The sequence below is a fragment of the Numenius arquata genome, chromosome 18 (assembly GCF_964106895.1).
Source record: "Numenius arquata chromosome 18, bNumArq3.hap1.1, whole genome shotgun sequence".
Taxonomy (NCBI): Eukaryota; Metazoa; Chordata; class Aves; order Charadriiformes; family Scolopacidae; genus Numenius; species Numenius arquata.
In genome coordinates this window covers 7,568,797-8,054,513 of record NC_133593.1, presented here as the reverse complement: position 1 = coordinate 8,054,513, position 485,717 = coordinate 7,568,797, and the positions used below count along the sequence as shown (strand labels likewise).

The following is a 485,717-nucleotide window of genomic DNA, read 5'->3' as shown; positions in this document are numbered from 1 at the left end:
TTGTACGCCCTACGAAAATAACTAAACGCTGACACTGGGTGCCACTGATGGGAGCAGATGAAAGCAATTTAACGGTAAGTGTTGACCAAGAGAAATGGGATGAAATAGTGTTTCGGAACTTGTTAAAAGAACCTACTCTAAGTAGAGACCAAGATGGAGAAAAACCTCCAAAGGTCATGATGTCTCTAAAACTTTAAAAAAAACCCAAACAAACCAGCTCAATGTAGTTACGTAAAGAGCAGAGAGACCCAAAGCAGGGAGAATTTATTTCTTGTAAGAGGGTAGAGAAAATGAGTTTGGAAAATCCATTCCAGCCCCCAGCAGTGGTGAGCTGGAAATCTGTATAAAAGAGAAAGCAGAGATTCCTCGTACCATCTGTCCTCCCCCTCCCATGAAAGGAAAAGCCCCCTCCCCGGAGCCCGGGTCGCTGATGGGCACCTGCGCGTTAAACCATCGAACTTCCCTCTTGGTAGAGGGTTAGGGAGGGAGGAACAGTGGGATCTGTCCTTGCAAACCCTTCGGAATAGGACAAGGCCGGGAATGGTTAGAACATGCAAGGACACTGACCGGTGGGGTGTTTTCCTGCCTGCAGCGTGGCAGAGATTAACGTGGCCCAAACTGTTTATTTTGGAAAGGAGGGGAATTCGGCACGGCTGAATTCAGAGAGAAGCCCAGTTACATACTGCTCTTTTCACTGAAAGAACAACGCATCTCCAACACAACTGAAGGCGACAAACTTAACTTGACAAAACATTTTTCATCTATCGCCCACAAGAATTAATGGGAAAGCAAAAATTACTTTAATAGACGTCTCCTTGACGTTTGCCATTGCAATACCTGAGCCGTCCTTGAGATGGTGCGAACGACCCGCTGCTGGCCGAGCCCTGCGTTCATTAAGGGACCAGAAGACAGAAAAAGGAAAGTGCTAATTATAACCCCGTGCTTTTCAGTTTTCAGAGTTTGTTTTCATTTCGGTTGTTTGGAACAAGTCTCTGAAAACTGGCAACCGCTTACAGCAAAAGTGCCCGTGCTCTAACAATTAGCTATTCTTATTTGTCCCCATTCTGGTTTTCCACTTCCCACCCCCCCCCAACCCACCACCTAAACTATGGCATTATTTTGTTGACCTGTGATTTATGACTTTTTATAAACAAATAGTAAAGTCTAGGAATGAAGACGTTGTGGATGAAAAAAGCTGAAGAAAAAGCGTGTGTCAGAGGTCGAGTGAGATATTTTGAGGAGTAATAGGGAGAAAGGAAATTACTTGTTGAGCTTACTGAAGCAGCAAAACGTTTTTTAAAGAATTTGTGCTTAACGCTTTAAAACAAAGCTAAATCTTATTTCTTTATTAAAATAATGTAAAAGTTCAGCAACAGAAATTACTCTCTCCAAGCCCTTTTATTGTGATAACATTCCAGTCCTTGCTATCTCTCTGTGATCTACAGACCCACCTGCAAAATTGTAATTTACTGACTCCCTCAAAACTTCCGTCCCGTTTGTCTCCTTCATCACCACCATCCTGTTATTTCTAGCTGAAATAACAGCCGGCAAAACCGTCCCTTTCCAGAAAAGCTTCCCTCCTTCTCCCTCTGCCTTCATTGGATCCAGCTCTTTTGAACTGATCAGACAAATGTAGCCACCCACCTCTAGGAGGAAAACTGAGCTGCAGCCCTGGTGAAACATAAAGTTTATTTGACTAAAGTGACGCAAAAATTCTTAAAGAGCTCTTTGGCAGCAGATTATCTGGAAATCAGACCATGTGAGGGGGACTGGTGTACAAAAACCTCACCAAGATGCTGAGTTGCCCACAGGCTGAGCTCCCGAGACTCTGAAGTAAATGTGGGTGAAGGTTACTCCAGCTTGGATAACTCCAAGGAAGGCGCTTCAAACCCATCCCAAAGACAGGTACTTTATAATTTTTGTTTTTAACAGGCTTCTATAAGTACTTTACACTTTATGAAATTTAGGCAGCCTCCTAGACGGCTGTCTTGAGAGCAAGCAGATACTAAGGCTTCGTTAACTTTCATTCCTCATTGCCTCTCTCAACTTTTGTTATAAAATCTGAAACACTAATGACAGTTTAGAATATGTAGAATATATTTTGTTTCATTTTAAATTAACTTTTAAGCTCTTGGAGTAATTTCTAAAGCACTGGGAAAATGTACATCTAAGAAAGCTTTGGGGGGAAAAACCATGACTTTTGGTGAAAGTTTGCTTTGATTTTCTTAGAACTTTTTCTGCTTTTTCTTGCTTTTCTGATGTTACACGCTTTCCTCTGTCTTGCTCAGGCACTTGTCCAGCAATTATGAATGTTGGGAGTCAAATGCCTGTAGCAGAACACGTTATGACAATCTGAAATTAGAGTTTTGGCAGTCCACATAATTGCATTATGACCATAACGTTTATTTAAAATTGACAAAAATGTGTTGAACTGTAAAGAAAAATAAAGAAGCAGAATCTGAAGAAAAAAAAAATCAATGCAGCTGTTATTTATTTTAAAAGGGTAAAGTAAGCTTTATTAACCATATTAAGTTATATTTTAAAAGGTAAACTGTTCCAGCATAGTAAATTATCTAACTCAATGGGACAGATTTATTATAAGTAATAAATCTGAAGAGTATGTTGTATATGTATTTATAGTCAATCACGTTTACTGCTGAAACCAACTGGCTCACTGGGGTAGTTTGCTAAGTGATATGGAAGTTTAAGTGAAGAATGCAATATAACTGAATATATAAATAGTGGTGGAAAACACGTTTTGATGTGTTAAGGAAAGCCTGGGGGGAAAAGGATCGTGCACTTAATGGATTTGGATTCTTGGAAATGTTGTGGAATTTTTTCAATGTGTGTTGTTGGCTGTCAGGCATTTTACAAGGGAAGGTCTCATACGCTTCGGCTTCATCTTCTGGGGCTTCTGATGAGTGAATTGACCATAATTTTCTTGGAGAGTACTTTGTAAACTTGGCATAAAGCAAATGACTGTTGTGGGTCCATTTTCTAATTGGACAGGGCGTGATGAATTTCAAACGGTTACACAAGTTAAGAAGAACTGCCTTAAAACCTGGAATTTAATAAAACCCCTAAATTATTCCCCCACATGGAAACGTGTGGTGCATTTAAGCTCTTTCCTCTTTTCCTCCACAGAAATAACCCCCCGAGTTTTTGTTAGGAACAGCATTAAGAGTCTAAAGAAACATTCATTCTGTATCCTGGTGTTCTGATGCTGATGTTTTAACTCTTTTCCACAACTGTGTATTTGCGGCTCTGTGGATCGGGCAATCTATATCTTATAGAACTTACATAACATAACGAAGCCCATCAATGGGATAAGTGTTTCATAAAGAACTTAAGTAGAACCTGGAGCCTGAATAAAGGGGCTGCAATTCGGAGATAGCCATTAACAAGTCTCCTTCAAAGAAGCATCATCTGTTAACAGTGGTGACTGTTTCTTTACTTTCTGCAGATAAAAGCATTGCAGACGTATGTGCCTGCTGCCATATGTGTGCAGCCAGTCTTGGACTTCAGTCTGGTCTTGGACTTCAGCAAACAGGTCTTTTACTTGAAACACTGTGCCCATTAATTCGCCTCTGCAGAGTCATATTAAGGAGCAGCGCTCTATTTATTTGGTGATATATGCCGTGTTACGACTATTCCTTCAAGTTTATATAAATAATTCGAGGAAGAATACAAAAATAATTCCCTCTAAGCTTATCTGTTTCCTTGCACTACATGTGGACACTCTCAAGCCATAAAATGCATTTTCTTCCCCCCTCCCCGTTCTTTAAATGACTGCCATCAACTTGGCAGCATTCCCACAAGACAGTGGCTGTCTTCTCAGCAAATTTTTAAAGGTAAAAAAACTCTCTTTCCTGATGACTGAAATTTCAGACTGAAACACGGACAAGATTATGACACAAAACTCACAGAACAGGCTTATATGCCCCCAATACTATTGCTTTCAGAGGTCTGTTTTCACATCTTACCTCTATTTAGCCTTATCTGGGAACACAGGAGTTAACTGGAGACAGCTCCCTCCTTATGCCATTCTCACTTCGGTAAGTAGCCTTTTATTCTCCCAGAAGGGTCACTGTCTCAGTGGAACTACTTGTTGAGTACAGTTCTACTCTGTTTTAGTAAGAATGTGAGCAAGCCCTTGGAAAAATGCAAATATTCATATCCAGGACCCATTTTGTCATCTACATACTGCAAGTTTCTTACAAAATACTCACATATCGCAGTGATGTGCAGAAGTAGCCAAGGCAGTTACGTTTAAAATCGCCGGCACTGGGATCAGACCTGCTGGGTATGGAAATAATTCCCTGGACTCATTCATTTCAGTGGGGTTTGATTCTCTTAAACTAGACTAGAGAAGCATAGCTAAAAAGAAACCCCGAAGAAATCAATTTTCAGTTGTTGAGAGGTGGTCTAATTGCACCTAATTAGAGGGGTATTGCACCTAATGCCCCTGATTCCGTGGTTACCAGCAGCCCTACCAAAGCTGGGACTCTACCGCCTCACTGTGTGTTTATGAATATCACTTTTTGAAATCTGAAATACGACCTGTCACACCTGCTATGGGCTCGCCTAATGGAAACAAGCTAAGAGAAAAGGATATTCTAGGTACTCATTTTTTAATGAAATCAGTATATGTGAACACATTCAAACCTGAAAAGCGTTAATGTTTTGAGTTATGAACTCTTAATTTAATGATTTAAAAATCAGTGGTTTCCAGTGATAGGATGAGGGGCAACGGGCACAAGCTGGAACATAGGAATTTCCATTTAAATATGAGGAAAAACTTCTTTCTGGTGAGGGTGCCAGAGCCCTGGAACAGGCTGCCCAGGGAGGTGGTGGAGTCCCCTTCTCTGGAGATTTTCAAGACCCGCCTGGATGCAGTCCTGAGGGATGTGCTCTGGGCAATCCTGCTTCGGCAGGGGAGTTGGACTGGATGATCTCTAGAGGTCCCTTCCAACTCTGACAATTCTGTGATTCCATGAATTTGACTCATCTATGACAAACAGCAGGTAAAATTAATCATAACCTAGTTTCGAGACCAAACTGGCTGAAATTTTTATTTTCTAACTCCTCGCAGTATGGGAGCATCTGAGCTATCCTGTAATAATTTTGATTAAAGGGTTGCCCGTGCAAAATCAGAGGAAAAATATGAAGCCTCTACACTCCTTCACACCACCTATGCAGCTACAGAGGAACTACTAGCCCTCAAAAGCATGTCAAAAGGAATAAACTTAATGAGGTTCTCACTGTCATCCTCCCCTCCTGTGCAAAACGACAGCCTGGGACTGTGTGAGGAGCAGAAATGTTCGCTGCTGTATTTACCAGAGTCCAGAGCCTGGAAAAACCCAGGCTGTTGGAGGGTCACGGTTGATATTGCAGCACAGAGGTGAGAACAGCACCCACAGATAAACTACACAGCCTTTTCCGCTGTCGGATACGTGAATTGTACCTTGTCATACAAACTTCTTGCTCGATTTTCTAGATAAAAGTAATTTCCTTGGACTCTTTCCATTTACATGTAACTGCCTGTGAGACCTGCATCTTCACTGCAGGGTGCGGTACGCAATCGAGCAGCTACGTAATCCTAACTATCTTAAATACTTTGTGATAAAAGTGAGATTTAGGTCAAGTTAGCAGAAATCATCTGAATGTTTGAGTCTGTTTGCCAACAGTGTAGGTTGACGTTTTGTCTTAAGAGTTCAAAGTACTTTTAATTCTTTGCGAGTTGTAGCAGGTAAGTGGAGAGAAGGCGGCAGGAGGAGCGGTGTGAGGGACAGGGGTAAATGTGAGTTTTGCTGCAGGAACGCAGCTGTAACCCAGCGAGCGGCTGGTGCTCCAGCAAGAGCCGGTTTATAAAATCAGCACATGGAAAAAAGAACGTAATTTGTCAGAAGTGAAATATATGCAAATATACAGATTTTGCAACTGTGCAAGTTAAAATGTATCGGATCATGCCGAGATGAGTAATGACTTCTGTAGTCACATACAGTGAGGCTGAGCAAGCCCCTTGTGCTGAGGAATTCAGGAAATCAGTGCTGCCCCACCTCAAATAACGTATTCTCCAGGTGACCTGAGGCATTAAGATCTACCTCACTTGAAGCATCTTGTATTTGCTCCACCTCAACCTAATTGTTTTAATCTCCTAAACGTATTACAAGTCAGTTTTCTCCTCTTAAAAAATACGGAGAACAGGAAAATAATTTTGTTTTCAAGTGCTGGAAAGCTTTGGTTTACGACATGGCAGAGTATTAAAGGCAAGGGACTCCCTCACTGCCACGAGAGGTCACTGCCTGCCTCAAGAAATAAACTGGGAGATGACACACGGATGGTGCAGCTCCCTGCTCGGGAAGGAACTGGAGCCCAGGACTGGGATGCTCTTTGAGGATTGCTTCGATAAAGGCAAAGGGGGTGATTTTGTGCATTAAGGGACAGACAGGGCTTTTATAGTGCTGGTTCAAGTTTAGCTCTGTGTGGGTGTAACTAAAAATTATAATTTAATTACTATTTGGCTTATGGGAACTGTGTTGGTGGCTTCAGCCAAGCTCCAGAAACATGTCTTCAATCATCCATCCCAGTGTTTTCAGCAAACAAGCAAAGCAGGGAACAGTTGTGGGGGGCACGCTGCTCATTGCAGGGGGGCAGAGCCATGGGTCACCCCTCTTCAGTGACTCTTTGCAAAAGGAGTGCAATATAAGGGCTGGCATCGTGGCACCTTCCACGTGCTCCTGGACCAGGCAGCACTGTGGAGATGAAAACTGCCCTTTAGAATAACCTCTGCTCAGAGCTACCAGCGAGAGAAAAGGCGCAGTCGCTTAAAGCCTCTCAAAGGAGCAAAGTCACCTCTACAAAACACAGATCACAACGAAATGAAGGCACAGCCATCTCTCTTTTTTTTTTTTTTTCTTTTGCATCTGGTGGTGATAAGAAGCCAGTGTGTATTTATGTAAGAGCAACCTTTGCAACAGTTCAAATCGAAAATAGGTAATAAACTGCCGTTTCTTCTATCATTCCCTATTATCATTCTAGCACCTGTAACTACTGGGAGATCGGTGCACAGAGATGAGGTGGAGGCTGAGGTGGGCAAAATCCTTCACTAATAGCGTCATTCTCCCCTGGATATCCTCCCTAGTGATCCTGGCATCCTTCCCAACCCCAGGAGCTCTAGTTCTGCAGCTTTTTACCCTGTAGTGATTACAGTTCAGGTAATTTTTTTTTTCTTGAATTGTAACAAGATGGAGGGGGGGGGAGTACATTCTCCCAGAGTTTTTTACAGCGTAATGAGATCTGATTCTGTAGCTGTTCTGTTTTCATGTGCCAACTCTGCCGCTGCGAACACCACTGCGTAGCTGTAGAGTCCCTTGCTCCAGAGATTTCCCAGGGTAGCTGACAAGCTTTAACTCTCTTTCAGAAAAGAATAGTTCAAATTCCAGCCGAAGCTGCTGAAAGTTCACGAGTCATTTTGCATATTTGAGGCTCAAACTACTGAAAATGCTAAAAAATTATTTCAAATAATGCGATATTTCTTTCCCGTGGTCTGCAGAAGATCAGAAGGAGCTTAGATCTGCATAAGACAACTATCTTGATTGTCACAGATCCGGGATGTCAACAGTACATTCAATGTCCTCTCCTCAGGAAAGGGAGTGCCAAGAAATAAATCTATGTGCAGAAATAAAAGCGTTTTACAAATACAGTTCAGTGTTTAAGTCTTAGGTATGGAAAATTGAGTCTCACGAGATAATGCAGTTAAATCAACATCCTTTACTGCTTTCCCATTTCTGAGTAAGAGGTGTAAAGTCCAAAAGGGCTCAGGTTACTTTTCCATATTGTTACCTTATACTTAACGTGCTCTGTACAAGGGGATGATTGGCTGTGGCCTTTCCTGGGATTTTTACGTTGCCACCAGCGGTGGTAGGACTGTTTTCATCTACATAAGCTCTTTTGGGACATTTGGAAGGTTTCGGACTCCAAAGACATTCAGTTTTTATAGTCTCGCAGGTAAAACAGAAACTCCTGTTCTTTGCTGTAGTATTTTTCTCTGAAAGTCTGAAGATGTTTCAGTCTTTGTGGTTGATTAACTAATGGTAGCAAAGTACTGCTCTTGTAAGGATTCGGCATTGATGATGCACTGCTTGCTGTGTGATGAAAAGAACATTATCTGGGTAAAGGCAGGATGTAAGCCCGAAGAACTAGAGATTTCCAAAAGTTATAAACAACACCTTCAAGAGACTTTTATCTCAAGAACGTCCTCCTGATTGCTCTGCAGCTCGATAACTTTCCTTCTCTTTCTGCTTGCACTGATAAACGCTTAGGAAGAGGTTTAACAAACTGTCTTTGCACAAGGCTAGAAGATGGGAAAAACTTGAGTTTTAAAATTCTGGCAATAAGCAAAACTGCTTTAGTTTTTCCAACAGTTAACAGTGAAATAATGCTTATTCTTCTGCTAGGATGTGACAATGGTATTTACTGTGGTAAAATGCTTTGAAAAAGAGAAATTCCATGTAGCTATAATAATGTAACCTGTGGTGCCGTGATGGAGATTGTGTGACACTTTACTAGCTATAAAGCAAGGTTAACGCCCCAGGGACCCAGGGGCTTTACAGCACAGAAGATCAGCTCTTTTTCTTTATTTCGGGATGGTTTCTTTCCTCTGGATTACACTTGTAGCACATATGAAGAGGGCAGATAAAACCAGGGATTCTCCCAGTACCTGTTTTTTTTTTTTGCTGGCAGTGGGCAGTAGCAGAGGAGATTTGCCCACTACCCTTCCTGGGGCTGGAACCACAGTGTCAGCAGATCCAAACAGAATGAAAGATGCTTTTATTTCTCCCAGGAGTTAAATAAAACTGTGGACAAGATTCATCCATTAGACCCACGTGTTAGTTCCTTCTCAAAACAATCACATTGAAGTTTCCTTATCTTTTCTTCCTTGGTATTAGTGTTAACCGAGCCTCAAAAGTTAGTTGATGCAAAACCACTGAGATCCAAATGCTTTCCTAAACTTTTGTTTAAGCTTTCTAGGTCTACTGCTAAACACAGCAGACACTAGGATTTCTGAAGAAAGGCGGTCATGAAATGTAATTTCTATCTCCATTGTTATCTCATGTTTGTTTAATTAATTCTTTTCCCTTCATACTGGGGGAACCTAGAAATTGCCAGTAAGAGTCACAGGATGAACTTATAAAAATAAAAGCCACACTAAACTCTGCCCTCATTTTTGCAACCCGGGAGTTCCACAGGCTCCCTGGGTGTGAAACCAGTGTTCAGAGGGAGACCATGGTACCAGAAGACAGCAGGACTGTGACTGCCTGTGAGTTGTCCAACAATGCACAAAGTCCAGCAAATCTGCCCCAGAGGTTCTAAGCCAGGTACACCAACTGCTGCTGCGGAAGAGGATTATTGCTTCATTCCTTTCTCTCTGCAAAATCCTGAATGGATTGTCTGCAAAATGATTCACACTGCATGCTGTGATGGTTAATTACTTCCAAAAGTATTTTAAACACGGAATCTGTCAGTTGTAACTTGAAAGTTTCCAGCATCCGTAAGCCCTGTAATGGATTTTAAACTATTTTTTATTTCTTAGATGGTGTTTGTGCCTTCAATCTGATGGATTTAAATATGGAAAAGGAATTCTAAAAGTGCTGGGAATACTCCGGGAATAAAAGTGGGGGAAGACAAGCCACAGGGGACTCTGTGCTGCTGTCTGTCTGCAAGTGATCAGAACGAATCTCGGAAAAAATGGAAAAAAAGGCAACAAGCAATGAGACTCAGCCACTGACTTCCAAGAAAGATGTGTCAGACTGTAACGAAGGAGAAGACTGTAAAGAGAATGGACTTCTGGTCAGGAACCCTAAATCTGCCCTACGGCTAGTGGAGGATGGCAATAAAGTCCATCCCAGCCCAGGAGACAAAGGGGAGGCAGCTCAGATCTCAAATGGTTATTCAGGGGTCCAGAGCTCTGTTCCCTGCAATGGAATGGGAGAGGTGGAAGATGCCCAGGGCACTGTCCCAGCAGCCACAACCACCACTACAACCACCACGTCCACCACCTGCGGAGCAGAAGGTCAGCAGCAGCTGATGGAGCTGGAAGACAGAGAGACCTGGAGTAAAAAAATTGACTTTCTACTCTCTGTCATTGGATACGCAGTGGATCTGGGAAACGTGTGGAGATTTCCTTATATATGCTATCAAAATGGAGGAGGTCAGTGATTAGTTCTGTATGCTGTTCCTTAACGCTGGACTTCCTTGCTTATAAATAGATGATTTAGTGGCTTATTTTAATATCATATATAATAAATGACCAAGGGGTAATTAATTACTTTTCAAACAGACTGAAAAACCTAAATACTGGGACAGGATAATTAGACACATTAAGATGGAAGAAAAAATACTTAGCAAGATCTAAAAACGAGTAGAATTAGAAGTTGAGAGCCAGTTCAGTGCAGAACCACCACAAAAGATTAAACCCCTGTCCCAAGGAGTATTTTAAAATCAGATAAACCAACATATCAAAACCAAATCATCAGGAATGCAAAGCCTTAGACTCACTGACATATCAGCCAAAATATAAATCTAATCAAGGAGATCTTGGAAAGGACTTTTCTCTCCCTGATGAAACAAAGGCATTTTACTGAAGGAATTGTTTCATCTGTAGCCCATCTCACAACTGCATCCATTGTAGCCAGTACAGTCTTGGTGAATCCTGTGTATAGTTGTTACAGAAATGCGAGAAGGTTGGCCTGAGCGTTGCTTCTTATTCACACTGCTGAGTAGTTACTCTTAGAAGAAATCCCATGGTAATCCGGTGTGGCACATTGGCTAGGGAGGGGATGTGCATTTTCGCTGTAGGATAAAAGGAACTGTTGTTTATGCAGTGCTGGTACTGTTGGAAGAGAAGTCCTATGAAGAGTTATAACCATCTGCTTGCTTTCTTGCAGGAGCGTTCCTCATCCCTTACACAATTATGGCCATCTTTGGAGGGATTCCTCTCTTCTATATGGAACTAGCACTAGGACAGTACCACAGAAATGGATGTATTTCAATTTGGAGAAAAATATGTCCTATATTCAAAGGTAAAGAAGGGAAATGCAAAATTACTAGGAATTTTCTGAATAACTGGAAGATTTTCCTAAAAGGTGAAATTTCTGAAAAAAAAAAATATGAAAATATCATAAAACAAAGTAAGGCTTGATCTATACAAGGTTTTGGCTTTACAAAGAAAGCTTTCATAAAACTTTATGTACACCTGCAAATGTGTGTGTGTACTCTTGCATACACGTATGATGTGCAACTCCCAAATCAATTAGATAGAGGCCAGTTCACTTTCCGTGACCCAAGCCTGAAAATATAAAAAAATTAAACAAAAGATGTAAATAATAAAGTAAGTGCAACATTACTGAATCCAAGGCAAAATTAAAGCCAGGAACGAGTAAAGTTCTACTATTTCTACTACAATGATAAATTCAAAGACATGATTCCCCATCTTTGGCTTGGTCTGTCTGTTGCCATCCCATCACAGAGTCTTTCAGAGTAGAAGGACCTGGTCTATACGCTTGTCCCAGTGCTATCGCTTTGGTCTTGTGTTTTTTATTCACTGAGAGTGCAAGATGCCTATTTATACATTCCAGGAATTTAGGAACAGTTTTACCAAAAAAAAAAAAAAAAAAAAAGCCTGTTCTGTCTTGGTTAAGGATGCTTTTTTGGAATCTTAGCCTGAGTGTTTCTGAAGCCACAAGAAATTCCAGTGTTGTAAACACTTGAGAGGGTATGTGTGCCTCCTGCAGAGCTGCCTTAGACAGTTCCTAATTGTAGTTGATGTGATAACCAATTCCTTCCTGTTTTTTTGGCCTAAAACTTACACTCACTTCATGTAATTATTTCCTGCCTTACTAGGAATTGGCTTTGCCATCTGTATAATAGATCTTTATGTAGCCTCCTACTACAACACCATTATGGCTTGGGCCTTTTACTACCTCGTATCTTCCTTCACGGCGGAGCTGCCATGGACCAGCTGCACAAATGCTTGGAACACGGGCAACTGCACTAATTACTTCAGCAAGGACAACGTCAGCTGGTCCCTGCACTCCATCTCTCCCGCAGAAGAATTTTATACGTAAGTGCATGTAAGTGAGGACAGTAATATTAGACAGAATGGTGGAACACGTAGCAAGGTTTTCTTTGGAGGGGGAGCAGGGCTGTTTATTAATGGTACCCTTCTGAACTATGCAAATAACTGAATATTTGTAGGTGTATGTAAGCTTAGGGTGTATGGGAGGGTACTCTGTATTTTAGATCAGAGGTTCCCAATCGCTGTCAGCTGTCATCACTTATCTTTTATCATCACTGTGGTGCCATTACTATCAAGCTTTTAATTTAAAATAAAATAATCCAAAGTAATATGACTCTGAAGGCTACTTATCAAAGATTTGGGACTACTGTAGCGCTCAGACCACAGTATGGGGCTGTTCAAAGCAAACTTAACATAAGTATTTATTTTTAAAATATCTATACTGTGTTTTTCTTTCCTCTTTCAGCCGCCAAGTTCTACAGGTGCACAGGTCCAATGGGCTGGATGACCTGGGGGGCATTAGCTGGCAATTGACCCTCTGTTTATTGTTAATCTTCACCATTGTGTACTTCAGCATCTGGAAAGGGGTCAAAACATCTGGCAAGGTGAATGCAAAAGCAAGACAAATCAACTTGGTACAGTATAGTCCAGCAGCAGCTCTAAAGGAGCCAATTAACTTGACAGAGAATTATCTCAGGCTTTGTTTGTGACAGGGATTATAGGTTCATGTATTTGGGAAGCACTTACTGCAGAGCAACTGCTACTGTTACCCAAGTAATATACAACAACAGTAAGTTATACCACTGTCCTCTAGACAAGAATAACCATGCCAAGAGCAAGAGTGCACGCTGCCTGTTTACAGACCTTCTGAGTTCACAGGAAGATGTTATAAATGCTAAGAGTGATCATTCATTTAACTCATTATCACCTGTTAACTTTCAACCCATGGCAAATACTATCTTGCTGTTTTCCCCCCCAGGTGGTGTGGGTGACTGCCACATTCCCTTACATCATACTCTTCATCCTGCTAGTGAGAGGTGCAACTTTGCCTGGCGCCTGGAGAGGTGTCCTCTACTACTTGAAACCTGACTGGCAGAAACTCCTGGCCACTGAGGTAAAAAACATTATAAAAGGGTGGACATTCGCTTTTAGCCTATCAGCATGTATATATTTCAGTATCTGTTTTCAGCACAAAGCATGATTGAACAGATGTTTTAGCATGGACTTAAAAGCCTGACTTCATGCTCTTGTTTAAACAGTCGTGCTATTTTTTTCCATAACTATTAAGATTTTTTTAAAGATTAAAGTCCACCATCAATTAAGGTTTGAACTAACAGATGGATTCCCATACAGTGGTTGAATAGGTGATACGATTAGAAAGAAAATGAGTGACCGTGTTAGAAGCTACGATTGCTGCTACACTGCAACAAAATCCTTTACCTATGACAGTGACACCGAGCAAACTAAATTTACTAAGCTCTAACAACTGGTTTAGCCGCAGGTTTCTTGGCTCCGAGGGGATCATTACACACTGGGGCAGGCTTTTCCACAGCCCAACGGTGTCCACAGTTGCCCGTATTTAAATAGCGCAGGTTACTAGAGCTGAAACTTCAGATCACCATCCTGTGACAGGCTTTTGCAGATAAGTCCAAGTCTCTGTAGCCACCAACTAAGGAATGGCTCAGGAATGCATGAAAGTGCACGTGGAGAAGGAATAAATCAGTTAGGCCTGCATACACCAGCAAGATTTGAAAAGAAAGGAGGAATGAGGAGAAGACTGAGCTAACCAACAAACCCCAACAGCTCAGCTCTGAACTCAGCGGATGACAAACAGTCCATCAGGCTCAAGGCTGCACTTACTTCACTGCCTATGAAAGTGTCTAGTGAGGAGGGTGATGGAAAAACCCCAAAGCAATAAATACTACAAATACAAAGATTAAAAATCCTAATGTTTGCAAGTCTGCTGCAGCTCAGCTGATACGGAGAGTTTTGAATTAAGAGGAAATGAAAAGACACCGGTCTCTGATAAAGCAGCATCTCCAATAAGGGACCACATCTTCTGAAAAAGCAATAAAGGGCATTGATATTGTATTGGATGTATCTGAAGTGAGGACAGCAGATTGCAATCTGCGCGCTGGACGATGACAGAGCTCTGTCTGTGGATGATACGGGATGGCCTCACACGATGGAAGAGAATATTAGAATGAGTTGCAACGAACTCCGTGTTTCAATCAAAAGAGGATAAATGAATGAGGACTTTCACCTTCAGAAAGAGAACTGATATTGTACTTTAGGAACACTACTCATTAAGGCTGTGGCCACTTTTCAAGTACAACAGGCTTTTCATAACAAGATGATCACACTTGCATCTGTCACGGCTACAACAAGGCTGAATTGAGTCCTAAGGACCAGAACTGCATCCGCACTGTCATGTATTTCCATTAAGTCTAGGAAAAATCTGGGCAGCGATCATCTACTACTTAGCCAGGAGGACACACAGCCAAACACAGGAGTATTCCATAAAGCACGTAGTTTGGAGGAAGATGGGCCAGGCCCACTGCAAAATCATGGACAGAACGCTCTCTGTACGTAACAAAGGTTGTGTTAAACCGATTACAGGCAAATCACTGTGAGTTAGTCTAAAATGCTCCCTGAAACTGCCAGGGAGTACTCGCAATAGTGTAAAGAGATACAACAAGGACAGCATAAGCACTAAAATTATAGTGGATATTTACAACTCTCACAGATCTAAAACAAATATTCCTATTTCAACATGCTCTCTTAACAAAATGTTTGTTAGACTGGGACTAGAATATAGGCAGACTAGTGAAACAGGGTTTTGTATGACTACATGATATTCTGAATATGCCAAACTGATTGAATCTTCATGTAATTTTTTCATGTTCTTCAATATTTTTCAGGTTTGGGTGGATGCAGCAGCTCAGATTTTTTTCTCCCTTGGTCCAGGTTTTGGGGTCCTACTGGCTTATGCCAGCTACAACAAATTCCACAACAACTGCTACCAGTGAGTTCTACCTTATTCTATACATCAAATTGAGTTTAAAAAAGTAACTGTGTGTATTTACGAAAAAGAAACACAGCGCTGGTGAAAGGGCACTGAATTGTCGACCTGTGTATGTACAAATCAAACAGAAAAGCAACAGAACAAAAGTCCTTATCCAAAGAACCTGTATCTAAAACATTTCTTCTCTGTCTACCCTAAAGGGAGATATTCTCTACCAATTACAGCACAGAGTCTAAGATGTAGAAACCTGCCACAACAGAATGGACTAAACCCCTGCCAAACAATCACATTATAATTATTTAATCTCAGCAGTCAGTTAGGAAATTACTTTAAAGTCTTGTGCTGAAAGGCGATTTATAGTTATAACTAGAATTTTTTAAGATAACAAGGAAATATCTTGTAAATTTCTAAATTCTTTACTATTCCTACAATAATTCCTATTTCCTATACCAGTATACATCCAGTATTTAGCCCAGTTCCAGATTAATGTTACAGCATCCGTTTGAAGTTGAAGAAAAAGTGGTCGTGGGGTTGTTTCTTTTCTTTCTTTCAAATCTGCTGCTTGTTCTTTTCATTGCGTTACCATAGTTTTTGTAGGAATCTATCCAGATCGGTAACTCACTCCATCTGGTAGTAAACTATCCTTTCTAGCAGATGCCGATTCCCTGATATGAGTTAGGTCTTGTGTTGCAGAGATGCTCTGGTTACCAGCACCGTCAACTGTCTGACTAGTTTTGTGTCTGGATTCGTCATTTTCACCGTGCTGGGATACATGGCTGAGATGCGGAACGAAGACGTATCAGAGGTTGCCAAAGATACTGGTAGGCTAACTTTTTGTGCACATCCCTCAAACTGCTTCTAAGATTGAATATATTTGTATATTATCTTCTAGATTGAGAAAAGCCCAAATTAGGCAAAATGTTCAGTATACAATTCAGGATACTGACTTTATGATAAGGTGGAAACTGCACACTGCAAAATAGCTTGGGGGGGAGTTGTTTCCCCCTGGAAGACAACATGGTAGAGTGAAACAGCTTTTCCTCTTCCTGGTAGTAGATGCGCTAACAATTATCCCTAATTCTCCATTCTAATATCAGGACCCAGCCTTCTCTTCATCACGTATGCTGAGGCCATTGCAAACATGCCTGCTTCCACTTTCTTTGCCATCATCTTCTTCCTGATGTTACTGACGCTGGGATTAGACAGCACGGTGAGTAGCCGGCGCGCGGGACAGCAGCCCTCCCGGGTGTTTGGTGTATGGCCTTACCCCCACAACCGTCAGAAGAGACAGAATAACAAATATTGCAGGATGGGCATCTCCATGTGCCTTCTCTAAGACAGCAATTATTATTCAAATTTTGACCTAAATAGGCCTAAATAAAATTAAATGATTTGTCAGTGTCACACTGTGACAATTAGTAACAAACCTGGAAACACAACTGAAGCACTTGATTCATTAACTCCTGGTTGAATGCAGCCTTCCAGGCTCCTTCTTTCTTGTACTTGTAAACTTACAAAGCTATTATTAAATTCTAGAGATTAATTTTTTTTACATTAATTGGATTTAAAGGGTGAGAACTGAAGGCAGCCTTCTCAACAGCGCTGCGGAAAGGAGACGCCATGTGATCCTGTTTTTACAGATTGAGAATCAGCTCCTTCCAGGAAGGCTAAACTCAGCTGATTTCACAATCTTGGTTCTACTGACCCACCTACCACATATTGGCATCCTGCTGCTTGTAATATAGAACTTCCCCGGGATGAGAGGCACTTCCTACAGATACGTCCCCACCTTACAAAGTTTAAAAGTTCTGAAGAAAGACTGTAAACAACAGTCACACCAATTCTACAGGCAGAATAAAGCACCAACGTTCAATGTTTTAAAGCTCCTTTAAACACTGAAACATACCTCAAAGCAGGTAAAACTGCCCTCTTATTTTCCAGTGATTTTTCCATGCTTTTCAGTTTGCAGGACTGGAGGGAGTGATTACTGGAGTGCTGGATGAATTCCCCCATGTCTGGAGCAAACGCAGGGAACTGTTTGTCCTTGGTCTGATCATCGTTTGCTTTCTGGGGTCATTAGCAACCCTGACATTTGTAAGTATTTTACCCATTCCTCAGCTTTCCTTACTGGCAGTTTCCTGCAAATGACATCTTGGAGAGGGTAGTATTTTTTGAAAAGAATTCCAAGAAATCAGATTAAAGCTCCAGCTTGTTTTCTTTATGCATCAGAAATCTGTGTTTGGAATGAGTGTGAACAATATCTCTCACTAAGGAATGTGCTGCAAAATGATCCTATTCCAATTCAGCAGAACTCTAATGTACCACACACCATAAATGATGCAGCAATTGCTCCAGCTGTTCGATCAGTAATCAACCTTCCACATTTTATACGTGGTTTATTTGCTCTCAAAAGTGCCAAGTTTAAAAACAATATGAATTGTATTTTAATTTTCCCAATGTTTGAAATGCATTTTGAATTAAAACAATGATCAAAAATTATCTGCTAGAAAATGGTGTAATTGACTGTTGCTGTTCTCCAAAAATTTCTAGCAATGAATTTCCTGGATCTTCCTCATCAAATTAGGCCAGAAATCATAATTAGTCACAGCAAATAGTCCCTGTGGGGCTTGTGGGATTTCATTTTCATAACAAGCAACATTCTGAATAATGACTGTAACGATCATAAGGGACAAGTAAAAAACACTCAGCTTTCCTGTCACATTTCACTCCACTTGCTGATTTATTTGCAACTTCCTTCTTATTTAAAATATTTGCTGTAAAAGGAGACACAGTTCCTCTTCGAGACACAATGCTCTTTTCCAACATCTGACTCTAGAACCCAAATGGGACGAAAGAAGAGTAACACCCTATTTCTTTCCTTCTCAGTAACTATGACTCAGGTTGGAGAAGGAAGATGCCACCACAGAAGGCACGCAAAAAGACATCCCACCAACCCCCTCCAAACCTCGTTTGTTCATTCAAATGCAACCAGAGTTATCAGCAGATTCAGTTTTAGCTTTTCTGCATGGCAGCCCCACTGGTGAAATATCAAACAAGCAGATTAGTAGCGTCCTGGAGGATTTCATTGGCAGGAACAGCCACAAAGTGACAGAACAGACTGAATGACCAGTCTGTGAATGGTCCAGATGAAGGCAATAATAAAGAACATAATTACAGGATTTCCATCACTGGATCTTTGGTTCACTGATAATTTGATCTCCTTTCCAGGGAGGTGCGTATGTGGTAAAGCTGTTTGAAGAATATGCCACCGGTCCAGCTGTCCTAACCGTCGTCTTTCTGGAAGCAGTTGCTGTGGCCTGGTTCTATGGTACGTCTACTGCCACGTTGACAAACAACGCTAACCCAAATTCCTGAGCTTCCACAGCGTGGCATTTCCTCTCTTTCTGCAGACGAGATCACTGATGTCTCCAGAAAAAGTTTATAAAACCTTTTTACAAACTCATTGATTACCAAATCCATGAGAATTATTATGACTTTGTTCTCTGAAAGAACGGTGACATCTGAAAGTAACAAGAGCTACAATTCAGAATAATTAAAGATTCAATATAATTAAGAGTTATAGGAACAAAATAGTCTTTCATGACAATTCTGAATTTATCTGCTGTGCAAACAAAATGCTGTGCATCTACTTACGAAAAACTCGTATCTGCTGTCACCGCTCTCCTCCTACTTGTCTCCACAGGCATCACCCAGTTTTGCAACGATGTGAAAGAAATGCTGGGCTTTACCCCAGGCTGGTACTGGCGAGTTTGCTGGGTAGCAATTAGTCCCATCTTCCTTCTGGTGAGTTTTCTTTACAGCTTTCTCTTTCCAGCACAAGAAAATTACCACTGAACAATGCAGTTCCCTAGACTTCTAAAAGGTTAATTACAGAATTTTCTTGTGAAGATCTTTAGAAACAATTCTTGTTAATCCAAGAAGGCTCAATTAATGAAAAATCCAATACAATGCTGCAAGGTTTTGTTACTAAATCACCACTTTAAGGATTTTTGTAGATGAGCTAGATAAATAAGACTGGGTTCTGAATAACTGCCCTCCTTCCCTCTGCTGAACAAAGTTAACTTTGTTTTGCTGCTTTATATTTAACTCAGAAAAATAAAGCAATAAAAGATGATGAAACACACTCTTGGGGAGGAAAACCAAGATAAGTAAATATACTGTCTCAGCAACCACTGACTGACAACTTTAGAATATTCCTCTTAAAATTTACAGCAGTTAATTGCAACCTTTATAAATCTATAATTCAGAATTGGAAATAATGTCCCAATGTTTGACTTGGTGGTATTATTGATAACATTTTAACATAAAGTGTTCATTTCCTGATACAAAATTACTTCACGCTATCTATTATTGTTGGTAGCCTCAGTGGGAGCAGAGCGGGTCAAGATGGAGTTCATGAAGCACAGAATGTAGATTTAAGACCTACAGAGTGAATTCAAAACACTTGTAATGATCAATGCACGATTAACAGATTTTCATTTTATTACCCCAATAAAAAGAAGGGAAGAAAAGGCTATAAATAAAAGTGTGACATCGCAAGTATTTTTTATACTACTGTCCTCTCTGTGATCCTAAAACAGTAAAATAAACAGAGAGGAACAAGCTCCAGCGATGTGGTTACTGGCAGAGCTAATTGTATTCTCTGGGGAAACTAAACTAAGGTAATACATTATCTCTGTATGAACATTTTGCTGGTAATCCTGATCGTCTGATGATACTCTGGAAAAATGGAGTCAGCAATCCTTCCAAGAAGTCATAAATATTATTCCTGTAATACTGAACTAAAAGAAATTTTTCAGTCATGAAGGATATGCACGGGAAAATGATCTAACAGCATTAATCAAGCTGATGCCAGAATACTTCATCCAAACTAGTAATAACATTTGTAAAAGCTACTGAAGAACTGAAACCTCTGGAAAAGTATCACAGAAAAGATGTGTAGAAAAAAAGCAACAGTGAAAAGAATAGAATCTCTATAGCTTATCACAGAGAAAACTGGAAGCTGATGTGATTACCACAGGTAAGTTCTTTAACAGTATTTGAAAGTGTATTAAAAGGGTCTACAACCCAATAAAGACCAGCATAAACCACCACCACAGTGGCTGCGAGTTAAATCCAGACAACGTAAAATTGACGCTGATCATGATTAAATATGGGACAAGCAGCTAAGGGAAACCATACCCTCCCCATTTCTGGTGGCTTGGTGGCTTAAAATGAAGCTGATGCCTTTTTGGAAGGGATGCTTTAGCTGCAATCGAGTTATAGGGCTCAATACAAGGGTAACTGGATAAAATTCTGCACGCTGGTATCAATCAATCTGATTTTGTCCATCTGCCATCTTTTTTTCCTTTAAATGTACAAGTGTTGTCCTGAATTTTCTCTGTAATCCTTCTTAGGCAAGAAACACCACCATGTGTATTTATGGAATAAGCAACCCATATGAGAATTTTTACTCATTGCCTTTCAGTTACTGGTTGGGCTATAACCTAAAGCATCAGAGCTCTTTTAAAATTCCTGACGGAAAGTCTGGATATCCAAAAGTGGGTTTGGGAGTTCCTTGGGTTTGGTTTTTTTTGTTTCATTGTTTTTTTTAAATCCATACTAAAGTTATTTAGGATGTTCTCGGTGTCGACATGTTTAATCTTTTTGAATCCTGCTAATTTTTAGTTCAATGCTACATTGGGACACAGAGTTCCCCACAGTGTGTGCCATCAAAATCCACGTATTCATACTTTTCTTTTTCAGTTCGTCACTTGCAGCTTTCTGTCCAACCCTCCTGAGCTACGGCTTTTTGAATATAATTATCCCTACTGGACCACAGTGGTGGGTTATTGCATAGGAACCTCTTCTGTCATCTGTATTCCAATCTACATGGTTTATCGGTTGATTATCACTCCAGGAACCCTTAAGGAGGTATCCACGATGCTCTATTGCTTCTATTTGACTGTTGGGAAGGAGGTGATTCCTAGAAACATTACATGTAATTATTTTTCTAGGGTCTGATGACCCAAGACTTGAGGATTATTGCTGCTCTCTTCCTAGCCAGCTGACAGCTAATTGTCTTCCGCCCGGTCTCAGTAATTCAAAAATCTCCCCACGTCTTACTAAGGCCACTGACGTATTCATATAAAATATTAAATCAAGTAATTTTTTTTAAGCTCTGGTGAACCTTGAGGCTTTTCCTAGAAATCAGGCAAGAGACGGTATCACATGAATGAGGCAGTGAAGGATTGGTTCCCTTGGGTACATCTGTAAGAACAAGTTTCTTTTTCTTTCCCACACTTGAGATTTCTCTGCCATAAATCTGTGGCAGCCTGTGGTGACATTTTTGGGATTTCTTGATAGTTCATGCAAATACCAGTTCAGAAAGAGTATGTTCAGTTGGCTCAGGGTATCCAAGTAAACTGCAAAGTCCTAAAGCATTAATATGACATATGTCAAACTTTGATTCAAATTCTCTGTTACAAACAATTAAAAGATAACGCTGTGCCCTTCTGTAGCACCTTACATCTTCACAGGGCTGAGCTAACAGAAGCCTGAAACACCCTTGTGTCGTAGTTAAAGAGGGGTAACTCAAACTGAAGTCATATTTTTATCATAAATCTCTTTCCAAATGGCTCTCATGTTATGTATTACCTCTAAAATCAATCAGTTTCTAATAATGACTTCTTTCCAACAGCGTATTCTGAAAAGCATTACTCCAGAAACAGCTACAGAAATTCCTTTTGGAGACATCCGCATGAATGCAGTATAAGCTACACCTGCTTTCTGCGAGGAGAGAGGCGGAGCATAAAATATAACTTTCCCCATACTCTCCCCCCAACAAAGAACTACGTTTCCAGCCGAGACCCCAAACAGAGGAGTTTTCTGTGGAGGTCGCATCACTGACAACGGGCATTTGGGAACACGATGCCTCCAGCGCATTTATCCAAGCAATTAAATAAAATGTACTGTGCACTTCTAGCCAGACGGAACTGACTGAGAACTAACTCATTCTGGAAAGAGGAGGATGTCCATGTGCATGAGGCCACCACTCACTGCTCCCCGCGTGGGCGCTGGCGCTGGCTGAAGGCCTGAGTAAGGCACCCTAGGATGAGTACGGGTGGGTAGGATTAGGTGTAGAACCCCGAGTCTGTGGCAGTGCTCCTGTATCTTCCTCAATGTGATCGTTCGTACTGGGCAATGTCGTATTCGCTTCTAAGGTTCTAATTGCTTAAACTACATTGAAAAACACAAAAATACTTCTGATAGCCATACATTACTCAAGTAACACAGGGTTTTATAAGCTAGAAAAAAAGACAGTGAATTCTTCAGTCCCTATGTTTGTAGTGGAGTAGACAAAGGATGAGGAAACAGTCCTGAGCAGCACTATATACAGCTCTGCATTCGTTAGCACACACATTTGGTAGCATTATCCTTCATTTCCTGCATTTTGTCAATGGTAACAGTTTCTATTAATTGTTTCTTGCATAACAAATGTTACAAAACCATTTTTTGTAATGTAGGCTTCACTTTCCTTTAGACGCATTCAAGCCACAAAACCTCATCATGGGTTATCTGACAAGCACCCAAGTCACTAGCACTTACTATACGGTTCTCATAACTAAGCTAGATATTCACAAAATCATTATCCTGACAGATCTATCACACCCAAAGAAAATATAGACCAAAAAAGAATTTTTTTTGAGTTCTGATGCCATAAAGTGGAATCTTAAAGATCTGCTTCTCTGCTTTACTTTTTTTTTTTTTTTTTTGAGCATTCTTGCTGGAGCCTGTGGCTTTTTCAGTTCTTTCCTAGTACAGAAGTTTAGAATAATCCTTTTGGCTGGCTGACAAGAGTACGATTAACAAACTATACAAACCTACTTTGAAGATTTATTAGCTCATATTCTAATGTGAACACATTAGAAGAAAAGGAGGAGAATTATTATTTTTTTTTAACAAGAAGTTGAGCAGAGTTCAGCAGGATTGATTCTCAGCAGAACTATTTATATTAAATTTCAAGGCACTGGTATACAAATTAACTCCCATGCACATACTAACCTCTTTATATTATATGCATACACATGCTCTCCGAATGTACCTGCCCTTCAGACTGACTACCGTTGCCAAGTCAGTTGGAGGACAAGTTTTGCTGCAGTTACATGGAAGTTTAGATAAACCTAAGTAGTCATCATTTATGTAAAAAATTACATTTGTATTTTTACTCTACCCCATAGATTATAACGAAAGTAAAATAAAATAGAGGATGAAAGTCTCTTTTGTATCTCATGGTCTACTTAGGCAACGTGCTGCTCAAATTAACAAGGTTATATCTGCATTCATAGCAGCAGGTGTTAAGAAACCTATTGAAGAGTTTACATTGGTACAAAGAACTCGCCATATTAGAGGAAAGCAGTGATGGTGTGTTTGCCTTTTGAAAACATTTTCATCACTTCTGCCAGGGTTTCATCACACCTGAGGGGTGCAGACACCCCCTGGAGAAAGGCCTCCTCCACTTCAGCTCGCTTAACTTTAGATCTCAAGCGCAACTTCCAATAAGGAAATAAAGGGACAAGGACTGTTCTTTCAGGACTACAAACAAAAGACTCCGAAGCCATTTTTAAAAAGGGAATATGTTCTTTCATCACCACCAGAAAAAACATAATAAATCTGTCTTACTGGACAGTTACTCTTAAAAAATAGTTTTGTAGCTTAGCCCTTCAGTATACTTGAAAACTACTTCCAAAATTGGCTTCATTGTGAGGAAAAGAGGAAGAGTCTGGGATTTCTTTTAATATTGGAAAGCCATTTAGTTATTAAGTTACCAATCAGAAAATTACTGATTTTTTTAAAAATAGAATTTTCTGTTATGAACTCATTAATTGCAAAAATACATACGAAATATCATTGTAAGATGAACGAGGTACTCACATGTATCCAGTATCAACTGTGGGAAATAAAGAAGAAAACCCTACCCAGCTTCTCCATTCTTCAGACTGGTGGTCAACTAATGCTGGGTATTTTTCCTCCTAAATGGATAAGCATTTAAATAGATAAACTTTACATATGAAATTTTTTTCCAGACTTGATACTGTTTCATGCTAGGCTCATTAAAAAAACAAAACCAAACCCAAAAGCCAACTCTCCCCCAAAACAACCCAAAACTTAAAGTTCCAATTTTTGGTCATTTATGTATACCCACTTGCACAAGCCTCTTTATCTGCTGCCTTTTATTAGGAAGGGTGAAGGTGGGGACAGAAATGGTTGAGTTAAATATGAGCACTATCTGTATCAAAGCCAAAGTTTCTCTTTCAGCCCCGGCAAACAAACTGAAACTGGGAACGTTACTTCTAATAGAATAATTTGCAGAGTAATAATTGCAGGAATCACTGCTATTTAATGTGCAATACTACTGATGAGCAACTTCCCAAGAAACGCCACTGTTTTCTAGTGGTTTAAAAGCCAGCCAAGAAGCCCTGATATTAATACAAGCCCTGCAACAGTCACAGCATAAAACAGGGCAAGGTCTCTCAGCTTGAACTTCTCAATTGAAAAATGAGAATAATGCACTCTGAGTACTGACGGACTGAGAGAGGTGAAAGTTTTTAAAACCACTTGAAGCTACAAAAAACAATGTGGACATGCAAAGTCACAGGAAAAATATTTTTAGAAATGGGCAGATCAGAAGATCATTAGTGACGTTAGATCTTTGCTCTCTTTTCACCAGTATAATCCAGTCTGAGGTCTTTATGGGAAGAGGGGGCAAGGAAGCCCTCCAGAAGTGGATTAAAAAGGCTTTTATTTTCCTGAATAACACAAAGATAAAATACATCCACGTTTTTACTCTAGAAAAGCTGAACTTGCGAGGCAGTTTTGTTCCCATTTTATTTATTTAACTTTTTTGTTATATGGCATACTGGTTTGAAGTTTTCTAAATGTTCTAATAAGTTCATTTTTTAGTATCTCTATTTAGCTGAGTGCTTGAAATATTAAGAAATTGATTTCATTTATTTTGATCATTGATTCTTTTTTCTTCCTTTTACATATCCATCTGAAAACATTTAAAGGAACCCTATTTATTAGGTAGCACAACAAGTAGCCACACATCAAACACTGTGTTTGTACAAAACCTAGTTATATTGATACCAAATGGGCTGCACTGCAATTAAAAGTGTTATGAGGCAAACAAACAAATTCCTTCTCAGCTCACCCTCCGCTTCTCTCTCACACGAGAATATCCCACCCTCTATTCTGACTGGTGAAAAGGAATTTATGAAACTGGTACATTAGGACCACGTTTGCCTTTTAAGCAAAGAGGAACAAGTGGAGTTTTAGCTGTACAGAACCAAGTATTCCCTCCAACTTGTACATGATGCACCTGTATTAATTTACGCAGCTGTTTAGTTACAAGTGTTGCAAGCTGATTGTAAGTCATCAGTATGTGCCTTGTACTGTAAACTGTTATTGTAATAAATTTAATATTCATAAACCACCTATAGACGTCTCTTAAGCCTCTCTCTTATGGGAAAAGCAAAGATAAAACCCAGTCCCAAGAAAAAGCAGAGTATCTGGTCCCATTTACTATACCAGCAAGACCACTGAAAAAAAGCAGAGGATTTCCCTTGTGTTTGAAGCCTGGCGCACTGCTAAATACTCTTTCATTCTATTCCAACTGAAGAACCAACACACGTTACATTTGTTTAGACAGAACAGCAAAAACAAACTGATCCGCAATTGGAGTTAAGTGCTTAGTTACACTATTAGCTTACATATAAAACTCATTTAATTTCAAGTCTTTGTAAACTGGCAGGCTTGGCATTTAATTTTACTCACATTTTGTCTCATTACGAAGTCTGCTGAACAAAATATTGGAGAAACATCAACCTCAAAATTTTTTTTTTTAAAGATTAATTCACCTTATTGTAGCATAAAAATGATAAATTTACTACAAAACGAAGTGAAAGAAACCATTGTGAAATAAGTGTTGAAAATGTATTCTAAAAACTATGACCACCATCAGATATTCTGCTTCCCAAGTTATAGTTGGAGACAACTTTATTCTTGATTATGAACCTTTGAACAAAGAGACTGACAAATCTAAAATATTACGTCCAGTAGAAAAAGCAGATATGACTGTAATATAAGAAAAAAGACTCAAAACTTATTTCACACAAGAAGATGCAGTAAAATAACGCAAGCATTAAAAAAGACCCATGCATTATATCCAGTATCTTACATTTTATTTGTTTCTGTACATCAGGTCCCCAAATCCAAAGCCCACACATAAATACAAAATTCATATATCAATATCCATTTAGCTTACAAAATACCACACTACGTACAGAGATCTCCTAGGCTGTTTTTCTTGCTTTTTTCCTACTTTTAGAGGTCTGCTTCTCATTTTTGAGAGCATCAGTGCGCAACAACGCTGCTAAGGGCTGAGAATGCCTTTGTTTCAGGAGAGCCGTTTCAGCTGGTGAAAGGAGCAGGGCCTGCCAGGGGAACGTATTCTCACATTCTGTTATTTAACACTCCCAGGTCTGTCCCAGAATCTTCAGGTACCAAGGATGGGGTACTGAAGGACAGGGTGGACCGAGTCAGCCAAATTTAATATTTCAACTCTATAAACAGACTAAGGGTGTGTATCAACCAATCCATTAATCCATTTCAAAAGTTGCTCTTCTATTATGGCACACACAATTTCTTGTGAAAGCAAGGAATAAATAACTAGGATACGCTTTTACTTCTGTACAAGAGTCCGTGCAGCAATGGCTTTTCCTCTTGGTTGAGAGCCCAAGTGTTTTTGTCCACCACAGGGACATTAATCTTCTTCCTTTTCAATGTAAGATTTAGTACCGACACGTGCCATTTGCCTTGCCAAATAGCGGTCCCTTGCTGACATCACCGTCTCCTCATTGCTCCGCTTGGCAAATTTGCTCATGCTCTCAGATGGTTTCTGTGCTTGTTCTTTCTCCTCTTTCTCCCCTTCCTCTCCAGCTTTACGTTTCTGCTCAGGTAAAATTCCAGAGCTGGATCCTCCCTTCTCATCCACCTCTTTCTCTTTTCCCTTTCTCTCTTTTTCCAGATCATTCTCTCGCTCTTTTTCTAAAGATGTAGGAGAACTTTCCCTCCTCTCTCTGTATCTCTTTTCGTCACTACCATATTTCTCTCTCCTCTCCTTCACATGATCTTCCTTTTCTCTGCGTTTCTCTCCTCTCTCCTTCTCTCTGTCATTATATCTATCTTTACCATTTCTTATTCTTTCTTTTTCTCGTTCCTTTTCTGAGCCCTTCTCTTCTCTCTCCTTTGCCTTCCTCCATTCTCTGCCATGTCCCTCCCTCTCTTTTCTTTCCTTCCCCCTTTGTTTATCATCTTGCTCTTCCCTCCTTCTGTAGTTATCTTTAGAACTGTGATCCCCGTATCTGTGTCGCTCTTCCTTTTCCCTTTGGTGATCCTTTTCATGGGTCCTACTTCTCTCATAATCTCTTTCCCTGTATTGTTCATCATTTCCCCTTCTGCTTGGTCTGCTCTCTCCCCTCTTTGTAAGATGATTTGTTTGGGCTTTTGTGCACAGCTCTTCCTCCACACTGGACGAGCTTGGTGACCTGGAATGCCTCTGGCTCTTGGGGGGTTTAGCCTCCTCTTCACTGCTCACAGAGCTCGCTCTCCTTTTCTTTTTCAAATTTACTTTACTACTTTTGTGTCTCTTATCATCATCACTACTATCAGTTCCTAAGTCGGTATCAGCGTCTGGATTATCCTCTTTCTTAACAGAGGGCTTCAGTTTTTGTCCTTCATATGGGCACTTGTTCCTTTGGTTGGATTCATCGTAACTGTCAGGTTTTTCTTCCTTTATCCTACAGGTTTTATGTTAAAAAAGAAAAAACAACATTACACAGCCTGAAACCTCAGACTTTTCCACAAACCGACTTCTGGTCAGGACTTAAGCAAAAGATGCTGCTGAGAAGTCTAAGAAAACAAATCTAACTGTAGCTCAGCTTCCAGGAATCCAGCGCAACAGATTTCTATTAAGTATCTGTATCTGGTTCATCGGTGAATGCGAGCTGATGAATTTATTGAAAAGAATGACTACAGTTAAGTATCTGTAGCCTCCATCTAAGGAAAAAGACATAGATTTGTACTCTTGCGTAAGCTTTTCAGCAAGCTACACAATTTCTCCTTTGCTTTTATTCCTCTATTCATGTCAAATAATTTTCCAGAGAAGCAAGTTGTATGTTTTGTTGTCAGAGGTAGGAACATTGCTTCCATTAGCAGTAGTAGTAGATTTTTTTAATCCAGTATTTCTGAAGATCTTACTCTTGTCACTAGATAGAAAGTAATATCTTTCAACAACTCACAGATTCTTAAATACAAAAAGCCGATCCATGGAGGACCAATTTGGGCAGCAGACAGAAAATTTATGCTTTATCCTTCTTCTCTGACTGATAAAGAAATACATGTTTACTCACACAAGCCACGTGTCTCTTCTTTTTAATCATAAAACTACAGTAACAGTCTGTGGTAAATTCCTATGAATCAGCACACATTCTAGTTAGACCGAATGTCTGATGCATGCTTGAAAGTATGGTTAGTCAATGAACAATGATTAAAAGTTATGCTGAAAAGTTTGATCATTTATCTAGTAATTCAATTAATTAAAATGACAAGTCAAAGGTGGATCAATTTAGAGACAAGTGATGCAAATTCTGAGATCTAAAAATTGAGCTATTTTCTCTGTATATCCTATTGTACCACCATAAGAATAAAATTAAAATACACACCTGAGCTTATCCAAAAGCCTTAGAGGGAGCACCATCTACAGTACAACTTGTTTTCCCCTTAATTAATTTTATATACAACTCACAAAAGAAACATTTCCTTAATTTGCAAGATTAAGAAAGCATCATTTCAAATGATCTATACACAGTATAAAACTACACATTCCCAAAGATGCTCTGAAAGAAGAACTATTAAAGGAAATGGCCAACCAAGGGGACTGACCATTACTGCTTCTGTTTTTATAAGGAGTTGCAAGTGAATAACTTTGATTTCATCAATAAAAAGAAGATACCACAAAAATGGTAAATTCATTTGCATTCATTTGCAAAAATGCAAAATTCATTTAACCACCTCAGCAGCAATCTTTGTGCACCACTGGACCCAAACAGGTATTTCTCTTTGGTGAAAGCCTAAGATTCCTACACACAGGAATAATGGTAATAGTTTAAGTCCCAAATAACAAAAGCGTGCCCTCAAATTTCCCATTTTCTGCTTAAATTCAGGAAGCTGTTCTGCTTTTCTTGTAGTCAGTAATTCTTACTTCCCATTTCCTCTATGCTACTTTTCCCGATTTATTTCCAATAAGGTGGTATATACTTTACTAAAGATAAAATTGAGAAATCCCTTATTTCAGATAGCTGAATAATTCACTGTGATCACATTCTTCATTTAAGACAAGAATTTATTTTCTAATAATCCAATCTCAGATCTAGAAGATGTCTTGATGAAAGCTGCAGTTTCTTTGTGATGGCAAGCATTTAACTAATGACATCCAGGTTTAAGGCCTATCTCAAGTGAGGTTTAACCGGAATAAATTGTTTCAAAAGATCAGTTGCTGCATATACTTATCCACAGGGCAAAATTTCACCATTGCAACTACATAAATAATTCAGCCTCATCTCATTACTTTACTTTGGAATGTGCATATCTTAAGATTTTAAAATATTCCTACTGGATTTCCTATATATTTGATTAATTTCCTTTTACCACAGCATCAACACTCAATTAATTTATTTTTTATGAACCTGTAAATGTGGAATAAGTACAAAGTTCAAGACTCACATTCTTCTCAGGAAATTCTTATCACAGCATCATTTCCTATGACTTACCTCCATGCTCATTATTTTACCTTTTGTCTCCCTCATGATTCAAAATATGGAACTTAATGCAGATTGCAGAATGTTATGTAAACCAAAGTAAATATAGGATAGAATAATACCAAGCAGTATTACAAGTATGGCTGTCCTCTTGATACTTTTTAGACAGGATCCCTCTCCTGCTTGTTTCTGTCTTATAGTCTATACTACCGATGATTATTAGACATTTTCCAAATAATTCCATTAATCAGCTGTATAAAGTAATCAGCTTACCCTACCAGTGTTTTAGTACTCTCTGTCTAATTCTTACAGTTCCAGTGAGTCTGGAATCACAAAAAGCCAGAAGCTGGTTTATATCTGAAAGCCTTCTGGAATTGTGTCCTACCTGGCTTCACGAAAGCTGCATTTAGGCGTCTCCTCTTCCCCTACCCTCTGGTTTAAAAGATGTCTGTAAAATCCACTGAGATCCTTCTGTTTGGTCACATCCAGGTACGCTAAGAGAAAGAAAGGAAGGTTGGATTTACTGTGCCACAATCACTTATCAGACACAACTCACAATTGGTAGACACCACCAAGACTACAATCTCCATCCTGGAGGTTTTCAAGCCCAGAGTGGAAAAAGCTCAGAGCACCCTGATTTGACCTCACAGCAGACCATGCTTTGAGCAGGAGGCTGGACCAGACCTTCAGAGGCCGATTCCAACCTGATTTCTCTTATGATTCTATATCCTATTCTTTACGCCTGTTCCTGGGACACTATATATATATAATGTCTGAAGTAAGGAGTGTAAGCTGTACCCCGTGCTTATGAGTCTTCCTTCAACAACTGACCCTTCCTCAAAAATTAGAAGTAGCAACCCAAATAGTAATGACACACAGAGGAGCTTCCTTTGTTCCTTTAGTGACGTGTACAAAGGAAAATAACAGACACACGGGATCTGATTCAGTATCTGTTATCTGGTCCTTTTGATTTTAATTATCTCAAGCCTCACAGAGGGACCAGATGACAATGTTTAAACCATGTACAAGACCATACTTAATTTTTTAAGGGGAATTATTTCAGTGTGAATCTCACCTTCAAGAGCTGCCTCTCTTCTTTCTCTTTCCTCCTCCTCAGCCCTTTCTTGCAGCTTCTTCTTATAGGCTGAAGTCACGAAGGCCTCTTTGTGAGCAAACTCTCCTCCTTCCATTTCACGCTCTTTCTGAATTTTTCTTTCCATTCTTTTCTCTTGTTCCTTCTTTCTAATCTCAGCTGCTTTGAGGATATTTTGGATGTATCTGGGCTAAAACAGGAGGGAAAAAAGGTGTAATGTTGAGAGATAACGAAGGTGATTGAGAAAACACAAATTGGGATTGCTGGAGACGTTGAAGAAAGTTGATAACGGAAGAAAACTGATAGAAGCTAGTCTAACATATTCTCCCTGTATCTAACTGTTTGATACCTATTGGAAATAAACTGTCATTCTTCCCAGTAACATGCCTCCCAGTAACAAAAGAGTTTGCATATTCAATCAAAACATTCAGCCCATCTTTGACTAGGATGATTTTTGCTCTGAGTGAAATTAAGTATTTTTTCATTTCCCACCCCTCTGTCTCCTGTCGTATAACAGCCCTGCCTTCCTATGGCTGTAAAGGAGCGGGAAGCTTCCTTTTATACCCACGTAACCTGACAAGAGCTTTCAAATAAAACAGAGAAAGTGACAACGAAAATATCACTTGTCAGGATAATTCAGCTACGGTTTGAAACAAGGCATTGAGCTGTGGAAATTGGCTCACATTTCACCAAAAAAAGTTAGTTACTTCAGTCTTCTCAGAGTCCTCCAGTAAGCACACTAGTGAGTGAGGAGAGACGATTTATGTTCATTGGCTTAGTAATGAAAGAGTCTTTATTATGAGAAGTAGCATTGTTGTAGGGCCCACTGCCTTTAATCCAGTTATCCCATTGCAACATTCTCTTCAGAAACATCATAAATTGGGTAGGAAAGTCGTAGTCTGCAGCCCTCCAGAATTCCACTGGATCAGGACTCTGAAGTACCTGAGGAACTAACAGTTTTGCCAAAATTCTTGCAAACTACTACCTTACGTAACAGGATTTAAGCACAACGCTTGTATGCCCCATGAGAAAATGCATTTGGCAAAGATTAAAAGTTAAGCAGAGTTATTCCAAGCGTACAGAGGTAAGACAGACAGCATACATTTTCAGGTATCGACCTTTTTGTCATCTTTTCCGGATAACACTCTGGCATTACTTTCTTTCTTCTTCTGCTGCATTTCGTCATAAATACTGTCATATTCATACACTGTAGCATCTTCTTCCAAAGCTTTCTGAATCTCCAATTTAGTCTAAAATAAAAAAGGGAGAAGATACCAAAAAATGAAGCATGAAATTTTTTTACTATTTTCAAACATTTTATTCCTATATTGTAATTTAAACAGATCTATAGTATAAACCTATCCATTAGAAGATTGAGCGTAAAGTGTGTTCTACGAAGTTCTTGAACTTTTCCCCAGGACTGAGAAGATGAACAACCAAATCGCGACCAGTAATTGCAGTTGTAAGAAATACAGGAAGCAAAGCGCAACAGTCAAAACAATACTGGAAACTTCTTAATGAGCAAACCATTCCATCAAACAATGTAATTCATTTTTTTAATAAGCAGTAAACAACATTTTGATAAATTTTACTGTCTGTTGTCATCTATAGTTTATCCCGCTTCCCCAAAGCCTCAAATAATAAATATGTACCAATATAATTCAAGTATTTCACAGTTCTGTCTCCTGTTTGTACAGTCAAATAAGAAGTAAGAGCTGTTGAACTGTTCAGTTTTTAAAAGCCCTATCAGAAAAAAACAACTACTAGGGGAGCCCTTAGATCAGATCTCCCACAACAGAAGAGGAATGCTGAACAGCAACCATACCAGTTTCTCTCAAGCACATATTACCACCATAGAAAAAACAGCAATGTGTTAAATGCACGATGCGTAAACATCTTTTCCTTCCAGCTACGTCTTTTATTGGTCTGGAACTTTTTTAAACATAAAATTTGTGTTTCCTCTGTACAATTTATTCCTCGATTACCGTAAAAGGCTCACTGTTGGTATATATTTAAATATTTTAAAACCCAATACTTAGTAATATTACATTCTACAAATGAAACAAACTGTTTTGAGAAATTCTAAAAACATCGATGCATTGTATGCCACAAAAAACACTTCAACATCTTGTGTATTTAAGTGCTTGCACTGAGTAAACAGAAATTTTATTGTGTTTAAAATTATGGCCAGCTCTGTGTTAAACCTCACTCATGCAGCTTTCATTGGGCAGTTTTTCAGCTACTCTTGATCATAGCCAGAAGAATTTCAAAAGAGAACAATCTTGCCTAGAAAAGTGAAACAAAATCTTTGCTAGAGGAAAGGCTCTGAGAATTTCAAGCCAAGTTTTAAATAAAGTCTTGTGCTGCAAAGAGCAATGCACCAAATCATAAAATTATGTGGAATTTTTTAAGGCGTAACACTAACTCTGAAGTTGTATAATTATGTTTCTGCAATTATTTAATAAAAGGGAATGGATGCAATTCCTAATTTGCCATAGGCATGAAGAGTCCTCACCGCATCTTACCTGTTTCATTGCTTGTTTTTTTAATGCTTCTTTCTGAAGACTTTCACCAACAGATGGCTATAAGAAGGAAACATTGGAGATACAAAATTAATTACACTGACACAGCTCATGTTATTTTTCTACCGTTCTAATGAATAACCATATCACAGTCTCATTACATAAGTCAGTCTCTCGCTTCAATAGTATTTTTCTGTAAGCAAGAAAAACTGTAAGTTCGTTCACATGAATGTGAACATTCATACAATGCATACAATGAATCAGCCTTTTTATTGAGCAAAGTATTGCAGCACCTCACCAAATATATGTTGGGGTTTTTTTATGAAAATGGTGATGAGTTTAAGAACACTATTTCAATGACGAGTGTACCTCAAAAGCTGCATAAAATTTCAAGCCATTTCATAAAACAAGTGATCTCTGTCCAAGAAATGCTCAGAGACATAGGAGGTGTGTGAAAATTGTTCAGTTGCAATGCCTTCCTCCAGCCACTGCCAAAAAGCTGGTAGAAAAGACAGACCAATGGCAACGGTCAGTCTGTTAGCGCAAGAAGCGAGCACATCACAGGCAAAACACCTCGCAATGGACAGCTAAAGCCAGTACTGAAACACATTCCTAAGAGAAGGATGCTTGTAATATACCTACCGACTCCCTAACACTGCAACTATTTCAGGTTTTGCCATAGGAAAACACAGAACCCCCCCCAAAACATCACAAAATGGAATTATACCCCCCTACCAATTTATGTATCAAAACCTTTTTAATGTTCTTGACAATTATATGGTTGTGAATAAAGAAGGATAAATGTTCTCAATGACTTTTTCAATTATATTTCTAATAGTCTGTGAAATAGATAGGTGCTATTCAGAAGACACATACTCTTCTTCCAGCATGCAAATGTCATCAGAGATGTAGCAGTTGTGAGCAGACATTCTTATTGACAATCACATGAAAAAACTGTATTCATAGTAAAAATCAAGTATCCAGAAGGATTGGCAAGTTTGATCTGTATCATTAGTTCCATATTTTTAGAAATAAGAATAAGGCCGTCTTGAATAGCATGTGTTTCAAACATTAATATGACAGAAAACAGCAATACTAATCTTCCCTAAGAAAAGACATATCCACTACTGAAAACATGTTTTCTAATCATGCTGTCTTTTAAAAAAACCTTTGCATTTTATTTAGTTTAGTCTTTTAATTAGCGTTGAACTAAACTGAATTATCTTTTCTCAACCAATAGATAATACTGTTTATTAAACAAATTCACTATAAATGACATGACTCGTATCCTTGTTTATGTAATTAAATATCTCTTAATCTTAAAAAGCAGAAATAGGAAGGAAAAATCCTTTTACACTTTGGCAGCTTCCCAAGTTTTGCAACTTTGAATAATACGTGCTCTATATCACATTTAAAAAAAAAAAAAAAAAAAAAGAGGTTGTGTAATCAGCTCTTAATAAAACGTAGAAACCAACTAGCAGGGAGCTTGGCAGCAGGGACTAGGATTTTCCAAAATCAAACAGAATTAGCGCCATGTAAATTCAAACAGATCCCCTGAACAAGAAGGCTTTTGATTTCAATTGATGTTTAAAATAAAATAGTAACATGTCAGGACCCCTCTTTCTTACCCTATTAAAATTTTAACAGATGTGTCAACAAGGAAAAAAAACAAGTGCTTTTCCACAATTTTCTACATGACAGACTGTAAACAGTCCAAGTATTTTTTCACTGGTTAATTTCAGAAACGAGGAACAAGTTGTGCCACGAGCAGCAGAATAAATGGGTTTCATTATGTGTGACTTTGTGCCCTCTGCCTCTTTATTTCCCCTATCACCTCCTCAGACACCCTGCCCGCTTGAAGTGGCAGCTGGGCAACACTGTGTGACCAAAAGCTCGCCCTGTGCTGAGCAGTCAGTCAACGGCTCCTCCTCAACACAGAGAAAAATTAAACTCACAAATTTTCATCTATGTCTGTCCCTTTACCCAGCTGCCAATTTCCATGAAGACCACAGAACGCAGGATTTTTGGGACCTTTGGCACCCAGCAAGGATGGTTAAGATTATTAGAGAGTTCTCAAGTCGTATGGGACTAACAGGTACACACAGTGATCACCTGTAAGGGATTTTTTTCTGCTATGCAACCCATAAATAATAAAAAGATCGCACACTTCTGTGTAGCTTTAAAAAAAAACAACAAACCTTAAAGATAGTATCTCAGAGGAGTAGCAAGTAATTCTAAACTCAGCAAGAGAAGGTGCTAAGGAAACACTGTCAATATTTGGAGATGTACATGTGGTATCACATAACAACATCCACTGAATTGCACTTAGTCAGACCTTTGCTTGCATCCCATAAACATGCCAGGACTTACTTTTCTACATGTATTACAATCAGAAAAAAATGAGACATAGAATATTGAAAATACTGCATCCTAGTCTACTCCAAATGAGGGACTTAGAGACAAGTAAAAACAGAAACTTGAAAGAACACATATTCCAACTTTTTCTGGTGCTTTAATCACTACACGCAGACGTAGATAAAATCCATCTCTGCTTTCAAAATGTTAAAACCTTGTGGTTAAACTATAGTAATAGAGGGAAAGGGTGATGTGCACTTTCATGGAAGAAAACCCCTGCACAACTCAGTTATGCTCCCCTTCAGTTATACTGCAGATACCCAGGTAAGGAAGCAGACCACACTTCAGGCTTTAGGAAGCTGAGCCTGGCCAATGTTAGCAATGCTCACAAAGAGCCCACTGTGGTATCAGGGACTACTCCCTGTATACTGCAGCTCGCTGATTATTTGGACTAGAATTGGATATAGTCTCTTATTTATTTATGTAGCTGGTTGGCTGGTGGACTGGGGGAAGTGGATAGCGGATTATTTAGTTTAAAACAATCTGCAAGAATCCTGGCTTCATTCATCTAGTATTTACCTCTGGCTTTCAAGAGTGAAGAGCTGATGTTGAGGAATATTTAAAATACTGAACTTAATTTTTATGCTATATGCTTTCTTCTAAAAATGCTACAAAATAGTTAGTATAAACTTCTTAATACAAACAACTATTCTAAATTGGGAGTGGAACATACACCAGCATCACACAGAAGACCTAGACTTCCTCCTGGCTTCTGGGGAAGAAGATGTTTTTCTGCTTGACATACTAAGGGTCATCACTGAAGGTTTCCTGTATCAGACACTCTCGCACTGGTTTTACAGGAAGGTACCTAACCAGTAAGGAATCTCCCCTGCATTATGCCAGAAAGCAAGGGCTCAGTAAAAGACAAAACAGATGCTGCAGTTATATTTACAGAATAAGCTTTGCTCCACCCAGATATCTGAAACACTGTTTAGAATGTTTTCCTTGTCTGCTTACATGAAATAAACGCGTTGATCTACAAAGATTACATAAACACAAAAGTAATATATAATCTTCATTATTGTACATATAATTGTAAAGAAGCCCACCTGTGATTTGTTTGTCTAGAGTGGCAGTAAGTTTACAAAAAACAAACACCTTCCCTAATGGTTTATGGTTGACAATTTCCTGTTGTGCTATGAGCTCTGATAGATGAGAACTTCCCGGCCTTTTGTATTGTTTTTACTTATCAACTGCCCGTTTATTAAAGGCCCTATAAGCTCAGCAATCTGTCTCGTGCTTTCTCTGTGCCTGCACTCAAGCTATTCTTCTGAAGCACAAAGCTTATAGTTTAATATTTTCTGCAAGGAGAAAATGTTTTAACCCTATCCTGTGAAACTACATAGAATCCATGCAAATCAAGAAATTTGTAGAAATGAGACTCCATGGTCTACCAGCCCTACAAGACCACGGAAGATAGCTTGTACACAATGGAAAAGGTTTTAAAAAAGAAAAAAGAAAAAAGGGAGTAATAAAATAAATCACCCCAATCTACTAACATTTCTCACTGTCCTCTCCCATCTCTTATCTCCTTCAGGTATCTATAAACTTCTTTCAGGTTCTTAAGCGCTTGAGCTACCTCCTTATTTTTATCCTGCAGGTGAGCACCTCTTCTAAGTTACTTCTTAAAATGTCATCTTTACACTGCTCCTACACAACCAAAGAAGAGACATTCAAACTACTGACCAATGTTCTTGGTTTTGTCTCAGCTATGTTCAAATAGTGACAGAGCACGGAAACAATTTACAGCTTTATACAAAAAGCTCAATTCAAAGTTCAAAAGCAAATACCTAAAAAGGCAATTCCACAAATGAGACAACTAAAACAAGTCTTAGTCTGTGACTAGTATCACTTTCAATGTTGAAGCTGGTTTCCTAGGAAGTTACGCCTTAAATCTGAAGCTGAGAATGTTTTGTAAAAAATGTCACAACTATTTTAATAGATACTCTCAAAGTATACGTGAGATGCCCAACTCGTTTTTCCCCGCGAACAAGAAGACGACCAACAAATTCTGACAGAATAGCTATTATTAATGGAGTATCTCGTATTAGCGGCATAGCCTTCCCCTGCCTCCTAAGGAAAAGCATTTGTGGTTGCTACCAAAACCCTAGACGTGGCACTTGCTGATAGGCAATGTAAGACATCCCTCCAATCCTTTTTTAAAACCAAAAGATGATTCTGCTCTAATATAACCTGTTATGAAAGACTTATGAGGGGGCTTTGACATTTTACACTGCCCTTTTGAATTCTCTCCATGCTGCTTTGCAGCAGACACATAAAATAAATTACCTTTGTTTCAAGTGAAATACATTTTAAAGGGAAATGAAAAGCTTCAATGACGTCAAGCAGATTATATGTAGTTTGATTTTAAGCTCTCACTACAATGATCTAATTTTAACCAGACGCGCAGAAAAATATTTGACCAAACAGCAACTGCAGGATAATTTGGAACTCTAGTTTGTGGCCCATGTGGGTAAGTCTCAGAAAGGCTGAGATGTGACTCTGCTCACTTCGTTCTCCTCACATCAGATAAGGAATCTCAGATTGTGAGATCTTTGGATTCGTTACATTTTGGTATGAAAACATCTTAAAATACACCACTTACACTCCCATGCATATGCATTTAGCAGTGATTCTTTAAGGCTTCCCCTCATAGAGACCTGCATCACCCAAGTCCTGCTTGCACATGGATGATCACTAAATGTACGTGAGACTCAAGCCTTCACGGGGGAAAAGTAAAAAAATCAAGTCAGGCAACAGATTAATCTCAATTCATACACTATACCAGTGATGGCTACTAGCAGGAGATTAAGAACATGAAAAACAAGTCACATACAGAATTAGCTTTCCCTGGCATTCCCTTCTGGCTTCCAGAAACCAAGAGTTTAGGGACTTCCTGAACTGAAGGATGCACCTGGACCATTGTTTGACACCAAGAGCATCCCTTAATTTGACTAATCCATTTCTGAATCCATTTATATTTTTGGCCATGCCACAATATCCTGTGGCAATGAGTTCCACAACTTAATTATACATTGCGTGCAGAAAAATCCCCAACCTCCTTTTGTTTAGATTAAACCAGTTACTTGGTAATTCCATAATACACCCTACTGCTCATATTATGAGAAGTGGCAAAATGCCTTTACTTTCTCTGAATCATTCTTGATTTTACACACATCCTCTTGAGTTACTCCCCTCCACTTCCTTCTCCTCAGTAATCTGTTTTCTAAGAGCCCATTTAGTCTACTTAGTCTTACTATGCATGAAAACTGTTGCAGAAACTCTGGTCATCATCAATACTCATCAGTCCACCAATCTTTTTTTTTTTTTTCAGTCATACTATATCCTTTGCAAAGTTGCAAAGTGAATAGAAGGATCCGTAACTGAAAGCAAAATCTGAGACTACAACAGGATATAGTTGTTTGTTTTTAGTTTCTTCCTTTGTGCCTGCTTAAACACTTGATTTATCTTTCAGACGGTCACTGAAAAAAACAGCAAATCAAGCTGATACGTTCACAGAACTATCCACACTGACTCCATGATCTCTCTCCTGAATTTAGCACCTACTATGGTCTATGTGCAGTTATTTTTTCAGCTACATTTTATATCCTGTAGCAACAAATCAGTTTTGAAAGGCTGGTATGGTACAGGAATGTATGCTGGGTAATTCTGATACAATCAAGAAACAGAAATTCTATCCGCTGTACCACAGAGGTATTTTCAACTAAATTCCAAAGATAAAACAGAACATGTAACTGTGCACTGGGAATGCTGACAAGCCACCTCTTAAAATGCAATGCATGAAAAGGAATAATGTTTTTGGAGAAATTGGATATATCACAAATAACAGTAAGCCAGAATGCAAACATATTTCTAACATATCATCGTTTGTTGCTGTAACATCTACTCTCTACAACAGGCTTTCCTAGGTGTAACAACCTTCCCCCCAGCTTTTAAAGACAGCAACAACTCCTCATTATGAAGGCAAATAATTCAGACTCATACTGGCTAGAAGCAACTGTAATCGGCTGGTTTACTTCCCAGTCAACACTGTATTTTAAGAAAATTTCCATCCCAGATGTTCGGTTTCTTATGAACTAAACAAAAGACCATCTTCATCAGCAACTAATATCCATAATGTACTTAGCCACAGCAAAAAAAACCTTTCAAATTCCTTCAGCAGGCTACAGGCAAAATCTTAATGAAATATGCATAGTAACACTTAAAAAAAAAGGGAGCAAAAGTTTGGTATCTAATATATAATCACAGACCAAGTCAGGTGTGCAGATTTCGCAGCACAAACTTTATTAGAGTTCAGTTAAAAATACATAATCTCCAGACATTTGAGATGTAGTTCTGACTGATAAGGTAGCAGACAGGAAATGAAACCCCTCCCAAATGCTGCTCCTTATCTTGAAAAGCTCTGAAATTATTATTGAACTAATAAAGTAATTTTGCTTTTTTTAAAAATGATCTTCTTCGATAAAAGCAGTTATGAGATTATTACTTTTTGCTGGGCATGTACCATACTGATGAGCATGACAACTTTTGAGAGTCTTTATAGCAGACTCTGGTAGCGAATCTGTCAGCCTTTCTGAAAGGGAGGATACTTGATCTGTTAAACTGAAAGTTAGCAGACACCATCATGCACTATTATTCTTAGAATTACTAGCATTTGTTATTTTGCTTTCATGTTTTGAAACTAAAAGAAAATAAGAAATGAAAAAACACAGGATAGCTCGATACGCAAGAAGGTTCCCAGTCCCACATGCAGTGTTTAATGACAACAGATTAATTCAAGCTCGTTCTTGGGATCTGGAAAATGTGGGGTCAGTCCCTTAATGTAGAGAAAGGCACCAAATCCCAAATCAACAGGGAAAGAGCTCCTGCCACTGAGGACAGCGGATCCACCATCGTGTCTGCTAGCTGTTTTTAAGAGACACAGTGACGGCTCTGAGCTCAAGTCGAGGGACGCACCTCCTGAGAGCACTGGGGACAGCAGGTGAGTGAGGAAAGAGATGGGATTTAAGACATGTTCCTCTCCTCTGTGTTTCCTATAAGTCCTACGTGCTGCGCTGAGGCAGTTTCATGCTGAGGGTTAAGCGGTTATCACTAGGAAGGCCCTCAGCCTGTTCGTGCCCTGTATAAAGGGAGCTCAGACACCTTCAACAGCCACATTCTGGATTCTGCAATGGAGCCAGGCAGGGAATTGCTAGATTCAGGCTTTCTGGGACATAAAAATAACAACTGCTAGTTCATTTAAAAAAAAAAAAAAAGTTTTGATAATAGGAGTCAGAAACTGATAAAGATTATCTGACACTTTATTAGCACTGGTTTTTTCAACCACAAAAGAGCAAGCACTGAGTGAAGCTCTAGAGCAGTAACAACATTTTTGTAACACAGGTTCTATTTCTAAATTTCAACTGGTTCTAAATTTCAACTTCTTAAAAATGTTGAAATTCTAGACTACGGGTATATGTAAATTTTATTTTCCGAGTTTTGTGGGGAAAAGTTAAATATACACATAATGACATTATGATGAAATTATCACAAGTAATTCCAGATCGATAAAACCCAGTAAATCGTAACAGAAAGCTCCATCCATGTGGAGAATTCATCTCCACAATTCTGAGGTTTTATTCTTTACCTATAAACTATGAAGCTATCAGCTTTAATTCATTCAAAAATTCTGGTTTAGAAGTTAAGTTTCTGTAAGGTATCCAAGCCAGCCTATACACCACCCCAGTTCTTGGATGCTCCCCATACTCATAGCAGAACATCCAGAAGTGTAACTGTTATAGTCTGCAGCACCCTCTACTGGGGCAGGTAGAAAGCTAATATTTCGAAGGTAATACTGAAAAAAAAAATAAAATTAAAGGAAACTACAGAAAAGATCACTATCAATATAATGCAATATAGTCATACATCACAGAGTATCAATAAACTCTGTGATCATAGAAAAACTGTGTGTTGTTCAATACGACAAGTATTGTGAGTACTTTTAGAATTACATTGTCGGCATTACTTGCCTTTTTTTTTTGTTTAGAACTTTTGGTTTGTAAACCCTTGCTTTTGTTTACAGTGAGTCTGAATATCATACATCAGTTATAGCAAATTTGGGTTGAATGAGCTAAAGGATAAAATACACTAACAACTACACTTTAAAGTCAATATCTAAGAAACGACTGTTAATTACTACTGTCTTTCTATTTGCAAATATATTTACCAGTGGTAGCCAACAAATTTCTCTATGAGCTAGAATCTGTTAATGCTTGCAAACAGGTGTGATGAACTGCTTGCAAACATGTGATGAACTTTTGGAAGAGTTGACAGGAAGTAAATAACAATCATCACTTCCCTGTGACTTGCACTAAAGAAAACACAGATCATATTTCACACCCAAATCGAAAATGATGGTACGTATCTTAGTGACACCGCCATAAGCTGATGCAGGCATTGAGGGTTGTAAACAAGTAATTTGCAGAAGATGGGGCAAATTTCAGAAGAAAAATGTTGAACTGACCTCTTCATCAGAGTCATCTGCAAACACTGAGAGTTTCTTTGAAACGAGATTTTTCTGTGGCAATTTTTTGGGCATAATGAGCCCATATCTAGAGAAAAAAAAAAAGTTACCTTTAACATTACTTACAAGAAAACACACAGCATGTTCCACAACAAAAACCATTCGCAATTTTAGAAACAGAAGATCAGCATCAACATAATGTATCAAGTACAGCTCTGCGCACTCAGCCTTGCCAGCTCCTCCTACAACTACTGCTGTCTTTTTCCACACAAACTTTCTGGATACAATGATCTTCCTAAATTAGTCCCTAAATTCCTCTCATCTAGACTTCTCTAAGTGATTTTTTTTTTTCTCCCTTAGAGAAGTAAGAAATTACTACTGTTTAACCTGCAGAGATTTAGTCTTACTCTACACTAGACACTATCCTTCACTATGTTTGCTATGGCAATGTAAACCACCAACCCACAAATACAGCTACGGCAAAAGACAAGATTTAGAGTCAGCTTATGCCACGCAGAACTCTTCTGCTGGCACCGCCAACCTCTGTGCTCAGAAACACTGCCTATGTTTTCGGTCACGATCACTAAATCCGGAATTTCTCCCCCACCTGCCCTTCCCTGACTCCATCACCGAGTAAGTAGTTCGTCACAGCCCGTAACGTTGGGCTGGCGAACTCCACGATGCCGTAGACACCACGTCATCATTGTGACGAACTATTTGCTTCCGTCTGCTCCGAACCCGCTGCCCAACACCCCCGGCTGCGGGGAGCCGAAAGGCCACGGCCGCACCCCGGCCCTGCCTGGGCCGCCTTCGGAGGGGTGATGGCGGCAGCCGCACAGTGGGTTGTGTGGGAATCCTGAGGAGATTCTACTTCCTAAGAGTCAAAACTACCCCCCGGCAACACCGTAGCAGCCTCCGATGCCTTCCCACTGCTACGGGTTTTGTTTGCTTTTCATAAACTCCGGGTACACGGCTGACACGCCGGCCGGGACGAGCGAGCCCCCTCCTGCGGCCCGGCCCGGGCGGGGGATTCTGTCAGAGCTCGCCCCGGCCCGAGGCAGGGCCCCGCCTGCGCCCGCCCTCAGCGGCGGCCCCAAACCCCCCCAGCCACCCCGAGCGGGGCTCGGTCGGACCCTCCGCCCCGAGAAGCCCGGCGGCGGCGCGGTGGAGCCCCGCATCCCCAGCTCCACCGTCACTCACTGCTTGCTCAACGCCGCCATCTTGTCCCGGCCGCTGCCGTCGCCGCCGCCAGGTAGAGCCGCCAGCCGTTCCGCGCCCGCAGATTCCTCGCGGCCCAGACGACCCCCTCAACCCTTTCCCCGCCCGCCCCGGCGGCTCCCGCCGCACCGCGCCGCGGTCCCGCTCCGTAAGGGAAGAGGAGAGCGGGGAGAGAGGGAGAGAGGTGGGAGACGAGGTTTTTTTTAGCAGCCCATTGGCGAGTGGCGAAAGTGCCGATAGGGAAAAGGCTATTGCGGGCGGCTCGCGGCGCCCGCAGGGGAGCCGAGACCCGCCGAGCCGAGCCGAGCGAAACCGAAAGGAGCCGAGCCGAATCGAAAGGAGCCGAGCCGAGGCCCCGCCTGGGCCCGGCGGCGGGCAAGGCGCGGTGCCCGCGGCCGCCGGTTGCCAGGGGAAGGGGGTGAGAAGCCACCCTGCCCCCGCCAGCCGTCACCTACCTGGAGACGTCGCTTGTTGGTGACTAAAGAAAGAAAGAGGAGTTTAATTTCCCAAAATGTTATTAAAAATGTGATTCCGCCAACAGAAACGTTATTGGAAAGATGAAATCTTACTGCCGACGGTGCAGTTGGCTGTAATCTCAAGCTGTATCCCAATAAGAGAGCTTTATTTGTTATATTAAAAGCGTGGAGCTTTTCCGCAACATGTTAAGAAAAACTTGACAAAATGCTGATGAACAACCTTAAGTTAAAATTATTCCTAAAAAGTAATTTAAGGAGACTTGAGTCTTGAAAATTCTTGCTGCATCATTGGCGAGCGTTGTAGGTTGGTGGTCATAAACTCATCCCTGCCTCTCTTTCTCTCATCGGGATTAATTGAAAAAAAATACACCTTTACTCAGGCTTTTAAAGTCTGGTAGATAAACCAGTGAAATTGTTTCCTTTAATGTTTTTATTGTTTTTTTCTAAATAATCCCTAACAGACATCTTACCATTTTAACAATAAATACTTAGTAGCTATGCATAAAGAAGAAAAAAGCAACAGTTAATTTAATAAAAGCTGTCAGATACCAGAATCACAAAGGTTAGATGAACAATTAAGAGATTTAACTGGAGGCAAACTAGAACTGGACTCCAAAAGGGGCTAAATGGGAGCTTTTTTACCGTGTGAGCTGCTCGTGCCCTGGGCTAGCGCCAGGCAGGAGTGCACCCAGTGGCCCAGGAGCCGGGTTGGCCCCCAGCCCTGACGTCTCGTCTCCGCTCCGTGCTCCCCTGAAACAGAGAAGAAAGGGAACTCCCAAAGCCAAGTCCAACCTGTGACCCGTGTTGCCGCCAGACTGAGCAGAGAAGATCATCCCAGCAGTGGAGTCCTCCCCAAGTCCAGTAATTCCACCCTGGAAAATGGTGATGCTTTGAAAAGCAGACAGTATTATCGTGACAGTGAACGGTCGAGCACAGGAGTTATAGTTTCCTTTGTATTGTGGCAGGTCCCCTGTTGTACAAAGTGCTCTGCTATACTGTAACGCTAAACATTTGATAATTAAAAATGTAAAGAGAAAAGTGCTTTTTTTCCCAAGCTCAGATTTGATTTAAGAGTAATTATCCTTCAAAGCTCTTTTACTAAATGCTATTAAAGGTCACCACAGAATCATACCATTAAAGGCTCCTCTGTCAATAATGTAGGTTGTTTTGTGCTCTGTTCTATATTACAGCACACTTACATGGAACATGTGGGCATTATGTGATGTTCATTTTAAAGGAATTCCTATAATTGTGAATTATACCTCTGTTCACACCACTGCTCTGACACTACTCCCTGAGAGTAAGTTCCACGCTGTGAAACCAACCTTTTGTAGCGCACCAACAATTTACCAAAGCTATATTCTTTCTAGTTACATCTGTATCCCTAACTGGAGGAAGATTGGATGCTCTAAGCCTGCTTCGTTCTTTCTACTGAATTAGTTTCATATATATGAGAACACATGAAAAGGAACTGTGACGTTAAGTGTTCAGTGTTGATCAGCAGGCAGGGTATGTTGATAAATATCCCCAGCTAAATTAACAAGTCTTGTCCACATTTGATTTTTAACAGACCTCTCAGACTGGCATTAGATCATCAAGGGAGAGATCTCATCAAGAACGAGTAATTTATTTTTCAGAGATATTGCAAATAATAATAACCTCTTGACTGCTCTGGCACCAAAAAAGCCCACATTCATTAAAGGAGGGAAAGACAGACTGAAACCCACTCCCGTATGTGGCCAGTGAGTGTATTAAGTACCTGGCAGATGGTGTTTACAAAGAGGAGGGCTCACACTGTCCGCCCACAGCCGTGTTGCTGTTTGGAGCTGGGTCAGTCCCTCGGGCAGGGCAGGGAGGTCTGAGGAAGATTTACTTGCCAAAAGAACCATCATTCTTAATATGTCTTTACATATTACTTGCCAAAAGAACCATCATTCTTAATATGTCTTTACATATTACTTGCCAAAAGAACCAGCATTCTTAATAAGTTCATCTGGGGGTTTACAATGAGCTCACTTGTTCTGGTAGGTTTCAAAGCTGATCTGCTCCCTTTTCCTTAAGGCAGTGAAATTTGATTCTAAATTTAACAGGATGACTTTTATTGACGAGAAAAGACTGCAGATATTTAGGAACCCTTATCTGTTGTTTAATGTGTTGTGATTCAAAGTTAATTTCTGAAGTAAGGACCTTAAAAGCACTCAGCTGAAGGTTGCCTCTGACACTGTTTCATTACTGAGCCGTGTCTGGTAATCTCACAATTAGTTGACGATATTTACCTGTGATGCAGCCCAGCAGCAGCTCTGCTTGAACTTGCACAGATGCAGCAGTTGGATCGAAGCAATAAATCTCCTGAATCAAATTGTCATCAAGTTTCTGCAATGGAGAGAACAAAAAGAGTCAGGTGGGGGTGAAGAACTTAGGAGTGGGGTTACAGAATTAAAGATGACAAAGTCAAGCATATAGGAAATGTGTAAGTAAGGAATTATTCCACTGCCAATTCCCTTGGCAAATTCCACCATACCTTCTTGGGAGAAGAAGAAGAGAGAACAAAGTCTCAACATTTTGAAGCCTCACCAGTTTACACTGACTCCAGTTCTCAGTCTCCTCTGAGCCCTTCCAGTTTGGATGGAGAAGCAACAGCACAACCTTAACTAGGTTATGTACCAGAGCTGGAGGTTCTACATAGCTCTTTATTTCAGAAAAGCTCTCAGCATCAAGTTTCTGGACACACTCGCGCAGGTCCTGCAGCATGAACCGATGGAACAGAATCCCTGCATGTCTTGTATTTGCCACATGTTCTGCCTCTGAAATCAAAAGCAAACTTTTCAAGAAGTTTCTCAGAAACATCTGCTACTCAAGACTTATTGACTGAAAGGCTTTGCCCTCCTTATGATTAACTCTTTGTCTCCTTGACTGATTGGTTTGTATACAGCCCAAGTATCCTATGAAACTTCTAAAAATGGGTATGTGCTTGAGGAGGAGACAAAACTTGCCTCAGGGGCAAGCAGAGGTCCATGAAGAATTCAGGCATGCAGGTAATTCTGGAACTGTGACATTCAAATTCTTTTGATCTTAGTTGGGGCAGGTCTGAGGAGGACATGCTAGATCTCTGAAGGCAACAAAGTACCTTGCTTCACACCTTTGATTTCAGTGGGACTTGGGCACAAAAAATCCTGCGAACTAGAGCCAAAATCTAAACATTCTGTTTAACTTAGGTTTGCTCAGGAGTAGTCTACATGTACCAAAGGTTTGTATCTGTCTTTCCATACTTGTAGGAATTATATTTTAGATGTGGTTTTACTGAGATTCACCCCTAAAAAATCTATTTTGGCTCTGTATGCACAATACCCAGTACATCAGTTGGTTCTGTTTCCTCTGAAGACATCTTCAGTATCTCAGAGCAGGCAGCTTGGGCCATCTTCAGCATTTTCTGCAGGTCTTTGTGTTCATGAGGTGGTAATTTCTGGTGGTGTCCGATGCTGATATCAAATATCCCAAAAACTCGTCCTGAGAGGTCACGGAGAGGTACCGTAATGTGGTATTCCCTGCAGACAGAAGTGTGAATGACCGCTGAACTGTCTGCACATTTGAACAGGTAATCTCTGAAATGAGAGTAAAGAGAGGAAAATGTAACAAGCTTTAGCATTCTCGTTTCTTTTGGTAATTTTTTAGCATATTTTAGTAAGATGCTGTTGATCTCTTGTTAAAACAAAGGTATTACCTTACTAAATCATTGTTTATTTCCTTGAACTGAAATATGCACAGCTTTAAGTATGATTCAAGCCATATACAAAAAGGAGAAAGTGGCATTGTGGAACACAATATTGCTTAGCCAAGGCGATTGCTGAAAATCATAAGAATTTAACAAACCTCGCTTTAAAGACAGTTTCCTGTTTATAACTGTGGTGACATTTGTTCTATAGAGTTTTATAAAAAGTAAAAACATCTGCTGGAACACCAAATGGCTGTTCAACCAACTTTGACAAGGGTGATGTGCTTAAAGGACAAGTCTGTGAGGATCTTGGCAGTGGAAGGAAACAGATAGTTGAAGGAAATGAGACTAATGGCCAGGAAAAAAGACATTATTCTAAAGAGCAAAATAGTTCATTGTAGGCTCTAATCCTGCAAACCTTTCACAACGGACATAGAACTTGCTTGGCAGCTCAGCTGGTAAGCATTAAGTTGGAAGTTAAGTTTTTGCAGGTCTAAACTCAAAGAGAAAATACTCCTCACCCCTTCATAACTCAGTATCACATATGCACAAGAAGCCTTGATAGCAAGACAGCTACAGACAGACCCTCTTGCAGGGTTACATTACCGTGGGCTTTGTGTAACATGGATCAAGCCTGATGCCAACTAGAGTCTAGGACCAGAGGTGACTCATTCGGTTGCAGGTGCTGGAGCCTACCTTAAGAGGTTTTCTTTTCTGAGGAGAAGCTCAGGAGAGTTATGAATTTCTTTTTGTCCTGTATTATCTGTAGTAATCATCTTGCGAAGAGCATAGTCGCATGTCTGCAAGAGAGAAGAGGGAGGTTTAGCTGCACCCAAGAAAGGAACAGCCATTTTCAAGCTTAGAAAGGGACGAAACTATTTCTTAAAGGAAACTCCTGTGTACATTCAAGTGCAATGGGATGGTTTAAAGTCACTTCCCAACAATACTTGGTTTTATTCCCAGGGTGTATTGCTCAAGATGCACGAAGAATGTGCCCTGGACCTCCCTCAACCAGACTATTTAACCCACCCCCAGGCTCCACACTGAAGAACATCCACAGGCCAAGAAGAGGTTCCTCTTCTTTTTCCCAGTCCTCTTTCTCGTGCCATGTTTGTGTCAGTGTGCCTTGACATGTGAAAAGCACAGAGGGGAGCAAATGACCTGGCTATCAGGCAGCTAACAAGGGAGCAGTGCAGAGCCTGGAATGACAACAGAAAGCTGCCAACATAAACCACGCTTATCAGAGGAAGCAGCTGAATTATGGCTACAGCAGATGTCATGCAGACTTTGTGATGACACAGGATCAGTCCTAAATATTGCATACCCTTTTCATCTCCTTAACTCACTTGTACGTGAATTGACAAGCTTCCCAGGGCCCCAGTGCCTGCTGAACAACTGGAATATGATCTCCAGGGAGGGGGGGCTGCCTTTACAGGCTGGCTAATTGGTAGCAGCCACTTCCTGAGCTCTATTTATGTCTTGGCTGCTGATATTTGTTCAGAATAAAGAGCTAATACATTAGCTAGAACATTCTTCTTTTTTTTTTTTTTTTCTTCCCTATAAAATAGCATAGTTTTGACATGTGCAGAATCTCCATACATTCTGTAATTCTCCAGTAATCTGCATACCTTGTCTTTTCCAGGCTCCACCAGGTACGTAGTAACAGTGTGGATGCTGGGTACCCTGGGATACAACCAGTCCAGAGCAGTAACAGTCATTTGCAGAACACTTTTCAGTGTGTGGATATGGTGGTAGGCTTTGCTGAAGGCATGAGAAACTCCCTGAGAAAGCAGAATCCTCCAAATGAGCTAGACAATTCTATATAATTTGGGGAAAAAAAGCTGGGGAAATGTTCATGCAGCAAAATGGTTGTAACAAGTTACGTTAATCAGAACTTGTAAAGCTGAAAAGTGACTGTGAAATGTCCCTTATCAAATAATGCTCTAAAACTCCAGCGTACCCAGGTCACAGCGAAGTCCTAAACTAGAGGAATTTGTTGTTCAATGGAGAGAGCCGAATTGACTGGTAATGCTGGCGTACTGCGCTCCCTGCTGCCCAGACGGTGCAGCCACAATGAGGCCGACTGAAGAGCATCCCAAAGAAATCCGAACTGCTGTTGCTTATAATTAGTCCACCATGTAAAAAGTAAGGTTTCATGTCACTTTATGGAACATACACAAATACGAGGTGCAGAGCTTCAGGAAATAAAAACTACTATCTTTGGGCTTTGCACAAAAGTGCAATTAATTTACCAGTCAGGAGAAGCTTAAATAAATTATTAAGTGATACCTGGTAATCAATTACAGATAACATGCTAATCAGTACGATATTGATAAGGTGTTCTGTTCACACCACTTTCACCATATACTGTAAAAAGGGGCCCACAGTTCTTGTCTTAGTTGTACATCTTATGTTTACTTAGAACAAAAATGTAAAATTCAGGCGGCCCCTACACAGGTTTTTGAAGAGTGGTGTAACAAACTGCTTCCTGATGGTGCCCACCTGATAGAAACTGATCTCATGGGTCAGAAAGATGGTTTTCTCACACTGGTCCCGAAGAGTGTCAACTCCTAGAATGCCAAAGACTCTCCAGCGCGCATCGTGCAATGGCAGTACCAGGAGTGAACCTTTTCTCTCCTCCACTGGGCGGTCATAGTTCCAGAAGTGGATATTTCCATGGAGCTGAACTCTTGGAACATGGATTGGCTTTCCTTCTTCAACAGCTGTGAAGCTGAACAATGAACTTATGCAGAAGTTTGTTCAGAATAGCAGAAAACCTTTAGCAAAGCAATAAATACTACAGCTTTGATCTCTCCCAGCTTTTGGGCATCAGAGAAGGAAGGTGTTAGCTCTGTACTCTGACCACACCCAGAAATACCACATTTACCACTTGCATCCCAAAACAGTGGTAGTAAATAAGGCACTTTTCATCCTCAGGACAATTTAAAAACATCAACAAATGAATGTAATGCAAGGGAATGCAGAAGCGAGCAGCAGCTACGTTTAATAGGTTAGAAGAAGCAATATTTAAAGAAAGAGACAAATATGTCTAGCTTCTGGGAACAAGAAGTAAAGAGGCATGAAAGCTGTTTATAGTGTAAACACTAGGGAAGGAAAGGCATTGTTCTCAAAAATATCCTGTGGATGTAAACTGGTGTAAGGGAATTAATTTTTAAAGAAGAAAATGTAGGCCCGATATAATAGATTTTTGCTGAAGGATGAGATTTATTAGACTGTGAGCTAATCTCCCCAAGGAAAGGAGTGAAATCCCGAACAGAGCAGTTCTAAGCAGACCATGCAAAGTATCAGGGCATGTATACGATAATCAATCATTCCACAACAGTCCCTAAGGAGATTTCCTCTCTGGAGTACTCTATCAACCTCTGTTTCCAGTGCGCCCCAAACACTGCCTGGTACCCCTACATTCCAAATATTTTTGAGAAAAAGGAACAGTTATTTACATCTTTTCTTACCTTACTCCTTTCATGTCTCTGTAAAGTATCTTGTTTAGAACATATGGAGCATCATCTGCAGTACATGCCACATAGCGTAGGAGAATCTGTCCCCGCTCTGGTGAGAGCTGGTTCTCTTCCAAAAGGGCAATATATGCACTGATCTTCTTGTTATCCCCATGGGCTTCTGCATCCTAGCAACCAAATGTTTCCCATTACATTATGTACATTAGCCACTGGCCATTACACTTATTTCATGTACTTAGCACTTGTCTCATTTTTGCTGAGATGCTGTTCCGGGTCACTGGTTTTGTATGTCATGCACCAACTGCATGACATGCGTCTGTGCTGTGATCACGTCTGACCGGTACGCTCTGCTACAAGCCAAAACACTTGGTATTTTGATTGGCAAGGAAAACGGGTTTCTTTTTTCCTGCTGCTAATGGGGAGCAGTTCATATAAAAATAATCCCTAAAATTATAACCTGTGCCTAAGCAAAACTCCTTCTCTGATAGGAGACTCCTTTGGAACAATCAGACAAACAAGTGCCAGAGTTGCTATTACAAATCTAGACAATGTTGTAAGAACACTTCAGCTACCACGAGAGAAGTTTTGCTTTGAGGGGGCTTTAAGGGTGAGGACAGACATCTAAAGTTGCAGCTGCAAGTTAAAAATGAAACTATTTCCAATAGAAATCAATCATCTTTGTCCCAAAATGAGTCTGGCATGTTTCATTTCAGAACTAGAAAACTAGAACGATGGATTTCCAGATTTGATCTGAGTAAGTCCTTCAAAAGTGAGACGTAAGTATCCATGAGATGCATTCTGGAATGGCAGAGCACGGTCAAGAATTCTTGTATTGCAGATCTGACCTGTGACTCTGTGCGTAACCATGGGCTCTCCCGAGCACCACCTAAGTGCAGAAAGGCACAAGACCGGCCTCAGACCAGCTTCCCATGCCATCTGTGAGTTCCACTCAAATGCATCGAGGTTTGAAGTCAGTGTCAGAATCCCAACACAAATGATTTTTGTGCTCCCTGGGCTCCGTACCTGGGAGAGGGCCTTAAACACTGCTTTGTAAACCGCCTCCACGCTCACTCCACTGGTCTCCGCTGCTTGCTGGATGTTGTGCAGCCATTTCCTCCTCGTTAAGCTTCGCAAACACTCCGTGCCACTTCGTTCTACGCTTGTGGTCAGAAATTCCACCAAGTTATCAATAGCTTCATCCTCGTTGCCAGTGAACTCAGAAGCAACTAACTCAAGGAAAGTCTGGAATGCCTTTGGGGACAGCTTCCTCACTCTGCTGAGCTGTGGGTAACGGGAGCAAAGGTGTTGCTTTGCTAGTAGAAGAAACAGAAAATAAGATAGGGACAGTCTATTTAAATAAAATCTTTTACTTTTCTTGTGCAAAATATGAATCAAGCCCTAAACTGAACACTCCAGTCCATCATTCTGGGTTTCTTCCAGCTGCCTCCTAAATGTAAATTGTCATCCTGACAGGTAATCTCCAGCTTCAAGACTGGACGCATCTTTTCCTCTAGATGCCTACTTTCTCACCTACTCAGAAAGCAACCCACACGGCATTGCTCCTGTGCCCCTTTCATACCTCTGCAACATACCTAAAAAATAAAGGTCAATGGAAAATAGGAAAGCTTCTTATTGAAAATCATAAATATCTTTACATCAGAACCAAATATTCTGGACACTTGAGGGGCTGGTGGGACTGGGCAGCAGAAAGGCATTCTGCAGTAATAGTAGTTGAGATCTTACAGAAAAACTATTCATCAATCCCATTAAAAATGTGAAGGCCAGAGTCTACAGATGATTTCACAGATCACTCATATTCCTGGATTTTCCATTATATACCATACTTGCAGACATTACGTTTTTCTTTTGAGGCCTTCCAAAGTAACTATCATTCTTAATTACCCTTCTTTAAGTGCCTTTGATGAATTATTGAAATAACATTTGTATTGCGCTAAATCTCATAAACAAAGAGCAAAGAAAATGAAAGCTCTTGAAGTCATACAGAGGTCGGGACAGCAGTGCTCTGGAATCACCCATACTGCACCAAGGGAAGTAGATGTGGAACAAAAGGAGCAAGAGAGCTTTTATAAGAAATACAGGGTTTAGAAGAATAAATTAGTATGAAAAACATCTAAAACAATTAAGTGCCGCCTGTTAGCTTCCAGGGGAGTGAAGGAACAAAGATCACTGCACGGAGGCTGCTCCTTCCCATCTTGTACAAGGCTGGGGAGAGGAGCCATGCCTTGGTCCCCTTTTCCATGGCCCAGAGATTGCAGCTGGGCTGGCCCAAATATGGGCAAATAAGCTGCAGCAGAAAGGTCTGGCAGTTTCCATTTGCTTAGAGGATGGGAGAACGAGGAATGCCACAAGGGTCAGATTATGATTCCCAAGAATCACTTTCCTGTATCCACTCATTCTAGTTCACAAACTTCCAATTTGCTCAGAGGTCCTGAAGACAAATGGGATTCATTTTGGACTTGAAATCCTAACAGACTGAGCATGAAAATGTCAATTTACCCCATCGGTGTCTATCCAGATGTTACTGAAAGCAGTAGTCAGTGTGACAGAGCAGCTCGCCCACCCTCCGTGCCAGCTCTCACGGCGGCGCTGGGCTCACGGGGGTGCTCTTGCACAGCCTTTGGAACCGCCGGCACTGTCTGGCCCTGGAAAGCTGGGGCTCCCTGGGTGCTCTGCCCGAGCTGTGCTCGCCCCATCCTGCTCCTGGCTGTGCCTCCCCTGAGCACTCCCATGACTAACGCTTCCATCATTTATTTTTTTTACCTGCATCCTGATTTCAAATCCTGTTGGACTCCAAGAAGTAAAGAAAAAGAAAGAGAGCTGTATGTCAAGCTGCTTCCAACTAGCAAAGATACATAGGTAGAAGTGTGACTTTACTGTTAAGCAGGGAGTGTTTTGTGACCGATACATACATTGGTCTATAAGGAACAGTGTAATAGAAAATGCTTTGATTCATGACACAGGAACAGACAGGGATCTGCCCTGGTTGCTTCCCAGTACACCCAAGACACGGATGTTTATGGGAGCTGAGAGCCTTCTCCTTCCCCCCTCAAGTGTCAGGGGGCATTTTATCATTGATTTTAGCTATGGAAGTAGCAAGTACTAACTGGCCCCAGTCACGGTGGAGCTGACTGTTAATGCTGTCTTACCCTGCCCATCATCTAAAAAACATTTGGTGTTTTTAAATTTAATTTCTGATTTTCTGACAGAACTAGGATGCAGAATTTATCATATAAAAATCCTTGGATTTTCACCTCTGCTTTCTCCTCTCTTTGAAGCAAGAGATAAAGAAAGAAATACACATGAAGTTGAACATGGCATGATCAATGCCTTCATTACTGAGCCACAGCATAATGAATTATTTTCCCCATTGTATCTGTAACATTACGCTTTTCACTTACAAGGAAAATCAAATAATTCTACCCACTTTCCACTCTGTGTTTTCATCCAGGAGGAGTGCAATGTTCACGAACCCTTCCCCCAAACCTGCAATGTCTTTGAGAGATTAGGTTGAAGCTGCTAGAAATAGTTTTATGTTGCTGTAGGTGGTATTGATTTTGCTATGCTATCTTTCTATTTATTTGTCCTTTAGTTTATGAGCCCTTCATGGAAGGGACTATGTCCTTCCATATTTCTGTAGTGTATTCTGGCATGCTTTGAATACAAGAGAGCTGTAAACTGCTCATTTCTTCCGTGGCTGTCTCCAGGCTGGAGACAATTAACCGTAGTGTGCCGGTTTGCTCCCCACCCCACCAGCTGCCTCAAGTGAGCTACAGAATAAAGAGATTTTGGTTGTTGCCAAAATGAGCCATGCTCAGTAATATGTGGCAGAACAAACAACATGAAGATACATGTGGAGATGAATAAACCAGTCCTCTCCACCCAAGCACACATGCAGACATGTTCTTAATTGCTAATACAATATTTCAAAGCACCTAATGCCCACATGTTAACATGTATGAGGCTGCCAGACAGGTCCAGGTGAACATGCAGCACTTCTGTCTGACCCAAGTCTACTCTGTCAAGGACCAAATTTGCTAGGTTTATTTGGAGAAATGAGCCAACAGAGAAGTGAGACTTGAAGTTGCTATCTAATTCATGAGAGCTGTACAACAGTGGATTACTAAAGGCTATTTGAAATCCATAAGGAAAGCTCCTATGAGATATGTTCCTGCAGATAGCACAGTAAAATATATCCGTTAGAAATTGCTGGATAACACAGACAGGCTAGACTCAAAGCTCAAAACATGTCCTCGGGCTTTATGTGTGTTTTTCACTGCCGTATAACACCTATATATTGCATGTTACAGCTGAAATAATTTTCAACACATCACAATATCATGAAAGCATTGGGCTACCTCTGACTGGGAATCTGTCGCAGAGGAGTCTCGCACAGGAGGAGAGGATGGAGCTATGCGGTAACGAGTATAACTCGAGTATAACTGTTCCTTTTCATTTTATACATCATACCTTGTATGACTGCTTGCAAAAACAAAAAATTACTGGTGCTTGCCAACAACTTCATTATCACTGTCGTTGAATGGTTCAAGGCCTGCTGTGTTGACATTGTTCTCTCAGAGCAGAGCTGTTTCCTTACCTTTCCTCAAGGCCTCTTTTTCCATCCCTTCCTTGAATGTGCTTAGAACAGCATCCACCTCTTCCAGGTCCAGAAACCCGGATGCATTGTTGTCCCACTTTTCGAAAAGTGCCTCCAGAAGCAGTTTCCGTTGGGCCAAGCGAGAGATACGGTGAATCTACGACAGAGAAACAGCCAGCCTTTGATAATTCCTGAACACTGACGCTCAGTGACTACACAAATATGGAAAATACTGTAAATACACAGCTTAGACCTGGAGATAAATCATTAAACCTGGGAGATATTTGGAAACACTAAACACAGCCAACAATTCAGTTTTACCAGGCAGAATCAGCCCTGCAGAGGGTTATTTCCCAGTGAAGACATGAAGTCTGTGCTAGATCTAAGGTGGGATCAACTCAAGTAAGTGCAAGTTTCCCAGAATACAAATGTCTTACCAGCAAGAACTAACCACAGCCTTGTTAGTAACACCCAAAGATGTTACAGTTTGTATTTCCGTACATTGTTATTTTGCTGGTGCTGCCCTGAAGTGTGTGGCTCCAAGCAAACGCATGCACAAATTGTCCTTTAAACCCAGTCTTTGCACAGCATACAGTGATAAATGGCTGGAGTGGAATTCTCTCAAAGGCCAAAATACTGGCAGTGTGTGGTGTGTTCAGCGTGAGGACAGTAGAGCCGTCAGATCCAATATCTCATCCAAATTAGGTCAGCAGCACAGAGGGAAACTAGAAAAAGGGCTAAGGAAAATGCAGCTAGAGAGGCTACTATGGATAGACCCACCACAAAATATATCTGTACTCTGAAGTGATATGGGCAGCCTGATGCTGTGCATGAGAATATTGCTGAAGTGGAATATATTTTTTCAACTCATGACAAGAGCACCTTGTAACTTAAACACAAAGAAGGATATGCCCATTCACATACAGCCACGCACATAGCAAAACCAAACACACTTGTTTTAAAATCCTCCCCAAAACATCCACAACCTCATATGTGCATGCCAGTGCAGTAGGTCAGAGATCAGGTTCTTGGCTATTATAAAGGTGAATAAGCAGAATGGAATGTTTTGAGCTCTTTCACAATTAACTATCAACCTGCTGTCTCACTGAGTCCAGCTCTAGAACTGACAGACAACAGGATGAGTCTGTCATCACTTCTAGAGCTAAGGGCTAGGGAGGGAGGAGCCATATGAAAACAAAGGTCTAAAAGATCTTTTGAAGAAATAGAGAATGCCAGGCTGCAAGTGAATAGCTCTGCCAGCATGAGATTAAAAGTTGACTTTTTCAGTGTCTGTAGGCACTTGCTTGTTTTTTGTTTGGACATGGGATCAGCAAAACTTATCAATATTTACTTTTTTTAGCTGTTTCATTTTTTCCTCTTCTGTCTGTTTGTATTCTTTTTTGATAAATGCAATAAGCCTCTTCACAGTAGGCAGAGAAATGTCTTCACCAACAAATATCTCCATGAGCTGTACAAACTGTGGCAGGTTGAGGCAGCTTTTATCAAAGGCACTCCTAGTACAAGAAGCCCCACGGTTCTGAATCTCTGCCATGATGGGACGTAAGTCTGAAAGGCAGAAAGCACAGTGTGTTGCAGGAAGCCAAATGCCGCCCTAAAGCCAGCCATGTGGCAGATATCAACGCAGTCCTGAATCCTGCACTTCCTATTCGGTGAAAAAATGGCTGAGTACAGACTGACTCCGTGCTAGCTAAAGGCCTTAATCTGCTTATACTTTTCTAACAGTATCTCTTCAGATTTATGCTCCAGTCTAGCATGGATGCTGTCATACAACCAGGTCAAATCACTGAATACAGGTGAGCTGAAATTACTGTTACACAGCAAGTGGCCTTCTGAGACAAAGAGTGCTCTTATCTCAAAGTCAGCTTCAAGAATTAATGGTTGTATTCTTGCCCAAACTTTCAGCTCTTAGCAGTACTGGCATGTCTGCAGACACTGCCAGAAGCTATGTGCCCAAGTGAACACACAACTTTGTGACTAAATACCTGGAAATTTAGTGTTATCGCACTTCCAGTCCTCTGAAATTTTCTCTCCATAGCTGCTATACCTGAAACTTAGGTCAGAAGTCAGAAGGTCACCTGATGAAAGATAAAATATAACTTGTAATGACACAAGCTTTTAAAAAAGACACAAGATACAGCTTTTCTAAAAGCCTTTAAATACATATATCCAAGCTATAGTTTCTGAAGCAGATGAAAAGAGCTGACATGAGCAGTCACCTGACCATGGCACTTCACACTCCTGGCTAGCTTCAGCTGGAGAATCCTGTCTGTCTGAGTGTGCTGGACCTGCAATTTTAAAAATAAATCTTCCATGAACCAGACCTTACTAGTCTGAGCACCCTGCTGATTAACGTGTAAAATCTACCTCTGTGTCTCTGGAGTTACCCTTGTTATCAGTAGCTATTTATTTTTACTGTCTGGAAATACTGCTTCCTAAAATTCATCTGGTGAATGTTTCATTTCTTAAGCCCAGCTAGAAATATCCATTTTAGCAAGAGTAATAAGATAAATTATTTTCTGAGATAGGTTCAAAATAATATTTAGGCTTCTTGTTTCCATCCACCTTTCTCTCAAAGAGCATTGTACCATCACACCATCATTTCTGCAAGAACAGGGTGGGAATCTGCTCTGGAGATGGAAGTACTGCATGCTCCAAACAATGCAGGACGGCACAGCCGGGGACTGGCTGAATGACAGGGGAGTGCTGTGTTCTGGAAGTTAGCCACAAAAAGCTGTAGGTACTAGTGGGCTGTACTATCAGCTTTACAGCTTTTTTTTGTACTTAGTTTGTCACTAGGCTGCTCTGGCAATGTAGACCCAGCTCTTGCAGTGTTTTAAACTGTGAGACACGAGAGTGTATTCACAGAGCGCTAGCAAGGAGCTTGGTCCTTCAGTACCTCTTAGGAAACACACGGTTGCCCGACCACAGCCTTCCTAGAACAAGGGCCTTTGTACACAATTAAGAAGTATGGCAGTCCTTTGGAAACACAGTGAGAGATTAAAATAAAAGGTTCCTGCTATATGATCTCATAATATATCTCCCTACAGGCCATCACAGTTTAAAAAATATTAAAAGTCATTTCTATATTTAACGTGCTCAGTCTCCTGTCTTGCTATACTAATATTACAGAGTGAAACAGAACATAAAGTTTCTCCTTATTATAAAAATGCTGCTGCTTCAGAAAGTCCCCAGTTGAATTAAAGTGTCTGCTCAGTGTCTTGAATACAGATCACCAGCAAAGTGACTCACCTGCCGTCCTGTGAGAGGAGCACACTCTGAAACCTTGGCAGAAAACACCACGCTGAGAAGATACCAAGGCTTATGGTCTTGGTGTACTCAGAAACCACTCATGTTTCCAATAGTTTTGAAACGGATTAAAAATACACCTATAGTTAAACCAGTCCAAATGTATACATTGAAGAAAATTAAGGTCTGCCAGAATAAAGGAAAATGCCTTACCTTTATCCTGGTCTTGCACAAGGTCCTCATCCTGCCATCTTGTCTCTGAGCTTGTCTGTTGGTCAAACTGGCTGCCATGCTGTGTAGAAAAACTCTCCTTTCTTGCAGGAGTTTCTCTCACAACCTCTGCAACCAGGGCATCCTTTTCTGAAGCAATGATGTCCATGTCTGCCAGAGCTCTGTTTTCTGAGGTCACGGTTACAGCTTCAGATGCTGGTCCTGAAATTGTATTGATTGCCTCTGCAATCAAATTGTCCCCCTCCTGACTAACTTGCCCTTCTGATCCAGGTTCTCTGTCCAACATACGATAATCTTCTTCCCTATTTGTTTCTGTATCAGGCTCTCTACCCAGCCTAAATTCCTCTTCCTCTACCTGTTTTTCAGATCCAGGTTCTCCATCTCTACCGAGACTGTACCCAGGAGAGGCTGATCCTGGGAAATCTTCCTTCTGTCCGTCTGCACTTGCAGATCCAGTTTGCCTCTCAGTATTGATGTCTTCCTGGTCATCAAGGCCTCCCCATAAGTCTGCAAGCTCAATCTCTTGCAGCTCAATTATTGGCCCTAAAATAGAACAAATATTGATACATTGATAGTTTTCATTTGGTTTATGTTCTCTATTACTGCATAAAAATTTTTTTTTAAAAAAAGAAAAAAGTTATTCCCTAGCAAATACAAACTATCAGAAAGTACCTTCTGCAAACACGCTTCGCAGAAACACAAAACTTCAGAATAATGTCTTTGCCTGCAGAGAACTGCCTTGTTATTGTGGATTACACCATATTTCTTTTGAAATGAATATCATGTTTCATAATTCCCTATACCAAGAAAGAAAGCTGTAATTTGCCTTGCATTTGATCTTAGCAAGTAATTAATGTCCAATATCTTAAAACTATTTTACTTTCATGTAGATGATTCTATGTGTTTTTTCTTTAGCCTTCCATGTTCCTGGAGAAATTTTAGTGTAAACACAAAATTAACTTCTAATATTGTCCAGTAAGAAAGAACGATTGTTTCAGGACAAGTGGTCTTTGTTTAATCCTACTTCCAAAAAGTATTTCAGAATTTTGTAGGGAAGAAAAGTTTTGGATGCTGAAGTATTTCTGAACATTGCATCACAGTTTGCAAAACAAGTTTGCAAATTATGGTGTATAGGTCACAGCATTCATTCATCCAATAGGCTCTGTTCATTTCTGGTAACGCTTATGAAATATATATTAACTCTACAACCTCGTGTGACCTCCTAATGTTTTAGCCACAACTGAAACACCCCATATACTTACACTGTCTTGGGTTACAGAATCCCCTCTTAGCAGCCACCAGGCTTTTGTCATAGAAGTCTACCAGTAGGGCAAGTATTTTTTGTCTATCTAAGAGGCCAACCTAGATAAAAAGATTACAATTATTGGGTTTTTTTCCCATGGTTCTTGAGACTTACATCAACATTTGCAGCACTACAAAGGCACCATTAGCTAAGAATTACCTGTGACTGAAAATTATCCATTACCAGAACAGCAGTATGAATTTCTAAGAAATGAATTTATTTCATAGAGGCAAAAATTTCTTCTCTGGGCTTAGCTGGAACCCCTCATACATATTACTTTGCAGGCACATCCTCCTGCATGTTCTTGACAAATTACAGTTGGATGATTGTAACCACTTCTGCCAAAGGAGTTCTTCATGTAAAGATCAAAGCTTCAACATTTCACACTTTCAAGACAGACATTGATTGCCTGACAGTACTACGGAAGAATTTTCACATATTATGGGCTGTGCTGTATTATGTTAGTGACTGCAGATCGTAGTTTGGTTTTGTGCCCCATCATTTCCTTTGAAGCATTATGTACTGGCAACTGCCTAGGAAAATAATTAGTCTGAAAATCTAAGCTATTATGACAACCTCCCTAATTTCCTTTAAAAATTCAAACACATTTGACCACAGAGGTGAGAGAGAGGTATCAGCAGTTGCAGAGCAGAGGAACATGCAGAGTTATTAAGTCCGTGTTACTCGGGGTGAGTGCATGCAGACAATAAAACCAGGAAAAGACAATGAAATGGGTCATTTCCAATCAGGAAATTGTGAGTTTAAAAAGTAAATGAAATCTAAACGATTTCAAGTTTTCCATTTTATGATAAATTCCTATTGTCATCATTTCAGTCCTGCCACCTTTATAATCTCCCTCTCATTAGTGAAATACAGTAGTTAATTATAGAACAGATTTACTTAAGTTCGTTATTTGTAGCGAGTAGCTTTCCAACTGAATTATTGATTTCCTTTTCACATTTTGTTCTTAGATTAAAAACTGCAAAACATAAAATTCATCAAGCTTTTAATTTCTTGTGAACTTTTCCTGCCCTTAGGCTGAAGAAATAAAGGAAGAAGTTTGCTGCTCTTTTCTGGAAATGAACTCAAGATGACTGTGTTATTTACAACCTAAAACCATAATTAATGCCATCAATGTGAGGAATAGAGGATTTGAAAACAACTGAGAGATACCCTTCTGGGAGCTCTGCTGGTGAAGTGCCTCAGAAGGAAGCTAATATTGAAAACCAAGTGAATACATCACATTTTCTATTACTTCAACACTTTTCCTTTAAAGGAAATTGAAAGCTTTTTGCAAATTCTTAGGAAAGGATCAGAACTGAAATGTAAGCAGCCATCCAGTCCAGTTTTAGTGTTTCAGACTCGTGTAAAGTAATTCCTGCTGGTAAAAAAATGCTGAAAATTACAGTTGAATTTCAGCCATGTGTGAGTTTGGAACAGCAAATGTCATCACAGTTCTGTCTTTAAACTTGCAAGATGTAGGCCCTGATTCCCAGTGTCTTCATCTTCTTGACATTAATATATAAATATCTTGCACGCTCCTGTGCAAACATTTCTTTATGCTGTTTGGTTTTCAGCTGAATAGATCAGATTGGATTCTGCATCCATTTGGTAGATACACAAACACAGAACAAATTTCTGAAGATGTTACCAGATCACTGCGTAATATTTGGATTCTCCATTCAGTCCATTACACACACTTAAGTTTCCCTTTAAATTTCCTCAGCTGTTACTTGTCACAATCATTTGCCAGCTGCCTTGAAGTTGGCAGCACTAATGCAAAGCTTTATTTTATTAAAAAGGTAAATCAATGAATGAAGTATTATTAAAAAGGAAATAACAATGCTGGTTTGGGATTCAGATACTCTTTGTCATTCTAAAAAAATATACTTGGAGGATTTAGATAACTTATATTCAAGAAGATTTTTGTGATTTAGATTAAATAATTTTATTTTTATATCAGAAAATAGCAAATTCCTTATAAGAAATTACTGAATATGGATTAGGGGTATATTTTCCACCTTGTTTTAACATTTACAATTTGTCCAGATTTGCCATTCTACCAGAGGTCCCTGTTATTTCAGGACACATTGCCTTACAATTTGTCCCTTGGGAAGGACGTGTCACACTAAAGCTATCTATAGAAGAAAGGGGCACTACAACAGGAAAACCAGTTCCAAGGTCCTATACCCAGTTACGCTATCTTTCGGAGTTCCTAAATTTACTAGAAAAGGTCATGTTTCTTTGTACTTCATGTGTGACTGTGGAGGCTGGTGAAAGATTCCTGCCCATCAGCGCTTTCATACCGAGTCTTGTCGGCAGGACAGGTACAGCATCCACTATAAATAACAGCAGGCCATCTGTGTTTGTACAACCGCCCAAAACCCATCTCCACTTTTAACGAGTGCCAACTTCAGTGGCTGGAGAGTTGAAACATGTTGACCCAATTTTCTTGTCACCTCGATATTGGCAGGTGATGATTCTCAGTCGTTTGCAGCAATGCTCTGTGATCTATGAGTAATTCCTTTAGCAACACAGACTAAAACAGACTTACCATTTCATCAGTGATAGGTCAGTGTTTAAGCGCTTGATTGTTTTTCTAGAAATGTGATGCGTGTATCTCGAACACCGCAATGTGCTCATTAGCGAGCAAGATGGGAAGAACAGAGATGTAGAAATAGTCATGAGAAAGCAGACTCTGTTGTTACTGTACTGCAAGAAAGGTAATCAGACTGTCTCAAAGTTCGTTAGTTTGAAAACTAATCTCTGCCTAAATTCAGTTACATTTAAAGATTCCAGTCTTAAAATGTCCCTGAAAATTAATACAGATTCTGTTATAATGTATAAAAGAAACTATACTTGATACATGTGAGGACAGAGAGAGAATAAGCTTAAAATGTACTGAGCTATTGCCTTTTTGGGCATTAGAGCAGTGATTCAACTGTGTTTTGGTAGAAACAGAAAGTTTCTGCTTCACTGTATAGTCTGGGCTATTCTTGCTGAGCTGCCATCCTTCTGGATGCATGCATTTGAAATCACAATAATGATCATGTGGATACCTTCTAATTTGACTGTAATTTAAACACTGCTTTCTCAGCTCCCTGGCCTCAATTGCAACTCACTGAGGCAGCCAGCCACACTCACCATGCAGACTGGAATAACTGCCTGCTACCAAAGAAATGTAAATTAGGAACTGAAACAACTGCTTTGCCATGCTTTGCAGAATGAGTACTAAAGGTAATGGATCACCTTCAAGCTGTACAAGTCCTTGGGTTAGTTTGCATCTTTTATCTTCCCTGTGGGTACAGTATGGCAGGACTTATTAGAGCTACACAAAAGAAACCAGGTCAGGTTTAAAAGAACTGCATGGTCCACAGTACAGTTTAGTGAACTCAGTTTGCAGAGCAAGGCTACCTCGGAGGCTAGAAACAGCAACCATGTTTGTGCTCTGATCATTTTTTTCTGGGCAGCGATGGCGTCTGTGCTGATAGCTGCTCGCTCTTGTTATTTTGTGCTAGTATTTTTGGCTCTTTGCCTCTGAGATTCCACTGGGATTAGTAGCATGGAGATGGTGATTACTGCCGCAGAAATAATAGGAAGAAAGTCATATTAAAACATGAAAGGGAAAGAAGGGATCCTTTCAAAATGCATGGCAAAGATAGGACTCAGCTTTATATATTGCTTTATCCAGGAGGATCCATCATAGCTCTTCTTGACAGAGCAATAGGAAAATGAAATGTCTTCTAACTGAGATGTAGACACATTTCTCTCCTCATCCCTGAAACAGCAACTTGCCTGCTGTTCTCTAAAACACACCATTGGTGTTAAAACGTGCTGTGCAATTCCATTCTCTTAGAGGTAATGACATTATTAGCATGACATTGTAGAGCACAGTTCATTCTGGGTAGGCAGACTGTAAGCATCACTAGGGGAGCGCTGGATGGAATATATAATTTATGTACAGGAGAAAACCGTATTATGGCAACCATTTGGTGTGTAGTAGCCCACAACTGGCTAACTTAGGCTACTCATAACAAGGACCATACTTTTTGGATGAAGCCCAAGTTTTTAGCAATAGCTTATGCCGTTGATTCTTCAGCTCCTACTATTTACTGGTTTTCTAATAAATCTTGCTTTTTTTGGCCTTTTTTTTTTTTTTTAAAATGGGGATGCAGGTGTATTCAGAGGACGATAGATAGAGTTTAGAGCTGCTGAAAACCAAATTATGGCTTTTCAGTTCCAGTTCCAGCTCTGTAACTGACTCGTATTTTAATTTCCTGCCCATAAACTGTGGCTGAAGCTCACAGTACTTTTCTCAGAGAGGTTGTAAAGATAGATTATTTTGCATTTTAAATTTAAACTATTATGAGATTTATTGATAGAAGCCCTAAAGGTGTATACAACATAATTAACACAATATATGTTACTATTGTAGTAACGTGCATGTTTATTAAGGTCAATCTTATTTCAGGTTATCTTTTCCGTAGTACAGCTGAATAGACAAATTAGCACCCAAACATTCCGAATGTCCTCTGGGAGCAGGTAATGACCACAAGTAGTGAAGTTTGCGGTTAATTTCTTCTTCAGAATCATCAAACTTCAGCCCCAAGTCATCAGGTGAGGTCGTTCAGTTTCTAATTAGCCATCAGCTTATAGGCTATTGGCTATTTCTGTGTCTAAGAACTATGAAGTTTAAGACAATGCAGCAGGTATTGTCCTCTAAAATAATGCTGAGTAAGCACAAAGAGAGTATCTGGAGTCATGAAGAATAAAAAGAAGGCAGTGACCCAGAGAAATACCAAACTGGTAGCATCACCATATTGAAATTAAGTTGAGAGCTGCTTTGCCTACCTTTCCATAATCACGATCCAGGAAGAGGTCGGCAAACATTCGCCTCCATGTATCACGTCTTATTGCTTCTCGGAAGTCATCAGCACACTGACGGAAATGCTTGAGAATTTCTTGGAAATTGTCATTTGAAAAACGTTCCGTGTAGAAATGGACATACTATGGAGAGAAAGCAGCAGTGTAAATGGTTAGCTTTCTTCAAGTATTTTCAGCTTTATTTGAATTCGTAAATATCTATTGCATGCAATGTAATACATGGGAATTTGTCACAATGTGCTAACGTAATGCAGGGTTGGTGCATGGATGCTACACTGCTTGCTTTATTCTTTCTTTCAGAAGCAGCAATATTCTCAAAAAAAAAAAAAAAGCCTGGACTGCTGTGTTAGGCACTGCCCAAATGCATATTGAACAGTTCCTCTCCTGGCCCAAAAGTCACTTATCATGTTCAGTGGTTGAGTGATGCTGGATCAGAATCTCTCCTGTGAAATGCCATTGCTTAAGCTAGGTTATCTCAGCGAGGATATAAGTTCTCCATGGTTTTCTGCAGCATTTAGTATTCCTGACTTTACTCCTGAGGAAACATTTTTAGCCATTAGTTTTTGCAGAACTGACAGTCACTCAACTCTCTAATGCTACAAAATTACCATTGCCCACAGTTTCAGTGTTTAGAGAACAAGTTTGGATACAATAAAAAAAGGAAAGAACCTTTTGAAAATGAGCCTGCTGTCACCTAAGTCCTCTGACACTGGGAACACTACTGACTCAAGATTTATTTTAATTTCTAGCCTTGGAGACACTTTAACACTTTGGATTTATAGCCATGTGGTTTTTATGAGCAAAGGCAATATGGTTCTAAAAATGTGGTGTGCATGACATAAATAATAATGGCCATCAGAACAAACCACAATCCCAAAGCCTGTGCTGAATTATTGTAGCAGGTTTCTGGAGCCAGCCACAGTAACAGGGAGCCTATACAGTTAAAAAGAGGAATTTGCAAACACAGAATGTTTCCCATTATCCCATTTTTACAGTATGGATACCTAAGTGCTAGAACATCCTGGACTTGCTGAAATGCCGCACAGGCATTAACAAACTGAAATATTAATATAAGTTATTATTATTCATGTCTATATTACATAATTTCCAAGTATATGGGACAAGTGGAGAAGAAAGAAAGAGCAGAAAAGCAGCAAGCAAAGGCCTGAGGGGTGGCTGGTGGGAAAGAAGAACTCCTAACGCAATGTGTGGTTTTTCTGCATTTCAGCATAAAAAGAGAGGATGTAGGTGGGTTGGAGAGAAGGTGGCAGATCTGGGGTTATGTGTATCTACTAGATTTTCAGAGCGATTACAACCTGGAGCCCAGCGACAGATGAACCTTAGAGATGACAGCAGCTAGGAGGAGGCAGGTTGGACAAGCAGCTTGTTATTTTGTATGTCATCTTGATGACACATCCAAAGGCTTGTGTATTAATACTGCTTGTCTAACAGCTCCCCAGAAAATATTTTAGAAGCGTATGTTCAGCTATGTGGGCAGGAGGAACTATCGTAGAGTCAGAAGCTTTTCTTAGCTGATGTGTGTAAAGCATTCTACTGTGTAAAGTACTATACACAGAAAAACCATAACTTTATTTATTATTAACCAAGAGATTTTGACACCACTCAGAAGAAAGCTGACACACCTCCTTCTTGCTATGCAGTGTGAGACCTAATGTGTTCGTGAACACATCATCATCAATAACAATGGACCTTTGCTTTTCGTTCCTGCTGATCTCAGTAGAAATCGGGGAAGCCACATGCAATGATGAAAAATAATCTCACCTTTAAAAACTGATTCTGACCCTGCAAAGGCAATGTGAGTATTTCCCTTGGTGTAATAGCTTTGTGTCAGACTGCTGGGGCTTCTGCATGTTCATGCAGGTACAAAGCCTGTGAAATAAACTATTAAGGACTGGTCTCTGGGATTTAAACACTTTTATATTAAAGTGAGCTTGTCACGAAGGATGTAAAAATACAAACAGCCACTATTTTGCATGTCCGAAAAAAAACCCAACCCAAACCCAATAACAACGTGTGAGGTCTCTCTACTGAGTGTCTGACAGCCTTTAAGTAACCCAAAGCTGCAATGAATTCAAGGAAGAAAAAAAAAAGGTGCCATTTAATTTTAAGGTCTATTAAAAAGCAATGCTTTCCACATGTGAAAGGGCCTAGACCAGTGTGGAGAAAGATCATCTCTCTCTGATTTTGGTGGATGATGCAAACTGATGAACAAAGGTAAATTGTAGCCGAGGATTAGAAGCAGCCCTGTCCTGAGAGCGAGGCCTGTGATTATGGAGCAGTTCCCAAGGGAAGTGATGAAAGCCTCATCAGTTGGTTCAATTAAAGCCGGTCTGGAAAAAGCATCAGAGAATTCTGAGAACAGCGTTGCACTGACTGGTGAATCAGACAGCTTGACAGTCCACATCTTTTGTACTTCTGATCTCTGTTGTCATATCTTTAATTGAATTAAAGAGTACACAAAATATATTTTAAAACATTTTTCTAATGCTAATGGAGCATGAATTCATTCGTTGCTTATACATGTACCATAGGGGTTATGGATTGATGCTTCATTTCACTGACAAAAGCAATCCTCTGGGCTCCCATTATCCACAATAGTTTTCTTAATTAAATGCAGTTATTCTGAGGTTAAAATTAAAAATACCCCATTTCAAGCTTAAAAAAGCTGTCAACAAGTTATCATAAAAATGCATCTCTGTGCAAAATACTGAACATGTGAATCTCCTGAGAGCAAAGAAGGCACAAAAATCACACATGGTTGCATGAAATTAGTCTCTGCACAGCTGCTTTATACTCTGTTTTTAATTATTGTAACAGCACCCACTAGCACTGCTGCAATTGAGGGTCTGTCGTTATTTCTATTCTAAACATCCTTTTTTACAGGTTTAATTACCAAGCCGTAAAATTTAGCTCTGTCGTAGGTAGAAATGGCTGGCAAAGTCTTGGCTTGGAGAGTTTTTCAAGTAAATTTAGTTTGAACTGATCTGGTTGTTTTCAAATTGATAAAGAGCAGAGTAATGGGGTGAAACTTCTAACTACATTTCTTGATTTTAGTGAGTTAAAACCACACTTCTGATGTTTCTCAATGACGCCTTTTGATTTTAAAACTACGTATTTGTCAACCTGGGTATTATGACATTTGTTGCAGTTTGGCCATTAATAGTTCAGGGCAGAAAATGGTAGAGCTTCTCATCCCAGTTAATTACCTGTTAGGTTTTTCTACGGTTAATAGAATTTCATCAGAAATAACAATTCTTTGGGGACAGTATTAATTACCTCAGGCTAATGGTTACATTGGGACACCAAACCTCCCTTGAACAGCCAAAATCTGAATTCCCAAGTGATTCCAGGTTTGTCTCCTTGCAACGTATCAGTGACAGAGGGCTTTGGCGTTCTAGAAAGGGACTGAGAGGGATGTCCTAAAAACCTCTGCTTCCAGAGTAACTTCTCAGAGAGCAGCACAGGCTGCAGCTCTAAGGAAGGCAAAACACTTCCCCCTTGCTGGCCAGAAGGGAAGTATTGTGATGACAGAGGACAGATACGGAGATAGAACACAAAATGTCCCAATACAACCAGTTACCTGGGATGCTGGAGAAGTGAAGCCCTTCACTTACTTAGCTGTCCACAAGGAAATGCTACTGCTTTGTGGTAAACATAATATTTGGAACCCGATGCTCTTATTTCATTTCTTACCTCTGTGAATTCGTCTACGTTTACTTTTTTTTCCAATGTGTTGACGGTTTCCAGCTTCTTGTCATAGACTGCTAGTAAAAAATGAAGGGTTATTGGTTTAGAAAGCAAACAGTTGTGGCTTTGCATATTGTACACATTTTTCTGCGTACTGTATGTTACATTAACTTTTTCCTCATGTTGGAATACATTTATTTGAGGCTATCCTACATAGTAGCTGAAGCATCTGACTGTATAGAGGCTATCTAAATGGGATTCTTACATATTTCTCTTGCTGCAAATCTGCACTTACCAGAACTGTACAGTCATATCTATTCTTGACATATGTTGGTGCAAATTGCAATCATTTTAACGGTACTTACAACAACAAATGTGAAGCAAGAAATTATTTTTGATTTAACAAACAGATGAAACCGCCTTAAAATTCTGAGGACATGGATTCTGCTTTGCAAGACTGGAACCTGAAAATCCTAGTAATTTTCCCAAGAAGCTCTGTGGGAATATTTTTACTGATGCTGACACTGAAAACTATTTTTTGGTCAGTTTCTGGGCTGCTGTAATGGAACTGAGAAGGTATGTCAAATATCTACACAGATTTCTGAATGAGATCCTTGAGCACAGGCACGCTATTTCTGTTGGGAATATTTTTCTGTTCTTTCTTCTACAATATATCAAAAATGATGAGAAAATACACCATAGAATGCATTTATCTCTTGATAGTTAAGACATTAACTTTATTAAACTATAAACCAAAGCTTAATATTTTGTTAATGTATATTGAATGCTATTAAATGAAATACATTAAGAAATGGAGTCACACTATTAGTGAAATATGACATAAAGCATTTCAAGCATCTGTAGAACAAGCATCTGGACAGAAACTTCCTTCTCAATCTCCCGTCCCAGTATCTGCTCACACTGAGAACCACAGCCACCACAGCAGGAGCGCAAGGGCTGTGTCTGGCATTTGCACAACATACTACCAATATGGGATGATTACTCGGAGGAACAATTCTGTAATATAGAAAGGGCTGAGCAAGGGCAAGCTGTTGACAGAGGTGACTCCAGGAGCCAGCAGAAACACAGTCTGGAGCTTCCCTGCTTATCATCCCATCTTCCAGCAAAGGCAGATTTGTTATTATTTATGATCATTACAGGCTATCAACGTAAAGGGCTGGCAGCAGGCTGTACGTTGCCACTCCTATGTTCCTGGCTCTATCTATTCAATTATCATTATTCAGGGAGGTCAAGTGTAAGCTATGTAAAGTGGAGAGGAATTATGGAAGTCTTTCTGTGCTGAGTGCTCTGATACAGAGGCCCCTGTGCTGTGTGTCACTGCCATGCCCAGGCCTGGCAAAGGGAACAGATAGACAAGATGTGCGATTTGGTGGAGCATTAGGTAAGCTTCAGCATTTTCTCTGAAACCATAAAAGGTAACAACACTGTCAGACTTTAATTTTTTGGATCTTACCTTTCCTCCATACCTCCCAGTATGCCAAGCCGTCCATGGGATTCCCAAGATCACCATGTGATAGGGCAGGTAAAGGAGGAGGTTGTTACAGTGATTCTTAAAAATAGTGATGAGCACATAGCAATGTCTGGCTAATGTAGGATGTAAGTGGAAAGGGCCTGCATCTGTTCTATCTCTCAGAAAGATTTTTTAAACTTCTCTCTGTACTTTTCAAGATCCTATTAATGAACCACATGGTGGTTCAGTCTCTTTCCGATCTGTCTGAAGATTTGTGGTTAATATCCTAGCTGGTGTAACTATCCTTCCAGATTCTTTCTCTGTTATCAAATCTGTTTGTTATTTGCTCACAGTTTGCATCAGAATTCAGACCACAGAAATAAAACTAAAGGAGACACATCAAAAACTTACCTTTTCTCACATCTCTGGGAATAGAAGCAATGACATCCAGAAAAGACCTCAGGGCACTCTGAACCTACAAATCAAGGCAATAGTCAAAGGCCTGTGTCATGCAGACAACAGTAGGCAATTACTAAAATAAATCACCTGCAATAATTAGTTGTATGGGCCAGTCATTCTTCTTACCACACATAGGTGGGCCCTGTTAAATGTAGACCTTGTCTCTGTTGTGTTGTGTGTAACCAGAGGACAATTTCCTAGGGGCCTTCTGTCACTTGTAAGAAAGATGCTTGTACCAGGAGATGTATTACAATTACTGCAAATCTCATCTTTTATGAGCTGCAGTATCAGTTTGTATGAGACTTAATGGAGGCCACAGGAGACCAAGAATGGCTGCCCTGGACCTTTTTAAGGGGATTCTGAGGGATAACCAGCTGCAGAGAAGGAGATCCAGTGATGAGGTATATATCAAACAACCTCAGGAGTGTCTGAGTACTTCACAGGGCATTTAGCTTCCCAAGACGCCTGTGGAAAACACATTGCAACCCTTCCATGTGCTCTGAGGAATCAGGGCTTGGTGAGGCTAAGTGGTAGACAGCAACCTGCACCCTGACCCTAAGGGATGTCAGAGCCATTACCCATCCTTGTGCTCCACGCTGCCATGCCAGGACAGACTGCACTATCACAACCTTCCTTTTCCTCCTGTCTGGAACAATCATAGCAGTGTGTTAATAAGGATCATCCCTAGTTACCAGTGCAACCGGTATTCTGCCACTGACATCCATTGTCCACTCTCTGAACTGAATTGCCAGCGCCTCTTTTCTCATCTTTTTCACCTGAGACTTCATAATTTCCACCTGCTCCCTTTCCTTACGTTTGTTCTTTGCCTCAGACTTCAATTTGGCCAGCCTGTAGGACATGGGAATATGGTTTAGAAAGATACCATCATAAACTTATTTAAACTAGATTAAGCCTACCCTGAAGAACAAAAGTTAAGGAAATAACTTCTTACTGAAATTCTTGTCCTTTTAGTACTAGTAGATTTTTCTCAAAAAAAATACTTGATGTTTGGGGCACAAAATTACTAGTGTGACTATTGGGCTAGATATTAGTAATCTGTGTTTTCAGAGGGCAGCTCCAAGGACGTGAGAGTATTTATATTCTAACGTGTATCATCTCCTGAAATCTAGTATAACTATGAATCTGAAGAAATAACCTCTGAGTGTCAGATTCGTGCATGCAGAGAGCCTCTTGTAGAGTATACAGAAGATACTTAAGGGAAAATCATGTACAGCTCTCTTAGTTTGTGGAGTTTCAACAGTGATAAATTTTACCTTCACGTTTATAATGGCATTAATCACTTATTATGTAGACATCCTTCAATTTCCTTTCAATTTCAGCAGGAACAGAGGTGCCCAATTTTGCTACACTTGATTTACCAACAACATTGCATCAGTATGCATTTGTCTCAAAGCCTGAGTACCATTTCACAGGAGCACTTCACTGGCAAAGAACAATGTTCAGTGGAATTTCTGAAACAGTCTCACACAATAAAGTCCTGACTGCCTTAAGACAGGGATAATACACCAGCCTCTCTGTCATTTTAAACACATAGAGTTTGCAAGCTTGGACTAAAAGTACCTCCCTTTCCTCTTCCATTTTCTTTGCTTCTCTAATCACCCAGACATGTTTTTCTCAATCCGCCATTTCACACATCAAAAGAACTGAATAAAATTGATCCCATAGAACTCATCTGCTTTGGTTTTTACTTTGTTCATTTATGAAATGGAAAAAAAAAAAAAGCCTTTAGGAAGTTCAAAATGCTTAAAGCCAAGGGATCAGTTCATATGGGGAGCACAGTTCCTGCTCACGGATGCTGCTGGACTCTCTGCATTGAGACATTTGCCCTCCGATAACACCCTTAGAGCCGGTCAGAGTAAGGGGAACTGCTCCTCTTTTGTACCCGAGAACACCCTAGTCTAGAAGCTATATTTTAACTAAAGATTTCTGCTCCCTTCCTCCACCTGTGCTTCACATATTGTGAAGATGGGCTGATTCTGTCCCTGCTCTCTTCTCTTGCTACGGGCTATCCTAGAAATTATAAAGCAATAATATTTTCATTAATGAATAGAAAGATCTGTTTAACGTGTTACAGCAATACACTTTGATCGCAGTCAGTTTTATCACTAGGTACTTGCTCTTCATGGCCACTTATCACAAAGGTTTCTTAATGAATAATTTGGTTTCTTAATCAATTGTGCGCATTGCACAAGTGCCTGCTGAGGCAGTTCAGCCTCCGGCACTTTGATAGCAGGGGAAGGGTAAAATAATTCCCTGTCTTCTGCCTCCTTCAGACACAGCAAAGAGGAGATATGGAGCAGGTACCGAGCTAAATGGACTAACAGATTTTTCTCCAATGTATGCTACAGACAGAAAGAGAAAAACAGACCATTTCTAGCTGCAGCTCCTCCTCCGGAGTGGTCTGCAAACTGAAAGCAGAGCTAAGGCCATGCTAGGGGCTGCCAAAGTGCTGTGGTGATTAATTTGGGCAGTGCCCAGCACAAGCTCCATCGCGTGCTGCACCTGCACTGTGCTGCAGTTTCCATTCATTTCTAGGGTCCTAAACCACCGGGCAGCTGCATCCTCTGCCTGGTGTCCCCCAGACAAAGTGTTTCCCCCCTAGACAATAAAGGCAAAACAGGCTCTAACAGTGCTGGGCACCCATTTCAAACCGAGCTCATTTCAGTATTAGACATTTCCAGAGAAGATGAGATGGCAGCGAGGGTGACTTCTCCCTGCAGAATGAAACATGTTTCCTCAGGAAGACAGCCGCCTAACTCCCACACAAGGATGGGTGACTCAGACTGAAGGACTACCATCCCCGGACCAATAACGTCTCTGTTTCAGGTACCAATCCATTTGGATAAGGAATTTCTCCCATCTGTTCTCCTGCATGCCTTGACTCCCAGTCAGATACCAGTTAAGGAGAGACTGGAGGAAGCCTGAGAGAGCTGACTGAGGACTGTTAAGAACCTGTGGTGAAATCCTGCCTTTCCGGAAGGTAATGTCAAGGCTCCCAGGAGCTTCATTGGGGCCAGAATTTCACTCCTCATCTTTCCGGCACTTATGTGAGAGATTTTGAGCACAAACTGGCATTTCTCTTGTAATGTTTTTTTTTTTTCCTGTTTAGAAAGCCAGTGACTTACATTAGGAGTCTCAGCGCTACATGGTGTTGGTAAAATCCTCTGCGCTGCTGTGATTTAAGAATCCTATGCAAATCCCACAATACAGCCATCACAAATATGTAAATCCTGAGCTGCTGAGAATGCAAATCCCATGATACTACTACCAGCGGATACGCAAAACCTGCTACAGCTACAGCTATGGCTACATAAACCCCTGTGGCAATGCTGTCTATGGAGAGATTGATTTCTACAAGTCTTGATAGTCACTTCCTTTGCATCAGCTCTGATAGCTACAAATTGAGAATCTGTCTCCAAATGTAAACATGGACTTAACAGCCAAGGCCAAGATAACACGTCACTGGTACCCAACGCTGCATTCTACAGGAAAATCCAACCTCTCCAGAAATAAGCTCTGATTCACAATGAAAGCTAAGAGTATTTTAGCAGGGAAAAACCAAAACCAAACAAAAAACCAACCCCAAAACCCCAGAAAATTTTATGTATTTCAATTTGATTTCTTTTGCAAAACGAAAATAAGATATGGTTCTTAACTTCCTGCATCCAGGTGTCCCTCTGTGAAGCAATATGAATGGTGAAACAGTCCCCAAAACAAAGGTGTGGCAAGGCTGTCATCCTAAACATCACCCTACAGCAGCCTGTATTTCCCTAGACCATTTGTTTCCGGTTGTACTACTGTGTGTCTGCTTATGAAGAAAAGCCAAAAAGCTGAGCTCTTACACACTGACCATGATCAGTCAGTCAGAATTATTTTTATCTGAGGGGAAAAAGGAGGTAAGTAACTGTATGAAATTCACTTATCACACTGCTTTAGTTGTATTCACACAAGGCATGTTACTATGAACCGTAACAGTATGTGGACTAGAAATGTAGAGAAGAAATTCAGAGCAGTAGAGAGAGATTCAACATATTCTTTTATTCATTATAATACTGGGAACTTCAATTATCTTCATTTAGAGTTTATGCATAAGACACCTCAGCATTTTACTTCCTTCATTCCTGACACTGAAACCCTGAAACCAATTTTCAAGCTGTATGTACCATTTATGCAAATAGAAGAGACAGCCATTCAAATAGAAGTCATTATTCCACAAACACAGATATGGAGTAAAGCGATCTAGTAGTGAATGAGTAATTTTGACATGATTCACAATCACCTCTGGGTCATCTATAAAAACAAATGTTCACTTCTATATTTTTCTGAATAAAGCAATTAAAATGAAAGCATTATTGTTCACCTAATGCACTCACATTCTAACCTTAGCACATTGTAAGATGCCATGGAACCCCCTTCCAATATTCATTAAATATTATACTAAAGCAAGCAGCCTAGAATATACCCCAGAAACAAGGAACATAAAATACGAAACAGTTTCTACTTTAAAGGGAAAAAGGAATCTGAAAGGAAAGGCTAAAGTAAAAAGCCCAGGAGACAGAGTTTCTATGATGTGCCAGGACAATATCGTTGTTGGTTTGGTCTAGAGAAGTCATGTGAAGGAGGTAAAGAAGGTTATCTTTTTCTAAAGTTTGGGAGACTACAGAAGAAACGATCTGAAGAGTCCATAGCCCTTTGATACCAACACCTGTCCTAAAGAACTGCTGTCACTAACCTAGACTGGTTTGAAAGCAGTTTGCATTCCATATATTTAATTAAGATAGAGTCTGGAGAGGAGCTATATACTTGTGAAGGACAGAATATTGCCTTAAACAGGAATAACTAGTGTTTCATTTTGTGTGACGTGTTCTGGCATTCATCCTGCTTCTCAAGTTTTTATGAGACAACTACCATCTCTGGCACTGTACTCCACAAGGTTCATTTTGCTCGACATTTTGCCAGCCAGGCTGCAGTCACATCATTCCTTTTGTAAAATACAGACCAAGACACCAGCTCTGGTCTTGTGAGCAGTCACACTTTCAATTCTCTCACCTCTCTGATGCTGTGCCTGGCACCTCAGCTTTTAGCTGCTCCAGGACCATCTTCATTCCTCTCAGGTACGGGCCTGGTTTTATAGAAATTCCATACTGAGGGTGATGTCTCATCAGATATTCTCCAAGAAAATTAATGGGGTTAAACTTGGTTGGTTCTTTGTCTGGTGCAAGCACATTCTTTCTTTCCACTTCCATTAACAGGTTCTCCACTCCTGGGATTAATGTAGGTAAGAGTTTGTCAAGCAAATAGATACGAGTATCTAGTGACTCTCTGTCTTCACTGAACCACTCTTTGGACAGCCAGTCACAGGGTTCCCTCTTTTTTACGTTTTCTTCTTTCACCTTTTGTGCATGAATCATTTTCACCTTTGTCTCTTGCAGACTCAGACACCTCTGCTGTACCTTTTCATAAAAACAGTCTTTCCATGGAGCATAATTACTATCACATGGCAGCTTATCCTTCCTCTGCTTTCTCTTCATTTCTGTGGCAGTCATACTCTTACCTCCAAGTTTGGGATGGTTTAGACCTGCAGTCTGGGCTGCTTCTTCTGGCCGAGCAGCCATACTTCAATCACTGTGACACAGAACAAAAGCAGCATGTTATATAGTGCCAAAAGATGCCCCGTTGTCCTAGCAGATGACACAGGAAGAAAATCTATTGTTAGGAATTAACTAATATTCTTTTTCTATCTTCCTTTTTTTATTGTTGCTGCTGCTTTGTACTCTTAAAATAAATACAGCCTCTTCACTTCAAAGATCAGTAAATGATTTATAAAGATTAATTATGTATCACAACAGCCCTTGGAGACAGAGCAACTAAATAAGTGTGTTCCTTTCTTACAGCAGAAGAAACTGAGACACCGAAAAGAAGTGATTAATTCCAGGTCACTTAGAGACTCAGAAACCAAGCGGGGAACAGTGCTCAGAAGTCTTTTCCCCCAGTTCTAACCAGTGGATTCCTCTTACCCCTAGCATCATTTTTTCTGTTTAGGTCCCATTCCATGCATCCAGGAAATCTGGTGGATATGAAACAAAATAAGCAAGTAATGGAAAATACCAGATGCCTAGCAGCAAGATTTCTTTATCCACATGCCGCCTTCTGCTTCATCTTTTCTGTAGCTGTGAAAAACAGTGAGGAAGCTTCTCCCATAGACTACAACTTTGGCAACTATTTTTTCCCCTGGACATTTTGTTCAGGTAACGAGGATGCAGGTGTAGGGGTCAGCAGAGCTCCTACAGAAAGGGAAACTCTATACCATATACTCTGTAATTAAGCTGTTCACAAGCACTTAATCTTGTAGATTATTCTGTAAAAGACAGACCTACAGAGAGTTGCAGATATCTCCCTTTACAATTTCCCATACTCCACTGTTTCCTTCTCAAAATGTTCATTCTGTGAAGTATCAGGAAGAAACTGAGTCACTCACAAGGCGCAATTTGAAAACTATTGCTATATGTCTCCATGCGTAATTGTCTGCATCTGTAATGGGACTTAGACATACAGAATGGAGCAGAATGTTGCCTAACTACTTGATTCAAAGCACGAAAAATCACCAGCGCACTGAAAAAACCCCAGCTCAGTGTTAAACCGCAGCAAGGGAAGGGTGATACTAACAGAGAGAGCCTAACACCTTTCCAAACTAAAGATGAAACTCCACTCTCAACTTGCTGCCACGCTATCCTTTTCAAACTCTTATTTAAAAGTGCTTTTCATTAAGGCCTTTCAGTATCCATAGCAATACCATTGCTTTTGATATGTTTTGCTCTTCATATTTAAGCATTTGTAGCGGTTCTGAAGAGAGTTCAGCCTTCCAGGAAATGCTTAAATGTGATCTACAGCCCTCCTGGCACACAAATGTAATTACTAATATGTTGACCTTCTGGTTCAAAACCATTGTCCGAGTCCAAATATTGCTTGGATAGGCAGGATACCTCACAGCACTAAATTTCTATGTCTGTTTTCTCGATGGGCTTGTTGGCATCTTCTGGTAATTTGTTTTCAAAGGTGATTACCTGCTGGGGAGTGAGATGGATTTATGGATCAAGCCGCCTGCCTGACCCACACAGAGGATTTTAAGAAGGTAGCTGTTTTTGCCACGGAAGGACATGAGCTGTAAAGGAGACCAGATTTATAATGGTAGAAAGGGAAACCCATCAACCCTGTCAAATTGTTCCTTGCTTAGGTGAGTTTCTTTCAATAAGCTGTTAAACCAGACTGTTTCTGGTTCAAAGCAGGGTGTTAACCAAATGTTCTGGTCACAGTCCAAATCAGCTGGTTTTGTTGTGCCAAAATAAACTGTTCTTGCAGTTTCAAATGCTTATGTTATTTTTTAACATCTTTTATGAAACCACTCTGCAGTTTCTGTGCAATGTTAAAGTGACAACTGCACTCTGCTTTATGAGGTGGCCGATTCTGAATGATGATGAATGTATTTTTTGCACTGCTCTCAACCATTTGTTAGGATGATTTTGAGGACTGGTAAACGTTTATAAAGTATCTCTATGTCTCTGAAAAAAACAAAACAAAACAAAACACAACCAAGTGCAACTGTTCTGTTTCAATCCCATGGCATTTGCATAGCTCCAAGAATGGAAGCTCCAGGAAATAAAGCAGAACCACTGCTTTAATGCAGGACAGATAAAGGAGACTGAGGGTACAGAAGAACATACAAATAGCAAATAACTGTTAAAATAAACAACAAAGGAGGCCCTGAAACTTGGAATTTGTGGAGGATTATAGGGACACACCTCCAGTTTGTATAAGACACCATTGGCTCATGAACTTCAGTGCTGATTTACATTAGTTGAGAATTTTTCCCATAATATATAGAGCTCTCAAGGCCTATGACATTACCAAGTGGAGGCTTGATTGTCCAAATAAAAGTAAGCATAGTGCACGGAGATAAGCTTTAGAAACACCCAGGAAATTTGAAATGTGATATAAAGTTTCCTGTAAGCCTTTGCTCAAGCTGAAGGCAAGATAAGCTTTTCATTATTTAGTAGGATGCCACTTTCCTGGCTCCTTTTCTGTGAGAGAAATGTTCTTGCTGGAATCCCTACAGGTACAGAAAGATTATCTCTCCATTTTCTGTACAAAACCCAAATCTGCTCATAAATAAGACTTCTATGATTTCATTGTTATTCTGTTGGAGAATTCTGAAGGGTGGGACAGGGCCAGGAAAGACTAAAGTTTGTCTAGGTAAACATTTTGGCGATGTTTGAGTTACAAAAGTCTTTTCAAAAACAAACTCCAATCTCTTTGACACTCTATCACTCAGAAATAGTTTTGCCTTTCCCTAACATGCTCAGAGAAGATGTTTATCTCAACAATAACAAAGAGCCAATGCCCTTTTCATATATGATCTTCTTTTCAATACAATTAAAATTTAAAAAGACTTGCTCTTTTGCTTTCTGAAGCTTTGAAAAACTGTTTTTCTTACCTTTGGAGCAGGTTTCAAAATAGATCATATTCCTCCTGCTTTCAAAGTGGCTTTGCAAATGAACAGGAATTTAATATATGCCCATCTGTTCTCAACCATTAAAAATCTTAAAGTGAATTAGGGATTTCTCAGACCTGCTGTGGAGCTGGGCTGTGAGTTTTACTCCTCTGTGTGTTTGCAGTTGCTAAGCAATAATCCCAAAGGTTGCTATGTCTCTTCCACGACTCAGAATTGCTGTAGGTCGTCTTTTAGCTTTGGCAGCCCAACAGACTCTTCTGTACTGAACTTAGATTATTGCATCACATGACTGAAAATAAACTAAAATAAAAAAGACTATGAATAGTAACAGACAACATTAAGGACACAAACAGTCAGAGAGAGAATCCACAGGTGCCCAGTGACAGGAGGTTTACCTTCCAATTCAATGTTCACGAAGTCCAGAACTGTTGTGAGTCTATTACAAGCTGAACTGAGGGATGTATTAACCAGATGTGAGAACCTGAGAGATAAAAAGAAATTAATTACAAACTCAATTTAAACGTTTTCAGGCTCTCTTTTTTGTAAAGAACTGTGTCACTTTGAAGCAGCCTTGCAGGAAAGGCACGTACAGCACCAATAAGGGGGGAGTTCATAGTGCCATTTTGTTAGACTGCCTTTAAACCTGAATCTAAAGGAATTTGATTAATCACCTTAAATAATTCCTCCTATACTCTTGAAGAATATGCAACACAGAGAAAGGAAAGGGAAAAGACAAAAATATCTATGACAGCCATTCTGCACTAATTTATACTAATGTAAATCAGGAGTCTGTTCAGTGATTTCCTTAGTGTTATGCAGGACTTCTAACTGAGAAATTTATGGCAATTTCTGCCAGGAAATGAGGTTTATCTAATGCTTTTTCTTTCTTTGTATTTCACACGGGAAGAGGCACGATCATTGGATTGTCTACCTGCAGGAAAACTAAACTGTGACTTTATCTATGGTATTTGTCATTGGAACAGCTGCACGATACCCTACCCTCTAGCAGAGTATTAGTCTCCATTTTATGGGCCAGCTGAGCTCGTGGCAACATTTGAAATAGAGGTTTAATATAAATAACAGAATTTTTCCAAAATCTGAAACAGTTACTGACACTCACATTTATTCTCTAGTTTAGGAACTCTGGAGTTTTAACTGCAGGCTCAGAAATGTCATTCTTTGTCATCTTCATCAAGTCATTTGTTATTTATTATAGCACCAACAACACCAAGGTAAATAACAATTAATTTGTAAAACTCTGGAATTGGAAATAGCTCTAAGTGACATGCACCCAGAGTCCCATCATCAACCCAGTACAACATTTATGCTGCCTGTAAAAAAAAGGTTCAGTTTTGTTCCTAAGAGCTGCCATAGAAGTTAGAAAGTATGTATGCTCTGTACAGGTTTTTTTACAAAGAGGAAATTTGCTCAGAAATTACAATAACAATTATACTTTAGTTGGACAGTCAAAAGCCTCAATTTCTATTTTATTTTTACTGTATTTTCTGGAAAGGAGGACACTACAAGAATTTCTGGTGTCTGTACCCGGTAACATTTATTTTGCTCTATATACTCCTGTAGGTATTTCAGAAAAAAATATATGGTTATAATTTCCATAGATACCTTTGGCCATCTGTGCTAAGTGTCTCTCTGAAAAAATGTTTCTATTGGACACTTTCAAATACCCCTGAAATGCCAAGGTTACCAGTGTAGTAACATGCCATAGACACTACAATACTGACTTGATTTTAGAATTCAGTATTTGCTTGCAGAGAGGAAGCATAGCACAAAAAAACCCACAAAACCAGTTACTTTTCATGAAAGTCAACTTTCATGTGAAAAATACACTGTCATAAATTATCACTTCTTTGCTCTTTGTTTGAAAAAACATGTATCAGAAGGAAATATGGTCATTGCAGTGTATTTCCAAGATGTGTTAAAGTATAGCATCAATTATGTCAATAAAATGAAGCAGAAAATTAGTGCACAGGAATAATTTAAAATGAGGCTTTAAACTGGATTGTGCTCTTTTTTCCTTAAAGCAGTTTGCACACGATTAATTCCTGTTATCTCTTCTCCCAGGTGGGCTTGATTTTTCCCCTTTGCAATTCAGATTTTTGTTGCTATTAACATACACAACTTTTTTTCAGTATGAAACATAAATTACAAAAAATACTCTCCCTTTTCTTAAAGTGATTTTTTAACCCCCAAACAAGAGCATACAAATAGATATTGGAAAGAGGGATAAAAATGGCTCTATCCTTTTCTTTCTGGATGTGGAATCCCGTGGGTTAAGCAAACCTTTAATCGCACCCTATTTAACTTGGCTGTTATCCCTTAATGTTTTTGCTAAGCAAAGTGTATCCTTTTATTATGCCATCAAATACTTGCACTGTTGACAAAATAATGGGCTGAATATGTCATCACAGATGTTTTGCTGGAATTGCCTCTTCTATCTTTTTTTTGGTTTTCTGTGTAAGATACATTTTGGGAGCACTCAGTTGCCTTTTGCAGCTGATGCCAAGATTATGCAATAAAAGCCCTGACATGTAGTAATAATAAGTTGTGTTAGCCAGAGAAATGTTTGCAGTGTATTAAAGAAAGAAAACAGTCAGTTTTGGAAATGCATACAAAACCAGCTCATGTGTAGCTTCACATCCTTTAAATGATATATTGGGCTAAAGCTGCAGGTGCTGACCACAGTGCTTTCAGCACGGGGAAGAACAAGGCCACAGGCTTCCAGTCTCTTTTTTGTACCAACCATGATGCTGTGACCACAAGCTGCCCTCTAATTGCTCTTTTCAATCAGAATACATCTGCCTTATGGCTTCCTCCTTCACATTTAAATTCTGCTGCTAAAAAACATTGCACGTGTAAATTATACCTTTCTAATGGCTCAGAGAACCATTGCAATCTGTGATTATTGTAGCTAATAACTGATATGCTGGACCTTTAGCTAACTGTAGATAGCAACTCCATTATTTACTTGTGGTAAATGTTTTTTAAAAAATGTTTGCTGTTCAAATACCTGGAAGAGCTATCAGATATATGAAAATTACACAAAAGTCTATTTTGGAAGGTGGTTTAAATAATCATTTCTTGATAGTAATCCCTGCATGACTTGCTCAAAATCCAGAATGAAACACCAGTCCCAGGTGAGGGAATTGCTAGAATACCCTGGGCACTTGTGTGCCACCTATCCACTCTATCAATGCAGACATATCAGAAAAGAAGCCACATGCCTTGAAGCAGCCCTATATTTACAGGAATCCATTTGAGTGAAACACAACAATTATCCAGATATTATGCTTTAGAGAAAAGCAAAAAGCATTAAGATTCCTGTCATATGCCAGAGAAGAACAAACTTCCCAATCCTCAGATGTGACTCCTGCCTCCGCTGAAAATTATGGCAAAAAACTTAGCGCAGCAAGGCCTCCTATCTGGCTACTACCTCCACACGGTGGCTGGTAATCACAAAGAACCTCTCTGCTAAGCTTCACCATGTTTTGTATAACCAACACATTGCACACGCCAAGGACTTGAGCCCATGCTTCTTATGTTCCCAAAACCTTCCCCAAGGGACTAGTAAGTGAGGCAGGATCATTTTTACCCGAAAGAAAGAAATGCTTTGCCAGGAGACAAAGCACTTTTTCAGTTTCACAGAAAATAAGACAGAAAAATGTAGTTAGGAGAACAAACGCCATGTTTGAGTAAAATATAACAAACAAAAAATATAACAAAATATAATATTGTACCATCTACAATAAATATAGCAGCAAACCTACGTAATCTTTAGAATTTTTGAAAACAAAAAGGTTCCCATGGGCTCCATTATTTTGTTGATCCATGACATTTTTAGTTAACGTTTTACTTCTGTTCTTTCCTGAACTGGGTATGAACTAAATAAAAAGTTGAATAATATGGTCTGAAAAACATACGTTATGCAGTTTAGTTACACAGCTGGAATAAGTAGCAAATATTGATAGGAAAGAAGTTCTGTTGAAACTACATTTAGAGCAGATAGAGCTTTTTTCAGTAGCTACCCCTAACAGCCTTTCTGGTCTAGCTGTGTCATTTGAAAATGTGAAAAAATCACACACACATTCATCAGGTACGTGGCAACTCACAAGCATAGAGCAGTCCTTCTCCCAAAACTCGCAGCTTGCTATATCTATAATGGCAAAAGGATGTCTGTATTTGGAACAGTCTTTGCCAATCTGTATCTGCCCTACAGATACGCCAAACCCACATCTGTATGGCAGATTTGCCCACAGAGAAGGCAAGGCATTTAATAAATAAATGGGAGGGAGTGACTGGACAAGAGGCTGCTCAGTAAAAGATACTGTTTTATTGGGAAATTGTGGAATATTCAGAAGTTGGGGGATACTAATTTAAAAGGGGTCTGGAAGGCATTTTCTTGACCTCTGTGCCATAAATCAGAGGGAGCTGCTAGCACACTTTCCATAAATATTGTGTTTCAAAATAACAACGTGATGGCTGTAAAGGGCAGGACAATGACTCTTTGTTTACCTGTGGGTTTTGCTTATTCTCCCCATGTGCTTGGATCCCACTGGGGGCTCTTTCAGACTCAGGCTGCCCAGGGAGGTGGCTGAGTCACCATCCCTGAATGTGTTTAAGAGTCATTTAGATGTGGTGTTGGGGGATATGGTGTAGGGGAGAACTTTGTAGAGTGGAGCTGATGGTTGGACTCGATGATCCCAAGGGTCTTTTCCAACCTGAATGATTCTATGATTCAAGATCCTGGTTTGCTGTAAGCTCAGCTTTAGTCCAGTTTAGGGAGCCTGTTCTTCATCCTCTCCTGTCCACTAGGAGGCAAAATGCCTCGTTAGCGAGCCTGGCTTCCTCACTGGAGTGAAGCCCAGCTAGCAGAACCGCCCTCATAATTATTTTGACTGCAGGGCAGTGGGGAATGGCCTAAAGAGCTCCCATGTGGCTTCTCTGGTGCTTAGATTTGCAGGGGCAGAAGAGACTCGTATGGTCCTGTCAGTCTGCGGAGCAGATGAAAGCAGATGAAATATGGACCAAGTGCTTAAAAGGAATCAATGGGTTAATATACGCTTTTGACAAAGAAGAGTTGGCTCTGTCTAATAGTTAGACTGGCTTCTGTTTATCATATGTAGTGTTGTCATTAGATGTCCAAGACCATTCTCGATCCCAATTACCTCCCTGCCAATATTCCCATGAATTTGGTAACACCAGGCTGAAACGGCAAAACAAATGAAGCTTAATAGTATTGGGCCCCTTGTCTCAGAACCCAAACTGTCAAGCAGTATTGTATTCTGGAAATGTGGCCTTTCACTACTTAAAGGGGGTGCTGTGGTTTCAGCTGGGATAGAGTTAACTTATTTATTATCAGCTGGTGTAGTGCCATGGTTTGGATTTGGGATGAGAAATATTTTTGATAGCACACTGGTGGTTTTAGTTTAGTGTTGCTAAGCTCTCAAGGCCTTTTCTGCTCCTCACACCACCCTGCCAGTGAGCAGGCTGAGAGGGCACAAAAAGCTGGGAGAGGACACAGCTGGGACAGCTGACCCCAACGGACCAAAGGTATGGTCCATACCATGGGATGTCATGCTCAGCATATAAAGCTGAGGAAAGAAGAAAGGGGACATCCAGAGCGATGTCTTTCCAAGTACCTGTTAGATGTGATGGAGCCCTGCTTTCCTTGAGATGGCTGAACACCTGCCTGCTGATGAGAAACAGGGAATTAATTCCTTGTTTCGCTTTGCTTGCATGCGTGGCTTTTGCTCTACCTATTAAACTGTCTTTATCTCAACCCATGAGTTTTTCCTCACTTTTACTCTTCCGATTCTCTTCCCTGTCTCAACCGGGCAAGTGACTGAGCGGCCACATGGTCCTAGTTGCCAGGTGGGGTTAAACCATGACAGGGGGCTTGTAAGAAAAATAGGGACCAACTTTTTAGCAAGGCCTATTGCTAATGCTTTTAAACTAAAAGAGGGTAAGAAGAAATTTTTTACACTGAGGGTGGTGAAACACTGGCCCAGGTTGCCCTCGTAGAGAGATGGGAGATGCCCCATCCCTGGAAACATTCTAGGTCAGGTTGGATGGGACTCTGAGCAACCTCATCTAGTGTAACATGTCCCTGGTTATTGCGGGGGGGTTGGACTAGATGGCCTTTAAAGGTCCCTTCCAACCCAAACTAGTCTATGGTTCCATACTTATTAGACTAGTTTTTTGGTGCTTGGGCTTGTGCATTGAGGTATAAACAGGTGTTATATACCGTTTTCATGACAGAAAGTGTTACTTTTGCTCCCTAATCCAAGGAAAAGCCACAGAAGGCGATCACTAAGGCCAGCTTTCACCGAGTACAGTGCCATACACATTGTCACAGCTCCCAGCAGCACGGGCTTCCAAAAAAAACCCCCACCCCATATTCTGAGTGGCTACAGAATTACTAATCACCCATTACTAAATTGTGAGGGCAGAATGGGAAGGATGAGACCCTCCTTACACACACACGGGCACACACAGTCTCCACACATACTCCAGGCAGCACACACAATCTCCACACCCACACACACTCCACACACAGTCTTCACACACATAGACACTCTCCACACTCTCCACACATAAACACACTCTCCGCACACGCTCTCCCCACACACAGGCGCTCCTCACACACACAGACGCACTCTCCACGCTCTTTAAACACACACACTCTCCAGGCCGCACACACAATCTCCACACACACTCTCCACACACACTTTCCCCACACACAGACACTCTTCGCACCCACAGGCACACTCTCCACAGTCTTTACACACACATTCTCCACACACACTCTCCAGGCCGCACACACGATCTCCACACACGCTCTCCACACACATACACACTCTCCCCACACACAGATGCTCTCCCCACACACACACACACACTCCCCACACTCTTTACACACACACACACTCTCCAGGCTGCACACACAGTTTCCACACACACTTTCCCCACACACAGACGCTCTTCACACCCACAGGCATACTCTCCATGCTCTTTACACACACACACACTCTCCAGGCCACACAATCTCCACCACACTCTCCCCACACACAGACGCTCTTCGCACCCGCAGGCACACTCTCCACACTCTTTACACACACATTCTCCACACACGCTCTCCAGGCCGCACACACTCTCCACACACACTCTCCCCACACAATTTCCCCCCACACAGACACTCTTCACACACACACACCCTCCCCACACACAGACGCTCTTCACACACACAGGCACACTCTCCACACTCTTTACACACACACTCTCCACACACACTTTCCCCACACACAGACACTCTTCGCACCCACAGGTACACTCTCCACACTCTTTACACACACATTCTCCACACACACTCTCCAGGCCGCACACACGCTCTCCACACACGCTCTCCACACACATACACACTCTCCACACACACTCTCCCCACACACAGACGATCTCCACATACACATACACACTCTCCACACTCTTTACACACACACACTCTTCACATACCCTCTCCAGGCCGTAGACCGGCGCGGCAGGGGTTAATCCGGCGGTTTGAGGGGGGGAAGGCGGTGCCGCGCTGACAGCTGGCGCATGCGCCCTGGCGCCTTATTGTGCCCGGCCGGCCCAGCCCCAGCGCGCCTCAGTCGGCGAGAGGCCGTTGGCGCGCGTGGAGCTGCTGCCCCCTGCGGCCGGCGCCGCGCCACCTCCGCTTCCCCCCGCCCTCCCGCCGCCGGTACCCGCCATGGAGTAAAGGCCCCCTCACCGGCCCGCCACGGGGGTGGGGGGGGGAACACCCCACCGCCGCCTCCGTCGCCGCCGCCTCCTCCTCCTCCTCCTCCTCCTCCTCCTCGATGGCTTTGGTCACGGTACAACGTTCGCCTACCCCCAGCGCCACCTCCAGCCCTTGCGCCTCGGTGAGTCCGCCCGCCAACCGTCGGCCCGGCGCTGAGGGGAGAGCGGCGGTTGGTGGCCGTTAGGGTCCGGCGCGCGGCGGCGCGCATGCGTACCCCCCCCCCCTTCCCTTCCCACCGGGCCCTGACAGCTCCGTGTGGGCAGCGGCGGGTGGGCCGGGGGCGCTGAGGCGGGCGGCCGCCCGCCTCAGCGCCCCCGGCCCACCCGCCGCTGCCCCCGGTCCCTTGAAAAGGGGGTCAGACACCTCTACGGGGGCCCTCGCGTCGCTGTGGCCTGGTGACAAGCGAAGGGAGAGGCGAGGATCCCGGGTGCCCCCTCAGAAGGCCCGGGGCTGGAGTGGAGGGGGGGAACCCATGGGGGTTCTGAACCCTCGGGCACCGCAAGGCCGGGTGGTTCCCTCAGGGTCTGAGCCTTCCCCGAGCCTCAGCTCCCTGTGTAAAGGTGCCGTTGCCCCATTCCGCAGCGCGGAACTAAATAAAGCAGCTTGGTTTAATTTTTGTTTTTATTGTATGCGGTGGGAGAGAGGCGGGAAGTGTGTGTGGAAGCAAACTGACATTGTTCGAGCTACATTTCAAGATGATTTAATCTGACAGTACCCTCTGGGTATCTCCAGTACGCGGCCCTTCCTTTGCAAAGACCTAAGATGATTTTTTTTTTTTTTTCCTGTTTTTCAAATGTTACGTATAATCTTCAAAAGACTGTCAAGCCTGAGACAGATACAGAAAGGCCGGATTTCAGATCTCTGGGAGAGATGTGCAGAATGAGCAGATGTTCTCATCCCTGCCCTGAATCAGGAAGTCAGGCAGGCGGCTAGAAAGACTTTTTGCTTTCCATGCTCTTTAAACTTGGGATGGGCTGTTGTTTTAGCATTTCTGTGTTGTAAAATCTTGCACATTAACCCGTTAAACTGCTACCTACCCATTATGTGGCTTTCTTCTAGTATAACTTAAGGACGAGAATAAAAACAGCTTCTTTTCACTTTCTCTGTGCTTAGTTCTTAGCTTTCTTTCCTTATAAAACCTCATGTATTATCACACTGGTGTTATGTCTGGTTTGCAAGTGTTTGAGGGGAGAAAAAAGTTGAAGTCGCAGTTACTTCTGTCATGGAGGGGGGATGAAAAAGCCAACTACTCTGAAGACATTTCTTGTTGCGTTAGGTAACCTCTTCTGAAACTAGATCAGCTACTTGACAGGTCCTGCCTGCCCCGACAGCATTTTAGCTGTCAGAACACTTTTTTTTTTTTTTTTTTTTTTCCCCTCTTCCATTCCTGTGTCTCTCCCAAGTTATGTTTATTTATCAACACAGATTAATTTCGCTTATCTTTTTCTGCTATAAATATTCATGTGCTGCATTACTTCAGAAGTTGCTTCCCCCTTTTGACTTCTTTGCCCTTTCTACTATTCCTTTTGCCATACATTTCTTGCATTTAAGACATCTTGTGAAAATAGGTAGGTCTCTCGTGGCATCTTCCTTCTTTCTCCCACTTGGATGCATAACCCTTTCCTTTGTTAAATATTTGATATATATGAACAATTAGTTGTATTCTGTCAGGCTTTCCCATCCGCAACGGCCAGTCTGTTTCCCAGCCAATTAAATGAAATTGAAACTGTACTGATTTTTGAGCACTAATTAGATTTTAAATATATAAACAAGTCCCTTCAGAGCCTGATAAATCCAGAGAATGCAGCTTTTGGTGTATTTATCTATATTCTGTTTTTTCAGTCTCATAGTACTGAGGTGTAATCTGTACCAGTGGTCTTTGTTAATCCTTGGTGCCCTATGCAAAAATAAGTATGACTTTTTTTCCTGGCCTGGTTTTGCTTCTCATAATTACTTCTACTTTCTCAGACCTTTTCTTGCAGTCTTAAGTGGAAATTATATTCATCACATTCTGCCCTTAACTGCTATTGTTTGAGTACTTCTGCATTTCCTGTTATAACTTCCTAACCACACTTTCGGGTTTTGACTGCCCTTTTAGCCTCTTGTTAGATAGCTGGGGTTGGTTGTTTCTCCATACTTCTGTCAGAATTTTGTTGAGCCTGTGTGTGTTCCTCCTCTGTCACAAAGTTGTTGTTTCTTAATCAGAATTTTTGGTATTGTTTCAGATGACGATCCTTTCTAGGCTGCTAAGGGCTTGTGAACTGGGCAGTCACCTTTTTAGTCCTTAGGAGGAAGGCTTTGGTCCTGTGAGCTTGCCACGCTTGCTGTTGTTATGGATCCTTGTTGACTTCAGCAGGAGGACTTGATTCTTTCAAGTGAAATTGTTTCAACCAATCTGTTGTAAACTGATGGTAGCTTCCTTCTATGTGGACTCGTAACTCTATCTCCAAGTTACCTCTTTTAAAGAAGGCTCATCTTGCTAAATAATTTTTATGAGTAGTATAAGGATCTGACTTTCTGCGTGAAACCCTGCTGTTTCAGAACAAAGATTATCTGGTAACTGCTGGAACTTTGCTGTTCCAGCTTGTGGGCAAGGAAGAGGCATGTTGGTGTGCGAGCATATGGCTATGTCTAATTCTGTTTCCAGGTCACTAAGAATTTTGAGGACGGAAATGGGTTCTCTTTTAAATTGCTTGATGTCTCTTTGCTTTGGAGATAAACCTGGGCAAGGAGAAAGGGTGAAACTGATGTCCTCAAACTGAATTTTTGTATTAAGTATGCCCTATAAACAGTTATAATTGGCTCTTAGGGGTTCAGGGGAATAGCTGATCTGAATCACTCTGAAATTGGATGGCTTTTATTTATAGGTTTTTATCTCATTCTCATTGCCATAGAGCATCTCATGAGCATTCATTTCAGGGTAGTTCATGCAAAGTGTTGATTATACGTTTACAGCCTTCTGGTCGCTTGATGACTTGTAAAATTCCCTTAATTGTCTGTCCAGACTTCTGCTGTTTGTTTTGGCCTTTGGTTGTGCAGCCACTTTTGAGAAATAAGATGGCAATCTTCACTTCTGTACAGCAGAGCAGTTGTCTTCTGACGTGCCACGTTAGCAGAAAATGGTAGAAGGCAGGACTGTACAGTAAAATATAAAGATACCACGAGCTGGAGAGGGGCTACTTTTTGCTGATCGAGGCCTTTGTTTATCTTGTAACACAGAATAAGATTTCCTTTTTTTTTTTTTTTTTTTTTTTTCCCTCCTATGTGTGTTTAGGGGGCTTTGAGGTGGGTGGGTGTTCTCCCTCCCTCCCATCCCTCCAAGAAGGTTATTTTGGGAGGAGGAGGACTTGAGGCAAAGTGAGGGAAGGGCCCTGGTAGTGTGTGTGCATCTGCATTACAGCGGGTGGGCACAGTAGTGCCATCATGAACAAAAGCAGTGAAATAAAACCACCGTGTTCACAAGTGCTACTCGAACATGCAGTCAGAGCTCTGCTAGGGCAATTTGAAAAATCTAGCCTGTTGCTTTTTCTCTCCTTATCCCAGATTCTTTGACCCTACTTTCCAATATCTGCCATATTTCCTGTCTTGCAGGACGGTATCTTGTCAAGTGGTAGGGCCTTCCCATCCTTCCCTTCTAGCATCTTCATTTCAGTGGAAAAATAAATAAAATCATATTTTCTTTAGGTTCTTTCTTGACAACTTTAAGATAGTGAACAGAAAGAAATCTGAATTAATTTAACTTTTTTCTTTTGGGGTTTAAATTAAAAGAAAAAAAAATTGTTCACCATTGTTAACCAAAAAATAACATTTTAAAACGAGTAAGTTATTTTGCTTGGGCTGTTAGTGCATGCACTGTTGTTCAAGGCGGTGTTAATACTGTCCTTGTTTACATGTCAGTTTTATGTCACTTTCGCTGCTTGTATCTTTAAGCAATGGACCATCCCTCAATCTCCTGTTAAGCTGCAGATGTCTCGCGCTGTCTGACAAACGTGGAATATCTCTGTTGCTCGCTCCGTAGCAAAGTGTGGGTACAGCAGCCACGTTGTCAGGTCTAGGGACAAGCGGCAAGAAAGAATTCTAGCTAAGGCAGAGAAGAGCTAGTAAAAGGTGTCTGCTTCAACATCCTCTGTGAGCCTTGTTATCTAAGGCGCTGGAAGCTGTTGGTTAACTTCAGTCACCAGACGAACATTGAATCTGTGTCATCAAGGTGATGGGAGCAGTGGAAAACTGCTCTAATACTCTTTGTAGCTTTTCAAAAGACTTCTGATAATTATCTGTATTGGGAAATAATCTATTGAAACTTGCCCTTTTAAATTATTTTTATGCACAGTTCTAAAAAAAAAAAAAAAAATCTGTAATTTAAGTGCTGTTTTTCCTTTGACTATTACATCTCTTTCCTGAAAGTGAAGAAGCTGGGCAGGCAATCTGTCCCTGACTGCCCTCGCAGTTCACTTGTCTTCCCTACCCTCAGGGAGACAATATGCTTTTATTGGAAGTGAGCGACTGACCCAGAAAGAGAGGATATGCTGCATATATTGTTATAAAATGCACAGTTTAAAAAAAAAAAAGAAAAAAAAAGTTTTTAAAGCAAATGAAAACCTAAGCCATTTGACTTCCCCTCCTTAATCCCAGGGGAATAGCTTGAGCAGGAAGCAGAGTCCTGCAAGTGTGTTGGGGAGTCTCTGTCATGTTTTGCTTGAGAGCTCCTCACTGGTGGAGCATACAGGAAATATTTTCCCACTTATTTATGGGGAAGCTAAATATAACGTTTTTCTACCCCGGTCCTGCAATTGCTATTAAACAATGTGGTAATTGTGAATTTACTTAATCACTTGTAAGTCCGGTCTATCTCACATAGAACTTTTATTTTTTAATTAAGATCTTGATAGCTATAATCTCTTATGTGTTGGTTTTCCTCAGCTGATGTTTTTCAGGTATAACCGTAGCTCATTCTGAAGACTGAAGTATTCAGAGACAGTGGCCCAGAAGAATGTCTTGATTCCTGCTTTAGGCAAACTTCTCACAGCGCCTTACAGATACCTCAATTTCCTGTGTTGCCAACTGTCACTGTTTGAGAGAGAAAACTATATTAGTGAGGTAACTTCCTCCCTATCTTTCAAACTTCTGTTGAAAGCTCTACAAGGAAATGGGAGGTGCCTACCTCTCCTTGGGTGCGATGCTGCATTGTTAAAGGGTGAAGGTTTCTCTCCAGCTGCACAGGACCAGGCTCTGGGTTTGCAGAGAGTTTCTCTATGTGTAAATACGTTCATTTGTGGTGACACTCTCCTCTTCCTAAAGCAGCTTGATGGTTAAGCTGAAGCTGCTTGCCGACAAAAGACCAGTCCTTCTCTTGAGGATTTCTTGTCTGTTGTCTGCACACAGACCAGGCAATTCTAGAGATCTGACTGAAATGCAAGGTCCTTTTTGAGGCTGAGAGCAGTATTTGGAGCTGAGGAGGAAGATGATGGCAGTTTAATTGGAATCTCACTGAGGATCATATAGAAACGTTCTTAAAACTTGCAGAGTACAAAAAAAAGAGTATTTCATCTTTTTTTTTTTTTTTCTGTAAGGGATCTAACTTCCCTTTTGTAGGATATCTCAATGATAGTTTGTTTTTTACCTTTTTTTTTTAAGTTCCTGAAACAGCCAACCTTTTACTCCCATTCCCCAGCTATGTTTCTAGTTTTTCTGAGCATTCATACCTTACAGCCATACTGATGATGATGAGGTTTGCTTTGTGTAGTGGAGTGGTTTAGTTTTTCCTGGCTTTTTTTTTTGATCTAGTATGTGAGAAAAGTGTAAATTTGGATCTAAGACTGTCTTTGACTATCAGGTCTAATATGCTGCGCTATTTGTTATTGTGCTTATTGAGCTAAAGGATGTACTGGATGTAGTTTTGGAGTATTTTTGTCTTAACCAGTGAAGTCCAGCCGAAAGAAGCTGCGGTAGCTGGCCTAGAAACTGAAGCCCACTTTTCTTTTTTTAAGCTTCTTGTAGCACTTTGAGTGTTGACCTACAATGGCTATTTTTAGGTTAAGAAGGAAATCTTGGTTTTGTACTTAGTTCACCTTTTTTATTATTATTTATTCCACTGAGTGTGATGCCATTTGTGGCATTTTGGATAAAACAACTATACTGCTCAGTTGCATCTCTTAAAATATGAAGTTACAGTGAAAGAAACTGAGTGAAACGTACACTGAAATTGTCACCTCTGGAGTTCCAGTGGTACATAAATTCTTGTGTTTTGAAAAAGAGCTTGTAACTTGAAAATGCAAATAGCCTGTGATGCTGTAATGAGTCATTATGTGACCAATATTGATTTTTGCTGTTTAAGCAAGGAAAGAAGGTTGAAAAGGGCAGAGTACTGTAATATCTACAGTTATTCTGAGAGTCAGTGGCACGTTTACTTACGTGGAGAATGCTATTTTGATTGGAGACTGCCATTCAAAAAGCAGTCTTCTGGAAGTATTTTAGTGTAAGGGGGCTGCCTGCATGCAGGGGTAATGCCTGAGGGTTTCCAGTTACTGGAAAAAGTCCTGAAAGAGCTATAGCTGCAACTATTCTGTCTTGGGAAATGGAGAAGAAAAAAAAAAAAAGAAAGAAAATAGCCTTTGGGCAGCTTAGCTCAGTGCTGCTGCTCCCTGATCACAGCCTGCAGCTCAAGGTTTCATTCTTCAGTCACAACAAACCACATCCTCCCAGTACCACGGTGCAGCTTCACTCTGCTGAAGCGAGAAGGCTGTTTTGCAAACTGGCTCTCGGGAACATCTGTACACTGGAAACTCTTGCTGTCCTTGCAAGAATGTACTGGATGGGAAGACTTCAAAAATGCTCTTGTACTTTTAGAGTTCAAGGGTTTTTTTTTTTTTTGAAGTATGTACTAAGCTGCTGGTCTTCTGTGACTGATACTCGCTTTCTATAAACTGGCCCTGCAACATGAGAGCACCAGGCTTGTCAGCTGCCTGCTCCTGGTCTTCCCAGTTGTTTAGTTCAGCCTGTGAATTTAACAAGAGTCTCCTCTCTGTTCCATTGATTGCCTGAGCATCCTTCTGATTTGTTTATTAGATAGTGATAGTGAAGCTCATACCTTTATATAAAGGTTGGGGGAATCTTGGAAGCAAGAGAAGAAACAGGTGATACCTATTGGAAGTAGTCAGTGATTTAAACAAGGCGGACAGGGTTTCTTGCCTTTTGGCTGGAAGCTGTTCCTCCAGAGTGCTCTGTTTAAAGGGATAAAAAATTATGAAGGCTAAAAATTGTTTTTGCGTTTCTGAGCTGGGCTGTAAAATTGATTAGATCACTGTCAACTACCTGCAAAATATCTTGTTGCAGTAGTATAATATTGCAGTGTGCATTATGTGTTTTAGCATTTGGGCAGGCTTCTGTAGCTGCAGCTTTGAATGTGTCAATAGCTTTTTGCCCAAATAGAATTGCTCTGAATATGCATCTTATCAGTGTTGCTCATTGCAGGCTGCTCTCCTCTCAGAAGGCATAAAACGTTGCTCTAAGATGAGTCACTCAGTTAAACAGCTTGTTGCTTCCATGGTGAGACGCACCCTCACTGTGTATGCCAGCAATCATGAAACTCCTGGCAAATACCCTGTGACGTGAACTTCTTATGGCCTTGGTAAATGAAACGCCCGTGGCACTCACTGAAATGTGTTTTGCTTGTGGCTGCTGGCTCCTTTTGGGTTTACTAGTTCTCCTCCTCCCAAGGAACTCCTCGACTGGGGCCTCATGGAAATTACGAAGTTACTGCATCAGTGTGGGCTGCTGTTTCAGAGTGAAATTGGTGGGGAACTTAAGGCCACAGTGTAAACTTCTTGTATTGAAGTAATCAAAGACATCAGAATATTTAATCTGACCTATTTTGAAATTACTGTTTTATCACAGATCATACTGTCCCTGTGCTAAGCTCATACCAGAGCTCAGTAGGCGGCTTGGATGCTTGAGATTTCCCCTGCTCTGCAAGTAGAACAGTGCAGGAGATCTCTGGGAAGTGAATTCCAGAGATATCGTCTGAGGAGTTGTGCGGGTCTGGGTGAGGTGAGCCACAAACAAGTCTAAGGTGAGATAAGGCAGGATCTGAAAGGCGATAACCTGGCTCCTGTGTACTGCGAGTCCATTGAGTCATATATTTTCTCCATTTAGTAGGCTTTATCACATTTGCTGTAGCAGTTGGTATGTGATATCCTCTCCTTAGGAGACAACCTGCAGGCTTCTGCTCTTAGTTTGCCTGTAACTGGCTTTGCTGCTGGATGAGTGGGGATGCCCCAAAGGGAATTCAGAGCAAATGAGAAACCATAGGAAGTAGCTGGGGAAGAATGGCAGTGTCAGGGTTTTGTTGAGGGATACTGCATTTATTTGTTGGGTCTTGAAGCTGCTGCGCTAGGCACATTTCTCTTCAACTTTTAACTGGATTAAATATCTGAGAAATGGATTTTAATGTGGAAAGCTGTTCCTGTCACAGGGGACTGTGGTTGTCCTACTATTCTCACTGGCTGCTACCACGTCCCTGCTGTTTTGATGTACAGAATTATCACATTTAAAATTGCAGCAAGAACTTTTAAGACTTGTTCAACTGGCTTGATTTAGGTTCAGTGGCTAACATCTGAGAAATATGTATATTGGGATTCCTAAGAAAAAACAAAACACTTTAAGCTTTCATCTCTATACATTTTAGTGTGATGATGAGAGGGAGGGCTGGGACATACGCCTTGCATGTGTAAAGTGCTTTGCTTTCCAAAGGAGAGCTTTGTTGGCACTTAGTCTGAGTCTTCTGCATGATGCAGTACCAACCCTTTGGCTTAATCCATCTGAAACAGGAGTTTCCCATGAATCCCTGAAGCTGCTGAGTGCTGCTAAGAGTCCCGAGTGCCGTGTTCCAGGTGTTTAGAAACAAAAGCCCCAAACCTCCACGTGCATATGGAAAACTTGCTGTCCCTCTGTCTGAAAAAAATTCGCAAGGTCTTGCTCGGCCAGGAAAAGGCCAATCCTTAGCAAACATTTCTGTGTAGGAATGTTGATGTGTAGGAGCAGAGGGTCAGCAGTTGTCTGTGAGACGGCCCGATTCTTGCACGGTTGCAGGTATCCTTCTGAGTCTGCTGTTTCTTTGCAATACTCCTGAGTTCTGGAGCATCTTCTGTAGGAAACAGGGTGTCACACTGAAAATTTAGCTCATGAGTAGCTGTGGGGCAAGCAGGAAAGTGACTCAGCTCTGCCCTACAGACAGGAGCTAAACCTAGTTGTAAGAGGAAATGCTAGGTGACACGATAAAGGTTTTCTGGAATAAGGATTGATTCTTTTTTTTCTTGTTCTTTGTTTTTGTTTCCACAGTCCTCCTCAGTAGTTTAAAATAGTTTAAGGACAAACAGCTCTGGGCATGTTCTTCAGATGATGCTGTAACCACTGTATTTGAATACAGTGCTTCAAAACATGGTATTAAACAGTTAACTAGCTGCCATATTATATTGTCTTCCTGGATGAAGCGTAAACCTTGAAAAGACAGCTGCCTTTGCCTTTTAAAATTGCAGAATGGTTGACAAAGACTTAATTCACTTTCTGAACAAGTGTTTTTCTTATGTAACGTATAGTGAGTTTTGCTACTGGGAGTTTCCTCTGTTTGCAGCTGAGTTGTGTTTATGTGGGGTAGCGAGCTTGTGACTTCAAAAAGTGAAGTGAAACAGGGCAATGTGGGGTGTTTTGTTCTTACTGGCATTTCTTCCTTCTTGGTGGTATTTTGGTTGTGCAGCATTTAATAGAACGCAGAAGCCTGAATGTCAACACTTAAATGAATCTCCAGACAGCTGCTATCCCGGCTGTGTGGGTCAAGTCTAATATTGCATGAACTTGTGAGTATGGTTGCACATGGAATTCAAATATTAATGTTATCTCTTGCTTTTTGTGCCAACCTGGCACTGCGTCCCTCAGCTTTGCTGTGTGGTGGCTGGGGGTCACTGCCTCAGTGGTGTGCTGGGAGTGAATCGTCCGTCTGTGCAGCTTCTGCTCTGCTCCCAAATCTTAAATAAAAGAGACTATCTGGACAAAACAATAGAGACAGCATATTTGCAGATGCCTTCCCAAAAGTTGGGCGTAGTTCTATAAACTCTAAGGCAAGGGGAACATCATCAGTTAACATTTATAGTATGACTGGAATAGAGTTTGCACAGTCTCAGTGGGTGAAATGAATATTTTTCACATATACTTTACAGATCTTCAAACTCAACTTGTGCTTGATGCTGCAAAGATAACAACTGTGCCACAGGCTTCTGTAGCCCACACTTCTGGTCTTTGAAGTGAAATTTTTCTCTTTTACATGTGTACCAGAAACTGCTCTTGTCTGGAGGAAGCTCTGTTTAACTTAGATCTGTTCATGTTGACTGTAGATGGCTGAGACAGTTATTTTGGGGCAGTTTCTGTCTGGTTCTCTTATGAGTGAGGAATTTCAAACTTGACTTTCCCTTGAGGAGAAGGGTGAAGTTTTACATCTTTTTAGTATTTGGGGAGAAGGTGGCCTGAGCCAAAATAAATTTTTAAGCTTGAGTAATTACTTGCATCTTGATTTTAAACTTGGTGTGCTTCATTTAAAAAATAATAAAAAACCTCCACCCCAAACCAAAAATAACAAACCCCAAACCAAACACGCACCCCCTCCTAGAAACACACACACCCCCAAAAAAACCCCCAAAGCCAACCCCAAACCCAAACCAAAACTCCTTGGCTTGTTTAAAGTTTAAACTTGTAAGTTTAGTTTTAGGGCAGATGAGCACGGAATGCCTTGAGCCAAAACGGGTACGTGCAAAGATGGCTTGAGGGGAGAAGCGATCTGTATTTGTCAGAATTTCATGTGCTTGCTATGAAGCAGGGCATCCTGGACATACTTCACTCTTTTTAAACTTCACTTTGGTGGTGAACGTTTCTTTGCACATGCTGTGGGAAAGGCTGAAGAACCCTGAAGTGGTTGAGAGATAGCAACAGGGTATTTTCTGTGGGGACAGGATGGGAAGTGACTTGCCAGCTGACTTCTGATAGCAGTGGGTTTTGCTGACGCGTGGCGTCACTCTCCACGGCTTGGCTCGGTTTCAGTGCCTCTGCGTGGGGTGGAAGCACGGCGTGTCAAACGTGAGAACTTCCCGCTGTGGTAAGGAACCAACAGCTCTTCCAGCAGGTGCAGCCTTCAGCTGCAGTCTCGGAGATGTTACAGAAGTGTTTGCTACCCTGGGCCTTCAATATTGTCAATCTCGGGGTGAGTAGCTCACGGAGGAGCCGCGGAACAGGCCGGAGCCAGTTGAGAAGGCAGAGCTTTGTGTTCTGTGTTGCATTGCCACGATAAGAGAATTGGGGGGGGAAGCTGTGTTCAAGAATCTCTAATCCATGATGGTGGCTCTGACTGAAATGGAATAATCTTATTTTAAAGGGTGCTCTGAACCACTAAAGCTTTATAAATATTAATTTTGTTCTTTTGTTTCCTAATAAAAGGCTTTTATTCATGAAATCACTATTTATTTATTAACCTGACAAACTAATAGCAAGCTCTCTTCTTTCAGTGTATGCATGTGCCATATCACAATTCTGCCTGTCACCGTACATAAGAACTTCATTCATCTTCTTTAAAATGTCATTGATAACAACCTGGCAGTGGCCCAGCTTGGAGCAAGTTAACTACAAAAGGCTGCATTGTGAACCTTTCTGAGAGTACATGCTACATTAAGTCTAAAATTAAAAAAAAAAAAAAAAAAGAGACAGGAAAAATGTGCAGGCTGGTCCAGCCTGATACAACTGCCAAATAGCTTCAAACCTCTGAAAAAACGGAGCTCTGTATAGAGGAGTTCTGGCTGAAAATGGGATAGTTTGGAATGAAGGGTGCGTTCTGCTCACTTTAACAACTTTGAGGTATGCTAAATTTATAAGCCTCATCTTAAAATGAGAGGGAATGTCTTGCTGAACCACAAGCAGCTGAATTAAGAACGTTTACGTGTAAGGATCTTGTTGTTTCCATGTCTCTCCTTTCTTCAACTGAATGCCCAGGCTAAAAACTACAGTCTGAAAATAAGTCATAAGCCTCTGGGAGTTGACTACTAGTAATAGTGTGAGGTGGTTTGTCTTGGTTGTAATAACCTTCCCTGACCCCAGCTGCAGTCCGTCCACCAAGGGTATTTATCCACCTCTAGGGTCACATAGTGCAAGTGAGGTGTCTGTCACACACACTGAAGTTCAAGTGCCTGGTCTTTCTGGAGGGACCCGAGCTGCGCATTGCTCTGGCAGCCCTGTGTACGGGGCTCCACATTCTTGCTTTTGACTCTCCTGTTCTTAAGACTATGACAAGCTAAACTTGTAGCCTGGATGAGGTTGAACTGAATTGCCCTTGAAACAGATGCAGAGCTTGTGAAATTCTTTGCGAGAAGCTCCCAGGGATCTTTGAAATGGGCCCTGCCCTGTGCTACACGTGAGGGCTGTGTTTCCATACAGCCTCTGACTGACCCAGCAAGTCTCACTGAACAATTTAACAGTTGCGCAGAACGTGAAGCTTCAAGGCATCTTCATCCAAGGTCTTCTGGGAGCAGTGTAAGCGTGCGGTAAATTACCGTTGCTCTCAGCCTACGCTCTAGAGATGTGAAGGGCTCAGGCAGTGTGGTGAAGGGCTTGCTCAGAGCTGATGGGTGTATACTCTGATGTCTGTACTGTAATAGGGACTGCAAGAGTCTTCAGGGGAAAAAAAAAAAAAGCGCTACAATTTCCTGCTACTTCACTTCTATGGTGTTTTTTTTTTTTTTTTGTTTTGTCTCTTTCTTAAGTATAGCCTATGGAGAGCGCCATGGGTTAGGGAACACTTCAGCTTCACCTTCAGAGACTTTTCGTATGTAGCCTTCTACTGAAGTCAATGGGCGTGGAGGTAAGCAGTGCTGAGTGCTTTCTGACAACACCACTGCCACCCACTCTGTAGCCTGATGCACACAACACTCCTTGTATTTGAGCATTGTTTTTCTCCAAAAAAAGTCGCATGCAGTTGCACAATGAAGACACTGCTTACTTGTGTCATGCAAGAATCTATTCCTACTTGTTGGTACACAGTGCAAGCATCAAAGTGTGGGGGACTTCACAGATACTGCATGAACACTTGCCACTGAGCTTCGGTGACATCTCTGTATTATGTCAGAATAAAATGTGACTTCACAGTTGGTCTGTGAGTGAACGGGATTTGAACGTAGGGTTGAATGTTACTGCCTGAAGCCTTTGTGCTACTAATGCTCGACACCTTCTGCCCTGCTTTTGTTTGTTTGCTTATTTTTCCAACTGATGAGTTTAGTCTCCCAATGGTTAATCATTTTATCGTGAGCCGGTCAGGTCAGTGAGAGTTTCCTGTTTCCTTGTCTTTCTGTTGATTTCCTTTTCTGTTGACACACGACTTTCTCCGTTGAAACAACTTAGTTGCTGCACTCTTCAGTTTCCATCTAGTGGCTTAAAGCGGAGGGAAGGGGAACTGTCTGAAATAGCCTGATATTCTCACAGAGATATTGACAGCTGGGTCTGGTGACTAAATTGTTATGGTAAAACACAAATTCATTAGTTGATGCTGTTGAAATCCGCTGACTTTTCTGCACTTCTCATAGAAGGCTTTCAAATACCCAGCTGCAGACTGATCCTCTCCAAGCATGTGACACTGACATCAGTCCTAGAAGTGAGGCATTGAATCGCCTCCAAAAATGAGCTCATTGGCTGATATTCAATGCACTGATTTAGCAAAATATTAGCTAATTCAGTAACATGGTCACCTGGACATACCGTTTGAAAGATGGAAATCCATTCCCATTTTAGCTGCTGTCAAATACCTGTTACAATCCTAAGATCCTTTTGATGGAACACTGTGCTCCTGTGTTGGGAGCTGGGCTTGGCAGAGCCCATCTCTAATTGCCACTAATTTGCTCCAAGACTTGCCAGTTTCTTTGCTTTTCTTCTCCCTGTACCCCTCCCAATAAGCTATAGGGAATGAGAGTTTGGCATTCTGGTATTAAGCCATCCGTTTAAAGCCACTCATAAAACTTGTTTAATTTTCTTATGACTCTCTTGACTTGTTTAAATGGCTGCATAAAAGCACAGCTCTGCCCTTTCCCAGGAGTCTGGGTAGTGGTTTATCTCCAGCCTGACCTGCCACACAAAGCAGAGTGACAAGTCATGACCGAAATAAAATCAAATCCTGGCAGAGCCATCCTGGAGGTCAGCAGCTGGGTGCATCCAGCTTCCTCCTCCCCTGAAGTTGGAGGTCAACAGTAACCACATACTTCCTCTTAAAACCCGCTCAAAGAGCCTGCATTCAGGCAGCACGTCAGAGTGATGGTGACCCCGAATAAACATAATTGCCCATTATTTTGTAGACTGGAAGAAATTCTGTATTAACCTGTAATGGCAGTGGGAGTATGTTCTAGAAGCGAGTGTCTGAGCATCTCAGCGTACGCCTGATTATTTATTTATTTGAAACATGGGCATAAGAGAAGCAGTATGTTAGAAGAAGGGTTCATGTGAATTTGTGCAGAAACATTGTTTTCTCCCTCCCCCCACCCGGTATTTTCTGCCTGTTATTGCACATTACAGGATTGTTTGGTTTGGATGCTGTTTCCTGCTGAATAGAAGTCTTTATTGAGCTGGCCGTAATGTTGCTCTTTTCTTTCAAGAAATACTGCTGCTAACTTAAGACAGAGGAAGATGCTGTATCTTACAGGGCTGTAACAGTATTGCCTGAATTGTGGTCTGTAATGTGACTAAAGAATTATACTGTGAAAAAAAGAATGGAAAAACTGCTGATGATGTGTACAGAAAGTTGAGATGATGAGAAGCTTTTAAAAGCCCTACATCTAGGGCAAGAAAAGAAGCTAGGTTTGAAGAGCAGGAAAAAAAGCTAGGTTTGAAGAGCAAGCAGTAGAAAGTTAGATGGGAAGAACTCTGTTCCTGCAAGAGTAAATGATCCCTTAGAGCAGCCAAGGAGACTGGTTGATGTGAACTCTGTGCAAAGTTCAGTGGAGAGTGTGCTCTGATGTCCTGCGTGAGACTGTCTCTTCCTACTTCTTGTATACAAGAAGCTGGCGTGTTTTCACAATAAGCTTCTGAAACATGCTTGGTGGGGAGGAGGATTGGGATAACAAAATACTTATTTGCATCTGGAGAGTGAGCTACAGCAGTAAGTGGTCAAGTTGGCCTAACGGCTGCTGCCTGGTTTTGGTTAACTTCAGGAATTGTGAGAAGTGAGGTCTCGGGGCAGGACTGTTTGTAGTGACAGGACAAGGGGTAATGGTTCTAAATTGGAAGAGGGGAGATTTAGATTAGATATTAGGAGGAAATTCTTTACTGTGAGGGTGGTGAAGCACTGGAACAGGTTGCCCAGGGAAGTCGTGGATGCCCCATCCCTGGAAGTGTTTAAGGCCAGGCTGGATGGGGCTTTGAGCAACCTGCTCTAATGGAGGTGTCCCTGCCTGTGGCAGGGGGGTTGGAACTCGATAGTCTTTAAGGTCCCTTCCAACTCTAACCATTCTATGATTCTATGACTGTGCAGTCCCTCTTGTGCCTCAGCACATGCGTTTCTGCAGCAGTGCTTCAGTCTCATACTTCGGATGCTGCCTCTGCAAAATGATGAAATAAACTTCCGCTTTTCCCAGTAAAATGCCTGTGGTAACACGCCTCATTTAGTTGTTTTAATTCATCTTTGTTTAACAATAGCAAGAGCCATGCAGAATACGTGTAGGGCATGGAAACGGAGAACTGAGCCCCATCACACCCTCTGCTGTTTGGGGGTACCCTCTGCTGTTTGGGGGTAGGAGGAGGTGGGGAGAGAGGGAAAGGAGGAAAACAGCTTCCCCCACGCCTGGTTTGATACTGAAGAGCTCTTTCCACTGATTTGAGAAGGGGGTGGGGAGAGAACCAGATGCTCTTAGGAAGTTCATACCATTGTTAATAATGTAATTCACAGATGGTGGTGAAGGCCTTGAAGAGGCTTTCATGCAGTACTTATGCTCTGTAATAGACAGATCATCACATAAGGGCTCACAAATAGAGATGACTTAATCCTGAGGATGAGTCTACAGTGATCTATTTGATAGTGGTCCTGCAGATCATTGTAACCTTTTTAAACAGTGAAGAGCCTTTGGGATCCCTGAATGTTGCGCATTACTCCAGGATTGGACCAATCCCTAATTAAATTGTCAGGATAAAATGTTAGTACAGCTTTGAGACTTTTCCAATGAAGTGGCTCTTGTGAAATAAAAAAAAAAAAACCAAGTTCCTTTGTCCTGGTACAGAAATCAGTACAGATAGTAGAAGTGTGAAAACCAGTTTGTGCAGTGCCATCTTGTTAAGAGGCAGTTCAGCTTTTGTTTCCATTTATCTGGTTGGACTCAGAAGCAGACCTTGCATGTATTTTCTTCTGAATAGCTGTCAGTACTTCTTGGCAGCTGAGGAGAAGGATTGTGGGTTGCATGTCCTCTTGCTTTTTAAAAAAGAAGTCACCCTTACTTATAAGCTTTATAGCAAATGAACAGGCTGCTGCTTTTCAAACATGCAGAATCAGAAAAGTTTTAGCTCAAGTCTAAGCAACTGAATTCAAATATTTGTATGTTTGTGAGGGGCTTATTGATAAGGTCTTCACTGACTGCTGGACAACTTTTTTGTTGTCTGTAAGCTACGTAACTAAAACCATATATTAGGGACTTTAAGCGATACTAGCTGAGATGGTAGCACTAGCAATCAGAAGTTTCAGGTAACGTGAGAACTATCTTTGCTTTGTTGTTTGCTGCTGTCTTTTCAAGTGTAGCTCCTCCTTCCCTAAGAAATGTTTCCATAATGGTTTTTATTATTATTATTATTCAAGTTTAAAATGTGTTTAGTAAATTGGCTTCTTGTGATGTTTGTCATGTGATGGTTCATGAGCCCTGAAGAATGTGCTCCTGTGAATTCAGCCATGTATTTGCCTGTACCAGTGCAGTCTGTATCGTGTTCTTGTTGGTCTAGCATTTTGAGCTAAGTAGTGAAGGGGGTGGTGGGTGGAAAAAAAAGACTATTTCAGGACTAAGCTACCAGAAATTCTCAGACTACTTAATTTGTGACCTTGTTCACTAGTTAAATGCAATCCAGGGTATTCTACCTCTTAAATATTTTCACAGAAATGTTTTCAGCATTAGAAGCTGTTTTTTTTTCTTACTATCCTCTGCAAAAAGCAGGGGGTGAAAACATGCTTTGGCAAAAGAAATCTTGGAAACTTGGGGGAAGAGATTTTTTTTAATTTTTTTTTTTTAACACCTTGGTGAGGGGTGTGTGCTTTAATCAAGAAAGTTAGAAAGTATCTAACTTTTTTGCATGTATCAACTGTGGCATCTGTAAAGCAGTATCCTTATTACTGCAGTAAAATGAACAAAGTTGAAATGACCGTATCTGTGCCATGAGTTTACTGTCTCTCCACAAAGGCCAAAGTTTTTGAGCACTAAAAGTGCTGTTAGTGAGCCTGTGTGCAGCTCCTAGTCCCACTGCCAACGTGTCCATTCCATCTCTGCGTGGTGGAGGCTGGGCCCTCCGAGGGCTTAAGACTGACAAGGTCAAACTTCATATTAGGTTTGTTGTAAGCGGTGCTTTCAAGCATTTGGCCATCTTTCTATTTAGCTTTAATTTCCTTCCTTGACACCATGTAATACTGTTTTGCATATATATGTGCTGCCACCGCTGGCCAGTTCTCTGTGTTCCCCCACCAATGTTGATAGAACAGCTGCTGTTGGGTATAATAAATCAGTGTTCTTAACTCTTTGAGATCAAGGCTTTCCAGGAGAGATGACTGTCAGCTGAAGTTGTTCAGTGCCCTGAAGCCTCTGCATGTGGATGCCCTGACAGTAAAGCTGTCCGTCTTCAGTAGCTTTTATTTTTCAGCAAATGGGCTGTGCTCTGGAGTTCACATACTATTAGATTTTTTTGTACTTTTTATGTCTGTGTGGGCTAACGCATTTCTTCAGATTTAAATCCAACATCAAAGTAACGTTGGTTTAATGCAATGTTTTTTGTTTCACCTTTTTTCCTCCAAGTTGGATTTTATTTTCAGCTCTGACTCTAATATTTGTTGCTTCATAATTTTGGGCTTTTTGCTTGCTCTTCACATTGTTTAAAAAAAACCAAAACAAAACCCAACCCACACACAAAACTCTCTTTTGCTTAGCTCATACAGTATTTCCACTTGGCTCAGAAGATGTGGGTTTACGAGCAGAGGGAATCCTCATTTGGCTGGTCACCCGAGCTTTCTGCAAGAGCATTAGAAGGATCTACAGCTTAAGTTCATCAGAAAGCTGACCTGCTCTAGTTTTAATGAGATTTATTATACGTGTACCTTTTGGATTCTACGGCTTTGGTCTTCAAAACAGTCTGTATAAACCTGTTAGTAAAAGCAAAACTGTTGGCAGAAAACTGACTCTTTATACTCAATCTGGCCCATGTTGAGATTGTTGATTTTTTGAAATTAAAATAATATCCCTTGTGCCACTGGCGTGCAACTTATCTGTGTTGTTTGGCTAAGTGCTTGTATTCCTGCTTCCCTTCCTAGCTCCTTCAATCCTCCCTCCCAGGAAACCACATTGATCAAACTCTGATACCGCAGCTCAGGCTTGGAAGAAACAAAAGAAGAAACAAATCTGGATGTTACGGTTGATGGATGATTGTGTGTGAATTTTGTGGATACAGCTGCAATCCTAATAGGAGAGATTGGAGGGTGCAGGGGTGGGTCTTGGCCAAACCCAAGTGTGTATTTTCCCCTAAAATTGCCTTTGGCATTCATGAAAGTTTTACACATTTAATAATTTGAGCTTTGTTACTTAAGAAATGTAGGAGTTCTTGACTTGCTCCAAAACAAGTTCCTGTGAACTTTCAGCTTGTGAAAGAACTGTGGTACCTCCAACTGTGGGAGGTACCAGAGGGATGTAGATGTGCAGGGGTTATCACTGCGTGAAGTCAGGGCTGGAGAGCATGGACAACATGAGCAGGGAAACTGGTGTCTGGAATGAGAGTATCTGGGTCAGTCTCCTCCAGAGCTGCAGGAAACGGGAGATGCTGCAGTAGTCATCGGGCTTAACTTCTTTCAGTTTGGTGACTTCTGTGGCTGTGTTAAATCCCTGTGAAGATGCAGGTTGACAGGCCTATAGCGGAGGTGGCCAGTGAGCACAGTGATTTGACTTGTTCCGTTGAGATTTGGGAAACCTAATGACTAGGTGATCTCCAGAGGTGTGAAGAAGAATGTGGCTTGTCAGTTCATTAGCTGTCCTCTGCTTGTGCTGGGTGTTTGTACATGCAGCACTCGGGTCCGCTGAGGCAAATGCATCGCTGGGTGTAACGCCTTTCCTTTTTTTTTTTTTTTATAAGCGTACCTATTAATGGAAGCAGAGTGCATAATGTAATCTTAAAATAGCTACTCCATGAATGCAGAAACATTCCACTTCTGACTAATCGGCCATTCAGAATGAGCGTTTAAATACGCACCAGAGACTGAGCGGCGGCTTTCCATATCTGCGTGAATGGAGCTAGAAGCGTATTGCAGCTCAGAGCCGTGCAGGCATCTTGCTCCTTGTCTTCTCTTCTTGCACTGGGATAAGCAGATATGGGGTAACTGCCTCTAGGCTGGGAAGCAGAATGCATATTCTGCTCGTTCTCCCCTTGGTTAGGCAAGCAAGCTGGTGGGGTTGTTCATTCTCACTGCCCCCGAGAGTGAGGACCTTGGAAGGACTAGGCTGATAAACAGTCCTCAAAACCAGATTTCTCTTTCTCTTGGTTGTGAATGACCAGGAACACAAAGAGCTTATGGTCCGAGTCCTGGCTCTAGTGCAGAGCTTGAAGAGCTTGGCAAGCGCCAGGGAGCCCATGTGCAGCATTTTTTCTCTGACAGGCTGCTCCGCAGCAGCGTGCGCTGCTCCAGAGCCTCTGGTCCAGCTCCACGATGGGAATGAGACATGCAGATACGAATGGGGGCTGTAGGGGCAGGATCCATATCATCTGTCAGGTCTCTGACCTACAGCCTGTCCCAGCTTAAGGATTTCTTTTGCAACTGCTCACTGCTTGCCAAGGGAAATCATAGTATGGTTAGAGTTGGAAGGGACCCTGAAGATAATGTAATTCCAACCATCTTGCCTGGGCAGGGACATCTTCCACAATTTCTCTGGGCAGCCTGTGCCAGTGTCTCACCACCCTCACAGTAAATAATTTTTTCTTAATATCTAATCTAAATCTCCCCTCTTTCAGTTTAGAATCGTCACATCTCATCCTATCGCTACCCTCCCTGATAAAGAGTCCCTCCCCAGCTTTTCTGTAGGCCCCCTTTAGGTACCGGAAAGGGGCTATAAGGTGTCTCCAGAGCTTTTCTTCTCCAGGCTGAACAATCCCAACTCTATCAGCCTGTTCTCACAGCAGAGGTGCTCCAACCCTCTGATCATCTTCATGGCCCTCCTCTGGACCCGGTCCAACAGGTCCATGTCCTTCTGGTGTTGGGGGCCCCAGAACTGGACACGGTGCTCCAGGTAGGGTCTCCCCAGAGCGGAGCAGAGGGGCAGAATTCCCTGGCTCACTCTGCTGGCCACGCTGCTGGGGATGGAGCCCAGGATGCGGTTGGCTTTCTGGGCTGTGAGGACACATTGCTGGCTCATGTTGAGCTTCTCATCCACCAACACCCCCAAGTCTTTCTCTTCAGGGCTGTCCTCAGTCTGTTCTCCACCCAACCTGTATTTGTGCCTGTGATGGTGCCAGGTTACACAGTGGTCCCTTCCAGGGGACAAGTGCCATCGGAAGTGGGTATGGTCTGACCTGTCAGAGACACGCTTTCATACAGCCACTTTTCCTTACTTTCTCTGTGCTATAGCAGGGAACGGGCAAGACCCTTCTTGGGATTCCTTTGCGTCTTCACTGAGTGTGTTTTGGGTGGGTTTTTTCCGTGTCGAATATACATCGTGCTGCATTGGACTGTTGATGCTTCGTGTGTAAGGAGACAGTCCTCGTGGTCTGTATGTGCCAGGCTGTATATCCCACTGGCCTCTCCTGGCAGGCTGATTGCTGAGGGTTCAGCGCCAAAGGAGCTGCCTGGATCAGGTCAGCCAGGAAAAGCTTGAAGAAGTGATTTTCTTTCACTGACCGGTGTTGCTTTTCCAAATACTGCGTGGCCTCTATGACTATAATTGTACAGCCATCTTATTTAGAGCTGACCTCAAAGGCAAGTTCTCCTCTCCTCCCAAAAAGAGGGATTTTCGTACAAGGGCTTACACTGGTTTAAGGCTGCTTTATCTTAGTATAGCATAAACCTGTTTCTAGTTATCTTAAGGCAGAAAGCGACTGGGGGATTTGGATCGGACTGGATGATTGATTCCTGCTGATTTAAACAATCCATAAGGAGTGGCTTTTGCCCTTACCTAGGTAATCTTGATTTCCTTTTCTGGCAGAGGCAGTAAGTGCTTACTCTGCTCTGCCTCTTGCAGCAGGACAAAGTTCTGGGAAGTGCCGTACTCTGAGCACCGGCTTCTGCAGCTCTGCTCTTCAGGTGGTTATTTATGCAAGGCACCAGCCAAAGGGAAGGGAGAGTTTTAACTGGATTAACCCCAAGAAGAGAGTGTGGGGATTTAGGGATTAAGGAACCAAAGGCAGCCAGCAATCACTGACTTAAAAACAGCTGTAAGAGAGCCAGTCTCTATAGACTGGAAATACAGCCCTTCCTTACTTGCTCAGTTGAGATTGGCAGCATTTTAACCTTTCAGGTGTTAGAGAAGATGGTCTTAGGGACGCAGGGAATGTGTAGGATGTTTTCTCTTAAGACTTGTGTGTTGATGGGAAACTGTTCATAACTGGCACCTCTTTAAGAAAAAAAACTATTGAAGCACTGAGTGCTCAGATGAGGTCTTAAAACCTGGCACTCAGAAGGTGTGTTGGTGGCTTGCTCCGATACAGTGAGAACATCTGGTTTCAATAGACTTGTAGCTCTTCGAACTTCACGCGCTCCCCTTTTACACCTTTTAGCCTTGCCCTAAAGTGTTTCTATCATCCCATATATATTTTTCCACCGATGCTGTTACGCATCCCCTGCAGGGAAAATCCCGGTAGATTACAGGATTGATAGAAAGATTGGGAGGCGCGGGAGAGATCAACAAAAACCTGTTACTAAGGAGACACGAGTTTTAGCTTTGTGTCTCTAATGGCCAGTCTGCCGAAGGGGAAACAGATGGTACAAAGGAGGCTGGGATTATATAGACAAGTACTGCGGGGCCGCAAATCTGATACATCTATTGAACCAGGGGTCAGGCAAATCCAGTCTTGTGCCAAGACTAATGTGGTTCCTTTGCCTTTGGCACAGTGTTTCTGTCCTTCTGCCACTAAAGGCTGTTTTGGACAGTGGGCTTCTGCGTGAGGCATCCCTGCTCCTGGGAATAGCCAGGTTTGGCATGGAGAGAGTGAGGGCAAGTGGCTGTATGGAAACATCTTCTGACAGGAGATGCTGTACCCACCGTCAGTGGCACTCGCATCCTGAGAGGGGAAAATAACCAAACGTTAACGCTGCATTCTGCTTTAGTCCAGTTTTTCTCCTGTTACAGATGTACACATGTAGGAACGTGACTTCTTTTCTATTCTGAGAGAATGGGAGGACGGGTGGTGGCCACAGTCGCTGCCGGCTTTTGACACAGCCTGGCCTTTATTGCAATATAATGTTTCGCAGGGGCTTAAATTTCAGGAGTGATGCTCCCAGCTGCGTGCTGCTCGCCGGGCGCCTGCTTCCCCTGCTGCTGCCTGCTCTCAGGAGAGAGACGTGAAACCACGCTGCCGTTCTGGACTGAGCACTGGGTAAATAAGCAAAGGCAGAATTCATCCCGGCCGAGCAGAAACGGCGCTGGAGCTGCTTTTAGCAAGAGACTAATTAAAATCTCTTTTTCTTGTATTTAACTTTCAGGCTCTATAGAGTGTTGCAGTAAACAGGACACTGTTTCATTAAGAGATGGAGAGTGCTAGATGACTACAGTACTAGAATTAATAGCTTGACAGCATTTCCTTTTTTCCTCTTCTCTCCTCCTACAGCAATTTGGACTGATACCCAAATAAACAATAACAAATAGATTTTTGGAGGAGCCGGTTGGGAGAAATAACAAAAGTCAAGGGGCACTCGTTATGCAACTCTGTTCTGCTCGTATTTGACTCATCCTGAAAACCCTATTCCACTCCTCAGCTTCATTTTCCTTTCTCTTTTTTTTTTTTTTTATTTTTTCTTCAACCCCTGTTGGAGGAGGTATCATTATATTTGCTGCCTTGTTTTTTGGTCCCTCAGAAACAGCTTGGACCCTTCTGTCTCCAGTTGGCTGTAGACATTCAGCGCTGAAAGAGTGTAGGCAGAACTGTACTGTGGAGAAACAGTCTACAAGAGCATATAAACCAGCTCATATTGGGCAATAAAATGGCTCAGCATGTTGGCTTAAGTTCCAATAGCATGAGACTAATACTTGGGTGTATTTTTTAAGAAGTGAGTGATTCTGGGTAGTTTATAACTGTTATGTTCCAGTTGTTGTAGCGGTGGTCCCCTGCCAGAAGTGGGGCAGCTGGGAGGCTGTTCTGCGCCCTGGGGATGCAGGATGTGAACAAGGAGTACACTTTGTACCTTGTGATTCTCTCTGCAGTGTCTTGCCAGGGAATATCTTCAGGCGTTCCTTTCCCTCTGCTCTCCAAAGACTCCACTTTGTGTCCTGCATGTACAGAAAGCTGTCCCAGCAATTCCTTTTGAAGTTTTGCCTGAAACGCTTGGGTTTTTCTCCCTACCCAAACACAGCCTAGAGGTGAAGAGACTTTCCTGCCAATTCCTCTTCTGATATAGTCTAAATTCCTGCTGTTAAACCTCCACCAGTCACTTCTGCTCTAGATGTGTCACTGCGATGGAGCAGAGGCGCCCCGGCTGTGCTCTCCCTTGGATCCAGAATTACGCAATAGCAGCCTGTGAGTGCCAGCGCCAACGCTGCCGCATCCAGACACGCTGCACAGTGTAGTTGCTTGGATACCTACTTTCCTTGTTTTTCTCACAAATGCTAGGTAACAATTTGCAACCTATAATTGTACCATTGAGCACAGATTCGGGTTAAGCATTGTTAAGAATTTGAAATATTAATGACTTCCTCTCCATATTGCTTTTTAGAGGTTGAGTATCCTGGGATTTGAAATGATTGAGTGTTGCTCTGCTCCCTTTTCAGAGCCTTTATTTCACCTTCTTAAGGTGTTAAATAACTTCCCACTTTGAGAATTTTTTTTCATCCAGAAAATTATCCTTTAATTATGGATGCAATAGACCAAGGGCCCTCAGCGGCCTGGCTCCTGGTTTTTATAGTTCGGGTAGGTCGTGAAGATTTCTGTGCTGCTCCTAATTCAGCCTCTGTGTCGTACGTTCATTATGTCAAGGGGAGATTTGACGGGAGCTTGCAGGGACTGGATCTCGGAGGAGCTGAGTGGGTGAGAGTCTCTTCTATGTTCTGGCAGAGAGAAAGATGCTGGTGTGTTACAGCCAGCCTTTTGGCTTTAAGAACGTAGTGCCGAGCTGGTATAGGGTGAAGATGCAACTTAAATGTCTCTCATATATGGCTGCATGTGCTTTCCTCTGTGTAGTTTAAGACAAGCTGTCAAAATGAAAAGCCTGCGCCTGGTTATGCTGCTGCTGACCAGGAATTAGACTTTTCACAAGAGTGATGTGCTGGCACAGCTTCATTCTGTGGACACAGCTGTGACATAAATAGGAATGGGATCCAGATAGCTCTATTCTTGTTCCATTATGGGAATAATATATTTCACATATGATGCAGGTGAATCTGCATTGCTTCAGTGACCCTACTACACGTTCTGGGAAAAGTCAAAGCTCTGGACCTGTAACTTGAACCGTGCCTGCACAGAGCCCTACAACAACTCCCTGGTTTTTAATGGAATTAACTGTAGCGGGGATACAAATGAGGCTGCTGTGAGCGTGCACCAAGGTAAACTAGATGCTAACAGGAAGATGGCTGATTGCAAGACAAAGACCCTTCCCTTCGCAGTGTACCTCCCTTCCTTCCACCCTCCTCCTCCTAAAATAGCCCTTCAGCATGAGGAGTGGAAACCAAATATTTCCCTTTTTAAAAAACACATGTAATACTCGTTCATTTCAATGGGAAACTGATTTACTGACTTAAACCAGAAGCTGGTGCTGTGCCTCTGCTACGTCTGCTCTATGTCCTTATTCCTTGTAATGTGTAATAGTATTGCTCACGAATTATAAAAGATTATGAGCTGCAGTTCCGGGTCTCCAACTTCTCTGCGTATGGCTCTTTAGTAGCCAGTTTGCTTTTCAGGAGCTTTCAACCTTGTTTAGTTCTAACTGTTACTTTTTAATTTATTGTTTTTTTAATGCAGCAGTTCAGGGGACTCTCTCTCCCAGTTGGAAACAGGCCCAGCTTCCAAGGTGAAGATGTTAGCCCTCTGGGTGAGGAGGTGCACATGGCCAGGCTGATCTGAGAGCTCTTGGAGGCATTGTAAGGTTGAGCAAGGGCTGCGTTTGTATGGACAGGTAGTGACTGGAGAGGGTCTGAGGTGTGAATGTCCATCCTTCGTAATTGCACAGGGACAATTTCATGCATGTAAATGTGTCACCCCGCGTGAATGGATAATGAACGGCTGCTCATTGTGGTAACCTGTGGAGCTGGGATTTCATTTTAATCACAGACTGTTGGTTGTGTAGAAGCCCTGCCCTGAGATTTGCCAGCGTACACATACATAGCTTTGACTTGGTGTTAGTCAAACTATACCCTTGACATCAGCAACAGTTCCCAGTATGAAAACTGGAGTTATTGTGCCTGTGCTTACACAGCAAATGAGTTTTCTCACACTTGTCCCATCACCATAAGCATTTGTTATTGTTGTGGGGAAACAAACTTTTCTAGGCTTTAAGATTTCCAGTGGACAACAACTTCATTGGATGGAGCACCTCCCCTATGAAGACAGGCTGAGAGAGCTGGGGTTGTTCAGCCTGGAGAAGAGAAGGCTCCGGGGAGACCTCATAGCAGCCTTCCAATATCTGAAGGGAGCCTACAGGAGAGCCAGAGAGGGACTCTTTGTCAGGAAATGTAGTGACAGGACAAGGGGTAATGGTTCTAAATTGGAAGAAGGGAGATTTAGATTAGATGTTAGGAGGAAATTCTTTACTGTGAGGGTGGTGAAGCACTGGAACAGGTTGCCCAGGGAAGTTGTGGATGCCCGATCCCTGGAAGTGTTTAAGGTCAGGCTGGATGGGGTTTTGAGCAACCTGCTCTAGTGGAGGTGTCCCTGCCCATGGCAGGGGGGTTGGAACTCGATGATCTTTAAGGTCCCTTCCAACTCTAACCACTCTATGATTCTATGATTAATTTTGCCTAAAAGAAGCCTAAGCAGGTATCTTCAAGGTTCTGGGAGGCATTAAATCTAGCAAAACATCATAATTACGTTAAATATCTGCCTCTTCTGTCATACTTGCACAGCATTGAAAGGCTTTCTAAAAGTTAGAGGGAGGGTCTGCTGAGGGAGATAATAAATTTTGATTCCTAGTGTCTGTAAAAGTCTAGAGATGGTGACAACTGATATGCTACGACACAATTTTAGAGAGAAGTTATGTATAATACTCCTTCAGTGCAGGGATATTTAATGTGAATATGTATCTACAATATTTGTGTTCTTTTTTTTCCCCTTGGGTGTGTCTCTGTGATTAAGGCACAAGCTGTTGTACTCCCCATCAGGCAAGCTTATTTCACTGCCGAAATTCAATTGACAGTAATCTCCTCTTTAATCTGTTGTGGTGTAGTGTAGCAGGCTGTGTCACGCTGTATTTCTCATCCTGACTCTTGTTGTACCAGTTGGAGGCTTCTAATTTTTGTCTTCGAGTGTTTGAGTTTTATTTCTGCAGTTTTTGGGGAGGCCTAATCTAAACAAGGTTTGCATAAATCTCTTAGCTCCAGCGGGAAGATGAAAGCTTTGATAAGGAACTTGTTTTTTTCTCTCTCTAGAGCAGGAGCGCAATGTCTTTGACCTAAATATACCAATTACTGACACAGCAAAGTGATACAGAAAACAATCCGGAGGGAATGCCAACCTCTGAATGAAAACTTGGCTGCAGAAAGCTATTGCTTGTGTGGAACCTCAAACACAGAAGAAATGTGAGGAGGAAAACAGTGTTCATTCAAAACATTTCATGCAAATAGTGATGGGTGAGGGAGAAAGGGCTGGAGAAAGCTGCTTGGTTTACCCCTTATCCCTACAGCTTTGGAGAGGTAAAAGCACTATGCAAAACACAGCGCCGTTCTCCCCCTTCCCCTTTCTGGCCTAGTTTGCTCAGCTTAGCTTTTTTGAAGAACTTTTATGTCAAACTTAAAAGCTTCCTGGTAGCAGCTTCTATTTTTAAAACAAGTTTGATGGCAAATGTAAGTATTTCAAAAGGTGGCTATGAGCTAGAACATGGTAGGTGACTTTATTAATTAGTTTCATAATTTTTAATAATGGTTAAGGTTAACCATCTCCAGAGACCGAGGGATTCTGAAGTGAACTGGTTTTCAGTTCAGCTTTGAGACCTGTCCTCTGTACGCGAGCACATCGCTACCTAGGAGATGGTTTCCATAATATACCAAATAAATCGTTTCACACAAACTGCTGCAGATTTTTGGTTGTCTTTGTTCTTCACGTTGCAGCTGTGGAACTTGCACTCTGGCTGCCCATTTTTCCTCTGGTCAAATCACTCTTTTTAGTACCAAGATACTGCTAGAAACAGTCAGGCTGGAAATGGTACCTGTTAGAATTCAGCATTCCCCTTCCAGCCCCGGAAGCTCTCGCCGGTGAATTTGTGTGTAGTCTTGGGCTTCCTGCAAGAAAAAAGAGAACCTTTTGTCCACCCAGGTTTTTGAGTCAGCCCTTGTTTCTTTTTAGCAGCCAGAGTGTTGTTGCTGGCACTTGGGCTTTACTGCAAATGCAGGATGTGTGGGCTTTTTGCTAACACAGTTTATTTAAGAGATTGATATAACTCAGATTACTATATGAAAGTCTCTCTGTTACAGAAATGTGTAATAGATATTTGGCAATCTGACTCATGCATTTATCTTACTTTGTTCCAGCAGATGATTTGAGATTGTTGGTAGGACCGGCCTGCTGTTGAATAGGCATCTGTCAAATACTTCATCTGGTATCTACTACTGGTACTTTATCTGGTATCTACTACTTCATCTACCATCTGCTACTGGCACTGGTGAGGCCCCACCTCGAGTACTGTGTCCAGTTTTGGGCCCCCTACCACAAGAAAGACATCGAGGTGCTGGAGCGGATCCAGAGAAGAGCAACAAGGCTGGTGAGGGGTCTGGAGCACAAGTCTTATGAGGAGTGGCTGAGGGAACTAGGGTTATTCAGCCTGGAGAAAAGGAGGCTGAGGGGAGATCTTATTGCTCTCTACAACTACCTGAAAGGAGGGTGTAGAGAGGCGGGGGTCAGTCTGTTCTCCCAAGTCACGGGCGACAGGACTAGAGGAAATGGCCTCAAGTTGCGACAGGGGAGGTTCAGGCTGGATATTAGGAAAAATTTTTTCACTGAAATGGTTATCAGACATTGGAATGGGCTGCCCAGGGAGGTGGTTGAGGCACCATCCCTGGAGGTGTCCAAAAGACAGGTTGACGTGTTGCTGGGAGACATGGTTTAGTGATGGTGTTGCATTTTGTTGTTTTGTGGGTGTTTATTTTTGTCAGTTAGGTTGATGATTGGACAAGGTGATCTTGAAGGTCCCTTCCAACCTAGAAGATTCTGTGATCTTGGAAGGTGCTGAACTTCAATTCTAGGTGATGTTCATGCACGGATCCCGGTGCCTTGGACTTCAAGGGTCTCTATTCAGTTGCTTCTTTGGGCACCTAATGCCAGTCCCGCGCAGATATCAGATACCCCAGGGCATCTCTAATGCCACCGTGTGTCTGTGTCAAGAGTTGAGTTGAGCCCTAAGGAACATGAACGTGCAGTGGATGCTCTTATCTCCAGGTGACTTGTGTTGCGTTAGAGCAAAGGCTGTGGGTGCAGTAATGGCACCCTCTCTGCGATACTCAACCAGGATGGGTTATCCCTGCGTTGGGCAATAGCTGAGGGAGGGTGGTTTTCGTACTGACTTGCTTAATATTTGCTGACACACAAGGAGAGCTCCTGTGTGGAGGAACCTGCCACACACAGTACAGCTGTAGCCAAACAAAGATACACTGGGAAATTGGTGGATGCTATGAAGGGAGTATTTGCATGGTTTAACAACTGGATCAATGCCTGGATGAACAGCCTCTGATTTGACTAAAGCAGCTGCCTTCTTCCCAGCAAAGGTCACGTTTGGCTCAGAGGCTCTTAGTGTGTGTTTGAACAACTGGATGGGATGTAGCCAAGGGAGGGTGGGCTGAGAACTAGAAGACTGCTCCTTTAATTACAAGCCTTTTCTTTGTGGTACCTCCTTTGAGACTGGGTCTAGAGTTGTTCACAGGATGGTGGCTTGACAATGTTAAGTGAAAGCCTCTCTGATGGCAGGGCTACATCTGAATCTTGCTGTGGGTTTTGAGGGGGATCTATATTAACTGAGTGTCCGTTGTATAGGTAAGAAGCTGCCAAGTTGCAGTTCACTAGGAGAGGTGAAAAGGCTTCAAGTTCTTTGTCTCATATAGCTTCTGCATTCTGACTCTTGCATAAGACCTCTCTGCCCCTGTTAATAAGGATCTTTTTTAAAAAAAGAACAATATCGACTTTGAAAATTAACAGCTTCAGGAAATGAGAGTGGTTTCACATCCACCTCCTGGTTCTGCCTTCCTATGGGGAATTTGGGATCACTCACTGCTGGTTCCTGTGCAGAGGATTCCTGTAAAAGGGGAAAGCGACCAGATAATGAAATTGCCCATCCAAAGAACAACACCTTGCCAAGATTTAGAAAATGGAGAACGGAGAGAGAAGTTCAGTAATGTCTGAAGTGTGCACAACACAGCTCTGAGTAAATTGTTGAGACTGATGAGGTGAAATCTGGAATCCTTGTCCTGTCTAAATTGTCAGCGCTCTCTTGATATTGGTGACTGTGGCCGCTCACGCTCGTGATAAAAACACTCCCCAGGCTTTGCCTCTGCAGTCAGGTACTTTGGCATAAAATTGTATGTAGCAAGCAGTTATTAAATCGGAATATCTTTTAAGGTTTGAAAGATGTATTTTTAGGGTGTAGTCTGTGTGAAATGTTCCTTGGTTAATAGAAATATAGTGAATGTTAGACGCATGACTTATGCTAATAATCATATCTCTTACAGTAAAAGAACTTGCTGTGATGTTCCTGATGTTAAATACAGGCAGACAGCTCCAGTCCCTGTACGTAAGAATGCAGATTGAATCTTGTTTATCATTACATCAGTCTGCAAAAAGGAGATTTATAAGAGCAGAATTGTTTGTGTGACATGGAGTGACTCCCATTGTATAGAACAGAATAGCACTCAAAAATGTCTCTCCTCTCCCTTGCCCTTTTGATGACAGATAGTTGGCAGCAGATCAAAGCACAAACAGGATTAATGTTTTGCATATTCTGTCCTACGTGGCCTGAAAGGAGCAGAGATGGAATTTTTCATCTTTCACTTTAAACTGCATTTAATATCGTGGCCTAGTTTAGAGCTATGCGACTCATTCCTTCCATTTCCCCCGAGGCCTCTGTTTCTGGTCAAGGAAAGCAGGGCATGACTCCCTCTGGAGCTCATCAGCGCTGCTCAGCTTCCTCCTCCTCGCAGGCTGGTGGAAGAGGCTTGGAGCAATCCAGCAGCAGGAATCTCCAAGTAGTGATTCTGGAAGCTGCTGTCACCTATTGCTGTGGGTACAGCAGAGGAGCTGCAGGCCACGGGGAACCCGGGGCAGGGGCAAGATCCAAGGTTCTCCTACCGCCTCTGTGAAGGCGGCTTTAAAAACTGAAGTGGGTCACTGCCACGGGTCTCATCTCCAGATGGCTGGTTTCAGTGTCCCAGGATGCTCTCCAAGCATGTTCATTCTCAAAGTGTAAACTGCCTTCTCAAGGGTGTCCTCAGAAAGGAATGTTTAAGATTTTGATCCGCATTTTGGCGGATGAATTGTTTCACTGGCAGAGGTACTTTCTCCTCTTTGGGAAAAAAAAAAAAAAACAACCTGAAAATGGCAAGAAAATTTGAAGGTGCTTGTTTAAGTAGTCGTGTCATGCTGGAGTCATTTCTTTCACTGAAGCTTGCACTTGACCATGCCTTGGGCACGTCTTCTCTGTCCTGCCCTCCCCTCTAGTGGGGTGACTTGTCACTGCAGCTTAGTTTGAGCTGAAAAGTTACTCGGGAGGTTTTTGGGGATGTTTTGCAGTTGCAAAGTTACGTAGCGACCAGAACACGGCGCAGAGAACTGTAGGACGGGTACGGGATACATGGGATGGTAGTATGGACTTTGTGGAAGAGGATAAATAGTAGTGGTGGGAGATGTGAAATACAGGAGCATTGGCTATAGCTCCTTTGATACTGAGTGTCCTCTGTCCATGAGAAGGTATGGATGCGTTTGCAAAGGAGATAGTTGATGGGGTGAAGGTGACTCAGATACCTGAATCTGACCACTCTGCAAATACCAGGCCAAAACACGAGATCCAGGGCAGGAGTAGGTGCAGGCTGGTCAGAGTTGCTCATGGGAAGAGGAGGAGGTTAGCAAAGGTTGGTTTTGTTCCAGAGAGCTTTCCAGGTACTGGCGATGGATCTCTTGTCTACAGTTCTGTTCCTGTAGATGGTCAGCTATATTCTGGATAGATGGTGCTTCTCACACAAATCTGCTACATTTATGTCTAATATTAAAGAGATCTTGTATGAGCTTCAGCAGAGACAGATGGTAATTGATCGGGCCATGTCTCGCCTCCTCCACACTGAGCTCTCGAGGGCTGAATTTTGAGTGGAGCTACAATAATGATCTGCGTATTTCAGGATCTTCTCCTGTCATTTGTGGGACTTTCAGCATACCAGGCTTGCCAGTTGCTGTGATGAGGATTTTTTTGGCATGTGGAAACAGCCATTCATTATAATACTAAAAATGTTTGCATAGCTTGGGTTCCTGAACAGCGCGGTAGAGATTTCAAGTGCTCTTTCAGTTGTTTTACCTTAATGTGGGTTTGAGGAACTTGTTCTCTGGCCAAGTGTATGCTTTTGAGCCGGTTTGGCTTATTCAAAACCCCCATCATGTCTTTAGCTACCCTGCTTGTAATGAAACCTCTTCCCCTCCCCTCTGACCTCTTCCTCTTCCCCCCCAAGTCGACTTTTTTGTCAACCCACAGAGCTAATGCTCTGGTGAGATCTGAGAAGTTCCAGCAATAACAAACACAACCACAACAGCTAATGGTGTTTTCAACAGTACTTGAAATAAAGAATAAATTTGTTCTGAGGAATCTAACTGCACAGCTGATGTTGGCTTCCAGGTCCTTGTCTTACTGATCTTGCCTAGGACGTTTAGTAGACCAAGTCCTTAAGGTGAAGCAGCATCTTGGAGGAAAGGGTGGGGTTCCTGTATCTTATGCTTGAGTTTGTCATCCCCATCCTCATGCTGTGAGGCCATTACATCAGGTCGTGCAACGCAAAGTAGTAGGATGGGGTTAGGGATTGGGCAAAGCCAGTGATGGTACCTGTAGTGCCAGTGTCTTTCTCAGTTTAATGGTGCTCTGTTGCTGATGGTACTTGAGCGACTGACCCTTCAGGGATCTGAACCTCATCCTGCAAATCTTGTGTATGTGTTATATTTGTGTTTCCTTTTTAACTTCTGCTGCAAGAACTTCTAATATGTGGTTCCGTTGAGTAGAACCTATTGAGCTGTGTAGATTCTTACAAGATTTGTCCTTTTCACTTTGCAACTGGTAGTGTAAAGGACATGCCACATCCCTCTGTTCTGAGATCGGGCAGATCTCTAGAAGCTAATGCAGAGTCTGCTCAGGATAACCCAGAGGGACCTGTGCTCTCCAACGCAGGGACAATAGGCAGTTGTCTGCACTGGCAGAGCCTGAGGTGAGTTTATCTCTGCACATTACACTATACCTGTTTGCCATAACTGGTGTGTGGCACTGAGGAGGTGGCCCATGTGGCTTCTGTGGTGACACTGGCTGCCTGGCTAAGAGAAGTACTGTGTGATCTCAGGGATCAGAGCTGCCTTTTCCACCACAGTATTTTCCACTCCAACCTACTGGGAATTGCCTGCACTTTTCAGTACTGGGGTGAGAAATGAATATACACCCTCCTGGGAAGTGCTAGTAATTAGGATTACAAATTTAGGGGAAAATGAGCAAGGCAAGGAGGTCTCAGTATTTAGGACTGAAGTAGACTTTCTTGGCTTGCTCTAGAAATGAGATACTTAATTGCTTTCATGTATGCAAGGTAGTTAAGCACTAACCAGCTGCTTGGAAGTACTTGATGCCTTACTTTTGCAGATTTAAAATGCTGGTGTTACTACCTGTCAGGCCAAAATGCAGTGTGAGCAGCATGGTCCGTTGGGTAGCTGCTGCCCCTGAGGTGTTAAGCAAGAGAGCTGAAATGTGCAGAGACTTTGGCTGTGCGGGGAGCGTGGGTGGCCAGGACAGCTGTCCTGTCTCTGGAGCTGTGGACAGCAAACAGTCTGGCTCAGATAGGTCCCGAGCCAGTGGGGTTATTGGAAAAGCTCGAATAATGGGAAGTGACTCTATACGATTGGATTCTTCTTTAGCAAGGCCAGTCTTGGGTCTGTATCCCAGAGAGTATCCCGGAGTGTCCTGCCAACCAGGGAACGCAGCTGACGCTTCATCTCGGGAACAAGGACTTGGCTCCCTGGCCTGGAAGAGCTCTGTGGCCTGTCATGTGATGGCTGCTCTTCATCTGTGTGTTTGCACCCTTCTGAATGATGCTACGACTTGTTTTCTGTTGACTCTGGAATTCATTGGTGTTTTCATTTTGAAGGGGTCAGGAATGCCAGCTTCCATATCGGATTGCTGAGCTAACGCTAAGGTATGATGAATAGAAGATGTTCCTGCCAGCTCTTGCTTGTTGTAGATGGTCTGCAGGTTTTAGCTTGAATTTGTGGTTGCAGGTGGCTCCAAGTGAACTACTTCATGGTGGTGGTCTAGTTCTGTTCTTAGAAATAGAAGACCAGTAGCAAGCATGCATTTTCTCGTTATCCTTATGTCTCACAGATTCAGATTGTTTAAAACAGAGAGAGAGAAGTAGAATATCCAGCAGGAGTATCTGCATCTAACTCTGCATTAAAAAGTAAACTGAATATAAGCACAAAGAATGTAGTTCAAAAAATTCTCAGGAAAAAACATCTGTTTATATGGTTATCTTACAGAAACAACTTTTCCACTCCTCCCCTTGTCCGAGCTTGATGCTTATATGTATTATTTTTTGTAGTTTTTGTAAATGTGTCTATTCCAGAACCTCTCCCTCTCCTGTAGCTTCTCTTCCTCTCCTGCCCTGGGCGGCAGGTAGGTGTATGCCCTCTTTGGTGGGGCTGAACCAGAGGCCTGGGGACACGCAGTTCCTCTTTCCCTTTTTTCCACTGACTCCCTTTGGAATTGACATTTATCTCATTCCCCAGCCTTCCCCTAGCCCAGGAAATCTCTTACACACCTTTTCTCAGTTTCCATCTGTGTGCTGTGGTATGTGAAACAGAAAGCAGCGTATGCATGATAGAACATCTTACAAATTGTTCTCCTGAAGCAAGCTGAAGAGGAAGAAAAGGATAGTTTCCCTTCTCAGAAGAGCTGTACACTCTCCCCAGGGCTGGTTCATGGGAGAACGTTATGGGAGCTTGTTGGAGAGGTGGTTTTGGGCAGAAGAGCACGGTGACTGTGTTGGTATAAATCACCTCTACTTCATCCTTGTGTGAAACGCCATCACACTCTGCTAGTTTGGCTTCAGAGGTTCAGATCTTCTGCAGGCGTTTGCGACTGCACTTTCTTTATCCCTGCTTTCCTGTTTCAGAAGAGCAAAGTGCATCATTTTGTGTTTATAAAGTGACCCTCGAGTTCAGGAGTAACAGGCTACAGAACAAGACAGTTCACTCCACTATTGCCACGATACAACTTGCACCAAAGACTTTGCTCATGGGAGGATGTGTTCATCTTAAGGGATGATGGGTTGAGTGACAGAAGAAGGAGAAAAATGGAATAACTGTGCTGGAGCTTGGTTAAAGTTCCATAGAAAAGATCTCTGTAAGCAGTTACAAAAACCTGAACACTTCTGAGAATTAAGTGCCCATCACATGGCTTCGTTAGTAAAATGTTAGCACCCCTGTTGTCACAGTGGCAGAAGTCTTTTGCAGCCACCTACTTGCTGGTTTGTGTTTTCAAAAATTACTAAGATACATGGCACTATACTGAGGTCTTGATCTTTACTGAGGTCAGTTCTGTGCAGCTCCTGTTGGACCATACACTGCCAGAGAGTGGTGGGCACTCACTGGAGAGATCTTCTGCAGGAGGCAAAGCAAGCGAGACACAAAACTACCTTTTTGCTTCCTTTCTCACCTTGTGCTGAGCTCTGCTTTTCTTGGGATGCCCCTGCCCTGGCCAAATGCTTGGTATGTTTTAGAGAGTGTTTGTTCCTGCAGACCTGCATGACCGTAATAAGCTTTCACTGATGGAACAGATCTTACACCCCATCTCCAGCCAGTGCCTGGCAATGCATATGTAAATGTACTATGAAGCAGAATTAATTGCTGAAATCTCTCTATGGAGGTATTGCTTTGGGCCTTAGTAGGTAGACCTAGTAAAATTCCACAGCACATTGGAGATTGTGCATATTAATTTTGCATCTAAAGCAGCACAGGATGTCAAATTTTCACTTTCGAGTCCATCTGCCCTCACCCAGCCCTATTTGGCAGGTTTATTACTTGCTGGTTTTGTGTCTTGTTACACTTGGTTGCTGACACTGAACTATGAGTTAATATGATCTACATAAAGGTAATAAAAAAACCCTTCATTTTTTACCCAGAAGTGAACTGTGTGTTTGGCTCCTGCCTTGTTTGGCAGGGGTCACTGGAAGTCCATGCAAAGGCACGCTAAATCCTGCTGTAGCAAAAATTCTTGTAATGTTGAGGTTTTAAGAGGGTTTTGAGAGGACATGAAGTGACAGCTGAGCAGAAAGCGAGTTCCTCTGTAGTGACAGCTACATGCAGCAGTAGTGAGAATTTCCTTTGCCTTCTACAATCAAACCAGTGAAATGCAAGTCTTTGGATTCTGCATATATTAAAGCATATTAACTTTTTTTCTCCTTTCCTATGTATGCAGGAGGCAGACAGTGGGGAAGAAGAATGCCGGTCCCAGCCCAGAAGGTAAGATTGTCACTTGAGGCTTGCAAGAGTCCTCGAGGTTATCTTTCTGTGTGAAGCGTTCCACAGGGGGGTTTGGTGTTGTTCTGGCATGTTCTGCAAACATGCATCATTTTCTGCCTGTTGCACAACTGTCTTAATGTGTACCTTACTGAAAAATACATTTACCTATGGCCTAATTGATGCTCCCGCTAAAGGGGTTGCTGCAGCAAGAAACAGGAAAAGTCAGATCACACTGAAAAATATTTATGGGGAACAGTTCACAAAGGTGTCAGGGAATATGTTCTCCAAACTGCTGTTTGCATCCAGGAAGCGGTGTCTTGCCTGCAGACATGTTCTGAATAAATGGTGATGCACCACTTCTCTGTGCACATGGAGACCTTGCTTATATCTTAGGAACAAACCCTGGTTGTGTTGTTCCTTAGCTCCCTCCAGTTTCATATGCTGTTTCTCAGGATTTGGTCCATCATCAGAATATTCCGAGAGGAATAACCATCCTCATCAGCTCTTGTTCTCTGGTTAAAAAGTGTCTATTGCCGTCAAGAGCTGAATTGGATTATTCTAGTTAGCAGGAGTATCAGAGGAGAGACTCCAGCAGTGATAGTCACCCTCTTAACTGTGTTCCTTCACCTCCTGGTTATGCCCTTGTGTACGTTTTTGGGATTTGTGAAAAGTTCTATTTCTAGAACCTGAAGTACAGGGTGATCCTGTGCCATAAGGGCACCTGCTGCTTAAAATAACATGTTCAGTGGATGGGTAGATATTTGCTACTGGTGCAGGTAGTCAAATATCTACTCCAAAGCTGAGAGAACAATGCGAATTTACAGGATTTTTTATTTTTTTTTTAATTGGGATTGTTTTGCATGGAGATGTTCACTTTTGTAAATGCCAGTTTCTGTTGGTTCAAGAAGAACCTTTTTTGATAAATGGTAATCTCTAAAAACCAAACAAACATTGAAACTTGGCTGATTAAACGGTGGCAAGTATTAATAGCTTTTTCATAATGTAGTCATAATCTTAAGGGTAGATTTCTTGAAGTCTTGTAATATTTATCTCCTGTCCTCTATGGCATCAAAAGAATTATTTCACCTAAACTTAATAAAAGCAAAAGCTGTATATACTTGGTAACTTCTCCAGTAGCAGGAGCACTTTCTTGGCTTAAACTGCTGCAGTTAAATTCCATGAAAGGTGAAAGATTCCCTCCAGAGGGAGTAAAGGGGCAGTGAAGGTGAAATAGTTCTTGCTTTATGAGCTCTTTGGCTGTTACAGTTCTTTGCTTAATGTTGTTTGTATGAGTAGGTAACAACGGAAGCTGTAACTTCTAGCATTTAAAAGGCTTGAACGAGATTTGGGTTTTGGGTTTGGGGCCAACTGGGATGAATCTGCAGAAGAAAAAGCTGTCGTGGTTGTGCATTCCCATGATTTCAGTGTAATCCTGTGATTGTGTGGCCTGGAGAAGGTGACTGGTCTGTTCCCTTCAGTCTTCCACCCTTAAGTGATGATTTAAGAATTGCTGTTTCTTCATTTTACGGCTTTCATGGCTGCGAGGAAAGCTGGAAAGCACAATTCCCAAAGGCTCAAACTGAACTCAGCTAAACTCTGATTTTTAATTTCACTCAGCCTTCCAGCAGTCACAAGATCAACTTATGACTTGATCTCAGTATACATAATGTATTGGAGGGGGTGGGAGGCATTTAATTGTTGTGGGCACTTAGCAACAATTGTAGGTTAGGTTTCAAACAAGGGTTTTTTAATATATTTTAAATAACTTCCTGGGGTAGGAAATGACAACCTGCTGTTGATGTGGTGATCTGAACTCCCTGATTCCTGTTGCTGGGGTCAGAGAGCTAACTGAAACCAAGATTCTTCTTAGGGAAAACAAGGGGGTGGGTATTAAATGTGTTTGATTACAGTAGGATAAAAATAATAGTCAAATGTGGATAAGTTGTCAGCCTGGAGTCCTGCTGTGGAGGAGCAACAGATGTCTATAAACAGCTTTTGAGTATATCTAATCCCCAGTTTTCAAGGGAACATACCAAGTAGTAGCTGTTAAAAATGCAGACAGTAAAAGGGCAATGGATGGAGTTTGGCTTTAAAAGCAAAGGTACGTTATCAGCTGCGGTGTCACCAAAGTAGGGCTCTGCAGCAGCCTGACATTCCTAACTGCCTGCCTGGGCAAGGCCAGGCTGGTGAAGTTCTCCTGAGGCATAATTCAGGTGACCTGGCTGTAGATACAGTCAGTGTTTGGGGTGGGATTTTTGCTATTGGTAAAATTCTTCTGACGAGGAGTCCTTTTGTCTCCTGCACTCATGTAAAATCTGTTTAAACACACTACCTCAGGGTAGCGTGGTTGGCATCAAGCATGCCCAAACTCATCAACTGGACATTGAATGCAAGAGCATTACTGTGGCTAAAAGCGTGTTTGGGTTAATAAAATAACTTTTCAATATTTATAAAATAGGATGTTAACGCATAGAGATGTTATAGTGCTTGCGAGGGAATTAGCTTAAGACCTAAGCATAAGCACATAGACATGTCTGGTGTCAGAAAAGTGAGCAGTCTTGAACATCATTAACTAGAGCCTTGATTTTCATTGTCCTGAGTGCCCATGTCTCTGCACAGTTGATGGATTGAGATCTCAAATGAGACAAATGTTCCGCTTAGATCCCGCTCAACAGCATTGCTAGTCCTGTGGCTAGTAATTTCTAGATAGATTCTTGGTTTAGGTTTCTGCTGTTTACCCTTCCTCACTGATTAGATACGGGTTATATATTGAGGTGAAGGGGAACACGCAGAAAAGACTGGCAATGTGACAGGAGTGACTGCTGCCGGTTGAGCTGGGGGTGTGAAGAGCAACCAGTCTAAAATGTCCTCCAAAGAGGCAGAGAAATTAGTTTCAAACAGGAGCTTAAACTTGTCGGTAGGTACATCAAGATCATCATACCTAAACCCAGTAATCTACCTGGGTGATGACCTGTTTTGTGCTTTTTAAGATCGAACACCACAAAGGACTGTGACTGCATGGACTCAAGTCTCGCAGACAAGGGAGAGGAAGTGTGTGAAACTGTTGTTTAAACTTAAACCTGCTCTACGGAGCAGTCAGATGGGAAGACAAGTCTGCACTTGCCTCTTCGTTGGGGTTTGCCTGCTCGAAGAGGGAGCACCAGCACAAGCTCAGTCAATCCTCTCCCCTGCCATTGCCCGTCCTTGGCTTCTGCTCTCCCAGAAGGGCTGGTCCTTCCTATAACACTTCATGCTCCTATACTAGTGCTCTTAAGACCGTTTCAGCCAGCACCATCACAGAACGGGGAGTTTTCTGCTTTGTGAATTAGAGGAATTCACTTAAAAGCTTTTCTCCAAAAGATGGAAAGAGCAATTGGATGTGCAGAAAGAGAGTTCATGGTTGCTCTGCAATTACCCTTGGAAGGAGCTTGAAACAGTATTTTCTGGCAAACTCTTTTGTGCTGATGCAAAGAGGAATGGTTTGTTTTCCTACTTGAGGAAAGTGCTTGGGTATGGTGAACACGGACCTAATTTTTATAAAGACTTCTATCCATTACTAAAAACCACAGCAAATTAATACTGCAAATACCTGAAGCTGAGCAAATAGGTGAAAACCAGCTTGGCTTCAGGAATATTTTGTTCTCCCACCCAAGGCCTGCTCTGGGGGAAGCCCAGGAGGGTCTCTGTGTCCTGCTGCAGCTCTGACCGTTCTTGCAGTGAGACCCCCAAACTCCTGACACAGGTCCACGTTCTTGCTCTGGAGTCCCTGATCAAGCAGGTCCTGGTCACCCGTCTAACTCTTGGCTAATGGGACTAAGACAGAGCACTGCACAAGCAGATGTCCTGAACAATCTATCTATTGCATTTATTACTTTCATAGCTACTTTCTAGACGTTTTTATTAGGCTATCTGGAGGCTGTACAGCTCGCTGGCTTGCACGTCTCTCCTCCTGTCCCCAGACGTGCTGCTGCCACGCTGAATACGCTCTGAGTGGGCATCTACGTTAACAACCTCTTTGCATCCTCCTGATGTTGTTAAAACTTACCTAAAATGCATGTGTGTTGAGCTTTGAGTTGTGTTTACACCAACTGATCTATTGACGTTGAGGTTTTGTGTGCTCTGTGCCAAGGTTGCAAGGATTCAGCATCTTTGTTTTGCTGACAAAGGACATCTCCAGGGCCGGGGGCAGCAGCGATGCTGCAGTCTGTGCTGGATTTGCTGTCAGGATCTGCTGGTTGCTTTTTTGGGGTTTATGTTTGAAACGGTGCCCCCGTTTCCACACTATCTGTGAATTTACCGGTTCAATCTGCCTTGAAAGAGCTCTGGTTGCTGAAACGCAGCATTCGAGGCTGTATGGTAACTGCTGCATATAAAATTGAGTAAGCTGTACTGCTCAGTGAGGCTGCTGGGGACTTCAGAGCAATTCTTTGATCTTTTATGGCCTGGCGCTTGGTCAGACTAAAGTCCGTTTGCTTAGGTAGAGCTGAGGAGCCTGCCATTCCCTGCAAGTGCTACAGAAAGTGATTAAGTCCTGCTCGAAATCTGGGGTTTGTTACCTGAAAATATATCTCCTCTTCAGGTAGGGGTGGGAGGGTGATGTTAGAAAAGAAAAAAAAAATCAAAGAACCAAAACATCAACTTTTGCAGCCTAAGTATGGTTACCTTCTGGTTTGGTTTGTTTTTTTTTTTAGTCAAAATAGTTCCTTCCAGGAGTGAACTGGGAAGGAAAGCAAATCAGATTATTGCCATGATAACAGTTGGATGTGCCAAGATGCCTCAAGGTTTCAAGCTGTGAGTAAATACCTTTGTTTTAGGAGCGGAAGGCCACAGTCTGAGGCAGGAGCTTATGGTTTGTAGCAGTATAAAAGTTGTTTCTCAAACAGTAAGTGGAATTGGTACATGCGTTTCCTTGTAGTGGGCAACAGTTCAATAAATTGTAAGCCAACTTGTTTGATTTTTAAACTGAGACCCATTGTAAGCTTCTCTCTACCTGAGGGTTACGGCAGATGCATGTGCTGTTCCCCGGGAGAGAGGGGGGAGTGATTCTCTGATACCGAATTGACTGCATCATCTACAGTCTGCATCAAGATGTGCAAATCTTCAGCATCCTGTGTCTGTTGCGACTTTTGGAGATGTGTTATCATCACCATTTGGGGCTGCTGGGGCTCCTGACGCTTCTGGGTATCCTTACAGCGTATCTTGTGTTAGAAGAGAGACTTGAAAAAACCCATGTGCTGTGAGTTCTAGCAGCTAACCCTTCCTTGCGCTTCCTTTGGTTGCTGCTGCAGCTGCCAAACATTTATCTTGCTGGTACTTAAACAGTAGCTGGATCTTCTAATGGGCGTGCAAGACAATGTAACTCCAGATCTTGAGTAAGAGGGCACTCTGTGTGTGTGGTGTACAGGAAAGCTTGTGTTTATCCACGCCGGAGATTACTAAGCTCCTGTAGTATGAACCTTATCTTTAGAATGTGTTTCCTGAATCCGTCTTTCTGTCTTTCCTTTCAGTGACAGCTTAGCCCTCTCTGTGGCGTTTCCTACAGCTGCTTGTGGAGAATGTCATACCGAGATAAAGAACGAACGGTTCTGTTAATCTGCCAGCTCTGCTGACCACCAGAGAAAGTTCTGTGGGCCACACATCACGATTCATTAAAGTGGGTCTGTGGTCTTCATTTCTGAATACCAGGTGTTTTAGCACCAAACTGTGAGCACTTGTAGTAAAACTTGGGTTTATTAGGTTAGTAACAGGTACTTGCAGGGCTAGTTCACTGCTCGTTCACTGTGTCTGTGGTTGCAACGTGTTCAGTCCAGTCCAATTACATACCTGTGGATCACAATTATGTCTAAGATGACTTCAGGTGTGATCTTCAGGCTGAAGGAACAAGCACACTAATATCATCGTATTACCAAATTATCAGGTAAACAGACGATGCCGTAGCAGGGAGCTCGCTCACAATATGAATGCTTATGAAAAGTTTGTTAACGTGTCATTCTAAGTGTGTGAACAGAGAAGGAGGAACAAGGCCAAGACAAACTGGGAAGTAAAAGGAATGAAGGTGGGTCAGATCCTTCAGCTACTGAAAGGCTCTGCTGGGCACAGAGCAAGCCCAGAAGAGCTGCTCCCGAGCACTCGGGCTCCTTCTGCAGAGGTTGGCAAAGGAGGGGCTGACCAGGAGGTGCCATAAGGATTCCACACGTACTTGTGTCTCCTGCTGAGCATGAACCAGGTGCTCTACGCTAGAGGAATTGAAGCCAAGGAAAGATTCCTGTTGTAAATAGAAAGGGAAACTCCAAAATAGCCATTCGGGTCCCTTTGCTGGTAGGGCACCTTGGCAAAACTTCAAAGTTAGACATGAATCCTCAGAGTTTTCAGCTCTCTGTGGATTTCAGGCACTGAAATGTATTTTGAGAATCTGGGCCAGGGTTTCTGGACTTGTTGCCATTCAGCTCTTTGCTATCTTTGCATCAAAAACATTCCTGTATGAAATTAGGGGTGTGTTTTTGATAGTTCAGAGGATTTAGATATTTTTTTTTCCATAGGTCACTGAAATAACACGTTACCTCTTCTGTGACCTCAGACGTGTCATTCAGGCCTGTTTCTTCCTTGCTGGACTTAGAGCTGTGCTGTAACAGTTTGCAAAGGTCTGGATTACCAATGTAGTATCAGTGTAGATGTTCACACGGGGAGCAGTTCACTGTGCAAATAGGATGCATTGGAGTTTTTGCATCCAAGGAACTAGTTTCTTCAAAGCTCCTCTTGAACACACGTGGAAGACAGCTCTCTGGAAAGCAGGAGAAGGTGGCTTTGGGAGATGTTTCTGCAAAAGTTGTGTCTCAGCGTGTTACCCGGTCCAACATTAGTGTTGCTCGTTGAGAGCGGTGACAGATGTTGCTGCTTGTGTCCCTTTTCCCACCTCCGCTGCCCGGTGGCACTGCTTGGGTCCCTTCAGTCCTCTTTGCTTCTGCCTCTGTAAAACAGGTGTAATTGAGCATTGACCTCTTTGTGTCAGACCCTCTAAGATTTAATGATAAGTAAACTATACAATGATTGGGCGTGGGGTTTGTGAGGGAAGGGTTTAATGAAGTGATAATATTGCAAAATAGGTGTTGAATTCTCAACTGAGAAGCCTAATCATTGATCATGATGGGCAACTGACCAAACGGGCTTTAAAAGCAGGGTTTTGTTCTTTCTGTGATGCTTATCACCCTACCCCTGCGCCTGTCTGATTTCTTTGCTCAAGAACTGGAAACAGAAATACTCTTTGACAGCTTAAATAACCAAATTTAGAATGTGGCTTCCTGTTCTGACTGGTTCTTCAGGATTCAAGTACAGTTTTGCGTGCTTTCCCTGTTCCTGCCTCCCCCCTCTTTTTTCTTTTTTTTCTTTTTTTTTTTTTTTTTTTAAACTAGATATGGGCTCCTTTATAATTACTTTGTTAAATTTCCCTTACTGCGTGTAATAAAGCTGGTGTATGTAAGCGCTGCCGTGGTGGGTGGTATGCCTCTTACTCACTGGGAAAGCTTTGTTTCTTTACTCTATCTCGTTCTGCCCTGCATGCATTGGCTTGTTTGTGATCACTGCTACTGAAAAGGCTTCGTGCTTTCCCGATAAATTGGACTTTATAAAGCAGTTGGCTTTGTCTCCCGTGCTAAAAATGGCCAGAAGGCTTTAGACAGATCAACTTCTCCCTCCGAAGTGGGGAGGCAGCAGTAAGACGTGACTGCAGGAGGTGCTGCTCTCCGGGGATCAATCTCTACCTGTTTACAGGTTTGCTGCACTGATTAACAGATAAGTCATCTGTTTGGACTCTTAGTCCGCGCAGGCTCATCTGTAGACTCTGTTCATTGATGAAAGCCACATGTCCTCACGGCGGTAGCATGAATTAACTGAACCTCCCACCAGAAAAGCGGGGGCATCGGATCCTTTGACGCTCAAACAGCTGGAGTGTGGCACCATATTCTTCAAAGCTACCTCTTCGGGCTCTTTTTCCCCATCAGACCTGGTGCTGAGGCAGCTGCCTTTGTGGGAAAAGATTGAGTAGAGCTGCCGGTGAGAAAAACAAAGCTTTCGGCCCCACCTCGGCACACGGAAATGAACTCGCTACCTCTGCTCTCTGCGGCGGTGCCTGTGCGAGACTCCAGAGCTCGGCTGTGGGGCAGCGACGTGTTGTTTTCAAAATTCTGTAACTTTTCATAAACGACTCCGGAAACAGCTGCCCAGCGGTAAAGAGCAAACTTTCCATGTGCGCAGTGGAGGTGGCTGAGCCATCACTGCCGCGGCTCCTCGCTGTGTGGGGAGAGGATGTGATGGTGGTGAGGGGGAGGTTTGTTTGCCTAACGCAGCAGCTTCACAAGATTTTTCAAAATCCCCTGAAAAACATGGGTCCAGGCATTGCCTTATCTGTTACACTGATGCTAATAGATTGAGGCCAAAATTCCTTCGCCTGACAACATCCTTCTCTTCCTTTTGTCTGGAAGATGACTAACATTAGTTACCTTCAGCAGGTTTACCTTGTTGTGTTGGAGGAAGAGAAGAACATTCCTTGCTTGTGCAGAGAGCACCTGGACTTCAATCCAAATGGACTTAAAATGATGCCCAACCCTTCATACCCACTGGAATAAGTTTCTAGAGAGACTATGGCAATATATTGTCTTCATTAGGGCTCTTCAGAAGGAGATAACTGAGAGGACTGGAGAAAGTCTTGCTGGCAGACATATTCTGAAATGAGAAAAAGGTCACCAGGCAGCAGTGTAGGCTAAGAATTGTACAAGCCTAATAAGACAATCCGTGCTCCGGATTTAATCATCCTGGCATGTGAGCAGACACCCAGCAAACCCCTGTGGGGTAGGAGTGGGTGGAATACGGTGACACCCACACCTTTGTGTGGTCTGACAAGAAGCAGCAATTCAGCCTTAAGCTGTTGATCTTGGATGGGAGCATTAACTTGATTAATGCCCTCTTTGCGTGTGGACTATGTGCACTGACAGGACTCCGTGTCCAGCTGGAAGCGTGCTTTCTGCAAGTGTCAAACCCGTGCATGCTAATGCAAACCCCGACTGGAGTGTTACTGGGGACCTGTGTTCCAAGGCCTCAGCTGTACGAGGAGAATCCCATTTGCAAGGTGCTGGCCCCGTGCAGGACACAGAATTACTCCATTACATCATTGCAAGATCAAAATGTGTTAAAAAACACAAGGAAAGTAAGGCGGCTGAAGGTACTGGTGGAAGATACTGTGACTGTGTAGCTTTGAGATATAGACACTGGGGGAGATGATGATTGTATGAATAAATTATGTATTTTCAGCCTTGTCTGCCAGACAGAACGCTGTAAGTCAATACAAAAGATTGGTACATGGATGTTATTCCTTCACCCCCTTAAGCTCCTCTCCAGGGGCAGCTCTGGTGGGCATTCCCTCTCTTCCCTCCTCCTGGCCACACGTCCTTAGCACTCCTCATAGAATCATAGAAACATAGAATCATCTAGGTTGGAAGGGACCTTCAAGATCATCTAGTCCAACCATCAACCTAACTCTGACAAAAAAAAAAAAAAAAAAAAACAAACAAAAATAAAACCATCACTAAACCATATCTCCCAGCAACACGTCAACCTGTCTTTTGAACACCTCCAGGGATGGTGCCTCAACCACTTCCCTGGGCAGCCCATTCCAACGCTTGATAACCCTTTCAGTGTAAAAATTCTTCCTAATATCCAACCTGAACCTCCCCTGGTGCAACTTGAGGCCGTTTCCTCTAGTCCTGTCGCCCGTGACTTGGGAGAAGAGACTGACCCCCGCCTCTCTACACCCTCCTTTCAGGTAGTTGTAGAGAGCGATAAGGTCCCCCTTCAGCCTCCTTTTCTCCAGGCTGAACCTAGATGAGGCTAAACCTCATCATAGGGTTTTTTCACGATGCTTCCAGAGCTGGTTCTAGCTGCTGGAATCGCTGGCTTAGTCACCTTTGCAAAGGTTTTGTGATGGATTTTTTTTATGGTGTGTGTCTTGCAGGATGTATGTAGCTGTAGTTTATTAGTCTTTGCTGTGTCCAAAGGTTAAATGAAATCCTGCCGCCCGACAAGGGCCGTGCTGTAGTGGGTGCAGAGGCGGGGGTGTTTACTGCACCCGGTGGCATGGCCCTGCTAATCCTGTGACCTGGGGAGTGCGAAATGCCGACCGAAAAACTCAGACGGGCATTGCCCTTTTCCCCCCACGGCAAAGGGTAATTCCGTGCACTGGGCTGGGAAGCACTGGAGACCCCAGACAGACTTATTTACGTCTTGTCGTACTGTGATTAATGGCCGTGCTCACATGCTCTCTTGCAGCATGGTAGTGATTTAGACTGTTACCTGTCATCACTGCAATTTCGTGCACTTTAAGTTCTTTTTCTATTTGTCCCAGCAGAGTGCACCTGCTTCCAGCAAGGAGCAGTTTCTTGGCTGTCTTGTCACCTGCTGCTTTCAACTCCCATCTCGTTGTGTGTCCCCTCAAAGCCCCTTCTCTCTGCCTGCTCCTCGCTCCTGCGTGCTCAGAGATCAGGTTATTGGGTGAATTCTTCTTCTCACGTCCAAGTGTAGGATGCGGCTTTGACAAAGAAATAGGGTTGTTTCTTAAGTCTGATTTTAAAAAGCAGAATATGAAAATAACACGTGCTATTATTCCCAACGGACAGTGGGAACTGAGACACTAATCTCACTAACATGTAGCCTGAAGGCAGTGTCAGCCTCGGGCTGGTATTTCAGTCTTTGTGGCAACAAAACCAGGTTCAAATACCTTTCATTAATGCAGATTTCAATATACAAACTTACTTGAGGATTTCCTACTCTTGTTTTCTAAAGGTTCAAAAAGAAAAAAGCTGGGATATTTCTATCATCGTTTGCTCTCCTAGCATATGGAGATGCAGTACACGATTGTATTAATCCAGGACTAATTAATTTACAAATCTATTATCAATATGTTATGAGTAGCTGCTTTAAGAGTATTGCTTGTAGTTAATCACTGCACTTGTTTTTAACAGTTTTTAAGGGCCTGCCTTTGTAATGTTAGTTGCATGTAAGAAATCTGACATCTGTCTGGACGGTATCTAAATGCGTTTTGTCTTCTAGAATGTTTGTATAAAGCCCTTAAGTTATTAATTAGAACAGAAGTTCTGGGTTTGTTTTTCAGTCTATGAATGTGTGGTATGTGTTACTACTGAATATGAAGTTCTTGCCAGTCTCTTGACCTCTGAAAGGATTGAGTTACCCTCCATGTCTCTAATGTCCTGATTTTTCCATTGCTTCTTGCAACTGACTTCATTTCTGCCTAACAAAAATGATTTTTTTTGGCGCTGCAGCAAGCTGGCACTGCATTTTCTTCACAGCTGTGAGGAGCCATTCCCAGGGATGTGCTCTTGGCTGGATAAGATGACATTGCTTAAATTAATGCAACCAAACCGTATTCTAGCAAACTTGCAGAATCACAAATTCTGCTGCTTTGTCCTTTTCTCCGTCAGTCCCCGAAGTGGGGGTGGGTGAGACCTTTCAGACAAGTGTCTGTCTTCCTCCTGTGAAATCTCAGACCTGAAGGAGTTGCCATCACGCTGAGTTATTTTTTAAACCTCTCTCTGCTTCTCCGAAAGTTTTAGCTAATAGTCACAGGGGCGGTTCTGCACTAACACCCCAGCAGTATTTTTTTGCTATTAAGTAGGTAGCATTAAGAAGTCTATATGTTCGAACTTCCATCTTCCAATGTCAGCTCACTTCTGCCTTGTTACTGGGTCTGAGCACGTGCCACCCGCACCAGATGACTTAAGAATAGTATCTTATTTGTGTCCCTCTGTGCTGGGATGTCCTGCGTTCCTATGGGAAACAGAAAACAGAGCTCGCTTCCCGGGTTTCTCGGTTGTTTTCCCATACTCCCAGTTAAGCTCTTGGTGGAAGGGCTGGAGAACCCAGACCTGGGCTGGGGGGGTTGTGCTGTGGGGCTGCCGTGGGTGCAGGGCTGGATTGAGCAACCCGCCCCCCGACTCTCCCCACTGGAAAACCAGATTAATTTTCCCTTGTGCTGTAACATCTGAATTCCCAGCAGCCAGAGGACAAGATTTTTGTTCTAATGAACTTCCTTTCTTCCTTTTCTCTTGAGGGGCGATGGAGCTCAAGATTAAATAGCATTGAAAGGCAGCTGCTTCTCTCCTCCTTTGGCAGAAAACGAGTTGTCGAGACTCTGCGTATGAAAGTTATTGCCAAGATCTATTCCCCCCCCCCCTCCATCTCCTGCAGGAGAGAAATTAAGGTCGTTTCCTAAGCACCCGCGTTGTCGCTGCCTGCCTTTTGCAAAAAGAAAAAAAAAAATCTTTTGATGTGCTGCTTCAAGCCTAGTTTCAAAGTTTGCAGCCTTCCCTGGCTTTTTTTTTTTTTTGGCCTAGATTTAGGGGGGAAAAAAGGAAGGGGGGGGGAGAAATAGGCGGTTTCCCCCCCGCTTTGCTTTCTCTCTCGCCCTGCTGGGGGAACCAGCGGCCAGATCCGGGCCCCCGGGCGAGGGGAGCGGGTGTTTATATACATATATATATATATATATAGGGTGTGTGTGTATATATATATATATTTAATATATCCGCCTAGCCCCGCTCCTGCCGCCCCGCAGCCCCACGCCGCCACGTGCGGGGAGGGGGCGGAGCCTCCTCTGGCCCCGCCCCGCCGCCGGCCCCGCCCCGCCCCGCCGCCGGGGCCGCTCCTGCGCACTGGGCGGGCGGGGGGCGGCGGGTCCCCATGCCGCGGGGCAGGGCGGCCGCCTCCGCGGGCAGCCGCGATGATCCCTTACTTCTCCGACAACGCCGTGATCTCCCAGGGCACCATCGCCCAGCTGTGAGTACCGGGAAAAACCGGCAACCGACCGCCGCAAACCTCCGCGAGTGCCGCTCCGCCCGCGCTGCCTCCCCACGGGTTCTCCCTTCCCACGGGTGCCGGGCGGTCGCCCGGGCTGCGCTTTCCCCGCTCTCGGTAGTCGGTTGCCGCCGTAGGTTGCCTTCGGGCAAACTTTCCCCTGGCCGCGGAGCCGGTACCGCGCCGGTAGGAGCGGGGCTGCGGAGGGAGCACCGCATCCCGGGGCTGATTCGCCTTTATTTTTCCCTGTAAAAACTCCGGGTCCCGGCCAGAGCGTTTCCACCAGCGTTAAGAGCGTAACGGCCACGGGGGGAAAGTCGGGGCTGCGCGTCCGCTCCTCGGAACCGCCGCTTCTCCCCGTGCGGTGCCCGGAGCGGTGCGGGTCTGGGCTGCGGGGCAGCGGACACACGGCCAGGCTGTGCCCCGATAGCGAGGAGCTACGGGCTTCCTGTAACCGTGTACCTTGGCCCTCTCTCGGGTTTAAAGCAGAGATTAACACACCACCACCACCACCACCCCCCCTCCCATTTGATCTCTTGTTCGGGTTTATCGCGAGGTGGCGGGTGGGGGCTGCGGGTTTGGGCTGGGGTTTTTCTCGGGTCGGTGCAATAGGAGCAGGACCGAGACCTTACACCGGGGACCCGCAGGTCGTGAGGGAGAGACGGGAGCCGATGCCAGTTTTTAAATACTGTCGGTCTCGGGCAGCTGTAAAGTGCAGACTGAGTGTCTCTCTGCCCTTTCCTAAACCGCTTGAAAAAAATCAGTCTCTCCAGCTGCACGCCTCCCCCCCCCCCCCCCCCCCCCCCCTTTGAAATGCAGATACAAATAATCATTTAATTTGTAGATAATTAACAGTGACTGCCTGGGTAGTGGGGTTTGGCTGGAAGGATTAAGGAGGGAAATGGCTGCTATGGGGCGGTAGATAAGGCTTTTAGAGAATACTCGCTGTGGTCTAGTTATGCTTGATATTTCTTTAAAGACGCCAACGGGTGTTTTATCTCTCGGAAACATCATGAAAGGCTTAAAGATAGTAGGATAAAATGTTGGGTCCCACCTGGAACTGTGTTCTTGTCGCAAGGAGCTCCCGCTAGAAATTGAGCTGCCTTGCACTTTACAGGGTCTTGAGTAGACATTTCTGCTTATGCTTGGTATGGAAATAAGTCCCTGGACTCTGGCCCCTCTTTTTGAGCATTAGCAATCACTGCTGTAGTTGGCTATCAGTTTAGTTAAGCCTCTCTGAGCCTTTCATACTCTACCCAAAATGCTTGTAATTAGGCATATTTTCCCGCTTGCAGTGTTGCCTGTAAACACCACGGCTTTCCCTGTGGTTGCTGATAACGTTGGTTTAGCAGTGATCTACCTGACCCGTTCTGTGGAAGCAGGGATGCGAATTGGATGTGCCCTGGGCTTTGGGAAGTAGCAATAATTCTGGAATTGTGAAAAAAAAACAAAACAAACAAACAACCAAACAAAAAAAAACCCAACAAAACCAACAAACCCCAACCTACTCTAGGCTGAAACATTTCCTTACAGCTCAAGGTGATTTACCAAGCTATATTAGGTAGCTAGGTAACAGTTTAAGTGCTTTTAAGATGTTTGTATTCTATGCTGCCCGAACACTTAACCCACGGTTTGAGACTATGGAAAGGGATCAAAAGAAAGAGGAAACACTGCTCGTCTCCGCTCCCTCGGTTGCTGGTAGCCCTGCAGTCTTGTATCTAGTAGTAGTTTAAATTGCCACTTGGTTGGAAGAACCACCCTTTCCTTTTCTGGAGAGAGAGATAACTGAGTTATCAGAGGAGCTTACGCCGTCCTGTGCCTCCTGGAAGGAAAGATTAATAAGCATGAGAATGACAGAGCTTTTGGCCCACGCGTGGATGTTCGCACGAGGCTGAACGCTGGGTTAATACTTTGATAGCAGTCTCAATCAGGACAGCGCTGTGGCTTTCAGGCTGGCCCAATAAAGACCTGTTTTAAAGTTTATAGTCCTTTTAGTTTATAAAGGCTGATTAATATTGGATGTCCTTATTTCATCGTGGGCAAGATCTAAAAATCCACTTTTTTTTTTTTTTTCTGTTTTCCTGTGCCAAAAATGTGTTCTCTGTGGAATGGGAAGGGCAGTAGTGACCCAAGCATTATCAGAAACTTCTGTTTCAGTGTATTCTTTAGTAGATGTATTTGGCTAATCAGCTCTGACTTTCAGGGATCAGCAGAAATTACTCTTGTGTTGACGCTTTTAGCCAGTAATGTAGTCAGCTGGTCTGGGTTTAATTCATTTCAGGTTAACAAGGATTCAAATCAATGTCCGAGAGACTTGTGTTTATCAAAATGCTCAGAATTTAGAGCTGTAACTCATTCCAGAAAGTCTTGCTACTCTCATTGAACCTAGTGGGAATTCTGCTGATTTACTAGTTTATTTGTGCGTCGGATTCAAAATTTACTTTGGTCTACTAAAACTCTAAGGCAGCTGATGAAAAGATAGAAAGAAAAAAGCAAAACTTCAGACAATTTGCAAACACTAAAAGAGTTTTTTTAACAGAAGAAACCTGGATAAATTGCCATGGATCCGTTCTTCCTGCCTGCGGTCGCTTCCTCTGCCTCCGGCCAAGTTTTAGGTATCTCATTCATTGTCGGTGCCCCTGAAGTGTTTTTTCCGTGTCCCTGTGATAATGCCAGATTCCTTTGTCGCTCAGTTTTCCGCTTTATCTCGGTAGCAAAGCAGGATTATCCAGTGATAGGGGCGCGCGCTTGGGATTTGGGAAGACCCGGCTCTTGCTCCCTGCTGTGCCACATCCTTCCTGTGCGACCGTGGCCAAGTCCCACCAGGCCGGTGTTCGGCAGGGGAGTGGGACCTGAAGATACAGATGGACGCTTGGCCTTTCTCTTGGACCTGAGAATTGACCACCTGGCTTCGATGCCTGCACCCCCCTGGCATTTTGTCCTTTTTTCTTTTTTTGAGTTTTTAAATACGTGAGTTTTGGCCTCAGCTTCCTTTCCGCAAAGCAGCAGCGAGAGCCCTCCCTGGGCTCACGTTGAGCACGTGTTGAAGCGCTCCGGTACTGTTTACTACTTCACCCTCCGACACTTTGGGTGCCAGATTGATCTGAAAACGTGAATATGCTTTGCTACTTTCCATGGTTCTCCTACTTGCTTCATACCAGGCTGTTTTCTATTATAGGATGTTAACCGATAGTTTTTATAAGCATTTTAAACTTTGTGGGGATTAAAAAAAAAAGAAAGAGCTGGAATAGCTTGTTTCTTTGCAGTGTTGTGGGTATAGCTTGGAGCTCTTAAAAAAAAAAAAAAAAGGGAAAAGAGAAGAAAAAGACAGACGTAAAACCCACAAGTTAAAAAGAATTCTTTTCAGTGAAAGGTAAAAAGTAGCCACAAAATGTTCTTCCAGACTTGGCTTAGCAGACTATTGCTCTCTCGCATTATCAGTTTTCTCGTAAGTGACAACCCTTCTCCGGCGTAGTGTGAAGAAACAACACTTCACAATGTAAGAGGAAGTTACGGGCTGTGTAGGTAATTACAAACTGTATGTTAAATTACACCACCAGGTAATTCGGGCTTATTGTATTGCCTCCTCCTTGCTGCAACCTGTCTTTGTGCCCAGCCTGCCTTGGCCCTTGTCCTCCCCCACCCTTTTCATTTACCTTTGTCATGCGGCCACAGCCTTTATGCGAGGAAATTTCATGACCATCTAATTTAAAATCATGCCAAGTGCTAAGTCAGGAAGGTAGGTAAGTGTGCGGCTACTGTTGCCATTGTTTGGAGAGTGGCTTATTTATTTATTTATTGTATGGGAAACCTTACAACCTTTTTTTTATCTGCTCACCACGTTACTGCTGCCAAAAACCTTGACCATCTAGCAATTAAACCTCAATCCTTCAAGGAGCGTCTTACTGGAAAATCTTTAATTGCCTCCGTGCCATTGTGAGTGCTGTACCTTTGTGAATATTGTACCATTGTGCTGAGAGTCGATGGTATTTAAGAGCTGAGGAGGAGAAGCTTGGAAACAGCTGCTCAAAGGACTGGAAGACCAGCAGAGTGATTTCCAGTTGCCTCATGAGCTGCGGGTCGCTCTGGTTGGAGGTCCTTGAAATACGGGAACAAGCTGATGAGCTCTTCATCTCTTGTAGGGGCTGGTACGGATGCCGCATTCCAGTTAAGTGTGTATTGTGTGCTCAGGGTTTGTATGACTGCAGAAGACAGCTGCCTCCTCCTCCTCCTCCTCCTTCATCACGGAGGCAGGAGAACCTGACCCCATACCCTTCCTGCCCACCCCTCCGTGTGGCTCAGCGCCCCCCCCAGCACGGTGGATGGGCTTCCTGTTGACTGAGAGGAGTCATCAGGGATTTCTCATCTTTTTGTATTTCTTTGCTGATTGCAAAAACGCAAATGCAGTGTGTAAAAGGTCTCTTACCTACCCACCGATTATTAAAAACCCTATGCAAATAAGTTGTGTTAATTGGGTAAAAGTAGTATGCTCTGTGCTCCAAAGTTGATCATTAACTAAGCCAGGGCTGTATTGTTCATAACTACTTTTCCTGTTTGGCTTTTCCTTTTATTCCCCTGGAAGCCATGGGTATTCATCTCACCGATCCTTCCTGGTGGAGGGTTGGAAAAGAGACAGAGATGGTTATCGGACGTAAAAATCAAAGCTTGAGCAGCAAACCAGTGTTTCAAGGACAAACCCCCCCACACCGCCACCCGTTTTTAAGCAATATGTTTTAGTTTGGAAGCCCACGCTGCCAAGTTTGTGTTTTAAAAGGCTGCGAGTGGTAGAAATTCTGTGTTTCCTTGAAACTCCTGCAGATGTTCATGTCTCTGGAAATGCTTGGGATTTTTCTAAAGTCTACAAAGCAGAAGGACCTGAGTGAGATTATCAGCAGAAAAGGACCTTTTGGGGCCAGTGAACAGGCTGGCTGGGATTTTTTTTTTTGTACTTCCTTGTACCTTTGTCACAGAGCCCCTGGCTAAAATATTACTTCATTGTTTTTTAAACAACTTCAGGCTAACTTTCTTGAAATGTTGCTTCTAACTAGTGTTTGTGGGGTCAGAGAAAGTTTAAAATTCTGCATCCCGCTCTGCGATAGGCTCTGAAGAGTTGCTGTCTCCTCTGCATCGGTCTGACAAACAGCATTTAAATTATCAGCCCGTATGGGCTTAAAACTAGTTCAGCAAATACTTTTTCTCCACTGTAATGGGTGTAATGTGTACAGAGCAAATCTGCAACTTGAGTTTCCAGCCGTGGTGTTCCATAGCAGCTGGCTGAAGACTCCCTTTCCACAAACGCATGGAGTAAAATTGACTTTTCTCGTTAATTCTGGATGCTTGTGCTTTTCCCGAAGTGTTCAGAAGACACCCCTTTGCTTTGCGTGTGCGCCTGGGCCGGAGCTTTAATTCAGCACCTTGGGAAGTAGCTGGAGGCTGGCGATGGTTGTTCTGCAGCCACCTATCGCTGTGTTGTATGGGATTAACCAAGTGTTTTGTGACAGAGAGAAGCCTCTGGTTCAAGGACATCAGCCCGCGGATGAGGGAGGCTGAGGAAAAGAAAAACCTGTAGGGGTGAATGATAAAATTAAGCCATGCCTCAGCGTTGGCGAAGGCTGGGGGTGACCCAGGAATCCAGCCCTTGAGATCTCCTCCTAGGGTCGGCACTTCTTGGCATTGGCAGTTTTTCAGATTTGGGCATTTCTAGGTATATTAAGGCCACAAGCTCCTCGTTCAGTGCATTTTCCTGTTTATCCAGTACTTATCTGGCCCTCATCAACATCGCATTCAGCCCTTTGGGGTCTCTGGGTTTATTTGTAATAAGCCATTTAAGAAGTTTGCTTATTCTCAAAACACCTTTGTTGCAAGTAGGCTAAATCCACAGACTGCTGAACCATAAATGATTTAGTCCTTTCTTTTAAACAAATGATCTTTGTCACTTAGTAGTCAAGTCCTTAGTTTGTTCACACGCTTCTCACAATGGCTTAATGAGGTCCATATTGTCCCACCAGCCTGGGCTTTCTCCTGCGTGTGATTACCTCGGGAACTCCGCACTTTGTTAAACTTCCAGCTTTTCCGATGAAAAGTGCAGATTTGTTACATCTGAATGTTGTGGCATGGCTTTTGTGGAGGCACAGAGATGACTTGGAGTAAGTTCATCCCTTGGTCCAGCACTGTCTTGACGAGCCTTGGGGTGGGTTGGAACCCCTGCAGAGGACTCTTGAGATGAGTTGAGCTTAGATTTAATTGCCCGTACATCAGTGTTATCGTGTATAATGAACAGTGCTGTATTTCCTCTCCCTGTGCTTTGTTCGCCAGCATGAAGAGAACAAATTTGCCCCTCTGAGCCTCTTGCTTGTCTCCATTCTTACAGCGTCCCCACGGGGTGCTCTGGAGCGGGCTGGTCCCTGTGGGCTCAGCCACCTCTGGCCCCTGGAGGCAGTGGCCGACGGATGGGCAACCATATTCTGGGTGTATTGCCAATGTTTCGTGAGAGAGACTCCAAACAGCAGGTGGGACTGGAGGGGGGGCATTTTGATTAGCAAATGACAAATTTACCTTTGTCAGGTCATAATTTAAAGAGAAACCTCATTTGCACGGAAGTGCAGATGGGAAAAGTTATCATTACTCTTACCTTTGTCCTCTAAAACTTGGTCTGTTAGTTAGTCTTTTGCTTGCTTTCTGGAACTCAATGCTGGATTAAGATTTTATTATTGTTTTTTAAGGTTCATTGTGTAAAGAGTTTGTCATTGGCTTTTTTGTTGTTGTTATTGTTAGGGTTGGGTTTTCTTTTCCTTTATTTGCTTTGAAAAAGAGATGGAGAAATCAAAAAACAAATGCAAAGTGGAACAGCTGCATTCCTCTGTGTGTTGCAAAGATTGAAAGCCAGTTAGTCTAAATAAAAACAAATAATTTGTCAGCACCGTTTCTAGCCCTCCCGTTGGTTTGCCAGGATGAGAAAGTTGCAAGGAAGCAAACGGAGGAATATTCATGTGCCTCATTAAGAGGCAAGGGTGAGGAGCGAGGAACAAACGTCCGTCTGAGAGTTATGTGATAATTCCTTCGGCGTGATGCAAAGCTGTCCCTCCAAATGCAAGCGGGGAGCTCCCTGTTTGGGAGCATCCTCTGCCCAGCAGGACATCAAGGAGACAGGGCAGGACATCCCCGAGTTCCCAGCACAGTCACCAGAGCAAAACCTTGACGCTGTTTTACTGCTACTGACTTTTTTGTCCTTAGTTCCTTGAAGTACATCGTGAAATGTTTTATGAGAGGCTCTCTAACTTGAAATTAAGCAAATATCTGTTCTAGAGCCTTTTTAAAAGCTGTTTAAGAGCCTTTTCCCTAAAGTACACTCTGTTCTTGTTGGAGACTTCTCTGGGTCTGTGATACTCAGCAGTGTTTAATATTCTGTTGATCTTTCTACTTTAATGTGTGGTTTTTAAAGGGGTTTGCATGCTTTTAGGAAATACGAAGACCTGAGTTAACCACTGAAAACTGGCTGCCAAACTGCCTAAAGTGCTAATTCTGATGAAATTTAGCACCTGACTTTTGCAGGGATAAACACATCTGGAATCTCAACTCTTTGGAGTTCAAGCTCCTGTAAATTAAAACTTTATTTAATGTGTTTCCAGTCTGACTCTTAGTCAGCAAAACTTCGCAAGGTTTTTCTGTTGAGTTAAAAACTCCTTAAAATGCAGTTTGAAGTTAAGCACTGATATTTCCTTTAGCTGAAAGTCACATTAAGGTGCTGAGAGAGAATGTGAATTTGCAGCTCAACCGAGGAATCACAAATGCAGAACTGCAGCCTGATGCTTCAAAGTGATGCACGTTGCTGTGTTCCCTTTATTTACTTTTTTTGTGAGCAGATGTCATGAAGAGTGGGTCGTTCAAACGGTACTGCTTCCCCGCTTTTATTTATAAAATACATAAAAGCATTGTAACTGCGTATAACTGTATAAAAGCATTGCAATACTTGGGGACAGTTTGGAGAAGTTCACTTGTTTGCTACTTAGAAGTCTCCCCGTTCCTTTCACCTCTTGGGCTGCCCTTCGTTTGAGCCCTTATTTAAGTTGGGAGATGCTGCGGTGGCGTTAGACATCCCTCAGTCCATCAGCTTCTGTATAAAGTGGTGTATGGTGAGTGATCAATGGAAATTATTTCAGGAATAAAGGACTCCTGGTAAGCTGATCCCTATTCAGAGAGCCAAAAGAAAAAGCAGAGTCACAAGGGATGTTGTCTCCAGGAAAAACGTGCTACATCCGCCAAGGGAAGAGTTGGATTGGAAAGCGATGCTGAGTCTGCATTTTGAAATGCGTCATAATTATATCTCACGGTCCGATTTGAAGAGCTTTTCCTGGTGGCTCTGGAAACTGATTGTCACTTACACCAGCAAGACGTTGGAAGTGCTTTTCTTGGCTTCTGCTGGGGTGGGTGTGCTGTACGGGGAGGGCTGTGTGCCCTGAGAACCGGTGGAGGAGGCAGCGTGTCACCTCTCTGCTGGAGACCAGACTGTCCTTAAAGGCCGAGTTACCCTTTTCCTCGCAGCACTGGGTCAGTTAACCCAAAGCCGTATGCTGTATTTCTTCTTTGGTTTGCAGCTTAATTTGGTTTTCAATTTAAATTGAATCTGAAGTTTGTATTAACCTTGCTTATGCCGAGGACTGTCCTTCTAAGTGTTGCCTTGGATTGAAGAAAAGACACAGAATCTATGAAACTTGCAGCTATTAAATGTTTCTGATCCTTTGTCTTCGATCTTTTCTCACTACTGATTAAAATTTCAAGTAATTATTTAAAGCCACGTTAGAGTTTGTATTGCCTTAATTGTGGCTTTGCTGTTCCATAAAATGAAGTCACTGGCGTATTTGCGAGGATGAGCAGATCAATAGCCTGGTTACGGGCCGTATCGCCACAACAGGTAAAGCTCCCTCTGACTTCCAATTTCAAATCAAAACCTATTGAAAGAAATCTGGCACGTGGCCGTTCCCTCTGAAACAGCTCACAAACCATCTCCCGTTGCTGGTTACCACTGACTGTCCTTCCTAATCCAAAGGGACAGCGAGTCCCAAACTGGTTTTACTTTTCCTGCGGGAAACTGTCATTTAGGGATCAAATAGCCCTCGGGCTTGGGGAGGATGCAATAAGAACGAGAGAAAATTGAAAGTGCTGAGTACTACAGAAGTTAAAATACTGAACAAATAACTTCCTTCAATTTTTTTTACGAGTCATATCCAACAGCCTCTTGATGATTTTTTTGATGCTTTTTGGTAAACAAGCATCTGCTTCTTTTTAGCACAGAGGAAAAGGCTTATTATTCAGCGTTGATTTCTTTGTGCGGAGACAGAGTGGTCCTTGTTTTGGTGCTCTATTTGCAGGGGTCCGTTAATGTATTTACTGAGGGCAGGCAAGGAGGCTGCGATCCGAGCCAGGCTGCTTCCCCAGCGTAATTCCCTCATCCCGTGCCCTGCTCCGGCCGTCGGGGCGGTTGCGGAGCCGAGTCCTGGCACGGTGCTGCTTCACGTGGTGGCGGGACCTCTGCTCCCCGGCTGACCGTAGCCACGCTCGGCGCTGGCCACCTCCACCAGAACCGGTGACGGGAGCGATGGAGCGATGTCCGCCTGCACCCAGGCGGTGGTTTCCCCGCTCTTTGCCAGTCTGCGAGGCCGGGCTTGGGGGCTGTCGGGGGGTGTGGGGCTGTGCACAGGGTGCCCCGCTTTGAGGCAGTGCCAAGGCGCTTGCCAGCTCCTGCTCAGACTGTCCCCATCCCGGGGAGACGGCCAGCACTGGCAATGATTCAGGCAAGTCAGTGGTCTCCTTCCATCTTTAAAAGTGTTGGGCGTTCTTTGGCTAAATATAGGCGCCCCTGGAAGTTGGCTGCTGCGGGGAGGGACAGTCGGTTGACCTTAGGGTGTCTCATTTGACTGGTGTTACAGTCATATTTAGAGCAGAGGGGTCCTTCTTGCGGGGCGCTGCCAGCCAGGCCAAACATGGGCAAGTCTGTGAGAGCGATGAATCATTCACCTGCACATGCAGGGAGACCGGAGTAAAAATTAGTCATAAAATACCCTGTCTTAAACATACTTAAAGGTAGCGGGGAGAGGCCTTTCAGGCTTTCTGGTTGTTACCCAACTGCTTGAAGATGTGTCAGCTACTGTTTAAGGTTTAAAAAAGAAACGCGCTGTGAATGAAAGCAACGCTTTCAAACTCTGGTGGCAGAGGAGATTATTGTGTGGGTTAAAGATGATCAACTTGGACTGTGTTAATTCTGAGAGAAAAAAAAGGTAAGTACGTGTCAATCAGAGGGGTGTGCTCTTTCTCAAGATAGCTAATCAAAAAGCTTTGTGGGTTTTTTTTTTTTTGTCTAATCCTTGATGTGATAAATTCTCCTTATGAAGTTTTCTCATGTTGATTTAAAGTGTCTTTAAGACTATATTTAAGGCAGCATTTTGTTCATACCACAGCAGCTGGCTCGTTTTGGACAGTAGGAGCGCGGCACGTGGTGGTAAAACATTGCGGAGCGCTCCCTTGGGTGTAACTGTCCTGCTCCATGAACCCGATGGTATGCATTGAAGTCCATGGATATTTAAACAGTATATAACGCAAGAAGAATGTTGTGTAGGGCTTTAATCTGGGAATGTCTTGACTTGGAGACCTGGAAGCCTTCGGGGACTATCATGTAAAACAAATTCCTTTCACGGTCTCGCTTCCGGTCTGGGTCTCTTGCCTAAAAAAGTGCGTAGAATCAAGTTTCTTCTGTAAACAGCAAGTGCCCCAATTTCTTAATAAGCATCCTAATTGTGTTAGCCGCCTCCTTTTAGTACATGGACTGCCCTGCTTGGACTGTAGAAAAAATGATTTTGTGCCTCTCTTCAGCCCCGAATTCCAGGGCACGTCAGAGCTTTGCTTGCACAACATGTTTTGCTGTTGATTTTTGGAATATTTTTCTTTAGTGGTGGATTCTCTGAAGCCGGCTGGGAGGCTGGCTACGGGCCACCCAGCATGTGGCTCGCTGGGAGTCCCTTACAGTTGTGTAGCAAGGTAGACGCTGAAGTTTTCTGCTACTTGTGCTGCGTGGGAATGAGTAGGTTTCGGTGTGCGATAGCTTGCGATCCATCCTCGCCTATCTCCGTTCTTTATTGCCGCGGTGAATCACACAATCTGTGCCCGAGTTCCTATTCCTTGAAATAAAATCATTACCTGGTGGTGTGTGCTGCTGCCGCGGGATTTCCCGGCCCGTGCTGCGTTTCGGTGGCCTCAGCGGGGACGTGGTTCAGCGCGTCTCGCTCGCCCGTGCGCTGCCCGACCTCGGCAGCGGGACGTTTGCTTGGTTTCTCAGACCCCGTGCAGTGGCTGTGGGGTGGCCCGGGGAGGGCTGTGTCCGCGTTGCTGTAGGAGAACGTGTCTGGCACCATCCCCGTGACACGCCATCCGGAGCTGTCGGCAGCAGGGATGGGGTGGGAAGGCAGCGCTGAGCTCCCGGCGTGTTCTCCACCGGTTGGGCCGGTGAGGAGGCAGGTGATGCCTGTGCGAGGGGTCTGCCCGCCTTGCCTTTCGATGATCTCAAAGGTCCCTTCCAACCATGAAGATTCCGTGATTTCGTTGAGCTCATTCATTCATAGGCCAGGGGTACGTGAGGGGAACAGGAAACCCACGTGGACTTTGACTTTTATCAGAAATGATAAAATCTTCTGGAGTAAAACGAAGCCCAGTCTGCTTTCCCACCCCTGTAACAAATAAATCCCAGCCCTGCCTATGGATGGAGGGAATCCATTCAGTCGGAGTCCAGAGGTCGGCTCGCCCCTGCGGAGCGGGGCTGGGGGCATTGGGAGGCAGAGGAATGCTGCGGGTGGCTGTGGTTGTCTCCGGCAGAGCGCAGACCTGTCGCGGCTGCGTGGGCTGAAAACTTGGGCTGCAAAGAGCAGCTGTCACTGCTCCCCTTGCTGGCAGCTCTGGCCGGGATGAGTTTCTCAGCCCAGAGCTGTTGTCCTCTGTGCCGTCCCCAAAGGATGCCACCGCTGTCACTAGCATACCCCGGCTGCCCGAGCTGCATTGACTCTGAAGTTTGCAAAATGTTTTCTGGAGCTGAAGTCGAACAATCCTGGTGGCAAAGGAGCACTGGCGGCACGTGTGCCTGGTGGCTTTTTCCAGTAGTGGGCTTGACTTGTAGGCTGTTAACTCAGTGGGATATTGAATGGCCGTCAACTCTCCCTACAGCCTTGTTGGGTGACCTGAGGCTGGTTAGATCCCACCTCTGAAACGGTGTCTGAGTGTGGCTGTTTCGTGCATCTGAAGTGGTTGCTCTTCACTTGCAGACATAACCACGCTCATCAGTGCTCCCTTTTGCAAGTTGTCCCCTCTCTGTACTCACCATAAACTCTTTCCTCACTTGGAGCTAATAAAGGGAATGCCTTTAGAGTTGCAATTCAGATTCACACCCATCATCCTCACCTTTGGGTAGCTTCTAGCCAACTATAAGTTGCTCTTGTTGTCTTAGCTGAGCTTCAGCAGATGTCCATATTGGAGACCAAAGCAAGGGACAAGACTACTTGGCCATGGTGAGACGGGATCAGTAGATCAGTCAGTGCAAACGAGTTCCCGTTGGCATTGCAGGTCTCTGTGCGATTGTGTCATTGCAGCTGAATTATCTCTCCAGGGAGCCCCACCTTGGAGCAGAGGAAGTGCCTGTAGACAGTTCCTTTATTAAAAAAAAAAAAAAAAAAAAAAGCACAAATGCAGATGTTGCTAAAAAGGCAGTTTGCGTCAAACATCTGAGATGGAGCGGGTTCCCACGCTTTGTTTGTTTTTCTCCTCGTGCTGTTTCTTAAGTTGCAGAAGTGCTGAGTGGCAAGAGACGGCTTTCGCCGGAGAACCACTTCCCCTTTCTCTCCCTGCCCTCAATGTTGTCACCTCTGTTGACAGTGTCACAGAGCCCTTTTCGGTAAGTCACGGCCCTTGTTTTGCTCTGCACTGGGGTTTGTTTCTATTTCGGATATCGGAGAGGCCTGGACTTCTTGTCTGTGTGTGCTTCCAGCTGACCCTGTTCATACGGATGTCAGTGTAGAGCAATCCTAAGTTATCCTTGCCTTTTCCATTTCCCTGCTGTTGTGGTGGGGTTCTGTTTACTGGGTTTTTTATTAGTGACTGGTGCTTCTTTGCTTTACACAGCCCTGAGATCTGCCCTCTGTGGGAAGAGAACCGGGTGCTTTCATCCCTTGCCTAGGAGCAAAGGTTTAAATTGGAAGCCAGACATTGCTCTCCTCTATATAACTCATTAATACTGCTGGCAGTTATTAAACCAGGTGCTTTTAAAAGCAAGCAAGGGAAATGGGGATGTTGTTTATTGAAAAACAAACTGGAGTGAAGGTGAAAGAGTTGGGTGCTTCTCCAGGGGAGGGATGCTGGAGGTGTGCGATGCTCTCATCTGGTGGTTTGATGGAGAAATGCCCTTGGCTGCCAAGCTGCACATACTTCAGCTGTGTGCCCAGCCGCCCTCCCGCCGTGGGGGAGCGATGCTTTATTAACCAGGACTTCTCTCGTGGCTGGGTAAAGCGCGTGGGAGGCTGGTGGTGAGAGCCGGTCCCGGAGCAGGGGTGATGCCGTGCCCCGGACCTGCCTGGAGGAAGGGAAACAGCCAGTTTGGGAAGGGGAGTGGGAGGGAAATAGCTTGAGGTGCTGAGAAAAACATCAGGCTGCTGGGCTTGCCCTCCTGTAACTTTTTCCACACCAGGCACTGGTGGAATTGCTGCCACTGGAACTGCTGCTCTTGCAGGGTGAGTCCTGGCACGCTGTAGGAGCTTGCTCTCGTGTCTCTGGTTGCCCTCCCTTCACGCCTGGCTCCACGGCCTCGGGAATGAGCTCAGCACTGACGCCTGCTACACCGCTCCTTCCAGCCTCTGAATTTCGGTCTTTTTCTCGGTTTTGCGACCTGTGGATTAAAGGCGGGTGGTGGAGCTGAGCTGGCAGCAGACGAGATGTGCGGCGCAGAGATGTGCGCTCCCCCCGCAGCATGCTCCGGCTGCTCATGGTAGAGCAAAATGTCGGGGGGCTCTTGAGGGAGCAGCCTGGCTTAAAACCCAGGGAAAATAGCTGGGCGTGCAAGATTTTTTTTTTTTTTTCAGTTCCTAGTAGGTAGACACCCTTCTGCAGGGGGTCTGTTCCCCGTCCTACGCCTGTTTAGCTGCTGGCTCTTCAGATGGGGGCTGCCTTTCGCTGCACACACGAGCAGCGTTTGGCTCCCGGCTGAAATCCCCAGCCCTTTGGTGCAGATGTCTGCATTGACACTTCCCATTTTCAGGGCTGGGGCTGCTGAGTGCTTCCAGTTAGTCAACACCAGGGTTAACTCGTGTTATTCCTTACTGTCAGACTCTCCTGCCTGCTTCCAGGCAGCGTTTCTGCTTTTCTTTGGTTTGCCTTTACTCTGAGGAGGGGAAGGGAACGTCCTGCAGATGGGTTGGAAACTCAAAGCCCTTCCTGGGGGAGCACGGTCCTGCCGGGTAGCTTGATGTGTTATCCAGTGGCTTCCAGAGCTTGTGCCGGATGGTGGTTGAGTCCCAAGAGATGCCCTTTAGGAAAATCTTTTTCTCAGTAGATGGAAGCCTCCGTGGTTCCTGCACAATGCTCTTGTCATGGGGAGCTACAGCTGGAGCCGGGCTTGGCTTAGAAATCCCAGCGCCCTCCCGGTGCTGAGCTGTAGTTCATTAAGTCTGTTAGGATGCTGCTTCAGAGCACTTTTCTGCTGGGCTCTGATTAATTAATATCCGAGAGAAACTATGTTTGTAGTTCTGTAAAGAATACAGGTAGTGGACTTTTATCCAAACATCGAGTATCCTGAAATCTTCGTTTCCCCTATCCCATCGCTTTTTAATCCCTTTATTCTAAGGGTGAGGGGGGACAGGACAGGAGGATGTGACCTCCCTGCGGTGCCCGTGTTGCTGCCTGTGCGTGTCACCTGGTGAGGAGGTGACAGCTCGAGGAGGTTCACTCCTTGCCGCGCTGGCCCCTTCCTCTGTGCTGTGCAGGGGGACGCGGTGGGAGGACTTCTCCTGCTGAACCTTCCAGGGGATGGTGCCAGCTCTGTTGGTTGTGCTACTTGGCAAGTGCCCAATTAAGGGCTGGGCTGGGCAGGACAGAGCCTGCTGGAAAGGAGCTGCTCGGATGAGTAAGTAGAGATGACTGGAAAGTCATCCTCAGGCTCGCAATAACTTAATTAAGTGTTTATTAGGATAAAACATTGCCAGAAGCTGTTCAGGTGCCTTTTTGCTTTCCTTGCTGTACTTCTAAAAAGGTTTTCTCTCCTTTCTTTATGAAATACTTTCTAAGGAAGACTACAGGGTTCCTTTCGGAGTGTTTTACGTTGAGGACTGAGAATTTTTCGTTGAAAACTGGTGGGTGGCGCAGATTCACCCAGGTCCTGGCCGGTGGTGCACCTCCCCGGCCGAGCAGCCCCTTCGGTGGAGGGCATTGTGTCAAATGCTTCGTGTTATCGCATTACGGAATCATGGAATTGTTGGTGTTGGAAGGGACCTCTAGAGATCATCTAGTCCAACTCCCCTGCTGAAGCAGGATTGCCCAGAGCACATCACTCAGGACTGCATCAAGGTGGGTCGTGAAAATCTCCAGAAAAGGGGACTCCACGACCTCCCTGGGCAGCCTGTTCCATTGCTCTGTCACCCTCACCAGAAAGAAGTTTCTCCGCATATTTAAATGGAACTTCCTATGTTCCAGCTTGTACCCATTGCCCCTCGTCCTATTGCTGGAAACCACTGAGAAGAGTCTGGCTCCATCCTCCTTTAACCCACCCTTTAGGTACTTGTAAACATAGATAAGGTCTCCCTCAGCCTTCTCTTCTCCAGGCTAAAGAGCCCTAGCTCTTTGAGCCGTTCCTCATAAGGGAGATGCTCCGATCCCTTAATCATCTTAGTTGCCCTACGTTGGACTCTCTCCAGTAGTTCCCTGTCTCTCTTGAACTGGGGAGCCCAGGACTGGACGCAGTATTCCAGTTGTGGCCTCACCAGTGCAGAGTAGAGGGGGAGAGTGACCTCCCTCCACCTACTGGCCACACTCTTCCCTACGCAGCCCAGGATCCCATTGGCCCTCTTGGCCACAAGGGCACCTTGCTGGCTCATGGATAGTTTGCTATCCACCAGGACTCCCAGATCCTTCTCCTCAGAAGTGCTTTCCAGAAGATCCATCTCTAACCTATATTGGTGCCTGGGGTTCTTCCTCCCCAGGTGCAGGAGCCTACAGTTGCCCTTGTTGAACCTCATGAGGTTCTTCTCTGCCCAGCTCTCCAGCCTGTTCAGGTCATGCTGGATGGTGGCACAGCCCTCTGGAGTGTCGGCCAGCCCTCCCAGTTTGGTATCATCAGCAAACTCGCTGAGGATACACTCTGTCCCCTCGTCCAGGTCATTGATGAATATGTTGAACAGGACTGGGCCGAGTATTGACCCCTGGGGGACACCGCTGGTTACAGGCCTCCTATGCTTTGGCATAGTCCGTAAACCAGTAAGGTTTTCTCTTTCGTGTCTTTAAAACAGTTTATTTGGAGTTTGCGCTTGTAACTAATGAGCAGAGCTGTGCAGGGTAACAGCTGGGGGGGCATTCACTATTTGTTTGCCTTCTGTGAGTTTTATGTGGTTCCCGATTTTGTAGCATAATGAGAATTTGGTATGAACCGTGCAGTGTTTTCCAGGAGGAGCTCGGCCGCTGGGCAGCGAGTCGGGGAGCACGGGAACCGCTGCTGCTTCGTGCTCTTACCGCTCTTCAGAAACCGGGTCTTCTGAGGGGAACGTCTGTGCTTTTTGTGCAAAAGGCTTTAAATAGTTTTGATGATGTGCCTTTTACAAATTTCTACAAAATCTTTTCTGCCTGGGAGAAAAATTGGTACAAGCAGCTATTTCTGTAGGAGTTGCTTAAGTCTTCCGCTTGTGTTGGTTCTCTTCCCAGTGAGCAATGAATTACGAGTAGCACATCGCTGGTGGCCTCAAGGTTGCTACTTCACTTCAGAGGTGAAGGGGCTAAATGTGGAACAGAAGCTTTCTTTCCCCACAGCTGCAGTGCTCAGGAGTCGCTTACAGCTTTAATAACTCTGCCACAGATGTGTCCCAAGTAAGTCTTCTCCAGAAGAAAGCCACCTTGTAGTACAGAGGACTGATGAGGAGCCTGGTGTGCGGATAAAATACAACTCGGCTTTGTTACCTCTGCCAAGTTGGCTCCCTGTTTTCTGCTCTCCTGGGCTCAACTTCTCCCCTAACCACATTTAGTGTCTTTTAATACCCGATCCGTTTCCAGGAGATCGTTTCAAAGAGCATGGAAGCTCCAGTAGGCTCTGGCAAACCAGATTTTATGAAGTATTTCAAAGCCCAGGTTATGCTTGGGAGCCATGGAGCTGTCGACGGGGTAAAATCAGTAGTGGATGGTAGCATGGCTCTGCTGTTATGGTGACCACAGATATTTTGAGCCTCTGATTGCTCTTCTCATACACATCTTTTCTACCTTCTGTGTTTCCGAAGGATCGCAGAGTGGAGCCTTCTGTTAGCGTCCTACAGGAGGAATCCTCTCTCCTTCTTACATCTCAGGGCCAGTATCCAAATGTGATCCTGCCCTGGAATATGATGCTTTTGGGAAGGATCATGGATGGGGCCATGACCATGATGGACCCAAATGAAGCAGCCACCTGTGGGTGGTACAGGGGCTGTCAGGCCAGTGATTTTTTTGGTCCCTTTAGCGCATCACAGGCCCCAAAATCAGCATTTCCCAAAAGAGCGGTGTTAAGCTTCCCTGGTGGTTATTATTACAGCTGCTTGGGCTTTCCTATAAACTTCTTGCCTTTCTTCCCAAGCTGTTCTTTACTGCTTGAATCTCAGAGCAAGGGCTTGGCTGAGTGTTTGTGTATTATAGGGTTTTTTTGCCAGGGAACCGTGCTGGATACTGATGTGTTGTGTGCCTGCTGTTAGGAGCCCATGGCTGGTGATGCTGAGAGTGCTGATAGCATGCCGTGTCCTCGTCCGCACAGCAAGTGTCCCCAGAGCTCTAACTGGCAAAATGACGAGCTGCTCTTTTCCCAAGGGTGATGATGGCCACCTCCTGCCCTGGCTCCTGCCCTGCCTGACCTCCCTGCTCTACAAGAATGATTTGCTTTGCCACATTCTTCAGCTGTTCCGACCCTTCATATGGGAAAATTACATTCCCTTACCTTGACCTTACCAAGTAAAACTTGTCACTTGTGGTTAATGGCCCAAAACAAGGCTCTTGGTGGCTTTAGGAGAGAAGGTAGCCTCCTGGAAGGATGTATCTGATGGGAATCAATGTTCAGTTCTGCCCGTGTTTCCTTTCCAAGCAGCTGGCTGACAGTAAAGCACTAGTGATAAGGGAAAGTGGTGGAAGTAAGGAGATTTTTAACCTCCCAGCCCTCTAGCTACGTGCTGCTTTATCCACTAAAAATAGTTGCTAATTCCACCTTCTGGGGAAACCTCAGGCACAGGCTAAAGGATTGCTAATATTAGTCATTGGCGTTGCTGATAAAATTAACTATGTGAAAACTGGCTGTGACTGCTGAATTCTTTCTCCTCCTGTGCAGCCTGAAATTCATTTGCCTCTGGTGAGATTGTAAAGGAAGGAGCAGGAGACAATGTCTTCTCACTCTTCATTGTCTCCTGGAGAGTCTCAGCAAAGCAGGGCATGATCTCTTGCCCCACTCCTGTTATGGGTGCCAGTCTGAAAGCAGAAGTGTCCTTCTTCGGGACATCAGGGCACTGATGAATTGAAACACGTTTGAGCTAAGTGAGGGAGAAAGATTTATTTCATTTTTTAAATTTTTTTTTAAAATTATTATATATTTTTTAAAAGTTAGTGGCTTCAGTGTAACTCGGTGTTTCTCTAGTTTAGGCTTTAAGAAACCGTGAGGGCTTTCAGAGGATCTATTTGTCACCAAAAGCTAGAAAGGCTCAGTCAGATATTTTTATATGAGAAGGGTCTGATGAAACACCTGTGCTCGGTGCGCCCAATGAATTTAAATTTTATTTTTTGTTTTGTTTTAAACTTTAGCGTATTGAAAATGATCCATTTTCATTTGGGACAAGTGATTTGTATTTTTTTCTTCCTTTTTTAAAATTCTGGTTTTAGTGAAACCTCCAGTGCACATTTGACATCTGGTTTCATTTTAGAAAATAGTCCTGGGAGAAGCTTTGTCAGCGAGGAGGAGTGCTGAGGTTATGACAGACGGGGCATAACAGCGGGATGTGCTACAGGCTTAAAAAAGAAGGTCTTCCTGAGTGTGTGCATCTGCTTTGCTGGAGCTCAGGAAAATTTGATTTGATATCCCCACCAGGAAAATAGGGAGGTGCCCAGAAGCGTGCTTGAGGTTAGGGGGAAATCCAGCTTTAACGCAAGCTTTTATAATTCCTGTAACTATAAAAACGTAGTCAGCAAAGCCTATTGTTAAAGTGGTCAACCTCAAATCATGAAACTGGAAGATCACAGGCTCGTGCCATGCTGTGTCCTGGTTCTTGGTGATGTTTGATGTCTTAGTGATGCTGTTGTCTTCAGTTGTGTTCAGGTGGATGCCTGCTGTTGAGCAGCCCCTGACACACGTCCCTGGAGTCCCCAGGCAGCACTTAGCCTGGGCTCGTTCTGCAGAGCAGGGGTGGCCGGGAAGGGGATGACTTGGCATGTTGTAGCATTCACCTGTATTTTGTAACATGGCATTTCTTCAAATATATGGCGGGGTTTTTTACTCTATTATCATTTCCTGGTCCTCATCTCTTAAAGGAAGGGAGTAAATAATTAGGTTTGGTATTTGTTTAAGCAGAGAAAGGAACTGAGAAGTTCCTAGTCTCTTCTTCAGTTGAAGAGAACAAGCCAACGTCATTTTCAAGGCATGGAGCTGCTGGGGTGCATGATGCCAGGGACTCTCCCATCCTGTCTTATCATATTAATCAACTATCCTGTTGACTGTGGAATTGTTTCTGGCTTTCTTCAAAGCATGTATGACTATCTTATCAATTCTGAGAAAAGCAGGAACCCTTAACTATGCAACAGGATGGCTTAATTGCAAAATCTGCAGTGAGTCTTGCTTTTTCCGTGAGCCACAACATCTCTAAGAAAACTACTGGAAGATGTGCTTAAAATACCAGCTGTTCCACAGAACTTGAGAACTCTGTATTGCCCCTTTCCGCAAACCTCTCCCCTCATGTGACTACGGAAAGGGCAAAATCAAGGCAGTGAGTGATGTCCAAATCCGATAGCTTTACAGTTTCGCCTTTAGTTAATTCGCTTTGAGAGTTAATTATCATACAACTCCTAGACAGTAGTTTCATGATTTCTTAATCTGTTATGTACACTAATTTTCTTTTGGCTGACTGCTGAAGGGAGACATTTGTTTCTGCAGGGCATCAGCTGTGTCTGAACCACAAAGCACAGGGTTAACAGAATCCATAATTAGAGAGATGCGTGGGCTTGCTGTATTAATCACAGTTTAGAAATGTGGATCTCATCTTGAGTTTCAAATCAAAAATATAGCCATAGGTTAATCCCCTCTGCCTGCTCAGGTTCTACCTCTGGAGGCAGAACAGCACCAGGTATATATTCTGCTTTTCAGTATTTCTCTGTTCATGTTGTTCTCAAGTTATGCTTTGCATGTTTGCAGTACTTAACGTGGGTTGGAAGTTGTTTACCAACAAAACAATTCTGTCTAAATCACTTCCCTGCAAAAGAACTGAGCGTGCATTCAGAGCCTTGAACCTCCTTGTTCCGTTGCTCTTCTCCTTTTAAAGACAATACGGAGTTTTCCTTACTCACTGTTCGTCTCTTCCCTTGCAGCATCAGCGAAAGCTTCCTCACGGTGAAAGGTGCAGCTCTCTTCCTGCCGCGGGGAAATGGGTCCTCTACTCCCAGGATCAGTCACAGGCGCAACAAGCACGCAGGTAACGCCTCGTGTCCCACCGCCGGGGCCCGTCTGCTCGCTCTTGTTTCCCAGTCAGCCTTTCTTGAGTTCGTTCTCACCCGATGACACACATTTCTCTTTACACTGGGTGTGCGTTAAAGCAAGACCTGCCAGTTTCAAGATTGCCATATTAATACTGATAGAAAAAAAAATAAATCTCAGTACTCTCTTGTTTAACTGACAAAATCAAACAGATGAGTGACATCAGGGCAGCAATCAAGACATCACAGAGAATTGACAACAATTCTCTGGAAGGGCTGGAGAATTGCCATCAAAACCTTCATGTATTGCGCTGGGAAACTTGAGGTTATGAAACTTGAGGTTATGATACGGGATGAGTAATTGAACTTCCTGATCTGAAAGTAACCGGTTATGATGGAAGAAAGGGAGGAGACTTACCTCTGCGTGGTGGTGAAGAAACCTCTGAGCAAAGCCAGTGTGACTTTTCAGACGTGTGAGCAGAGTGAATAACACGAGTCACTGGTAATTCCGCCCCCTTTATCTGCTGAAAGTTTGATTTGTGTTTTTGCTTTGACTCTTTGTTTGAAAAGTCAGTCTGAATAATGAAACTCAAACACTTCAGGGTAAGTTGTTTTTCATTGTGTGCATGGTGCTTATTCACTGGTGGTGTTTTACAGGGATCACATAGTGTGGGGTTTTTCCCTTCCGTTAAAAAATCAGCAGGAAAAAAACATCGAGACCTTTAGATTTTTGCATATGGGACAGACAGAAGAGAGGCTGGAGTCAACTTTCTTTGCCAAAAAGTGTCCCCCAAAAGGTGATTTGGTTTGGTTCCAGGTGTAGATTTCTTTTATACCGTCAGACTGTCATCCAGCTCTGCATCTGGCAGAGTTACCTACCTGATGACTGGTCCACCTCAAAATCTGTTTACGAACATCTTGATAGAAAGAGTTGAAGTCAAAAGGCAATTAATTATATGCTTCCACTCAGACATAGTACAAGCAATACCCATATTGCTTTGAATGACATGCATTAATTACCACTTACCAAAAGAAAATAAATTGTTCTGAAAGGTAATTTAAAGCTGGCGTTTCTGATTGAGACTGAAGTGAAATGGTCTTCAGCATGAAAGCAGAGTCAGCAGTCTTTTAAAAGTTTATCTTGACCTATCTTGGTTTTTATTCTCCCCGAAGTCCTTTGCACAATTGAAGCCCAGGGCAGTCGCTGTCTTGGCTTTGCCTTCCAGAGGGGACCCACTGGATGGGGACAGCTCTGAGTCTCTCTTGCTGCCTCCTCTACTTGCCTACAGACGACTTACGCCAGGTCTGGAGACCTTGGTGGAAAACAGTCGATTGTCTAATCAGGCCAGAGCTTTTAGAAGCCAGGTTGCCAAGAAAGCAAATCTGCTGTGTTGTAATTGCTTACAGCAAGACATTTTGTATTTAAGAGGCTGGCTTGCCTAAGGGGTGGGATTTTTGTTCCTGGAAGACTTTTTATTCCTGTCTCTTTGGTTTATAGGGTGAGATTTAATGAGGCAGCAGTACTTGTCCTTTCCTCAGTTTCCCTGCTTGTCAAGTGATGTGAATGGTACAGTATTTTTTTATGGTGCTTGGAGATTTCACTCAAAAGAGACCTTTGTATGAGTGTGCACCATCTTTTCTTTTCTGTGAACTTCTCTAAAGTACAATATATGCCGGCAGACCGGACACCGAGGGATCGATGTGTCACCTTCCTGGGCAAAACATCTGTGCCACCAAAATTAAAACAGTGATGTAGAGAGTGCGGCTCTGAGGGGTGAATCGGTCATTGGCAGAGCGCGTGGCAAAGAAAACGGTCTCCTTTCTCGGAGTCCGATAATCCGTGCTCAACTTTCATTCCCATGTGTGTGTCGTGACTTATCTCTGGCACACAAAATTAGAAGGGGGGTGGAGAGCGGACATAACTTTCCAGTATGGAATTGCTGCCTATGGATGCAATAGTGTTTCAAGTGGCTACAAGGGCATTTTCTAGGAAGGTTGACTAACCTTTCTGACCTGCCCTTCTAATTCATCAGAAGTGCTAGGATGCAGCAGAAAGAGTAAATGCGTAAGAGGAAATAATTAGTGCCCGCACCCATTCCTTTTAATCGTTTCATCTTCGGCAATGGAAATCAACTAGTTGGCAGATTGACTAGATATGGTACCAGCTGTCCATGCTCTCTCGCTGGGCGGTCCTATGCCACCTGGCAAATGGGCTGTGTTCTGTGGGCTGGTGGGCTTGCTTTCGTGCTCCCAATGACACTGGAAGCCAGAAAAGGATGCAGCTTTCCTGGGGCTTTTGCCATCTCTGGAATACTGTAAATCACTTTTAAGATCCCGCTCCAGCTGATGCTTTGCACCTACCCTGCCAGCTCCAAGGAGACAAAAGCATCTGCTGGTGGCTGGACAATGTGATAGGAAGCAGCAGCCGTGCCGTGAATGCCAGCCGGGCCAACAGCTCTTCATAGGACAGGATGTGATATCTTTGTGCTGATTCTGGCATGCTAAAACCTTTCCTTTGCTTTTTCTTAATCCAGGAAGTTTAGAAAATGCCTTGTGTGTTTGGGGCTGGAAATGCTGCAAGTCAATTAAAGCTGGCCAAGGAAGGAATACTTTACTTTCCGGCTCTGGAGCTCCCAAGGCTGGCAGGGCGGGCTGGGGAACAGGGAGGAGTGCAATAAACTTTCTGAGGATGAGGGACAGCGGAACTCCTTGCCTAAGCCTTGCAGAGAAAGGGTTGTCTTAGAAACTTCCTCCCTTTTTCAAGTATTGAGATAACCCAGTAGTCCTGGTAGCGTTTGGTGGTTGTTTTGTTTTCTTTCTAAACTCTGGGAACTTCACTTCTTAAAGTGGTTCCTAATGTTGAATTGCTGGCATCAATAGATGGGAACTGTTACAGTTTGGGGAGGGTAAAACTGAGGTGAAGCATCTTCCATTTCAAGCTGCCTGAGATGTGTGAATGCCTCGTGAGTCAAATACTTGCCGGGTTCTTCCAGGCTACAGGCAGGAGGTGCCACCTAAGTAGAGGGACCTTTGCCTGTTGAGTCCAGTTCTCCGTGATTCCCGCCGCACCAGCAGCCGAAACTTGCTGGAACTGAGCAGCATTGCCAGGAGTTTGCACTGGTGTTGACGTGGGGAAATCCTGTCTCCCACAGCACCCCTGGGAGGACAAGCATCCGATGGATGAGCTGACCTTTCCTGTGTTGCCTATCTCCCTAAATAATTGCTGTTTAGGGAGGCACGTGCTGGCCACTCCAGCGCTGGGAACAATGTTCTTCAGCAGGAAGCAGCCTCAGGTGCTTGTCACCGCTGGTACTTTGTATGTGACTTCCCTAGCACTGTGTAGTGCCTCAATTTTTCCCACCCCCAGTTAAAATGTAGTCCTGGGGCATTGACTCATTCTCCATATGCTGAAATGTGTTTTGGGGAGGAAGGAAGAGGAGAGCAGGGAAATGCATAGCCCACTGCACACTAGCTTGACCCTGTCCCATCAGGAGAGAGCCTGCAGCGGCCCTTCAGCCCTGCTTTTCACCAGCTATAAAAATAATTTGGAAACTGGGTACCAAGCTCTCGCTGGGCAGTGTTTCCTTTCTTTCCCTTCCCTTACGTGACACTTGTGGATGCTGCTCCATACCCAAGGTTTCCTTCTTTCTGAAAGTCCATGAAATAGCACAGATCGTAGCACCTCCGATGACGTAGAAAGGGAGATCAGGAAGGTTAGTCCACCTTCCTAGAAAATGCTCTCATGGCCACTTGTGCTGAATACTCGCTCCAGCATTTGTGCTCTTCTCCACAATGTTGCCTAAACTGAGCTTCTCCTCTGTGGGGGAGTGGGAGAGGGTGGAAGAGCAAAGGCTCCTCTTCTTCTCCTTCTGTGCCACCCACCTGGCAGCCTTGCACTCTTCCTTCTGGGAATGCAGATTAATTTTCCAGGTAGTGATTGGAAAAAACAGCCTGTGGGGGTGTTAGTGCTTGCTGACACTGAGAAGGTAACGTGCTTGCTTAGCAGAGAAGCTCTTGGCTCTCCACGGGCTGGGGAGTAGCACTGAGAAGTCCATGCTGCAGCACCAACAGAAAGGTATCTCACTTGTCTTTCAAATGCTTGATGCTTTAGGAACCTGGAACACTCATCTCTTTTTTTTTTTTTTTTTTTTTTTTTTTTTTATACTTTAAAGTTACTGCATGACTGATTTTTTTTTTTTTTAATCTTTCTGTCTTTCTCAGCCTCACAGTAAAAGCGTAGCAAACGTTTTCTAGGAAAAATTGTAGGTGCTTGATTTTCCAGGTGGCAATTCTTAGCCGCTTTTGGGTGGGGTTGGTACATAGGTGTACGTGGGCACGTGGTGCTCTACCATGAGAATAAATCTCACTTCAAAGGGGGGGATACTTTTATCTAAGTAGTCGTTATGCACTAAGTAATGAGTTGGTGTGGAAAAAAAAAAAAAAAGGCAGATTCCTGATATGAAGCGTGTGGTAGAATGAGGTGTTGAGCCATGGGGTGGGGTCTGTTTCTCCCTAGTTTGCCTTGTCTTTTAAAGGAGCAAAGAGTAGTGAGACGCTTTTTATTCCAGTTGAAAAGATAACAGGATTTAGCTGGAGAGAGTATGGTAGGACGGGAACAGGTGAGCACATGGAACAAGATCAGCTGACTCCAAAGAGATGGAGTTTTGTCATCTCTGAGTGGGCGGAAGTGACAACGCTCACGGTGACGTGTCTGGTTTCTGGTGGACGTTCGCTCTGGCCGGACAGCCTGGAACTTGCATGTGATTTAAAGCTATTTTTGTGCATTCACCTTTCCCTCTTGCCTACAGGGGATCTCCAGCAACACCTGCAGGCCATGTTCATACTGCTCCGCCCAGAAGACAACATCAGACTGGTAGGCTGGCTTTTTGCTTATCTGCTGTTAATGACTATAAAGGTTAAGTTCCACTTGACAAATACACCTGTGTAACTCATGAAAGCAGTGGTGCGTGTTATGTTGGAGTGGTTTCATCAGCGGGTTTGGGGAGTCGCCTTTGCAACCACGAAGGTAGAAAAGCAGCTAATTATGCAAGGCCTGATTATCTCGTTTTTCAGTGAGACACATTGTATGGCTAGAAGACTGCCTTTGAACCAAGTACGGAGTACTTAAGCTCTCAAAAAGTACTGTAACAATTACCGGAGAGGCTGGGTAATTTCGTTTGGTGTCCTGTTTAAATCAAGAGTAGGTGACTTGTATCTGACCAGTGTGAACACTTGCCCTTCCATGTTAGTTTATTTGTGGTCCTCACTCTGCTCTCCTAACTCCTTGCATCCCAAAAGGCCATGGCTCATCAGGAAGGAGCATGTAGGATCCCCATGTAGGTATGCACCTGGACTGAACCTTGTCTGTCTGCCTTTCTGGATTATTACCTCCTATATTGATACAATGAAAGTTAGACATTGCTGTTTATAGCACTGATACATTGTCCTAAAGACCTCCAGAAGCCAAAGAAGAGCAGTGAGGAATTTGTCTAGGACATATTGAAGTCCTCTAGAAGGTCAGGCATGACTGAGTGTATCTGCATCTCTCCTCACTCAGTAGCCTGAAGTTTCTTTCCTGTGTTGTCTTGGTGCTTCTTAGCAACGTATGCCCAGCATCAGAAGTGGTATTCTGGCACCTCTGGCTTGCTGAATCCTCCTGAGCCGCACTGGAGCCAGACTGATCTTATGAGTATAGCTAGGAAACAGCCAAGATTACTATGGAATCCTCTGACATTAAAAGTGACCACCGAAAATAATTTGTCATAAGCAAACTAATGGACCTATTCCTAAACTTCGTCAGGCACACCTTGCTGTCACTGAAATTTCAGTGAAAGTGATGGGAATGGGGGTTCTCAATGCTTTTCAGAATCTGAGCCAGGGTTAGAACATTGGAAGCTATTGAACAAGTCATTGTTCAGCAATATCACTGGCTACATTGTGTGATTTGGGACAAATTAGCCTTAACAGCTGAATAAGGACTTTGTGGGCTGAGACATAAACCCTTTTGTTCAGAGCTACATTTGGAATGCTGAAATCTTGCATGAGGTTAAGTTCGATAGTCTACTTGAATTTAATTGATTCTTGACGAACGAAGGGTGTGCAGAGCTGCAATGGACTCTCATAAAATAGCAAATACAAATGAGATTTGAAATATAAACAGTACTGAGAGAAATGCATTCTCTTCTTGTGTTGGCTGCTGTCATTTGGAGGGCAGGCTTCACAGCTCAGAGGGCAGCAGAGGAATCTAATCCTCTATAAACCTACACTTAAAATTTGGAACAGCTCTTGCTTCTGTTGGAGCTATTGGCAGGGTTTTTTAGCTTTCCATGAGAGCAGGATTAGAGTAATGGTACCAGTGTAAGATCAGTAGAAAGAAAAGGAAAATGAGTTTAAAGTGAACAAACTGATTGACAATATTCCTGTAGCTTAACAGAGCAGGGCACTTGTTCATTACGTGTTCAGTAGTAAAAGACTTCAGAAAGTTGGGCACCATTTTTGTCTTCAAATCAAATATCCCACTGAGAAGTGTGTTTTTGTATGAGACACCTACTCTCGTGTAGCGTGAAAAAGATGAAAGGTCAGTATGAACTTACCTCTTGGAATGTGTGGTTCATAAGGGCTGGTAAGATACCACATCACACTTCTGACGAAATGGGAATGCAGCAGGAGATAAACACCTGGCTTGTGTTTAGGTGAGTCTAAAACTAGGAAAAGTGTTGCTGGCCCTGAAAGGACTACAGAGATCATCTTTGTTCATGAAGAGACTGTAAATAACCTCCCTAAATTGAGGAGAAAGGTAGCTCTGTATAGGTGAGCTATTGAGAAAGAACCTTCTAGCTCATCACAGTCCCTGAATTTAGGCCATCCTCCCTCAAATGAGTGGGATTTCAAATATCTTCATTTAAAAGGCATCAGACCACTTACTTGGTGTGCTTCTACTGTTGGGTGAGCATATGAACTGGAGCTTACTGGAAAGGTTAGAGCCCAATTTGTCATTTGATGGGCATGTTGGAGTACTAGTAGTAACTTTTGAGGTTGGTTGGTTTAGAAGAACATCAAATTTGCTGTTTTATTCTAGTAAATTTAGCAAAACACATTATCTGCTCCACTCCTGGTCCTTTGCTTTGTGGTAAGAGTGTAAGTGTTGGATCCAGAGAGCCACGATAAGCCATGCCCTATTTCTCTTAATTGGTCCTCTGAAAATCCCATTCCAGAGACTTGGAAGCTGTGACCTTTGGCCACTGTTTGTCTCCCCATGTTCTAAAGGGTCTTGCATTAAGACCATGCTTCCCATTATTGCTGGCCAAATTGGTTTAGCAAAGTAAGTTAGATTACATTAATCCTCTTGCTGCTGGACTGTCCTCAAGAGAAGCAGGATGGAGCTCGTGTGTGGATGCCCTGGACACAGGGCAGCTGTTGTCCACCTGCTCCCATTTTAGGCAAGTCCTTGTTTCTGTTTGAGGTTTGGTTCCTAATGTAGGTGATGACTTTAACCACCGAGACCTTGGTGATTGCTTGCTCTTCTAGGTTGAAGAGCACCCTTTCTGTTTTGCTACAAGTGGTTAGTTGTAGAAACAGCCGTCTTTGGCAGAATTCACACCTTGAAGTCCTGACCACTTTGATCCTCCGTGTTTCCCAAAGGAATCCCAGTGACTCAAGGAGCAAGAAGGAAAATAAGGCTGGTTTTAGCATGACTTATCCTAAAGAGATGGGGTGGGGCACAGTCTCTTGCTGTGCGGAGCACGTCTGTCAGCTGGCATCAGCATTTGGGGTAGTTTCTGTTAGTCTTCGGTCCCATTGGACAAGTCTAGAAGATGCGGTCAACACCGTCTCCTGCCTGCTCTTGCTATTCCGCCCCCATCACTAGAGCTGCTGCTCCTGCAACGCCACTGGGAAGCTTTTCCTGCTGCTCTCGGCATAGTCTCCTGCGACAGAGCAGGAGACTTCACTCCGGTAAAGTAGCGAGCTGTGTTTTAGCTGCCGTGTGCTGTTTTAACCTTCGTTGTAGACTCTGCCACATCTTGTGGCCAAGACTTACTGGCTAGTGTGAGGAGGCCAGAGGGGGCTTCCTTGGGCCTCAAGACCACTTTAGAAAGAATCAAAGGAGCATATTGGGAAAAGCAGCCTGCTCCTGAGAGATCCCACACAATAGTTATTCTGTGACCTTTTATTTTAAGGATGAAATGACTGTTTAAACTGGGTTCTCTGAGCCATGAACTCCTGTGGGCCACCAAGAAGTGTCTACACAAGCAGTAGCTCAGGAGGGCTGCTGGTGTTTGAGGAATTCAGGTTCAGTTTGTGAAGGATGTCAAACACCGTTTTGAGCTTCAACCGCTGGGTCGCAAGGAATTTGGCAACTGGGTCCTGTTGCAGCAGGCAGGTGCCTGTCCACAGCAGAGGACAAGGCTGGGCTGTGACGGCTCCTTCTTGCCCGTGTTTGCCCTCTGTAGGCCCTGCTCAAAGTTCAAGTTAAACAATAAGGTAAACATTGAAGCCAGACGACATCTTGGGGTTGGATTAGGCTGTCCAAAGTTAAGATTTAGTACACATAATTTAAGACGCTTCCTTTCTAGGGATGTCCTAGTTTCTCCTGTGACTAAAATAACCGCAAATGGCTTGGAACAGAGTCCAGAAAGCGTTGCAAGTAAAGGCTGCAGATGTTTATCAGCAAAACCTAAAATGCTGGGCTCCCCTCCCTGGGCTCCTCACTAAGCAGCAGTCTCTCTGTGAGAAGATTTGCTGGAGTCACTTCAGTTCTCGCTTCCTCATGGTTTCTGGAGGAGCATTACACTTCAGTGTAGCCTTTCAGGAGCTTCAGTGTTGGTTTGACGTTCACAGCTTAGCTGCACAGCTGCTTTCTGAATGCTGTCGGTAGTATTTGATTTGGGGGAGCTTGGGGTGAAGTTCAGGCCTCCTCCAGTCCTGCCAGATCACTCTTTTGGTACTGGGGTACATGTACTTTTGGTACTGGGTTCTGGCAGGAGCAATGAGGCACGATGACTTTTGCCTTTTCTGGGCAATGTGAATCCAACCACGGGTACAGCGTAGCCATAGGGAAATCTTCCCTGCCCGGTGTAAGGCAATAAGGTTGCTTCGCTACCAAGCAATCTGCTAGAAGAATTTAAAGGACCAGCAGGAAACCACGTATGAATTAGGTCCTAGTTGTCTGTCCAGCTGCCTGGGAAGGTGGTGGAGTGAGTCTCATTGGAGCTGTTGTTGCACACAGTAGTTTCAAGGAAAGACCCAGCTCTTTGGGCAAAGCCCTCTGAGAGGTGAAGAGCACGTTTAGTGCCCGTCTGTCTTGCTGAACGTGTAATTCTCCATGAAGCTTACCAGACTGGGACCAGTCAGAGGACTGTGGCAGCCAGCCTTGTAGACTGCTGGTTAAACAGAATGGTGGTAGGACAGAGCAGGCCTGCAGCAAGGTGTGCAGAAGGCACCAGGAACGTGCCAGCTGTCGAGGAAAGCATTGTGTGAGAGAATTAAGTCACTTATCCCTCTTCTGCTGGTTGCCCAGATGAGAAGTGTGGAGCGTCCATACTAGTGCAAACTGCATCACCGCTTCTGCGCCTGTCACTTGGCATGAAAAGGTGGCTTGTAAAGGTAATAGTGTGTGTTTTGCTGGCCGCAATGCTGATCTCTCCTCTTCCTTTCCTCAGGCTGTAAGACTGGAAAGTACCTACCAGAACCGCACTAGATACATGGTGGTAGTGTCTACCAACGGCAGACAAGACACCGAAGAGAGCATTGTCCTAGGAATGGATTTCTCTTCCAATGACAGGTACTCACAATGTCCAGGTGGGAAAAGTCTTTGCGTTCAGCCATGTGTTAAGTGTTAGAAACCATTCTCTGGTGTTTGTGCTCTCTGGGGATAGACTGCTTTGGATTTTCCAGCCTAACACTTTCCTTGAGACCCAGAATTCCCCTTTTATTTCTTGAGAGGAGGTGGAAAATGGAAGACGACAGCACAGGTCCAAGCCTCAGGCTTGCATGAGGACACTAAGTGCCCTTAAGTGTCTCTGAATGGTGAGGTCCCTAGGGCCTGCATCTGCACACCAGGGACAACTCGCATGCAAAGAAAGAAAAAGCTGCAATTAGAGAAGCTGGACATCAAGGTTCAGGAGAGCAGCTAATAAGAAAGTGACTGTCAGGCAGCCCCTTACCAAGGTCATGGCACAAAGGACCTGATGGGAATGTCAGGGTTGCTGATGGCAGATCTCACGCAACGTGTATTCTCCCCAGACATCAGTATGTCATCGGGGTTTAGTGCTTTTGCTTCATTCATTTAAATTGCTGCTGACCTCTCCAAAAGGCTGCAGAATGTGGCTAGGAAGCAGCTTTTGCTGCCGGAGTGACTGTGAGCCAGGAGGCAGCACCCCCAGTAGCTTCACAGGCAGAAGCTTCAAGTTTAGAAAAGGACACTGGGAACTTAGGACAGGGCATGGAGGCACGTGGCTCTTGTAAAGGGCTGTAAGTAAGTCTTGGCTACGCACGGAAAGAAAAACCTGGATATTCACAGAATTTTTGGAAGGTTTCATGTACATGCTTAGTTCTAGCACAACAGGAATGAGTCTTGCTACTGAACCTAGTTGGTAGAAATTACTTTCAGGTAGTTAATGGGGTCACTAGGAAATATTTTTTAACTGTTTGGATAAGAAATGGCCTTCTAATCAGCCTGCTGATCTCAACAGCCACTATGCTTAATTTCAAGTGGCTTGATTTGGATGCTCAAGTGATGCCTGCTGAAAAGCAGGACCAGCTTAATGCTGCCACTGGCTCCTGGCTCCCTTCCTGTGCGTGTGTGCACAGCTGTAGCTCAGAGATGCTCTTGCGGTAGGGTAAGAATAACTTGTCCTTGCACAGGTTGCTGTGAGCTTGGAGCTTGCTGTTGGCTGTGGTACACCAGCACAGCCACCTTTGATAGCTGAGAGCTCGTTGGTATTCAGTCTCTAATAACATAGCAGGGTCATTTTAGCTTTCTGCTAGAGTTACTTTGGTTCTGGATGGTCAGTCTGATACACCCTCCCCTAGCCCACTTGGTATTTATAACTCAATGTAGACTTGTTGCTATGGTCTCTGATAAGCGCTTGCTGAACAGTATCACTAAAAATACCCCGGCCACCTTGGGAAGCCTTTTAAAAACACATCTTTCCATGAGCTCATCTCGTGTTGTCAACAGAAATAGCTGTGTGCCGCAGTGTCTCCTTGTGCTGGGCACCAGTCGCTCCAGGCGTGTGCGTTTACAGGGCTTCGTGTCTGCTGACCCTCTGAAGCCTCGAATCTTGCCCTCTTTCCCCACTTTTCATGAGCTGCAGAGACTGACGGGGGTGTTAGGGCTTGTGGAAATTTGAGAGCAATTAGTGCAAAGCGTAAGAGCAGGAGGCAATTGAATCCAGTTCAAGATGCTGCTTTGATTATGGACCAATTTTACAGCTTTATGAGAGTTAGCTTTTTCGTTTGACAACCTGGTGCAGTTCATGTTGGGGTTCCTCCGCCCCTGCCTTTTTTCCAGAAGCTTGACTTCTGCTTTTAACTTGGCTTTTTGCTCAGCCTTACAGAAAGCAGGTGACAGTGAGGGCAAAGAGGTCGAAGCAGCTGAGAGAGGAGTGGGGTTGCCAAGAGGTGTCTGTCTCTGCTGGCTGTTGTGCTCATCCTCGAGGTGTGGGAGGGCGAAGAAGGGGCAGGAGTCAACAAGGGGGTGATGGGCTGTGATTGCAGACCTACCGTGCTGCCAGTCAATTAGATTAGACTGATCGCGGTTCCCAGCAGCTGGGGCTGAGGGACAAACAAGAAAACAAAGCTGTGGATTGCAAATCAGAGCTAGAACCAAACCACTTGAGCCTTAGAGGGACTAATCTGTAAAGAAAGCCTTGAGCTGCCTGGAGACTGTGAGCCCCTTCTGACCTTCTGCAGAAAGCTTGCTGCTTCTGAATCCTGTTTGCTCTTCTCCTGGGTGTGTGTTAACCCTTTAAGCTTACTTGAAAGTGTGCCCTGTATCTGGTTAATGATCCTTGCCAGACACCTGTAGAACAACACTCACTTTGTTTGTCCCTGAAGCAGCAGTGGGATCTTTTAATTTTGTTTCTAACGAGTGCAAACATCTGCAGCTATTGCTGTGAAATTAAATAATAGCGTGGTGCCGTAGTAGATGAACTGACCTTCTCTTTCTTACTGCAGTAGCACTTGTACAATGGGCTTGGTGCTGCCGCTGTGGAGTGACACCTTGATCCACCTGGACGGGGATGGGTGAGTGTCTTCTGTATGTTCTAGGTCAATAGCAGAGGGTCTCCACGTGTTAGCTCGCAGCACGGTGTACGGAGAAGGATCTGAATGATTGCAGAGCCCTTACAGGTCCAGCAGACCTCCTGCTGTTGACCTGTATCGGGTTAGTAGACTCAAACATCCTAAATCACAGTGGTTGTGGCAGGGAACACCAATAATTGACTTATCTGTGAATAAACATGCACTGAGACAGTGGCTCGTGTGTGTGTTTAAGCTGGAGTAAAGGAGCTTTTACTGGTGAGTGGGTGTGTAGTGAAAGCTCCTTACAGGGATCCTATTATGTGTTCCTCCATCACGCTTGCAGCAGGCAGCGTTGGGCTGAACATAGAATAAGAATGATGTTTCTCTGCCAAATAGACACCTGACTTGCAGACTCCTGTTTGTGCCGGTTACAAGGGCTCTCCAGTACAGTGCGTGGAATGACTTTTCTTTCCTTGGTAGCTGCCCCAGGATCACTTTAGCTGCACTCTGTTGCTCCCAGCTGTGGCACTGAATGTGTGTTGCCAAGGTAAACAGCACAGCCCAGCACTGTCCCACTGTCTTAGTTTCATTCCCAAAGAGCAGCTGCTTTAAAAAGTTATCTTAGAGCTTTTAGTGTGCTATTTTGATCTGTTTGCTAGCTGAACTCGGCCGTGTATGCATAGGGCTACTCCTTTGCTGTTCTAACGTGCTACAAACTATCAGTTATTAACAGAAAATTTGCTTTTGGGACACATTTTTACTGTGCTTTTTTTTTTTCCTCTCTCCAGAGGGTTCAGCGTATCGACAGATAACAGGGTTCATATATTCAAGCCAGTGTCTGTACAGGCAATGTGGTAAGTACTTACTATAATCTGTCCCAGTGATCCTTTTTCCAAGGTGTTTTGGCTGCTTGAGCTTTTAAAAAGCAGGTGCTGCTTTGCATTATTGGTATCTTGAGACCTACTTGAGCAGCCAAAAGTCTCCTTCAGAGACTGGGAAGGAAGTTTGATACCCAAGAAAAAATATAATATGCCAGTTCTGGTGTACAGCAGTGAGTTTATAATACTGCTGCAGCCGCACCCCCCTCTCAGCTGGGGGCAGGAAGGAATAGGGTAATTTTTCTTGCAAAGGGCTGCTGCTTTGAATCTCTCCAAAGCAGAATTGCTTTGAGCGTGTGTTTGAAATACATTTATTTTTTTATTTGTCATAAATAAGGAAATCCACGCTGTGCATATTTTAAGCGTCTGTGTCTCCAGTGAGACATGTTCATTGTGATAGCGAGAAGGAAAGAGAAGCTGCTTGCATTTTTCTTGCCTTTTAGGGTGGCACATGTAAGAATGTAGTGGCCATGAAAGTATTTCTGGCGCAAGCCTCTTTGCATTGCAGAAATACATCGCCTGTCAGGGTGTCATGCTACTGTGTCACCCCAGTGATTTTGACCTGGATCCTTCTGATCCCGGTCAAAGATTTAAAACAAGCTAAAAATAGGAGAGGGGGATTTGTTTCCCAGCAGCAGCTGAAGAAACTTCTGACATCCCTCGTGCAGTGAGAGAGGCCAGACACCTAAACACCTCACTGAAGTCAAGTCCTAAGCCCTTGGTTGTGCTGCTCTTCATGACTCATTCCTGGGTGTCCCTGCCCTGCGCCCAGGCGAGCTGATGGTGCAGTAGGAGCTGTCAGAGCACCCTGTCTTGGACACAAACTCTGTGCATCTTATTTATGGCTTAGGTAGTTGTAGCAGGTTTTGGAGCCAGAGACAGAGGTCCCTCTGCCCTCTGAATTGTGGGCACCTTCACAGCTCTCCAGGCTTTTCTTGGCGTACTTCAGTGAAGACATGTAAGCTCTTGCAGCGTGTGGTTATCCACACCCTTGCAGGACAGCCTCCTGCTTAGTGCTGGGGACTGCGGCATACAGAACTGGGATTTGTACCAACTGATGGGATGTGAGCAGCTTCCTGGATTTGGCTGCTGCTTCGTGCTCGATACCAGCCTGAGGGAGAAGTTATAATCCTGCAAGTATTCTTTTCTTTCTAGGTCTGCTCTGCAGAGTTTACATAAGGCTTGTGAGGTGGCACGGAGCAACAATTACTACCCAGGGAGCCTTTTTCTCACGTGGGTCAGTTACTATGAGAGCCATATCAACTCTGACCAGTCGTCAGTCAATGAGTGGAATGCCATGCAAGATGTCCAGTCCCACCGGCCCGACTCACCCGCCCTCTTCACAGATGTGTAAGTTGGTCTGGCTCCGCTGAGCCAAAGTGTTTGACTGTCAAGCACTGCATTTTCCGAATGAGGAGACAGTTTCCACAAGAGATGACTCTTAATTAGGTATTAATGAGGAAAGGTTTCCTTTTCCACGTAATAAGCGGACCCCTGATTAGGTAAATACCAGCACTAGAAGTTTAGCCCCCCTGGGGGCTCCCTTGCGTCTCCTCCAGCCTCTGTTTTCAGTCTAGTTCTTTACCTTGGGCTTTAGGCTTGCAGATCTTTGCTTCTGCAACGTAAGTCCTATGTTACTAGTGAGAGAGAGGTGTGGTGTCTTCTACCTAGGCCTTCCTCTTTGCTAGTTTTGTCTTCTGATTTCCAGGCCTAGTGTCCCCTGCAAGGAGCAGGTTTCTCTGGACTTTGCTCTTACACTGGTGCGTGTCTGAGCACGTGTTTAGAGTAACACAGTTCTTTTTTCCTTACTCAGTTCATTTTGCTGTAAAGTGAGATGTTTATTTATGGACTTCTGAGTCTGTGAGCTCACAAGCATCCCCGTAGGCATTTCTCTGATAACACCGAAGAGTGGGGACAAAGAGCAGTGCGGTTTTTCATCGTACTGAGGAGCTCTGTAAGTGTGTAACAGGACAGTATGTAGGTCCCAAGCTGTCTCCAGCCAAATGCTTGGATGTCTGGTGATACATGGTCCAAAACAGTGGCTGAGGTAGGTAGGTAGACAGTTTGGAAAGACGAAATTTATAGGCTGCATCAACATTCGAAGTTTACAAGCCCTGTAATTAGTAATTGCTGATGGTACTGATGCCATATAACCTCAAAGGTAGTCTGCGTCCAGATGTGATGCCAAGCGTGAGGGCTTAGTTGCCTGGTTTGCAGTAGGAGAAATGACTTCACAAGCCCCAGCTGCTTTCCCAGTATAATAGTGCCATCGGTTGATTTATGCTCTCAGATATTTCCTGTTGTTGGAGTTCAGTGAGTGAATAATAATGCTAAGCAGTTGCTCAGCTGTGAACAAGTCTTCACACTTGATGGTTTTTTAATGTACAAGGAGAGTGGCTGAAAAGTTTTGGCAGGCTGTCAGATTAATATTCTCTTGTAGCTTTTCATATATAAATTTTACGTGACCAACCCTTTGCCTGGTGGCAGGAATTGAATGATTTCCTGGAGACACCTAGACAACATTCTCTTAATTGAGTCCTGAAATAATGCATGAGGTTAAAAGGACCAGGAACTTTCATTATTTTTATTTGTGACCCACCAGTTGGACCCTTGTAAAGCAGAGAAGTATCTGTGCAGGCACCATCCTGGCAGCCTTCCAGAGAGAGGGAAAGGTGGTGTGAGATGTTACTGCCGAGTCCCTTCTAAAGACGATGGGTGAGACGGCTCTGTGCTGCTGCTCTGTTGCAACTTCCCTTGGTGTTAGTCAGGCTATTTTTGCAGCTGGTGATAAGGCCCCTGGCAGCAGAGGCTGGAGGAATGCACAGAGGCTTAGCTGCCCTCGTCTCTCCATGTAAGGAGCTTTGGAGCTGTTACCTTTCCAAGAAAGGTAGGGGGAGGCTGCGATATTGCTCCAGAGAATATAATGCAGCCTTCCCAATTTAAATTTTACCAAATACCAGAGGTTCTCTGGATGACTGCAATGGATTAGGAGCATTCAGTTGGTCGCTTTCATACACAACTGGGAATCTAAACTGGGCTTTACAGTCACCTGAATTCCCTCCAGCTTGGGGGAAGCAGTGTGAGTATCTGAGACTCTGCAGAGCATCCAGTCTATACAATACCTGTTTAAAAAGTGCCATGAGTCCAGTTTGTTTCCCCTCCTAGTGACTCTGTTGCTTTCTTCTGACAGCCCAACTGAGCGAGAACGCACGGAACGGCTAATTAAGACCAAGTTAAGGGAGATCATGATGCAGAAAGATTTGGAGAACATCACATCAAAAGAGGTGTGTGGTGAGGGAGCAGCAGTGCTCTTGTGCAGACTAGAGAGCTCTGTACTTTATGCTGTGAAGGACGGCCAGAACAAAACCTTCTCATGGCTTCCCTGTCTTCCTCCTCCCCACCCAGATACGCACGGAGCTGGAGATGCAGATGGTGTGTAACCTGCGGGAGTTCAAAGAGTTCATTGACAATGAAATGATAGTGATCCTTGGGCAGATGGACAGCCCCACGCAGATATTTGATCATGTCTTTTTGGTAAGTCTGAATTCAAGAGTAAACACACCTAACACTTCTCACTATGTCTTGGTTGACACACAGGCCTCTGGAGGAACTTAGAGGAACTCTGAAGGAGAGATTGGCTGCTCCTGGGGTCACATACTCTTAAGCAAGACACTAGTGCTGTTGAACAAGAGCAGCCTGGCTTCTTGGCTGTACTAAATTTTGCCACACAACACCACCCAAGCTGTAGACCCTGTCACTAGATGATGGAAGGGAGAAAGTCTGAATTTTAACTGCCTTTCAGGGCTGATTACATTGATGTAAGACCAGTTTTGTAGCTTTAACTGTCCAGGGTACCCACACACCAAGTTCTTGGAGCATGTGTGTTTGGGAAGGGCATCACTGCAGCAAAGAGGGAAGGAGCTGCTGAGAAAAGCTGTGCAATGTTCAGATGGAATGACACTCTTGTAACGTGGAAACCTCTTGAGTTCATTTGATCCAAGAGGAACAGAGGAGCTTAACAAAAGAATCTTGGAGATAAGTCACTTAAGGAAACATAAACATTTCACCTTTTAATGTTTTGCTTGCTGAGTTGCCTTTCATTGCTGCTGGGGCCTGTCTTAATTACTGCACCTCCTTCTGGTGAGTCAGCACCCCACTGGATTTCCCAGCCCTGAAGCGATGGACGCGGGTTTGGTTGGGCTGTTCTAGCCTATGAGGTTGGCTCAACTTTAAACGAAGCCATTCCTCTTGGACCAGCTGGTCTTTCCAAACGGAGACGGCCTCTCCCAGTCTCCTGAAGCTTAGTGTGGTGGCTGAAAAGGGATGGTGTATGTTAATGTGAGCACTCCCAAGAAATTGCGATGGGGTAGAGCCAGGAAACTTAAAGTACCTACGACGTAATGGATTTTTTTTTTTTTTTCAGACTGTTCTCTGGAAAGAGAGACTTGTTACAGGCTTACAGTGCTAGTCTAAAGCAGTACAGGCAGTTCAGTCTGCTGCAAGGCTTGGAGTCTTGGCTCTGAGTGCATTTAATGGGAGCAAGACCTTTAAAACAAGGCTTGCAGGCATCACCGAGGAGAAAAGCTGTGGCTAATGCGTGGAAGAGAAGTATTCGCGAAGTAGCTCTCTGCGGTGAGGAGAAGTGCTGCTGGGGCTGAGCACCAGCTTAATTCAGGAGTGTGTATACTGCAAGGCAAAGTCATAGTGACATCTCTGGAAGGCATGGAGCTATTTCCTTCCAGGTGGAGGCAGGAGTCCTGTGGGATCCCACATAGGGAATGCTAAAATAACTAAGCAGGAAATAAGAGACCTGCTGATGTTGGTGATTGTGGATCAAAGGACAGGAGAAAGGGTTTTCACCACAGCAGCATTGTTCTCCATACCTGTGGAAACTGGTGGTTCCCAGGTGTGAATTAAATTCTTCTTCCTTGGCCAGAAGAAACAATATGAAGCTAACTAAGTCTGGCTGGCTAGGGTAGATACGGCAGGGAGCAAAATATGTCATTTGGCAGATATTGAACAGCAAGACCCCCCATAGTCCTCCTTCAGATCATGCACAGCTCTGGACTTCAGTGGGATTGACCTGATCTGTGCCTGAAGGCAGTGGATTCTGTTGAAATCTGGGCTACCGTGGCATGTAACACTTGCCCCTTTATTCTGCTCAAAATTCAGAGCCCCATCTGTGCTGAACCCTTGAATGGTGTCCTCATTACGATGATTTATCTTAGGAAGTAGATCAGTTTGGAAAGAACCAGCTGCGTTTTGTTCGTTGTATTCCTGAAGTGTCAAGACAAGACAACAGACTTGTCCCCATTAGCTACCAGAACAGTAACGTGACCCTTCCCTGTGTGTGCACATCCAGACACAGGCTGGGAGCGCTCGGGACTTCTCTGCAAGTGCGTGTCTGTGAGTCAGAGCTCTTGGAGCTCCCCCATCTCAGACACGGGGTGCCGATGCACGCTTGCTGGGGCAAGCAGCAGCCCATCCTCTGGGTGGACACTGCTGCTTCTGCAAGACTGGGAGGTTCTTGCTCTCAGGCTGGTGGGGCTTACAGGTGGGTTATGCTCCCATGGGCTGCTTGCCCTGGCTAGGCAACTCCCGGCCCTGGGGCGATGTGGGAGCAGCTATGAGCAGTGCAGTTCTGCTGGTGATGGTAGCGCTGCCTAGGTGCCTCTTACTTACTCCTTCACTTGAACTATCTTTCTGTTTAGGAGCTGTTTTAGGGCAGGGAAGCAGATAGCTTGTGCACCTTAGATTTAGGAGGAAGCCTTTGTCTGAATGGTTTTGTCCTCAATCAGGGTTTTATGTGTTTGAGCGGGAAGCAAGTAGCTTGGAGGCCCTGTGTGTGCTGCAGAGAAGAGGGTTAAATGTGTTTATTTCTCTGCTCACGCAGGCTTTGAACGTGGGGAGAAGAGGTGCAACCCAACTGAGCTTATGGTGTTGCTGTCTTTGATGTGTGAGATGGGTGTTTCATGTATAAACAGCACCTGGATGGTTTTTAAATACAGGCAGTCTCTCTTCTGTGGGGTAGAGATGGCAGCAGCCTCCAGGGAAAGGGTGGAGTGGTCTTGTCTTGGCTGAGGTTGATTTGTCAGCGGTTTGCAGGAAGTGCCAGCATATGGTGCTGGGCTCCTGCTTTGCAGAGCTGCATGTTGCTTCAGAATAGATCTGGTTAATGGGGCGAGATAAGGTGCTGAACATCAGCCCTGTTTCCGCTCTTGTGTGCCCCCTTACTCAAAAGACTACCGGTTCTCCAACACTTGGCTGGCCAGCTTCCTCCTCCGGTTCGCTGGCCACAATCCCTCCCTTCATCAGTTGTCTCGCCATGCCTTCCTTCTGGCTGATGTGTCCCTTTGCATGTTTTCCCTGCAGGGCTCCGAATGGAATGCCTCCAATTTGGAAGACTTGCAGAACAGAGGGTAAGTACCTTCAGGCCATCAGCTTGAAAGCAGGAGCCTGGCCTCAACGCTTGTCTATGCAACAAACTCTATTCCATACCTGCTGTGTAACCTGAGTCTTACTAAAGGGTTTGCAGATCCTAACAAGCTCTTGCTTCCTCCAAACCCTACGTCCCACAAACAGGCACACTAAAGTAAAAGAATCTTTTTCCCTGACCTTGACTGACATCCCCTTGACCAACCAAGGAAGCCAGTAACCTCATAGCTATAAGGAGCGAAAAGCTACGATTACTTAACTGGCTGCTGTGTCGTTGGCTCTCTGCCCTCTGCTCCTGCCCGTTGTTCTGGACCTCCGGACTGCGGCAGGAAGGAAAATATGGAAAAGAGCATTTGTTGCTTTGAGTGGGACCCAGTAGGAAGTAAAGTCCTGTAGCTCTCGGGCTTAGCACTGATGGGTTCCTCTGTCTCCTGCTCTTTCTACCTTTCAGGCTTCAGCTTCAGCTTACAGTGTCCTTTCTCTAAGCCAGGTGGATCTAAGCACCAAGATTTTTCAATTAAATCATTATTTACAGGTTTGGCTTATTTGTGCCAATCCAGTGGAAAAAAAGGTAATCACTGTGCTGAACTGAATTGATAGCATACTTCTGTACCCTGGAGAATCAGCCTGGCAAAATTGACTCTCCTCATTCAGCTCAGTCTCTGCTGCAGCTTCCTGGTTCAGGCAGGTCCTACTTGACTGCCAGCGATCATGTACTCGCTGGGGAAAAGGGACATCGCTCCCTTGCGGTGCTCTTGTCCTGTCTGATATCCCAGCGTGAGTGCAGTTCATAAGCATCTTACGAGTAACCCTCAGGGCTAAAAACACTGGATGTGGCGCACATAAATACTGTATGCTTTATCAAGCATTTTCATTTCCAGAAAATTTAGGGATAAGAAAGAAATCCTCCCCAGTGGCTCATTGTCTGTTACATCTCTCTGTAGTTATTTTACGCCTTTGTTTAACTGTGGTGTTCTCACAAGCTTATGCCTTCAATCCTCCTGTGGTGTTGGTGCAGCAGGAGGAGGGATTCACAAAGGGGCTTTGAGAATGTGTTCGAACACAAATTGAACAGTCTGGGCAGGAGGTCCTTTGACACAAGTGTTGCAAACACTTAGAAAAGGGATGGTGGACAAGGAGTGTAAGCTGGGATACTGTAGAGGAAGTTTCTATCCAGTATGGATGGAAGCCCTTTTATCAGAGGCTGGGCTCGAAACTGCTCAGCACGTCCGTTTGTCTGTGTTAGCTGCTGCTTCCTTGCATTAAGTCCTGGTTTCCAAGGAGGTGTGTTATGTTCAGGACTGCAACTTCAAATGCTTTGAGTTTTGCCACTCGCAAACCAAGGCAAGGCTGTTGTGTAGCAGCTGTCATATCTCTGAACTCCCTGTGCTCTGCACGCTCTGCATTTTTATCTGCTGTCTGTTTCCATGCAGGGTGCGGTATATCTTGAATGTGACTCGAGAAATAGATAACTTCTTCCCTGGGCTCTTTGAATACCATAATATTCGGGTATACGATGAAGAAGCAACAGATCTTCTGGCTTATTGGAATGACACCTACAAATTCATCTCCAAGGCAAAGTAAGTCTTTTCGGAACAGAACAAACACATTTAGAAGATGTATACTAAGCATTTTGTATTTTCCTACTGATTTTCTTAACTGCTTTTCCTCCTTGCCTACCTAGGACGAAAGCATTTTCATTTTGTAGCTTCTAAGTGTTAGAGTTGCCTTCCACAAATGTTCACTCTTGTGGGTGCTTGTACAAGGAGCAGGTAGGACTAGCGAGGGGTTCCTGCCCAGCTGCAGTCCAGGTGAACAGTGGAAGAGATCATTCCTCTCCTGGAGAGCTGGGAGTGCCTGCTGCTTAAGAAATGCAACGGACCTGCAGAGGTGCTGGTGGAAGGAAAGGGCAGTAACAAATTGAGCAGGGTTTAACAAAAGTAAGAAGCAAAACCTTATAAGCCCAACACAAACACAAGCTGTTCCCTGCGTTGTGAGGTTGAACGATGAAGCCCACAGTCTGGAAGTGATTTCTTGTAATGCTCCAGAGCAAACTCTTCCCTTTAATGGGAGTAGATGCCTGTGCAGGTCTCTGAGCTGTCAGTTACAGTGAGTAATCGGATAGCGGATGCTGAAAGTAGGGCCTTTTTACTGCAGAGAATTGCATCCCAGTTATATGAGCTGTCTCCAGTTAATTCAGCAGCCTTCTTAAGGGAAAACTGTCAGAAAGCAGATTGGCATATGTTGCCTTTAAAGTATTTTTTCCATTATTGAAGTCTGTCATCTCTTCTCATAGCCTTTAAAAGCTGACTTGTTTGAGTATGGCTCAAGACTCATTTTCTTTAAAAGACGTAATTTTATTCCCTTAAGTATTGAGTTTTGAAGTGTTGTCGTCCTCAGAAGTATTCTCCTGCCCAGACTATTTTCCATTGGGTTTTAAATGATTGAGCCTCAGTACTGTGTACAAGGTGATGAAAGTTAATAATCTTCCAAACTGGGGCAAGTCCTGTACCCCCTTCTTTGCCCTGTCTTCTTGTTGTGTTTGGGGGTCTTTTTAATTGCCAAAAGCATTGCCGTGTTTTGACTAATTTGATTTGCAAAGTTGAGAAAGCCTTAGAGCAGTCTAAAAGCCGCTGTAGCCCAGTGTACCCCAAGCAGTGCAGACATCTCAGAGTGAGGAGTGTGGATGCAGGTACAGGCTCAGATGTCTGCGAGCAGCTGAGGTCTGATGACTGTGTGCGCTCTGTGGCCTCCTGGTTTGTCCTGTGAGGACTTCACGTGGCTGGCAATCCAGAAAACCTGGCGCTTCAAGGAGAAAACGAAAGGTGCCAAACCCAAATTCTCTCAGCCTGTTCCGTGCCAATACTGCCCAGTGCTCGGGGTTCACGGAGAGGGGCCATAGCCTTCCTCCTCCTATTTCATAGCAGACAAATGTTTTTTCATTCCTTGGAGCAAAGTGCTGGCTGCCCTTTCAGCCTCACCAAGCAGAGTAGCTGCTCATGGCACTCAAAGGCACTATTTGCTTTGCCTTCAATAAGAAGAAAAATGGATTAAAGCTGAAGGAGCTTCCATCTGATTGCAGAAGGGCGCTGCGCTGCACAAAGAGACATTTGAGATCTCCAGCCATGGGGACTTCCATCTTTTCCAATCGCTTGCATGTGGACAGGTAGCAAGGTGAAGGACACTTTTTCTACCTATAGACAGTCCTAAGAAATGGTGGTATAGAGAAAAATCTGCCAGGTTGTTCCCTGGGGCTCTTGGCTGGATTTGCACCCGCTGTTGTCTCCAGGATGTAGGTGGGAGCTGGGTGGGGTTTCAAACACCCGACTAAAGCAGCGTTGGTCTTGTTCAGCCAACTGCCAAACCTGATAATATGCCGTCAAAAGTTTGCAATAGAAGAACACGTCTATGCTAGAGGCTGCCCTGCACTGCTCAGTATCTTCCAGGGATGTGTTTCTAAACTGTGACGCCACATTTTTGTGATAGATGCCCTTTTTATTTGGAACACTCCTTGATACCAGTGGGCCGTTTGGGCTGAGTTCGAGGGTGCCATATTACTCTTTAGCAGTCTTCATAAGTCTCTGCAAACGACTGATTTTTGTCCGCTTTGCAATAAAAGCTTCGGAAGATCTGTTTTAACAAAATCTGTTAAGAATATTATGACCTTGTTCTTCGCTTTCTTTGTGTGTCTTGCTCCAGTTTGTAAATTGGATTATCAGATCACATCCCAGACTTCAGCTGTGGCCACAGTGTTGAAAATGTGTTTGATAATACTCTGGTAAAGAAGTTGCTGTTTTCTTAAGCTTCTCAGAGGCCGTGTTTTCTATGTAATGATGATCTTTTATCTCTCTCCCGCTTCAGGAAAAATGGTTCTAAGTGCCTGGTGCACTGCAAGATGGGAGTGAGCCGCTCGGCGTCCACGGTGATCGCCTACGCCATGAAGGAGTACGGCTGGAACCTGGACAGGGCTTACGATTACGTGAAGGAACGACGCACCGTCACCAAGCCCAACCCCAGCTTTATGCGGCAGCTGGAGGAATACCAAGGGATCCTGCTGGCCAGGTGAGTGGAAGGAATGGCCTGAATTACCTGTGTTAAGGCATAATACTTAAATTATTGACTTAGTTATTTTAATTAGAACTTCCATCACTGCACTATGTAAGCTTGTGATCGTCTTGGGAGAGATAGCGCTCTGTTTTCATGGGTTATCTCAGCTGAGCTTGGTAAAATGGGTGTAATAAAGAGCTTTTAGGAGGCTGTTTGGCTTCTAGGATGGCTGTTTTTTTGAAGAGTAGCATCCTGTGAGCTGCCATCTGAGTGCAACATTCAGAGCTGTGCAGACTCCAGCAGAGATAAATGATGTTCCTATTGCTCGTAACATCACTTGGCAGGGAACTCGCTTTGTCTCCATCTCAGCCTTACAGTTCCCTGTTGAACATGCCCCTCCTCAGCAGCTGGTCTGGTTTTATTTAGATCCCTTCGGTAAGTGTTGGTGTTTGGGGAGGGGACAGGATGTTCTGTGCATTGCAACAGCGGTGTGTTTATTCCTGCATGGAGTCCTGAGCCTGGTCTGGAGCAGGACCTGGGTATGGGCAAGTGTGTTGTAATCCCAAGCCTATCTCCTGATTAGCAAAAAAGGCATAAATATTGCATGTTTCTGAGAAATGCACTTGTAAGCTCTGTTAAGCAATGTCTTCACGTGATCAGCTGGAAGGAGGTAGTGATAGTCTGTGTTTCGCCAGATTACGGTATTTTGTTTAGGATCCTGGTGTGCTTTGCCAGGGAGCAGGTCTGAAGCAAGCAGAATTACCCAACCCGAGCCTTCTGTCACAGGAGGTGGCCTTTAGAATGTTTTGACAAAAGTAACTATTTCATAGCTTCTCGGTGCTGTTGAAAGGCGCCTGCCTTATGCTGTTCTTGTGCAGCTCAGGCAATTGTGTGCTCTCTTCAGGGCACATTACTCACCTCTGGCCTCTGCTTGGTTTTGTTGCTTTGGGTCTGTCCTGTCCACTTCCAAAGACCTCCTTTCCCTTTTTCTGTACTGATGACTGACCTTTCCTTCTTTGCTCTCCCCCTGCTCCCAGCACTCTGGCTGTCTCTGCTGCTGGGCCAGGTCTGGATTCCCAATTTTTACACCAACCCCTCTGTGTCAGCTCCTCCTGTCACTGCAGTGTGCTTCCCCTTTTTCTCCCTGCACAGATTAGCAACCTGAGGGCTCCTCCCAGTTTATTCCCTGATCAGCTGCACCCTCAGGATCTATCTCCTCCACCTCTTCCCGTGTCTGCCTTCCTCCCGCCCTGCTCCCCAAACACTGATTGGTACAACGACCCTCTTTTTCTCTCAAAAAGCAGCCAAGTAGTATCAAGTCTTGGGATAGATGACAGTGGAATAGATATTTTAAGAAATTGTGCTCTTCTGAACTGAAACCCTTTGAGAGAGACACCACACCTGCCTTTGGTGTCTCGTGTGACACCAAACACGCTGCTGGCACCAGTTAATAAAGGTCAGCGCTTAACTCCGAGCGAGAGGTGGCCTGACCGATGTGGTGTGCTGTGTAGCACTGAGCAGACTGGGAAAGTAGATCTCACTGGGATAGAACTGGATGGAGGAAAATGAGCTTTTCAGATGGGGGGAAAAACACACCAACATCCTTTGCAACAGGTTGGTGAACACCTGCGAGGAGCCCTGGGCTGGTAGCAGCTGGTGTATCACATCTCCAAGCCCTCAGCTCTGCAGTTAGTTTAGGTAATCTGTCAGTCTGGTAGTTGGTGGCACACCTGCAAAGCCACCCTCTACAAACGTTTTGGTTAAGAATGTTTGTTTGTTTGTTTGTTTGTTTTCCTGTCTTCAGTAATGTATTTTTTTAGGAGGTAAATCTTTCTTGCTGCCATCGGTTTTATGGTGTGTGGTTCCCCTACCGCTTAAGCTCACCACTGCTCCTGACCTACTCTGCAAGTCCCCGTACAATGGCACGAACAGGATTACTCGTGAGGCTTTAAAAAATGCAAGAGCAGTGCATTACATCTCTGTGTGTAGGACTAAAAAGCCTGCAGTAAATGAAGCTTCACTGAAGCAAGGAATGGCCTCTCTGTGCTGCAGAAATGGTCCCTCTTTATGTGGTTCCTTTCTCAGCTCCAAACTGTTTTTTTTTCTCTCTTTCTTCTCTGGGTTATTTAGCTTTGCCCTCTGGCCTCTGGCTGCCTTGTTTATTGCTGCGGTATTCCAGGACAGGTAAAAAAACCAAAAACAAAAACAAAAAACCAACAGATTCATGCTCATGTGACTGCTCCGATTTCAGAGGGAAGGTATGTGAGGGCAGCCATGTGCTCGCACTATCTAGTTACAGTTTTGTGTTGGGGTTATAGCAACTTGGGATATGTTTTCCAGCTGTAAAATGGAAAACCCCTGCCTGCTTTTAGTCACAACAACAAGCATGTTTTGCTCTTTGGGACTGTCACACTTCCTGGGGTTAGTTAAACTGTCCCCTCCCTCTGGTGACAGACACGGAAAGGCTGAGCCAGCCCTGTTTCTTTCATTAGTTATGGATAGATTACAGGAAAACTGTTTGGGATCCCTTATGCCTTGTACAACTTGTGAATCCACAGTAATATTTGTATATGGGAGCCTGGGGAGCTGCTGCAGCGTGATGGGAGGTGTGGAGGGCTCCTGCTCCAAGGCTGGTGTGGACACAAGCTGGTCAGCCCTGCTGTGGGCTATTCTCCCGGCACTGGGAACGCTGCCCAGGAGGGTCAAGAGGTGGCCATGGGTTCCTGTTCTCTGACCCTGCTTTTAGCACCTCTTGCCGGTTGTAAGACTGGAGGAAGCGTGAGATTAAAAGTTAACAAAAGTTAATACACCTCTCCCAGCGGTTGTTGACATCTGGTTTGATTCTCAGATCAAGGCTATGGTTTGATTCTCAGATCAAGGCAAGTTTGGTTTGTTCACGTGCGAGGGTAGTTTTGACTTTCAACATCAGAGGCAGAGCAGAGTGCTGGATTCGAGCACCGAAGTGCCAGGGTAGGAAGTGCCTTCAGAAAACATCATCAACTTCTCAACTGTGAGCAGAGACATGGGAAATCTTTGCCTTTCCATCCAGAGCCTCAGCAACCACCTGCCTCATGGACAAGCCTGGGTCTGCTGCCAGTGTCAGATTTTGCTCCAAAACCCATTAGAGGCAGGGCACGTGCACCCCAGAGCAACACCATCGGCCTCTAGTCTCAACCATCCTCTGCTCTGAAATTCTCCTCTGATTCTGCCCTGTTTCTTTCGTGAAGTTTGTAGCTGATTATGGGGTTAGAAAGCTAAATCTGTGACGGATTATTTTCCTTAGCTGTTGGACACCCACGATTAAACTGGTACATTGTAATTAGTTCAGTAGCATCTGTTAACGAACTTACTGCAACCCATGCTTGTGTCTGGGAGCTCCTGCTTGTGCAAGCAAGGCTCTGGAGGGGTTTTGCAAGGTCTCCTGTAGATCCAAGGACCTTTCTGTGGTATCTGCTCTCCTCCTAGGGGCAAAGAGCGGAAGCACAGCCCTGTGGCCGTGGTCACTCAGCAAAGCCCTTGCAGACATGGCTACCTGGTGTGGTTTCACTGCAAGAAGTTGCCTCCTTTGCTCTCTATAAGCCCGGGGGCATGGGCTGGGTGGTTTTTTTAAGTGGAGATAAGGAAGGAGTTGCAATGCTGGCAATTGCTTGGCCTTCTGACTGCTCAGACCTTCCTAAAGGGGCTTTCCAAGAGCTGGAGAACTCTTGAGCTTCCTTCCTGTGAAAGGCAGGTGGTGTTTTGGGCTGTTTGTTGACTGTTGAGGATGTTGTCTATGTTTTACATGCACCCACACCCGCATCCACTCACTCCACCCTACGCCCTTCGTTCCCAGAGCCCTGTTACTGATTACTGAAGCTATTCAAAGAAGGAGCCACAAGGAAAGTGGGATTTTATTTGGTGTCCACCATCCACTCACATCCAGGACTAGGGACCCTGACTCTTCTGCCCATTGCTCACTTGCTAGCAAATGGAAAGGTACTTGCTGGCCAAGAAAGGACCAAGTTCTGTAGTCAATTAAACATTGCACTTGTTGAGTAGACCGATAAAATACTGCTGGGGAATATGTGTGTGTGGAGCAGAACAGTGGAGAAGGATTTAGCTACTGGGAAGTGGCTTGTTATTGAATTAAGTCCACCAGCAGCAGGTTTGGCCCCGAGCCGTTCAGGTGAAGCTGCTGTTGTGGTCAATGACTCCAGTATTTGGCACGGTTTTTTGTGTAGGTTGCATCCTCTTACAACAAGGTGGGTCTGGCTCTGGTCTGTGAAAGCACTACTCAATGTTTCCATTTGCTTTTTCTCCCCGCAGCAAACAGCGGCATAATAAACTGTGGCGCTCACACTCGGACAGTGACCTCTCGGACCATCACGAGCCTATCTGCAAGTCTGGGCTGGAGCTGAACAAGAAGGAGATCACCACCTCAGCTGACCAGATCTCAGAGGCGAAGACCAATGACAACCAGCAACCGATGTCTCCCATCTACTCCGCTGAACTAGAGAGGGAGCAGCAGCTCCCAGAGGATGCAAACATGATCGAGGAGATGTGTGTGAAGGAGAGAAGGATCCACCTAGAGTTTACGTGTCGAGACTTCCACGCTGAGCAGATGGAGGACAAGCTGAACCTGAACAATCTCAATGGCTGTACGGCAGGATGTTGTGTAGACTCTGTCCCCCCTGATAACTGCCATGCTTCTGAGGCCTTAATGCAACTCCAGCACCCCCTGGAAATAACTGAGTTTCCTGATTTGACAGTGGACGATCTAGAAAAAGATGCCCTTAAGCCTGATATGAACGTGCACTTGGTTCCCATGGAAGAATTCACTTCGTGCTTAAAAGACTTTCCCCAATCCCCAAACCAAAATTCCCCGAGTCTCCAACAGAATCCCCAGCCCGAAGTGACAGACCCTAGTACAGACAGGATTGATTTCTTCAGCGCTTTGGAGAAATTTGTGGAGCTTTCCCAGGAGAGCCGGTCACGCACCTGCTCCCATTCCAGGATGGAGGATCAAGGGAGTGGAAGGAATGGGGTCTCCAGAGTGCCCGTGCTGGAAGTGCCACCTGCTGCGGATGGGGGTGCAGATGCTCGAAGGAACAGTTCTGGAAACTCTCCTCCAGCATCAGATGACTCTTCCACAGATGAAGAGCAACAAAAGGTTAAAATAATTTGCTTGGTTTTTTTAGGAACTGCTGCTTGAACCTCTTTGTGGGTAGCGAGATTGCTGTGGACAGGGGATTTTCTAGTCCTGGCTTTCACTGAGCAGGGTAACTGTTTGGGGAGGGATTGTTAGATGCCTCCCCTCTTCTTCACTTTTACATGCTTGGCCTTTTCTGCACTTTTTCCTTAAACATCTGTTTGCTGGCAGTGGCAGGGCACTGGCTGAGTCGACCTTGACCTGACCTGCTGTGCTGTTCTCATGAGAAACTTATTTTTGAGTTTCTCATCAGGAGAGCAGGTAGGTGGGACTTGACCCACTAATGCAGCTGAACCCTGAGCAGCCGAGACCAGCCGGCATCCCGAACCTGCGCGGGTATTTATCTGACTTGAGAAATCCACCAAAGAAAGGGACAAAACTGGCACCTTTCCCTGGTTGGGAAGCACCAGCACTGGGATAGTAAATCAAGGCAGATATATAGAGCTTCCACTGCTGGAGGAAGAGAATGAGCCTGTCCAGGTCTGGGGTGATGGGATCGGGCACATCATAGCTGACTTCTCTCCTGGGTAGAGAGATGTTCCTGACAAAATTTAGTAACCTCTGGATTGAGATACCTTTCTCTTGTAATTGCTTTCCACCCTCCAGGGCTCTTACAGGGATTGATGATGTCCGGGGCCATCGTTTTCTGGGAGCCTCTCTTATTTAAATTCCACGCTGCATTGCTTGAATCTTTTCCGTCTCCATGTGAGGCAATAAGGCTCTTCCGAATATAATAGGCCAACGCTCTCTCCAGTGATTTGGCAGAAGGAGCGTCTGTGCGGATGGGGGAGCCTCTCTGGCCATTTCTCTTCGGGAAACCAGAGCATTTCAGCGCTCGGTCATTCTTTATGCTGTACTTCTCTTTGCTCCCAGACGTGAGCAGAATCTTTCACGTTTTCAGTTCAAAAAGCAGCATAAGGATTTCTTTCTTTAACTGGACTTTTCATTATTTAAAAAAAAAAAAAAAAGGCTAAATTTCCCTTGGAATTTGTGGCAATTAAATAAAAGTTCTTAAATCTCAGTCTAGGTGAAAATCCAGCCTGGAATATGTTAAACACAGTCTCAGAGACAATAATGGTTCTATGTTAGTGATCACAGCCCTTGTAATCCGTCCCCAGACACTGGCACGAGCAGTTTTTGTTCCTCTGGGGGTGTGCACCCCCATTTCCTTTAACCCACTGCCATTTGCTCTATGTCAGCGCAGCTGATCCACTTTGTAATTCTCCTCTTTCCGTGTTGCAGGAGGTCCCCGAGCTGCCTAGCACAGGCCATCTCACGAGATCCCACTCGGAAAATGCCATTTCTGTGAAGGAAATTATCACAGAGATAGAGTCAATCAACCAGGCAGCAGGACCTGCCCAGCAGAAAGAGGGTTCAGCCAACCTCACCCAGACGCCAAAGAGGAACACGGTGCACGACCTGCCAGTGGAGGCGATTTGGGCATCAGAAAAGGTGGAACAGAGCGAAGGAGCCTGTGCTGGACACCAGGAAAAGGAGAAGGACCCTGTGCAAGCTGAGCAAGAAGCTGCCCCCTCCCTGCAGCCATCTTCTGGTAAATCAGACCTGGAGGAAAGCAGCCCTGGGGTGGAGCAGCAAGAGCCTCGTGGTTCCATCAACCCTGAACCCAAGTGGTGTCCTGGCTCTGTCCGACGAGCCACCCTGGAGTTCGAGGAGCGCTTGAGACAGGAGCAGGAGCACCAACACGCATCCCCCGTCTGCGTCTTACCGACCCGCAAGAACTCCAGGAATGACTCTCCCGCTGCCGAGCTCCTGCTGCGGGGGAAGAGTGAGGAGCCGCCCCTGGAGCTGGCTCTGGAGGGTGACAAGGTGCAGGGTCCGGGCGCTGAGGAACTGCTGCTGCCTCCTGGGGCAGAGCTGCCTGCGGGCAGACACCTGCCTGCACCCCTGCCCACCTCGGCACTGGAGTCCCTGCCTGCAGAGCCCAGCCCGGGGCAGGAGGGAACGGCACAGGAACGCAGGACAGTGGTCTCTTTTGATGGGACGGAGGAGCCATCCCTGCCCTCTCTCCTCCCAAAGAGAATTGAAATAATCGAATACACTCCCACGGTCAAGTCTGCGGAGCGCCCTGACGCAAGCTGTGAGCAGGGCGGGCTGGCCACGGCCGTCCCGTCTTTAGATGAAAACTTGAACCCTTCCTTGTGCTCAGAGAAGGCACCAGCCTGTCCCAGAGCCCTGATGCTGGTAAATCTCTCGCTGCCAGAGCACGTGGTACACAAGCAGGACACCTTCACTTTGGGCAGCCCCAGCGAGGAAGGTGGTGGGTTATCTGTTCACCTTGGTGCTGCTTCCCCCTCTCCACAGGTGACCTCTACACCTTTGGCCAGCCTCGATCGCTCTTCTCACCCCTACGTAATTCACCTGGAAGGCGTCACCGAGCAGAGCACGGGTACAGACGATGAGCCAGTCACGCCGTGTGGCATTGAGGGAGATGCCACTCTCCCATTCAGGGACAGACCCCAGCCTCTCTGCACCTCGAGGCAGCTGAGCGGCGAGGACTTCACCAGCGAACACGTCGAAAACATGGACCTTCTGGACATCTCTTTCCTGTGTTACAGCCTTCCCCACAGCTCCAGCAGCCACAGCGTGGAGGAGCGCAGCAACAGCCCCGGGCTGGTCAAGCAGCGAGCCAAGGAAATAGAGGCTCGGATCCGGCATGCGGGGCTCACCACACCTTCCCACATGAAACGCTCGGCCTCCTTGGCCAAACTGGACTGCCTGGACCTCTCCAAGGATGACTTATCCGAGAGGGAGTCGGCCTCTTCCGATGCCAACCCGGTGCTTCTCACCTGCGTTGCCCTCGGTCAAGGCTTTCGTGGAGGGAGGTTGGAGGGGGGCTCGGAAAGCGCGTGTGGAAAACATCGCCTTTCCTCCCCGGAGCCCACTAGGCATTTTGTGGAACAGCTCAGAACAGCCGAGTGCATTGCCCAGAGCAAGCCGGTGGAGAGGCCGCTCGCTCAGTACGCCAAAGAGTGCGGCTCCAGCCAGCAGAGTTTGTTTTCCAGCGCGGATCCAACGTGGACTAGCTCCGAGGAGGGTCCTCCGCTGCTCCAGTTGCAGGTCCTGGACTCCTTGTCGCCGGCTCAAGGTCTGGCTGTCGCACCCCGGCAGCAGCACGGGAGAACTCACCCTCTGAGGAGGCTCAAAAAGACCAATGATAAAAAGCGGACAACCAATCCCCTCTACAATACTATGTGATCCTGAGCCCTCGGCTGTGATTTCTTACTGAGAACCCGTGGTGTTGCGTCCACGCAAGGGGCAGGTGTAATATAAGGAACATGCACTTTATTGGTTAATTTTATATATATTGTCATTTTACTGTTCCTGGCGCATGTAGGTGTGGGTTGGTTCTTCTGTGTGTGACTCTGACTGCAGGACTGTTTGGGTTTTTTTACGTTTTTTAACTCAGATAACCTCAAATGTTCTTTTTTTTGTTTTGTTTTGTTAGTTTGTTTTAAAAGAACACCTTTATCATGCAAACATTGATGTTGGCTTGCTTTGGCAAGGTGGAGTTTTGCTTAGAACCAGATCTTAGTTCCTAACTTGAATTTTCCCCATGACGCAAAATGGTGCTGAGCAGTTGTTGGGGTGAGAGCCCCCATAAATGTGAAGGCTGTGCCAAGGTCCCTTTCTTTGGCCTTTCTTTTACGTCTGCAAACTGGAACTCCACGATGCTGGCAGATCACTCACAAAGCTGCTTCAGGACAGACCCCCTGGGCTCCGTCTGGCTGGTGCATCCCCAAAAGGAGCACGCAGGGGTGAATCCTCCCGACGGACGGGCTCAGAAAACCCTCGGCTTGGCACCGAGATGAGTGCTCACCTCCCGGTGTGGGTCACGCAGAGCCCCCCCCTCTTTGGGGGCCAGAGCTCCTCCACTGGGCCAAGCTCACCTCTCCTCGGCTGCCCTGAACCAGCGGGTGAGAGGAGGAGATACCCCCCTCCCCAAAACCAGAGTGTTCTTTTAAAACAAACGCCTCGTTTAGGGTTTTAACCCTCCCATTACTTGAATACTGCTGTGGGCCTTCCAAGTTCATGGCCATATCATCTGTCCTCTGCCCTCCTGCTGCCTCCCCCCACCCCCACCCCGGCCCAAAAGTTGTTGGTGTCTCGTGCTGCCTGGGTTTCCCTCTCCCCTCCGCCACGCTCAAAGGCACTTCTGGTCTCTCCCAAACCTGGAGGCTGTGATCATTGTTACACGACGTGTTGCCCCTACTGAATGCAAAGCTTTGTCCTCTCTGCTGTCACTCCTAACACTCGACCTGGAGGGAAGATCTTTTCTGGAAGTTTTTTCTTTTTTTTTTTTTGCCTAAATTGTATATATGGTATTTATATAGATATTTTTTTTTTTTTGGTCATTTCTATGTTGGGTTTTTTTTGGTTTGGTTGTTGTTTGTTTTTTGTTTTTTTTTTTTAAAAAAAAAAAAAGGGCAAGACTGCATTCTGTAAACTGGAAAACAAAACCACCTTACTCAAACTCGATGCTGTTCATTGTAATCTGCACAGAAATGAGAGTGGATTTGACGTTGTCAGCTGTCTTCCCTTCCCAAAAGTGAGCCTCGATGCCAGCCTTTGCCAAATGTGTCCCTTCTCCCCTGGTCCTGCGTGAACCCCCGTAACCCCACTTGCGGGGAAGACGACTGTTTATCTACCCGTCTCCCTCCCGCTTGAAGCTGGGTTTCAGAAGTGCCAGTGGGACGTGGAAGGCCGTCGGCCGCTCCGAGCCATTCTGCAGGTTCTTGCTTCCCCGGAGAACCTGCCTTTGAAGGGTCTGCTCCAAATTTCAGCGAATTATTTTACGGTTCTTGAACGGTTTGGCTAAATCAAAGCTCCTTATTTCCAGCCCTGCATATCAGCAAGTTGTACGTGTGCTGTAGGAGCAGAGAGAGAGGCTCTCGGCCGTGGCAGGAGAGCTCTGGGTTCTGTCTGCAAGCCCCTTGGCAGGTTTGTGGCAGAAGAGCGTGTCTGAGCTGGTGTTTGGCTCTGGCCCAGACCTGCCCTCCGGGGAGGAGCGAAGCAGAGAGAAGATGCAGAATGGCTCCAGCTGCTGAAAGCCCAGCATGGAGAGGAAGCGGTGTGGGAGGAGCAGCAGACAAGGCCGTGCCTAGAAAGCAGCCCTGATGCTGCAGAGCTTTGCGGGTTCCGACGGGACGAGCTCATCTTGAGCCGGAGAGGAGCGCACGGCACTGGAGCGCTATGGAGTATTGGGAAGCAGCGTGTGGCTGCCCTGGGGTTGGGGTGTCCATAGGCCCCCGGCTTGCCCACAACCATCAGTAGATGATGGTTTAGCAGTTTGCAAGGTAATCCCACCACGCTGCCCTCCTGTAGCTCCCAAGGATCCTCCTGTGCTGCCTCACAGACCCTGCAGCCCAGGCACGGGGCCGTGAGCGTGTCTGTCCTTCTCCAGCAGGAATGTGCACTTCATCCCTCCCCAGGAGCCTCAGCTCTTCTGGGGGGGTTGTCACCTGTGCTAGCCGCAGGCTGGAGCGCAGCCCGAAGTAGCCCAACAGAGTCCTGTCTTGGGACAAATGGCACGTCATCCCAGGCCATTTCAGTTGCTAGAAGTCACCCAAGTGCCTGGCCCAGGAGGCCAGATACTTCTTTGGGACACTGAGAGAGACATGTGGCTTCTCCTAGCCAGCTCCAGCTGGCTTGGGAGCTGGGCAGAGAGTCTGGAAAGGCCAAGTGGCTCATGTCATCTTGTGAAGGACAATTTCAGTCCTTGCCTCCCCTGCAAACCCCACCAGAGCCTGCTGCCCACCATTTCTGACCCAAGGACATATCTGCCTGGGGATGGGGTGCCACCAAGCCTGCCCTGTGTTGGAGGGAGCGTGCTTGGCTGGTAACATTTCCTGGTGACAAGGATCTGCTTGGGAGGGGAAAGCCCTGTGTATAATTTGTTCCCTTGAGAAGGGAGGAGGAAGAGGATTGGGTTTCTTTGCCCAGCTTGATCTCAGGAGAAATGCTCTATAGGAAGGTTCTTCCATGCAGACTAGAAACGCTGCTGCCTTCCAATACTCTGCTGCTGGCCGGGTGCTCCAGCTGGGGAGAGCAGGGAAGGGACAAAGGCCCTCGCAGGGAGATGCTTTGCTGTGTCCTTGTCCTTGGCTCTGGCCCAGCACAACTCTGGTTTTTCTCTGGGAAGCCTGTGGACAGGCAGAGGGAGTCAGGGAAGGTGATTCTCTTGCAGAGTTATGAAGGCCTTGGAGGTCTGGAGGCTCTGACCGGGATGGCAGGAAGGGGAACGGGCTGGAGGGACATGTGGCATGCAGCTCTCGGGTAGCCCTGGCTCCTCCTTGGCCAGTGTCTGGGCAATGAAGGCACCAAGCTCCTGGCATCAGAGCCTGGGGATGGTTATGCCTTCTCCATGCTGGTGGCTCACGGGTGGGTGGTGGCTCACTCCTGGTTCTGGTGGGTGCCCCACGAGAGCTTCGTGTGACCTGCTGAGCACTACAGGGGAGCAGCACCCCCAGGGTGCTCAGCAGCCGACAAGCCTCGCTGATAGAGGGGTTTCAGGAGAAACGTGTTGTTTTAAGGGCATTTTTGTACAAAGCAACTGTTCTTTTGGTCTCTTGCAAAGCCCTCTTGGAGGACGCTTTATTGTTTACATTGACTCCTGTACAATATCTCAGCCATCGCCTCCCCCCTTGCCCGCCCCCTCTCTGGCTGTACTGTAACGTGTGAGCCTTGCACAAACGGATAGCGTGTGCGTGAAACTGGTTTTTACACTGCGTTCTGTTGCACTCGATGGTGTGTGTGTGTGTGTGTGTGTGTGTGCGCGCGTGTGTCCGGTCTGCTTGAGAAGTTGTGACATGTACAAATCTCTCCCCTGTCGGCCCTTTCCCCGGGGGGCCACGGTCCCAGGGGGTGGCAGGAGGGTCAGGAGGTGACGCCGCTTCAGGCTCGCTTGGATGTTAAACGGGGCAGGGATTAGCTCCGTGTCCCTCTGCCAGCAAAGGCCTGGTGGAAGGTGTCCCACCCCAGCTCTGGCTGCTGCTGGGGGCCTCCTGGGATGAGCGAGCCACCGGGAACGGGCATGGGCACTGGAGCACTGCATCTGCCCGTGGGCTCCGAGACCCCCTGCAGCTCTCCCAGCCCAGCAGCAGGAGGAATCCATACCTGCCGCAGGTCCCTGCTCTCCTCGTGGTGTGTCCTGCCTTAATCTGGTCGTAGCTCCACGCAAACCCCCACGCTTCTCCCAGGGGACCTCCCCCTGAGCCCTTGGTGGCGTGGGGCAGAGGCAGGCGCTGGAGGGATCCGGGCTGGGCAGAGGGCTCTCGGTTGCCCTCTGGCAGTGCTGCCAGCCCGCCCGCACTGCAGACATCTCTGTCGGCACAGAAGAAGGTGCCAGTGCCTTTTCTTTTTCCTTTATGGAGATGTGACGTCCGTGCGCTGGTTTGTAGGGACCGTCACCCCGGGGCTGGGTGGTTCCAAGCAGGAGCCCTCCGGGACGGCTGGTGGTGGAGTCGCAAACCGGGTAAGGGAGCGCTTCTGTCTGCCCCTCCTGCATCTTCCTTCGTGGCTGGGATCGTCCCCTTTCCCCCCTAAAGACTTTATGACCGATGTGCTCAGCTGTTTTTAAATGTGAACTTGTGCACTGATGTGCAGATTCAATGTTCTTGTTACCGAATGAATAAAGTTTTATTTTGAAGATGACACAGACGTGCTGCCTCCTGTTTGGGGTCGGGGCTGGGGGCCCTGAGTGATCCGGGCAGCAGGGGGGGCCTGGGGAGCCAGAGCGGGGTTGTTCACTCCTGTCACCTGCCAGAAGCGTACATGGACCCATCCTGTCCCAAATGACCTCCTGCGCAGGGCTCGAGGAGCTCTGCACCCAAGCGGATGCTCCCCCAGCTCCTGCTGCGGTTGCGGGGAAGATGCTGGGGGTTGTGTGTGTCAAACTCGGGATGCTGCGGGTGCCCTCGCTGCACGGCCGGCTGCAGGCGGAGGAGCTGTGGGAAAGGTCCTGGGGCTTAAGCTCCAAGGAGGATGCGAGGTTTTAGCCAGACCCACCATGGCCCACCCGGGAGCTGAGCCCAATCCGAGCACCGAACAACCGCAGCGCAAGTGGATCTCCGTGTTGGGAAACGGCCCATCTCGGGTGAGTTGGTTTTACTCTGTCGTGTCCCCTATGGTGGCAAGCAAGTGTGGCACAAAGGTCTCCCCGGGCTCCCTCTGGCCTGTCTGACCCTGGGGAGCAGCAGGTCTGCGAGCAGGGGGGCACAGAGAGTGCCAGATCCCCTGGAACTCAGCCTCACCGTCCCTGCATGAAGCTTCCTGCTTGGCCAGGGCTGAGCGGGCACCAGGGTGTGGGGCCAGAGGTGCAGGGCCATCCCTGGCAGGGGGTGGCAGTGTCCCTGGGGTGCCCTGTCCCTCCAATTCCCTCCGGCACTGGCTGGGGAAAGGTTTCCCAGGGCCTTTTCTCCCCGTGCTGGGGATGTGGCTTGGAATTTGGGACAAGGGACACAGGGTTTGCTCCATCCACAAGCTCCAAGGGCAGAGCAAGCCATGACTGTGGTGGGACAGGGCAGGCAGGGGGGGGCCTCTGCAGCCCCCTTCCTCCCTGCCACCCCTTTGGCTGGGTGAGCAAGGATGTCACCTTTTCCCTGCCTTTTTGCCAGCTGCCCCCTCCTGCCCGGCTCAGCCAATGCTCGTCCGGCTCTGCTCCGTGGCCTTGTAGGGTCCAGGACTTTGCTGCCTTTCCAGGAACCGTGGCTCCCCTCCCACGGGTCCCCGAGCCCTACAATCCCTTAATCCCCTTGGGCCAGGGCATCCCTGCGGGGCTGGGCTCTGCTAAATCCCAAATCTGGCTTTTGAATGTGCCTGTAACCACCCCGCTATGCAGGGCCGGGGCTGATGTGGGCTCAACCCCACGGGGTTGCAGCCCCCTTGCCCCTGGGGGGAGATGGTGAGCCCACAGGGTGCCGTGGGTATTGGGAGCCCCCGGGCCAGGCCACGGCGAGGGTCTCTGTGGGGCTGGGCTGGCCCCATGGTGCGGGGGGACCCATCACAGCCCTGCGGGATGCCCAGCAGCCCTGTGTCCCACTTGAGCCCTGGGCAGAGGTGACCCCGGGGGTGACAGCAGCCTGGGGGTGTCGAGGGCTGACCCTCCCCTTGCTTTCCCTCAATGCTTTAGGAAGATGCTACCTGGCAGGAATGGGGTAGAGGGGCTTCTCCTGTCCCCCCCCGCAGCGCTGAGCCATGGGGCTCCCACGCACCGTGCCGGGGGGGCTGCGGGCACCCTTGAGCCCCCCCCCCCCCTTTTTGGGAGGGAGCGAGTGCTGGCTGTGCCAGGGCTGCCCCCATCCCTGCGGGCACAGCGGGGGGGGCAGGCAGGGGGCCGGGGGCCGGGCAGGGTGCGGGGGCAGGCGGGGCCGGGCCGGGCCCCCCCCCCTCTCCCGGTGCCCGCCGCGGGGGGGCTGTACCGGCCCCGGCGCCCGGCTCGGCTCAGCTGTTCTCTGCGGCAGCGGCACTGCGCGGTGCCGAGCCCAGCCGCGCCGGGCGGAGCGGAGCGGGGCCGGGCCGGGCCGGGCCGAGGTGGGGGGAAGCGGAGCGGGACCGAGGGACCGGGGCGGGGGGGGGGGGGCCGGAGCCGGGCGGAGCCGAGCGGGACGCAGCGCCGGGCGCGGAGGAGCCGCGGAGCGCAGGTGGGAGCCGGGGCGCGGGCGGGCCGGGAACCGGCGGCGGGTACCGGGAGAGAGGGAGGGAGGGATGGAAGGAGGGAAGGAAGGGGCGGTGGGGCGCCGGGCTGCGGCCCCCCGGGCCCCCCGGCCCCTCGCCCGCCCGCCGCCCGGCAGGAGATGGCTATATTTGGAAAGTGACCTCTGGTCGTTCCCGAGCAGCCGCTGCGGATTCAATTGTGGCAACGTAATGGCACGGCCGGGGAGCGGGGAGCGGGGCTGTCCTGCCTGCATCGTGCCTTGCACCTTGCCTGCACCCCGCCTGTGTCACGCCCGTACCCCGCCTGCTCCCTACCTGCACCCCATCTGACCCCACTTGCACCTTGCCTGCACCCTGCCTGCTCCCTGCCTGCACCCCATCCGACCCCGCCTGCACCCTGCCAGTATCTTGCCTGCACCCCGCCTGCTCCCTGCTAACACCCTGCCTGCACCCCATCCGTCTGTCGTGCCTGCACCCTGCCTGCACCCTGTCTGGACCCTGCCTGCAGCCTGCCTGAACTCTGCCTGCACCCCATTCAGCCCTGCCTGCACCCTGCCTGCGGACTGCTAGCACTCTGCTTGCACCATGTCTGTACTCTGCCTGCGCCCCATTCGGCCCTGCCTGCACCCTGCCTAACTCTGCTCGCACCCCACCTGCACCCTACACCCTGCCTGCACCCTGCTCAACTCTGCCTGCACCGCACCTGCACCTTTTCTGCACCCCACACCCTGCCTGTCCCCTGCCTGTCCCCTGCCTGCACCCTGCCCAGCCGGCCAGGCCATCACCCTGTCCCCTGCGTGCCCACACCCCGAGCTCTGCGCCTGCTGGCAATGGATGAGGTGCTGCAAAACACCCGGAGGGTGTCCCCGCGGAGCCCACTCACTCCTCCCCAGGGCCGGGGACCGTGCCTGGGGCCGTGGGGGTGACACCAGCGGTGCCAGCGTCCAGCCCCCCCTTGGTAGCAGGGCTCCGGACCCCCTCAGCACCCGGCTCTGACCCGCACCCTCTCTGCCAGGCCAGGGGTGATGCTGAAGGGCCGTGGGGACCGCTGGGGGCACACAGGGACCAGGCAGATGTGCCTTGGTTTGGCACCACACATGCCCTGGCCAAAAGCCACCGTCTGGGACGTGGAGGAGCGGATCTGTTCCTACCTCTGCCCACACCAGCCCTGCAGGCTGGGGGCAGCGGTGCCCGGCCCTCCGGACTGTGGTTTGGTGGCTGGATGTGGCCCCTGGCAATGGCTGAGCCCCCAAAAGAGCACAGGGGAGTTCCCGGGGAGGTCAGTGGCTCGTGGGTGCTGCAGAGCCCCAGCTCCGGGAGCTTCGGGGTCCTGAGGGGCTCAGTGCCCCCAGGCAGGTCCCAGGAGTGGCACAGGCTTGGGAGGGAGATGGGTGGCTGCGGGCAGCATGCCTGGCTGTGGCCGAGGGCTGGAGACCCCACCGGGGCCGTGCTGAGCACGGGGGGGGCTCCTCTGACCCCCAGCACGTTCATGGGGCCGTGTGGCTGTGCCAGGTCCAGCCCTCACCCGGGGTCAGTGCCAGGTGGGCCGGTTGGGGGTGCAGAGTGGGTAGCACACATGGAGCCCTGGGACAGGAGACCTGTGGGGGGAGGGATGGGGTGGGCAACGCTGGAGGCACAGCCTCCCTCCTGGATGCTGGGTTGAGCCAGGTGCCCTCGTGCCACTAACGCAGGATAGTACAGAAGGGGACAAGCTGTGACCTGGTGCATGGCACCTCCGTGTCCACCCCAAAAATCCCCTCAGCCCTGCTTCTTCACCGTAGCTGCTCATGTGCCAACCCCAGTGCCAGCCGTGGGACACAGCACAGCCACAGGGCATGGCACAGCTGCACATCATGGCACACGTGGCTCCGGCTGCGGGATGCCCGGCCCCAGCACTTGCAGCACCCACACCCCCCTGCTGCCCTCGGTTCCTGCTGCGGGGTCGGGCACCATCCTGCACCCTCACCCACGCCATCTCCGTGTCCCCAGGCTTCCCCCTGTGCCCAGAGTAGGGGGAGGTCTCTCGGAGCATGAGGTCTCAGGGGGCTGAAACCCCTCCATGCTGTGTCGGGTGGGGGGTCATGGCCTGACCCTCTGCCCCCCAGCCATGAGCCGCCGCGTGGTGCGCCAGAGCAAGTTCCGGCACGTCTTTGGGCAGCCGGTGAAGGCCGACCAGATGTACGAGGACATCCGCGTCTCCAAGGTGACGTGGGACAGCTCCTTCTGTGCCGTCAACCCCAAGTTTGTGGCCATCATCGTGGAGTCTGGCGGCGGGGGGGCCTTCATCGTCCTGCCCCTCGCCAAGGTGAGCGGGGAGGCTGCCGGCATCTGGCCCCCCATGGAATGTATTGGGGGGGACATGCTGATGGGCTCTGCTTTTGGGGGGGGTGCTGTGGCCCCAGAGCCCCCCAGATTTGTCCCAAAATCCCTGTCCTCACATGGGGTCTTGGGGCAGAGGCAGCCTGGGGTGGTCATTGGCACCTGCAAAGGGTGACATCCCGGGGGCAACTGAGGTGATGCAGGAAACCCCCGGCTGATGTCTCCTCAGCCCAAATTCCCCAAGGACAGGGGATGCCCAGGGAGCATCCCAGTGGGGTGGGGGTCTGCCCTGCTCACCCTGGCAGAGGAGCTGGGAGGGAGTCCCCAGCCCCTCCTTGTCATCAGAGGGGACACAAAACAACCTCTCCCGAGGCACATCATTCCCTTCCATGTCCCTATGGGGCCTCGTGCTAAGTGAGCCCCATTCCCCCTCTGTGCCTCAGTTTCCCCCTTCAAGGCGGGTGCAAAGCTCTGGTCACTGCCGGGACAATCTGCATGTCCCCGCTTGTGCCATGGCCCCACATGGTGGCCGGGCTGGGGCTTGGAGGCCACCTGGCAGAGTCCCCCCTGGCTGCTGGGGACTCATCCCAACACCTCGATGTTGCAGACGGGACGGGTGGACAAGAACCACCCGCTGGTGACGGGACACACGGCGCCCGTGCTGGACATCGACTGGTGTCCCCACAACGACAACGTCATCGCCAGCGCCTCAGAGGACACCACTGTCATGGTAAGGGGATGGATCCCGGGCGGGAGGGGTGGGGTGGCCAGCGCTGGGGGAGCAGCACGGAGCATTCCCCCCCCCCCCCCCGCCTCCTTCGCCGCCTGCGAAGTGTCACTGGCCTATTTTTAGCCCCGGTGCCATGCGTTCGCGCTGGCGGCGGCTGCTCTCTCCATGATGCAGCAGTTTGTGCTAAATATACCCGCCCCGGCGACTCAGCACCCAGGAATAGCTGGGGGGGGGACACGACACACTGGGGGCTGCACCCCAGCCATGCCCCCCTCCCTGTGCCCACCAGCACCCCGACTGCTGGGGATGCACCCTAGGATGCAGGCGCTGCTGCCGTCCCCTTGCCACCCTCCCTGCAGCCTGAGCTGGGATTAACTATGAGGTTAATTGGCTTCGAGGGCCTCAGCCGCTTAGCGCTCACCCGCGGGGTGATCCCCGCTGCCTCACTCTCTGTGTCCGTCCCGTCCCCCCCCCAGGTGTGGCAGATCCCCGATTACGTCCCCGTGCGCAACATCACGGAGCCGGTGGTGACGCTGGAGGGACATTCCAAGCGGGTGGGCATCATCTCGTGGCACCCCACCGCCCGCAACGTCCTGCTCAGCGCAGGTAAGGGGGTCCCGGGTCACCCTCCCTGGGGTCGAGGGGGATCCGTGGGGTGACAGCGTCCACCCCATCGTCCCTCTGCAGGCTGTGACAACCTGGTGATCCTCTGGAACGTGGGCACGGGGGAGATGCTGCTGGTGCTGGAGGACATGCACACCGACCTCATCTACAACGTGGGCTGGAACCGCAACGGCAGCCTCCTCGTCACCACCTGCAAGGACAAGAAGGTCCGTGTCATCGACCCCCGCAAGCAGGAGATCGTGGCGGTGAGTGTCCCCACCGTGTCCCCCCACCATCCCACCGCGGGGTCCCCCCCCCCTCTATGCCTGCCTGACCCTACTAACCCCCCGCACCCGCGCGTCTCTGTCTTTGGTTTTTAACCCGCTAACGGCCGGCGCAGGAGAAAGACAAACCGCACGACGGCGCCCGCCCCATCCGCGCCATCTTCATGGCCGATGGCAAGATCTTCACCACCGGCTTCAGCAAGATGAGTGAGCGGCAGCTGGGCCTCTGGGACCTGGTATGAGATGGCGGCTCCTGCCCGGCCAGCGCCGCCCCGGGGACACACCGGGTACCGGGGATGCTCTCCGGCAGCACGTGCACCCCCAGAGCCTCATGCACTCCCCAGGAGCAGGACTCAGCGGCTGTTTTGGAGGACAGATCTGGGTTCCCCGTCACTTCCCCCCCTTCCCCTGCCCCCTGCTGACTCTCTCCCCCTCCCCCCAGGAGAGGTTTGCCCCCCACGAAGGGCTGAGGCCCGTGCGGGCCATCTTCACGCGGGAAGGACACATCTTTACCACGGGCTTTACCAGAATGAGCCAGCGGGAGCTGGGCTTGTGGGACCCGGTAACGAGGCCGCATGGAGTGCTGCCCCGGGAACTTGGCCCCCCCCCCCCCCCCCCCCCCCGCCTCTGACCCCCTGCCCACCCCCCACCCTGGGATGGGGTGCCTGCTGCATCCCCAACCCCCTCCCCCAAAAAAGATGCCAAGTTCCCAAGTGTGCTGTGCTGTGCCGGGTGTGGGGGTGTGGGGGACACAGGGAGGGCTGGGGGTGGGGGGCAAACCAGGCTGGGGTGCACCCAGTCATGCAGGTAAGCAGGAGTGGAGGGGGGGGGTGCTGGGGGGGGGGCATGCCAAGCTGCCTGCCCAGAAGGTTGTGTACCCCGGGGGGGGACACACAAGCCCTGTCCCCGCAGTGTGCTGTGGCTAATGAGTGTGACTAACAGAGACGGGGGTTTCAGGGCTGCCATTCACACACACCCCCCCATCTGCTCCGGCCCCACAGAAAAACTTTGAGGAGCCCATCGCCCTGCAGGAGATGGACACGAGCAACGGGGTCCTGTTGCCCTTCTACGACCCAGACTCCAGCGTCGTCTACCTCTGCGGGAAGGTAAATCCCCCCCGGGGCACACCCACCCCGTGCCACCCTGTCCCTGGGGGTCTGGGGGTGTCGGGGCCAGCTGACACCCGTCCCCACACCTGCAGGGTGACAGCAGCATCCGGTACTTCGAGATCACGGACGAGGCACCCTACGTGCACTACCTGAACACCTACAGCAGCAAGGAGCCACAGCGGGGCATGGGCTTCATGCCCAAGCGCGGGCTGGACGTCAGCAAGTGCGAGATTGCCCGGTGAGAGCCGGGAGGGGGGGCCTGGGGGGAGGCGGAGGGGTCGGGGTGTGGGGGTGGCCAGACCCTGACCACCTCTGCCCCAACGCAGGTTCTTCAAGCTGCATGAACGCAAGTGTGAGCCCATCGTCATGACGGTGCCACGAAAGGTGAGCCCACGGGGGTCCCAGGGGACATGGGGGCATCTGGAGGGGGTACACCACATCTCACCGCCGTCTCCCTCACCCCCGCAGTCAGACCTCTTCCAGGACGACCTGTACCCCGACACGCCGGGCCCCGAGCCAGCCCTGGAGGCGGACGAGTGGCTGTCGGGGAAGGACGCGGAGCCCATCCTCATCTCGCTGCGGGACGGCTACGTCCCTGTCAAGAACCGGGAGCTGAAGGTGGTCAAGAAGAACATCCTGGACAACAAGCCCCCCCCAGGCCCCCGGCGCAGCCACTCCACCTGCGAACCTGACGTGAGTATCCTGGGGACGGGGACTTCATGGTGGGGCTGTCCCCCTGCCTGGGGTGGGGTTGGGGGGGGGCAGAGGGGGCTCCCCAGTGACCCCACATGTATCCTCCCTACAGCGGCCAGCCTTGGAGGAGGTGCTGGAGGAGATCCGTGCCCTGAAGGAGACAGTCCAAGCGCAGGAGAAGCGCATCTCCGACCTGGAGAACAAACTCTGCCAGTTCACCAATGGCACGGACTAGCGTGGTGGCGATGGCCACAGCCACGGCCACGGGCAGGGCGAGGACTGCCTCGGCCCCCCCGGGGATTAAAGCCGAGTCCCCGCAGAGGGCAGGAGCCCAGAGCCGTGTTCTTTCCCAGGAGCGAAGGCTGCAGGGAGGGGATCGGACCCTGACACCACCCCCCACAACAGGCAACAGTCGCATCCTGCTCCTGGGGTGCACATCAACACCCCGCTGCAGTGCCTGGGGGGGTCCCACTTTGGTGCCCACGGGCTGGGGCTGCTGAGCACCCCTCCTCAGGGACCTACAAGCCGGGCACCAGCATCCTCACAGGATGGGGGCTGCAGGGCCCCCCCAGCTAGGATGCACTTGGGTATACGGTGCTAAACCCCCCCTCCCATAGCCCCCCCCGCCCCTTTGCCCCCCTCTACGGGTGCTCCCAACCGGCTCTTTGCTCCTGGGTCCCCCTTTAATAAAGGCCTTGGCCACCTGTGGCCGTGTGGCCAGTACCGGGGATGTGGGACCACTGTGCTGGGGGGGCCCTGCCTGCACCCCCCTGCCTGCACAGCCCCGGCGCAGGCAGAGAGAGGCCGAGAGAGACAAACATTAAAGAGCATTTATTGGTGTTGGCCGCGGTCGGAGCTGCTCGGGCTCCCCCGGCCCTGGCCCAGACGTTGCTTGTGGGGTGCGTGGGGGGGAGGGGGCACTGGCTATGAAAAGTCCCAGGGGAGTGAGCCTGGGCCCCCCCGCCCCCCCCCACTCTCCCCCACCCCATGGCCCCCAGCCCCCTGTGTGCAAAGAGGAGCAGCCCGGGGCGGGGGGGGGGGCCGGGGGTTAGCACCATTTGACATAAGGTTTCTCTCGGGGTCAGTGCCCGGGATAAGGGGGTGCAGCGCTGCCAAGGCGGGGGGCATCCGAGCAGGGGGTGGTGTGCGAGCAGGGGACAAGGGGGGGGGTGACACTGGGTGGCCTTTCACAGGCGCCCCCTTGGCTGCCCCAGCGGACCCCTATGTTGGGGTGGGGTGGGGGGGGTGGCTGTGCAGCCCCACACTGGCTGTGGGGTACAACGGGGCTGAACCCCACCCCCATTGGCAGGCAGAGCAGCTCCCGGGTAAGTGCACTTGGTAGCGCCTGGGCAGGGGGGCCGAGGGGGCTGGGCAGAGGCCCCCAGCTCTGGGGGCATCCCGGGACCCCACACAGTTGGCAGCTCCCCCATCTGGGGCAGGTTGTGCCCCCACCGCCTTCCTGGGGTGAGGGGCCGAGCAGCACCCCATAGGATGATTGGGGGAGGGGAACGGGGCTGTCCTGGGGGTGGGGTGCAGTCTGTGGAGTTGCCCCCCCCCCCCCAGTCCCTACCACCCCAGCTGCAGGGCTGTCACACACACACACACACCCCCCCCCCGTCCTGCTGTGGGGTGTTCCCCCCCCCCCCCCAGGCCCCTGTACCACCCCGGCTATGGGGACCATCTCCCCCATGCCAGGGCCAAATCCTGCACCCCCCCCTCCCCATTCTCCCCTCCACAGTGCTTGGGCTGGCTCCCCCCATCCCGCTCCCCCTTCATGTCCCCATACATGGCTCTGGCTGAGTCCCCATCCCTGTTGGGGTGGCTGGGGGTGGTGGTGGGGGGCTCAGCGGGGGCGTGGGGTCACTTCTCCGTCAGCGAGAGCTGCAGGATCCGCTGCAGCTCCTCTTCCTCCTGGCGTGTCCGGCGCTCGGCTTCCTCCTGCTCCCGCGCCGACAGCGCCATGGCCAGACGCAGCTGCTCCGCGTAGCTGGGGAACAGGGTGCTGGGCCCCCCGCTGCCCCCCCCTGGGGCTGGGGTGATGGGGGGACGGGGAGCCGCCGTGTGCTGGGGAGTCCTGGGGTGGGGTGGGGGTGTTTCTCAGCGAGGGTCCCCACAGGGCCAGGACCCACTCCCGCTTCCCCCAGGGAGGCTGGCCAGACCTTACCAACCTGTCTCCTCGGCGGCCCTCGTGTGACATGGGGTGGGTGCCCGGCTTGCTGTTGGTCAGTGCTTCCCAAATGGTCACCTGTGTCCGGTGGCAAAAGGGTGCTCAAAGGGTGGTACCATCCCGCCGGGACCCCAAAACCCAGCCCCCCAGCATGAGCTCTGCCCCTCCACCGTGGGATGCAGGGATGGAGCAAGGTGGGGTGAGCATCCCAGGGCAGCATCAGGACAGGGTGGGCAGCGTGTTCCTCCAGCCTGGGGGGGCAAAGGAGGAGACAGGGTGGGGGTGGCAGTGCCCACCTGGTCATACTCGCTGCCCGCTTCCAGCAGGCTCTGCTGGATGGCGAACTGCAGCAGGTCATCCTCATCCTCCCGCAGGGCGTCCTGGTGCGTGCCCACCACGCTGTACCCCCGCGGCACCTCAAACAGCGCCGGGTCCATCTCGCACGCCCGGCACGAGGCTGGGGGGACACAGCTGCTGGCATGGCTGGGCACCCCCTTATGTCTGTGTGCCTCCCCCCGGCAGCTGTGTCCCCCCCCAACCCCGCCATACTCAGGGAGCTGGAGCTGCTGACGCTGGAGGAGTCGCTGCTGGGCGATGGCGCCTCGCTGCTGGGGCTGTTCCGCAGGGAGCTGACGGGCTCGTCGCACCCGTTGAGGTTCCCGAAGGTGATGCGGGCGTTGAGGATGTGGAAGATGGGGATTTCTGCGGGAAAGAAAGGAGAAAAAAAAGCAGGGAGGGAAGCTGGCTGCACCACCCACGCCGGTGACAAAGCCCCCCCGCCCCGTACCGATCTTGACGGGGAAGCCGGGCGGGAGGCGCAGGGTGATGAAGTCCCGCAGTTTGGCAAAGAGTGCGTTGCTTATTGCCATGAGGTCGATGATGGGGGCAACCTGCTCACAGAGGGACAGCGGGTGGTCCTCGCACAGCCACAGCTTCGCCTTGAACCTGCCGGGGACAGGCACCGGGCTGCAGACCTCTGCCTGCCCCCCTAGGGGCTCTGCAGCCATCAAGGGGGGGATCATGGCGGGGGGCCACCAATCTGCTCCTTCCGCCCTCACTTCTGTGTCTTGGTGGTGAGCTCCATGGGCCGCCCCATGTCCCGGTTGCCCAGCTCGAAGTTGGGGTTGAAGTACTCCTCGGGCGTGATGGCGGTGGGGTTGGTGTGGCTCAGCGTCTGCGTGATCAGCGTCTGTGGGACAGCCCAGCAGGGTAAGGGAGGAGTCTGGCTGGGGGGCCACCCACTTGCGAGGACCCCCCCGGACAGACTCACCCCATTGTTGGGCCCCACATGCTGCTCGGCGATGCCCAGGAAGGACTGCAGGGGGGTCTTACTGCCTGTGGGAGAGGGGGTGAGGGCCGGAGCCGGCGCAGAGCCCTGCCCACCCAGCCCACACCGGCTCCACCTTTGCTTTTGCCCTTGTGCTGGTCTGAGAGGTGCTCCGTCCGTGTCCGCGTGATCAGCTCCACGTTGGACGCGCCGTAGACCTGGTCGAGGAGGGGGTAAACACGGGATGGATAACCCCCAAATCATCCGTACCCCTCCAGGAGGCTCAGATTCCCCTGCCCCTCACCTTGGCCTCATACCCATTCACCATTTCCGTCTTCTCACTCCTCCAGCCCAGGATCCCGGACTTGTTCCTGGGGAGTGACACAAGGCAGCGTGAGCGATGGATGCTCTCGCTTGGACAGCCCAGAGTGCAAGCACCCCGGGGGGCCGCAATTCCCTGGGGGGGAGATTGGTGCTACCCTCGGCCCACCTCTCAAAGGCGATGTTCTTGGTGTCGAGCTGGGTGGTGACAACGGGGGCCGTCAGCCTCCCCATCACCTGCTCCTCAGTGGGCTGCACAGCAGCCAGCAGCACCTCCTGGTCATGGCTGGCCAGGGCCAGCGTCTCCGAGTAGACCACCCGCCGGTCATGGTCGATCTCCATCACCACCGCACTAGTGTCTAGGGTGAGGAGGGGGTCAGGGTACTTGGGGACAGCCACGGTCCCCACCACATTACCCAGCCGTGTTGCTGCACAAAGGGGCTCTGCTGGTGCTCCCCAGTGAGGGGGGACACCCCAGTGCCGGCTCACCTTGTCCCCGAAAGACAAAGCTGCGGTTGCCCCGCTGCCAGGTCATATGGTCGAAGCCCAGCAGTGTGGTGTCCACCCGCAGGTTCTGGCCACTCTTCCACACCTTGTAGGTGTCGCTGGGGCAGATCTTGGACACCAGCGGCACTGGGGAGAGATGGCGATAGCCCAGCCAGGGGTGGGGCCACCCTGCACCCCCAGGTAGGCTGCCAGCGCTGAGCTGGGTGGGAGATGTGCCCAGGAACTCAACATCTCAGTGGGATTGGGGTCTGCAAGCTTGGGGTGTAGGGGGCAAGAGGACAGGTGTCCCTCACCCTGGGGATGAGGATGGATGCTGGGGCCGGGGGCCATAGGTGGGGGAGGCTCTGCTGGGAAAGTCCTTCTGCCCCCCACCACGCTCTGCCCCGAGCTTACCCCAGCTGGTGAACTCCCACTTCATCTCCACGTAGAAATCCTGGGCCTGTGGAGAGCACAGCGGGGTCAGGAGAAGCCCGTGGCCGGCATCCCCCGCCCCGGTGGCCCCGCTGGAGGGAGGTACCTTGCGCAGCTTCTCCAGCAGGATGGGGATCCCAGCAAGGCGCTTGATGGCTCTCTGGTAGTCGCGGTAGCGCAGGACCAGCTGCACCAGCTCCAGGTCACGGGTGCTCACAGCCTCCTGCAGGACTGCAGGGCAGAGAGGGGGGCAGTGCCCAGGGCGGGTGGCACAACATGGCACGGCACGGCACAGCAGAGCCGGCCACCGCACAGGAGCCACACACATGTATTTCCGCGTGAGCTGTCCCTTGGGGAGCTGCATCACCAGGCTGAGCATGCCCATGCCCGTGTTCATGCCCGTGTCCATGCCCCTGCCCGTGTCCATACCCATACCCATGCCCGTGCCCATGCCGGGGCAGCTTGCCAGGGGACTGAGGCAGCGAGCCCCCCGCTCACCTGTCCAGCCACTGCGGTTCTCCTTGCCCACGTCGGCGCCATGCTTCAGCAGCACCCTGGCGCACTCGAGGTGGCCCAGCGTGGTGGCCAGGTGCAGAGGGGTGCGTCCTCGGGGGTCCAGCTGCTCAATGTCAGCCTGCTGGGAGGTTGCTGGGCTCAGGGGGCATCAGGGCGGCCAGACCTCGCCCCCCCCCCCAGTGCCTCCTGCAGATGTGAGGGAGCAGCCAGGGAAAGCAGCCGACATTTGCCGGTATCTTGGAGAGCATCCCCATCCCTGAGCTCCCCCAAGAGATGCACATGCACTGTGCACCCCAAAAGGCTTTCCCTGCTCCCCACAGCCACTGCCAGCCCCATGGGGAGGGTGGGGAGAGTGCGGTGGTGGCTGCCGGCACCAAGCACGGATCAACATGGTCAAGGCTGGGCTGCACGGATGCCCCCGGCGCGGTGCATGGAGCTCTGCACAGCTTGATGCAGCTGCAAGCCTGGGAAAAGCCTCCACCTCTGGGATTTGGAAGCTGGGGGGGGATGCTGTTGCCCAGTTGCCAGGCAGCAGCTGCCGGCAGCCCCCTCCGCCGGGGCTGGGAGCACGGCGGGCGACGTGGGCTGCGGCGGGCGCACGTGTTCCCCTGCCTGAGCCGGGGGCGGATGGCTGCGTGAGCGGAGCGGCTGCTCGGAGGATCCCCGGGGCCCTTGGGGAGCTGCGCGTTGGGGCTGCGATTGTTTGTGCCAAGCCCGGAGCCTGGCGCCCAGCCAGCCCCGTGGAATCCCTCGCCCGCCAGCAGTGGCAGTGGGCGCCCTGAGCACCCACGGGCCCCCCCTTCCCTGCGCAAGGTGCAGCATCGCACCCATGCCCAGGGCTGGGAGCACGGTGGGGGGCCTGATGGAGCAGAATGAGGGGGCTCAGCCTCTGCCCCCCAGCACCCAGCTGGGGCAGAAGCCTTGTGCCCAGAGAGGGGCAGTCAGATGCTGCCAGGGCAGGAGGCAGTGGGGAGGAACCCTGAATCAGGGCATGGGTTTTGGGGAGGACAAACCTGGGGTGCAGCACCCAAAGGTGCTGGCTGGGACTGGGCACCCTGGAGGCATTTGGAGCTGGGCAGGGGTGGGCTCTCTGGTGCTGCAACTCTCACCCCGCATCAAGTCCCTGTCTTGCTCTTGGGCCTGTCCTGCTGTCCCTCTGCCCTGGGGATGTCCCCATCCCCGCCTTGGAGTGTGGGCATCCCCATGCCCCTCATCCCCAGGGGCTCACTGGGCAGGGGGACACCCCAGACTGCCCAAACTGCCAGAGCGAAACAGCCACCCCAGTTGCCCGGGAGCCAGCGTGCTGCTCCAATGCTCTCCAGGCGACTGCTGCTTCTTAATTGCGCTAATGAAATGACTCTAATTAAAGCAATCGCCCCCCAGCTGGGGGACGGGTGCTGCAGGTTCAGCAGGGCTCCCCAGCCGCAGCCCTGACCCAGCGCCGGGTGGGATCAGGGTCCCTGTTTTGGGGACGCAGTGCTGGAGCCAACCCCGGGGGACACAGCGTGACCCAGTTTTTGCCGACAAGGGCTTGGTCCCGGGTCCTGGCGCTGGGACGGATTCGTCTCAGGGGCTGTGGCACAGACCCCTTCAAGTGCTGCCCATCCTGGGGCTGTGACACCTGCCGGGAATGGGGACAGGGACAGAGATGGGGACAGGGACAGGAATGGCTCCAGGGTGGCAGCGGTGCAGCGCAGGACCGCAGCTCGGCTGCTCCTCCTCCTGTGCCAGTCAGGCGCATGGCACAGCGCAGCCCCTCTGCCGGGGTTGTCCCTGGGGTGGGGGACCTCAGTGTGGACACAGAACCCGGTGCCTGCTCCCGGGTGGCACAAGGGGACGGGGGCCAGTGCAGGAAGATGGTGCCAGGCACTGCCATCCCTGTGCAGCCCCAGGTCCCTGCCATGTGTGATGGGGCAGGCTGTGATGTGGGGTGTCCTGGCACAATGGGCTCCGTGTCACTGCCTGCCACATCCTCATGCTGTCCCTGCCACGGGGACGCACTGGCCCTTGCTCCCCAGGTGGAGGCAAGTGTGGATGGGAGCTCATGGTGGCAATTCAAGGGCCCTTATGGGGACACGGAGAGGAGCAAAGCTGCCAGCTGCCCCAGCGCCTCCCAATCCCAAACACCTGCATATGTTGGGGGGGCCCTGTGTGGTGTCACTGCCCTGTGCGGGTGCCCAGGGTGGCAGGAGGGCAGTGCCCGCGGGTAGGGGGACAGTCAGCCCCCAGCATCACACACGTTCACCTGGGGGATGCTCTGGAAGGGAGAAGGGCTGAGCTGTGTCCCCGGATGCCCTGGATAAAGGTGAGGGGCTCAGCCTGGGCTGGCCCCCACCTCCTTCCCCTAAGCCCCCACTTGCCCTCGGGTCTAGCCTGCAGCACCCACAGCCCCCCACCCTGTGCACCCCTGGGGTCCACACAGGGCCAGCTTTGCTCTTGCCCTGCAAATGGCAGTGGGGGCCCAGCAGGGGCCATGGCAGAGCCCCTCCACCTGGGGGGCTGGGTTAGAAATCCTCTCTGCAGGCGAGTGGGGCCGGAGCCGCCCTCGCAGCCTCTGCACCTCCCCGCGCCCACCGAGCCGCCGCCGCCTGCACCCAGCTTTGATCTCCGCCGCACCGGGCTCCTGGGAAAAATGACCCCAAATTACCACGGAAATAAAACCGCTGGCGATGGAGTGGGGGGGCCAGGGCGATGCTGGTGCAGCCCCCCAGCTGGCCCCACAATGGAAGCGGGTGTGGCGGGAGCTGTCGCCTGCATCCCAGTGGGAGCATCAAGGCACAGCGGCCCCCCCGCTTCGTTCATTGCTGGGGTCCATGCGGCGCGGCCCTCAGCACCCCGGGGTGCCGGGAGCTGGGCTGGGGGAGCAGGGATGCCCGGCACAGCCTCACCGCCGGCCTCCCTCCAGCGCCTGCGGTTTCCTGCGTCGTCGGGGCTGGGTTTTAATTACCTGAATTGCAATGCCACGGGGGAGAGGGAGGCTGGGAACCCGCCTGGGGACGCGCCCGCGGCCCTGCTGTCACCGGCCGGCTGGGGGGCTCCCGGGCTGGGGGTCCCCTCACCCTGAGAAGAACGTGCCTGGCCTCCGAGGGCTGGGGGGCTGCTCCCTGGCAGCATCAGGGCCTTGTGTCCCTCCCCCAGGAGGGGCTCAGCCTGAAGGTGGGGAGCTGGGGGCTGCACCCTCAGTGGGGCTGGCAGCACCCTGAGAAGTGGGGTGCGTGTCGGGGTGCTGGGGGCCCGCAGAGGCCTAGCAGAGAGCCGGGGACACGTGGGAAGGGATGCTTGGGGCTGTGTGCACCGGGGGATGCAGGGGACCTGCGGGTGGTACCCACCGCTCCGTGTCAGCCCTGGCGGCAGCTGGCACAGTCCCGACGTGCAGGGGGACACATGACACCTCAGGGGGTGCAGGGGGACAGCCCTCCCAACCCCGGGAGGCACCCCATCCTCATCCTCATCTCCATCCTCATCCCAGCCCCGAGCAGGAGCACCGGCTGCAGCCCGGCAGCATTGCATCAGCCCGAGCCGAACCGGGCCGTACCGGGGGTACATCCCCCCCCCCCCCGCCGCCGCCACCCCACCTGCTTGGCGCTGAGCTCCCGGTCCAGATCGCGGGCTCGGTTGTGCCAGACGAGGTAGTGCAGCGGGTACCTGCCCTCCGGCCCCTTCCTGCCTGAGCAAGACGCGAGCATCCTCCGTGCATGCTGGAGCGGCGGCGGCGGGCGCGGCGCGGGGCGGAGCGGGGCGCGGGGGGGCGCGGGGCGGGGCGGGCACGGCGGCACCTCCCGCACGGTGCTTCCCCCGCGGTCGTCCCGTCCCCCCCTCCCGTCCCCCCCCCCCTCGCCGCCCCGCATCGCCCTGCCTCATGGGACTTGTAGTCGCCCTGCCCGGCATCGCCCCCTTCCTTCTCCTCGCCCCCCCCGCTGCCTCCCCCAGCACTGCTCAGCCCATCACCGAGGCCCTCGACCCCGCGAGGGTGGCTGCGAAGGGTCACACCGCTGGTACTCAGACCCCCCCCCTCAAGTTCCCCACCCACCCCCCCGGGATGATTTCCCCCCTCCCGGCTGACCCCCGTTCCCCCCATGGGTCAGCGAGCCCGGGCACATGGCGGGGCAGGGGCGAAGGCGATGGGCAGGGGCTGTGCGAGGGGGGGTCCAAGCCCCCCCACCCCGGGCAGCAGCAGGCGCGGGCCCCCGGCCCCGTTTCCTTTTCCGCCTGCGTTTCTCCGGGGCGGGCGTCGTGTTTTCCGGCTGCTGCCCGAGAACAATGCGAGGCTGGGCCTCCGCCGGCCGCCTCGACCTCCCGCCGGCGCCACGCTCCCGGCCCCCCACCCCGCTACCCCCCACCCTACCACGGGGCCGCCGCTGAGGGGGTGAACCCCCCTCATTACTATTCTCCGCTCAGCCATGACGAAGGTGGCGGTGGTCACATCCCCTTGCCCCCCGTCCCCACACAGCATCCCCCATCTCCCCGCCAGCCCTGCTACTCCATGACGTCATGAGCCATCTCCCCGGCAACCAGCGGTGAGGTCACCCACGGCGCAGGGCATACGACCTGGGCCAGAGGGGGATGAGGAGGGGGGGGACAGGATCAGGCCCTGCTCCAGTGGCTCCTGCCTGGGGGGGGGCCATGCCACGGGGGTCCAGCACACACAGCTGCCCGTAGAGCCCCCATGGTGATACTGGGGTGTCCCTCCCTGCTCCAAGATCCTGTAAAGGATCCCAAAGGGGGGAGCAGACCCCAAATGGGCCCCAGTCCTGCCCCCCCACCACCCAAAATGCCCTGCTGAACACCCCAGGGAGGCTGTAGCCCACCCCACAAATTCCTAATGCATTGTCCTGCCTGTGCTGCTGGGGAAGGCAGGGAGAACCCCAGGGGTCATGGGACCCCCAGAAGCTGCCCACGCTGCACCCCTTGGTGCACCTGGGATGGGGCCAGGGTGGGGAGTGGGGGTGCACAGGAGTGGGGTGCACAGTGTCAGAGCTGACACTGGGAATAGGACTGGGGGGTGCCCAGGGGTGGGATTGAACCCAGGACGAGTGCCCAGAGCAGGACTGGGACAGGTGGGAGATGACCAGGGCTGGAACTGGGGTGTGCTGGGATCAAGACCAGCATCAGAACCAGGACGTGGAGGGAAGGATGAACAGGACCAGGGCTGGGATCAGGACCAGGGCACTGCCCTGGACTGAGAACGGGACCAGGAGGGCTCTGAGGACTGGGGTCAGGGCTAGGGGGTGCCCAGGAGCCGGACCAAGAGGAGGACCAGGGCGAGGGGATACTCAGGACCACGACACGACCATGCCCAGGACCAAGGTATGCCCAGGAGCAAGCTGGGTTGCACAGGACCAGGCCGGGGGGATGCTCAGGGCTGGAACCCGAACCGGGGCGGGGGGGGTGGTGCCCAGGACCGGGACCGGGGACTGTCCTGGGCTGGGACCGGGACCGGGACCAGGAGCGGGACCGGGCTGTGCTGGGGGCGGGTGCGGATGCAGGTGTTGGTGCGGGAGCGGGGTGTGTGTGTGTGTGTGTGTGTGTGTGTGTGTGTGTGTTCAGGCGCTGGGCGGGTGCGGTGCGGTTGCGGGTGCGGGGCGGTGCCGGTGCCGGTGCGGGGCGGTCGCGGCGGCGCTGCCGGTGGCGGGGCGGGGGCGGCGCGGCCCCTCCTCCGCCGGGGCCGGGCCTGCGCCGCTTCCTGCGGAGCCGCCGGGCGCTGGGAGCAGCCGGCAGCCCCCGGCGCGCCGCGGCCCCGGGCCCCCACCGCCCCCGCCCCGCCCCGCCGTCCGGCCCCCCCCCGGCGGGCCCGGGGGCGCCGCCGCCGCCCCCCCACGCTGGCGCAGAGGCCCGGGCCCGGGCCCGCCTCGCCGCTGAGGATGTCCCGGAAGGCGCCGCGGGCGGAGGTGTGCGCCGACTGCAGCGCCCCAGGTAAGGGCCGCCCCCCCGGTACCGGCACCGGACCCCTCGCTACGGCCCCGGTACGCCCCATCCCCCCGCCAGCCTCCCGCCTCCCCCCCCCCCCCCCCCCCCCCCCTCGGCGGGGCCCTTCGCACCTCGTGCTGCCCCCTCGGAGCCCCCCCCCCCCGGAGCCTGGCCAGGAGCCTGCCCTGCGCTCCCCGGTACGGCCACAAGAGCCCCCCGTGAGCCCCTTCTGCGCCCCTCGGTGTGCTCCCCCTTGCACTCACAGCACCCCCGTGAGCCCCCTCTGCACCCCGGGGTGCTCCCCAGTACATCCCCAGCACCCCCGTGAGCCCCCTCTGCACCCCGTGATGCCTCCTTGTACATTCCTAGCACCCCTGTGAGCCCACTTTGCACCCCGTGATGCACCCCCCCGGTATCCTCCCAGGGAGCTCTTTTGTGTCTCCTTCTGTACCCCACACCAAGGCCCATTTGCACCTCCTGGGTCCCCCAAGGAGTCCCCCCCAGTAAGTCCCCACTGTGCCCTGTGGTGCACACCCTAGGGACCCCAGCTGAGTCCTCCGCTCTGCCCCCCGGGAACTCTCTGATGTGCCCCCCGTGTAACGCACTGGTGAGGCCCCTGGGCCCCCTTGGTGCACTGCCTTTCCCACCCCCAGGAATCTCCCGGTACACCCCGTAACCCCCCTGTGCCCTCCTCAGCACTGCCCCAGTGCACCCCAGTGCATCCACCGCCCTCGTGCATCGCCCACAGCCTTTGCACCCCTTGGCAAGGGGGCTGCTGGCGCAGGCTGGGGACACAGCGGTCGGTGCCAGCAGCACCAAGGACTCTGCAAATGGTGGGATGGGAGGGGGACACCATCCTGCACTCCCCAGCACCAATGCTGGCCAGATCTGGGCTTGGCGGTGCAGGCAGGCTGAGCTGGGCCAGTGGCGGCCGCGCTGCAAGCTGGAGCCTGAGCCTGGGCAAGATGATTCGTGTCCCCGGCGGTGCTGGTGCCCGCAGCCCCCCTGTGCTGGGCATGAGCCTGTGGGTGTCGCGATGGGGTTGGACACCCAAATCCTGCCCACGGCCAGCATGGGTGGCCCCATGGCGATGAATGAACGGGGCCGGGCATCGAGGCTCGCTGCGAGCCAGCCCCGGAAAGCTGCCCGTGGGCCAAGGCTGTGCCGAAATTATTCCGGCCACGTGCCAATGGCCGGATCCTGCCAGGAGAGCCGGCGGCACGCGTGGGCGTGGGGCTGCCCTGCCTCCGGGCGCGTCCCCCATGCCAGCGGGCAAACAGGGGTGCAGGGGTACCCGGGGCGGTGCTGAGGCTCCCTGCCGGGGCGGGGGGAAATGGAAACCAGTTTTCTTCCAATCTCTTATCGCCCGGCAGCCATGTGAGGAAATGAGTTATAAAGTCCAGAGGCCGCTTCCTACCGCGCCGGGAGCACCCGTCACCCCTGCCGGGGATGCGCTGCCCGGCCCTGCACGGTGGGATGGCCACAGGCTGCCCTGGTCCCTCTGTCCGGGCTCCCTTGGTCAAATCCTGCTCCTCTGGCCCTGTGCGGGGATCCTGGCTGGCCCCAGCCCTCCCCTCGCCAGTGTGGGGCTGAGCGCTGGGGGTCCCGGTATCACCCCATGTCCCAGTGCAGGGATGAAGGGGCTGGGAGCTCCTTTGAGCTCCAGGATCCTCCCAGGGTTCCGAGTGTCCTCCCCAAGCCACCGCGATGCCCATCCACATCCTACCGCATCCCAGCTGCCCGCTGCAGCGGGAAGGGGGTGCCGCCCCGGGGGTACCCTGAATTCTCCCGGTTGTGGGGCCGCAGGCAGCCTCGCCGGCCGGCTCCCCCCGCGCAGAGCGTCCTGTTCCCGGCAGCGCCCCGTGGGCAGCGGGCGCGAAGGCACAGATGCCGCCGCGCTGGCTGCCAAGGCGCTGCCATCTGTGTGCACGGGGCTGCCAGGCTGGGGGGGGGGGCCACCGCTCCCCTCCGGCCATCCCACCTCAGCCCTGGGGCACTGCAGCACTGCAGGGCTGGGTGACCCCCCAAAACGGCATCCCCAGGGCTCTGTGGGGGGGTGTGGGGAGGGGGCTGGGACCACGCAGGGAGGAAGGAAGCGGGGGAGGCCTGGCTGCCTGCCTGCCTTCCTCTGTGGGGTCACGGGGCCATCGTCACCCCCTCGGGGCCATCGTGGCTGGCCAGTGCTGTCACCGCCCCCCCCCAGGCCCTGTACCCCCAGGCTTGGGGATCCCCCCTCCTATGGGGTGGTGCGGTGTTTGTGTAGGCCCTACAGAAACAAGGTGGGGCAGTGGTGGGCAGAAGCTGGCAGGGCTTCCCCGCGGCACCTGGCAGAGGAGCTGCCTGGGGACAGTTCAGCGATGTCACCCCGTGTCACGGGGAGGGGGGGTGTGGCTGCGACCCAGCAGGGGGGTCCCAAAATCCTGGCCTCGCTGTTGCTGAGGGGGGCAGCTGCAGCCCCAGAGCCACCCTGCGGGGCCGGACGCTACCCTGGGCCGGCCCCAGGACCCAATTTTGGGGTGCAGGCATGGAGAGCTGCTACCCGGCTGGGAGTGGGGCCCCCGCGGGTGCCGGGGCCGGTGCCAGCGCGGCCGCTCAAACGGTCCTTTGTTCCCAGCAGGGACACAAAGGGCTCCAGTCCGGCCAGGCTGGGGCTAGGGGGGAGGATGGCAGTGGGGGGGGGGCGCTGTGGCACCTGCCCTGAGAGCTGGGGTGCCCTGCGGGGCTGGCTGGGGATGGGGTGCGGAGGCTGCAAAGCCAGTGACCACTGTACGAGGGAGGCTGTGGGCTGCGGGTGCCCACCCATCAGGGGGCATGCTCACCCCCCCAGCAAGACCCCCCCAAACGCCCAGCTGGGGGCTCATGGGCTGCACGGACTCGATGGGTGCTGAGGCCAGTCAGGGTGACCCTGCTCAGGGTGCACTGCCACAGAGCTGGCATCGTCTCTGCCACCAGCCACCCTCCTGATGGGGGAGGCCAAATCCTGTCCCCCCCACCCCCTTGGCTGTTGCCTGGTTGCTATGGGAAACCTGTGGGTTTCCCCTGGTGATGGGCTGAGCCCCTCGCTGTCGCCAGGGAAACAGTTGCCGTGGCAACGCATCACACACACACCCCCTCCTCCCAGCAGCAGCGGGATGATTGGGGAGGGGACCGCGTGGGGAGGGGATCATGGCGGCGAGGACACCCGGTGACACCCCCTGTGCTACCCCGCAGACCCCGGCTGGGCCTCCATCAACCGCGGGGTGCTCATCTGCGACGAGTGCTGCAGCGTGCACCGCAGCCTGGGCCGCCACATCTCCATCGTCAAGCACCTGCGCCACAGCCCCTGGCCCGCCACCCTGCTCCAGGTGGGTGACAGCCCCATGGGGGACATGGGGGGACACACAGGGACGCCCCCCATGCCCACCCGCCTCTGCCTCTCCCCCGCAGATGGTGCACACCTTGGCGAGCAACGGGGCCAACTCCATCTGGGAGCACTCGCTGCTGGATCCAGCCCAGGTGCAGAGTGGGCGCCGGAAGGCAAACCCCCAGGACAAAGTGCAGTAAGTGCCCCCTGCGCCCTGGGGAGGGGGTCTGCGCTAGCCACGCACCCCCCCCTCACCCCGCAACCTGCCACACACCCCCCAGCCCTACCAAGTCAGAGTTCATCCGCGCCAAGTACCAGATGTTGGCCTTCGTCCACAAGCTGCCCTGCCGGGACGACGACGGTGTCACTGCCAAGGACCTCAGCAAGGTAGGGCGCGGGGTGGGGGTGCAGAGAAACCCCCCCCCCTTGGTGGTAGGGAGAGATCCCCCTCTTACCCGGTCTCTCCTCTGCAGCAATTGCACTCGAGCGTGCGGACGGGCAACCTGGAGACCTGCCTGCGCTTGCTCTCGCTGGGCGCCCAGGCCAACTTCTTCCACCCGGTGAGCGCCGGTGGGGATCGGGGTCCCTGGGGACAGTGCTCTGCTTGAGGGGGAGGGGTCCTGGAGCCCCGTCCCTTGGGCAGGCTGTGGGGCTGAGGCTACCCATGCCTGCAGGAGAAGGGCACGACGCCGTTGCACGTGGCCGCCAAGGCCGGGCAGATCCTGCAGGCAGAGCTGCTGGTGGTCTACGGCGCCGACCCTGGGGCACCCGACGTGAACGGCCGGACCCCCATCGACTACGCCAGGTGAGGGAGGGGAAGCGAGGGGGCCACCCCTGCCTGCAGACCCCCCCTTAGAGTGGGCATCACTCCTGCCCGTCCTCTCACAGGCAGGCAGCCCAGCACGAGCTGGCGGAGCGGCTGGTGGAGTGCCAGTACGAGCTGACCGACCGGCTGGCCTTTTACCTCTGCGGCAGGAAGCCAGGTGAGAACGGGGGTCCCTGGGAGGGAATTCAGCCCTGGGGGGACCGTGGGGTCCTGCTCACCACCCCTCTCTTTACACAGACCACAAGAATGGGCACTACATCATCCCGCAGATGGCTGACAGGTGAGTGCCCAGTGCCCCGCGGCCCTGCTGCCCTGTCCCATGTCCCCCCCAGTGTCCCCGCTGGGCTGAGGGGGGGACCCCGGTCACCTCCTTGTGACTGGCGCTGGAGCATCCCCAGGGAGGGCGGGGGGGTCCGCGTGCCCGCGCGTTTAACGTCCGCCTTTATCCTGTTCTTCCCTCCGCTGCCTTCTCCGGAGCGCAGGGTGCGCCCAAAGTGCATGGCACAGAGGTATTGTCCGCTCGGCTCTCGGCTCCGGGGGCTCCCCTGTGCCGCCGGCACGGGTCCCCCCTGCAGCCCCAGCTGCTCAGTCCAGCCTGGCACCCGGGGGGCACCCGGGGAGGGGGGTCCCATTCGCCCCCCACCACCTCATCCCCCTGTGCCTGCCTGCCAGCCCCGCTCGGCAAAGACCCCCATGCCCGGGGGGGGAGTCCCTGTCATGGTGGGGTACAGCTGGGGACCGTTTCGGTGGGGACAGGCCAGGAATAACCCTCACTTTGTGTCTCCCCCTATCCCCGCACCCCCCCAGCCTGGACCTCTCCGAGCTGGCCAAGGCAGCCAAGAAGAAGCTGCAGGCGGTGAGTGGAGACCGGGGCACAGCTGGAGGCGGGGGGGTCCCATCCGTTCCCCCCATCCCTCCTGACACCGTCCCCTGTCCCGCTGCAGCTCAGCAACCGCCTCTTCGAGGAGCTGGCCATGGACGTCTACGATGAGGTGGATCGCCGGGAGAACGATGCGGGTGAGTGGGGGGGCGTGGGGTGCAGAGCTGGGGGCGTGGGGTGCAGCCCCCCCCCCCAGGGGCTGGGGCTTGGGCTGGGGCGGGCGTCCCGGCGCGGGGAGGAGCAGCCGGCCGAGCCCCGCGCTCCCCCCGATCTGGATGCGTCCGCCGGGACCACAGGCCCCTCCTTCCTCATTCCTCCGGCCGGGGAGGTTTGCTTCGAGTGAGGGGCCGCCGCTGGGTGCCGGGGCTGGGGTGCTGCTTGGAGGTGGGTGCCGGGAGCCCCCAGGGATGGGAGCTCAACGTGGAGGGGTGCCCTTGGGCTGGGGGGGTGGCATGGAATCTGGGTGCCATGGCAGGGTGGGCACCGACAGGCACGCCAAACCCTCTCCCCACTGTCTGGGGGGGGGTGCAGAGCTGGTACCACAACGGATGAGGAGTGGGGAGGTCCTTGCTGGAGGGGCGCAGGGGGGACCCCAGCTCTGTGGGGCGGCCGGGGAAGGCGATTCCCGTCAGCCCGGCCGGGCTCCGCTCCCAGCCCCGGCAGGCTGGCCCCGTGCCCGCGCCTGCGTCCTGCTGGCTCCACCGCCAGGCCCAGGCCTTGCAGCCTGCTTGCTCTGGGGGGGGTCTGGCCCCCACAGCTCCCCCCCTCTGTGGGTCTGACACCGGGTGCCTGCCCACAGTCTGGCTGACGACCCAGAACCACAGCACGCTGGTGACAGAGCGCAGCGCCGTCCCCTTCCTCCCTGTCAACCCCGAGTACTCGGCCACCCGCAACCAGGTGAGCCCTCCCCCGGGCCTTGCGCCCCCTCCCTTTTCATCCAGACCCCCTCTCTCATCCCCTTTCCTGCCCCCCGTCTCTCCCCCCCGCCCAGGGCCGGCAGAAGCTGGCCAGGTTCAACGCCAGGGAGTTTGCCACCTTGCTCATCGACATCCTCGGGGAAGCCAAGCGCCGGCAGCAAGGGAAGAGTCTGCTGAGCCCCACAGGTGAGGGATGGGGGACAGCGAGGTGGGGCTGAGCATCCCCACCACCTCCCGTGCTCAGTACCCCCCTGCCCTCCCCCAGACGCCCTCGACTACTCACTGAGGAGCCAGAGTGACCTGGACGACCAGCACGACTACGACAGCGTCGCCTCTGACGAGGACACGGACCAGGAGCTGCTGCGCAACGCTTCCCGCAACAACCGTGCCAGGGTGAGCCCCACACCCCCGCCCCGGACACCCCCCATCTCCAGGATCCCGGTGCTGAGCCCCTCTCCCCGCAGAGCATGGACTCCTCCGACCTCTCGGATGGCCCCATCACGCTGCAGGAGTACCTGGAGGTGAAGAAGGCTCTGGCCGCCTCCGAGGCCAAGGTGCAGCAGCTGATGAAGGTGAACAACAGCCTGAGCGACGAGCTGCGCCGGCTGCAGCGCGAGGTGGGTGCGGGGCCGGTGGGACCCCCCCCTCAGCAAACCCCCCCCTCCTTGCTGATGCCTTCCCCATCCCTGTTGCTGCAGATCCACAAGCTGCAGGCAGAGAACACGCAGATCCGGCAGCAGACGGGCCCCGCACACCCAACCCCGGCCCCCAGCGAGCGGCCAGAGCATGGGCACCCCCCGGGCACGGCCCCCCCGCACCGCCGGGACCGCCAGGCCTTCTCTATGTACGAGCCGGGCTCGGCGCTGAAACCCTTCGGGCAGCCGGTGGAGGAGCTGGTGACCCGACTGCAACCCTTCGGCGCCGGTGTGAGTGTGCTGGGGCAGGCGGGTGGGTTTTGGGGTGCAGTGGTCCCCCAGTTCCCCCCCCCCCCCCCCGCCCAGGGTGCTGGGTCCCGTCCCCGCGGGGCTGTAACCTTTCGTGTGTCGCCAGGAGGTGGAGGACGAGGCTCTGTACTCCATGCACATCCCGGCCAGCGTGTACCGGGTAAGGGGGCCGCGGCGGGGGCGGCTCCTGCATGGGACATGGTGGCTGTCACCCTCCTGGGATGTGGCCTTCGTGCCGTCCTGGGACGTCCCATCCCCCCGCCATCCTGCACCCCCTGGGTCAGGCCGGGGACCTCCCTGGGGGACAGTGACCATGGGACGTTCCTGCATGCAGGGCAGCGGTGTCCCCTGTGCTCGTCCTCCCCTGCATGTCACCGAAATCAGCTCCAGACCCTTCCACACCCCATTCAGCACTGGCTTCCCCTCTTTTCCCCCTCCAGATGCGGAAAGGTCCGTCTGCCTCCTCAGTGCCCTTTCCCCCGTCCTCCCCGCTGCTCTCCTGCCCACCCGATGGTGCCCGGCACATGGTGACGTACCGGGGAAGAGAGGGGGCAGCTCCTGGGTGGGGAGACCCCCAGCCCTGCATGGGGATGCATCTGGGGCAGGGCTTGATGATGCTCCTCTCCCCTCCAGAGCAAGCTGGACCGGCACGGCAGCGGCACCGACAGCGACTACGACAACACGCAGACGGGTGAGGTCCTGATCAGGTGAGTTCTGGGGCTGGGGGCATGGGGACACGGGGACATGGGGCTGGCACTGACCCCAGGGGGTTGGTCGGTACCCACAGCATGGAGGGGAAACGATTTGTGGAGCTGAGCAAGGATGAGGACTTCCCCCATGAGCTGGACCCACTGGATGGGGAGCTGGACCCCGGGCTGCCCAGCACGGAGGACGTCATCCTCAAAACCGAGCAGGTCACCAAGAACATCCAAGAGCTGCTGCGGGCAGCGCAGGAGTCCAAGCACGACAGGTAGGGCTGGGACACGGCCACAGGGTCCCTCCGGACCCCATGGTCCCAGGGGCTGTGTTCACATGGGGCCATCCCTGCCACCCCCCGTGGTCGGAGCCATCATCCCCCCCCAGCGCTCACCCCCTCTGCTCGCCCCCAGCTTTGTGCCCTGCTCGGAGAAGATCCACTCAGCTGTGACGGAGATGGCATCGCTCTTCCCCAAGGTAGGAAGCGGGGAGTGAGTCCCTGGAGTGGTGAGGACCACCCCAGGCCCTGTGTCCCCCCCACCCTGACACGTGTCCCGATTCTGCCCCCCTGCAGAAGCCGGCGCTGGAGACGGTGCGGAGCTCCCTGCGGCTGCTCAACGCCAGCGCCTACCGGCTGCAGAGCGAGTGCCGCAAGACCGTGCCCCCCGAGCCGGGCGCCGCCGTGGACTACCAGCTCCTGACTCAACAGGTCATCCAGTGTGCCTACGACATCGCCAAGGCCGCCAAGCAGCTGGTCACCATCACCACCCGTGAGAAGAAGCAGTGAGCGCCGGCCCGCACCCCTCCCAGCCCCCCCCCCGTGCCCTCCGTCTCTCCCTCCCCTCCGGCAGCGGCCAGCACCTGGGGCGAGCGTGGCTGCAAGTAGCCTTTAGCCCATGGGGAGCCGGAGTTTAGGGGAAGCCCCCCCTCGCCCCCTGCGCTGCCGAGGAGCTGGTGCTCATCCTGCAGGGTAGGTGCCTGCGTCCCCCCCCTGTACAGACCCCTGCCCCCCCCCCACGCAGCCCACCCCGCGCCTAACTTATCCTGTACATAGCCTGTGTAGCTGTCCGTGGCGGCGGTGGCCATGTACCTCCCACCCCCCCACAAAGCCCCTCGCTGGGCGGCCGGTACCCCCCGGGGCTGCCTGCAGAGTTACACTGGACCGGGGCGCCCGTGGGCCCCCCCCTCCCCGGGCGTCCTGCCCCCCCCCCACCCCCACCGGGGCCCCGCTCCCCACTGTAAGATGTGTCCTTGTACATTTGTATCAATAAAGGTGTGAGCATTGCACGGGCCCCCGGCTCCTGCGGCATTGGGGGGGTCCTGTCCCTGCCCCGGGGTGCCGCTGCAGGGGATTCACACGCACCCCACCCCCCTACCCCGGCGTCAGGCAGGGCTCGGCCACGTGTCCCTCCCGTTTCACCCAGTCCCCTCGGCCCCGGCTGGCGGCCGGTCACGCCATCCCCGGCACAGCCCCACGGCCTCACCGCTCGCCCAGCCCCGGGGCAGGGCTTTCCCGGCACGGCCCCGCCATCGCTCTGAGAACCCGCCGAGCACACCGGGGCTGCCGGTCGGGGCTCCCGCTGCCCCCATGGTGTCCCCCGAGGCTCTGGTGGCCGTGGCTGCAGCGCTCACTGGCCTGGGTCTCCTGGGCTGGCGCCTTTGGGCAGGGAGGCTGGAGAAGCCTGGAGACTGGGGTGAGGAGGAGGAAGAGGAGGGGATCCCCTTCATCGCCGAGGATGGCTCTGGGTGTTGCCGCCTGCTGTGTAAGCCCTCGGGGCTGGCCCAGCACCTGGTGCGGAGCTTGGGGCGGTCGGGGGTGCTTTGGGGGGGGCATTGGCTGTGGCCACGCTGGCCCCGGCTCCAGATGTTGCGGCAGCTCCTAAAGCTGCCCGAGCCAGAGCCGGCAGTGGCCCGGGAACTCCTGCAGATGCCCGACAGTGGGCTGGTAGCCTTGGACTGGTTGGTGGGGCCGTGGGGGGCTGCGGGTAGCAATGTGGGGGGTCCCAGCCCTGTGCTGCTGCTCATCCCTAATGCTGCCGGGAAGGTGACGGGGGGGCTGCTGCAGCTGGGGCTGCGGGCGCTGATGCGGGGCTTCGTCCCCGTCATCTTCAACCGCCGGGGCCACAACGGCTGCCCCCTCACCACCCCCCGGCTCCAGCCCTTTGGGGACCCTGGGGACCTACGGGAAGCGGTGACCTACCTGCGCTGCCGGCATCCCGCCACCCCGCTGCTGGCCGTCAGTGAGGGCTCGGGCTCGGGGCTACTGCTGGCCTACCTGGGAGAGAGTGGCTCCTCCAGCCACCTGGCCGCCGCCGCCTGCATCTCCCCCATCTTCCGTGGCCGGGACTGGTTAGAAGCCGGGATGCCCTGGCTCTACGAGTGGCCGCTGCTCCTGCACCTCAAGAGGGGACTCAGCAGGTCAGTGGGGTCCCTCGGGGCTGGAGGGGGGGGTGGAGTGCCCCAGGAGCCCCCCAGCCAGCCCTGGGTGGTGTGTGTGTGTGTGTGTGTGTGTGTGTGTGTGGTGTATGTGTCACAGTGCTGCTGCGGCAGCGGGAGCCCCAGTGTGGGGGCAGAGGTGCTGAGAGCAGCAAAACACGCTGGTTAATGAACACCAGCCTGGAGCCAGCTGCTGCGGGGCCAGCTTGGCCACCACACGCTCCCTTGGGCTGTGGCAGCATCTCGGGGGGGGGGGGGGTCCCTGTCTGAGAGAGTTGTCACCTGTCACAGCAGCACTGGGTGGGTTGGCAAAGCCCCCCACCCCATCCCCCTGTCCCGCACTGGACCCTGGGGGCTGAGCAGGGCCGGCTACCACCCCTGCACTGTTGCTTGCCCACAGAACCTCACCCCAGGTGTCTGCCCTGTGGGGTTGGGGGGGGGAAACGACACCCCATGACCACCAACCCACAGCTGAGGGTTGGCAGCTGCCACCCCTCTGTCCCAATGCCTCTGTGTCCCCATTGCCCAACACGGCTGCGCTGGGGAGGGCCAAGCGCTGGCGTGGGATGGGATGGGATGGGAGACACACTGCCCTGTGCCAAGGCCTTGGGCAAGCAGCATCTCCCTGGTCAGTGCTGAGACCTTTGCAGGGGACACACACACACACACAAAGGGCTAAATGAGGGCCAAAAACCAAAAAAAACCCACCCAAAAAAACCCCAAACAACAGGTTAGATGTCAAAACTTTGGGGCAAACAGGTGCCAAGTTGAGGCTCCGCAGAGCCAGGGTGGGCACAGCCAGGCACGGTGGTTACTGCAGGGATGGCGTTGGTGGGTGGGTTTCTGTTGGCCAGGGGGTGGGGGTGGGCAGCAGGGTGTCCCCCTGTCCCCCCTCCCCCCCCCATTTCCCGATACCCCTTGCGAATGCTGCTGTCACGGCAACAGAGCAGAGCGCTGGCTGCCTCCCGTTGCCATGGCACCCAGGCTGCCGCCAGCTGTACTGTGAGGACCACCCCCCCCACTCCAGCATCCCCAGCAAGGGGCTGGGACAGGACTCCCCTCCAAACCAGCTCCGGGGTGGGGGCTGGAGGTTACCCCTAGTCCCTATGTATGAGGCTATAGCTGGAGCGCAGCCCCCAGCCCATGGGGCACGGATCGCCATGCCCCCCAGCCCACGGTGGCCACCCCCTCCCCGCAGGTACGCGGGGTCCCTGGCCGAGGTGGTGGATGTGGCCGGGCTGCTGGGCAGCCGCTCGCTGCGGGAGCTGGAGGAAGCCCTCTTCTGCCGGACCAAGAGCCGCCCCACCAGCTGGGAGGCCTACTGGGAAAGCAACGAGCCCCTGCGGGACGCCGACGAGGTGGCCGTGCCGGTTCTGTGCCTCTGCAGCGCCGACGACCCCGTCCGCGGCCCCCCGTCCCGCAGCCTGCCCCTGGAGCTCTTCCGCAGCAGCCCCTACTTCTTCCTGCTGCTGACCCCCCGGGGGGGACACTGCAGCTTCCCCCGGCGGGGACCGGGGCGCTGCTGGGCCCACGAGGCCGTGCTGGAATACTTCAGGGCCATGGCCGAGTTCCTGCGGGCTGAGGAGGGGAGGAAGGGGCTGCCGCGGCCCCACGGGTGGGGGGGTCCCACCGTCGAGCCCCCCGTTTTCACCTGGCAGAGGTCCTACACCCGGTAGCCCCGGGGCAGGGTCCCGGGGGCTCAGAAAGGCAGGCAGACACTCCGTGTACTAAAATTACTTTATTACAGTTGATTTTTTTTTTTTTTTTAACATTTCCTTTGCTATGATACAAAGGATACTTACAAACAAAATATTACATATGACCTTATTTTTTTCTCTTCTCTTATTTTCTGACAACTTGGTAACAGCTTTAAATGCACAATCTATACAATTAATACAGGTTATATATGAGCTATAATGTATGTTGAACCAGAAGAATACCAGAATACTGACAATATACTGTACATTAAGCCTTACCAGTTAGTGCTTGTGGCATTTTCTACAAGAAGGAAAACGCACACCTGTAGATTCACTCATACCAGCTGGTGCTACCAGACACGGAAGCAGGAAGGAGTTTAATTCCCCTAGTTAAATCCTTCGTGGCCCATCACCGTGGTGCTGGGCCTGGAAACCTCAGACCAGTGTTCATAGTAAAACAGCAGATATGTGTGTGGGGTTTTTTTTTGTTTTTTTTTTCTAACTAATGCTCCGTGGCACAAAACCCCGCGTCCGGGCACCTTCCCCCGGCGCCGCGGTGGCTTTGCTATATATACCTGGATGATGCCCCGGAGCAGATGGGCCACGGCGCTGGGGCCGGGCGCTGGGCGAGCTCTTGTTGGTGAGCTGGACCTCCTTCGGGAGGGGGAGAGGAAGAAGAGGAGGAGGAGGAGGAGGAGGAGGAGGAGAAGGAGGAGAGGAAAAGCAGCAACAGCTTTGCTGTCATCAAGTAGGCAGCTCTTGGGGTTTGTGCACGTGAAAAGCGAGCCCACGGCACGTGGCTCCCCGGCACGGCTCGGCCGAACCGCGGGGCTCGTGCCCAGCAAAATGCCGGCAGGATCCGGCAGCCGGCGGGGCTGGAGCTGCCTCGCCGTTACCTGCTGGCTAGGAAAGGTTGGCTTTTGTTTCGCAGCCAAAGCTAGAGTTGTGCAGCTACAGGTGTGCACTTCCCCTCCTCCCGCCATGGTCTAAGTCGGACTGATAAGGTTACATTTTTTTTTTGTTTTTCTTTCTTTTTTCTTTTTTTTTTTTTTTAAAGCAACCAGCAAGTGAAGCGTTTTTAGTTGACTGGCAAAAAGACTTGGCATTTGCACAGAAGCTGCAAATGGAAAATAGCCATCCCCTCCTCCCACCCGCTGCATCCCAGCCCAGAAAATCCCAAACTGTTGGCGGAAGAAAGGAAAAAAAAAACAACAAAAGAGGGGTGGTGGAGAGGAAGGGGAAGGGGGAACAGGTTGGAAAATACCAGGTTTGAGTTAACATTTCCTTGATTTCACACAATGCTTGTGCAAAAAAAGAAACAAAACAACCAACCCCCCCCCCCCCAAACAAACAAAAACCAAACCCAGAAACATGCTGGAAATAATGAAAACAAATGGAAAGTAATATATAAAATTAAAAATATAAATAGGATGTCTGGCTGACTGGTAGAAGAATAGGTCATTTAGGTTACAAAAAGGAATATACATTCAAGAGGCTCTGAACCCAGTGGGGTAACTGATGTTAAACTTGTGTTAATAGTTAGGCTAGAATTCTCAAGTTTGTCTTTAAAATCTTCACAATACAAGCAAGCTATTTTTAAAAAATATACACTATACACACCTCACACAGCTTCTCCTATCCGTATTACACACGTTACGCTACCCTCCCATCCACTAAACCAGGGGGGTTCCCACGGCTAAGGTACGCGGGGTGAGCACGCAGGGTGTCCCCCCCCTTCCCGACCTGCTGGCCCCCAGGTGTCGGTGGGGCAGCCATGGCTGCAGAGCCCCAGGCAGGTCGCTTGGCCCTCCACGTCTCACCACGAACCTCCTCAAGCATTTACAAGTCACCAAAGGGCTGTAGCCTTTTATGTTATACACACTTCACTTTGTTAACGTTAATTATTTACATCAGGGCTGCCCCCTGCCCCCCCCCCCCCCCCCCAATCTTTTAGCTGTTTCTAGGCAGGTAAAAAAAATGTTCCTGTTCCAAGCAAGCAGGGGGAAGAGCTGCGGGGGGGTCAGGAGGGAAGAAAAGCTGAAGGAAGGAAGGGGGTGGTTTGCTTGCCAGAAGCCAAACCCATATGCGCGTGAATGTCTCTCCTTCTCTGCTGCCACCTGAATCCTTACAAGCTCCCGTCCCCTACGACCTCCAGGACAAACCAGACCTGGAAATCACGGCTTCACCAGCGCTCAAACTCCTCTATCACCGCTGCCTGGGACGCTCAGCAAAGCCATTCTCCACTCGCAGACTCGCCTCTGCCACCAGACAAGGAGCACGGGTCCTGACTTCCTTCCCAGGACACGTGGGGGGAGCCCACCCCTCGCTTGGCAGCGGGTCTTGCAGCGCAAGCCACAGCCGGGGCAGGGACACCCGGACACACGACAGCGACAGCATCACACCCACGAATTCACCCTTCGCGGCTGCGGTCGGGCTCTGCCGGAGCCCTGGAAAAGCAGCGGCGACGTACTTCAGCTCGTTAACAACCCTGCGCTGATTTCTAAACTCTGCTGAGCTCAGAGTTGCCATAGAAATGCGTGATCCTGGCACTAAAAGCAGGCAACGATCTTAAATGCAAGTCTCCTTTTTTTTTCTTTTTCTTTTTTTTTTTTTCTTTTTTTTTTTTCTTTTTTTTACCTCCAGTAGGTTTAGATGATCTCGGGGTTTAAGACAAAAGCAGTCAGAAGGGGAAAACAAGATCATTTCTAGAGAGGTTGAGAAATACAGTAATAAGCCGGTATTAAACTGCAGCAAAGAACCCGAACTCGGTTCCCGTCGAGTTCAGCTCCAGAGAAAAGCTGGAAGCCACCGCTCCATCCCTCGCACTGCCCACGGTACGGCACACGGCGCCCAAGGGAAGGAGGTTACACACAGCCAACACGGAAAACCCGGCCGAAGGCTGGAAGCCGAAAGCCCCGGGCGAGCGGCCGCTGCCCCCCTTCCCTCACCCCCCCCCCCAAGCCCTCCTGCGCCTCCCCAGCCCGCGATAATTAAGCACAAATTCCTTACAGCATCACTTCGACAAGTCTCGGGGATTAGGTGCATGCTGAACTACGACTGGCAATTACAGTAGCTTTTTGCTAGCTGGCACATACTGTATCTATAAATTTTAGTACAAAAACTTAAAAAATACAGAAACTAGGTCAATTTGTTAACTACATATTTACAGATAATTACAATTCTTTTCACTCACAATAATTAAACTAATTGTCAGTGAAAATTCAAACTGTGCATGTTCTGAGGTACCCGTACTCAGGGGTGGGGAGCGGGGCAGGGGACCGGAGGAGCGAGGTGGGGCGGGGGGGAAGACACCCCCCCCCCCGGGTTTGTTCACATCCATGGGGGCAACGCTCGCCCCTCCTGGTTCCTGGACTCAGTGTGTGCACTCAGAGAAAGCGAGGAGAGAGGGAACCGATATTGGAGTTGGTTTTTTTTTTTTCCCTAGGACATGGCTTGAGGATGTTTTGAGGACACCAGACGGGTGCAAAGCCAACGGTCAGGTACCAAACTGCCTTCCTGCTCCCCTCCAGAGGAGTCTTCAGGTGAAGTGCAAGTATCGAGACCCACAGCTCGGTGGTTAAGGTGCTTGTTTGTCGGCAAATCCGATTTACTAAGTCCCTCTCTAGCTGACAAAGGCCTTTCCCTCCCCAGCCAGGCCCGGGCTGAGGGGCAGGGCAGGGATGAGCAGGCAGCGTCACGGCCCCAGCTGGCTGAACCTCATTGTGCAACGGGAACCAGGGTTATGTCCTGCCACCGTTCCCTGGTGGGGTGATGTTTACTATGACCACTAGATCTATCAGCTTTGTTTTTTTGGCTGTAAACAGCTACCCACAACCCTCCGAAGCGCCTCACGCGTATTTCTCAACAGACTCCGGCTCAATCGACTCGTAAAAGTGCAAACTGAAACAAACACAGCAGAGGGACACCGACCGGCGTCCCCGTCTGGGCTTCCACCACTCCTCCATCCTTGGCACGAGGCTCCGGGCTCGCTGCCGGCCAGCGAAGTCCCACAGGCAGGAGCACAGCCTAAAGACAACACTACTCGTTGTGAAAGGGCAAAGGATGTCCCAACCAAAACCAAACCTCACCTAAAAAAGCTCGCAAGGAGACCTTCCAAAGGGGACAGGGGGAAAAACCGCCTCCAAATTCTCCAGTAGCACAAAGAAGAGAGCCCATGTTTGGCATGCTGCTGAGCTGGCTGGGCTTCCCTGGGGGGGGTAAATATCGCAGCTGGATGAACAGTTGTGACTTGACACACACGAGAACCATTTATCGCCCAAACTGCAAGATATCTCCCTAAGATGGGGTCTGTAGAGGACAAAGGAGAAGGTTAGAAGGGTCTTCACAGCTCATGGTGTCCAGCATGGAACTCACCCCTCTGCTATGAGAAAGACCAGGGCAAGATTTACTAGAAATGCAGAGCAAGCCCCAAGGAGAAGAACAAGGCTGTCCTCTGCTTACTGGACTCGAGCAACAGAACAACACATGCCTAAGCGGAACAAAGAATGGCCCCGAACTTTGTGTGTGTATATACGTATGTATGTATGAGCTGTACACACATATACACACACACTATCTTTTAAATCTTCCAATTTATCTTCTCTTTTGATCCTCCACAAGACCTGCTCTAGTTATTAGACGCACACAAAGGCAGACAGTGTTCCGAGTTAGTGGCGGCCCGAACTCAGGAATGCCGAACGTTAGCTCGTGCCGGTGCAGCGTGCCAAGACCGTGCCGGGCTCCTGATCTTTGGTGGCAAGACGCAGCTGGGGACTCTGAGCTCAGCCCGCTGAGCCCTTCACCGGCCCACTCACCGCCTCCCCGGCACATCACACATCGCCTCAACTGCCCTCCTAGCCCTGAACCATCTTCTCTGCTGTCTTCTGACTTTCTGGTACCCTCTGGGAGCTCTCTCCTTTACAGCACACCCGTAGCAGCTTATCCTACCCCTCCCGCGCCCCAGAAAAAGAAAGCTACAATTAGCAGGGCAGTGTTTAAGCGAGGGCTGTTGCCTGCCTTTGCTGGCGCAGACGTACGTGCCCTCGCCCCGCAGAGCCCCGCCGCAGGGGTTGCTTTTGCTCACGAACAGGAGTTTTAAAGAACAGCAGAACTGAAGTGCCCTGACAGAAATGCACAGCATGAGGGGGTGTGTGCGCACCTATACCCACACACACCTACATACAGAGTATATAAATATATACAAATGAGATACCATATATATATCCAGAGAGATGTGCGTATCCAACAGAGTAATGGTAGACAGTGGTACAATACGATTTATTGCCTCTCAAGAAATGGCACATAAAGCAGGGGCGAGGGGGCAGGGCAGCCTTTTCCCTGGGCTTTGGGGGGCGGGGGGGTGTTAATAAAGAGCATCACCCCGGGATGGAGCAGGGTGCACCCCGGGCAGGTTACAGCTCTGTGCGATGCACCTTCTTCTGGAGTGGAAGGGTTGGGTGGGAGAGAGAGCGATGTCAGCCTGGCCCCGAGCCAGGCGAGGAATGGCTGCAGGGAATTTTCTGTGGAAAGCTTGGTATCGTACCACATTTATTTCTTCAACCCCTTTGAAGCTCACGGGCTCGGGAGCGAATGCAGGTGAAACAGAGCCGTGGCCTCCATTTCAGTGCTGCATCTGAGGAAGAAAGCACGTAACGTTCAACATGGAAGGGAGCGGTGGCTGCTGACTCCCCGGGACCATGGAGAACAAGGAAAACGTGGTCCCTTTCACTGATTTTAATTAAATAAAATCAAAAGATATTCAAATCAGACAGAGGTGAAAATGCTGGCTCTTCTGCTTGTTGTTTTGTTGTTTTTGTTTTTTTTTAAATCTCTGAGCTAAACCTACACCAGAACTTTAGGTCTTTGCAAAGGGGAGAGAAAAACAACCACAGAATAAGAGATTTCAGGGGTCAAGCTGGTGATTTGAAAATACTGCAATAAAGTTTGCAAAGTAGTCCACACAGAAGAGTTTCCCCAGTGTTAAATACAAACATAAAAGACGTAAGGGAACATCTTTGCTGAGGTACTGGAGTAGTTTCCACGATTTACAGATTACAGTATTTTTAAAACCAAAGTTAGGGCATGACTGCAACGGGTACAATAGGGAATAACTGGTCTTAGTTTTAAAAATAGAGTTTGCAAACTGATTCAGAGAGTGTTTGCGTCTCTCTAGTGTATAGTTGTTCATGTATCTCAGAAATATACCCGAGATACATTAAAATTCTCAACACCAGGGGCCTCCTCATACACCTCCAAGGCACAGCCTGACCCCGAGTCCCTCTGGCTACAGCTGCGTAACAGGGCGCTTTCTCTGGAGATCAGGCTCGTTTGGGACAACTTTCCTTCCCCCACATACACACAGGGACACACACATTTAGACCAGTTGATCTGAATCAGTTTTTGCAAACTATTTTAATTAAAATATTAACTTGTTGGAATAGTCCAGGTCTGCACATGATATACATGTAAAAATGGTTACTACACAACTCTTTTTGAATACAAAAAAGCCAATATGGGATTAGCCATCATTTGGATTCAGCATTCAGTCATGCTTGACATTACACAAAGAGATGGGTTGAGAGAATTCTGTTGAAGTAGCTCAATTTAAGCCAGAGACTTTGACCAAATTCAAAACCGTAACAGAAGCAAAAGAATGAACCCACTGAACTTGCAGGTATAGCCTGTCCCTGTGGTTGCTGCTGCTGTTTGTGATAGAGGAGCTGAACTTCAAAACGCTGTGTTAGCACCATGCTCTGGGCACACCCTCCACACTCACAGGGTAAATCCCAATGCAATTTTGGCCTTTCATTTTTGTCTTTCTTTCTAACCCCAGGAAAATACAGGTACCTTTCCTAAATCAGTTGCGCTGCGTTTCAACAACACTGCAATGCAAAAGAATGACCCCAAAACATCCAATTCCACATAAAAACATAGCAGAGGAAAGGACAGGACAATTCACGGTCACCACTTGACCCAGGGGGCAACCAGAGTCACCTCCATGGGACCACAGCCTCATCCCAGGCTTCTGTCAACTGTTAGTACTACGGAGCTCCTTACTAAGGGGCTGCTCAAACATATTTTGGTAGAGTTTCCATCTTCGATTAGAGTGATATGCTACGTCAAGATCCTAGAAATCCCAGTTGGATTCACCGGACACTGGCAGAGAGTTAAGGATTGGGAGTGGATGTTAATTTAGCTAACAAAAGAACGTCGCCCTGTTGAGAGTACTGAACAGCAGCGAGACACTAGAGTATTTACTATATAAATATGTCACGTGGACAAACACATTCGGAAAACCTTGCTTTTGAGCCCTATAAACATATTAAAGGCAAATCCTAGAGTTAGCAGCTAGTGTTTTCTTCAAGATGATTAGTGTGCAAGGAAAAACATTTACAAAGAACCCTGGCTGGTCAGTCCCTAAGATGGAAATCTTTGCCTCAAGCCAAACTTCATCTACCTGCTCTTCCCCTACCCCCAAGCCAAGCACAGGCTGACCCAGACCCAGCACAAGAGCATGGGGGGCATCTCCGGTTCCCAGCACTAAGGGATGACACGATGCCACAAAGTCATTCGGTTTAACGAGACTCCCTGACCCCTTTATCACCGTATGGATTTCACAACCTCCTTTGCTTCCTTTCAGTAGTACAGCAGCTCCAATGAGCCTCTGGAAGTAGTGCCTTCTCGCATGGTGTGATATGCTGCCAAAATATCACAGCATCTCAAGGGACTGTAAAAAGTTGTGAAGTATTGCAGCAACGAAAAAATAATAAAAAGGAGCCTCACATGCAGCAAGATCTACAGTGGTGATGTGGGTTAGTCATCAGCTGGGAAAGAGTCATTGGCTCAGCTCCTCCTGGTACACTGTGGCAACTAAACATTTAAACAGTTGGCTACACTCTACATGTAAACAGGAAATTGCAACAAGCCAAAAAGGTAATATAAATTGGTGGATGTAGTGTAATAATGAAAAACCCAATCAATGGCATTTTGTGACTATGGCATCCTTCAAAATACCTCTGGCATTTGAGACTGATAGGCTGAAAGTCTAAACGTTTCTGAATGGAGCAAAAAGGACTACGCTGGGCTCCAGGAATTATTCTGATGCTTAGCTAAAATGAGATGTCACAGTATTAGCTGTACAAGTGCATTACTTACGCTCCTCTGCCCAACCTTGTCTGAGCTACCAGCAGCACAGTCAGGGAGTGTCAAAGCAGGAATACAATTTCAAACATTTCTAGCCTGTTCCCTCCCGACAGCTTTACCTATATGCTTCTCGGGAAGCTGACCAGTGCCTTCTGAGAGAACGTCACTTCTCACATGACACAGAGCGGGCACTTGGGTAGAAGGGCCCGGCTGAGCCCTGGTGTCTCTTGGCTTCTCTTCTCACCCTTCTTCCTCACCTACGAGTCTTTGAAAATGCCTCTTGGCAGAGGCAATACCCTAGAAATGTATCCAATTTAATGACAAATAAAAATGGAACAGAAGATCCAGCTGTTCCTCCCCTGGATGTTGGGTTTAAAGGCAGCTCGCCTGGTTTTTGCAGGGTGGCAGTTCGAAATTTATGGACATGGGAGGAGGTCTCCATTCTCCCTCAGACTTCCTACGGATCGCGTGATGAGGGCAGTCTGAGGCCCTTCTGTCCTGTCAGTGTGATGACCACCAGCCAACTCTTCTGACTAATTGCATATATTTCTCAGACGCCCTCCCAAGACCCCTCCAAAAAGTAAAAAAACAACAACAAAGAAACCAAAAAACCACCCCCCCCAACCCTGCAGCCAAATACTATGACATCCCAGTTAGTAAACACAAAACGTAATGCTTTACAAAATGAATACAATATTCCATGTGCACCCAGCTTCCACACGTCAGCACCGCACTGAGGAGGCTGCTGGGCTGGTGTCTGTAGGCAGTTTCTGTTGGCAGACAGCTCCAGTGGAATTGCCACCCTCAGTTATTGTTTAAGTTATGTATAAGACATGTGTGAACCATTGGATATTTGTGAAGTAACACTTGTGCTCCTGCTCATGCCCTGTTCCGTCCGTCCCCCAGAAGCTGTCCGCCTCAGAGCCTGGGGGCTGTTGCGGACCCCTATAGCACTACTTCGAGGTACCCCCTGCATGGGCCCCGAGGGGTGACCCCATGGCTGGGGTCCACCTTGCATTGGATGGCCCCAAGCTTGTGGTGGGCCACCCATGGGATGACCCCAGTGAGGTCCTGCGCCCCCAGTAGGATTGTGGGACCAGCCAGAAGCTCCCGGGTAGCTGTGGCTGAACGCCTCGGGGGAGAGATTAGAAAGAACCATATTACTAAAACCTAGCCTCATGCTTTCTGAGTCAAAGGCTTCGATCTCGCGAGCTTGACGCTCCAGCAGGCTTCGTATCCGTTCAGTACGCTCGTTCTGCAGCGCCAGCATCTCCTCCTCAATCTAGGAAGGAAAAAAGAAAACAGTTGTAGCAGCAGGACTCCTTTACAGGCATGGCCTCAACTCTCTGAAGGACCTGTTAACAGCAAGCTAATGAGGAACCTTCTCCCCACATTTCTACATGAGACTGGATCTAGATCAGATGTCCGCTGACACACAATCTGTTCTGAATGCAAAAGGGTAACTCCCAGACCTGCACATGCCAGAGCACGGTGAACACCAGTTGGAGGCTCTCGGTCCCTGCTCCCTGGTGAATACAGAAGTTTTAGGGGTGCGAAGCCAAAGTCTGCAGTGATGTTAACAGCTTGACAAAGGTTAATCTTTTAAGATGCAGCAAAGTCTACAGCTTCCATAAAAGCTTCCTGGGAAAGCACCTTCAGATACAGCCAAGCACAGTGCCTATACAGTCAAATACCTGCCAACACAGCTTAATGTGACCTTCACTGTTGGTAGCTGAATCTGACGATGACGACTGCTATTTTCTCCAGGATTCAATGTACGAGCCCACGTTCAGTTTCCTCTCCAGCATTCACTGGCCAGGTTTTCTTAGCTCGTGTTTATCACCTCCTATCTACCCCTTTCCTAAATTGGTTTCTCATGTTTCTTTACCCTGATACTTTCTCCAGGGTGTGTGGCTAAAGAAAGCAGGCAGCGATGTTTGAATTGTGTGGCAGATTACTAGCTAGACGATATGCAAGCTGGCAACTCCAATTTCTTGTCCCTAACACTGTTCCAAATCGGTTTCCAACGGTACTTTGGTAGGGGCACCGGGATCAGCTCTCTAAGTACAGAAAACATGGGGTTACAGCCTCCTGACACCCATCAGACAGGGATGAAAGCCTTTCTTATTGAAATCTTTGCAGTCAGGTGGAGAACCAAAGAATCACTCCATTATCTTCTTGCCAGCACTGAAAAAGCTACTTTTGGCCTCAGTGAAAAGGACCAAATGGATAAAAAGCAGCAGCCAAGACTTTTAGCACAGCTCACTGGCATCTCCCCTGCTGTCAGCAGCAACGCAGCCAAGAGGTGTTATCTTGGTCTGTGCTGAAGGTACTGGGCAGAGCTTGTACTTGTAAGCACTCTCTTGCCTTAGTCAGGGAATACGCAAAGTGATTTCATCTGGAATTTAGGAAACAATCTGCTCCAGCGTGAGTCATCTCCTGAGCCATTTGGGGCTTTCAGAAACTGCCTTATCCACTCGCCCGTTTCTCAGCACTAGGTGAGACACTGACTCTCTCCACAGAACAGCCTTGCTCACTCCTGAAAGCCACGGAGCGGTCAGCTGCCTTGGAAAAGAGGGAAGAGGAAGAAAGTGCCTTCTCTAATATTAGCTCTTTAAAATGCTCCGCTCGTTTCTTCCAGTCCTGCTATCTAAGCAGAATCCTCCTCTTCCTTTTTCAAAATGACAGTGTCTTCAGCACCTCAATTTTCAGGCTGCGTGACAGCATCACAGACAGGACTTGGTACAACTGAACTTCACGTGCCTAACGCAGCGCATTAGACTGACATCACTTAGAAATGACCTCAGGATGCAGGACTCTGAAGATGAGGTGTCTGAGGCATGTGGGAAGGAAATGAATATATCTGAAGTCTTTTAAAGACACTCTTGGGACATGCTCATTACTGGTGCAACACAACCAACATCGCCTCGGGTATAGCTTGTACAGCACCTCAGCCGCTGGCACTGAAAGGCTGCGCGTCGATGGGGCTGGCTACTCCCTCCATAGCCTAAGTCAGACATATACACTCCGGTGAGTTACTATGGTGACGGGCACCATCAAAAATAAAGAGCACTGTGCTGAGAAGGAAGCAGAGTCCTAGGTACACCCTAACTTCTGGAAGCTGGTTTATTATTGAACATCAGGGACTGACTTTGCCACGGGCTATGTATATATTTGTGCATATAAATTCAGACATTCATCTCGCACACATACCTGCCCTTTCTCTGGCTGCCAGTTTCAGTTAGCACAGGCAGGCAAATACCAGGTGACATCGCTGAGCGACCACACCAGAATACTCACAACTCAATTCTCACAAAAACAGAGCAACACTCTCCTTCCCCCAGAGAACACCCTTGCAAAAGGAGGATGCATCTACCTTCTCACCCACATGTTTTCCATTGAGCTGCCGCTAAGCAGCTGTAACTCCAGCAAGAACGAGTCTCATTGTGGGTCCACGACTTGGATGTGCAATGTGCTAGCACTGCATGGATTGCTAAATAAAGGCTCCCACCTATGGAAGCTGAAGGACCGTCCAGTTTTCTGCTGTTCTAACACAGTATTCACACAGGAACACACAGGGCAAACAAACACACAGAGAAAAATTATGCTAGGTCTTAATTTTATCATCTTTTTTCTATGACTTAGCATTGCTAAGCTTCCTGTTACCACTATTGATGCCAAATGCTTTGTGGGGGCTTTCTTCGTACAGAGACTTCAATCCTGGTCCACACTGAATGACTTATACAACATTATTATTGGTTGATGCGTGTTTCCTTAAGTCACTGGCCTCACTTCCAACTTTTAATATAACCCTACATGCAAGGCAATACATGCTGCTCCCACAGACAAGGAGCAGTGCCCAGCAGCAGGCTCCTGTGCCATACTCCTTCCCAGAGCTCTCCTCTGATCGTGCCGCCAGAGGGCAATGCACACCCAGCATAAATATAGACTCACAGGCAGGGTTGTGACGGGAGCATTCCTGGACAGGAATAAAGTAATTAGTGATGGGGTCTAAAGACGGCTATTACATACGTGAATGCCTCACGGGAACTCTGTTTGCACAAATTCAATTACTTCCAGAGATTCACGTCTCCTTGCAGGAGACCAAAGCACAACAGGACTGTGCCGTCTTCTCGGAGATGCTTCCTGGGCTGACCGTGAGGTGGAGCAGTTTAATTCTAATGAGGGCCTTCTGTCAGCCCAGCATCCATCCCTTCGCCTCTGGGAAAAGTTAAGCGTGAAGAACCTCTAGGCCACAGAGTAATCGCCCTAATTTAATAATCGCCGATTGGCAAAGTTGGGAAGTGTTGTGTGAATTGCAATGGCTGGCACCCACAAGGCAAATCAAAAGGGAAAAAATTTGCAGGAGGAAGGCTGACTGTGTATTTCCTTTCACTGGCTGGTGCATTTCCCTTCCCCTGGTTTGCGTAGGCCACTCACACACATTTCTGGACACACCATGTGTCTGGCACTGCACACCTCAATAGCTAATAACAAGGTGAAATCTAGGGAGCAGAGGGTCACCCATGCCTGTGGGTCTGGCTACTTCAGTTTGCTTCGGGAAATGCTGGAGACAGCAGCAGTTCTATAACAAATGTAATTTCATAGGGAAACTGCAGCTTGGCCTCCGCGGGCTGACAAATGGAGCAGAGCAGCAGTAAAATATTACCATAAAACACAGGGTCTCAAATACATTTTATGTCCCCCCACCCCCAAAGAAACCTACTGCTGATACCATGCAAACTTCAAAAAATCCCCCAGCTTTAGGTTGTTATTGTCTGTCCTCTAATGAGCTGGGGAAGCTAATCTGCAGCTCAGAGGCAGAAAGAACAGTTCACTTTCCCTTCTGCCCAGAGAGGCACGGCTCCCTCTGGCACGCTCCAAGCAGCTCTATCCCAGCCAGAAGCTGCTCACACAGGACAGCTGAGCTAGCAGAAAGTTTAGCCTCTGTGCCACTGAGCTATCATCCCAGCGCGGCAACTACCCAAATGATCTGTGTTGCTATATACAGCAAGGTAAAAAGCAATTTCTCTCTCTATTGATACAGTGCAATTGAAGATCTAAAATATGGAGCGCGCTAATGACGCTCGCCTGCCCATTTTACCTTCTGCTCAAGGAGGGCCCGACGGAGGGATACCCTCTGTTCAAGATCACGCAGCTCCCGATCATGCTGGGCTTCTGCCTGCATCTTGATTTTACTCTGATATGCATTCAGCAGCTCCAATTCTTGCTGCAGCTGCATCTTCAAAACCTGGCACTCTGCTTCCTGTGCTTCATCCAAACGCAGCTGGGAAAGACAGACAATAGAGACGTTTCACTATGGGGTAACCACTCATGACACTCCAGGGGAGGACTGCGAGGAGGGGGAGAGAATGGGATAGGATTCTGTTTTCTTAGCAATACAATTGGTCTCTATTGTACTTCGTTTCACTGAACAGAGGACCTATAGTGACAAAGACCGGTGACAGCGAGCCCACAGCGCTGATGGCGAGTGACGCTGATGAGCGGTGGCGCCTCAGGAACCACGATCCATACTGCAGAGACCAGACTGCTGGAGGTGCTAACATCCACAGCTCTCCTTTTGCTAGAGGCAAAGAGAACATCTCTTGCTCTCTTCAGCTGCATTGACCAATTACCTGCACGCAGGAGACTTAAGTCTGTATCTCTGCCAATGTAGGACTTCGGGCAAAAGAATATAATGACATAAACCTAAAAGCAATATGATACTCAACTTTTAACCTTCCCATACATAAATTAAGCCAGATACCCTGCCTCACAGCATCAAATTTGTACAGAGTGATGTGAGCGGGACACAATAGGCAAGAAGTGCAAAGAAAATTGCACGTTCAGTTGTAGCAAGGACTCAAAGCATTGCTCATAGGGTCATTACTTAGAGAAGGAATCTCTTAAAGAAGGAATCACAGAACTTTCACACTTTTAACATTATTTCAGATTTACAGCGAAAACTCCAGACTCCTCCATGACTCAATGAGCATTTTCCACCAGTGGGACATGCTTTGGTTGGTATCATTGACAAATCAAAACCTAAATGACTTAAGACAGCAAGCTACACGTTACTTAACGATGCTCTGACAGGGACGTTTATGCTGTCAGACTTCATGCAAAAGCAGCCCTCTGGCCACACAGATGCATCATTTTGCATCTCTGCAACAGCATCTTCCACTTCAACCTGCCTGAAGGGAGTAATACACCTCCTTCCTCTATGTTTGAATGCTGCTTTTTAAATACAGAGGGATGACTGTGCTGGGTACGGCGCATGTAGCAAGGAAGCAGATAGCCTGCTGTCAGGATACAGATTGGTTAAAATGCAAACATCCCTATTTGGCTGAGGAACCCTGGGTCCCTCGGAGGCGACTCACAGCTTGTGTGGAGAGCATTTCATTAATGCTGTGATCATACTGCTCAGCCAGGATAGCCAGCTTCCGGGTCTGCTCCTCCTTGAGCCGTTTGAGGACAGCTTTATGTTCACTCTTTGGCGTGGTCTCCAGCAGATGGTTTCTCAGTGCTTTGTACTGTCTGGTTTGGATCTTGCATGTATCCTGAAACTGCTTCTTTATCTGTAGTTCTTTTGACTGGAAAGATGGAGGGGACACAAACAAAGAAAAAAAACGCATGTTTCAAATGGGAGAAATATCCATTTGAATGGATATTTAGGATTACATTAAGGATATGAGTTTAAGAATCCACAAATGTATATAAACATCTACAGTGCAAGGAGGGAAGCAAAATACACAAGAGGCAATGCCTAGTGCTGCAGCTGCCTTGACACTGCTACTGTGCGAAACAATTACAATACAGACTTTTATAACAAAGCTCCAGCCTAAATACAGCTGTCTGCACAAAGAGCCTCACATTTGTCACTGGACTGGATCCAGTCCTGGGTGTCGCTTTTCAAGAAAAGTTCTTGAGGGACAGGACTAATATTTATTAGCACCAAAAGCCATACTTACACATGACTGTGCTCGTATGGCACATATATATGAACAGCACTTAATGTTATGAAAAGCAGCAGATTGGTGCATGGGAACGGACAGGGAAAAAGAGCAACACTTTTTCCATTGAAGGTTTGATGAAGGTAAGATGTATTCTAACCCTCGATATTAAGAGCCTGGTTTTCATAAAGATACTCAAAAGCGGCTGGAAAGATCAGATGCTTGAAGACATACACCACAAGCACCATTAGCATTGTGCTAGTCTAGCAAACAAACCCACTCCCCGGTCCCAGTGGAGGCTTACTGGAGATTAAGTTTTCCCTTTGCACTTTGCTAGCATCTCTGTATTGTGTAGAGACACAACTTTGTGATTGCACACAGGGCTGGGAAACATAATCCTGGAAAAGGTATCTGGATCTAATTTTGCTGTATGACCTTGAGGAAATTAATTATTTTTTTCTTTCACCTGCCTTACCTGCCTCTGGAGCAGCTTGCGAGGGTCAACTTCTACTAAGTGTTTTAAGACCCTGAAAAGGAAGGTGTTCTGGAGTTCCCTGTGCCTGTCTACAGGAGGGCTGGCAGGGATGCTTTAAATTAAGCAAAACCCAGAAGTGATGAGTGACAGTGGTTAACTGACAGATAAGAAAAACTGCCTGCCATGGTAAGAAAAAACAAACAAACAAAAAAACCCCACTAAACCCACACATGAGAGTGGTCAGTACACAATCTGGGTCATTGCCACTGTCAGCCACCACGGTCAAATCCTGAAGCACTGGCAGCAGGAACAGAGCATGGAATAGGTTCCTGTCCCTTGAATAAGCTGGAAGAGCTGTGGGATCAGAACCAGCAAGGCAGATATATGTGCGTATCTCCCATCAGCTCCTCCACTGACCGCTCCTGGCACTAGCTCAGGGCTCAGCAGGGCAGGTGATCAGTGCAGCACTTGTAGCTACCTAGAAAGATGCAGGGGGACCAGACAATATATCCAGCCCAATCTGGGCACCAGCACGCTCTGCTGCATAAACCAACAATTCCACTTTGCTAATCTGATGCAAAAAGCAGGACAAAGATGGGTTTTCATTCAAACCAAAACACATAGCATGGAAAGGAATACATCGCTTTTACCCTTTCTAAATTCATAGGAAGCTATTTCCCTCCAGGAAACCGTTAAGGTTGTTTCTCTCTGCCCTTCAGGGAAGTGTCAGCAGGTTACACATTCCCATCAGGGACCTGGCCACAGCAAAACACTAGCAATCTATTTTGTCCTCCCTTTCTGTGAAGTTTCGCTTGGACACCAGACTCTGTTTACAGGCTTCCAATCCAAAGGCTTGAACAACAGGAAACAGAAGGGAGGGGTAAGATTTCCAGTCAGACTTCTGACAAGATCATTTTGACCTACTATTGTGAAATACCAGCAAGAGGGTATTTGCATCACAATTAACACACTGGAAATAATAATGGCGCAGTTTTCACTGAAGGGTGAATTCTAGTTATGGGTCCTTCTGGTGCTGTAATAGCAGCAACAGACACTGACCGTTAAAAGTCTGCTTTCGGGACAAAGGGCCTCACTAAATAACAAAGGGAAAGCCTGAAACATGTGCCCTCGAGGGAAATCGTTGCTGGAGAGAGAAACTGAACAAATAGTCAAATTATCTATTCAATTAAGAATCCTTGCCTGCATTACTCAGGAACAAGAGAAGGAGTTAATGCTAGGGAACAGCCTCGATAAATAGGGGATTGTACTGCAAGCGGAAGGGTTGTCCAGCAGGCTGCTTTATTAGCACTGTGCGTACGTAAAGGTGCTGGATTGACAGCTCAAGCCTGAAATCCTTCACTAATCGCAGAACAGCCACGCAAAGCAAAGCGTAAGCTTTCTGTGCTCCCGCAAAATGCTCCAGCCCCCTCCTCACTGGGAAAGGGAAGGGGGGTTGAAGAGCCTGCAAAGGTGCAAGGGCAGCCAAGCCCCTGCAGCCCAGAGAGTGCCGGTCCTGCTGTCCCGACTGCCGGCCGGGGAAGGAGAATGGACACGCTGCCCACTCGCGTTTGCACCGCGTCACCTTGGGGAGGCAGAACTCATTCATGCTAATCTCAGAAGGATCAACCTAATACAGCTGCTTCAGTTTTATTCAGCTCAGAGTGCAACGCAGCTTCCCTGTGAAGTCATCAGCTATTTATACACTATATCCTTGGAGATTCTCAACAGCCATCAGATGGTCCCTTGTTCTCACAAACCAGGTTTTCACTATTTAATATTATTCTAATATTGACAAATCAGGTATTTCTTTTTTTTCTTGCTGAAGTTCTATTTTCAAGTTGGTTATTTTCTCTGTAAGAAGATAACTTGCAGGTGGCAAAAACTAAGTCAGATGGGAAATATCACGAAGAGGAAAGACCTAGAACAACAAAGAAACCCCATGCTCAGTATGCCATACACTCATTCTGTTACTGGCACAGCTGAACACTGGGTGGAAAGAAGAAGTCTGGCCCCTCAAAGGAAATGTACCAGGCAGCTTTGTGAAAGGCCTTATACTCCCTTCTCAGACACTTCAGAATAAACCACTGGACTTCTTTGGATGAAGCGAAGGCTTACAATGAAAACACTAAGAGCCTCAATTACAGAGGCCCCATAGTTCTGGTCAGCCACCGCAGCTACAAGGGCAGCGCGAGAAACCCATGAGAGCACAACACAGCAAAGGTCAGCGCTAGGAGCTTCCTGAGGACTCTGCAGTTGGCTGGTACCTCTCTCTCTTCCCCCCACGCTTGCTAGCATACTAGCCTTAATATAAAAACAACAACAAGGTGAGCTAGCCAAGAGCAATGGTGCAGTTCATTTTGATGCACACAGCAACACAAAGGTCTTTTTTTTTTTTTTCAAACGATACTGCTTCATTACAGAAAAATAGATTTTATTCTTGTATATGGACGGATAAGAGGATCAGAAAACGGTGTAGGAGGAAGGGGCGGGGGGAAAGGGCACTGCCAAGATTAAATGCATTTTAAACTACCACAAAAAAGGAGGTACATTGCTGAGAACAATAGCTTTTCAAATGAAATGAGGGAGCAGTGCTGCTATGGCCTGCCTACAACATACTGTCAACCCTGGTCACCACTGCTGTGGTTCAGGTGTATCATAGAATCATAGAATGGTTAGAGTTGGAAGGGACCTTAAAGATCATCTAGTTCCAGCCCCCCTGCCATGGGCAGGGACACCTCCTACTAGAGCAGGTTGCTTAAAGCCCCATCCAGCCTGGTCTGGTATGGTGCTTGTAGAGCTGTGGTTGCACCCTGGCAGTTACACAACTTGACAAATACGACACTTTTTTAAAAAGGTACTCATTACAGAATGAGACATGTCTTCAAATCAACGAGTTTCAAAATACCTTGGACCCACATACACTGAAAACAAGAACTGAGCTGTAATGCACCACTTTTCCACCACCACCACCAGCTTGCCCCCAGTGCCACTACATCACTTTGTACCTTCAGGCTCTTGGGCTGCTGCCGGACCTCCATGACGTGCTTACGCCTCAGCTCCCGCTCCCGGCGCTTGTTGTATTCCAGCTGGTTGGTGAGCTCGGTCTGGTGCTGGAGTCGGATCAGCTCACAGCGCATCTTCTGGATGGTACTGAGATGGCGGAACTCCAGCTCCTGCATGGACTCGTGCTGACGCAGCAGCATGGCGTGCTCCAGGTCCTTCTGTGTCTGCCTTTTGTTTAATTCCTAACAGGAGGACAGAGGGAATTATTAGATTCTTTGTGCTTACTTGGATTTCCGTTCACAAGGTGACATTTCACTTTGTTCACAAGGGCACTTCTGCCTTTCCAAGGCATTTGAGGACAGAGCACCATTTCTACATCTTATCAAAAGCAGACAGCACTGCCACCAGTAATTTTTCCTTCCTCATTTCACTTTTCTTCTTCCTGTTCTAGATGCTCAACAGGATTCTCAGTAAGCATTTTCTGGAAAGGACTGTAATGGTTGTGTCTGTTGACTTTTTGTATCTAACAATTCTCCCACAATAGGACACTAATCTGAACATTTGATCCCGTGAGATCCCCTCAATGACACAGGGATTACCGGACAGTGTTGCAAAACATATCGAACCATTATTTTACCAAAAGACTTCAGATGTGGCAATTAACACTTCAGTGAGATTGGAGTTGGATGCCAGGTACTCCTGTGAGATACACCTCACACGGGAGGTTCCAGGTCTCACCTCTGCCTGTTCTCTTACCTCCCGAACCAGGTCCTGCTCCAGATTGTGACGGCCAAGGAGCATCCGTCTCTTGAAGCGGCGACACTCCAGCTCCAAGTACTGTCTCTGACGCCTCAGTAAGTTGGCTTCTTCCTCTGCCTGGAAATGCTGGATGTTCTCCTTCTGCTTGGAGAGCCACTCTTGCTTCTCCTTCTTTGGAGTGCTCTGGTTTTCATTCAGCTCCTGTTAACAGCAAGGCAGTTAATTGTGGAATAGTTACACTAAGCTCCTTGGCCCTGAACAACTGGACAGACCTGCCTAATAAACTACGTTTCAAAGCTCTTCCACCTTGTCTTCTCATGGCCAGTACCATCCCAGCCTCTGCAAAATCCATCATATCACATATCTAAGGGAACACCAGGAGACAATTGACAGTGGAGCAAATTTAACTACAACTGGTTTTTTTTGCACTGGCCATTTTAGCTAGCAAAAATACTGGTTCATGTCCACAGTTTCCAGACATATAGATTAGCTCAAAACGTAAAAATGATGGTTTGCCACTGAAAACAAAGACACTTGGAAGTCCTGCCATACTGCCTGACAAATGTTTTTCCAGGCTCCCAAAGGACAGAGAGAAGGAAAGCATTGTCATCCTGTTGTTCAAATAAAACTCCAGCCACATGAAGCACATTAGAAATATTTTTGTCTTGCCTGATCAGAACACACACACATTTTGTAAGTCACTCATCAAGGCAGAGCCACTCACTGAGATGCCGTAACTTAGAAAAACAATATAAAGAAGTTCACAGGTGAAACTTAAGGCCACAATTTCTGCATTTGTACTAAATTCAATATACAGCTTAAAGTATTTTTGGCAAAAGACTCTGCTTGCCTGAACTGCGTACTAGAGATGCCCATACAGTAACTGGATTTGTTGTGATACATCTCAACTTAAGTATAAGATAGAACTCCTCTATTTCATCAGAGTTCTTTGGTGCTCTGTGATCTACTGCCCATTTTGAAATAGATTCTATGTTATTATAAAGAGCCCACGCTACTATAGCTTTTGTTAGATCTTTCTTGGCTCTGCAGCTCTTTAGCCTTTTTTTTCTCCTGGGAAATGTCTATGTTTGGGAATATTCCCCTTTGGAGCAAGTTCCAAAGTTGCGTCACACAAGTTGATGGTTGAGAACTAAATGGTTCTTTCAAAAAAATTATTTATAGTTCTTACGGTTTCAGCCACTCCACCAAAAAAAAAAAATAAAAAAAAATCAGGAAGTTTGATTCTACAGTTTCTCTGCATTTCACAGAGGTCATGATTTTCACTACAATACAGTGATTATTGAACTATTACACAGCTTTCTCCATTAAAACTGAATAGTGTTTTATACAGGTGTTTTCCTTTAAAAAAAGGTCATCCCTACTGATCTCTTTTCTTGCTGCTGCTTCTACAGAAATACCATTTAAATGGTAAGAAACTTCATTAACTGCTGCAGTGCAGCGTCAATACCTGCAGCAACAAGGTATGAGAAAAATGCTCATGACCTTTCTTAACTACTTTTTTTTCATTCCTTAGGATTGCCAAATTTGCATTTTTCTGGCTAAGTAGTATTAAACAAGGGAGAAGTTTGTACTTTCACAAGGTAAACATATAGGTGCCAATATATCTAAATAAAACCTTTTACTTTAAGGTCAAAAATACGAAAGAAATACAGTGTGTACAGGACTGCTCATGAAATGCAGAACTGACTGCAATCCAGGGAAAGTTCTCTTGTGCACAGTGGCACTTTTATTTCTGAACCTTCACGGCTCTCGCACTGTATCGTACACTGTACAATATTCACATTTCCCATTACAGGTGAGTTACCTCTTTCAGCTGCTCTTTACGGAGTTTATATTCTCTCTTCTGGGACTCCAGGAAACTGTTCAATTCTTTTTTCTGTTGGGCCTGAATATGCTGTTGAAACTTCTTTTCTTCGTTGGCCATCACTTTAGCCTACAGCAAATCCAGCAGCAAATCAGTTTGAGTCCCGATGGATTACAGCTCGTGTTCCATTTCAGCCTCATGACCCAGAACTCATGGTACCAACGATACTCACCATGACTCTGGACAAGCACGAGTCTCGGGAGCTTGCCCTCACCCTCTTCCCATTCCACCCCATCCCATTCCATCAACGCACCCAGCAGGAGTCCTTTATCAGCGCCTCACTTCCTCAGCCCTATTGTTAAGTCTTTCCTAAACAAAGTCAACACTTTATGATAAACTATATCCTTAGTCCTCCACCGAGAGATCCAAGATGAACAAAGAATCAATAATAATCACTGTAGGCGGCACCATTTCATTATCAATTATTTAAAAGCATAAAAACACCCATATCCATAAGGAACTAGATGGTGAACATCTAAGTGTAGCTGGCTGTTTCTCTGCAAGCTCATCTGCCTCCATAACACTCGATGGCAGTCGGTTATTGACAGCATATACACGGCACGAGAGAGGAAAACCCTTACAGTATTTTTTCTGGGGTCAGAATACTAACATTTAGTATAACGCACTGTGATGAAGGACATACCTTTCCTCTAGTTACATAAACCCCTTAGTGTAAGGAGGTGATGTATTAGCCTTTTTCTAATTAGCAATTTGCTTGGCTCCTGAAAACAGACATGTAAGAGACTACAATGTCATCTCTTCATCAGTGAGGGGAAGTGGACAATTCAACGTAATTAAGAGATAGAGAGTGGTCTGCTAAATCGTAATCTCCTACCTCTTTTTCCATGGCTGCTTGGTGCTTTTTAATTAGCTTTTCCATTTCTGCAGCAAAATTGTTACGCTGTGTTTCGAGATCTTTGTCCAACCTGAGGCGATGCTCATCCATCTCTGCCTTCAGTTTATTCTCCAACGCCATCAGTTGCTTCTGGTGTTGCCGTCTCATACGCTTATAGCCAGACATCTGCTCTCGGAGTTCAGAGTCTTGTTCATGTTCCTGCATTTGCCTTGTCACCTAGGAAGGTAACCACATCGGGCCAAAGTAAGTTAATGCTTCTTAATCTGCTTCTTGGCAGTCTTCACAAAAGAAAACTATTCAGTAAAGAAATATGATTTTGTTGTAAAGAAAAGCACACATCCTAATGGCAGCAGAGCAGATTAAAAACTGAATTCTGCTGTAGAAGATAAGCTTACACGCGCTCCAGCAGAAAAATTGTACAATTGTTATAAAGCTGGTACTAAATTATGTCTTTTTAGCCCACTGCAATGAGCATGCATATATACACACATAACACACAGAAATATACATAATATGCATATGAAAATAAAAGTCAGCTTATTATTATAAACAGTTTCCTGCATTCTGCTAGGCATATTGGTTTCGAAAATATCTAATATACACAAATTACATTTGCCCAGGTGCCACATTTAAGCTTTTATTAACTCACATTACACATTACTTCAGTGATAGTATCTCAGCCAACGAGGATAGCTTGCGTTCCGATGAAATCCTAACAGCTCTAAGCAGTTTCATAGCTCTGTTCAAAGGCATCCCCGCCCTATACAACTTCATCAAAATAAAAACCTTTAACGTACCAGCGATGCTGTGCGTATAGTAGCGAAGTGCTCTCGGTTGCGATAATGAGACTTGTGGCGAGATACTTGGGGAGGAGACTGGGGTTCTGATGCCCTCGTTCGAGGATCTGATTCCTCTCTGTAGTTTTCTTCCTCCTTATCAGCAAACATTAACAGGAGAGAATAAAGAGAAACTGTGTTACTAAAGGGTTTTATTTTGGTCTGGTTCAAAAGTTATTTAAAAGGAAGAAAACCCATTTTACATTCAGCAGCCCTGAAAGATCCTCCCGCCAGTAAGCTGGATGTAGGAATATACTGCAACAAGAGCTCTGATCTAGGATCCTTGCTTTTGGAAATTTCATTGCGCATTTTTATTACTAGGAGGAAAATTACTAATTAAAGCTGAAAATGAGAAAAATAAATGGAAAACTGAAAACTGAGTTAAACAGTTCACTTCAACAAAACATAAAAGCTATAAAGTAGATTATATCAAGTAAAAAAGAAAAAAAACACAACATCTTTGTAACCCTGAAAGACAGAGGAAGATTTTCATTACACCCACTACAGAAACACCTCAAAGCAAATTTTAAAATTTGTCATGGTGTATTCCACATTCTTATTTTGAGTTTGTCATTCATCACAGAGCGATTAGTAGTTAGATATGATATACTAATTAACTCCCTGAGGAAATACCTGTGTCTTTGTTGCCTATCTGGGCAAAGAACAAAACATTCTAACCACATCTATCATTAGCTCGGGAAATGCTACTGGTTTGAGACAAGGTGCGACAACCCCTCCATAGCAGGAGCAGCGCGGGTCAGAGGGACGCTCCCGCTTTACGCTTCCTCTTGCAGAGGTAAAGCTGGGGAAGTGGATTCACAGCCCGCCACGGCCAGAGCACTGCGTTTCTTTTTCTGTGCATCTTTTGTTCATTAACCAAATATTTGAATCAAGTGCTGGGACACTGGGTGCTTCAGGAACAGATTTCCATCACTACTGAGGGTCTCATATTTAAGAACTCACTAACTAGGAGGTAAATAAGGGGAACTCTCACATCCTTTTGTCTCATGAAGCAGTGCTCTGCAACGTAAGGACATGTGCTAAACAAACCTATTCACAAACTGCCATTCCAGCTCCTCACAGTAAACTGGGTTTGAAACAATGCAATCGGTAAAATAATTTTTAGTGAATCACCAGAAATAAATGATCCTTACAGTAACCTTCCAAAGTTTCCAGAATACATTAATATACTGAGACACAATATTAGAACTTGGAGATAATGATTTAGGATAGGAAGCACTCGACTTTTTATCATTGTACCAACCAAATCCACTCCCATTTTACACCTTCAAAGTTACCCAGTGCAAATGCAATGCTTACCGGCTTTAAATGAATGACAGAGCTATTTGACATCACGGTGTGGTCCCCCTCCATCATATCCAGCTCGCTCTTATCATCCGAGGCATCTGGAAGACTGTTAACACTACTGCTTTGGCTACTGGCACTGATAGACATACTAGGAATGGACTGATTACTTCCGACACTATTCACGGTTCCTGTCCTGCCGACACCATGATCTTGCTCCTAGGAGAAAGGAATTATTAAGAAAATGCAAATCCATCACAGTTGTATCTGTGGACATTACCAAATGAAACGTTCATTCCATTCCTTTCTAAAGGCATCTACCTGCCACATCATGGCAGTTTCCACCCTCCAGGCATTGCCATGAAACATTTCTCTTGTGGGATGCTGGGGAGAGAAAGAATCAACCTTGTCAAGATTAACTGGCTGATGTCAGATTCTTTTCAACAGCAAGCCTGTTAACAAGCTGAACTCTATCATGTATCAGCAACAGCATGTCACCAGAAACTGTTCTGACACCAGCATCATCTAAGCGCTCAGCTGGGACCTTGCACCTCACACGGGTCCTTTCTGTACATGAGAGAACTGTAATTCAGAATCTCAATTTCTGCATGGTGATTGCAGCATGCAACCTAAAAGAGACAAATTAATTTCCCTGATGATACCTTTTTAAAAAAAAAAAATAATCAAGTACAAATTTCAGTATCTTAGACTCAGCACAACATTCTCCAGACAAAACTAGAAGACTGTCAAGTGCCTTGTACGTATGGTCAGAATAGAGGTTAACTGCAGTTGCTGAAAGAGTCCTCATGAAGCCTTATAAACAGGCAAAGAAAGGTAGGATTTACAGAACTGGAAGGTTAACTGTTCAAGCATGAACACACGGCACAGCTTCTTGCCTGCGCTAGGCATCTACCCTGCCCGTCCTTGTCTGTGCCTTGAGGTAGCGTTATTAAAGCACAGAGAGGAAGACTGAGTTTACGACCAGGTGTGTAAGCAGCCTCCATTCGTTTTAGCAATATCTGAGCTGTGGTTATTTAAATGACAGCATCATCCTCTGGCTCAGTGATGAAATCCAAAGTTTCTCTCACCTCCTCCTCCTCCTGTGTTTCGACTGCAGGGCCATTGTGCGCCTCCTGGAAGAGGAGCTTCTTCATTTTACGATACTGCAGGTTGTCCAGTTCTCTCACTGCATCCTTTGTTCTCTGAATCAAGTCTATTAACACTGTTTCGGGCCGCTCCCGAAGAACAAACATGTGCTGTAGAACACACAAATAGGTGAGTGATGTCTTATGCCTCCAGCGCACACGCTCTGAGCGTAAAATTATGCGCCCTAGTTGGGTTTATCAGCCCTCTTCCCTGCACAGGAGGAGAATACCTTCCCAGCTTACATTGGCACTATTTTTAGACTTCACGATCCAGATAGATTTCAGAATGATTGCTTTCTGATGGGAGACATCCACCAAAAAGTAAAGATGTAAAAAGAATCCCAGAAATGGAATTTCACGTACCTTGAAAATGGGCTCAGTTTAAACCTAGACTTTGGATGTTGGGGTATGTAGAGACGTTATCTACTTGTGGTTTAGAGGGGGAAGAGCAACAAATAGCATATAAATGCTAAAGGTGTTAGACTGGTTAAGTACCTCTAACCAAATGTTAATTAACTCATGAGCTAACTCTCACTATAAAACCCTTTTCCTTGTTTAGAAAAGCTTGAGAATCAAATATTCAGCATAAGCTCTGAGTCATAAAACAGGCTGTGAGCCTTCTAGCCCAGCCCTAGAACAGTTAGCCATGTTATGCTCTTTTTTTGGAGACATTCACTGCATTTCACTGCAAAAGTGAAATCTTGCCTATGGATGTCAGAAGCAGCTTTTGCAGTCTCCAGATGCAATGTGCTGTGCAAGCGTGAGTCATTATTAACACCACCGCGAGTTTCATTTTGTTCCTTAGGAGAACTGCATTGCCGTTTCCAACATGTCACATTCTCTACCTGTCCCTGTAAAGTGGCATGCAGCTGTTTCAGGCTATAGATATAGAAGGAATACATTCACAAACGTTTAATTTCCATCAATGTTCTCTTTAATTGCAGCGCATTGCTCAAAATAAAGCCAATCTGCAGAATTCTGAAATGGCAGGACTACACACCCACAACAAAACCTTTACTGGATAATTGCATTTACTTTCTGAATACACAGTTTTAGAAGAGGCAAAAGACCTCAGAACCATTTAAGTAAAAACGTGCAAAAAGGTAATGATAAAATCTTCATAAATAGCATTCATTTCCCAGTAATGCAAAAATTTGGAAAAATCGCTGTTTAGCACAAACATGGCCGGGATAAAAATCCCCCAAAATAAGGTCACGAGAGAATGACAAGTTAGCAAAATTCTGAATGCCACCTGATGCCACAAAGGAAATCCATCACAGTCACACTTAAAATAAAGCAGCTCTAATACCTAACTTATAGGCGGGTTGGGTTCACTTAGGAATGTCAGATTTTTGCAACAATCTACCACATTGGCGTTATTTCCACACTAGAGCAAGGAAAATCAAGTATTTGAGACATACGGGAGCGCAAATGAAGAAAAAAAAAATGGCTAAGAAATAAGGGAGGAGAAAACCCGCAGGCGGCTGAGGCTTATTCATGTCAAGGAAAAGCATGGGGAAGAAAAACTGTTTTCCTCTGCCCCCTTTTCCCCAGGGATACTATTAGAACAGCGATTTTCAGTTCTACGTGTAAAGCACATAGGTGATGGGAGAGGATAAAATGCCTTTAGGGGTATATATAGCACAGAATAAAAAGGGAAGTAACGAAAGGTATTTGTTAACTAATGCACGGCAGTTCTGTCAGGATTAATTATAATCATTGGAAGGATAGACTGAGCTTAAGAAACTGAAACTCTCAACAAGTTGATAGTCATTCAGTGTCACTTGCAGAGGTGTCCTTTTATGATAAGAACACGGAGAGACACCTGGGGAGCTGCCAGTGAAGACAGGACCACCAGCACTCCACAGCACCCTCAGCTCAAAGGTTAGGGATAATGGGCAAAGAACATCGTTAACTGTAACCTAGTACAGTAGGTGAGACAGAGGAACATCACAGAGCACGGCCCCTTGTTAATACCATGTGGAAAACAAAAAGGACAAGCCAACCTTCAGAAGCTCCTCTGATGTAGGCCTGTCTTGAGGAATTTTCTGGAGGCAAGAATCTACGAAGTTTCGAAAATAATCAGACCTGCAGCAAGGAAAGTGAGAAAAACCCCAAACGTCTGAGTTAACTACCCAGTTTTATTTTCAAAGTTCAATAAAGAATTACGACATTCACATTTGGGCACTGCTAGTAGAGCGGGGAGGAACCACGCAGACCCAGGACTTCATATTACACCCCTAGTAAAGCCCAAGCCCACTGCTACTAGTAGGTAGATCCCTTTAACCTCAGCTTCCAGACAAAATGTTTCATCTTAAGAATGCAAAAATATGAGCCAATTCAAGAGAAACAAAAGTTTGATATCAAGGCAGACACGTATCTCAGTGTGAGCATCAACCCTGTCAAACTCTATATTGCACAAACTCTCCAAGGTGTAACCAGAGCCCCTGCCCCGTTCCACATCTGTGCGCAGATGTTTCATCCGCAAATGCATGATTCCTGAAATGCCTTTGGCCCCTCAGACACAACTTCCACTCTGTTGTGCAATTTGTCACAAGGAAGACTTAAGGTCATGTTTTGTTCAGTAACTTCTCTCCTTCTGTAAGCTAAAATTCTCTATTTTGCCCATTCTTTCTCTGAACACAATTTTCAGAAGGGCAGAATTATACCCTGAAAACAGCAGCACATCAGTTGTACAGGTTTTATTTCTTCCCCCCTCCCCCCCCCCGCTTTCCCCTCCCCATCATATAATGGGGGGATTGCTACAGCAAATTTTCAGTAAATTAAATTATTGCATTCTTTTTGTGAGAAAAAAAGCATAAAATGAGTTGAATGTGTTGTCAAGCACCAGTGTATTGAAATAGCCTAACCAGAAAATCTCAGAAGTAGAAAAAAATGTCTAAAAAGAAGGTGCAATGTACTATGTTAGAGGCCTAGGACTATGGCTCAGAAAAACATAATTAGGAAGTTTTCAACTTTTGAAATTAGTTTACTGTGTTTGGCTTCAAAAGCCAGTTGTTGGGCTGGGAGGCACAAAGTGTTACTGCTGTGCTTTATTCTTCTGAAGTTCATGCCACCAAACACTTGCCACACACAAGTGGTGTCTTCATCTTGCAAAGCAATACTTCAACATAACAAGATTTCGGAATTGGTTTGTGATTAAAAAACACTAAACCCTACATTTTTGGCTAGCCTGGGAGCTTCAGAAGTTTACTGACCCATGAACTCAATTTTTTACAGGATCTTACATTCTTCCAGCAGCATGTCCTGTTTCTACTACATTCTAGAGTCTAAAATGCATATTTAGTAATCGGTCAATTTTGTATATGTCCGGGTTTGACAGTATATAAAATATATAGTGAACCTAATAAGAACCTTCCAAGCTGACATCCTCCCGACAGGAATCCAGCCATTTCAAGAGCTCAGCATGACAAAGCACTCCATTTACAGCAATTCCCTGCAACATTCCTCCCTCCGTAATACTCACCATTCATTAGACTGTAGTGTAGGGGATTCATTCTGCGCTATGTGATATAAGGCACTCATTGCGTTCATATTAAACAAAGGAGGCTTCCTTTCCGCTGCACACAAAAGAAAATGATTTTAATATAGGGAGATAGTCTCATGTTTTTGCTCTTTTTTAGTTTACATCCCTTTAAAAAGAAAACCACATCAGCAGAATCACTGTTGCCCGAACACGGAACCCCAAACCAGCCCTACCCTGCAATCAGACAGATATGTTGGCATGTGTCCTGTACCATTGCAGAAGATGAAAGCACTTTGAAGATCAAATGTCTTGTCCTCTCCAGCTTTTAAATTACGTGGTTTATTATAGTTGAGTTCTCTGACTCACTTTAATGTACTAAAATAGGAGTAAGTTAACAATAAGCTCTATACTCCGTGTTTAGCCACTAAGCATTCCTGGTTTCATAGACCACCACACCCCCCCTGGTTTTTTTTTAAATGACACTTGCTAAAAAGCTAACAAATATTTAATTCTAACGGGACGGCAGTGAAGAAGAAAAAGCTGGTTACAAGAACCATCAAATCACACTTAACTGACTAAGCACATGGGCAGGAAGTCAGTAACAGGCCAAGTCTTTATACTATTTTAAGAGTTGCATTCTCTTTGGCTCTTCTCTCTCTTTCAAGCTTGTGTTACTCTTATGGACTGACACAGCATGAAAGCTTAATGAGGAAGGAGATGATCTCACTGTAACAACAAAATCGAAGCTTCATCAGAATGTTTATGGGGTAAACCTATAAAGCTCAGCCTCGCCATAGACATTCCAGAGAAGCTGGTCAGGCCACAAGGACGTTCCTACACTGGTGAAAATGCAACGGAAAACTTTCCTTCCGGAAAAAAAACAAACAAGGAAAAAATAACGCTAGCTGTCTTACTCTGCTTTTCAATTTTGAGTTGAATAGTAGCAGTAAGCGATGGATCAGAGATTACGGTTCACTCATCGCTATCACAGGATGGACTGAGCCCTACAAATTCCTCAGAACGGGTAAATTGCGGAGTTAAGCCTTTCCTCAGAAGTAACACTTTACCTTCTCTGGTCTGTCAGATAACCAGGTGCTGCTATCGAGGACCACACTGATTATCCATTAAACTATTTTAACTGACCCCTTAAACTATTTTAACTGACAGTTCTCCCTAGCTTTTTTCCTTGTAACTCACCTGAATAAAACAGAAATCTTCAGGAAGGAACTGAAACTTCAGGAAGAAACACTGAAACTGAGCCCTCAATGAGGCCATTTCTAAGACTAAGTGACAATTTGAGGAGAACGACTAGACATCTCATTTTTCTGCTTTCTTCCCAGGTTTATTCAAACCAAGGCAAATGAGATAACCACACCGACCCAGCCTACCAACGCTCTACTGTCCTGACCTAGTCTCACCTCCCACCACGCCAGAAGCCGTAGACGAAGCCTAACACTTTGTATTGCAAAAAACGCAGCGTGCGGGAAGGCAGCGGGGGGTGTGGTGGCCATGAGCTCACTGCATTCCTGCAGCGCTGCAGCCGGCCAAGTCTCCCTACTCCACTCGGAGCAGGATTCTGTCATGACAGTCACACCCCTTCAACTTGCTTTATACTGGCAACCAAAAAAAAAAAAAAAAAAAAAATCTCTGCTCTGAAGAAAGAATCTATTTCGCATCCTGGAAGAAAATGAATTTGACAGTTTGGAATGCCAGACAGCATTTTTTAGTTAAAGTGTGCAGTTCACATGGATTAGCGTGTTCCTGAGAGTTCTCGCTGCCCAGCTGGGCTGCTCCTCCACCGAGGCCGGTTTGGAATAGGAGTGATGACATGTGACAAGGATGGCAGGACAGCCTCAGGTGCAGCGAGCAGCGCTGAACCTCTCCATCCTGAGAAAAACTTACAGCTAAGTGCTTCCAGGGAGCTGGATCCTGACTAAAATCTGAGTAGTGCTGTGCGTGCTGTTGTGCTTCAGCAAGTGTATTTTTGTTCCAAGAAAATACTACACGTTAAATTTAAATAGAATGCCATACAAACACAGTCCTTTTAAACTGACGTTCTGCTTGTAGTCTGTTGTAAAGGCAGTGCTTTCATTTCTTTTGGGTTTGATTTATAGGTTACCACTTCAAAACTGGATTATTCCCTATCTTATTTTATTTTACTTTAAAGAGACTTTCTAGCCAAGTCTATTCACAAGTAACAACATATGCTGAATATAACTTCGAAGCTCTCTACCTATCCCATACATCATTACTGTAGGACTCACTGATACACCTTAAGTTTTCATGCAAGCAATATGAACTTATACCACTAAATGTATTTTCACACTGGCACTTTTAGTGGTTCATTTCTGAAGTTGTTCAGCAAATAGACTGTTTTTCAGTTTAAAAGTTAACTGCCTCTCCCACAGAACGCGAACACCTTTAGCGACACAGCTTGGCTATTTTCTTTGGGTAATGGAAACACCAGTTCAATAAACATCAAATGGGAAACTTGGTCTTGAATTCTAGACAGCACATTTAGCTCTTTTCTCTAAAATTCAAGTCCCAGAGAAACCAGGACAAGGAAGGAAGCCTAGATCTTCCACACTGTAATTCAGCTGACTAAGTTCTACATATTAAGTAACTCCATTTTATATTTTTTCAAAGAAAATAACTTACCTAACTCAATACAGGTAATTCCAAGAGACCAAACATCTACTTTGCCATCATACTGCCCTTCATCCATGGCTAAAATCACTTCTGGGGCCATCCTAAAATAGGAAATCAGTGCTCAAAATTGTGGGCAATGGAACACATCGTCGCCGTCGTCATCATCATCAGTATTTCAATGAAATGGGCTGTTTCACTGATTTCAGCTACTGTAAATTAATCATGCCCCAAGGTATCAGGCATGAACACGGGATACTAGGAACAAAGACCAGGCACCGACACTAGTACGAGCCCATAGAGAGGCTGTGCCACATTCTCCTGTGCTTTGTCCAGCTCTCCCTTTCTGGGTATCACCACCTTCTCGCCCTCCCACATTTCCAATAGTTTGGCCAACTCTGGTGAATTAATTATAGCATGCAGTCGTGTAAACACCACAGATTAGGTGTAAGAGATCAAAAGCATACAAGGGATCTGCAAAGGGTTTTGTTCAATGTACCTGGCTTTTCCTATGAAAGAAAAAACACTTCAGTTATTTCAACAACCAGATGCGGTGAGAACATACGAATTGTTAAAACCACTGGGGGGAGTGATTAAAATATATTACAGATGATTCAATCCCACCTCTACCACTTACAAGTCAGGGTAAGTAGAACAACAAAATATTTTTTACTTTGTGTAAACTACAAATTCAAGGATTCACAGTTTCTTGAAGTTAGAGCCTAATTACTATTTAATCTTTTTTTTTCCAAAGTACATTTTATCACTACCACAACCGGAAGATCACACAATAAAGCCCAAGTATATTAAATATCCAATAAATGATCCTTTTACTTCACAAAGCCAGAAATACGTAAAACTCTTGGCTTACCAATATGGCGTCCCCACAAATGAGTTGGCAGGAGATGCTATGGAAGCAGACCCAAAGTCAGCAAGTTTCACCTGTCCTGGCTCTGTCAGCAGGATGTTTCCTGCCTTGATATCTCTGGTTATAGAACACAAATGTCAGTATTATTCCTCTCCAAAAAAGAAAACCTTCTATAGGACTGACTACAAAACACGCCAGTATTCACATGTTCAAGCTGCAGAATACCCTAATTTCCTCCAAATACAAAATCTTTAAATTTTAGGTTAAGTAATTAACATGGTCTTGATCTTAGAATCTAGTTTGTCGTAAAAAATCAATTTTAAACGACACACCTGGATAAGCTTCACATTCAGTTCAGCAAAATCTTCTGAACCAACTACGTCCTTTATAAATGTTTTTCAGAAAGTCCTAATCATGTAACTATTGAAATCCTTTATTCTACTAAAATGCAGCAGGTACTTCAAACACACATTCGCATCCCATACTTACCGTGTGCTTCTCAACATGTGTGCTCGTGTAAAACTAATTTTTCAACTATTAGTGCTTCCCCCCACCCCAGCAATCTCTGCCTTCCTACAAGCTATTGAGGTGAACTCAGACTGCCTTGCTAGTCACTATCAGCATCGTATCAATACTGAAAAGCTTAGCAAATTTAAAGCAATTCTGCAGAAATGAACACCAGCTGTAGGAGACAGTGCACAAGGAGATACGTCGCTTGCTAGTATCTGTCTGCTATAAATCACTACTTTGAGAGCATATGGACACTGCAAAAAAACCCTCTCTGCTTACAAATATTAAATTTGGGCTGAAGGGATACAATCAACAAAGTGAATTACCTGTAAGCGTGTGAGACAGCAAAAGCATAACCACTTACCTATGGATCATATTGTGAGAATGCAAGTATGCTAATCCCTGGAGAGCACCATGGGTAATTGCTGCTATTTCCACTTCTTGCAATGGCTTTTTATGAACTTAAGGAAAGAATTTATTTGAAATTCAATATTAAAAAAAACAACGCGGTTTGCAGCATGCAAGTGAGTACTGTAAACAATCTAAACAGAGAGAAAAATACCAAAACTTCCATTTTACTAGGTTCAGTACGAGAAGCACATGTAAAAATAGTTCACAGCGCAGAGCACATTCTATAATCAGATGTAATCTTCTAACAGTAAAACGGCAGCTATTTACTATCAAAAAGAGACTACTTTGCAACCATAAGCTACATTTCTCTCAGTTCTGTGACCATTCTCCCAAACACCTATTTAAGACTCAATATTCAATTTTCCATTAATGATGCTGAATCCCAAACCCTATAACTTTATGACAATTCACACATGGATAAATAAACTGCAGCAATACAGGTGACTCTCCAGCAGCTCAGCCTTTTGTCCTGCTTATGGCAAGGAAAGGAGATGAACAACTTACTGGCCACACATAGAAAAGTTCACACATAGAAAGTTCACTTCAAGAAGCCTGATAGAAAAACGACCATTTAAAAAAAAACATTTCTATTCATCAAGCAAAACCCTAATACTGCTGCAGTGCTATTTTAGTCAAGAGGCCTACAGTTGTTAGTAAGCATTAGGATCAACAGGGGTTTTCAGAAATAAATCTTGAACTGTCATGACAGGAGAACCTAAAACTCGGATGAAAATAAATAGCTGACTGACAACTTTAAAATAATATGAACTAAGGAGAAACTAGGCACCTAGGAAAGCCGATATTCTACAGAAACACCATTGCAGCCATGCAAGAATTGGAAGAACTGCCACTGTTCACACACATTCTGCCCCCAAATAAAACTATATACTCAAGGACAATTCTGTGGTGCTGTAACTTCCTACTTCAGTACTATACTTCTGACTTTCAATCAAATAAACGTGCGCGACATACCTTCTAGTAAGTCTGATGCTGATCCTAAACAATATTCCATAACAAGCTGTAGGGGAAGAAATCCAAATAGCTGTTAGAAAATCTCTAATAGTAAATTCATGTTTTCTAGATATCTATGGAGAAATCTAGAATTCTACATTTCTATGGAGAAATCTATAAATAATCCCTGGTGCATACAATGCACACTGCCATAACAGAACCAGTATTGCTTGGAACATAAGCCCCATCCTAGCACTGTCACACTGCCCCCCCCACAGGACAGCTCCAACTGGAATTAGCATAGCCTTCCTCTGTAAGATCCCAAGCAAGAAAACTTGCAAGAAAAGCAAAAGCATATTCACAACCAGTTATGTATTGTATTACATATCTTATATGTACATACTTAACAGGAATGTTAAATTGCACTTAACAAGCTTATCAGAGTATTAAAGGGCTATTTAGGGATTTACTTAAGATTTTGTCCCAGTCAGATTTCAAAAAAAGAAACTACAACTTTGTCCTACAGATTTACTGACACTAACACATGAATAGTACTTACAATTTAAGCTATCAGTTCAGCAATATGATTTCTTTAGTGTATCGTACTACACAAACTTTGTAAATGAGAGGTGCTACACCACAGTTTTCATTTGACAAAATGTTTCCTCTGCATAGCCAATCACATCTAGGCACTCCAAGTCAAATAAACCAAATATAGTTTGGCAGGTTTGGGGTTTTTTTGTTTGTTTAAATGAAATGTATGAAATTAATTAGTAAATGACAGCCAGAGATAAAATCAGCTAATTGGTTTTGTCACCTGAACACACACACAAAAATGACAAAGAAGTAAACAATAAACAACAGAAGAATTTAGTGAAATAATAGAAATACTAATGACTTGAAGTATACTTTAAGTACAATTATGAGTAGCATTTCTAACCTATTCCATTAAAGTACAACTGCACTGAACTTCTGTAACATATTCAGTCACCCTGTAAAGTACTGCACCATTAATACTCGGTGGCACAGCAAATGCATTAAGTGACCTGCAAGTACCTAATAAAGCTGCCATACTCGTCTCCCAGGCAGTACAAGTGAAATTCTCATCTTTCCTTACAGCAAGAAAGAAAAGTGACGGATAAATTCGTTGGGCCCCCCACCTCCTCCATTATTATTTCTTTCAAACGGTGCATCAAGCTAAATGCACTACAACAGCACAATCCCCTTACTCTGCAAGTATTTCTCCTAAATTTCCCCTAAATCTTGTTTCCAAAACCTACATTCAGTTTTCCTCAGCATCTGTGAAGTCCTTGGCTATTTTCATCCGAGTTTGTGCAATGCGAGTGTTCAGGTGCCTCTCGAAAGCCAGCTGGAGATATTTTAAAGTGCCCTTAACGAAGGCAAGAAACGCACAGAGTGAGCAGATGCTTACCCATGCTGTATGCTCCCGCAAATAGCAGCCTTTGTATTCTATACTGTTAGGGTGTTTTATTCTTTGGAGGAACTTGACTTCCTTAATAATATCCTGCCATTTCTGTAGAAAATAAAAAGAAAAGAAAGACTTTATAAAACTGATAACAACAACCAAAAAAAAAAAGGTAAGTTAGTATGTCATTTAATTATTTTAAGAGGCAAAACCATCTTAAGGTTCCAAATCAAAATAAAGTTTCATCAACACCATGATGTTCACTGCTTAACTCCTCAACAGATCTACTAATTAAGAATCTGATCAATTAGGCTGTATGGGAAGGGTCTAAGGATCTCTCATCAATGTAATATTACATATTCATATGTATGCATAGGATATACTGGTAAACACTTAATATCTGAGCAAATCCTCAAAAAAGAAGCAATCCTTTTTTAAGGGATATCATTTCTGTTGTCAAATCAAACACACATCCCAACCTGAAAGAGATGTGGATGATACGTGTCCTTCAGCAGGATCAGCTGTCTCCCACTTAACTCTTGCAGATATAAAGACCTGTCCCTACTAATAACTGTATTACACTGGATAAGACTCCATTTATCAGCCGCAAAATATCTGACTACATTTTCCATAATGTTTCTCTGCGACTAGTTTAGTTTTTACAAGGGCCGATTAAAAAAGATACGGGAATGGTTCTGCAGGAGTAAAAGAATAAACATATAAAACAAAATCCAAGTTTGTAATAAGGGGAGCTCTGTCGGTGCAACTTTAAAGCACAGAAGAGGCCAAAATGTCGTGTTCCACTGTGTGCCTAGACGTTGCCGTTACTCCCCTTGGAGCAAATCACGAAGTCCTTCCATTTGCCTTGCATCCACACCTCCTCGGGCAAGGGAGGCAAAAGCTTGTAAGTGCAACAGCAAAACTACAACTACCGGAAAAGATTTTCAAAAACAAATGAAGTAGCTGAAACCATTTAAGTATGCAGACATCAACATGACAGTGTTGACACTGAAAATGTTTTTGAGAAAGCGTATCAGTGCTCAAGTTAATCAGAGGTAGAGAAACCAAAAGGTTCAAAAGTTGTTTTTCAGGTCCCGTTAGCCTCTCAGCACACATTTCTTCAGGTGTATGTATGTGGCCAGGTGGACAGAGGTCCATAGATGGCCCTGTAAGCCCCAATGCTTTGGAAAACATGTACAACACCCAAATTCTCCTCAATAAAAAATTTAAGGGTTAGAGAAACAAATGAAACCAGGGAATGTGGTAACCACAACCAGGGCAGGTTATTGACTAAGCATTTCTCAACACCAGAAACTTCATGAGAATGACATTAGTGCTGCTTTAAGAACATAAACTGTCACCAACGCCCTCGTTCCAGTACAAGAATGACTTCAATGCCTTTTACCTTTAGCCTCAGAGACTTTGAGGTACTAAGAGATAAAAACCAAACCAAGAAAGCGTCACACTAAACTTCTATATTGGAAAGAGAGGGGTGATATATTAGTCAAGGCACACTCATGATTTCCTGCAGAAAAAAAAAAGCTTCAAGATCACATTAGGAGCACAGTACTACATATTTCAAAGGTTTTAATGTATTTTTAGAATAGAGTATGTCCTTATTTTAGAGAATAATTGTTCCCACCAATGATAAAATCTCATTATGAACCAAAGTAAATACAAATGATAAAAGAATGCTCTTAATCAATTTTCTTTACATAGGCTAGATCATAACTCTAGCAAACTTCTGAACAAAACAAATAAATATAGACGTAAAATAGAAAGTGTTTTAATCCTGGTCTTATTACTTTCTTCAAAATAAAGAAACATATGCATTGAAGACAAACAACAGCTATTTCTGAAGCATGCACAGTTTGTTTCATTCATATGAATAGAGTATTTATAGCTCACAGTAATTAAAACAGTAGGACAAGTAGTAAGTACAAATTATTCTTTCATCAGTACACAGTTAAACAAGTCACTGCAGTGACAAAATAGAAACACACATAGCAAATTTAACTGTGAAGCTAGAATTTAGGACTGCTGGAGAGACACTGCCACCTCTACCTCCTACACAGATACATACACAGACTCAGAAAGGAAGGAATAGTTCAGCTCCTTGGAGCGCAGATGATCAATACACAAAAGGCAGGCACAGAAAGCAAGGAGTTGTTAGTCAAACTCATCGGAGCAAGACTGCTTTTAAGAGTGGAATATAGAGAATGGAGGGAGAGAACCATAAATGCCTGGAACAACGTGGTTCCAATAAACACTTCTGTTGAAAAATCACACCATGATTTGATAGATGTCATTTACTAGAAATAATACCAAATCAGCCGCTCATGTCATGTTGGGTTTTTCAAGAATCTGTATTAGCACTTAAACATTTCAAGTATAAAATCAATTATCTCTGTTAAGCATCCTAGGGAAAAAACACACATCTAGGGTGGCCATGAAAACACTTAACGTTTAAATCTCAGAGGCCTACTTTTACAGCCTCCTCTGCAAAGACTGCCTTAGTCCCCAGCTCTGGCAGTTCCCTAATTATGCTGCTGCTCAGATTTTCACACTCATTCATTCACTGCTGTTTTGCTTTTGTTTTAGCTCCTCATCAGCACAGTCATTCCATGGAAGGATGCATTCTGCCTTACTACAAAGTAAGTAAGGAAAGATTCCTTCTGAATCTTTCACTACTGCATCCATTGCTATTAATCCTTTGTCCAAAAGCAATATGGTTATTTTAAAAGGTATTTAAGAAGGAACATTTAGGGGCAACAAGACATACTAACATACAAAACTACTGGTTTTAATTTTCTTTTTTTAATTTCTACACTTTTATGTGGTTCCATCAAAGAGCCCTTTCTGTCTGGAGGCAGAGTTTTATCCATCTTTTCCAGGAGCAGATTAGGCAGAAACACACTGCGAACAGTTAACTAATTTGTTTGGTTTACACAGTACCCTCATTCACCCTTACAGTTGTAGGAAAGATCTCTCCTGTTGTAACCCAAGCTAATTAAAATCATCCCATATAATAAGTGTTTGCAGTCATCAATATTTAATAAGCGACATGTTCTACATACCTCATTGGACTGCTTCCCACTATATGACATTTTCTTGATGGCCACCACTTCATTGGTGCGCACATCACGTGCCTGTAACATGAAAACATGATGCATCAGTTTCCTCAGATTATGATTTCCCTTAAGATGTAAACCAAACATACTCATAAAACAAATAATCTTTATCCATTAGTTAGCTTTTGCAGAGAGTTAAACTAAAATATCTTCCAAGGGGCGTGACTGCTGCATCTATTAGACATTTCCTTCTGAAGTTAAAGCTCATCCTCCTGTTTATGAGACAAGGTATGACATTTTTCCATGCTCAGCATCCAGTGAGTCTCTGCAGGAGTTAAGCACTGTGACTTCTAAACTAAAAATCATAGCATATAAAAGTAGCTCTGATTCAAGTAGAACGGATTTTCCCTATATCACCTTCTCTCCCTGTCCGATCCTGACAAAACAGAAGCCAGGCTCAGCCCCCTCATTCCATTCCAAACACAAGCAAAGATGTCACAGGATGTGTAGGAGATAGCCCCCGGTGTCTGGAGTGGGTTTCTCCCCAGTGCTCCCACAAATCAGCTATTGTGTCTTAAAGGAAGGCAGAGGACATAGAGAGACACAGCAGCAATCCAAGAGACCCATCTCCAGACTGCCATTCCAACTTTCACTTTCTCAGCCCAATAATATTATTATTTCCACCGCACAATAAACGTACATGGCTTTTCACACTTCAGAGGCAGACTTCCTGCCTTCAGACAGCAACAATCCAAGATAAGACCAGAAGTTTTGTTTAATTTAGCACCAAAGCAATGGCTCATTCCCCCTGGCAGGAGAAGAGGCAGCGTTTGCTCCACCTTTGCAAGCAGGATGGCTCCAGACAAGACCCAGCCTCTCCTCTGCTCAGGATTTCAGCGGCAGGAGAGGGTGGTGGAGGAAAAGACCTCCCAGTCTCTCTGATAAGAATAATCAACCTGCATACGAAGCCAAATGATATAAATCAAAATAATGTGCAGCACAGCATTCACTGATGAAAATGCTGATTTTTAATATATTTGTAGCACCAAGCACAGCCTCTCAGAACATGGATTAATGAAGTACTGGGACTCTGCCTTTTGTAAAAAGGTTTTTCAGTCATGTTTTAATTCTGCCGTTCATTAAAGACATTCCCAGAATTCCCTGTCAATCTTTATTTCAACTAGTTACGATAAGCTTGAACCAATACTATTTTTAGTTTTCTTTCTGTTTGAGAGGATCTTTCCCACTGCTCACTAATATTACATTACCTCTAAGGCTGGGGAGGGACATGAATATTTTTGGGTTTTGAGGCAAAAAAAGGAAGAATAAAATTCTGTCTCCTCGGTCTTGACTAAATAGAGACAATCTCTGAAACATTCAAATCAGTGAAGAACTGCAATAAAACAGGCAAGCAAAATACTAGAGTAGAGCAGAAGAAACACGGCTGTAACAAAAGAGTGGGTTATTCTTCTGCTCCATCTGCAGTGTTCCAGTGTAGTAGGCTTCCTGTGTCAGGCGAAAGCTATTATTACATTGCAGAGCAGGGAGTAGGGTAAGGATAATACCAAAATGATTCAGAGGTGCCAGACTTGCAGTTTCTAAGAAACTAAAACCATGAGGTGAACCAGCAAAATTCATGTCAATTATGAAAGGAAAAACAAAACAAAACCAAAAAAAGACGTTTTCTACCACTGCAGGATGTAACAGAAACAAAGAAAGAGACGGGAGTGAACACACTTAGCCAGCTATCACGCGAGATAAATATATCATCCCTTCTTGGGATCACTGCTAAAAGGAAAGTAAGGTACGTACACCTAACAATGAAAGATTAAAATCCATTTTAAAGACAAGCAGGGGGAAACTTCAGGATTAGATGTTTTTTTCTACTTGTTAATTACTCTCACATCTATTTATCATCAACATTTTTCATCCAGGCTGTATGCAATGAGAGCAGACTGGTGGGGGGGGCTATGTATTGGAAAACCCAAGGAAGCACCACCTGACAGTGTTTGTCCAAAACCTACGGTCCTTCATGGCTACAGCGGGGCTGAGAGACAGAACCATCACAGCCAACACCACCTGAATGTTACAGTCATGGAGTTTCATTAGCCTTTTCAGTTTCCTTGTGATCTCGAATAACTGAAAAATGAGGGCTCCTAGACAAGAGCCATGAAGATGTTACAAGGCCGGGTAACCTAAACAATCCAAATGAAGGAGGCTTGTTTTATGGCAGACATTTATGCACATATGTCCTGCTTTCCTCCAAAAATTCCATACAAGGGATCAACATCTGGTGACCAGAGTAACTTCAGCAGTGATACAAGCAAAGAAAAGGTGGAGTATGTCATCGGCTTTGGTAATACGATTTTAAGCAGTTATTAACTACAATCCAATATTCCATTGATTGGAGAAAGTTTAATTGTTTGCATTAGCAGAATCAAAATCTTGTTAAAAGAAACTTGAGTGAAATTTTTTCCCTAGCTTCACAGAAGAATAAAGGACCCAAGACATACACTCCTCTACCTTAGTTCTTTATGCTTATTTAATTTGCACTAAATTTCTCCCTCCGTGTTGTCTTCCTCATCTCCTGGATTTCTGTGTGAGGTATGGAGTATGTCACATGAAACAGTTTCAGATTCAAGATCTCGGACACCTGCTACTAGTAAAAAGACACTATAATGTAACACAAAACTTAGAGGTTAAAACTTGGGAACACAGAAAAAGCAACAGTGTATTATCTGTGTTGGAAACTCTCTCTTAGTTGCCAAAATAAAGCCCCCAAATGGGCTGCAGAGCAGTGCACTCCTTATCCTCCTACTTGGCTTTTTGCAAGTGCCAAATTAGAGGTTCTTTCTGTCAAAGCAGCACAAACCAAACACCATCAAGTAATTGCACTCTTCAGTGAATAAATACCAACCTATGATGAATTGGTAGTCTAAAATGGGGGGGGGGGGGGGGAGAGAAAGAAGGGTCTAGAAATTAATGACCTTGTACTTTCTATCTCCTTGCAGAAGGAGCCGGCAATGGGCCATCAGCCCTTACCACAACTCCAAGGTTCAGTCTATAACCGCTTCTGGCTGATGCCTGGGGATGCTGTTAGCACACAGCTCGCAGGGTACCTTAGCCGTGTGCTGGTTTCCCACACCCCTACGCTGGTTTTCCATTCCACGCCTCTGGAAGATACAGCATTCCTGAAAAACTTCCAATACTATTTTCACACAGCAGGAAGACAGATTTGTCAGTTCCCTCCTTTTACATCCGCTCTTTAAGCAAAGGGAGTAAATGAGATGAAGTAAAGGCCGCAGGTGAGTGCGGTTTCGTTAGAAAACACTTCCTCCCCCAGATCTGTTCCCAGACAGCGGCGGCTCATAGTTTTAAGCAGGGAACAAAATTAAGAAGCTTTTCCTAATTAGTTCATCTGTGCTGCATTAAATTTGTGCTGGAAGGTTCCCAACATGGTCTGCTGCAATTATTAACAATGAATAGGCATCTCATAAAATACTGACACAAATGGCTTTCTGAAGGAAAATTGGCAGGTTTGGCCACACCTCCTATAATTATAAATGTGAAAAGGTTGTCTGAGGAAAATGTTTTTTTAATGAAGGTCTCTGAGTACACACTTTGCTTAACATTCAGCAACCTGCAAATGAGGTTACCAGGAGACATCCCACCTCCAGTTGAGCTACACAAGCAGTCTGGGAAAAATACTGCTGTCCAGACGTTCACGTCAAATAAGTTTTATGCAGATGAATAGTGGGATTCTTGCCTGCAGTAGGGAAGGATGTGACAGGACAAATGACAACAAAAGCACCAACATTCAGGTGTCAAACACAAAGAATGGCTTTAAGGGAGCCTGAGGGTACGCAGGAAGGGAGAGACTCAATTTCTCTCAAGGGACAAGAGATGACAAGGAGACGATCAGACCAAGAGAACTGCATTGCCCATCAGAGTCAATGGAGCAGAAGTCCATGTTTTAATTTGCAGATAAACCCCTGCTTGCAGCACAACGATGCACCTAAAAGCACCAGGCAAGGGCCACATTTCCAGTTTTGCTTTTCAGTTTGTATGCAAACTCCCTACAGATACCGTGAGTCTGTGAATGGACTGAGACCGTACAGACACAAGAAAACATCTCTGCCCCAAACAGCATATAAAAAGATTCACAGTAGTTTCTTTTCCTCAACACATGCAAAAAAAGTCTAGGTTCACAGTTTAAAGGTAAAAAGAGACACAGCTAAAATTCACAAGTCACAGAGCTACTTACAAAATAAACTGCTCCGAAGCTTCCATGGCCAATCTCTCGGAGATCTGTGAAGAGCTTTTCTGGATCTTCTTTGAAGAAGAGCTCTGCGATTTCTGGGTCCTTCAGGCTGCCCGCTCGGCTGGTTGATGGCATCCTGCTGGGCAGTTAGCCGACCGACTATCTGGGTTTAAAGTGCTGCCTCAACCCTTGGTTCATCTGTATGAATGGAGCCTCTTCAGCATGGATTACTGCAAGAAAAAGATTGCGATTCTTTCACTGATTATTGTCTTTTCAAAGAGCCAGAAACAAAGCTACAGCACAGCAGTGTCCACCTCTTCCAGAGCAAACATCCCTGTCTGCTCAGTCACCTGCAGAGCTGCCAACAGAACCTCTCTGACCCACAGCGATGACCAGGCTGTCACCAATGAGCCCATATCACCTTAACACCCTCCCTCTGAAGAGTTTCACACACTACGTCTTAAAATATTGTTTGAACTTCGCACAGTGGATGACACAATTGCATATATATATATATAATGGTCTTTGCAAGATAAGATATATGGTACAAGTATGACGTGTACAAATTGCCACTGCCATTTAATAATCTGTATTTATGTTTTTTTAAATTCAGAGCAGTATTTTTTTCTTCTGCAATTGTCCTCCAGTTAAGGAGCTGGTGATCAATTTTTACTCATTTTAGCGTGCACACAGGGACCTCTCTAAAGCCTCTCCTTCCACAACTCAGTCAGTCATGGCTTTTCTGTTTCTTTTCTCTTACCTAAATTCATGATCTTTAAGTGCCTGCTCTTCAAAGTCTTATTAGCAACCCCCTTCTTTAGAGGAAGGGCATCCAGAACAGGAGACACCCACTTCCACACACCACGCGCATCTTTCTACTCTGCTTAAGCAGATGCAAACATACATTTTATTGCAGTAGCACACGATAGAGCCCCCTAAAATAGCCCACTGGCAAACTCTATCTTCAGAGGAACTTGCAACTTCAGATGCCACTGGGAACGTATGAAACCTTTTCTGCTTCCACGTGCATTTGCTTTCATTTACTCAGAGTGTCTTGGAATCTATCCAGAATAAGAGTACACTTTCAAATTGTGCTAAAATATTTCTGTATCTTTACAACAGGTGAAGCCAAACAACTATTACAAGTACAAAGCCTTTTTTTTTTTTTCCCCTGGATTTCCTCTCAACTCCCTGTAAATGGTCACCAATAAAAGCAATTCTGTGTCACTGGCAAACAGCTAGTCACACAGCCCACTACTTTCCAAAAACCCCTGTCTGCTCAAGACTCGTGCTTTTTAAATTCATATTTCATATCTCAAATCTGTTTTTAAAAGAAGTTTTACATCTTCATAATGGAAAAAAAAAAGACAATAAACCTGAGTTTAACCAATGTATCAGAAGGCCCTATCTCTGTCCATTTTTTCTCCTTTTCTGGACACTGTAACTCCACCGTTATCCAAACCTCTAGATCATCAATGAATCACTTGTTTTCCCCTCCCTGCAGAGTAATTCCTACAAGGATGGAAAAAGACATACTCCTGCACGTTTATGCTCAGTGGTACTCTTCTCTAGACAGTGGCACCACGTGAAAGTGCCAAAGACTGACAGCTCCTCATTAGTTCAACGAACTGCCAGCATCACCACAAGGAGAGCAGGATTGGGTGAGAGACAGCCAGGACATACCTAGCTGTAAAGTCTGCAAGAGCCTCCAGTTTTTGTGATAAAAGACACGTGTGGGAGAGAGATCACAGGGAAGGGAAGTGAAATCCAGCATTTTCATAGCTTTCCTCCAAGCAGTCCACGTTCAGAAAGATTTATTATGCAACCCAAAACATGTTTCCATGATAGCCTGCTCTCAGGGGCTAAGGAAAAACCGATATTCAATTCCCAGTGGTGGACCAAGTATAAAGACATATATATACACACACACAGAAAACATGCAGCTGTTTGCAACTCTGCACTACTGCACTTGTGAGCGCACACACACACACGTTTCCTATCGATGCAGGATCATCACAGGAGCCCTCGAAGCAGACAGCATCAGCACAGGAGATACCCAGCTGCCAGCAAAGCCAAGCGAGATGCACAGGAACGGGACTGCAATATCTCCACCTTCCGTTGCATAACGCAGTAACTAACACCATGTGGGAAGGGAAATAATTAGCTTCAATTCAGCTCATACCTGAAGCATGCTACATTTATGAAGACTGGAAAAAAAGTTGGGGGGTGGTGGTGTTACTTTTCTTTCAAATAAGCCAACAATATTTCACTTGATTCCAGCTCTAACAAGCACATTAACACTGAAAGACAACTGTTTCACATTTACAGCCCCCGACGAAACAATAGACAAAAAGCATCAGTCAGAAAAGGGAGAGAAAGGAGCTGGGGGAAGGGAGCTGATAACCAGAGCACACTCAGTATTATTGAAGGAATGCTTCTTGGATCGACAGTAATGATGTCATGTTCCATCTTTTAAGAAGCATCAGATTCTTACAAAAAGGACATTGTTGTTGAAAAGCAACTGCTGCAATCCCAGAATGCCCTTTTCCCTACATCTGTTAGTCAGAGGGGCTAGGCTTGGATAAACCTGCTAATATGGCCAAAAGTCACATGTCCCCGGGAGCCAGCATGCGTGTGAGAGCCGGAGCCAGGAGAAAAGCCCTGCGAGCACACAGCTGAGATGGATTACGGCCTTCTCCCCCTCCCCACCTACCCCCCCAATGCCAAACCAGCCACCAGACTCCCTCTTGGCATCATTTCTGAGCGTGCCTCTGAAATGTCATCAACAGGCAACACTTTTTAAGGCTGCCAAAACTCATACCAGCTCACTGGCAATCCAGCCAGAAGAGGTACGGGCTGGCTACTGGGCTGCTGAACTTCCAATGGCCCATCAGGGCCAAACTCCTCAGCTATTGGGATACACCTTAAAAGACAGCTTTTTTTCCCCTTCAATACTGAGAGCATGGAGACAAATTTAATTATCTTTATTCTTGGAAATAATTGCTACTTTGAAATGCATGAGAATAAAAACATGAAGTATTAAAACCTATTTAACAGAACAGTCACAAAAGTGTATGTGACACTACGCTTATCATTTGATCTGCTTAGATGGAACAATAAAATGCATTAATGTAAATTCCATCCATAAGAAAGCTTTACACACTCTCACTTAATAAAGTGCTCCCATTTTTTATGGATGCTACAATATTAAATTCCCTTAGTCTTCTTTTTACCCAGACAACACGTGCCGCTGCCAAAGCCCGACAGTGCCAGCAGCCGAGATGCTCTGCCTCCTGCCTCGCAATAACGACACCTGAGCACTTTGGGGAAACGGCAGTGAAGTTAGGAGAAGTGGCATGCAACGTGGTTATTGCATTATTTTAAATGTATTAAAAATACAGATGAGTCTTAAGATTAAAAAAAAAACAACCCTGCAACTAATCTGCACTGAAAATTAAATCATATACCAGCAGGCAGCTGGTTTTCTAAATTACAGTCAAGTTGCGCTTACATATTTTACATTCTTCCACCAATGCAGTCTCTTTACTACATGTTTTTTGGATCGGTGCAGCCATACTGTTAAACACAATTGCTCCCAGTGGATGGGACCGATCACCTCACCTTAGACAGCTCAGATCAGGTGGCCAGATCCCGGCTGTGGCCAAGAGACAGGCGCTGCAAACAGGATATGGCACCCCCTGGCTGTGGGGGGGTGAGAGAGACACACTACCTAGAAGCCACCTTGCAGGCTGCTAAAATTAGATAAAATAAATTCCATGGCTTTTTCCTAGTTGTCACTCATACAAAGAGAGAATATTGCATTGCATGAACACAAGTACTGGCACTCAGATCAATTCCACTCATAACCGACAAGGTGATGTAGGAATATGAGAAAGATCCAAAATAAACCAGGAAATGACCAAAGCACAAGACTGAACCAATTCTATTTCCACCCAGTAAGTTGAACTAACTACGCTTCGTTAGTGACTACCATTACCAGGGTAAATGACAGCAACTACAGTCCAAAACGTTTTATCAAATTACTTTCATCTGAACAACTACCAGATAGTACAAACTGCACGCAGACATCCACAAAAGTCTATGAATCAGTAAGATGTTACATCCCTTGTAATTATGGCTGTATTAAATGTACACACACACACCTTGAACCACTGACATAAGGAAGCTGAAGATGAGGACGGGGTAAGACCTGTTCTCTTCTGAGTTTTCTGCCTCCCTGCCATGTCATCTCAAGCTGAAGTAAGACCCACCCCTGTGACTAACATCCCCTGGGATCCTGCAGAGCAGAACAAGCAAAGCTCTAAATGGTCAGTTGCCATATTTAAAGTGCATATTTAAGCCTCATGCTACAGAGATCTCAGAGAAATTAAAATCTTTCTGCAGTAAAATATCTGACGGCTGTCAGTGTCATAGATAACTGTTTTCATGTAATAAAGCAGCGTACTAACAGAGAACGTACTTGCCTTCCCTGGAAAGGAGAAAGGAACCTACTCACCGAGATCTCCATCTATCCATCATGTTATTTCTCAAGCTCACATCCAACCAACTCGGAGAGTGACAGTGACCAGAAGGCATTAGGTTACACTAAACGCGAGCATCAAAGCACCTCTAGCTCCTTAAGACGGTTCAAAAGTTTGTAGGAATGAAAATGTGACAATTAGCATATATAGGCTTGCTTGTAGATCATTAGCATTAAAAAGCACCCCACTTTGTCCATACAAATGAAGTTTCAAGGAATAAACATATTCAACATCCTTCAGCTTCTATACACAAGAATATTATAACCAGAGTTAAACAAATACCACGTGAGCACAAAATGGAAACAGCAAACAGATTTAGGCATCTGTGTCTCTCCATTTCACCGGGTACCAAGACACACGCTACATGGACTCCTGCGATGGCTAATGAGGCCAACAGGAATGCTGTCCTCCATTATTGAGTTATAAACAAAAAATTATTTGCAATTTGCGTTATAAATCTTGTTTTATATAATAGTCATCTGCCATACAATACACTTAGCACAGTAAAACCTATAAAAATGTATCTTTAGTATCAAACGTAGCTACACTATCTATTTTTCCCCGAGAGAATATACAAGACACTTGAAAAATAAACAAACCAGGAGATGAGTTACAGCACCTCTGATCTTTAGAGCTGCACGCTGTAAGAGCAAAGATGATAAAATGAATATCCAATACAGAAAACTACTGGTTCTTCAAAGTTCTTCTTACTCAAAGTCATAGGGGGGAAAAAACCCAACCCAAAACCTCTTGTCCCCAAAAAACACCACCAAGAAACAACACTCCACCATAACATAACTTCATTTGGAAACTGATATGTAGATTATTTTTTTTAAAGCAGTTGAATTGTATGTAGTGCAAACAGTTGCTAAATTTTAGTGTCATTTCCTCTGGCAGGATCTAATGCAAGCGCATCAAATAGATGGGCAATGAGTGTCATCATGCAACTATCAAAAAAGGGAAAAGGGATTTTCTCTTACTTGCATGTGGGTCAGATCCGGGGAGTGTATGAAGCTGAGATTAAATTACCATCTCAACACACTATTAAAAGTTTCCTGAATGACTTCCAGCTGACACTGAAAATTTCCACCACTATCATAAATATGGTAAGTGGATCTATTGAAAGAACTGACTTTATTTTTTTGAATATTTTACTTATAATTATGCCTAAAGTGAGAGTTGGATGGTAAGAATGCTTAAAGAATGATTAGATGATAAGAACGCTTAAAAGACTGATTTTTAAAAATTTCTGTATAGCATTGAATGTTTGACCTGAAAGCACAATTTTTTTGGCAGTAGCAGGCAAATCACTCCTCATTTTTGATAGACTCTGAATAAAAGTCTATAAGATAAAAAAAGGAAGCTAATTTATAGAATGCAAGTTGCTGCTTGTACGCGAAATGTGAAGTAGTCACTATTTCATGCATTTTCAGAAAAAAATCTTAAATAAGAGTTTTCTAGCACACAAACCAAAAATATCACATCTATGAGCTGTCTGGTTATAAACCATGCAGAGGAATCCGCAGCTGGACTTTCAGTATCATATAATATTGTCTGTCGGGTAGAGGAAGTTTCTTGTCTGGCATATTTGAGGTGCCAAAGAGACTGTCCCAGCACAAGGTACAACCGCGTACCCGGGCGCATCCTCACTCTACCAGGACTGCACTGCCGAGCACAGGAGCCTGAGCTCTGCTGTTACACCTGATCTACACCACTGCAAAACAAGGTCAAGATGTACAGAAAGAGAAGACAATGTGATGAACGGCACAAGCATCATCTAGGTAGAAAGAAAAAAAAAAAAATTACTCATTTTACTCTGAAAGGTACTCCCTTCAGGCAAAACATATTTTGCAACACCAGCGTATTCTCTTCAGGCAACAGAATGTTGCAATACCCACCCCTCAAAGCCGCGGGGATGCAAGTGCGATGATTTGACGCTAACCTGGTACCAGAAGCGGAAGGGCTGTACGCTGCATGGGGAGATATCAGAAAAGAGGATGAAGGTCCAGCATCAGAAGAAGTGAGCACTCATCACACCAGGCCGTGCCGATATACGTGACTTCAGGAACAGTGCAGCTACCCTTGACTTATTTCATGATCTGATATAAATCAGCCTTTACAATTTTAACCAGATGAGTTCTATGCACCTTATCCAGACAGATAAAGGGCAGACAGAGATTACCTCCTATACATCCCATCACTTTATTTGCTGTTCAACAAAAGCCAGCTGTTATCAGCCTCCTGTGGTGGGTCCTTTCTCTACGGGCACTGACAGAAGTTCTGTTGGCTTATCTGAAATTCAGGGGACCTGCAGCCAGTGCAATACTGCCAGATTCAGGATCGTCTTCTATCCATCCTTCTGCATCTCTCAGCAAATGCAGGGACACACGTTCATCAGGTTCCTCATGATCACTGGGAAAGTACGTTCTTGAACACTGTGCCAAATCTCTCCTTCCAGCAAGCTTGTCAAAACTATATACCACGAGTTTTATTGCTTTCCAATTAAAAATAAAACCCCACTGGTCCACCCAATTGACTCTTTTTTCCTGTTCTGACAAAAGCAGAGCAACTCTCAAGTGCCTTAACGTACCTTGTACACACAGAAGACGAGTGACTCTGCTCACAGCAGAAGATGGCTGTTTCCCCGAACAGCTAAAACTCAGCTTCCCGTCCATGCTCAATTGCACCACGGCAGATGGTATCAAGACAGTTGTATTCTGGTGACTATCACAATGAAAGTCTATCAGCATCTCTAAGCCTCTCGAAACGGACGGCAATTTTAGTCACTCGATTCATGTGAAACCACAGACTACTTGTGTACTTGGGTAAGCCTCTCCCACCCAAGCTAACAACATGTTACTTCTCCTCCTCCTAGTTCTGCAATTTGGAAATCTTCCTAGAGTGGTAACTAAGGGGAAAGGGAGAAAAAAAAAAAAAAAAAAAAAAAAAAAAGATATCCCAGAAATGAAATAAGAAAAACCAGGAGATGCAGCAAGTGGCATTTAGCTTCTCCCATTGCAAAAGGGGCAAGAGGCACTCGAGAACCTCTCCCTCGGGACCCTGCTAACTTACCACTTAGTAGAAAGCTGCAGCTCAGATGAAAAAATGCTGACAAAGTCTTGAATTTGCCTTTTTCTTAATTATCTTAAAATCATTCTTTTTGGTACACTTGTTCTCCAAGCTGCATCCACTAGGACTACCTGTCACTAAGGAAAAGGGAGGTGCAGATGAATGGCGTTCTACAAGAGACTGTTAGAAAAATGTTTAATATTCAGAAAAAAATCCAAAATGCTGTCACAAAACTGATTTAAAAAAGGAACCATCCTGAAACAGTGTCAACTACAAGCAGAATAAAGACACCTAGAATGGGTTCAGAAAACTGGATTGTGGAAGGTAACTGTGGACCATGGAAAGCCTCAACGAGACATTGAAAAGAAAGCAATCTAGAAAAGATCAGTCTCAAGCTTGTGTTTGCAAGATGCTCCTCTGCTTTCTGCCAGAGGAGCCCCATGAATGGGGATCTCTGCCCCATCTCCAAGTCAGGAGCCCCTTCTGCTGTCAAAGTCTGGAGCAGGCGAGATCTTAGAGCTGTTATGACAGCGAGGAGCACTTTCATGTGGTCTACAACCCCACTAATGCCTGTGTAACAGCACCAAGATCCCCTCTGGAGCAGGAGAATGGTCATCAAGTGCTGTCATCTTTGTATCTTTCACATTCCCTCATCTATGTATTTCTAGAAGGAATAGATTATAAGGGTAAGATGAATCTGCACGGGGATATTGTGGTGAATGCTGGGAGCTTTTTGTCTGTGTGAGCACCTATGTTCAAACAGGCTTTTCTTCCCCAACACGGTAAATTTTTCTTCATCTGACAAAGAGCAAGCCGATCATTCAAGAAAGGTTCCTTTTTCAATTTCTTTTAAAAAGATTTTTGAGAAATGGTTCTATCCTGGAAGAACCTCTTTGCAGATATTTTTTTTTCTTTCTTTCTCTGCTTCTCTACCTGTATCTTTTCTTGTATTATACTTCTTCACAGAACAGCCTGAGGAAGACACTTTTATGTTAGAGTACTGCTTGCATTTCTCTTATACATGCACTTGTAGACTCTGTGGCTTACTTTGATTTCCTCTCAAGATTCTGACACTAAAATGTCCATCATAACTCCCTGAATTACTTACCCCAGCACACTTTCTGATCCTGCTGAGCTGTTCTGCTTGGATGTTTACTTTCCAGGAATGTCACTAGCAAAAGGGTTGGAGAACTAAGTTTCCCAAACCTCCGTTGACAAACTCAGCAGCAGAGCAAGAAGTGCAACAATTATCCTGTGCTTTCCATTTAAACCAAAATGGAAACAGTTTTCTGTATTTCTGATTATTTCTACCATCTTTCATTCTAAGTCATGAAAAACTCTAACTGGCTCAGTCTGTTCCTGTGTTAAAGATGGATATTCTTAACAAACTACATCTATTTCGACAAGTTACACATGCCAGTTATAAATAAACACAAATACATGTAACACTACCAGTACTCCTGAAAACACTAGTTTTGTTAACTGGCAATTTTTGCAACGCCACTCACCTGAGAAATACCAAATCTACCCCTGACCCTAGCACTTAACACAAATAAAAGACATTACTGATTCAGTTGAAAGAAAAATTAATAGCAAAAAGCACCCTGTATTTTTTCTCCTATTTAAAACAAAACTTCCCACGGGATCAAAAGTTAGACCTACAGAATTGCTGAAGAACAGCCAGCATTCACTTCTCAAAGACCAATGTCATCAAAGTTCAGTAAGTGCTAACCATACCCTGACATATTCAACACGAACATCTCCTGAATGTCTTTGCTTGTGATAGTTCTGGTACATTTATTAAGAAGGTCAGCTCTAAATTTAGTAATTCCTTAGGCTAGCAAAGCTATGAGGAAGGCAAGTGGAAAAAATGAAATCTTCTGTCCCCCTTCTTTTGCAATTCATTAAGTTCACAGTTGTTGCCAACTATTTTCCTTTACTATGTAAAGCATTGCATTAACAGACATTCTGTGACTGCATCACCTACAGACAACTCTCTATGGCCACGTCTTGGGCTAAAGAGTGTGTGTTAATAACAGTTCCAGTACAGGAGATGCTGCGCTGGCAGCACACTGGCCAGGAAGAGGTTAGCAAGTAGCCAGCTGATGAGAGTCAATTAAGTCTAGCGGCAAAAATACTGGGAAACTCCAGCTGCCCAAAAAAAAAAAAAAAAAAAAAAAAATTAGTCAGATATCCTAATGGGAGTTGAGTTTAAAGAAACCTTTTCTTGACCACTAAGCAATTTTGCCCCAGAACAATAAATAAGGTAAACATAAGCAAATTAGCTATTTTTCAGCATAAATAACTCAGAAATAAGCTAATAAAGCTCACAATATAGATAATTACCCGTGAGAAAAGAAGTAATTAAAAAAGTAGCAGTATCACAGTTTTAGAAAGGAGGCCTGAATGGAAACAATTTAAAATCTTTCTGACCAGTAAGTAAAAAAATGAAAATGTTAAAATTGAGCTTGCAATTGAATTTGCCTGAGTGCAGAAGAATGCCAGGACACACATCCACCCAGCCAGAGGCTGCCTCCAACCCCCCCAGTCCACAGGTCAGACTCTTATTTGAGCAAGCATGAACCTAGCAAAAAACTGAAGCCAGTAGGAAGGACCTCAGGTAGAAAATAAAGTCAAATACAAACAGGAAAATCCAAGAGAAAACTGGAAGATTCTGTGGGAATGATCTTAAAACCCAAGCTGTGACAGCAAGAGCCTCAGGCGGTCACGCAGCCTGCTCTGCTCCCAGGCTGGAGAAAAGCCACACAGGAGAGCTAGGGAACAGGCAAGAAGGTAAATTATCTGCACAAAGAAGATGACTAGGTCTAAGGTATGGTGCTGTCACAGACCATACATCAAGAAAGCTGGTCCTTCAATAAGCTCGTAAATTAAACATTACTGACCTATGGGGATGAGTAAGTAGCTGCCCTAAAAGACTGATGTAACTCCAGAGTGACATACACTTCTGTCACAACTGCTGTCCCCTTCCAACAGCTGCTGCTCCTGAGAAGCTCCCCACAACGGCTGCAGCCAAACTGAAGAATGAATTAATTGAACTAGTAATTAGTGGAAGTAACACGTTAATCACTTGGTGACTGCGATACACTAAGAACTAACAAGCCAAACATGTATGCACTAGAATATATGTCATTAAAATAACAGAACAACTCAAAAGGATATTCAAAAAGAAGTGGGCGGTCTTGTATACAAAATTATTATGAGTATTAATTAGTCATAGGTGGAAAACAGAAACATCATCTCTAAACTGAGAGCTGAAATACTGATACAAGTCTCAGAAAAAAAGCAAGAGGTCAGATATATAATTACATGTTTTGAGCAAGGAAAAAGGCCCTTGCAAACCGGAGTGACCACAGATACTGTGCAGATCCTGCATAACATTTGCATTTAAGATCTGGAATGGGAGGGAAAGCAACATGACGGTTTTATTTAGGGCAGTTGACAGGACCAGAGAGTACAGAGGAACTGCAAAAACAACATGAATGAGCAACAAGACAGGAGTGAAAGCTCAACAAGTAAAGAACAGTCAAGCACGTATCTACTCTAAAACTAAACTCGGGAACTGAGCTTTGTGCAGACAGCTCAATGAAAATAATTGCACAAATATGCAAAGACAACATCAGACTTTTCTTTTAATGAACAACATGAAGAATCACTTAGAAAAATAATATAGAATTTGTGACAATACATTAAGGAAGTCTCTGCATTGGTCTGCTCCTGGCTATTCTTCTCCATTCGCATCTAGCAATAAAATGAAAGTACAGTAAAAAAGGCCTCAGAAATAGGAAGTCATAAATGTCCAAGACAACAAACTAAGCTTGAAGAAAAAAGGTGTAGGACTTAAAAATCATACATAAGAAGGCCATGTCAAACGCTCAGACTTTAAGAACAAGTCCATAAAATGTAAGAGTAGCATATTTATCACAAAGCAAAGAAATTTAACCAATCAAGCCATAAAGAGCAAAATGAACCTGTAGAAATTGCTGCAAGGTACCGAGCGCAAGAGATACAAACATTGCTTTTTAAACCAGACATTTACACGGATAAGAACATCCACAGACAGGTCAGGTAGGGTATTCCTGAGTGCTCCTGGCACCTCTTCTGAAGCATCCAGTCGTTACCACTGCCAGAAACAGAAGATAGGACCAGACAGGCTGGCATTCTGGGTGACAATTTTTCTATTGCTATTCTTCTAGGGTCAAACAAACATTATCAAAACATACTTTGTCAATTTTGTTTAACACAGGAGTTTATAAAATATACTATTACCATAAACAAACAAACAAAAAGGTTTATTAAAAGGTTGCAAAGAAATAATGACAAAGTACTTTCCTAGGTTCTAGTAAGATGCATGTATGTGATGGACCTTCATCACGGTACGAGTGCAGAAAAGCCGTTTCAGAACAAGTTATCAGCAAAAGACTATTCTGTCCTTCAGAAGGAGTGACCAACCTAATGGAGCTCACAGAAAGAGGCATTAGAAGTTCGGCAAGGGTATACAGCCACTTCCAGAAGTTTGTAACTTAAAGCAGGGCCAAAAAGGTGTTCAAACGTATTTCAGCATCAAAAGAGTTTAAAACCTTCTATAACTGTTAAATCTGTTCTACCAGATTATCTGTACCCATAAATGCCTTTACTGAGCAATTATTTCATACATTTCTAGCGCCCATGAGTACCTCTGTTTCTGCTGGAATTCCCCAAAATCATGGCAATTCGTCCAGTTTTACTCCAGCTCAGGCTGACTATTTATTTTTCCTGTCTCCACATGACTGAGCAGAACAATTTTTTAAATGACACACAGCAAGGGGATGAGTCAAACAACCAAAAGCAAACAACAAATCAAGAAACACCCTCGTCAATATTTTACCTACTTGAGGAAACGCTTCTCCAGTAAGTTCTGCAAAGCCTAGATTACTCGCCTTTATGCCTTCCACTTAAAACGAAAAATAGCATATCCTTTTAATTTGATGAGTTTTATCTGCTTTCATAGGGAAAATGCTCATTTCAACTAATATACAAAACAATTTAGGTAGCAGTGGCTCAGATACAGAATATGTCTCAATTGGACAGTTAAGATCATAGGACTGAATGTCCTATTAAGTCCCGTTCCTGCTATTTTGAGCAACTATATAATAGAATCCAATCATCAAATAATAACCAACTCCTGAGAACTTCTCAAAGCCTCTACTCTGATTACAAGGCTGCTCCAGAAACCCACTCCTATTTTGATCAGGAACCAATTTAAGATTAAGAACTGATTATGACTGATTTACGGTTTGTATTTACCATTTGTCAGTTTACAGTGACTTACTCTTTTTCCCATACTGTCCTTAAAGTTTACACAGCTTTCTTCCCTTTTCAATATTGAGCGATAAGCACAAGTGCAGAGATACATATCTATATATCTATATATATAATGTGTCCCCTTAGCCTGTAAGTGAAAAAAGCAAGCCAGATTTGCCTCCCTTTACAACACAGAAGAGAGAACTGACTTCCCAGACCATCCTTACAGCCCCTCCTCACATCTGTCCCAAACTAAGGCTTTTTTAAAAAACATAAAAATAAAAAATCCCTGATCAGAATTCTCCACATCCGCTTATTTCCTGGACACACAATGTTGAAGTTTTAAAGTCACCATGGCATCAGTGGATATACTTACATCTTTCACATCTTTTAATTTCTAACTGATAAACCACATTTTTATAGTTCATATATTTATACATATTACATACATATATTATTATATATTTTAATATATGTTATGATATATTTGTTGTTATTGCATGACCATGCACTCTGTACTATCCCATTTATGTCTCTATTATTGCAAATCACCCACCTCATTCAGCCCTGCTGAGTGAGGTTCTAGTCCTCAGGACCGACGATGCCTCCAACTTTGCCCCAGCCGGTTTTACTAATGCAGTCCTTCATGTGTACATCAAGACCAAAACAACATTTAAAATTTGTCTGAAGATTAATCTTTGAAAACTATCAGCAGCTTCCCTCTAGCCTCCACTTCCTCCTTCAACTGGACTTCAACTTCAGCCTTCCAATATCTGAAGGGAGCCTACAGGGGAGCCAGAGAGGGACTCTTTGTCAGGAAATGTAGTGACAGGACAAGGGGTAATGGTTTTAAATTGGAAGAGGGGAGATTTAGATTAGATATTAGGAGGGAATTCTTTACTGTGAGGGTGGTGAAGCACTGGAACAGGTTGCCCAGGGAAGTCGTGGATGCCCCATCCCTGGAAGTGTTTAAGGCCAGGCTGGATGGGGCTTTGAGCAACCTGCTCTAGTGGAGGTGTCCCTGCCCATGGCAGGGGGGTTGGAACTCGATGATCTTTAAGGTCCCTTCCAACTCTAACCATTCTATGATTCTATGATTCTATGACTAACTCACCTTCCCGTAGCCAGCCCTAAACCATCACACCATTCTCTGCTTTAAGAAATCCCCAACATGGTGGTGTGTCCTATGCTGTACTGACAATCACTGGACTTGCAGTGCTCTGCCATCCCAGCCACTGTCCTGCTCCACCAGCTCTCCAGCAACCCTCTCCTGGTGCCAGTCACTCCCTCACAATCCTTCCATCTCCACGCATGGGAAACGTGGCACGGGAAGTTTTTTCATCACAAGGTGTGGGTGGGCACAGAAAATGTGTCCTTGCTGCAGATGGGGAAGGGGAGGGATGGGACACCAGTGTGTGAGAACCATTGTCCTTTCCACTCCTGTACCAACAGCTGCCCCATATGTCCGCCTGACACTCCCCGAGGTGCTCTTGCTCCCCATCACCTTCCCCAAGCAAGACCATGCTGTGACCAAGCTGCCGGAATGAAAGCAACGGCTTCTGGCAAAGACTTAAAACTCGGTATCAACTGCACTCCCCAAAACCCATCTAAGACAGGGCACCAGCAGCGAGGATGGTGAAACTGGTCACACAGGTGTGAGAACAAGCCATCCACCCACAGCTCAGCCAGCAGCAGCAGCAGCTCCCATCCCACACGCTCGTGGTCTGGCTGGTCAGCACTGGTCCTGCACTTCCAGAGGCCAGGTGGGAACACAGAGACCTTCCCTGTCCTGGCACAGAAGGGAGGTACGTGGTCTATTTACCCAGGAATTTTGGGTACATGTACTGAAATTCCATAACCCAAAAGATTTATTGCAGAAGCTCCGACGTCACTTTCAGACAGGAACAGACATTCCGGCAGTGAGAGAGGAGACTGAAGCAGGAGAAGTTCGTAACGACCCGCTTCCCAAATTCAGGCAGTCACAGGTTTGTGTGCTGCATTACAGCTGTTCCGTCTGCTGACATCTTCTCTCCTATGTACTTATATACCCATTACCATAGTAACCAAATTCCTCAGAACATATAATGTAATTTTTGTATCTAGCATATTAGAACAAAATTATTAAGGTTACAAAGGCAAGCACTCCAAAATTAGAAAGTGTCAGAATTCAGACTGCCATCTCCCTTGCCAACAATCCATCTTCTTGCTGCCTCCCTCCCCATCTCCCAGGCTTCCAAGTCACCTCTCCTGCAAACCTCCAGCTCCATTTCTCCACCAGCTGTAGCTCCTTCCTCTCCAATCCCTCTGCAGTCCCTCTGTCCTGACGTCTTCTTATCTCTCCTCTCTCATCTGACTTTTATACCTCCTGCATTCACACCAGGCGTTTTCCTCCTCCACACTGCCTGGGTGCTCTCCAGGAATGATTCACTGAACACAGGACAGAGATTCCCGACAGTCTAGGAACTGGAAACAAGAGGAGTCTCTCTTGCAGGAAAAAGTCCTTTCTGATCTCCCATAGCCCAGGGCTGGAGCATCTTCAGCTGCTCTCTGAGGATAACTGCCTGCTCAGCAGCAGGAGCTCCAAAATGCCTAAGCAATGCACGGTGCTGGTTTATCCACTTATTACCATTGCACATTACACTGTCAGAGCACCCCATGGGTCCCACTAAGGGATAAGCCCCTGTTCCAGGAGATGTTTTGCAAATACAAAGAGAGTCTCCATCCCGGTGAACTTCCATAAAACATATTAACCTTTATGCTTTATTATATACCTATCGCTAGGAGGAAGACACATCCATGGAGTGCTCCAGACTATGGTTTCTCTCAACACCAGCACCTGCAAGCACCATAGAAGTGAAGAGTGGCATCTCTTGCAGTAGAATATCCCCAGTAAATTCAGGAGATCTCTCGTTGCAGAAGATTTACTAAGAAGTCCATCAAATCACCATCAAATCACAGACTTGGGCATCCTGTTACTCGACTGCCTCTCCACTAGAAAGACAGGTTAAGTCGATACAACATTGTGCACACACAGAAGGTAAATGACTACATCTTTTCTCCAAAAAACTGCTTTAAAAAAATTATCTGGCTCTCTTCTGGTTTTGGCAGTATTATTAATTGTCCTGAATATGAGGGATGAAAGAGGTAGGTCAGCATCTGCACCTGAAGCAAATACTTGGAACAACAATTCAGAAACAAGGCCCACAAAGCAGGTTTTAATGCTCAAGCTCCATCCTACCTAAGTTAACTCTTACTGGGAGTATTTAGTTTTTTGGTTTTTTTCTCCAGTACACCAAATCTCCAACTCCCAAGCAAGAAATCCAGTACTTTCTCCTGGCCTGAAGAGAGGAGGAAAGCACTTAAGTTGCTTGAATGTACCAAGAAAGCGTTAAAGTATTTTAAGGCTGAAAAGGCAATTTCAGCTCAAGTAGGAACACATCCATCCTAAATTTGACAGAAAGCTGTAATCAGAAATTGGTCTGTTCCAATAGCACAGATCCAAACACCTTTATATTTCATGGGTTCTTTGTGTGCTCACACACAAAGCCGTTTAATCCAGCTGTTCTCAGCAATCATTCACAAAAGCAAATGAATGAAAAAGAAATAATCAGCAACCGTCTCCACTCCTACCCTTTAGTTGAGGTGAACAATAATTTGATTGCTTCAGTCGATGGGCAAAACTATTTCCTCTGCCTTTAAATAAAAGGTTAATTGAGATACGGTAGAACCTGCTCTCACTTGGGCTTTCTGAAAAACAAGGTTGTCCTGCCTGGTTCAAGGACTCTGGCCTCAGCTTTTGCATGAGGTGAGTCAGGGACCTGCCAACAGGTGACTTTTCCAAGACTGACCTGATCTTTGAGAGAGGCGGTGAAGGAATAACATAGCAAAGAAAAAGCCAATTAAAATAATCTTACACTTCTCCTCAGGCACTCGCTGCTGGCAGGGGCTGAGCTCAAAGGCCTTTGTCTCAGCCACACAGCAGCCTGCCCTCGCTGGACGGCAGCGGTGGCTGTTGAGAGAAGTCTCTGAAGGCAACCAGCAATTTGGTCAGAGCTAAACCACACTCAGAGGCCCACAGTTGTGCCATCTAACAAAGGATGTTAACTGGAGACGACAAAAGCTGCTACCCAGAGCTGTAACCACATGGCACAGCTGGAGCGGGATTAAGCTGTATGGTTTGAAGGGCTTCCTTAAGATGGTCTGCAAAATGCGACACGGGGGTCTGGCTCTATCAAGATACAGAAGTAAAGCTGCGAGGGACAAGGACAGCCACAAGAACAGTCCCGAGACAGCAGTGGGACAGACCTTCCCGGGGGAGGATGTTAGAGATTTTCAAAAATACATCACTAAGACCACACAATTTCACAGCAAGAACAGAAAGGTCTGATGTCCTGTTTCTTATGTCAACCATTAAATACATAGGGTCTGTGTTTCTTCTTCAAATTTCACCCAGTGCCCAGCCTATTAAAATAAGGAGCAGTATTATTTAGCTGATTTTATAACCTATCTCAATATGATTTACATTTATCACAACACAGAGTGTTAAAAGCTTTGCAGAAGATCAGCTAAGTCAGTGAACAACAAAATTGTGACCGCTATCATCTTTCGACTCGAAAGCACCGGTCTGCACACAACCAGAGAACACGGGGGCTGACGGCTACCTCTGCTGCAGTGGCTTTTAGAGGTAGATATTATCAAATTCCTTTCACATCTGTTTAGATTTCAGGAGACAAGCGCCAACATCACACAAAAAAAACCACCCTCACATCCTTTTGGCAGCCAGTGGTTTGAAGGGGGCACAGAGCTTTCTCTCTAAAGAGCTCCTCGCCCCTAGAGGCTGCCTGGGAAGGGCACTCCTAGGGTGTAACAGCAGAATAATACAGCAAATTTTTGCACTATTGCAGTCTGCACTGCACCTACCGTAGGGATAAATAAAATTCCAATCTCCACAATCTCCAAGGCTGTCAATCTGACACCTTTTGTGAATACTAAATTCACACATACAAAGAACTTTCTCCTTTGTAGGTTTTGAAACATCTCACACGCCATTTCCTACCGGTAACTGAACAAGCAGCATAATTTCATACCTGGCAATTTGAAGCCTCTTTTTCAGCAGTTTGAAATAATGGATTATCCCTTTTGTTTGTCAGTAGGAAAAGACAAATAAGAGAAAAAAAAAAAAAAACAACCAGTAAAGTTTCAAGCAACATTTCCTTTATTAAAAGAAGATCTATTTGCTGATTGCTCCTGTTGGCTAATAAACAAAGGGAAAGTTAGATGCCCATTTTACAAATTCTAAGGATCTTGGATTTTTGAGCTGGGAAAAGCAGGACAACCTCCTGATACCTTGGGCAGATACACCCTTAACAACCGACCAGCAGAAAGCGAGAACTGCTCCCTCATCATGCATGCAGATCACCCATGCAGCCCAGCTGGACAGGGAGCTACAGAGAACTCGACACACCATGCCAGAAAACAGTATTTACTTTTTGGACACAAGCTATAAAGAGCAACCAAGAAGTAATTAAGGTTCCTGAACACAATGAGGGGAAGAATATCAGCTCCAGTGCTGGTCACTGCCCAGAAGTTCTTACTACATCTGGACAGCTTCTCAGAGACCACCAGCCTATCCTCTCACCACCAATACTCAGAGTTTATAGCCTCCAAACACCTAAAAATGCCCCTCTGGAGATTATTTTGCAAAGTCATTTTGAGTGAGGGAGTATCTAAAGCTCTAGCCTGAAAAAGAATAAACCTGTCTGTATTTGCATGGAGTGTATTGCTCAGTACAGCTAACGAGCTGCGTGATAAGCCAGTCTCTGCTAAGCCACAAAAAGGGAGGGCTCCCAGAAAGGAGGAGGAACTCAGATACACTTTTATATTAAATTTCACAACCTTGAATAAAAATCAGCCTGGTTCTATCAGTCCTGCAGTTGGTTTTGGCTGCTCCCCTGACCCTGGCCAGGGCCCAACAGTAATCTTGGTGGAAGGCTGCTGGTAGTACTACCGTGATATTTATACAAACATCTGAAGCAATATGGGACAGTTCTCCAGTAGAACCCAACACAAACGTGACAAGAAGTCACTGTGCGCTGCTGATTTAAATATCTCCAAACCAGTGAAAAACAAAGAAAGGATACATTCAGAGAAAAAAGATCCAGAGGAAAAGAGGACTTGGGTATTTATAAAATGCCCGTATATTTGCATCTGACAGATAATATACATCACATCCTCCAGCAATACAGGAAGAAGTTATTTTTGAGAACTTGATAGTAGGAACTGAAAAGAAATAACTGTGCTTCTCTCGCTCTCTTTTTTCTATTAAGCTAATTCCTGTTGTATAAAGTCAGCTTGAAAGCTCCTTTCAACGAAAAAGGGGGAGGGGGGAGAGGAAGAATCAGATCTGCTTGTTTTTTTACATTTGACATTCAGGTCTCGTCCCCCTGTTTTGTTTTCCTGGAGGACGCGGCGGCGCAGACCTCGCAGAATGATGACATCACACCCACCAACAAAAAAAAAAAAAAAAAAAAAAAAAGGCAAAACCCAAAGACGAAGAAGCTTTCCCTCAAAGCAGAGCTCGGAACAACAGCTCTGCTTCTGGCTCTCACCTTTTGGCCATTTCAAAACTTAACGTGTCCAGGGGTAAAATAATTTTCCCTTCAGACCCTGGCCCATGGGAGCATCCCATCAAAATGGGGGAAGGCCACAGCTCCGATGCTCTCCAGGCCAGGCAGGATCAAGTTTAAAGACGTTTAGTTACTGTTTGTCTATAAAGATACCTTGAGCAGTACGTTGTTTGTTTATACCTGTGTTATTATTGTTTTCAGCCTGAGTTTTACAGTCAAGTGGCTTTCACCGTGATGAAACAAAGCAAAGCACAGAGTGTTTAAGCTGCTGTAAATTGGAAACTGCTCTTACTTAAAGGCTTTATAAAATTATTTCTTCCACATGAGGAAAGCATTCTAAGAAGCGCCTTTCCTGTACAGTACAGATGCTCTACCAGAGAGACATGAACTGCTGGATGTGAATGCATGCAGAAGGGAGCACCTGCAAAGGGGAAAAGATAGAAAAAAACCACGCCTCTTGCAGTGAAGAGCCATTCATACCTTGTCTGTAGTTATTAAAACTCGGGAGAGGCCCACGCTAGAACACGTGCACTGACTGCTCCATGTCACAAGGAGATTTATCCTTCATGTAATACCTGAACTCAACAGATCGACATGACTGGCAAGCTCAGAAATTAGAGATTTTAAGTGAGAAATATCTGTAGAATCTTGGAAGCAAATCTTCAAGATGTTTCTTGGAGATTCAAGACACCAAACTAGATGGTACACCATCATTTTCCTTGCTCCTAACAATTTATGACTTAATTTTAAACACCGACAGCAAAAAAAAACAGCAAATGGGAAAAAAAAAAAAAAAAAAAAGGAGAATTATAGAAAGGGAAGATATTAAATACCCAGTGGTCACGTGGTTCCACTGATAGCTACTGAACAGCACAATGGTGACAAATCATTTGATAGCTCTTTGCTGTAATTTTTTGATAATTATATATGAAATTAAGGAAATTGCCATCTCCACCTCATGCACAAACTAATCACTATTAACAGCCTGCTCAGTTCAGACAGAATACTAATAATTTCTCAAAACAGCAAAACAAACATAGCCTTGCTATTAACTTAGGGACAATGCTCCAACAATAACACCAACTAACCAGGTATCCTTCTCAGACTTTGTCCAGAAAAACGTTTTAAAAGATGTCATTGTACAGGATCTCTCACACCTCCCCAGAATTTACAAGTCCTGTTATTGCTATTCATCATTTACCTTGAGAAATTCTAGCATAACAAACAGTTGATTTCAAATAAAATGCAATTACAGGTTTCTGTGAATCAGCCGAAGTTTTCCGTAGAGTTTGACTTCAAGACTTTAAGCAGTCAAATGGGAAGACACTGGAATACGCTATCTAAATATCTCAATCTCCTGCCTCAGTGATTAAAAAGAAAGAAAATGAGACAAGCAACTGCCATTAAGAAGCATCAAAAGGAGGTGGTAACTCCACTTGGAGAAGGAATTTTACTCCTAAGTTTGAGGTCCAAGATCTGTTACATTGGATGGGCCCAATGAAGCGTGCTGAGTCCTGTCGGGTTCCCTCTGAAGACCAGTCAGGACAGACGGACAATGACCACCTCTGTAATTTTCTGTTTACATATTTACAGAACGTATTTTCGTGGTGAGACCATATGTGTCACGTTCTCAGAAATGCAAATCACAGGCATGAAATCACATATAGAAAACCCCTAAATCAGCAGGTGCTCAATGCCTCCAAACCAGAAAATAAGCAGACAAGTAGAATCACAACTCACACCATGCTCTCCTTCCACTCATGCTGCTCCGTACCACTCATGCTAGCCCGTATCATCCTTGTTTCCCCAACACCTATGTAAATAGGTAGGTAGATTTTGCAATGTGCATGATAAACAGGTACGAACTACTTCAAACCGGCATTAGTTCCAAAGCTGAAAGCAGATCTTGGAGAAAACTTGCTAGATTTCATACTCTATGGCTGTGGCAACATTGAACAAAAATCCCTCAGAAAACCAAGGTCCCGAGACACTGAAGACTTCCACACAGGTACGCAAATTTCAAGGCTTTTATGCTTTTTGGGTTATTCTAGTTTAAAAACAACATGACTGATGCAACAAAATCCTTAGTTTTATTATGTCCAAATAAGCCCCAGCAATTTTACTGCATAGATACGCTTTAAATTAATATCAACACTGTAAACCTCTCCGCAGAGACAGTTAAAGTAGAATCTAGAACAGATGAAAGTTACTTGTGCTGATGAGCTGAGCAATGGCTCGCTCGGCGACGCTTACAGATTCCTGACAGGCACAAGGGCTCGAAGCTCTTCTCCCTTCCCGGTGCACCAAGTGGGAATGCTTTCATTCCGCCTTTTACAGAAAACAGCAGTATGCATTTACATTACACAATATCTAGACCCTTAAGAAGATGATACATCTTCTGGAAGTGTTCAAGGCCAGGCTGGATGGGGCTTTGAGCAACCTGCTCTAGTGGGACGTGTCCCTGCCCATAGCAGGGGGTTTGGAACTTGATGATCTTTAAGGTTCCTTCCAAGTCTAACCATTCTATGATTCTGTGTGAGATTCAGCTGTAAAAGGATAAGAGGATACACTCTGCCTCCACAGATCCCCATAAAGATGTCCAGACAATCCCCAAGTCTTAAAATTATATATGCACAATAATACTATTTTTCTTACTTAAGTGAGTTGTCCCCAGTTATCCCTGTGTGTGACTGACTCCCAAAATGAAAAGACCTAGTTTGTTGCTTATCAAGTTCAGGGACTGATCTACAATGCATTAAAGGCCCTTTCAGATTTATTTTAAAAATAATAATTACTTTTTTTGGTGTGTTTGCAAAGGCAACATATCATATTAAAAATATCAAGACTTAGCCAGTTCATTGATGAACGGCATTAAATTGCCATTATGGTAAGAAAAATCTACACAGTGCTCCTACAATGAAACAAAACCCCAATCCCCTGCATTATTAGTAGGCCAGAGAGACCCTCAGGAAGAGATCTGGGACAATGGTGCTGCTGAACTTTGAGGTCTGTGCTCTTCCACCACAGCCCACAGACAATGCAGTATCTTTCACGCATCTGCTTCTACCTTAAAACCTGGGAGGCACCGGAGTCCTGCTGGCCAGGTGTTAATTGGCAGAACAAGGAGGCAAATTCTCCTACCTCTGTCACCAGCTACGCTGGGCAAATGACTCACTCCTCTACCTGTACTTCAGCATTCCCACCTTGTAAATGTGAAAAATAAATATGCGTTCATCATTTGTTTAAAATACCTTGAGATTTACGGATGAAATTAAGAACTGGGAATTACTATTATTATCCTGCCAACTCAGAGAAAAGTATAAAAACATCACATACGTAAGCTAATCTTTGTGTTATAGCTTACTTAAAATTCTATTTGTGTATTAATATTGCATTTCTCACCATATTAATATTAATGATAGCTATTTCTATTTAAACATAAAATTATTTGTAATACCTACAAAAAGCATAGTGATTACACCAATTTATAGTCACTACAGTAATTAATTTTCAGTACCAGAGAGTGCAATGGGAAGACTACTCAAGTGAGGATGATACACCCTGGTGCTGGACCAGCCACTGTGGGAAGACTCCAGAGTCCCATGTGATGGCCCACGTGCACAGTCACCCACAATTATCAACTCCTGCAACAGGAGAAAATACAAGATGCTTAAAATAATGTGTGAATTAATATTTTCAAGAGATAGGGGCTATTTAAGAAAAACCACCTACCATTAAAATATTTTGGAAAATGTAGGGAGGTTTCCAAAATATTTTAAAAAACAGCTTGCATCAAAAAAATGCACGTCAAATCCTTTTGAAGAAAGTAGCAAAGAATTCTTTAAATGCTCTTTATGTTTTCCCAACTAATTATGAGCTAGTGAATGTAACTTGTGTTCTTTGTAAGTAAACTATTTCCATGTTAGTCTAGTATCCAAAGTGCTCTGCTTGTTAATGTCAAATCAGGAACAAATCTTTTGCCCAGTCTTTTTTTTGCAAATAAATTCATTGCATCAGTATTGCAATGAAATCAACAGTAATGGTAAGGATGAGAACTTGCTTCTTCCATAACATTTTATTTTGCATAAAAAGCATTCATCGTGACTTTTTCTTAGGTACAGGTTACTTTAGTGTTTGGGACGCTGCGCTCTTGTCACCAAGAGTGAAATTTTGAAGACTCTGGCCAGTTGAGGACTGCTGCGTAGGTTGATCTGGTAAGAATGTGGTCAACTTCTGAGGTAGCAGCTCACAGCAACATCTTCTGATAGTGGGAGAAGGAAGTATCTCCAGTGATTGTCATGCAAACAACTGAGCTCAGCCTGGGCATCCTCCCCCACCTCCATGGGCACACACTCCTGCTTGTAGGGCTCTGGGCACTTGGCATGGCTTTTGGAATGGAGATGCTCTAGGATTCCTTTGCCCATGTGTTGTGTCAAATGAAGGAAAAATAATCTTCCATCCTCCACGAAGGACAGATGATCAGCATTCAGATGGGTTCGCCCGCATTCTTGCTGCAAAACGGGCAGGTCCCAGCAAGAATTAACAGGAGGTTCTACCACACACCTCCAGCCAGAGACTAACCTAGTTTTAAATACTTCAAAGCATGGGTTAGAGGGGGGTTTTGTGTGGAAAGGGAAGAAGAAAAATGAAGCCAAAAACCCAGGTAAGAGTTCAGGGTTTGCCTACATGGCAATTAACCTATAATAAAACTGGAGCTTGGCATTCTTAGCAAGGCACTGCCTCCGAAACGTATCATTATTTCCTTCCAAACTTTGATATCCACTTCTAGAAGCCAGCATGAAATTTTGTCAAGGCCTAGGTTACCCTCTTTTTTAATTAAATTTGCAAACCTTCATGAAAACCTCAATCTAGGAGCCTGCCTGCACACTAGGATGTACTGAGCAAGTATAAAGTGGGGTTTGCACCAGTTCAGCTGATGCCAGGGAAAAATCATATCACTGCAACACAGTTAGTCTTTATGGGTGGTGAAACCACATTCCTACAGTTAATCTGGTACATAAATTCTCAAGACAAGACTTCGATATGCAAAGAGTAATAAGAAAGCCCAAGGAGATGTGGGAGGGTGGCGGACTTAAAGGCAGAAGATCATGTGCTGTGTATAGATCCATTTGACCCTTGAAGAGGTAGACAGCTTACCTAGGGGCACAGGGCTAAATCATACAGAAATAGATTTCAAAACTAGGGTTTAACTAGTTTGCTATCTAGGCCAAGAAACAGTTCTGGAACATATTTAACACAGTTTAATCGCATCAAATCATGGCTGGCCCAGAACTGATTTTAACAACTGTCAACTGCTTTTTGGAACAGGCAAAGCCCAAAAAGCAAAGATCACTGCTTACAGTTTACAAAGAACAACCCAAACATTCAGAGCAGCAACAGAAAAGCAAAGCACATTCAAATCCCATGATCTTTATTCAGATTGGGTTACAAGGAAGTGGGAACTGGGAGGAGCCAGTGCTAGTGACAACTGCAAGCCAGAACTAAAGAAGAAACATGTTGCACTGCCACCGGGACGCAGCTTGAGAAATCCTAATAACTGACGGTTTCCCATGGAGAAAGTTACTGCACTACTTACTGTGTACCCGTGGCCTATTTGAGAAACAGCATTAGCAAAAATAACCTCTCTTCTCATCTCCGCAGCTGGGGGAGGGAGTGACAGTCACCAATTAAAAGGGGACTGAGGCGGGAAATAAGAATTGTACATTATGAAGGGGGAAGAAGACAAAAATAACAAACATGCAGCACCACATGCAATTATTTCCAAGAAATCCCAATACAACAGTTCTCTGGAAACGGGCTCGTGGGTCTGTTATTGCCTTTGAGCAGCGGTATGTCAGGGAAGAGGAAGGACTGCTGGCTGCTTGGAAAACAGACTGAACACATGGATGTGGAACAAGCCAAAAACTGTTACAAGAAATGCTCCCTACCCTTTCAACATACTTGCATTTGCATATTCCACTTTCCCATGCTCCTGGATCCCAAGACTTTCCTCAGGTTAGAAATCAGCCAGACCAGAATGAACCAAAGCTGATCCAGCGATGCAAAGACAGAGACTGATCTTACAAGACCTAACCCCTCAAAAACTGTGTCTAGTGATGCTCAGTGAATGACAGCAGGCTAAAGGGATGAAAAATGGGTTTTGAAGTTTAGCTGAACTAAGTAAAAGACTGAAAACAACTATATTCACATTTTAAGAATTCAGGTATGATACACATTGGCTTTCAGTCTAAAAGCTGTAAGCAAGAATCTCCGAGATTAACATTAAACATCAAAATTTACTTTTCAGATATGGCTTGACACCACTGACATGCAGCAAAAGCTTCCAACTACATTCACAGGCACCACTCATCCACATTCTGATAGGAGGCTGCCCTGTAAACACCCTACACTTGATGAGCGTAGGAGAAACTGTTTTTATAAAATTACATCTCACTCTAAAGAAAATATTTGTATGGCTGTAGCCAGGACTGTAATAAGGGTCAGTGGAAGATCACAGGCACAGAAAACCACAGACCCTGCCAGCTTTAGAGTTCTGTGATTTTTACTTCTTTCCTCAAGATCTAAGTTTTCCCCAAAACAAAACATTTCTAGCCTTTTCTATTCTAAGGACAATATTCAATACGTAAATCTCATGCTGTCACCCCATCCTGACCCCCAGAGAAAAATCAAAACTGTTTCTAGCCAAGCAATACAACAGGCAAAACTATTAGCTACTGTCCACTCACATTAAGAAGCCATCATCACCGTAACTGGGAACGTCTGCTGGGCTGTCCTCACCATACCCCTGAGAGAAGAAAAACCTCATCTCTAAGCTCCAGCGTAGGTGCGTAACTAACTCTGCATAGCTGGGCTCAGCAAGCTCCGATTAAACTGGAGAAACTTTTCTGTTTAGACAAAACTTATTGCTGCTTTGGCAATTTCATGCTATGTTTACAGTGGCTACCTTGCCTTTTCTTCTGGCAAAGAAACCAAGATTTAGCAGGATGTAAAAAAAAAAAAAAAAAAGTGATTGTCAGGAGTAACAATGCACTAATTTCTGACAAAGTATTAAAAGTTCTCAATGGCTTCCCTTTGGTAGTTAAAAAAAAATACTGTCATTCCAGTGATCACCAAATATTTGTTTAAAAACTGCTTTAAGAAACCACCTTTGGAGCACCCATTGTGCTGTCTAATGTCCATTGTGTTTCTAAGGACCTTCAGAAAGTATTCCTTCCTCCATGTTTTGTACTGTAAATGAGCACTTAGACAAGGAGGAGGGAATACAGTGTCTAAAAGCCAACTGTGCTTTTAAACAGCTCTCCATCCTTTCCTCCCGTTTTGTGCACAATTTTCCCCCCCTCAGACACTTTGCACTTCACCTCTGATTTCATGTTTTTGTATTTTAAGTTCTGCTTTCACAGGAAGGACTCTGCTTTGCAGCTCTGCACAGCTGAGCTCCCTCTGGAACTTCACATGAGGGGATTAGTGGTTTTCTGACCCTTTATCCATTGGATTTTTTCCAGTCTCTTCTCCACACAGAAATCAATGTATGATGAGCAACTCCTCAGCATGCTAAAGAACAATGAAAACAAAGAATCCGGAAACCTAACTACCACCAGCGTAGGAAAAGGTGCCACCAACCACCCCTGTCTCCAAACATTTGTCTTTGATCAAGCGGTGGTTCCATGGCAGCACCAACTGATCTAATTGCTGGCTGTCGCGGTGCAGCCCAGTCCCTTGGGTTGTCTCTAGCATCTCCTGACTGTGCACTGAGCCATTTCAGATCACCAAGCTGGCACAAAACTCTGCATTTTTCCTTAGATTAGCTTTCTGCTGGTGTGGCTCAGGGCAGGAGCAAAGATCAGTGCCAATGGAATGACACACATGGAAAAGCAGGTGGAGGATGGGACCACGCACCTAAATCAACTTCTAGTGTAACAGGAACTCACCAGTAAGCCCAAGACAACACAGACCAGGGTTTCCTCCTGCGTCACGTTGGTCAAGAATGAGCAGTTTGTAAGAGTAAGACACATTCAAAAGTTATAAAAGAAAGGACAACCATCGGTCTCAGAAGGTATTAAATCATCCCTCTCTGTACTGCTATAAGCAAGCTGGTCTCCAACATGGTTAACCAACGGAGGACATCTGGGTTACCCCTAACTGAAACCCTATCATACCCAGGATAATTTTCTAACACAGACATGACTTTAGTCCAGAGCTGAAGTGAAGCTCTTCCCTTTGTCCAGGTTCACATAAGGAAACAAACCGAAAAACCTTCACACTACATAGCACTCGAACAGGAAAAATGTGAGCCTGGGTCACCACTGGCAACACCAAAAATTTTTGTAGTTTCTAGTGTGCACTTCAACAGAACAATGTTATTTACGTGTTTTTAAAATGAACAGAAACACTAGAGAAAATGTTTCTAATATAGGATCTTAGTGATTACACAAGTGTTGTCAAAATACATTGAGAATGGAATAAGACAAATTATATTTATCATAGCTTCCTTACCACTTCTGGATCACAAAGAGAGCCAGATCAACCCTAAACATTTTCTTATTTGACCGAGCATTTATACCATCAAATAAACTTACATGGGGCATCTTTTGCAAATGACTGCACTCTCTATTAAGTTAGAGCAGAAGCATATCCTTGCAGAAGAGATAGATGGGAGAGACAACAGCAGTAGTACATATAGTCTGTCTTTGCTAGAAAGAGAATTAGCACCTGAAAACAAAGTACCTGGAAACCACCTAATGTTCCTCTTGAGCATGAAACCTTCTGTCAAAGTGGAACTCAGTAGTGCAGAGTCAGCTACCTACAACATCTTTAAAACAAATCTCTGAATTCGTTGCCATATCTATTGTTCTCTCCAAAACATCCTCATTACAGGAAATCCACTACTAGGATACATCTGAAGATCTAATTATTAGTGTGATATTTGCTTCTCTTCTAATGTATCTCACCAAGCATAAAAACTGAGGCTGTCTTACAACTCATTAAAAATATGTTATTCTAGTGACAAAAACTGATGAATTATAATGGATAGGCAAAGATGAAAGCTGCACAAATGGAAAAGTTATTTAGACGGAAGCAAACATTTAAAATTCTCCAGCTTAGCTTACACAAAAATTTAACAGAAGGACAAATGATAGATAACTTTTTCCAATAGTCTAACTTGAGGCCCAAGTCACCTTATCTGTATATAATTTTAATGCCAACATCTGGTCCTCTACCTGCAGCACTTAATTTCAGCCTAGTTAAAAAGAAAAAAATATCAAACTATCCAAGGAGTTTTTACTTCAGGCAGTACTTCAGTTTTACTTCAGGATTAAATTTAATTTAAGCTGTTCTACCAGAATCACTTTCTCTTCAGTGAGACATTCTTAGCAGAAGAGAAAAACACTCTCTCAAGTTCAAAGGACAAATTAAGGTTCAAGTTTATCAATGTATTTCAGTCTTCGGATAAAAGGAAAAGGAGTCCTAAAAATGGCAAACATACCAGTCAGAACTAGGCCAATGTTGTGGAGAATCTAATATGAAAGCTCAAACCAATTGTTGATTAGGTTTGCCCTTGGACATAAGTAGCAAAAACTATGACATGCTCACTATGAACAGGCACAAAGGCAGGGAAAATATAGGCTTAAAGTAGTTTCAAGAAAAACGTAGCTAAAATTATATTTATTGCAACAGAAGATGTTATCCTGTAATCCTGAAATATGAAAACAAACCTTCACTAGTGCCAAAATATATCACAGTTTTTCACCATGTTTTCACTACTATGATGTGCTGTCTACTAAAGGTATTTTTCAGACACTGAAGATCTGAACTGTATTGTTCAACAACATATATAGATATATATATGGGGTGGCTAGGGGTGGTATTTTGGGAACATTTCATTTGAAGCATTCCAAGCTGATAACCTTTATCCAAATACATAAAACAAGAGCCATGTCAAATGCACTATAAATAGCATTAATAGTAAGGAATCGATAACATTCAAACCTTTAGGTAACATCTTATTAATCCGTCCTTGGCATGCATGGACACACAGCTGTAAGGGCTCTCAAATAGCCAAAGGTGAAGGACACAATTTGTTCAACTAGTTAATGCAACTGCTATTTAACCAACTCAGCCACTAAAATGCCACCTAATGAAGTACTCCATACCATGATAAGCAGCAGAGACAAGCACGATAAACATGAAGCGTTTTGCTCAGAAAATAAATGAAAGTCCTCCAGGCTAATACCATCCTGTCATTTTTTCCTAAGACAGGGAAAGATCTACATTTGACAACAACCATTTTAATCCCTGGTTCTTCATTCCCCCCCCCCCCCCCATTTCTTGTACCGCGCCCAACACAATGGTACAACTGCATGTTACAGGTATCGCCTTTATATTTATTTCTGCTTTCACAGTGACAAAGGTGAACTCTAATGCTCCAAAGATGCTTGCAGCAAAGCAGGCTGAACGCTATTTCTAAAGACATCCCCACACGCGGGTTACAGAAATCTAGCCTCCATGAGACGTTTTAATCTGACAAATTAAAATGGTTGGGAAACGCTATTTGGCTAACGGAATCGGCCGCCACATGCATTGCTGAGAGGAAGCGATAAAAGGTCTTTAAAATAGGTCACTTTCCTCCAAATCCCATACCAGCACCGAACAAAATGGTTATTTACACTGAGAACTCACCACTCGGGGAGGAGCGAGGGGCAGGGAAGGGGGAAAAAAAAAAAAAAAAAAAAAAAAGGGAAAAAGGGGGGGGGTGAGGGGAAAAAAGGGGCCAGGAATCCGCGCCCATCTCCGAGGGACCCCCAGCCCCCCCCGGGGGGCTCCGGGCTCGGCTGACGAAGCCCAGCGGAGCCGCGCAGACAAAAAGGCCGGAGGCGGCGGGCACGCCTGGCCGGTGGTGCCGGCAGCCCGGCCCCAGCCCTAGGCCTCTGCCGGCCCCTGACAGCGGCGGCCGCGGGGAACACCCCGCCGCCGGCGGCCGCCCCTCTGAGGGGAAGCGCCATTTCGCCTCCCGCTCCCCCGCCGCTGCTCCGCGCCCGCCGCCGGGGCCGAGGCGGCAGCCCCGAGTCCTGCGGCACTGCCGCAGAGCGCGGCGGGGGAGGCGCCGGCCCCACCGGGCCCCCCCCCCTCCTCCTCCTCCGTCTTCTCCTCCCTCACCCCTCCCGGGGGCGCCCCCGCCGCCGACCCGCCCCGGCCGAGCCCCCCGCCGCGGTGCCCGCCTTACCCTCCGCCGCAGCCGGGCTGGGAGCGCCGGTCGGCCCCCCGCGGAGGAGGAGGAGGAGGAGGAGGAGGAGCGGGGCAAGGGGCGGCGGCCCCGCGGGGGGAGGCGCCCCCGGAGGGGCGTCGGGCCCGGCCCCCGCGGGTGCCCGGGCGCGGCGGGCACAAAGGCGGCGGGGCACGGCACCTAAGATGGCAGGGCAGGCGCGGCGGAGCTCCCAGCCGCCGCCGTCCCCACCACCACGGCCGCCGCCGCCTGGGCCCCGCTCGCCGAGCCGCGGCCAGGCCGCGCCGCGCCGCGGGGGCACGGCGTGCGGGCAGGGCGGGCGGCGGCGCCGGCCGTGCCTGCCGCGGCGGAGCGGGTCCCTCGGCCGGGCCGCGCCGCGCCGGGATGGCCGCCTGCCTCCCTGCCTGCCGCCTCCCCTCAGCGCCGCCCGGGCTCCGGCTGCTCCGTCGCCGCCGCTCCGCGCTGCCCGCAGCCAACGGCCCCCGCCCGCCCCTCTCGCGAGACTTCGCCGCCCTCTCTCTCTCTCTCCCCCCCCCCCCCTTCCCCTTCACCGCGGGAGGGGCGGGGCTGTGTGAGGAGGGGGCGAGGGAGGTGGTTTGCGGGGTGGGGTGGGGGAAGCTGGGGCGATGAGGGGGGCGGTTATGGCGAGGGGGTGCTAAGGGAGAGGAGGGAGGCGGGGAGGGGGCTCTGAGGGGTTTGGGGGGGTGCTGGAAAGGGGGAGAGTGGGGCAGAGGGGTTAGGGGGAGATCCGTGTGGAGACCCTGAGGATTGTGAGGGGAGAGAGGCCTGAGGGGAAAAAATGGCGGGGGGGGGGAGTGCTGCTGAGGCCCTGAGAGCTCGGCGGGGGTGGAAGGCTCGGAGGGGGAGCTCAGCGGGGCAGGGGAAAGGCTCGAACGGGAATGGGGAAACTGAGGAAAGACATGGGGGAGCTTGGCTGGGGCTCCGGGGAGGAGCAGAGAGAAGGAGGACATGGGGTTGGGGTATGTGGGGCCTGGGGGATGAAGACGGAGGGCAGGGGAGAGGCCTGGAGGCAGGGGGGAGGTTGTGGGGGGCAGGTGTGGCCAGGGAGGGTGGGTTTGGGGCAGGAAGGCTGTGGGGAGGGTATGGCTGAGTGGATGGAGCAGCCTTAGTCACCGGGAGCAGCTCAGCTACAGGCGATAACCCCAGGAGGTGGTAGGTGTCTGCTTGTGCTAACTCTTGTGCAACTGGCCTGGCCAAACGGGTGCCTTTCAGGCTGCCTGCCCTTGCCCGAACAGTATCCGGTTTATGGCCAAAAGAGGAAAACAAAAAAAAAAAACTTTTAAAAAATCAAATCTCATGGACCTCGCACATGGCGGAGCTGTGGTCTTGGCTCCCAGTGGTGGGTTTTGAACTTGGTAGGTTGTTGAGCCTTTGTGTGCTTTGGTATCTCCATCTATGAACTACAGATAACAGTTGGCTTCATGCAGGGATTAATTATCGTGTCTTGTAGTCACGTATTTGTTTATTTGTTTTTACTGTAGATTACAGCTGGAGGAATTCTAAACAGTCCACCTCTCCTTGTCATGGTGTTTAAGCGCATTGTGCTCCTGTCTGAACAGAGGAAATCACTGAGGTCAGTCTCCCTTGTGTTTATAGTTGCTTTCCCTTTCAGAAGTATAGGGGCAAGGAATCATCAAAATAACAATTTGTACTGACATCCTGATAATAAATTAATAGAAACAGTTACATAAGACACAAAGTCTGTAGAAGGTGTGTTTGTAGGGATTGTTTCCAATTTTAAATTCATGATTATATCTGAAGGGACAGTGTTCTCAGTTATACAGTACCCTGCAAATATTCACAATTTTGAGGTGTCCTCAATATGAAAGAGTATAATTCTGTAAATCCAGTATTACTTCTGAAATAAAACAAGCAAATCAAACTTCCTTCCTTTTTTCCCATAAACTAACAGGTATTTTGTACCATAAGGAGGCTTTGTATCCAGGAGGCACTGAGGATGATACTGGATACTATTTATCTAGACTTTGCATTTACATTTAGCCGAGCAGAGCTACTGCGGACTATTTAACCCGGAATAGGGGAAACCTGAGGAAAGTTGAGAGCAGAGGTTGGCTGTAATAATTGTGGATCACATCTAATGTTCTGCAAACTTGTGCAGTGGTCTGGTACTTTGCCTTCTCAAATCCCAATGGGAAAAGTGAGACAAATGTGGATCACTTCAAACATATGTTGTTGTAAGTATTGGGAGAGGCAAACTAAAGGTTTATCTGATTATCTCAACCTTGAAGTTGGCAGCTATGACAGGAAACTTGGTTTCATTCATCTGCCAAAGATATTTGTAGCGTATCGTTTGACAAGTTAAAAGGCATTTTTGTAATGGCACAAAAATAAAACCATCCACTTTCTGAAACTACAGTTTCTGTCTTCTAAAATAATATGGGTTTGGAAGGATGCTTCTGGGGAAATCAAGGACACACTTGAAAGGTAAATATTTGTGTTTTCAAATGTTAAAACAATGGTGTTTAACACAAATCTGCTCGGTGGGGCCTATCAGGATAAATTTGTTCTTGTACTTGTTTTGTCAAATTAGTGGGTATCATTTGCTTTTGCAGGTGGGAGAACTAAATGGAGCAGTAAGAGGGAGTGATCTGCCCATGGGGCCATAAGGTGGAATTGAGAATCAGGCTCTTCTGAATCTCGATCTTGTACTTCTTCCTGCAGACAAATTCCCTTTAAAGTTCATGAATTATGAGAGTAAAACCTTCAGTTAGTGAGGTCCACGGAGCTAACCCAGCAAACACCAACAGAGTCTGGGCCTCGTCTCTTTTTGTTACAATGTAAAAAAGATAATGATAGCTCTAGGTGAAAGTCTCTAACGGTGGCTGCAGAAAAATGTGAATAATGCTTTACCATCAAGTATTCTATTTAAAATACTAGATATGCATTGGATACATATTCAGTGACTGCTTCAAAAAAATCAGTATCATCCTTGGACCACCACGAAGTTTAGAAAAAGTCATCTGAAATTCGGAAGGAACATGCAGTATTAAAACTGATCTTATTGTCGCTAGCTAAATTAAATAGGCACACTAGCATGCTTGTCTAGCCCTCTGCTACTACGCATGCTCGTGCTGCCTTCTCAGATGATCATGGTAGGCATCTAGGAAGTTAAATTAGTTTAGCTTAGTTTGCTAATTTCCTGATGCAAATTTAGTTCATTTAAAGAAGAACTAAACAGGTTTATGTATGTCTGCATCTGGGATTTGCACCACTTTATCTATCAGATAGCTATACCCAAAGATAATGCCATCTGAAGGAGGTGCCAGAACATCAATAAATAAAAATTACAAATTGCCTAGCGGTTCAGCTCACAGGCAGAACTGGTTTCAATACGTTGTTAGCAATGTCTGCTGTGGAGCTGGTCCTGGGGTAGACCCATACGACATTCCAGTGTAGACAGGACCTTTAAGAGCATGCATCAGCACTCCATAATATTGTAGGAGAGGAAGTAGAGAACAATACTGTGTCCAACGGAAACAGTGGCAAGAATTTATTCAAGGCACACTGTAATTACTCAAGCTGGGAATTTGGCCAGGACATTGGGGTTAACACCCCTACTTCTAAAGAAGTGTCATAGTTTATTTTTTTTAATGACTTTAAGTGATGAGAAGCTTGGCTTTCAGTCTCAGCAGAATGACAACACCTCTAGCAGTATAAACTTCTTCCAGCAACACGAAGGTGCTGGTTCAGAACTAACTCGGAGCAGTGATGGGGCCTAGTACGATAATCATTGCTTTATAAATACTTCCAGTAGATAAGAAAGATAAGAGTGTGATTAGGGCAGAGTTTCAGCTGCTGTAATCACAATTGTACCTTCCTCAGCCGTCAGTCCACATGCTGCTTTAGTCTGACCTTTTTTTAAGCGAAGAGTTGTAAATTTTAGAATAAATTGTAGAACTTGAACCAATGAAATTTGGTTATTAATTATGATAGCGGTTACGAACTGCAGTTGTCAATGCTTTTGTTTTAGGAAATTTGTCACTATACAAGCAGAATGTAATTTACCCAATTTACAGAGGTTTTTTAATTTTCTCAAGGCATTGAGATTTTTAGATTGTGTTCTTTGTATGTATTACCTACAGATTTAGAAACTAACTTTCAGCTTGTTCTCCGACCGTGAAGATAAACATTTATGTCTTTTAGTGTGTGACTAGCTCTGAAATGCACAAGTGAGGAATTGTTGTGCTTTTACTAGCTCGTGAAACCTGCTGTCATTCCTACAGTGTAGTTTGGGCCATTATTATGGGTTACAAGGTTATACAGGAAAAACATGTTCTAGAGAAAGGCTGGTCAAGGTAAAGGAGGTAGAGTCTTCCAGGTTGTTGTAATCTGGTTTTGTATCAATGAGGTAAACGCTTCAGTACATTCGCTGGGATGAAGATGCCATGTCAGACAGTATCCTTCTGACAGCTTGTTATGTCGTAATGACAAAAATGAAGCAATACTGATGTTATTACATAACCACTTTTGTATTATATGACAACAATAATAATACTTCACTCTTCTCTCTTACCTTTTATTAGATAAACAAACGTGTTCCTTGCTGTGCGTTTATGATTGTCCCATGAGTCAAGGGACTGGTTTTATCTATTAAGAAGTGGGGAAACAGTGGCACAAGAAGAAGTAGTACTTACCGAGGTCATATAGGAAATAAGTGTCAGAGGCATAAACAGAATCGCAGCCTTCTGACTGTCCCACTCTACCCTCTGGGCAACCAGACAGAAGTGGAAAAGTGGCGTGCAGTGTGACTCAACAGCTTTTCCTTCCTCAGCAACTGCCATGCTGGGCAATTACGAATAAATGCCAGTAGGTCATTTCCACCTGAGTCAAACAGGTTTCCAGGGGACTCCAGGTAGGCATGTCTCCTGCTGGAGATGGCTCCCTGATGGAACTTTGCAATGGTTTTGCTTTGAAATATTTTCAGAACTTGAAAAAAATTCTCTTTTTGCAAGATGTAGATTTCCTGTGATTACTTTCAGGTTTTTTTTTGTAACATATGTTGCCCAAGGACACCTAGGAACTCTTTTTTACCCTTCTTTGCAAGGGAATAACAATAAGCTGATTAAGCTGTCACTTTTCAGGTGCTTTTTTTTTTTTTTACACATAGCTTATAACATAAATGCTGAATAAACTGATGCTACAAAGTACTTCCAGAAAATATCAGTACAACGTATTGTGATGGATACAGCACAAGAAGGTGCGTTGCACTTTGATATATCAGATCAGATGCTTAAAGACAAGCGGGGTGTTAGGGTGTCTCTTAAACACTGTTGTAGCAGACAATGTTCTTGACTGCCTTTTAACAGCAAAATCGAAATGTGTTGGTTCAAAAACTAACTGGTTTTCCAGGCCATGACAACTGAGTATGTTCTGTTGAGGTATCTCAGATCTTTTCCTGACAGCAGGGCTGAAAAGAGTTTTACTCTGTAGTTGATTGAAAATGGCTGGACTGAACAGCAAGGATCAGTGTTGTGGAGGCCTTGACCTTGAAGAGTGACTGAAGGAAAGAAGCAGCACAGGAAAGGCTTGTGTCTTGGCTCTGGTCCTTGGATGGATGTATAAGAAGAGGCCTTTGGCAGGGAAGGGTGAAAGGTGACTAATAATGTGAAACTGGGAGGAAACTCATTATAGTTATGCAATCTCCAGGTGGTTTTCTTTCTCTGTGAGAAGACACCTTTTATTAGTTGTCCCACTGGCATTTGCTGCTCACGCTTTCTTCTGAACACAAGTCTTAAACAATTATTTCTCTGCTTGACTTAGGAAGCTTAATTTAACTTCGTAGCAATGAAAATACAACAGCACCTCATTTCTTTGTTCTCCCTCTACAGAATTTCTTTTAGATTTACTTTGCCTCTTCCCTTTCTTATTTGTTCTTTTTCCTGACTGTCCAGTAGTTTATCCAAAATGAAGAAACTTTTTCTGCTGTCGTGCACTCGGCCCCTGTATCTCAGTTGTTCCTTGGTTTTCTATGTCCCTGTTGCCATGCTTCCAAAGCTTTTGTGGCCAATCTCACTGAATTTTTCTGTGATGGGTCAGGATGTTGCTGTTGCCTGGCCTAGTCCTTCTCCACAGGTTTCCCTCCCCTGTAGCAGAGCCAGCAGAAGAGAGTTTGTTCTGTGCCTGGCCCTGCTGGGTTATGGTTAGATGCGTTAGCTTAAACCCAAACTTAACAATCCTGTTTCTACACTGGCCTTTGTGCTAGACTGGCTGGTGGACAGATGTGTACTTACACTGCTGACCCTGGTACAGGGATGTAGGATCTAGAACAGCATCTTGCTGGAGATGATGATTTAAACTGCTGGAGCAAGAGTTGGTGGAACTCCTCTAAGAACCCTTAAATTCCTTATTAGCATGCTGGCTTTTCCAGTAATCTGCAATGAGCAGTTCTGCTGTTGACCCCATCTGGATCTTGATCTTCGGTTATATAGGTAAAACAACACATTTAGCACTGTTGTAATCATATTCCAAGGAACCAATTCTTATTATAATCTGTAAAACAGTTGTGAAAATGTGGCCTTGCTCTTCAGCAATTCTGCAGTCACCTATCTCTGAGACATTGTGTTCCACTCTTGAATAAGATTCTAGACCAGAAAAAGAGTTAGGCTGCATACAGATTAACAAATCTGTTGCTAGTATCTCTGGCTACTGCAGCATGACTCACCCATCAGTTCTTGTCAGAGTCTGGTGTGACCTCATTGAAAGCTTCAACATCTCATATGTGAAGGCAGGTTGTAATTCAGTGTGGGAATCCTAAATAGGTGGAGAATGAAGTTCTGAGACTGTGATAATGCATACATCATAAACATTTCCCCCTAGAAATCAGATGCGCCCTCACCAGAAATATTCTTACAGATTTCTGAGGATCTCTTAATGCTAAATCTGCCTTTCCCATGCTTCTATTAAAAAGCACCTGTAACTATTCAAGACAGGAATAGAAATGAATGCTGGGGGGAGAACTTATGAGTGGATGGGACAGGTCAGGGAGGAGATGCTCTGTTATTTGCAAGGGAGAAAAAGACCTGATGGTTCCTTTTTATTTAGCACAGCTTCTGGAGGCTTTTTCTTTTCTTCCCTATGTCAGTACATATGGCTACTGGTATGCTGGTTGAGAGAGGCAGGTGAGAAAACAGCAAGAAGGGCTATGATAAAGGGAGTGGATGAGCAAATTAGCTTGTGGTGCCTTACATGTGTAGCTTGGATATGTAGTGTGATGATGAGACAAAAAGTGGGAGGCAACAGGAGTTCAGAAATCAGATGGTTCTCTTCAGCTGGTGCTTGCTGAGTAAACATGAAGCTTGTGCTCGGTGCCTCTGCCTCCTTCCCATGGGCTGTTACACACTAGCAGATACTAGCAATGCTGCTCGGTCTAAACTGAGCCAGCTGCTGGCATTTTAACTGCAGAACCCACATCTCGTAACAGACATGGCAGAAGCTATTGTCCTCTCACCTGCTACAGAGGGAACTTTTAGTCTCTAAAAAGCAGAAGGCTGACACTGCCCCATAGGTATCTGCTGCCACTTGAATGCCTGGCTGAAAGTGAAATCCCTGGCCACTGGTCCAGTTGCCGTCCTTAGGATATGGGAATGTCTGTTCCTGTTTTGCTATAGATGATTTCTGTATGTGGCAAAGTTGTCTGTGCCAGCCTGGCAGCTTTATCCATAAGCAGCAATGGTTGCTGCCTCTTGGCTTCCAAAACTCACTGTCCTCAAAGCTGCTGCTCCTCACTGCCTCCGATGAGGAACCCGGAGCCTGGCCCCCTGTGAGAGAGCAAGAATCTTGCAGAAGATCTCTGCTTCAGTGTATCACTCTGCAATCCCTAGTTATTGTGACAGCAGCTTCTTATGTAGCACTTGGAAAAGTAAAGTGTCTGGTATGGCAGGACACAAAGACACCCTGCTTCTAAAGGTGTGCTGTAGTGGTGACACTAAGGGACCATCCTTAGGAAATGCAATAGAGCTGCTTTGTCACAAAGCAGTAAATAACTTTGCAGAAGTCACTGTGTCGTCTGCTGTGCTGGGGGATGGACCCTGGCACCTGTCTGAATGCAGTTACGCCCCTGCTGTGGACCTGTTCTTCCTATCCAGACTCTTACCTGGCAAGTTTGTTCTCTTACCCTTGGCCTTAGGTAGATGGTATTATGATTTCTGCATTCATTTTTTTTTTTTTCTTGATACTGGGAACATGGATTTTATTTTTGAGTTGCAGAGATCCTGTTCTGAGTGGATTAATTTTATGGTGCTGCTTTAAGGAAGGTGTAGAAGGTCATAGAGTTGAGGCACGCATGCGATTTGTAAGGAGGAAATAGGCAACCTTATGCGTTTTTATCCATGATTCCTTACCACGAAGACCAGCCAGATACTATATGCTTAGCTATTTTGTGAATCCAGGGTGAAATAAGTTGATGGTTCCACCCAGTTTCTAGTATGGCGATGTGCACATACACACAAAATACAGCTAGTTCTAGAAATGAATGTCACTGCTGTTCTTTGCACAGAGGCCAAGGCCTAAATGGTGTTTTGAGACTGAGCTTGCTTTCCTGGATGATCTGATGAATATCAGCATGATATATTTAGTGGGCAAGAGACGGAAGCGCCATAGAGGTGCTGTCCACACTGCATTCAACTGTGGATATGTTGGGTTAAATGATTGATCTGGTATTTGAAGTCCTATTGCTTGATTTACATCTTGATTATTTTTTTTAGCATCTTGGCAGGCTTTTCTTTCACACGTTAAAGCATACCTCGGGTTCCGGTAGAATCCTGCTCTTACATCAGTCTCAAACCTCATCGCTGCTCCTTGTGTTCAGTTGAAAATGGACTGACACCATTTGTGACTGCCTGAATGTCCTGAGTCACTGGTTACCAGCTGGCATGTGTGCTGCAGTTTTCATGACTTCCTTTACGACTGCACTCCCTAGAGGAGACTTGGAACAATTGCAGTTGCCAGCTAAAGCGTATTATGTGCACTTGTCTGGATCCACACAATTGGTGGATGACCTCTGACTACGTCTATGGGGTGAGCTGCCTGTGATTTGTTACTGTGTGCCTGGTGTTTCCATACCAGGAAATGGAACAGGTGTAGGAATATTTAAAATCGTGTTTTCTTTATATTTGCTAGTAAAATACCTGTGTTGTGGAGATGGTAATAGGATGTCTTTATTAAATAATTGGTGGAGACAAGTGGTGATTCCAGTAATGCTCTTGCAGTAAAAGAAATTGTGTGAAAATAGATGAAATATAAGGATCGAGACAGGTGATGAAAAATAAACTCCCTACCCTGGCAAAGCTGTGCCAGCAGGAGCATGGGCCCACCATGCAGGAGCTAACAGGTTATCTGTTCTGTCCGTTCTGACAGCCACTCTTGTCCTGCTGTTTGTTATCCTGCTCATGCGGGGTCCCAAAGCAAGGCTGCTCAAGCTCAGCAGGGAAGAAAGTGGAACATGTTGCTACCTTATTTCAGCTCACCAAAATGTTTTCACTATGTAACGCTTACTGCTAGTCTTGTGCATAGCTCTGGGGGAAGCTGAAACACAAAACACTTCATTGAGCTTCCATTCTGTCCTGCTATAATAACAACACATTAAACAATATTATTCTGTCCGTGCCACTTCCACCTACTGACTAAAAAGTGAAATTCTTACTAAGCTAGTTTTAATTTACATGCCATACCATATTAGTTAATGATCAGCTGATTTCACTGGCACAAAGATTGTAATGTATATAACATGGACAGATTGATGCTTGCCTGGGACCAAATAAGTTAAAGCATCTCCTTCCACTGAAATACCCAGTGAAATACCATGATGCGCTGCATATCAAATTTGTTTGCAACAGGTTGCCAGTGTTTGCCTGGGACAGTCCATCCTGTTAGCTGGCGGTGATCCTGCTGCCGAGAGGTGGGTTTTGCTGACTCATGAAAACAGGTGCTGGTTGCGTCAGTAGAGTAAGGAGTGGCTCACCTTAGGAGCAGGATGTAGGTTTTAGCGTGAGAACTCTTAAAGAGGAACCTGTAGAAAAAAAGCTGGGGGAAAAATACATAAGATGGACTTTGAAATCTGACAATGAAATTCTGGTTCCTCTTGTGGCATGAGAGGCTTGCCCCAAACGGGATAGGTGCACGACTGTTAATACCACTATCTGATGTGTCTTGGGAAAACATGCACTATAGCTGAAGACAGCAGTGTAGTCCTAAGAGGGGTTTTCTGGGAGGGATGGCTGACAGCTGGTCAAAAACTTTCATGTACAGTTACTCCTCTGTTCCTCCTTTATAGATCTGACTCATCCATCCCTGTCCTAAGCACACCACTTTCAGTATTTTCTTCTCATATTTCCTATCCTTCAAGCTTCCTTTTTTATCTTTGGGTTTAATTCTATTAAATCCAGTTGTTTTGGCTTCTACTCTGCCTGTGCTTTGCACCTGCTACATAGTCCCAGCAAACTTGGCAACCAACCCTAGAGCACTCTAGAGAAAACAACTGTCTAGATCAGGCACCTCCTGCCCGATGCCCTGGATGAACCCCAGAGCTCCCAGGCATTAGTCTGTATTCAGAACAACATGTTGCTATGCAAATGGTTCCTTTCTGCTCTTCCTCCCACTACAGACTTACGTGCACCCAACTTCTCAGAAGACACTAGCCTAATGATTATTGGTCTTTTGCAAAGGTCTGATGCAAAGGAAGGTGGATAAAATCTTGTCCGGGGTCTTTGTGGGCTCATAATTGCACCCGTCTCCTCCCAGTGAGGCAAATGGGAGTGAGGGAGCCCACAGAATAAATAGCACCTTCTGCAGGCCTAGAAACAAGGGAGGCTGGAGGACAACAATGCAAAGGCCCTACAGAGCCTCTGATATCCCAGCAGAATTCAGAAAAATGTACGGCTGTTTTCTAAAATGATGAGAAATCAAATCTTGGTGTAGAGTCCTATGGCACAGGAAGGGCGGAGAAGTCTTAGTGCAAAGTCACAAGCCATTCTCATTCACAGTTAAAGCCCCTGTTGCTCTGGGCAAACAGAGCCTGTCAGCGTCCTGCAGCTTACAGTACTGAGATGCGACCAAAATAGCTCCACAACTTTACAATGTGGCTAAAAATAGCTTGCAGGTCAGCTTTTTTTCTTAAAGGTAGTGGTGACATCAGGGGAGCGCACTTTTGCTGCTGCTCAGTGCAGGTAGAACTGGGTAAACAAAGGGGGAACAGCAGCAATTTAATTAGCTAATCAGCCTTGAGGAAAGAGATGCTTAAGGGGTGGGAAAGGTCTAAGGAGGTGCAGCAAGAGAGATGGACAAATGTATCAAAGGCCTGGGTGGACCCTCTGACGTTGACCGAGTTGGTGTGTTTATACACAGACAACTTCTCCCTGGGGTTTTATTTCCATGATGCTTAAGAAGCATCAGTCTGCCCATTTCTGTCTCGCTGTGGCCCGTGTCAGGATGCGTCACTGGACTGGCCAGCCAGCCACCAGCAGCATGCTTCTTGCTCCTCATTTCCAGACGGTGAACGCAGCCCATGACATCACCTCTGGCCGGTGGCAGATCAGAGGCTGTGGCCGTGGCAATGTCAAGTGTTTTTTGCTGTAGCCATTCAACCAGTGAGTTGATCTTTTACAACGCAGTTTGCGTGTGGAGAAATCTGGATGGCCCTTAGTTCTAGGGGGATTTCAATATCTGTTCTTGGGCCAAAAAAAAAAAAAAAAGGCTGTTTTTATGGGGTTGAACTGTCTGTTGTTGTAAAGCATTACATTTTACCAAAGGAGCAAAGCTGCTCGCTGTGATCCTCAGAGTTCTAGTCTCTGTTGTGTACACTAAGTCTGGCCACGGAGAGAAGTCTCAGCCAAGTTTGGAAGTTAAGTGCCTGGTTTGAAATGTTAGGGGAATCCGATGTAGGTTATGAGAGGTTTGCAGTCGCCTGCGCTGCTGAGGCAAGTGCACTGCAGCAGGCTGTGCTGGCGAGAATTTCCTTTGTGCTGCAGGTTTCATGCCTAGTGATTTTATGGTGCTGAAAGAGAGGAAGGAGGTGACAAAATGGTGAAAAATCGAGGCCAGGTCATTACTGTCAGATGAGGACAGAGTCCTGTTGCCAGTCAGATGTGACGGAACGCCCTTGCTGATGCTGCTACCAGGAAGCTTGAGAGAAATGTGACTGAATGATAGCAGTGCGCATGTGCCTATGGAGAAAGGAGGCTATCTGTAAGCTCTTGCAATGCTTTTCTCTGCCCAGCAACATAGTTGCTTCTTTTCCTTGCATTCTGCTTAAGCAGCTGTTCTGTGTTTATGATCCGATCTATTCTTCATATAGGGCCATCTTCACACTGAGCCGTCTTTGTTGTAACAGCAGTTATCTGAGGTGAAGGACTGATAGGACCTCAGGTTTGCTTTGAGTAAGCGCTATAAATAGGGCAAAAGCTCTATAGTTACTGTTCTGTTAGTGTGAGAGCCTTTCAGGACCAGCCCCAGTCTCCATCTATACAAAATGGTTCCTGTGGCCTTGAAAGAGGGAAGACTTCAGCCAAATGCATCTCCAAATTGACAAGTATAGAGAGAATTATGCGCAAAATCAGCTCGCTAAGGATTTCATTTGATGCACGGCTAAGCTGAGCTGAAAGCTGCCAATAAAAAAAGGAAGCTCTGCATCCCTGGCTGTGTGCTTCTAGTGCATTTTTGAACTACGGGCCATGTTGATTGCAGACTGTAGTTAGAACAGGTTATAGGTAAAATCAACTCAATACCACTCCCATGACCATTTAGCACAGTCATTTCTGAGTCCTGCAATACAGCTCTCACCACAGCCTGCTCCTTCCATTCAGTGAGAGTTGTTCCCTGGCCTGCCCTGCCCAGCTTGCAAATGCAGCTCATCAGCCTCTGCTTCTTTGCAAATGAGTTGCGTTGGTAATGGAAGGAGGAGGAGGAGGCAGCTCAGCAACCTGCCCATCCCAGCCAGTCGTAAAGTCTCCATGCTCCTTAGGCATTCCAGAGTTACTTGCCACGTGAATCGTGTGGGTATAAAACTTTGTTTCCCTAAATGCTCTGCCTTTTGCAACAGGGGGGTCATTTCCCAGCGGGGAAAACAGACTGTTGATGTAGTGGGCAGGCAGCTTGTCATTTGGATAAAATCCCCAGCCGATTAGTTTGGGCGCAACGGTGTGCTAACACAGGCAGAATGCACCCAGACTGGCTCCTGTCTAGATAGCGCCGATCTCCCCACGCTGCTCTCTGCTGTCCCCACGGTTCAGTGCAAGCACAGGTCCCTCTCCTTGCCTGTGCCAGCATGCCCACAGCAAACCATAATTTGCACCCGGTCCTGCTTGCCCGTGTCTTGATTGGTGGCAAACCCTCCCAAAGCAAGCAGTGATTTGCCTGTCTGCACTGACTCAGCTGTGCTGAAGGCAGGAATCGGACCTAAATCCGGTTCAGTAAAGTCTATAGGTAAAGAATAACCTTCCATAGCAGATTCTGAGGCATTTTAAAGGAACTTGCTTATGTCTCAGGACATGCAGTGAAGTGAGTGATGCTGCATTAGGCAAGAGAGCCTACCCAGGAGCCATTAATCTTCCAACATCTGTAGCCCTGTGGTTGTAAGCACTGGGGGTTTTCTCCTCCTGCAATTACTAGCTAGCAACTGTGAAGTCGAAGGAATCTGGGCTATCTTTAGGAAGCAAGTACCTACTCTTTGCCTCCTCTCAGGAAGCAAGGTCCTTCATTACAGCCTGTCATGGCAAGGGGCTCACAGATAAGAAGGGCGGGCAGGAAACTTGCCGGGCTTCACTTCTTTAACAACTCTAAATATTTTCCACAGTCCTAGCACTGTGAGTCAGCATTTCTAGAGCCTTGACTTGTTTACAGCAGCAATCAGTGCAATGGTACGAGGTAGGTGGGGTGTGGAGGTACGTGTGTGTCTAAAATGAGAAACCCTTTGCCCAGGTGCAAGTGGGGAAGTTATCAACTGTCTTTCCAAAACAGGACTAAGGGGGAGCAAAGGGCTGGATACCCTGAACGGTAACTGCAGTGGAGCCATTTGCAGGGTAAGGAGTTTCCTGCTGTAAGGGAATCAGAACTTCACAAAGCTTTATTATTGTGTTGTCTTAGTTTATTTAAAATAATAATAATAATAGGACTCTACAAATATCTGGGATTATCATTATAGTGGGATAAAGGTAACACTTCCCACTTCAAGTGGTTATGGATTCATTTTGCATTGGCACGGCCAGACTCCTGCATGGCAGAAAGGTTCCCGAAATTGTCCAGGTAACAGACCAAACACTGAGGCTTCTACTCGGAGCCCATACCTGTGCTGGGATAAGGAACATGAGCCATGGAATATCTTATATTGCCGCGTGCAGGCTTTTTGCCTGTGCCTGGCTGGGCAGCCTGGCTGGATCTTGTGGCAAAGGGAGGTAACATCGAAAACGGTATGGATTATTTTAGATCTGCAGCCTCAGTTCTGCAAAGGTATTTATTTTGAAAATTCTAGTTTCCATAGCAATGTAGTGCTGTTCTCTCTCATCTCTCTCCTATTACTCCAGTCTTAGCAGCCATTAGATAAATTATCAGGGAGGCAAACCTTAGCATTTTTTTATCTTGAGTGATTTTATATATGTTGGTTCCTTAGTGAATCAGAGCCAGTTAGTCAAGGATTGACTCATATCCTTTCCTGGGGCCAACATGAGGTCTGTTGCAGTGTAAAGATGATAATGAAGAATGAAGATTATTAATTTGACTTAGTGTATGAATTCCTAGGCTACTTTCCAGTAATGGGGGGGGGGGTGTGTGTGTGTGTCTTATATTAGAATTCTGGTTCAATTCTAGATGCATTCTTTATGTTAAGTTTTTAAACTTTACTTGTGTTTCACAACAGCTTCATTAGGACATAATATCCTTGTTCCATACCCGTAGTAAATAAACTCTTTTGTAAGGGTTGCTGTTTACTGCTATTCAGCTGCTGTTCTCTGCCCCAGAGGTGACTTCTGGACACAGTCCCCTTCCCGTTGTTAACAGAGCTAGTGCTTATGCCTCGCTCATTCATTCATTCTTCCGTTTCAATATGTACAAAATAAAGAAGCAGTTTGTTAAGAAAACAAAACAAGCTGCTCTTTTTTTTTTTTTCTTTTGCGGTGTTTTTATTTGTTTGTTTCCTGGTGCATCTTGTCTTCCTGGTCAAGGAACTACTAGTCTTACCAGAATAGTTATGCAGGTTGGAATGTGAAAATCCCAGACTTAGCCCTGCAGCAATGATGGCATGCAAAAAGCGAAGAGGTTGAGATGATTTATTCTGATGGTGTAATTTGCCTTTTAAGGAGATGGTATAGTGAGTTCTTTTTGCCTATATGAACTGTATCTCCACCTGGGGAGCTGTGCCAGAATAGCTGTTCTACAAACCCTTTGCTGCGAACAATAGCCTTTGTCCTGTAATTCAGTCATCAGGAGTAGGTAAGCAGTGAAGTAAAGAAACTGTGTGGGAGAACAAGAGTGGCACTGGGGACCAGATTCCAAGAAAAGGAAGTAGGGCTAAAGATGAGGAGAGAGGTAGCCTTTGACTATCTTCTGCAGTCTTGTCACTTAGTAACTAAAATACCTGAATTTTATAAATTGGAGCATAGATCCTTTAAGTTGAGGATGCAAGAACCCCTCTGTGGAATCTAGATATTAACAGGCATCTGCTGCACAGTGGCCATTGTTTGCCTTGCCAGTCATTAAAGGTCTCTGGTGCCTTCCTTTCTCCTTTCTGTCTAGCTGCAGCCATCAGCTGTCTTGTTTATATTCAGTTCATGAGTTCTCTGGAGTAGATGGGTTTATGATGAGTAAATTCTGCCCCCCTGCTTCTATTTGAGCTCTCCAGGTCCTGCATACCTAGCAGAAATCTCCTCTTAAATCTTAAGAGGTAGAAGCTCATTTGTGCACTGAAGAATGGTAGATAATAAGCCTTCTAAACCCTCTATTTTAGTTGTTAAATATTTACTTTTAGTTGAATTATGCCCATCCTTTGAGAATACTAACAATGCCTTGCTCTTCACAATGTTGCACGTCAGTGAATTCCATATACATTTTATGCAAAACATTAGAAGGTGGTTGCTTATCTTTTAATTTACTTTTTTTTCCCTTCATGTTCTTGTGTTCCTGTTTTGAGATAAGGTGAATAAAAGTCCTCAAACTGCTATCTCTAGGCTATGCATTCTGTAATACCTTCACTGTGGACTTTTTTATTCGCTCCCTCAGAGGAGAATGGTCCCAGTCTTCTTCATTTTCCTCCAGACAAGGGCTCTTCTCAATCCCTAATCTTGTAGTCAACTGTCACTGCGCTGTGTCCCATAATGAAACAGTCATCGTAGTAATAACTCCAGTAATAACCCTTCCAGAGTCAATGTTCTGCCAGTGCCGGGAATTGTTAGACTGGAGGCCCTGAGTCCAAACACAAGTATTTAAGGTCCCACGTGCCAGCTGCAGACATACCCAGTGCATATTTAAAAAATAATAATTAAAAAAATCCTTGTTTCAAAATAATACGTGCTTGGTATCCAAATGCAATGAGAATGAAATGTAAGTGACTAGCGACCTTGTGACTGTTGTGTTGTATAACAAGATAAAAAGTGCTCGGGATTTGTGGATTGAGCTTTTTCTCATTTGTCTTCCAGAGGTCAAAGTCTACTGCGAGCAGTGACTGATACAATCCCCCATGTAAGTCAGGCTGGGCTGCCTGCGCGGCAGGTCCTAACAGCAAGGCAGTTTGTGCAAGGGAAGGTTGGTTGTGCGGATTTCTCTGTGGTCCCTGTGATGATTCCAGGAAGCAGGAGGAGATCCAGAACTGTCTGAAAGCCCAGAGCCAGGATTCTTTGAAATCCCAAACAAGTAATGATGAGAGACTTGGCTGAGGCCGACCTGCTAGCCTGCCTCCTGCGCTGCTTCTTATATGTGTCCAAGAAGCTGCCTCCAGTTTATGTGATTGCACTCTAGTAAACAATTTTTCATGCAGATATGGGCAGCAGATGTTACTCATGCCTGTGTGAACACTTCAATGTGTTTACAACAGGGGACGTTCCTCAGATCTAGTTATATTAAACAATGGATGTAGCCACCAGAAGGAAGTCCCACTGGTTACAGCCATTCCGTTGTAGCTTGCTCAAAACACTTTGAAGGGTGGTCACGCCATCCCTCTTCGGGCACTCGAGGGGATTGACTCACAAATATGAGCAAAATAAAATTAGATGGCTTAAGTGGCTGCAACCCCAGCTGCGTCCCTGCTGCCCGATTCCCAGAAGGGGTCATCCCTGCCGCAGGGTTGGCTGTAGAAGACAACTCTTGAGTTGCTGTAGTTACAGCAACTTTAAGGGTATTAATATTTGTCTGGCTTCTCAGTGAAACAGTTCAGGAAGCTTAACCAGAATAAAAATGTGCACTTTTGCATCTGAGGAATTGCCTCGTAGTTTCACTTCTCGAAGAGGCTCAGAGAAGCAGCAGCGGTGCTGCGCGGGCAGGGCCGAGGCAAGCAGGCAGAGGCAGAGAGATGACCTTCCCTTTTGGGAGCCGCTAGCCCTTACATCAGGTTTGCTGCCTCACAAAACTGTGCCCTCTGGTTATTTTTGGTGCTGGGCTGCCTTAATTTTCTGGAGACTGAATGAAGGATTAAAGAAGTGTGCTTATGGAATTTGGAAGTTAAGGTTTTTTTAAAAAAATTCTTAATTCAGCATGTGTTAAGTGGAAATTCTTAAATTGTTAGGGATGGGAAAGATAAGTGTCCACGGTATCCATTCCTAAAATTCAGTTAGGGGTTAAATCCTCTTTTCTTTTTTTTTTTTTTTTGTTCTCTGCTTTTTAAGACCTCTAACCCAAAGTCTACTATCTGAAGTCTCTAGAGAGAGAAGTCTTTAAAGAGACGGGCTTTGTAGCTATAAATAATGTACACGGCAGAGTACAAAAATGGAGTCAAGGAGAGGCTCCACCTTACCTCAGCATAACTGCGAAGGGTGGTGGTGTGAGCTCTTGGATGGCTGTATCCCGCTCAAACAGAAGGCTGCAAGGAACACTGTCACCCCTGTCACCCATCTTGAACTAAACGACTTCTCAGATCCGAGTCTTCCTCCAACATTGGAATATCAACAGGGAAATCATGGCTCCATTGAACTGAAATATGTTGGATTTCAGGGGCCAAATGTGGCAAGGTTTTGAATACCGTGGCTGTAAACGTACCTGAAACTAAACATCTGCTTGAGCGCTTTGTTAGGTTGGATGTGTTAGAATATAGAGAATTCTGCAAGTCTGAACCCTTGCTATAAATGAAAACACTCTGGCAAAAAAATGTAAATAAATGCCACACATAGTTTGTAGAAGAGCCCTTCCCAATAGCTGTAAATGTGGTAATTTTGATGTTTCCCAATTTTGAGTTTTAAACAGGAGACAGACAAGAAATATTACAAAGCCAGCATTTTTCTTTTCATGGATTAACTTTATAGTTTCAGTTCTAATTCACCTGAAAACACTTCATGGAAATTAAATGTAATGTCTTGAAGAAGATTGCCATTGAAAGGAAATTATTTGTTCTTAGAAGAAATCACTGGAATAGCTCCCCACTTTAACTGCATTTTCATATGAATTCAAACCTCATCTTGGCTCAGACTCTCCAGGAAAGCTTTCTCCTGCCTTCTGTAGCAGTCCATTCATTCCTCGCTGCCTTCATGTTGCAGCTTTAAATGGCAGGTTCTCTGAAAAGCCAGCTACTTCAAAGCTTTATCAAATAAAGCTTTGCATAAATTACTGAGCTAGAAATTATGCTGGCTGTACCCAGCTCTATGCCTGGATGTGGGAATATTTGGCACTGGGTGTGGAATTCCAGGGGAAAATTACCTCTTTCTTTTGCACGAGACCCTGCTGGCTCGGCAAAGTCAAAGAGCAGCAAGAAGGAAAACCGCTGCAGATGAGGAGGCACAGAAATCTCTGGTCCCGCTTTTCCACAGCTCCGGAGAACACATCCCGAACAACTGTTGAATATTAATACGCAGCGTAACTGGTGCAGTATTATGCTAACGATGGGATTAAGATGCAGAGTGGCTTCTGGAGACTACATGTCCCAGCATGGCAGGGAGGAGACACCAGGCCGTGGAGCAGCACTGCATGCTGGAACTTGTAGTACCTTTAAAATGCATCTGCGTGGAGTGGGGTGCGTGTGTGCAGTTCTCCTCCTCCTGGGGTGGGGTGCCGGGCCTTCAGCTGTGCTACTGGAGCCGATGGGCCCCAGGCTGTATTATTTTGGATTATTATTTTTTTAATCCGTTTTTGCAAGCTTTAGCTAATATAATACTGACAACATGACACTTCTAAGCAGCAAAATCATTGCTCTGCCTTTCACCAGGAGACAACCCACCGCCCTCTGTATTTAGATTTCTGGTCTAACGTGTGTGCAGAGCTGATTTGTCCATAATTGTTTGCTTTCCTCAGAGTCTTTTGAAGTTTATGTCTCCAAGCCAATTCCTTATATTAAAAATAAATTCTTCCAAGCCACCAATAAAATGTCAACTGTGATTAAAGCCCTGACTCCTCATTTTAAGACTTGTCTCCGAAGCAACGTGAGGTCACTCAATGAGTCAGCGTTTGAGAGGACCGTTATTTCCGAGAGTATGGGTAGAGCCCAAAGTTCATAGTTGCTTCCTTGAATGGTTTCACTGCATTTCAAATCGCTTTGCGTTGTGCTGAAAGAAATGTAAACCGCAGAGCCTGTTTGACACAGAATTCACCATAGTTCAGGCACCTTGAATCTTGAAAAAAATCCTCTATATTATCGTAGAAGTTGGTATTTCTGGTAGGAGAAGTTTTCCCTCCTGTGTACTAAAGAGGAGGGTGGGGTGGGAAGCTGTGCTGGAGGCATAAACTTTCAACTGTGTTCCGTTGAAATAAAATTTGGGAACTGTAAAAATCTCCGGGCAAGGGCTTTGTCTTTTGTGTAGTGCCCAGAACAGAGCCGAAGTCTGATAGGGCTTTCTGGACACGAGAACTTTATTAGTTTTGTTTACTTTATTAAAATACTAACAAAAATATAGATGGGCATTAAATCTGGAAGTGCAAGCCCTGAGAGGCGAGGAAATACTATTTTTAAGATTGTCTATGCAGCCTGTTTATCCTTTTTGTGCACATTAATTATAACAGTCTTTAATTACACGATCACTTTTCTTTTGTCACTCTTCCTCACCGTTTGATGCGGTGCACACCGTGAGTATTGCGGGGTAATTAATCACAGCGGAGCAGCGAATAACTCAGAGCAGGATTCTGACTCCAGCCTCCATGTGTCAATCTGGCCTCTCTCCCCATCCCTCTCTCTGCCCTTTTCCTACCCTCCTAATTAACTCCTGCCTCGGTTCCTCGCTCCTCTGCATTCAAATCAAGTCCCTTTGTCGCCTGGGTGTCCGTGGGGTCTGTTTATGCTGTGCCAAGGAGGGGATGGAGGGGTGATCCTTAGGGAAAGCCTTGCTGGCCTTCTCCTCCTGCGGTGGCAGGAATTGGGGTCGTTTACCTGCCAAACACCCCCCAAACACGCTCCAGCGGGGATTATCAGTGGTTTGTGAAGGTATGAAACACGTTACAAATTTTGACAAGTTTCAAGTTGCCTCTTCCTTCCACTCTCAGCCTTCCCAACGACCCGACTGTGATTTTTTTTTTTTTTTGGTTAAGCATCAGTCAAAATCTCCAGTGCTTCTCTCAGGAGCGTTTGTTGGAACCTGCTTCTCCCTCGCCCGGACCGGGGGGTGGGGGGCGAAGCAGCGGGGACCGTCCCGGGCTGCGCTGCTGCCGGGCGGGCTGCGGGGGGAGCCCGGGAGCAGCGCGGGGCTCCGGCTCCACCGGGCAGGAGGGAAGGAGCTTCCACAGCTCATCCCGGCGCCGCCGTTCCCGACTTCCCCGCGGCTGGAATCCCGGGGCAGCGCTCCCCGCTCCACCTCCCCGACCGAATCCCCTCCGGGGAAGGAGAGGAGGAGGGAAGGGGCTGCCGAGCCGGCTCCCCCCGCACCATCTCGCTTCTCCTCTCTTCTTCTCTCCTCTCCCCTCCGCCGGGCGCTTCCCTTTCCGCCGGGCCGGGCCGGGGCGGGGCGGGGGGCGGTCGCGGCGGCGCGGCTCGCTGATCGCAGGGCGGGCGCTGCCAGTCCGCCGCCTCCCCCGCGCCAGCCGCCTCCCAGCGCCGGAGCCGCACGGCCCCAGCCAGCGAGCGCCCAGCCCGGCCCCGGCCCGGCCACCGCCAGCCGCCCCCCATGGAGGAGCAGCCCCACCACCACCATCACCACCATTACTACTATTACGGCCACCACCACCACCACCACCCGCAGAGCGCCTACCTGCCGCCGCCCGACGGCCGAGCCCAGCCCAAGCCGCCGCTCCGGCACGACCACAAGCACGGCGGCCCGCAGCACCAGGAGGGACCGAAGCGGAGACCAGGTCGGGGCGGGCGGGCCGGGCCGGGGCCTGTGACCTTCGCGGGGCGGCGGCGGCGGGGCCCTCCTCCTCCTCCTCCTCCGCCTCCTCCTCCCCCGGCCCGGCTGGAAGCTTCTCCGCCGCGCTGGGGCCGCTTCCTGTCCGCCATGTTGGGGCCGGCGCGGCTGCGGGAGCCGCCGGGGCCCGCCGGTACCGCCGCCGCCCGCCGGGCACGTGGGGCCGGGCCGAGCCGAGCCGGGGTGGGGGGACGGGACGGAACGGGACGGGGGATGGGGGTGAGGCGCTGGTTAAAAATTGATGAGCGTAAAAAAAAAAAAAAAAAAGAAAAAAAAAATCAATGAGTCAGATAAGGCGGAGGGGCCCGGCCCCGGCGGCGGGAGCGGGGAGGCGGCGCGGGGGCCTCCGCCCGTAGCCGGGGGGAGAGGAGGGGAGGGGGGCGCCGGGGCCGGGGCCGGCACGGAGAGGGGCTGTGCGGGGCCTGGCCCGGCCGGCGGGACCGGCAGCGCCGCAGAGGCGGTGGCCCGGCAGCCCCGGCTGGGGGGGAGCCCCCATCTCCCTCCGGGGGGCTGCCCGGCTGCCGTGCCTTAAAAAATAAAATCCCATTTTGGGGGGGTTGTGCGGGTTCAAAGCACGGGTGTGATTACAAGAAGGGCCAGAATGCCATGTACATTTTTTTATTTTTTTATTTTTTTTTCCCTTGAAATTTCCATTTACATAAGCAGGCGGGGAGGGGGGGCAGGGGCCTGGCTGGCATGGGGAGGGGGTCGGTGGCGCCCCCCTGTGCAGCGCCCGGGGGGGGGGGGGGGGAGGGAGGGGGACGGACGACAAGGAGGGACATGGTCAGGCCCACGCTAAAATAAGTTACTGGGCAAAAATAAGTTGAGTAGTCATTTCACTGTTTGCAGTGTGCCCGGGGTTTTAATATGCACTTACTCTGCCACCCCTCCCTTTCCAGCTACGAAGCGATGTGTGAGACTGAGGTTGCCAAATAATCCTCACCTGCTCATTTTGACATCCTTTTTTTTGGATTTTTTTGTTGGTGTTTGTTTGTTTGCCTTTTTGTTGTTGTTGTTGGTTTTGGGTTGGGGGTTTTTTTTGTTTTTTATATCTCCCCTAAATTTTGGTTGCTGCACCTCTGTGCCCAGGCCAGAGCCAGCTGTGCCAAATGTTGGTTTGGAGAAAGCTCGGGCAGCCGAGTTGTGAATACTTGAAAATTGGAACTAGAAACTGCTGACACACTGACTTGCTGGAGTGTATTTTGTTCTTCATTTTATTCTTTCGCTCCTCATCTGCAATGGTCTTATGACCACCCTTATTGTTTTGTTTCATTAACAAGTGGTGTCAGAAGTCTTGAGTCATACAAGGTCAGCTACAACACGTTACTCTTAAGCAGGCTTCCTCTGTGCGTTATTCTGAATTCCTTAATTTTTAGTCCTTGCCTCAGCTGAGAATCTCGCCCTGTCCCTTTTCTCTGGGATGAAGTATTTATGGTTAATATTCCTAACAGCATATTTGAAAGTTATAGTGGAAGTTGTGGTGGTTACAGATACTTGCGTGTAGTAAAATCCTTTTTGATCCCTCTCGGCAAACTCAGTTGTGGAATTTCTATAAAGATTCCTACAAGGATTCTTCTGTTCCCGGCTTGCACAGAACTTGAGCAGTTACATCTGCCAGACATCTGAGGCTTCAGGATGTGAGAATAACAATGATTTTTTTAGTAGAGCAGTTAATTTCAACAACATCGGCAGCAACAAAAACATTCTTTTTCAAGCTGGAGTTCTGCCCGCTCTCCTTCTTGGGGGACTCCGTGCGCTGACTCTGCGCCGCCGGGGCTGCGGGTGAAGCCTTAGGTGGGTCAGTAGTTGTGGGAGATGGAAAGCTTTCCACCCCTGGGAAGGAGGACGGATGAGTCAGAGGAGGAGCGAGGATAACGCTCTTCCCGCAGGAGTGGGTGCAGGAGGAGGGAGTCCCTCTGCTCAGGCCACAGCTGGAGTGGATTTGTTGAGCTGGGTACAGCACACTCTTCCCATCTCTTGGTGGAGCTTCATAGCTTTTCCTGGGGCATCGTAGCCGAGGTCCTCAAGCAATAGGTGTCTGGCCAGAGATTTTCAAAAGGAAGGTGAGGTGGTGTGGTTTGCTTTGGTCTGGACTGTCCTGGGCTTACAGCTCCCCTTGGGTTGCTCTCTCAAGAGTCACTTCAGAACCCTAAGGTCTAGAAATGAACTTGAGAAGCAAAAAGGAAAGCTGAGTGTACAGCATCATCTCACAGCTCGATGAGTTGGAGCCCTCAGGAAGTGCTTTTTTCTTGGGTCTCAAGCTGGTACCAGGGATTCTGAAATACCAAATTCCCCAGTGGGCAGGAGACCAGTTGCTGGTGGTGGTGGAGGAAGGGTGCTTGCAGGGAGGCACTTCTTCCCAGTTTTTCACCTTTCCAATGCTAAAGAGCACGTGTAGGGATGTTGTTTGGGAGGAGAGTGGGCAGGGGAGGGCTGCTGGTGTTGCAGACCTGAGGCCTGGTGGAGATGACAGGAGCTGGCCCTTGTTCACGGTGTGGATTCTGAGCCTCAACAAATCTTGTAGCAAAGGCAGCAGATCCCTCTGCCGTGAAGCATCCTTTTTTCCTCTGTGTGACCTGGAAATAGTAGCTGATGAAATAGCTCTACAACTTCCCAGTGATGTATATACTGAGTGCAGTATATTTTCCTTACATAGTATCTGTGTGTTCTTTTGCTTTGTTTTGTTATCTGTACATCACCCTGCTGTATGTGAGGGTCAGTAGCTGCTGCTACTTTCTGCTTAACCCTTCTTGCCGTGGTTTCCAGCAAATAAGTATGCTTTTGCACATTGAAGACTAGATGTTTTCCTATTTTAAAATGTCTGCTTGAGGCAACTGGATATGTTTGGGGCTGATTACAGCTTTCTGCAATCAGAAGTTTAACGTTTCACGTTCTAATTTTTGCCTTTTGTTGTTTTTGGCTTTCTTCTAGGCTACGGAGAGCTAAATGGTAACGCAGGAGAAAGAGAAGTGTCGTTAAAGGGCCTGTGCTCTGATGAAGCCACCACCCCAGGATCCAGGGTACCCAATGGCAGCCAGCAGCTCGTAGACACTAACGTGACCCCAAAGCAGACCGTGAAGGCCAGTGCTTTGGGGAAAGCTGGAATCAAAACCAAGAACTTCATTCAGAAAAATAGCATGGACAAAAAGAATGAGAAGTCCTATGAAAATAAACTTAGAGAAAGCCAGTCCTCAGAGAAGCCAGAGGGAGTGTCTATTCCAAACGGTGTAGTAACCAATAATTCTAGTTATATCACGAATGGCTACGTAGGCAAAGGGGCCGATAACGATGGTAGCGGCTCCGAGAGTGGATATACTACACCTAAAAAACGGAAAGGCAGGCGCAACAGTGCCAAGGGTTGTGAGAACTTGAATCTAGTACAGGACAAAATAATGCAGCAGGAGGTCAGTGCGCCAACCTTAAAACAGGAACTTGAGAGTTTCAAGCCTGATTATAGCGAACAAAAGGGGAACCGAATTGAAAATACTAAGCCTCTTTGGAAATACGAGGCTGGGGCTGGTGGAGCAGGCCGGGGAAAGCCTGGGCTTGGGGATGTACAGCGAAAAAACTCTGATGCCAAACCTGGGATTAGCAGCAAGAAGTTTGATGATCGGCCCAAAGGGAAGCATGCATCGTCAGCTACATCTAAAGAGGACTCATGGACCTTGTTTAAACCACCTCCGGTTTTTCCAGTGGACAATAGCAGTGCTAAAATTGTTCCCAAAATAAGTTATGCAAGTAAAGTTAAAGAAAACCTCAACAAAGCAGCTCAAACCCCATCCACGTCGTCTTCGTCATCTTCGTCGTCTGCCGGGGAAACTCAGGCCCAAACATCAAGTCGACTGTCCCAAGTCCCCATGTCTGCTATGAAATCTGTTACTTCTGCCAGCTTCTCCAACGGGCCCATTCTCGCAGGGACTGATGGAAGCGTCTACTCTCCAGGGACCCAGCCACTGCTCTCAACTGCTGCTAGTACTGTACCATCCACCGCCTCCGAGTCAGTACCCCAGGACATGAGTACAACCGCAACAGCTCTCGAACAAAAGAAATCTAGCCTTTTTATCTACCCTTCAAATATGCAAACTGTGCTTCTGGGTGCAGCGCAAGTCGATTTCCCATCGCAGACGAATCAGCAGAACCTGGGAGATATCTTCCAGAATCAGTGGGGCTTGTCTTTCATAAACGAGCCCAGCGCTGGACCCGAAACTGTTGTGGGGAAATCTGCCGATAATCAGTTAATGGAAGTGACATTTCAAGGGGAATATCCTGCCACTTTGGTTTCACAGTGTGCTGAAATCATTCCCTCAGGAACTGAACAACCTGTGTTTCCTAAGGCTTATGAGCTGGATAAACGGACTAGCCCTCAAATTCTTAGTGCTATTCTTAAGCCTGGGACTGCTGTTGAGGGTGGTGTCTTAGCCTTGGAGTCGCATCACACAGGTGACCTACAAAAGGCGGACACCGGTAGCCAAGGTGCTTTAGTGTTTCTTTCAAAAGACTATGAAATAGAGAATCCTCTGGCCTCTCCTACGAACAATTTGCTAGCCTCCTCCGCCAAAGAACAGAGGTACCAGAGAGGCCTAGAAAGGAAAGATAGCTGGGGTTCTTTTGACCTGAGGGCTGCTATTCTATATCACACTAAAGGTAATGGCTTAACTTGCTGCCTAAGGGCACTCTCTTCTCTTCTTTTTTTTTTTTTTTTTAAGTTCAATATTCTAACATGATACATTCCTTACAGCAATTCTGATTGTTTTAAAAATGAGGTTTTTGCTTGCATATCTCTGATGGCAATAACAGTTTGGGAAAGTTATTCAAATGGTTGTTTAATTAATGGTAAGAGATATTTGTTTTCCTGTTCCTGTGGACAAGTGTGAGTGATGCTGGTAGCAATGATTCTTGGCTTGTGTGTTTTACATTTTAATTCCTACGGAAGAGCAGGTTCTCCTAAGCTGCTCAGCACTGGAAGGAGTTAAATGTGTAGGTTCATCTGCTCTGTTCCAGCTTTACCAGGTGATACTCTGTCCCTGAAAAGGCTTCATAGTCTGTGCTCACACCTCTACCACCAAAGTGTTGCGGCTTCTCCCCTGGGCAGATCGGGCCATAAAATCATGGCTTTGAAGGAAGGGGGAAAAAAAAAAAAAAGTCTTTCCTATGGCTTTTCATGGTGTGATTTATTTTATTTTTTAAGCGACACCCCCCCCTCCCCCGCACACTTTTCCCCTGTCCTTCTTGAGTATTATGGCAATGGCAAGTCAAATCTTTGCTTATCAACTCTTCTATAGGCAGCAGATTGAATTCTGTCGTTGTCTTTGTAGGCCACATCTTTCAGATGATTTTATTGCTTTCATGGAGTCCTTTGTAGTCCAGCTCCTTTTTTCTCCTGTTTTTTTTTTGAGATTGAAATGACTCAAATACGATACAGATGCTTTAAACTGAGAACAAGGAGAGAGAAGCCTGTGGGATGATTTGCTTTCAGCTTTAGCCTCAGCTTCAGGACTCTGAGGTCTTGTGGCGGTTCTTGTCTTTGGTCCTGGGTCAGTGTTAACAGGAGCCCAGTTCTGTGTTCCCTTTTGGCAGGGTGTTATTTACCTGCCCTTGATGAACACGGTGGGGGCGTAGGTCCTTTTTTATTCACCCCCCCGCCCCCTTCCTTCTCCCTGCATCCCCCTACCCTGAAGGGAAAAAGGTGATCATCCATTTTTTGTTTACTGTTCCACACACATCCATGGATAATGTCCTCTTCCCCTCTGCAAAGGGGTTGGTATTTGGTCGGCATTGGCAAATTTGCTTTGTTTTGACCCACTGCAAAGTTCTTAAATTACCTGCTCACAAACTCTCTGTATAGCGTACAGAAACTTTTAGTTGCCTTCCTTTAGTAATAGCAAGCCCAGTCATTTAAAAATAATAACTGCAAATATTTTTTCCAGGTCATCTCACTCTCACGATGTTAACATCTTAAGCTCTATTCTTGAGAACAGCATTCATCAATTGATTTTTATCTGGGTCCTCTACCCAGTCTATTCCAGTATTAAAGCAAGCTTTCCGTTCTCATTTCTTCTGTCTGCCTGCAGCCTAATTCTCGGTTTCCCATCAGAAAATGGGGGTACCAGAAAGCACAGCAGGGTGTAGAGGAGAAGTCCTAGGGAATCCTGTTATAAGGTTTGCTGTTTTTTTCCAACGCTTAATTTTGTCTCTCTTTGGTTTTGTCAGCCTGAGCTTTCTTGTAGGAAAGCGACTCTGTACGGCCCCAGCGAGACTCATCAGCTCTCCCTTTCTCTGTAGCTGTGTGAAAGACAGAGCCCAGTAAAACAATAGTAACAACAGGAAAATAAAGAACACTCCCTTCCCATGTCCTCTTAAGGAGGTGTTAACTTCAAAGTCTGCCTGCGTTTAGTTCTTCTAAACACAGGAGTTAATTACATTCAATGGCAAGAATGGACACCTAAAGCACTCTTTAAAATACTGATTTCTGCTCTTGCCATGCTTCTGCATGTGAATGCGCTTTCTTTGAGCATGCAGAGCGAACACCCTTGTTATGCCCTGGGGAAACGGGTTCCTGCCCTGCCACTCCTCTCTGCCGATTTATTTTTCAAGCTGTATCTGTGCCAACTTCAAGGCGTTAGTTAGGGGTAAAAGATGGTGGATCTTTCTAATCACTGTTGACATCAATGCAGTGACAGGGGTGCTCCAAACAGCTTGAGATTGTCTTTCTCCTACTTAGTCTTCAGATGCTGTTGCTGGTTTACAAAGCCAGGAGATCAGTCCAGGTCTTGGTACATCTTCTTTGATGACGTTGGGGTGTTGCTTTGTGTGTTCAGGTCCATCAGGGTGAGTTGGCTTAAGGGGTATGGGGAGGAACAGAGCCTTCCTCTGCCCCACACAGGTGGAAGATGCTGTCCCCTCTTCGTGGCCGTGGTCCTGCAGCCCAAGCCTGGTGGGTGAGCTCCTGTGGCACAGCGTGTGGTAAAACATCTAGAAAACGGAGCTGCCAGGGTGCATGTGCAGGGCAGCAGCACAGTGGTTAATTCCCACACCATTCTCTCCGTTTATCTTGGGCTGTTTTCCTGAAGTCCTACTCCTGGCCAACCAGTTCCTCTGCAATAGGAAAGGAACGATTTCACTCGATTATTTTTCACAAGCTGCATTCCCTTCCTCCCCGCTCGGGAGAGGTTTGCCTGGGCCAGTGTTAAGGTGTCCCGGGCATCTGGATCCTCACATTGTTTGGTTTTGATTTCGAGAGGAGGGTGAACTTCTCCCTCTTCGGATTGATCTGTTTGCTTTTGAGCAAAGTCTCAATAGTTTGATCTTCAAATCTGCCCTGCCTCTGGGGTTATGGACACAAAGAGACACGATTGCAGGGCAAGGGCAGGGGTGAGCGTGGAGCACTGGGGGGGTCCCTGTCCTGAGCTCCTCCATGTTCAGTGCAAACCACCCGTGGTACAAGGATGAAGCTCTGGGTGTCGCAGTGAGGAATGGGCCTCCAGCATGAGTAGCTGCAGTGCTTCGACCTGTCTGTAGCAATCTTGCACCCTTGTTTGCCCTGTTTGTGTCTGTAGCTGCGATCAGGTTATGTGGATCCTCATCTTGCACTGTAAATAGGCTACGGGAAAGCCTCCAGCTTACTCAGTAGCTTTGTTCCAGCAAAACCAGGCTTTCTTGTGCATGGTGTGCTCGGTGACTGTAAGGGGTGTAACAGGCTGTAATTGCTTCACAGCTTCCCTGGGAGAGGATGGATGGAGGAGGTAAGACACAGTAATCCTGTTTAAACCGCCGCAGCACCCTGCGTAGTGTCACGGTGGTGCTGGGCTGTAAGGCTGGGTGGCTGCAGAGCGGAGCGAGGTCCTGGTGGAGGAAGCTGTGCTCGTTTCCCTGTGCCCAGATTGCTTTTTCCTCTGAAGTCAGAGCTCTAGGAAGGTGCTGGCAAGGCTGATGATGCGCACTCCTGTTCTTCTCTTGGATGCTTTTTGTGCTGGTTTCCTCTGTGCCCCTGCTTCGTGCCTTGCTTTTTATTTTTTTCCTTTTTAAAGGGCAGAAAGACTCTGTGATCATCTGATCTGCTTGACTGTAAAACACGATCCTTCAACGTGGCTGCCTTCATTGACAGGCCGTGCCGCTCAGTGTTTGTGACGATGCCTTGAAACCCTCGTGGGCGACATACCTCATTTAGCGAGGTAGATCTGATTTAGTTGAGCGCTGGTGGGGCCCACTGTTTATGTGGTTGGAGACAGGGACGGTTGCTTAGTGTGGGAGACTAGAAGGACCAGGAAGGAACGATGCTCTCGCTTAGGGACGTTGTCTCTATCTAGGTTAGAAGTGAAGCTCTGCCTTGATGTAGCACTGCCAAAATCCTCATCTTTTGGAGGTAAAACTGGTCGTCGCAGGTTTTTTTGGTCCTTTGAAAGAGGAGGGTGGGTGTATCTCAGCTTTACTTCTATTGGAATCAGTATTTTCTTACTGCTTTAGTCTTCCTTTTAAAGACAGGTGGATGAAACATTTCGTAGCGGAATAATCGTCAGCGCTTTGCAGAATTTCATCATGTTTGGGCAGTTGCAGTCTCCCAGCCCTCCACCAGGCTCTTTATGTCAAGTCTTGCGGTGGGATACTCAATAGTTTGCTTGTCCTTCGGTGAAAAGCAAATAATCAAGGTTTCCAGTTCGGCTGCGCAGTAGCAAAGAGCACAGAGGTGGAGGAGAGGAAACTGCAGTGTTTCCCCTCTTCTGTCTTGCCCCCAAGTTTCTGCCTGCGCCGCTGCTTTGTTCCCTCTCAGCATCTTGGATGCGCCAGCATCTCTGCTCGCATGAAGAAGCAGAAGAGCAGCATGGAAAATAGAGCAAGGCAGCGTGGGCCAGCCAGGAGTGGCGTTTGCTGGAATGGTGAACTGGGTCAGAAGAAATAGCAGAGCTGCGAATTCAGCAATTTTCATCCTTTACATGGGGGGGGGGGGCGGAAAAAGCCTTGGTTTCCCATCCCCCTTGGTGGGGAGGGGTTGGATCTCAGTCTGTTGCTTACGGTCTTGTGGGGCCTGAGCTGTGGGGCAAAAGCTGATTTAATTCCCCTTCAAGTCTCTGCTTTTTCCAGTTGTCAGGATGAGTACAGTGTATTTGATACAGTGATGAGTCTCCACAGCATTGCATTTTTAGTCTTTGCTTTGTTTCTGGGGCAGTCCCCTAACTTGCGTCCTGCAGAAAGAAACAGAAAAATCACATGAAGAAGGTCCCCCTCTGTTGTTTTTTTTTTTTTGGTGGTTTTGTTGGTTTTTTTTTTAGCTCTTCATTTTAGGGAGAATTGTCAGTTTATATGTTCGATTTATAGGAACAAAGAACTAGTACTGTGGTGGTGTGCAGACACTTCTGTTTGCAGGGGCAGCCTCTCTAGCGAGGAAAATGTTTGTAAAAGTGCCTGTCGTAACAAGTTATCACAGAAAGACTGCTTTCCCCTCCAAGGTTATGTACCAGTCCTGCTATAAAGTTTATTGACCTATGAAGAATCTCACCGCAATTCACGAGTGTGCCTTAGTCTGTTCCTGACATCAAAGCCTTCCTCCACCAACCTTTTGTTTCCGTGATAGTCCCCAGAAAAAGTGGTTCCTCTCCTTGGAGCTTGTTAGGTGGATGTGGATGGGGCTGTCTGCCCTGGGCAGTTCCTCAGCAAACCGTGAGCTGGAGGGCTATGGAGAGGCCGGCTAATTGTAAAAAATCCTGGAAAACATGAGGTTGGAAAGGGCATGGGAGGTGACCCAGTTCTGCCCCTGGCTCGGAGCAGGGCTGGCTTTGACACCAGGTTGTGCAAGGGTTTGTTGATGGCATTTTCTCTAGCTGGGTCTGCTGAGAAGGAAGTGTGCCATTTCTCCGGCCACGTGTCCTGTCTTGGGAATAGTGGCCCCTGTCTGTTAGTCAGGTTTTGGCCACCTTCTGCTTGGAAAGTGGCAGTACTGGGTTTTGGGCCAGTATCTGAGCGAGGTGGACTTAGACTCATGGTGACAATACTCCTTTTCCCGTGCAGGGGTGAGTGATGGTAAAAGTCCTTGCTTGAACTCACCCTGGAAGCTTTATCTGGGGAAAACAGGCTCCAGAAGTTGCTCCTTGAGCCCAAGGGAGGGTGTTTGGGGCCTTTTACACGACCAGCTCATGGGGGCTGCCTTTTCCTCCACCATGCATCCCTCTGCTTACTGCTCTGGTTAGCTGGAGCCAGGACTTGTGCCAGTCTGGTCACTGAGGTCTGTCCAACCTCTGTTACTCGTCATAGCATCTCGGGATCATTGTAGGTGACCGCAGCCTGTAACCAATCCAGAACTGGGAGGAAAGCTCACTCTAAGGTCTTACCAAGTAAAGCAGAATAAATCATAAACTCCCTTTTAAGATTGGAGGAATTTTTTTTTTTTTTTTTTTTCCCCTAGTTTTGTGTTGCAATTAGCCCAAGACTTGATTTTCTTCCTCTGTGAAGTTGTTTCAGTTGGTAAATGTGCTTAACCTGGGCTATCCCATCTCCAGGTACTGCTGGCCAGGTAGAGGGGAGGACCTTCTTCTTGCTCTTCGGTTGGCAGATGATATTCAGTAGCAGTCGGTATCGCAGCCAGTTTGCTGATGGTCTTTGTTTTTGTAGCTCTGTCAGGCTGAGCATCTGCCAGCCAACGTGTCCAGGTGTTTGGGCCCTACAGGACACTTTACACCACCCTCTCTCCTACCTATCTTTCTGGAGAAGGAGGAGAAGGAAGATTGAAGTCTGAAAAGGTTAGGGGAGTTGGGTGTTGGTTTGTTACGAGTTTTTTGAAATAGAATTTTGACAACTTAGTTTTTCGGTGTGTTTTTGGTAGTATCTCACTGTCTTATGGTCAGGCACATCTTAATACAAGCAGTTCACATTCTCTGCTGTCTGATGAAGTTAGGACTTGATGGAAGTGCAAAAGAAACCACGGTCTTCTGCATGGAGAGGCTTCAGCCTCTGCCTCGTGTTTTAAGCTCTTAACGTTGCTCTAATGTGGAGGAACCAACAACTTGAGAGTAGTTTTCTGCCCCCCTGCCTTTGGGGAAAGCTGTTGAAACAGGTGATGTTCTTTAGCCGTTAGGAAATGATGCATCTCACTTCGCTGAATGGAAAACGAGCTCTGCTGGAGGTAATTTTAGTAGCTGGTTCGTTTTACTTCTGGGGAATCTGCATCTGGTGGACGAGGGAGGTGTAGTGTAGTCCCTTGCTGGGTTGCTTATATCCCCGGGGGTGTTAGAGGCTGGTTACTATTCCCAAAGCACTTAAGGCTCCCCCGGTGAAAGTGCAGAGTTATTGCTGTTATTATCGTGACGCAAAAATAACAGACCTCGTAAAATTTTGCCAGGGCCTTCCTTACAAAAGACTTAATTGAGCAGAGAGGGCTGGCAATATTTATTTGCATGCAATTTCCTGCCCCGGGGAGCTGGAGATTGTAGCGGACAAAGGCCAGATGAAGGGCTGGAGAAGGGACGCGAACACGCAAGCGATTGATGGAGGTGACACTTGGCACACGTCGTGCTGAGGCCGTGAGTTCTGTAGGGTTTTATCTTCTTCCTTTCCCATGCCGGTTACTTTACTTATTGCCTTGTTTTGTGCTTTACTGCGCATACCGTGTAGCTTCATAATCCCGTGCCTTTCTCCGTTCCTGGCCCCTACCAAGGTCCCGTACCCTCCCTTCTGGCAGAAGGGAGGCTTGAAAGATTGGTCTTGCAGTTTGTCTTCCTGCGAAATTCTCCTTTTCTGTAATTTTGTCTCTTAAACTTGGGCGCAGGGTACAGTTAGTATCTTTATACATGCTCTAGCTCACAAAATTCTAACTTGATAATGGCTAAATGTGATTATTTTGAATGGGTCTCTAAAGATGGGACTTAATTTTTGGGATATTTTAAAGGGAAGAGCCTTCTGGTTTTTAACGTGAATGAAAAGAGCATTTAATTCTGCCGTTACTTCTTAGCTAAACAAAAGCACGTGCTCTTTCAGTGAGAATTGGGGAGGGTTTGCTTGTCTTTAGCCCACAGGCGTGTTGCAGAGGCAAATTGAGGATGCCGAGCAGGCAGCCGGGTGTCCGGAGCATGGCACCTTGTTCTGGGGTGGTACGTGTCGCAGGGATGTCAGCGGAGCCGTCTCTGCACGGGGTGCTTCCGCAGGCGCACGCTGCGAACCGTGAGAAACTCGCTTTGTCCTGCGGTTCTGATTTCACACGCGCGAGAGCGTCAACTTGTAAAAAATCGTCTCTCCGGGCTACTTGTTGAGGCTGAAATGTGTGAAGCGGCGTTGGAGTCGGAATAGTGAAGCCCCCGGAGTTAGAATGTGATATTTTAGTTTTTTTTAGGAGCGGAGGGTGGGCGATGACATTTGTGAGGCTCAGTTTGGCCATCTAACCCTTAAGACCATGTTACAGCCATCCCTCTGCCTCTGATTCCTGGATCATTTGCACCAAATCCATGAAATCCCGTGGGCGCGGGGCTGGGTGGGATTGGCTTTGTCCGAAAGCCTCAGCACAACTGCAGTGGTGCCGTGCCACGCTCGGGAAAATTAAAGTATATTCGGAGTTGTCTCTAATGGCAGCATAAATCTGCATATTAATAATAATGGTCTTCTTGTTTTGCCTCCACAGAAATGGAATCGGTTTGGAATTTGCAGAAGCAAGGTAAGGATACTGGAAAGAACAAATAAAGTGATATTGCTCTGTCTGTTGGAACGGGTGTAGAGAGCAGGTCGTCTCGGTGTCCAGAGATGCCCGAGTTCAGTTTTTCAGTGCCTGCTGTTTGTAGTCTGGGTTTGTCTGTGTTTTGGGTCACGATGTCAGGACAGGAAGCTTTACGTTAATGGTGGGGGGTTTCAGGGAGAAGCAGAGTCTCTAAAAGAGCAATAAGAACAGTGACAAATTAGATCTAATGAGTCTTCTTGCTGTGTACACAATAATTGCTTTATATTTCTGTTGTTGGGTGTCACGCTGCAGAATAAGTTTTAAATTCCGGTGTGTCCCTGCGCATCGCGGGTGACGGTGCTCCCTGTTATCCTGTGGGAAGAGAGGGGTCAGGGTGAGTCCCACGGTGCTGCCAGGGGGTGACACAGGACCGCGCTGTCAGCATCAGCCAGGGCTCCCGAGCACCTTTGCAGGAGCTGGTGACACTGGGGGTCCTCAGGAAAAGTTTGTTAACAGCCGAGTACTTTGCAGATCTCTTCTGAGTATCTTCAGCCACAGATCCTGAAAACTTAGGATTTTGCTTTCTTTCCAGATCCCAAAAGGATAATCACTTACGATGAAGCCATGGATCGCCCGGATCAATGAAGGTAGCAAGACGAGACTGCCTGTTATTACCTTTCTGCAGCATTTGTGCTGTTCGTGGGGGACAAAAGGCTTTTATGCTCCTTCTAAATCTTCAGTGCAGCAGAGGAACCATAACTAGAATCACAGGATAATATATACAAATATATATATAGTTATTTAAAAATGGCAACTGAAAGTAATTAGACTTCTTAAGGAATCTGAAAATTTATTTCAACGAGACTACACACGTGATTATTTAATCTCCGGTACTGAATAGATATTTTTCTTTTTCATTTTTCTTTTTGTTTTGTTTTTGTTTAAAGAGTGAATGCAAGTGATTAACGAATACAGACTCAATTTACAAGCCCGGTTCTAAAGTTCCTGCTGTCGTCTACACGGGCAACAGCAACCCACTGGAGAGGCATTTCCACTTGACAAGGTTTCTGTTTCTCGTTCTGTGACTGTAGTGACACACTAATCACAGGGAAATCAGGATGATTCACCATCCTTCATCTCCCCTTTCCCTTCCACCTCCCCCTATTTGGTTTTTTTTTTTTTCTGTTTTGTTTTCCATTGAACGCTGGAGAAACGCCTTGAAGTTTGCAGAGCTTCTATTTTTGATTTTTTTTTTTTTTTTCCAGAGAATTATAATCCGCATGTTTTGCCAGGAGTAAAACAGCCAATCCTATGCTGGGGATATTGTCTTAAAGCATCATTCTTCTGGGGGAAAGATGGTAATACTGCAGTTGTAGGATTCATGGTGAAGTCACACAGTTGACCTGGCTCCGGTTACACGTTGGACTATTGCAACTGAAGAGTTGTTTTCATTTTAAAAGACAACATGCAAAAATAAGCAATCTGTTTAGGCATTTAATACGGATTAAAAAAAGAAAAAAAAAAACAACAAAAAAACCACTGTTCCCACAGTTTAATGCCATTGTATTACTGGGAGCAAAAAAAAAAAAAAAAAAGAGTATCTTCTGCTTTCAACTGTAGGTGCTTCATATTTGCTCTGTCTGTCTCCTAACACTAAATATGCCGGATTTTTTTCCCATTTTCATTGGAAAACTGAAGAGGAATTGAGTTCTGCTAGCTTTTACCCTTCTTGAATTATTTTTTTCTCTTAAAAAAAAAAAATTCAAAAGAAAAAAAAAAAGGAAAAAAATTTAAAAAAGAAAAAAAAATAGAAAAATGGAAATTTGAATCGTTTTCAATTTGTCCATAGAACGCCAATGGCTGGGCTTCCCGCACCTGCCCATTGGAAATGCTCTTTTATATTTTAATGCAGTCTGTGTATTTCCGGGCTCTGCTTCTAATTATCTCTTAATAAAAATATATTTTATTACAAAAATGGAGGACTTAGGAATGAAAATAATAATTTTAAAAATTTAAAAAAAAAAAAAAAATTAAATAAATCCCAAGGAAAGGAAAGCTTCCTTGCAGTGGTAGAGAAGGCTGAGCAGACTGCAGGCTCCAGCTGTGTAACCCGCTCTGTCCCATTGCAGCTCGTGTAGCGCGTCCAAATCATCTTGGGGTTGGGTAATTTTTCTGGGTTGGGTTTTTGGGGGTTTTTTTGTTTTGTTTTGTTTTTTAAAGGTGGAAAGTTCACAGGGTCCAGTGCAAGAGTGAGCAATGAATGAAGCAAAAGTGGGGTTTTTGACCTGCCCGAGCTCCACATTGATGCTCATTGTGGGTGTTTGAGGCTAAATATTGGCTGTGTCTGGGCATCAAGGTCAGCAGCAGTTGGTGTCTCCTAAAACTAGGCTGGACCCTATGGGGCATTACAGGAAGCAGATAAGCCCAAAACTTTTTCCTACCCCTTGTGATTAGATTTATCCACTGTTTTGTTTTTTTTTTTTTGGTTGTTTTTTTTTTTTTCTTAACTAGGAGTACGTAGCATGCGTTTTTTAAAATTGTTTTTGTTCTTTTAATGAGATTGTTCCTGAATGAGACGCTTAGGTTCATGGTGGGACAACGAAACTTAATTCTGTACCTTTTGTAAGATTGCTAGCTTTCTGCCACGCTTAGTTTTAAAAGTTTTGACTATGGATTGCCTACTCCATTCTATGTATAAACTACTATATAGTATAATACTGTAGTGTAATACTATATAGTAATCATGTATTGTATCAGTCCAGGTTCAGAAATGTGTGGTTGGCCAGTCGCAAATAGTTCTGTTTCCCCTATAAACTGTACCACCTGGACGGGTGTGTGTAACTTTCAGATGTATAACATGTTTACAGATGTGCCCGACATCTAGTCCTACCACGTTCCTAGATTTTAATTCCGTTGAGTCTCCCAACTGCTTGCCAAAAGTGGGGAATCGCCTCCAGCTCCGCTGCGGAAGAGCTGGGGCGTTCCTGAGCTTTAAAGTGTTGAACAAACTGGACGGCGGGACTGGCAAAATTTAAGGTAGAAAAAATGTTCTCTTTTTTTTTTTTATTCAATTATTATTATTTTTCAAAAAGTTGAAGGCTAATAGCAAAGTTTCCAGTTTGTTTTACTGGCTTTAAGGCTCTGCTGTGTATTTATTTGCCTTGTGTAGTCACTTGTCGCCTTAAGGGCTGGGTTCCATTAAAAAAAAAAAAAAAAAAAAAAAAGACAAAAAAAATACCAGACAAAACCAAACCCTGTTTTGCTTGCCTGGGGTCTGTGCTGTCCTTGTCCCCCCCCCCCCGCCCCCAGCTCCGCTCTCGGGGCTGGCACGATGCAGGAGCTGAACAGCAATAACCCGTGCTCAGTCTGACCCTTCGCGTTTAGAACGATCCCGCTTCTTGCTGAATCCTTGAGGAGGCTCCTCTTGGCCTGGTCCAGTCCGTCTTCTAAATCGCGAAAAGAAGTGCTGAACGGAACACGGTTCGAGTGATGGGTTGGGTTGGTTTTTCCCCCACCTCCGATGTTTGTCCCCCGCTGCTTTTCCTCGCTGCCGGTGGTGCCCATCCAGAACCCACCCCCCTCTGCAGCTTCTCTGCTGTATTTCTGACCATCCTCTCTTCAAATATATGTCTGTGTGTCTGTCTCCACGAGCTCCAAGGCATGTGCTCGGCGCTAAGCAGTTAAGAAATCCTCTCTCTGAGCTCCTGTGGCTCCGGCACGGGCGGCATTTCTGGGATAGACTATTGCCTAGAGCCAGGCAGGACCATGGAAGAAACTTTCTTGTGCAGTCGTGTAACTCACCCTGTCGCTATCTGCAGTCCTCCCAAAGTCCTCACACAATTCTTTACTGAGCACTTATTAAAAATATCTTAAGATTTAATCTGTTTTCTGATTATTTTTGTGTAAACTTATAAAAAAAAAAAAAAAGAAAGAAAAAAAAAAAAAACAAACCACAAACCCTGAAATTGAGCTGTGACTAATTTAGCACATTTAAATAATGCTAAGGTGTTACTGATAAGTCTCATGTTTTTGGTTGTGTTTTTTTTTTGTCGTCGTTGTTTTTTGTTTGACTCAGAGTATTAGTACTGTAGCATAAACCAAATACGGTCCGGGAGGGGGTGCAGCAGCCTCCTCTGCCGGGTCTGCCCCCCAGGGTGTCTGTGTGCGAGCATCCCGCTCGCCGAAGGAGAGCGAGCGTGTATTTATTTGTGCCATTGTTTTCATTACACTGAGTAAAGTTTTAAAACAAAAACCCTTAAATAACGTGTAGTATCGGGAAGTGGCACTAAGGGTGAAATCGTGACCTATTTTTTTATTAGCTATGGAGATACTAATTCAGGTTAAGGCTGCTCTCCCGTTTCTGTTCCCGGTGTGGGTCCGATGAGTCCCTTTCCTCCAGTTCCCAGAGTTTCTATTCATTGGAGTAAGGATTCCTGCAGGGGCAGGGGCTGTCTCCTTTCTCCTCTGATCTTTCCCCACCGCTCATCCTCTGCCTGCAGGTCCTGTCGGGTGTCTCTTGACCAGGGTCTCGTTCAGCGTGGGCTGGAGTGGGTTCCACCAGCTGCATCCAGTGCACGTCTGGGTCTGCTTTCTCTTTGGTGGGTCAGGGAGTGGTTCCTCCACTCCAAGAGAGGATTTAAAAGCTGCTCCCGTCTCCGGTGATGGTGGTTTGGGGACCTCTTGTCTCTCTGCTCCCTCTCACTCCACCCGGCCGGTGGCAGCACGATGGCTTTCAAGGTTTGGTTGGAGTTCAATTTTGGTTTAAACCCACCTCAGTTATCCGTGAAACTTGTTTCTGATGTTAGAAATCTCTCGTCTCTTTGACAATGTGGGGAGAGCTCCAGGCGATGGTTTCTGTCACTAACCCACTTCAAACCATCGCCCTTTCTGAACCATAAATCCCGCTGTTTGCCTTTCATAGCTGCTGTGAGCTTCTCTGAAATGTGGAAGAGATACCCAATTCTCGTTAGCTTGCAAGTATGCCAGCTGTTTGGTGGCTGGGAGTGGGCGGTGGGTGAATTGGCCAGCTAAATTAGAAGGAAAATCACATCCTGCTTGGGAAAAAAAGAAAAAAAGATAGAAGTTGTCCTCTCAGTTTCGTGTGTAATTAGTGCTCTTTAACCTTCAAGAGAGTGTTCCTGTAGCATGATGGCATCCTTTCCAGAAGTGGCCAGTGGGTGACTTCAAGGACACCTGGGAGCCATGGCATTCATAGGTGTCTTTCAGGATTGCTGGTAGTTTTCCTGTGTGTTCAGTTTTTGCTCTTGATTCAGCATTTTTCAGTACATGGCTATGGTGTCCGAAGCTTTCAGCAGTCTTGTCCCTAGAAGATTTTTCTGTGCATATGTCCATAGTGGTTTGTTTTCCTTGCAGAGGCTGTGTACAAGGGAGATGGTCGAGGTCAGGAGGGGAGAGAACAAGGCTACACCTAATTTCAAGCTGCTAACACATTTTCACACCGGTGCATAAGGCAGGAGGAGGGCAAGGGCTGGAGGAGCGCTGGCGTGGTGGAGTAGCCCAAGAAGTCAGAGTAATTTTAGCTTTGGCCACCATGAGAGCGTTTTTTTTTTTTTTTTTCCGTGTGAAAAAGCCCTGGCGCAAGCAGTTGAGAAGCAGGAACCTGGGTTGGTGGGAAGGGGCAGAAGATCTGGGTCTGCGCTGCCGGACGCGCTGCCTTCCAGAGATAACAGAGCTTTAGACATTTGCACAATCCGTGTTACACCACAGGGTAAGGCTGGCTTCCTCGTGTCCTGCTCGAGATCCTCAAAAGTGGCATCGCTCAGCAGCGAGACGCCAAAGGAGCGGACATCTGGGGAGGTACAGGAGAGCTCCTCGGTGGCCTCGTGTTGGGGGCATGAGACCCTCGGAGCACGCTGCTGGGGGTGTTGGGCTGCTCTCTGTCCTGGGACAGGAGAAAAAGTCATCCTGGTGCTTTCACCAGGGGATGCTGAGCTGTATTTATCTTGACTGTTAATCAGAAAGCTTCATACAACGTGTCCAGAGCTCTAAAGCCATTTTGTAAGATAGCAGTATCCCTTTTCTACAGCCTTATTAATGAGTAGAGTATCTTTAAAAAGAAGAATAAAAAAACAACACATAAATAGTTCATTTCTTTCTGTGGTATGAAACTTGTGTACTGCGAACATATGAACGTTTAGCAAACACACAACTTACAGTTTTCTTAAAAAAAAAAAAAAAAACCAACAAAAAAAATAAACCTGTCTGCTTTCCATACGGTCTTTCCTCAGGTGCTAAATAAGGGTTCCAAAAATGGATACTGCTTTAGGAGTTTCTGCTTTATTCTTAAAATACATATTTTTTTGCTTAGGTGTTGTAAAGATATTTTAACAAGAATGTTTTTTTAATGTAAATAAGATTGTGTCTTTAATTTTTGTTTTATCTCCTTTTTGTCTATATTGAATAGTCTAATTTTCATTTTTATCCTTTTGAGAAGGACCCTCTTATGACCTTCCTTGAAGACATTTCATTAAGTGTTGCTGCATTTAAGAATGAATCGACAACTGTTCATTGTCTTGGATTAATGCTGCTGCTGCTATAAGTAACCCTGAAAATCAAGAATGTGTGATGCACTTTTTTGTGGGGTTTTTTGTTGTTCTTTTTTTTTTTTTTTTTTTTTCTTTTCACATGACCATGTAGTTCCTCTGCGGATGGTTGAACCCTCCTGTAACACAGCCACTAACCCTGCGGGCAGCGTCGGGCCGGGGGGAGCCGGGGCGTAGGAGAGGGCTGTACCTGAATTTGGTGCTGACCTACGGGAATTTCTATGCAAACGCAAGCAAAGGAGAACTCTTTTAACTTGAGAGAACACTGTGCATTTTTATTTTTTATTATTGTTTTTTTTTTTTTTCTTCCTTTCTCTCGTTCCTTTTCTCAAGCTGCTATTGGAAGGGTAGTGCAAATCCCTGAGGTTTTCAACTTCTCCTTCCCCGATGGCTGGTGGTGCAGGAAAGATGCCTGAGTAACTTGTAAGGTAGAAAAATCCCAATCGACTCCTGTCTCGTCTCCGGTTTTAGTATTTTTGTTTTCTGTTTGAATCTGTCTTTGGAAGGAAATCGCTCATCTCTGCGAAAAGATCTTTTTAATGCTTTATCTCAATGTGAAGTTAACCAGCAGTATTAACCATTGCTTGGCCTCCTTCCTGCCCGTGAGGGAGCACTAGGCTCCTTCTCCAGCTGCCCGCGGGTGCCGGGGAGCGGTTGGTGCCCGGAGTTGGATGTTTTCCAAGAAAAAAAGCGATGCCCGGCCATCTGCCCAGCCAAAACCTGACGGCTGAGGCGTTAAAAGTAGTGGAGGAAGGTCCTCGCTGCATCGAGGTGCTGCCGCGGGGCACCGGCACGTCCAGAACCTCTTGTCTTCGTGGGTCACAGCTGGACCACCATGGGGGAATGCATTCCATGAAGGAGGAGGAGAAAAAAGGGAATTTACTTGACTACTTAGCGAAGATCCTTTAGGAAAACAAAGTACCTCTGTAAAGTGAGGGAAGAGTAAGGAAGGTCTAAAGTCATGTAGGAAAAACGCTCGGGGATTACAGCTGCCTGGAAAATAGTATATAAATACCATAGGCCAGAACTCTGCCTGTTTAATTAGTTTTTTCAGCATTTTTATTTTTTTTTCTTTTTAGCCAGCGTTTGCTCTTTTACACACACGCGTGTGTGTGTACATCTGACTAAATGTGCCTTGCGTGTGTGCTTAGTCTCGCTGAGGAGCGTTTGTGGTGGTGTGTGAGCTGCTGGGGGGTGGCGTGGGACAGCCGGGCTCCTGGCCGGCAGCGCGATGGCCGTGCCCCATCTACAGTCCGGGGCTGGTCACTGTCCCGGTCACCCATCCGGTGGAAACGAGCCTCAGACTCGAGCCTGCCTAGCGGCTGTCTTACAGTTTGGGGACGATGTCCTGTGGGGTGGCACCTTTCCTTTCCTAACACGAGCCGTTTTCTGTGACTTTGGAGGGGACTTGGCGGGGGGGAGAAAGAGAAGCTGCTTTGCTGTTCTCCTGCGGACAGAAATAATCATTGCCGAGCTTTGCCTGCAAAGCCAAAACACATGAGGGTCTGGAACCGGCTTTGCTCTGGAGTTAGGGCTCTCTGCGGCACCGGGGACCCCGTTACCCGAGGGGGGGGGATGTTATTCCCCTTCCAGGTTGTGGTTCTTGTTACTGTGGGTTTTTTTCAGTTTTATTTTCTTTGTAAAGGAGGAGTAAACACACACCTTGCTTAAAGTTAACGACATAGAAATGCTTATGTTTGCAGTCAGTGACTCAGAATACGAAGCTGTGCAATTCTTGTTTCTTCATCTCTCTCCCGACTCACTCGCCCCAAAGTGTGATTTCTGTCCGAGTCTTTCCGTACTTCTGCCACTGTAAATGTGAAAGCTTGCTTGCATTATTTTTTAGAAATGCATTTTGCACACTCGGGTTTCGCTGAAGCTCCGTGAAAAGGTTAGTTTGAAGCAGATGAATAAAGCTATGCACATGTTTTGAAAGTTTAATTTGTGTCTCATTACCAGAAGTGACTTATCTGCCCTCTTTTGCATTCCTGTGCTGTCATTGCCTGCGTTATCTTCACCATCTCGGAGGGTATGATGTAAGGTGACAGTTCTTTGCTGACAGCTGTAGCAGAAAACTGGCGCTTCTTGATTTTTTTAGTAGCCTATCTCTCTCCTTTGCTTTCTCTGTATCTCTCTGTATAGCTATATAAATATATATATTATTTTTTTATTTTAAAGAGCCTACTTTAGTAATTGAATTGGAGGGAGCGGGGTGTGCTGGCTTGTGTTTCAGATACACTTCGTACTGTTCGGATGAACGAGTGCCCTTTTTTCCTCTGGTGGGGAGTGCGGCGGTGGTACCTGCCGGCATCCCGCCGCAGCAGCTTTGAGGAGGGGATGGAGATGGGTCGGCCGCGTCGCAGGCTGGTGGCGCGGGCAAACTCGAGGCTTCTAATGACAAATTGAACCGCAGAGAAACCCTACCGTTGCGTATTCCCACTGTGAGGCGGGAGGGACAGGCTCTCCCTGCCACGGGGGCTGTGGTCCACGGCCCGCCGGAGCGGAGGGTGGGCTCCCGCCGGTCTCCGGGGCGAGAGCTTTATTTCGGTTTTGTTTTCATGAGTTGGGTGCGTTGGGTTGCAGGTACCACCTTTGGAAACTTGTTGCTTAGCCCAGAGCCTTTGTGCAGGAGAGGCGGGATTTTGTGATGGGAGAAGGACCCTGACAGCTTTCTCCTCGTGTTCCCTTCACCATGGCAGAAATTTGTACTAACTTGACAGCTTTTTTTTCATACAGAACAGGGCTGCTTTTCTATCTACCATCACACGTGTACTTACACACCTTCAGCGGCTCGCCAGCCTCTGAAGGTCCTCAACTTGTTTACTGGGGGGGACAGATGCCCCTCTCTCCCCCCTTTCCCTGAATATTTCAGTGTTAAGGGAGGCGCGAAAACACAACCGCGCACTTCGACTCCGAGCTGGGGCTGGAGCCGTCTCCTCTCCTGCCCCCCATCCCCACCCCCTCAAACCCCCCCGCCCCGTCGATAAGTTCTCATTTCGTTCGGTTTCCTGGTGTGTATTAAAATCGCTGCGAGGGGTTGTGCTCTTACCTGCTCAGGAGCTGAATTACCTCTGACCCGCGGAGAGGGGCAGCCCCTCTTTGTCGTCGGTGTTGTAGTGTGCGACCACACGGATGGGTAAAGGGTAGTCTTCGTTTTCTTCTCTTCTTCCCCCGCCCCGGTATTTCCGATTAGGTTTAATGCACTCTGTGTGCCCGGCTGGAAAAGGCGTCGGCGTTTTCCCGGTGGTGAGAGGGTGGCTTAGAAGAGTTAGTGTAATACCTGCTGTAGCTGTGTCCGGCGCAGCCCCTTGCGCTGGTATGGGTGATGTCACGGACTGTAAGGATAGGTAATGTCCATGAGCTGTAATGGCATGATGTATCTTTACCAATGATGTCATACTTCACACTAAATGTTTAAAAAAAGGAAAAAAAAAAAAAAAAAAAAAAGGTTACCTGAAATTTTGTTTATTCTGCACCAACAGGTCTTCAAAATTTATCCAAATTTTATTATTTTATCAGGAAAAAAAAAAAGAAATTTGTGTAGATCGAATACGTTAAGACAGACAATAAGTGATGTAAATTGTTGAATAAAAATTTTAAAGTTTGTGGGTGTCAGTGTGACTTTCTTTTTTGCGTTCTCGGGGAGCAGCCCTTGGCCCCCCGGGATGCTGCGTGGCTGACGGCTCGACTTTGGGTCTCTCGGGTCTGGTGACACTGGCCACAAAGGCTACAGCAGCGCGGAACACGCGGCTGTGGGTGCCCGGTGCTGGTGTGGGGCTGGGAGTGGGGTGTTCTTCACCTTGACTGGGGAAGGGGAGGGCAGGGAGGAAAGGAAGCCACAGCGACTGAGGATTTGAGCGTGTGAGACGGTTTGGGGGTGAACTTGCCTTGGCGTGAGCCACACTGGGCTTCGGTCCTGCTTAAACTGGGCAGGGAGGAGTCTGGTCACTGCTACTGGGACAGGGATGTGTGACTTCAATCCCAAACACGCAACAGCAAACAACAACTGAGTCAGTTTATCTTTTTCTTTCAGTCACATTTATTGGCAATTGTGGCAGGTGGTACCATTCGGGAGTGTTGTCCCATAAGCAGTTGCAGTACAAGAAGGGGTGGTTATTTCGGGAGGGGAGTATTAGCACCAAAAGGGAGCCGGTGAGCTTTGGAAACCTTGCAGAGATGTACCGGAAAGTGGGGAGCTACTGCTGGACACGCCTGATGGATTGGATCTGGGAGGTCTGGGCATGTGAACCCCACTCTCTCCAGTGCTTGTAGTCTCCTCCGTGGTGGTCAGCCTCCAGGACGTACTGGTAGCCACGGTACCCGGGATACTGGTAGCAAACCCAGCTGGAAGAAAAGGAGTCGTCAGGTGGCCGTAAGGGGGACAAGAGGTAAGCCAAGGGGGTTACAGGGTGTCCCCCCTCCAGCTGTGGTACCACAGTGATGGCAGTGGCTTGTCCCTACTGCCTGCGGCCCTTTGCCTGTCACTTACGCGCCACACTGGATCTTCATGGAGCCCACTTCGTTGTTGGCCCAGCCCATGGCCTGCAGCGAGGGGTAGTCATCGCCGAACTCCCACTGGCGGCCGATGAAGTTGTCTTTCTCAAAGATGGTGATCTTGGATTCCTTGTGATTCTGGGGGGGGAAGAGCAAGGGGTGAGGGGGGGACGGTGCTCCCTCCCTGGTGTGGATGGGGATGGCAGGGCAATGGCTGTCCCTCCTTATGGTGTTTTCTTAGAGGGTTTCCTGGGGTTTGTGGGCACAGACCCGGGGAGGGGGGGCTGACCCTGGGCTGGTTTTTGCAGGGGAGGCTGCTTTTCCCAAAGCCCAGATGTGTGGGGTGCTCAGCGGGGTGATGCTGGGCCAGGATGGGGCAGGGGATGTCATGGGAGATGTCAGTGACAGCTATGCCACAGCTGCCATCTCAGGCTGGCTGTCCCCAAGCTCTGGTTGTGTACAGCTGGCCCAAAAGTTCCCGTAAAAGTTTTAGGAAAACAAGACGGCAACAGCAAATCCTGCTGGGTGTGGGGGTGAAGAGCTGAGCCCACCCTGAGGAGCCTCTGCCACCCAGCATGGCTGTGTTTGCCCTTCCTAACCTCGCTCCCTTGGCCTGCTGTTGTTGCCTGGGACATTTTACAGGGATCCGGGATGTGAGAGCTCCGAGGGAGCCGGGACACTCACAGCGGAGCAGACGGGGCGGAAGGACATCAGGCGCTCGATGTGGTAGGCGTTGCTGCCGCTCCAGGCGTCCCAGCGCGGGTACTCTCCCCTCTCCAGGATGAACTGCTGCCCGCAGAAGCCGGTGTGCTCGTAACCGACCCAGCTGCAAAAACAGAGCAAGGGCTGCCAGGGCTTCCTGTGGCAGCTCTGGGCCTCCTGCTCGGGGCTGGCACCGGGGCACGGATGGAGGTGCAAGGAGAAGGTTGGTGTCTGGCCTCTGCCCGCAGCTCCGGGAGGAAAGGAAGTGGTGCTGGATGTGGGCAGAGCAGCCGGGGAACGTGTAACCGTGTCTGGTGCCTGTGGGGCACCCCAGGCTGCATCCCCTGGCTGCGGCAGGTGGTGGGGACCCTTCCTCAAGGAGCCCAGCCTGTGAGGGCACCTCGCTTTCTCCTAACGCTCTGTGGTTATTGACACAGATCGGCATCGTGTTAGGATGCCACAGGACACCCCTGGCTGCCCTTCTCTCCCAAAGGCCTCGTTTCTTACTTGTTTGCCAATTACAACCTGGCACAGCTGGAAAGACCTGAATTCCTAATGCCTAAAACCAGGCAGAACCCATCTGGCTGCGGGCAGGGCAGGGAGCTGTTGCCTTTCACTCTTTTTGAGTCCCCCTCTTCACTGAAAACAAACATGGAGGGGTGAGAGGGGTGCCTCTGCCCCATAGCACACGTTTTCCAAGCCCTGCTGCTGCCCACACGAGAGCCTGCCTGTCCCCAAGGTGGGGACCTTCCTGAGCATGTCCTCTTACAGGGACTGGGGACGGGACAGCCACAGCCGAGCAGAGTGGGGAGGCAGAGGCTGGACTGGGGGCTGGAAGGAGAACGGCACAGGCTCTGCAGCCCACAGACCCCCTGCTTATGAGGTATGTGGGGTGCTGAGGGGCACCTGAGCCGGGGTGGGGGGTCGAGAGCCTCTTGCCACTGACCCAAACTGAGCCCCAGTCCCGTGTCCCGCAGTCGGTCTCCCCCGTGCAAGGTGACCAGCCTGATTAGGAACACGTCAACTGGAGCAGCGAGCTGATTACGGCGTGAGCACGCATGCCGCTGTAATCCCATTAGCATTACAAATCCTAAATATAGCATCGCAAATCTATCTTGTCTGCTTCCCCGGCCCCAGCGGGATGCTTGCCGTGGGGACCGCTCCTTACACACGGCGTCTCAGAGCAGCTCCGGAGATTTCTTGCCTGTGCCAGGGAAGATTCCCATGCGCAGGGAGAAGCCCAGCTCTGATCCCTACCCCTGTCAGCAATGGGGGCAGCCCAGTGCAGGCTGTGGGAAGGCTCTGCTCTGGCCCTGGGGAGCTGCAAGGTGTGGGGAGAGCACGGGCCAGAGCAGGGCTGGGCCCTGGGGCAAGAAAAGTGGTTCTTCATGGGGTTACAGAGGCAGATGGGGACCAAGCTGAGCTTAAGAGCCACTTGCTGAGCGAGCACCAATCTTTGCAGCATCCCTGCAGGGCACCAGGGAGCTCCAAACCTGGCTGCTCTCAGACAGCAGAAGGCAGTTTTGGATGATGCCAAAGGCGTTGCCGCCGTTCTCTGGCCCTCTGTCTGTGTCAGTGCTGCCCAGGGCTGGCTGCTCTGCCCTGGCAGGGTGGGATCCCCCATGCCTGGCTTCCCCCAGCTGTTGTGCTTGGCTGCAGCCAAGCAGAGCGAGGACACTCAGCCCCACTCAGGCACCCCACCAACCCACCTGGGAAAGCATCCCCGCCGCTGGCAGCCAGGTACTTACGCGCCGCACTCCACCTTCAGGGAGCGGATGTTGTCAAAGCCGCACTCCATGATGTTTGGACAGGCCGAAGTAAACTCCATCCTCTTGCCCTGGAAGTTTTCTTGGTCGTACACGGTGATCTGGAACGGAGAGCGAGCTGCCGAGTTGGGAACTGCTCGGCAGTGGCCCCAGGCGATTCAGCATCTCTTGGAGACAGGGTCACGTTCCGTCTGGGAAAGAGCCGGCGGAGGCTGCACCGGGCACCCCTCTGGGCTGGGACACAGCCCCGCACGCCTCTGCACATCCCTGCACTGCTGGCCCCTCGGCGCCCTGCCTTGGTGTTGGGGGAGCCGCACGCCGGTCCCCGCTCCGCTCTCCTGCTCACCCCTGCGGAGATCAGTTCCCGGGGCAGCGGTGCCGTCCGGAGAGAGGAGCGGAGCCGTTCTGGGATGGGTGGGTGGCAGGGCTGTGGCTGGCGGTTCTCCTGGCCTCTGCTCCGAACGCTCTAGGGCAAAGAGGATTAACGGGGGAAAGGGCGAGGGGGAACTCCCCAGGGAGCTGCAGCTGACACTCTCCCACGACGGCTCCAGGCTTTGGCAGGGTGCACCCCGCTTGCGCACGTGCTTCTCTCGGCCCCCTCCTCGAACTGTGTCCCCCCCAGTCCTTGCGGCTGCTCCCCACCTCGCTCCGCCATGCCCACCACCCTCTTTGCAGCCTTGGTGCCTGCCCCTGCCCACCCTGCCAGCCTGCCTGCACCGACAGGGGAGGGAGAATAACAGCCCATGGCTTTCAGGGACTGCTGTAACTGCCTGGCACAGGGCAACTGGTAAGAGCAGGGCACGGCTGGGCCAGGGTGCTGCAAAGAGGCTTATGAAAAGCACCCAGGGAGTTTTGAGCAGGTGGGAGGCAAGGTCCTGGGGGCAGAGGACAGGGGTGCCTTGCTTTGGGTGCTCCCCCCTACCTCACTGCCCACTGTGCAGTTTTTCTGGCCCCGGAGGACTGGCTTTGCCCCTCTCCCTGTCCCCCACCTGCACACCGGGAAAGGTGAGATACCAGGGGTGCGAGGACGTACCTTCCATGGGCCCATGGGGACAGGCAGAGGGTTTGTCTGAGCCATCTTTGCTGCTGGAACGGTGTCTGGAGAAGGAAGGAAAAGCCGTTGGTACTGCAGTATGCCCCCCTGCATCCCCACAGTGGGCTCATGGGGCCGGGCAAGGGTTCTTTGCCCACTGCCCACAGTGCCCATTTGAAGGCAGCTGCCCTGCTGCTGGGGACAAGCCACACCAGTTGAAGCGAGACCCTCTTACTAGCCACAGGATGGGGTGGGGGGCACGGCTAGGGTCTCTGGGACACATCCAAAGCAGGGTGCTCCCTTCTTGCTACCGTGGTGCCCCTTCCCTCTCCCCAGCCATGGCATGGAGCCTGCTTACCCACTGGGGCACGGTGCCCGGCTCCCCCTTTTCCTTCCCTGAGGCCAGGCCATCACTCAGAAAAACACCCTTGAGGCGGAGTGGGGAGCCGTGGCAGGGGCATGGGCTGCCCAGTACCTGGTGGTGTCCAACAGACCAACCTGCTCCCTTCTCCCTGCCCCAGTGCCCTGGCTATGCCCCCCTTGGGAGGCACGGTGGGCTCCCATGGACAGCCCTGGCTAATGGTGGGCGATGCCAGCCGGGGTGCCATGCAAAGGGCTGGGGCCATGCAGGTGCCAGGAGTGGGGTGCCCCATGGTAGAGGAGCTCTCAGCCACCCCAGCTGCCAGCGGGGACGTGTGAGCCTGTCTTTTGCCATGGGAAATGGCGATGGTCCCTCTGGGTGTCTTTTGCCACCAGGCAAGAGGAAGGGCGTCTGCCCGGCCAGCCGGCTGGCGGCAGCGGGAGCGAGGTGGGAGAGGTATGGATCGGTCCCAGGACTCACCTAGCTCAGGCGGTTACTGCTGCTTCGCCCATGTAATGTTTGCCTACTTCAGCGGCTCGGCTTTTATAGGGTGCTGCTGGCCGGGAGCCGGTGCCAGCGTTTGCAGAGCCGTCAGCACAATGCTTGCTCTGGCATTGTCCCGCTGATCCCCGGAGATTTCAGCTGCTCATCCCCATGGTCTGAGCCACATTCTTAGGGAAAAAGAAAAAAAAGAAAAAAAAAAAAATTGATAATAAAAAAAAAAAATAATCGGGACGGTTGTTTGCACAGATAATCTTGGGCACAAATGACTCAACGGTTTGACTGCTCTGGCATTTTCCAGGGGCAATGCACCGCGCCGTCACGGGGCGAGCGTGGGGACCGGCCTGGCCCTGGCGCCGGTTGGCGCGGTGGGGATGGTGCGGCACCCTCCCGGTGAGACCCCGCGGGTGGTGGGCTCGGCTGGGTGCTCGCTGGGCACCACTGTTGCCTTACTCCACCAGCCATGGTGGGTGGGTCCCTGCCTTCATGTCGGTGTGGACGCCCTCCTCCCACCGCAGCCCCGTGGTGGGCAAGGGGGGGCTGTGAGGCGGCTGCTCCCCTCTCGGTGGGAGCTGGTGTGGGGCCTCCTGTTCACCGCCCAGCAGCCGTGGACCCATGGCCACACCAGGCCCCGGTGCTTGCCCGCTGCCTCCACACAGTGCTGCCACCGCCCTGGCCCCATTCCCCGGGGGGGAGCCACCATGGGCTTGTGAGGCCTCAGGCCTGCGGTAACCATGGCAACGAGGCACCCCTAGGCCTCAGGGCTCGCCGTAACCATGGCAACCATGTCTCGCTTCCCCTTCCCCTGGGGGAAGGCATGGCTCCCTCAGGGAGGGCTGCAGGCCCTAGGGTGCCATGGTGGGCACATGCCCGGGCCCTTGGGGGTCACGAGGCGAGGGTGGCGGGGCGGGCTGCTGCCTCAGCGCATGGCTGCCAGCACAATGCGCCGCCCGCGTCTGACTGCCCCTTTTGTCTCCCCGCCGGGTGGCCAGCACAAAACAAAGCGCCCCGTCAGCGCTGCCCGCGGCAAGGGCTGGCGCCCGGCCCGAGGGGGACCCTGGTGGGGCCGCGCTGCAGGGATGGCACCGGCCCAGCCCAGCCTGAGGGGGCCCAGAGGGGTCCTGGAGGACCCCTACTGTGGGCAGGGCTCCGCCATGGTGCGGGGAAGCTGGGACTCGGGGGGAGGACACCTTTCCCCTCGCTGGCTGCTGCCATGCACTGCACTGGAGCCCAGGGGGGTGGGGATGGGGACAGGGAGGTTGGTGAAGCTGGGGGGGTTAATTGGGAAGCCGAGCTGGGGGGGGCTGTGCCCCTAAAGCCTTACACTGGCTCCTGGCTGACCACGTCCCAGCAAATGTGGGGTCAGGGAAAGGGAGAATCAGGGCCACCTACTCTCTGCGGGGCTGCCAAAATGTGGGGCTCGTGGCGGGAACACTCCTGCAAAGCCCCCGGGCATCCTCTCTGCGCACCCTGCTACGTGCACCCCTGTGTGAGGGGGAGACCAGGCTGGAGCTTGTCACCCCCCCCCAGCTCCCTCCAGACTCTGGGACATGCCCTGGCCATGACTTTGGCCACCCTGACAGTGCGGAGGCTTTGCCAGGAGCCCGGTGCCACTAGAGGGAGAGCTCAGCCCGAGGAGGCCATGCCGCAGCCGGCGCATGCGGGTGTACAGCGTGTGCAGGGGTGTACAGCCCCGCACACCCCGCTAGACCCCAGATGGGCACCTGGCTCCCCCAAGGGAAAACACTGGATCTGGCTGCAAACGGTCCCGAGGCAAAGCCTGGAGCCAGCAGCCACCCCAGGCCAGGAGCGGGGTGGTGGGGAAAGCCCCCCCTGCACACCCCACATCGGGTATGGCTGGGGACATGTCACTTGGCAGAGAACAGGACCCTGGGGTATAGCTCGGGGTGTGGTGGGCTACCTAACCGCTCTCCTACCTCACCTGCCAGGGCAGGTCCCCCCCCATGAGGACATGGGGGGACAGCAGCGAGTGCCTGGGGAGCCACTGCTGCAACGATGCTGGCGGGTCCACGGATTGTCCGGAACAACTGGTTTTTCTAGATCCCAGAGACTATAAAAAAGCAGTGACCTATTTAGGAAACCCCGTGGCGGTGTGAAACAGATGCTTCCCCTCCCAGCCCAGCTCGGGGCCCTCGCCGCTCCGGCCAGCCGTCTGTGCCTGCTGGGGGCACCAGGAAATGCCGCTGGCACCAGAGCTCTGTCCCGCTTCGCCCAAGAAAGCTGTGGGCAACATGGAGACTTTCCTTGGGCAGGGGGTTTGCTGGTGCCGGTGAAACCCTGTGCCAGGGGAGGGTTGCTCATGGCAGCCCAGCCCCACGAGAGGGGCTGGCAAGGCTGAAGGGGATCTTGAAGGCATGGGCATGGGCACCTGGCCACCTTGCTGGGAACCATGGGGGTGTTTAGCCCTGGGAAGGTGGGAGGAGGCTAGCCCTGCTGGGTGGCTGCTGGTGGCAGGGCTGTGTGAGCCAACCCAGCACTGTCCCACGGCTCGGCGGTTCCAACCGGCATCAGCCTTGCCACTGCCTGCCCAGGATGATAAGGAAGCAGGAGCTGCCGCAGGCTGTAACTGGCTGTTCACACGCCTGTGCCAGGGTGGCAGGGCAGAGGTACAGTCATACGATGCCACCATAGCCGGAAAACCCTCCTGGCAGATGAGCTGGGGCTCTGCCTCCCCCCCGGCTCACCCATCCCCATCACTGCTCTCCAGACGGCCGCGGCCCCATGCTGGGTGCCACATGCCTGGGACAAAGGAAAGTGTGACAAAAGCAGGCGGCTGTGCTCGCTGCCGCCGTCCTCTGCCGCTGCAAGGGCTGCATCTCCTCCTCCGCCGGGTTGCCCAGCCCAGGGCACAGCACAGGGCCCCTTGCACGGCTGCCAGCTTGCTCTCGCCGTGCTCCTGCACACTCGTGCTGCTCTGCTGCTGTGCTGAGGCTGTGTCCTGTCCTGGGCATGTGCTGTGGGGTGAAATCACACCCAGCCTCACCGCTTCTTGGAAACAAACGCTTGTAACAGCCAGGCAAGCATGTCCCGAGAGCACTCCGGAGCACCCCAGGGGAGGGTGGAGAGCCATGGGAGGTGGCAGGGATGGTGCTGGGGGCAGACCCCTGTCCCCATAGGTCCCTGTGTGCACCCTGCGCTTTCCAGCAGAGACGACGCACTCCCTGAAAAGTGTTTTTGGGAAGAGCTCATGGATGCCCGACTCTAGGATCCTTGTTCCCCAAGCCCTGTTCCAGCTTCCCTGAGCTGCTGGGTCACCCACATCCCACAAAGGGGCCTGGAGGTGGCTCAGCTGTTCCCACGTCTGTTGACAAGGGAGGATGTCTCAGCAAAGAGACTGTGGGGCTTGCCCTGAAATCATCTGTCCCAGGGCAGCCACAGCCAGCCTTCACGCTGTGCGTGGCCGGGGCTGTCCCGCAGGATTTTGGCTGCATCTGACCAACCCTGGTGCGACGTCCCAAAGCTGGACACGAGTGGAAGGGGCATAACAAAGGCTTTGCAGCTCTCGCTGCCAGCCTCGCTGAGAGATGCTCGTTGTCAGTCACGTGCTGTCTCCCGGCCAAGGCAGCCAGGCACCGTCCTGAGTGGCCTGGTTTCCGCAGGCTTACAGCCCTCCCTGGGGACAGGCGGTGTGGGGAGAAGCACTGGCCACGAAATGGCTCTGCAGGCGGCTCCGCCACGTCCTGCTTTGTATTCCCCAGGCTCGGCCCCTGCAGCCGCCTGCGGTAACCGGCCACCCTGCTCTGGCAGCCTGAAGCCCTCCCTGTGCCGCACCAGGCGCCGCTCCTGCTCAGATCCTTCCGAAAAGGGGAACCCCAGGAGTGTGTGTGTGCGCGCTAGTGCGATGCACAGGACTGTGTGTGCACCAGAGCGAGCGCACGGCATACGAGTGTGTGTTCCAGCGTGCGTGTTGTGTTGTAGGCTGAAGACTGGTGTGTGTTGTGTTGCAGGGGTGTGCTTACGGGGTGTGTGAGCCCACTCTGTGTGTGCGTGTGCACACACCAGCTGCGCACAAGTGGGTGCGCATGCTTTCCAATGCGCACTGCGGGCCGTGCGTGTGTGTGTGCACACTCCGGTTTAGGAGCAGGTATGTGTGTTGTTGCAGTGTGCGCGCCGGGGGTGTGACACAGCCCGCGCACCGGAGGCTGTGCACCCGCACTCTGTATGTTCGGGGGGTGCTGCGGGAACACCCCCAGGGCGGGCTGTGGCAGCGGGGGGGTGCGTGGGGCTTATCGCAGCTCCTGAGCGGTCCCGGGGGGGCCGGGTGCCGCCGTGCCGTTCCGTACGGGGCTGTTTCATGCCGTTCCGTGCCGTTCCACACGGGGCCGTTTCATGCCGTTTCGTGCTGTTCTGGACCGTTCCGTGCCGTTTCACACCGGGCCGTTTTATGCCGTGCCGTGCCGTTCCGTTCCGTGCCGTTCCGCACGGGGCCGTTCCATGCCGTTCCGTGCCGTTTCACACCGGGCCGTTTTATGCTGTGCCGTTCCGTTCCGTGCCGTTTCTCACGGGACCGTTCCGTGCCGTTCCGTGCCGTTTCACACCGGGCCGTTTTATGCTGTGCCGTGCCGCGCCATGCCGTTCCGTGCCGTTCCGCACGGGGCCGTTCCATGCCCTTCCGTGCCGTTTCACACCGGGCCGTTTTACGCCGTGCCGTTCCGTTCCGTGCCGTTCCGCACGGGGCCGTTCTATGCCGTTGCGTGCCGTTCTGCACCGGGCGGTTTCGTGCCGTTCTGGACCGTTCCATGCCGTTCGGTTCCCTACCGTTCCATGCCGTTCCGTGCCCTACCGAGCGGAGCCGCGCCCGGCACGGCGGGCGGCGCGCGCAGAGCCGGCAGTGCCCGCCCCGGTGCGGCCCCGCCCCGCCCCGCCCCGCGCCGCCGCCGGGGCCCGGCACCACCGCCGCCAGCACCGGGCCCCCGTTCCGCCGCCGCCGCTGGGTGAGTACCCGCCGCTCCCCCACCGGTACCGGTACCGGGACACGCACCGCCCGGCGCGGGGCGGGGCCATTCTGCATCGCTCCCCCGGGGTGACCGGGCCGGGCCGTGCCCGTGTGCGTGTGTGTGTGTGTGTGTGTGTGTGTGTGCGTGCCCGCCCGTACCCCCCCGGCGTTGCACAACCGGGTGTGTGTGTGTGTGTGTGTGTGCGCCCCCCCCCCCCCCCCCTCCCCGGTGCCGCTGCGGGGGGTGTGTATGCGCATGGCCCGCTGTTGTCTTGCAGCGCCTGTGCATCCCCCGGTGTCCTGCAGCGTGTGTGTGTGTGCGTGTGTGTGTGTGTGTGTGTGTGTGTGTGTGCGTGCCAGCCCCCATTGTGTCACCTTGTGCGTGCCCCCCGCGTTGCACCGCGGAATGTGTTTGTGCGTCCCCGTCCTTCCCCCCCCCCGCGCCGTTGCACTGCAGCACCTGTGTGTTTACCGCACACGCTGCGGGGTGCTGGGGGTGTGTGTGTACCCTGGGGAGCAGCCAGGGTGGGCATGCACCCTCTGCGCGGGGGGGGGGACAGCCAGCCTGTCCCTGCAGGGTACCCCACGTTGGGTGACCCAGCCCTGGGTGTCCGGGCTTCCAGGGAGAAGCTTCTGGCCTGGGCCTTTCCCGCACCGCGGGGGTGGGGGGGGGAGAATTGCATCCGAAGCCATTAGCCTGGCTGACCATTAACCGCATCGCCGCTGGGGCTGTTGGCACTGGCACCTGGGTCCCTTTTTGGGGTGACACAAGGGGGGGCGGGTGGCCTTGCAGCGAGCTGCTGTGCTGGGGGCGGCGGGGGCTCGCCGGGCCTGTGGCCACCGCGGCGCCTGCCTTGCACGTTAATTTGCCCAGGGAGGAATATATAGAGCGGCGGGTGAGGGCTGGGACGCGCGTCCAGAAATAGTGTGGTTTCCAGCCGGCCTGTGAGATGCAAATCGTCTGGTCAACGAGAGCCGGAGCTAAACTTAGGGCTATTATAGAAAACTCTGGGCCCGTGGCAAGTGTGCAAGGGCACATGGCAGCCGGTGTTCCCGCACCCTGGGCTGGCCCAGGCACCCTGGCACTGAGGCACCTCCACCCGGCAGCGCCCACCGCCCCGTCCCCTTCGAGAGCCGGGTGTTCCCACAGCGCCTGCGCCGGCCCTGAACTTTGCCCGCTGACGAGCCACGGCTCAGCCCTTCACCTTTGCCGTGGGCTGGGCTGGGCTGTGCGGGGGGTCGGTCTGCAAATTTAGGGCCAGAAACGGGCAGTGGGGAAGGCATGTGCCCGATGGCAACGGGGTTGCAACCCACCTGTCCTCCCCCCGGCTGGTGACTAAACCATCTCCTGCTTTCGGTCCAACCCAGCAGAGCCTGGCAGCGATTGCTGCCCTGTCACCTCTGTTTTGTAAGGACTCTGGGGCTGTTTTATTGCCCGGATTTGGGGTGAGGCAGATGCCTGCACCCTACGCACGCACCCTGTGCACCCTCCTCGCCTCCACCGTTGGCCTGGGGTGACACTTCGAAGCCAGGCTGGGTCCTTTGCGGCTGGACATGGGGTTCCTGCAGCAGGAGGACCCGAAATCCCGCTTTGGAGACAGCCTGGCGGCACGTCCCGGCTGTGACTCGGGTAAATCTGGGATTGTTTTCCTCCTGACGCATCCCAGCATTGTCCGTAAGGGCAGGCAGTGCAGAGGGATTTGGAAACCCCCTAAATTTCCTTGTTCTCTGGAAAACTTGTGTCCGGCAAGGAGGCGAGGAGCCATCGCGCAGGTCAGTCCCCTTTGCCCTGTGTGGGAGCTGGTCTGGCTGCTCGGCGTCGCTGCTGTCAGCACACGCTCCCTGGCACGGCATCATCCCTGCCCAGCCTGGCACAGCCGGGATGTGGGGTGCCCAAACATAGTATGCCAGAGGAGGTGACAGCTGCCAGCTCCCGTGCTGAAGCGGTGGGCAAACACGGCCCTACGGCCGGCACCCCGGCGGGGAGCAGAGTGGGGAGGGCAGGCGACCGGGAAACTTGCGCTGCAGGTCCCTGCGCAGGGAGTGTGTCGGACGAGATTGCGTCTCAGGGAGGGAAGGAGTGGCCCGGAGTTTCAGTGAACGCCTTCCTCCTCTCCTGAAACTCCCTGGCGCCCTGGCAGGGATGCGGGGGCTCATGGCCGTGGTGGGGGAACAAGGGGGAAGTTGCATCCCTCCCAGCTCCCCGTTGGGTGGCTCGGGGAGGGCTTTTGGGTTTTGGGGGCCTTGAGTTGAGTCTCCCTTTCTGCCACCTGGTCCTTACAGGATGACATCCACTGTCCAGGTGTCACAGCAGCGTCCTTGCGTGCGATCCCGGGGTGCAGCTGGTGCCTGTGGGCGCCTCTCCCTCCCCTGTCATGTCTCATGCACGCCGCTGTCCTGAACATGCCTGGCGACGGGTAATCCCTGAGCGAGCCCGGGCTGAGTCAGGGAAGGCACGTTGGGTCTGATTCAGGAGCAAGGAGACGCTCAGCAGCCGCCTCCTGCTCGCGGCGTTGGGCTGCACCCATCCGGCATCCCCGGTGCGTGCCGGAGCCTCCAGCGGGAGCCTCCTCTGGGAAAAGGGAGAAAAGGCAATGGCATCCTACGTGTGCTGGGGATGCTGGGGTCTTCGCCCCAGCTCGCGAAGCTCGTCCCCTGTGCCCTGCTCCCGCCAGTGCTGTCCCTGCGTGGGGCACACGTGGCCAGGCCGCTGGCTGCCGGCGCTGCCTGATTAGCGATGCAGATGGTAACGCTTGTTCCCCCTTTTTGTTGAGCGTACAAAGGCTGGGAGGGAGCGTGTGTGCAGGGAAGAGAAACCACCAAGGACAAAGAGCTCGTCGGCTGCCTGAATCCCAGCGCCTCCGCTCTAACCAGCACCTGCCCGGTGAGCCGCTCTGCTCCTGAGGGTCTCCCCCCTGGACCCGGGAAGGGGTCCCAGAAGCCCCCTCCCTGCCATGGGGTGAGTGTAGGGTGCTCCTGGGGGTGCAGCCCTTTCTGCATCCCCCTGGCAGCACTGCTTTGGGGATGCCCAGGCATGCCCAGGCAACTGGCGTTACCAATGTTGCAGTGGGGGGACGGGGATGGGTGCAGGTGGTTCCTCCCCTGCCATTGTCTGCGCTGAGGCCCCGGCACCACCGCGGAGGAGCCGGTGGAGAGCAGTCCCCACGATGATGTGGCCACAGGGCACTTTGCTGGCAGCACCTGCTGCAGGTAGTGGGAAGGAGCTGTGCCATCCCCAGGCTCAGGTCAGCAGTCACCATGCAGCTGGCATTTTTGGGAGAGGAGAAGGGAACTGGCTCGTTTTCAGGCTTTTTCATGGTCCTATCCAGCCCAGGTCCTGGCCGTGGGTGTAGGCAAAGCCCCAGGTGCTGCAGGGGAAGGCAGACCAGGCAGAGCCCTGGGACTGAACGGTGTGGGCAGAGCCTTGGCAGGCCCTCTGGCCATGGGCAGGAGGCTCGGAGCTGGCAAATGCAGCCTCCTGGCTGTGTTGCATGCCCAACCTTGTCCCTCTGACTGCTTCCCCTCATGGCCTTGGCATATCGCGTGCCTGGGGCCAGCCTCGTGCTGTGGCTTGCAGAGCCCTGCCCTTGCCTGCCCTGTGGCCAGGTCTCTCCCGGGCACGTGTGCTCCTGCCCAAGCCCCGAGGGGCGATGGGGTTCGGGCAGTCCCTTGCCATCCCCTGAAGCCCTGTGCCAAGGGGAGGCCAGGTTCCCCGTGTCCCACTGGATGCATTCAGGGGCAGCGGGGACTACGTGCCCTTGCAGGGAGGTGGCCCAGGCAGTGGTGATGATGCACCGCTGGAACCAAGGTACAGCTTGGCACGGCTCAGCATGGCATCCATGCAACCCAGCGTGCCCACAGAGCCCATGCTGCCAGTGTGGGCAGCGTTGCACATCCCTATGGGTTGCCCAGACCTCGTCCCCGTGCTTATCAGAGAGCTCTAAAGCAGATGCCTCGAACGCGGGGAGTTTTCCTGTTGTCCTTTGTGCCGAGGTTAAGTTCCTGCGCGGCTTCCTGCCCCGTTATATATAGCTGTCAGCCCGTCCTGCGCGGCGCTGCCAGCCGGCTGCTCCCGTCTGGAGTTGTTTATCCACAGCCCAAGCACTCGATGGAAATCGAGGGGTGGGGGCTGCTGGGCACCGGTTGCTCCGGGGGCAGACGGGTCCCATAGCAGCCCCACGCAGGGCAAGGCTGTGGGTGCCCTCGGGTGCTGGGTGCACGTGGGGTTTTCCATGGGGAGGGAGGTCCAGGGTTTCTGCCGGGCTGCGGTTTTGCCACTGGCTGGGTGTTCCCCCCCCCCCCCGTGTGGGATGCTCGAATGAAAGAGCGACTGTTCCTGGAGGTCACTGGCAGCGTCACGAGTTTCTATGTTGCCCAAGCTAAAATTAGACACTTATCAGTGTTTGGGAGGGATGTGATTTTACAGGTTCCTGTTTATTATGACAGCCTTCGCTTAGGGCTGTATTTCCAGCTCCTTCCTGGTGGGGACACTGCCCATGGCTGTCCCTTGCAGCTTTGCGGTGTGCTGGGGGCGAGATGAGAGGCAGAGAGGCCTCTGTTTCTTCGACAAGGGGCTTTTGAACCAGTGGGAGAGATGCCTGTGGTGCCATAGCCAGTGGGGATGGGCAGTTTTGCCTGGGGAACATCCATGCCGGTGGTAACCGCTGCAAATACAACTGGGATGCCTTCCTCTTCTGCCTGCCCGTGCTGCTCCGAAACGGCTCCTGAGCTGCCGCAGATGCTGGGGAGATGCACCATCAGCCTGGGTGCTGGCATGGGGATGCCAGGCTGGTGGGCTTCTTTTGGGGCATCCCTGGAGGTGCAGGGCCACCTTTGCTGCATCCCTGGGGCTTGGTGCCCAGCCAGGGCAAGGACATGATGACTGGGGCAGTCTCAGATCCCCTTGGTGCTGCTGTCCCCAGGGAGGGTGGGGACACTGGGACATGGCTTGGGGCTAGGGCTGACCCGTAGGGTGGAGGGGAGGGCGGTGGGGTGGGTGTTGGCTGTGTCACCAACTGATGGTGCCTTTGTCCATCTGTCCTTCTACAGGCAGGCGGCTGTGCCGTGACCAGCACCCTGACCCAGCACCCTGACACGGGGGCGAGCACGCCCTGAGCCCCCCTCCACCATGTTCAACCTGATGAAGAAGGATAAAGAAAAGGATGGGGCCCGAAAGGAGAAGAAGGAAAAGAAGGAGAAGAAGGAGCGGATGTCAGCGGCTGAGCTCAAGAGCCTGGAGGAGATGAGTATGCGCCGGGGCTTCTTCAACCTCAACCGTGCCTCCAAGCGGGACTCCAAGACCCGCCTGGAGATCTCCAACCCCATCCCCATCAAGGTGGCCAGTGGCTCAGACCTGCATCTCACGGACATCGACTCTGATAGCAACCGGGGCAGCGTCATCTTGGACTCGGGCCACCTGAGCACGGCCAGCTCCAGTGATGACCTCAAGGTGGATGACGCCAACTTCAAGGGCTCGGTACTGCAGAGGGCGGCCAAGTTTGGCTCGTTGGCCAAGCAGAACTCCCAAATGATCGTCAAACGCTTCTCCTTCTCCCAGAAGAGCCGGGATGAGAGCACCTCAGAGACATCCACCCCTTCTGAGCACTCGGCAGCCCCCTCCCCCCAGGTGGAGGTGCGCACGCTGGAGACACAGCTCGCCAAGCAAGGGATCCCCCTGGGACACCCCCGCACTCCTTCCACCACCTCCCTGCGTGCCAGGGTGCCGGAGCTTGTCAGCAAGAGGTTCCCTGCTGAGCTGCGGCTGCCGGCCGTGGTGCCCCCGCAGCCCCCCGCCCCACGGCAGCTGGAGCTGCAGAGACGCAACACCGGTGATTTTGGCTTCTCCCTCCGCCGCACCACCATGCTGGACCGGGCGCCTGACGGGCAGGTGTACCGGCGCGTCGTGCACTTCGCCGAACCCGGAGCTGGCACCAAAGACTTGGCATTGGGCTTGGTGCCGGGTGACCGGCTGGTGGAGATCAACGGGCGAAACGTGGAGAACAAATCCCGGGATGAGATTGTGGAGATGATCCGGCAGTCAGGGGAGACGGTGCAGCTGAAGGTGCAGCCTATCCTGGAGCTGAGTGAGCTGAGCCGCTGCTGGCTGCGGGGCAGCCAGGGGACACGCCGCGCTGCCTGGGATGTGAGTAACACCATCCGTGCCATGGGGCTGGTGCCCTGGGTTTCTGCTGGCCGCCAGCGTCCTCGCAGTGGGTGTTTGGGTTGGCACGTGCTGTGGGAATCAGCGGGTGCCGGGGCTGCTCTGGCCAGGAGCGATGCACGGGGAGGAGCAGGAGGCTGTGGCAGGGATGCAGGGGTGATGTCTGCCCGTGCAAGGGCAGGTTTGCATCAGGGCTTGCGAACCAGCACCAGTGGTGCCCCCCAAAATGCTCATTATGCATTTGGGTATGGTCTTCCTTCTGCTGGAGGGGCTCTGGGAGAGCCCAGCTCTGCCTTGTCTGGGAGAAGTCTATCCCTGTCCTGTCACTGAGGCAGCACGGTCTGGCAGAGAAAGGAGCTTTGCTCCTCGCTGCAGGGAAATCCCTAATGCTGCATTGCAGGAGGGGACCTGCCTGCCCCACTGCCTGCCCACGTCAGCCTCCCCACGTTGGGACCCTTCCCCAGGGATCCAGGAGGACAGTGCAGTGTGCTCAGGACGGGAGCTGCCGACAGTGTGCACAGCCCTGTGTGTGTGGCTGGTGCTGTATAAATAGAAACTTAATGGCTGGGTGACCCACATCTCCTGTGTGAGCCGCCTGGCTCCACTGACCCTGCCGTGGGCTAACTGGAGTCCTGGCCAGCCAGCATCCCGGTGGAGGCCCCCAAATGCCAATAACCTGCAGGGCTGGACCCCCTCCATGGTGGCAAGGGGGTGCAGCAGCGCGGCGTTGGTTTAGCTTATAACTGGACTTGTTTAGTGTATTTTAAGCCTTCCATGGAGAGAGGAGGCTGCCTGTGCCCGCCAAACAGGTTGTCTGTGCCAGGGAGAGCCGTGCGGAGTATGGCAGGGCACTGTCCCCGTGGGGCAGTGGCCGGGATGAAGTGAGGGTGGCCGTGGTGCAGGGATGCCGTGACGGTGGCCGTGGGGCTCCATGTGTTCCCCAGCAGATGTCGGCACTGCGGGGTGGAGTCTGAGCCGAGTGGAGTGGTGGCTTTCCAGCACCTCCTCCCCGGAGCCCGGCAGGCGTCACCGGGCAATGCCAGCCGTGCCGCTGGGATAACGCCAGGCCCAGATAACCCTGTGGGGCTGGGGGGCCGTGGGGCTGGAGGGTATGGCTGCCACACGCAGGCATGGGAGCAGGTCCACTTTCAATGCCAGTGTGCGGGGGCCGGCGAGGCGCTTTGTGCCTGCCAAGAGCGCGGTGCTGCGTCTGGGAAAGGGGAAGGGGAGATGCCGGTGCCCTTGGGGCTGCAGGGGAGATGCTGCAGTGTACGGCCTCGTGCCTCCGGGTCCTGGCACGGTTTGATAGCATCAGCTGGAGGAAACCAGCCAGAGGGGTGGCCGTGACCGTGTTTGTGGTATCTTTGGGTGCTGCTACAGCACGGGCACCTCCCGGCACAGGATGCTGTCCTCCTCCCACAGGGTGCAGGGCTGCAGCGGAGGGATGCACCATGGCTTTGCTGGTGCTGGGGAGCCGAGGCTTCGGTGCAGGGTACGGCTAGGGGTCCCTCGCCCATCAGAGCCACGCAAGGTGCCGGCGCACAGGGAGGCCTGGCTCTCCCCCAGGCCCCGCTAAGCTCCCTGGAATGTTTCTGGTCCTAATTTAAATAAAAATGATCCTTTTTGAAACAGGAAATTATAGACATATTTGGGGCTGTTTCTCTGGAAGCCCCTCCCTGGCTGGAGCAGGACGGTGCTGGGCTCCCTCCGTACTGCGGGGGGTTTAACCCCCTCAGCAGGGACCATGCTGAGCTGCCCTTGTCCCCGCAGACCCACGCTGCAGCCAGGCAGGGGCAGCATCCGCCGTGTCTTGGGGGGGCTCCTGGTACTGTGGGGTGCACAGGGTTCTGGCCGGTGGCACGGCGTGGCCAGGCATCAGGGACTGGGTGAAACCACCCTCCCGTGTCCCAGCTTTGCTCCTGACACGGGGTAGCTGGGCTGGCTCAGCTCCGCACTTGTATTTATTTATTTATCGGCGAAATTCCTCTGGCAGGGCCCAGGCGTGCGCCGGCTGGGCAGAAATATTCCAGAAACGCCTCTGACTGCTCCAGTGCTTCAATGGGACCACAGGCATTCGGTGGCTGTGCTGGCAGACCCCGTGTGCCATGCTCACCCGCTGGCCATGGGCAACCTGGTCCCTGGAGGTCGCTGTCCCCATGGTGCGAGGCCACGGTGCCACGCATGGCTGGGTGCTGGCTCTTTGCTGTCCCACCGAGGACTCCATGGGGAGGCGAGGGGACGTGGGGTGGGGGCTGTGGGACTCCCATCATGCTGGAAGTGCTCTCTCCTTTTGTCCAGGCTTCCTCTGGGGGAAGCTCTTGGGTTGGCTATTCTTCTGCCTTCACTATAGGGATGGTGCATCCCTGGTGTTGGGGTCCCTGAGGGACCCTGGGGAGGAGACGTGTCCGTCAAGCTCCTCTGCAGGGTTGGTGCGTCTCCGCTGAAGTTCCCTGTGGAGGAATGAGAGGAATCTGCTGGCCAGGCAAAATCACTGCTGTGGCTCACAGCCACGCTGGGGGTCCCAGTGGAGATGGCCCACGGGAGCCAGGGTCCTCCCTGGTGGGTGGCTCTGTGCCCTGCCTTGGGGATGCTCGGGACCCCCCGGAAAGGCAGGACCATGTTGGATCACATAGGTTTGGCTCACCATGGAGGGGGCTTCAGCAGCTCTGTGTGCTGGGACTGGGCTGATGCCCTCACCAGAGCCTTTTTCCTGCTGTCAGAGGACGTGACTGTGACTTCTTACTAGTAAGCCAGTGGCTGCCACCAGTGCTACGTGAGGACACCCTCCACCACATCATGCCAGCCCTGCCAAGGGTGTTTGCCATGGCCTCTCCCCGGTGCAGTGCCAGCCCCGGGGCAGTGCTGCAAAACCTGGCGTTAACTTGGGCCAGGAGGGACGTGTCCTGGTGCTGGCGTCCCCGGCACGGGGATTTCCAGCCCACCGTCGGCACAGCCCTCCCGGTCAAGCTGGGATCTCCCGCTCCCTCCAGGAGTGCTTTTTGTCTCAGGGCACATCTGCGTCCCTGAGGTCAGGCAGGGACCTGCTCAGGCACCATCTGGGGACCCCGCCATGCCTGGGCGGTCACCGCTTCTCCTCCACGCCGCTGGCGCGCCTGGCTCCCTGCCACCGGCCTCCTCCCGGCAGCCCCCGCGCGGGGAGGCCCCCAGCCCCTCACCCGCCACCCCGCTCCCATTGTTTCCAGGGAGACCTTGGACCTCCGGAGACAGCTTTACCACGGGCTGCCACGCTGTGCCGGGGGGGCTGCTGGGCTGGCAGACTTCTGTGGTACTTGCCCTCGCCTCGGGGCGGGGGGGCTGTCTGTCCTGGGAGTGTTTTGGGGGGGCTGTTGTGTTCGTGGGGAAGCAAAGGGATGAGGAAGCGGTGTTGGGGATGCACCGCCCCGCATGATGCCGGACACCCCGTGGTGGGACCCTGGGGTGCAGGACCATGCAACCCCATCCCTCATGTCACAGGACCCTCCTTGGCTCCCCCCAGCCCTGCAGCTGTGCTCCACTCGGGGGTGTCTTTCCCCGTTCCCCCCTGGGGCGGGCGGTGGACGGAGGCCAGGCAGTTCCCCCCGCGGCGCCGGGCTGCCGCCAGCCCACATCACTTCCTCCGGCGGCGGCAGCGGTGGTGGTGGCAAGGCCCCACTGCCCGTGTGTCCCCCCCAGCGCTCCCCTCCGGCTGCTGCGCGCGCCAGCGAGGCCCTCGCATTCCTTGGCTATTTTTAGGGTGGCCCTATCAGCCCAGCTGTCCCTGCGCCGTCGGCTGCCGCCCCGCGCGCCTCTCCCACCGCGCTGCGCCGCGCTCGCCCCGGCAGAAACCCCGCTCCCGGCTCGCCCCGACCCTGCGGTAAGGTGGGGACTCCCAGCGTGACCGGCATGGCACGGGGGAACACGAGGGGGGCACGTGGGGGCCAGTCCTGGCATTGGGTTCGGGGGCTGTGAGGCTGCACCCACCTCTGGGGTGTTTTGGTGGCGGGGGGCTGTATACTGCAGCTCCCTGGGGACCCTGACACCGGTGCTCTCTGGGGACCTTTGGGGCACTACCAGGCTGCGTGGAGGTGGGAGCACCGTGGGCAGAGGGTCTGGGGGCTCTGACCCCAAGTTTGTCTTGGGACCCCCGTGCCCAGCCCATGCGGTGGGTTGTGGCGTTTCACACTATGGTGACAGGGGGGGACAGGGGACCCCTCTGGGACAGGGCGACATGCCCCCGGACAGGCAGGTTGGTTTGGTGGCCGGGTGCTCCTTCGTGGCATGCCTGGCCCTGGGAGGGGGAGTTCTCCCTGACCACCCCGGGTGCGACCCCCCTGGGTTTTGGAGCGCAGCTTCAGCCGGGGCAGTGGGTCCTGCCGGGGCTGCCCAGCCACTGGCACAGGGTCAGGCTCAGAATAAACCCTGGCTGTCAGGGTGAGCAGGGCGCCCGGGGCAGAAAATATCCCTTCCCTCACCCTGGCATTTGCTTACTGCATTGAGCTGGCCCGCCCAGGGGGGAAACTGGGACTGGGGCACAGTCCTGCAGGCTGACTAAAGGGGCTTTTTTTGCACAGTGAGTTTTGTTGGGTCTCAGCCTGGCCACCTGCCTGTCCCCAGAGCCCTTCCTATAGGCCCTGCCTGTTTGTAAGCTGAGCAGGGCTGGGGGGGATGGGGTCAGACCCCCATTCTCGAGGGTCCTGGGCTCCCAGGGTTAGTGGGGAAGGGCACGTGCTCGTACACCGTGCCGTGGTTCATTGTCCCGCATGCTGGCCCCGGCCCATCTCACCTCTCCCTCTCTCCCCAGCCAGGGCTGCGGCTCCATGAGACATTGCCATGGCGTTTTCATCCCGGTTTGCGTTCTGGGAGCAAAAGGGAAGTCTCTCGCATATTTGCCTGCACCCCACATTCGGGTCACGCTGCTGCATGCTGGCAACCAGCTCCCCCAGTTTGCCCAGCGTCATGTTTGGAGCAGCACCCCCAGCCTCTTGCTGCGCTGCCGTGCTGGGGGCTGCGCTGAGCAAACGGGGAGCTGCTCTGTGCCCCACTGGAGCACGGCTGCGGTCACCAACGCAGCCACGCATGTGATTACTAACACCATCACTAACGTGTGCTTTGCGAGTGGCTGGTGTAGCCCCTAACATGGTGTGAGCCACCTCAGTGCCACCATCCCGCCCTGAGGACTTGCAGGAACTGTGCAATGGCGAGTTGGGGAGTGTTACCTGTGAGGTACACGACGTGCTGCCGCCGTGGTGCCATGGCCGAGCCCTGGAACTCAGAGGCACGGCCCTGGGCAGGGGATGGTTTGGCTGCCCACCCCCCCAGAGACCCCTGGTTGCCCTGCTTGGCCGGGAGCTGGCACGTCCCACGCTGCGGCTGCTACAAAGATTAGCTGGTGACACTTAAAACGTGCTGTGACACCCGGCAGGGTGACGTGCAGAAAGGCAGAGCCCCCGTGGGGAACAGTGATGGGCTCTATGTACCAGCTTGCTCACCAGCTGCATGCGAGGAGGGGGCCTGGGCCAGGCGGGCAGAGCTCTTTCTTCTCCCACCTTTGGGGTTTGCTATAACTGGGGTGCATCACTGCGCTTCCCCCCACTTTTTTGGCTGCCCAGAGGGACACATTTCCCTGGGGCTGTAAACTGTAGCTATTTCATGGAGCAGCCTCTTGCCCTCCTGGCATGGAGTGATGGTCCTGGTGGCTTTTCCCACTCCCTGTGGCTTTTCCGGCAGCGAGGCCCTGCGGTGGGTTGAAACACGCTCCTCTTGTTTGTCTGACCCTCAGGTCAAGGACGAGGACAAATCCTTAGCTGTGAAAAGACCCGGGAAGGAGGATGGGGCTGTAAGTGTCGCAGGGCATGGGTAGGATGGAGCTGCGTCGGGGATGGGGCTCGCCCTTGGGAACAGACCCCGTCCCAGGGCTTGGGGACATCACAGAGGGTTGTGGGCTCAGCATCCTCCCCAGCCTCGGTCCCTGGGGAGCTCAAGGGCAGCGTATGGAAGGTGGTGGGTGTTTTTGGGCCACCTCGTGGTTACAGTGCTGGCTTCCACACTGCCCACCGATGCTGTTGGTGGAGGAAATCTTGGGGCTTGCCCTGTGCATTGCAGAGAGGCTGCTGGTGCCCTGAGCACTGAGTTTTGCCCCATACTGGCAGCCCCAGGGTCGATGGGTCCCTGGGGGTGGGGCTGGGGAGTTCATCGTCACTCCCCTGGGGTCCTGTGGGGGGCTGTAGGTTGGCTGGGGAAGGGGACTGGATGCTCTGTGCCTTGGTGCTGGGGTTTGGCCAGGAGCTGTGCTCCTGCAACAGAGCACGAAGCCCCAGGCATCACCACGTCCCAAGCAGAGGGTGCTTGCAGTGGCAGGCGCTGCACTGCCAGACCTGCACTCACACCCGTGTCATTGTGGCTGCAGTCAGAGAGCCTGAAGGATGCGGCATCTGCACCCCCGAATCCTGAGCCCCCAACTCCTGAGCCCCCGAAGAGCCCTGAGCCACCCCCTGGGCAAGGGAAGAGCGCGGAGCCGGTGATGAACGGGGCGGCTGTGAATGGGCTGGAGGGTCCAGCCACCGAGGTGCAGGGGGACGATGGCCAGGGGCTGTCCCGCCGCAGGGTGGTCCGGGTGGTGCGCAAGGTGGTCCGCAAAGTCCTGCCAGGGGAGGATGCCGGCAGCACCAAGGAGCCAGGGCGAGACGCCAAGTCTCCTGAGCCAGTGCCGCCCCCCAGGAAGGAGGAGACAGGTCGTCCCGCTGTCCCAGCTCCCCCGGCCCCACCGCCTCCCCCCACCATGGCGGCAGCACCCACCAAGCCAGAGCCCAAGGATGAGATCTCAGCAGGGCTCAAAACCCTCATGGCGAAGGGCAAAACTAAAGAGCACCGGCCGCGGCTCCGGCCAGGGGACAAGCGGGAGGAGAAGTCCCCCGAGCCAGCTGGGGGGGACGCGAAGCCGTCCCTGTCCCCAGTCGCTGAAGCCAAGCTGGAGCCACTGGTGCAGCCTTCGGGAGGGAAACCGGAGCCGACAAAGGCATCCGCTCCAAAACCCACCGCCCTGGAGAGGCACAAGGTACCAGTGTGTGCACAGTGAGGGATGCTTTAACACAGAGTTGGGGTTGTGCCAACCCGGCGCGGCATGGTGTGAGCTCACCCGCATGGTTTGCAGTGGTTTTGGGGTGTGCAGTGCTGGATGGGGGTCACTTTTCGGGATAGTTGTATGTGCTGCGGCCACCCCATCACTCTGCCCCTTATCTCCTCCCCGGCTCGTGTGGAGAAGAAGCTGCAGCCCGGTGAGAAGCGGCCGACCCCCGTGAAAACTGCCCCGGCACCCGCCCAGCAGGTGTGTGGGAGTGGGGACCCGGGTCCCTGGGCAGTACGGGGAACCCATCGGTACCCCGGCTGTGCCAGCCTCAGTGCTCGCAGGTCTGTGCCAGCCTTTGCCCTGGTACCTGCCCTGAGTGCCAAAGGGCTGCAGGGCTGGGAAAGGCTCTGCGATAGCCCCTCTGCCGCCTGCGAGTGTAGGGCTGGTGGGGGCTGTGGTGCTGGCGGGGGCTGCGGGGCAGCTGACCTGGTGCTAATGATGCTCTGCCTCCAGGCTGCCCCCGGCCCCGTGTCCCAGCTGAGCCCGTCGGAGGAGGCACAGCGCCGGCTGGAGAGGATCTTCACCGCTTCTGTAATTCCAGGGGTGTTGGCCCTCATGTGCCACCCACTCGGGGAGGGGGACGTATGGGCAGTGTGTGGCTGCCCTGGCCGTGTGCTCTGCACGGGGTGATTGTACCCCTGTGCCTGGCCACCAGCCTCATGGTCCCTCTCTGGGTTGGCACTGGCAGGAGGGGATGGGTGACTGGAGCTGCTGGTGGGTTTGGGGTCGCTGCCCAGATCAGCGATGCCCAGCAGCCTCCGCTGCAGCCCGGGCACGGCTGCCCATGGCTGGGGGATGCCCCGGCGATTCCGTGGGGGTTGTGGCTGTGTTGGGCCCCCGTGGCGCGTCGTGGTGCTGCTGCTGCTCTCTGCCTCTCACCCCCTCTCTTCTCCTTTCTCTCCTCCTTCCTTGCTGCTGTTAGCTGGACCCCGCCGCCTCTGCCTCGGCACCCAGCCAGGTACTGTACCCCCATCCTCAGGAGCCCTCTGCCTCCGCCAGCGACCCCCCGCCATCCATCTGGGCTGGTGTCTGCGCCCGTGCCTCGTGCTGGAGCGTAAGGCTTTACCTGACCCGCACCGCTCTGTGGGCTGCCACGTTCCCCACGGGGCCGGAGGGTGCCGGGGTGGCCGGGGCTAAGTGCCTGTTCCCAGTGGGGCTGTGCCAGCGGGGCGTCCCGGGAGGGTGCTCTCTGTGGAGGTGGCACAGCTGGGGCGGGCAGGGGTGCGGAGCAGGACGGAAAGGGGCAGAGCACCCAGCAGAGGCAGAACGCATGGCTCGTGCCAGAGCAGCCGTGGTGTGCAGTGCTGGCCAGGCTTGCAGCAGGTCAGCACAGTGGCCTCCAACCCTGGGGGCTTTGGCAGCGGGGGCTTTGGCAGTGGGACCTCATGGCTGATGTCCTTCTGGGCTCTGTGCGTCTCCAGCACTATGATGGACATGCCACTCCACTGGCCACAGTGGTGGCCCTCACAAGGAGCGCCCACGGGGTTTGGCAGAGTGGCACTTTGCCCTCGCTCGCTTCCCCCTGCCACTTTCTGTGCAGTCTGCGGGGCAGAGATTAACTCTTCTCGCCTTCACGCCCCATCTCTCGACCTTGCCAGGGTCAAGTGGACGATGCCCCGGCAGCCCCCTTTGGCCCCGTCCCTGCTGCAGCTCAGGTTTGGCTTTGGGGCTCACCTTGCTCCTGGATGACAGGGATATCCCCGCTTGCTGGTTGTCCCAGCCCAGCATTTCCCATGCCGTGGTACTCTGCTATCACTGTGCCATGTCCTGTGTCCCTCCGTTATGCCCCTGCAGCGTGTCCTGTGTCCTGGCAGCATGTCCTATGTCCCCACAGCATGCCCAGTGTCCCCGAATCCTGGCACGTGGCTGGCATGGATGCCCATTCTCTGGGCTGTGGTTTGGGAGCTCAGCCCCTCCAGGCTTGTCCAAGGTGGCCATGATGAATGTGCTTGTGGGCCACTGTGGCTTCATGTCTGCCCTGAGCTGTGGCAAGGGCCCTGGTGGTCTCTGCAGCCCTGAGCCCACAGGGATCCCTGGGGGCAGCGGGCAAGCTGGGGGCACATGCCGGGAGGGCTTGGGGCTTGCGGAGAGTAGCCATGGCTGTCCGGCATGTGGCCCTGTGGCCAGGCAGCCCTGCTCCCTCCAGCCCCAGGGATATGGGGAGGGGATGGGGAGGCAGGTGACTGTGACCACTCCATGTCCCACTGTCCCGCAGGCCAAGACAGAGGAGCAGATAGCAGCTGAGGAGGCCTGGTATGAAACCGAGAAGGTGTGGCTGGTGCATAGGGATGGGTTCTCCTTGGGTGAGTCGGGGGTCAGCCTGGCACTGCTGGGACACAGGGTGCCCTGTCACCCCGATGGCAGAGCAAGCCCCCCATGGCCTGGCCATGGTGTCCCCAGGGGGCTGCTGGCATGGTCCCACTGAGCGCTCTGTGCTCCTCACAGGCAGCCAACTGCGGCTGGAGGAGGGCAGCCCCCTGCCTGAGGGCAAGGTGAAGGTGAAGCTGGACCATGATGGAACTGTTCTGGAGGTGGAGGAGGACGATGTGGAGAAGGTAGGGCCGCAGGGTGGGGGACGGCGGGGCAGACCCCTGTTCCCCGCCTGATGCCCCCTCCTCCTTGCTGCCAGGCAAACCCCCCCTCCTGTGACCGTGCAGAGGACCTCGCCAGCCTCCTCTACCTCAATGAGTCCAGTGTGCTGCACACACTGCGGCAGCGCTACGGCGGCAACCTCCTGCACACTTACGCCGGCCCCACCATGGTCATCATCAACCCACTGAGCTCCCCCTCCATGTACTCTGAGAAGGTGACCCTCCTGCTGGTGGGGATGGGAGGGGACCAGTGGCTGGGAGCCATGCCACCACGCAGAAGGAGCTGGTGAAGGTGGTAGGGTGCTGACCCTCGCCCGCTTCCCCCTCTGTCCAGGTCATGCACATGTTCAAAGGGTGCCGCAGGGAGGACACGTCCCCGCACATCTACGCGGTGGCCCAGGCTGCCTACCGCAGCATGCTGATGAACCGCCAGGACCAGGCCATCGTTCTGCTGGGTGCCAGCGGCAGCGGTAAAACCACCAACTGCCAGCACCTCGTCCAGTACCTCGCCACCATCGCTGGCAGCACCGGAAAGGTCTTCTCCGGTGAGTTCCCGGCGGAGTGTAGGGTCCCCGTGCCGCCTGCGCACGTGCCTTGCTTTGCGGTCACAGCCCCCCGCAGCCTCCGTCACCCAGCGGTGGCCGGACACACGCCACAGGGCACGCATTCACCTTGTCACGCCGGTCTCTTTACCGTGCTCTTGAGGGCTGCCGCAGTGCAGAGCACGGCACAGGAGCAGCAGCAGCGCTTGCCCGGCCAGCGGTGCCGGCTCCGGCCGCCCGCCGCACAGCCCCTGCACCCCACCCCCCCGCTTCTCTTCCCGCAGCGGAGAAGTGGCAGGCTCTCTACACCATCCTGGAGGCTTTTGGCAATAGCAGCACCGGCATGAACAGCAACGCCACCCGCTTCTCCCAGATCATCTCTCTGGACTTCGACCAGGCTGGGCAGGTGGCATCCGCCTCCGTACAGGTGAGGTGGCCGGGATGGCCCCCCTTGGCATGGGAGCCAGTCCATCCTTACCGGGGTGGCCCCCACCCAGCACAAGAGCTGGTCCATCCTCACTGGGGCTTTTCTTCCTGGCTGCACGCTAGCCCGTGAGCTCTGCCGCAGAACCCCGCCGGCTGCCCGGCCGTGCTCGCCCTGCTTAGCAGTCAGGCATCTCACTCTCATCTTTGTTCACACCCAGATGTGCACAGATCAGATTGACTCCCCATCCTTGCCTGAATTAGCCCCAAAATCAGGGTGTTTTTCTCCCAGATGCCACCCTGGTGTGATAACAGCAGAGCCTATAAAATTCAAGAGGGCTGCTTCATGCCCCTGGAGTAGCAGACACCCCAGGAGAGGAGATGCTCACGGATTGCTTGGATGATGTTTGCATTCATATGATGCCCTGTGGTGGGTGGGAAACCCTCATGTCTCCTTGAGGGCCCTGGGCTGGCAGCAAGAATGAGACTGGGTTGGGCTGGGGGGGTCTTGGTGGGAGTGGGGCCCTTGGGGATGGTTCCCAGCCCTCCCAACCTCCGCCAGACGCTGCTGCTGGAGAAGCTACGTGTCGCCAAGCGCCCGGCCAATGAGGCCACCTTCAACATCTTCTACTACCTGCTGGCCTGCTCTGACAGCGCCCTGCGGTGAGCTGGGGGGTGAGGGCATGGCTCCTGGCCTGGGGGGCTCTCCGGGGTCTCCCATACGGGGTCAATCTTGGTGTTTATCCCCACAGGACTGAGCTTCACTTCAACCACCTGGCAGAGAACAACGTCTTTGGCATTGCACCTCTCTCCAAGGTCACTGCTATGGGGCTGGGGAGGGGGTTGTGGGGTGGGATGGGGTTCCCTGGCCAATTCAGGCGCAGGGGGAGGTAGAGCCGGGCTCCCACACTGATGGCTCCCGTTGCTCTCTGCAGCCGGAGGAAAAGCAGAAGGCAACCCAGCAGTTCAACAAACTCCAGGCTGCCATGAAGGTCATGGGCATCTCCGGCGATGAGCAGAAAGCCTTCTGGCTCATCCTGGGGGCCATTTATCATCTGGGGGCCGCTGGGGCCACAAAAGGTAACGAGCTGCTCAGGGCTGGGAGGCATTAATGAGCCGAGGCTCAGGGCTGATGGCTGCATGGGGTCCCAGAGTGATTGCAGGCACCTTGGCACCTTGCAAATGGCCCCTCTGCTGTGGCCAAACCCTGGGGGGGTGTTTGGGGCTGTGTCAGCTGAGGGACAGTGCCCTGCCACCCTCGGTGCTCTGGGACACCAGGCTTTACCCCCTTGATTGGGGTGGTCCTACTGGCTGATGGGAGTCGAATGCCCCCAGACCCTGGGCTGGCCCCTGCCAACTTGGGGGACTGGAGTCCTGGGGCTGAGGGAGTCGAGGGGTGCGTGTGTCCCCCGTCCCCAGAGTAACACCTCTCCCCCCATCTTCCCCGCAGAGCCACTGGCAGACGGAGCCGGTAATCGGAGCCACGGGGGGCTCTGCTCTGGGTGGTGCCACGTGGTGCTGGTTGGGGCTGAAATGGGGGCTTGGGATGCTGCTGGTGTGCCAGGACCAACCTTGACCCCCAGCTGGGTCCTGGCAGCCCCAAATTTGCCTGCTGCCCATCAGGACCTCCCCACCCGGTCCTCTTGGCACCGTTGGTGGCGTGGGGCAGGGCTGCCCTGGCACCCAGAGCTCACCGTCGGCCACAGGGCTTGCTCTGATAGGCACCAGCTTCACTCTCCATCCCTGGGGGTGGCTTTGTGGGGCTGCTTTTCTCCCCCTGGGGCTTTTACCCCATGGTGCTGCACGCTGGTGAGAGGGCCTGGGCACAGCACACCCAAAATGGGCACCTGGTGCTGGCGGCTGCATCCAGGGAGTTTGCAGTCCTGGGGGAAAAGATGAGTTTGGGATGAGGAGGAAGAAGACCAGAGGGGTCTTGGGGGCGCAGCGGGGTGCAGTGCTGGTCCACGGGGTGCTTCGAGGCACTAGAGGGCAGCAGGGCCCCACTGCAGCCACCGCAGCAGGATGCTCCGGCAGCTCGGGAGCCTCTTCATGGGGACCTGCTGGGGGGGCACCCCAGATCCTGCTCAGGGGGAGCAACCCCACATCTTGCTCAGGGTGAGCAGCTAAGCCCCAGCTCTGTGCTGCTCCTGGAGCATCTCACGGGCACTGGGGATGCTCAGAGCCAGCTCAACCATACCACCCCCCATCTCCTTGTCCCCTGGACACTTGTACCAGGCTGGATCCGACAGTGGCTCCCCATGCTCCAGAGCCGAGCTGAGCTGCTCCCCACCAGTGCCCACGGTGCAACTGGGTCTCGCAGGGGAAAGGCCCCCATGCTGGGTCGCAACATCTCACTGTGGCATTGCCTGGGGGGAGACCATGCTTGGCATGTGCGTGGCGTGGCGGGGCATGTGCGTGGCGTGTTTTGGCAGGAGGGCGTCCCCGTGCCGCGTGTCCGCGCTGTCGCGTGCCGTTGTTTCTAACCCCTGTCTCTGTTCGCATGGTGCATGCTGCCCTTTTGCAATGCAGACGCCGACGAAGGTAAAGTCCTGTTCTCCGCACAAGTCTCTGGCTTCCCCCTCCCACGTGCCACTGCCTTCCCGCTGTCATGTTCCCTGCGTGTCACCATTAACCCGCTCCCACCTCCCCTTCCCTTCTCTGGCATCCATGTGCTTGTGTCCGGCAGCCGCGGTCTGTCCTGCCGTGTCGCGGCATGGCTGCTCGGTGCATGTGGCCGAGCAGGGACATGTCCCTGTGCTGTGGTGGCTCAGAGCCCCACACTGTCACAGGCCCCAGGGGTCCCCAGGCCACAGTGGCAAGGGGTGATCCCCGCTCCCTGTCCCATGGCATGATTCCAGGCTCAGCCTTGCAGAGGCACGAAGCCGTTCACCCCGTCTCCTCTAATCAGACCCCAAAACACACTTCCTGGCCCTCCGGTGCCAGCCATGTGCTCCCACTGTGCATCCCCAACTTACTCTGGGGGACCCTGAGACCATCCCAGGTCTGGCTGGAAATGCCCCCCATTTAGGGGGACGCCCTGGCCGGCGCTGAGCCCCCTTTCTCCACCCTCCAGCTGGGAGGAAGCAGTTTGCACGGCATGAGTGGGCTCAGAAAGCCGCCTACCTGCTGGGCTGCAGCCTGGAGGAGCTCTCTTCCTCCATCTTCAAGCACCAGCCCAAGGGCACCCTGCAGCGATCCACCTCCTTCCGGCAGGGCCCCGACGAGCCCCCCCTGGGCGATGGCGGCACAGGTAGGGTGAGGGACAGTGGGGACAATGGGTGGCCCCGGGGGACAACGGGCTGGGAACGCTCAGGGTTGCCTTGGCCAGGTCCCAAGCTGACGGCGCTGGAGTGCCTGGAGGGCATGGCGGCCGGCTTGTACTCCGAGCTCTTCACCCTCCTCATCTCCCTACTCAACAGGTACGTGCTGGAGGACCGGTGGGGGATCGGGGTGGGGAGGGAACCGGCAGCACCTGCTCACCCGGCTGTGTCCCTTTGTCCCCCACAGGGCGCTGAAGTCAAGCCAGCACTCGGTGTGCTCGGTGACGGTGGTAGACACCCCCGGGGCGCAAAACCCCGAGCTGGCGGGGCAGAGCCGGGGGGCCACCTTCGAGGAGCTCTGCCACAACTATGCCCAGGAGCGCCTGCAGCTCCTCTTCCACCAGCGCACTTTCGCCCGTGAGCTGGAGCGCTACAAGGAGGTACCGGGGACACCCAGGGCTGCCGTCACCTCGTCCCCTCCTGCCCTCCCTTCCCTTCTCTGAGCGAGCATCCCCCACGATGTCCCCCCAATTTCTTACCCTACAGTCGTTCTGGACTGGGTCCAACTGAAGCAGCTCTGACACGATGCTCGGAGCAGCAGGGTTTTCCCCAGGGAAAGCCCTGTCTTCTGCTCAGACCCCATTGAAACCAACACCCTGACCGGCTGTCGGTCCCTGTCACTGCTCCCTCGCTGAGCAGCCACTAACCGTGCTTCTGTCCCCCCCCTCACCAGGAGAACATAGAGCTTGCCCTGGCTGATGCCGAGCCCGGCTCTTCTGACTCAGTAGCCGCTGTAGACCAGTCCTCGCACCAGGCACTGGTAAGCACCCACTGCGCTTCCTCATGGCCTCATCACAGCAGTTGGTAGTGTGAAGCAGCAGCCGGGCAGCTTTCCTGGCCCTTTGGAGGTAGTTAATTAGGGGAGGGAGGGGGGCTGTCCTGCGTGCTTGGCCATGAGACCGCTACTGTGAGCGTGTGTGCAGCCCGCATCCCTGGTGCATCCCCCGGTATGGTGTCCCCCCACCACCCTGGGAGCTGCCCATGCCACAGGCAGGAGGGTGAGGAGCCTTTCAGTGATCCCCAGGGTGCTCTGGACCCCAGGGTTCTCCAGTCCCTGCTGGGGGAGGCTGCAGAGACCAAGGGGGGCTGTAGTACCAGCCCTGTGCTGGGTTTTATCACACGGGTTCCTGAGCACAGTGTTTTCCACCCCAGTGAGCGTCTCGCTGCCTACAATATCACATACTGATTCTTTCCTTGCTGGGTCTCCATTAAGCAGGGGCCCTCTTGCATGGTGCCACTTTGCCTTGCTGCTGGCGGCGGCCGAGTTTGCATGCTCCATGGGTGGCCCGGGTCCCCTCTGTCCTCTCATCCATGTCCCAGGGGACACTGGTGTGCTGGGATGGGTGCAAGCGCAGTGTCGCCCACAGGTCCGGTCGCTGGCCCGCACGGATGAGGCACGGGGGCTGCTGTGGCTGCTGGAGGAGGAGGCACTGCAGCCGGGTGGCAACGAGGACAGCTTGCTGGAGCGGCTCTTCTCCTACTACGGCCCTCAGGAAGGGGGCAAGAAAGGTCAGGGGGGGGTCCTGGCACTGTGTGTGTTGGAAAAGTGCCAGTCCGGTGCCCATCAGTGCTGTGTCTCCCCGCAGGGCACAACCCTCTGCTCCCCAGTGACAAGCCCCGGCACTTCCTCCTGGGTCACAGCTCAGGGACAAACTGGGTGGAGTACGATGCCACGGGCTGGCTCAACCACGTCAAGCACAACCCAGCATCCCAAAATGCCTCTGTTCTGCTGCAAGAGTCGCAGAAGTGAGTGGGGTCCCAGGGGAGAGGGGGTACAGTAGCGGGGAGAGGTGATTTTGGGATGTGATGTCCCCTCTGTGCCCTGCAGGAAGGTCATCAGCAGCCTGTTTGCCGGCCGTGGTGGGTCGGCGCTGGTGCTGTCGGGCTCAGTGGCGGGGCTGGAGGGGGGCTCCCAGCTGGCCCTGCGCCGGGCCACCAGCATGCGCAAGACCTTCACAACCGGCGTGGCTGCCGTCAAGAAGAAGTCCCTCTGCATTCAGATCAAGCTGCAAGTGGTGAGTGAGGGGGTACCAAGGTGGGGTCCCGAGGTCTGGCTGGGGGACACTGCTGTGTGTCACCTCTCACTCTGCTCTCCCGGCCCCACAGGACGCCCTCATCGACAGCATCAAGAAGTCCAAGCTCCACTTCGTGCATTGCTTCCTGCCCAAGGCGGCGGGGGGTGGCGGGGACCCCCGGGCTCTGCCGTGCCGGCGGGTGAGCGGCAGTGACCTGGAGCTGCCGGCGGAGCACTGCGAGGCTGGGCTCATGCAGCTGGACGTGCCCCTCCTGCGTGCCCAGCTCCGCGGCTCCCGATTGCTCGATGCCCTCCGCATGTACCGCCAAGGTGAGCAATGCCCCCGGCAACCCCAGCACCCAGGGAGGGGGAATGCCAGGGCTGCGGTGTGTGTCCCACTGCGTGGATGGATGTCGTGGAGGGCCCCCGCTGTGTCTCCTCCCTGAGGAGTCAGAGCCTTCCAGGGAATCCCTTCGGCATGTGCTCTTGCTCCGAGCCCAGGGGCTGCCAGCCGTCCCCCCAGGGCGGTCCTGTCCCCGTCCCCCCTCCCCTGCGGGGCTGTTATCTGCACTGGGGACAGGCATGGCCTTAATTGGGTGTCTCTGCTGGTGCCGCTGGCTCCTGGCAGCTCTCCCGCTGGCAGCCGGCCCCTGTCCCGCTGGGGCGAGGGACTCCGTGTCGTGCTGAGCAAAGCATTTATCAATACACACGGCCGAGGTTTTATTGCCTGGAGGCCGGACCTTTCCTGCCGCGATCGGAAATCGATGCCGCTCGCACACCTCCCGGATCGATGGCCGCGGCCAGCCGGCTGTGCCGGGGTCAGCGTCCCCGTCAATACCGCGTCGTTAATTAAGATGTGGAGGCTCAGCGCTATGAGCCTGATGCAGAAGTTGGCTGCGGCTCAGAGCGGAGCCGGAGCGGGGCCTGTTTGCTTGCACAAGTGACACACGTGTCCCTGTGCTCCCTCCGAGGCGGGATCTGGCCGCTTTCTCCCCAGATCCCAGCCAAAATTGCTGGAGGACACAGCCAAGGAAAACCTCCCGGGGAGGGTCGGGACACTCTGGCTGTGCCTGGCCTCATGGGGAGCTTGTGCCGCATGTGGTAACCCCATCAGCTCTCCCAAAAGATGGGCCTCAGGGAGTCAGGGCACGCGGGGCTGTCCCTGGCTATCCCCGGGTTGTCCCAGCTGCCCTCCCACCCCCACTCTCCCTTCCCCTCTGCCCCAGGGTACCCCGACCACATGGTGTTTGCCGAGTTCAGGCGGCGCTTTGACGTCCTGGCCCCGCACCTGACCAAGAAGCACGGGCGCAACTACATCGTGGTGGATGAGAAGCGGGTACGTGTCCTGCACTGGGGCTGGTGCTGTGGTCTGAGGGTCCCCTGCACCCCGGGCTTCTCCCAGCCCAGCCCTGATGCCCTTCCATCCCCGCAGGCGGTGGAGGAGCTCCTGGAGTCACTGGACCTGGAGAAGAGCAGCTACCACATGGGCTTGAGCCGGGTATGATGCCGGATGCTGGCTGTGGGTGCCGGTGGCGGCACGGGGCAGGGGTGGGCGGCACGGCTCGGCACAGCGTGGCGGGGCAGCACAAGGGCAGCACTGTTCGCTCCCACCTACGGCATTCCTCGTGCTTGGGGAATAAAGCCCCACAGTGGTACAGGACCAGTGGCTGCAGAGGGGACAGCCACATCCCCGCCGGCTGGTGCGGAGGGAGGGTGGCACGGCGTGGCCGGAGGGATGCCGGCACCCATCGGCATCTCATCCCGCTCCCCTCCCGCAGGTGTTTTTCCGGGCCGGGTCGCTGGCCAGGCTGGAGGAGCAGCGGGACGCACAGACCAGCAGGAACATCACCCTCTTCCAGGCGGCGTGCAGGGGCTTCCTGGCACGGCAGCAGTTCAAGAAGAGGAAGGTTCGTCCCAGCGGCTCTCCCCTCCCCGCTCCGCCGCACAATTTCGCCTAAAATGGGCAGCGCAGCCTTTCTGCCGCCGCCTGGGCCAGCACCTCCTCCTCCCGCCTCCCCCCGCGCCCGCCCAGCTGTGGGGGGCCGAGGGAACCGGGGGGACCAAGGGGGATCCGGCAGGGAGGGTGCTGGGCATCGCCGCAGTGAGATGAAGCGACATATCAGCTCCTATTTTTATTATTAAAGAGGGCGTAAAATAGGCATCTCGGCAGCACCTCTGCCTTCTGCAAGATTAGTGTTTGGAGGGGTTGGAGAGAATCAAACAGCAGATAAACTGGGAGCAATTAGCCCAAATGCTAATGAAAGGGAGCATGCCAGGGTGCCAACAGGGGTGCTGAGTGCCCGTCTGCCCAGCTTTGCCCCACCGACGGCACCCCGTGTTGACACCATACCCTGTGCAGATCCAGGATTTGGCCATCCGGTGCGTGCAGAAGAACATCAAGAAGAACAAGGGGGTGAAGGGCTGGCCCTGGTGGAAGCTCTTCACCACCGTGCGGCCCCTCATCGAGGTGCAGCTCACCGAGGACCAGATCCGTGGCAAAGACGTGAGTATCTCTGTACCGGGGGGACGCCAGATGGGGCAGGGTGGGCTCAGGGGAGCACTGGTCCTGGGCAGGACCCCACAGTGGAGTGGGATGCAGGATCCTGTGGCGAGGTGGGATGCAGGAGCCCACAGCAGGGTGGGGTGCAGGATCCTGTGGCGGGGTGGGATGCAGGGTCCTGTGGCGAGGTGGGATGCAGGAGCCCACAGCAGGGTGGGGTGCAGGATCCCACGGTGGGTTGGGACACAGGACCCTGTGGTAGGGTGGGATTCAGGAGCCCACGATGGGGGGAGATGCAGGATCGTGTCTGCCCCGCACCCCGTCAGTGCCAGGCTCCAGTTGCTCCCTAATTTGCGAATCAGCATGTCATTAGCATCCTGAGAGCTAGCTGTTGCATGAGCCCAATTACAAGGCGTGGAGAATGGAAATGAAACCGTGTGCCGAGAGGCATATGCGGGGGCTCCGCGCCATGCTGGCAACCAGACACTCGTGCCCCCGCCGAGCCCGCCCGGCACGGAGCTGCTGCCTGGCTCAGCTTTCACCCCGACCCGCTGAGAACAGGCGCCTGGGGTGGGGGCACTGAGGCCCCCTCCTGCCCCCCCCCCAGCTTGTACTGGGACCAGAGGAGGGGAGAGAAAGATGTACTTGAAGCTGGAAGCTGAGCACGTCTCCCCAGTGCTGGCTGGTTGTCCCCAGACATGCCAGTGTGCCCCCTCCCTCCCCACTGGGCTGGGTACACCCAAACCCTTTGGGGAGCTGCCGATGGGGGGGGGGGGGGTTTGCTCCCACCCCCTCTCCCAAGGGGTGCAGGGACCCCTCTCCGGCTTTGTTGGGGCTGCCTGGTGTTTTGACACCATTTATGGGGTTGGAGTCGGCATGACGGCGGAGTGGAATGGGGAAAGTCCCTGCCCAGCTCTCGCCCTGGGGAGACCCCACCCTGCCCACCAAGCGCTGGGAGGGTCTGGGGGGGGGATGCGGAGACCTGCCAGGCTCCTGCCTGCCAACCTCTTCCCCTTGCGCCTGCCCCCTCCCTCACCGCCCGCTCTGTTGCAGGAAGAGATCCAGCAGCTGAAGAGCAAACTCGAGAAGGTGGAGAAGGAACGTAACGAGCTCCGGCTCAACAGCGACCGCCTGGAGAGCAGGGTAGGTCCTTGCCGGCACCGGGAGGGGGTGCGGTGCCGTGCTGGCCCGCTCCAAGGCCTGCCCCAGCCCACAGTCCCGTCCCCCTCCCTCCCCAGATTACGGAGCTGACATCGGAGCTGACGGACGAGCGAAACACCGGCGAGTCAGCCTCCCAGCTGCTGGACGCTGAGACGGCCGAGAGACTGCGGGCTGAGAAGGAGATGAAGGACCTGCAGGTACATGCCCCTCTTCCTGGCCTCACGGTGTCTCCTGACCCCCACCCCCAGCACTCACCACAGCCGTGTCCCCTCCCAGGCCAAGTACGATGCTCTGAAGAAGCAGATGGAGTCGATGGAGATGGAGGTGATGGAGGCTCGGCTCATCCGGGCGGCCGAGCTCAACGGGGAGCTCGATGATGATGATTCAGGTACTATCCTGCCTCCAGCGCTCACCACCAGCGCACCCTGGGTGCCCTCTGGTCACAGAACCGTACCCCTCCCCTCTCCAGGGTGGCCCTGTACCACCCCTCACAGCCCCTTGGTGACCCCGTTTCCCCGCACAGGTGGCGAATGGCGGCTGAAATACGAGCGGGCAGTGCGGGAGATTGACTTCACCAAGAAACGGCTGCAGCAGGAGCTGGAGGACAAGCTGGAAGTGGAGCAGCAGGGCAAGAGGCAGCTGGAGCGGAGGGTGAGTGGGAGGCTCTGGGGACCCCTCAGTCCCCCCAGCGTGGGGATGGGGAGTCGCTGCCTGCTTGGAACTACACATGGGGAGCACGTGGCCGGGGCAACAGGGATGTGGTGGCTTCCCGGAGTCCTCACCACCCTGCCTGCTCCTGCCCGCAGCTGACGGACCTGCAGGCAGACAGCGAGGAGAGCCAGCGGGCACTGCAGCAGCTGAAAAAGAAGTGCCAGCGCCTGGCCGCGGAGCTGCAGGACACCAAGCTGCACCTCGAGGGCCAGCAAGGACGCAACCACGACCTGGAGAAGAAGCAGCGGAGGTGGGGACTGCAGGGTGGTGGTGGGGACGCGGAGGGGACGGCGTCCTCGCCGCATGGCGAGCAGCTTGCAAAGTGGCATTACCATTTTAGCAAGGATTTGGGCACTTCACCAGCTCCCACTTGGCTGAGGTGTCTCCAGAGGGATGGGGCCGCCTGGGTCGGATATGTTCATTGGAGGGGGGACCCTGATGCCCTTTTGAGCATCCCGGGGCTGAGTGATCGCCCCATGTGGAGCTGTGCCCTGTGGTGGAGGCTGCTCGTGCCCCGCGGCTCTGCTCGGTGCTCTCTCTCATCCCGTCCCCTCTCCCAGCCCCAAAGTTTGCTAACGTTATTAAGCAGCAGGGACGCTTTCATCTCATTATGGTAATGATCACACACACAAATACAGCGAGAGAATCCAATCTAATTAATTTCAATTTCCGTGGATTGGAGTCTGTGCTAATGCAGCTGTTTATTACCCAACGCGAGGAAAAATGGGGATTAGCAGCCGAGGTGTTTAAACGCAGGTCACAAACTCAAGCGCAGGGTTGTTTTCCAAACCCCAAAGGCAGCAATTTCAGAGCAAACCTGGCTGATCCCATCCCGGGGGCATTGGGAGAGGCTGCCCCAGCGCTGCTTGGCTCCAGGCTGTGCAGAGTCCCACCGGGGGCTCGTGTACCCGCCGGGGCTGGGACTGGTGCCATCTCGTGTGGGACCATGGCACCAGGCTGCGGCTGGAAGAGCCGAGCTTCTGCAAGAGCCTGTCTATGCTGGAGCTCCCTCCATGTCCTGCAGCCCCTCCATGTCCTGCTTGGAGGGTGCCGTGTCCCCCAGCTGCCTCCGTGTAGCCAAGTCCCCACTGTTACCGGCCATGGTACCCACCGGCATGTGCCATCCCCATGGGGTGACTCAAGGGGCTGCTGGGGTCCACGCTGCGGGCTCTGTGCTCTCCATTAGCTGCTGAGTGAAGGCATCAGAAGGAGTTACTCCAAGTGGCTCCGCACCACCGTGCTGGCAATTAAAAGCTCATCAACAGCGTGTTTTGAACGAGCACCTGGCGGGACGTCGCCCTTCCCAGTGCCTGCTGCTGTGGGATGGGGATGCCCGGCGCAGTGCTGGTGGCACAGGGCTGGGGACCCGTCCCTGGTGCCCGTCACGGGGTGCTGAGCACCCGCCCCGTTCTCCCCGTGCAGGTTCGACAGCGAGCTCTCGCAGGCGCACGAGGAGGCACAGCGGGAGAGGCTACAGCGGGAGAAGCTGAGCCGCGAGAAGGACGTGCTGGTGGCCGAGGTCTTTGGCCTCAAGCAGCTGCTGGAGGTGAGTGGCCCCTGGTCCTCTCCCCAGTCCCCCTACCAGCGGGTGCCCTGGGCTCATGGTGACCCCCTCTCTCGGCAGGATAAGGACTTGGACATCGCAGGGCTGACACAGAAGGCAGAGGCGCTGGAGGCCGAGCTGCAGGACCTCTCCTCCCAGGAGTCGAAGGACGAGGCCTCCCTGGCCAAGATGAAGAAGCAGCTGAGGGACCTGGAGGCGAAGGTCAAAGACCAGGAGGAGGAACTGGATGAGCAGGCTGGGACCATCCAGATGCTGGAGCAGGTACGGCGGGGAGGGGCGAGGTTTCTGGGTGGGGTGGTTTCATGCAGGGCTGTTATTACCTGGGCTGGGCTTGCCCGGGAAGAGGAGGCGGTCGCCCTCAGCCCGGCGTTGGGCCAGGCATCGCGGCTGCCGACACGGCTCCTGGCCCTCTTGCCATGGCCCGGCAGGTCACTGTGGGGCGGGCAGCCTGGCCGGCCTCGGACCGGGGGGCTTTCTGGGTGAGTGGCTCAGGGAGTGGCATGGAGGGTGTCCCCATGTCCCCTTTGCTCTGACCACGTCGCCCCCATTTGCAGGCCAAGCTGCGGCTGGAGATGGAGATGGAACGGCTGAGGCAGACCCACGCCAAGGAGGTAGAGAGCCGTGATGAGGAGGTGGAGGAGATTCGGCAGTCGTGCCAGAAGAAGGTAGGGCTCAGCAGCGGCCCCTCTGCCCTTGGGGGGACAGGATGTGTCCCCGTGCCCCAGCCGAGTGCCAGGAGCTGCTAGCCGGGCACCATCACGCAGCGCCCGGCTCCCACGCGGCCACGGCCCGGCTCCACTGGCCCAGCAGGTCCGACCGGTCCCTCTGCCGCTTGGGCCAGCACATGCCAGGCTTTGCACCTCTGGTTGCGCAAACACCTGGCCGGTGGGGTCACCCGGCATCCCCAATATGTGGGGACACCTGAGGAGGGGGATCTTGGCCCCTTCCTGCCACCCTGACCAGCTGCCTGGGCTGTCCCTCAGCTGAAGCAGATGGAGGTGCAACTGGAGGAGGAGTACGAGGACAAGCAGAAGGTGCTGAGAGAGAAACGGGAACTGGAGAGCAAGTTATCTGCTGTCAGTGAGCAGGTACGGCGCAGGGCAGCTGAGCACATGCCTCACTTTGGGGACCCTGAGGTGGCCGTGGTGGGGTGGGTGCCCCGCTGACATGGTGTCCTGGCACGGTCCTCCCTGCCACAGGCCAACCAGCGGGACTTTGAGACGGAAAAGCGCCTGCGCCGTGACCTGAAGAGGACGAAGGCACTTCTGGCCGATGCGCAGATCATGCTGGACCACCTGAAGAACAACGCGCCCAGCAAGAGGGAGATCACCCAGCTCAAGAACCAGGTGTGCATCCAGACCCTCCCAAAACAGCAGCCCTTGAGGGACATGGGGTGGCCCTGTCCCCTGGCCAGGCGCTGAGCTGTGTCCCCGCAGCTGGAGGAGTCAGAGTTCACCTGCGCGGCCGCCGTCAAGGCCCGCAAGTCGATGGAGGTGGAGATTGAAGACCTCCACCTGCAGATCGATGACCTTGCCAAGGCCAAGGCAGCGGTGAGTGTTTTTTGGGATGTGATGCACCATGATGGGGCCATGCTCCACCTGCAGCCATGTGCGTGGTGTGTGCTGGCAGGGTGACCCCACGCCGTTCGGGGTGGGTTTTGGGGGGGTGCCCCATCTCCTGGGGTGCAGCAGGAGACACAGGCGGGTCCCTGCAGCTGGAGGAGCAGCTGAGCCGGCTGCAGCGGGAGAAGAATGAAGTGCAGAGTCGGCTGGAGGAGGACCAGGAGGACATGAATGAGCTGATGAAGAAGCACAAGGCGGCTGTGGCCCAGGTGAGGGGGGAGCGGCAGCCATGGCACCCCCAGCCTCTCATAACACCCCTCTCAGAGCCCGTGCAGCGGGATCCCTGCTGATGGCCCTGCTGTGTCCCACAGGCGTCCCGGGACCTGGCACAGATGAATGACCTCCAGGCGCAGCTGGAGGAAGTCAGCAAGGAGAAACAGGAGCTGCAGGAGAAGGTGAGGAGCACTGACATTGGGCATGGACATGCGCCGTGGATGAAGCCAGGGGAACAGGGGGGCACCCAGAGACCCATTGTCCACACTGTGGGGAGGCCCCCTGCTCTCTGGGATGTGCAGAGCTGTCCCATGGGAAGCTCTCCGTTGGGATGGGAGCAGCGTGGCTGGCGGCTCCATTCCAGGGCAGCATGGCAGGGGACCAGGGAGGTTGTGGTCAAGGCTGAAGCTGTTCTCCCCTGGCCCCCGCAGCTCCAAGGCCTGCAGAGTCAGCTGGAGTTCCTGGAGCAATCCATGGTGGACAAGTCGCTGGTGAGCCGGCAAGAGGCCAAGATCCGTGAGCTGGAGACCAGGCTGGAGTTCGAGCGGACACAAGTCAAGCGCCTGGAGGTAGGCTCTGGGCGATCCCTCTGCTCCAGCTGGGACCGGGCTGCAGCGGGACCATGATGCAAAGCTGTCCAGGGGGTCTGCCGAGCACATCCCCAATATCCCTAACCCAGGACCCCCCACGCTGCAGCCCTCCGCTGCCGTCAGCCCGGCCCCGGCCCCGCAGGGAACGCTCCCTGCAAGCGCCGATAACAGTAATCCACCACCCAGCCCGGCAAAGTGCTGCTATTTCCCTGCATTGACTTAGGGAAATTATAGACTCTCCCGGCCCCGCTAAACGCAGCCTGCTTTATATTCTGCCTCTGCAGCTCTGCTGGGGGAGCGGAGCAGCTTAGCTCTCCTCTTAATATCTTCCTAGCTGTTATTTCCCTTCCCCGCTCTCTCTGCCGGGGCCATAAATATGCAGTGGCTGGCTCAGCGGCTGGGGGAGAATGGGAGCTATTTTTTCCCTACGTTACACGCTGTAATTACTTCACACACAGTTAAATCTATTTTTCCAATTCGGCAAAGCCTCCGCGGGTTGTTCTGCCCCTTTCCTGGCCCTGGGCGATGGGTTCTCCTCCATCTCCTTGTGTAAATTCATGGGGATGGGATCCGTCCTCGCATGAGCCCTTGGTCGGTGTTGCTGCAGGGTGGGGGGGTCTATAGGGGGGATCTGGGGTGACGCCGCACCCGCCGCTCCACAGAGCCTGGCCACGCGGCTGAAGGAGAACATGGAGAAGCTGACGGAGGAACGGGATCAGCGCGCGGCCGCCGAGAACCGGGAGAAGGAGCAGAACAAGCGGCTGCAGCGGCAGCTCCGTGATGTCAAGGAGGAGATGGGCGAGCTGGCCAAGAAGGAGGCAGAGGCCAGCCGCAAGAAGCACGAGCTGGTGAGGCACCCACGATGGGACCGGACAGGGGGACAAGAGGGTTTCTGTGGGGTACCCCACTCACCCTGCTCCCTCCCCGCAGGAGATGGACCTGGAGAGCCTGGAAGCTGCCAACCAGAGCCTGCAGTCGGACCTGAAGCTGGCCTTCAAGCGCATCGGGGACCTGCAGGCGGCCATCGAGGATGAGATGGAGAGTGATAGCAATGAGGACCTCATCAACAGGTGAGAGTGTCTGGGCCTGGCTCCTGTGCAAGGCACGTCACTGGGGCTCACTGCTTCTCCTTGAAATGCCACGGGGACCCCTCGGCTCTGCCTGGCCCCGGCAGGATGCCGCCTGTCCATCCGTCCATCCATGCATCGTGCACCCGTGCATCTGTCCATGCACCTGTGCATCCGTCCATCAATGCATTATGCACCCATGCACACGTGCATCAGTCCGTGCATCTGTGCATCCCTCCCTGCACCCACAGCCACCGTGCAGCTTCACCCGCTTGTGGAGGTGCCTGAAAGGCAGCCAGGGCCGTGCCGGCTGCTTGGAAACAGCCCAGGAATCCCAGGAGTCAGGGCAGCACAGGCTGGCAGGAGCTCTGCCATCCAGCCCGACCCAGGACGCTGGGATCCAGCTGGGTGCAGCCCATGCCAGGGGTGCAGGACAGCCCCATCTCCCTCCCCTCTAGCCCTTCCCCACCATTTTATTTGCCCCCCATTTGTTCAGTTTTTTTTTTTCTTTTTCCTTTCATTTGATTTCCTTTCTGTTGTGTTTCTCCCCATCCCGACCCTCCCCCCCAACCCCTCTCAGTTTGCAGGACATGGTGGCAAAGTATCAGAAAAGAAAGAGTAAACTGTGAGGACCTCCTCTTTCCTTTCCCCCCCTCCCCTAACCCCCACCTCACCCCCGCGGGCCGGGGACCCGCATGCCACTGGCCCACCTCCGCATGCCCTAACAGCACTCACGGCACTGCACGGCACGGCACATAACCGCATCCCACGCATGGGGGACAGGGGATGAGCCCCCGGGCCAGGGCAGGGCGGGGGGTGATACTCCACCGCGGCTAATGATGAGCCTATCGGCGTGGATGTACCGGAGCCCCGCTGCCACGCACAATTAATATCCCTCATCATGGTCGCTCCCTCGTGACCTGGGTCCTGCTTAACTAATGGCACGCTCGCCCGGACATAAATTGCGTTTGACATGGAGTTTAATTCCGCCGGTTATAAAACCTCAACTGCCCCTGGAGTTTGTTTACGGGGCTCGTCGGTTGTGGGGTTTTTTTTCTGTTGTCATTCTGTGTTTTTTGTTGTTTTTTTTTCTTTTTTTTTTTTTTGTTTCCAAGCCGAGCATTGCCTGGATGTATTGCAGGGGAGGGAGACGCACGTGATGGAGTGCGGCTTGTTGCTTTGAATTTAACGAGGAGGATTCATATTCAGGGTCTATCCCAGCCCGTCCCCCGAGCTGTCTGCCACCGTCCCCAGGCAGGGAATAAGCCCAAAGCCGGGCAGATAAAACGGCCGTTTAAGATCATACAATATATCCCTTTCCCGGCAGTGGCTCAGTGGGAGCCCTCGTCTCTCGCTGGCCGGCAGCGGGCTGGGGAGAGAGGGGGCCGTGCCGCTTCGATTTCCTTATAGATCCCGCCGGTACCGCCATAACCCTAATGAAAGCAGTAAGCAGTTAGGTATTAAGGGAGATTTATGCAGGGATGCTTTTAACGTGGAGGAATGGATTTTGCAATGCATACGGCACCTTCTTTCTAAAGGCAATCAATATGGTTACGAACAGCCGTTATAAATTAGATGGTTTAAGCCAGATAGGGCTTTTTTTACGCCGGGACGTAAATCAGGGGCTCTCCGGCACGGCAGGGCTGTAAATCTGCCCACCACGCTCCTGCACCCGCCTTGCCGGAGTCGTTTCTGTTCTGCCTGCTAAACTCCTGTTTACCCAGGGCCATCAACATCGCTCTTCCTTGCTGTAATTTTGCACTCGACGGTGGCCTATAAAATGAACCCACTTAATTTCTTCCCAGCCCCGGAGCTGGAAATCTCCCGTGTTTCTGGAGCCATGCCCTGCCTGCTGCCCCTCGCTGCCCCGATGCCATCCCCGATGACTTATCTTTCCAGCCCCGGAGCCATGCAGTGACAGGAGGGGACATTGGGCACGGGGTGTAGGAGCCCCTTGGCTGGGCAGGGTGGTGGTTTGGGGGGTGCGTGACACGGCCGTGCTTTGGGGAGCCCCTAGCTTGCAGACTGAGCTGTATGCATGCAGGTTGTAGCCTGGGAGGTGGAGCAGGACTGTGGGACAGGGTTTAGCCCATGCCAGGGTCCACAGGCAGTGGGTGCTGGGGGGTAGCTTGGCACCTGCCAGCACAATTTTGCCTCCCCAGCACCCAAAATCTCACTGCCCCATGCTCACCTCTTGCTTTCTCCTGCCCCAACCTGCTCCTCCGGCAGCGACGGCGACTCGGATGTGGACTCGGAGCTGGAGGAGCGTGTGGACGGGGTGAAGTCCTGGCTCTCCAAGAACAAAGGCTCCTCCAAAGCACTCTCGGATGACGGCAGCCTGAAGAGCAGCAGGTGGGTGCAGGGACGGCTGGCAGAGGATGGGTTGGGTTGTGCCGGGGGGCGGCAGAGGTGCAGGGAGGGCACCCATGGGATGTGGCACTCTGGGTGCTTGTGTGTCTGGCCAGGGAAGGGTTAATGTTAGTGAGTGGCTCTGTCTCCACTGGGGACATGTCCCCTCACTCAAGGGGACCTCCCTGGTCCCCCTCCCCAGTATCTGACCCACTGTGGCATTGAGACCCACCCTGGAGGTGCATGGGCATCTGCAGCCCCCTCCCCATCTGCCTCACCGGGGGGTCACGGTGGTGGGTTCCAGCCCTGTGCATCATTCCTCCACTCTGGGGCTGGATCCCTCCCATCCTCCCCTCATTTGCAGCTGCACTGCATCCCTCCCCGCTGTTCTCAGCAAACGCCAGCGACCCACACCGCCCCCGGCAGCCCCGGCGGAGTGGGGGGGACATGCCCAGGTCCCCCACAGCGCAGGGCCAGCGTGGGGCTGGGGCAAGCAGCCCTGCTCCTGCTCCCCAGGGAAGGCACTTGCCTGCTGAGCACAGATTGCTTTTATCCAAACCCAATTTCCTAGCAGGGCTCTGAGAGTCCCGGGGGGCTCCCCCCTCCTCTGCCAAGCAGGGGGGAAAGATCTAAGCTGTTTTTTCTTAATTGGTTTAATTTATTCAGCGGTGCAGATGTAAAACATTTTGTTATTGGAGATAATTCCACCTTTTCTGAAGTCAGGAATCAAACGCAGCGGCTCCAGGTAGCCGACAATGAAATAAATTGAACGCAACACTTTAAAGGGGAATCAAAGTGGCGGGCTAGAACAATTCCCCCATTTACATGACATTTTTCCACGATCCTATTTCCCGCTGATGCACATTACCGCGGCTGCCTCGCCACTGTGCTGCCCCCCCCCCCAATCTCCTCCCTTGCCCTGTTCATCTCCATCTCTCTCTTGTCTCCCCGGTGCGTGCGTGGGGCTGCGGTGCCGCCGGCACAGGTCAGCCCCACCGGATGGTCCCGAGGCTGAGGAGCGGCCGGTGTCGGTGTTGAGCTGCCTCAGCTATAGGAAGCGGCCGGGCCTCAAGGACTCCATAGGTGGCCGTGGGGACGAGCAGACGCTCTTCAGCGCGCTCAGCGAGCGGCCGCCTTCCCCCGAGCGCGCCGCACGGAGGGCGGCCCGGGGTGGCGAGCCCGAGGACCGGGCGGCCGTCATCGCCCGCGCCTTCGCCGACGCCAGCGAACGGGCTCGGCAAGGGTTGGGCAAGCGTTGGTCACTCTCGGCCGCCGATGGTGAGAAAGCCTCCGTTGCCTCCGCCCCAGTGAGCCGGGCCTCCTCCACCTCCTGGAGGCTGGAGGATGGCGACGAGGGAGATGAGAGGTGCTCAGTGCTGAGCTTTGCCCTCTCCAGCCCCGGGAGCTTGCGGAGCCGGCGTGGGGGGCCTGAGGGTCGCCCCGAGTCACGGCTCTCCTTGGCCCGCAGCCGCCTGGAGGAGGCGGATGAGGGGTCCCGCGGGCAGCCTCCCCTGGGGCGCAGCTTCTCCGTGCCCCCTCGGCCCCGCAGTGCTGCCTCTGAGGATGGCAGTCCCGGTGATGTCCGCCCCGTGGGGCACCGCTCCTACCTCGACCCTGACCTGGAAGCCGCCATCCAGGAGGTGCTAAGCTACCGCCCACCACGCGCCAGGGGCTGCTCCAGCCCCGAGGCTGACTCAGGGGACGACAGCCGGAGCGTACGGAGTGTGCGGAGCACACGGAGTGCAGCCCCCCTGGGTGCCGCCGACCGCCCCCCTGGCAGCATCCGTCGCTCCGCATCCGCCCTGGATTTCTCCCGGCGCTCCAGCCGGCGCCGCAGCAGTTCGGGCTCTTCCGAGGAAGAGGAGGAGCGGAAGAAGAAGAGTGCCAAGAAGCACTCCAAGAAGGCCAAGAAGAAATCCAAGAAGAAGAAGAAGAAACAGCAGTCATCATCCGACTCAGGTTCCTCCTCCGATTCATCCTCCGATTCTTCATCCGGATCCACCAGCTCTTACCGCAGCACCTCCAGTGTCAAGAAGGGCCCACGGGCAGCGGGGGGCGAGGAGCCGGGACGACCCGTCCGGGGCAAGAAGGAGGAGAAACAGCGGAAGAAGCAGGTTGACAGCCTGATGATGAAGTACCTGTACCGGCCTGAGAGTGACTAAGGCAGGAGGTGGGAGCAGTGTGTGCCGTGCAGCATGAACCTCCCCGTGTGCCACTAACCACTCACCCTAACCCTCTCCCGGCTCTGGGGACGGAGACCACCTCCGCCGGGCACCCCGGGACGGAGCACCCTGCTGCTCCTGCAGCCAGCCCTGGTTTTGGGGTGCTGCAAGGCATCCCCAATGCATCTCCAGCTGTGGGCAGCATCCCCGGCATGGCCACAGCGGGACCGGCAGCTGCCTGTGCTGCCAGGACGCAGCGTGTTTGGGATTAGCGGCTACGGGACACTGGGAAGCGCTAATCCCTTCCTGGCTCCCCGGCCACCGGCCAGGACGCAGCTGAATCTATTCCTTCAGGAAATTTAAGGGTTTGCTGGGATGTTGGTCGGTCCTGAAGGTGGCGGGGAGGAGCGGGGCGGGTACTAACACGCACGCCTTGCAGTGTGTGAACCGGGGTGGGCGGCTGGGGCTCGGAGGTGTTTCTCAGGGTGGCCACATCCTGCTGCCCTGTGCCGTGTAGGGTGCCTGTGACAGGGAATTGGGGTCACCCTGCAGGGTTTGGGGGCTCTGCACCCCATTTGATGGCGGAAGAGAGGGCGCGCCGCGGCTCACCAGGTGTGATTTCAGAGCAGGTTTGATCCTTTCCAACAGCTTGAGTAGGAGAAGGGCTGGAGGAGGGGAAAAAAGCCTTTTGGAAATGTGGTCACAGTTGTGCTGCTCCCTGCCTGTCCGGGGCCAGGGAAGGGATCATAGGGGCAGAAACATCCCCAGCACCCAGCCATGGGCTCCAGTGTGACTGGGACCCTGGAGTGGTGACACCCGTGAGCACCAGCGTTTGCATCCATGGCCACATGCCTTTTTCTGAGTGCGTGGTGCCGGGTGGCTGGGGGGCTGCAGCCCCCTGGGCAGGCCTGGCTCGGCCTCGCTGCAGAGCAGGGGCTCAGCTCAGCCCGGTGAGGCATCAGTCGTGGTGGAGCGTGCCCCAAATATCTCAAAAATCATAAAAAAGGTGGCGATCAAGGTTCCATCCAGTTGGCTGCCAGCGTGCCAGCTCACCACGGCTCCCGATGCAGCCAGAGTGTGTCCCGCTGTGGCACGGAGCCTCCCTGTCCCCCCCACTAACCCCTCTCTCTCTCGCACAGCCCCCCAGGCTCCCGGCATCACTTCGCCTACGACAGATGGGACGAGGAGCAGGACACCGGGGAAAGCACACGCCGTTCCTCCCGCAGCTCCCCCAGCGCCAGCGAGGCAGAGAGCCGGGCTGCCGAGACCCCCGCCTAGCCCCCCCCACCCCCTGCCTTTCCCATCACCCCAGAAACACTCAGCTCCTTTGTGGGGCTGCCCCGGGGCAGCCGGTATTTCTTCTGCACCGGTAAAAGGGGGGGAACACAAAGCCACCCCCCCGCCTAGTCCTGGCCACAGGGGAAGCAGCCCGGCCGGCTCGCTGGCTGCAGCCCCCCCATACCACCCCCACCCTCCCACCCCCACTCTGTCCTCGGCGGCGCAGCCGGCAGCTCCGGTACCCCAGGTTTATTCCTCAGTGCCTGCTGGCTCCTTATTTTATAACTTAAACACCCCCTCGTCCTCTTAAGCCCCTTTTAGTTGAGCCAAAGACGTCTCTCGCTGGCCGGGCCCTGGGGAGCAGCCGCCCCACAGCCGGGAAGGGGACATGGGGACAGGGTCCTATGCACCCCCCCCTCTAAGGTTGTCGTCACACCCCCTAGCCCCCCACCCCTGCCTGGTTGTTTTGCACTAGCCCAGCTGTGCGTGCCCCCCCCCCCCCCCTCTTTACTTTCAGTATGAAAATAAATGTCATTTCTGGCTGGTGATGCCGGCTGCCGCCTGCTCCGTGTGCTGGGGGGGTCACCCCATTGCGGGGGGTGTGTGTTTGCACGATGGTGGGGTCTGGCGGGATGGATCCAGCCCCGGCGAGGATCCAGGGCTGCACAGAGAGGCTGAGCCTGACCCCTTCCCCGAACCTGCTGCACCCATGGGTGATGGGGAGGGGAGGGACAAGACAGCCCTCGTGGGTGCCGGCACTGAATCATTTATCAATCTTCATAAATATGCAGATAAGCAGCGGGGATGGGAGCCCTCTGCCTGCCGGCATTAATTATTTAACGTGGAGGAGATGTTGATGTGCATTGCTGGCCACTTGCGTGGCACGTGGCTCGGCCTTGGCTCCGGCACCCGCTGGCCCATGCCGGGTGCTGCCCCCTGTACCCCCCCCCCCAGCCCCAGGGACCCCTCGGACCCCGGCAAACCAGGACGTTTGATCCCTTTCCCCACCATCTCTTGGAAACAAATGGGCCGAGCTCGGCGCTCGCTGCCATAAAGCCACGCTGCGCTAATGCGCTTTCATTAAGTGGGAGCGATCTAATGATAATAAAATGGCACATTTAACATTAAAACATTTAACTTGACTCCTAAGCGAGTGTGTCTCTCCGCGCTGTTCCAGCTCCGTCTTCATGAGGCTGACAAAGCTCCTTAATTTGTTTCCGGGGAGCGGGTGCTTGGCGGAGACAGCTTTGGCACCACGTGGCACAGGGGATGCTGGGATGTGGGGAGACAGGGTACCAGGATGCTGGGATGTGGGGATGGAGAGGTGCAGGGATGTGGGGATGGAGAGGTGCTGGGATGCAGGTAGCAGGGACGCAGCGATATAGGGATGCCAGGGTGCTGGGATGTGGGGATGTGGAGGTGCTGGGGTGCACTGCCAGGATGCTGGGTGGTGGGATGGTGGAGTATGGGGATGTGGGGATGGTGGGGTGCAGCATATTGGGACATCAGGATGCAGGGACACAGCTGCAGGCCAGTGCAGTGCCGTGCAGGCACAGCCAGGGTCCTGCACCTACAGCGCAGCCCGGAGCACGCTGGGGAAACGGGTGATGGCGAAGGGGGCCATGCTGTGGGACGGCTCCTCTCCCAGGCTCAGCTCACACAGCAGCTTTCCCACCACTGGCGCCAGCTTGAACCCGTGGCCTGCAGGAAGGAGGGGAGAGGTGGGAGGGGGCACAGTCACCCCCCACGGCCCCGGCCAGGTCTGGGGTGCCAGGGAAGCGCTGGGTGCCCTCACATACCGGAGAAGCCGGCCCCAATGATGATGTTGCTGAACTTGGGGTGCCGGTCCAGGATGAAGTCTTCATCCGGGGTGTTCTGGGGGAGCCATGGTGTGAAGATGTGGGGTTCCAGGGTCCTCTCCTGGACCCAAGTTGTGGGGGGAAGGGATGGCAAGGTCCGCTTTGGGGTGGGGGAGGGACCCTGGACGCCTGGGTCCCAATCCTGGGGGGGATCTCACCGTGTAGAGGCAGGTCTCCACCACAGCCGGCTGCGGGTCCAGCCCAGGCAAGTAGCTGCTGATGAAGCTGCTCAGGAGGGCAACATTGGGGCGTGGGGTGCCTGGGGGCACCCGGTCCCGCTCCTCAGGGTCGGTGGGGCTGCCGTGGTGGTAGCACACCTAGGGGACAGCCAGTCAGGGGTGGTGGTTGGCCAGGGAATCCCCCCACCGCCACCGTGCCCTGCTCACCTTGACCAGCCCCGGGTACTCGAGGGCTGGCAGCCCATAGATGCCGTGGGGGGCTTGGCTCAGCCCTATGGCCATGAAGCAGGGACCGGCTCTGCCTGCGCCAGGGCTCCCCTCCTTCTCTCTCCAGTAGCAGACGTCGATGCGCAGGGGCTGGGGTCACCGCGTTAGCCCTGGCCACGGCCGGGCTGCCCCGCGGTGCCACCGGCCCTTACCTGCAGTGGCAGATGGAGGCCCAGGGGTGCCACGAGGGCACCGGTCCAGGCTCCGGCCGTGATGATGAGCCGGGGGGCTCGGTACACCCCAGCGGTGGTGGTGACAGTGACCAGAGCCCCGGGTTCAATGCGCAGCACCTTCTCCCCATCCCGCAGGGTGCCCCCATGCCGGCGAAAGACATCCTGGGAGAGTATGGTGATGGGAGGTGGCTGTGGGGATGGAGCCAGAGGACCCCCATCACATCCCCTCAGCCAGCACCCACCTGCACTGCCCGCAGCGCCCGGTCAGCAAAGAGTACCCCGCCGGTGCCGTCCCACATGGCCACCTCACCGGCCTGGAGCCGGAGGCCGGGGAAGCGCTGGGCCAGCACCGTGGTGTCAAGGACATGGTCGTCACCCAGGCTGCGCCGGCAGCCCTCCAGCTCCAGGTCACCCGCCGGCCCCAGAACCACCAGCCCCGTCCGCCTGTGCCCACCAGTCACATCAGCTCTCCCCTCGGCCCCTCTCCATGCCCCCCCCCCCGCCTTGCTTTGCCCCTGGGGGAAAACCAAGGTGCAGCGGCATCGGTGATGCTCGGGATGTGCTGCACCCCGGTGGGATGCTGGGCAAGGGTGTGTGGGGTGATGCATGGGGAGGGTCTGGATGCCGGCATCATGCTTACCCCCCTGAAACACAGCAAGCTCCATCAGCCCTGACCCCGTCAGCAGGGGATCGTTTAGATGCTCATTTCCTTAATGGCGCTTTCTTTACAGAATCCCATAAATTACCCAGAGCCAGTGGCTGCCTCCCCGTTGTGGGGACTGGGTTGGCCTCATCCTGCCCTGATGGAATGGCTGTAGCCCCCAGCCCGGCCCCGCGGGGAGGGGATCGTGCCCGGTGGGGGCTGCGTCCCCATCCCCGTCACCTGTAAAGGCTGGTGCCGGCCTCGGCCTCCAGCCGCTGCCAGAGGCGGAAGCTGTCGGGCATCATGCGGGCATAGGACACCCGGGGGTAGGCGCTGCGGGTGATGCGGCTCTGCCCATGCGAGCTGCCCCGCGAGTGGGGCAGGATGAACTGCGGGAAAAGGGGGACATGGGGGTGACCCCAGCCACCAGAAGCCCTGAGCCCACCAGCCCCGCATGCACCAGCACTGTGCCACAGCGGGCACCTGGGGACACAGCCCACCCTGCCAACCATGGTGCTGGCAGGATATGGGGGTGCTGGCACTGGGGACACAGGGGTCCTGGAGCTGGGGACATGGGGGTCCTGGCACTGAGGATATGGGAGTGCTGGCACTGGGGACACAGGGGTCCTGGAGCTGGGGACATGGGGGTCCTGGCACTGGGGATATGGGAGTGCTGGCACTGGGGACATGGGGGTCCTGGCACTGGGGACACGGGGGTGGCTGACACCACAGACCAGGGGTGCGGGCAGTGGCTTCCCTCCATGCCGTGGCAGAGGGAAGCCAGGTCTGCAGGCACCCACCCCAGTGCGTCAGGGCTGGGGACACGGTGGGATGGGGACACCGGTACCTGCTCCAGCAGGAGGGTGTCCCTGTGGCGCTGGGTCAGGTGGTAGGCGGCGAAGGAGCCCTGGATGCCGGCCCCGATGACGATGGCGTCGTAGGTGGCGTGCTGGGGCTGGCTGGGGGCAGCCATGTCTGTCCTTGTCCCCTTCCCTGCGGACAGCCAGGAGCTGAGCCAAGGGGAGGGACGGGGCAGAGTCCAGCCGAGCTGAGTGGGTGGTGGAGCCTTGGCTGCCCTCCAGCCTTGGCGTGGATGGTGGGGGCACGGGGGGAGCACGTCCTTCCCACCCTTCCCTGCTGGCTGGGCAGGAGCATCCCCGTTCCCTGCCAACTGGTGCCTCATCCCACCGGGGAGGGCAGCTCATCCGGCAGTGATGGCAGAGCTGGCAGCCTTGGGGGGGGGGGGGGGGGGTCCAACCCTTTTCTTCCACAGCCATCCCCGCACCACTGCCAGCAGGAATTTTTAATCCCTTCCTGGTACATGGCACCCTTCGCTCACCCTGACCCCAGCACAGGGACCACCAGGATCAGCCCCCCCGCAACCCCACATCCCAGGGGACCATAGGGCACTGCACTCCCCCCATCACCTTCACCTTCGGCCCCACGGCACCACCGGCGGGATCAGAGCTAGTGGACGGGATAAATATGATGGAAAATGGTTTCCAGTACCCCCCCTCTTCTCTTCCCACCCACCACCGCTGGTTCCGGCTGTGGCAGGACGAGGGGCTCCGTAACGCTCCCATTTGTGCCGATGGGAAACCCCCCACTTGCTTAAAGGCAAAGAGGTTGGTTTTTTGGTTTTTTTCCTCCAGCACAATTTATTACAGCCGTAAAATATTTTGTTGCCATCTTTTGTTGTTGTTATTTTTTTTTTTTTAACGGGAGATAGGCGTGATTTAGGGCTCACTAGAGCAGCCGGGATGCAGCGCGGAGCATCGTGTCCCACCGGCTGCAGCGGATTTTGCAAGCCTGCAAAATTTCGGGGTGTGATTTGGGGCTTGGGAACACTCAGCGATGCTCTGCGGGGGGAGGATAACGCAGGCAGGGGCTGCTGGCTTTGCCCGCCACCGCCACTGCCCCGTGCTGCCTGACAGCTAATTAAGGGAATTAATTTACTCTGGCTTTTGTGGTGTAAAAGGCATTATTTACTGGTTAATTGTCGTTATTACAAAATGTTAAATATCATTATTTATTTTGCTGCTCGACTCTGGTGATGGATGAAGCATTGGGGAGTGTGGGAGGCCCAGGCCGGGCTTGGGGGGGTGTGTGATTTCCAGCCCCCACCCCAACCACAGTGCCCAGCTGTCACGGGGACACCGCAGCATCGTGTAAAGGCAGAACCAGCAGCTAACAGCAATGGGGAGGTGGCAGGAGGCAAATGGGGAGCACAGACAAAGGCCAGGCTCCCCTCCTGGGCCCCTCATCCATGCCACTGCCCAGGATCACTAATGCAACGAGTGTGTGCCGGTCTCAGCATCACTGCAATGCCCAGGGCTCTGCATCGCGCGGTGCCCCATTAAATCAGCACATCCTCCCTCGCCTTTGATGTTACAAATAATTCACCAATTTCCCCAGGTTTCAGCTTGCTTTTTTTTTTTTTTTTTTTTTTCCACTTTGAACAGCCCCTCTACCTGCCTTTTTTTTTTTTTTTTTGCTGGGAAGATGAAGAATAATTAATTATCCGTGAAACGTTAAATGGCAAAAATGAACTCCTCTCCCGTTAACGGCGTGTTAATAGGTCGGGCTGGAAAAGCCTCGCTCGTGCTGCTATGAAGCCGGCGGAGGCTGTCAGTGGGGTGCAGGGATGGTGCACGGCTGTCCCCTCCAGCGCCGGCGACCATCCCCAGGGCTCGGTGGGACCCCACAAGCCACCGCCTTCATTGCATGGATGACCCCAACCAGGGCTGATCACAGGCATTGGCGAGGTCTGTACCCCCAGGCCCCCAAAAAAGCAGCTGCATGGGCTCATCCTGCCTTGGGATGAGTTTTTTGGGGGGCACCTTCCCAGCCCTATGCCTGGTGTTCCGCATCCCTGCCACCCTGTTCCGCATCCCTGCCGCCGTCCTGGGTTTAAATTAACCAGAGGCAAAGCTCGTGGCAGGAAGAAATCCGTTTCCTAAAGCAGCGGGAGCGGGTCAGGAGAGCTGCGCCCAGAGCACAGTAAAAATGAAATATTCCCTGTGCGGGCTGGGTGGAGGGATGGGAAATCTCAGGACCGGCACCGGCACAGGAGGGGGTGTGTGATGGGGATTTGGGGAACAGCCTGGGGCAGGCTGCGGGAGCCGCCTCGGCTCAGATCCATGTGGGGCTGGAGAAAATGGGAACGAGGAGCTTTGGCCAAGGCCAGGCAGGGCTTGGCAGTGGCTTGCTGCCTGCCAGCTCTGTGCCTGCTGCACCCGCTGAACCCACTGCACCCTCTGAACCCGCCGCACACTCGGATGGTGGCTGAAGTTCCCTGAAAGCCCATCATCACCCACACCGGCGCTGCCTGCTGGGCTGCGTCAGCCTCATAGAATCATAGAATGGTTTGGGTTGGAAGGGATCTTAAAGATCATCTAATTCTAACCTCCCCCTGCCCCGGGCAGGGACACCTTCCACCAGACCAGGTTGCTCAAAGCCCCATCCAGCCTGGTCCTGAACACCTCCAGGGATGGGGCAGCCACAGCTTCCCTGGGCAACCTGGGCCAGTGTCTCACCACCCTCACAGCATCATCCTCCAGCAAGTGCAAACCAGCACGCAAAAAAGAATTAGGGAGCATCGCCGCTCCCTGGGGAGCCGAGGCCACGTTGCTGAGGGGAGCACAGCGTCCTCCATGCCCAGCAACATTGTGCCAGCTCTGGCTGCGCTCACCCCCATTTACCTCCCTGGCCCTCGCCACTCCCGATGCTTCGAGGGCACCTGCAAAGGGCTTGTTTGCTTTGTGTCAAAACCAACAGCCGCCGAAGGCAACCCCTCATTAGCAGTCCAGGTACGTGCCTGGGGAAGCGTCAGGCGGATTAAAATTATTTGAATATCATAATATTAGAAACTTCAATTTGGCCTCAAAATGCTCATCTTCCGAGCCCTACCAGGGCTTTGGTGCATTAAACATTGATGGAGCTACCGGCGGATCAAAGTTTTGGGTTTAACGCTGAAAGTGCTTGGAGGGAGTGCTGGCTGCCCCCCACCCAAACTGCAGCCCCCCCGAGATGAGAAGGACCACGGTGTCGCTGCCTGCCCTGCTCCCACCGTAGCCGTGGGGCTGGTGGTGCAGAGCCTGTGCCGTGGGGCTGGCCGACGCTCTATCCTCCCCGTGCTGAGCCGTGCAGCGCGTCGTTTGCCATTCTCCGTGGCAAAAGCGGTGCCTGTCGGCAAAGCAGGGCCTGGAATTAAAAATAAAACCCCACCGGTGATGGTTGCGTGGGCCGTGTTTGCAGCCAGGGCTGCGGGGGATCTGTGCCGCGCACGGCGTCAGCACGGAGAGGCGAAGCCATCTGGGCTTTCACAGAGACGGGGAGGGGGTTATTAAACAAAGAGCCAGGGTTTTTTTGTTGGTTTTTTTTTTTTTTTTTATTTTTAACACACACGAGAGCCGTCCGGCAGCCAGCGTGGAGCAGCTCCGTGCTGGTGCCAACGCCATCTGCCTGCTGCAGGGCTGGCTGCCCCCCGCCACGCAGCCCTCCCAGGGGAGCAGCACCCCGAGGCAGGGGCCTGGGGACCAGGTTTCGACCCTTTGCCATATGGAATAAGCCCCCCCCCCCGGCCTCTGTCGAGTCCCCAGCTGTGGGGGCTGCCCTGGGCCCAGGTTTCCCTGCTTGGGGGATGATGAGCCCAGCCCCAATTGAGGCTATTTAGGGATGGGGAAGGGCAGCCGGGGGGGATGTCTCTGGGGTGAGTGTCAGGAAGGGGAAGGCACTGAGGACCTTTCCCACAGCCCTCGGTAGCTCCCCAACTCGAGGGGTCTCTGGGTTTAGGGGGGGCGGCGGCGAGGGGGAGAAGATCCCCCTCCCTCATCCTTCAGCTCCCAGCATTTGTAGGCGCTGCACTCGGAGAGTTACGGCGCGGGGGGGGGGGGGAGGGGGGTGGATGTCAGGGAGGAGCCCCCCCCTTCCCAGCCTGCAGGATTGGCGGGCGCCGCACTCGGAGCGTTACAGGGGGGGGGAGGGAGGAGGCCCCCGGCCCTGGGATTGGTGTGCGGCGCACTCGGAGCATTACGGCGAAGCGCGGGGGGGGGGCAGCCCCCGTCCCTGGGATTGGCGGGCGCCGCGCTCGGAGCGTTACGGCGCGGCGCGGCCGTGCCCGCAGCGCGGAGCTGTCCGCGGTGCTGACCGCCGCCGGCCATGGGCTCGCCGCCGCCCGCCCTGCTCCTGCCGCTCCTCGCCGCGCTGCTCCGCGCACCGGCACACGGTAAGGAGAAGCACCGACCCCCCCCCCAATCCCGATCACCCCCTCCCCCATAACCACCAACCACCCCCGGTACTGGTGGCCGCAGCCCCCGCTCCGTCGCCGCCAAACTTTGCCAACTTGCGCTCGCCCCCGGTGCGGCGGGGGCGCTCCCCCCCCGTCCCCTCACCTCGGTGAAGCGAGAATTTCCCCCCCCCCTCCTCCGTTATCCCACCCCGGTGGCGCGGGGAACGGGAGCCGCCGGGGGCGCGCAAAGCGTTTTGCAGCCGGGCTGGTACAACGCCGCCTCCGGCGGGCTCCGGCGACAGCCCCTCCGCCGGTATTACCGGCGGTGGGGGGAGGGGGGGGCACCGCTGCACCGGGGGCTGAGCAGGCACGGCATCGCTCGGAGGGACCCGCTCCCCGAGCCACTGAGCCCTTCGAGCCACCCCCCGGCTGGCTACACCCGATCCGGTCCCTCCATGCAGTCCCCACCGTGGGTCTTGGGGGCATTGGGGACCGGGGTTATTCCCACCCCACCCTGCTTTGCTTGGGGTGGCCCCTCCAGCTCTGGGGAGGGTGTCAGAGAGATGCAGGGATGGCGGGTGTTGGCTCTTCCCAAGGAGAGCAGCCAACACCCAGCTCGGCTCGTTGGCTCTGCCACCCATGGGGCACAGGCTGCCTTGATGCCTTGCGGCTCCGCTGCCCCAAAAAACAGGTCTGGGGACCCACCAAGGCTTGGGATGCACCAGTGGCCATGCCAGTGGTGGACAGCATGCGTGGGGTGAGGAGTAGGTTGGGGTCTGGCGGGATGCGGGTGGTGGGACGCAGGCTGCCGGCGTGGCTCAGCCGAGCTGCGGGCAACAGCCGTGCCGGGAGTTACATAAACTCCCCATCTGGCAGCCGAGCCCAGCCGGGGAAGGGCACCATGGCCCTGTGCCTGCTGCTATTCCCATCTCGCTCTGCCACCTGGGGCTGCTGCCACAGCCCTCTTGCTTGGGGGGAGTATGGGAGACCCTCTGCAGGGCAGTAAGTGGGGTAACACCGTGGTACCCCTGTCTCCTGCCCTGCCAGGGGGGAAGGGGTGAAACAGGAAAGGGGTGTCTCTGTCCCTGGCTCTGTCCTGGGAGCAGAGCCCTGGGCAGGGCAGGCTTCCCCCCAAGGGAGGCTGGTGCTTACCGTGTCAGTTTAATGATTTCTAATGAGCAATTACCTCTAGTCAGTCCCCTAATTTCTGAATATCAATAAAGTTAATTAAACTCTGCATGTGCATTTCCCAGAGTGTTAGAGGTAGGGATGCCCTGGGAGGTGCTGAGCTCTTACCAGAGCTGTGAGGTCCCATCCACCCTGTGCCTCCCTGTGTGCTGGGAGCTGCCCGTGGGGGTCGCTAACCTGTTCCCTGTCCCCCATCAGGCAGGGTTCCCAGCACAGCACCCCAATTTCTATGGAGCACCGACACTCTTAGCGTCACTGTGGCCTTGACTTGGCATCGGCTTGGGCTGGTACACAGCGGGGATGTGCTGTGGGTCTGGGGGGACATGGGGATGGGGATCTTGAACCCCTCACCCAGACCAGCAGGGATTGGAGATGCCCATGGAGCGGTTACAACGCAGGGCTTGATCCTGTCTCTCTCCTGCCACCCTGTGCTGTGACCTGCAGGCCTGTCCCAGCCATGGGCCATCTTCGTTCCCAGTCTCCACAGCGGTTTGCCCCAGCAGAAAGTGGAGTTTGGGCCCCACGGTGCTGGTGCAGCTGGAGGGTATGGTGCCGAGCATGGCTCCATTCACCCTGCCCTCCTGTACCCCCTCTCCCCAGCTGTTCAAAGCCATGAGGGGTGTAGCTTTTTTTGGGAGGGTCATCTTCGCCATGCTGAAGGGAGTTCCTTGTAATTTAGGGTTCTGGTAGTGTGGGTTGTGGCAGGGGGCACAGGGCTTGGCTGTTGCCACACCATCCAGCATCAGCTGGATGTACCGTGCCCATGGGGACAAAGCATCTGGGGGACATGACATCCCTGGGGATGTGGGTGCTGGTCAGGGTCTTGGTGCAAGGAGGGGGCTGGGGAAGGAAGCAGACGTCTGCTACAGTAATTAACAGCGTGTGTGCTCGTCCCCTGCGTGCCTTGGAGGAGTTCATCACTGCCACGCTGCTGTGCCGCCAGGCCAGGATTATCTGGATAATGCTCTTAAGCTGGAGTGCGGGAGGGCAGGGCTGCCCCGTGGGACGCAGAGTACAGGCTGAGCCAGTGCCGCCACCGTCCCCTGGGGCTGGTTGTGGGTTAGTGCTGGTGGGGAGGGATTTGGCACACGGTGCTGTACTGGGCAGGGCTGCCAGCCCCAGGCTTTGTGCAGCCACCAGGCAGAGCTGGAGCAGTGGGAACATGGGGGGAAATGGGGTGCAAAGGAGCCTGGGCAAGGGCACAGCAAGGGCACCCCCAGGCCTGGTGTGGAGTTGTCAGGGCACCCCCTGTGCCACTGGTGGCACTCCAAGACTGGCATGGGGCTAACCAGGACTGTGTCTCCCAGCATGCAGCCCCATGCCAGGGTACAGGCTGGGGCTGACCCTGGGGCTGCTGGGCCCCCCGTGAGCATGGGCAGGCCCTGGAGGAGGCGGATGAAGTTGTGTCTCCAGTGGCTCTGGCAGGAGAGGATAATTTCACCTCCAATCAATTCTTTAAATGCACACAATTGAAAGATTGCCTTTGAAAGCTGCCTATAACCAGGGAGGTAATGGATTCCCTCCAGTCGCAGGCAGCAGCTATGGAGCAGCAGCATCCCTTCCTCCGGCTGCTGGGGAGATGGGACCAGCCAAGGGACTGGCACATCTCCTGCCATGGGAATCCTTGGGTGGGTGAAGGGGCTGCCTGGACCCATCAGAGGCAGCCAGAGATGTCTCCATCTGCCTGGTTCCCTCCCAGTGTGCCCAGTGCTGAGACGTGGCACCACTCACTGCATCCTCCAGGGCATTGGAGGGTCCTGTTGGCCGGGGTTGGGAATGTGCTCGATCCCCTGCCTGCGGAAGAGGTGGCAGGAGCTGGCCCACGCGCTCACCATGCCAGCAGGGGTTATTACATATATAATTTAAATTCAGTAACGAGCTGTGCTGAAGGGATCAAATATTAATCAGCCACGAGAGCGCTGCTGTGACCCTGTGAAAATGGAGAGAGGTGCTTGAAATGCCAGATCAGCTGGCTCTGGGCAATGTGTGGGGGCGATGCCTGGGCAGGGTGGGCTCTGGTGGTCCCCAGCTGCCCTGGGGGGTGGCAACAGAGCAGAGGAAACATGGCCATAGCATCAGCCCTTAGTGGCTTCCAAAACTGGATGGTTCATCCTACACTAAGAGCGGTGATGGAGCAGGGTGTGGGGTCTGCTGGCAAAGAGGATGCTCATGTTGAATTTCGGGGGTGGGTGGGGGGTGAAGGCAGGCACTGGGGGTAGCCGGGATGCCAGCTCCGGTGGGAGCAGGTGGCGATACTCCGTGCTTCCCACCTGCTGGGAGGGAACGGTGTCTGCAGGGAGGATGACATGGCTGAGCAGCCCAACACAGAGCCCAACTAGCAGCTCTCGCTCGCCTCCCTCAACCAGATTTCAATTACTGTGGCTGGCAGCGGGTGGAGGGAAGGGGAGCCAGGGGGGCAGCGCGGCTCCGCTCTCCCTGCCTGCGTGGAGCAGGCACCGCCAGCACCCAGGGGTGCCCTGTGGGCTGGGTGCCCCCTCTGCTACCCTGGGTGAAGAGCAATACTGGGTCCTAGGGTAGCCTGGAGCTGGCACAGAGCCCCATGGGGAGGTGGCACCTATGCTGGGGGTGGCACAGGGTGGATGCTGCCTGGTAGTGAGGGCTCTGTCACAGGGGATCCTGATGCAGGGCACAGGGGGCTGATTTGGGTGCTGCTGGTGAGGGGAGGGGGGACATGGCACCGCAAGGCTCCAGTGCTTGGGTCCGAAATAGCAGCAGACATGCAATTTATCACCGCCGCCGCTCAGGGAAATTGCTGTACAAACGCATTAGCTCCGCAGGGAGAGCGGGATTACACGGGCTGTGGGCGGTGAGGAGGGGACGGGGGTGCCGCTGGCACCCCACGGTACCCGCTGGGTGGGGAGGGAGGAAAGCCCTGGGGATGGGTGCCTCGGTGCCCTCCTGGCTCTGCCCTCGTGCCTGCCCGGTGTCGGTGATGCTCGGGGCTCGGTGTTTGGTATGTCAGCCAGCACTCGGCCGCCGCCGCCACGATGCTCCAGGGAACCGGTTGCAGCGACATGTGACATGTGTCAGCGGGTAAATGACTGTTCAATTCAAGGAGAATCGCAAAACATACAAGGTCAAACGCTTCCCCGCCAGCGCCGCCATGAATATTAAAGCCGGGCTCCTTCAGCAGCTGCTGGGGCTGGCAGCCACACTCGCCGCTGGTGTCCCTTCCTCCCCGGCTGCTCTGGCAGCCCCAGCTTGGCCATGGGCATCTTGGCTCTCTGGCAGGGCTGGGGTGGAGGAGGCCACGGGGCAGCAGGACCTGGGTAGCAGTTTAGGTGCCAATGGGGTGTCAGCTGGTGCCAGTGGGGTGCCCAACTTGCTATGCTGGGTGCCAGTGGGCTGTGCCAGCAGCCAGTGGGTTGGCTGGGTGGCAGTGGTGTTGACTGGGTGGTACGGGGAGCAAGGGGCTGGGTGCGCAGCCCTGCCTGCTCCTACCTGCACCCTCACACTACCTGTGTGCACCTGCCTGCGCTCACCCACCCACTCCTGCCCGCACCCATCTGCCCACCCGCTGCCTGCACCCACCCATCCCTGCCTGCGCTCTTACACCGCCCACCCGCGCCTGCCTGCGCCCCGACACTGCCTGTACTCTCACGCTGCCTACACCTGCCCACCCACTGCCTGTACCCACCCTCCTTCCCTGCCTGCTCCTGCCCACGGGACCTTCCCACCCAGAGGCAGGCAGGAGGGCACCTCTCTGCTGGGAGTCTCCATCCCCAGGAGCCACCAGGGCAAGGGACAGAGAGGGGGATATGGCATCAATGGGGCACATCCCCCCTTCTGCACCCACCGTGGGGCCTGGGGGTGGTTCGGGGGGGCTGGGGGCTGGGGGTGTGGGAGCGTGGCACCGGCTGCCTGACAGCTCATTCATCACGGCTGCCAGCCCCGGCCGCGGGGGCAAAGCCAGATTGGATTTTAAATTGGAAAATAAACCTGGACTCCTGTGAGCCCAAACCCCTGCCCTCCCCCTGCACCAGGGACCCGGCTGCCCGCAACCCCTGCCCACTCAGGCTGCCAGCCCCCTCCTACAAAAGGGGAAACTGAGGCACGGAGCACCACCATGCCACGAGGCTGTGATGCTCCTGAGGCAGCCGAGGGCCCTGCCCTGTCCCGTCCACTGAGCTGGGTGCTGCCTTATTGCTTTCTTGGTGGGCGGCATCGATCGGTGCTCCCCGGGAGGCCGCGTGCCGCCTTATTTATTTATTTGTGACAGCAGGCGGCATTGATTCCTGCCGGGGGGGTGGCTGCCCACTGCAGCCGGATTAGTCTCCGGCATCTTCCCAGCTCCTGGTTGCTGTTAATAGACTTCTGCCCGGCAAAGCCGATGGGAAGGATTAGGACCCCAGCCCGGCTGCAGGCAGGGGCACGTGCCATGCATGCTGAGGGGTCCCGGTGGGCACCTGGCTGGTGGGGACTTAGTCCTTTGCAAGGGTCTATGCCCACCCTGAGCCCTGGGGTGTCCCTCCTAGGTGCCAGGTCCTGGAGGTGTGGGTGCTGGGTAGCAGGGTCCCATGTTACAAGCTCCTGGTCACCTTGGGCACACAGGAGGGACACAGCTGTGGCACTGGAGATAAGCTGCTTACAGACATCTGTGGAGGTGGAAGCTCTAATCCTGTGGTGCTTGAGAGGCATGGGTGGCAACATCTGGGCACAGGTGGCAACATCTGGGTACCTGCTGCCTTCCCACGGTGCCCTGAGCATCCTGCATCTCCCAAGGGCCAAGAGCATCCATGATCCTGAGCATCCCCCAATGCCGGGAGCATCCTGTGGTACCCAGAGCATCCTGGGGTGCCCTGAGCACCACACGGAGCCCAGGACAGTGCCCGGTGCCCAGGCACTGCCCAGCCCAGGGTGCCACAGCACCTGGATGGGACCTGCTGTAGGAGCCTCACCGTGGGGTCTCGCCTCACCCAGCAGCCCCAACGGGGACCACCATGCTCCCCAACACCCTGGGGAAGCTGAGACTGTGGTTGGGAGTGTCAGGGGGGTCAGGGTGAGCATCTCTGCCCCTGCCTTGGCTGCGTGGGACGGCCGTGGTGGCTTGCAAGCGGCACAGGGCCCGGCCCCAAGCACTAATCTGCTATTAAAGCCTAAAAGAGATTTTGGCGCCCTTCAGTATAAACTCATTAACTTTTATGTTCTTATAAATGGATCCTATTAAAAAATAATTCTGGCCTTGCTGGGGGGCAAGTGAACCTTTCGGAGTCGGTGCGGCTGGGTGCTCGCCTCCCCACTGTGCTGCTGTGCCCAGGGCATTGTCACCGTCCCGCGGCAGTGGGGACACAGAGTGGGTGGCAGAGTGGTGGGGATCCCCAGCAGCACCAGCAGCTCCCCCTACACTGCTCAGCCAAGCTAATGTCTCTTAATAGTCCCTTAAAAGTGGCAGTCGCAAAGTAATTAATCTTCGAGGGGCCCTGCCCTGCTACGGATCAGTATAATTACCCAGTAATTGGCAGTATCGTGTCATCAGCGCCTGTGCACAGCAACGAGATGTGCCCACGCACTATTACAGCCTCACGCCCCGCACTGGGCCACGGAGGGATGCTGGGTGCCGCCATGGCATTCCCCCTGCCATGGCACAGTGGGGCTGGGGAGCTGAGCCCCCCAGGAGTAGGGACCATGTGATGCTGCATCTGGAAGGGAGAGGTGCTGGGTGACTCATTAGGGCTGATTAAATTCTCTTTTTTTTGGTCTAAAGGCTGTAAACGACTGGGCTGAGCACGCCAGGGGTCTGCAGGGGGCTAATGCGTAGGAAGGCCAGGGGGTCATGATGGGGACCCCCTAGGTCCCCTCCTGCAGGTGGGAGGTGGGGAACGCCAGAGGGGAGGGGGTACCCAGCAGATTGACATTGCCCAAGGACAGCCTGGCTGGCAGGTGGATGGAGAGAAGCTGAGCTCTTGCAGACTCATTGCACTGGTGTCCTGGAGCTGGGTCCCAGCATTCAGGCTCCAGTGGCATCTCTGGTGCAACTGGTCATAGCAGCCACGGCAATCACCGGCATGACCACACCACAGGGATGTGATATCCCAGGGGACTCTCAGCACAGGATGGCCACCTCCATGGAGAGGGACAAGCTGTGACCAGGGACACCCAGCCCCCTGGCTGTCCCCATCAGGGCTGTGTCACAGGAGGAGTGAGCACCCTTAACATGGTACAAGCTGCAGCTGTGCATTAATTAGCCAGGGCTTAATTGCCAGGGTTGCCTCAGTGAAGGGTATGCTAGGATGAGACATGGTGGGACTGCATGTGGTTGATGTGCGTGCTTGCCATCCTGGTTGTGCAGGGAAGTGTTAGCCCTCGGGTGGCCCATGGTGAAGCGTTGACCCATGGGGAAGTGTTGGTCCCCGGAGCAGCATCGGTCCCCAGGGCGGCACAGGTCTGTGGCACCGCACTAGCATCTCTCCCCGATGTGGTATCCATCCACAGTGCTGCATCCATCCCTGGCATAGCATCGGTCCGCGTCCAAGGGTTGGTCCCAGGTGCCACATCGGGCACAGCTTTGCTCCACAATGAAGCATCAGTCTCTGGTGCAGCGCCGGTCCCCAGGGCCACACCAGTCCACGATGCAGCATCAGTCCCTGGTGCATCGCTGGTCCAGAACAAAGTGTTGGTCGCCGGTGGAGCATCAGTCCATGATGCAGCATCAGTGTATGGGTCCCAAGCACCTTATGCTCTCTCCTCCCGCCAGGCTTCAACGGGCTGGCCAGGAAAGCCGGGGAGAGCGCTGAGGCTGAAGGGGAGCCGACGGCGCTGCCCACGCCGGCGGAGCGGGAGGCAGAGGCTCGCTTCGTGAGCACGGCGCCCACGCTGAAGCTCCTCAACCACCACCCGCTGCTGGAGGACCTGCTGCATGAAGCCTTCCTGAAGAAGGACTACTTGGGCCAGGCTCCATTCCTGCCTGCTGGCCCCGGCCCCCTCCTGCCTGCTGATGCCCTCCAGCCAGCTCCTGGCCCCCCGGCCCCCGAGCCCCCACCGCGCACCCCTGCCCTACCCAGGGCTGCCTTCCCCACCGACCCACTGACCACACCAGCAGGGCGCCCGGGGCCATGGGGAGAGGCCTGGGGGGCTGTGCCAAGTGCTGACACCTCCTGGTCCCCCACGGAGATGCCGGAGTCGAGCCACGTGTCACCCAGCCAGGCACCCACTACCCTCAGCACATCCCTGGGGTCCCGCACTGGGGCTGCTGCGGTACCTGGGGATGAGGAGGGGACCACCACCACTTCCACCATCACCACCACCACTGTCACCACGCTGCAGGGGCCAGGTGAGCACCAGGGAGGGAGCCGGGGGGAGCCAGAACGAAGCCAGGCTGAGCCAGGGTCTCCTCTGTCACCAGTCCCCTGCAACCGGACGCTGGCAGGCCCCGAGGGCTGGCTGGTGTCCCCAGAGCCGGCCAGTGTGCCCTACGATGGCAGCCTGGACTGCACCTACACCATCTCTGTCTACCCTGGCTATGGCGTGGAGCTCAAGGTGAGATGGGGTCTGCAGGTGGGATGGGGTGCCAAGTACCCCCAGACAAACGTGGCATGTCCCCTGCTCCATGCCACGTCTGCATGGCCATGTGGGATGCAGCAAGCACATGGTCCTGTCCCTGTCCTTGTTTCTGTCACCATGTTCCTGAGCCAGGAGAAATGGCTCAAGGCATCACCTGCCCTCGGGCCCCGGGCAGGGATGCGGATGCATGGGCTGATGGGATGCCCCAGGATGTCCCGTGCCCACCGGTTGCCACGGGGCAGCACCACGGCTTGCCAAAAGCCGGTGGCAAGCAGGAGGCAGCAGCTCCACAGTCAACCCCTGCTCCTCCTCCTCACACAGCAGCGCTCGCCAGTGCCGCCGCTCATCACCGCGCAGCACCGCTTAATTAACATCATTAATAGCAAATTGCTCCAGAGCGCTGGAGCGCACGCCTGGCTGTCGGCGTGGCTGTCGGCATGGCCCCGGCTGTGCCACGGCGCTCCGGCAGAGCCACCAGCTGGGGCCTGCCGCTCTTTGCACGGCGGGATGATTTATGGCGCTGCTAACCGTGTTTGAAAAGCGCTGCCCTGCGCAGACAAGCTCCAGCACACTATCGACCGTGGGCAAGCTGCCCGAGGACTGGCCCCGGGGCGATGCCGGGGTGGTGACACCCAGCCCGTCCCCTGTAGGTGCAGAACATCAGCCTGGCGGAGGGGGAGACGCTGACGGTGGAGAGCGCGGGGGGCTTGGAGCCCACCCTCCTGGCCAACGAGTCCTTCCTGCTGCGGGGCCAGGTCATCCGCAGCCCCTCCAACCTCCTCACTCTCCGCTTCCAGAGCCCCCGGCCACCCAGTCCCGGCTCCTACCAATTCCGCTACCAAGGTATGGGGCAGTGCCCACCACCAGCACTGACCCCCCAGTACTCCTTGGCGGGGGTCCCCTGCCAGCACGGCTCTAATTCAGAGCGTGGCAACACACGTCAGAGTTAAAAGGGCACAGAACGTTAATGGAGAGCTAATTGGCATGAGCGATCATGGGCTCATGTAGCATCATTACCAGCAGTGATAGGCGCCCTGTCACCCAGCTCTGCAGCACCCAGGCACTTGGGAGGTTGGTGCTGGGTGGGCTGGGGTCCTGGGGGGTCTGAACCCTGGCCGGTAACACCACCGCCTGTCCCCAGCCTACTTGCTGAGCTGCCCCTTCCCGGCACGGCCGTCTTTCGGGGAGGTGTCGGTCAGTAGCCTGCACCCCGGCGGGGATGCCCGCTTCCGCTGTGCCGCTGGTTACCAGCTACAGGGTGCCCACCAGCTGGTCTGCCGCAACGCCACCCGTCCCTTCTGGAGTGCTCGCGAGCCCCTCTGCCTCGGTAAGCACCAGCACCAGGGGGACATGGCATGGCTGGTGTGGCACAGACGGCTGCTCATGGTCCCTCTCCCACAGCGGCATGTGGTGGGGTGGTCCGGAACGCCACAGTGGGACGCATCATCTCGCCCGGCTTCCCTGGGAACTACAGCAACAACCTGACATGCCACTGGCTGCTGGAGGCACCCACTGGTCACCGCCTGCACCTTCACTTTGAGAAGGTCTCGCTGGCAGAGGATGATGACAGGTTTGGCCCCGGGACAGGGGGAAGTTGGGGGAGTGGGGGCACCCTGGGGCAACCCCACGTTGGGCACAGGGCCATGTTCAAGGATAGGTGCTGTTGGCCATATTCAAGGATGGGTGTCATTGGCCATGCCCAAGTGTGGGCACCGTTGGCCATGATCAAGGATAGGTGCTGTTGGCCATATTCAAGGATGGGTGTCATTGGCCATGCCCAAGTGTGGGCACCGTTGGCCATGATCAAGGATAGGTGCTGTTGGCTGTGTTCAGTGAAGATACTGTTGGCCATGCCCACGTGTGGGTGCCATTCATCATGTTCAAGGATGGGTGCTGTTGGCCATGGCTGGGGCTGGGTGCTACCATCCATGCCCAAGGGTGGGTGCTGCTGGCCATGGCTAGTGCAGCACCCTGCCCCTGCCATGCCTTGGCAGACTCATCATCCGCAACGGCAACAACGTGGAGGCACCACCGGTGTATGACTCCTACGAGGTGGAGTACCTGCCCATTGAGGGGCTGCTCAGCACCGGGCGCCACTTCTTCGTGGAGCTCACCACCGACAGCAGCGGGGCCGCTGCGGGCATGGCGCTGCGCTATGAGGGTATGGGGCTGGGGTGTAGGGGGGCACCCAGGCATCCCTGTGCCCACCTGGCCCCCGCAGACCTTTGCCCCTGTGCCTGCAGCCTTCGAGCAGGGGCATTGCTATGAGCCCTTTGTCAAATATGGGAACTTCACGGCTAGCGACCCCCGGTACCCTGTGGGCACCACGGTGGAGTTCAGCTGTGACCCCGGCTACACGCTGGAGCAGGGCTCCACCATCATCGAGTGTGTCGACCCCAGTGACCCACAGTGGAATGAGACGGAGCCAGCGTGCCGTGGTGGGCGCTGGAAACGGGTGGATGGGGAGGCTGGAGATGGGGGTTCTGTGGGTGCTGGAGTTGGGGGGTGCTGGGGGTTACTGTGGATGCTGGAGATGGGGATTCTGTGGGTGCTGGAGTTGGGGGGTGCTGGGGGTTACTGTGGATGCTGGAGATGGGGATGGGCCACAATGGACGCTGGAGCCACCATGCTGTGGTGCATGCTGGAGCTGAGGGACACAGTGAGAGATGGTGGGTGCTGGAGCTGGGATGCTGAAGTGGGTGTTGGAGCTGGAACCAACAGGGATGGTGGGCGCTGGAGTTGAGGTGCTTAAGTGTGTGCTGGAACTGGGGGTTGCTGTGAGTGCTGGAGCTGGTGATGGGCTACAACGGATGCTGGAGCCACTGTGCTCTGGTGTGTCCTGGAGCCGGAGCCATTGGGGATGGTGGGTACTGGAGCTGGGATCTTGAAATGGGTGCTGAAGGTGGAGGGCTGGGCGGTGGGTGCTGCGGCGGGTGCCCCTGCGGCGGTGCCAAGCCCGGTGTGCACCTGCAGCGGTGTGCAGTGGGGAGCTGACGGACACAGCCGGCGTGGTGCTGTCACCCAACTGGCCGGAGGCGTACGGCAAGGGCCAGGACTGCATCTGGGGGCTACACGTGGAGGAGGACAAGCGCGTCATGCTGGACGTCCGCGTGTGAGTGCGGGGGCAACTGGGGACAGGAGGACAGGGGGGTCTGTGCACCCCCCACCCTCATGGCCCTGCCACCCCAGGCTGCGGCTGGGCACAGGGGACATGCTGACCTTCTATGATGGGGACGACCTGACGGCACGCATCCTGGGCCAGTACACGGGCACCCGTGGCCGCTTCAAGCTCTACGCCTCCACCGCCGATGTCACCGTCCAGTTCCAGTCTGACCCTGGCGCTGGTGCCTTCGCCTATCGGCAAGGCTTCGTCATCCACTTCTCTGGTGAGCCCTGTGGTGGGATGGTGTCCCCAGTGTCCCCAGTGTCCCCGCCACCCCACTCACCCCACTGTCCCTGCAGAGGTCCCCCGTAACGACACCTGCCCTGAGCTGCCGGACATTGCCAATGGCTGGAAGACATCCTCACAGCCGGAGCTGCTCCATGGCACCGTGGTCACCTACCATTGCTACCCTGGCTTCCAGCTGACCGGCACCGACCTCCTGATGTGCCACTGGGACCTGACATGGAGTGGCGACCTGCCCTCCTGCGAGCGGGGTGAGCAGCCCCTGCCAGTGTCCCCCTTGTCCTGTGGCGTGCCCCCAGCAGCCACCGTCACCGCTGGTCCCTCTGGCCCACAGTGACCTCCTGCCGAGACCCCGGGGACGCCGAGCACAGCCGCAGGGTGGTCTCCAGCCCCAAATTCCCGGTGGGATCCACCGTGCAGTACGTCTGTGACAAGGGCTACGTCCTGGCGGGTGCCGGGACCCTCACTTGCCACGACCGCGTCGCGGGGGGACCAAAGTGGAGCGACCGTCTCCCCAAGTGCATCCGTGAGTCGGGTACCCCCTCCCCGGGCACATCCCTTGCACCAGCGGTGGGCACTGATGTCACCGTGCCCCTGCCCCACAGCGGAGACCTACGAGCCCTGCCACAACCCTGGCGTGCCGGCGGGCGGGCGGCAGACCCCCGAGCGGCGGCTGTACCCGGCGGGAGCCACTTTACGCTTCTCCTGCACCGCTGGCCGGGCGCTGCTGGGCGAGAGCAGCCTGCGCTGCCTGCCCGGGCACCCCTCGCGCTGGAGCGGCTCACCTCCCATCTGCAAGGAGGGTGAGAGGACCCCCACCCCTCACCCCAGAAACGCCCCCCCTCCCCCAGCACACCCGCTTCTCCCCACTGATGCCAGCTTCTTTCTTCTCTCCCCTCCAGCCTCCTACAACGAGTTTTACAGCAACCGCAACCTGGACGGTAAGGGCAAGGGTTTGCCAGGGCAGACTGGGGTGCCGGTGTGTGGATGGGCACCCAGGGGTGCAGCCAGTGTGGGGTACCCCCCTTGGTGAGCCCCCGACTCTCCCGGGCAGCCGTGGCCAAAGCCGTGCCCTCGGGGATGGCGCTGGAGGGCACCAACGTCGCCATCGCTGTCTTCCTGCCCGTGTTGGTGGTGGCCCTGCTCATCGGCGGCATTTACCTCTACTTCTCCAAGTGAGTGACCAAGTGGCCCCCATCACCCCATGGGGTCCCCATGGCCCCCCCACTGCCCGCCCCAGCTGCCCTCTCCCTGCAGGCTCCAGGGGAAGCCGGCCCTGCAGCTGCCCCTCGCCGGCTCCCACCCCTACGACCACATCACCGTGGAGTCAGCTTTTGACAACCCCACCTACGAGACAGGAGTAAGTACTGGCCCCCGTGCCCCCCCAGATGGGGCTGGGCACCCCGGGGACCCCGCATCACATGGGCCATGGGTGCCAGGGGCTGTGCGTGGCATGGAACAGGCAGGGGATGGGGTCATGAACTCCAGGGACCATGCATGGGATAGGACATCCATCCAGGGACCACACATGGGGTGGGACATCCATCCAGGGACCACATATGGGATTGGACATCCATCCAGGGACCATTCACATGATGGACATCAATCCAGGGACCACACATGGGATGGGACATCCATGCAGGACCCACGCATAGGATGAGGCATCTATTCAGGGACCATTCATGGGATGGATGTCTATCCAGGGCCTATGCACGGGATGGGACATCCATCTAGGGACCACACATAGGATGGGACATTCATCTGAGGACCACACGTGGGGTGGGACATCTATCCAGGGACTATGCACAGGATGGACATCCATCCAGGGATCACACGTGGGGTGGGACATGCATCCCCCAGGGCCATCTGTAGTCTGGGATGTGTCCCCAGGGCCCCACGGGGTGGGAGATGCCCCGTCCCTGTCCCAGGCACCCCGTCGCACCACCGAGTGTCCAACCCCTCGCAGTCTGTTTTCTTTGCAGGAGACGAGGGAATATGAGGTGTCCATCTAGGTGTGGGCAGCGTGGAGCTGGGCGCCACAGCCACCCCTCCTGACCCCCCCCCCCAGCGCCCACCGGCCCCGGCACGGGCTGGGGACACCTCTCCCAAGGAGGCTCAAGCCAAGCGCTCGATGAGGGCCACCCGGGCGCCGGCCACCCCCTTGTCACCCCCAACCCACCCGGACCCCCGTGGGGTCTGCCCGAGCCCCTTTGTCACCCACTCCCCTGCCCCGGGCTCACGGGGGGGGGGTCTCCGGGCCCCATCCTGCCCCCTCCCCAGGGGCACAGCGTCCCCCCGCCCCCCTCGGCGGAGGAGGGACCCGGGCAGGGGGCGTGGGGACCACACAGGTAAGGAGAGTGCTGCAGTGGGGAGGGGACAGCGGGACGCCCCGGGGGGGTGGGGGGACAAGGGGACTGGGTGGCCATGGGGGTGCCCCCCCATCCCTTGCCCCCCCCCCCCAGCACAGGGTCTGCCCCTCCCCGCCCCCCCCCGTGTGTCCCCCCACCGCCACGCAGGGACGTGCCATGTCCCCCCCGTGCCCCGAGCATGCTGCGTCCCCCACTCACTCCCGACCCTCCCCGCTTGCTTTGCCCTCCCCCCCCACTCCCCCCCCCGAGGCGACCCCTCCGCCACCGGCGTGTCCCGCCCCCCCTTCCCCCACCTCCCGGCTCCCCAGCGGGGACCGATCCGGGGGGACGGGGTGGGGACAGGGGGAACGGCGGGCATGGCTGTGCCCCCCCTCCCCGCCGCGTCCCGCCCGGGTTGGTGGCCTCGGATCCGGCCCGCGTCGCACCCCCACCCCCCACCCCGCTCTGGAGAGGATCCCCCCCCCCCCCCCCTCCCTCCCTCCCGCCCCCATCTTTTGGTTGTTTCATTAATAAAAAAATGGTGTTTTAGAAGAAGCGCTGGCGTCTTCCTCAGCCCGGAATTGGGGGGCACCCCCACCCTGAGCCCCCCTGCATCCCCCCGGCCCCCACTCTCGCTCCCCCCCACGCCCTCTTGGGGGGGGGTGTGTGTGCGCGCGGTGCTGCCCCTTTAATAGGCGTGGCCTCCGCCGAGATGACGTCACGCGCAGGACAGCGCCTCTCGCCGCGCGCCCCCTGCCGGCGGGCGTGCCCCGCCGCCCCGCCCCGTCCTGCGTCGTGACGTCACCCACGGCCGCGCTCCTTCCCCTTCCCCTCCCCGCTCCCGGGAAGAACGTGCCGGCAGCCACGCGCCTGCGCGGGAACGGAGAAGGAGGGGCGGAGCGAGGCGGGCGCGCGCCGGGGCGGGGAGGGGGGGGGGGTGGCGGTGCCGGCGTCGCGCGACTCGGCGGGAGGAAGGGGGGGAGGGGGAGGGGCAGTGGCGCGGGGCCGCGCCTGCGCGCTGGGCGCGGTCTGCGCATGCGCGGTGTGCGCGGCGGCGGCGGCGGGGCCCGGAGCGTCGGCGCCGCCTGTGTGTGTGTCTGTGTGTGTGCGGAGCGCGGCGGCGGCGGGCGAGGGGCCGCGCCGCCCCTTCCCCTCCCTTCTCCCCCTTTCCCGGCATGGCAGCGGGCGCGGGGCCCCCCGCAGCCGCCCCCGGGCCCGGCTGGAGGAGGAGGAGGACGACGGCTAAGCCGCAGCGGCCCGTGGGCTAGGCCCCGCCGCCCGCCCCCTCCTCGACGCGGAGCCGCCGCCGCTGAGGGGGCCGACCCCCCCCTCCCCCAACTCCCCGCTTCGCTCCCTCTCGTCGTGGGGGGGCTCTCGGGGCCGCTCCCGGGCTGGATGAATGTGGGAGAAGATGGAGACCAAGACGATCGTCTACGACCTGGACACCTCCGGGGGGCTGATGGAGGTGAGGGCCGGGCTGCGGAGCGCGGTAGGGGGGGAGGCCTGAGCGGGGAGGCTGCAAAATGGTGAGGGACACCCCCCCTACCCTACCCCCCTCCCTCGGAGCCCGGTGGCCATAGAAGGAAGTGCGGAGGGACGGAGGAGGCCCGCGCGGACACGGGGCCGGCGGGCGGGGCGGGCCCGGACCAGGCCCTGTCCCTGTGTGTGTCCCCCCACGGCGGGCCCGAGCCCGCTCTCCCCCGGCGGGCAGGCGGGAGAAAGGGCGCTTGGGCTCAGGGTCCGTCCCAGCCCCTCAGAGGCCCCTCTCTGTCTGTCCATGTGCAGCAAATCCAAGCCCTCCTGGCTCCCCCCAAGAGCGAAGATGGGGAGAAGAAGAGCAGGAGGCCTGAGAAGGAGCCCAGGCGAAGCGGCAGGGCCACTAACCACGATAGCTGCGATAGCTGCAAGGAAGGAGGGGACCTGCTGTGCTGCGATCACTGCCCCGCCGCGTTCCACCTCCAGTGCTGGTAAGGCTCGGCCCTGTCTCCCTCCGGATCCGGCCGCCCCGGCAGCGGTTCCCGCTCCCCGTTAGGTCCCTGCCTTGCCCGGGAACGGGGTGGGGGGAACGGGACAGATGCGGGGCCGGGCATAGCAGGCAGGAACAAAAAGGAGGTGCAGGCCCCCCCCCACTCGGGTTCATCTCCTCCCTCCCCCCCCGAGACTACGTCTAAATCCACAGCGGCCGAGGTGAAAAGCCCCCCTGGCTGCTTTCTCTGAGTGGAGGAGGTGGGGGTCTGCCACCCTCCTTTCTTTTTGTGCGGAGAGGAGGAGCGAGGCCGCTGGCTGCGTGGCCTGGCTGTTTCGGTGCTGCCCCTACCCGGCCTTCCACACCCCCCCCCCCACCCCCCGAGCCGATAACTTCCCCTCCTCACCCCTCTCTCGGGGTGCCGTGCTTGGGGGGAGGCTCCGCAGGGTCCTGGCCGGGGGGCGGGAAGCGGCGGTGGCGTCTCCGCGCCAGGCCTTGACGTTCCCAGCGCTTCCGTGCTGCTGCAGCTGCTGGGAATAATGGAGGTTGCTGTCTCTGTGTCTCCCTGCCTCACTGTTTACAATATGGCGACCTTCCTTTAAATTATATTTTTATTCTCAGCGCCATTTTGGCTGCATATATGACTCCCAAACCCTCGCAGCGCTCCCCCAGTATCTCAAACGTGAAAATACCTTCCCTGTGGAAATCCAGGCCTCCAGACTTTAAAATTGGCCGGGTTTATTCCTTTCCCTCCTTTTTTTCCTCCCTCCTGACTCTTCGAACCTGCTTGTCTCATCTGTGGGAGTGACTGCCGGGAACTGGGGGGGCAGTCGGGTCCTCTTGCTGGGAGTTGCGTGGCTTTGTTGATAGAAGGCAGATCTTTCTGCATGCAAATCTGGGTGCCCTGTGGGAGTCGAGGTGCATGTGGAGGCGGTGGCAAAGCCCTAGTCGGTGGAGGCTGCAGCGGAGAAGGACTCTTCACTGCCTTCCCTCGCAGCTTCCTAAGCTCTCGGCACAAAGCAACCCGCCAAAAGCACCTGAACTTTCTGCCCCAAAGTTTTTTTGCTTTCTGCACTGGGAGCCCAGACGCATCCGAGGCTGCTTTACCCCAATCTCCCCTTGAACAGTTGACACAGGCGGGCGGTTTGTGTTAAATTAGCGCAGCCAGAGTGGATAATGGAGTGGAGGAGGGAGCGGGGCAAGTCAAACAGCTGGAGCTCAGGCGTACAGAGTATTCTTCCTTAGGGGAGATTTTTTAACCACATTCCTTTCTCTCTTTCATGCTTTGGAGCTTTGTTTGCCACCCTGTTACAGCTGTCTCCTCTTTGCCTTTTTTTTTTTTTTTTTTTTCCCCTGTTGTTTTTTTTTCTTTCTTCTTTTGCTCGGTGGTTATACTGCGTTTATATGCTAATTGCAGGTCTCTGAACACATATTAAACTGATTGCTGATACCAGGAAAACTGACTGTGCGGTCACAGTTCTGTAGGGAGTGTCCCGTTAGCAGCGTGTAGCCAGACGAACCCGACAATGCTGTAGCGTGCAGCCATGACATCATCCCTCCTACCCTGAGGAAGTGCTACTGGTGGTGGTGCAGATCCTCTAATATTTACTAGGAGGACACTAATTAATTAATTTTTTTTTTTGTCCAGCCTTCTTGATGAGCTTTAATCTAAGGTTGGTGTTTTTTTTTTTCCTTCAGTTGGGTGTAGTTGCTTAAAACTTGGTGCCTGCTTTCAGATGCTGCTGAGCACATCCTGAGCCTTGTCTTGGTGAGGCTGGTGTGATGGCTAGAATTTCATATTTTGAGATGGAAGAGCTGTGATTAACGCTGTAGAGTTTCCTGGTTGACTCTGAATCCTAGTTAGTCCTAACTGCAAATGAGACCACCTTGTGCATGGCTAAATCTGGCTAAAATTCATGACCTAATTTGACAAGTTTCTTGTCGTTAATCAGTGGGAAACAGTCATGTAAATCAGATATCTGTAAAGCTTTGGCTACCCTTGAGTTAGTTGCATTATAATTATAAAAAAATAATCTTTGATTAACTAGTCACCCTTCAGAACAGAAATGGAAGGGGTGATTCTGGTTATGCTTTCTCACTGTGCTTGTTACCTTTCCTGAGGTATCTCTCGGGTGATCGTTTTGACAGTAGCCCAGACCCTGCTGCGGGAGGTGGCACGGTCCGGATTGGCATAGCGGGCCAGCTGCGCGCTGCTGGACAGGCTTCAACTAAAGGCCTCAGGCTTGGCCCCTGTTCTGCTCACCCGGCTCGTGGACCTCTGTCCGTCGCTCGGCCAAGGCCTTCAAGCAAACCAGGTTGTCTCGAAGTGATGCTCAGGTTCTGTTGCGTTGTTTTCTTCCCTTTACTCTTATTTTTTTTGCTTAAAGTAAACTTCTGTTCTGGATGTAAACTTAGGCATAAAGGCAGCACTTGCAGCTTCCTTTCTCCCTCCTTTTTTTTATTTAAAGAATAGCAGCTGTAGTCCAGTGCTTGTTTTAAGTCATTTGAACAGCAGTTTAAATATACTGCTGGGGCATACTAGCTGAATTGTGTCGACAGCTTACCTGTTCTTTAAATATTTATTGTAAGCTTTAGAACCAGATTGCATTTATTATCAATATAGAAGGAGGGGAAAAAAAAAAAAGAGCAGTTTTTAATTGGTCTAGGATTTGTAGTCAGTCCGTCAAAGCTGGATAGGAGAGGCCATATTATAAAAGAAAATGAATGACAAGGGTGTGATCAGCCCAAGTCACGCAGTAGGCTGGAGACAAACCCAGGAGTGAACCCAGCTCAGTGGCCCATAAACAAGTTCTATTTCTTCCTGTGTAGAGAAGGCTCTTCTGTATCGGGTTGTTTAAACCTGTAGCGAGCAAGTTGGCTTCTTTGGCGAGTGTGTGGTTCTCAAACTTCAGTAGTTTGCCTTAACTTCAGTTTAGTACCTAAACCTGTTGTCTTCTGCAGAAAACAGAAGGCGCTCAGCCAAAACCCCAAAAACTTTCCGAGTCCGATAGTATTACACGTCTCTGATGGTAAATAACAAGTTTTGTTGATACGCTGTGGGAACGCCTGCTCTCCTGAATTACTGTGGGTGGAAGTGGCTTCCCAATTCATCTGTCAGGGTGTCAGCTCTTCTCACAGCTCCCTTTCAGAATCGCTGGTTCAGTGTAAAACTCCTCCAGGTACGGTAAGAGCCCATGGACCGGGAGGTTACCAGCCTGGCTGTAGATAAACTGGCCTGGTGGGAGGGTTACCGGGAAGTGTGAAATCCCTTCCAGATACTTAGTTTCAACATACTTGGATTAATCTCTCAGTCAGGTGACTGTCTTCAGGTTTGAACTTAGAGAGGTGTTTTTTTTTTTTTTTCTGTCCATAGTATTTCTTGAAAAGAGGACATAGGATTTTTAGCTCTTAAGTCTGGTTTTGGTTATGCCTTTTGCACATAACCTGCTGCTTTGGGTAATGGTGCACCATTGCCTTTTCATTCTGATGTTATTCCTTAACCCAGGCCCCTGGGAATGGTGTACGCTCCTTCTTTACATGATTGAAAACCAATTTTCCAGTACTACTGCTATTCTTCCCCCTTTATATCCTCCTCCTGGCTATGTGATTGTTAGAATTCCCTGTATTATTTTCTTGAGCTCGTGATGAACTTGATTCCCATTGAAGTCATTTTGCAGAGTGACTGATGTTGCAAATTCATTACAGCTTCGCTGAAGGATTAGAAAGATCCCTGGGAGAGGAAAAGTTTAGTTAAGCTGGGGGAGGGGAGTGACAACAGGAGGGAGAACTAACACAGAACAGTTTTGTGTTTGTTTTTTCTTTTTTCTTTCTTCTTTCTTTCTTTTTTTTTTTTTTCTTTTTAAAGTCTCACTGCCTGAGTTTCTGGTTGGAGGAGCCCAAAATCACTAACCTCGCTGAATGCTGCTGTTCAAGCCCCTTTTATAAATCGCACGCTGCTGGCCATGAAGCACTGCTGGCATGGCAAAGTGACCCCAGTTGCCTAAATCTGACCAGCTGCCCGTTACGGTAAACACAGACAGTACCAGTTTCCTGGCGCTGCCCAGTAAAACCGCTTGCCTTAGCTGCTGGGTTGCCCAGCGGCTCTGCTGGGAGAGGTACCCTGCATCCCTGCCGGGGCCTGGTAGCTCCATCAAACTTTCTGTAACGCTTGCCTCTTCATGTTTATATTTGGAGCGCTTGGCTCCATTTCCCCTCTTGATTTGGCTGTCTTAGCCAAAGTGCTTTTGTCGAAGAACTGGAGTAAAGGAGGAGCAACAAAGAGAAGTAAACGAAGCTGAACTAGCCTGCGTTTTGCATATTTTCTATGAGTCACTTCGGTTCAGTGCTTTGCACGAAGAATGGAAAAAAGCTGTGTTTGACTGGTAGGACATCAATAACTTTTTCCCCACCTTATTCAGGTTTAAAATATCCTGCCTTATCTTGGCTTCTGGTCTGGCTTTGGGTTTTTTACATAAATACCCATTCTGTGTGAGGGGAGGGAAACATGAGCCTGGCTATTGTCTTAGTTAATCCTTCCCTTAATGGGCATCTTCGGCTGCCTGGAGGGGGGGGTGTGTGTTTCAGGTGAAACTTTGAATGGTCTGAAGCATCAGGGAGTAAGCTGGTCTGTTCCAAGCATTAACTTAGATATATCTATCTTAACTAATAATTTGTTGAAACAATATGTTTTTTTTAAAAAGCATCAGCTGTTATTTTTATGTGTCTTTGGTTCTGATATTTTGGTAGCGTTGGGGGTCAGGGTAGGCTGGATCCTAAACCAGAAGGAAGCAATTGCACTGGCTTGGTTCCTCGGTGCGGAGGGTCACTGCGCATGTGTCTGCAGATGTGGTAACATGATCAGTCTTGGCAGTTCTGTTCAGCAAAGTTGAACCAATGAGATCTTTCGCTCTCCTTATTTTGTCCTAAATCTCTCTATGCAAAGGCAGATAAGGTCAGCCTAAATCTACGAACTTCAGCTAAGGACACCAGAAGACCACTTACAGTAAGAATTTGATGTGCCAATCTAATTTGGGGACTTGCAAACCATGATTCTCACCTGTGTGTGCATGTATGTTGCTCATGTTAAACCGAGCGTGAGCAGATTTTGCAGTGTGGGCAAGAGTTGGGCATTCAGATCAAGCTATGGGTCGCTGCTGCCGTTCTCAACATCAGCATAAAGTGGTAGGAGCAAGGCATTAGGATTCTGTCAAAGTCAACATTTAACTGCTTAACTTACGCTTTGTCTTCAGACATGACTGCTGTATGGACTAGCATTATGCCAAACATCTGTAATGATCTGAAGCTGTTTAAAAAGGCATGGTATGAGACTGTTAATAAGGAAAGTTCTCTGCTGTTTTGTCCCTTGGCTTGGGAAAGTGCCAGTTTTATGTTGACTGGGACTTGTGAAACTGAGAACTTTTTTTTTTTTTTAATGTGGTGCTGCAGGGTCCATTTTTGAATTGACTCCTCAAATTCAGTAGGATGCAGCTTCCAGGTGGGGTTCACGGCTTTGTTCCTGCTGCTCTGGAGCTGGTCTTTCCTGGTATGTCAGACCTGCAGGCGTGACTCACGGGAGCCTTTCAAAACCTGGAAACGTCTTCCCAGAGGAATTCCAGCTCCTCCAGGCATTTGCAAAGGAAATCTTAATTGGATTAGATTCATAATACTAATCTGCTAATGACTGTTTGTTATGGGGATCTTAGCACTATCTTGTAAATATATTCACCTTCATTTAGCTTGCCTTGTGTCTTTTTATCACATACAAGCTCAGCTGTTAAGACTGTACAGCAGCCTGCAGATCTTGTAGTTGGGAATGGGAGGACTACTATGTTTATTACAGAAAACCCTATAATGCCCTCATAATTCTCCCCTCTCTCTCCATCTCTGCGTTGCTTTGTGTGGGGGCAGTAAATGGGAAACAGTCATGATTAGCACATCTAACATCCAGCTCTACTTCTCTTGCAGCGGGTGTGAAGGACATCTTGGATGGAGAGTGTCCTCAGCTACAGAACTGTGTATTTATAGTAAAAGCCAGGACAAAAAAAATGCATTTTTCACCCCTGAAACTGACCTTTATGATGTGGGTTGTAGGTGCTGTTGTGATGGTGTGAAGAACACATGCATGGGAGGCAGGGCTCCTGCCTGTCTTCCTGCATAGGACAGACTGAGTCAATTCGAGATTTCAGTTGTAGCGTTGATACTGAAACAGCTTTTCTACATAGTAAAGGCACTAACATCAATTCTTCTGTTTATTGACCCACACAAGTGGATGTTAAACTGCTTTTATTGCTAGACTGACTCACATGTCAAGTTCTTGAGTTTTTCCTGTGGCTCTGGAGCCCTTATTAATCCTTGAGTCAGTAGTAAATAGCAAGAATCTGCTGTGAAGAAAGGGAGCGGTTTCTTCCAGAGTAGGAAGGAGGTGTATCTTCCTGAAAGCAAGTGTTATAAAGTCTGAATATTTAGGGAGTTCTGCCCGGTGCAATATAAATCACATGGGAGAAGGATGTACCTGTTGTTTTTTTAACCAGGAAGTAATCTTTGACTTGTGAAAATGCTAATATATCTGAGAGTATAATATGGCTTTATTGTAGGGGTATGAAGCGCTGGATTTGAAAGAAGTGAGTGTAAGCAAAAAAAGCATCTTGCCACGTCAGGTTACTGGCTAAACTTGTGATTTTGTGACACAGTTGGATTGTCAGAGCTGGCTTTTTCTTCTTACAGTAGTCAATTTAGGCTGCCTCCAGCTCCACTGCTCGCTAGATGTCTGCCCAGCTTCCTCGAAGGAATGCTGCAGTATCCAGTAACTCTGTAAGGCGAGTAAAAATAGTGTTGTACCTTCCCTTTAATAAGGGGGTTGCCAGATACCAGTTGTAATGCAATTGCATACCTTTTTAGGGTATGGAGTAAATGCTCCCTATAGCCAAAAATGAAGAAGAAAAAAATTCTATAAATCATTCTTCCAGTTGGCGTATCAGATCTCCAGTACAAAAGGCAAAGAACATCTCAGCCAGCTGGGGGAAATCTAGCGCCTGAACCCAACTCTAACCTATTTCTGCTGACGTCTGCTCTGCACGAGTCACTTGAAGCAAACTAGATGGAGCTGGAGATTACCGACTTTGAACCCCGCAGAAAGCGGTGGCCTGAGGATGCAATTTAGCAGGCTGAAAACCCCATGCTGAATTTCTGGCAAGCGCTAGTGATTGGTGTGAAACACCTGCCTGTACAGCCTCTGACTTTGGGCAAGGCATCATGTGAACTTCCCAGTGATCTTCATCTAGAATAGCAACGGGAGCAGGATATGAAGGTGATCTGCAAAAGGCAGAAAAGAAATTATACCCTGCTTTTAAGGGTTGTTTTGGTGGATATTTCTGTTGCTGCTCTTTTCCCTCTCCTCCCCGGTGTTCTTGGGAAAACCTAGTCTGCATGTAGATGTCGGAATTATACTTCACTTGTGCCTGTGTGAAGACAAATTCATGCTTTTGCTTTTATGGGTCTATCCTTCATCCTCTTGTGATGTGCTGATTTCCTTTTTTCCACCTTATTGCTTCTGTCCTTTCACCCCCATCTCCTTTGAACATATTCAGTATGGCTAAGGCTGAATGTGTTCACTTCTCAGAAACCTCTCAGACCTGTGTTTTGATTATTTTTTTTTTCCCCACCAGAGATGTCTCTTCATTTATTGTTCTTTAAAGACAAAATCAGATGAAGTGATTCTCACTAGAGCTGTGTTGTTCCTCAGCCCTCTTTCTTTTCCCTGATGCTGCCCTATGTGTCATCCTGCTTTGAGAAGATGACTTCTAATCTGTTAAGAAGATGGTGCTGTAAAGATCTGAACACTTAATGATGAATCTGGACATTGAATCCAGGCCATTGTTACTATTGTCTGCAGTACAGGCATGAGTGATGCATGAGAAAGAAGCGGGAGTTTTCCTATTGAATTCCATGATTTCTGCTTATAAATGCAAAGCTGGATGGTTCCCTAGCAGATATGTCCCAAATATCAGAGTTCGTAACCAGCCAAACTAATTTAAAAAAAAAAATTTAAAAGCCTCAGTGTGGTTCAGGTAGTATTATATGCACTCTTTTTTATTTATTTATTTATTTAGGTGCATAAATAAATAAATATTTATTTATCTAGGTGCATACTTTTTAATACATATGTGGAAATTTAATATTTAACAAACAATACTTCCTTTAATTTTTTGGTCAGCTGTTAATGAGGGTAATAACTAATGGGTTGTCTAGGGAATGGTCTCCGTGGGCCAGGTTCTTTCTATAAATAGAAGTAACTAATTACGTCAGGTGATCACATGTTTACATGCAGCTTATCCAGTTTGTTGGACTCTCCTGCTTGTCAGGTCTGAGACAAAAAAGTTCTACTTCATCATGTTGGAGGGGACTTTTCAGCTTCCCCGTGGGTGTCAGGATTGTCCACGCAGGAGTGCTCGGGGAGAGGCTGCAGCCCTGGTGACAAGTGGGCAGGGAAGTGAGGTAAGGGAGATAACACATGCTTCCAGGAGGTTGTGCTTAGCGCTCTCTTCCCAGGATGAGACTAGCAGGAGCAGTTTGAGGAAGGATACAAGTAAATAACTTCACTGGCTTCAAAATTCACAAAATACATTCACAATACGCTAGTGCTTTGGCTTGTGAAACGGTACCTGGTTCTTAGGAGCATGGTAGTTCTGCTGCCAGAGACTTGAACAATATTCTGCCCATGTCGTGTTGAACACTGGCTGTTTTAGAAGATAGAAGTAAGCACACAGTGAACGAAATTTTGCAGTATAGCATGTTACTGGCCGTATTACTCTTAAACTCTTAAGAGTTTAAGTCGTCTTCTACTCTTGCACTGGCATGTGGACAAATTATGTTAGGGTACCTTTATTTTTTCCTTGCACATGTCTTGTTTCTCGCTGTCTGGCCATATAATGGTGTTTTAATCCTGTTTCTGTTCTCTGTCTGTTGCTGAACCCTTATTTCCAACTCTGGCCATGCTGTTGGAAAGATGCATGCTAAGCAGATGCAGTGTTCCAGATGATGGGATAATTGGTGACCTGTGAAACAGTCATTTCAGTTCCCCTCCTTGCATAGTGGCAACCAAAATAATTACGTACTGACCTGTCCAGTGATGTCCAGGTTTCCTTGATGGATATTACTAATTTAGAACTTTTTATGCGCATGCCCAAGGCTTTCACTTCAATGTAGACAAAGTTATGCTGGCTGCTATCGAGCTTTTTTTCACTAAGCTCCCTCAGGAGAAGCTGCATCGCAGATGAAAGTATAGTAGCTGATGCTCTGTATTTAATGTAAATTGCACCACTGGCTTCCAGTAGCTATAACATAAATTATGTGAGTCTAATTGAGGCCAAAAACTTAGTCCGTTAATTTTAATGTGATCAGGTTGTGCCTGTCTTGTCTGAAGTTTGGTGGCCTCTGCTTTGGTGCTTGAGGAATCTTTGGCTTCATCAAAAAGATTGTTTCTTTTACTTCAGAGTGTTCCAACTTTATCCATATTAAGGAGCAGATGGAGTTTGAAGAACCTGTAGACCTTTCACTGAGTAGTTTGTGCTGAGGAATGATCCTGACGCTGCTGGAATAGAGGAGAGAGCTGACAGTATTCCTAGTAACCATCTTTAAGGTAATGGAGTCTGACTTCTGTCTTCAGAAAATAGTAAGCTCTTTGTGGGTGCAAGACTTGCAGTTGGAAGGTAAGAGAGTTGTGAAGGGGAGGAACATGAATCAGGCTGCAGCTGGTTTGATGTGGTTTTGTTCTGTGTAAGGTGGAGGCTCCAAGTGCTAGGTTCCAGGTGTCGTCCTCCTGCAGGGCTTTTGGAGCAGCTGTCAGCAGAAGTGTGTAACTTGGGCGGAGTAAAACTGTTTCAAAGAACTGCGTTTGTAAATGATGCAACTTTCCCTGCTTCTCAATGGGGCGCTTGTGATGCCCTGACAGTGAGGTTGGTTTCCCGGTTTGTTTTCGTTACGGCTGCCATTGAGGCCCTGGATAGGAAGCCAGGGAGCCTTGTTCTTTATGAAGCTGGTGGAACAGCTGTAGCTCTATCCATCATTGGGATAAATAGAGTCCGGTAGAAGAGCCGAAAGCCTTCTTCCTTTAACTGGCAAACATAACCAGCATCCTTCATTAAAACCATCATTGAGTCTTGGTAAGTTAATTGGAAGATTTCTGAGGAGGAAAAATGTTTTTACCTACATTTTTGGGGGCGGGTTACTATTTCCCCCTGCACAGAGAAAAATATTCTAAGTCCGATTGTTGAAAACAACTGACATCAAAGACAAGTTGTCCAAGAGACCTGTGTGTTATCCTACCACCATTGACTGGCTGTAGCCCGCTGGGTCCAGAGCCTGCTCTCAGTAGTCTCAACGTGCCTTTGACGCAAGATGGCCACCAGGAATGTCGTGTGTAAATACCTTCAGGTTTGCTTTAACTGGTTCCTTTGAGAGCTATGGCCCAGTTTGTATTGAAGAAGGTGCTGTTCCTTTGAGCGTTTGTTTACTTATTTATTGAGGTCAGCAAAGTGAAGAGTAATTACGGGATTTAGACTAACAACAGGCATCTGATGTATGAGAGCTCCAGGGTGTGAAATTGAAAAGCTAAGTGGCTTCATGCTATTGTTTGCTTGATAAAAACTCCTAATATATGGATGACTTCCGAAGATTTTTTTTTTTTTATTTCATTATAGCCATTTACATTTTATTTAAGGGTGGCTTTGCATAATGTTCTGACTGTGGGAGCTAGTCCAAAAGTTTACAAGAGCAAGTCTTGACAACACAAATCTGGTATGAATTTCAGGAGATGCTACTTAACTTTTTTAGAAAAAGCCATGAGACCAGTGTTATGGCTTTGTATCAGTGTAGTGTCTTTTGAATAGGCACTGACAAACATCTTTTATTTTCAGAGGCTTTGTAGAGTTGGTCTTCCAGGTGTTTGTATAGATACTAATCTTGAAAATCAGACTCACTTTTTTGGAGCTGTCTTTGCCTTAAATTCAGAAATGTGTGTGTTCTGCTGAGCAGATTTGATTCGGGTCACACCAAACCTTCCAGCTAAAATAGGGCTGGCCACCACTCTCGCCTGTGATGACAAAAGGGGAAACTTTCTGAAATGAAGGTTCCACGAAATTGTACAGAACGGTACAAGGGACTGGTGTGTAGTTGCAAGGAGATGTGTTGTAACTGGTGATAAAGTTGGTGATAAAGTTGGTGCTGTACAATTCCAGGACCTGTTGGCAGCAAACACTAACGGTTGGAGACCTGCATGCTAATGAACCTATGAAAGATGGGGAGAAAGCGGCCGTGGTGCTCCTGCCAAAGTGCTAATTCTTACCTTGGTTATGAAGATCAAGTGTCTTGTTCAGATTTAAAAATCAGTTTCTCTTATGCTTACAGTAAAAGGTTGAAGAATGTGGTCATAACTAGTCAATTAAAATGGCATTCTTTAGCCCTTCCCTGGCGTTATGCTAAGACCCAGGAAATGCTCTCTGCTCGCGGAGGGGCCAGCAGTGCGGGAACAGCATTCATCAGTCTTTGTTAGTGCAGCGAGCTGCCCCGATGAACAGTTCATTAACCAGGAGAAGCAGAATCAGTCTTTTAATACTCTTGCTGTAGCAGTTATGCCCTGACAGCGAGCAGAAAAACTCAGGAGGGTAGTCTGAGAACTAAAACCTTGCTTGCTGCTGGTCTGAAACTAATCTTTTCCCCCTCCTTCCACAGGCCTTTGGGTAGCAGCGTTCATTAAAATCCTTCTCTAAGCTGTCATTTAAGAGTACTGTGTATGTAGGATCTTATGGTTGTTGAGCAGATAGTTCAAACATAACAAGCAGGATGAATAACGTACGCGCTTAAGAAGAAACCTGTTCTAACTCTTCTAGGCGTCTCTCAAGATTCCTATTCCGTGGTATTAATTGTTTCATTGTAAAATGCATAAGTTTGAGGTAACAGTTAAAACAAATAACCGGAGGCACCTGGCAGCGTGTGGGTCCCTGGCTCGCCACGCGTGCGTTGGAATGGGGCAGACGTGTTTCCAGCAGTTCAGGCACGTTCGTCGGTAGCTTCAGAGGGCTAAAATTCGCTATGAACAAATCAAAGTCTGTGGTGGTTTTTTTTTTTTCCCCTGGGGTGCTAGGAAGGGAGGGGGGAATGGGCCAGACGAATCCCTACTCGCTGTAGCTGCAGATCTAAGGGCTCGGTTTCCAGCAGGAGTAAAACCTGAGCTATCGCAGGATCCACCTCAGGACTCGGAATGGATTTACGCTGCAGCAAGCACACGGGGATCGTTTGTTACTCTCCTCCTTCCGCCCCCCTTCCCCGCTTCTGTTAGCAAAGGATTCGTTTGGGGCAGGGGGGAAGTTACTGCTTCAGCCAAACATTTGAGGCTTCGTGTAAAGCAGCCAGTAGTTGAGGCTTTGGTGCTCTCGTCTAGAGCCTGATCTCTTGTTCATCCAAGCCCTCCAGGAAATGAGAAACATAAGCTGCAGGTATGTTTGTGCATATATGCAGAGTGCTGCGTTTCTGGAGCGGCTGGAACACGGAGGCCTCTGAAACCCTGCACTCCTCCTCAAAATGGCTGCCAGATGTGTTGGCTCTACTGAATTCCCCGGAGCCTGACACCAGAAATGCTGAGGTTATTACCCGCTTTGGTTCTTGCTGTGTTCTTCCTTCACTCTTCCAGGCACAGTGTTGCAAGCCCGAGTGTGACCCCGGCTGGCTGCGGTACCTGCGGAGGCTTTCTGCTGGCGCGCGCGGGGCAAGGCTCGCCGGGACTCTGTTTAAACAAAGGAAACGTGTTTGTTTTTACAGCTCAGGCTTGGGAGTCTGGGCTGGGATCCTGTGCCATTTCCCCATGCTAGGAGCAAGATTCTGGAGGAAGACAGCCTTCTCCCTTTCTGCTGCAAAGCACAGCTCTTACTGGCCAGCAAATATGCATCTTGACCTCTCTGGCTTGTCAGTGCTGGAGACTTCTTAAAGCTTAACTTGGATTTGCTTTGATATTTGTCTGTAGGTACAATAAATAGTATAGAGACTCCTGAAGTGAACCGCCGTCTGGCTGCCCAGGCTCGTGTGGCTTCTCGGGCCCGTCTTGTAAGCTCCTTGCCAGGGTGGCCACAGTTCTGCTTGATCACCTCGTAACCCAGTCCGTCTCAGCTGGATCCCCAGTCAGTGGGAAACGGAGCTTCCATGTCTTGCCATAGCGCATCTGTCTGCTGAGTATTCGGCACGAGAGCAGACTTGCTCTGCAGCTGCCCCTAGCATCAGTAGGCAGAACTTTTAAAAGTATATCTTTAAGCCACTCTGCGTGGTAACCTGTTTTTCTGACAGCGCGTCCACTTTTCCTGCAACAGTCAGCAGTTTGCAGAAATAACAAATCTTAATGATAAAGAGGTGTTGGAAAGTACTTGTGCTAGTAGTAGGATCTGTAAGGAAAGTGTATCGTCTAACATATGCTGCTCTGCCTTTAACTAAGGAAAAGTGTTTCTGAAAATAGTCCTCCTTACTCCTTCATCTAATTTGCTTTGGTTTATTTCTAGCATTAAAATGAGAATGTCATTTCGATGTGATGTAGCTTTTATAGTAAGTGCAGATCCACATGAGTAGGATGTATCTTGTGCTTCATAGCCAAGGCAAGCTGTATATGGTGACACTTTTAAGAGTATTTGGGTTGTCTCAAGATAGAAAATGGTTTCCACCATTAAGTAAGTGTGCCCAGGGATGGAGTACATGGGAAGCAGTGGGTAGACTTCATGGCAGCTTGCTCAGTTGGACTCAAGCTGCAAATTCAAGGCATGGAAATGCCTAGATACGTGACTGTGCTCGCTGCTCAGGAATCTATGTAGTCTTACATGGAGTAATCAAGTTATTTGAAGAGGCATTGGTGTTGGGGGGGAGGTACGTGTGTTGCACACAAGTGAATCCTCCATTTATCTTCGCTATTCAATTCTAAGAGTGTCTTCTGAAACCATGGAGTGGACTGCATGGTAAAAAGGAGGAAGCACCTGGGAGCAGAACCTGTGGAGCTGCCCTGACTCCGGCTGCGAGTACGTGAGAGGAGGCGTTCCAGAAATAACAGTTAAAGCATTGCCTTGTGTTTCTCTTGTAGCAACCCTCCGCTCAGCGAGGAAATGCTGCCTCCGGGGGAGTGGATGTGTCACCGCTGCACTGTACGCCGCAAGGTAAAGCCTCATAACAGTCATGATCCCTGCCCTTCCAACTGTCCATTTAAATTATACCTTCCTCTCCCCTTAATGTGTGTGTATATGCCACCAGACTTGCTCACAGTTGTGAAGGGCTTTGTTAGGAACCGGCTTAAAGAAAACTAAGGGGTCTTGATGAGATTCTCCTGGTATTTTTAACCTCTCTAGTAGGAACCACAAGACTGAAGTGCCAGATACGGTTTAAAAGGCACAGCTTGACAAGAACGTTTTCCTTCCCTCCACCTCTGGAAAGGAGGGAGAGCTGAGGCACAGAGGGAATGGTACCCGTGGTCGAGGAGATGAGCTGTCTACAGGCGAAACAGGAGTCGTATTAATGCAGCTTTGGCATCGGGGTTGTGATTTTGGTTAGTGTGTGTTTTTTTTAGAAGTGTGACTTCACAGCAGTTGCACATCAGCAGAGGGTGAAATCACAGTGAGTTATGATTTCCTGGGCTGTTGAACAGGATGGGGAGGAGATGGTTGGGCAAGATTGTGGCTTGTCTTTTTTTTTTTTTTCCCCTTGATGCTTTTTCTCCAGGAAGCTGTCTTGCACAATGTAAACATCTTATTGCTATGACTACGTAAGACTGCGTAGCAGAGGGTTTAGAAACTGCACCAAGCTATCTAGCAACTGTTCCCTTGAAGTGACACCCAAAGCAGATTGGAAGAAGACTGTGTACTTGGCCTTTTGCTCCTGAAGCGATTGCCTTCTTATGTTTCCAGGGTACTGTTCAGCCATCTGCCAACAGTAAAAATTAAGGTCTCAAATTTAAAAAATAATAATAAACCAAAAAAAAAAAAAAAAAAGAAAGAAAAGAAAAAAATCCCCAATTTTTCTGTATCAAAAATTGCCTGATAACACTTTGCTCCTTTTGCAGACCACTTTAGTGATGGACTAGATTGTTTCATCTATATGGGTGGTGCTGTCAGGCACTGGAGCAGTGCACAGTTGCCCATTCTGGGCCGTGCAGCGTCCCCTCCTCTTGCAAAATGGATCTTGAGGCGATTGCGATGTATTGTTTTCCTCTGCTGCAGTTCTCCCTGCCCACCTTGTTCGAGATGCCCGTCACCAACAGATAGCAGAGCGTTGTTTGTTTATCGTGCTTATATTCTCAAGCCGACCTCCTTCCGTAATGGGTTTGGATGCACTTCCAGGGTTAATAGACTGCCTGGACAAGGAACGGTCTGCCGTGGAGTTTCGCAGTGTTGGCTAGCAAAGTAAACAGAGTTGTCTGATTTGTCAAGTATTTAGGACTAGATGCTGTGAAATATTGCCCTGATCTGCACTCCAATATGGCTATCCCAAAAGGAGAGAGAGACGTGCTAATTTTCTGCCCTGTGCTTGGTTCCCTTCAGCTGTTTTGTCATCTGTATGTTTAGCTGCAATCAAATTGTTTTTGCTAGGTCAAGGCTTTAATGACTTCACAGGGGAAGTGGTAGGAAGTGGCTCAAGCCTTTTCAGATGCTGTTTGTCTTCGATTGCATATTTGTCAAGGTTGATGTGCTTTGTTTGTGGCCTCCATGATAAGCCTGCCTATTCATGTCGTGCAGAAGCGAGAACAGAAGAAAGAGCTGGGGCAGGTAAATGGATTGGTGGACAAATCTGGGAAAAGGACCACCTCCCCCACCAGTGACGCAGACCTGTTGGACAGGTCTAGCAGCAGCATCAGGGCTAATGCGCATGCCAGGATCTTGGAAAGGAGAGCAAGCCGGCCTGGCACTCCCACATCCAATGCCAGCACGGAGACCCCCAACTCAGAACAGAATGATGTCGATGAGGACATAATTGACGTGGATGATGACTCTGCCATTGCAGAAATGGACTGTGGGCAGCCCCAGCTGAAGCGACCCTTTGAGCTTCTTATTGCTGCTGCCATGGAAAGGAACCCAACGCAGTTCCAGTTGCCGAATGAACTGACCTGCACCACAGCACTTCCAGGTGAGCGACGGTTTGGCTAGTGTTGGTGAAGGTGTCTGCAGTTGTCTCCTGCTGCCATCTTTCCTGTCTTCCCTCTTGACTCCTTGTTAGTTGTGGCTCCGGTGGTGCTCACTGGTGAAAGCAGAGGGTTCAGAAGTACCCCTGGTCTGTCTCCAGGTGTCCAACGGCAGGTGGCCTTTCAGATGTGAGCTGTGGGGACAGTGCTGCTGCACACTACACCTCATCAGCACCTGTGATAGAGGCTTGCTGTTGTCACCTTAGTCTAGATCATCAATCTGAAGAAAGAAAATTCCAGTTGTCAAAATACTTGATTTTAATTTACCATATGATAATCTAGTAACAAAGTAATGACGTCATGTATATGATGTCACTGAAATGATTAAGTATAAAAGATGCCTGCCTTTAAAAGACAATCTTTGCCAATTAAGGCTAGATTTAGTGGTTGATAAGGGCTCCTTAGCAGCTCTTTTTGCCTTTTCTGTTTGCCTCTGCCTGAGATGATTATGTGTATCTACCAGAAAGCAAATCTCTGCTATGTGGGTAACCCAGAGCCTTTTAAAATTTACTTTCAGGTACTAGTAAGAGGAGGAGAAAAGAAGAAACCACAGGAAAGAATGTCAAGAAAGCACAACATGAGTTAGACCACAATGGTTTGGTTCCCTTGCCGGTGAAAGTCTGCTTCACATGCAACAGGTATTTGACACTTCCAGGGAAGCTGTTTGGTGTTGCTGCACCCTTCACAGGAGCAAAGTTCTTGCTGAAAAAAGTAGATGACCTGTTCCCTTTCCCATTCTCCTTCATTACTTGCTTACAGTCCTCTAAATAAATGGGAATAATCATCTTTGCTAAATAACAGGTGTTTAACCAGGGCAAGTGTAGGTGTGGCTTCTGCAGCCCTGTCTGACTGTAAAGGGTAGCCTGAAGAGAGTGAGCCATCTTGTCTTCAGAATTTTTCTACTAAGAAAAATTCTAAAGTGATGATGTTATAGAAAACGGAGATGGTCCTTTGCTTATGGTTCATGAAGGAAGTCTGTGAGAAGGTGACCTTTAGGAAATGTAAATCTACAGGGAGATATAAGCCCAAGACAAATAGGAATATTGTGTTGAAATAGTAAATCTGGAAACTACTAGAAAATATTGCTGTTTTTTATAACTGCATAAAAAATGCACAGATAAATCCCAATTCAAAACGTCCATGAAAACAAAAACCTTCTATTTCAGGAACCCAGTCAGAGTGAGTTTCTGGAATTGGGCTGGAGGCTCAGGTGGGCTTTTGTGGAGAACAGCTGATCACTTTGTCCTAGAGTGAAGACTTCTTTAAAGTCTGGGGAATTGCATGTAGTAGCTTTCTGGAGTTTGAGACTTGTTCTGAGAACATCTTGTTGAAGTAAATGTTCCAACTTCACACAAGAATCATCTGAGGAAAATTGTAATAACCTAAATCTGGTATTTCCTTTTTGATTTCTGAATTTTGCTGTAAACGAAGCCACTCGGAACTAATGTACAAGGTCAACTTGAAAAGTTGCTCATAAGAATCTGACAGATGATTACAGCTTTCCAGCAATGGCATCCCTTTCTGCCAGAGGACCTCTTTTGCACCGAGAAACCCTCGTGCACGGGCGAGTCCTTTTGCTTCGGGTGGGTCTTGCAGAAGGTCCATATCAATCAAGTTACAAATCTGAAGCCTAATTTTAGATGCAAGTAACATAGTGTAAGGGAATTGGTGGGGAAAGATAAGCTGAAGTGTTTAGCCGAGCTTGCCTGCATGTTCAGTTCGTACCCTATATTCTGTCCGGGAAATAAGATGTGGCTCTCTCTTGGCAGGAGTTGCAGAGTGGCACCTCTAATCCAGTGCGATTATTGCCCGCTCCTGTTCCACATGGATTGTCTGGAGCCACCGCTTACTGCCATGCCTCTGGGTAGATGGATGTGCCCAAATCACATAGAGCACGTGGTGGTAAGCAGGACTATGATTGCAGTATGGTAACCGGATGCTGGAGTGGAACCTGGCAGGTCCATTAAAGGACAAAGTACAACAAATGTAAAACAGCTTCTGAGCTCTTACTGCTCCCTGTAACGCTTGTAAAGCTCCTGCTGCAAGCAACGCACTCTCCAAAGGAATGTGATCCTGCTATCTGCAATAAAGTATAAAGATGGGGGAACTTCTTCCTGTAACTGAAGCTGACAGCTCAGATTGTGGCTCACTGATGGCTTGTCTAGTTTTCAGACTGGACTCCTTAAGATCTAGATGAGCTTCCAGAACTGTGATACAAAGCAGCACAGTGCTACAAATAGGGGAAGTAATTCTTTGCATGCTTAACCCAAAAAACTTTCATTCCAAGAGGGAGTTTTCATTTGTGGAAAAGCAGTATACTTGAGACTTAAATACTCGGGAAACAGGGGGCTGAAACAAAGGGCTTGTGCCCAGACAAACTGCTTCCGAGAGCATTGGTGCTGCTTAGTAGGCCTCTAAATGCTTTTGTATTCATCTCCAGCCATGTGCCCTTTAACAGAAATGGTTAGTGCTGCAGGAAACAAATAGTCTAAAGCTGAGCTGATGCTGTACTGCCAGTGCTACGCGGTGTTATGAAAGTCTTAGGGTACATTAGAGTGGCCCGCAGATCCCTAACTCGTGTGGCATTATCTGATCACCCAGCTGAACCAGAAGAACTTGACCCTGAGTAATCGGTGCCGAGTATTTGACCGGTTCCAGGACACCATATCTCAGCACGTTGTCAAAGTGGATTTCTTAAACCGAATCCATAAGAAACATCCTCCGAATCGCAGAGTTCTTCAATCAGTAAAGAGAAAAGGTTTGAAGGTATGTTTAAACAAGTAGGTGTCGGTGAAACTCCCCGCGTACGTATTCCAGTTTAGAAGGGAAACCAGCACGCCCCGTAGACACAGCCTCTTGGGGCAGGAGGAAGAGGGTGGGGTCTGCATGAATGTGTTGGTGAGAGGTCTGGGACTCAGTTACTTTTCACTACATGTGGGATTTAAGAAGCTCTTTTTCTGCCAACCGTAAGGCTCAACTATTACAAGCCTTTAAATCTAGCACAAGCATAGAAAGTACAACACAAAACCTCCTGAAGGTGGCCCTAGAGTCAGAATCGGGGCTGCTGCATGTTCTGTGTTAAACCCCAAAGAATATTTACTGCCAGAATGCCTGAAAAATACCATACAGGTTTCCCTTCTTACTTGGCCTTTTTTGCTTGACTTCTTTTTTGCTGTACCCACCACCTTGTGCTGAAGTCATGCCTGACCTAAGGGAATAAAACCTATTAATTTCAGCCTAGCTGCGTCCATTTAAAGTACTCAGTCCTTGAAACTTCTAATGTATTGTCTGCAGGGTTCCTTTGGGTCAGAAAGCAGCAAACATGAAGCGTAGTGCTGGTTGGGCATTTTGTTTAACTAGTCATTCTTGAGTAATTTTTCTCATGTGTGATCTTTTTTCTCTACAATGTAGGTTCCTGATGCTATAAAGTCCCAATACCGGCTTCCACCCCCGTTACTCGCGCCTGCAGCAATTAGAGATGGCGAGCTGATCTGTAACGGGATCCCTGAGGAACCCTTGCAGAAGCACCTTTTGAACACTGAGCACTTAGCCAGCCAGACAGAACAACAGGAGGTAAATGAAGTCAAATGCTTGGACTCTGTGTCTGTAGTTGCTTTGGTACAAAGATCTTCTTCCATTTTAGTCGTGATCAGAGCAGTTGTCTAGGAAACCAGTCTCAAAATCATGTCTGAAGGTGATAGCTTGTCTTGTCTTTGACACCCTTGCCCATTAAAACTTCATTTTGGCTTTCCAGGTGAAATGTAAAATTCTTCAGGGAAGTGGTGAAATAGTCTTCTGGCCTTAAGAGTGGCGTCGAGGGCTTTCTGTCTAGATGTCACTTTTATTTCCTGGCTGAGGGAAAATACTTTCCACTTTGATTATGTAAGACTGCTCTCTGACACGTTTATTTGTGTGTTAACGTCACATTTCTGGACTGCTTGGACTTTTAGAATTGGACTTTTAAATCAAGGTCAAATAACTGTTTAAATCTCTTATGAAACTTCTTGCCAGATTCCACAACGCAAAGGCATGTTGCGTTGCAGTCAGTGGTGTAGCCTAGTCCTTCTGTTAGCTCAGGTGGGGTTCTTCTGTGTGGCAGGTGCATGTTCACCACGAGGCTTAAAGCTTCAAATAGATCTTTTGGTCATCCTCTTTCTTGTGTAAAAGAAAAGGTGCTCCACCCCAGCTTTGGCAGGTGACTCCCTATAGCTTGAGCTAGATCAACATGTCTTTCCAGCCTGCTACAGAATAAGCTGGAGGATTGTATTTGGAGAGAAGCCCATATTGGTGAAAGGTGTCTTTGTAAGTAGCTGGAGAGTTGCAATACTGAAGAGGTGAAGAGAAGGAAAAATTTGGGGGTGAGGAAGTGCATCTGCTGCCTTCTCCCTCCTTTAATCTCATCTCCTCTCTGTACTGTCCCAGGCACAGAGATAAACAGTACCTCAATTTGCTTGCGCTTTTGTACCTTTGGACAAAGTTTTCTCCTGATTCTAGATGAGCATCAGAGCAGATGCTGTAGTTTCGGGCTGCACCTGGGCAGTCAGCAGCACAGTGAGGCAGCTGCATTTCTTCCAGCTGGGTGAAGGATGGAGAAGCTGTTGAGGTTTGGAGCGCTGTCTGCCTGCGGAGCTAACCTGCACCTTTTTCTTCCTCCCAGTGGCTCTGTAGTGTTGTTGCGCTCCAGTGCAGCATATTGAAACATTTATCTGCTAAGCAGATGACTTCGCTTTGGGACTCTGAACAAACAGAGAAGGCTGATATTAAGCCTGTTATTGTGGCAGACGGCTCACTCGCCAACCCTTACCAGGCAGCTGACAAGGCACCCACACCTTCCCTCTATTCCATGTCATCCTGCACCTCAGGGATCACCACCCAGAATTCCTTGAGCTCCTCGCAATCCCAGCAGACGTTGTCACAGGAAGATGTCAACTGCAGCTCTTGTATAGATAAATCCAAGAAGGTGTCTTCTTGCGGGACTTCGAATGGGCCGACAGCCTCTGACATTAAAGTAAATGGTCCTCATTTCTATGGCGTTTCATCCGAATCTTCAGCACAGTTGACTGACTCCCAGAGGCTAATCACATCTGGTAACACAATACCTGTTTTGTCTCATCGGCAAACGTGGCCTCGGCCCCTCACGCCCCCGGCGACTTGTGGACTTCTGAATCACACCATTGGAACCATTGTCAAAACGGAGAACGTAGCAGGACCTGTTTCTTGTGCACAAAGGGGTTCTGTGCCAGTCACAAGTATGCCTACGTCCATATCGAGCTCCTGTGCCAGCCTGGAGACCACCAGCACTTTGCAAAGAAAGAATGTGCAGACACAGATAGGACCGCCACTGACGGCAGACCTGCGATCGATGGGCTCCCCTCTGACGGCCACGAGGGCTCTCACCCCTCCGCAGGCTGCAGGAGATGGGATCTCTGCTGTTGGGTCCACCAACAGATTCTGTTCACCAGCACCACCTTCAGGTACGTGCCAAACGGCTGATCTTGGCCCCAGGGCTGAGAAAGTGTTCAGTCTAAAAGTTATCCTGAACCTCAAGGCTGTAGCGGTATGATCTCGTTTAACTGGGACTTAGGTTTTCTGTGGAGAGCTGGGAGAAGTTTCTCACGCCTCCTCTGTCTTAGGTCCCTTCATGGGAGCCATGGGATGCTTTTGCTGGTTGCATATACCTGAGAGGGGAGCTCTGTCCTGAGAAGCGGGATCGTAGATCAATTAATTCTGGAAAGCAGCAGTAGTTTTAAATTAGAAGTCTTCAGCTGCGCAGCCTTGATGTTGGAGAGGTGTGGAGTTGGGAAGCTGTAGTCTGCCAGTCTCTTTAGTATCTGCCAGTCTGATAATACAGGGTTTGGGAATGGATGTACCATCTCTGTGCTCAGTTGTACCCAAAAAAATTGCTGTTAAAGCGCATATGCTCATTCTTCAGCTTAAAAACATCAAGTCAAAGATGTTGATAGCTGAAAGTCAGATTTAACTGCCCATAACTCAAATTTTGCTGGAGTAAGCTTTCACTTAAAGCATTCTCTTTCTCTTCCCTTTCCCCACGCCAGCTCAACGCTCAAACTAGTGAAAACCCTCTGTGCAGGTTGGGTTTGAAGCGGTCGCTGAAAAGCACAGGGCAGAGCTGTCACTTCTCCTGCAGTCCCTAGCTGCTCAGCGGCAGGCTTGCGTGGAGTGGCTGAGATCTGGTGATTGCAAGCAACAGAAGCAATACTTTTTTATTATTCTCTTTTAAAAAAAATTCCTTAATGAGTATTTTCTGAGCTTTACCTCGTGTTTGGAAGCAGTGCCCAGAGTACTTTGGCCTCCTTGCTTATTGCGGAACAGACTTGGTTACTCTGAGGCTGCTGCTTTGACTGTGCCCTGCTTAGAAATGCAAGGCTGGGAGAAGTTTTGGTAGAGGAAATGAGACCATACTATAGAAAACTTCTTGCTTGTGGTTTGAAGAGCGCTGCAAACCCTACATAATTTTGCAGTTACTTAAGATGTTAAGTAATTGCTTTTGGTGCAAAGCTTGCTTTCTACAAAATGCAGATTAAAACATCATTTTGATGCAGTGTCTCTTGGGAAAGGTGTAAATGTTTAGATTTTCCATCTAACATGATGCATGTATTTATTTATAGCAAATCTTAAATTATCGTGTGCAGATTTTGTTGCTGACTACAGAAATACAAATCATTCACGACCTTTTTTTGCCGTAAATTTCAGGCTTATAGTAGTTATACTTCTAAGCAAACCAACTCAAGAAGATCTCGTATCAACAACGCATTAAAGGGGTTTTGTTTCCTGCCATTTGCCATTGCTGCTTTCTGCTGCATGGTCACTGCCAAAGCAGTAGGATTTTATTTTGTAAATAATAAAATCTGCTTAGGACTTTCACATCCTTACTAGACAGTGAAGTACATTCCAGACTTGATAACCGTGCAGAAATAAAAATGTGGCAGTTGTAGTTTTTATGCATGTTCAGACCTAGACAAGCTACTTGGCAAACGTCTCTAGGTTTAGTAAGCTCTTCAGGCTCCTGGGGACCTGGTGCTTATCTTTCCAGTCTCTGTAGGACATCGCTCACACTCTGTCACTGCTGCTGCTTCAAACAGGGAGTAGGGGCTTAAATGTGTAAGTCTGGAATTCCTCCCACAACTGGAGGTGAGAGGGAGAAGCTGGCAATTGGCTCTGTGTTGGAGGCACACACTAGTCCTTCTGTGAGGAGAAGAAAGCTAATGGCCTCTCATTCAGGCCTTTTACAAAGCACGAATATGAGCAAAATTAGTCATTCCGAGCAGCTTGGAAGCAAAGTGCAGCTGAAGGGCTGGGTGCATGGCTCACGAACGTCACAGTGACATATCTTCTCTGCACCATCTTTCCCTGTAGATGGTAAGGTCAGTCCCAGCACCTTATCCATAGGAAGCGCTTTAACTCTACCCTCATCACTCACTGCAAACTCCGCAGCTATGTTGGACCTCACCAGTTCCCTGAAAGCATTTATGGATGGCGGTGAGTATTCAGTTCATTATCCCGTCTCTCCTATCCCTGTGTGTTTGCTTCCCTAGAGCATTCAGTCTCTGCTTGAGGAAAAGTTCCAGAGATAAAGAAGGGTTGCAGTCAGGTGAGGGTGGAGCTGGGTATACATTACCTTAAATATGTCACATGCTTCCCTACTTGTAGCGTTGCCAAGGCAGCAAGGCCGATGAATTGTTTCTGCCTGAAGCTTTTCTGGGGAACGATCACAAAGCAGTTGCACGGGCTGCTTTCCAGGTGGAATTCGCATGCAGGAACATGCAGCCCCACCATGTTGTGGTGCTAGTGCAATCCAGAGCTGGTCCTGGCGGGCGTAAAGCCCAGCAATGATAGATCTTGTAGTCGAGCAGTCACCTGAGTGGTGATGCTCTGATGGGTCGGTTAATTTTCTGATTTATTTCTGCTTCTGTCAGTCTTCTCCTAGACTGGCCCATTTTTTATTTTCCTTTTGTTGCGCTTGGCAAAAAATGCCAAACCTTAGTGGAGTGACTTCAGGAGGAGGAGATTGCTGAGCAGCAACCATCACTAGCACAGCGAGGCTGTTGCCAGAGACTTCTACATCTGAAGAACAGCATTTCTGGCATTGCCAGTGTGACCCTCTTTTCTTGGGTGAACCCCGACTGCCCAGACTATACCTCTCTGCTATCGGGAAAGGCTCTGCTGCTTCTACTTGCTGTATTAACTGTCGTTGACGTGGAGAAAGCTCTTGGAAGAAGAGGTTAGCCAGCCTGCTTGCTGCCAGAAAGCAGACCTCTGTAGGGCTTTACGAACATAAATACTTCAAAGCTATCGGCAACAGATCTGCTTTAAAGCTTGTTAATAATATTGTCTGAATTGCCCTGCTTGGGTAATTGACCCTGCTATGAAAGCGCGTGACTTGGGAATGAACCTGTAGAAGCTTCAAAAGTGGTTACAGCTTTCCTCTGTAATGCAGGGCTAGACTTTCTAACTAGGTTATGGAGCTTCACAAGAAGGACCCAACCTGCTGCCCAAAGGGGGTGCGATGGCCACCTCTGCAGAGCTGTTTATTCTGAACCAAAACAGCAGATTTTCAACTTTTTTATCAGTCCTTGTTCCCCTAAACTTCTGCTTGCTGCCTCAGCTGTAGCTCTCTGGCCATCGCTGGCACTCTCCTCGCACACTGCTCACAGGAGATGATATGAAGTAATAGATCACATATACGTACGATTCTTGATACTACAAAATTTGTCAAGTCTTTGCTGTTGAAGCAAATATCAAGTTTGAAAGTGGGACAGTTAAATCCACTGCAGCTCAGATTGTACCCTTTCCATGAATAACTTACTAATTGCTTTTTGTTTATTAACAGAGATTGAGATAAATATGCTGGATGAGCAGCTGATCAAGTTTCTGGCCTTGCAGAGAATACATCAGCTCTTTCCTTCCAAAGCTCAGTCTCTAGCAAGCAGTGTCAGTTCCCATCAGCAATCTCCTGTGGGAAACCACATTGAAGGTAAGAGCAGCCCTAGAATAGTTGATTTATGTTGAGCTTTTCGGCACTCCCTTGCCTATTCATTGAAGGAGATCTCCCTCTTCTTCTGGTATCTGTCTGATGCTGCCTTTCACATTTCTTTCCTCTCATCCCCTGCTCTGGATATCCACCGGCCAGAAACTCCTTCAGGTCCCTCTACTTGATTATTTACAAATTACGGCCACAAAAACACCTTCAATAACTTCTGGATTTTCGGCTGGAAATCTTTAGTGAAGTTGTGTTTTATTCATCTTAGAATTAGCAAGAGATGGGAAGTTTCAGCTGCTTTTGTTTTTTTCCCCTCACCTTTGAGATGGGCAAGAGAAATTCATGAATTCCTGCTCTCTCTTTCTGGAGCAGTTGCTTGTGAGACAAACAGGAGGAACCAGGGCACAGAATTTGTGTGACGTTGTCATTGCCTGTTCAGAACAATGTCACTGTCAAGCCAAAACCGTAAATGCAAGTAATGGAAAACAACTTGCGCTTCTGTTGGAAATCTCCAGATTCCTGAAATCAGCAGTGGCTTTATTTATGGTCACTGGTATTGGCACGCTAACGCCTAGAGCTGCAGGGGGAACCTGGCTTCGTGATCCTCCGTGTGCAGCCAGTCCATTTAATCTGCTTTCAAGCACTAACTGGACAACCTTGTTGCGGGAGCAGTTGTCTGCTCCCCCCTCTGCTAGGCCTGGGGGTAAATATCCACGATAAGATCTTTGGAAGTCTGCTAGCAGTCGGTAACCTTCTTCTGGAACTCTGTGCTTGCCTGCTTGCTTGCTGCTGTAGCATCACAGCATTCTCCAAATGCTTTGTTGATCTTCTTTTGAACCCTGCTGTAGGACACAGCACCAGGCTGTGATATGAGCTGCGTTCCTGTGCTGCTCGCAACAGATGAGTTCTGGAAATTCTTCAGCAGTCTGCCTTTCAAATGGCAGATTGATGCTGTCTTAACCCATCACCCTTTTTTGGGGCAGAAACGATGCATCAGGCTGACTGTTTAGCATTGCTGGGGAAATATTAGATCCAAAACCTGTAGTGAGCCCTGTTGAGCCAGGAGAGCCAGTCAGCTGAAAGGACTTGTGCTGGGCGGAGGTGGGAACCTGCACGTTTCAGCTGCGTTGTGCTGCATGTCCAGTGATGCCATTCAATGTGGCCAATGTTCTCGACGTAGGTGACTGCAAACAATCTCTTGTAATCTTCCTGTTCTGTTCTTTGATTTCACACTGTTGGTGCAAAACTGTCATGCAGATGTAGTTTCCAGGAGGGGCCTAAACTCTGCTTATAAGGGGCTTATCTCCAAAAGACAGCTGCTGAAATCCTGGCTAGGCCTGCGTGGTCCAGAGTTTTGGTGGTCCTGTGGTTCTGGTGGTCCTACTCCACAGGAGATGGTTTTCTGTCCAGTTCGTGGGGGCACATGAGAATGTGTCATTTGAACTTGGCTGTCAGGGAGCTGCTCTGAAGGCTCAGCCCTGGACCAGCCCTTGTTGAGTGTGCCAGGGACCGACCTGAGGGTGACAGAGTCCACCCAGTAAATCAGCCCATCCTGGGCTGGTCCCTGGACAAGCCCAGTCTGCTCAGCCCCTGTGTTTTTCCTGCAGCTTCACTAGAAGTGAAATCGCAGCTGTTAAGTTGGTGACATTCACCAGCACCACATTTTTTTAAAGTGGCACTTTGACAGCAAGACTCAGCTCTTTGATTGCCCGAAGTGGAAGAGATTAAGAAAGAAGCCAGTGGTAGGAGGCTTACATTTTCCTCAGTGTGGCTCCATTGTGCACGCTCAGTATTAACGTTCCCCCAGTTGCATGGCTTGTGTGGGTTACTGGAGAGAGCAATTTTCTCTGATGTCTGGCAAAAAGGTGTTTAATGCACAAACATTCCTAGAGGGTTGGGAATTGGGGTTTAGGCCAAAGCTGACTGCATCTTCCTTAGGATCTGTGCCTTCTGGAGAGTGTAGCACTGGGAACGCTGCGGTCAGCAGCCTTCATAGCTGATAACATTGTTCAAGTAATTTCTCTTTATCTTGCAGCGCAAAGAAAGGAAGTGCAAGCCCGGGCGGTGTTCTATCCTCTGATGGGCTTAGGGGGTGCAGTCAATATGTGCTATCGAACCCTCTACATTGGGACAGGTGAGTAGTTTTTTCCTGCCCTGACCTTTCAGAATAAGGGTGGTTCTCCCTGACCCTCCCGGAGTGTTTGCCAAATGGGTGTTGAAAAAAAAACAGACCCATTGTGGCCACTCCGTGCTGGGATTCTTTGCTCCGGAGAAATGTGGAAATTCCCCGTCCGTGTGAATCTTTGTCGGGTTGCACCTTTGTGACCTGGCTGGGGTCAAAATTAGCGGAAGGGCTCTCCTGGAGATTAATACCTGACTGATGGAGAGAAGACTTACAGTTTGTTTGCAGGTTTCCTTTCCTTCTGCTTAGATTCTCATGGTGCTCTGGATAGACCCAGTAACTGTGAAATTCTCTTCAACCTTCAAGGCTGCTGGCCTTCCCTTCCCCCACCGAAACTTTGTTTGGTGGCTTATCGCAGCATTATTCATGCAGTCCTGGGAGCCGCGACAAAGGCAGTTGCTCCCCTGTTGTTTTGCTAATTGAAGTTTAATTCTGTCTGTTGTTCTCTGCTGCCTGACAGTTGTGGGTTTTGGTTTTTTTTTTCTGAAATGAACTGAGCCTGTTTTGTCCCCTCCGATTGACAGGAGCTGATATGGATGTGTGCCTTACAAGCTATGGTCACTGTAACTATGTGTCTGGCAAACACGCCTGCATATTCTATGATGAGGTGAGTGCCTGAGTGGTTTGGGGTTGGTGTGTGTTTTGGGGTTTTTTTTTTGATTTTTATTATTTGGCATGCATGGCAGTGGGAGCTGGAGATGCAGGCAGCAGGTTGTCTTTGTGTGGTGCTCCTTTGTGGACTACAAAGTAAGAGCCAGGGCTGTGAATGGTTTCACTCCAGTGAAGGCTGCGTCAGCGTTTTCTGTCATACCCCTTTTCTGAAGCACAGAGCTCTGCCAGCGTGATTTCTCTGAGCTAACTGCCTGGGGACAAAGACTGACCGCAAGTAAGCACTGTCACTGCTGGTGTCTGGGGAAAGAAAAAGTCATAGAAATGGTTCAATACCTTTTCATCCAGCTGCTTTGTTAATAAAAGCTAAACCTTACCTGTCTACACCTCAGCTGGAACAAACCAGGCAACTGCGCCGAGTCTCTTGCTTCCAGGTGTGATGGTGATGCAAAGTGTTCGTGCCCATCTGGAGTACCCTGTATAAATTAACTAAAATTTCAGTTAAGCTCCCAGCATAAACAGAGGTCTACAGTTGCTTCTTAACTACAGTCCAGAGATTAGTCTGTTCTTCAAGTAAATAGACTGGCGGGTCTGCTAATAAAAGCGCTGCTGGAGATGTCTCCTAGCATGGAAACAGTCTTTGAAGCAAGATAGTCTTTTATATCACCATTTGTCAACCAGCTACTGAGCAGGATCCAGGATTAACCCACAGCCGGCTTTAGCCATTCCTCCAGTGCGCTACAAGCTACAGAACACACTCAGTAATGGGATCCAGACCTTAAGTCTGTGTTGAAGCATCTCCTCACAGTGGTCAATCCTAAATCAGGCTCTAGGCACTGAACTTCTTCCATGCTCCACAAGACCCTCCTATGGCTGTGGTTGCTCCACAGGGAGAATTCCCCCTCCTTAGCTCTGTCTGCTGTTTCTCCTGGCCTTGGCCCCTGCAGCCTAGCAGGTTGCTTGAAAACTTACTTCCCTGTGCATGGGGGTTTTTTATAACTTGATTAAAGCTCTGTAGTCCCAGGGGGACAAGGTCTTCAGCCCTCAGATGATTCCTGTGAGCTAACCTGAAATCTCCTCCACTCCGTCAACATCCTCTGCAAAGCTCAGTTAAGCATGATGCTGCTTGTGTAATGCTGTAATGTCACGGTAACGTCTCCTGGCATTTCGGCATCTGCAAAAGGCCTGTAAATCCCAGGCTGTCTCTATCTTGCAGCTGCTGCAGCACGCTGGCATCCCTCTTGCCATCTTACGTCTGCTTTCCAAAGCGCATCTCTTCCCGGCTAGGCACAGGTCTCAGGCCAACGTCTTTGCATCCTGCTGTGCCTGTTAAAATGGTGCACTCGCTTTGGGAGAATCACCTTGAATCCCTGTTTCCAGGTCTGTTGGTCCAAGTGCAGTAGGTAAAACCCACTTCTCTTCAAAGCTGCTTTGGCCCTTCTTCCTGAGAAGCAACTCTTGCTGGAAAGCTGGCTCTTCTGTGAGCATGAGCTCACGAGGTTCAGGTTGGTGCTCTCTGAAGCTGGAGGATATTATAAACTGCCCTTATTTAACCATCAGCGGCAGTAGGGAGAGAGGTGCTGTGTCTCAGTGCTCCAAAGGGAGGACTTCCACATCAGCAGGAGCCTTTCTGACTTGATGTCTCAATTCCCTCCTCTTCCTTTTTTTTCAGAATACGAAACATTATGAGCTGTTGAACTACAGTGAGCATGGAACGACCGTGGACAATGTTCTGTATTCGTGTGACTTCTCGGAGAAGATGACGCCCACTCCTCCCAGCAGTATTGTTGCCAAAGTGCAGAGTGTGATAAGTGAGTGTTGAGACATCGCCATTCCCACGTACCACCAAAGGGAGCTGTTAGAGGGGGACAAGAGCGGGTGCAAATCAATTCCTTGTTGGTGCCCCTTGTTCTGCAGCGTTCTGTACCTCTTGTAAAAAGGGCCTCAGCCTGGGTTACACAAGCTACAGGCATCCCATCCCTGCAGAGCTTACTCCTGCTCTCAACCTGAACAGCTTCCTCTTTTTCTTTTTGGCTGCAGAAATAGATGTGTAAATAAATGCCTCTACCTCTCGGGGGCTGTGGGGAGATTCCTGTTTCCCTTTTATCAGCCGCTTGCTGCAGACAACTAAAATGCCTCGTGGCTGGAGGATCCTTACCGCTGAGGCACCTCAGCAGTAGCCCCTGTTGATGAAAACAAGTTGCCGCTGGCCTGCCTGAATCTCACGTGTTGTTTTCTCTTTTGCAGAACGACATAAAAGCAGAAAACAGGAAGAGGAGCCGCATGAAGAATCTGCTGTGATGAATTCGCAGGCACAAGGGCAGCATCGGAAACCCTGTAACTGCAAAGCCAGCAGCTCCAGCTTAATAGGGGGCAGCGGGGCTGGCTGGGAGGGGACCGCCCTGCTCCACCACGGCAGTTACATCAAGCTGGGCTGCCTGCAGTTTGTTTTCAGCATTACCGAATTTGCGACCAAACAGCCCAAGGGGGACGCTGCCTTAGTACAAGAAATGGACTTGGAGGAGAAGCTTTCTTTGAAACCCCACCAGGTGCCCGTGCTGCGGTCCAACTCCGTTCCCTAGGAATTTTAGGAAGAGAACTTTGGAGTAAGGAAAACGCCCTCAGACTCTTGCAATGCAAAAATGTACAAACCGAGGTGGGATTTTCTATGTCGGCCCAGAGACTGTTCACACGCCGTTTGCATGAAATGAAGAACGTTTAACTTTTTTTAATTTTTCTTTTTTGCTCAAGTTTTAGGGGCATTTGCACATATATTTGTACTATACATTTCATTTTAAAAGGAAAACTGCAGTGAGAGCAAGACGCGTCAGAGCGAGGGGCGACCGCTGTCTGACTCGAGGACTCTCTCTGACAGATAGTTCCCATGCAGTTGTAAAATAATCAGAAACTTGTTCTATTTTGTGCCAGTGACAATAGTTTTATATTAAAAGAGAAATACAGTTTTCATACAGCAAATCTATACAATATCATTGTTTTATTTAATGTAAAGAAGCGCTCTTCTTCCCACAGTTATTTTTTCCCATCCCTCCCTGCTATGGTTGCACTACAAGTAGCTACTGTGTATTATGGGCAGTGAGAAACGAGTTCTTTTCCTGGTGTCCATCCTATTTTTATTTCAAATAAGGAAAAGTGTTGGATTCTGTGTAAATACATCAGTGATGGCATTTTTCAATGTTTTAAAGCTGTGTACAGTGCTACATGTGGTATGACGTTCCTCAAATTGTCTATTGTAGCAGATCGTTTGTCGTAACCTGTCTGTCTCTTTTGTTTATATGCCACCTCCCCGCAGCAGAACAGCTAGTTCCACTGTACATAGTAATTGTAACGTTTTAGACTTTACAGAAACTTTCCTGTATTCTGTATATAAAAAAAAAATACTTCACATTCTGTTTTCTGACTGTCTGTCTTAACTCTTGTCACCACAACCTGGGGCTTTCCCAGAGTGTCTGACCTGCAGAAGAGGAGCCTGAGCTGTGAGGAAGGGACTGAGCCTGGATGGAGGGATGTGGGAGGATGCTGGTGGTCCAGGATCATAGAAATGTCCAGGTTGGAAGGGACCTCTAAGATCAAGGCCAACTGTCAACCTAACACTGCCAAAACCACCACTAAACCATGTCCCTCAGCACCACATCTACACATCTTCTACATACCTCCAGGGATGGTGGTTCAACCACTTCCCTGGACAGCCTGTTCCAATGTTTGATAACCCTTCTGGTGAAGAAGTTTTTCTTAATATCCATCCTAAACGTCTCCTGGTGTAACTTGAGGCCATTTTCCCTTGTCCCATCACTTGTTACTTGGGAGAAAAGACCATTTCCCCCCTTGCTACAACCTCCTTTCAGGAAGTTGTAGAGAGTGAGAAGGTCTCCCCTCAGCCTCCTTTTCTCCAGGCTGAACACCCCCAGCTCCCTCAGCTGCTCCTCACAAGACGTGCTCCAGACCCCTCACCAGCTCCATTGCCCTTCTCTGGACACACTCCAGCACCTCAATGTCTTGTCATGAGAGGCCTGAAACAGAACACAGGGATGGGGGACTGGAAGGTTGTAGAGCAGGTTGGAAAAGCCCTTTGAAGGTCATTTAGTCCAACCTCCCTGCAATGAGCAGGGACATCTTCAACTCGATCAGGCCCAACCAGACCTTGCGTGTTTCCAGGGACGGGGCATCTACAGGAGAGGTGGGGTCTGGGTCTAGGGGTGACAGGGTGCACCCCTCGCCCTCGGGGCATCCTTCTGTGCAGCAGTGACCCTTCTCGGGGCTTGCAGCACAGGAGAAAGGCTGCGGTCTGGGGGCAGGAGACTGCGCTGACCCATGTCTCCTCCTCTCCTCCCGACCCGGGGCCCCCAATCCATCATGTCGGCGGACAAAGCCCTTTGCCAGCCGCCGCCACCCGCCGCGCTCTGTACCGATAACCCCACGCTTCGCTTGCGAAACGAACGGCCCTTTGCCCCCACCCCCCCACCCCGCCCCGCTCCCCGCCCCGCTCCCCGCCCCGCTCCTTCCTCCCAGCCCCGGGGGAGGCGGGGGCGGGCAGCCGGGGCGGGACACGACCGGGGGTGCCGGTACCGGTGCCGGTAGGGCGGCGGGATGGGGTGGGCGCTGTTGGGTGCGGGGTTACTGCTGGCCTTCTACACGCTGCTCCGCTACGGGCTGCGCCCCGCCGCCCCCCCGCCCCGCGCCTGCCCCGAGCTCCGCGGCCGCACCGCCATCGTCACCGGTGAGCGCCGGGAACGGCCCCCGGGAACGGCCCCGCCACGGCCCGGCCCCCGCGCTCACCGCTCCCGTTCCGTTCCGCAGGGGGAAGCGGCGGCATCGGGGCGGCCACGGCGCTGGAGTTGGCCCGCGGGGGGGCCCGCGTCGTGCTGGCGGCCCGCAACGCCCTGCGGGGGGAGGCCGCCGCCCGCCGCATCCGCACGGTGAGCGCCGCCGCACCGGCACCCCCCGCGGGACATTCCTGGGCACCCTCGGGGGACTCCCCAGGACATCCTCGGGCAACCCCAGGACAACCCCGTGGCCACCCTCAGGAGACCCCTATGGCACACCCCTGAGGACCCCAGGGGCACCCTTGAGACACTCCTATGGGACATACTTGGGCATCGTATGGGCACCCCCAGGACACCCCAAGGGTACCCTTATGAGACATCCCCCCCCAGGACACCCCTGGGCATTGCCCGTGACACCCCCATGGGACATTGCTGGGCATCACATGGGTAGCCCCAGGACACCCCTATGGGCACCCCCAGTACACCCCCATGGCACCCCTCCTGGCACCCAAGGGGCACCCCTGATACACCCCAATGGGACATCCCTGGATATCACATGAGTACCCCCAGTACACCCCCATGAGTATCCTTGGGGAACCCCCAGGCACCCCCAGGAGATCCACATGGCACACCACAGGGAGAACCCCTGGGACACCCCATGAGACATCCCCCGGTACCCCAAAACACAGGCACCCTGCATCGTGAGGGATGCATGGGCACCCCCAGCCCAGGCATGGGGCACCCTCAGGACCCCCAACACCCAGCCCCCACCCCAGGCAGGGTGCCACCTCACCCCCAGGCAGGGTGCCCCCCACCCCGGCCCTGCCCCAGGCTGTGCTGTCCCCGCAGGAGACAGGGAACCCGGAGGTCCGATTCATGCAGCTGGACCTGGCCAGCCTGCGCTCGGTGCGAGCCTTTGCCAGCACCTTCCTGCGCCAGGAGCCCCACCTGCACCTCCTCATCAACAATGCGGGTGAGCCCCAAGACCCCCCCCAAGTTCCCCCTGCACCCCCAGGGCACCCACTCTGGGCTGGCATTGCCTCCTTTTTGCAGGGGTGAGCGCCGGGGGCACGACGGAGGATGGCTTCAGCCTCTCCTTCCAGGTGAACCACCTGGGCCACTTCTTGCTGACCCAGCTGCTGCTGGAGCGGCTGCAGAGCTGCGCGCCCAGCCGCGTGGTCATCGTCGCCTCCCGCGCCCACTGCGCCGGCCGCCTGCACCCCGACACCCTGGGCCGCCCACCCCCTGGGCCGCTGTCAGCCTTCCAGGACTACTGCGACAGCAAGCTGGCCAACGTGCTGCACGCCCGCGAGCTGGCCACCCGCCTGGAGGGCACCCAGGTGACGTGCTACGCCGTGCACCCAGGTAGGGACGCGGAGCTGGGGAGGGTGGAACAGGGTGGGCTCACCCTTGGCATGTGCGTGGGGTGTCCTCTGCATGGGGTGTCCCTTTGCGTGGGGTGTCCCTTTGCGTGGGGTGTCCTCTGCACGGGGCGTGCTCTGCAGGGAGCCACCCTGCACATGGGGCCTCCTTCGCACGGCGTGGCTTTTGCACGGTGCAGCCTTTGCACAGAGAATTCCTGGACATGGACTGTCCCCTGGCACGGAGTGTCCTTTACATGGCGTCTCCCTCTGCACGGAGCATCCCTTTGCACGGAGCAACCTTTGCACAGTGTCCCTTTGCACAATGCACTTTTTGGCACAGAAGAAAGCGCACGAAACATCCCTTGTGCACAGCGTGTCCCTTTGCAGGAGCATCCCTTTGCACAGTGTCCCTGTGTACAGTGTGTCCCCTTTGCACGGCGTGTCCCTGTGCACGATGTGTCCCTTTGCATGATGAGTCCTTGTGTACGGCGTGTCCCTGTGCACAGTGCACCTTGCACAGAGCATACGTTTTGCACGGAGCACCCTGCACCACTGACCCACGCACCACTGGCCACGCTGCAAGCCCAGACAGGGCACAGGCAGCGCCCCCCGGGGAGGCCACAGCAGAGCTGCCTGTGCAAAGGCCACCCTGGGGCGGTCACTACCATGTCTTGCAGCAAAACAACCGGCTCCTGTGTGGGCTCTTCCCCACCGGCAGCCAGGGTGTGACATGGCCACTTCCCTTCTCCCCAGGGTTTGTCAACACGGAGCTTTTCCGCCACACGCCGCTCTGGCTGAAGCCATTCTTCCTGCCGCTGGTCTGGCTCTTCTTCTGCGAGGCGGACGAAGGTGCCCAGACCTCCCTGTACTGTGCCACGCAGGAGGGCCTCGAGTGCTTCAGCGGCCGCTACTTCGCCAATTGCCGCCTGCAAGAGCCGTGGCCACTAGCCCGCGACGACCGGCTGGCCCGGGCGCTCTGGGAGGCCAGCGAGAGGCTGGTGGGGCTGGTGGGGGCTGGAGAGAGCCCCTCACCATCCCCTGCTGCTGTCGGGCAATAAAAGTGATGGTGGTGAATGGGAGGGAGCCGGCCGTCAGCACCTGTGCCAGGCTGGGTGGGAAATGGAGCCAGAGGAGGCAGAGCACGTCCGGAGCAGCCTTGCACACCCATTGCACGCTGCAGTGCACACACCCCACCTCGCACAGAATCACAGAATGGCAGGGCTTGGAAGGGATCTCATCAGAGAGGTGCTCCAGTCCCTTGATCATCTTCGTAGCCTCTGCTGGACACTCTCCAGCAGTTCCCTGTCTTTCTTGAACTGGGGAGCCCAGCACTGGACACGGTACTCCAGATGCGGCCTCACCAGGGCAGAGCAGAGAGGGGGATGACCTCTCTTGACCTGCTGGCCACACTCTTTTTAACACACCCCAGGAGACCGCTGGCCTTCTTGCCCACAAGGGCACATTGCTGGCTTGTGGGCAACTCGTTGTCCACCAGGACTCCCAGGTCCCTTTCTGCAGAGCTGCTCTCCAGCAGGCCAACCCCTAACCTGTACCGGTGCCTGGGGTTATTCCTCCCTCAGTGCAGAGCCCTACACTTGCCCTTGTTGAACATCGCGATTCCGCCCAACTCCCTGGCCCTGTCCAGCCTCGCTAATGACGGCACCGCCCTCTGCTGTGTCCCCCCCCTCTCCTCACAGCCTGCTGCCATCACGCCCACACAACCGCCTCCCAACATGGCGGCGCCCAGCGGACACTCAGCCCCCGCCCCCCGGAGGTGCGGCTCGGCTCAGCACTGACCCTCCCAACATGGCGGCGCCCGCGGGCCGCGCCTGCGACGTGCACCGCGCGGGGGCGTGGCGTGGCGGCGCGGGGGGTTGTGGGAGCGGGCGGTGAGGAGGAGGAGGAGGAGGCGACGGGCGGTTGTGTGGGCACCATGGGCAACTGCCACACGGTGGGGCCCAACGAGGCGTTGGTGGTGTCAGGTACGGCTTGAGCCTCGCAGGGGCTGGGGGGGGTCCCTGCTGTGGCGGGGAGGGAGGTAGGGGAGGTTGAGGAGGGGCTGTCATGGGGGAAGAAGGGCTTGAGAGGTCCCTGTCATGGGGGGACCCTGAGGGAATTAAGGTCGTGTGTCTCTGTAATGGGGTCTGCTAGTAGGAGGCCCCGATGGGAACTGGGGGGTCCTGGTTGTGCAGGGACTCTCAGGAGTTTGAGGGGTCCCTGTCATGGGGTCTGGTGCTGCCTGGGAGGGAGAGCTCATGTCCCGAGGGGCCTTTGGGGCACTGAGGGGGGATCCTGTGGTGGGGAGGGGCCTGGGAGATGCTCGGAGGAGGGTGGGGTGGTTATCCCTGTCATGGAAGAGCTCTGGCGAGGGTCCCTGCTGTAGGGGGGACCCTGGGAGCTGGGTGGGAGTGGGAGGCCTTGCCTGGGGGGAGGGTGTGGGATCTGGGGTGTGTGTTTGGGGATGCCTGCTGAAGGGTACCCTGTGAATTGGGCGGTGAAACTCCTGAAGGAGCAGTAGGATGTTGTTGGAGGAGGCCCTTCCTTGAGGGGGCACTGGGGGGGGATCCCTGTCATGAGGGGACCTTGCAGCGTTGTTCAGGGGGTGCCCTGCTGGGGGTGGGTGCTGGGGGTATCCCTGCCAAGGGGGTGCTCTGAGGCAGTGGGCTCTGCTGTGGGGTCCGTGCAGCACAGAGCGCGGTGGGCCAGGTCGTGGTGCCAGTGGCACACCCCGATGCTGCTGCTTTGGGATGATGTCAGGCAGTGGCACCAGCATGGCTGCTGGGCTCTGGGCCACTGCCAACAGCCTTTGGCTTGGATTATCAAGAAGCCATCCTGTTCCTGGGGGTCAGGTTGGTTTTCCTGGGGAGGGGGCTTCCTGCTGGGGCAGCGAGGGCCTCTTGGGGCAGGGCACCATGGGCCTGTCCCTGGGCTTCTCTTCTTATCCATCCTATCCTACCACTGCTTTGTTACTAGCGTGTCACCTGGCCTCTCGGTGATGCTGACACTGGATGCAGTTGATGCCCATCAGATTTGTGTAATTTTATCATCAAATAAGCTGGTTGCTTAGATTAGTGTTAAATAAACCAGCAGTGAAGTCCCCTGTGCCTCATTCAACCTATAGCTGCTCCAATATTCTGCTGAAGCTCTGGAGTGCACTTTGGCATAGAGCAGGCTGCATGTGGACAGGACTTAATTACCCTTAGGTGATGTAACAGCTTGCTGTAAGGGCTGGATACTTCACTCTACATGACAGGCTGGGGGCAAGTGCAAGGCAGTAAGCAGGTTAGATACAGATGTTTCTCTCTTCGTGTGCCCTCAATCACGTTGCATCCTTTCTGTCAATGCTGGACTAGTTTTGTGGCTAGCGCTGTGATGCTCAGACCTAAACTCAGCTGGGAAAAAACGTGAACGTCAAGGATGGCTACGATCACGGCTTTGCTGTGCATGTCAAACTGCGTTGTTGTGGTTTTGGAGCCAAAGCCTCCAGCAGGCTGTGACACTTGCTTCTGACTGGTCTGTAACCAGCTCATCTCTCTTGGATAACAGACCTGTTACAGGAATCACTGAGGAGATGCCAGAAGCAGGCTGCAGTTTTGGAAACAAATATGCCCGCTGTTGCGGCTGCTTCTAAGGAGTTACAAACCGCACCCACCAGCTGCCTGGAGCAGCAGTATTTCTTGCAGCTTTCCTGGTCTTCTCTGAGCAGCTGCTGCAAGTCTTTGCAGTTCCCAGCTTGGATCTAGAGCTGATGCTGCGCTTCGCTCCAAAGGGACCCCCAGGCCCCCTTCAAAATCAGCACCACTTGGTGAAATGCCACATCCGGCAGGAGGAATCAGGAAGCTGTGCTCCAGGTGCGCTGGGATGCCATTCAGTCTTAAAAACTTGGTTTCACCTCTGTTCAGCTCTGAAGTTTACAGAACACAGCTTGCAGGATGAGCCAGCAGGAATTTGTGGCATTTGCTTGCCGTTCCAAGTGTTACGCTTTCCCACAGCCAGGAGCAGCGAGCTGAGGACACTCCTTGATGTACAGCTGTGTTCTGGGAAGGGAGCACAAATCACGCCGGGCTCTGCAAGTCAGAATTGGGTTCGGTGCTGCTACCGAACATGGCTTTCCTCTGTCAGTGCCCAATGTGGTCTGCAAACACTTGCTGTCTCCTGAGAACACTGTCCCTGAGCTTCAGGGGCAGCCTGAGAGGTTGTGGGAGCTCTGCAGAGCCCAGCAGCGCTGCAGCTCCTTGTGCTTATGTGCAGAGTGAATGCCAGGGCGTTAGTGGGAGGCGTGTAACTACAAGCAGTTGTAGTTCCAGGAACTTGAGCCGTGTCTCTCTGGGGGAAAGCAAAGAGGACTTTGGGGGCCAGTATTTCTTTGCATGATATTAGGTTGGATTTGGGGAGAGAGGGGGAAAGGAAGAACACACCAACAGTAAATAATATTAAAAGCAGGCTTTTGGCCTGCAGTCCTGAATTGTCATACACTTGTTATTTGAAAGACTTCACTTTGTGGGAAAGCACCTCCAAATGGTGAAGCTGATTGGAAAGTTTTCTTTATTGTAAATGTAGCCTGTGCCTCTTGAAGGAAGATTGTTCACGTGCCTCCCCTGGCATGTGGTGTTTTTTCTGAGGAGTGGTGTTCATTCTTTTCACTCTCTTGTGAGAAGCTTGAGTTCCTTCAGTGCTCAAGGAGCAGCTGGCCGAGCCTTGGGAACGTCTGTGTGTGCAGGAGCTTCGTAGCCTTATTTGGGAAGCTGCTTCCCAGGCACGGGTCAGCATTCCCGCCAGCACCCGTGTCCTTCCTCTGTTGAGTAACACCAACTTCCTTCTAAGAAATTGTACTTGGTTAGCCAATGCATCTGGGAAATGCAGAGCCTGGGCTTTGTAAAAATGTTCTACAAATCCCTACAGAGGCGATGACGGTCTGTCTGAAATGTGGGTCTAACTTTGCTGGAGGGTAGCGGTGCTGGGTGCCTCCCGGTGAGGTTTGGTGCAATCTCTGAGGAGGCTTTGGCAGGCGCCCGATCCATCACTACATCCTCTCCAAGCGCAGCTGGAGCTGGTCGATTTTTCAGGGAGATACCCAAAGTACCTGTTCATCCTGATATCCGAATGTTCCCACCAGCTAAATAGGTTGTCTCAGATGTATGGTGCTGGTTTTGGGTTGCAGTCTGGTTGAATGCCGCTTTCGTGGCTAAGGATCGATCTGCAAGTTTTGAAATACAACGCTATAGTATTTCTGCAGAGTCTCATAATAAGGAGCTGTAATTTATAATAACCATGTTCATCTTACAGTTAAGTAAATAGTGTTGCCTGGATCTCTACAGTTGGGGCATTTTCCTTCTGGCTGCTGAGGGCTGCAGGGTGGCACTGTGCAGCAATGGTCTAGCAGCCAGAGGAGCTTCGAGGTGAGCACCTGAGGATATGTGACAAAAGAAGGTTGGCACAGCCCACCATGTTTCTGGGTCAGAACGAACTGCAGAAGTTCAGGACGTGAAAGGAGGAAAAAAAAGCGAGGGGAACTGCAGCCCGGTCAACCCAGCTGTATTTCCCAGGAGAATACTGAAACAAATACATTGCTTGTAAACACCTTGAAGAAAACAAATGCACGTATTTGCAGAGTGTGAGCTGTGCCCAGCTAATGTGACTTCTCTCTCAGGTGAGTTAGCACTCTCGGGGATGAGGAGGAGAGCAGATACTGTACACCTTATCTTGCCTTTACTAAGGCTTGTTATACTCTTACCATTTCTCAGAAGTCAGCTTGAGAAATATGGTCCAGCCCAGTTTCTCAGACTTTACTCTTTAGTCATTGCCCTTTGGGGCTCTTTGATCTCTTTCAAAGTAAAAAAAAAAAAAAGAGCTAGCAGTTAAATCCAGTTTTATGTAAACATTTCCTGCCGCACCCCAGCAGTCAGGGGTAGTTAACCCTTTCGGAGCTGCTCTGAGCTCTCGCATCCTGTTACTGCATCCTTCTTGTTATTCCATCTTTTCTATTCCTGCGAGAGGAACTGGTCATGATTTTGAGCCAATGCGACTGTACTGTTTTTGTGGTACTTCTCTAAGTTTTGAAAGCCTGAAATAACGTTTTCTTGAGGCTCTGCAAGCCCTTCCTGCAAGAGGCCTACAGTCCACAGTGCGAGGAGGAACTGGTTTCTCACATACTATAAAATTAATGTGAAACTGCCTGGAAAACCATTGCCAGGGAACTTGACAGTGGCTCACTGTTCAGCTGAAAGAATTTATCAAGCCAGTTCCTTGTTTTGGCTTGGATAATGGAATTGAGAATGTGCTCATTGAATTTGCAGACGGTACTAAGCTGGGAATGGATTCGAGAGCTTTGAAGAGCCGGATTAGAATCAAAACGAACTTGACAGATTGACCAAATGATCTGAAAGAAATACGATGCAGCTCAATTAAAGAGAACTGCAGAGAGCTACGCTTAGGTGAGAACAGCCGATTGCATGAAAATGGAACGGGAGATGATCCCGGCCCTGTCCTGCAGAAGGACATGGTGACCGTGCAGGAAGGAGTAGGCAGCTTCAGGGTTTCACGGGAGGTTTTGCCCTTGTCTGCATGCGTGCCTTTGGAGCCAGAGTTCAGAACCATTCCCCAGGGCTGAGATCATGCAGAAAAACTTCTAGCGGCACTGATTGTCGTCGGCCAGGTTTAACTGAGTGCTCCTGTGGTTAGGTTCTTCATTTTGGCTGGCCAAAAATCTTTCCCCGTGGTCGGTTTCATGCTGCCTGTGATGCTCAGTGGTTGCTATCCAGAGTGCAGCATCTCCATCTGAAGTCTCTAGCATGATATTGCTGGTGCTCAATACAGCTATTCACCACTTGCACAAAAGGCAACTTACGCAGCTCATCTGTGGTGTCTCCTTTTCAGGAGGTGGTTCTTCAGCTTTTTTGCAGGTGGTGGGGCTCCAGATTTCCCTTGTCAGGTGCTTATTAAATCTCCAAGACTTGCAAATTTCTCTTCACAAAGCATAGCAGAAAGAATAGCATAGATTAGCCTCGGAGCTTTCCTTTTGGTTTCCAGGAGGAATTCTGGGGTAGTATCTCTGTAGGTTTGTTGTGTAACTTCATTGTGGTTTGTCTTCTCTGGGTTTCTGTTTACAAGATGAGTTAAACTAAACGTGTGTTTTTAAACTCACCCTGTAGCATTGATACTCATAGCTTAAAACAAGTCATTTTGATATAGATTACATCCAAAACTAGCTGGCCAGCATAATCTGCTGTAGTGACCATCAAAGGATTTTATGGATTCAACTCAGAACCCTGCATCATTTTAAATTAATTTTTGTTAACCTTGTGCCATTTCTGCATGTGGACAAAGCCTAATTTATATGCACAGCAGGGCCTAAGAACCAGACACCGATTTTAGTCTAGACCCTGCTTTTATTACGTGATTTTATGTTTGCCATTGCTGCCTTCTCTCCTTTTCATTACGCCTTTTGTCAGTAACTGTTTTCAATTATCATTTTTTTCCTTGTCTTTCTGCACTGGCTTGCTACCACCCCATGATATTTCCCAGCACAGGGCCGTTGCTCTAACAAACCCAGCTTCTGTCCAGCTGGACCAAGCTGTTTATTCCCGATTTGAGGAGGAGACTCCAGCACCAGATTGCCCTGACCCGAGGGGTGAAAGGTGGCAGCTCTCTCTGTGCAGGTGAAGGCAGCGGCGTCTGCTCTGTTCTCGTGTTCAGTCTCTGGGAAGGAATGTAGTTATCGAGTTATCGTATCAGCCTGTTTACCACAACCTGATTTCTGAACGCTCACCGCTTCCTGCCAGAATACAAGCTCATTGCCTCGAGTTACCTTGGGAGAGCAAACAACACAGAGCTTGTTTGCATCCTCAGATTGTCCCAGCTTTGATGTTTTGAGCCCCGTGTCCCTATAAATGGTGGGGCTCCTCTTCTTTCCTGCATGCCATCCATCAGGGCAGCAGCTTCCTGCATCTGCTGAGAGCTCCATTTATCTACAAACTCCCAAGCGATTAATCTTACTTCATAAACGAAACCCAAAACAAACAGACAACGCGCTTTCTACTGGCTCTGGGAATTCTTGCTTGAACACGGGACCCTTTCGTTTGGGCAGAGGCCAAGCTGGATGGCAGCTTCCCGGCTATGAATCCTCTGTTTGTAGGGCGCCTGGCTGCTGTACACTGCCCCGGAAGAGGCACCGTGGATGTTTGTGGAAGCGGTGGCCAAGTGGCTGTGAGACCCGGGCTGCTAGAACAGTGGGCGTATTATAGCTGGGAAAGGCAATTTCCCTGCCAGATCTCATTGTGCAAGAGGATTTATTCTTCAGCCTTGCAAAGGTTTCACTTTGTTGGTTCCTTTTTCACTTGCTCTCTGAGACTTGGGAAAGAGGCTGTGGGGCTGCAATAGAAAATGAGTGTTCAGCTCATCTGACTTGCGTTACCAGGACGGAGCTCTGCTGCGCTCAGATGTCCGGCTCGCATGAAAGCAACCAGCTGGCATCCGGCTCCTGTTTGATGTGTTAGTTTTCCCTGTTTGGTTTTTTTTTGTTGTTTTTTTTTTTTTTTTTCTTATGCCTTGAACACTTTTTGACACATAATCTAGCTTAGTGAACTCTGCTGTGCGGCAATGCTGCATGGCGCTGGGAAGCAAATGTGGCTCGCTTTGGGTGTGTTGCTAAATAAGGTATTTCCTTGAATTTACTGTGGAACAAAAGAAACATCTACATGGAGAGGCACATTTTTGTAACAACGGTGGGTTTAGGGTGCAGAGTTTTCTTAGAACGTTATTATAAAACAATTACCAGAGGTTCTGTAAAGACCACATAGACCCTATGAAATAAAATACCTTTCCATGTGGAGCTGCTTTTCCCGGCTGCCAGAACACCTCCCTTCCTGTTCTTGGAAAACAAAGGCCTGGCTAAAAGGCTGATCTAACTGGGCTGGTGTCCTCCAAGAAATGTTAAAAGGCATTGCGGTTAATATTCTGCAGGATATTGTGTCATCAGCTTCTGTAACTCCTTGCCTCGCTGAAAGAGGCTTCCAGCTCCAGGAAGAAGCTATCCAGAGGCTGTCTCAGAGGTGAGAGGAGAATATTCCTCTAGGCTGTGGAGCACAAGAGACCTGAAAAAGCGTGTACATCTGTTTCCCATTTGTGTTTACTTCCTACTGAAATCAGAGGGTGAAGAATTTTAGATGGGGCTGAACTGCTGGTTTAGTGGAAGCTGTTGGAGTGATACCTTTAGCTAAGACCAGAAGGTGGCTAAATACTTGTGGATGGGGAGAAGGAGGAGGGTGGGGATGGGGAAGAGAGAGTCCTCTCCTGCCAGCATGCCGGCCTGGATGTGTGCTGCCTTTGCTGCTTCTTTTTGACCTTTTGCAACAAACTTAATAAACATCGTCTCTCTTTCAAGAGCTGTCTTTTGTGGCTTCCATCTGCTGGCTTCATAGTTCTCCCTTTCCCCTCCCGCAGCGCTGCAGCCGCGCTGTTTTCCCTCAGTGCCTGCCCTTCCACTGCGCTGGCTCTGTCTTGCCTGCGTAGATACGTCCTGCAGGGCTGAAACTGTCTGTTGCTCTATTGGTACAGCGCTTGCCTTGCTGAGGCCCTCGGGCGTTGCTGTAATAAGTGTGATTATGGATAACAGGCTAGGGAGGGACCGATGGCTTGATCTGCTGAGAGATGGCAGCTTGCAGCCCTGGTCCGAGCTGGGGAGCTGCAGAGCTCCTCCCTTGCCAGGCATGAAACCTAGGGCTGGTCACTGGCAGGGTGCTCTCTTGGAAGGTAGCAAACATCTTATTCCTTGAATTGAAGATGTGAAAATCCAGGCAGCATCTTCTGGCTTCACTGGTCAAATCTTAAAATGTGTCGGAGGAGTTCTAGAGGCTGCCCAAACTCTGGGCGCAGCCAACTCTCTGAGGGACCATCAAAGTCTCAGACACTGTAGTAATTGCACAAGCCAGAACTAGGAGATGTTTTTAGGAGCTCAAGGGTTCTTCCCTCCTCCAGCACTGACCTGCCAGCTTTTTGGTGGGTTTAAAGGGGTTTGCAGTGTGGGTGAGGGAAAGAAGATGGATTTCTTACATGGCTTTCCATGACAAAGCTGCATGCTTCATGATACTGAAGCATGTATGTACTCCTAAAAGTGCTTAAACTGCTTAACAAAACTAAAATCCTGGTTTGAAATACAGTTGCTTTCTGTGTGTTACTGTGCGTCGTACTGAATTACTACTAATAGTATTTTCCAATTTTATAAGACAATTCTAAAAAAGAATTGCCTTTGGAAAATTGCCATGTGAAGCCCCTGAAGGTGAGGAGAGCTTTGGGTTCCCCGGTGGCCAGCTGTGTTATGGCCATCTGAAGGGTGTTCCAGGGCCTCTGTGGATCTTGGAAAGAGTTTTCTGTGTTCATTGTTTATCAGACACTGTAAGAATGCTTGGATTCTTCTGGGTCATGTTACAGAGCTTGGCTTGGTAGCACCCGTTGCTGTAACACAGCCGAGCTGAGGTGCTACCCCTGCTCCGAGGAACTTGGGGAACAGATGACCCCCTCCCTGCAATGTGACCTTTCTTCAGCACCTAGAGGTTGGGCAGCCTCTTGGGAAGTTGTTCTGCTCATGACTCAGTTTGGGTGCAGATTTTTTCCTGACTTTTTCCTGGCAGGTTTTTTCCCCTTTAATCCCTACATCTCTGTGCTTTGTGCTGTGCTGCAGGTGGCTGCTGTGGCTCTGATGTAAAGCAGTACGTATACGGAGGCTGGGCCTGGGCTTGGTGGTGCATTACTGACACCCAAAGGTAAGGAGACCCCTGTTATTTATGGGTTTTGGAGTATGAGTTAGGCAAAGCCATCCCAGTGGGGCTGTCAGCAGTATCTTTAGGAACATGGGACTGGACACTACATGTGAAACCATGGATGAGCATCAACCCAGCTCACTGCCCGTGGCTATGGGCAGCCCCTGGTCCTTTGAAGGATGCTGTAAGTAGCTGGAAAGACCAGTATGTCCCCTGTGTAGCACCTTGAACGTGAGGAATGTGGGGTCACTCACAACTGCACAGCTTCTGCTGTCCTCTCCTTTGAGTGGTGGGGGCTGAGATTGTCCCCTGCAGGAGGCAATCCTGTCATTTCAACCCTACCTGACAGTAAATGATGACGGGCAAAATAAAATTGCAGGATGGGGGAGTTCTATGCTGACTGTTTGCATGAGGACAGCTGGGTATCACAGTGCAAAAGACAAAAAAGAAAAGAAATCCTATGCTTTCAGCTGAAGTACTTGTCAGGTGACCTCTCTGTCCACACCTTTCCTCAAACCCGAGGCAATCAGATATTTTTTTTTTCTTTTTTTGGTTGTTTTTTATTTACATAAACCCCACCAAGCTGAGAGGGCCGTAGCCTGGCTGGTCAGTGTGTCTCTTCCTGTGCTGGTGCAGCGAGTGCTGAGGAAGGCAAGAGCCCTGCTCTCCTCTCTGCTGCTTTTGCAGCGCTTTGCAGCCACGAGGCTCTCACAGAGGTGCTGGCCAGCGTGGCCACCAGGCTGGCTCATCCATGGGTTCACAAGAGGACCTGAATTCTGCACAGTATGGCCCAAACCCTCATCCAGTAACAAACACGTTTGTGGCATGCAGTGGGCCAGTGCACCCTCCTGCTCCTCAAGTCTCTTCTTCTAAAGATGTGCTGGCGGCTGTCACCTCGGGAGCAGACTGTGTTCCTATTTCAAACCATGGGATTTCCTTTCTCTCCCTTTCCTCAGTCGTGGATTTTGCTTGCTGCTTCTTACCACGCTGCTCTCTGAACTAATGTGCTGTGATGGTGCTGCTGTCCTGCTAACGTAGCTCTTCCTCTTTAGGACCTATGGGAATGTTACTCTGTCCTAACACCTCCCTCTTGCTCACTGAAGCAGGTTTCTTCCATCTGTGTAAAAAAAATAATAGGGAAAAAGGACAAAGATGTGACTTTTAGGTTTTTGCACTGAGTGATGGCCAAAGGTTCTAGTTAACCCGTACTGCCTGATCTTGCCACCTCTTTTCCCTGTTCACATGTTGCCACCAGCAGACAAAGTGAGCATGTTGCTGCCCTTGCTCTGCAGATGACACACCACCGTAGCTGCTCTTCACCTGGCAGCCAGGCAGCTTGCCTTGTTCGAGGGTTTCTGGCTGCTGCTGGCAACTGACTCACGACAGCTCTCAGGTCCTCTCCCAGGTGGCTGGTACTCGGAATTGCTACGAGAGCCTACCATAGTGCTCCGGCTGCATGAAGAGGTCTCAGCTAACACCTGCTGCTTTAGCCCAGGCTCTCCGGTGATGCTCAGACGAGGTGGGAAGGGAAGGAAAGACCCAGCTTGTGGGCTCAACGCTTAACAACTGCGTTTGATCCAGACAAGCTTCATTCCCAAATTTTTGTGAGGGAAAACTGTTGATTTGAACAAGTTGTTTCTGCTCCTCCTTTTGTTGCGTGGGAAGCCCAGAGAGCAGCGCGGGACCTTGACCTGCCTTGTGCAGGAGATAACAGATGTATTCGGGAGGCTGACTTAGTAAGTTAAGCAAAGGCTGAGCCCAGGGCCAAGAACTGCTTGCCAGGAATGAGCTGTCATATGATAGAGGTCTGTGCGTTCTTTAGCAAACGGGGCTCTTGACAGGAATGCCAGCACCCAAACAAATATTTTACTTTAAAATCTATACCCTTGGTTCATGCCATGGTATATGGGGCTTAATTCTCCTTTTGAGAACAGAGCCTTTCCAAATACCATAAGAGGTGCCACAGATGGAGCCTGCTGTATTAACTTGAAGAGTGAGGCAGATTTCCTCCTCTGAAATTAGGACATCTTTTCTGGAACTACCAGTGCTGAAAGCAAGAGAGACAGCAGCAATTGTGTTGCTGTCAGCGGCATCCCGCCAGGTAGCACTAACCTGGGAACAAAAGGAACAGTTAGAGCTGGCAGGGTGCTGGGCTCTTATCCTGCTGCAACCTTGAGGACTGGGAAAAAATAATAAAATCCTGTCCCTGTTTAAGGGTCAGAAATAAAAGCAGTGAGAGAGGCAGCCTCTTAACATGCCTCTGGGGGAACCAAATGGTGTTACTCAGCTTCTCAGGACAGCACTTGGAAGCACCTTCTCTTATCAATGCCTTTGCCAGGGGTGGGTAGCCAAGTACCTGACATTTTCATTTTTCTGGCCGCTCTTAAATGTTGGCATAGAAGCATCTAAATTATTACAAAATGGAATTTTCTGTTTGTGAAAATTTCCAGCAGAGAATTCCAGCTGACTCCAGGATGGCAATCCAGGTGGGATATGTAGTTCAGTTTCATCTGCGGTGACTTGAGGGATGCAGGGTGGAGACGAGCCCCTCCCAGCCCATTTATCCTCATTAAAAAAAGCAACTGGATGCTGTAAACTCCCTGCTGTGACGAGGGAAGCTGCTCCGGCCCAGCGTTACGGAGCCCTGGGAGCAGGCAGTGGGAGAAAGGCAAACTGAACAGGAAAAAGCTGAAACCTGAAAATCTCGTCTGTCCTTTGCAATGAGTGTCTTACTCTCTGTTAACTGCTTTATATATTTGCTGTCCTACCCTTATTCCTCGCTGCTCAGACTGTCTTTGGAGGTTATGACCATCCTCTGTCGCTGTGAGAATATTGAGACGTCGGAGGGGGTCCCACTGTACGTAACGGGGGTTGCACAGGTAATAATCCACCGGCTTCCTAACATCCTGTCTAACTGTTTATCCCTCTGTTTTGAGCAGCAGCAACAGCAGCAGCAGCAGCAGGATAACATAAAAGTTAATGGTTTTCTAATGGGACAGTTGAAATCTCAATCCCCTCCTCTCCATCCCCTTCTCTGGCGCTGACCCTGGGGTGCACTCCACAGTTTATAGGTAATGCAGACAGATGTGTATTTGGCGAATTCCAAATTCAGCATCAATGTACTGGCTCCTTCTGATAATGCTACAGACGTTTGCTTCAGCTGTAACCCTTTCCTCGACAGCGCTGTCTCCAGTGTGTGCTTGGTGGAGAGCAGAAGGGCATCTGCTTTTTGTGTGGAGCCACAGCCAGGCCAGATAGGGTTCTGGGCAGGATTTTGGCAACTTTTGTGCCGTTTCAAAAGGAAGCCTATACATATGTGGGGAAATTACAACCATACCTGGCTCTGGGGTTTTGGATATGGGTTTCCACTCAGCCCTTCTTCCTCCACACGGAGACAGTGCCCGTTCTGGATGTTGTCACGTTTGAAAGGACAGCATGGAGACCTTGGATGAGTTTCAACACAAAGGACTAGCATTTGCACTGTGAGCAGCTATGAACCAGTGTAACAGTAATTACCAAACATCCCTGTGACTTGCCAGCTAAGAAGCAGCACAGTATTGAAATTAAATTCAAAGTATAGATTAGGTCTTCAGAAGGCTAAAATCCTGCACTAGCTGATTACAGCTGTGAAAGCATATGGCAAAAAATGCCTGTGCACGTCCTGGACAGTGGGATCTGTTTTATCAGCTCCCGACTTGCGTGCCAGTTTAATTAGGACAGCGGCCAAGGCAGGCATGAACTTGCAGAGATGCATTTGAGCACCTCCAGCCAATCCTGGAGCGACTCAGTGCGCACGCAGCAGCCCAGCGCAGCCCCTTCATGGTTCAAATGTCTGACCTAATGTTCACTGACACGGCTCTCTGCCCTGTGGCTCCCTGTCCTGACTCCCACTGCCTTCCTGGCTTGTTACGGCTGACAGTAGAGCCAGGCTTTGCTTCCTGAAGCAGAACCTGCCACGGCCAAGCATCTCTCGTTTTATCGAATCGTGGTCCGCAGGTTGCTGGGTCTGGCCAAAGTACCTCCAGTCCACCTTGGGTGACTGAGAAAGCCCAGGAGCTGCGGGATCTGTTCCTGGGTGCCTGATACCATACAAGCATGGCCCTGAAGAGATGAAGACTCACTTTGAGCTGTCTTTGGGTCAAGGGACATAGGAAAAAGAGAGGGAAAGGTAGACCAGGTCTGTGTTAATATTAACCCAGCAAGGGCAAAGGCAGGACTGCTTCTTGCAGCATCAGCCACAGGTTTTTGCCAAGCACCAGGGCTCATGTGGGGATGGCAACGTGGGGTGGGCGGGAGCGTCCCGGGTCCATGCTGTACTTTTAAACCAGTGACACCAGCCAGTGAGAGCACATGCTGCCCCGGCGTTGGGCAGCGTGGCACAGAGGGCCCTTTGGGGTCTCAAAGCTGCTAGCCTCTGGCCACTTCGCTAGCCCAGCTAAAGGGAAAGGGTCACAGTATCGTTTGCAGTCTGGCTTCTAGCCTTTCTCTGCTGATAAATTGCCTTTAAGCATTACCTGAAAGTCTATTTCTTGGCCAAAGTGACTTCTCTGTCTCCAGTCACAGATGCAGTCCCTCGACTGCATTCTGTGCCTGTCTTACATTACCTGTGATGAGTGCGGCAGGTAGCCCGGGGCAGGAGATACAAAGGGAAGAGCTGAGTGTGTGTTACCTGGAAACGTGCAAATATTTTACGTTTTTTGGCAGGATTTCCCTAGAGATAATGACGTTACAGCCCAGGTGTGAGGACGTAGAGACGGCGGAGGGGGTAGCTTTAACTGTCACAGGTGTGGCACAGGTACAGTAACTCCAAAACATCATTTCAGGAATGCATGTCTCTAACTTACATCTGGTTTTCCCTCTTAAGAGGTTACTGTTGTCCAGGAACAGAAGCCAACTGCCTTGAAACAAATTCTTGTACAAAACCACACTGTCCTTATTGGTTCAACCACACTTCAGCATGTCCCGTGTTGTGAAGGGGGTTGTGACCTCTCCTCCTCTCCCCAAAAATCATTCCTTTTTTTCCGGTGTCTCATTTGTCCACGTGGCAAATGAGGTGTATGTGGGTGACTTGATCTGTTTGTGAAACGCTGATGTACTGCGGTGCCCCTGAAGCTGTGTGTGACCCCGCAAGGCTGAGCCGTTCACTCCCGAGATGGTATTGAGCATTATGTTGCTTTGGATTATTATTATTATTAGCATGTGGACCTTGCAGTTCTTCACAGTGAGTTAAAGCTTAAAGAAAGAACTTCATCCCTCCAGGCAGTAAAATTTGTGTGTAAAATTTTTGGCTTGAATTGAATTTCGATTCTCTCAAGCCTTCTTTGTATGTGAAAACCAGCTCTTGCTGCTTGTGATAGTACAGTTAAACACCTGCATTTCCTAGACTCTGAGATCTGCTGCCCTGATAGAGAGTTTGTCCTTGTGACCAGGTTCTGCCTTGGGGAGGATGCTGGGAAGAAAATGTTTTTAGGTTTCGACTGAATTTGACTCCTCAAATAGGCAGCTGGATGCTTTGATTGAAAATCGCTCCTGACAGCTTATTCTGGGTGCATAAAAAACAAGGTAGTGATTCTCAGAGCGCACACGAGGCTGCGGTCACCGTGTGTCCAAGGCAAGTCCAGGTCTGTGGTTGCAGGAGAGGTGACTGCCACGTTCCCTGTGCTGAGCGGTGGAGCCGAGGGGAGCTACGGAGTGATGCAGTGATGTGACCAAAATCCCACCTGCGTCAAAAGGCTCCCCCCAGGGAAGAGCACTGTGGCTGCCGCAGCACTTTTAAAGACCAAGCGCTTGACAGATTTCACCCAGTGCTTTCCAGAGCCGCGGATTCCTCCCCAGGTTCATTGATTTGTTCTGAAGTGGCATTGCAGAGGAGCTGCGTGCTGTCTGTGCGTAGCTGAGGATATGAATTCCGTCAGGAGCGGTTTCTGGATTGTCACACATGGCAGAAGGGCTGGGCACAACTGTGACTCAACGGCGGATAATCCATCGCCCCGCTGCTCTTGGGGAACGGGGCTACATGCAGGAGCACCAGCGTGGGAGCCAGCATCCTGGGCTCATCCTGGCTCTAATGGTGTGAACCAGCATCTTGTTTTCAATTTTTCAGTTCTTTATATCCTTTTAGCTGTTAATGTGTCACGTAGCCACGGTGGTCTTTGCATGGTTGGCAAAATAAATTCGTAGGCTTTTCCTCCTGTATTTGGAAAAGGTATTACTGTGAAACCAGCATTCCTTTTTGTCCTAGTTTTGGGACATCCTTCCATTCCCTACAAAATGGTCTAGGCTTTGCAGCGTGCGCTAGCAGAAAGCTGAATCACTAGGTGCCTTGATTTAAAAATGCAGCTCCCGATTAATCTCATTTATGTTATTCTCTCTTGTCGCTGTTCATTTTTTTTTACTGTCCATTAATTTTAAAGGCTTAAGCTTGTGAGATGCAAGGAGTTACCATGCAAAAAGCGGGCTTGAGGCAGTTGGGAAAGCGTGTGGCAGAGGTTACCTTAATTTTGCAGAAGAGTTTTGGAGGCAAACATTTTTCTTCTAAGGGCTTGTGCAAAAAAGGAAAAAAGCAAATGAATTATTACTGGAGAGACACCTTTTAAAATGTTTGCCGTAATAATAGAAGTGCTTAACGGGCATAAGGATGCTGTTCTTTTTTTGAGGAGGGATGTAATGAGTTGCCTCCTTCCTGCGTTTGCTGGGTGCTTGGGATGCTGCTGCCTTAGGCCACACCGGGCTTTGTATCCTTCCCCGATACCATTTTTCTAAGCTTCAAGCTAATTGGATTGTCTCTGCTGGCCCCTGGCTGTGATTGCAGCTGGCTGGAGCTGGATGGGGTGGTATCGATCCTCGGGGTGGGATTGTTTTCTGGAGGCTCTCTGATTTCCTCCAGCTGAACTCTCTCTCTGATGTGAGTGACATTTGAAGATGCACCGAGTGTCGCGGTGCCCTGTCTGAAATACTGGAAACAAGCTGAGCACAAATTGCTCAACTCTTGGGTTTTTTTGTGCAACCTTTGCTTTATAGGTTGACATCCACATTAGCTGGTGGCCAGGCTTGTTCAGTCTGTCCGGGATTTACCGGCTGCTGGCTGGCTTTATTCACAGAGGCTGAATCGTTCCTTGCTCCTGTTAATTACTGCAGGGACTCTCTTAAGGAACATCCCGCTCTGTGCTCTGACTGTCCTCTCCAAGGCTCCCGAAGGGTGGGGATTGTTTAGAGAGGTGGAATTGCTGGCAGATGTATGCCATAAACGTTGCTGCTGAGTCTAATTGGTTTTGGTATTTGCAAGAAAACCTCACATTTGCTGGGAGATGAGCCTTGTGCGAGGCCCCTGCGCCCCAGTGCAACTGCATGAGCAGCTCTCTCAACTCCCCCTTGTGTAGAGAGTGGACACTGCTGGCCCAGGGTGCAGGGACCAGAAACTGCTGTGGCCTGGCCCCGTAAGAAGCCCAGAGAAGGCAGAAAGAGGATTGCCATGCTTGCCAGGGAGTCAATTTGGCATTTTGACTGGGAGACCCAGCCTGAGAAGCAAAGGTAGGAAATAGGCTCAGCCCAGGCTGGTGTTTCTTCATGTTACTAGAGGTAGAGTTGTGGCAGCTGAGTCCTGGTGAGCTCAAAGCATCTAATGCGGTCTGCATCTGGTCCCCTTAGAGGATTGTGGCTGGTCCCAGTTGTCCTGCTCTCTGGCAGTGCTGGGGACCGGGTGCTGCTGTCTGGCTCTGGAGATTAAGGATCATTTTGGACTCATGGACTATCAGAACAAGCTTTCTCAGGAAATAGTTGTGTTGCTTTTGCCAGCAGTTTGACCCTGAAACTGTCCTGTAGGTGGCTGGATGAGGTCTGTAGGCTGTGAACCCATCAAGAGCATGCATTGGAACCCTCGGGGGGCCCCTGTGCAGCACCTGAAGCTTCTGAGGTCTCTGAGCCAGGACCATTCTGGCATCACAGGTGGCAGCAGGTCCAGCCAGAGCCCTTGGGGCAGGACGCAGGGTGTCACCGGCATCTCATGGGACAGGAGGCGCTGCCCAGCCCAGATGTCTCCATGAGAGGGTGCTGTGGGACCCTCTCAGTGCCCAGAGGCACTGGTATGGCCCTGCTTTCTTCGCCAGTGATACCAGACACACAGACGTCCCAGTGTCCAGGCTTTCCTGAACCCTCAGACTAGACCTGGCCACCAGGAGCTGTCACCTTGGTGGGTTGTAGCTCCTCATAGCTGGTTCCTGTAGAGCTCCATGAGCGCACATCTCCACTGCCTAACATACTCCATAGGGGTTTTTAATACACTTTGCCTTTAAAAAGCATCCCTTTGACCAACAGGACCACCTTAAGACCTTGGCTTGTCTGGACCTGGGGATGCTTTTACATCTGGCCCTGATGGTGGGAGGGGAAAGTAGTGCTGGAGTGGCCATGTCCCACCTCTGGGTATCGATACTAGACTGACACTGCGGAGCAGGACAGCCACATCCTGGCTGTGGCACACTGGAATCACTGCAAAGGGTGGCTGGGAGTTCCCAGCCACAAGCAGGATCAACCAGTGTGCTGCGGCCATCTCCTCTCATCTCTCCTTGCAGGGAACACCAAATGGAGCCCCTGTTCCCAAGCTGCTCCTTGGGCATTTGAGAGTCCTCCTTGTTCTCTGCCTTTCCTATGTCAGAAAAATTAATTCTAGTGAAGGAGGAGGAAGAGAAAGATAACGAAATGGCTTTTGGCCAGTAGTAGTAATAGAAATCCCTCTCTCCTAGGTATCAGTGGCTGAACTGGTACTTCAGGGCTCTTTGGTAGAGTTTATCAGGTGGGACTGATGGCCCTACAAGGGCCAGGCTTTGTCCCCACATCACCCAGTGGCCACTGCTGTGGGAGCTGCAGGGAGCACCTCTCTGTGCTGAGCTGCAGTGGAGGTTTGGAGAGGGGTCTGGCCCAGATGCTGCTGCATGTGCCTCCAGCAGGGCTGACCCCAGCAGCAGTGAGCGGGGGCTTCTTGCCTGGTCTGGTGGCCTGGCTCAGCGTGGTGACAGCTCAGCATGGTCCCTTGGAGCATTGGTAGCGTAGGGGTCTGGCAGCCTGGTGGTGGTACTGCTGCTTCTGCTGCTGCTGTTGGCTGCCTGTCCCTCTTCGGATAGGTGCCTTCAGTCCCTTTGGGTTTGTCTCCTGTCTCCAGGTGAAGATAATGACTGAGAAGGAGCTCCTGGCTGTGGCCTGTGAGCAGTTCTTGGGGAAGAACGTGCAGGATGTGAAGAATGTGGTCCTTCAGACACTAGAGGGGCATCTGCGCTCCATCCTAGGTGAGGAGGGTCTCACACTCTTGAAGGCGTCTTGAGTAGCTTTCTCTCTTCTCTGCTGGCTAGTCCCAGCAGTGTTGCTGCCACCACAGCAGCCACAGTGGGTGCTTCCTCTGCTGGCTGCAGAGGTGGCATCTTAGATGGTTCCTCCCCGACAGAAGCTCCTGCTGTGTTGCTGGATGTTGTGATAAGTGAGTTTTCAGTGCCTGCACTAAGAGATGTCTGAGTCCCTGGGGGTTACAGGTGCATGGGGTGGTTGTGCTTGTGAGACTGAGACATCGGTCTGCCCTGCAGGGTCTGGGCAGAGGATTACACCCTTGCGCCCAGGCCTAAAGAGATCAGGGGCAACGAGGATGTTGTTGATCTTAGGCCCACGCCACTGTGTTTTAATTGTTCCAAATAGAGCACTTTGCCTTCTGTCCCTCTGCAGGTACCCTGACAGTGGAACAGATCTACCAGGACAGGGATCAGTTTGCCAAGCTGGTGCGGGAGGTGGCAGCTCCCGACGTGGGTCGCATGGGTATCGAGATCCTGAGTTTCACCATCAAGGTACACCCAAGATGCAGGGTGCTGCGCCGCGGGGCACCCGGCAGCGCTGTAGAAGCAGCACAACAGAGCCTGGCCCTGGCTCTGTTGCAGGTGGCTGGAAAGGTGGCTGGAAAGGCTGACAGCCTACCCCAGCCCATGGGAGTTCCCATGACAGCATGTCCTGTATCCAGGCAGCTGGGCAAAGAGAACCCAGTTCTCTGCCTCTGTAAACACGACGCAGCTCCTGGAAAGAGCTCGCTGATAACCAAGCCTCCAGGGAGCCAGAGGGAAGATGTCAGGAGAGCCCGCCTCTCCCTGTCACACCTGCTTCTGTTTGGCATCAGGCTGACATGGCTCTTTCTGACCCTGGTCTAACCACACAAATGGTTGCTCTGAGCTTCAATGGGAAGGGAGCAAGATGGAGCCGCTCGTTTGAAGTGGTTGTGACTTATCTTCCCCTCTCCAGGACGTCTATGATAAAGTGGATTACCTGAGCTCCCTAGGAAAGACTCAGACTGCGGCTGTCCGAAGGGACGCAGACATCGGTGTGGCAGAAGCCGAGCGAGATGCTGGCATTCGGGTGAGTCCGGAGACGTGCTGGGCGTCCCCAGAGCAGCCTGTTTTGCTCCAGCTGCACACCCTGGAGCTCTGCTCTCTGTTTCCTCTCTGCAGGAGGCAGAGTGCAAGAAAGAAATGCTGGATGTCAAGTTCATGGCAGATACCAAAATAGCAGATTCCAGACGGGCTTTTGAATTGCAGAAAGCTGCCTTCAATGAGGAGGTCAACATTAAGGTGAGAAGTATCTGACAGCCCACCGCTGTTCCCTGGTTGGTTCATGATGGTGGTGGCAGCTCTGGGACTTGCGAGCTTCCTCCCCCTGTGTGTGTTAGGAGAGCTGGAGGTGGAGAACCCAGGTTTTTATGTCACAGTGTGAGCTCCTTGCAGCAGATTCCTCTTCTGCCCTGTTTGCAACAGTTAGGTGGACTGGGAGGAGAGGAAAGGATGGGGAGGGTCATCCAAGCTGAACCTGGAGCTGGCTGGGCTCAAGTGCTGTGGGGAGAACTCACAGGGAAGTACAGCAAGAACTGCTCTGAGGATGGGGACATCACCTCTGGGTGGAGGTTTGGTCCAGAGCAGGAGCCACGTCTGTTTTCAGGGCCTACCAAGGGTCATTATGCCTGTGGGCAGGAGATCACAGCCAAGACCCCTCTTCTCATCTCTCCCCTGTGCAGACTGCAGAGGCCCAGCTGGCCTATGAGCTCCAGAGCGCCCGGGAGCAGCAGAAGATCCGCCAGGAAGAAATAGAAATTGAGGTGGTGCAGCGCAAGAAGCAGATCGATGTTGAAGAGAAAGAGATCATCCGGATGGAGAAGGAGCTGATAGCCACCGTGAAGCGGCCAGCCGAGGCCGAAGCCTACCGTATCCAGCAGATTGCTGAGGGCGAGAAGTGAGTGAGTCCCTGACCCGGTCCAGCCCTGAGCCCGGCTGTGTGCTGGGCTGGGGTGAGGTGGGAACAAAGTGCAGCAGATCCTGCACTGAGACCCAGCTCCTGGGCTCTCTGTGGGGCAGGAACTTGGCTGACGGAGGGAGGGAGGCAGTGCTGGGTAACGCTGTGGGGATCTGGGCAGCTGGAGGGCTGGGTTTCCCTTTCCAGGGTGAAGCAAGTCCTCCTTGCTCAGGCAGAGGCAGACAAGATCCGCAAGATCGGAGAAGCGGAGGCCTTTGTGATTGAGGCCATCGGGATGGCAGAGGCTGAGAGGATGAAGTTGAAGGCTGAAGCGCTCCAGAAGTACGGAGATGCTGCCCAGCTGGCTCTCGTGCTGGATGCGCTGCCTGAGGTGAGAAGGGAGCAGCTTTCCCCCACTGTGGGCAAATGGTGGGGAGTTCCCAGGCTGGACCAGGCCTCCTTGGGGCACAGAGAGGCCCCATGTAGTGGGGATCTTACCCAAGAGGCTGGTGAGCAGCTCCTTGACTCTGCTCATCCCACCCTCCTTCCCTGCCTCCCCAGATCGCTGCCAAAGTGGCTGCTCCCCTCTCCAAAGTGGACGAGATCGTTATTCTCAGCGGAGAGAGCAGCAACACGACATCCGAGGTGAACCGTCTGCTGGCCGAGATCCCCGCCTCTGTGCGCGCCATCACTGGTGTGGATCTCGCAAAGGTGAGCCGGGCACCGGCAGCTGGAAATTCCTGCAGCTCTTAGAGCACGGGGACTTGCCTGAAAACTTTCAGACTCCTCAGGAGCCTCTCCTGCCCCAGCCCTGCCCAGCTGCAGAGGGCAGGCACCTCCCTGCCTCCCCCTCTTCCATCCTATCCTAACAGCTTCTCTCTTCCCCTCCTACAGATTCCCCTGATCCAGAAAGTCACTGGTGCCCAGGCATGAGGCTGGCCAGCCCAAAGCCGGTGAAGATGACTCCCTGTTATGCACTCAGACGTCAACTGCCTTCAACACGTGGGAATTCCTTTTATATCAAAGACAATCGGAGTTTCATTTTTGAGCTCTGGTGCCTTATTTTGTAGGGCCAGAAAGATGCATGTCCAATCAAGCCACTGTTTTTATTACAAAGGGTGGGAGGGGATTTATTTTGTAACTAAACAGTATATTATATCAGGCTGGGGTTTGGATCTGGCAGCTTGTCTGGTGTTGCAGTCCTGGTGCCTTGCTGTTCTCTGTCCTCAGGTGACCGCCCAGAGCTCTGAGCAGAGGCTTGGTGGGACATGGAGTGTGGAGCTGTGGGAAGAGAACAGCCAGGACCCAACTTCCCTGGGCTCCCTGCCCTCCTGTAGCCACCCTCCTGGGCATTGCCAAACCTCTGCCTCTGCCCACAAGCTGTTTTTTGTCTGGCTTTCTCCGTGTTGAGTGTCTCACCCACAGGGCCCCCGCAGTGCTGGCTGTCCTGCCCAGGCTGGGCTCCCTGGAGGTGACAGTCACAGCCCTGGGAGGGTGACAATCAGGCACCGCCCGTGGGTGCTCCAGTCGGTGCTGGCTCCAGTGCTGCCTTCCCTCGGACAACTTTCTTCCTGGGCTCTGGAGATGGGAGAGCTTTTGGGGGGGCTGATGGAGCGTAAATGGAGGAAGCCCAACTCAGCCCTGCTCTGAGCCAGGCTTGGCGAGGTCCCACCACCAGCAATGCCAAAAAGTAGCGCCGTACCAAAGCCACCCCATCCTCCGAGAGGGAGGTGAGAACCCTGAGCCTGCTGTCCCCGAGTGCCGTGGGACATCTTGCCCCCCACAACTACTAATGCCACGGATGAAAGGGCATGGGGGGGGCCAGGCAGGGCACTGCAGTGGGGACAGGGCAGGGTACTCCACCACCGTGGCCCGTACAGCTGGCCAGGGACCAGTGCTCCTGGGGCTGTGGCTGTGACAAGCAGCTGTGCTGGTTGGGGATGCCCCAGCAGGAGGTGCAGAAGCCCCTGCCTCACTCAGCCCCCCTGCCTCTTACGGCCAGTGGCTTTGCTGCTCTGAGTGACAATGTGAAAGAGGTTGTCCCCTGTGTGTGTGTCCCATACTCCCCACAGGGCCATGGAGGCCCGTGCCCCTTCTCCGCCTGTCTTGTCGCCTGTGCTCAGTGTGGCTGTAGCAGCCAAAACCACGTGTGAATTCAGCCTGGTGGTGTTTTGGTGACCTGTGCTGGCACCGCGGGGTGCTGGGGGTCCCTACACTGGCTCCTTCACCCACAGCTCGGTGCCACCCTCCCCGTTGCCGTAGGGTGGGCACAGGTCCCCCCCTCCGCCCTCCTGACCGTAACCCCAGTACTGGCCAGTCCCTTTGCCAGGAGTGACCCGCTGTGGGGCAAATGGGTGCCATGGGGCTGCCGGCACCCCGTCCCCCTCCCTGCCGCCGGGGTGGGGAGGACTGACCTTATCAGCCTCTGGCTTGTGCTCGCCCCACGGGGCCGCCGGCACAGATCTGGCACTTGCCGGCGGGTGTGCCGGGCGAGGCGCCCTATCTGCATGTGCGTGTGCATGTCTGTGTGTCCCCCCCGTCACTGCTGTACGATAATAAAGCCTTGTCACCACCTGCCTTGGCTCTTGTCCTGTGCCTCCTGCACCCATCTTCCCCCCACCACCACCCCCCCCACCGCAGAACCCCTGGGAAGTGCCAGAGCTGGTGCTTGACCAGCCGTGGCTTGGGCTGGCCCAGAGGCTGCTGGCTCTGGAGTGGGCAAGCGTTCCCTTTGGGATGGGGGATGCATGGAAGTGAGGTCCCAGGTCACAACTGCTCCTACCAAGCTCCTGAGAGCTTGTGACCTCTCTGTGGTCACTGTGTCCCTGTGGGCTCCTTGCGCCATTCCTGGGGCAGCTCCTGGCTCAGTCTTAGATGGGGTGAAGCCTTGTCCTGCTCCTCACGTGTGAGCACGGAGCCAGGAGACACCAAGGGCAGCTGGTGACCTCCAGCTGCATCACCCTCATTAACCTGGGGAGCTGATCACTGTGGGGGTACCCCAACCACTATCGCTCCAGGGCTGATGTGGGTCAGAGGCTCTTTCTGTCCCAGCAGCCAGCCTGGTGGGAGCAGCTCGTGCTGCCACCATGTCCCCCGGCTCTGCTGCAGACCCTAAGGAGCCCTGTGCCCTTGCCCTGCTGCCAGAGCCCCCTGTCTCCATGGGGACCAGGCAGCACCCGTGTCCAGTGCCACCCTGTGAGCTTGGGATCCCCATCCCAGCCCCACACACCTTTCCCTGCACTGGGGGACAGCAGGGTGGCTCTGGGGCTACCTGTCCTTCTCAGGGTCAGCCTGCGAGCGGGAGCGGTGACAGCCAGCAATGGGGCTCATCCTGGGGGGGTGCTTTGCTGCACTGCCCTCCCCGGGGCAAAGGCGGTACCCTCATGAAGACCCTCTGTGCCCCTCCAGGGCTGGGCAGGGGCACGGACAGGACAAAGGGCCATGTCCCATATGCCCCGCAGCAGGGTGGCCCTGCAGATAGGCTGGGTGGGGACGGCTCGGCAGCCCCCCCGGTGGCTCCTTATCTGCCACCAGATACACTGCCCTGGAGCAGCATGGCCAGAGGGAGGGCTGTGGCACTGGGGGTCCCTACACCAGCTCCACAGCCGGCCTGGGGGACACTTGGGTTCCCTCTGCCCCCTGGGGTGCAGGGCCATGGGGCAGGGCTGCCCTCATGTAAGTGTGGGTGCTGAGCAGGCTCAGGGGCCAGCCCAGATGGGGACAGTCCCATGGGGCTCACCTGGGGCTGGCCAGGCTTGGGGAATTCTTGGGGACACTTTGCCTACGTGACTACTCTTGGTGCTGGGGTGCCTGTGCCACAGTTTGGGGAGCATTACAGGCCCCCCAGGATACCTCTGGGTCATAGCAGGGGCTGAGGACAGGAGGGGACAGTCCTTTGCAGCCCCCAAGTCCTGGTGTCCTCTTGCCCAGGGACAGGCTAGCGCCAGGGCTTGACCCTGTGCCACCTCCTGCCAGGGTCTGGCCAGGCTGGGGGGCATGTGGGTGATGCTGCCCCTGTTCCTGTTGTCCAGAGGTGACAGCGGGTCTGGGGACACCTCGTGTGACAGGGCAGGGTCCCTGATAGCTGGACACTGCTGCTTATCGTGGCCCCCACGCAGACGGTCCCGGCGGGGGATTATCACCTCCCTGCAGGCGGCTTCCAGGAACATGGGTGCAAACAACCGGGTGCAATGGCACGGCTCGCTGCAGGATGTGGCCCTGTGGGGACAGACAGGGCTGGGGACACGCGTGGTTGGGAGACACGTATGACCAGGGTCATGCACAGGCAGGTGACACACATAGCCAGGAGCTGCAGCCATTTGGGGACATGCGTAGCCAGAGGGGCATGTCCTTTGGGGACACACAGCTGGAGGATACATCTCTCCAGAGGACACTTTCCCCTGAGGGGGGCCACATGCAGGCAGGGGACATGTGTTCCCAGGGGACATGTCCCTCCAGGTTCACACAGGGCTGGGGGACACATTCTTTTTGGGTGGGATGGACACGCTGCCAGGGGACATGTCCCTCAGGGGAGCATATATGGCCAGGGGACACAGCGCTTTGGTGGCCACCCACCCTGGGGGGACACAAGTTCCCTGCACCCACATGCGTGTGCCTCATCTGGGGGTGCCTGCACCCACATGTCCCCCAACCACCACCCCAGTCCCCATCCCCACGGGGCTGCCACCCTGCCATGTCCAAAACCCCCGCCCAGCAGCTGGGAACCAGTTTCTTCCAGTTTGGGAACCGCCAACTATGAGGAGGGACCATCCTGGTGACCACAGGGGTCAAGGCAGGAGGATGGGGGGCATTGCAGGGCAATGCAAAGGCACAGGGGGTGGACCCCTTGCAAGTCCCCCATCCCCAAGATCCCCATGGGCTATGCCAGGCTAGGGGGGAGCTGCCCCCCCCAGGCACAGAGGGGTTAAGGGGCCCCGTCCAGCTGTGCAGTGCAGATGTGAGATATGCAGATGAGGCAGAGCAGGTTTTATAAGGCGGGTGCAGACCCAGCACCCCACAAAGCCCCAGTGCCACCCCCAGAGGTAGGTGCCACCTCCTCGGGAGCTGCTGTCCTGCTCTGAGGTGGTGGGACTGAGGGGACAAGGAGGGGGTAGGGAGGAAGTTGGGGTCGGGGGGCTATTGGAAGCCCTCGTCCCGCTCTGGGATAGCAGGACTGGGGGGACAGGAATGGGGTGGGGGGGATGCTGGGGTGGGGGGGGGGCTATTGGGAGCCTCTGTCCTGCTCTGGGGTAGTGGGAGTGGGGGGCCAAGGAGGGGGTAGGGGGATGCTGGGATGGGGAGGCCACTGAGAGCCTCCATCCTGCTCCAGGGTGGTGGGACTGGGGGGCATAAAGAGCGGATGGGTAGGAGGGATGCCGGGGTGGGAAGGCCATTGGAAACCTCCATTCTGCTCCGGGGCAGCAGAATCAAGGGGACAGGGACGGGGAAGTGGGTTGATGGGGTGGGGAGGTGGTGGCCCTGGTGCTGTGGTCTCTAACCGTGCTCTCCTCCCCCCATGCAGGCGCTGCTCTGCGCGTCGCCCCCCCCCCTCCACGGCAGGCTGCCTGCCGCCCCGGGGCAGGATATCATCGTATACTGTAAGTTCGCTATGAGACACTACAGTATAGATGATGTACTCCCCCGGGCTGCACCCCCCGACGGGCCCGGAGCCGGGCTGCCACGTGGGACCACGACAACGCGGGGCGGGGGGACACGGGAGAGGGGGGGACAAGCTCGGGGGGGGGGTTTATGGGGGGGTAGGGAGACTGGGGGGGGACACGGGTGCACCCTGAGGTGCGGGCAGCTCCGGGCGCAGCCAGGGACCTACAGCCGGCGGGGAAACCGTTACCATTACTGAGTTTAGTAATGGTAACGGTTCTGCTGACGGTTGGGCACGCGGCACGGCACGAGATGATGATGGCACGGCACGCCATGGCACGGCACAGCGTGTCCCGGCGCACCACGCCATGGCATGGCACGGACACAGCGATGGAGCTGGGGAGGAGATGGGGTACGGGGCAATAAAAGGGGTTACAGCACCACGGCTCTGGCTCTCCTTCCTCACCTCGTCCCCCGGGGGCTCCGGGCCCAGTGGCGGGGCTGGGTCACTGGGTGTACTGGGGTGGTGGTGGGCTCAGGGGTGCGGGGTGGGAGGGGGAACTTTGGGGTGCATTTGGGTGTAGGGGGGGCCTGGAGTCCCTTGGGGTCCACTCCTGGGGTGGAGGGGGCATTGGGGTGCATCGGGGTGTGTTGCCAGGGGCACTGGGGAGAACTGGGAGGCACTGGGGTGTGTTGTGGGGGGACTGGGGAGACTTGGGGAGCATTGGGCTGTATGGCAGGGAGCACTGGGGAGAACTGGGAGGCACTGGGATACATTTTGGGGGGACTGGAGAGACTTGGGGAGCACTGGGGTGTATGGCAGCGGGAGCACGGGAATGCACAGGGTTGCATCGCAGGGGGGGTAACTGGGAGCACTGGGGCTTGCTGGGGGGCATGGAGGTGTAGCTGGATGCATGGGTTTGGTTGCGGGGGCCGACTGGGGGTTACTGGGCAGACTGGGGGTGCACTGGGGTGGACTGGGGAGTGTTGTAGGGAGCACTGGGACACGCTGGGCTGTGGGAGTTGTGTGACGGGGGCACTGGAAGCACTGGGGGCACTGGGGTGCGTGGCGGGACCGGCAGGGGGCGCTCCCGCGTCTTCCGCCCACTCCCCGCCCCTGCCCCACCCACGCCAGCCCGCACGGCCCGCTTCCTCCCCACAACCCCCTGCGGCGGACGGCGGCGCGCTGGCACCGGCCACCTCCTCTCTATGCTCCCTCGCGCTGCGCCAATGAGGGCGGGCGCCGCTCGCGCTCCCAGCCTGCCCCGCGGCGGGGCAACATGGCGGCGCCCGCCGCCATGGCGGCGGCTCGAGCCGTGCGCTGGGCCCTGAGGGCCGCCGCGGCGGGGCCGCTCCTGCCGGGCCCGGGTGAGACAGACGCGGTTGGGGCCGAGGACTCGCTCTGGGAGCGGCCGGGGCCGTGAGGCCGTCGCGGGGCGCGTTTCTGAGACGAGCGTGGTGGTGGGGCCGCTGTGGAGTGGGGGCGTGAGGCCGGGGCGGGCCGATATCGGTGCTCCGGCGCCGGTCCAGAGGCCTTGGGTGAGGGGGGAGCGCTGCCCGGGCGCTGCAGAGTGGGGAGAAAAGGAACGACACGTTTTTGGGGCTTTTTTGGTATGCGCAGTTCTTCCGTATATGCAGTATTTGCTGCTGCTATCCTTCCAGCCCGTCTCCTGGAGAGCTGCACCCCGCGGGCCGCCGTGCTCCCTGCCCGCTGGAGCGGGAGCAGCTCGGCACTGGGCAGCATCCTGGGCATCCCCACGGAGAAGCCGAGCAACTCCCTGGGCCAACACCCACCGCCCGTTGCCACCAACAAAAGTGAGTAGTACCAGCCACCACCTGGGTCCTCACACCGGGACGGATGGTCCTGCCCCACTATGGGATTTGGCAACATTCAGACTCCTTTTTTTCACTGGCAGAGGAGCAAGACCGCCTGTTACAGAATAAGCCTGACCAGCCCCAGAACCCCAAGGTTTTAAGAATTGCTATCATCGGAGCACCAAATGCTGGGAAGTCCACCCTCTCTAATCAGCTCTTGGGCAGAAAGGTAAAGCTGGGGTGGAACAAGTTCAGGCTGCTAAATAGCCATTTGACATATTGTGACTGTGTAATGAGTTTAATTTCTTACAGGTTTTCCCTGTCTCTCGGAAAGTGCACACAACCCGATGCAAAGCCCGTGGTGTCGTCACGTATGAGGACACGCAACTGGTAAGCTTCCAGACCTGCTCCTGCCTGGGGTCACTTAGCCAGAAAGTGCAGGATTGTGTCATTTGCATCCTGTGTGGTCGCTTCTAATTGCACAAATATAAATTTTTAGCTTGGTCGCTAACTTACAAGACTTGTCTTTTCTTTTTTCTAGATCATTCTGGACACACCTGGCCTCACTAGTCCCTTTAAAGCCAAAAGGTATCACTGCTGTTGGGGGGAGAGCAGGGGAGGTTCTGTCTGTTGAGGTCTGATAAAACCAGAGAGTGATTTTGTAAAGTATGAGTGACAAGACTGTGTATTTTTAGTCTTGCTTTGGTCTCTGAACTCTTTTATTGTTGCAATTTCAGTAGCACACAGAGCCTGTGGGAATCCCTTGGGGGATGTCACAGCCCATAAGACAGCTTTGTGTCAGCTGGACTGATGGAAAACAACGTTTTCTCCCCATTTGAGGGGGAAATAAGACGATTATGATTGAGTGTGTCTGGCTTCCTAATTCGCATTTGTCTTTCAGACATAAATTAGATGAAGCCATGCTGACAGACCCATGGGACAGCATGAAACATGCGGATTTAGGTGGGTACTCAACTCTTCTTGGATCAAGCCAAACCCTTTATCTGCCACAGAAGTTTACAGCCCTATAGCTGTGGTATCCGAATGTTTACTGGGCAGCAAAGGCAGCCCTGGGAGCGTGAACTAGGAGGGAGGTGGGAAAGGCAGTGAAAATATTTGAAATATTGAGCTGAGGAGTGGGTAGGAATTGGCTGGTGCTGAAGGGAGGCAGCTTGGGTTAATAATTGGTCTTGGATGTTGAGTTTTAGTATGTGTGATGTCACTGGGATGACAGGTGCAAACTGAATTTTATTGTTTTATCACTTAAAATGCTCCTTTTTTGGTTCCATCTGCATACTCTCCTGTAGAAGAGAGAGAAGCAGCAGCAGGAGGGAAGTGATTCAACCATAGGCTGTAGAGAAGCTGAAAGCAAATGTTTTGGAAAATGCAGATTCATGATGTTTCCCTCCCTCTTTTCTGGCAGTTCTGGTTTTAGTGGATGTATCAGATCACTGGACACGAAACTGTCTTAGCAAGGAGGTGCTGAAGTGTCTTTCTGAGTTTCCTGAGATCCCCAGTGTCCTGGTTCTGAACAAGGTAAACAAGGAGCTTGTTCTTTACCTTCTACAGTCAGTTACACCAGTGTTTTCAGACAGTGCTGGGCATCACCAGCGATGTGTTTTCAGGTCACTGAGTCTGAAAATGTTAAAAGACACCGTTTTCCCCCTCTACTCCAGAATATTTAAGTGTGTGTGTACGTATGTATACATGTTACCTGCCCACACATCCCTGAATCTATATCCTGCAGGCTGGGGTTTAAATCAGCCTGGGAAGAGGAGCTGGCACCGCTGTGGGTTTGGTCAGCGAGAATCTCAGCAGAGCTGACTGAGTATGTGTTGCTGTCAAGTTAAGAGTGTTTGGACAAACCGTACTGGAACTGCTGGCACACACTGGGTTTGGCCTCTAGTCGGAAAACTGTCTGGCCAGGAAGCCTTGTCCTGCAACAGCTGCATCCCTTGGGTGGTTTCTTCTGGCTCCAGGGCCCAGCTGCCAACCAAAATTAGGACAAATTCCTGATACCTCTCTCTCTCATGTTAGGTGGATCTGCTGAAGAAGAAGTTCATCCTCCTGGAATTAGTAAATGAGCTAACAGAGGGAATTGTAAATGGAAGGAAACTGGAAGCGAGATCTGCATTTAAAGATAATTCCAGTTCTTCAGCAAAGACTCCTCTTCAAATAACTCGGACTTCTCCACCTGAGAACAGGGCCCGTGAGCCTCACTGTCCGCAGGAAGCGGATCAAGTCCAGGAAGGCCATAGCTCAGACAACAGCGGTGATATGAAGGCTTCCGAGTCCAGGCTTGTCACAGAAGGAGCACAAGGGCCAAAATGCTATGGACCCAGAGATCTAAAAAATATGAAAGGCTGGCCGTGCTTCCAGGAGATCTTCATGTTGGCAGCTCTCCATGGGGAAGAGGTGGATACACTCAAGGTAACTGCGGTCTGAACTTCTCTTATACTTTGAGGCTGGTGTGCTCTTACCCTTGTGGGACCCTGGTACTTCATACTGAGCTTCAGCTCCTGTGAGGAAGCAGCAGAGCTGCTGTTCTTGACCTGGGATGCAAGGGGGAAGTGTCATCTGTCCATGTGGAGCACGTCCATGCTGTATCTCCAGAGTTTTCTGTGCAGAACTCTTTATTTGGGGCTCTCCAAACAGAATCCTGTTCATAATGATGAAGCCACCCAACACGTTATCTTTCACCTACAGGTGATACTATGGATTTTATAACTCATATAGATGGCTCTAGGGGAGTGTGACCCTTTGGCGGGGTTTGAGATTCAGAAGCTTCCCTTTCTCCTCTCCCCACCAAAGATACTGAACTACTGCCCTGATGCCAGTCTAGCAGCAGTGTCCTCATAGTGATGTGGCATGAGATGAGTGGAGGGATTGGTGGCACCGCGAGGGTGGTACGTGACAGCTGATGGGTGTGATGTGTGTTTTATGCCGACAGCGGTACCTCCTGATGCAAGCCAAACCAGGCCCTTGGGAGTTTCACAGCGAGGTCTTGACCAGCCAGTCACCCCAAGAGATCTGTGATAATATCATCCGGGAGAAGATACTGGAGTACCTGCCACTGGAAGTGCCCTACGGTGTGACTCAGGTGGGAAGCATGCGCAAGCAGACTTGCTTTTGAGCTATTTTATTGGAAATATCAGACTCGGTGATGAGAATCCCTTTGTTTGAAGTTTTAACTCTTTACAGGCTTGGTGGGATGGCTTGGGACTTGCACGTCAGGTGCTGTGAGACCCTTTGTGTGTTTGAAGGGGAGCTCGTGTCAGGGAGCTGAGCTGGCGTCTCTGAGGAAGTGGCGTTTTCCATTCCTGAGGAGCTCTGCAGAACTGCTGAGTGTGCGTTTGCTGTTGCAGGTGACTGAGATGTGGGAGGAAGGACCGAGTGGGGAGCTCCTCATTGTGCAGAACCTCTTGGTCCCAAGGAAGTCTCATGTGGTGAGTAACAGAAGAGAGATGGGACACTGGGTAGCATGAAAGGAGGTTCCCTAGGAACAGTGCATGTGCATCTTGGCTGTGATCCTCTCTCCATCAGTTGTGGGGTCTCTGTTGGGAAGAGCCAGTGCCTGACGCAGTCACAGGCTGTTCAGTGACAGTTTACACCTTTCCAAAGTGGCCGCTTGCCCATGGTTTGTTCTCGGGATTTCCCCAACTGCTATATCCCCTTTGATTGCTTCCATGGCTGCACTGTTGTTTTCCTGGGTGATTCCTCCCGGCAGTTATGCAACGTAAGGATGAGTGTGATGATCTTCTCTCTGGGTTTTAATGCAGATGATGTTGATTGGAAGAAGAGGTAAGGTTATCAGCAGGATTGCTCAGGAGGCTGGACAGGACCTGATGAACGTTTTCCTGTGTGACGTCCGCTTGAAGCTGAGGGTGGATATGAAGAGTTGAGCTCTTTGCGTATGTTTTAACAGCCCTTGAGCTCTCTGGTCATGCGGAGAAACCGGTCCTGTTTTCCCCTGCGGATATCTTGGCACCTTTGTTCAATCCAGAAACAGAGGATGATGGAATCAATATAGTGAGCTGAAGTAGAATATATTATTCTTTGGGAGAATGGCCCAAGCTGGAATAAAATCATCTTCTATGGCACCTTGTCTTGTGGAAGCTGGGGATGGACATCAGAGAACCAGCTGCACGCACTGTGTTTACAGAGCTCTCATCCACTTCTCTGGGGCTGTGTCCTCTGTCCTTGCTGTCAAGTGTTTGTGCCTGGAAGTTCAGGAGCTTCTTCTGTCTTTTAGCGGACAAAGGGTTGCAGTGAAGAGTTACCAGCACACGTTTATTGTCCCTTCTGAAGGCTGAGTGACTCCAGCAGAGCAGTGGTCGTGCATGAGGAAGAGGCGACCCCTGTCCACGTGGTGGTCTTGTGTTGGCTGGCGAAATTCCCGGGACTGAGTGTATGACCGTGTAGGGGGTCAGTGTTGCCCAAGCAGCCTGAGTGGAGGGGTTTGTGGGCTAGCAGAAATGACTGGGGGTGACGGAGGGAGCTCTTAAACTCTCTGTAGATCGCAAAGGCCAGTGGTTTCCAACTCCTGCCTGCCCACAGGCTTGTGTGCACCATCCTCTTAGACAACTGCCAGCTGCTGCTTTTATTTTGACCTCTTCTGTGCATTAATCTGGAAAAATGCTTGTTCCTTCTCTTTCCCCTGTTATCCTTTCTTCCAACTTCCTTAGCAGTTCACTGCTCCTGGCACGTGGCTCTCGCTCCAGAGGGATGGGTCTGGTCACAGACTCTTCTGAGTGGATTTCTGGAGAAGCAGAGAAATGGAACCATGATCTGTTCTCGGTGTGTGTGTACGAGCTGCTTCCCTGACCACTGGTGAGAGGAGCAGGGAGATCAGAGCATGGGCTTGTGAGTGTTTGCTGGAGCACGTTAATCAGAAGGGGAAACGGAGCAGGGAATAGGTGTCTTTCTGCCTCTTCACATCTTGTTTCTGGTGCCCAGTGGGGTCCTGCCTGTCCACCCCTCTGGATGTTGAGTGTTTTGGTCTGAAGATGCCCCTAGCAGCATCTCATAGATGCTTAGTTCTTCAGAGTGGCTTGCTCATCATGGAAAGCCAGAGTAGCCCCCCTTTCTTAGGAATTTGAATAGTTTATTGCACCAACATTACTGTAAAGTCATTACATTTTGTATGAGGGTTGCAGGTACGAACGGAGAGGCTGTCGCAGCTGAAGAAGAGCCCAAAGAGGGAACAGCAGTGGGACCTGGTGTCTGGGGGCTTGAGTTTTGTCTCTGTTCACCACTGTGCTCAAGTATTTGCAGCACTGAGTAGCTTCCTGCCAGAATTCCAGGTAAATCCCCTGTGCTGTTATAAATTAACATCCCTGAGTTATAAATTAACATGTGGAGACCCCAGGCTCCTGCCCCGACAGTTAAATGAGGAGATCTGGTAGGGTCTGCTGAGGACTCTGCTCCTGCCTGGAACCCAAAGCTGTTGAGCAAATCCTGTGCCCACCATCCCCTCTCTGGTGCAGTGCCAAGGAGATGCTTTACCAGCACTGGGAAAAGCCTGTGTCTGGGCTGCTGGGGGATTCTGCTGCCAGGAATGCAGGATCACCTGAAAGCTGGGTTGAGAAGCCTCCAGAGTGTGGCCTGCCTTGTTTTCCCCAAGCAGGGGAAAACACTGCGCTCCCTTGAAGGTTTCTCTGCAACTTTTGTATTTTACTTGCAATAAAATGAGGTCCCAGCACAAGCGATTGTTCTCCGCTCCTTTCTTCCTCCCTGGCAGCCAGACCTCACGGCCTACACCTTCCATCCATTTTATTCCAGCTAAAAACAGGACGCTTTTATGTCTTTCCTCCTTTCTTCCCAGCCGAGCTTAGATCCCGTTTCTCAGCTTGCGGTGTCTGAAGGTTACACCTTGGAAGAAAGCTGGGTAAGCCTGCTTTGAGGGGTCGGAGGCATTTCATCAGGTGGGGGCAACAGGGGGGGGCGTTCCCTCTGTGCAGGTGGAGGTCAGGATCATGGAATGGTTTGGGTTGGAAGGGACCTTAAAGACCATCTCGTTCCAACCCCCCTGCCCTGGGCAGGGACACCTCCCGCCAGACCAGGTTGCTCAAAGCCCCATCCAGCCTGGCCTTGAACCCCTCCAGGGATGGGGCATCCACAGCTTCTGTGGGCAGCCTGGGCCAGTGTTTCACCACCCTCACAGGAAAGAATTTCTTCCTAATATCTAATCTAAATTTCCCCCTTTTCAGCTTAAAACTGTTACCCCTCATCCTGTCCCTACGTGCCCTTGTAAAAAGTCATCTCTCCAGCTTTCTTTTTAGCCCCCCTTCCACAGAGCCTTGTCCCAGACTCCTTCCCAAAGGGATGAAGCCGAGCACCCAGAGCTGTGGCTGGTACTGGGGGCGATGGAAACGCTCCCGGTGCGGGCAGGGATGAAGTCATAGAACCATGGAATGGGTTGGGTTGGAAGGAACCTTAAAGATCATCTAGTTCCAAACCCCCATGGGCAGGGACATCTCCCTCCAGACCAGGTTGTTCGAGAAGCCTCTCGCTTTCTCCCGTTAATGAAGTTTGGATGTCTCTCCTGTTAATGAGGTTTGATAATTAGGCTAATTAACACGTGGCAAGCCAGTCACGTCACTGGAAACTGCTGCTTTCCTCCATCGGGGGGGGGTGTGTGTTAATTGACTTCAGGAAGGTGATGGTGTTGGTGGAGGGGGAGAGGGGGTCGCCGAAGCTTTCTTGGTCCGGGCATCACCGGGGCCGGCCTGGACACCCTGCGGTTGAGCCCCCTCCCTCTCCCCTCCGGTTGATCTTCCCCCTCCCCTCCGGTGCTCGGCGCTGTAGGCTCTTCCCGTGGGCCGCCAGGGGGCGCCGTGGCGCGGCGCTCCCCTCCCCACCGCGGGGCGGGGCGGCGGCGGTGGCGGTGGGGTGCCCGCG

General features: G+C 49.5%; 17 protein-coding genes across 35 annotated transcripts; 11 read left to right on the top strand and 6 right to left on the bottom strand.

The window, feature by feature from the left end:
• Positions 1-9,750: 9,750 nt before the first annotated feature.
• Positions 9,751-22,351, top strand: SLC6A4 (solute carrier family 6 member 4). The gene is made up of 13 exons (XM_074160951.1): positions 9,751-10,213; positions 10,950-11,084; positions 11,905-12,124; positions 12,546-12,684; positions 13,059-13,193; positions 15,001-15,104; positions 15,798-15,925; positions 16,202-16,314; positions 17,067-17,198; positions 18,333-18,432; positions 18,808-18,908; positions 20,871-21,038; positions 21,805-22,351. Exons 1-13 carry the CDS (start codon positions 9,751-9,753, stop codon positions 21,877-21,879), a joined length of 2,013 nt encoding a protein of 670 aa, XP_074017052.1. The 3' UTR covers positions 21,880-22,351.
• A 3,982-nt stretch (positions 22,352-26,333) lies between these two features.
• NSRP1 (nuclear speckle splicing regulatory protein 1) lies at positions 26,334-43,786 on the bottom strand. Of its 3 annotated transcripts, none has more exons than XM_074160864.1 (7): positions 43,737-43,786; positions 42,537-42,624; positions 33,602-33,658; positions 32,195-32,326; positions 31,059-31,266; positions 30,369-30,477; positions 26,334-27,964 (listed from the first exon to the last, which is right to left on the bottom strand). In XM_074160864.1, exons 1-7 carry the CDS (start codon positions 43,754-43,756, stop codon positions 26,929-26,931), a joined length of 1,650 nt encoding a protein of 549 aa, XP_074016965.1. In that variant the 5' UTR covers positions 43,757-43,786; the 3' UTR covers positions 26,334-26,928. The 3 variants fall into 3 exon arrangements, with proteins under 3 accessions (XP_074016965.1, XP_074016967.1, XP_074016966.1); XM_074160866.1 differs by having other exon boundaries at positions 32,179-32,326; positions 43,737-43,765; XM_074160865.1 differs by lacking the exon at positions 43,737-43,786 and adding an exon at positions 43,144-43,163.
• Positions 43,787-44,616: 830 nt separating this feature from the next.
• On the bottom strand, positions 44,617-87,849 carry EFCAB5 (EF-hand calcium binding domain 5). The gene is made up of 23 exons (XM_074160509.1): positions 87,673-87,849; positions 80,285-80,370; positions 80,006-80,189; positions 76,430-77,005; positions 72,052-72,208; positions 71,312-71,375; positions 69,436-69,506; positions 65,689-65,844; positions 60,797-60,896; positions 59,517-60,077; positions 58,274-58,342; positions 58,040-58,132; positions 57,388-57,602; positions 56,037-56,193; positions 52,445-52,734; positions 51,416-51,588; positions 50,445-50,673; positions 49,571-49,723; positions 48,639-48,742; positions 47,579-47,832; positions 46,805-47,034; positions 46,507-46,603; positions 44,617-44,980 (listed from the first exon to the last, which is right to left on the bottom strand). The coding sequence occupies exons 4-23, from the start codon at positions 76,993-76,995 to the stop codon at positions 44,853-44,855; spliced, it is 3,867 nt and encodes a 1,288-aa protein (XP_074016610.1). The 5' UTR covers positions 76,996-77,005; positions 80,006-80,189; positions 80,285-80,370; positions 87,673-87,849; the 3' UTR covers positions 44,617-44,852.
• Positions 87,480-189,807, top strand: SSH2 (slingshot protein phosphatase 2). Its single transcript, XM_074160510.1, is given in 17 exon segments — positions 87,480-87,509; positions 87,511-87,641; positions 87,643-87,823; positions 123,986-124,029; positions 157,696-157,799; positions 162,609-162,673; positions 167,460-167,581; positions 169,978-170,046; positions 170,832-170,897; positions 172,077-172,271; positions 174,112-174,205; positions 174,327-174,455; positions 177,294-177,340; positions 178,790-178,936; positions 181,218-181,418; positions 185,709-186,552; positions 187,834-189,807. Coding segments are annotated over 17 exon segments (4,422 nt in total). The 5' UTR covers positions 87,480-87,500.
• Positions 189,808-196,203: 6,396 nt separating this feature from the next.
• On the top strand, positions 196,204-202,884 carry CORO6 (coronin 6). Of its 8 annotated transcripts, XM_074160904.1 has the most exons (12): positions 196,208-196,250; positions 198,369-198,568; positions 199,190-199,312; positions 199,789-199,918; positions 200,000-200,181; positions 200,316-200,435; positions 200,642-200,761; positions 201,201-201,305; positions 201,401-201,546; positions 201,635-201,692; positions 201,777-202,001; positions 202,114-202,884. In XM_074160904.1, the coding sequence occupies exons 2-12, from the start codon at positions 198,371-198,373 to the stop codon at positions 202,234-202,236; spliced, it is 1,530 nt and encodes a 509-aa protein (XP_074017005.1). In that variant the 5' UTR covers positions 196,208-196,250; positions 198,369-198,370; the 3' UTR covers positions 202,237-202,884. The 8 variants fall into 8 exon arrangements, with proteins under 8 accessions (XP_074017006.1, XP_074017005.1, XP_074017007.1 ...); XM_074160905.1 differs by lacking the exon at positions 200,316-200,435 and having other exon boundaries at positions 196,204-196,250; XM_074160906.1 differs by lacking the exon at positions 200,642-200,761 and having other exon boundaries at positions 196,235-196,250.
• A 960-nt stretch (positions 202,885-203,844) lies between these two features.
• On the bottom strand, positions 203,845-210,876 carry ANKRD13B (ankyrin repeat domain 13B). Its single transcript, XM_074160611.1, has 15 exons — positions 210,766-210,876; positions 207,173-207,308; positions 206,781-206,905; positions 206,657-206,702; positions 206,246-206,389; positions 205,926-206,115; positions 205,740-205,806; positions 205,572-205,653; positions 205,439-205,503; positions 205,227-205,357; positions 204,956-205,113; positions 204,718-204,870; positions 204,465-204,625; positions 204,166-204,246; positions 203,845-204,075 (listed from the first exon to the last, which is right to left on the bottom strand). The coding sequence occupies exons 1-15, from the start codon at positions 210,874-210,876 to the stop codon at positions 203,845-203,847; spliced, it is 1,881 nt and encodes a 626-aa protein (XP_074016712.1).
• Positions 210,877-213,051: 2,175 nt separating this feature from the next.
• Positions 213,052-221,994, top strand: GIT1 (GIT ArfGAP 1). 3 transcript variants are annotated; one of them, XM_074160546.1, is made up of 22 exons: positions 213,052-213,103; positions 216,308-216,441; positions 216,524-216,636; positions 216,722-216,827; positions 216,914-217,000; positions 217,115-217,245; positions 217,329-217,423; positions 217,504-217,546; positions 217,749-217,775; positions 218,074-218,122; positions 218,211-218,283; positions 218,946-219,043; positions 219,138-219,249; positions 219,329-219,456; positions 219,528-219,680; positions 219,762-219,989; positions 220,114-220,167; positions 220,448-220,534; positions 220,641-220,714; positions 220,795-220,977; positions 221,117-221,180; positions 221,278-221,994. In XM_074160546.1, exons 1-22 carry the CDS (start codon positions 213,052-213,054, stop codon positions 221,488-221,490), a joined length of 2,304 nt encoding a protein of 767 aa, XP_074016647.1. In that variant the 3' UTR covers positions 221,491-221,994. The 3 variants fall into 3 exon arrangements, with proteins under 3 accessions (XP_074016647.1, XP_074016648.1, XP_074016649.1); XM_074160547.1 differs by lacking the exon at positions 217,749-217,775; XM_074160548.1 differs by lacking the exons at positions 217,749-217,775; positions 220,114-220,167.
• A 297-nt stretch (positions 221,995-222,291) lies between these two features.
• Positions 222,292-224,815, top strand: ABHD15 (abhydrolase domain containing 15). Its single transcript, XM_074160838.1, has 2 exons — positions 222,292-223,121; positions 224,338-224,815. Exons 1-2 carry the CDS (start codon positions 222,292-222,294, stop codon positions 224,813-224,815), a joined length of 1,308 nt encoding a protein of 435 aa, XP_074016939.1.
• A 54-nt stretch (positions 224,816-224,869) lies between these two features.
• On the bottom strand, positions 224,870-267,961 carry TAOK1 (TAO kinase 1). Of its 5 annotated transcripts, none has more exons than XM_074160769.1 (21): positions 267,830-267,961; positions 263,572-263,643; positions 260,501-260,602; positions 259,090-259,135; positions 258,071-258,167; positions 257,200-257,313; positions 256,341-256,432; positions 253,683-253,776; positions 252,202-252,283; positions 250,139-250,306; positions 249,032-249,269; positions 248,740-248,765; positions 248,364-248,366; positions 247,707-247,820; positions 246,889-247,125; positions 245,994-246,122; positions 244,166-244,369; positions 243,412-243,651; positions 239,359-239,571; positions 238,083-238,265; positions 224,870-234,260 (listed from the first exon to the last, which is right to left on the bottom strand). In XM_074160769.1, the coding sequence occupies exons 1-21, from the start codon at positions 267,959-267,961 to the stop codon at positions 233,799-233,801; spliced, it is 3,048 nt and encodes a 1,015-aa protein (XP_074016870.1). In that variant the 3' UTR covers positions 224,870-233,798. The 5 variants fall into 5 exon arrangements, with proteins under 5 accessions (XP_074016870.1, XP_074016871.1, XP_074016869.1 ...); XM_074160770.1 differs by having other exon boundaries at positions 248,740-248,763; positions 249,066-249,269; XM_074160768.1 differs by lacking the exons at positions 248,364-248,366; positions 248,740-248,765 and having other exon boundaries at positions 247,707-247,907; positions 249,066-249,269.
• A 51,901-nt stretch (positions 267,962-319,862) lies between these two features.
• NUFIP2 (nuclear FMR1 interacting protein 2) lies at positions 319,863-334,482 on the top strand. Its single transcript, XM_074160697.1, has 4 exons — positions 319,863-320,046; positions 323,031-324,743; positions 332,701-332,733; positions 333,326-334,482. Exons 1-4 carry the CDS (start codon positions 319,863-319,865, stop codon positions 333,376-333,378), a joined length of 1,983 nt encoding a protein of 660 aa, XP_074016798.1. The 3' UTR covers positions 333,379-334,482.
• A 9,010-nt stretch (positions 334,483-343,492) lies between these two features.
• CRYBA1 (crystallin beta A1) lies at positions 343,493-348,164 on the bottom strand. Its single transcript, XM_074160679.1, is given in 8 exon segments — positions 343,493-343,640; positions 343,786-343,928; positions 344,475-344,616; positions 346,241-346,359; positions 346,605-346,724; positions 347,292-347,356; positions 348,133-348,145; positions 348,147-348,164. Coding segments are annotated over 8 exon segments (768 nt in total).
• A 10,074-nt stretch (positions 348,165-358,238) lies between these two features.
• On the top strand, positions 358,239-391,617 carry MYO18A (myosin XVIIIA). Its single transcript, XM_074160549.1, has 42 exons — positions 358,239-359,252; positions 367,298-367,333; positions 368,591-368,678; positions 368,821-368,930; positions 369,005-369,181; positions 369,301-369,511; positions 369,793-369,935; positions 370,494-370,594; positions 370,684-370,747; positions 370,867-371,011; positions 372,461-372,472; positions 373,005-373,181; positions 373,260-373,350; positions 373,439-373,631; positions 373,925-374,011; positions 374,619-374,760; positions 374,838-374,997; positions 375,080-375,266; positions 375,358-375,595; positions 376,492-376,601; positions 376,698-376,763; positions 377,044-377,172; positions 377,625-377,768; positions 378,819-378,908; positions 379,004-379,123; positions 379,203-379,314; positions 379,450-379,577; positions 379,733-379,887; positions 381,060-381,183; positions 381,262-381,462; positions 381,756-381,866; positions 382,185-382,289; positions 382,401-382,547; positions 382,638-382,751; positions 382,916-383,032; positions 383,135-383,218; positions 383,468-383,605; positions 384,289-384,474; positions 384,557-384,696; positions 386,923-387,045; positions 388,028-389,212; positions 390,344-391,617. Exons 1-41 carry the CDS (start codon positions 358,239-358,241, stop codon positions 389,202-389,204), a joined length of 7,197 nt encoding a protein of 2,398 aa, XP_074016650.1. The 3' UTR covers positions 389,205-389,212; positions 390,344-391,617.
• A 435-nt stretch (positions 391,618-392,052) lies between these two features.
• PIPOX (pipecolic acid and sarcosine oxidase) lies at positions 392,053-394,585 on the bottom strand. Its single transcript, XM_074160717.1, has 8 exons — positions 394,451-394,585; positions 393,844-393,992; positions 393,203-393,404; positions 392,940-393,122; positions 392,728-392,877; positions 392,500-392,658; positions 392,282-392,357; positions 392,053-392,183 (listed from the first exon to the last, which is right to left on the bottom strand). The coding sequence occupies exons 1-8, from the start codon at positions 394,574-394,576 to the stop codon at positions 392,053-392,055; spliced, it is 1,176 nt and encodes a 391-aa protein (XP_074016818.1). The 5' UTR covers positions 394,577-394,585.
• A 4,178-nt stretch (positions 394,586-398,763) lies between these two features.
• On the top strand, positions 398,764-412,947 carry SEZ6 (seizure related 6 homolog). Its single transcript, XM_074160512.1, has 17 exons — positions 398,764-398,830; positions 406,737-407,312; positions 407,385-407,518; positions 408,193-408,385; positions 408,684-408,869; positions 408,944-409,112; positions 409,537-409,703; positions 409,786-409,980; positions 410,516-410,654; positions 410,732-410,928; positions 411,005-411,199; positions 411,283-411,474; positions 411,554-411,751; positions 411,851-411,889; positions 412,003-412,123; positions 412,206-412,308; positions 412,915-412,947. The coding sequence occupies exons 1-17, from the start codon at positions 398,764-398,766 to the stop codon at positions 412,945-412,947; spliced, it is 2,904 nt and encodes a 967-aa protein (XP_074016613.1).
• A 1,748-nt stretch (positions 412,948-414,695) lies between these two features.
• On the top strand, positions 414,696-446,671 carry PHF12 (PHD finger protein 12). Its single transcript, XM_074160601.1, has 15 exons — positions 414,696-414,761; positions 415,082-415,263; positions 429,373-429,445; positions 431,018-431,405; positions 431,978-432,098; positions 433,230-433,362; positions 434,062-434,226; positions 434,872-435,033; positions 436,118-436,934; positions 438,838-438,960; positions 440,312-440,455; positions 442,497-442,595; positions 443,168-443,250; positions 444,925-445,063; positions 445,500-446,671. The coding sequence occupies exons 1-15, from the start codon at positions 414,696-414,698 to the stop codon at positions 445,832-445,834; spliced, it is 3,030 nt and encodes a 1,009-aa protein (XP_074016702.1). The 3' UTR covers positions 445,835-446,671.
• Positions 446,672-447,857: 1,186 nt separating this feature from the next.
• Positions 447,858-473,981, top strand: FLOT2 (flotillin 2). Of its 3 annotated transcripts, XM_074160438.1 has the most exons (14): positions 447,858-447,987; positions 448,068-448,186; positions 448,883-449,006; positions 449,087-449,398; positions 460,076-460,157; positions 464,859-464,949; positions 469,309-469,432; positions 469,860-469,978; positions 470,424-470,537; positions 470,630-470,749; positions 471,190-471,404; positions 471,612-471,795; positions 471,966-472,115; positions 472,299-473,981. In XM_074160438.1, exons 1-14 carry the CDS (start codon positions 447,858-447,860, stop codon positions 472,335-472,337), a joined length of 1,923 nt encoding a protein of 640 aa, XP_074016539.1. In that variant the 3' UTR covers positions 472,338-473,981. The 3 variants fall into 3 exon arrangements, with proteins under 3 accessions (XP_074016539.1, XP_074016540.1, XP_074016541.1); XM_074160439.1 differs by lacking the exons at positions 447,858-447,987; positions 448,068-448,186; positions 448,883-449,006; positions 449,087-449,398 and adding an exon at positions 451,279-451,379; XM_074160440.1 differs by lacking the exons at positions 447,858-447,987; positions 448,068-448,186; positions 448,883-449,006; positions 449,087-449,398; positions 464,859-464,949 and adding exons at positions 451,331-451,379; positions 462,943-463,033.
• A 4,289-nt stretch (positions 473,982-478,270) lies between these two features.
• ERAL1 (Era like 12S mitochondrial rRNA chaperone 1) lies at positions 478,271-484,520 on the top strand. Of its 2 annotated transcripts, none has more exons than XM_074160569.1 (11): positions 478,271-478,370; positions 478,665-478,817; positions 478,919-479,046; positions 479,130-479,207; positions 479,359-479,405; positions 479,719-479,780; positions 480,241-480,353; positions 480,855-481,247; positions 481,768-481,917; positions 482,183-482,263; positions 482,597-484,520. In XM_074160569.1, exons 1-11 carry the CDS (start codon positions 478,283-478,285, stop codon positions 482,717-482,719), a joined length of 1,416 nt encoding a protein of 471 aa, XP_074016670.1. In that variant the 5' UTR covers positions 478,271-478,282; the 3' UTR covers positions 482,720-484,520. The 2 variants fall into 2 exon arrangements, with proteins under 2 accessions (XP_074016670.1, XP_074016669.1); XM_074160568.1 differs by having other exon boundaries at positions 478,641-478,817.
• Positions 484,521-485,717: the final 1,197 nt, after the last annotated feature.

Bases quoted from the DNA above. Each gene is read 5' to 3' on its own strand.
- ABHD15 (XM_074160838.1), top strand. From the start codon at position 222,292: ATGGTGTCCCCCGAGGCTCTGGTGGCCGTGGCTGCAGCGCTCACTGGC. The intron at 223,122-224,337 runs GTCAGTGGGGTC...CCCTCCCCGCAG, and splicing joins CTCAAGAGGGGACTCAGCAG to GTACGCGGGGTCCCTGGCCG.
- SEZ6 (XM_074160512.1), top strand. From the start codon at position 398,764: ATGGGCTCGCCGCCGCCCGCCCTGCTCCTGCCGCTCCTCGCCGCGCTG. The intron at 408,870-408,943 runs GTAAGCACCAGC...CCTCTCCCACAG, and splicing joins TCGCGAGCCCCTCTGCCTCG to CGGCATGTGGTGGGGTGGTC. The intron at 411,200-411,282 runs GTGAGCAGCCCC...TCTGGCCCACAG, and splicing joins CCTGCCCTCCTGCGAGCGGG to TGACCTCCTGCCGAGACCCC.
- FLOT2 (XM_074160438.1), top strand. From the start codon at position 447,858: ATGGGGTGGGCGCTGTTGGGTGCGGGGTTACTGCTGGCCTTCTACACG. The intron at 460,158-464,858 runs GTAAGGAGACCC...GTTTTTTGGCAG, and splicing joins TGCATTACTGACACCCAAAG to GATTTCCCTAGAGATAATGA. The intron at 464,950-469,308 runs GTACAGTAACTC...TCCTGTCTCCAG, and splicing joins CTGTCACAGGTGTGGCACAG to GTGAAGATAATGACTGAGAA.
- ANKRD13B (XM_074160611.1), bottom strand. From the start codon at position 210,876: ATGCTCGCGTCTTGCTCAGGCAGGAAGGGGCCGGAGGGCAGGTACCCG. The intron at 205,114-205,226 runs GTGAGGGCGGAA...TGTCCCCGGCAG, and splicing joins CTCACCACCAAGACACAGAA to GTTCAAGGCGAAGCTGTGGC. The intron at 204,871-204,955 runs GTACGGGGCGGG...TCTTTCCCGCAG, and splicing joins CGGCTTCCCCGTCAAGATCG to AAATCCCCATCTTCCACATC.
- TAOK1 (XM_074160768.1), bottom strand. From the start codon at position 267,961: ATGCCATCAACCAGCCGAGCGGGCAGCCTGAAGGACCCAGAAATCGCA. The intron at 259,136-260,500 runs GTAAGCATCTGC...CTTCCCCTACAG, and splicing joins TGCGGGAGCATACAGCATGG to CTTGTTATGGAATATTGTTT. The intron at 238,266-239,358 runs GTGAGTCGCCTC...TGTCTTTCCCAG, and splicing joins AAATGCTCTCCACACAAGCT to CTGCGTTTGGATGAAGCACA.
- PIPOX (XM_074160717.1), bottom strand. From the start codon at position 394,576: ATGGCTGCCCCCAGCCAGCCCCAGCACGCCACCTACGACGCCATCGTC. The intron at 393,993-394,450 runs GTACCGGTGTCC...CTTTTCCCGCAG, and splicing joins ACACCCTCCTGCTGGAGCAG to TTCATCCTGCCCCACTCGCG. The intron at 392,659-392,727 runs GTGAGCAGGGCA...GCTGTCCCCTAG, and splicing joins AGTACCCGGGGCTGGTCAAG to GTGTGCTACCACCACGGCAG.
- PHF12 (XM_074160601.1), top strand. From the start codon at position 414,696: ATGTGGGAGAAGATGGAGACCAAGACGATCGTCTACGACCTGGACACC. The intron at 432,099-433,229 runs GTATTTGACACT...CTCTCTTGGCAG, and splicing joins GTCTGCTTCACATGCAACAG to GAGTTGCAGAGTGGCACCTC. The intron at 443,251-444,924 runs GTGAGTGCCTGA...CTTTTTTTTCAG, and splicing joins CCTGCATATTCTATGATGAG to AATACGAAACATTATGAGCT.
- NSRP1 (XM_074160864.1), bottom strand. From the start codon at position 43,756: ATGGCGGCGTTGAGCAAGCA. The intron at 32,327-33,601 runs GTAAGATGCGGT...TTTTTATTTTAG, and splicing joins AAAAACAAGCAATGAAACAG to ACTAAATTGGAGATTCAGAA. The intron at 31,267-32,194 runs GTCGATACCTGA...CTCCTGTTTTAG, and splicing joins CCGGAAAAGATGACAAAAAG to CCCAGATACATCCAAAATAT.
- MYO18A (XM_074160549.1), top strand. From the start codon at position 358,239: ATGTTCAACCTGATGAAGAAGGATAAAGAAAAGGATGGGGCCCGAAAG. The intron at 379,888-381,059 runs GTGGGGACTGCA...CTCCCCGTGCAG, and splicing joins CTGGAGAAGAAGCAGCGGAG to GTTCGACAGCGAGCTCTCGC. The intron at 382,752-382,915 runs GTGAGTGTTTTT...GGGTCCCTGCAG, and splicing joins TTGCCAAGGCCAAGGCAGCG to CTGGAGGAGCAGCTGAGCCG.
- EFCAB5 (XM_074160509.1), bottom strand. From the start codon at position 76,995: ATGGCTGCTCGGCCAGAAGAAGCAGCCCAGACTGCAGGTCTAAACCAT. The intron at 57,603-58,039 runs GTATTTAGTCAC...TCTGCCTTTCAG, and splicing joins CGATAACACTAAATTTCCAG to ACTTACGTCCCATCATGGCA. The intron at 50,674-51,415 runs GTAAGAAAAGAT...TTCATTGTTCAG, and splicing joins AGAGACATGAAAGGAGTAAG to CTTCACAGCTGTTGAAGAAG.
- SLC6A4 (XM_074160951.1), top strand. From the start codon at position 9,751: ATGGAAAAAAAGGCAACAAGCAATGAGACTCAGCCACTGACTTCCAAG. The intron at 16,315-17,066 runs GTGAGTAGCCGG...CATGCTTTTCAG, and splicing joins CGCTGGGATTAGACAGCACG to TTTGCAGGACTGGAGGGAGT. The intron at 18,433-18,807 runs GTACGTCTACTG...TTGTCTCCACAG, and splicing joins TGCTGTGGCCTGGTTCTATG to GCATCACCCAGTTTTGCAAC.
- NUFIP2 (XM_074160697.1), top strand. From the start codon at position 319,863: ATGGAGGAGCAGCCCCACCACCACCATCACCACCATTACTACTATTAC. The intron at 320,047-323,030 runs GTCGGGGCGGGC...GCTTTCTTCTAG, and splicing joins GGGACCGAAGCGGAGACCAG to GCTACGGAGAGCTAAATGGT. The intron at 332,734-333,325 runs GTAAGGATACTG...CTTTCTTTCCAG, and splicing joins TTGGAATTTGCAGAAGCAAG to ATCCCAAAAGGATAATCACT.
- GIT1 (XM_074160546.1), top strand. From the start codon at position 213,052: ATGTCCCGGAAGGCGCCGCGGGCGGAGGTGTGCGCCGACTGCAGCGCC. The intron at 216,442-216,523 runs GTGGGTGACAGC...TCTCCCCCGCAG, and splicing joins GGCCCGCCACCCTGCTCCAG to ATGGTGCACACCTTGGCGAG. The intron at 220,535-220,640 runs GTGACGTACCGG...TCTCCCCTCCAG, and splicing joins CCGATGGTGCCCGGCACATG to AGCAAGCTGGACCGGCACGG.
- CORO6 (XM_074160904.1), top strand. From the start codon at position 198,371: ATGAGCCGCCGCGTGGTGCGCCAGAGCAAGTTCCGGCACGTCTTTGGG. The intron at 198,569-199,189 runs GTGAGCGGGGAG...TCGATGTTGCAG, and splicing joins TCGTCCTGCCCCTCGCCAAG to ACGGGACGGGTGGACAAGAA. The intron at 199,313-199,788 runs GTAAGGGGATGG...TCCCCCCCCCAG, and splicing joins CAGAGGACACCACTGTCATG to GTGTGGCAGATCCCCGATTA.
- ERAL1 (XM_074160568.1), top strand. From the start codon at position 478,283: ATGGCGGCGCCCGCCGCCATGGCGGCGGCTCGAGCCGTGCGCTGGGCC. The intron at 478,818-478,918 runs GTGAGTAGTACC...TTTCACTGGCAG, and splicing joins GCCCGTTGCCACCAACAAAA to AGGAGCAAGACCGCCTGTTA. The intron at 480,354-480,854 runs GTAAACAAGGAG...CTCTCATGTTAG, and splicing joins GTGTCCTGGTTCTGAACAAG to GTGGATCTGCTGAAGAAGAA.